The sequence below is a fragment of the Hyaena hyaena genome, unplaced genomic scaffold, assembly GCF_003009895.1.
Source record: "Hyaena hyaena isolate Hyena2069 unplaced genomic scaffold, ASM300989v1 scaffold_1117, whole genome shotgun sequence".
Taxonomy (NCBI): domain Eukaryota; kingdom Metazoa; phylum Chordata; class Mammalia; order Carnivora; family Hyaenidae; genus Hyaena; species Hyaena hyaena.
Genome location: NW_024081744.1, coordinates 94,977 through 577,102, shown reverse-complemented (window position 1 = coordinate 577,102; position 482,126 = coordinate 94,977). Strand labels below are relative to the sequence as shown.

The 482,126-nt window shown below is 37.4% G+C and overlaps 1 protein-coding gene and 1 pseudogene across 1 annotated transcript; one reads left to right on the top strand and one right to left on the bottom strand.

The window, feature by feature from the left end:
- The first annotated feature begins 54,202 nt into the window (after positions 1-54,202).
- Positions 54,203-474,456, top strand: LOC120224136 (RNA-binding motif, single-stranded-interacting protein 3-like). The gene is made up of 15 exons (XM_039222358.1): positions 54,203-54,343; positions 59,688-59,816; positions 62,495-62,762; positions 68,464-68,555; positions 220,275-220,432; positions 235,212-235,291; positions 334,860-334,966; positions 354,138-354,184; positions 366,573-366,669; positions 368,874-368,924; positions 413,005-413,115; positions 420,720-420,767; positions 461,496-461,576; positions 464,672-464,799; positions 474,386-474,456. Exons 1-15 carry the CDS (start codon positions 54,203-54,205, stop codon positions 474,390-474,392), a joined length of 1,545 nt encoding a protein of 514 aa, XP_039078289.1. The 3' UTR covers positions 474,393-474,456.
- Positions 324,125-325,199, bottom strand: LOC120224135 (annotated as a pseudogene).
- Positions 474,457-482,126: the final 7,670 nt, after the last annotated feature.

Below are 482,126 nucleotides of genomic sequence, written 5' to 3'. Positions count from 1 at the left end.
TCTCTCAGGTTTTGTAAGGTTTCCAATGGCTTCAGATCTTTTCTGTGTGATGTATGGGCACGAATGCAAGTACGGAGCTCCTTACTTCTCTGCCATCTTGCCCTCTCTCGCTAAGAAGCATTTTGAGTCACCTGACATTGCAGTTGGAATTAAATCATTATCTAGAGACTGTAATAATCCATGAGTCTTTCTTAAATTTAATCATTAAAATCTGTAAGCCTCTTCACAAATGTTCTTGTAATAAGTAACCTCAACGGTCTTAAAACTTGAAGATTTGACCTCAAGATATAGATACACTTCCACTTATTTACATTGCCACTTATACTTGTTCCAGCCTGCTGTAGAGTCCCTTTCCTCCAAGACACTGGTCCAGAGCCTTGAGAATTAATACCAAGGACTTTGCCGGAAAATAAAAACGAGAACAAAGTAAACCAAACAAAAACAGTGGTGGGGATGGCCAGAATACTTCCTGTTCCTTGTAGATAGATCTTGGACAAAGACTGTCTAATATTTCAGATTATGTGGCACATGAGCCATATTGTGGGCACTGGCACCTAGCTTTGGCTAGTAACACACATATACACATTCACACTCACATGTATGTATACACACACACACACACACACACACACAAGCCGAGGAGTATTCTCACAATCCATCTTTTCTTTATAATCTTTGCAGCGGTTCCAAACGTCCTTAGCTGGAGGATATATTTGGAAAGTGCTGCTTTTCTACTCTCAATACATTCAGGTAACCATTCCAAAGCCGCTAAGGTTCCACTTGAGAGGTAACTTGCCATTACCATTTGTGCTGCGTGTCATAAATGGGCCCTCTTATTTTCAGCGAGACCCCTCAGCAGCAGTTCCAAAGGAGCGGCTCGAGATTTGATTATACAGGTCTCTCCCCTGAACACATCCTTTCACATTTGACATTTACACTGGTTGTGGGTTTTTATGTAACTCATTAGAGAGCAGTCTGAACCTTGAAAAGGCGTTAGTCTTCCTAGAACCCTCTGGCAAAGCAAAGTCTTTTAATGGACTTAAACGTTTCAAGTTCAGACCCGTGCTTGTCTGATTGAAAGTGTTTCAGGGAACAGATTTTCTTATTTTTCTAAGCTAGGCTGCAGGAATTGAACTGGAGATATCACTGACCGAAGGGATTTTTTTTTCCCCTCAAAGAGCTGAGAACCAAAGGAAATGACTCCAGTGTTTAAAATCCTTTTATTTCCTCCGTGGACGCTATCTGTGCAGCTGAGAGGAACCGTTCCAGTTGGCCCCCACCCAGACTTTATGGGAACTGAGATTAGGAAGTTGCATGGTCAAAATAGTCATTGTACAAATTGCTTCCAGTCTAAAAACCTCAAAGTTCTTGACAAAGCCATGATTTCTTGCCACATTTTATTTTTTCACGTGGGTGACTGACCTGCCACTCATTAATTACCATGCCAGGATTTCTGCGGTTCTTTTAGTAACTTCTATGTATTTTTCTAACTTTTATTTTGGAAGGAGGAGAGACAAGTTTGTGGGAGAAGAATGCAGGGTGCCTGTAAAACTTCTCTTTGTGAGACACCACTTATTTTGCCCCTTTCCGCTGCCTTCCGCTTAAATAAAATATCGTTGAGTCACAGTCAAGTGTATAAAAATGCTTTCTTCCTTTCCTCATTTCATTCCACACTTTTCTCCTTGCCTCGCTTTTCCATATTTGAGAAAAATAATTAATGCCGGACCTCAAAATTCAACCCCCCGTAAACTTTCTTTGACACAATCGTGCTCTTTCCCTGCGGGAAGAGAAGGGTATTCATCACTCTAAAATATCATGTGCCTTCAGCTACCTTCATTAGCCTTTAGGATTTTATTCACCTGTGTGTTTCTGGTGCATGACATGGCGCCCACCATGTTTGGAGGCACCAAATGAAGGAATCAAGCAGGCAGGAATGGGCAGCACCTAATAGTGTTGGGGTGCATACAATAAGGAGGAGAGTGATTATTACACTCTTTTAAAAGTCAAGGATTGTTCTCTGAATTAAAAACAGTTGAAAGGGTAGCAATAGATGCAATTCTGTGTTCTACAAAAATGTTTTTCCCTGTATCTTATCTACTTCCTGGGAAGTCATGCAAGGTGGAAGCTCTGTTGCTGTGATTCACTGCATTCTGTAGCAACCTAAAGCCACTCAGACTTTTGTGGAAGTGGTTGCTCCTCTATCTCCGTGGTTTTCCTTTAAGAAGGCTTGATGGGAATTCGTAGTAGTCTTCTAATTTAGCATATATGACACATTAACATGAACTTTAGTAGCCTGACATTTACCACTGAGTGGGATTTATACATAATATTTTTTCATTGTAAAATAATTTGATTTGATCCAACACTTGTCAAATACCTATTTTTTGACAGAACCCATGCTTGGCATTAGGAATAAGAAATAGGGAAGTCGTGTGTGTGTGTGTGTGTGTGTGTGTATGTGTGTGTAGATACACACATATTCTAAAACTATATTTGATTTTATATATAGCATTATATATAAACATTTGCTGTTATGTATAATATTGCTTTTATATGTAGTGTATATATATATTTATATATAAACCAAAACTATATTTTTATACATATAACTGAAAGATAACATGAGCTTCTTAGCTAATATCTAATGACAAGTGAGCACTTTATACATGTCGTCTTCTTCTAATGACTCCACATGTCTTAACTCGTGGTATCCTTCCAGAGACTCTATGACGTAGGTGTCAAAGTTATTAGCATTTCACAGATGAGGATACCCAGGCAGTTTTTGAGATCATTCAGTCTCTAACTTACAGAGCCTATGTCGCATAGTTCCAAAATGTATACTTTTAACTGTTAAGTTTGGAAAAAGCACAGAAGAATGTTTCAGAGAGGAGGTGATATTTGAGCTTGACTCTAAACGATGAATGGAACTTTATGTAATAGAAAAAAAAAAAAAAAAAAAAGATTTACCTGGAAGAGGAGAGGGCATGACAAAGGCAGAAACCTGTAGACATGCATGGCATTTTCTGATGGCTTAAAAGCACAGGGCCTGAGTGTACGGAAACAGTAAGTGATACAACCTGAAATGCAAGCTCAGGTATTATTGTGAAGCTTCTTGAAGAAAAGCCAGAGTAAAGGGCATATCACAAAGCCAATGGGAACCAAGGAGAGATTCATAGGCAGACGAGAATAATGCAGTCGGAGCTATGTTTTGAACAGTCCATTTTAGCAAAGGAAATTGGGAATGACAGAGGAGGAGGGAAGTGATGTGGGCGAGGAGGATGGACCCTTTACTTTGCATTCCTCTGTTAGCATAGCAGCTAAAAATGGCTGAGCAGTGACTGAAACTATTTTTTTTCCTGTAGCACACAGACACAGAAGGGAGGTAGTTAATCCAGAGCCAACATAGCAACCCCATCATTTAGGGACTTAGAACACACCTATCCTTGGTGTGTCCTTTTATCTTCATGCTTTCTTCTGCCTGTGGTTGCAGGTGGCCGCTCCAAGTTAACCTTACATTTGCATTTCAGGCAGGAAGAACTCAAGGAGGCTAAGAGGCAAAAGGCAAGTGGCAGTTGAATGTGTCCTTGTTCAAGAGTGCTCCACTTAAATGTCATTGGCCCTAAACTGTGACACAGTCATGGGTTCATGTTACTCAGGTGAGGCTGGAAATTGCAGTTTTCATAGCTGGGCACATTGCCAACCATTAATAAAATAGAGTGCTGGTAGGAAGAGAATTCTGTCAAAGTAGATATTACGGCTGTCTGTGTGAGAGTTTAAGAGGACAGAGGGCTTTGGGAGTAGAAAAGATAAAGTGGAGACACATGTTAAAAACGAGTATCAGGAAGACCTGGGCACCAATTTGATGAGGTGAGCTGGGGGAGGGCAGGGATCAAGGAAGATTGTAGTTTCTGACTTTGGCAACTGGGTCGCTGATGGTGGTTTTAACTGAGATGGGGAATAAAGGCAAATCGGTTTGATGGACAAAATAATACATCTGATTCAAGATATATTGAGTTTGGCATACCACTAGAATATTCTGTAAAAAAAAATGGTAAGTTGGTATAATAGACCTACAGGTCAGGAGATGATAATGTGAGGGTCAGGATCATCTAAACCACAGAAGCTGATTAAATCATTGAAGGAAAAGATATGGGGTAGCACTTGCAGAAAACTAAGGAGAGGAAGTGTTTAAGGACAAGGCCACAATGTCATAAAAGGCAAAAGAGTAGCATTTTTAAAAAAGAAACAGTCAATGCTGTCAAGTACCTTTAAGATTCAAGATTACAGAGAAGACATTGAGTTAGCAATTAGATCACTATTTGTGATCTAATCATAGATGTTGAAAAAATGAATGTACTGACACATGTACTGCTTAACTTTGTGTGTATGTTGATTTCATATTCTTGCTGGGACAAGTTGTATTAAAGGAAGAGGTTACACAGAAGTCAAGGCCATTCTAAAGTCAACTAAAAACAAAAATGGTATTTGAGGATAAGAAACCTCAAGGAAATATTGACACATACCATGAGTAAAGTGCTCAGTGAAAACAGTAAATCCTTTGCTTTAGTTCCTGTTTCTGAGAATCCTTATATATGCCCTAATTTTGTTTTGTTTTGTGTTAAATAAATATCTATTCTTGTAGCTTTTGCAAAACTGTGACTTGTAGAGCATCTGGGAGTAAGTAAAAGGGTAGGCAAAAAAGCCTGTTGTACATTAGTAAGAGTACATTGCAGTGCCTACATTTTTAAAATAGTCCTTGCCTCTTTTCTCTTTCTGAGAACAGGGCTTTCATTCATGCATCCACAAGTATATATTTGATGACTATTGTGCATCTCACACCATACCAGGCATAGACCATTGTATAAGGCTGGCACCAGCACTATAAAGATTCAGTCCGGGGGGGGGGGGGGGGTGCCTGGGTAGCTCAGTCAGTTAAGCATCCAACTTCAGCTCAGGTCATGATCTCACTTCTCGTGGGTTTGAGCCTCACATCGGGCTCTGTATTGACAGCTCAGAGAGCCTGGAGCCTGCTTCAGATTCTGTGTCTCCCTCTCTCTCTGCCTCTCTCTCTCTCTCTCTCTCTCTCTCTCTCAAAAATGAATAAGTATTAAACTTTTTTTTAAAAAGACTCAGATTTGTTGTAGTTCATTTTGGAGAAATACTAAGCAAATATCTAGTTTTCCTATGTGGACCCACTGCCACTTAGAAATGAATTTTAAAAATAGAACAGTGCTTTTATAAGTTGTCATCATGCTATTGGGGTTATGTCATAGATCTCCTAGATGTCTAATTGCTGTTTCCATTCCTTATTTTAGGCTATACAATAGCCAATTCCATGCATGAATACATACAAATAATGAAAATCCCTCAGGAAATATACAGAAGGTTTCCATTGTTAATAAAGGTGCATAGGTATCTCTTCCTGACCTCTTCCATAGTAAAAGAAGGCCATTATTAAAGATGCATCCTTAACAGAAGAAAACATTTATAGTTTTCAGGGTAAATTAGCAACTCTCTTTGTACCCTGGCAGGAAATGTCTAAAGTTTAAGTGACCATTTTCATCTTGTCGACACACTTCAACACTTTGCTTTGTTCATCTTTCAAAGTTGGTATGATTTGGTAAGCTTGTTCACAGTTTGCAATTTGCTGAAGGTAGGGGTCCGCTTATCCACTGTGTACGATAAGGTGTGAAAGATGACATTTTAATTGTGTCTCAGAAAATAAAGTATTCAGTTCCCCCATAAGGATTTTATTATCATGTTCACAAAAACAACAGATAACAAACTGAAAATGATTGGGATACCTATGTGAGCAAGGCTGCTGGGGGACTGAGGTACAGAGATGGGAAGGGAGCAATTGGCTTACACATATGTCTGTCCCCCACACCCCTAATAATAGCCTGAACTGAAAGTGTGGCAGTAAAATTGGCATGCCTCCTATTGATAGTTGCCATGTAAATTGGTACAATTCCTCTATGAAGCAATTTGTCCATATGTTTCAAGGCCCTGCAGATAGTTGACCTTAGCCTTTCACTGCTGGGAAGAAATCTTGGGATGGAAACTAATCCAAGAGAAGAAGAAAGTCACTGTAGAGCTACACATGAGAAATGATGAGGCCGGAATCAGGGAGGGACTATGTGAATGAAGAAGATTTAAGACATTCAAGAAGCGTGAGGTCAGTTTGACACAGTCGGATGATGGCAATGATGGGTAGAGGATAGGAAGGTAGAGAAGCGAGAGTCTAGAATGACCTCCAGGTGTCTGGTGTGGACAACTGTCTTGGCTCACTCATTTTGAAGCAAAATGCACATGGAGAAGAGCAATATTAGAAAGGTTCCCCAGGTTTGCATCAAGAGCTGTTGCATTTGAGAGGTCTGGTGACAGAGTGAAGATGTTGTGTAGAGAAAAAAAAACCCTGATATTTTGGTAATTTTTTTCAAATGCATAGATTTGAAAGTCATAAGTGGGTACCAGGAAGCAGCCTTCCCAAAAAAGAAACTTAAATATTTTTTATTGAATGGAATACCAGTATGCAGTAAAGATGGTGAGGACAATTTGCATCTTGGGAAACTTCTCATAATGTTAAGTAAAATGTATAATAATAATGAGAATAAATGCCTTTCTGCAATGATGATACTTATATACACAAGGAAGAAGACTGGAACAAGACAACAAAAGGAAACTGTTCTGAGTGGGTAGTAGGATGATGAGTATTTTCCTTTGATTTGCTATGAACACTTGTTATTTTTTTAAATGCTTATATTTGAGAGAGTGCAAGTCCAGGAGGGGCAGAAAGAGGGGGACAAAGCATCTGAAGGGGGCTCTGTAACTGATAGGCTGACAGCAGCGAGCCTGATGTGGAGCTTGAACTCATGAACCACAAGATCATGACCTGATCTGAAGTCAGGTGTTCAATGAATTGAGCCACCCAGATGATTCCAAACATTATCATCGCCATGTTTGTGCCACATAATTTGAAAGCATATGTATATATATATGCACATGTTTAACATATGTGCCACCATAGAATTATGAAATTGAGGAATGTTCTTAGAAGCTATTGATTTTTAAACCTTTTTATATAATAAAAATAAAAATTAAAAATGTTCAGATGAACATTTATCTGAAACAAATAAAAACGGAACATCAGTATTTGAAGACTTGGTAAAGATTCTATATGCCTCTTGCTTCCTAGCCCCTGAAGCACTTCTGTCCTCCCTTAGGTGAGGGCCACAGTTTGAAAACCACGCAGCACTGTCATTCTCAGATGAGAGTGTGAATCAACAGAACTCAATTTGGTTGAACTGTCAGGCAGGCTGTATTTTGGCTGTTTGATTTCTATCTGCAAATTTCCTCCTTTGCTTTCAAACTTCTGTCAACTAAGATCAGTGAGGGTAGCGTGGACTGCTGAAATTTCAAACTGGCACCTAATTTTTCCTCCAAAAATACATTCAAACTGCTTTATTGATATTATAATAGAAGATTTACAATGGCATTGTAAAGTGTGGTCATTGTTCTATATCTCAGGATAACCTTCTCTGTAGTTTATAGAGTGTGTGGCCAAACCCTTTACCTTTCTGTCCTGATTAGACTTACCAGATAAAACACAGGAGCTCCAATTAAATTCAAACGTCAAATGAACAACAAATAGATTTTTAGTATAAATATGCTTAGTATAAGTGTCTTTTAGCATAAATATGTTCCATATAATTATTATTTATTGCTTACCTGAACCTGGACAACCTTTATAAATTTATTTTTTTATTATTTATTTATTTTATTATTTTTTAAATTTTTAAAAATTTTTTTTGCTAAATGTGGCTACCTAGTCCCAATAATAAGACGGCACTTTGGGGGCACCTGGGTGGTTCAGTCAGTTAAGCGTCTGACTTTGGCTCAGGTCATGATCTCTTGGCTGGTGGGTTCGAACCCCATGTCAGTCTCGGTGCTGACAGCTCAGGGCCTGGATGCTGCTTCAGAATCTGTGTCTCCCTCTCTCTCTGCCCCTTCCCCACTCACAGTCTGTTTCTCCCTCTCACAAAAATATATAAACATTAAAAAAAAGATGGCACTTTCATTGTATGGCCACCTAGTCATGATCTAGACCTAGTGAAGTAGTCTCAAGTCAAGTGTAGCTTCTGAGGATTTGAAATATGCTTAGTTCAAACTGAGATGTGAGTACAAAATGCACACTAAGTTTTGTACTAAAAATAATGTAAAACATCTCATTAACAATTTTAATATTCACTACATGTTAAAATGGCAACATCTTGGATAAGTTGGGTTAAACAAAATATATTAAAAGTGATTTTACCTGTTTCTTTTGCAGTTCTTAATGTGACTGCTGGGAGATTTTAAACTGCATTTGTGGCATGAACTGTATTTCCACTGGACAGTACTGATTTTTCAAACCTAGGGAAATCCTGATTTTTATCTCTTTTATCTTGCAGAAGGTATTTTCAAGGAGGCAAATAAATACCATTAGCACAGAAAGCTGAACAAAAGTTGTGAAGATTTATACAGAACAAACTTAGGTAACCTAAGCTGAGAAAAATGAGACTATATCTTTATGTTGGTGAAAGTAGTTTAATTTAATAAACACTTTTGGGAGGGTTACTTCTTCCAGATCAGAGAATGCATAGGTACTATGCACTGATTAACATAAAGGGTATATTATGCTTTATTCCTGTTTCTCAGCAAAACACTCTAAGTGCTGATTTCTTTGTGATTTCAAAATACATGATGTACTATTTCCTTTTGGATTTCCATCATAGTTTATCTGTGTTTAATGTTGTTCAGTGAGGTTAAAGAATCTTATGTCATAGACCTCCGAATTTGGAAGGAATCACAAAGTTCATATCAAAACTAATTTTAACTGTTTCATCTGTGCCTGCAGTGTACTTTCCCCAGGGAGGCACTGGGGTTGCTTCCGACTGCGTTTAGGTCTCTCCTCAAATGTCATCTTTCCAAGTGGCCATCCTATGACAGAATTATCTAAAATAACACACTGTCACTTTCTCACTCTTACTCCTTTATTATTTTTGTAACATTGACATTCTATTTTATTTTGTTCCATCCTTTATTGTACTAAACCTTTTAAATTGTTTTAAGTAGCATGTATCATTTTTTTTTGTCTTTGCAGCTAGCATAAAGCTTCATGATGCCAAAACTGTTTCCTGCAGTAGCCTCAGAAACTAGAATAGCGCCTAATTCATAGGTAGGCATTAGACTCCTGTACCTTTCTGATATTTATTAATGCACTTCATTCTTATCATTTCTTGTTACTTAATAATTTGTTGGAATCTCAAAATTCAAGTTTTATTTGTTCTTTCCCTTTTTGGAAGTGAGCAAAACATAGTTCCTGTATCTCTGCTCATTTACTTTTTTGTAGTGGGCTCCGTGAGTCTGGCACATTCTAGCAGTAATGTGCATAGACAGAGCTCCAACCCTCAGCAAGCTTGCGTTCCAGTGAACAATCTCACTCTTAATGGTTTTAAGTTGTCTTGTTGAACTGAAATGTCAGCAAATTGAGTTCATGATGCATAAACCTTTGCTGGCGAATTTCTTTGCTATTTTTAATGGAATCAAAAAATGGGGAACACTTGCTTTGTTCTGAGCCCCATTCTCAGCTCTTTCTATAGATTAACTCCTTTTCCTCACTGTAACACTAGTGCTATTATTATCCCCATTTTTCATATGAGGAAACTCATCTGATGAGGTGAAGAGAGGCACATAATCAGTAAAGGACAGACCCCAAGTCCAGTTGAGATAAGCTGCAACCAGAAGTGACAGAATCAGAACTTAAGTCCAGATAGGCTAGCCCCAGAACCTTCTAACAACCCAGATATGTAAGGCTGATGCAGCCAATCTTGTGTATTTGCCAAAACATAACCACCGTTGACCTCTTGGTTGAAAGTTTAAGATCATGTGTTATTTCATCTAGTTTGGGCATGCAGTCAGTTTGGAATGTTCTTTTATCTCCATCTTAGCATAACCTAGTCTTACCCATTTTATAAGACTTGGCATGTTATAAAATCAAGGTCCAGTAAAGAAAAGCAAATGCCTCTAGGCAATACCTCCAGAGGGATTACTTGCATAGAGATGGAAGAGCTTGACACAGCCTAGATGGGCAATGCAGAGGTTAGGACGGCAGGGAGCTTCTAGCACATCTAGGTCTAGAGGGATGGTGGGAAGAGGTAGGTTCGTAGGAAGCTGCCAGCACCTTAGGTCTAGAGGACACCAAAAGAGGTAGGGTCAGAGGCCGGCTCTGGCAGGTCCAGGGGTCCCTGAAGGATGGACAGTGTCAGCAAGGGAAGGATGAGAGAGGCCATGAGAATCTTTCTGGTCACCAGGCAGGCATCTCTGCTCTGACTGGGGCTCAACTTTGTTTTATAGTTAAGTGTTTGGGGGACCGCACGGAAGTGGCATTTGCCTTAGACAATGATTTCTGATGACAAACTTCTTTGATATGTAAGAATTTCCCAGAACATAGATTTGTAGAAGACTCCTGCATGACCTTTATCAATAGTGATTGAGGTAGGTGATTTAGTTGCTAATCCTATGGGGAAGGAAGGTATCTTTAGCATACAAGACAATGTTTTTAGCATAAAAAGGGTGAAGTTACGTCTTTGTGGGCAGGGGTCAATAGCTTGTTTAAGGAGAAGTATTAAGAAAAACATGTCTTTCAGGAAACACATTTGCTCCCATAATCACAAAAGAAGTTCCTCAGTAGGTTCCTTAACAGGGTGCAATGAGCATATTCAAGGCCAGAATAAGTCACTCCGAATACTGATCATAAATGCATTGAGGGGCTAGTGCTCCAAGCAGAAACAATTGGGTGGGGGTGAATATCTGTCCTTAACTCTAAATTAGGCTCTTTGTCTCAGAGCCAGACTCCATTGTAACTTTTGTGTTCATAGCCTTCTTTATTATGTAAGTCTTGGATCCACAAGGCCCATAGGAAGAGCCTTTTGACAATCATCTACCATGCTTTCATCTAAAATCTCTTTTGAAAAGGCAGGAATAGGCTTTCCTTATGAGCAGTCTGTGTGGGGAATATCGGTCTGATTTGGAATATTGTGAGGCCTGGTCAATACCAGCAATCTCATTTCCAACATGAACCAGTAGTAGCAGAAGGAGATAACAGTTTTTGTTTCTTATGGCAGGAGCTATGCAAATGCTAACATTTCCTCACTGTGACTGTCATCCAGCAAGGCCAGTGCGGCTCCCAGCAAGGTAGGGTTACTATAACCCAGAAGCTAGGGCCATCCAGTGAAAGAAAAACCACGGATGGGCTTTCTGGTGCCTGCTGTGACTGGGAGGAGACACTGCAGGAAAAGGAAATACATTGTCTTTTCTTTTTCAGGCCTTTATTCTTATTTCAGTGCCTCCCATTGGCCAGGCCTGCTAGAATCCATCTAGCAAAGAAGCCTGGGAAATGTACTTTCCAAGGATACAGAGCAGATGAATGGTTCTCCAGGCCAACTGATAATTGACTACCATACATGAGGTGTCATTTGTTAAATCCTCACAAGAGCCCTGCAAAGTTTTGCTTACTTGCAAAACTATTACCCCCACTTTCCAGTGTAGAAACCGAGGCACAGTAACTTCCCCCAACATCACATAATGTGTAAGTAGCAGAACCTGGATTCAAGTCAAGGCTGTCCAGCTCCAATGTCCATTCTCTGAGCCACTGTGCTTCAGCACCTCTCAAGATCCTTGCCTAACTCCCCAAGCATCTAGTGCAGGCAACTGCATGTAACAGGTGCCCATTACATTAATAACTAGTCACTTAGATTCTTAAACTTTTATAGCCACTTGGGTTTGTTTGTTTTTCCAAATTATTTTCTTCCTTTGTTGTTGTTTGCTTTTCATGTTACAAGAGTCTCATCTCCCATAGTCTGCCTGTTTGTTTCTGTGCTTTTTCATTGCTACAGGTGAGTGTTTTTTGTTTTTCGGTTTTTGTTTTTGTTTTGTTTTTGTTTTTAGGAAGGCGATATTCATTGGATTATATAGCCAGGATATCTTTTTTCTTTTATAATTTATTATCAAGTTGGTATCCATATAACACTCAGTGCTCATCCCAACGAGAGCCCTCCTCCATGCCTATCACCCCCTTCCCCTTTCCCCCATCCCCATCAGCCCTCAGTTTGTTCTCCATATTCAAGAGTCTCTCATGGTTTCCTTCCCTCCCTCTCACCAACTATTTTTTTCCCTTCGCCTCCCCCATGGTCGTCTGTTAAGTTTCTCCTGCTCCACATATGAGTGAAAACATATGGTATTTGTCCTCCTATGCCTGACTTATTTCACTTAGCATAACACCCTTGAGTTCCATCCATGTTGCTATAAATGGCCAGATTTCATCCTTTCTCATTGCCATGTAGTATTCCATTATAAACCACATCTTCTTGATCCATTGATCAGTTGATGGACATTTAGGCTCTTTCCATGATCTGGCTATTGTTAAAAGTGTTGCTATGAACATTGGGGTACATGTGCCCCTATGCATCACCACTCCCGTCTCCCTTGGGTAAATTCCTAGCAGTGCTATTGCTGGGTCATAGGGGAGTCCTATTGTTAGTTTTTTGAAGGAACCTCCACACTGTTTCTTTTTATCATCTCCAACGTTACCAAGGGGAAGGATATTGTAATAAAACCACCCCACATTCTTGGGAACAGAATCAGTTTGATTCCTGGAAATGAGGCAGGTAATCTTACAACAGTGACTTTCTATTGTACCTCTACCATTGGCGGCTTACTATATTTAAGAAGTTTGATGTACATGATCTCCTTTAATGCCTGAAAAAACCCTAAGAGTATTCTGATAAAATTCTCTAGTGCATTTATTTTGTATCTTTCTTTGTTACCTATTCTTTTCCAACTGTTATCACGTCCAATTCCAGCCTTCAGGAGCTCAGGCTCCTGGGCCACACCCAGCAAGTGGCAGAATGAGGACTTGAACTTGTATCTGTCTAGCCACAAAGCCTACAGAGGCTTCAGTGAAGCTCAATGCCTCACAACAAAAGCCTGCAGAGATGAAGGAAACTCAGCTGCTCCTTACAATGACTAAGGAGTGGTGATGCTCCTTGAAAATGTGCGTGCTGTACACTGATTTCACAAAACATTTTGGACTGCGAGATATGAACAGTTCCCTTTAATTGCTTCAGAAGGGCCTCTTGTGACCACAAAGAGTAAAAAAAAAAATATCTGAAGAATGAATTTCTTTCAGTGAGCAAAATAGTAATAAACGTGCATGTTAAAGGTAATTAACATGTACCTTTAAGTAAGGAATTCTTATTCCTCTCTTGCATTCTTGTTTTTCCTCTCATTGGGTTTCTGTGTATGTGTTATGGGGACTGTGACTTTAAAAAATATTTTTAAAAAGCCCACAGCCTGTGAGCACATTTTTATTCCGGCTCTTGCCGCAAGAACGGAGTTGGACTAGGCTCTGTATCAAAATAAAATCCAGAGAGGCATTCCTAAACTTGGACCTTTTGTCCATGTCCACTTCCTGTTGACCAAGTGACAGCCTTTCAGCTGGCCCCTAGTCAAGCTCTTCGCACAGAATAGGGAGCAGTGTTCTCAAGGGCAGCAAAATCTTGCAGCTGATTAAAAGTAGCATGAGATGCAACCAAAATGCCAATTCTCCTTCCTTTTTGGGTCTGCTTGAGTCCAAAGGTCAAAAGGAAGACAGAACACTGTATTGGTGTGTAATTCCACTCCCACTATGGCTCGATGATACAATATATCCTGATCCTTGTCTCATCAAGAAGTTCTTCAATCTTCCATCTTTGTCCCCTAAACACTGGCTTGTGTGAACATGCTATTAGCTGGCAGGGTCCAATTTCAGTATTAGTGGTTACATTGGGTTTCAGGCTCCTCACACTTGTCTGTGCTGGGTATGAATCAGGAACTGCTGCCAATTTTCTTTGAGGGCATTTTAGTATCATTATCCTAGTGCTTATGCTATTATCTCTCAAGTGTTGTTTTCCAGCTATTTTCTGCCTCTAAAAAGATAGGGTGGTTTAGTTATTTTATCAATGAAATTTGAGCATGCAGTTTGGCTAACTCCTGACTTGTGATTTTCTTTATTTCTCTGCCTGGCTGAGGAAATGCTCATATTTACAGTGGGAAGCCACCTCAAGGGTCATCAGGTCCCTCACTAGACAAAGAGGGTTCCAGGGAGCTGTTCCATCAACTGGGAGCTTGTTAGAAATACTCAATCTTGGGCTCCACCTCAGATCTAATGGAAGGAATCTGCACTTTAAGGGGACCCCCAGTGGATTTCATGTGCTAAAAGTTTGAAAAGCAGTGATCTGGCCCAGACCCACTACTAGGAATGCACCTTCTGACCACTCCTGAGGAAGGTTTTTCAGTCTCTTAAATACTTTGAGCAGTAGCAATGTCACTTTTGCCAGGTGTTGGACAGTTGAACTTTGCCTTCTTATAATTTCCACACTTAGACCTTTCTTCCTTTAGAGCAAACAGAATAGGTCTAAAATGACCTTTCTGATATTTGAAGGAAGCTAATGTATTTCCCATCCCATCCTATTCCTCCCTCCCTTCCTCTCTCCCTTTCTCTGTCTCTCTCATTCTCTTCCATTCCCTTCTAGTTGAACCCCCTCTCTTCTTCTCTCTCCTCTCTGTTCATGCTAAGTAGCTTTTTCTACCATTCCTCCCCTTGCCTGGTTTCTAAATTTTTCAACAATAATAATTGCTATTTTACTAATGGGCTCTTAGGTTGTCAGGGTCTTCTTATCAGGTGATGCACAAAATGGTATAAATATATATAATAATCCTTTAAATGTATCAATAAGTACATTTTATCATACCTGTTTGTAGAGAAGTGCAGGACATTTTTTTTTTTTTGACCTGTAGAACAAAGGGAGAGTTTCAGCTACTGACCTGCTGACCTAGAAGGATTTAAAGGCCGGGTGATCTGGTGACTGATACCATTGTTTCTCATATGGTATCAGTAGGAGAGTTAAAAAATATATATATATGGGAAGTAGCTACTTAAATGAGAACACTGCTAGGAAAACCAGAGCTGCAATACTTAAAGGCACAATTGTGCTTTCTGCTCCCATCAACTGTACTCCTAACTCCAGTGGAAAACAAACCCTAGAGTAAGCATAAAATGCTTATGAAAATTAAAAGTGTAAAATGATCATGACAGTGCCATTTGATAATGTTCCTTGAGGTCAGGGATGGTCTAAGTGATCAACCTCTTCTCTATCTTGACATCTGAATCATATGTGTTACTGTGGTTGGTACAGATCTACCGAAGGCCTTTTAAACAAGTCCTAAACATGGACTTAGCGTACTGTTTTCAGAGCTAGTGCATTGCTCTGATGGGGAAATTAAGTGGCAGACTCAGGGAGCACTTGACCTGAACTCAGATATTTGCAGTGAATCTAGGTCTGAAATCTTGCCCAGCCCAGTCAACACCACCCAGGAAACCGGGGGATAAGTGTTCGGTGTGAGCAGTATCACAATTTGCACTTAAAAGTCTACATCCATCTAGAATCCTAGACTTCACCACCTTTCTTAAATGTTGGTTCTTATTTGGCAAAATGTCACTCAAATAAATAACAATTGTTGATAATTATTTTGAGTTAATATAAAGACATTGCCTGATTTGTAACTAGAACTTTCCCATAAAAATATCAAGCATGATCTTTTTAAAAAATTTTTAATGTTTTATTTGTTTTTGAGAGAGAGAGAGAGAGAGAGCGAGAGCGAGCACAAGCAGGGGAGGGTCAGAGAGAGAGGGAGACACAGAATCTGAAGAGAGGCTCCAGGCTCTGAGCTAGCTGTCAGCACAGAGCCCAATGTGGGGCTCGAACCCATGAACCACAAGATCATGACCTGAGTCCAAGTCAGCTGCTTAACCAACTGAGCCACCCAGGCACCCCCTTTCTGTTAAATGTTCAGTGTCTTTCTTCTTCCTTCCTCCCTCCCTCTCTTTTTCTTTCTTTGTTTCTTTGTATCTTTCTCTCTCTCTCTCTCCAAACAGTCAAGCACTGTTGCTTGTCTTCACAATCGTTATTGCAAAGAAGCATAAACAAATCAGGACAAGTAATTAAGAAATATTAACCATTTCTGAAGCCTTCAAAAATGCAAATAAATTTCACACATATCTTTCTTATAAATGGTACATATGGTACTCTCTCTCCTAAAAGGTATACTAACTACAGTAACACACAATATTCAAGTATCTATGGTATTAAAGGTTGGTCATTTAGACTTCCCCTGACCTCAAGAACATTATCAATGTCATTTTCACGATCCTCTTACACTTTTGATTTTCATAAACATTTCATACTGACACCAAAGTTAGTTTTCCAATTCAAGTATTTTTCAGTTTAGAGATCAAAACCACTCTATGACATAGGACCATACTGAAAATATCTGACAACTTCAGAAAATTGCTCTTCAGAAAGGGTTTTGGTGGTAAAGTAGTCATTTGCCCTCATGTTGTTTCTGAGAAAATTTAAAAAAAAAACAGAATCTGGAATTAAGTTGCTACTCATAGTTTAGAATTGACAAGAGTGGAAACACGTGAGCTCATGAGAGTCTGTAGATTGATCTCAGGCTCTTCCTTAGACCAGTGGATCTGTGCTCTGTGAGAGAAAACTCTGAAGCCATAGAATGACTGATACTTTCTCTCACACAGGATCTAATCTTCCAGATAATGACTGTTAGGTGCTAGAAATAACACATATGTAAGTTATGACTGTGTGAGTGAAGAGGAATGGAGAGATGCCAAATTTTAGGACATAAGGAGGAAACAGATGACCACTAATTTGCATACTTCTAATTTTTTATTAACTCGCAACTTTATTTTTTTTGAAGATTCAAGAAGCCATGGAAATTCATTTTATTAATTTAACTGCCTTGTTAATATGAATCCAGAAAAGAACTTTCTTTTATGAAGAGAGTATAAGCAAGAATCAGGATACATGCAGAGCATAGTATACATCCCAGAGACATTTTCATTTTTCTAGTTTAAAATACAGCATATAGTGACCCATTTTCAAAATGTTCATATAAACCATTTTAATGGGGAATACTAGTTAAACATCATGCTTATTACATATGTGCATGACTCAGTGAGGTCTAGGCATGAATTCCCTAAATGTATTTAATCAGAAAATGGATTTTTAACTTTTTTTAATTTAATTTATTTATTTTGTTTTATTTATTTTATTTTAAGAATTAGAAGCACAATGATAAATAATATCATGGTGAAGTTATGAGATTCTGTGAGTAAATGGATTCCATAACAGTGTATGTAGCATTCCATTAACCCTTCACAAATGCAGATGGGTAATTATTGGGAAGGAAAAGGGCATATCTGAACTAATGCAATTAGGTGGATTGAGAATTGAATTCAGTTACTGTTACTCTACATAGGGTAGAAGGTGTATTTGTTGGATAGTAAGTAAAGTGTTTTTCATTCCAACATATTTTATTGACTTCCAATATTTCCTTATCCTCTGGTAAGACTTCCCTTGCCCTACATGCTCTTGAAACTTTTTTCTTTTTAAATCTCAAAATCTTCCTTTCCTCAGAGTTCATAGCTTCCAAGCTAAACTTAATTGTGTCCCCAGATACAGTGTCTTTCCCCTCTTAGGGCATTCGTTCTGCAAAAATAAATGCAAGCACCTTGTCTTTTATAAAATTTATGATAAATATTTGTGTAGAAATTAATCAACACAGATGACTCTGACAAAAGCTAAAATAGCACATCATAATCTTTCTAGAAGAATCAAATAGTGTAGAGCAAATTCAAAATTACAAAATTTTCATCCCTCAAATTTGGATGTATGGAAGTAATAACCACAAAAGAAAATACACAGTGATAAAATTTTCTATGGACTAAAAAAATATATAATTTATAAAATTTTCATGGAAATAAGATCCAGTAAATAATTTCAGTAATGTTAAAATTAAAATATTTTTATATTTTATACTCTGCATAGAAAATTGATAATGGAAATAATTTGGCTAAACACAGATGATTTTGGAAAATACTTGATGAAAATTCTTTGATGATCTGATCTCAATGAATGTATCCATAACCCTAAGATAAATGTGTCTTATTAGTTCAAACATGTAGCCTAAACGATCAGATCAGAATGTTTTTGTTTTTGTTTTTGTTTTTTATTCTGTACAGCTTAATAGTTTACTGTTCCTAGGGTTCTTTATATGCTTGCAGAACTCAAAGTTTAAATGTTGAGAACTAAAATTAAAAAAGAAAAAATAATTCATCAGCCACCCCATTGAGGGAGGGTATTGCATATTGTGTGGCCATAACTTGCAGTCTACAAAATAACAGCATCAGCATCACCCAAGAGTTTCAAGAAATACAAAATGTCAACCTAAACCTAATCTACAGAGTCAGAATCTGCATTTTAACAAGATCTCTAGGTGACTGTAGACATATTACAATTTGAGAAGCTCCAATCTGTTCTTATACTGCAGGAGATAGGCTTCCAGCATGAGTTTGACTTGGATTATTTTTATTTCAGTTTATTTAAACTATAGACAGCGCAGTGACATGGCCCACCTTTATGCTTGCACAAAGGGATGCGTTTTTTGTTCCTCATTTGTTCTATTTTCCACTTCATTTATGAGGAGATGTAAACAATGTAATTTGAAAAGAAAACCTTGTGATCTGTTTTAGAGCTGAATTTTGTAGCGAGGATATTTAGAGAATAAGAGACACTGATGTTTCACACGTCCTCTGTTGCAGCTTCTGATGTGTTTGTTGCTAATAAGAGCCCTTCCCTTGGTGTTTGAGCATCTCAAGTGTTCTTGCTGAGACAGCAAGGAAAAGGCAATTCCGTGTTTGTGCAGGATGTTGTTTTGGTAATGAACATGATGCTAATCCTCTCTCTCTCTCTCTCTCTCTCAGCATTTATCAAATTTGAACACAAACTTTAAGAACAGAAATAGAACATGGACCACTAGAGTCTGAACTACACTTGGCTAGCTCATTTGGAGATCACTGTATACTGCTTTTGGTCACGTAGCAATTCCCTAGTATTTTCCCTCTGTTTCCATTACCCGGACATTCTTCTGGAAGCCTGGTCAACTATTTTGGTCTTCAGTCTGTTTAGTCTGTCCCTGGGAATGACAGAAAGAGTGCCATTCTGAGTCTTAGGAAACCGGAATTAACACAGTACCTACTGATATTGCAGGTTTTAGCTCTTTCCCTCTCTCTCATTATTGATAATTCGACGTATGGCTTAGAAGTACTAACTTTCAGCTTTCATTTTCCTTATCTACAAAATGAGAATTAGACTGAAAGTCTGTCTAGGTGTGTGTGTGTGTGTGTATAGGCATATACTTCCATGGAAATATTACCCACTGCTCTTTCTAGGACAAAAGTCCCTTGAACTACCAGGATTTAATAGAGATGCCTTAGGTGCCATTCTAAGTCCGGGACAACTATGTGATTGGAGGTCCAGATTCCCTGCTTCCCAGCACTGGAGCCCGGCACCTATTATACATATTATGGATCTTCATCAAATTTTAATTGAGAAAAATTCCCAAGCTCTTAAGAAATCAGTGTGACACCTGATTCCCAATGAAATTAAGATAATTGATAGTGCAAAGCACAACAAAACACTCTCACAGGACGTAATAAAGCACATGTATGTGTATGCCCTTCTAAACCTCACTGTGTACCATGACAAAAATGAGAGAAGCAGGGATCCTAAAAATATTTTGCATGAACTAAGCCCCTGGATACCTATACAAGTTTGCTTCCTGAATTTTAGGATTTCTCCTTCTATTTCATTTGAAAAATTACTACCCCAAAGGCTTCTGGTGATTACTTTCCTCTCAGGTAACTTTTTCTTATTTTGAGTTTTTAAATGGTGATGTTTTCTGTCAATCAATCATGCAGTCATCACGAGCCAGAAGGATTTAGGCCCATATGGTTACATTAGATATCCTCTTGTCAGTTTCATTTTAATGCAGTTATTTTTAACTACTATTATATATTAAACACCCCTTTTGGAGTGTATACGTCTGCTCAGTTCTTGGCATGGAGATTAAGAAAATCTGTTTCTGATCTATTCGTTCTGCTGTACATTGAGTGTCCTGTGATTAAAAAGCCTAGCAAGTATTTGCCAAGTGTTTCTCGATCAGCATTATGGGTCATTCCTTAAATCACTCCTACATGTGTCATATTTTCACATTCACCTTATTGATAGAAACAGAAATGCAAGCATAATTAAATACCAGGGCTCAAATTAAGAAATGAGTCCAGGCTGATGTTCTTGGAACTTCATGAGTGTAGGTCCTTATTTATCCTACTACATTATGCTTCATCTTCACATAATATCACCTGCCACCTGTAGATGCAGCCAATGTTTCTGAAAGACATAGTTGTCTTCTTTTCAGCAGTTTGGGGACAAAGGTCATGTCCCAGCAACATTCTAAGCAAGTCTTCACCAACAAGTGCATTCTACTTTGAAATTCGGTCAGTTTTTTTTTTTCTGTTTATTTCTTTTGATGGGGACAGAGAGAGACAGAGACAGAGGATCTGAAGCAGGTTCCACACTGTCAGCAGACAGCCTGATTCAAGGCTCCAACTCATGAACTGTGAGATCATGACCTGAGCTGAGGTCTGGCGCTCAACTGACTGAGGCACCCAGGTACCCTGTGAAACTCTTAGAACAGGAAATCTAAAGTTTCTTCAGATAGAAAAGAGACTGGCTGGACACGTGTACATCCAAAATTGGATAACTAAGAAATAGTTTTTCCTTCACATTTGCCTTGTTTAAGTGAAGCAAGGCTGCACGTTTACTTCATGCTTTGAATAAATATTTTGTTCTGTAATTATATACAAATTCATATTCTCTAATAAGGAAAAAAACAAAAAAAATGTCTTTCTTAGAGACATATCAACGGTGGGGGATAATTCACATCTGTTGGATGTAAGAAAAGATTCTCTGCCCTTTAAGTTAGTGTTATGAGATTTAAAATGGCCAGTTTCAGGGGTGCCTGAGTAGCTCAGTCAGTTGGGCATCTGACTCTTGAATTCAGTTCAGATGATCCTCTCATAATTTGAGGGACTAAGGTCCACGTAGGCCTCTGTGCTGTCAGTGCACTGCTTGGGATTCCCTCTCTCCTAATCTCTCTGCCTGCCTGCCTGTCTGTCTGTCTGTCTGTCTCTCTCTCTGTCAAAAATAAATAAGTAAATTAAAAAAAAATTAAGGGTGCCTGGATGGCTCAGTTGTTTAAGTGTCTACTTCTTGGTTTTGGCTCAGGTCATAATCTCACAGTTCATGAGTTCGAGCCCCATGTCAGGCATGTTAACAGTTCAGGGCCTGCTTGGGATTCTCTCTCTGTCCCTTCACTGTTTGTGGTCTCTCTCTCTCTCTCTCTCTCTCAAGATAAATAACTAAACTAAAGTAAAATGGCCAATTTCAGATTTTTAGATTTTGTTGGAATTGTTTAACCTCTGGGATCATGAAGATATTTAGCAGATAGTTCTGGATGGTGGCATATTCATTATACTTTAAACAAGCTGTGATTATCCATCAACATCTGAGTATGGTTCTGCAGCTATTAACAGCCTAGCTGATATATTATCCACTCATATTATATGTCATCAGGCAAAGCTGGTGAAGAATTATAACTTTAACACAATAATTAGTTTAAAGTTATTTGATGAGAGGGATGACGGATTAAATGAAAGCATCTGAAGAAAAGAAAACCCAGCACAAATTGAGAAAATAGAACTCCGGTCAATATGATCATCTATGTTAGCTTCTGGGTTTATGGTAACCGCCAAACTAAGTATCAAAGGTTGATTTTTATTCATATGAATGAAACTGGCTGCATATAATGAGGCCAGTTGGTACACAACGTATAAGATAATTTACCTAGTGGTTCTCTATTAAGGACCTTCCATTATCACACAAAGGGGTTCATATGGTTTTGATAATTTCTCCCAGGAGTTTTCAGAGCACTTCTGAATTAAAGCAGTAATACATATTGTCTTTATACAGCAAAGATATTTGTGTGTCAAAGATGGTGATGACTCAATCATGATAGATTTTACAAATGCCATTTAATGATTATTTTGATCTTGACAATTTGTGTGAGATTGTCAAGGCATCATTCTGTAATCTCATTTGATCAATTTTAAGATCCCTTCCATTAAAAGGTTTTCATTTTGTGCCACTGTTAAAATTATTTTTGACTATGGTTAAAAAGGGGCTAATTGTCACCCCCAGTTAAGTTTATTTTGCCTTTCGGGTATGTAATTGTCCTGATTAACATTTTCTACTCTCTGGAGGTCTCTGAAAGTTCAGGAAAATGGAGTTTCATCATATCTGGAGACATCAAAGCCAAACTCTAGTCTATATCGCAGTGCCTTCTACAGACTTTCCCTTGATGCTCTAGTCATTAAGAATTTGTGAGACCCATAAAACAGATGTCTACCTAATAAGGCATTTAAGTATGAGATCAATGGTTGATGCTATTGCTCTTTTTATTGCTAATAAATAGCAGTTGAATTGCAACTGATCAAGAAGTACTCAGTACCGTGGGTTTGGACTGCATGACTCATGTCATGAGCTGATTTAAAATTCAAGCAAGGATCCTAGGAGAATTATTTTCCTCTTACTAGCAAAGTCATCTACCTCTGGTCTATACATAGTCTGTTGTTTTGATGTGACAGTAACATTTGATTACATAGGCTTGAGAATAAGTAACAAACAGGTGTCCTGATAGTCTCCAAAGTACACTAATCTTATACCTCTTTCACTCTCATCAGAAACTTTGAAACTTTACAGAATTAGCTCAACATATATAGTCCTGCCAGGGAATGATCTATGAACTTCTAAATAAGGGGAAATAAAAAGTCCTGGAAAGTCAGCATGGTGGATAGTCTCAAATCTTTTTCTGATTTGTGTTACTTTCCCAAAGAGAGACTATCTGATAAAGGCAGTGCCAAGAATCTCTTGGTAGACATGCGTGTTCCGCACATACACAGCAGGTGCCAAGCACCCTTTTTATTGTATTGGTGAGTAATGATTAAGATTGCTCCTGTTTTCCTTCCTCATCACTTCTAACACTTGTAACACTTGTATCGGTTTTGTTGTCGTTACCTGTTCTGTTGGTTACTGATTTGGAACATCTGCTATTGTAACTGTGCCCCGATCTCTGTCATATTTCACCACCATAACCTTGCAAGAGCTTAGGAAGACTTGGAGGCGTGTCAGAAGAGCTTACGGACCTCATACATTAGCCACACTGCATGACGGTCTTGCAGAAACAAGCTGCACATTCCAAGCAGCACACTGAGTGTGTGATTTATTTGTTCTCTGGGCAGGTCAATTAATTATTTCACTGTGATGCCACCCTAAATTGTAAATAGAAAGAGAAAATGAATTGACACATTCTGTGCCTGTCTTTCTTACCACTTTGGATGACAAAAGCAGTTTCTCCCAAAATGCAGGTGATAACACACTGGGCTGGGCCTAAAATTGTTGGTCAGCGTATTTCAGAGATAGACTTTAAAATGACTTTCAGGACTGTGTGCTAATTCTTCCACAACCTGTAGGTTTTTGAGGGGGTATGTGTCCTTGTCAGTCTGAGCTGCCGTAACAAAAATACCATAGACCAGGAGGCTTAAACCACAAACATTTCTCACGTGTCTGGAGGCTGGGAAACTCAAGATCAGGGTGAAGGCAGATTTGGTGTCTGGGGAGGGCCCCTCTTTCTGTCTCACAGGCAGCTGTCTTCTGGTTAATCCTCACATGGCAGAGAGACCTAGCCCATCTCTTTCTCTTCTTATAAGGACACTGGTCGCCATCATGGTGCCTCACCCTCGTGACCTCATCTAAACCAAATTACTTCCCAAAGGCCCTGTTTCCTAATACTATCCCACTGGGAGTTAGGGAGTTGACATGAATTTTAGGAGAACCTAAACATGTAATCCATAATACTATTACAAGGTGAGGAAAAGGAAAATAATTATTATTTCATAGTTAGTATAGTGTGTGCTTCCTTTCTTGCCAACACAAGGAATGGGAGCTTTCCAAAGTTTCCAAATACATTTTTCCAGTAAGATTTTGATTGGTTATAGTATAAATAAAGGAAAGGGTACTTCTAGATATTTTGCTGAAGGGGAATGGGATAAGAAGTAAGAAAGACAGAACCAGCACATGAGGGAATGTGGCTAAAAGATCATTTTTCTAGTAAAAAGGTGATGCATTGAAGTTACTTATCATTGAATTACAACTCCCATTACAACTTTGGGAAATAATTTCTTTTTTTTTCCAATTTGGAAATATATTAGCAGAATGGGCCACAGGCATGTTTTTAGAATCAAATTTGAAATATTTCAGTGGGACCCTAACTTTGGCCCCCAAGTCTCTTGACTAGATGATATATTCTTTCACTCTGCTTGGAGAAGAGTGGTATTTTAATAGAAGGATGTTCTAATTTTCAAATCTACCACCTTGGCAATAGCAAGTTCAAACCCATATGTGCGGGCAAATACCATGGACTCCTAAGAAGTTACCCAAACACCTTATATGAAATTGCTTAGAAGAAAGTTGTTTCAAGAGAATCTTGTATTGTCTTCACAAGAACCATTTAGGATCCGTGAGGATGAAAACAAACTCTGTCTCTCGATACTATGAGTTTGAATCATCTTCACTCCTCCTTGCATTGTAAGTCATAGCTGACTATTAACACATTGCACTGGAAAGGTTTTCAGTCTTTCTATGTAGTGTGTGCAGATGTGTGCATGTGTGTAACCAAGTTTTACAACATTTGGATATTGGAGGGCAAATAATTCCGTGATTCCTAGGAAATAGTCTATACCCACCATGTTGACCTAATTTATATGCTTTACATATAATGCATGATTCACGTTGTTGGCCAGTTCATCATGTATGATAGGAAAGCACTACAGACCTACATTGGATTTTACTTGAGGATCATGAATAAAGATAACTGTGGATGCACAGATGACCAACTAAATAACACAGGGTTCATGTTGCCGTCACATACATAAACATATTTATAAATCGTTTCAGCCTTTGTACAACTTATTAAACCTAGATTTTCCCTAGGAAGAGTTGGGGCAACTTACAAAAGCATTGGCTGTACCATAGATACAATAACTAAGAAAACCACAAGCACTGACAGCAAGTTGAAGGAGATATATACTATTATTGAATGCTCAGCTTCCTGGTGATCCAAACAAAAATGAACATAAATAAGAAACATCTCTATCCTTATTACAACTGAGGAAGTTTCTCAGGAGAGGCCAAAGTTTTTCCTGACCAAAAATTCTAAAATATATGTTCTTTATTTAGTAAGAGTTGCTTAGAAGTTAGTGTGTTTGAATTTGGTCCTTAAAAACAGTACTAGGGGTAGATTTATGTTTCCACATTACAGGCTTTGGATTTTTTTCAGTATTACCATTACAAATGCTGTCCTATTGTAAAGAGTGGATATTAACAGCCAGTGGTTCACTTTGGTTGATTTAGTCCTTGTGGTCAGCAAAGGCAGGTGCTATCTGGGATGATGTCAACCTGGATTCATACCCAGCCGTGTGTTATTTATTATTATTAATAATAATATCTTAACATTATTTTTAATTTAGTTTTGAGAGAGACAGAGCACGAACAAGGGAGGGGCAGAGAGAAGGAGTCACAGAATCCAAAGCAGACTCCAGTATCTGAGCTGTCAGCACAGAGCCCAATGTGGGGCTTGAACTCACAAACTGCAAGATCATGACCTAAGCCAAAGTCACACTCAACCAACTGAGCCATCCAGGTGCCCCAGAGAAAATATATTTAAAATAGCTAAGATTATTATGGTACCATCTCAAACATTGATGCTAAAGATGAAAGTAATGTTTTTCTCATCTTTTGTGCCTACTTTCCCACTGGTCACAAATTTTAGATTACATAATAGAGGAATAAGATTCACAAAGGAATGAATGGAATAGTCACCGAAATTATAACGGAAGTCTGGACTCCTGATTCAGGAGTTCCATTTGGCACCCAATACTATAGTTACTTGGAACACAGAGGAAATGAGTTATAATGGATATGTGGGTTTCCAACGCGGAGGGTCTATCCTTTTGAAAACAAAACATTCTAGTGTTTCTAAAAAATAAAAGTACTTATTCATAATGAAAATCTTTCTCAGATTGGATTGTACCCTTTCGTGCCTATTAAAGGTGACTGCCACATAAAAATAACTCCTTTGGCAAGTTAGGATGCTACACTTCATTCTGCTTTAATGCAGTGTTAAGGCTGGAGCTTTCTGTGGCCTTTAAAGGTTTGTCCTGCACAAGTAGCCTCAGCCTTCTGTGGGTTTGGAATTTTGAGTCCCACTGTTCCTTTCTCCAGCCCTGTGGCTTCTTTAGCTTCTTTTAATTTGTTACATCAAATGTGCTCAGGAATTTGAAAACTCAGATAACCGAGCTAATTTTAACTGTGAGTAAAATAAGAATAAATAGAATCTGGTCGTCTAGGTATCAAGTACCTGGATTGGTTTTTATACATGAACTCTGTGCCTTGTCTTCAGTTCCTTGGAGCTCCATTTGACTTAATTGCTGGTTTTCACTGTGTTCTGAAAAGGTGAAATGTTATTCTATTTTCTCCAAGAGTTATTAAAGACTGACAAGACATTAGGAGTGCCCCACATGCACAGAGTTCAAAGTCATTAAAATTCTCAAATACTTGAATATTCAGGTATAGTCACTAAAAGAGAATCACAGTGGGTTTTTTTTCCCCCATCTAAGTTTACTTTGGAATTATTCACAAGAGGTAACTGTTTATTCTTTAAACGAGTTTGAGCGAAGGACATTTTCATCTTCTTCTCTGGAGGGTTGGTCAAGGGTTTAGCAGCACTCATCTTCAAGTGCTCTTCCGGGTCTCACCTAGATGTCTTTTATTAATAGTCTGTCTCTTCCTTTGGGTTTCATTCACAGTGAAAATGAAAGACATTTTTAAAACTGCTCCTTGGAGCGCCTGGGTGGCTCAGTCACTTGAGCATCCGACTTCGGCTCAGATCATAATCTCATGGTTCATGGATTCCAGCCCCACATTGGGCTCTATGCTGACAGCTTAGCACAGATTCAGATTCTATATCTTCCTCTCTCTCTCCCTCCCCCCCCACTCATGCTTTCTCTCTCTCTCTCTCAAAAATAAAAATAAACATTAATTTAAAAAAAAAAAAACTGTCCCTAAAGTGTTTTAAATTAACCATGAAATATCTTCAGGTTTTACTTTTCAGCTCAACTAAATCTTCCTTACATCTTGCTTTTGTCCATACTTCTTAGGACATTATAAAGGGGCTATTTTTATATCCCATCTATTCCTTAAAGATAAAGTGACTTGAAGCAAGAAAAAGTGCTTCCCATGTACAAAGTGGAGGGAAAATATAAATCTTGTGTTTTTCTCTGGTATGTCTAACTGCAGAAACTTTCTTTCTTGAATTTGGTTATGTGTCACCTTTATTGAAGCCTCCATTAGGCAGTTAACATATCTCTTTTCATTTGGCTCTACTCTGTAAGACTCTGTACAACATTTGTTAATAATTAATAGTTGCACCTAATCTTTCCAGTGTGTTTGTGACATACTGAGTAGCATCTCGAATGCCTCTACCAGTTCTCCTCCTAGCCAACATTGACCCATGGGACCCAAGACCCATGTTCTTGATCCGTGTTGCAATTTGGGAGCAAAGCTTTCTATACATGATCTCAGTGTAGCTCTATCCTACACTATCCTCAGTGTAGCTCTCCAGTGTAGATAAAGTAATTATCCCCACTTTACAGATGAGAAAACCAAGGCTGGAGAAGTTAAGGTACTTGCCTTAATTAGCAAGTCAAACTTGTGGGAATTGTACCCTGCCAGTTGGATTTGCCCCTTCATGCCAGTACTCTGAATAGTGCCACTGACACATGGCCACTGACACATGGCCTGCCCTGATGCCAGGGAGGAAACCCATAATATTTCTTTCAGAAGGAGGAGAGTTACAGCCTAGGGCTCATCTCCATTTAACATAGGATCAATTTCCTCCTAGTCTGTGAAGTTTCTCAGACGTGCTTCCCTACTCTGCCAAATTGCATTATTACTCTCATGCAAATGCTTGCGACTCATCTTCGCACAAGTGCCCTTTCTTGCACATGATCTCCGGGAAATGAGCTGAGAAACAGACAGAAAACTGCACAGCCCTTGTGTGGCTTTCAGGGACATGAACGTGGCCTAACCAGTTTTACCCTCGGTGTCACCTCTAACTACCTTACGTGGATGGGCCTGAACTGCATGCTGTTAAGCACTAAATGAATATAAACTATGGCTCTAAGTACCAACTATATGTGGAAAACTCCCCCAAATGTATTCCAAGCTCAGACCTCTCTCCAAAAGTAGTCTCATGTACCCAACTGCCTGTCACTTATTTTAACAAGTAGGAGGTATTCTTTGCCCCAAATCAGACATTAACACCCCTAGTTTTCAAATGGCAAGAGAGATGACAGTTTCTACCTGTTAACTACCCTGTTCTCTCTAATGAGTGTTGAGCCATTTCTGGGTTAGCTGACAGTTGTAAAGTTTGAATAATTCTCCATTCCTCTTATTTTAGCATCCCCCGGGGTATCCATGTCAAAGACAAGCTTATTTCCTTGCTTTTTGTAAAAGAGATCAGAGAATCTCTTAAGTAATCTATAAAATACTGTTCACTATTTTTGGTAAAGGTAAAATTTAATAGTCCATACCAGTTTTCAGAAGCAATAAAAATATTTTAAAATGATTTACTTTTAAGAGGAATGATAATGCCTCAGTGTCTTCACTGTGTGAAAGAACTTTCAGGACAGTAACCCATCTTTGAATGAGGGAAAATGTCCTGAATATGGGCAAAGGGGAGAGCCCACCATATGGGGGGAAGGGCAACAAATAGACTGAAAACCATGTTTCTCCTTGATCTCTGGGAGGCCTGTTTGTCAAGTTCTAGATTCGATGTGAATGTTATCATCGTTCAAAGATCAGCCCAAGTCCTGCTGCACGTACAGGGCAAAGGTTTACATTTTCTGAACTTAACCGGAGGTAACTACAGAAAACAAAAGCTAAAGCAAGAAAGAGTGGCTAATAAAAACAATGTTTAAATAGCTTAGACTGTTTTCTTGGGAAAATGTTTGGAAAAAACATCATATATGATATGGCAATTTCTGTTTGCCAAATAAATAGAGAGACCCCAAGTCAATTAGTTAATTCTCTGCCTTGTCACAGTAAATGTTGCAATACCCTACTTAAGATGTGTCCTGTAGTGTGCTTTTTAAAGAAACTGTAAGATACTCATTATTTTTCAAGCTCTTCTGTATTTTCTAGAAAAGTAGCAATACTCTTTTAGAGTAGAAAAGATACATAATTATTAAAACAAGGAAGATATAATTGCTGGGGTAACTTCTGGAAAGATATCAAATAACTTTTATAATATTAAAAAATGTTAAATAACTATTCACCATCCTATTGATATTTAATAGTTTATTTTTGATGATCATTATGAAAGCAGTGAATACTTTTTACATGTAATATATATATCTTTACATGTTATATATATATATATATATATACATATATATATTACACATGTAATGTACCAAGGAGGAAGAAAAAAAATCAATGAAATGCTGTCTTACACTGTAACTTAATATTCCAACCAAACTGTAAAAGGCAGGAGGTTAAAGATCATTAATTCAGTATTATTTTTGTCAGAGTTTCAATCACATAAAATTGTGGAAAGCAGAATAAGTACTGGAAAGAAAAGAAAATAGAGGAAAATAGAGGAACGGTAAAATCTTAGAGGTCATTTATTAACTCATTAGAAACTTCTCGAATTTTCTTTCACTAATGAAAAAATAGAATTGCTCCACGCTCTCTTGAAAAATCTGACAAGTTTGGTTTCTCAGGTGAAAAACTCTGTTGAAGTTTTGCCTTTCTTTCTTGAATCATTTGGATGTAGTAGAAAGATCACTAAGTGGGAATTCAAGTACCTGAGTCGATCACAGCAGTAATTATATTACATGACATTACTTACCTCAGTCATACTCTGTGAATTTGAATTGTCTGTCCAGAAAACAAAGAGGTTAGGGGAAGTTTTCATGATTTTGTGTAAGATTGACAGTGCTCTCCTATTACCAAACATCCCACTGATGAGAATATTTTTATATTAGAGAAAAGGAAGAAAACTGTGTGTGTGTGTGTGTGTGTGTGTGTTTGATGATAGCTTATCATGACAAGGGTTTATATCAGTAGTTGGTAAACATTCCCTATGCCTGTGTTCCAGTAAAATTCCGCTTATAAAAGCACGTGGTGGGTGGGATTTGACCCATGGCTGTAGTTTGCTGACCTCTGATTATACATGCTGGTGGTTTGTTAACTGATACAACCCTTTGGGTGGGCAATTTTGAGGCCATTATCAAAAGACTTTATGAAAGTTCCTGGTCTTTGACACTGTGTTCTAACTTCTAGTGATGTATCCTAAGGGAATATTTGGGAAAAATACATGAATATATTATCTACAAGGGTATTTATTGTAACTTCTTTATGATAGCATAAAATGATAAGCCATTTAATAGGAAATAAATTATATGTCCATTATAGTCTGTTCATAGAAGAAGATAACTACAATAAGATATTAATCACTAAAATGATATCATGTGTCCCTTTGTACTGACATGGTATGATATCCATAATATGTTGCTAATTAGAAAACAAAGAAACTATAAAACATTAAGTATGATATGTTTCTGGACTTGATGCCATCTTTAAATTATGAGAATAGAAGTAATTTCATTTTCTTAATACTTTGATGTGTTTGCATTTAACACATTGCTTTCATCATCAGAATAAAAACAGTAAAAGTGTTACAGTTTGGAAAAAAAGTGTAATACAAAAAAGACTACCATTATGATGTACTAGATACTGCTGATAAAATCTTAAAATAGTGTGTCCTTATAAATACTCTAATGCAATCAATTTAGTTTTTAGAGGGGAGATTCAGACTCTCAGAACCTCAAAGAAATAGGCATTGCAGCTGATTTGAAGATACCCATAACTGTCCGCACTCAAATAAAGGAGTAGCTTGCTGTATTTACCATTATAATCTAGGCTTATCTTAGCTTGTCTGAAAAAACACCAAAACTTCTTCTTGTCTGCCAATCAAGATTTTTTTTTTTTGTCTTTCTTAGAGAAGGAAATATTTCACAAGTTTGCTGTACAGTATTCTAAGATAATATTGAGTTTTTCGGGGATAGAGAGAAGCTTGGAATGCTGTCCAAGTTCCCTGATCTATGGCCCTCCCTAGTGTTTCTATTTAAACTGTAAAATTATATTCTCATTATGAACACTTTTTAATCACTGTCTTCTGTCTGTCCAAAATGTCAGTTTTCCTAAGGAGAGTGTTGTCCCATAGATAGCAACGAATTCTACCAGAATAAAACAGACTGACAAAAAACATTAGCAGCATTTTAGAAAGGCTTTATTTACTGCTTATTATGTTGCTGGAACTCTTTGGTGACATATACATGTATATCTAAGTTCATTTAATATAATGCCAACCCTAAAAGGTACTCTTATTATTTGTTATCATTTTACAGAAGACGTAGATGAGGTACAGAAAGATGAAGTGCACTGCCAAAGGGTTCACTGCTAGTGTGGGGCAGAGCTAGGATTCGAACTCAGGTAGATTGTAATCTTATCGTCTTGTGCTGATACCTCACTGGACTTGCTGTGTAGCCTCCACAGCCGTCTGACACGAAGTTATGAGAAAAGCATGCCCAAACAATGGTGAAGACGCAGCATACAACACAATTCACCGTGTAAACTTCTCATGTGTATCTCAATCAACGAGTCACTCAGACAAATAACCTCATGTGCTTACCTTCCAGTTCAGGAAGAAAAACATGGCTTTTTGAATACCTGAACTAACTTTTTACAACATGTAAAATATGTATCTGGGGTAGTGGCACAATGGCGGTGACTTAGGGTAGATGTTGTTTCCTAGCCCAGAATGGCATCAGGCTGGGGTACAGGCAAGGCCCTCCACTTAGGTAACAGGAAAGAAATGTTTCTTTCATTGGAGTAGATTCTTTCCACCATGGAACTGAGGGTGTCCTAGGAGACTTTGACACCTCTTTTCTTTTTTTAAACTTTTTTTACATTTATTTATTTTTGAGAGACAGAGCACAAGTAGGGGAGGGGAAGAGAGAGAAGGAGACAAAGAATCTGAAGCAGGCTCCAGGCTCCAAGCTGTTAGCACAGAGCCCAATACGGGGCTCGAACTCACAAACTATGAGATCATGACCTGAGCCGAAGTCAGATACTTAACCAACTGAGCCACCCAGGTGCCCCTTGACACCTCTTTTCCACCTGAATCACGGGCAATTTATGATAACAAGTTTATAATTTCAGAAGGTACTGCCTATATCCAGAAATTGTAGAAAATACCTTCCAATAAAAACAAAGTATGCTTTGTTTAGATGTCAATACTTCATTAAATTTTATCTTTATTAGTGTCCTACCCCCTTTACATTTGGCACAGAATTTTCCCTTCTTCATCTTCAATGCCATTCAGAGAGTCATTCAATTACCATGGGTAACAATTTATATTTCACTATTGATTAGTAATGGTGATGATTTGCTGCTTTTCGTTTTCAACAAGATTCTGAGCAGTTAGTCTATCATTCCTCTTCCATAAGTCATTTAGAGTAACAATTGAAATGTAAGCAGTATCATCCCCTTGTATTATAAAATCCATTAACAAAGAAAGAAATATGCAACTGTCCAATCCTGATATACATGTATATAAAATTATCATTATTGCTGAGTTGTTTTTTAAATTTTTTAAATATTATTTTTGAGACAGAGACAGACAGAATGCGAGTGGAGGAGGGACAGAGAGAGAGGGAGACACCATATCCAAAGTGGGCTCCAGGCTCTGAGCTGTCATCCCAGAGCCCGACATGGCGCTCAAACCCACAAACCATGAGATCATGGCCTGAGCCAAAGTCAGTCACTTAACCAACTGAGCCACCCAAGTGACCCCCCCCCCCGCCTTTTTTAAATTCAGAGTTTCACTGGCCACAGATGAAATACACAAAAATGACCAAATTAAAAAGAATAATAAAAAATGCTATGCTTTTTAAAGAAATGACTTGCCATTTATTTGAGTCTGAACTGTTGCAAAGAGTAGTTAATACAGATCTGCCAAATGTAGAGTCAGGTCGCACTTGACTCATGGTTGTTATATAAGCTTGTTTGTGGATTGAATTTTTTCTCAAGAAAGAGATCCAGTAATAAAAGGCTACTGAAGGAGAAACAAAAAGAGAGTTTCTTATAAAGTTTTGAAGAACTTTATAAGAAAAAGAAAAAAACTGTATCAAACCAGTCAAGCATTATCTATCAGCTTCCAAAGTTACCATTATTAGAGCTACAAGGACTCCAGTGCAGGTAACCCCACTTCAGTAACTCCAGTGCAGGGCAAGGGCCCCCTGTCAGCATCTAATTCCCCATTCTGTAACCACTCTAGAAAGGAAGAAATCTTCCTAGTTTACTAAGCAAATTATTTACACAATGTTGACACCAGCAAGAACCAGAAAAGACAGTAACCATGCTCTAGAACATCAGATGTGTGTTGAAATGGAAAATCTTGGCGAATGGTTATTTATTTTCATAGCAAACCTACGTCTCATACGTGAAAGCTGCTGAATGAGAGTCAAAGTCATTTCATATTTGAGCAAGTTATTTCTGTTGGATATAAATTGCCAAGCAGGTGATTAGGGAAACAAAGATGTGTACATGGGACCAAGCTCTCCTTTTTTCCTGCTTCTGTTCTGTTTTCCTCTATCCCATCCCTTCCTACACTGCACCATCAGTATGATTCCTCACATTTCTTTTTTTCATTTTGTGTTTTCCTCCTCAGTTTTTCCTTGTTCATCCTTTCCCATGGCTAATATTGCACCTTCTTGGTGGCTCTCAGTGACATCTGGAATGTGTATGGTGGCAGACATAATATTTAGGGACAAGGAATATATTGGTCCTTGGTTTTGCAGAAAAAGGAAAACTATAGCCAAAGTCAGATTTTGCCTGGTTACTTTCGGTTCAGAGAAAAAAAGAGCATACCATTGGATTGATTTTTTTAAACATTAACGAGGGAACATATTTCAAAATACTCAAAAAAATATTTCAAGTTAGCAGTAATGGATGAAATTTTTACCAAGCTTGATATCTGTATTAGGCCACAGAGAAAAATATCCAATATGTGATTCTTGGATTTTAGATAGTAAAATCATGTCTCTGGCTTTACTGACCCAACAACCAAGTTCTCTGACAGTAATCATGTTATATCCTGCTCTTATCCTCTTATCCCATTGCTTGTCTTCTGCTAGTGCTTGTTCTATCTTATCCATTGGCGCACGCGTGAGCGCACACACACATACACACACACACACACACAAATAGCAACCAAACATAAAATGAAATCAATCAGCTTTACTGGTGTCTGCACCCTCAGTATTCACTGATTTCCCAAACACATCAGACTCAAATCAAAGCATCTCACTTACCACTTGAGCTCTTTAATATCTGGTCTTTATGTTCTACTGGTACTGTATTCTTATTAGTTAGGAGAACCTTGGATATATAGCAATGACATTTAAATCCCTAATCTCGGTGAAATTGGGCTAACAGAATATTAATATCTCACCAACAGTGAGAGGCAGACCCCCTCTTTCACCAAGTAATTCAAAGATCAAGCTTCCCTCAACTTTGTGATGTTGTATTTCATCAGGTTGCCAGATTTACCATAAAAGACAGAGAATGCTCAGTTAAATTTAAATTTCAGCTCAATACTTTTTTTTGGATAAAGATGTCCCAGCCAATACTTGGTGCATAGTTATACTAAAAAAGTATTTTATTTTAATCTGAAGTTCAATGCTTGAAACAAATTAATATAATATGTATGTGTTTTTAGTATACAAATACTTAATAATATAATAATTTAGCATATAATGTATAATACTTTTTATAATAAGTGCAATACTGGTATAAAGTAGGGACTATTATAGTATAATAACATCATAATTTTGTATAATAATAATTTTTAGTATAAGTATATCCCATACAATATTTGGGACATGGTTATGTTGAAAATTGCTTTCTGTTTTCCTGAAATTTGACTTTAAACGGGATTCCTATATATCTTTTTTAATTTTCAAAAATGTTTATTCATTTTTGAGAGACAGAGACAGAGTGCAAGCAGGGGAGGGGCAAAGAGAGAGAGTGAGACAGAACCCAAAGCAAGCTACAGGCTCTGAGCTATCAACACAGAGCCTGATGTGGGGCTTGAACTCACAAGCCTTGAGATCATGATCTGAGCCGAAGTCAGATGCTTAACTGATTGAGCCATCCAGTCACCCCTAAATGGGAGTCATATATTTTATCTGGAAGCCATACACATTTCAGCAAGTGTCTTCCAAGGTGACAGCAGCCAAGGGGGAAATAATGGGAAGGTATTACTGGTACTTTATCTTCTTTGCCCTGGGAGAATATGTGTGTGTGTGTGTGTGTGTGTGTGTGTGTGTGTGTATCACTGCTGCTTGTAGTCTATTGGCCAGAACAGGTCACATGGCATTAGTCTGACTGCAGTGGACACTGGGAATTAAGGATAGCTCATGGATGATTGGTGACCACTAAAGGTCTCCACTCCATGCATCCTATGATACTTATACATCAGTAAAGGGAAAAGAGTGATTACCTAGCAGCAGAGAGTTCTGGAAGGTCTATGTGCATTTAAAGGAAGAAACAAACTCTTCCACTGGAAGTGGCCTGTTGGGGATGGAATCTAAACTAGACCTTGAGGGGCACCTGGGTGGCTCAGTCAGTTAAGCATCCGACTTTGGCTCAGGTCATGATCTCACAGTTTGGGGGTTTGAGCCCCCCATCAGGCTCTGTGCTGACAGCTCAGAGCCTGGAGCCTGCTTCAGATTCTGTGTCTCCCTCTGTCTCTGACCCTCCCCTGCTCATGCTGTCATTCTCTTTCTAAGAAATAAATAAAAACATTTAAAATTAAAAAAAAATAAATAAACTAAACCTTGAATACTCAGGCCAAGGGAAAGTAAAAGGGCATTTCATGGGCAAATAGTGTAAGTACTACATTGGAGATGAGAAAGCCAGAGATCATTCTGCTGATCACACTATGATTGGAATATAAATCTCTCATGGTTTGTTCATCATCTCTATTCTTCTCTCATTAAGAAGAGGACTTAATTTAGATTTACACATGATATGCTATGAAGATGATTAGAAAACTTGGGACAGAGGATTGTGGGTTATAGGTAAATTTGTCAAGAGTAATAATTTATAGCCAGTAAAAGTAGATCACAGTCCTCATATTATATTAATAGCTTATCCTACCAGCTACAAGAACAATGGGGGGTTCTTATCAGATTAAGATATCCAAAGCTTCTTGAACTTTTGGATATATACCTTAAAAATCATGAATATATCACTAATCATTAGGGAAATGCACATCAAAACCACAACTGTGATACCACTTCATGCCAGTTAGAATGGCTAGTATCAAAAAGATAAGAAATAAAAAGTGTTGGCAAGGAAAATGGACTAAAAGGAACCCTAGTGCACTGTCAGTAGGAATGTAAATTGGTGCAGCCACTGTGGAAAACAGTAGGGAGTTTCCTCAAAATATTAAAAATGGAAATACCATATAATCCAGTAATTCCAGTACTGGGTATTTACCAAAGAAAATGAAAATTCTAATTTGAAAAGATACATGCACTCCTATGTTTGTTGCACCATTATTTACAACAGCCAAAATATGGAGGCAACCCAAGTGCCCATTAATAGACAAATGGATAAAGATCTGATAGATCGATAGAGCACATCTCTATCACATATATATATAAATGGAATATGGCTCAACCATAAGAATGATATCTTGCCATTTCCAACATCACGGATGGACCTAAAGGGTATTAAGTGAAATATGATACAGAAAGACAAATATCATATGATTTCACTTAAATGTGGAATCTGAAAGCAAAAGTCTTAAATATAGAGAACAAGCTCGTAGTTGCCAAAAGGGAGGTTGATTTTTAAAAAATAACAGGTGTGCCTGGCTGGCTTGGTCAGTTAAGCACCTGACCTTGGCTCAGGTCATGATCTCATGACTCGAAGGCTCCTGACTTCAAGCCCTGCATTGGGCTCTGTGCTGACAGCTCAGAGCCTGTAGCTTGTTTCCAGTTCTGTGTCTCCCTCTCTCTTTGCCGCTCCTCTGCTTGCACTCTGTCTCTCTCACTGTCTTAAAAATAAACACTAAAATTTTAAAAATTAAAAAAAAAATTACAAAGATACTATAGAGATAAAGTAACCAGGCTTAATTGTATTTAAATTTTTACCTTGTATATTTGTTGTGAATTCAGTAATTCATAAGTGGTGAGTTTTCTTTGCTGGGGATATATCTGGTTGCTACTGAATTGTGCAAGGGATAATATGAGACAGCTTGGAAGAGAAATAAAAGCACCTTTCACTTTGCAAAGAATTAAAAAGTAATCCAACAATTTAAATCTGAAGAAGTATACAAATCTATTTCTTTTCTAGAAACATTCAGTAAATATGAATAGAAAAGAAAGGGAATTCTCATCACAGACATCTTGAAAGATATATATATATATATATATATATGAAAGATATATATATAAAGATATATATATGTAAAGATATATATAAATATATAAATATTTATATATATGTAAATATATATATATATATATCACTGTGAAGATAGGCTCCTTTCTTCTTGGAAAAGAAAGACAGAGAGCTTTTAGTTCTCATTCACTACTGAAGATTCACTGTCTGCTATACCTGGTGACCCAAATGTTGTTTGATTTAATGAGGTATATCTCCAAATATCTCCAAATGCAATATCTCCAAATAAGGCAGTGTTCAGGCCCATAAGTGCTTAACAAAGGAAACACTACCTAGAAAATTTTATGTTATCCTTGGATGCCAACCTATAATTATATTTTAAGGACTAATGGATGGCATTCTGAATATTGAAATTGAAAATGAAACTTTTGACACAGCACAGCATGGCTTTAGGTGGTGAAAGGAATGTTTACTCTTGTGAGGGTTGGTGGACAAGTCTGGTCAGAACATCACAAGGAAAACATATTTCTGTACTTGGGACCATGTTATCTCCATGTTTCACATTCCTGCCCTTTTTGGAAGCTGTTGTTATTATTCCAAAGTCTCAAGAGGTTTGCTGTAAGATCTAAATTGCTACACTCGCCCTTTCTGACTAGGCAGCCATAGTCAAGGCAGACATTTACAGAAAAAACAAAACAAAACAAAACAAAAAACGATAGTCTTTGTACTCTAGAATCTTCCCTGCAGCATGACTCTGAAAATGGCCTCCTTCTCTTCACCTGATTTTTGCAGTCTCTGAAGCATGCTCAGGAATCATTTTATTTCTCTTTAAAAGACAATGAGAATGAAGTTAGTTGGTGATAAGAGGTAACAATCATCATCCTTAAGCAAACAGTGAATAGCAGTAGTGTTATTCTAATGGTTCTTCTTTGAGTCATTTCTTCCCCACAATTTTTATTGGATACCATCTGAAGAAAAGAAAGGGGCGGAGGGGGGGGGATCACATTGCTTTACTGCCTCAGAACTGAAGAGTTTTTATGCTTAGGAGGTCAGGATACCATATGGGAATGTGAAATCTGAGTGCTCTCTTTGCATGTTGTTTCTTAGGGCACTAGAGAGAGACAGCATGTGGCAGTTACACGCCCCTGAGTCCCAAACCTCCTTCTACCACGAACTAGCGATGTCCCCTTAGGCAGGTTAACTCACTATCTAGGGCTTAGATTTTCAATTGCAGAAGAGACTGATGGGCAAACAGAATCAGCATCCTAGGGTTATGGTGAACACCGAATACAGTAATATCTATGAAATGCTTGGCACATAGGTTCTTAGACAATATGAGGGAAACATTGCTTTTATTTCCAAATTACCAAAGAATACCTCACAGAACACATTTTTCCCTATATCTGATTACTTTCAGTGTTCTAGGTTTTAGACAGAATTTATTATAACATTTTATTTGTTTATTTTTTGTTTGTTTATTATTTTTGAGAGAGGGGGAGGCAGAGAGTGAGCAGGAAAGGGGCAGAGAGAGAGGGAGACACAGAATCCAAGAGAAGCCCGAGGTTCTGAACTGTCAGCACAGAGCCCGACACAGGGCTCAAACCTACAAATTGTGAGATCATGACCTGGGCCAAAGTCGGACGCTCAGTGGGGTACCTGGGTGGCTCAGTTGGTTGGGCGACTGACTTCAACTCAGGTCATGATCTCACGGTTCGAGCCCCGCATTGGGCTCTGTGTTGACAGCTAGCTCAGAGACTGGAGCCTGTCAGATTTTGTGTCTCCCTCTCTCTCTGACCCTTCCCTGCCCACGTTGTCTCTCTTTCTCAGAAATAAATAAAAAAACATTAATTTTTTTAAAAAAGTCGGACGCTCAACCAACTGAGTCACCCAGGAACCCCAGATTAATTATTAAAAAGCTCTCATAGGTCAAGGTTTCTGGAAAGAAGCTATGAGGTGGAGATTTATGGGCAGAAGTTCACTGGGGAGCCCCCTTGGGATCAACAGTAGTAGGGAGTGAAGGAAGAAGGAAAAAGCAGAAGAAGCTGGGTTGGTAGGAGACCTTGACAATATCTTGATCTCTCAGGAAGCTCTAGAGTTGGAATGGCTTTTCCACACTGGCTCAGTTTGGAGAGAGGGGACCAGGCCTTTCTACATCCCTCACACTCAGGAGTCTTTGAATGCAAGCTGCTTCTCTGGTGGGGATTTGGGGGCATGACCTTGCACCAGGTGGCTCTTTTGGGTTAAGGCTACTGCCTAGAGATGGACTCATCTGGCAGTTGGCTGCCACCAACATCAGTTTGGGAATTGAGCCCTTCAGTCCTGAACGGGACAGCTAGAAGCCCAGCACTACAACTAACGTGTACATATGTACTATTAACCTTTTCAGTTGTTACCAGTGTCTTAATTTGCTTTAATATAGATCTTCCATGCTCAGAAAGAAAAGAATGTAAAGCAGTTTTCTTATAATAACAAATCAACTGGTCAACAGAATGAAAAATAACATTCCCCAGGCACTTGCCTCCTTATAGCCTGAAAAATCCACTATGTGAATTTTGATGTTTTAGCTCATTACCCCATTATACTATACCTACAGTCACCGAGTTTGTGAATTTCTAATGTTTGAACGTTTCATAATTATTTTAACCTTCTACCAAGCCTCGCTCATTGTAAGCTTTTTGTTTTCATTTCTATGGCATAAATGGCATATTAAGAAAAATAAAGGGGATTTTAAATGTACATATCATTATTCCATGATAAGGTATCAACTGTATTTCTTTCTAATTATTATCCTTCTTAATGAGCAAATGTATTTTCCATAGACATATTTATGGTACATATATGTTTTTCATGACTTTTTGTTTAACTTAACATTATATCCTAGACATTTTCAGGTGGCTACTAACTTTTACAATTATAATTTTAAGAGAAACATAAGATTCCAGTGAGTTTCTGTAAATTGCTTAACTGTTCTCTTATTGTTTGTATTCAGCTTGTTTCCAGGTTTTCCCTATCAAGTCATATTATAAATTTTAAAATTCTGAACTCAGAAAATCAATTCAGTAAACAATAGCAGTCAGCGCTGGCTCATATTAAAGAACACCTATATCAATGACAATACTCAATCTGTGCCTCAGTGGAAGTGAGACCCAGCCATATAAATGAGTGGCCACATAACAAAATGTGGCCAGTGATATGGTAGAGTCGAGACAGGAGTGATTATTTCTAACTGTGTGGGAGGGAAAGATTCATAGAGGAGGTGGATTTTAAGCTAGGCTTTGCAAGGTGAGTAAAATTTATACAAGGGAAAAAGACGATCAGGGAATTTTGAGCCAAAAGCAAAGCAATAGTAAAGAAAAAGGAATGTAGAAGTAATTACAGATATAAGGAACCATGAGTCATCTGGTACAGTGGCTTATAGGAGATGAAGATGGGATGGAAGAGATAATTTAGAGTCATATTTTCCAGGAGCTTGGCCTCCATATTAAAGAGTTCAGATTCATCTGAAAGTAAAAAGGTGCTTTTGAGCAGAAGAATACCATGATTATGTTAGTGCTTCAGAAAAAGTCATTGACATTAACATGCAGAATGTATTGGCTGGAGAGATAGACAGGAAACTTGCACTCTAGTTAGAAGGATACTGCATTAATTCAAGGAAAATTTATTAACCTATTATTTCATTTTTTTTGTTTTTTTTTTCATTTCTTCATAATTCATGTATATGCAATCACTTAGCAGGGTGTTAGGCCTGGGGCTATTAAAGATCAAGATCTATTTAAAATTATCCATATATCCAACAAATGCAAATTGGAGCCTACGTTGGGCAAGATGGGTGAATCAGAACTGAACTCCTACCAATCTGTGCTTTTGAGTTTCCAGTCTGGTTATGAATAAGGCATAGTATTTGGCAATTCCAGCTCAATGCATCCGCACTACATACTGATCAATTACGTTCTCACCAAGTGACATTCCACAAAGCAGACTAGACAGACTCCCTAAATGACTTTTCATCTCAACCCTTGAAAAGGCAGTGAGTGGATCAACCTTATCTTCTTATGTTTCCTTCCTCTATCTACAAACAGAGAAGGAAAACCCAGACCTGGAATTCTAAACTCAGATGAAACAATACATAGGCCAAGTTGTCTGTCTATTTGGGGATCGTGAGGAATTGGAACACTTAGAAATACTTTGAATTCATTTACTGAGTCTATTGGAACATTCCCACTTCTATGAGAAATCAAGGGCTTTTAGACACCATTCTACATTTTAACACCATTTTTTCCTAGCATAGGGAGGGATTTGATGCCCATTCCCTAGTGCCCCTTTCTTGGTTTGCACTTAACCTTGTCCTTGCTCAGGTAAACAACAGAACATCAGGCTGTTGTTACTATATCACTTAGACTCCATACTTATGGATGAATCAATGCTCTAAAAATACGCTTTATTTAAAAGAACATGACAGGGGAGCCTGGGTGGCTCAGTTGGTTGAGTGTCCAACTTTGGCTCAGGTCATGATCTCACAGTTCGTGGGTTTGAGCCCCATGTTGGGCTCTGTGCTGACAGCTAGCTTGGAGCCTGTCTTTGGATTCTGTGCCTTCCTCCCTCTCTGACCCTCCCCTGCTCATTCTCTCTCTCCTTTTCTCTCTCTCTCTCTGTGTCTCTCTTCCTCTCTCTCTCAAAAATAAATAAAACACTAAAAAAATAAAAGAACAAGACATTTTCTAAAACCTTTTTTGGAAGTAATATAATATGGTAATTCTTGCACACTAGCTATTATAGCTAAATCAAGTACTTGATAAAAAAAATAAGAACAGTAAAAACAGATTACATTTGAACTACATCACTGGTGGGTGCACCTGGGTGGCTTAGTCACTTAAGCATCGGACTTCAGCTCAGGTCATGATCTCATGGTTTGTGAGTTTGAGTCCGACAGCGGGCTATGTGCTGACAGCTCAGAGCCTGGAGCCTGCTTCAGATCCTGTATCTCCTTCTCTCTGCCCCTCCCCTGCTTGTGTTCTGTCTCTTTCTGTCTCTCAACAATAAATATATGTTTAAAAAAAGAAATATATCACTTGTGAAAACATGTTTTAATTTGAAGACATGTTGAAAGTGATTGGCTATGTTAGGAATTTCAAAGTGTGAGTTCTATTACTCTGCCACAATCAGAAGTAGTCTGTCCGCTACTATAAACTTACGTAAAGAATGGGCTTATGATCAGGTAAATGTCTTCTGCTTCCAGAGGTCAAAATTATACCTCAGAACCAGTTTTTAATCAATGCACCATTACTTGGTAGTTTGCAGCAGGAGTTAACTTTTACATCGGTACGATTAGCTTTCCCTGCCACGGGAAGTGTGGGGTGGGTAGAGGTAGGAGGACAAACAGTAATAAGCAAGGTGTTTAGACAGGACACTGTCAAGTGCTCTGCACAGATCCCTGTGGCTTTCTTTTATCTACTCTCACACCTCTCCCCAGGGGGTGCTCATTTCCACCAGCTGGTGTCTGAGACTCTGCTTCCTGGGACAGCCCTCAGCTGCTAGTGCTACTTTGCCTGTAGGTTCAGAGAGCCAACATATTGCTCCCTTCCCCACCAGATACCCAGTGACCTTCTGCTGCCTGAATATGGAAATCGGATTCACTCACTTGGGTTGGGACAACTCTGATGTGTGACGTACATTCCCTGTTCACCCACAAAGTTCAGCTGAAGTTCCGCTTCATGAAGCTTTGTCTAAAATCATACCCTTGCTTTGCCTCTTCTCTGCTGCTGCTTCCCATAACTCCAAATCAGGTTGTTCTGGGAGCATTTGCTTAATAAATGACTTTCATATAAATACTTGTCCCAAAGTGTACTTCTAGGAAACCAAAAATAGTGTTGTTGCGTAAAGTATCTGTAGTCAACCTTTTAAAGATGTATTCTGGATTAATAAATCTTCTATCTGTGAAAATATACCCTGCGAGGGATAAGCATAATGAAACAGAATGTTCCCAAGAACATGAAATGACGTCCAGTTCCAGTAAATAAGATTTATAAGAATAGCTAAATTCTATTTTTAAAAAAAAGGCTACCTGTGCGGCTCTTGCTTTTGAAGGTACCCAAAGCACTAGGACCATTTCAGCCAACCTCGTTCTTTCTGTACACAAGCAGCAATCACAGGTCAAAGATACAGAAAAAGCTGCTGAGCCTGAGCTCTGTCCAGAAGTCTAGTTCCTGTAAGTAAGATGCTATCTGTAGGAAGATGGAAAGGAAGACATAAGGAGAAGACATATGAGGAACTGCAGATTTTATGTTGTTTGCTTGGCTCAGGGACTCCATAAAGAACAGAAAGGTGGAAGTACTGACTTCTGCCCAGGACAGCCACACAAAGTGTTAGACATTAGGATTGTCCAGCTATAATCCATTGATTGATCGATTGGACTTTTAACCAAGTTATTTAAAGAGTAATTGTGAGCCAAGCAAAATTCACTAATTCTACTGATAAATGCAGGCTTTGGGTAATTTGTTCCTTGCTTTGGGTAAGTAGGGAGAAGAAGGTAACTCACTATGGCCATCCCATCACAAAATGAAGGGGAATAATATCGCGAAGACAGGAGGAAGAGCAGACCTTTACACACTATAACAGGAACCAGAAAAAATTTAGAAGACTATTTGTCATACTTAATCTGATTTAAGAAGACATTGCCTTTGGTAAACAGGAAAAGAAAGCCACAAAATAGAATAAGCTGAGATGAAGGGCAACAGGATGAAATGAAAAGAGGACAGGATGTGAGGTCAAGGCAACAAGCTGGGATAAAATGAGAGCTTGGTGAGATAAAGGACACATACACAGAAGCAAGAACAAGAATTGCAGAATTAAAGTCACATTGGAATCAGCCCGCACACACATACACACCCTAACAGCACAACAAAAAATACAAGAAAGTGACAGAGTGACATCAAAGGAAATGAAAAATATGCAGGACGAATGAAAGAGATACAATAAGAATTATAAGTGTTCTAGAAGGACACTGGATTCTTTGGAACAAAGATAATAATGAAAGACACAAGTGAAGAACCTTTCTCCAAATCTAGGGGTTTCAGAGAAAAAGGGAGGGCAACTAGAAATCCGGATGGCAGGCATCTGCCATGATCTAGGCAAAACTATTCAAAGGAGAATGAGACACATATCCTGATAACACTTTTTTTTTAGTTATAAAGAAAAAGACTGACAGGCATCCAGGAAGAAATATCCAAGTTATCTCTAAAAGGATTAGCATTAATTGAGCACCATAGAATTATTGGCATCACAAAAGTCCAAAGGATGGTGAAGCAAATTTAGAAGAGCCATCATTTAATTCAATTATTTAACAGACAAAAGATCCTACAATGTGTCCTAGCATGTTAGATACAGAGTATACAACAGTGTACATTTTTACAAACTGAAATGACCTGCGTATAGAATTATAAATAATTGATGATCCCACTTAGATGCAAAGACTGACATAAAGGTATAATAATCAGATTACTTATATGCTGGGCTCTTCCCATGGAGTTTCTGATTCAGTACATCTGGTATGGGTCCTGATAAGTTGCTAAGTGATGTTGATGTAGCTGGTGTAAGAACTACACACTCAGAACCCCTGATTTATATCAACTACAATTTGGGAAGGAAAATAACAGAAATGTTCAACTACATTGGAATGGTTACGTAGTTGTATTCACTGAAATAATATTTTTGAGGAGGATAGAGTGCTATGCAAAAATCCCAATATTTCAATATTGCACAGACTAGTCCTACATTAAGAATTTATGTACCATGTTCTTTAAGTATCAGAAGAAATACAATTAAAAAGAGAGACAGTGATATCAAATAAACCAAGATAGGATGTCCAAAAATAGTTATAGTGATTATCTCTAGACCATATCCTTAATAGTTAATTTTTAAATGTTCATCTTTCTAACTTACTGTATTTCCCCTTTTTAAAAAATGTTCATTTATTATTGAGAGAGAGCACATGCACACAAGTGGGGGAGGTGCAGAGATGGGGACAGAGGACTCGAAGTGGGCTCTCCGCTGGCCTATGTGGGGCTCAAACTCACCAACTGCAAGATCATGACCTGAACTGAAGTCTGACAGTTAACCGACTGAGCCACTCAGGTGCCCCAATCTGTCTGTATTTTCTAAATGAACATGCATTAATTTTATATTGAGGAAAAGGAAAATAATTTCCCCCAAAGACCTTGTTCAAATGTTGCATCCTCCATGCAGTTCCTGCCAGTTCCCCCATTCCATTCAGCCAAATGCCATCTGTGAATTCTTCTGTCATTACACCATGGATGCTTTCATCACATCGTCTATCATTTGTTAAAAATTGATGACTTACATTAGCATTTTAAGGCTCTGAAAAGTCTCATTGTTAAATATTCCTCATTACAGTATTTTCCAAACTTATCTGTCCATAGTCTGTCCACAGGGCAGACCATCTGGACTAAGGAGCCTATACAGTCGCATCAGCTACTCTTTGACATTTATTGAATGAATGAATGAATGAATGAATGAAAGAAAGAAAGAAAGAAACTAATAAGTCAATGAATCATTGTCTCATACATATTGAATACTTTTTTATTAATATTTTCCTGTTGGTGAACCTAAACTAAGGATTTCCTTCACAAAGGCCATTAGCATCTTTATTTATACGTGGTTATGTTTCTCATTCCTTAAGTATTCTTCAGCAAACTTTAAAAGTGCCTACTGGTGGGGGCGGGGAGGCGGGCACCAGAGTGGATCAGTCAGGGGAGAGTGCCAGGTTTCAATGATTTCGATGATCCCAGGGTCACAGAATCAAACCCTGTGGTGGGGCCCTGCATTGGGCTGTGGAGCCCGCTTGGGATGCTCTCTCTCCCTGTCCCTCTTACCTGTTCCCATGCTTGCAAAAAGAAGTACCTGTTGGGAGGAAGGCACTTGGTGATGTGTACAGGTATTCCATTTTACATGGTCAGATCTAAGCCTGGTATTAATTCACCACTTCTTCATTTATTTCAGCCTTCAAAAAGATTTAAATCCCTTTTTCATAGATGACTGGATATCTTCATGATTGTTATTCAGATTTAACGAAGAGTGAGAATTTCGTTCAGGATTGGTGAAAACTGACAATGACAGAATCCAAGCATCCTCTTATAGAAACATACAAATACCAGATGGAGTTTCCTGCTTTTTGAAAGTTGATGACACTGTGTTTCCAAACAAATATTATATGCCAAAACTAAGAGCCCATCTGGAACTTTATAATTAATTATTTTCTCTGCCAAAGGATTTTTTTTCTACTGTAATGGCTACGTTCCATCCCATTCCTACCTTAGATCATAGGATTTCTTATGACTGTTTGTTTTCAACTATATGAGCTGTATAAAAATATGCAAAGCTAATTGGAAATACTTGATAACTTCACAATGAAAATAGTATGGAAGGTACTCACAGGTAAACAACACACATACATACATCACTAAAGATGAAAAGTGAAATGAAAGTCTATGAAATAAGGAAGAAATAATTAATATAGCAAGTGCCCGAAAACAGTTTGTTTAGGAACACATAGTAGACTTAAAAGACACTATGATTTTGAAAGAGAAGGCCCCCTAGGATGACTGGAATTATAGATGGTCATTTTATTATATAAACTATGTTTTTAAAATGTCTGAAAGAGGGCAAACATCCCCTTCAAAATGAGATGATGAAAACCAAATATTTTAATATGGAATGCTATGTTTTAAAAAATCAGAACACTTTAGGGACACCTGGGTGGCTCAGTTGGTTAAGTGTCTTTTTTTAAAAAAAATATTTATATTTTAATTTACATCCAAGTTAGTTAGCATAGAGTGCAACAATGATTTCAAGAGTAGATTCCTTAATACCCCATTTAGCCCATACCCCTCCCACAATCCCTCCAGTAACCCTCTGTTTGTTCTCCATATTGAAGAGTCTCTTATGTTTTGTCCTGCTTCCAGTTTTTATATTATTTTTGCTTTCCTTCCCTTATGTTCATCTGTTTGGTATCTTAAAGTTCTCATATAAGTAAAGTCATATGATATTTGTCTTTTTTTCAACTGGCTAATTTCACTTAGCATAATACCCTCTAGTTCTATCTGTGTAATTGCAAATGGCAAGATTTCATTCTTTTTGATTAAAACACACACAGACACACACACACACACACACATCTTCTTTATCCATTCACCCATTGATGGACATTTGGGCTCTTTCCATACTTTGTCTATTGTTGCTAGTGCTGCTATAAACATTGGGGTGCATGTGTCCCTTCGCAAAACAGCACACCTGTATTGCTTAGATAAATACCTAGTAGGGCAAATGCTGGGTTACAGGGTAGTTCTATTTTTAACTTTTTGAGGAAACTCCATACTGTGTTCCAGAGTGGCTGCACCAGTTTGCATTCCCACCAGCAGTGCAAAAGAGATCCTCTTTCTCCTAAGCATCTGATTCTTGAGTTTAGTTCAGGTCATGAACTCACGGTTCATCAGATCAAGCCCCATATCAGGCTCTGCACTGATATCAGAGAACCTACTTGGGATTCTCTCTGTCTCTCTATCTCTGCCCCTCCCCTGCTAGTGCTCTCTCCCTCCCTCCCCCCCACTTTCTCTCTCTTAAGGTAAATAAACTTAAAAGAAATAAAAATATATTTTATTTTTATATATATAAATATAAAATATAAAAATAAAAAATATTTTAAAAACATTACATTTCCTTTTAATAAACAGAAAATGAAACATAGTTCCCATTGTTTTAAATGGTAGGTGAAGATCTTTTAGTGAATTAGAAGAGAATAGAATTTAATTAACCATGGCTGTTTATTCGTTGTATAGAAAACAGTGGTCTTGATCACTTGAAGTCAACATAAGCAGCATTTATTTGGGGGCTGCTCTTTTTTGTAATGGCTAAAGTAATTAAAACAATGGCTTTTAATCAAAGGCGTCTGAGGTCTTTACTGACGAGAAATAACAATAAAACTGTTTCTTTTATGGTATAGCACTTAACAGTGTTCCAGACACAGTCTTAAATGATTTGCATACATTAACTCATTTTATCATTGCAATCCCTTATGAATTGTAAATAGGTACTATGATTATTCCCATTTTCCAATGAGGAAATGGAGATATGGAGATTAAGTACCAGGATTTGACACCAAACCATTTGGCATAAGTTCAAGTGCTTAACCGAACTTCTCTGCTAGTTGTTTCACAGTGACATATATTTGGACAAGAAGTTGAAATCCACATATACATATTCCTATAAAATAGCCTGACCCAGTCTATGGAGAAGATAGTGTATTATTCACTGTTAACAGAGTGAAGCCTGTGTAAACATTTTTTTTTCTTGACTATGATTCTATGGTCTTGTAACTCTCAGTTTTCAGAGCTGAGAGCATTAGAACATCAGAAATCCAGTTTTGGGGGGCACCTGGGTGGCTCAGTTGGTTAAGCATCTTACTTCAGCTCAGGTCATGATCTCATGGCTCATGAATTCAAGCCCCACGCTGGGCTCTGTGCTAACAGCTCAGAGCCTGGAGCCTGCTCCGGACTCTGTGTCTCCCTCTCTCTCTGCCTCTCACACACTCGCACTCTGTCTCTGCCTCTGTCTCTCTCTCTCTAAAAAATAAATAAATGTTAAAAATTAAAAAAAATAAGATATCCAGCTTTGGGTCTAATTTTTGTTAGTTTGCACTGGCCAGGAGTCCTCCAGGCAAGAAATTGAAGTAAGTGTGAGTAGACTGACACTGTGGCAAACTGATGCAATTATGACCAGACCAAAAGTAGCATCTTCTACTCAGTGACAGTCATCTGTTTTCACATGGACTCATTGCCACCCAATCTTGTGATTGTTAAACAGAGGCTGAGATTGGATTCTTATCTGAAATTTCTCAAATTTGAATTGAATTAAATAAATTCAAACATATGAATTGCAATGAGTTAAATATATATTTATATATTATATAATATTATATTATAATATATATTTATATATTAGTTAAAACAGTTTAACCTAGAGAGATCACATCTCTGCGTTGGCTGTACTACATAGGCTACTGGTCCATAAGGAATAAGCCATGATAGCGATTACAGAGTCACCTGTGTAATGTGATGACCTATGAGGGAAGTTCCAGAAGCTCACCTGAACCACTTGCTCTCTTTCTCTCCGCACAACCAATGAACTTTTTTATTTTCCTTCCAACTCACTTTATACCACTTGGTATAAGCTTGCTTTGGGTATAGATTCTGAATATATGGTTAGATGTGTTAAAGATCTACCTTTGATTGTTAATACCTTGCAAGGAAGGTCTGCCATTACCAACCATTTTACTTTCTCCATAGATGATACTTTATGCACATATCACAGCTTGGCTTAGTCCTCTTCTGACCCATTATCATCCATCATAAGCATATGCCAACTTTGAGCAAAACACCAAATCAGTTGCTTGGGAATCATCTTGTTTTACAAATATGGTTCCTTCAGGGGAAGCCACTCTTGAGATATCAACCACCCACCTAGATACTTTCTTTGTGTTTTGGGCTTAAAGACATAACTTAAAAAACTAAAGGATAGAGACTGGTCTGGAAGTAAAGCCTTAAAAGGGGTGTGTGGGGGGTGGGGGCAGAGGTAGAGGAAACAAAGTCAAAGTGTTTATAAGTCAGGCAGAGAAGGACAAATATATGTTTGCACATATAGGAGGATTAGGAGGAACTTAACTGAGGAACAAGGGGGAGAAGAAGGAGGAAATGGTGGGGAAAAGGGAGAGAGGCAAACCATGAGAGACTCTTGAATGCTGACAAAAACTGAGGACTGATGGATGTGGGGGGGAGGGGGGAGGGGCACGGAGGAGGGCACTTGTGGGGATGAGCACTGGGTGTCACGTGGAAACTAATTTGACAATAAACTATTTGTAAAAAAGAAAAAGAAAAAGAAACATAAAACAATTTCATTTAAAAAAAAAAAGAATAAAAAAAAAGGTTGTTGATTTCACGGTTTGATCCGAGAGAGAGAGTGCAGGACCAGTCTGTTGTGATCCTGACCTGTGAGATGATAGAGAAGCCTCTAGAAAAGGAGATCATCGTAGGGGATGGCTCAGTTGATTGAACGTCCAACTTTGGCTCAGATCATGATCTTGCAGTTTGTGAGTTCAAGCCCCACATCGGGCTCTGTGTTGACAGCTCGGAGCCTGGAGCCTGCTGTGGATTCTGTGTCTCCCTTGCTCTCTGCCCCTCCCTCCTCCTCAAAAATAAATAAGCATTAAAAAAAAAGAAAACAAAGAGAGGTCATGGTAGAGGAAAGTCTTTTATAGCCATAATCTCTCATCTCTCCTAAGAGCTTTCCTAGACTGATGACAGTCCTGGGTCTGTCCTTTACCCTTTTAAAGGCCATTTGTTAATTCATTCATTCAACCAGTATTTTTTGATCATTGTTACATTCCAAGCAGTCTTATGGGTGGTGAGAACCCAGGAGTGAACCAACACCTATCTGAACCCTCAGTCAAGATGTATCAGTATAGAAATTCTTACATCTTTGTTCCTTATTAACACAGGAGGAGCCTCTAGTCCTAAGTACACAACAAAATATTTTAATGTCATATTTTCATTCATTTATTCAATTAATATTCATTGAAGGATAACATTGCTCCAGTTTCTTTTAGGCCCTGGGGACCAATAGATAATTTTTCAAATCCTTTTGTAAGTTATAAGTATTATAATTGAAGCACGTTTCTTATATAATGTTTTTGAATGTATGGTGGTTATTTTTTAATATATATATATTATATCTTTTTATTAAATATTTATTTATTTAATATATCTATTATTTAAAAAAATATATGTATATATATATATATATATATATATTACACTGATGCCCAGCTGCACACTTTGACAAAGCTTACACAATCCATTGTTTGTTACAGTGAGAACATTTCACCAGAGACTAGGCTGCCTCATATTCAAAACTGGAGTAATAGTACATAACTTATAAAGTTACTGTGAGATCTCAATGATATAAAGTGTAACAAATTTAGTGCACAGAGCAGAATATGTTGCTTTTGTTTTTAATATTATGCACATTCTTTATATTGTATTTTGGGTAATGTAGCATTCTGTCTACTTTAAGCCGGAACTTTGAATGCACCTTGCAGAAACTTGCCAGGAAAAATGCTGAACTACTACTCTCCAGCCCTGCCTTATTTTTTAGGATGGACATCATCCTGTTGTCATGATGTGTCAGCTTAAAGCTGGTCAGCTTCTGGAAAGACAATGCCATCATCGTGGGTCTAGGTACAGGTCACCTCTATCATTTCCAAGAAAAGAATATCTCTGAAAAAATCAGTCTCAAAATATCTGGTGTTACTGAAACTCTGTTGCTTTCTTCCTAGAAGAAGATGCTTTGGTATCAGGATTTTCCCTGAGTCTTCTTCTTATTATTATTTTCATCCTTTCCATTTTTTATTTTTCTTTTTAAATGTTTGTTTATTTTTGAGAGAGACAGAGACAGAGCATGATCAGGGGAGGGGCAGAGAGATGGAAACACAGAATCCGAAGTAGGCTCCAGGCTGCGAGCTGTCAGCACAAACCCCAATGTGGGGCTCAAACTCACGACTGTGAGATCATGACCTGAGCTGAAGTCAGAGGCTTAACTGCCTGAGCCACCCAGGTGCCCCATCTTCTTCATAAAGAAAGAAAGTAAACTCTCTTAGGCCATTTTTTTTTCAATGTGCATTCCAACCCCAGAAGGAATCCCAAGCTTCCTGTTCATCACCAGAAGAAGCTAATATAAAATGAAGAAGATGGAAATTTATTCTCCCCTCACCAGCAGTTTGGGGTGAAAAACAACTTAAATTATGTGTCAAAAGATTTATTTTCTTGGATGTGGTATTTGTTAAATGGCTAAAAGTCCCTAGGGTACAGTGAAAGGAGAGCTTTCAGGAGGGTATAGAAAATGAGTTAGTGTGGTATTACTGTCAGGAAAAAACAAAACAAAACAAAATACTGGCTTGTGCCACAGTTTGTGAATCTTTGTGTGTTGGAAAACATTTCCAAGGGCAAGTTTCTAAAAGTATGACTTGGAAACAGTGGTTTCGCTACTTTTACAATGATCCTGTTGCACTAGAGAGTTCTGGCATTCTGTAGACTTTGCCGCTTTGTGAACATTGTTGATCTTGAATTTTTCTGTCGCTTCCAGATGAGCCATCAGCTCATGTAGCTTTTTTTCTTCCGCTGAGAAATATTGTTCCTGGGCCCTTTTGTTAAGTCACAATAAACTAGACAAGCAACCAGCAGGCCCTTGACACAAAGTCATTTATTGATCTGAAACGTGTGCTGTGCTAACTTCACCTGAAAACCCTGTAGCATACAACTCCAATTCCTCAAAAACAGCCAAAGCATTAACTCCCCCAACACTTATCATCCTTGTTTTCAGTGCACATTTGACATATTTAGAAAAGGGAATCTTGCCTTATTGAGATAACAATTACTAGTTTTTTAGTTATGGTAACTTTTTACTTCCAACACCCTGCAGGTCTCTCTGGAAGTTAAATACTTTGTCTCGTCCCCCAAAAGGCACAACCGTTAGGCCAATGTTGCGATTTTTTAGGGCTGGTGTTGCAAATTTACAAAGCTCTGTGTTGCTCCTTAAATTACGTAAGAATAAAAGGGTATTTTAGGGGCGCCTGGGTGGCTCAGTCGGCTAAGCATCCTACTGCGGCTCAGGTCATAATCTCGCGATCTGTGGGTTGGAGCCCCGCGTCACGCTCTGTGCTGACAGCTTAAAGACTGGCACCTGCTTCAGATCCTTGTCTTCCTCTCTCTCTGCCCCTTCCCTGCTCATGCTCTGTCTTTCTCAGTCTCTCAAAAATAAATAAACGTTTATTATTTTTAAAAGAATAAAAGGGTATTTTAGGAGAAGAGGAGTGAAGAACTGTTTGTCAAAATGAGTTGTGTGAATTGTGGTGCCTGGGTGGCTCAGTTGTTAGAGCGTCCATCTTTGGCTCAAGTAATGATCTCGTGGTACATGATTTCAAGCTCCATGTGGGGCTCTGTGCTGACAGCTCAGAGCCTGGGGCCTGCTTCGGATTCTGTGTCTCCCTCTCTCTCTGCACCTCCCTCACTTGCATTCTGTCTCTCTGTCTCATAAACATTTAAAAAATTAAAACAAAAACAAAAACAAAACCACTTGTGTGAGTTATAATGCCCAAAGTTTTGTATGTGACTGGCTAAAAGCAGAGGTTTTTGTTATGAATTTACTCATTCACTCACTTACTCACTGTTTCAGTGGCTAATATGAGCCATAAAGTGTCACAGTCCTGCTGATCTGCCCACTTCTGAGCAAAACCATTGTGTTCTCTATGATCTTGGCACGGACAGTCCATTGCGATAAAACACAATCATCTTATAAACAAATGAAGTAACCTACACATTATGCCCTGTCCAATGAAGGACATTAAGAACATCTATTCATAGAGACTAATGGAGGAGAGAGAGAATCCAGCTTCTGTACAGACCGGGAGATGGTCGGATATCCCAGAAGGAGGAAGCAGCAGGTTCAGTGGTCCTGAGGCCTGTAGCAGGAGTACAGTGAGGGAGCAGGAGGGTCACATGAACCTTGATGTAAAATTGTTCAAAAGTTCTACATAATACATGGGCAGGTCACGTCATCTGTCCCTTATTATTTCACACAGCTCCTTGTAAATTGCTCTTTGGTCTCTCTTCGACCTTGCTAAGTTCTCAAGCTCACCCTTTATTTACATGCCCTTAAGTCTTTGCTCAAAGTACGATGCCGTTTCCCTTTCATCATCATGCTATGCAAAACAAAAACAAAAACAAAACAAAACAAAACAAAAACAAATAAACAAAAACCTAAAACAGAAGGAAAAAAGAGGAAAATGTGAGATTCTACAAAAGACAGATTCATCCATAAAATTATCAGGAAGCAGATTAGTGGTTGCTGGTGCCTAGAAGCTTCATGGGGAGGTGACCCTAAAAGGGCATGAGGGGCTCTGGGAGTGGGAAGGAAAGTGCTCTGTATCTTGATTGTTATTCGAAAGCACTCTGTATCTTGATTGTTATTCTACATGAGAATTTTACAAACTTCATCAAACAGGACACATTGAAATGGGCATTTATTATGTGTACATTATACTTCAATGAAGTTGATTAAAAAGTTATAACATGAGAAAAAAAAAAAGAGAACAGTTTTTAAAAGCTCAGATTTGCCTTCTCCATCATTTCTTCCCGACTTAGACATAAGCTTTCCTTCTACCATCGTGTTATCTGCTACAGGGTTTTGTGCTAATGACAAGCACACCATGAATGGCCTTTAATGGGCATCTCCGTGTTAAGCTGGCTGTTTCTCCTTGGCCTCGCATATTCCCTTAGGAGAGAATCTGTGTCTCATTTGTCTTTTTCTACCCCCATAGCACCTACCTCAGGACTCATAAAAGGACTTCACTGAGCACTTGTTAAATCAATAGCACTATTTTCATATTTACATCCTTCCTGGTTCCCAAAAAGGATGAACAGGAAACAACATTGATTTCCAGGATGAATGAATGGAGACTTCTTGGCACTGGAGCCCACATCCTCGCTCCATGTATAAAAATTGGGGGCAAAATGGGTTTTCGACCTATCTCCTTCACACCTATACTTGCTTATTGATTTAGTGAAGTGCTTGTGATGGTTTCTCAGTTCTCCAATAGGAAAACACTGTACAGGCCCTCTCTGCATTTTCCTTCTTAATGGTCCATTATTTCTCTGTAGAAAGGCCAGCGGTAGAATCGGTGTTGGCAAGCCACAAAGAAGTGGACATGACAGTGTAATAGGAAGGCAGCTATTATGTCCCATTATTACCTCGAGTGAAGGAAAATCGAAGGAGCATAGTGGTCTATCGCATAACTGCCACTCTCGGGCCGTTATGGGGAAAGCTCGGTAAATCAGCCCTCCAGTGTGGATTCTACAGAAGCCTTTTCCCCCCTTCCTGCGTCCCCTCTCCCTATGCAATTTTGCGTGTTCTCAACTGGCCGGCTCCTTGGAATATTAGCTTTTCAAAATATGACACAGAAGTTCACCAATTCCTTCCAACTCATAACACTTTAAAATTGCAACTCCAAATTATTTCTGTAAAAATAGCTGATTTTTATGACTCCTAGGGGATTTCTTATTTTAATCTGAAACCTTCAGAAATGGTTCAGTTTTGTGGAAATGATGGGGGAATGTCTGCTCTTAGCAGTTTTTGTGTTCAAGGGCAAATCAACCTCTGTGCTTGCTAACTCTAATTTTCCAAGGGTTATGAGACTTTAATTTGATTCTTTATCCAGTGTGCATAAAATGTTCACTGGAATTTGCATAATACATTTATTGTATAATCACTCTTCACATTGGCTACCTGCTTTCTCAAATGAACATTGCTTTTTTAAGGGGATATATTAATGTAGGGCCAATTTGAACTTTGTAACTTAACAGAATTAGGTCTATCTCTGAAGGACAAACATAAAGGAGAGAGAGAGCGAGAAGGAGGGCATGTACTTGTTCTGAAATTGGCTATTATATAAAAATAGTCCCCATCCTGCATTTCCAAATATTAATTTTACAAACATAAGCAGGGAAAAAATTGCTGTCTTTAAAAACATAGAAATTTATTACTTGGAGAAGGTAATCCACTTGTGTGGCTTGTCTCTTAGAATGCAGCTAATGCCAAATGGATTACATCAAGGTGCCAGGTGTCAGCACAGTCTAAGAAAGTGAGGGAGTTGGAGAGAGAGAAGAGGCCTTAGGCGCTTGGCCAGGAGCTTTGAAGGCATTTTAATTCACTCAGTGCCCAGAGCCAATATATAATTAAGGTAATATTATTATTACCCTTAATTTTGGTTTAGCGTTCTGTGCCTTTGGACTCATTGCTATCAAACCAGCAGAGCTAAGATTAGAACCTAGACTGTATCATTGTCACCAGCATCATTGTCCTTCAGTCACACCAAACAGTTTTCTGTTAAATACACTTGTCCAGTGTGAGCCACTTTGGGGACTGTGTATTTCTTAACATCAGCTCTGTCCAGTGGAGACCAAAGAGTGCTTGGCACAGCAACCGTAAGGAGATTGGAAGACCAGATAGAGGTTGGAGGAGAGGATATTGAAGATCCCCATTTTCCCTGCAGTTTTACGAGGACAGTAGGTGCAGTCCAGACCTGATGAGTGGCTTGTTGCAGACTAAGGTGTCTCAGTCTTTAATGTGCATATAATGTGCATACCAGGAGATCTTGTCAAAATACAGAGCCTTACTGAGTAGATCGACAGTGGGTAGATGATTCTGAATTTCTACAAACTCTCAAGTGATGCCGTTGCTGCCAGTCCAAAGGCCATATGTAGAATAATAAAAACCTTTCTGATCTCTGATTACAGACCCAATTCCCTGATGAACCAGGTCCTGACCCTGATGAACCAGGTCCTGACCTTAGTTAGGACTTAGTACTTAACCCTCCAGGTCACAGTTCTCTAAACTGCATTTAAACAGCATGTCCTAGCATCATTGAAATCCCATTGTTTTTAGGCAGCTAGGACTCTTCAAGCAAGTTCTGCCTGTAAGAGAGAAGACCTGAGCTATAAGTTACAGATCACCAGCTATTAAAGGGACACAGAAGAGTGGGTATCATCAGCCTGAATACCAATTTCCATATTACAGTTAAATTTCCTTAGAGAAAACATACCTTTCATTGTTTGGGGTGGGGGTGGGGACTCGCTTTCAACTTCTAAATAAATGAGTAATCATGAGTATAATGACATGACTATTCAAATTCTTGGCATCCTCTCTGAATCACAGACCTGAAATTGTGTCTCTTAAGGTCCCAATATATTTCCAAAATTCCTTTGAGATGGGTCCAACCTAATTGCGATGAGAAGGAAAATGGGCTTCCAATCTCCTGTATTTCAGGAGGGCATTGTTTGAATTTGATTTAAGTGGTTTCTGATATCTTTGGTTTGCAATGCATTTAGGGTGTTTCTTTGAAGTATCTTTCAAAGAAACAAAAAAACTCGGGAAAAATCACTCTCTAAAGCCTAGGAGGCTTTAAGAGTCTTGCTTATTCTGATTTTATTCATTTTAAAAATCTTTCAAAATGTTGGCATAAAATCAGTCTTGCAAATCAGTTGGCTAAGGCCTTATATAAAGCTCAGAAATCTTTAAGAAAGAGCTGGGCAATTGGGTGCTGAAAATAATAGATTAACAAGATCATAGCAATCCATATTTATTGACCAAGAAAGGTGGCCACATGCATTAGTAAGAGGGAAAAAAGGCAAATTATAATCCTACATAATCTGATACCACTTGGGTTAAAAATAAAGAAAAAATAAATGAACGGTTGTTTATTTTTGAGCTGTGGCGTCATGGTTAATTTCTTTCCATATTGACTGAAATTTCCTCAATAAAATTATATAACTTTTAAAATTAGAAGAAACTAACACTACTTTTTGTTTTTAGTAAGGAATAGACAATTTGGGAGCCATCTACAAAATCTTAACTACAAATATTTTTCGTTTCATGATTTTTGATAGCAGAAATAATTTTTATTACTCTAGAGTCCCTAAGGGCTTCTAATGCAGACGATACTAAAAGCTCAAGAATTACTTTTGGTTGCTTTTTCAAGTTAAAACATCAAAAGAAATAATAAGATAGTTTCTCAGGAAGGTAGACCATAGCACTAAGATCTAGGCAGAAAGGGATTTCCATTTATTTCAGTGAACACTGTTTTGTTTGACTTTTTTATTTTTTTAATATTTATTTATTTACTTTTTACCCCATGCATTCTATGACTCTCAATTACTTATATATACACTTAAGTTTCTTTCTTTTTAAAATTTGATTACAGGGGCGCCTGGGTGGCTTAGTCGGTTGAGCGTCCGACTTTCGCTTAGGTCACGATCTCGCGGTTCGTGGATTCGAGCCCCGCGTCGGGCTCTGTGCTGACTGCCAGCTCAGAGCCTGGAGCCTATTTCAGAGTCTGTGTCTCCCTCTCTCTCTGACCCTCCCCTGCTCACACAGTCTCTCTCTCTCTCCTAGAAATAAATAAAACATTAAAAAAAAATTTAAAAAATAAAATTTGATTACAAAATTAGAATTGTATTTGTTACATCAGGTGGGATGAAAAGAAGTAATTCGGGTCCAACAGAACATAAAAGACACCATTTCTCATTGTGATAGGAACAGTACTTATGGACATTTATTTAAAATATTTGGAATAAAGCCTATAACCGCATGACTGAAGACTGCGTCAAGTAAAATATGAGTATAAATTAGAAAATACATGAATTTTGTTAAACAGAAGCTTCCTCAGGGTTTCAAAGTGAGTTTTGTCAAAGGTTTGGAAGGAGGAAACCATCCATCGAGCCATTCCCAGGAAAATAATGTTTAAAGGGATGCCGGGCTTTGGGCAGAAATTTAGATGAAATGACACGTCAATGGAGGGAATATCTAGAAGGTCGAGTGTAACAAAAACAGACTTAGAGATAACACATGTCTCTTAAAGACGGTTGACCTGTACGTAGGATTCACTTCCTCTTCCTTGCTTTTTGCACTAAGGCTACTTAAGGCATCTTTCTGGGTGGTTCTGCTACAATATCCATCCTCTGAAGCTGAATGGCTGTGGGTCAAGTGCCGTCTCTGCTGTAGAAGGATGTGAAGGACTACTCACATGCTTCCTAGGCCATTAGCTGCAGCCATTGAACATGAACGTGCATCAAAACACCCCGGGGTTGCCGGGTGGGGGCATGGGATTGTCCTCCCATGGATTCTCTGACAGTCATCTCTGTGTTTCTGACAGAGGCATAAACTCTAGTTCCACAGGTCTGTAGGACCAGAGGAGGGGAGGGAGGGCAGGAATGAAATCATAGTTTCATCTATCCTACTGTGCACTGGGATCGTAGAGCTATAATTAGAGTGTTCAGTTACAGCTTGCTTCCATCATAGTCACAGACTCAATGGAATCGTTACCAGTACCCTGGCTGGCTCCTGCCGCCACACTGCCTTACACAGTGGTACCTCCCGCTGTTGTTGACCGCCGAGACACACAGGGCCAACGACAGTTCAGACAAGACTGTATTTTCTGTGTATCCTTGAGCACTGCCTGTTAGCAAAGGAAAGCTTTGCAAGATGATTCACAGAGGCTAATATGCCCATTTCCAGCCACTCAGACTGCTCCCATAATCTCTGCAGTATTATAATAAAATAATGGTTTGGTCCAGTCGAAGATCTTGGCAAATCAGTGAATTTCTTTAATCTTAATAAAGCGTAGTGATCTCTCTAAGCCCATAAATGACGATCCTGATCTTAATTTTGACTTTATTCAGTATAAAGAAGCAATTTCTCTCGTTTAAAAATCAATTGAATGGGGTGGGTGGGGAAGTGAGTTTTGGGATTTGAATTTGTGTTTGGTCTAATAAGACTTTCTGTGCAACATAAATGGGATGAGAAAGTGTCCCATTTTTAAGTGGCATACTACTAAGTACTTTGCTCCCTAAATTTGCCAGTCTCCTTAATTGTTCTATTCTGCCGGGAAATGCCATTTGGGACCTAATTTCTTTTCCTGATGCTCCCTTTTGTCATTTGTGCCCAAAATGTACTGAGCTTGCCCCCACCTGGAAGAAATGTTTGCCATGTTAGAATACTAGCATTTTCCTTTCACTTTTTATGTGGTGCCGAATCCTCTCCATAATTCATTTGTATTCAATTTAATTCATTTCTGCTGTGCACAAAAACTGTCCAACAGAGAGGTAGAATAATACATACATACATAAATTTAGAATGTGGGTAATTTTGCCATCATGCAACTCATTGAAGGAGTTTGGGCATGTTGAATCAGGCACTGAGAATCAATGCACAGAAGTGCAGACAAAAAACCACCTATACTATACTGAAGGAAAACATAGCATTTTGCATATGCTCACCTAACATAACCCTCTGTGTGTAAGAAGACTCTCTGTGGTATTGAAATTTCCTTATCTATCCGACTAGACCATTAAACTGCCTGACGAGCAGGATCTCATTAGAGTGTCTTTGTTTTCCCTGCAGCATCTAGTGAGCTATCTTTCTTGCACGTAGTAGATGTTTAGTAAATTAAGTAATAGGAAAGTCACATCATGATTCAAAAATGTTCCTCATAACGGTAAATCCTGCTCCAAACACTGATGTCTCATTTTAGTGTTTCTGGCACTGGAATATCAGAATGTTTAGGTAATTAAGCTCAAACATCAGGGGAATATACTGAAGCAATCTGTTTACTGTATAAAGGACACTGTTCCCCTTCTTATTTACCTCTATTTGCTAAGTGTCTGAGGGCCACAGCCCTTTGCAGAGGAAGTACACACAGAGCTTTTTTTTTTTTTTTTGGTGTAAAACCATTCCAGATCACTTTCTGAGGATGTTTCAAAGCATAGGTGATTTCAAATTTTAATGACTTAGATTTTCCTTCCCTCAAAATAAGCATTCTTGTCACCAGCTTTTGCATTCCAGCAGGATTTATCTTTTGCCTTTGTTTTCACATATCTGAGTTATGCCAAATGGCTATTATGGTACTACTCTGTAGTACCCTTGCTTCATTATACTAATCACTGCAAAGAAGATACTGAAGTAATGACTAGGGTCTCTGGCTAATTTAGTATTATCAGTATACAAGTCGTCAAGAATTTATCACTGCTGCTCTGATACCCTTCTTTGATCACATAGTGCAGAAACTTAGGAAGTACAATATTAAGAAAAGACATTCAGCCATCACTCAACATTTTAGGGATGCGGGAGAAATTAGCAGACATGCGAGACAAGGAGGCACCCAGACTCCACAAGACCTATAGGAAGCCTGCAAAGCCTTCCTCCCTTCCTGTAGCTCACCTTCCCTCCCTGAAGCTCAGGTTTTCTGCTCTGACCTCAGACGACAGCCACAGATTATTGTTAAGTCTAACCGAAAGGAGGAGGCATTTATGGGAGGGCAACTCTTAAACACTTTCACTGTTATATTTGAGTAGATCTTCACTTGAACGTGTAATTCCTAGACAAAGTGTTCACTTACTTTGTTTAAAAATCACATTTGACTCACAGCTGGATCGTCTTTGAAAGAAGTTGGTTGTTACATCAAGCCATCTGTGTTTCAAGTGGGCTTTTATGACAGCCATTCTGAAGAGGAAGAGCAATGCAAACGTTGTGAAATGTAGTGTACAGTTCACTCTCAGAGCAAGTCTCTCTCAGCTGATGAGATGGCACCACGGATCCAAACCAGGAAATCAAGTTTTAACATTCCCCTCCCCACAGCATATAAAGTACAATCCCAGTGAAGGTTAATAGGTAAGCAGTTGCAATAGAAAATGTAAAAAGCTAGCAGTACCAGAGAAGTATAAAATAGGCTATTGAGGTTGGTAAAGAGACTTTTAGCACAATTCAAATAGATTGCCACGCAGTGGTCTGGTTGAATGGCAAAGGTCACCGAGAAGTTGCCTACAAATACACTAAAGGAAAGGAAACCAGAACCCTCTGGGCCAATCCATTGTTCGTAGAACTCAGTTACAATTTCTACGTGTATACATAAACATTTTTTTTCTTTCTTCTGTTAAGTCACCGGGCGTGTAGAGCAATAAAAATAGCAAAACTTTAAATTAACACACCAAGTTTAAAGGATTTCAGGAAAGCATTGATTATATCTGCCAATGGAATGAGCGCGTTTGGCAAATGACCTAATTAGCGTGGAGTTGATTCTTTCTCACTGCTCTGCTTCCCACTAATTGCAGAACTACTGGCCTTCTCCCCTTGACAAGGAAGAAAAACAAGGACAGGGGTGTGTAGAGAAAACAGTGACATTCAGTTTTAATTCATTTGAACCTGCTGCCAAGCTTAATTATGTAATTGGAGTGAGACTGGTGTACTTCCAGCCACTTGGGCTGGGGTTTCCGACGGTTACCATTCACCAGCGTTTTCTCGAGGATTTTAGTGGTTACCATAAAGCATTATTAGCTGGAGCTGAACTAATCTCCTTACCCTGCCCTTCCCCAGATGTAGGTGTGGGGGTTTGTGTTCCCAGGCTTGATTATTTGTCATCAAGGAAAGCAAATTGAAACCGAATTGAAGTCGCTTTATTTTGCAGGGAATGCGTCATTATTCTCTAGGAGCAGCCTTGCATTTCATTCTGTTCTCCTAGTTACACGTCATATGTACCGTCAGGAATGCAATGTGTATTTATACAGTTGGAGTGTTTTCCAGGGTGGCTGGAGACATTTTAACCTCTGAGCTTTCATTTCAATTAGTGAAATTGAATATATATGTATGGAAAACACATAGCTCCGTCAAGTATCTCATATCTGGTGGCTTCTTCTTTCTTTACAGCTTTGTGTCACGGGATCTGAGCACCCCTATTGTTGTGGAACTTTCTGTAGAGGAGATGTTTTGTGCAAAGGCACCACTCTCTCTCCTTGCGGGCATGATGGCTCTAGAAATACATTCTTCTCAAAGTTCACTCATTCCCTCCCTGATTCAGAGAAAGCTCAGGTGTCTCATGCCCTCACAGAGATTTCTTCTGTTTGGGTTGGAGCTGAGCCCTGGAGATCAGCATTGTGATTTTGTAATATCCTGTGTAATGCATTCCGGGGTGAAGGAAGGGGAGGAGGCCAGAGGAGAAGCCACGCTGGAACAGAGATGCAGAGTCCTGGAATCCATGGCTGCCTGACTGGGTGGCAGCATGGCTAAGCCAGACTGGGACCATTTGGCATTATATTGTTCTTTATGGTAAAAAATGTATTAATAGACATTTTAATCAGTTCATTCCCACTCTAGTCTGTGAAGTCTTAGTATCTTTTACACATGCTTTTAATTAACTTTGACAAATATTTATGAAGCACATGCTATGCGTTAAGTACAGTCCCAGTAACTGGGTACATATAATAAATAACACTGATTAACCAAGAGTGACCTTTTTTTTCCCTTCAAGTTGCAATGAGTAAAGGGAAGGATCCCTCTTTATTGATTTATTTTGAGAGAGAGAGATAGAGAGTGAACAGGGGAGGGGCAGAGAAAAGGAGACATAAGATATCCAACAAGCTCTGCGCTGGCAGTGCAGAGCCCCACATGGGGCTTGAACTCACAAACCATGAGACCATGACCTGAGCAGAAACCAAGAGTTGGATGCTTAACCAACTGAGCCACCCAGGTGCCCCCAAAGATCCCTCTTTTAGTAAGGGAAGCACTTCTTATATGTTCTAGATTCTCTCACTCCATCACTTTTCAGGAACATTATTCTATAAATTATCCTCTTGCCCTCCTAAGGTTTTGATCTCTTGCTGTCTCCTTGATCATCCCTATCCCAATTTGAAATTGCCAAGAATAGCCCTATTGTGGGTACAACAAATAAGTATTTGTTGAATAGTTTGAACATATACTCTGTAGTTCCCTGGCTTCCTACTGAAATCACCTGAGGAACACACATGTGCACATACACACATGCACAGTTTGTACATGTGTGTGCGTGTATGCACATGTGCATATGTGTGTGCGCGCGTGTGTGTAAATACCTGGCCACAGTACCAAAGATATTGATTTACTTTCCTGGGGAAATGGACACTAGTATTTTTTTTTTAATCTCCCAAGGTAAATTCTAGTGTGCAGCTAAGGTTAAAAGCCTTGGTATCTCCTGGGGTGACTGAGTGGCTCAGTCGGTTAAGCATCTCACTTCAGCTGAGGTCATGATCTTGAAGTTCGTGAGTTCGAATCCCACACCAGAATCTATGCTAATAGCTCAGAACCTGGATCCTGCTTTGGATTTTGTGTCTCCCTCTCTCTCTGCCTGTCCTCGGCTAGCTCTCTAAGTAAACATTAAAAAAAAAATTAAAAGCCTTGATATTTCCTATCTTAAACCAAAACAGCTCCTTTGACCTTGTATCACTCTCTAGCTGACCATCTCTTAATTCTCCTTCCTAGCAAGATAAGGAGAGGTGCAAGCACTCTCTCTACCTCCTCCTCTTCGCTGTTACTCTTTAACTACCCAACAGGCCTCAGTCCCTAGCACTTGCCTGAAGCAAATAGTGATCATGACACTCACGTTCCTAAGCACACTGGACACTTGAAAGCTCTCATCTTGCTTACACTGTCAATGGCACATGACAGTTGATTTCCCTCTCCTTCTTGGAACAGCTTCTCCCCTAGGTCTTGAGACATCCTCTCCCCTTTCCATTCCCTTCTCCCTCTCTGATTCTCCTGCAGCCTTCTCTGCAATCCCGTGTCCCTGCCTGACATCGAAATGCCGAAGTTGTTCAAGCTCCGAACTTGGGCCCTTGGTTTCTACTTACACTAGGCATTTTTGTCTCTTTCCATCTCTGTAAATCTGTATGCCATTGACCTCCTAATTTATATTTCCCATCCTATCCTCTTTTCTGAGCACTAGCCTAATATATCCAACGGCTCCTTGACATTTTTACTTAGATATCTCACAAGCATTTCTGACTCAACCGATATTTTAATTTTCCCTCTCCCCTGTTGGATCCTCCTCCAGGCTCCCCACATCAGTAAATCACATCTCCACCCACCCAGTGGCCTGTGCCAAAAAATCCGTAGTAATCCTTGTTGTCTATATCCCCCCTACTTCCAACCCAGTCAGTCTGTCATCAAGTCCTGCTAATTCTGCCTCTATAATATAATTCAGATCATCCATTTCATCGCCACCATGTTATCGCCAGCCGCCATTTGTCTGGGTTGATGTAACAGCCCCTAACTCCTCTCCTGATGCCGCTCCTGCTGCCCACCTTCTCCAAAACAATTCAGTCTGCAGCCCAAGCCAGTTGGAGGGATATTTTAAGAAACACAAATCATTTCAGGCCACTGCTTCCCTAGGACTTTCAATACTAAACAATCAGTAGTTAGATTCTGTATTATGTGCTTTCATTTCTTAAGAAAGGCCTGCCATTTGGTAATCATAGATTCGTTTGTATGGTTATTTGTTTCTGTCCATCTCTCAACTCTAAAAATGCATAAGGGTGAGAAGTGGGACTATTCTTTTTAACTGCTATGTACCATGTGCCTGGTAAAATCCCCGAAATAGAATCCCATTTTTAAAGAATATTTTAACTTTATTTTTTTGAGAGAGGGAGGGAGGGAGAAGGAGAACGAGCAAGGGAGCGAGCACACATGAGCAGGGGAAGGGCAGAGAGAAAAAAGACAGAAAGAATCCCAAGCAGGCTCTGTACTGTTAGCACAGAGCTGGGTGTGGGTCTTGAACCCATGAACCATGAGATTATGACCTGAGCTTGAGTCAGACACCCAACCAACTGAGCCACCCAGGTACCCCAGAATTTCATTGTTGAATGAAAGAATGAGTGTGTGAATGGATAAGGATAACTGACCAAAGCATATAGTGGAAGGGGGTGCCTTGTCAAATCTTGCTTTGCCAGTTCTACTGAGAATTCAACCACTCCATTAATAAACATACAGACTAAATGAACTGCATTGAATCCACTTGTGGAACTGCTTTGCTCTATGTCCTAACTTCAAAATCAAGGAGTTTTCAAGAACTGTGTCCTCTCCCTGGTAGGCTTCAGAGGCTCTTGTAAGGAATGTGCCCAGTGGTGTTATAAAGTAGTTCATTGTGTGGTGCGTTTGGGAAGGGCTTCTGTGGACTTCGCTTCAAATCCTGGACTTGCCAATTAGGCAGTTTGACATTTAGTGGTTAGTTGTGCCATCTGGCTTGAGCCTCTGTTTCTTCATATATCATGAATGGGCACGAGGCCAATGATACATGAAGTTATCATTTCACCAGCTATCTCCGTGTCAACACACAGGACAATACTTGGTACATAACAGACAGTATCTACATTTTAGTCTTACCTTCTGCTCCTCTGACTCTACTTCTTGACTTATTTTGTTCTCCCCACCCCTGCTTTCTCTTTCTGCTTTTATTCCCTCTATCTGACTCATCACAGTGGGTGGTAGTACTCCTATTACTCACATAGTTTGAATTTTGTGGGAAGAGAAGAATTAACAGTACTTACAGAGCAGGCTTCCCTTTGGATTAGAAACACAAACTTCACAGCTTTTCTGCCCAGCTTTTCAAGAGCATTTTATGGTACACTGCTGTGTAACAAGTTCATTTTGGGATACCATGCTGGGAGGGAGAAAAAGAAGAAGGGATTCGAGGGGAGAAAATTAAAAAGTTAATTAAAAGAAACAAGTTGGTAATTGAATTCCCTTGCGCTCTCCTTCGGTCATGGCAGGGTGGGTCCCAGAGCACGGTTAGCAGGCTTGCATCAGCAGCTCACCTCCAAACTTCTGGGGACAAGCATGAGGGCACAGAGCAAATCTGTGCCCAACATATAAGAAGAGGATACACATGATGGGCTATTTAGACATGCCAAATCAAGCTACTCATCCCTGAGCTTTTTTAATTTTGAGATATTCTTAGGGCATCTGACATTACAGTTAGGCTCAAACCCCAGACTAATATCAGCTCGTTTACGGTCATACAGAATCCCCTTTTCATTGACTCTGTTTCATTGATTCGAGCTATTTCCCCGGCTTCACTGTGTATATGCACTCACATGGGCACAAGGGCAGAGAACAGTAGGACGCCTGTGCCATTTTCAGATTATACTCCAGTGACAAATACGTGACATCTGTTGCTTTTTGAATTATTTTTAAGAGAAGCTTGAGGAGCGCCTCGGTGGCTCAATCAGTTAAGCATCCGACTTTGGCCAGGTCAGGATCTCATGGTTCTTGAGTGTAAGCCCTGCATTGGGCTCTGTGCTGGCAGCTCAGAGATGGGAGCCTGTTTCTGATTCTGTGTGTCTCTCTCTCTCTGTCCCTCCCGTGTTCACTCTCTCAAAAAATGAATAAACATTAAAAACAATTTTAAAAAAAGAAGCTTGAATATTTATCTGTTAAATTATTCTATCACATATCACTTAACAGTGAAAATGGCTTAGTTAAGATGTCATCGAGGGGCTCCTGGGTGTCTCAGTCAGTTAAGTGTCTGTTGATTTGGGCTCAGGTCATTATCTTTCAGTTTGCGGGTTCAAGCCCCACACCACACTCGTGCTGACAGTGTGAAACCTGCTTGGGATTCTCTCAGTCCCTCTCTCTCTGCCCCTCCCCTGCTCGCTTGTGCATGCTCTCTTCTCTTTCTCTCTCTGAAAATAAATAAATAAACTTAAATTTAAAAAATGTTGTCATCAAGTGAGACAAGGTTCTATGGTGAGTTAGCATGGGCTTCTGTATCACCCGGAACTGGGTTGAGACCCTAACTCTCATTCACAACCTTCATTCATTCACACAGTCAACATACATTTATATACGAAATGCCTACTGGGTGCCACATACCATTGGGGTTGCATGTGACCACTTTAATAAGTAGACCTATCAAGGCTTTTATTGACATCAGCTTTTTTGAGGTTTTGAAAATTAACTTCAGCCATAGACATTTCTGTCTTTTTCAGCATTTTGTGTTCCTCATCCTTGCCACAAATTCATTGAAGAGGGTCGTGGTAAATCATGTATTACCTTACTCATCCAGTTAGCCCAAATCAAACTGCTGACTACATACGCAACCTCCAGAAAATAAGAGAAATACGATTTTACTTTTAATGATATTGTGGTCTCTCTCCTTACGTGTTAAGGCTGTTATGGTTATTCCAACAGTTATGAATGCAAGGGTGGCAGCAAACATGTCTTCCCCTGGTGTGATCGAGACACAGTCCTAATGAGGGGTTTTGTGTTTTCACAGGGTACGGTTTTGTGGATTTTGATAGTCCTGCAGCTGCACAGAAAGCAGTAGCATCTCTTAAGGCAAATGGCGTGCAGGCACAGATGGCTAAGGTAAGATTGGTGTTTAGATTTTTTTTCTTTTGTGATCATATATTTTTTCCACTTCTGTGAGCTGAATCAGAACTGGAGTCTGCAATGATTTGAGTTGCATTTACTTGTTAGTGAAGGCAAGAAAACTTATAATAGGTTTGGCTTGGAAAATCCTGGCTGGTTTACTTCATTGTTTCTTTGTATTTATTAATATGCTTTTTTGTTATGGCGACCTCATTAGCACTTTAAGGGCACTTGTGAAGTGCTCTGTTTTGCCTGAAAAAGGAAGAGTGTGTGTGTGTGTGTGTGTGTGTGTGTGTGTGTGTCTAGGGCTTTCATCAGTAAAGAGTTTGGGAGTAGTACAATGTGCATCAAGTTGTCATTGGTAAACAGTGCTAAAATATTATTTACTGTCATGTTGAGGAAAGCTGATGGCTGAATCACAAGGTTGTCTGATCTGTGCAGGGAAAGGAGTTCAGTTAAAGCAGGCATTATCTGGGAGCACCTGGGGGGCTCAGTCAGGTGAGCCTCCGACTTCAGCTCAGGTCATGATCTCACGGTTCTGGAGTCCAAGCCCCGTGTCTAGCTCTGTGCTGACAGCTCAGAGCCGAGAGCCTGCTTCACATTCTGTGTTTCCCTCTCTCTCCCTGCTTCTCCCCTGCTTGCATGTCTTTCTCTCAAAAATAATTTTTAAAGCATACATTGTCTGTATTGCTAAAACTTTACTTTGACCTTTATGTTTAATTTTACTGGATAATAATTTCCTAGATATTAATAACTTCCAATATACACTTATTGTTTTGTAAAACAGTAGTCTGAAACTTTATCTCTGAGATCATAACGCATTTTTATAATCAAGAAAATAAATAAGATTATTTTAAATAGTTTTGAATTCTAATTACAGTGGTAGTTATAAGAGTCTATATGTATGATAAAATGGCATAGAACTATACACGAATATCAATGTCAGTTTTCTGATTTTGACATTTTTGCTATAATTATGAAAGCTGTAAACTTGGAGGGAACTAGGTGAAGGGTGAATGCGATCTCCCTCTACTATCTTTACAACTTGATATAAATCTATGATTATTTTCAAATAAAAAGTTTAAGACAATCATTTATAGCATATAGATGCTTGATACATATTTGCTTCAAATTAATGGTCATTTTGGCCTTATGCAACTAAAAGTTTAAAATAATTTTCTGATTCCTGTTATTGAATGAATTTGTCTTTGGATTTTCAAAAGTCAGCTTAAAGCACCAATGGATCTTGAAATTCAGACCTAGTGCATTTGGGCCATATTCATGTATACCCTTTCATGTATACCCTTACCCTTAACTATCCCCATAAGACCAAGTCATCAAATGTCCAGTCATTTGATCTTGTTGTGATGGCAAACATCCCTGATAATGTTTTCCAGTTTCACCATGAGATGCCCAGAGGTAGGATATTTGGTTTTCTTCATCTTCAGATGTCTTAGCAAGCTGATGCCACTCATATCTGCTAATCTTTGGTTGTAGATCACTTCCCACATAGATTATGTTAGTGGACTCAAAGCCCTTTTATAACACATTAGTTGTTCTTCAAGGCTGTATAAATTAGAGTTTGAATTCTTTCAGCTGCATAATGTATTCCTCATCAAGAGTGTGCCTGGAAGCTTCCAATCTGGCCATAAACTCAGATAGATGAAATTACTATTTGTAATTAATTAAAGAATTATACACATGTTTTGGTTTAAAGGTTACTTGGCAAAGGAGTCAAACTACCTGGCAACTTAACCAAACACTTTTTATACCCAGGAAGCAAGTGGCAAAATATAGTTGCTGGAGACATGCAAATGAACTGAAAGGCAACTGACAAGAAAATCATTATAAAATGCTGATGAAAAATAATGTTATTGGAATATCTTTGATTTATTTTGTTGATGGACTAACAAGTTTTGGAAATGTTCTGAGAAAAATTATATATATACATAAATATATGTGTAGTGTTACTTGTTGGATAAAAGTCCCAATCATCTTGCACAATGGGCAAGGAAAGTTGGCATTGATTTTATAGCTACTGAGGAGCCATTGTGACTATTTTCTCTCTGTTTATGAGCATTGTGGTACCCAAGGAATCTCTGTCTCTATCTCACCCTTTTACAGACATATACACCAAACACTGAATTTTTACCTAAACAGGAGGCTGTCAAAGGGAATATATTTTAAAGAGCTTCTAAAAAAATATTCATTATGGCCAGCATTTTCCTCCTTAGCCTGTGCCCAATGTTCAATGTAAGGAGATTCCAATCAGAATATTCAAAATTTATTTTACTTCTGGAGTTGCTGAAAGATTTCCACTTTATCAATTATGCTGTCTGTGGAGTCAATTCCTATTCCTCTATTTTTCTCTCAGACTTTGAATCTAAAGCCCAGAGCTGTAGATCCACATCTGCGTACTAGAAAACTTTCAGCAGTAAATGGGTCTGTAATTTAACTACCCAGAAGCAAATAAATAGCCTCCCTTTGACAATGAAATGGAACAAGCTTGACCACCTGTATTAGCAGATTTCTCACTGAGCTATTGGATTTCATGGCTTTTTTTCCCCCTTTGTCCTGGTGATAACTATAATTTATTATCATATAAACCTGCAGTCTCCAGGGTGTGTGAAACTTGCACTATATTTTTTGCCATTTAAGTATCTACCGAATCGCCTCCCACATCCTTGTTCCTATCAATATCCTACCATGCAGGTAGTGGTGCTACATTTTAAAGATGCAAGGATTTTAAAGCAAAAATGCTGCAAATAATCTAAGTTCCCAATAGCAACCTGGAGTGAGCACAAAGCTCTCCCAGGGAATCGCTCTAGCTAACTTATTCCAATGTATGCATATGAAAAATTCAACTGATTTGTCAACTAAGAGGAATCAAACAATAAATCATCCAGTAAGTGGAAATTGATTAATAATGTATAGCCATTAACACAAACTAACATTTTCTGTATACTTTCTGTTCTGTCAGAAAGAGTTTTTAGGAGTCAAAGGAAATGCTCCTTTGAAGAGAGATTTAGAATATTCTAGCAATACATAGTGGTTGAGTGTAGGTTTGGAGAGAGATAAACTTGGCCTTGAATTCTGGTTCTGATACCCCCTGGATGTGTGGCCTTGGCTAAATAATTTAAATATCTCCTAAACTTTCTGATAATAGTACTTATGTTATTGAACTAAGGATGCCTATCAGAATTAATCTTAAAAAATACACAAAGAATTTAGCACAGTGCTTAGATTACACTAAGAATTCAATAAATGTTAATTATTCAATGACTGTTGTTATTCATTAAATTCAAATTTGCTACTGAACCTTCTATGAATTCTAATGTTTGCTTTAAGTAGTATGTCATTACAAAATAGTTGAGAAATATAATAAATAACGTCAACAAACATTTTTATTACCTGCTAAGTATCAGGCACTGTGCTAGGTGTTAGAGAATCAAGTTGAATAAAACTTCTTCCTTATTCTGAATTTTTAACATTTGGTCCATCTCTTGGGATTGCTACTGGATTGCTCTGGATTAAGAATGTTGGCTGTTCCTGTTCTTGCCAACTTCAGTGTATTTAAAACAAAATCATATGTCTCTGTAAGCATAAAAAGAGCTGAGGGGAAAAAAAACAGCTAAGAATAGTTTAATCTTGTAGGTATTTATTTTCTTATTAATAAGAAGGCTGTAGATAGGCAGTGAAGGGCAAAAGCCCTCAGGATCAAGATCTTCTCTGCCATTCTTTATGGGTGACATTCACCCATATGTTGTTTCTAAAGCCCAGATACTCTACCCCTATCTTAACCAGGAAAAACAAATGAATCTGAAGCTGATGGATCATTCTGACTGATTGTGTCCTTTTAAAAGCTTTCCCAGAATCCCAACTTAGGAACTTGTGTTTACATCACAATGGCCCATACTGAGTCATATGGTTTCCCCCTTAGCTGCAAAAGAGGCTAGGATTATAAATAATTTAGCTTTGTTGCCTCTAGTAGAGATAATTAAGTATAGTTCATCTTTTTGGCTGTCCAACATCCATTGCACCATTCTTTTATACATTCTTCTTTTATACATACCCTTTTATACATTTTGTGGTGTGCATTAATTTCTTCCCCAAAGGAGCATACCTCAAAGCCTCATCCTATAATCACGTCTGGTGATGCCATCATCCCCAACAGGCTCAGACATGGCTGCTTCTCATGGCTTAGCACTTATAAGCTTGGAAGACAAGTTATCTCTCCCAACTCCCACAATACAGAACAACAGAGAAAAAAATAGGGTACATGAAACTAAAGAGAGACCACTATTCAGGAACAGAGAGAATGGGAAACCAGCAGAAATCACTGATTGCTAGTGCATACCAAATCCTGGAGGCAGGAATAGAATTCTAGCTTTGCAGTGCAATAAGTTCATTGGTTAGCCAGTCTTATAATCCTTATGTGCCTTCTAGAGAGATCTTTCTTGTGCATTATTCCCCATGGCCTCACTGAGGCCTCACTGGAGGACTGTACGGCTCTAGAAACTGAGTTTTCCTGGACATAAATTTGGAAACCAAGAGTCCAAGAGGATGTTAAGCACATCAGGGATAGTATATAAATCCCATGTCAACTACAGCAGAAACCAGATTGGGACCAGAAGAAAGGAATTCGCTCTTATAAATCAATGACCTTAGTAGTAGTTCTTTTTAAGGAAAAAAATGAGTGAAATTTTATTCATTTGACATCAAAATAGATAAAAAGTGAAAAATCAATGAATGTAGGAAAGTGAATTCTGTGAATTCAAATGTGAATATGCACAAGATTAGTTAAAAATACATTACCCCAGTGCTTAATTCATAATCTTAACAGTTATATTCTAATAGGAGAATTTTAGTAAATGGAAGAAGGCCTACTTTATCAAATATTCTAGAAAAAAACCTTGAAGTTTAACCACTAGCATCATGATATGGCTTGTTATCAACCAAAGCTACTCTTTTGAATGCACAGGCACATGCCAGACTCTTGTCATCAAAGGCACTATTAAGAGTCTATGCTTTTACCATCTCCAGGTATATGAGAGTAAGCAGGTTATTTGATGTCTGTAGGTCTCTACGGTGAGGTCAGGCTTACTCATAATTCAGCCAAACAAGGAAGCTTATCAAAACCCTTATGTTGGAAGGAGAGAGACATTGTTTAAAGGCAAGTTCAGTAGGCAATAGGGTGATGTCGCTTCCTGAGACTAGGTGGGAAAGTCAGTCAATACATTACCTAATGATGGGCAAGTGCTGTCTGGGGATGCTAATATCCCAAGAATAATGTCCAGATATTTTTGTTTTGTTTGTTTTTTCAACAAAATCAGTGGATCAGAGAAGCCTATATACTATCATTTGTCCATATCTGAAAATGTTTCTCAGGGGGATAAAGGCTAGAGCCTATAGCTTTCATTCTCTTAGTTTTTCAGTGCATTTATGTTTAACATCTACTACATACCAAGATTGTTCTACATACGAAAGACATAGCATTGAACCAATGTTTTATAAAGCTCACATTCTTCTGGTAGAAGGCAGAAAACAAAGATCTATAATATATTAGTAAGAAGTGGTTCTAAGACAATTAAAAGAGTTTAAGGATACTAAGTGTATAGGAGATAAGGATGGTGGTTGAAAGTTGGGCCAAGATACATTTTGGATAAAGGGGTCAGGGAAAATCTCTGTGATGAGATAATACTAGAAGAGAGATAAAAAATAAATGAAGAGAGCAAATTATAGTATAATCTCATAATAAAAGATTTTTATTAAAAAATTTTTTCTATAGTAATTCAAAATAGAGAAGACTTGGGGCACCTGAGTGCCTCAGTCGGTTAAACATCTGACTTTGGCTCAGGTCGTGATCTCATGATCTGTGACTTCAAGCCCCGCATCAGTCTCTGTGCTGACAGCTCAGATCCTGGAGCCTGCTTTGGATTCTGTGTCTCCCCCTCTCTCTGCCCCTCCCGTGCTCATACTCTGTCTCTCTCTATCTCTCAATAATAAATAAATGTTAAAAAATAAAAAAAAATAGAGCAGACTTTGTTATCATCTTTATCCCACACCTTCTTCTTAATAATGGAAGAGTTATCACTTCCTCCTTTATTTTTTTGTGGGAGTTCTCTGGCTTCAGTCTATCATAATGGTGCATTTCTCAGAAGTTATTTTCCATGAGAGCCAAATTCTAATTGAGTCGATCTATATTTCCTTACAGTACTTCTTCAAATCTTGTGGATCTGTTGTGCTGGTAGATATAAAGATATGACAAGATACCCTACACCACTGTTATGAAATGTTCTTTAAATAACTGTAATTCCAAAGAATGGCAGCCCAATGTTGGTTTTAACACAGTACATTACTCTTGGATGACTGATGCCATGTAATGAAAACCTTGCTCTGTGTCATTTCCTAAAATGAATCTTTGTGTCACATGCTCTTGTGAAAGACATTTCCACATCTCTCGCAAACACAGAGTATTATTTTCCTCATGATGGAGATTTTTGAAGTTGTCGGTGAAAGAAATACTAGCAGCTGGTCTTTTACAGGTCTGTAAAATATTTGTGAATTCCTGCTCTGTTGGCTCTGGCAACTTGGCTCATTTTTTTAAATCCTAATACTGAATGCAGGGATGCAAAACCCAATATTGAAATTGTCAGGGTTGATCTTAATCCTATTTGTTAATTATTTAAAGTTTTTGAAGCTGAATCCTCTGAAGTTAAATATTTGTATTAGCTTCTACAAAACGATTTACATAATCAGGTTGTGGGTGCTCCCCAGTGCTTCTGGAAGGACTCCACTGTATTCTCTTTGGTGAAATGGTCGGTATGTGCTCTGAGAGAATGTCCTGCTTTCCTAGCATTTGACAAAAATAAAAATCAGTGAAAAAATTTATCTAACTTTGAGTTGTAAATCAATGTCTGTACCAGGCATCCAGATACATTTTTACTGTAGGATATCTGTGAACTACAAGTTCTCTTCAATTTGCAAGAAATATCCACTCATGTATACTACCTCTCTGAACAGAGGGTATCCACAGGCTGATCACAACCAATGGCTCACTTCCTGGTATACTGTTGAGAAGTAATAGTGAACAATTTCCATTCATGGCTTCAACTATATGTTCCTAAAGTTGTTAGGAAAATTCCTGTCTCTGGTCACCATTGCTGTGGATTGAAGGGACCTAATTTAAAGTATCACTTTCTCCCATGTGGATTCTGATCCCATTGAAAAGATAAATGAACATCAAAATTAAGAAAAAAATCAAACAACTGTTGATTCAATTACTGGTCATACTGGATTAGGAAAATGTGGCTTAGGTTTATGAGAAAAATGAGTCTTCAGATACTGAATGCCAAAATTAGATTTCTCCATCTAGTTACAGCAAGTGCTGGAGAAGTATGGGCTTCCCTGCGAAGGGATAAAGGTGTGTTATATCACTAGACCTAAAACAACATAGTGCGTATGTTCTCTGCCAGATGGCGAGAAGGGAGGGAGAAGATGAGTCACCCTTGCTGAGTTCTTGCTCTTGAACTCACCATTCAAGTAAATCATACCTCCTCCCATCTGGGAATATTAAGTAAGTGAACAAGTAAGGAAAAGGCCAGGAGTGTTACAACAGCCTCCTACCATATGAAAATAACTTGAGAAGAGATGGATGGTTCCCTAACTAGCCAACTCTAATTGCTTTCTGTATCTTATGTTGTAGCATACTTTAAAAAATTATTGCATCAATTGGAATGTTAGAAATATATGTTATATATTTATTCTTAGTGGTTTAACAACCTGGCATGGAGAAACCTCCCAAGTACTGAGAGATGTGACCTACCCTGTTTCTGCACTTACCACTGGAATGCTGTGGGACTCTCTTCAAGTCCCTTAACTGTGTCTATTCTAAAAGATGCAAGGAAAGAGACAACATGTATGTATGGGGTAAAGAAATTACATTTCTTTTCTTTTAACTGAAGCATAGCTGACGTGCCATGTTATACTAGCTTCAGGTATACAGTATAGTTATTGGACGACTCTTTATGTCATGCTGTGCTCACCACACATGTAGCTACCATCTATCACTGTACAGCACTATTATAATACCATTGACTACATTCCCTACACTAAAACTTTCGTCTGTATGAATTACTCATTCCATAACTGGAAGCCTATACCTCCTGCCCCCCTTCACCCATTTTGCCCAACCCTCCAGCCCCATCCCCTCTGTCAACCACCAATTTGTTCTCTGTATTTATGGGTTGGGCTTTTTTGTTTGTTTGGGTTTTTGATTTTACATATAAGTGAAATCATATGGTATTTGTCTTTGTCTGGCTTATTTCACTTAGAATAATACCCTCTACCTGCTGCTAGTAAATAAGTTAAGGGTTTTTATAGTGTTTGTACCATTTAATCTTTAGGAGGATCCTGTGAGGTAGATATTATTATCCCAGTTTTACAGATGAAGAAACAAAGGATGACCAAAGTTCACAATGATGGTCAATGGTGATGTTAGATTTGAACCCAAACCTACCGGGTTCTAAAGATTTGTTCTATCAAAGAAAATTGTAAAGCTGGTAATGTTTCTCTCTAGTCTCTTTAGTGGTACTTGGCTATTTGAGTTACTTTTTATCCCCCAGATTTATTGAGATATAATTGACATGAAGCATTGTTTCAGGTTAAGATGTACAATGTTACAGTTTCATAGGCTTATATATTGCAAAACAATTCACAGTAGGATTAGTTCATAGGATAGACTACCACTATCACTTCACATAATTACCATTTCTTTTTTGTGGTGAAGACATTTAAGATTTACCTTCTTAGAGACTTCCAAGGATATAATGCAGTATTATTAACTAGAGTCACCAGGCTGTACATTGTATTCCCAGAATTTACTCATCACTGGTATTCTCTATCCTTTGACCAACCTTTCTCCACTTCCCCCAGCCTCCAACCTTTGGCAACCATTATGCTGTGTTTTGTGAATTCTGCTTTTCAAGATTCCACTTATAAATGATATCAGACAGTATTTGTCTTTCTTCATTGGAACTTAATTTACTTAGCAAAATGCCCTCAAGTTCTATACTTGTCACAAATGGCAAAATTTCCTTTCTTCTCACAGCTGAATAGTATTCCATTTTATATATACACCATATCTCTTTTGTCCGTTCATTCAGAGGTGGACACTTAGGCTGTTTTTATACCTTTGCTATTGTGAATGCTGCAAATGACATGGAAGGGAAGAGATCTTTTTGTCATTCTGTCTTCATTTCCTTTGAATATATACCCAGAAGTGAGATTGCAGGATCCTAGGGTAGTTCTATTTTTTTTAAATATTTTGAAGAAACTCCATACTATTTTCAGTAGTGGCGCACCAATTTACAGTCCCACCAACAGTCTAAAAGGGTTCCCTTTTCTCCACGTCCTTGCCAACACTTGTTATTGTGTACTTGATGATTGCTTTTTTAACATGTGAGGCATGTTAACATGTGTGACACAATATTTCATGAGGTTTTGATTTGCATTTTCCAGACAGTTAGTGATGTCAAGCATCTTTTCATGTACCTGCTGGCTATTTTAATGTTGTCTCTGGAAAACCATGTTTCTTCAATTCTTCTGTCCATTTTTTAAATTAAAGTGTTTCCCCCCTCTTTGGCTATTGAGTCACATGAGGTGCTTATCTATTTTGGATATTAACCCCTTATTAGAAAGATGGCTTTTGCAACCCATATATCCCATTCTATAGGCTGCCTTTTTATTTTGTTGTTCCTTTTGTGTCATGGAAGATTTTTCAGTTTGATTCATCCCATCTATTTCTTTTTGCTTATGTTCCTAGTGCTTTTGGTGTCATATTAAAAAAATTTTTTGTTGCCAACACCAGTGCCAAGGAGCTTTGTCCTTATGTTTTCTTCCAGGAGTTTTATGGTTTCCAGACTTATGTTTAAGTCCTTAATCCATTTCAAGTAAATTTTTATGAGTAGCATAATATAGGTATCCAATTTCATTTTTCTACATGTGAATATCCAATATTCCCAACACCATTTATTGACGAAAAAGTGCTTTCTCCAGTGAGTATCTTGGATACTTGTCAAAGATGATCAGACCATAAATACTAGTGTTTATTTGTGGACTGTATTTATTTCATGTGTGGACTGTATTTATTTCATGTGTGTATGTATTTTGATGTGAGTACTATACCGTTTGATAAACATAGTTTTGTGATATAGTTAAAATCAGAAAGTATGATTCCTCCAGATTTGTGTTTCTTTCTCAAGATTATTTTGATTACCACTGTCTTTTGTGGTTCCATATTGGAATTTTTTCTATTTTTGTGAAAAATACCATTAGAATTTTGATGGGAATTGCACTGAATTTATTAATGGCTTTGGGTAGTATGGATATTTTAACAACATTAGTTATTTTAGTTTGCAAGCATGGGATATTTTTTCATTTATTTGTGTCTTCAGTTTCTTTTATCAAAGTTGTAGCTTTCAGCGTCCAGAGATGTTTCGTCTTTTGGGTTATTTACTACTAAGTATTTTATTGTTTTTGATGCCACCCTGAATGGTACTATTTCCCTTATTTATTTTTCAGAAAATTCATTGTTAGTGCATAGAAAAGTCAATTTCTGTATGTTAATTTTGTATCCTACATACTTTACTGAAATTGTTTTAGTTTGAATAGCTTTTTTGGAGTCTTTAGGATTTTCTATACAAAAGAGCATGTCATCTGTAAATAGAGACAGCTTTACTTATTTTTTTTCCAATTTAGATGCCTTTTATTTCTTTTTCTTGCCAAATTACTGACTAGAAATTCCAGTATTTATTTTTAATAAAACTTGTGAGAATTGGTATTCTTGTCTTATTCCTGATCTTAGAGGAAAAGTTCTCAGCATTTCACCATTTAATATGATGTTAACTGTGAGTTTATCATTTATGGCCTTTATTATGTTGAGGAATATTCCTTCTATACCCATGTTGTTTAGAGTTTATATTATGAAAGGATATTGTTTTGTCAGATGCTTTCTCTTCAATTATTGAGATGATGATTTGAAGTTTTTGTTCTATTATTGTGGTGTATTACATTTACAGACTGTATATGTTGAACAATTCTTACATACCGAAGATAAATCCCACTTGATTATGGTGTATGATTCTTTTAATGTGCTATTCAGCTTGGTTTGCTATCATTCTATTGAGAATTTTTACATACAGATGTATTGGGGTTATTGGCCTTTAGTTTTCTTTTTCTTATATAATTTATACTGGGTTTGGTATCAGGGTAATGCTGCCTTAGTCAAGAGTTGCCTTCTCTTTAAATTTTTGGAAGAGTTGAGAAGGATTGGCATTAATTCTTTAAGTGCTTGATAGAATTCACCAGGGGGACCATATGGCCTTGGGCTTTTCTGTGTTGCAAGGTTTTTGATTACTGATTCAGTTTCCTTGTTATTGGTCTGTTCATAGTTTCTTCCTTTTTTCTTTTTCTTTTCTTTTCTTTCTTTCCTTCTTTCTTTTCTTTTCTTTGCTCTTCTTTTCTTTTCTTTTTTTTAGGATTCAGTCTTGGCAGATTGGTTGTTTCTAGGAATTTATCCACTTATTCTACCCAATTTTTTTTGTCATATAATAGTTCACAGTAGTCTCATGATTTTTTCTGTTTCTGTGGGATCAAATGTGATGTGCCCTCTTTCATTTCTTATTTTATGTATTTGGTCTCTTTTTTTCATAGTTAGTCTAGACAAATGTTTTCCAGTCTTGCTTAGATTTTTTTTTTAAAGCCAGATCTTAGTATTATTGATATTTTCTATTGTTTGTCTGGTCTCTATTTCATTCATATGCCATGTTTTTTTTTAAATTATTTTTTATTTATATTTTTATTTCCTTACTTACATTGACTCAGGTTTGTTTTGCTCTTCTTTTTCTAGTTCCATGGGGTGTAAAGTTAGGTTGTTTATTTGAGATTTTTCTTTTTTCTTAATGTAGGCATTTATATAAACCTCTTAGAACTGCTTTTGCTGGATACAGTAAGTTTTGTTATGTTGTGTCTCCATTTTGCTTGCTGCAAGATATGTGTATAGATATTTCAACATTATTTACTTCAGTTTGTAAGCATGGGATATTTTTTGATTTATTTGTGTTTTCTTCAATTTCCTTCATCAAAGTTGTGTGTGTGTGTGTGTGTGTGTGTGTGATTATCTTGATTTCTCTTTTGACCTATTGATTGTTCAGGAGTATGTTGTTTAATCTCCATACCTTTGTAAATTTTCCAGTTTTCCTCCTGTTACTGATTTTTATTTTCATAACATTATGGTTGGAAAAGATACTTGGTATTATTTCAGTCTTTTTAAATTTGGTTAGATAGATTTTGTAACCTGCCATGTGATCTGTCCTAGAGAATATTCTGTAGGTCCATTGGACCATCGGATACAAGGTATAGTTTAAATCAAAAGTTTAATTATTGATTTTCTGTCCAGATGATCTGTCCAGTGCTGAAAGTGGAATAATGAAGTCCCCTTTTTTTACTGTATTATTGTATCTTCTTGATAAATTGATGCTTTTATCATTATCCAATGACCTTGTCTCAATTAGCAATGTCTCTTATTGTCATTTTTAATTTAAAGTTGATTTTGTCTGATAGAAGTATAGCTGTCCCTGCTCACTTTTTATTTCCACTTGTATTGAATATCTTTTTTCATCACTTCACTTTCAGGTTATGTTTGTCCTTAAAATGGAAGTGAATCTCTTACTGGTAGTATATAGCTGGCTCTTGTTTTTAATCCATTCAGCCTTGCTGTGTTTTTGATTGGGAAATTTAATCCATTTACACTTAGAGTAATTACTGATAGCATATGGATTTAACTAATATCATCTTAATTGTTTTCTGGTTGTTGTATAATTCCCATATTCATTTCTTCCTCTCTTGCTGCCTTTCTTTGATGATTATCTGCAGTGGTACACTTTGATTGCCTTTATCTTTTGTATTTCTACTTTGTTTTGTAATTATCATGAAGCTTACATAAAACATCTCATAGATATGATAGTCTATTTTAAACTGATAACAGCTTAACTTCAATTGCATACAAAACAAATCTTTTATTTCTCTCCTTTTATATTTTTGATGTTACAATTTACCTCTTTTAAAACTGTATATTCACTAACAAATTATTATATTTGTATTTATATTATAATTATTTTTAAATATTGTGTTTTTTAACCTTTACAGAGATAAGTGGTTAACACACCACCGTATTACAATATTAGAATATTCTGAATTTGACAGTATGCTTACCTTTACTAGTGTCTTTTCTACCATTCATTTACCAGTGAAAGTAACATGCTTTTATGTTACTAATTAGTCTCCTTTCATTTCAGCTTGAATAACTCCTTTTAACATTTCCTGTAAGGCAGGTTTAGTGGTGATGAAAGGCCTCAGGCTCATATTGTCTTGGAAAGTTGTATCTCTTCCTCATTTCTGAAAGACAATTAGATCAGAAAAAAATATTCTTGGTTGCTTTTTGTTGTTGTTGTTGTTGTTGTTTTGTTTTGTTCTGTTTTTTTCTGTCCAGCACTTTAAATATTTCATCTCACTTTCTCCTGACCTGTAAGGTTTAAGCTAGGACATCCCTTGATAATCTTCTGGAGGATCGCCTATAAGTTACGAGCTTCTTTTCCTACCTGCTTTTAAGGTTCTCATTGTCTCTGATTTTAGACAGTTTCATTATAATGTGTCTTAGAGAAGATCACTTTAAATTGCATTTGTTTGGGGACCTCTGAGCTTCCTGAACTTGCATATCCAAATCTGTCCTCAAATTTGGGAAGGCCTCAGTCATTATTTACTTAAATAAGCTTTCTGCCCTTTTCTCCCTCTCTTCTTCTGCTAGAACTCCAATGATTTGCATATTGTTTCTCTGATGGTCTTCTCTTGTTCATAAATGTTCCCTCACTGTTAAAAAAATTATTTTTGTTGTTGTTGTTTTTCTCTTTTGACTGGATAATCTCAAAGGTCCTGTCTTCTACTTTATATATTCTTTCTTCTACTTAATCCATTCTGCTCTTGATATTCTGTATTGAATTTTTTACTTCATTGTATTCTTTATTTCTGGAATTTCTGTTTAGTTTGTGTTTAATTATTTTTATCTCTTTGTAAACTTGTCATTTTGTTCATGTATTGTTTCCCTGACTTTGCTGAATTATCTTTCTTTGTGTGTTTGTTTTGTTTTTTAATATTTTATTTATTTTTGAAAGAGAGAGCATGAGTGGGGGAGAGAAACAGAGAGGAGGTCAGAGGATCCAAAGCAGGCTCTGCGCTGACAGCATTGAGCCTGATATGAGGCTCAAACTTGTGAACTGTGAGGTCATGACCTGAGCTGAAGTCAGAGTTCAACTGACTGAGACATACAGGCGCCCCTTCGTTTTGTTTTTTATAGCCCATTGAGCTTCTTTAAAACAGCTATTTTTAATTCTTTATCAGGTAAATTGCAGATCTTCATATCTTTATGGTTGGATCCTGGAAGACTATTGTAATCCTTCGATGGTGTGTTTCCTTGATTGCTATGTTCCTTGAATTTGAAGTAGCAATCATCTCCTCTGGTCTTTACTGACTGACTTGAGTAGAAGAATACCTTTTACTAGACCTGCTAGGGATTCTGAGGCTTTCTTAGACTTTCTCTGAATATGCCTGCTCCATGCTTCTTGCTCCCTCTTGTGGCAGAATTCTTAAGCTTGTATGCCTTCTCTGGAAACTACAACACAGTAACCTGGGTGTTGAGACTCATTTTTGGTTTCTCAAGAATGAAGGTAAAACCCAAGTTTGTGGTGTCTTCCTGGCCCATAGATTTGGGATGGTTTTTGTGTATGCTCACTAGCTGTACCAAAACTCACTCTCACCATCATTAGGAACACATACGGTGTGTGTGTGTGTGTGTGTGTGTGTGTGTGTGTGTGTGTGTGTATGAGGTACTCAGATTGCTGGGCTTGTGGGGCATTTGAGGGGTTAATGGATGAGGCATCCCTAGTACCGTGTATGCTTATTTCTTGTTGGAATCTACAGTGTAACAAGTAGGACCTGTGTCCCTTTAATGCCCTTTGAAAATCCTATCCGCCACTCTCCCAGCCTCGTCTCACACTCCAGTGATGCAGCCATGACTCAGTACTCTAGACTGGGTGAGAGAGAAGTGAACCTGTTGTAGCATCTCACACAGCTAGAGAAGATGGACACTCACTCACACACTCACTTTCTGTCTTAGGTGTAATCATGGGCTGAGATGGTCTTTATTGGCACAAAGTGCCCTACTTTGGTGGAAGGGTGACATGGGTAAAGGCAAACTGTTTCTCTTACCCTCTCCAGTGCATCCAAACTCATATTATTTTGCCTCAGTGGTGTGCTGGAAATTTTCTCCTTGCAATCTCGACTTCCATAAAGGCTGTCTCATCCATGGGTCATTATCTACGAGTGTTCTCCAGGGTCTCTCAGATCACAGCTGAGGGGGTCTAGAGATGGTTCACAAGCCACTGCAGTGACCAAAGCTGGGACCAAGGTCTGTATGTCTATTATCTGATACACAGATGTGTGACACATTTTGGGTCCCTTGGTGTATGGTGCTGAATCCCACAGATCTCACAAAGGCACTTTTATCCATGGATGGATCCCAAATTACTGTTTGTTGAGGGACTTTGGGTGGGAGCATCTTATTGGGCCATGTTGTGATGTCACTCCCTGATTCCTGAAGTGAAAATAACAGAATGACAAAAGCATTAATTCAGTGGGCTCAAGAATCTGTTAGAGTTCCTGATTTATAATGTAGGAACTGAATAAATCGTTGTTGAATGAATGAATGACCAGTATAGTTATTATAACAATTCAGTTCTGATCAACTGCTATGATTATAAAACTAACTTTTGCTGAGGGGTATTTCTTTAACTCACTCATAACAAGTTATCTGAGAGGATATAATCCCTGAGCCCACCAAAAATGGGTGAAGGTAATCATTCCAACTACTGATGGGTGGTGGTGGTGGTGGTGGTGGTGGCGGCGGCGGCGGCACTGGTAATGGGACGCAAGGGACATCTTTGTTTCCTGAGAAGACATACATAAGGGATTTGAAAATGAAAACCAATAACTCCTACATTTTAGAAGCCTTAAACAAAGCAAGTATACATTGCATACATGTATATACATCCATATATACCCACTAGGTATGTATCTTTTTAAAAGGTGTTTATTATCACAAGTAACTATGATCTTTCCATACAGTTACTCAATGAATAACAAAAATGGTTTACACTTCCACAGCATGTCTGCCTTTTGCTTAGAAATGGAGCCTCGAGTTAAACAATAACTTAATTGAATGATAGGCCTTTGTGATCCCTGGTTTTCTCTGCATCCTGTGTTTATTACATTATGATTTGCATCACTTACACATTTATGGGAACTATTCGCAAATGCTTTGCACTGGAGGAAAAAATATAAATTTGAGTGCTGTGAATGAGTTAGGCGTCATATTCAGCTTGATGGTCTTTTCCACCTGCACAACACACATTTTGCCCACTATTTGAATTATTCTACCACACTCAGAGTCCCAGATCAGTGGGAGCTGACATCCCAACCTATGCAACAAAACGTATCTACTCCTTCTCCATGTTAAGCGGTATCCTAAACAAAAAGAATATTCAACTTCAGAAAAAATGGTCAAATTCAAAACAAATATAGACTTCCTTCTCCTATTGAAATTATTTTTATTAACATCTCTGGAAAAATGCCCTAAGCAATTTTGCACATTTCAATAAAGGGAATAAACTTGGATGAAGCTATACTAAAGATTCATTTTCTTCTATTAATGAATAATAATTAGCCTTTTTTTCTTGCACTGATGAAAGATTTTAAACTTTTAGGATCTATTTGAGAATTATATTCATATGTCAAACATAAACTCTGTTCCCCGGTGTTCATGTTTAAGGTAACTTAACAAAACTTCTTGATAAGCCAAGTACAAAGTAAAATTTAGATTAAGAATTTTCATATATATACATATATATGCTTGTTTATGCTTATTTATTTTGAGAGAGAGAGAGCAAGCATGGGAGGGGGAGAGAGAGAGAGGGAGAGAGAGAGAATCCCCAGCATGCTCTATGCTGTCAGTGCAGAGCCTGACGTGGTGTTCCATCTTACAAACTGTGAGTTCATGACCTGAGCCGATATGAAGAGTCAGATGTTTAACTGACTGAGCCACTCAGGCACTTCTAGAGTAATATATTTTCTAATTCAAAGGTACATTGCTGGCAAAGTAGTAGGCATCACTGAAATCATTATCACTCAAAAATTAAATTGCATGCTGTTGGGGATACAAATACTCACGTATCCTTAGGGATCTGGCTTCAGAAGCAGCCCTAATCAGATATTCATGTAGGAAATATCACCACTTTTTTAGGATACGATATCAAATAAAAGTTTATTCTGTTATAGAAGATTTTGGATTGGACACAACACACAAAAATCTCTATGTATTCTAAACTCCCAGAAAATAAATGAAGGTACTGATTTACTGATTCCAACCTCGTGGATGACTTTGAGGTTCAAGATTTTAGAGTGGAAAGTTACTGCAGAGGTGGTGGACACAGCAAGAAGACTGGAGTTAGAAGTGGAGCCTGAAGATGGGACTGAATGGCTGCAATCTTATCACAAAACTCGAATAGATGAGTTGCTTTTTTTGGAGGAATGAAGACAGTGATTTATTGAAATGATAACAAAGGATTTAGAATATCACATAAATTTAATTGATGAAGCAGTAGCAGGGTTTGAGAACATTGCCTCCAAATTTGAAAGACGTTTTAGTATGGGTGAAATGTGATCAAATAGCATCACACACTACAGAGAAATTGTTCATGGAAGGAAGAGTCAATTGATGCAGCAAACTTTATTTATTTTTTGTCTTATTTTATGAAATTGCCACAACCACCCCCACCTTCATAACCACCACCTGGATCAGTCAGCAGCCATCAACACTGAGGCAAGAAAGACCCTCCACCAGCAAAATGACTCTCTGAAATCTCAGATGATGGTTAGCATTTTTTAGTAATAAAGTAATTTTTTAAGGTGTGTACATTGCTTTTGTTTCTTGGCAAGTGCTGTTGCACACTTAATAGACTACAGAATAGTGTGACTATAACTTTTATATGCTCTGTGAGACCAAAAAATGTGGTTGACTTGCTTTATTTCGATATTCACTTTGTTGCCGTAGTCTGGAACTGAATCTGCAGTATCTCTGAGCTGTGCGTGTGTTTCGGATCAGCTTCTCTGAAGGGTGCATGGATGCTGTAAAAGAACTCAAATCTATAAGGAGGGAACAAATTTGAGCATATTTAGTAAGATAAATTCAGAAACATTAAGATAAGAAGAAAAGTAAACTGAGTGAACCGAAGAAATATTACAAAGAAGAAAAAATACATTGCAAAACTAAATTCTATATCAGTGGTACTTAGGGGCATAACTGACACCATTGACAGTTTCTAGTCACGTCAGTTTCTTGAGAACTGATTAATGAAGCTCTCTCAACTTGCAGGGGAGAAAAGAATCAAATTATAAAGAGAATGAGAGAAAATATGCTGTACATGGAGGTGAGAGAGTAAAGATCTTAATATAACAAGCTGATATATCATCCAGAAGAAGAAATAAGGGTAGCTGAGATGGAAGCAATAACCAAATTTGTAAACTGAACCTACTTTTCCATAGCTGATATGTTCCTTCATGGAAGCTGAACATATTCCATGCCAATTTGACCAAATTCCAAGCAAAAAGAGAAGACATACATGTAAAGATATTTTTGGCATAATATGGCATAATTTAAACAGCTAAAATTAAAAATAAAAATGTACAGGGGCGCCTGGGTGGCTCAGTCAGTTAAGCATCCTACCTCAGCTCAGGTCATGATCTCACAGTCCAAGAGTGTGAGCCCCACGTCAGGGTCTGTGCTGACAGCTTGGAGCCTGGAGCCTGCTTTGAATTCTGTGTCTCCCTCTCTCTCTGCTCCTCCCCTGCTCACACTCTATTTCTCCCTCTCTCTCAAGAATACATAAACTTTTAAGAAAAAATACAATGAAATAAATTTAAATAAATTAAAAAAATAAAAATGTATAAACATCCATAAAACAGGGAAAAAAACACTTGGCTAACTGAAAAGGAAACAGAAATTAGCTTTCTTCACATATTTACTGTAGGGTTAAAAATCAGAAGACAATGGATAATGGTTACTCATTGTTGAAGGTATGACCATAAAATTGTATACTCATACTTCTGAATGAAGGCACAGAAAGACTAGTTCAAGTGCAAAAGGCCGATTTCTTCCTATATATGAAGAAATATATATACTTAATGATATATATGTATATATATGGTGATCACTCAATAAATATACTAAAATCTAAATATGATGTATCTTATATAATAATATAATAAATAAGAAAAGACATAAGCAAATAAGTCAGAGATGAAATCCACAGGACCAGTAACATTATAAATCATCATAAATATTATTAGTAATTAAAGAAAGGTAAGCAAAATATATAATTTTTACTATGAAATTTGTACTAATTAAAACATATAAAAATATAATATTTCAGTAAATTCCAAATTGTTGAAATGTACATTTTCTGGAAATTACTTTCTAGATACTTAGCTTTAAAAAATATCCCACTTGCAGACTAAGCCATTTAAGCATAAATCTTAAGTGTGAAAACTTTGAATGATATCAAATAGGAAAGAATAATCCTGGTAGACATAAGTTTTGTAGAATAGTAGTTTGACAGGTTATGACAAGTCCGCTGAGATGGTATTTCTTGAAGCATATTTAATCTTAAGAAACAATAGGTATAGTACAGCTGGAAAACCAGGTAGAAAATGATCATTAATACCCTATGTTTTCCTTTTTAAACTGCATTGCATAGAAAAATATACCCAAAAAAAGGAAATAAACTAAAATCTTATCCATGGTTCTTTCTAGATATGGAAGTTCAGTGATTTTTATTTTCTTCAATAAAAGCACACCTGTGGTTTCCAGTTCTCTAGAAAGAATAATGGTTATTTTATAATAAACAATGACAACATCTAACCAAAAATATATAACAAATGTTATTTGTAAAAAATTCATACAGCTGAGTATTCAGGGAACATGTCCTGGTTAATGGATTGTCAGAGCATGAATAACGATGAGAACTCTTTGATCAAAAGCAAATGAAATTAATCTTCTTTAATTAGGGACTCATTTCGACAATTGAGCCTGTCTTAATAGCATAATATAATTAATATAACATATATATGCACTTGCCACAGTTATATGTCACATATAACAAATACATGTAAATATGGAAATATACATAGAAGATTATCTTTGCACAATTCTGTTTCTCAACTAGAAAATATTTACCTAGAAAATATCATTCTGATGTTTGCATGACAAAATTTAACCATGATAGGCAAATAATTCTAATTCAATTAGACATGATAAAAGTATGTTATGACATGTTTGAAATTATGAAATTAAGGGCCCCTCCTCCTGTAATACAACCAGGTAACTATTACATTCTAAAGGGATGTCTAAGATTAAATGAATGACATCATTTATCAAAGTTTGAAACTCATTGAATAGTCTCCATTCTTTTGTTCCAGAAGGGAACATAAAGAGATTCCAAAAGTATTCAGAGAGACGAAATGATATGACAAGGTCAAAGAGTGAACTCTCTTTATGTATGCTGAAAGTTAAGGACAACTCTTTACCTTAATAACTTGTTGTCAGTAGTACCCACAATAATAAACACAGACTGTTCAAATGTTTCACTGTGCAAATAATTACTAATTGTAAATAAATTAGTAATGGTATCCCATGCATTAAAGAAGTCAGTGATTCAAGTACTGACAGTGAAAAGTAATGATGCCCTGGTCACTTGTTTGATTCAGACTCTCGGTCTTTTTTCTCTGATAATTCACCTTTTAATTTTTTTTTTAATGTCTTGAGGTCACCAAGATAAAATAGAGAGAGAAGTGGTGGTGACATAAGTAGGGAAGTTCTGAGCAGCGTTAAGATGTATGAGGTGCATTCTTTCCCCAACTTGTAAATTCTAGTTAGACAAAGAGCAACACTTGTAGACCAGGAAGGAAAGGAAGGACAATGGTTATGCATTTGGACACACTTTGAGTTGTAAGGAAATCACTAAATGCTGTGTGGGAGCTTCCTGGTAACTTGTTCTGTTCCATGGAACTCACACTGGAGCCAAACAAATTCCCAAAATTTTAATACAGAGTTCACCCACTAATTACACTAGCAGACTGTTGGCTTTTCTTTTTTACACATTTCCCTTCACTTGAACTTTCTGGCCTTTTCTCATATGTATTTGACAAAAGAACTATAGATAGAATGTTAGTATATCTTAGATGGAGGAAATGGTCCATAGATTAATGTTTGAAATGTGCAATCTTGGCAATCAAGACTTACCTCAGCATTTGCTGGGACACAGGAAACCAGCTAATGGCTGATAATGTCCAGGAAATTAGTAACTCATACATATGGTAAATGCCCCATTCCCAGCCAAATTATTTGTGTAATTCGTGTCTGGGTTCTCTAAGGAACTGTTAGCACAGTGGAATAGTAGAGGGTTTTATTAAGTGGGCTACATGCTATTCCTTGTTGTTTCCTAACTGAAGAATTTAACTACACTATATAATACAATGGAAAACTGTATACCCAGAAAGTGAAAATGTTCAAGGCACCAATGTTTTATACTCCAAAAGGACCGTTTTATTTTAAAAGTATCCTCACATATCTTAGTTTTGAGTTCTGAGAAATGAATCGCCAATATCATTTAGTTGTAAGAAAGATATGAAATCAGATGTCAGTTTGCTTAATGTCCTCTTGCTATCTATTAATTTTGTCAGTGACGGTGTTGATTATTTAAAATCCATTGTTTGCATTCACTAGTTTTCTGCAGAGCATCAGGCCAGCCGTGTGCTATGTGCTTTTATATGTTGCCTCATTTACTTTCTCCACTCTTCCCCTGCCCTCTTTCAAAGTGAACTTGCACATATCCCTCAGGCTAGAGTTCAGATGTCAGCTCCTCAGGGAAATCTTAATGACATCTCAGTCTAGGTCATCTGCTCTTTCTATATGTTCTTATAGAGTCTTGTACAACTTCATAGATTCATTCACAATTTGTAATTCAAATTTTGTATAATAGGCAATTGGATACAGTCCCTCTCATCCTCTAGAGAAGATTCATAAGTGCAAAGACTATAATAGTTCTTGCCACTCTTGTATTTCTCCTGAACCAAGATAGTATCTGTATCAGGGAATAATAAATATTTATTGAGTGAAAGAACTCTCGATGGTGGTTATCATTTTCCCGGGTTTGTAAATGAAGAAACTGAAGCTCAAAAAGTTTAACCTAATTAAAGTCATACAGCCACATGATGTGAGCTTCCCATCTCATATCAACTCCAAAACCATTACTGTATCTGAATTATTTTTATTGAGTAAGATAATGAAAGTATTGCAGAACTTATTTTTCCTTTTAACAAAACTGAACTTTAGTAAATAGTTGCCATTTCTCTCTACTATCTTTCAGTGCAGTGGTGTTTGACCAGAGGCGATTTTTACCCCCATAGGGACCATTGGTAAATGTCTGAAGACATTTTTATTTGTCACTAACGGCGGGAGGGATGCTCCTGGCATCTACTGACAGTCTATGATGCATGAATGAGCCCTCCCTCACTACATTGGTCAGTTCAGCCACCTACCTTCATTAATTTGGTCCACAAATATGCATAGTGTGGCTTACATATGGAGAACCAATGGTGAATAACACACAATTCCAGGTGAAAGTAAACTTACAGTATATAGGGAGGTACATATAAGTAAATAGGTACAATCATTCCATCTGGAGGTAGACACACACAGAAGAGGCAGAACACATTTTATCTGGAATGCCCAGGAATCCTTTCTCAGAGGAAATGACACTTAAATTCACATTGAAAGGATACTTTAGAGCCATGGTTCTCAATTGCAATTTCTGGAAACATTTTTGGCTGTCACAGTTGTGGTTGCTACTAGTATCTGCTGAGGGTCTAGGCCATGAAGGCTGCTAAACATCCTACAGTGCATGGAAGACCTTCCCACCCCCAGCCCCACCTCGCTATCCATATACATACAACCAAAAATTACCTGGTTCAAAATATTAATAATATTGAGGTTGGTAAACCCTTATTTAGAATGATAATGCCAGGTTATCATGGTTTTGTCACTGCATTTTTAAAATGCCAATTAATTTCATTGTCCTCTATTCGTTTACTGGTTGTAGTTGGCAATAAAATAGTGCCTCTCTATCCACCAATCTACTTTTTATCTATCTATGATATTTCACCTTATTATATGACAATAAACTATATGGGTATGTATTGGAAACTAATTAACATTTTAATACATTTAATAACATGTCATACTTAATAATAATTAATCATACCTCCTTCCTTTTGAATTTCTATCACAGTTCAGTCTTAAGCCTCTTGAACACTTCCATTGCTTAGTGTAGTCCAATGACCATGCTCTTCTTGGGGCCAGAGCCTATGCCTGATTCGTCTCCATACATCGCTTCGTGTTCTGCTCATGGTAGGCCATCAGATTTTTGTTGGATGACTCCAATAAAGCTAATTTTCTTGCAAAGGCTGAACAATTAAGTCTGAAGAAAAGCAGAAACCAACTGATTAACATACTTAATACACTGTAGTACCTGCAAATGGGTCCAAAGAATAAATTCTGATAGCTAAAATTTCCTTCCATTAGAGTTCTGAAATCACATATGATTAAGCTTTTTCTGGGTAATTTGTTATGACTGTTAGGATTTTCACAGGAAATACCTGTTCATGTTTTTAATATCTATCTCAGTAGTTAGAGATCGTTAGTTTCCCTTCTGGGTAGACCACTACTAGAGGAATCAAAATCAGATTGACATTTGTTTATCAGCCTGTCTTTCAAAAAAGGATAGAAAATAATGATAAATTAAAATTCAAGTGCTTTCATATATATTTTGGCATATTGATGAGGCTCATAGTCTCCCAAAATAAAGCAAAAAGAAACCTTAAAAGACGCTTCTTTCCTTTTTAGTTTCACATGGGTGACTTGGTTCTGAGGTCTTTCCCCTCAGTCTATATACTACAAGTTCCCCATGGATAGTTTTTATAATTTGCATTGAAGATTATGGTTCTGTTTCTTTTCTAAATATTTTTAGTGTAACATTTATATTCTGCTTATATTTTCTTATAAATTGTTTATCCTCATTTACTTTTCCTTCTTTAAAACGCAATTTGAAAAACAAATCGTAAATTAAGTGGAACACCTGTGCAGAGTACAAATTTTTAAGCTGATGGGGAAAAAAATGAAAAGTACTACAACTGTTTAATTGTTGATGACATTGACCTGACCTGATAGTAAAAAGGTCAGTGCACCAGCTTAAGGATGCAGTGTTTAAATAGAGGGAAGACTCCATTCCCAGATTGTTGAACATTTCAATCCATGGAATAACATTGTGTACTTTTATAGGAATTACTTTGTGTTTTCCAGATTACTAAACGAGGTGAATTCATAAAAGCTCTACGTTACACTCACAACCATTGATTCCAGATCATAGTGTGGATTGAGGAACTACCTATGTACTTCAAGGCAGACCCTTCTAGAAGGGGAAATTGGGTTGAGACTGGATCCAGATAACAAGGGTTAGCCAAGAAGAATATGGAGAAAGTAAAAATGGAAGATAATCTAATGTGGACTCACAAGTTGTTGAACTAGTGAGACTACAACCTGAGTGCCTATTAGACTTGGTCTTGGACATTCAGATTCTACAGCGGGAAAAACCAGTGCATCTCTTTGATCCTTTTTCAATATTTTCCCTAATTCTGTTTTAATGGGTGCGCATAATGGGCAATGTCCAGTGTGAAGGCACTGATGATCTATGTCCTTTTACTCTAAGACTGTTAACATGTTCCTTGAACTACCAAAGATTTCATAATAACTAGTTAGATGCTGATAAGTTTTGCAGTTTAGGTATGTTATATGGTCTGCTGTTTGTTCTGCTTTCAGTTTTCGTTAAAACATAAAACAAGGCAGATTTCCTTTTTGCTGCTTGACAGTGTTTAAGTATCTTAGGAGTTAAGATATCAGCTTTGGTGAAAAGTTTATAAGGTTCAACCTTAGGTGAGGAGGAATTTTGTTGAATCATGCATTAGTACTATGAGGTTATAGGTTATCTTTCTCTGTCATCTCTGGGTTGTATAATGATAAATTAGAACAGGAATGACTGCCTTTTCTCCTACTTTTTGTTCAAAATGAACTCAGTGGTGTCCTAGCACACTTTTTGGGTCATCATTTAATTGATGGTTTAAAGACCATATTGTCAGGACCTGATTCACAATGAGGTATATAGATAGGCAAACGGACGTAGATCAGGACCTGGCTTACAAACTGACAGAAATCCTGGCCAGGTCATTTGCACACCAAAGGAGTTCATTCTCAAGAGTGTTTGAGTGTGTTTACCTTCTTTTGGACATCAACATAAGTCTTCCTAGATCCCAGAGGATTTCGGTAACACGTAGAGTCTTCCATTAGACCTGGAATTGGAAATGGTTTGCTCACATCATAGGAATCTCTTCATAGACTATTGAAGTACAAAGCATCTATGAAAAGCTGCCATGTGTAATTTTTAAAATAATAACTATGGTTGATTTTATGAGCAGAACATATGACTGTATTTTATGTATGCAGTCTAAAATCACAACCAGGTATAAGTGGACATGAGAAAAACCAGCAGCCAGATTAAACATTCACATCTGTTTCTGAATTTTTCTGTACTATTCCTTTTCTATTTGTTTATTCATTCTTTCATCTTCTAGAGCTCACTTACAGACAAATGTTGCCAGTGCCAATGTTTAGGGAAAGTACATGGGGGGAAACATTCTATCCATCAATGTACAATTTTTTTTCCTTTAAATTGGGAAAGAAAAATTAATATAGTGGAGACTGTATTAATTTAGAACAGAACTCTTTCACAAGAAACACACCTTCTCTTTAAAATACAATCCAAGCAAGAGGCAAATCATACAAGATAAATTAATAAAATAATTTGAAAGGGAAAAGAAAAAAAATTTTTTCACAGCTTGACTCCACATAAATGGACTATTAAAATGTGTGTGCTAAGGGGCGCCTGGGTGGCTTAGTCGGTTAAGCGTCCGACTTTCGCTTAGGTCATGATCTCGCGGTTCGTGGGTTCGAGCCCCGCGTCGGGCTCTGTGCTGACTGCCAGCTCAGAGCCTGGAGCCTGTTTCAGTCTGTGACTCCCTCTCTCTCTGACCCTCCCCTGCTCACGCTGTCTCTCTCTCTCTCTCTCTCTCTCTCTCCTAGAAATAAATAAAACATTAAAAAAAATTTAAAAAAAATAAAATAAAATAAAATGTGTGTGCTAAGATGTGTTGGAAAATGGCAAACATGTGTTTGGGATTCCAGAATTCCTGTTTTGGATATATTTCTAAGATATTATAATATTTTTTTGTCAACTGAGTACACATTTTCTATATTTATGAATAGAAAGAAGTAAATGATAAACTATTAATTTCTTAAATTTAATTTCCCCTTAAATTTTCTATATACCTGAGTAGAAAGAGGTATATGATAAACTATTACTTTTTTAAATTAAATTTAATTTTGCTGTAAAATTGGCAAAAATGGATTGGCTGTCTATACTATTCTGGATTTTGAAGTTTGTGTTTTGGTTTTATTCCTAAACAGCTTTACTAGATAGAAAAGTTAAGCACTTTACCTTTTTACTTCACTTTCAGAAAATCCATGCCTTACTTATATTTTCTACATTATTCTTTGACTGAAGTTATCAATCACATCAGATGACATCTTAAATCTGTAACAATTAATTGTTTTGAATATGTTACTTTTTTTTAATGTTTCATTTATTTCTAGGAGAGAGAGAGAGAAAGACAGCATGAGCAGGGGAGGGTCAGAGAGAGAGGGAGTCACAGACTGAAACAGGCCCCAGGCTCTGAGCTGGCAGTCAGCACAGAGCCCGACGCGGGTCTCGAACCCATGAACCGCGAGATCATGACCTAAGTGATTGAATATGTTACTTATAAGTTTTAGTTTATTATTCATTATAATATTAATGTCTTGCTGTTGGCTTTATGGAAAAGGTAAGCTCTGTTGAAAAGATAGGCATATACATATATTTTTGTATTTTTTAACCTTATTATAGAATAAACAATATACAAAAGCAGAGAAAATAGTATAACATAGCATAAGGAACCTCAACACATCTGTAACCTAACTTCAGCATTTACTCACTGTCAATCTCATTTCATCCACACCCTTTCTCAATTTCCTCACACCACTAGAACACAAGCCAGACATCCAAACATATTATCTCAAAGTATTTAACTATTTACTTCTACCAACTAAGGATTTGTATATACTCATGAAATGACCATCCAGACTGAGATATTTTTTAGGAGCTCTTCTAATATTTTTGGGAACATTTCAGTAAGTTTGATAGAGTGCCCCCAGTTAAAATCATATTTAAGTGATTCCAATCAAATAATTGAAAAGTATCTAGAAAAAAAATGCCTTAAAGACTAAGAGTAAAAATTCTAATGGGATATTAAAGGATAAGGCAGGATACATTTCTTCTTAGATTCTTAGTTTCATTGTTTCTGAGTTACATGCTGCTCAAAGTCAAGACTACACAATTTTGCAGAAAACTTCTCAAGCTAATCCCCTTGGGCTTGGTGTTTTGCTTTGGTTAAGCTATTGTTTGGATGACAAGAATGAATTCTTCCACTTATGCACATCACTCATCTAGGTTGCGTATCCATATAAACTGTGTGAAGCTGCTGAGGCTAAGAGAAGAAAGTGGTCAGCGAACAAACAGGCAGCTGAAGACATGCACCGGAACTGATTAGGGAAGCATTGCTTAGTTGACACTTAAACCAGAACTGAAAGGCAAGAGATCCAAGTATTCCTTGTGTCAACATAGAACTTCAGTGTGCTGAGTGGCAAATTTTGTGTGTGTCTATGTCTCTGTTCCTAGTTTCTTGCTTGGTGGGGGAGAATGTTAGAATCAGCCAGAAGTCTTCTCATCTGCTAATAGAATGCTTGTATTCTTTGTAAGTTTCATTCATATTCTTTTGATGCAGCATTCACTGAAGAGTGTTGGGATAACAGAGTGCTTGCATCTCAAACTAGGTTTGGATGGTTGATTCGGGTTGTATGCAAGGATGACAGTCACAATATTGAGTTGCCAGAATGCTTTGTCACTGACCAGTGAGTCCAGACCCCAACTGAAGTGCTAGAGAGGGTCTCCCAGACACCCTTTTATCTCTAGCAGGTTTTACAAGTCTGGGTACACGTACCAGGGAGGGGATGTGGTGGTTCAGTCACAAACTGTCGTTCAAGAGGTATGGAAGCATTTCAGTACCCATCAGTGGAAAGCCCACAGCATTTAACATTTCATTTCTCCAGACCCTGACAGACAGGGGGCCTGCTATTGCTTCAGTACCAGGCAAAAGTTCTGGCACATAGTAGATGGTGAATAAATATTTATTGAGTTAATGGGTGACTAAATGAATGAAATTTGTAGAAGGAATGCCTCACTTTTAAAGTTTTTATTAAGCCATGGTAATTTAGATTCTGAAAATATTATGTCACCATCAGGATGTGAAAAGTTTTTTTTTTCCAAATCAGATGTGAGAGGACATAAGCACAAAAAATATTAAACACATTGTTCTCAAAACCTTATATATGTCTAAGAATTATTAGTGCACATATCCTTAGAAAAGCACATGAAGCTTTTCTCTTTACTCAACCTCATCTATTTGCATGTTTGCAGCTCTAAAATCCTGGCTTTTTAAAATCATAAATAAACATGTTAATTTTAAATATTCAAACTTACTTTGAATCAAAGCCTATTCCAAAAGATGTTATTTTAAAAACCTTTATTTTAGATATTTTCTAGATGATTTATTTTCTTTATCTGAGGACAGCCACCAAGGTGGATATGGAATATTCACTGATGAAAGTGGATACAAGACACATGTGGACCCTATCATTAATACATGTACAGTTGAGAATGAATATGACAGATTAATGCATAAACATCAGCTCAAGAACAGGGGCAGAGTAATAGAAGGCTAAATGCCCACAAGAAATACATTTTATACAGCAGTCACCACAATTTGTCATGTTCTTTCTGAAGTCCAGGCTTATGTATAAAAGTCGTTCTCCCCACCTACACTTACCCTCTGTGGTGAAGTAATGCAAAACTGTTTTTCAGATCTCTGCGTGGATGACACTTCTTTCAGGACCACTTTGAGGGACAGTGACTCCACTTCTTCTGTTCTGTTATATGTCCTTGCGTCTTCTCAGCCCCCTACAATTATCCTGTCAAATGATGGGCGCTTTTCTTCTGGTCTCTCCATCGTGTTAGCCCCATGTTTGGTATATGAAGGCTCAAGAAATATATAGTGCCTCATAACATAAATAATAGATTGTCAGTCTATTAATGAACTTGCAGAAATCATTTGGCCTTATTTTAATTTCCTGGAAAATGGTACCTGCTAAGTACTTTTGCTGAGCACAGCTGCAGATAGAGCAGGACATCGTGTTGGGAGGAGAAATTATTCTGTAAACGAGTCATGCATTCAGGTGGATTTCTACACATATATTTTTTTTAACTATACAAGAGCAAATGTTTCTACACACATATTTTCTACCCCACATCCCTGACCTTTTTGCTTTGCTTTGGGAGAAAAATCCCATCGTGCTTTTGATATATTTAATGGGAATTGTCAAGCCTTTGGTCCAAACATGTTTTATTTCCTGAGTAATGAGATACTTCCGTTTGTGGTAGGACATCTTGCCCTGCCCCAAATGAGATATGCCAACCAAACATGAATTGGAATGCCAAACATTATGTCTTGTGTGTTTGTCAGCTTTGTGATCTATTTCCGAAAATCCAAACACAGTGCAGTGACATATTTTACTATTTGTGAACTTTACCTTCTGTTAATATGATTGAAGCAACTGGAAATGGAAATTGTCAGGGCAATTTAACAAGGAAGCCCTATAAAACTTATTATAGCCCAGGTAATAAAAATCAGTTTAGAAGGCATATTCTTCAAACCTGAGTTTTATTTGGTAAAACACGTTAGTGCCTGACCTTTTCAGAAACATACCAAAAAGGAGTCATTTAGAGGTCCCTGTCTTAAATTATAAACAGCAGCCTGATCAAATTCGGCTGTATTTTGCTCACAGTACATGACAGAATGCGTAAGTACATGAAACAGACAGCTAAATGATTGGCTATTTGGATGAGTTTGATGTGTATTTTATGAAATTTCATTCTCTACAAAGCAGTAAAAAGTCAATCTTAGGTACCAGAAGAACCCCACTATTGAGTAAATCAAACAATCTTTATAAGTTTGTAATTCAAGTTAATCTTTTCCACAGCTAAAACTGGAGGGCAGGAACCCTCATAGACAACTTCAAATTTCTGCAGTTGAGGCTTCAGGGCAGATGACCAGAAGTTTTGCACATATTGCACATTAAAAATATTTTTCAGGAGTGTATTTTATATAAAAAATTAAAAGTTCCATCAGTTTTGAAACATAAAGTAAGCTCTCATTCCTCATCCTTCCCCAGGGGTGATCACTGTTGATGGCATCCATGTATATATCCAGACATTTCTGTGCATATCCAAACACAGATGTACCTTCCCCAGTATGCACACCTGAGACATAGGACATCTCAAGGGTTCTGGGTGCAAGGTCTGGAGTCTAATTCCTGTGCCCCACATACCAACTGCGTGACCTTAAACATGTTACTGACCCTTTCTACTCCTCAATTCCCTCATTTCCTCCTTTGTAATATAGAAATGGTTATAATACCTATGTCTTAAGGTTACTATGAGGATTAACTGGTATTTTAAGCTTAGAAGAGCACCTATCTCATTGAGGAACTTGATTATTGTTGTTAATATGAATAATAACATAATGTCTATTTAAATCTCAAAAATGTATACATAGATGCATATTTTTCATATTTATGAAATGTACATCTGTAGATACTGGTCTGCAACTTTTTTTTGACATATATTTTGGACACGTTGTCATGTTAGCATACATAAAGATTTATTTGAAATCACCGTGTATACTTCTATATCATAGATATACCATAGCTAATCTATGACTTCTCTACTGATTTTATTGTTTCCGACCTTGTGATATAATAATAATGTTATAATGGCATCTTTATGTATGATTATACTCTTGTAAAACTATATCTGTAGGATAAATGCATAGAAGCAGATCCATGGACATATGCACTAGAAATATTAGTAGTTTATAACAATATATACAATAAAATTTTTGCCACATTTTTCTTTTTACCCAAATATGGAAGCTGTCATGTAAGGACATGTAAAGATATTCTGAAGACTCTTTAGGGCCTGATCTTTGGGGGAAAAAGAAACTATGAAAGAGACCCAAAGAGCAGAAGCTACAGTGGAATTCACAAAATTGGTTTAATTGGCAGCATGTTGTTCCTCTTAATTTTTTTGACCAGTAGTCACATACCATAAACCAAGGCTGAAGCGAAGAATTACATTTCAAACATATAACTTCACTGAAATCTAAAAATATATATATTGCAAACAACTTTTACAATCATAATATATTATTTTAAAATTTATAGTAAAGTGATTAGGTTATAACATAGTTACCACAAGAGATAGGGAATTTGACTCAAATCAACTTCACGATCTCCTCTTCTCATCTTGTTGGCACCAACATTAACAACACTCACACTCACTGGGTGTGAGACATATGTAATCCCACATGGCCTCATGCTTAGTAGCACCCCATGCATTATTAGTATGCTATTGTCTCCATCTTGAAAGTTTTAACAATTTTTGAACAGGGGGCCCTTATTTTCATTTTGCACTGGGTCCCACAGGTTATATAGCAAGTCGTGGTGAGCAATAATGAAATTTCCTGTTAATTAGACTGGGTCTGTTAAAACACTATCAGTGTATTTGTTTACTTGTTTTTCTCTTGGGAAATGTCCCATGGTTGGGCTCATGCCTTATTTCTGAGAAGACGGCATGATTTAAATGTCTATACTGGATATCAGCAAAAATGTATCAGCCTAATGTTTGATACAGAGCTCTGAGAAAATACTATGAATGAGGCTTTGATATAGATCTATTTCAAAAGGATCTTATTTTCTGAATAATAAAACTGCCTTGCATTTCTTTGAATGAATATTCTATAAGGCTCTGGTAGAATATCGCTATATTCATACAAAATTATTTTCCTACGTAAAGTATTAGGTCAAATGGGAAGTTGCCCATTCTGTGAGAAGGTGTGTACTTTAGAGATCTAACTGTCTAATAATCCCAATTTAAAAACAAAACTGAAGCTCAGGAAAATTTAATAATTGTACCCAGTGGCATTGAATATTAATAAGTGACCTTGACCTTGAACTGAGTCAGTTTTGCCACCTTCTTCTCCAGTCCAGGGTTTCCTTCCACCTTTTGATAAATGGTTCTAATTAGAGCCAATTGCCACCATAATATTCCATGGCTGGATTGTCCTACCTGATATGGAAGTCAAAAGCAATTAGAGATGGATTTTCCAAACAGCTGTGGAAGATGAGAGCTGCTCAGATCTTGGAATTAGGTCATTTTGCTTCAAAGTCTATGTCTTCAAAGCCTATGACCTTGAGACCTTAAGAACCTCCATGAGCTTGACTTTCTTGACAGTGAAATTAGGATGATAATAAAACCTGTGTCATAGGAATTTTTAAAGATTAAATGAGATTACGGTGCCTGGGTGGCTCAGTTGCTTAAGCATCTGACTCTTAATATCTGCTCAGGTCAAGATTTTATGGTTTGTGGGATCAAGCTCCACGTCCAACTCTGCTCTGATGGCTTAGGACTCTCCCTCTTCTCTCTCTGTCCCTACCCCCTCCTTCTCTCTCTCTCTCTCTCTCAAAATAAGTAAATAAAGATTTTTAAAAAAAGATTAAATGAGATTATCTATATGAAAGATCTGGGCCATGATTAGCAACAACAACAAAAACTACTATTTAAAACAAACCTTGGGGTGCCTGAATGGCTCAGTGAGTTAAGTGTCCAACTTCAACTCAGGTCATGATCCCCGGGATCATGGGTTCGAGCCTTGCATCTGGCTCTGTGCTGACAGCTTGGAGCCTGAAGCCTGCTTCGGATTCTGTGTCTCCCTCTCTCTCTTTGACTCCCCCACTCATTCTCTCTCTCTCTCTCTCAAAAATAAATGTTAAAAGAAAATTTAAAAAAATTTAAAAATAAAACAAACCAAAAAATGATGTCATATAGATGGCTTTTTATACATATCATTAATAGAATGAAATAGGACAAGGTATATTTTAAATCAAATTTTATATTTTTAATAATGTATTTGAATAGTCAAAGGTAAGCAGAAATGAAAATATTAACTAAATTATGGATTTCTGGTTTGATCATGATGTGTACATAGTGTGCACACATGTGTATTAACGAAATCCAAATAGTATAAAAAAGATAATATTAAATTAACTTTAATTTTAAATTAAAGCTTTATATTAACATATTTGAGGTGCCTGTGGCTCAGTCTGTTAGGCGTTTGACTCTTTTTTTTTTTTAAGTTTTTTTTTTTTTAAATGTTTTATTTATTTCTAGGAGAGAGAGAGAGACAGTGTGAGCAGGGGAGGGTCAGAGAGAGAGGGAGTCACAGACTGAAACAGGCTCCAGGCTCTGAGCTGGCAGTCAGCACAGAGCCCGACGCGGGGCTCGAACCCACGAACCGAGAGATCATGACCTAAGCGAAAGTCGGACGCTTAACCGACTAAGCCACCCAGGCGCCCCTGTTAGGCATTTGACTCTTGATTTCAGTTCAGGTCATGATCTCACAGTGGTAAGATTGAGCCCCATATCAGAGCCTGCTTAGGATTGTCTCTCCCTCTCCTTCTTCCCCTCCCCAGCTCTCTCTGCCTCTCTCTCTCTATCTCAAAATAAATAAAATAGTAAAGTAAAATAAAATAAAATAATTAACATATTTGACATTTTAGGGATAAATATATTAACTTTCCTTCACCAAATATTATATTGGATGAACAGAATATCAGTCTTGAATTGCAGGACAAAGAGACTATGTTTTGGAGTCACAGCATTTTTTAAGGACTTTCTAAATCACAGCTAAAGATGTTAGAAATCATTTATTCCAAGATCTTCATTTATAAGGGAGAAAACTGAGGCCCAGAGTAGTTGTTCAAGTGTTGAAAGTTGGATCACACATGAAGTTAATAACAAATTTTATCCCAACCATAGGCATTGCTGTAAATTAGATAGATTGAGGACATATGGCTCATGGCCATCTTCAGCAGCAAACATAGTGTAGTCATTCTGAAATCTATTTCCTAGGTGACCCAGAGATAGTCAACAGGAAGTGGCAAACTCCTAGAACTACAATCAATTTTTATTTTCTTTTATCAAATCTTCATAGACATGAAAATTCCATCTTGTGTCTTTCTGTTTTGCTTATTTTAATGATAAAATGCTATAGAATGATAGAAGGAAACCATAATTTTCAAAATGGGCCATAAAGTAGTTCCTTTGTGGATTTTCAGATTGAGGGGTTGAGGAACTGTAGCAACGTTGGCTGGGGATAGAGGGCTTGAGCACTTGGAGCTGAGTTTCTCCTATGTGAATATGATGAGATAAGACAGCAGAGAGAGAAAATGAGAGGTGGTTAAGGGAGTGTAGAAAAATTGAGCCAGTTCTCTTCTCTTCCAGTATTCTCTTTGAAAGTCAACTTTATTGAGGTATAGTTTATGTACAAAAAAATCCATTGAGGAGCACCTGGGTGGCTCAGTAGGTTGAACATCTGGCTTTAGCTCAGGTCATGATCTCGTGGTTTGTGAGTTCAAGCCCCACGTCAGGCTCTATGCTGACAGCTCAGAACCTGGAGCCTGTTTTAGATTCTGTCTCCATCACCCACTCTGCCCCTCCTCTGCTCATGCACTTTCTCTTTCTCTCTCAAATATAAATAAACATTTTTAAAAAATTAAAAATCCATTGAAAATACACAAATCATTGCATTCTCACAGGTGCATACAACTGTGAGGTCAACTCCAGAGTCTAGCTACTGAACAGCTCTCTCTCCTCCACATGTGTCCTTGTGCCCTTCCACAGCTGGTCCCGTCCTCATGTACTGCAGCTGCACATTGGTACTCTAGACTTCTACCTGATGATGTCTTCCCCATTCCAAAATGAGCTTATCTGCTATGTTTCCTTTGAGATTGTTAAAATCAGTGTATTTGTTCTCTGTAGTCCTAGGGAGATAAGTAGAATAGATTTTATAGTTAATTGGCCACATTTATTTAATATTTAGAAATAATTGGGCTGTCTGGGTGGCTCAGTTGGTTAAGTGTCCAATTTGGCTCAGATGATGATCTCATGGTTCCTGGGTTCAAGCCCTGTGTCTGGCTCTTTGCTGACAGCTCAGAGCGTGGAGCTTGCTACAAATTCTGTATCACCCTCACTCTCTGCCCCTCCCCCTCAACTTGCTCTCTTTCTCTCTCTTAAAATATGAATAAACATTAAAAAAATTAAAAATTAGAAGCAGTTATGTACAAGAGACAGTATTTAAAATTTAGAATGTGCAATAGTAAAGCCAAAAGACTAGACCAATCCAAGCCACAACAAAACAAAAACCCTAGGTTTATCATTCAAAATCCAAGCTGATAGATGGAGAAAATATATAGGTGGAGACGTTTCAGGAAGACTGGTTTTTAAAAACATTAACTCCTATATGGATCTCTGCAGATTTGTCAGGAGTAAAAGTTATATTTACTCCCACTGCAGCACATGGCAGAGGGGCAAGGTCACTAAACAAGTGATGGATAGATGGCTCAATGAAGGAAGATAGGAAGGCAAGGAAGACCACATCAAGGTCACTCTCTGATAATTCTTCCAAAAATTGAAGGACTAGAAGAGAGAAGGAATGTTCCTGCAAGACTCTATTGCCCACAAGAGCTTAGGCTTAGCATTTGAGATGGCCCAGACCTGGCACCACTGTTATGGGCTCCCAACCTTGTTGAACTTCGTTTTAGTGATTTCTAAAAGGGGATGATTTGCTCAATATCACAAAGTTGATTTAATAATTACATGTGATCATGTATGGTAAGTTAGTAGAAGATGTCAGACACACACACAGAAAGAATGTGGACTATGATCTCACCTACATAAAGCTCAAAAATTGTTAAAACTAAGCTATAGGAGTGAAAGTCAGAATAGGTGCTACCTTTAGGTGTAGGGCAATAACTGGAAAAGAGTACATAGGTTTCTGGGTTACTGAAAATGTTCTATTGTCTTATCTGAGGTAATCATTGTGGGGATTTGTATATGTATATGTGGGTACATATATATATATATATGTATATATATATACACATACATATACATTACTTAAATAATGCAAGCCAATTTTTATGTTATAAAAAGCAGGGAAAATATATTGTATTTTCTTGTATGATGCTGTAAACATCTTAACAAGTTTTTGTGGGGTTTTTTTTTTTTTGCTTTTTTAAAAGTTATTTTGGGTGGCTCAGTCGGTTGGGTGGCCAACACTGGCTCAGGTCATGATCTCACAGTTCCGTGGGTTCAAGCCCCATTTAAAGCTCTGTGCTGATAGCTCAGAGCCTGGAGCCTGCTTCAGATTCTGTGTGTTTCTCTCTCTCTCTGCCCCTCCCCTGCTCACACTGTCTTTCTCTCTCTCAGAAATAAATTTTAAAAAAAAATTAATTTTTTTTTAAAATAATAAAAGTTATTTTACTTTTTTAGAAAGAGAGCGTGCAAGTGGGGGAGGGGCAGAGAGAGAGAGGGAGAGAGAGAGAATCTCAAGGAAGCTCCATGCTCAGCATGGAGTCCAACGCAAAGCTCGATCCCACAACCCTGGGAGCCAAAATCAAGAGTCCGAAGCTCAACCAACCAAGCTACTCAGACACTTGTTTTGTTTTGCTTTGCTTTGCTTTGCTTTGCTTTGCTTTGCTTTGCTTTGTTTTGTGAATATACCGGTCACCGATTTGGTCATGGGAAACACGAGACAGGAGTGGGAGGCTTTCCACAAAACACCCCCTAATACTTCTTAATTTTTTTGAAGCATATGAATCTTTTAGCTATTTAGGAAATTAAATATATTCTTTAAAAATACCACAGAGCCAAGCCCAAATTTCTCTACCTTGTCATTCTTAATAAGCCTGGTCTTTTTCGACCAGGGGTTTGATGATGGCATAATGATGAGACGTCAAAGTTATTCTAGTCCAAAAGAGTCAACTTTTAGACAGCAAGTAAAGGCTTATTTTCCCGTGATGCATAACATTACCAAAGGTATTTTAGTTTCTAGGGATTTCTACTAGGGATGCCAGATAACTGAACAAGCATTTTTAAATACCACAATAATGTTAGCAAATACCTATCATTGCAGACTACAGCAAGCAGCCAGATGCTGCTTTAATTTGCTTCTTTTGTTTTTCCTTTCTATCTGAGCAAGAACATGACAACAACAACAAAAATTAACTAGAAGTAGTGTCTTCTAGAAGGAGTGGTGATTACTTCCAAGCCCAAACAAAATTAGGTAGGGAGAGAAGTATGAAGAGAAAACAGTTTCCAAGATCTTCTTATAAAGTGTGTGGGAAAGTTTGTAAGAAGAAAAATGGACATGTAAATAATTTTTTATTATACTTAAAAAATGATGGGGAGGAGCACCTGGCCAGCTTGGTAGATTGCATAACTCATGATCTCAGGGTTGTGAGTTCCAACCCTACATTGGATCCAGAGATTACCTAAAACTAAAATCTTAAAAAAGAAAAAAGAGGAAGAAAAAGAAAGAAACTCCTTAAATAAACTCAGATGTGCTTATTAGGATTAAGGATAGTTGTAGATTGTTTAAATCACAATGATTGACATGGTATTATAGGGTTTTAATGGAGAGGGCCATGGGCCATGGCACTTATTTCTTTTGTGGTTAGAGGCATATAGCTGGGATTTCTTTAGAAGACCAGTTGGGCAATGCGGCAGTGGAGAATGCAGTGGATAGTGAAGGAGCCGCTCTCTGCTGACCTTGGACCAGTCTCTTATCTCATCAGGCCTCAGTATATCCATCTATACTATGGGCACATTGTTCTAATTAATCTCCACCAGTTATAAAATGCAGCTGACTTGATTCAGTGAACATTGCAACATTTCCATAATGAAGGATTTATTAACAGGGAGTTTTTGCTTTCCTTATTAACTAAGGAAAATTTAACTTTTGATACCACCTGTAACAAACCCCTTTGGATAGGATCTAAGTTATACCCAACTTAAATTAAGTTGCTAAATGTGGTACGTTCTGATACAGTGAAGTGTTTTTGCATGCAAGGCTATTTATTCTTGCCTTGCTGGTATTATCTGTTGAATATTTCAAGCTCCCCAGATATTGTGGTATGTTGAGTTGTATTTACTCAAAGTCTGTGAACTTGTCTTAGAAAATGAAAATTGGCTGGAGGAAAATAAACGTTTTGAGCTCTGAGAAAATGTTGCTGTAAGTAAAAATAAGAATGAATAATGGTGAAGAGAGATTTAACCGTCCCCGAAAACAAATGGAAAAATTGGAAAATACCACTGGCAAGAGTGCAGTTAACAACTTGTTTGGCCGCTATGAGATTTTGTCTCTTAAATTGGGCCCTTGAGTAGTTAGATTTGCATATCATCATTCTTATTTTTATGGACATCATGTGCATGCCCCTTACTAGTATTTCTAGGGTATTAAAACACAGTTTTCATGGACTCTGGATTATATATTCTGTGTTATTGGCTATTTTCCAATGACTTCTTTGTATGATTTTTGAAAAAGTCTTTACTTTCAGCACTGGTGCTCTCTCTTTCACATGTTGGAGTTCACATTTTGCATCTCACTTTTCATTGAAGCCAGCTATCAATCACCAGTCCCCTTAAATCACAGCTAAACTAATTTCGGATAAAGCTCATGTGATATAGGGCATTGTTTAACTGAGGGGAACTGTCTACCATATAAATGCTATAAAAGTCAATAACAAAATATCTATAAGTATCTTCTCTTGGCATATTTAATTTCCATATCTACATTTAAAACAATGCAGCTTAATTAAAATGTTATCTTTACCAAATTTCTAAGTTATCTTTGGCATTCTTTCAACGACTTTCATTTAGGGAGGAAGAGGATGCTTAATTAACTTTTCTTTTAGAGATATTTGTTAACAAGTCATCCTAGGAGTCAGATCCTGGCTGCTTGGATTGCTTTTTTCAGTAATAAGGTAATTGGTTTACTCTTTTTAAAAAGGTCATCAGGGCGCCTGGGTGGCTCAGTCAGTTAAGTGTCCAACTTTGGCTCAGGTCATGATCTTACAGTTCACGGTTTCGAGCCCCGCGTCGGTTCTGTGGTGATAGCTTGGATCAGATTTTGCATCTCCCTCTCTCTCTGCCCCTCCCCTGCCTTTCTCTCAAAACTAAATAAACATTTTAAAAAAAGAATTAAAATAAAAGAAATACTTTGGTGAATCAATTATATTGTTTTCAAAATTGTTTTAATATTTGAATATATTTGTTAAGTCCAAAAAATTTAATATTGCTTATTTTTAAGCATGCTGCTCTTACATATCCTGAGGATCAATAGCGGTTATGGGCTGCTGGAAAATTCAGGCCCATGTGGGAATTAAGCCAGTATAGCTCCCTGAAACTCTTATCCTTATTTTGGTAAGTCTTATGGGGTTATTTATTCATGTCTCTTTGCTCCAAATTACTGCTTCTTTATATTCCTATTGGGTGAAAGAGAACATGCTAATTCTATTCTACATTATTTATATGTAGAATTTATATATAATATTCTACATTATTTAAATGTAACTGAGAGAATAAATAGGGGATTAGAAATTTAAACTGCTACCTACTCCAAAAACATTGGGAAGGTGGGATAGAAACATAAATCTGTAGGTACCATGTAATTATAAATGTTGAACTTTAGAAAATTGTATCCATTTCAGAAGGATGCTTAGGGATCTGTGGGTAAGATAGGGTTGGGACATTGGCTCTTGACTGTCATGAACTCTAGATTCAATCTGATGTCCTTTAAGTCCTTAATAGAATGGTAAAATCAAAAAGTAGGTGTTGTATCTATAGTATTTTTTTTTTATCAAAGCTTTCAGTAAAAGGGACTATAGTTTTACTTCCGTTAATTGTGAAGGACAAATTATAACCTATTGGAAAAGTCTCCTGACAACTGAATATTGGAAATCATACTTAGTTTGGCCAAGATTAATGTTGCCTTGTTCAAGCATTCTACTTTGTTATGGCAGGAACAAATAAGTGTTATGCCATTTTTAAAAGAAAAAGAAAATATCTCAGATCACAGAGGAAATCCTGACTGAAAAGGCATCACATACCTGTGAAAAATAGAAACATACTTTATGGAGTTAGCTCAAATCTTGAAGCTAAGAGGCTTGACCTAGCCTCAGCTCTGCCATAGTAAAATCTACCTGCATTTATAGGACACCTGTCTTGTGCCAAGTACTGTGCAAGTTTCTGGAGATGAAATAAAAACCAAGATTTGGCATTATGTTCTTTATTTATCAGACCATAGTTCTTTCGTTTATGATACAAAAGAAACTGTATCTTCTAGCTCTGATAGTCTGTAGAAAAATCAATAAATATATTCATTTATTCTTTCTACAAATATTTATTATGATTTAGGAACCATGCAGAAGGTATTGGTGATTGGGTGAACAAGACAGGTAATGTCTCTGTTTTTATGGAGCTAATATCTAGGGAAACAGAACCTGAAAAAAATAAATAAAGAATACAATATAATTTGAGACTGTAATAATTCAGTGAAGTAACAGATACACATAGGATGATGTGATCATGCCTGGGAGAGCAGTGTGTATTATCAGAATAGAGCTGGAAGGCAAGGTGATGTTTTTGAGAATGCACATGTGCAATTAGTTTTTTCTAATATGAATCTAAATATAGTTCATAAAACAAATGAATCAAGAGATCTTGGGAGACAGCTTTAAATATTGGACTCACAAATCCAGTATCCAGTAAAACGATCTTCTACCAGATGATGTGTACAATTAAATTAACCTATTAACCTCCCTGCCCCACTTAGTGGAATGGAAACATCCAAGGTATAAAAATTTAGCAATTGCCTAGGAGGGAATCTGAAGCCTATATAAATAATGAGTGCCATCAAAGGATTATTAATCATGGAAAATCAATGGGTACTGATGTAAAACACAGATTATAGAGATAGAACAGCTGCATTTATTTTCCAGCTCTGCCACTTCCCATGGAAACTTTGGCAAGTGACTTCATATTCTGTGACTTGGTGTCCCCATCTGTAAAATGGGTTAAAAAATAGTCCTTACTTCATAAAGTTCCTATTAGGATTCAGGGGATAATCTACTGTTTTAGGAATTCTAACTTATTCTTTTTGTTTTGTTTTGTTTTGTTTTGTTTAATTTTTTTTTAATTTATTTCTAGGAGAGAGAGAGAGACAGCGTGAGCAGGGGAGGGTCAGAGAGAGAGGGAGTCACAGACTGAAACAGGCTCCAGGCTCTGAGCTGGCAGTCAGCACAGAGCCCGACGCGGTGCCCGAACCCACGAACTGCGAGATCATGACCTAAGCGAAAGTCGGACGCTTAACCGACTAAGCCACCCAGGCGCCCCTAGGAATTCTAACTTATTCTTAATAATCTATTTTAACATAACTAATTTTAAGCTGGTCATAATGTAATAAAAACACCATCATTAAGTATGCACTGATTACTAGATAATGAATAAACATGGTAAAATCCAGTTCTCTTTCTCCCTCCTTTCATCTATGACCCTTTGTGTTACACTAGCCACTTCTTAAAGGGCTACACTGAAAGCACATGAATTCTGGTGAAGGGAACAGTGAAAACTCCAACTAGAAGAAAAATAACCCCAATGTCCTTCATCATTGTAAAGTGATATCATAGTGAAATGCTTCCTAGACAATAGATGTCAATGGACTGATGGACTTGTAGACAGTGGACCATAGGACATGCATGAAGCTCAAGTTTGACAAGCTGTTACTGCAACATTTTCTCAAATTATCTGCTGGAATGAATAGATATGTTTATATGATATGTCTGGTAAATTAATTTTTCATAGTTCACTTAAATTCTGAAACAAAGCAGTCAGTGTGGCTATTAGTGTAGGCTTTTTTATTTTAACTCTGGAGTCCCAGAAGATACACCCTTGTCTAATTTTTTTCTCAATGACCCCACATTTTAAAAAAGCTTCCAGAGTGTACCCTAAGTTACTAAGAAATGTGCTCAACTAAGCATGTGTGATGAGGTACAATTAAACTTCAGCCACAATGTGTATAGTAATCATTTCAGATGATAGTTTCCAGAAAGCATTTTCAAATGATTTTACATAGGACTGCAAACAGAGTTTATTCACTATTTTATCCCCTAGGTCAGTGATAGAGAAATCTAATCCCCACCAAGTTAAAAAAATTTAGTGGTAAAAGTAAGGCTATAGGGAGGTAAAGACCTTTGCTATTCCCTCACATTTGGGCTAGAAATCCTGAAAATATGGAAAATTCACTTTTGAATATCCTGAAAATAAGGCCTGTAAACATCTATTAGTCGTTAATTAACCAGATTTTCTTTGTCTTCCGCTTCCTGTGTTGCAGTATTATCTTCTGAACTCTTTCTCTGATTACTGGGCAGGGGAGGGAAGTCAGAGTAAAGAATAGTCCCAAAGAGCTACAGTCCTTTTTTTTTTTTTTAAAGTTTATTTATTTATTTTGAGAGAGAGAGTGTGTGAGAGAGCACAAGCAGGGGAAGGACAAAGAGAGAGAGAGAGAATCCCAAATGGGCTCCATGCTGTCAGCACAGAGCCAGACATGCGGCTCCATCCCATGGACCATGAGATCATGACCTGAGCTGAAATCAAGAGTTGGTCACTCAACCAAGTGAGCCACCCAACCACCCTGAGCTACAGTCAGTTTTTGTGTCTAATAGTTATATATCTCTTATCCTCATTTAAACACTTAAAAGAATAAATAGAGCTAATATATAAGCATAAATACATATCAACGTATTCTTTTGATTCCTGAAGAGTGTTCAGTGTATGGTATTTTTCTTAAGGAAAGGGATATAGCTCTTGATCCTATCAGGTTTTCCCTTGGCTTTGAATATTGACTACAATTTAGTAGTCAATTTCCCAGCATTGAAGGCAAACTCTGGCACTCCCAAACACAGTTGTTTTGTGTTGTTTACATCTCTGTGGTGTTGGTGTAACAAGGCCTCATGAAACCATGGGATCAACTTAAAGGAAGCTTAAGCAAAACCTTTGATCCTTGGGAAAGACGGTTTGATAAGACCTCTTTTCTTGGTAAAGTTTGTAGATCCACCATTCATCAGCTTTGACAGCTTTCTGTGATCTGTGGCCAGTAATCCCTACTTAATTGGCAAAGTGGAAACGCTTTCAGAATGGCAGATATCTTGTCCAGGTGTTAAGAAGGTCAACAAACCAGTTCATCTGTTGATATGTGAGACAGTCATCCTGGGGATATGTGCCCCCCCACACCCTCCCCACTAGCCAAAGTCACCGGCAAAAGAGCAGTTTCAGAATATTCACCTAACTACAGATTTGAGTGATAAACAATAACAAAAAGCCCTTGAAAATAAATGAAATGTGTGTATTTGGTGCCTATGTAAGCCTGTGCCTACTCACATGGATATTTGATATAAAAGGAAGTAATGGCCCAGGAGGCAACTTCCTTGACCTGGAAACAAAATTGACTATCTTGGTGAGTGACATTGTCACCTAGGGTGAACAGCTCTGCCATTAGCTAGTTATTGGATCTTGGACATCAGCTAATCTCTCTGAGTCCAGGGTCATTGGTAAAATGGGAAGATTAATTTTGGTCCACCCCCTCATCAAGAATTAGTGCATAATTCCATGGAGAAAGAATGTGAGAGGGAAGGCACAGAAGATTACATAAAAGTCAGAAACTTTTGCCTAAGGGTAGAAGACTATGAATTTTACAAAAAGTGATCAGACTCTCTTGATTCTCTTAATTAGTCTTCTAGCCCATGGAAGATACCACTTGAGAATGACTTGTTGTCAGTGACCAACATCTGAAACATTAGAAAATAACTATTTTCAAAGGAATGGCCAAGTAGATTCACTATTAGAGCATGAATAGTATTTTGAGCATTCTCCTTTGCTCATCATTGAGCAATAAGGTGGGAATATATAAACACTATAATAGTAACATCAATTTGAGGAGGAAAAAGTACAAAGTATCTACAGTATCAGTAGATTTGGATGTAAATGCCAACGTTTAGTAAACATCACCAAGTATGGTAGAGTGAGTACAGCACTCTTGATAGTGTTGAGATTAAGGGATTAAACCCTGGAGCCAGAGAGCATTCCTGACCACCCATTACTGTCTTTCCTATGTTCTCCTGTATGTTCATCCCCAGATAATGATTCATCTTGTTTGCTTACTCACACAATTACTGGTGAAACATTGTGTCTTACTCACCACTGGTCCACACATTGTAGAATTCAGAAATAAAACAGCACCTAGAACTAGCCCTTGCTTCAGAGGGATGTTGAGGGAGTAATGGGTATTTTATGAGCAGGAACTTCCAGTGAAGCTCAACTGTAGTTGGGTGAATGAATGCTCAGCAGGATTATTGAAATGGGGAGGCTGCCTCAGCTGGTCTACGAGTCCATGTTTTTGTCAAAACAATAATAAAACATGGGCTGAAGTCCACATTTAAGGTCAATGCAATTGGAACATTTTTCCTCCAAGAAAGGGAGTGATAGAGGCTTTCCTCCCATGGAACTGGATATGCCAGTGATTCTCTCCTCAGACTAGTGTCTCTCCCCACCTTTTATAATAGACCTCAGTGATAGAAAACATGAGAGAGGCGATGTGGTCTCTCTAAAGACTTGGTGCTTGCCATACCCTAGCCATCAGATGGTAACCAAGAGTTTAAAGTGTTTTTAATGTTTATTTATTTTTGTAAAACAGAGAGAGAGAGAGAGAGAATGACTGGGGGGAGGACAGAGTGAGAGGGAGACAGAATATGAAGCAAGCTCCAGTCTCTGAGCTGTCAGCACAAAGCCCAACATGGGACTGAACCCACGAGCCATGAGATCATGACCTGAGCTGAAGTTAGATGCTTAACCGACTGAGCCACCTAGGCACCCCAACCAAGAGTTTAAACAAGTACACTATCAACCACCTTTCCTTAAACCTTTCTTATTTAAAGGATTTAAAAGGTCTCATTAATCTTTTTATCTAATTTAATATAAATTACTGTATATATGACAAGGAAAGAAAAAACATTACCTTTTAAGATGGCAGCATGATCTTATGGCATAGAATATTCTCATATAAATCTTTTATTTAATTTTTTTAAAGTTTAGTTATTTTTGACATAAAGAGAGGGGGTGAGAGAAAGAGACAGAGAGAGAAGGAGACACAAATCTGAAGCAGGCTCCAGGTTCTGAGCTGGCAGCACAGAGCCCGACACAGGGCATAAACTCACGAACTGCAAAATCATGACCTGAGCTGAAGTCAGACACTTAACTGACTGAACCACCCAGGTGCATCTCATACAGGTCTTTTAGACTTACTGAAGCATACATTTTTAAAAACATTTGTGCACATTCATTAAAACGTAAAATATAAGTAGATTAATCTACTGAGGTAATTCTAAATAGTTTTTCAAAATCAGAATCTGATTCTGAATAACCTTATGATTAAGAGCTGTCATATTCCAGGGACACCTGGATGGCTCAGTTGGTTAAGTATCCAACTTTGGCTCAGGTCACGTGAGTTCGAGCCCCACATTGGGCTCTCTGCTATCAGCACAGAAGTTGCTTCAGATCTCATGTCCTCCTCTCTCTGCCCCTCCTCTGCTCATGCTTTCTTTCTCTCAAAACATTAAAAAAAAAATCTTAAAAGAAAAAGGATTGTCATGCTCCATGTTTTTCCCCAAACAAAAGGCTCCTATGTGCCCTCAAGGATATTGGTGATATATGTTCCTTAAGGATGCTCCATTGATATCTCTGACATTTTCTTCTATGTCACCCACACTGGCTGTTTTGAGGCTCATGTGCGGGCAGTGATGACTTCGTCCTGATTGTACCTGGCTGACAGCTACTTTAAGAAGCATTAATTTCAGAGCCATTAAAATGTGGGGGGAAATGTGCATTTTAGAATTGATGAAATAAGTGATTCACACCTTCATGATGTGAACTGTCTTCTTTCTTCTACTTTAAAGGCTTGAAAAAATTCAGAGCTGAAAGTACATAGATTTCACAGCCACGCAAAGCTGAGTTCATATTCCTCTATCAACTAGGTATTATAATGAGAGCAAAGTATTTAACTTCTCTGAGACTCAGTCTCCTCATCTGTAACACGTCTTAAAGGGTTAATGGGGATAAAGAATACAAACAAATGTCCATGCTCTGAGCTGTTGTACAAAAAAATTTTTTTCTTATTTTTTGCCAAACCAAACCTGTGTTTAAACTGGCATTTTTTTTTCTGCATCTGAACACTTTATATGTGACAGTTGCAGATGGAGGCTGCTAAAATTGGTAAAGTTGTTATGTCTTGATGAATGGGTTAGTTTTGAAGACGATGGGCCCTTTCACATAGCTGGGTTTTTAATATATTTTACCTAACAGAGAACCCATCCATGGTTGTGTTGCCAACTTTTGTTTTTAATTCCTCCTATCAAGAATTTGAACTTTGGCTAAAGTCAAATGGTGAATCAGCAGTAAGTCAAAGAATGGGTTTTATTCTTTCTTCTGTATCCCTTTGCAGCTCAACTTTTAAACAAACGTTAAGTCAGAGACTAAATCATGGCTTAAAATGCAGTTTGCTCTGTTAAGGCTGTTATCTATTTTAGACTAACATGTTATCTAATAATATCTAATAAGACTAATAAGACATCCACCTCCAGTACAAGTCTTGAAAATTCAAATCAAAGGATTAGCATTCTCGGTCCTGGTGTTGATTTTGTATTAAATTCATAGTAAGTCACAGGAAACCATCGTGTTCTCATTTTATGAAACAGAAAAAGACAGGAAGGCAGAAACTAAAAGCCACATATGGCTTCTCCCAGGGAGTGACTGAAACTTGGAGATCACTGGTTACGTTTGGTATGATTCTTTTTTCTTTTTGATTTCTGTTGTCTCTTAACCTTGCAAACTTCGGATAGATCTGGAAAAAGCATCTCATTTCCCATGGAGCAAGAAACAGGTTCTAGCCCCTTTTACAAAATGTAAAGTAGGGCTTCCCCTGAGTGCTGTTCAGTTTTGTTTTTTACCTTGTCTCTTAGGATAGATGAACTGGTGAATGCCCTTGTGAAGTTCCTAACAGCTACTGTTCAAAACTGGGAGAACTTGGCAGAAATTGAGTTCATCGCCATTGATTTGCATGCATATTATGGTGTTATAAGTTTTTATCATTTTAAAAACAGACAATGAGCTGTCCAGAAGAAAGAGCTGGGTACAGATTTATTGCCAGTCGCCCCAGTGCCCAGTACAGTGCCTGCCATGCATAGGGCATTCATTAAATTCTTGTTCACTATCATGCAAATTAGTAAGAATGGGACAAGGAAGAGAGAAGAAATTGGCTATTCAGAGAATATTCCTGAATTCTCTCTTAATCACACTGGCTTAATCCTATGTTTACCATCACCTATATTTATGGTCAGAAATATGATTCTTGAGCCTCCTTCAGACCCACTGAATCCAAATCTTCAAGATCTAGGCTTGGAAATCTATACTTCTAATTATCACTGTTGATGATTCTCATGATCAGGCAATTTTTAAAAAATACCGAAGAACAGTAATACTTTTACGAAAGCTTTTACAGAAATACCGGGCAACAAAATGATTGGAGAAGAACTTTTCTTGTTTTAGGCTTTGTTCCAAAAACCATCATTTTACCCTTCTTCCAGAGCTCTCCAACACCTCCCATTGGGCAGGAAAAAAAACTTCAATTTTATCCTGACCTCATAACTGAATAGTCTCCAGTGCTCAGGAAACGGAGTATTTTTAAAGGTGTTACATTGGCATTGATTGAGAGGACTAACTCAGAAAGTCCCAAACTTTTTCTATCTCTACTCATTGTATTATACCTATTGTTGCAGAGATAATAAATAATAAGGTATTTGAAAATAGATATATATGATCACATAAAAACCAGAGCATTCTTTAAGGTCCTACTTTGTAACAGCTTTTCATTGCAGTATGCAATGATAAGCAAATAAGGAGATGCATGATAACCTTGACAAGTTCTATTTGTGCACATTTTCTGTCTCCAGACATAAGATTTTGGTCCTGCCATTTTGTCTCTGTTTCTCTTTGTTATTAGGGTTGCATCAGATAAACCATTGTAAATAGTAAACATTATTGACTGACCTGATAGCTCAATCCCAGAGGAAATAAGAGGTTCAAATTCCCATGTAAGACTGTGATTAACATTTGTAGGAATGCAAGTAGAGTTTTTTTTTCCAGTAGTTTTAGGATGTTTTTACTTTCTTTCAGTAAGGCATGTTGATACATGACAAGGCAAACATAAGAATCTCGCTAGAACAAAAGTTGACCATAACCAAAATAATCACACAGGTCTAGTATCACTATAGATTATTGATTCACTTATAATGAGATCTTCTGTAATGAATAGCCCAGTCTAAGCATGTTTTTTCCTAGTCCTTGTAAATCACTATTTGTTCATCTGAAAACCTATTTTGTTCTGTTTGCAGAGCACCGTTCACTTGCTAATGATCTGTGCAAATTAAACAGTAAAGGGGAGGAGAGGCAAGGTTAACTTTTCAAAACTTCTTTACTCTGGGCGAATGGTAAGCAAGAAGCAATTATCCTCAGACTCTCCTCCTCCCTCCCCATACCTACATTCCTCCAGCCCACCTCACCTCCAAAAACACTTCTCAGGCACAGAGAAGAACAACAGCTCATGCGTGTGCATGCACACACCACCCAAAAGAGCAAACGGGTGGGAAGGGAAGTTTGTTCATTACACCTCCTTGCAAAGGAATAGTAATGAGACAAGATGCTTTCTTAATCTTGTACAGACTGGCGTCTGCTGTATTTCTCTGTAAAGCCGGTTCATTCAGTTCAGGGCCTGGGCATGTGAACAAGATGATTCCCACTGTGATTCCAATAAAGTAGATTACCCACCAACCTGGGAATCCAAAGATGTAACAACTGCCCCAAGGCTATTGACCACTTAAATAGCCAATGTGGGAAAGAAAAAAACAAATTATGGAATTATGTTTGTTCTGCATTAAGTTTTTTGTTTTCATTTTTGCCAACGTCTTAAGTAGTCTTGGTGGAGAAAGAGACGACAAGCCATGGTAAAATAGTGTTTCGGTCTGAATATGCTTTTGAGTTATTTAAGATTTATTGGTCGATACTGACAAGGATTTTTGTTTGTTTTTTTCTTTTAGACGGCATATTAGAAAGTTTTCAAATTCTATCTTTCATTTCAAAACTAAGAGCTGCTAACCACTTGGGCACATAAGTATCTTGGGATTTGGGCTTTCTATTCTTCCCTTGTTTAGTGCAGCTAGTGTTTTTTGGTGATAATTACAAAGAGGATTTTGTGGTGGCTTTGAAAATGTTCGGTGTTGTAAATAGCATTTTTCTATCCAAAAGCCAGGGGGAAATGAGTAAGTGGGTCTTTGCACATTTTAAAGACGTTGTAAGGTAACTTCTCTGAAATGAGATTTATGAATGTATAAAACTTAACAAGCAAAGAATGGGTTTTTATGTGCATTCTTCCCAACATTGAATTTAAGAGGTTTTTCTCTGGACAGCACAAGAGCAAGGCCGTGCACATTCCTTTGCTGCTTATTTCCCAACACTTTATACAGTTTTCTAATGACACTTTTTATTTTCTTCTGAATAAATGGCATAATTGTTTTCATTTTTATCCCAATGAGATTTACTGTGTGCTAAAAGCAATTCCGTGAAGATCTCCAAACAAATTGTGTACTGTATTTCTATAAATCACATTTGAACACGTTCCAGGGAAAGAAGTTACAGGTTTGCAGCATCCTCCTCCTGCTGAAGCCTGATCTCTACCTCTGCCTCTTTTTTCAAATTCATATCCTTTTATCCATAGCTATTGTCTTAGTCTGTTTAGGTGCAATAACAAAATACCACAGACTGGGTAGCTTATAAACAACAGAAATTTAGTTCCCACTGTTCTGGAGGCTGGGAAGTCCAAGGCCAAGTTACCAGCATGGTTCTATTCTGGTGAGGGTTCTCCTCCTGGGTCATAGACAGGGCCTTCTCACAGTTTCCTCATGAGGTGGAAGCTTCTAGGAAACTCTGTGAGGTAGGTCTCTTTTATAAAGGCACTAATCTCATTCATGAACTCCACCTTTGTGACCTACATACCTCCTAATAGCCTCATCTGCTAATTCTGTCACGTCAGATGTTAGCGTTTCAACATACACATTTGGCAAGGGGACACAGACAATTCAGATCATAGCAGCTTTTTATAGCCCCATGTATCAATACTCAGAAAAGGTGAATAGCTACCTGAAAATCTGGACCTTCGAGATGGAAGAAATTAAAGAGTCAGCTTCCTACTTGAAACCTTTGGCCAAATTTAGAAATGCACCTTGACACTCCAGTTCTCTACTTAACCCACAGCTGACCTTATCAAGGTGTTATTTGTACAAGGGATAAAACTATAAAAGCAAAGAAAATAAATAGAGTAAGCATAAGGCATTTTTCCATATCTTCCCTAGATAACAGTGTTAGATTTTGGATGGGCTTGTTTTTGTCATTCATCCAACTTAAACTGTATGCTTCACCATCTGCTTTTAAATTGAGAACTTTGTACAACAAGAACATCATGAGATGGGGGAAAGACAGAGGCTACTGCATTATTTTTATGTAATATAAAATCACTGTTTCCTTTTTGGTATCTTGTATTTTGGAATCCAAAATCAAAATTAGTGTCAAATACAAGCTTGCTCTCTTGGGCATCTGGAGGCCATCTTGTTATCTTGATATTCCCTTTCATTGTTGTAAATGACACAAGGACATTTTTCTCCACCCCAGATTTTTTTTTTTTTTTCTTGAGCAGTTGGTAGTTTGGCCAATGGCAGAAAACTGATTCTGATCTGAAAATTTCCTTGAGCCGTAGACCTGTACCCAGAGTGCAAGTAGAGGAAGAATTCTTTATCTTCTCAAATTCCCAGGAGTAAGGTGAGAGATATTAGCTTACAGACAAACACCCAGAATCCCTGCCTTTTTGCTATAATGAGACAAAGAAATCCAACTTGTACTTTTGGGTGATTTCCTAGCTGAATTGAGATTGGATACAGCATTTTTCTAAATCCCACATTTGCTGAATGTTAATAGTTTTGGATATGCAAAGACTTCATTTGTATAATCTCAATAATTTCACTCTTTTCCAAGAGGAAATTGGAATTTGCTCCACTATGGAGACAACTAACCTGCTAATATCTCATGAAGAAATTTTACAGCTATGTTTTAATACCTGCATTATTGATGGCTGCCTCTGACAAAGGAAAGTGTTTATATCAACATGGTAACTAAAATTAAACTACTGGATAGTGAATGGTCACCAATAGTGTTATAGCTTGGCACAAGGCATTATGGGGATACTAAAGAGGAAGAAAGATATTCTTTCCTTGATGCTGCTTCTCTTTGCGGTTGATGTTTCTACTGGGCATTTGGGCATTATAACACTTTTCCCCATGATTAGAATTACTTTAATATGCAGAAATGTATTATGTGAAGTTGCCTGTGTTAATATGGACACATTGCTCATCTAGAAAGAGACCATGGATTGTTTTCATAAACCAAATCTCCCTTCTTTTTCTATAATTTAGTAACCCAGCAGATGCTGCTGATGCTCCTGTCATACCTCTAGACACTAACGACAGCTTTCTGCAAACACATGGCTCTCACTACTTGCAGGCTTTTTATCTGGAACATAGTCCTTAACCACTAATAAAAGAGGCACAGATAAATAGGTGCCCCTTTTAGGGGATGGTTCTCAGGGGTGTGTTCTACACCACATCTCGGAGCTTCCCAGTTTCCCACAGTGGAGAATCACTTGATAATCTACTTTTTATTCACTTCCTTGTCTCCCCTGACTTACTACCCCTACCTCCTCTAGGGGTTTCCTGGCACCATCTGGCAAATAATCTACTTGTAGTGAAATCCTTGTCTTGAAATCTGTTTCTGTGGTAGTCCCAACTGAGAAAATAACCTCTTCTAATGCAACCTCTTCATTTAGGTTAAAAAGAAAATAACCATTCTTCCAAAATATCACCATTCCCTTCCCCTTGCTCAATATTCAATTTGTCACTAATATTTGTACATTGAGCTCCACCTTAGTTTTGGTCTTCTACTTCTGCCTAGATTACTACAGTAGCATCCTAACCAGATTTTCCACCTCTGGGTTATATACTTTTTAATTTATTTTTTCAAGTTTATTTATTTATCTTGAGAGAGAGCATGTGCACAAGTGGGAGGGGGGCAGGAAGAAAGGGAGAAAAAGAGAATCCTAAGCAAGCTTGGCACTGTCGTTGTGGAGCCTGACATGGGGCTAGAACTCATGAACCATGAGATTGTGACCTGAGCCAAAACCAAGAGTCAGATGCTTAACCATCAGAGCCACCCAGGTGCCCCTAGGTTATGTATTTTTAGATAATCTTATAAACCACTGCCAGACAAATTTTACTAGTCATCTGTTCATTCCATGGTTTCAGCATCTAAGAATCTTCAGAAGTGGCTGCCTGGGTGGCTCAGTTGGTTGAGCGTCTGATCTTGAGTTTGTCTCAGGTCATGATCCCAGGGTTGTGGGATCGAGTCCTGTGTTGGACTCTGCTGAGTGTGAAGCCTGTTCAAGATTTTCTCTCCATCTCTCTCTCTCTCTCTCTCTCTCTCTCTGTCTCTCTCTTTGTCTCTCTCTCCCTCTGCTCCTCTCCCCAAATCACACACTCTCTCAAAACAAAACAAAACAAAACAAAAACCTTCAGAAGTCCCTACACTCACTATTGTATTGATATCATCTAGATGCATGGTTTTAAATATCTATGCTACCGACTCCCAGTAATTATATATATTTCCATATTAAGCCTTTCTCTCAAATTCCATTCTTTTGGATACTGCTACCTATTTGACATCTGTACTTGGGTGCCTATTAGACATTTAAGATTTAAAATGTTAAAACTGAATCCCCGTCTCCCCCTATACACCTACTCTTTCTGCAGCCTTCCCCATTTCTGTTGAGAGCAGCTACATTCTCCTAGTTGCTTAGACTTAACACTTTAGAGATGGCTTCATTCATCTCCCTGCCTCCCTCACAATCCACCCCGACCCATTAGGAATCATCATGTCCCTTGATCTCATGGTTTGTGAGTTTGAACCCTGCATCAGGCTCTGTGCTGAGAGCTCAGAGCCTGAAGCCCGCTTCAGATTCTGTGTCTCCCTCTCTCTCTACCCCTCCCTCACTCATGCTCTTTCTCTGTCTCAGAAATAAATAAAATATTTTAAAAAATATTTTCATATACATATATATGAAAATCCTCATGTCTCTAACATGAGGAACAAAATATGTTCCAGAATCTAACTGCTTCTCACCTCTGTACCGGTAAAATTCTGGCATGAGCCAGCATCCTATTTGACCAAGATTGCTATGCCTCCTGGTTGTTCTCTCTGCTTCATGCCCTGCCTTCATCCAACTATTCCCCAATAAGGATGGCAGAGCTCCTTGAAAACTGTTGGGTCAGATCATGGCCCTCTCCTGCGGAAAGCCACACAGTGGGTGCCTGTCTCACTCAGGGTAAAAGCCAGCATCTTTGCAATCTCCTTTACGGGATGACTTGAAGAGTTCTACACATCGCTCCTACCCTTATCTTCTATGTTCCCCTCTCTCACTTCCCTACAGCCACATTAATTACTTACTTCATTAATGTAGTTACTCACTCAACAAATATTTCTAAGCATTTGGTTCTGTGTCAGCCAAGTTCTAGGCATTAGGGACACATACCCAACAAAAGACATAATGGTTCTTGTCTTCGTAAAGCTTAGGTTTAGCAGCTTTTAAAGTGTGGTCATTTTAAGATGTGATTCTAATCAATTATATAGCTCAGGTTTCTTCTGCATGATGTTGTGTCTCAAACCCCCTGCCTGTGCCCCAGACAGGAAAAAAAGAAAAATAAGAAAGCAAGGGAAAAGACAACACCTATAGCTGGAAAGAAAAACTCTCTCCAAAAATGCCAGAATCCATTGGGTCCTTTTTGGTCAAACAGTGTCATTTGGCCACACTAGCTGCAAAGGATGCCGGGAAATGTAAGTTTGGAGGAGGCTTTGTTGCTACAATGAAAAAATCAGGTGTCCCCGCCACCCCACTGCCCCGCTCTTTGGTCAGTTTAGAAGAAAGGGAGAATGTATACTCTATAGATAAATTCCAGTTTCTACCATGGCTAGTGTAAAATTACCTGTGGTTTCCACTGACTCTCGGTCCTGCCCACTTCTGAGCATTTTAATCAGAAAAGCATTACTGCACTCACTGTTTTTATATTAGAATAAGGGCTATTTATTACCATCAGCTCAGGAAATGACCCAATGTGGCCTTGTAAGACAGAATTAATTTGCAGTGACTCCAGCTGAAAGTTGGCTGCCTTTTAACTTAATAACTTGAGAACTGTCAGTATCCTTTGAAGTTAATGATAGTTGTAAAGTGCAAATAAAAATTTTCCGAGAGGAAACCAAACTCACTAAGACTGGTAAATGAATGCTCTGTCACTACAACTATTACTGTGTGTGTGAGGGGCTGGGGTGTTAGGGAGTGGGACGGAGTTTAGAATTTCATTGTTATTTTGCCTTGTTTTGTTTTGGCTTTTGGATTACAGGATACCCAACAAGTTTCCCCCTTGGAAATGAAATGTGAAGCATTTAATAAGCTTCTGGTTGTCAGGTCGAATATTTGCAGCAAAGAGATCTGGTGTGAGCATTTGTGTTGGAAATGCTTAAAATGTGAGCCTTTGCCTCTGGTGTAAACATATTTGCACAGCAGGACCTCAGGAGGTAAATGAATGCACAGTTACTTCAGTCTTTTTGCCAGAGGAGGCGATTTCTGAATAGGTATATGGATCCCCATTTTAATTAGCTTTTATTTTCTCTAATGAGTAAAGTAACTGGCTGAACCAAGCATAAAAGATTTGTCGGTATAGAAATAGCAGCAAACTATTTGTCCAAGTTCTGTGAAGCAGCAGACGGGTCATTTCAAGGAATCATCAGTCAACATATCATGTATGTGTGAAATGCAAGCATTTCTGATTTCACCCCAGGTTGTTAGCATCATGGAAGAACTCCTAATAGAGCTGGGGGAATCTTTTTCTCGTTAGGAGCATCCTGGCCTTTCATTTCAATGATGCCACTCAAAGTTTGTTTCAGCAGGAAGCAGCACTTTTGATTTTTTTTTTCATGTTGCTCATCTGTGGGTTTATTTCTACTTAATTTGCTGATCCGAAGAGATGCCAGATTGACGTCCCTGGGGACAGCAGTTTCCTGTTGGTTCCTGCACAAGCAAAGATGGCAAGGAGGATCTCTGTGCTGGCTGAATTTCTTGGTGATTTCAGGTTTCCAGAGGCAGAAATGCAAAACCCTCCTGGAACCTCTGTTGATATCCTCTGCCCACCACGAGTCCCCAAAAACACATCAAGTTAATTTCAGTAAAGTTAGGTTAGGAGCAGAGAAAGGGTTCTTTCTCACTATGCCTTTCTCAAATGTAACCTTTTCAGAACTCCAATGTTCTCTTTAATTCAGCATTTTAAAACTTACCTGCTTATAAGAGATCATGTGCTTAGCAAAAATTCTTGTCTTGGAGATTCTGTTTGCGAAGGCCTGGGTCATGCGCCAGGTTTTGTACATCTAATGAAAATTTCAGGCTGTTCTTAACACCAACAAGTTGAAGAAGCTCCTCTCCTGTAGAAATGGGAAGCATGAAGGATCTTAAACTAAAAGCACTAAGTTCAGTCTTCTCTTTTATATTTCTCGTTTCTTCATTATGGAGTGTTTATTACTGGGAAACATTCGTAAAACACTTAGTATGCCCATAACAACATGGGTACTGCAGCAACCACTTCTTTCTCCATAAAGTGGAGGTGATAGCTTTAACAGCAATAAAAAGCAAAAACAGGGGCACCTGGGTGGCTCAGTCCATTAAGTGTCTGACTCTTGATTTTGGTCAGATCATGATCTCATGGTTGTGACTTCGAGCCCCCTGTCAAGCTCTGTGCTGACAGCATGGAGCCTGCTTGGGATTCCCTCTCTCTTTATCTTTCTCTGCCCCTTCCCCTTCTCAAAAACGAATTAAAAAAAAACTTAAAACAACAAACATATAAAACACTTCTCTAGCATCACCACATTTATGTCTTCAATTTAAATAACAGTATTTAAAGACCTCTAAGAAGCCACATAAAGGGAGTTAGGGGTCATCTTCTTTGTGCTTTGCCACTAGCAAAACAAAACAAAACAAAAACAAAAAACAAAACAAAACACAAATTAAACAGAACTATCCATCTTTTATTGAATGTTCATATCATTCAGAGGAATGATGAGTTGTAGAAAGATAAGCTTTTCCAAGAGAACTAGGTCTATTTTAGAAGAACATGTAAGTAAAGGGACACATGGATGTACTAAGCAGTTTGGACATGTTCTTAGAAAGCACAAGAAGATAGCGTAGCCACCCTCAACTCCCAGCAGACAAAAGATATCAGAATCTAAGCATAATTTTAATATGACTGCAAACAACATGGTTCTGAGTTTCATAGTAGTAATTTTCTGCCTGTGGCAACTATCTTAGAAAACTTGCCAAGACAAGATCAGGGGACCTATGATACTTCTAGAGTAAGACCATGTATTAAAAGTTAATCCAACAGTAGATGATGAGTTTATCTTATAGTAGGTGATGGATATATATTTAAAAATCATTGATCTGCCAAAGCCGTAACTCATAGCTTTTGATACTCTGATATTATCCTGAGAATTTCATTTAATCTCCCTGGATCATGTGGCTTATAAGATTTTCTTTAGCAGCTGCAAAATTACCTGATAGTTTATCTGTCGTCGTCTTCTGGTACCCAGCACATCTCAGAAGCTGTTGATGGGTGTCTTATACTCACTATTAGAATATAATTCCCAATTCTTGCCTCATCCTGGATCAACTAAAAGATAGCATCAATCCTTAAATATTCAATTGCCTTTCAAGTGAATGATTTGTAAAGCATTTGAAGTCTGCAATAATCTGCACAGAAAAGAGACAGGCCAATATCATCTATAGTTTCTCCTACTCTAAAATTTCCTCCTAGACATTTCTTGACATAAAAAAGTTGTAGGAAATGGTTAAAATGTAGTAGTGTTTAGAAATTACCAAATTAGTTTTTGTTGAGCCAAATTAGTGTAGACTGTTTGGTTGTTTGTTCCTCATGTTCCAAATGAATCCAAAGTTTACTGTTTACCAGATTTTACTTCGCACTTAGAAATTTTCTTGATATATATCAGTGTAAAAAGAAAGATCACATTTTTTAATTTGAGAAATTTTAAAACACTTTCAGATTCCTTTGTCTGCTAAGAAATATGAATCACAACAGCCCCTGCCCCAAGACCTAAGTTTTCGTCATTGTCTTTTATTTTGAAGGCTTCCAGATTTCCTTTCAAGTTAATTACTCCGGTTGAGTTGTGAAGTAAAGATGCAAAATGCCACTGTAGGGAACAGTCCAGCTAGGGAAAAGAGGACTGAGTGACATTTGGGGCATGCCTCGATGGTCTACCTCAGCAGAATTTCTAAGAGATTTCACTTATCTGGGCATGAAAGGGCATGAATTCAATATTATTTATCTATTTTTGTAAAAAGTTGGAAATGACCTTCATATATAAGAGAAAGGAAATGACCGTGTACAGGAAAGATAATTTGGAGACACTTCTGTTGTAAAAAAGTACAGATTCCTAGATTTTATCCCAGACCTTTCCAATAAAAATATCTATGGGGAAGTTTCTGGAAATTTTCTATTTTTTATAAATACCCCTGGTGATTCTTATTATTCGGTAAACTTTTGAAACATCTCGCTGTTGTATCAGTAATGTAGGATTTCACTTAACTCCTATAGTCTGCTTCTAAAAAATTGGTAATAAGGAATATTTGCTATAAAATACTCAATGACACAAAAACAATATAAAACCATATAGACAGTGTTATCAGAAAGCATCACAGAGGAAATAAAATATCATAAAAGCTGGCCTCAGATGTCGTCTTTTCATTTAGGAACTGGATGTAAGAGAGGAGGCCTGTGTCTGCTTGAGGGGAGGACCAATATGAAACAAAGCAAAATCCAAGAGATTGCAGGAAACTGGCAGGAATTTTTAGTTCCCAGGTCTCCCTTTGGGCAAAGACACGTCTGTTAAAAGGAAAACAAGGGAGACTGAGCAAGAGATTAAGGCTGTAGGGACAAGTGATTAACTACTCAGTGAGGTAGTGATTAACTGTTCAGAGGGTGAGGATAACCAAGACACATAGGCCAGGAATGTCTGCTCTTAAAAGGTAAACTCTTTGCTGTACCGTGCAGCCCTGAACTGCTACATAATCCCCTCCAGTGCCCCAACCTTCAGTGCGCGGGCTCGAGAAAACTCAAGAGAAAAGGCACTAGTACGTTCTGGGGACATGCTGATGTGAGCCCAGAGAAGAAGACATTGGCAAATAGATGCAAATGTGTGGACATCTCAGTTATGTCCACAAACACAAGAGTGACACCAGAAATCCAGAGGAACTAGGTAGTCCCGTGCAGGTGACATTTTGGCCGCGCCTGCGTGTGTGTACATGCACATGTGAGAATGAATGGCAGGAGGCAGAAGGATTATCTCTGTATGTTGAGATTACAAGCGATTCATGTCTTGTTTTGCTGCGTTCCTTCAATGAGCATATATTAACTATAGAACAAAGGGGAAACAATGATTAAACTTTGGGAAAAGAAAGATAATTTTCAGATGTTTTTCAACAAGAGAGCTCTAAATTTGATAGAAATTAAGCCAACGCTACTACTTTAAAACCCTACAGTACCAAGAGCTATGCTATACTAGTTAACTTTTTAGAAAGTCCTTTATTGGTCAGTCATAAATACAGCCAAATCCCTAGGTTCTACACAAAATAACTTACACTGAACGATTGGATCATGTATAGATTCCTTGGGTTTAAAGTTGGGAGGAACATTTTAATGATTTTGTATTCATCTGTACAATTCTTTTTGCTATCAATCATACAGTGATTTGTGGCTTCTTTTCCTTCTTTTAAAAATAATGTGTTTCCTATTTAAAAAATAATACTTCTGAAGCAGTATTGTATTTAGCTCAAAACATGCAGTTTCTGCTGTCAGATAAAGTGAATTTGAAGGCCATTTCTACCGCTAACCTTGAGTAAGTTATATTCTCTCTCTGCAGTATGCGTATCCATCTGTAAATGGGGATAATGATGCTCTCTATTCCATGAGGCTTTGTGAGGATTACATGAGTTAATGCATGTAAAGGGCTTAGCATAATCTGTAACCAATTTTACAAACTACATTAACTATGATTAGTATTTGCTCATAATAGAAACTTCTGGAAAAATAAAGAGCATTACAAAGGAAATAAATATCATATAAATGCTTACATCAAAGGCTAGAAGTGCTATCATTTTGGTAACTTTTCATCTCTTTTTGTTTAAACAAAAAAATTCCAAAACGATTCTCATCTATATATTGCATTATAATCAAATTATTAAACTTTATATAAACTAAATAATTTCTGTTATTAAATGTGCTTCCAAAACATCATTTCCAGTGACCACATGCTCTTCCATTTATAAGGAAGCATCATACATCATTTAAATGTTTATTTGTTTATTTTTGGGAGAGAGAGAGAGAAAGTGTGCATGAGCCAGGGAATGGACAGAGAGAGGGAGAGAGATTTCCAAGCAGGTTCCACACTCTGTGCAGAGCCTGACATGGGCGTCGATTCCACAACTACCTGAGCCAGAATCGAGATTCAGACGCTTAACCCACTGAGCCATCTAGGCCCCCTGCCCCCTGATTTTTTAATGTTTATTTATTTTTAAGAGAAAGAGACACACAGAAACAGGGACAGAGACAGAGATGGAGGGAGGGAGGGAGAAATGATACCATATTGTTGTATTGGCTATTTCCAAGTCATTCATATTTTAAGAACCCGTCACTGCCTATTCTTATAACTAAATATTTGTGCATATTTATAATTATTCCCTTAGAATCAATTTTTAGAATAGGAATTGCTGAACCAAATGGTATCTTTTTATTATGTGTTTAATACATGTTTATTATATATTACTAAAGCCCTTCCAGAAAGTTTGTGCCAATCATCGCTTCTAATAGAAAATGAAATGTACTCTAAAGAATAGGTACATTCTCTTTTTTGCCAAAAATAACAACAATGTATTTTAGTGTTTTTGCTGAGGTTGAAAAAATTGGCTATTTTTTCTTGCATATTACATAAGTATTTGAATGTTTTAAAGATTTTTTTTTAACTTCCTAAATTGTCACATGCACTGAGGTGACACTTACTTAGCCCCTACTGTAGGCAGGCACATTGCTGGGGGTGAGGAGTATACAGATAAGGAAAGCTAAATTCGATGCTATCTAAGCAGGATGAAGGCCACTGAAATTTGCATGGTTCCTCTGGGGGCCTTAAAGATGTGTATTAAACTTTAGAAGACAGAGGATCCCTCCTTCTCCCAAGCAAAATGGACTCAGAAAAAAACAAGGAGCTTTGACAAGTCCCACCCAGAGGGAACTGCTATTTCTTGAGCATATTTCAAAGAGCTAAAGAACTCTAGTTTTCCTTATTAAAAACCATAAGTGGGGCCCCTAGGTGGCTCAGTTGGTTAAGCGTCTGCCCTTAGCTCAGATCATGATCTCACAAGTTTGTGGGTTCGAGCACCATGTTGGGCTCTGTGCTGACAGCTCAGAGCCTAGAGCCTGCTTCAGATTCTCTCTCTCTCTTTCTCTTTCTGCCCCTCCCCCACTCATGTTCTGTCTGTCTCTCAAAAATGAATAAACATTAAAAAAATTCAAATAAAATAAAATAAAAAGTAAAAACCATTAAGTACTATCTTGTGTTGAATATGTAAACATCAACAGGCTCACTCTCTTTTACATCTGTGTTTCTCAACCTTCAGTCTTTTTTACATTTGCAATCCTTGCCATCTCTGCATGCTATTTTTCCTTAAATTGAGCTCCTATGCTTATTTTCTAAAGTTTTGTTTCAAAGGAAACTTTCTATCGTAGGTGGAAAATCACTAATATTTGCCATGTCTAAATGTAAAAAAATATATATTCTTTCAAGTGTACCACCTAAAATCATCCCATCCCCCATCCCCCTCCTCCCATCTCCTGCCAGAGGCAGAGTATCACAACCTTGCTCCCTTAACAGAGAAAACAGTCACTCAGGACAGCAGGACAAGACTGTGGGAACTCTGTAAGCACCTTGGACTTTTGTGCTTTCTCCTGTTAGAGTCTGCCTTCTCATTCTCTTCTGTCTGCTTCCCAAGAGTACCTGGGGAGACAACTATTACAGTATAAAGGGTACGTGTGCTTGCCAAGGAGAGCAAGAGAGAAGAGATTCAGAGGCTCAACTACTGCTCAGAGATGGGGCTCAACATACCTTACTTAACTTCATTTGAACAGGAAAGGGCTAGAGACTCAGAGCACTAAACAGAACCACAGGCTTCCCTGCCCGGGGAAGTTCAAGGCTGCTTTTCCATCAGTAGCTCCCAAAGGTGGTTGGACAAGTCTGGTGATTTCCATTTACCACCACAGATTAAGCCTGTCTGGCCAGGCTTCGTCTGGTAGCATTTTCTTAATTAAATATAATGACAATTTGAATAAACTCTGAAGTCCATTGAACATTTCTTATGTTTTATTATTGAGAAAAAATAAGCACTTTGGTTCTTTGAACATTTAAAAAAAAAAAAAAAAAACCCTCACTGTGTCAGCCTCTGTTTGTTATTGTGGGACATGACAGTTATCTGAAGAGAACCAGCCAGATTTAATCTGACAGCCACAGTCAGGGAAGAGTGCTACCAATCTAATTATCCAGTAATCTAGTCAGAATGAGAGTAATTCTAGGCCTTTCTCAGCCAGCTAATCACATTTCCTGTGCATTAGTAGCCACACACGGGGAGCTTTTAGGAACAAGGGTTCTGGTCTGCGTGGGTTTTGGGAGCTTCGTAGTGGTGTGATTTCTTTGTCGACCTCCCCCAAAGTGGGTTCTTCAGGGCTTTTTTCTCCCCCATTCCTTCTCGCCTTTCCTTTCATTACTAAGATGGTCTAGGTGCAGCTACAAGTTCTAAGTTTGACAACCTTGTGAACTTCCTTTCAGAATGTAGCAGCAGGAGGCAGGGGGCCGGGAGTGTGTGAATTCTTGGATCCATTTGCTTATTTTCTCAAGCAAGAATAAATTAAAGAAAGCTACATGATCTGTATGGTGGGGGACATGAAAAATTTATGTTTTCTACAAGGAAAGCACTGTTTTTTGTGAACGATTTTGTGTGTCATTTCTCTACTGTGGTGGAGGTTTTACAAAGAGGTTTTCTAGAGAAAAGGCGAGAGAAAAAAGACAGTTCACTGATATTCAGTCCATCAATGGCACCGAATATCAAGCTCTAGGCAATATTGATCATGCAGACTTTTCATAATCACAATTTTTAATAGGGAATATAAAGAATGAAAAAAAAAACAGGAAAAAATGGTACATCTAGTAAACAAGAGAGCATGTGCTTACATCTTAATTAATATCCTGCCATATTCATTCTCTGAAAACCTCCATTTAGGGTAATTTCATATTATTTCTATAAATCAAAATGTTTTTCAAGTGCATTGGTTTGTGACAGGGCAAAATTGAGGTGTCTCTGAAAAATCATTTTATTTGCACTAGGTCTCTTTTCTTCTAGTCCTATGTTTTCAGCATTCATCCAACTTTGCATAATCACTGCTGGGTCATTTGGAATCCAAATATTCGAATCTAACGGGTGGGGGGGGAGGGGCTCCAGTCGCTAGTAGGTTTATCACATATTAATTTCTCCCAATGTTTTTCCATGATGCATAAGCTTCCCGACTAGCCTCTAGCAATCATAACACATTAGGTGGAACGCCAGAAAGAAAGAAAGAAAGAAAGAAAGAAAGAAAGAAAGAAAGAAAGAAAGAAAGAAAGAAAGAAAGAAAGGTGAGTGCTATGTTCAGTTGCTGTGCAATTCCAAAGAGGTTTCAACCACAATTTGCACTCTCTCAACTGAAGTTTTCTGTGGGCCTGAAAATGTTTTTATTCCTGTGATTGTGGGAGTTACACACCGGTAGGGGCTACGTCGTCTGGGTGTGCTTCTCTGTACACACAGAAACTGCTGCCAAGTCACTGGTCTGTTTGGGCCTAGAGGCGGGAGTATGTGAGCCTGTTGGCCCATGTCTGGGGGCGGGGCGGGGGGGGGGCATGCAGACTGGTTTCAGAATCACTGTCCCTCCTTGAATTATGTTGTCCCCTCATGTGTTCCTCAAAAGCTACTGATAGGAGTTTGTCTGAGGAGTTCAATAAGACTGTAAATAAACCCTAGGTTTGGACAGCTGCGCACTATATAGTTGTTGGACTCTCAAGTGAGATTGAAAGTAGAGTTTCATCTGAAGAGTAGTCCCTGCCGGCACCTATATCAATGCTCCCCTGAGTTCGAATGTGTGCTTCAATCCAGGTGAAGTGTATTCACTCGATCAGTCATTGAAATGTTTACCAAATAGAAATTATATTTAAATGTGTCCATAGGACATCACCTTATTCAACAACTTTCATCTGACCATGCAAAGACATTTATGGGAAATGAATGCGATGGTGGCTAATCCCAACAGAAATGTTGCTTAACCACAGCTCCCTTCTTAAGGAATCAAGATGAGGGGGGCTGGAAATGATATTATAGCGATGTCTTGTAATGATTCCAGCATCTCTTAGTAGATAATTGGCAGAAGTTAAAAGAACATCAGTTCTTACATTTCTCAAGGCTATTTCTCAGTACAAGTTAAAATGATTCAGGAATGCAGGAGATGCACAAAGGAGACTGAATATTAAGAGCTTGCCTGAGCAGTGAAACCTCTAAGTATTTGCAAATGTGGCACTCTTTTCTCTGCTTTAAACCCTAGATCTTGAATTACGCAAGTGATTGTGACCTGCAAATCAGTATACATTGTTGATTCTTCTGTTCAAATTAATACCTGCTGAATGAGTTGAGCTTTGTAAAAGTTCAGCTCTGTGTCTTATTCATTCTTTGCCAGGGTGTCTGATGCTGTCCAAGGAATGTCCCAGGACAAAAGGGTCTTTATACAAGGAACAATAATAAATTCCATTATTGCCGTATATGAATGATCAAGTTAGTTTCTGTACAAAGAGAGCTATCGACTTTGAGCTTTGGTTAAATCACAATGAGACAAGGATTCCGAGTTTTGACCTAGTGTAGGGGATCTTCCATTTTACTGTACAATTTTAATACTATTTATTTCCTCTCACCTTTGATTTGGTTTCTCTTTTTAAAAAGTCAATTAATGTAGCATGTTTTAGTTTGGAGAGAGATTGTCTCAGGCTTCTTTCTTACACAATAAAAAATGTCTAAAGGGATATTTGGTGTTTTGCAACATGGAAGGCATACCTTCCCTATTGACATCATTCAATGTCTTCGATAAAACTAAGAGAATTGGCAGTTTGAATGAGTTGTTTTTAGCCATTATTCAAACCTTCCTCTAACTCTAACATAGTATTTTAAATGTATATGGTCTGTTTTCACCATTCTTTGTCATGGCCTAAAATTTGGATATTCTTGCAAAGCCCCACATTATCTCTAACTTATTTATACAATCTTGTTGGGCCCGCATTGGAGTTTTATAAAAGTACATGAAATCTGTGCTGCCCAATAGAGTAATCATTTGTCATATGTACCTATTTAAACTCAAATTTAAATGAACTGATTCATAAAATTAAAAATTCAGTTTTTTAGTTGCACGAATCTCATTTCGAGTGCTCCACAGCTACGTGTAAGTAGTGGCTTCCCAATTGGAGAGTGCAGGTATTTTTGTCATTGCAGAAAGTGCTGGTGGATAGTGCTTCCTTGAATACTTGATAAACTTGCAAAGGAGAGTATCCACGTTGACTCAGAGGCAGAGAGCAATCATGGCCATACAGTCCCAGGCTCAATACCAGAAACAGCAAAGTCAATAAAAGTGGCTGAGACTCTCGGAAGGTACACACTTGTAATTACACCTCATCATGAGTTCTTATTGCAATTAAGTGAAATCATTGAAATGTTCTTTGTATTAAATTCTTTAAAAGGAACAGGGCAAACAGCCACTTGACAGTTCTTTTTGTTTCACTGCTCTTAACATGTCACCTAATGACTCTTACAAATATGTCCACTTCTAACTACTGGTTAAAGATTCTTAGCAATTATTCTGTTTTCCTTTCATATGAAACCACGTCTATACCATACCAGCCAAGAGCTAATTTTTCCTCCTCCTTTTCCCTTCCTGATCAGAGCTTTCTCTTCCCTTCTTTTCTCCTCCTTTTCCTTCCCTTTCCTTTCTCTTCCCCCGTTCCTGTAATTCTGTCTTAATGATATTGTCAGAGGGAGAGAAGGGAGGAGAGTTAAATGTGCCTTTTAATCTCGATATTTTGTTTTCGGAAACTCCCACTTGGTTAGGGTTAAGTGGAAGACACTTTGGGACAAACCAGCTATCTTTCGCACTTCTCTTCCTCCTTCTCAATGTGTGTCTGTACATGTGTAGGATTTGTGTGGGGAGGGGTGCAAATATCAGGCTCTAAATCATCCTTCCTCTCTTTTCTATCATGTTCTGGAACCTGAATGTCCATGAGGCTGTGGTGGCTCTTGCCAGGAAGTGTCCTAGCTCTCAGTGTTCTCCTTGAAAGCTGGAACTCCTCAAACTCCAAAAGAACACTTGTCTAAGGTTCAGAGTTTTCCTATGAGACAGTCGCAAGGAGAAAGACTAAATGTTCCGTTCTCAGGTTTCTAGGTGGGTGGGGTGGGGAGACTTCAGAATAACCGAATGTGTTGAATAATTTAGTGTGAAAACAAATGCACAAAATTCACTAGTGTCTTTAAAAGCATAGCATTTTCAAGAACTTGTGGTGACTACATGTATATTTGACTTGTCTCCAGCTGTGTATTCAGAGAAGGAGGTGATCTGTTTCAAAAACATGCTTTGACAACCCTGAAATGTAAGATTTGGCAATTTCATAGGACTCTGATGTAGGTAAATACTTTTTTAACTGGAATTATTGTCATAATTTTTTAACCGATTACCCAGTTCTCTTAAAATATGTTATGAAATATATGTCTTAAATCCCCAGATCTCTTGTCAATTTCCTGCTGCTTACATTTGTTGTCTTGTCTGCTCCCACTCTCCACACACACACTATGTGTTAGCAATATTTAACCCACCGCACTTCCCAGAGCAAGCCATGCATGTGTTTTCTCTATAACCAGAATGCACTCCTACTCATCAACTATTCTGAGAACTTGGACTCATCCTTCAAGTTTGCCCACTTGCTCCATTTTCAGTGAAGGTCTGCCACCCTCATATTAGCTAGCTACCGCTACATACCAGATCCCCCAATACTTAGTAGTTTAAAATAACCTTTGTTATCTCAGTCTTGTTAGGTCTGGAATCCGGGAGTGGCTTAGATTCTTGAAGCTTTTAAAACATCTTACAATCGAAGAAAGCAGTTCTGTAGCATTCTTAGATTTTTCCCTAAGCATCTCGAAATGTCTGTTCGTTTTGTTCTTTTCTTTACTTGTAAGAAAACTTACTTCAATACATTAACATGTTTGGAAGAATCTCAGAGAAACCCACAAGACTTCTATGTTACCCTTACATCATTCCCTTATTTTTCAATTGCATATGAGCTAATTCATGTCAGTGAAACACCCAATACAGATGAGCTGTCTCATTCTCCCCAACTTTAGGAAAATCCCCTAGGAACCAATACAACTTCACCTCCAGTTTTGAGATATAGTAGGTGCCCTTGGGCCTTTTGGTCTAACTTACATGATGACAATGTCCTCCTTCCCAGCTTTAGAGCTAATCGTGATTTTCAGTAAACATAACTTGTTTGGTCCAAGGCTCTCAAGATCTGTTAGCTCGTTACTCACTCATTCACTCCTTCTTTCCTATGAACACTACATGTTGCCATGTTTTTTCTTCACATTTAATTAACTTAATTTTTAGCTTTATTTACTTTTTGACTTTCTAGTCACATGACAATAAATGTAAAGACATGTCCCTTTCTCACTCCAGACTATCATTAAGACTATCTCCCTCTTGGGGCACTTGGGTGGCTCAATCAGTTAAGTATTCCACTTTGGCTCAGGTCAGATCTCATGGTTCATGGGTTCAAACCCCAAGTCAGGCTCTGTGCTGACAGTTCAGAGCCTGGAGGCTGCTTCAGATTCTGTGTCTCCCTCTCTGTCTGCCCCTCCCCTGCTAGTGCTGTCTCTCTCTCTCTCTCTCTCTCTCTCTCTTCCTCAAAAGTAAATAAACCTTAAAAAACTAAAAATAAAAAGACAATATCCCTCTTGAAGTACAGGAAATCTCGCCATGTGGCTTCTTTCATTCAGAGTTGCACAAATGTCATATGAATTTATCATTGCGTTTCTGACTGTGTCATCCAGTTGTTACAAGGGATATTTTTTTAACTCCTACAAGCACATTCTTCACATTAGTTTGGCTAACTAAGCAAGGTAGGTGAGTATAGTAAATATAAGATTTGTGGCCTGTGAAGGTGTGTATTACTTGGACTCTTACAAGTTGTAAGGAAAAGAAATGCTGTCGTGAGTGACGGATGTTCATTGTAAGCATATATGGGAACTGAGGAAGCGTAATGAAGCTTCTTGGCAGCTGGAGTCATTCTGGGTCTCAGAGGCTCCCATTCTGAAGTAGGTTTTTTAAATTTATTTTTATTGTTTTGGTTTGCTTCTGAATCAGACGCTGGTCATTCTAAAAAATTTATTTGCAATTAGTTAATTTTTATAAATTCCAGTATAATTAACATCCCAGTCTGAAACATTAAGGAAACTGGAGGCATGGAAAGGCATGTTGTAATTCATGATACAAGGATAAGTCCATGCATAGTATTTTCTTCCACCAAGAAGTGATTGATTCTTGACTACCTTTTTGTGTATATTTATATACTCCCAAAAGATAAATTTCTGAGCATGTCAGTCGATATCCAATGTGGAAATCTTCAGAGTGGCCTCTCACCACACCCATAATTTTGTCTGTGGATGCCACGGACTCCACCTTGAACTCTAGCACAGGCTACTAGGGTCAAGGTGGAGGAGTCACATGTCACAAGCCAGCACTCCTATCCAGAAAGGTCGATTCCCCTTGGCCACTCCCCTCAGAATGGATTCTCAGCAAGACAATCAAGTAATCACTTCAGAAGTTACTCAGGAGAGTGGTTTACATTGTATTTAGATTAGCCTCCTTACATGCATCCTGTTTGATTTTATGTTGAAGGCATCATCTGAAAGATAAAACGGAACAACTGTGTTCTCATTTGGCTAATAGGAAAGCAAACACCCAGAAAAGTTAGTGTGTTTGAACTTTTTCTACAAGAAGTCTAGTCAATACTTGCAAGCCAAGTACGTCAACTCCACCCTTGCTTTTTCTACTTGAAATGAGAGTTCCATTATGCAGACAAAGTGTCAATTATATGTAGTGTTTGATAAGGTATTTGCCCAGTGGACAAATGAATCGAATTAGACAAGGTAATTTAATTACTGGGTAAGAAACTGCTTAAGTTCTTAAAATGCAGCATGAAAGTTGTCTTCCAAGTATGTTAGCTGGAAGTGTCTATATTAAAGCTATATTCTTGTGAGATTTTCTACTCGTTCAATAAATCTAGTCATCTTAACTGCATTTCAGAAATTTATTAAACATCATGTTGTGTTTAGGAATGATAGTTTATTCACCAGGGTGTAACACAATTTATTTGATGGAACCTGAAACCTTGATATGGTTCTACACACCAGGATAAATCCCAACTACCTTAGTTGTTGATTTCTTTTGATATTGCCTTTTAAAAAATCAAATCAATTTATTAGAGTAGCAAACCAATAGGCTCCCAAGCTGTCACATGAAAGGCTATAAAACTCACTTAATAACAAGCTCTTTGGTACAAAAACAAATACTTCCCTTGCTTCAGAGACTACTGATCTGAGGGTATGAAAATCAGAATAGAACTCATGCATAGGCCTCCAGCTGGCTTGAGAAGACTGAAACATGGAAGATACAATGGATATGCTACTTACATATTTTGAGTGTCTAATTTTCACAATTAAAAAAATTGGAGAAAACTCAGAATATACTCAACACATTTTTTCCTTTTTTTTTCTTTAGCATTTATTTATTTTGAAAGAGAGAGACAGAGCATGAGCATGGGAGAGGCAGAGAGAGAGAGAGAGACACAGAATCTGAAGCAGGCTTCATGCTCTGAGCTGTTAGTACAGAGCCTGATGTGGGGCTCGAACCCGTAAGTGAGATTATGACCTGAGCTGACGTTGGACGTCCAAGTGTCTGAGCCACCCAGAAGTCCCTCAACACATTTTCAAAAGAAAACAGTTTGCTTTATTGAGGGATGGGAACTAGAGGTGTTGAAGGTGATTGTTATTCTTTAAACAAGGTGAAAAAGTAGATTTTGGCACAACTGAAGAAATCTTTCCTAAATCCCATGTCATGATGAATGTAAAGTTGAAGTTTTGCCTATGATTTATATGTGAAAAATCAGAAATTAAGCAAAAAAATTCACTTTGGTTTGTATTAGCTTTCAAAATTAATAAAATATACACACATACAAGTGCACATATACAAACATTTATACAAATTTTGATTGAAAGTTGGGTAGTTTTTGAGCGCTGTTAGTCCCAAAATAGTAATCTTATGAATAATCTTAAATGAAGAACTTTTTCACCCAGTACCACGGTGATATAAACCCTATTGACTACTTTTCCCTTGCAAAGCAAAGAGCTGAATTATTATAGGAGTGACAGGTGGAGTTGTTGGTAGCTTAGTAAAATCTCACTCAACTTAAGCATAGTTGCAAGTTACCATGTCTCATATCATGATTTTGAATACATCCTAGAAATAAGCACTATAATTTCACTTAGAGTACTTACTTATTTCAGATTTTTCAAAAGTAAATGATAATTTTTTATCTACTTTTTACATCAATTTACAAATTTAATCTAGAATACTCTTACCCAAACATACACAAATAAGAAACTATAGTCTCTTCTTTTAGTTTGGAACATCACTGGCCACCAAATTCTGGAGACAGTAGAAAATCTCCCTTTTTTATGATGACAGTGGTCCTAAGTCTTTGATCCCAAACAATTGCCAAGTGTAGAAATTGCAACGTGTTTCCAAATTCCAAAATCTTCCTAAAACATCAGAAACACATAACAATGAATGCCGTCATAATTTCTTCAGCTGCAATGCCATCCTGTCTGGCTTTTATAAATACAAATTCCTGTGTTAGTAAAAAAAAAAGTTCTACCAAACCTCTAAATTTTCCACAACCTCATATCCTTGTAGAGAGTTAGGAGAGGGAGTAAAGAGAAAGATAAAAACCCATATAAATGGCAATTATTTAAGATATTGCCAGGATGTTCGTCAAAATATATGGAATTCAGATAAGTAAAGGATTAGATAAGAAAACCAACAAAAATTTAAATTTCTGTGCCGATTTCAGCCATTTAATATTTAATCATAAATCAGTGGTTTTAGACTCCCCTACTAGTGAACTTACAATTATGTGCCTGATATGTATCTGAGGAAGAGTTCACTAAGAGGCTGTGGCCGAATTTATTACTCATATATGTAGAATAAGAAACAAAATAATAATGTCCCAAAGAAAGTTCTTTTGGGATGTCTAAATCAACTCATGAAAAAAAAAGGAGGGGTTCATAGTGTTTGAATAGGCAAAATATTTGGAATTTTGTTTCTTAAATATTTATCAGTTCTGTTTTTAAGACAGAAGCCCTCTAAATTTCAGAGATTCCCAGGAAATCTATAACAAACCACATTTCTCTTGTGACTTTGTGAACTCCAAGGAAATGCAGATTTCATAGTATTAATTTTCTGCTCCTAGATGATGACCTCTAAATTTCAAAGCCTGATTTATTGTCTTTGGACTGAACATATGTGAAAGTTAGAAGAGAGAATTTGTAGAAGGAAGGAAATGGAAAGGAGCAGGATTTATATAAGTGAACATGTGGACTGGAAATCAACTTCTAAGTTCAAATTCCATATGAAGGAGTAGATTAAAAAATATAAAATATTTGGAGATATTGGTTGGGAAAGATTTATTATTTGCAAAAAGAAAGAAAGGTACTCATAAGGAATAGTTTTACTTGTTAAAGCTTGCTTCAAAATCTTTGTGATGGTGGGATTATGGCAAAGCTTTAGATCCATACAAACTTCATGTTTAGTGCCAGGTGTGTTGCTCATTACCTATTTTATATATATATAAATATATATGATGATATATATATATATATATAATCATCATCATTGGAGATGCACGATTCTGTTTAAAATACAAAGAATGATATAAAGCTGAAGGCAACCATCTCTGAACTGTGTTTACCTACATCAGAGATGGAATAATTTCAGGACAAATAATTGTTTCCTTTTAGTTAAAGAATTCTAAGCCATGGACCAGGATGAGCATGGGTTTTTAGGTGGTAAGAGTCATTGTACACACACCTTAATTAACATAATCTTCTCTCTGACAGGAATAACATTTTCATTGTAGTATTGGCCCATCTCAGCTGTGGGTATATGTTTTCACCAATAAGCCCTACTCTACTCCTTAAACCATCAATGTCAAACACCATAGTATATCTCTTGTAATTAACTAGTCACGGTTCTACTTTTCATGACTTTGCCACCAGTCAAGTTTCTTGACCACATTACCATGTTTGGGAGCATCTGATGTTTCCCACACAACAGCAGTTGTTCAGTCTTCCAAGGTCGGCTTTGTCAAGTCACATGTTTAAGGTCTTAATAAAACTTGTTATAATTCACTCATTCCACACATATTTACTCTTCTGAGCTGAAGAATTTATAAGGTTGTGATGTCTTGCCTCCCTTCTGAGTGGCCTTCCTCCCTGCATTGCATCCCTGCAGGCCTGGAGATTGACAGTGGGTCAATTTGCAGGTGCCACATAGCTGATACCTCTGCCCTGCCCCTCTTTTTAACAGCTGCCATTATAGACACAACATTGAAAAGAAAGGACAAGAAAGATGGACAGAACAGACACTGTATAAAATCCCAATTCTGATTCTTTTAAACCCATATTTTTAGTGATAAAACTAGGATGTAGCAAGGGAGGAATTTGGTGATGGAAGAATCTAGATTTCTAACTTTTCAGTGACACAAAGGAAATATAGAGCCACAGGCTCATAAAACTTCAGGGTCACCAGCGATTATTGGCAACAAGGTTGTCATGTGGACACTGTAGCAGATTAGAGAGTGTACCCTGGAGGATAGGGGAACACCACTACTTAGGTAAAGTTGAAAGTGTTCTGAGATCTGGGAACATGGGCTCTGTGTGACCGCATCTGATTTTCCAAGAGGCTGAAATATGCAGATTGGTGTGTGTGTGTGTGTGTGTGTGTGTGTGACACATGTAAACATTAGCAACTATTTTTTATGGTAGTGCTAGCCAAAACCTGGCCTCGTGGACGATGTGGCCTCAGAAGATTAGGGTGCTGCCTCTCGATCCATATATTCCTCTTCATGTGGCAATTCAACCTCAGCCCTTTTGTTTAATTCTGTAGACTTTTCATCACACTCTTTCTTCCTCAGTGTCTTCATCTGTGAAATAGGGATAAGAGCATTTGTTATTCTGCCTCCAAGAGATCAAGGATCTTGGTGCTTGTGAAGATTAATGAGGTCATTTGGTTAAGTGCTTTTGCTGGGTGGAAGAACGATGGCTGGTGAATACTAATAGGACTTGAATCATGTGAGCTTTCATGGAAAGAGAGCGGGACCATTTAGCTCCCCGTCCACAGGGAGTTATAAAGAGGGAACCAGGGAGGGAGAAGTTGAAAGTATTTCTTCATGACTGTCTCCTGTGGTGAACTGTGAAGGGGCGTTGGGAATGCTGAGTTTGTCTGCATGATTCTATAGACTATATGCAATGGGATCTGAAAGAGAGCAAACCCCTTACTGTGCAAGTTTATGAAATTTTATCTGTTGGAAAAGGGTGAGCAGGTGTGGATGGGAAATAACGTGTTAGCTGAAGGCTCTGGCTCACAACCCAGTTTTATACTGTAATCATATTGTCTTGTTACCACTGTACTCTCACATCCCTAGGATGTTAGTTAGGGCAGGCTAACTACTGAAACATACCCAACATATTATTATATTAACCCAACAGCAGTGCATTTCTTTCTCAGATACCCTCCGTTGGTGAGTGGCATTTCACATAATGTTTCCTAAAACCAGGCCTCTTCCATGCTGTGGCTCCCTCTCCCTTGGGGCCTCCCCATTAGCTGAGAAATGGGCTAAGAATGTAGTGAAGTACATGTGGAAGAGCACTATGAGCCAAGTCTGGAAGTAACACATGCCATTTTGGCTCCTATTGCCTTGGCTAGACCACAGTCACACTGCCAGACAAGAGCGGTTGGGAAATGTAGTCAAGCCTGCTCCATGAAGAGAGAGTCATTTTGATTAGCCAGTAGTCACTGCCAAGCCTGACGTGTCTCATATACTTGTTCTTTAATCTTATCATCTGCTACCTATATGGTTGATTTCTTTAACACAAAACACTGAAGATAATGTTACTCCCTTTTATTCTCTTGCATCTTTGCAGCTAGCATGTTAGCTTCTTGGTTTTCTGGTAAACATTTTGTATGCTATTTGGAAGATTTTGTTTGGTTGTGTCTTTCTGTTCCTTCCATATACTAAATACGTCATTCTCCATATTACTGCTTTGAAGGAAGATTATTTTCTTCCTCCATTGACTGTTGAGACTATTTAAATTTGAATACCTTTGGGGGCGCCTGGGTGGCGCAGTCAGGTAAGCGTCTGACTTCGGCTCAGGTCATGATCTCATAGTTTGTGGGTTCTGTGCTGACAGCTAGCTCAGAGACTGGAGCCTGCTTCAAATTCTGTATTTCCCTCTCTCTCTGACCCTCCCCTGCTCATGCTCTCTTTCTCTCTCTCTCTCTCAGAAATAAATAAAATATACAAAAAAAATTAAGTTTGAATACCTTTGTTGTCAGTGAGAATTGACAGTATGACTTCTTTAGCTATAGCTTCTATGGTGGAAATTTTTGATTCCTGAGTAGAAATCCAAAAATATGTTTATTTTTAATTTTTTTATTCTGAAACTCTTATGGGGGAGGCAGGGTCCTCTTTGGAGTGATGTAAAAATAAAATTATTAAGTATTGTGAAATTATACAGTGACTTTGATTAGTGTAGGCAGTCAATACCAATCAATGCACACAAAACAATACAAATGATCTTCCTCTTTTAGCACAACATTTTATAAGATGTGACTGTTAATGGTTGATAAATGATAATGGAAAAGATGCATGCATCTCCACCCAAACTGGTGCTTGTCATGCCAATTGGCAATTTATGAAAAACATAGGCTTAATTAACCTTTGACAGAGCCTCTGTTCAAAAATCCATGAAAATGGAGAGCTTCAAGATACTAAAAGGTAAATAAGTGACAAAAAATACTCTATAATAATTATCTATCTATATGCAATAGAGTGTAATGGCTAAGAATTTTATAAACACACTGCCCAGACTTGAATCCTGGGTACAATAGATCTTGTCTGTGATTCTCAGCAAGTGAATTCTGAAACTCCATTTCCTCTTCTGTAAAAAGGAGACAATCACAGAAATAGAACTCATGATGTGATGAGGATCAATAAGATGATGCTTGTGAAGAGTTATGACAATTCATGGCAAGTCCAAAGCACTTGATAAGGCACAGAGAAGACAAGGATCACCTTACAGAGAAAAATGGTTTAAAACAATGCTTAAAATGCTATGATCATAGCAGCCTCCTGAATACCATGGTAGCATGGAGATTCTGGTACTTTAGGTCCATCATGGAGCCTGAGAGTGTGTATTTCTTAAAGTTTCTAGATTATATTGATTTTTCTGGTCATGGGACACATTTTGAATATAAAGGAGCTAAGCTTTATAGCTATATCCTTATCTAAGTCTTGGATTATCAGTTGTTTTTCTATAAATATGGTCATTTGATTCATGGCAGTTGATGAGAAATAGTTCCTCATGATGGAAAATATCTGACAAGCTTCCATAAGTGATGATGAGCCAAGGCATGTTATGGAACCAGATGTGTTAAGAACAAAAGAAGTGATGGAAAATTTCATTCATGTCACAATTTGTGTCCTGTGCTGTCCTTTGAATCCTAAACTAGTGCACCTAGAATTCAAATTTAGGTTGTCTGTTCATAGGGCTCTTAGCCACTACACTCTACTGCCTATGGATAGAAAATTGTTACAGAATATTTTTTGTCCCTTATTTACATTGTACAATCTTGAAACTTTCCATTTGCATAAATTTTTAAATAGGATCTTTGTTAAAGGTTAACTAAGTCTATGAATTGGTGTGGGCCAGTCTATGAGTGTGGTCTTAAGGTGTTATGACACTTTTCTATTTTGTTTTGAGAGAGAGAGATCACAGCAGGAGAGAAGGGCAGAGGGAGAGAGAGAAAGAGAGAATCCTAATCAGGCTCTACATTTAACTTGGAACCTGACCTGGGGCTCAATCCCACAACCCTGGGATCATGACCTGAGCTGAAATCAAGTGTCAAATGCTCAACCGACAGAGCCACCCAAGTGCCCCATGACACTTTTAGAATTGACACTTTTAGAATCATGACACTCTTAGAATTGAAAGCACTGAAGGAGCCTATTTATGCAATTTGCGATCTTCTAGTGTATTCAACAAAAGTGTCAGTTTATATTACCTACTTCTTGTTTTAATGTTTTTTAATTTATTTATTTCTGAGAGAGAGAGAGAGAGAGAGAGAGAGAGAGACAGTGTAAGCAGGGGAGGTTCAGGGAAAGAGAGAGAGATACAGAATCTGAAACAGGCTTCAGGCTCTGACTAGCTGTCAGCACAGAGCCCGACGCAAGGCTCGAGCCCTTGAACCGTGAGATCATGACCTGAGCTGAAGTTAGACGCTTAACCGACTGAGCCACCCAGGTGCCTCTATATTACCTATTTCTAAGTAAAGAAGGGAATGTGAAAATTAACTGACAATAAATACAAAGTATTTTTATTCTAGAGAAACAGGCCATGCCTTATATGTGTTAACCAGCCCATTTCAAATGTATACAGTAGAGGAAACCCAGGTTTTTGTGGTAAAAAATCGACAGTGAAAAACAAGCAAGCTTTCCTAAGGTGACCAAAAGTTAATGATGGAGCCAAGCTGTCAGTGCAAACTGCAGACACACAGAATTCCAGCACTAGGGGGAAATGACAATCAGAAGTAGATGCTTCACACCCCAAGGTGCTCTGGCTATACTAATTGTTTGATGGCTCTATCTCAAACTATTGTTAGCTTTGAATTCTACCCTTGTGATTCTACTCACTTCTTTAACTGTCCCTCTAAGGTTTGGTCTCCACGGAAATTTAGGAATAAAAGATAAAGAAATAAAAGGAAGTGATTCACCAATGGGTTGATCATAGAAAGCTTGTGCTGCTAGGGCACCATCTTTAAATTTTATTCATTAATATAAATGATATAAAACATCTGACCCTTCCAAGAATGTCTTTAGCTGTGAATATAAATCTGAGCTGGTTTTAATAAATTTCTGGGATTTTTTGTTGGTTTAAGTTTGTTATCTACCAATATGGAAGACAGTGAAGTCCTTGGAGGCATAGGTTTCTGCTTGATGGATAGTTTTTTGGAAACAAAAGCTATGCCTCATTTTCTTTTATAGCCTTAGTCATACAATCCCTCTCGTAGAGTAGGTACTCAAAAAATGTGTATTGAATTGATATTGTCTCTCCATACATTCTCCCTATGATTTCTAATGTAATAAACAAACAAACAAAAAATAATTCAAGTTTTAAATCATCCCTATGAACATTTCAAGAGAGAGAGATTTAATTCTATCATATCCAATGAAATGTACAAATGGCCAATAACTCCTAAAATTCCTTAGTAGTCAATGTTAACTTATCTAACAATTGTAAGTAGTAGTATTCGTAGTAATAGCAGCAGTAGTAGTAGTTATCTTATAAGTAAAACCATCTTGGAGGACGTGAAGAAGGAATAATTTTTTATAGTTATGGTTACTAAATAGCATGAAGACTTATTTGTGGCCTTTAATGAAGACTTTTTTGGGATTCTCCTAATACTTTGATAACATTCTGCCAAGAGGGACAAAAAAGTCTTTCATGGAGACTGGAATAATCCAATAGCCTTGAAGAGTCAGTTAGTGAGCTAAAGATTGGGTAGTCATCAGGGGCAGTTTTTGGAGATAAAAGAACTCCAATAGCCTCAGGAGATCTGTACTCTGAAACAACTCCTGTGATTAGGCTGACCGCACCATGGCTTCATTGGGAAGCTCCTCAAAAGCTATTATGATCCATGATACCCATAGTATATTTCTGTTTTTAAAACAACCGTATTTGAGATAAAGAGATTGATAAAGTTTCAGCTAGCTCATATGTTCCTTGGAAACAAGTCTTTGTTGGTTTATGGCTATGTTCCCGGTGTCATGTTCTTCAGTACCTGGAGGAGCAGGAGCTCAATAAATATTTTGGATGAATGAATGGGTTAATTACTCAACTGGATAATTTCTATAATTCAATTTCCAAATATTTACAAAAATTTTAAAATAAAATCCTTGAAAGGTTTTCTACTAAATACTGCAACTGGGTTGATCTCAGTGAGCATAAGCCCTCTTGAAAATGATGACATTATCTAGTACTCACTCTGAACATGAATTTCACAACCTTTAAGACAGGAAGAGGATGGTATCTCTTATTTACATCCAGAAATGTGGTATTTAAGGGAATTGGATGCCAACTATCTTTGTTCATCAAGGTTACTCTTAGCCTGTATATACTTATATGGCTTATGTTTTTCAAAGTTACAACAGTGGTTCTTTTTAAATATGTTAGTTCAGTCCAATGAAAGTGGGATGATAAAGCATTATTCAGGGACATAGAATCAAGTCTAGAAAATCTCACTTAACCAAACATCAACTTGATAATAGACTCAGATCAGAGTTTGTTTCTTTGGAGCCATAGATGTTAGAAGATACTTAAATACTTTGAATATTAAGCCTGTTAATCAAGGGCCGGTTGTACATGTGGATTGAAGCATCATTTAGAATACTTTTAGGCTAATGTTATTTCTGAACACCAAATAGGAAAGAGTTCATACAGGCCACCTTTACAATCACTGTGGATTTCTGCACAATGCACAAATCCATTGGCGGAAGAAAAAAAGGAAAAGTAGGCGCTTATTTGACCTGGCTAGTGGAAAAAGAAAGGAATAGTATTAAAGCTCACCTGTGAATGGGAAGAGTAGAAGTAATGGTGAAGAATAATGTCTCTAGGAAATACCAGCTAAAGAAATACATACCATACAATAACTAGTGAAGACCCTGGTAACCAGAATAAGACATTTCTAGTCTCTTAGAAACCAGTTCTTACCAGATAAATACCAGGAGCTAAATATTTAGCTATTCTGTGTGTGAAAGGCTGGGTGGATCGAGCCTTTTCTTTCCTATTTTTATTGGTATTTTAGTAACACGATGCCACTGAAGAACAAATAAATTCTACGTCACCTCGGAAGACAATACAACACATTATATATATATATCAGTGACTGTGCCATAATTGAGTTCTGTCATTTTTAATTTGTAAGACATTAATATATTTTGAAAGTAAATAGTTTACGTATTTTAGCCTTAATTAGTTTTAATGATCCTAACATTTTACAACAAAGAAATTTCGGATTCTTTTTTCTCCTCTCCTCCCCAATTTCTGTCCCTGCCAGCTTAAAATAGTCAGTTTGTCAGGAATGATATCCTGAACATAAACATTCTGATAATAGCCTCTTCTCTGCAAACAGAATAGATGGTCGTATAAACAGTTGATCTAAATAAGTAAGCACTAAGTTCTCTGTGTCTCTTTGTGGTTTTATAACTCACTCATAACCCATTTCATTTTGAGAACAACATGTTGGTCACCAGTTAAAAACAGTTTGATCTTTTTCATTTCAAATGTTTTAAATGCTCAAGAAAGAAAAAAAAGTATTAATTATTCACTCATATCTGGTACTGTGGTAGGGATTCTATATGAAAGTTTCCAACTGTGCAGTACAGATAAAGTTTTCTAATCTTAATTAAATACCAGTGCCATTATCTGAAAGTACCAGTTCATATCTAATGTTTAATAAGATTCCCTTCAATGACTCCACATCTCACTCAGAGTAGGAGCCAGACTTTGGAATAATCGACAAGGCCTTAGAATATTTGATGCTTGTCTTTGTTAACCCTCTTCTCATCTCTTCTACCCTTTTCCCTATGTACTCTGTTACATTCATTCTGGGTTCTCTGTTATTTGGGGAACTCCACGGGCATACTTGTGTATCAGAGCACAGGCACATGGCATTTCCTCTGCCTGGACCAGTAATTCTCCCAAATTTTCATTTGCTTTCTTATCTCTTTAAAGTATTTGTTCAAATGTCACCTTCTCAAAAGGAATTTCCTGAAAACCCTACTGAAAATTATATCACCACCCCGATTCCAGTACTTCCTGCCCTCACCTTGTCACTGTTATAATGTTAGATCTCCATGTTATTTTTCCTCAGAATGTTTATAATATATTAAGTACTTCACGTTTTTTATTGTTTATTTCTACCCGCTAGAATGAAACTTCACTGAGGGAAGGGACCTTTGTGATTGTCACTGCTATAAGCCCAGGGCACAGAACCACCCCTGGCATGTGGTGGGCATTTACTATGTGTTTGATGAATGAATAAATGCTTATTTGCTGCATTTTGTATTTTCACAGGTCTCTTGAACATTTTCACTATGTCAATTGAAATGTGTGGTTTAGGGTTCTAGAATCTGGCATGGCAAATAGGGAGCAGAGGAAAAGGTGACTCCTTTTTATACTTGAATGAAGAGGGGCACCTGGGTGACTCAGTCGGTTAAGCGTCCGACTTCAGCTCAGGTCATGATCTCATGGTTCATGGGTTTGAGTCTTGAGTCGGGCTCTGTGCTGACAGCCAACTCAGAGCCTGGAGCCCGTTTCAGTTCTGTATCTCCCTCTCTCTCTGACCCTCCCCTGTTCATGCTCTGTTTCTCTCTCTCTCTCAGAAATAAATTTAAAAAAAAAATAAAAGCATTTTTATCCTTGAATGAAGAGGAATGGCACACAATTGAGAATGATCATGTAAAGCCAATACTATCTTTTAATCATTGTCCCTATTAGTTGAATATTAATATAACCGAACATATGTCATTTGCCTCTCTGACATTATTTCATAACTTTTTTTACTAATCGCTATATAAATGTGCCAAGAGAGCATTTTTCATTCAAGTTGCTTACTTTGTATAGAAATAGTTTTAATATTTAGCATTATTGTACAAATAGGAATTAGACCATCATAAATATTAATTATTAGCCCTCAAAACATTCTTTAGCTTTGCAGCTCAATCATTTACCTAAGCCCTACTGATCTGTTCAATTTAATGATCTACTAAGATCAGGGATTATCCTGCTAGCACTGAACAGGGCAAATAAGAATGAAAAAAAGTTTCACAGCCCTATCTTGTACTCAATAAGTCAATTGTTGAAATTATCTGGATGTGTAAATTAATATTTAATCAAATCTTTTTCTGCTCAAAAACTTGAGGAATAATATGCTTGTTCCCTCCGTCCCAAAGAAATTGGAAAGATAACAGATGGAAAACATTGGTAATGAATGAATGAGGTCTGGCTTTATGTATGTGATGAAATATACTTTTGAAAAATAAAGCTTTCTACCTACTATCAGGCTGACACTGACCTAGGTTGGAAAGTACCTATTTTTCTTTGGTAAGAATCCATCACTTGGTCATATTTAACTTGCAGGGATTTTATAATCTATCCCATAGGTTTTGAACACAGGGTCCCTAGAACAAAAACATCAGTATTTTTTGTGAATTTGTTTGAAATGTAAATTCTCAGACCCCCATCTCAGCCTTATGAATTAAGGTGATTTTGATGCAAATAGTTAAGAAATGATGGTTGAAGCAACTGGGTGACCCAGTTCCTCAAGCGTCTGACTCTTGATCAGAGTCATGATCAGGTCATGATCGTAGGGTTGTGAGATCTTGCCCAAGGTGGGCTCTGACCTGGATGTGGAATGTGCTTGGGATTCTCTCCCTCCCTTCTGCCTCTGCCCCTCCCCTGATTTTGTGTGTGCTCTCTCTCTTTTTCTCTCTTTCTCTCTCAAAAAGAAAAAAAGATTGATCCTATTCCAGTAAGTAGGCATAGAGCCAACAATATTTCATATAATACACTATGTGTTGTTGGGGGGTGGACAAAGATGTGAAATACACATTTTCTGCCACAAAAGAAATTATGCTGAAGATACTAACTGGCAAGACTCTGAAGAAAAGCCTGCAGTGACACTCTACTAGCACACATTAACATTAATTATGGACATCTGGAGCATCAACATCTTTCTCTGGTCTTTGGTTTTCTTTTTTTTTTTTAATATTTTTTAATGTTTATTCATTTTTGAGACAGAGCATGTGTGGGGAAGGGACAGAGAGAGAGGGAGACACAGAATCTGAAGCAGGCTCCAGGATCTGAGCTGTCAGAACAGAGCCCGATGCGGGGCTCAAACTCACAGTCTGTGAGATCACGACCTGAGCTGAAGTCAGACGCTTAACTGACTGAGCTACCCAGGTGCCCCTGGTTTTTTTGTTGTTTTTTTTTTATCTGCAGAATTCCGTACACCCATATTTGTCCATTTAAATTTGTAAGATGAAAGGTAAAAAACAGTATGTATTAAATATAAAAGTTTCAGCAATCCTCTAAAGATAGCAAATCATATTCATGAACAATTGTAACACAAAACAAAAGAAGTGTTCTTTTTAAATCACATCTATATAAATTTTGACTTAGGAAATAGGACAAGGAGTAACCTATCAGAATAAGGATAGCAGATGCCCCACAAGTAACTTCATTTATTGTTTTGGAGCTATGCAGTTAACCACCTATATTGTGTCTTTGATGTCATTCTCATTATAAACAATAATGTTTGATATCATATCAATCAGAATTCAGTCAAAAATAAAACAAAAAACACTCTAGGTATTTCAGACTAAGGATCTTTAATACAAGAACTCTTTAGAAAAAAACTTAAAGAGACTTGAAGAAAAGAGGAAGGAAGATGAAGTAACTAAGCAACAAACTGCTATTACCCCTCTGGCTGGCCAAGTAAAACTGAGGAGGTGATGTTAGCAGGTCACAGGGACACTCTTCCTCTAGCACTGCTGTAAGTGCTCCAGTTGAACTGTCACCAATCCCACAGTGAGAGCAGACAGACCCACCTGCTGGTCCAGGCTGGCCCTGCCATTTCAGGCAGTAGTGCTGGAGCTAGCAGCTGAATGGGAGCTCTTGAAGGTTGCTGCAACCTGTAGCTGGCCACTGATGTTGATGACACCCACAGACACCCATGAGACATAAAGCACTTTTGCTTCTTCGTATATTCCAGGCTCCCACTAGTTCTTGCCATTGGCAGACCTAACCAGAAGTCAGCTGGAAAAATCCAGGAAATGTCATTTCAGGGTCCCAGCACCCGGGATGCAGATGAATACACAGTAAAGCTGAAAGGAAGGGGGCAAATGACCTGCACAGGTATGAGGATGCATCTTAAAACAATCAGTGAGAAGTCAGAATGTCAGAGCTTAAGTGATCCTTGGCATTCTACCTGTGATTTTTTTTTCTTTTTTCAAATATTCTTCACCTATGGAACTGAAGTTTTGAATAAGTTCATTATAAAGTAAAGGTAAAGCAGTGGCAGGAGATGATGTTGGAAGATTAAATCCCTTACCACCATCAGGTACTGTTGGGATACTGTTGTGCACCATCTACTTCCCCTCTGCTAGGTTAGTCACTTATCCTTAGTTGTTGGGAACATTGGTTGCTACTGACTCATGACTGCCCTGATCTGACAATTTCACACACTGTGGGGGAGGCTGCTGCAGTGATGGGTTGACATGGAAGTACAAAAGGCCATCTCCATTGTCTCAAGCCCATGGTGAAGAATATGCTGCAGAACCCTCCATATAAGAGACCAAGGCTGGACTTCACCAGATACCACATCTTTGCTCAGTGCTTCTTGATTTCCTCTCATGCTTCCCTTCCCTTGCATCACCACTTGGTAAGCCATACGTACCTGGAGATCTTCTTGAGCCCTGCTTTTGGGGACACCACCCATACTCCTTTTTCATGGCTTATCATCGAACCTCACAATAGTTGCCTCCTTATACTGTTGACAAAATTGGGTCACAGAAAGCCATTTAGCAAGTGCCTCATCCAAGATCATATAGCTTGTTGGGAATAACCCTAGTGTTCTGACCCTAGTAGTCACTGTTAGTAAGCTCAGCAAAATAAAGGAAATTCAGGACCACTTTTATTGTCTTTATAATTTCCCTTAGGACCTACTAAAATGGGAGTCCAGAGCAGCCAGCAGATAAAAATTAACAGTTTGAGAACAGAGATCTCACTGGAGTATTAGATTAATGACTCCCAGACCAGTATGAAGGCTCTGTGGATGATTTGTTAAGCCTTGACATGATCCTAGATTCTTCCCTCATTCAGCTTTCTTCCTCCTTTTTTATTTCCCTCCCATACTCAGTACTAGTGTTTTTGTTTTTATTTTTGAAATAATCCATGCCCAAGGAAAAATGACTGGCTTCTTACTGGAGCTGATGCGACACATCAGTATCCACCCAGTGTTGCTTAACTTTCACTCCCCTGGTGAGTGCCCTTTCATAGAATCATGCTTAGCTATCTGAAGACATTGATATTCTTTGCCAAGCTTCAAATTATGGTGTTTTCTATAAGGCTGTTTAGGGGCGCCTGGGTGGCTCAGTTCATTAAGCGTCCGACTTCGGTTCAGGTCATGATCTTACGGTTCATGGGTTCGAGCCCCATACCGGGCTCTGTGCTGACAGCCAGCTCGGAGCCTGGAAACTGCTTCGAATTCTGTGTCTCCCTCTCTGTCTCTTTGTGTCCCCTTCCCTGCTCGCACTGTCTCTCTCTCTCTCTCTCTCTCTCTCTCCCTGTCTCAGAAATAAAAAAATTTAAAAAAAATTATAAGGCTGTTTAGCCTGCCTTTTGGCAGAGTATTTTTGGTTTTGTTTGTTGTTGTTGTTGCTGATGATGTTGTTGTTTTTGCTGGGTTCTGATCTCTTTAATGCAGAATGACCGCAAAGTCATACTTTGTAATTATTTATTGGTCTCTGGTGCTGATTGAAAATTTCCATACACAGGAATTAATATTAATATTTTTCCAATTGCATAAGAGGCAGAAAAGGACTTTGTTACAACTATATTATTGTGTCCCCTTGAAATTCATATGTTGAAACCCAGTTCCCCAGATTGTGATCTTCTTTGAGAAAAGGATTCTCTTGGAGAAGAGAGATGTGATTAGGTTAAGATAAGATCATACCAGAATAGGACAGACCCCTAATCCAGTATGAATGGTATCTTTATAAAAAGGGGGACTTTGGAGACAACCATACACACAAGGAAAACACCATGTGAAAATAAAGGTGGGATTTTCTTTTTCCACTTTGGGGTCATTGTCTAGTGGCATTCAGAATGGTTCAACACTTGGCGTACCTGGATGGCTCAGTGGGTTAAGCGTCTGACTGGCTCAAGTCATGATTTCATAGTTCATGAGTTCAAGCCCTGTGTGGAGCTCTGTGCTGACCGCTCAGAGCCTGAAACCTGCTTCAGATTCTGTGTCTCCATCTCTGCCTCTCCCTTGCTTGTGCTCTGCCTGTTTCTCAAAAATAAAATAAACATTAAAAAAAAAAAAAACTGTTTTAGAATGGTCCAGCACTTGATATGCAGCTCTCCTACAATGTCCCCTAACAAAACTAGGTTATTCCTACTAATAGAGTTGTTTACCTTTATACCAAAAAAGTTTGGAAATTGCCAAAATCCACATGTAGCATGTGCCCAGGCCAACTTCAAGGAGCTTGTGCCATGAGACCTACAGTTTTTCTGACGTTATATAAAATTAAATTAAATTAAAAAAAAAATAAACACCTGTCAACAGGGCCTTTGGTGTACTGCATTGAGGAACATAAAATTGTTGTGAACATGTTGATGACACAAGCACAGAGCCAGAAACCTAAATTTAAAAATTGAAGCTTTTTGGGGGCACCTGGGTGGCTCAGTCGGTTAAGCATCCGACTTTGGCTCTGGTCATGATCTCCTGGTTCATGGGTTCAAGCCCCGCGTTGGGCTCTGTGTGACAGCCAACTCAGAGACTGGAGCCTGTTTCAGTTCTGTATCTCCCTCTCTCTCTGACCCTACCCTGCTCACGCTGTCTCTCTCTCTCTCTCTCTCTCTCTCTCCCCCTCAGAAATAAACAAAACATTAAAAACTTGTTTTTAATTGAAGGTTTTTTGAGTAATAAAAATAAAATAAAAATCAAAAGACTAAAAAAGAAGATAAAAGAAAACACAAGCAGACACTGGGGTGATACTTCTGTACCCAAAGGCATGCCAAAGATTGCCAGCAAACCACCAGAGGTAGGGAAGAGTGAGGAAACAGACTCCCACTCACTGCTCCCAGAAAGAGCTAGCCCTTCTGACACCTTGGTCTTGTACTTATAGTCTCCATAACAGAGAGACAATAAATTTCTGTTTTTTAAGTCAGACAGTGTGTGGCACTCATTATGATAGCCCTAGAAATCAGGCCTGGATCCATGTCTAGTCTGTTCAATGTTGTAAATGGAACTCATTTTATTGAGTACTATTTAGTAAAGGATGCTGTTTTCCAATAGAACATCTCCATTGTATTTATCCGGCTTTCAAAGGCCTACTTTGTTTTATTTGTTTTGTATTATGATGCATTTTGTTGTTGTTTTTGTTGTTGTTCTTGAGTGTTCTGATTACTTGGAAAGTGTTGAGTCTTCTTTAGCTCTTCTACAGGTTGTTTTTGAATATTAAATAATATAGATATCATTTAGACAGTTATTAAAAATAAAGAAACTTAGCAAATATACTCCCCCCATTACCTCACATCTCCAGTATCCAAATTCAGTCATTTATATTATTGTTTTTACATCCAACTTCATAATATTTACATTTTATTATAAAATCATCATAACCCAAATCATTCAGCTTTAGTTCTGCATTCAAATGAAATCAGTATTCATTTTCAGTAGTTTTATATAATGGCTATGTAGTTTTGAATTCACAGTTTTATTTATATCACAGTCTTCTGAACTCCATAGACTTGTAGTTTATAGAGAAACCATCATAAGCATTATGGTCTAATGTCTGTACACATTTCAGAGTGTCTTTTATTTTTACATTTATGCATGAGTGATAATTATACAGGTATAAATTTGTAAGTCATTTTTCCCTGTCAGTTGCCATTGCATTGAAGTGTTTTGTTTTGTTTTTTTTTGCTTTCTTTTTTCTTTTTTGTTAGTGTTGCTAAATTGATCTATTTTCTACCTGATGCTAAATTTCTTTTTTAGGATGGATGATTCAGAAGTTCTTTTCCCATCCTTGTCATCCAATTGCTATCACTTCTTTTGCATTTTTCCATTTTGATTTATGTTTATGAAAGTTATTATTACTATTATTATTATTACTATTTTAGAAATGTTGAGTTAAACCTTTGAGTGTTTTTGTTTGAGGTTAATTTCCTGAAATGCGTCCACTGTATCTGTGGCTTGTTTTCAGGAGTATGTATTCTACTTCTCATTCCAAATTTCTCTGCGTTTGGCAGATATACGTCAACATCTGTTGTCTGGAGTTGTAGTGTTTTCTCAGTTTTATTAGAGATACACTCAGCTTCCCAGATTTTTTTTATCTTTATTTTATTGGTTTTCTAGAAAACATGCCCTTTTTCCACAGGCAATTTAGGAGAGTTTTTTGAAAACTAGATACAACAAAGGGTAATCTGATAAGAGTTGTTGCACTTTTGAGGTTAGTGTGGTATAACCCACAGCGGGGCTTGGGCCAAATTTGAACTACTGCTCTGTCACATCATGTCTGTTTTTTGGTTTGTTTGTTTGTTTTCTGCCTTAATTTCTTTGCCGCAAGCATTTTGACCGTGTAACTAATTGGCTGTAAGGCAATTTTGTCATAAAGACAAAATAATGAAAAATAAAAGAGGGACATTAAAAAGGACATAATGAAACATTAAAAAAATTAATGAAATTGCCACAAGGCAATTTTATGTCAAAGATAAAATAATGAAAAATAAAAGAGGGGCATTATAAAGGACATAATGAAACATAAAAAAATAATAAAATTAATTATTAATCCCTTCTTTCCTTTAAGAGGGGTATCAGTTTTCCAAATACTGGGATGCGTACTGGTAACTGAGCTTTGTGTTGCATTGTGAAAGCCTCCCACCCTGTTATTCTTGGCATATTGTCTCATGTGCATTGATAGACATCCCAAAGGTCTATAGAGACTGTGGAAGAAATGCTAATTCTGTAACGTCTTTGTAACCGAGCTTTGGTCTCATTGTGACATTTGGTCTCCTGGTAATATGATTGTGTCACTGTTATGCTATTATCAAATATAGCATAGTGTGCAGTCTGGCTTTGCACTCTCTTTTCATGCTTCCAGTAAGTTTTATTACAATATTTTCTATTGTGTTGATATACATAGTTGTTATCTTCTATTTTAAAACTGTCACACCTGCCTGTCACTGCACCAGCCATCCTGAGGACTAGCTAAGATTTATATAATATGAAATTGGGAATTTGGTCAATGGAGAAATGAAACCAAACTGACAACTAGTAGCTTCAGAACCTTCACTCTGTCAAAGATGGTCGATTCATCAATGGAGAAATGAAACCAAACTACCAACCGGTTAGTTTATCTTTTATGGCAGAATTATTTTCTGGCCAATTAGTTACGTGACAAAAATATTTGTAGTAAAGGTGTCCATGACAAGGACGGTTATGGCAAAACCACCTGGAGCCCAGTCACAAACCAGCTCTGTGACCCCAGTTAGAATGCCAAAAGTCTGAATCTCAATTTCTTTTTGTTCCAAGAATTAAATAAATAATGTACCCAAAGCTATGAGTAAGTTACATGTGAACCATAAATAGAAGTGCTAGCAACTATCATCTTATTTATTTAGAAGCATCCATAGAGCTTAAGTAAGTAAGATTAATCTATACAGGACCCCGGCAGCAATCCTTCCCCTATGCTCAGCTCTCGTCAGGCCAGTGTTAAAGGTCTCCTGCCCCTCCCCCATTCTTCAACCCTTGTCAACACATGATTCATTGCAACTTTGTTTGATAGAAGATGTTCTATTGGATTGGGGATGGGGGGGGTGGAAAAGACAAAGATTTAAAAAATACTTCACATAGAACTTTCAAGTACTTATATGCACTCAATTTTGGGAGAATTTAAAGGAGATTTATGTCATTAGGGGTTAGGAAGCAGGCCTTATACCAGATACTAAGGAAGCTGATAGGATTTTGCTTGGAGAAGAAAAGTCAGAGGGGAGATTTAGTACTCTACTACTTGTGATACAGATGAGATTAATAACCAGCTGAGATTCTTTGTCTCCAGTGATTATAGGGCAAAGAAAATTGGCTTTAGTTGTATCAGTAATAATCTCCAGACAGTGAAAGGAAGGCTGGACTTCCTTGTAGGGAGGGGCCATCCACTTGTGATATCAGGGGACTGGGAAAGTCTACTTGTTCTCCTACTCTGTCAATGCTTTCCATTATCTCAGGGATTGATGCCTTAATTTCCATGATTAAAATGTTATTGCTTTGATTAGGAAACAGAGTATTCTGTCATCCATGAGGTAATACAACAATGAAAAGAGAATGAGTTAGCTGATAGTTTCCTGAAAAAAAAAAAAATTAATTGACATTGGGTAAAGGGCTACAGGATATGGGGTTCTTCAAGGAGCAAGAAGTTAACATTACCTCAGCAGGGAAAGAGTACAGTATGTGCAGGCTGGGGGATGGTCTATCTCTCCATTTTACTGAAATCCAGCCCTCAGTAGGAGCTGTAAACCACTGACTGATTATTACTTCATCTGATGAAGTCACAGTTCTGGATATCTTTGAAATCTGGACAAATGATTTACGGAGATCTTAAGTTATTTCCTGAACTTTACAACAACCATTTAGTTGTGCTTGCACATATCAAAAATGTTAGACAAGTGTTGCTCCAAATGGTCCCAGCACCACCTGCCAGCTGGTTAGAAATGCAAATTTGGAGGGAGGCTGAGAATATGGCTGAGTAGGGTCCCTGAGCTCACCTCATCCCAGGTCCCCTGGAGACAAGATAACACCCACATCGATGTAAATAACCCAGAAAAGGACCTGAAGACTGGCAGAACAACCTCCACAACTAAAGGTTGAGGGCACATCAAAGAGTTTAGGAAGGATAGAGATGCAGTGGGCTGCTAAACAGACCTTGGACAGTCCATGGGAGGGAGGGACCCACAGAGCTGAGAAGGGCAAGAAACAGACAATCACACAAGAGGACAGAAACAGGGAAGATAGATCCTCATAACATTTGGCTTGGTCATGAGTCCTTTTATCCGTGGGACTTAAAGCCTGGAATTTTATTTTATTTTATTTTATTTTATTTTATTTTATTTATTTATTTTTAAGGTTATTTATTTTGAGAGAGAGAGAGAGAATGAACAAGTGGGGTAGGGCAGAGAGAGAGGGAGAGAGAATCCCAAGCAGGCTCCCCACTGTCAGCACAGAGCCTGAAGTGGAACTCGATCCCATGACATGAGTTGACCTTGAGAATTGGACTCTTAACTGACTAAGCCACCCAGGCTCCCCAAAGCCTGGAATTTTAAACATTATCAGGGCTTGGTTCTGAGAGATCCTGGAGGGCCAGAGGAATCTGAGCCCCTGCCCTTCAAGAGATAGCACAACAAACAGCCCATGGAAGTAAAGTGCAAGAAGCTGCAGTTTGAAAAACGCCTGAAACAAATGAAAGGGAGAGTAGTTCACTCATCTCAGAGCTTGTCCCTGAGGGAGAGATTTCACTGGGAGACTCCTGTAGGAACCAAAGAGATGGCAGGCTCCATTCCCCACCCCCACACACACCCCAGCATAAACACCTGACACCTGCCAGGACCAGCACAGCACCAGAACTTCCTGTCTAACTTGCTCACACCAAGCCCCACACTCCCCTACCATGTTTTGGTGATCCTGCCCACTCCAATCATGTTTGCCTCAGTCTCTGCACTGTGGGCTGGCCCCCTAGAAGACCTATTAATCTTGCCAACAGCCCATGTGTTTTGTGGGTATTTGGTCCCAGTGGCAGCAGTGGAGGTGGGCCTCCTCCCACAGAAAAGGACACATCTTGTTAAAATTATATATCCTGCCCATGTAAGCTTTGCAGATCCTTCCGAGCTGCCCCAGTCCCAGAGGCGTTTGTGGTTTTCACTTCCAGACCCACCAGTGCACACCTTGTTAAACCTGTTTACCTCATCTGCATGGGACAAGTGGCAGCAACATGTCCCCTTTCATTTCTGTGCAGGCCTTACAGGCACTGTGCACCACATTCCCTCCAATATGCTCTTGGCTAGAGCTGATTCAAACCAAGGTCACAAGCTTGTCTGTGTGTAAGCAGCTCTGAGAGGGGCCAGCACTACTCCAAAGTGACTCCTGTCCCAGGGTGAGTGGAAGATAACCACATACACCAGTCAGACTATGGCCCCAGCAGTGGGGTGGAGTCAGACGGTTAGTCCGATTGTGTTTACCTGCCCCTCCCACCACCACCACCAGTGAAAGATTCTCAGGGGACAATGCAGGGAAAGCACCTTGCGTTTAGTGCTTCTGCATCTCTGGCAAACACCAGGTCTGACTCAACTGAAGCTCAAGGCAGCCTCAGGGTGGTCCACTAACATGACAGGGAATAAAAACTGCCCACAACAAGCAAAGAAAGAGAGATTTTGCAGACATAAATGACTGAAGGAAAAAGTGGCCAACACATAACAGCAGGGTGTATATAATGCACATAGGAGACACTCCTGAAACATCAGGTTCTGGTGAACAGGGGACACTGTACTGCACTACAGGGAGGACTTCTTCATAAGGCCATTACTTTCAAGAGCAGGAGACATAGATGACTTGCCTAATACATAGAAACAGACAAAGAGTTAGGCAAAATGAAGTGACAGAGGAACATATCCCAAATGAAAGAACAAGACAAAACCACAGGAAGAGACCTAAGCAAAACAGAGATAAGTAATATACCTGATGAAGTATTTAAAGTAATGATCATAAAAATAGTCACTAAACTTGAGAAAAGAGTGGAGGGCATCAGTGAGATGATTAACAAAGAGATAAAAAAAAAAAAGAATCAGTCAAAGATGAAGAACACAATAAATGAAATGAAAAACACTAGATGGAATAAATAGGCAATAGGAAAAAGAATGAATTAGTGACCTAGAGAACAGAGTAAAAATGGAAACTAATCAAGCTGAGCTGCTGAGAGGAGAAAAAAAAAGCATTTGCAAAATGAGAATAGTCCTAGAGAACTCAGTAACTCCATCATACATAACATTCACATTATAGAGTTCTCAGAAGAAGAGAAAGAAAAGGGGGCAGAAAATGTATCTGAAGAAATAATAGCTGAAAACTTTTCTAATCTGGGGAAGGAAACAGATATGCAGATCCATGAGACATAGAGATCCCCCAATAAATTCAATCCAAGGAGGTCCACACCAATACTCATAGCAATTAAAATGACAAAAATAGTGATAGACAAAGAATTTTAAAAGCAGCAAGAGAAAAGAAGACAATTACATACAAGGGAAACCCCATAAGGCCATCAGTGGATATTTCAGCAGAAACTTTGCAGGCCAGAGGCTGAAAGGAAGAAAAAACTCTGCAACCAAGAATACACTATCCAGCAAGGCTATCATTCAGAACAGAAGGAGAGATAAAGAATTTCCCAGACAAACAAAAGTCAAAGGAGTTCATAACCATGAAACCACCCCTATAAGGAATGTTAAAGAGGACTTTGAGTGGAAAGGAAAGACCATAAGTAAGAATAAGAAAAGTAGGATGCACAAAAGCCCTGGAAATAAGTATATCTGTAAAAACTCAGTCAAAAAACTCACTCACACACACACACACACACACACACGGATGAAAACATAATACCATATACTCAAAACATGAGGGGCATGGGAGGAAAGAATGAGTTCAAAATTAAGAGACCATTAACTTACTATAGCCTGTGATAAACAGAAGATATTATATACAAATCCAATGGTAACCACAAATCAAAAATCAGTAATAGGTTTGCAAAAAATAAGGAGAAAGGAAGCCAAATATATCACTAAAGAAACCCAGCAAACTGAGAGAAGAAAGCAAGAGAAGAAGGAACAGAAAAGAACTACAAAAACAACCACAAAGCAAGTAACAAAATGGCAATAAACACATACTTACCAACAAATGTTTTGTACCAAACATAGAAGCACTCAAATACATAAAACCATTAATAAGAGACATAAAGGAAGTAATTGATCAAGTAATACAGTAATAATAGGGGACTTTAACACCCCACTTACCTTGATGGACAGACTGATTTTCAGGAATGAACTTGAATCAGTGATCACAAAACTCCCAACAAACAAAAGTGCAGGACCAGATGGCTTCACATGTGAATTCTACCAAACATTTAAAGAAGAATTAAAAAAAAAAAAGTCTTATCAAACTTTTCCAAAATATTACAAGAGGAAGGAAACCTTCCAAGTATGAAGCCATCATTACACAGGAATCAAAACCAGATAAAGATACCATAAAAGAAGAGAACTATAGGCCAATACATCTGATGAACATAGTTGCAAAAATCCTTGACAAAACATTAGCAAGCAAAATTCAACAATCCATTTTTAAAAATCTCACTATGATCAAGTGGAATTAATTTCTGAGATGCAAAGGTGTTTCTATAGTCAGATCCATCAGTGTGATACATCCCATCAATTAGAGAAAGGATAAAAACCATATGATCATTTCAATAGGTGCAGAAAAACATTTGACAAAATACAGCATTCATTCATGATATAAGCCTTCAACAAAGTAGGTTTAAAAGGAACATACTTCAACATACTAAAGAATTTATTCAAAAAGAAAAACAAACCCACAACTGACATCATACTCAATGAAGAAAAATTGAGAGCTTTTCTCCTAGAGTCAGCAATAGGACAAGCATTTTCACTCTCGCCATTTTTATTCAAAATAGTAGTGGAAGTCCTAACCACAGCACTCTGTCAACAGAAACGTGTAAAAAGCATCCAAATTGGTAAGGAAGAAATAAAACTTTTACTATTTTCAGATGACACGATACTATATATAGAAAACCCTAAAGACTCCACCAAAAAACTATTAGAACTGATAAATGAATTCAGTAAGGTCATAGGATTCAAAATTAATGTATAGAAATCTATTGGCAATGAAAATGCAGAAAGAAAAATTAAGAAAACAATCCCATTTACAATTACATCAAAATAATAAAATACATAAGAATAATCTTAACCAAAGAGGTCTAAGACCGGTGCTCTAAAAACTATAAAACATTGATGAAAGTAACTGACGATGACACAAAGCAATGGAAAGATATTGCATGCTCATTTCTTGGAAGAAGGAATATTGTTAAAATATCTCTACTACCCAAAGTGATCTACATATTTAATGCAATCCCCATGAAAACAACAATTTTTCACAGAGCTAGAATAAATAATCCTAAAATTTGTATGGCTCCACAAAAGACTCTGAATTACCAAAGCAATCTTGAAAAAGAAAAACAGAATCAGAGGTATCACAATTCCAATCTTCAAATTATCAATTATACTGTAGTAATCAAAACAGTATAGTACTGGCACAAAAATAGACACAAAGATCAACAGAACAGAATAAAAAGTCAAGAAATAAACCAGCAATGTTATGGTCAATTAATCTTTGACAAATGAAGCAAGAATATGCAATGGAAAAAAGACAGTCCCTTTAACAAATGATGTTGGGAAGACTGGACAGCTACATACAAAAGAATGAAACTGTACCACATTCTTATAGCATACACAAAAATAAACTCAAAACGAATGAAGAATCTAACTGTACCATAAAAATCCTAGAAGAGAGCAAAGACAGTAATTTCTCTGACATCAGCCCTGACAATACCTTTCTAAATCTGTTTCCTGAGGCAATGGGGGAAAAAAAAGTGAAAGTGAACTATTGGGACTATATCAAAATAAAAATCTTCTCCATAGTAAAGGAAAAAAACAAACCAACACAAAAAACTAAAAGACAACCTACCTGAATGAGAGGAGATATTTGCAAATGACATATCCAATAAAGGACTAATTTCCAAAATACATAAAGAACTGATGCAATCTACCACTGAAAAAAAACAAATGATCAAATACAAAATGGGCAGAAGATATGAACAGACATTTCTCCAGAGAAGACAGCCAGATGGCCAGTAGACCCATGAGAAGATGCTCAACATCACTTATCATCAGAGAAATACAAACTACAACTACAATGCGATATCACCTCACATGTGGCAGAATGGCTAAAATTAAAAACTCAGGAGACAATAAGTGTTGGTGTGGATGTGGAGAAAAAGGAACCCTCACTGTTTCCGCTGTTGGTAGAAGTGCCAACTGGTGCTGCCACTGTGGAAAATACTATGGAGGTTCCTCAAAATAGAACTACACTATGAACCAGTAATCACTCTACTGTATATTACAAAAGAAAATGAAAACAAAGGGATATTTGTACCCCTGCCTTTATTGCAGCACTACTTTCAATGGCCAAGTTATGGAAGTATCCCAAATGTTCATCCATAAATGAATGGATAAAGAAGATGAGGTATGTATACCCAATGGAATATTCCTCAGCCATCTTGAAAAGAATGAAATCTCGCCATTTGTAATAACATGGTTGGAGCTAGAGGGTATTATGCTAAGCAAAGTAAGTCAGTCAGAGAAAGACAAATGCCTTAAGATTTATTCATTTGTAGAATTTAAGAAACAAAGCAGAGAGAGAGAGACAAACCAAGAAACAGATTCTTAACTATAGATAACAAACAGATGGTTATCAGAGGGAAGGTGGTTGGGGGATGGGCAAAATAGGCGAAAGAGATGAAGAGTATACTTATCTTGATGAGCACTGAGTAATATTTGGAATTATTGAATCACTACATTATATACCTGAAACTAATATAATACTGTATATTAACTACACCTTAATTAAAGAAGAAAAGAAAAGAAATGCAAATTAATGGGTACCACCCAAACCAGCTCAATCAGTCTCTGGGGAGTGGAGTCCCAGGATTCTGCATTTTAACAAGCCCTCTGGGTGGTTTTTGTGCATAATGAAGTTTGAGAACCACTGGTTTTGATTACTCTTTACTGGTTAAGAATATGCAGGAGATTCTTATACTTACTTTCTGCCTCTTAGCAACTTATGCTCATATGCAAACAACTTCAAAGCAGGAGAAAATATTTGTTTCTTCAGTTTTTCTATTTGCCAGCTAACCTCTTCAAGTATTTGTTAGAGTCCATTTTGCCATACAATAGATCTGCCAAGATCATGATTAAGAAGCTTATTCAAATGTATTTAAAATGTTGAAATGGAAACAATCTGGAGATGTAATTGCCAAAATTTAATCATGGATTTAATTTATAGCTCAGACTAGCCAAATGGATTTTCCCATTTTTCAGTTCACTGTTTGTACAAGGAAATTAAAAAATATGGAATCATAAGCTGAGCAGTGAACCCTCGATGTGTACTACAGTGTGCTCACTGATACTCATTTGCCATATTATATCATCCTCCTGATCCTTGGGACTTCCAGTTCCCAAGGCCAGATCAGAGCAAGTGGGGGGTGGGGAGGGAGAATAAAGATCGCAGTATATATATTTTTGGTTGTGTTATAAATTATTGCCGGGGTGTATTAGCTATCACATTGCTATGAGAATTAAGAGAGTAGGTTAAATATTCTGTTCTTAATTCTGTTTGTTTAAAAACGCCCTTGTTTCAATATGCTGTGTCCAGTGATTCTCAACCCACTAAACTAGGAAGAAGTGTGATTGAGAATTTCATTGCCTCCTCCATTCTACCAATGATAATAGGTTTCCACTGAGCTCTATGCACTTGTTTTACAAAAGCCCAAGGTTTGAATACTTTGTGCCCCACAATATCCATCATTTCAACTCTGAAATCCCCAGTGCAGATTTGACAGAGCAGTGGTTTCTCAACCATGGTTTGCCAAGTCAGCATGAATGTCTGTGTGCTCTGAGGAAAAGAAAATGAACAAATAAGGTTGGTGAAGTTCCAATCAAAGTGGGCAAGTGTGTGTCTTATTTTTAATTTGATTTTAGTGTTTTTATTATTTAATTTTGAGAGAGAGATAGAGCATGAGCAGAGGAGGGGCAGAGAGAGAGGGAGACACAAAATCCGAAGCAGGCTCCAGGCTCTGAGCTGTCAGCACAGAGCCCGACGTGGGGCTCGAACTCTCAAACTGTGAGATCATGACCTGAGCTGAAGTTGGACACTTAACCAAATGAGCCACCCAGATGCCTCCAAAGTGTTTATATGTACATTTGAATTACACTTTGACTAACAAAAGTGCTATATTAAGATAGACGGTGTGGACGGCTTCTCCTGTTCTGGGTATGGTGAGGATAGGGGGAATCTAAGGAAAATAGTAGGTCTTTTTTTCTCCTGGCAAGAGTTGCATGGGTGTCTCCCAATGTTTCTTTGTGAAGAAGAAAATCAAGACATTTCAGTAACAAGTCATTTCACTTAATTGAACTATTTTTTACTGTGAGTCAAAAAGAAACAGGAGAAAGGACAACTAGCTGTCAAGCGTTTCACAACATGACCAGGAATATATTGTAGTTTTCCCCAACACTTTATTAGGGAATTTTTCACACGTGCAGAAAATAGAATGGGGTTTTTAGTGAATTCACTATCTAGAGTCTACAATTAATCTTTTACTATACTTGCTTTATTAATACCCATTGCTCTATCCACTCATTAATTCATCTTTTTTTTCCAATAAGTCATCAATTGCAGATATCAGTACGTCTCACTTCTAAACATGCATATCATTAACTGAAGTTCAATTTTTTTTTCCTTTTGGGTTGAAACTTCCATACGATGAAATACACAAATCTTAAGTATACCATTCCATGAGGTTGGCCAAGTGTATTCACCTCTGTAACCCAGAGCCCTATCCAAACAGAGAGCATTGCCATCACACTGAAATTAATTAATGTACATAAGTCTGAATGAATGTGTACATACTGTTAGACCTGATACTTTTTTTAGTTTAAAAGTCAGAGTCCCGTGGGTTCTACATGGTAACTGTGGGGGCTGACATGTTTATCTTCTCTCTACCCTCTTACTTAATGAAAATGACATGCTACTCAGTCTAATTGCTATCTCACCTAACCTGCTCTTAGCTCATGATTTCTTAAATTTTCTAATGCTTCATCGCAGTTAGTAGAAGAATTCAAGGATATGTGGGAGTGGAAGTTAATCAGCTTTCCTCAAGACCACCTCCAATAAAAGTAAATAGACTCATGCTGATTGATCCACAACTTCTGCCCTGCTTACTGATCTTAAGGAAGAATGGCCAGATGCAAGAAGGCAATTAGACGCTGTTTTTTTCATTGATAATGGCTGATGGTTGCTGGGAGCGCTGTGTCAAGAAGGATCCTGAGGCTATGCCCACACTGAGTGGGAAGCTACCATAATTGTGTAGTGATGTCTGCGACAGGTAGAAGCTGGAGCTGGAAAGAAACCTCAGGCACATCATCCCTTTTATATGCTAGATTTGAATGAGGCCCTGAACTATTCCATGTGGTCACCCAAACGCACTTCTAGACTGAACCAGGCAACTGAAAAGGACAGAAGGACACTGAGTGCCACTCCAAAATGTTTCTGTCCTACTTCATAGTTGTATCTTATTAAAATAATTCGTGTTCCTTTGCCAACAGTCCTACTCACAAAAGGGATGTCTAAATGGGGCTTAAAAATTCCGGGTAGAAGAAAAAGAGAATCGAAGAGACAGAGGAAAAGAGAGGAAGAGAAAGAGATAGAAATTGATGTATTCTATCATTCTAACAGTGAAAATGTGTCACCATTTGCCTTAAGGCTGATACACTCCAGGAATTACTCTTCCTATGCAGTGTAAAAGTCTAAGTAGTTAAATATTTGAATCACTGCTGCTGTGGGATAATAACACCCAGTTCAGCTTTACTGCTTTCCTCTAAGAAGCAAAGAGATACTGGGTCAGTCAAGATTATTCTTAGCATGCGGGGGCAGGATGGTGGGGTGAAGAATCAAGCTTTGCTTTCATCTTTTTACTAGCCAGCTTTATTTATAACACTTCAGCAGATGTCAAGACGATTTGTTTTGTTCCTCGTAGCCTCTGTGTGATCTGTCTCTTCACTGCAGTGTTCCCCAAGTGTGAGTTGCTTGGCTCAGGATCATTTTCAAAGACTCAATTTTCAAAGCAAATACACACACAAGTCAGTAGTATTTTCGAAAACAAAGGTTATCACATTTTTCCAAGGGGGATATACGAGAGAAAGGAGGATGCTGAGAATAGAGTGTGAGTTTATTTCACATGGCAGGTCTCGTAAAGATTGCATCCATAAATGTGCTGCCAAATTGAACAGCCGCGGCGGGGAAGAAATGGTGGGGGAGGACTCGGATGAGAGCAAAGCTAAAGGAACAACTTCAGGGAAGTGTGAAGTTGAAGGGCACATGCCTGTAGGGTATGTTTTCTTACCAAGTCTCACATTAGCTCCTGACCAGAAATACACAGGGGGAGTCACACACATACCCCACTTCCTTGACGGGAGAAAATTTTTATTTCATCAGGATTACTGAGGAATGTTGCTGCTGATAAGACTACAGAAAGTATTTCTGGGAGTGCATTTTCAGAACTTGGGAACAGAGACAGTCTGTCTGAACCCAGCTCAACTTTTCTTTCTTATCGCTTTTTAAAAGCATGTTATCTTTAAGAGCCAAATTAACATTTCATGATATGGCTTCTCAGCAGCTGATACTTGGGCATCCCAGGGCTGGACAGGAATGACTAAGCAGTTTTATAGAATGACTGTCACCAGAGCTGCTGGCTTGTCAGTGATGCTGTCAATTTTATATCGAGGCTGTTTGTTCCTGTCTAGGTTTATGCAGCTCTCAGAGAGGAGAGCTTCCTGTTCCAGGGAAGGTGTGAATAGTGTCATAAACAAAAAGAGACACAAACTATATTCTTATAAGAAGCCAATTAATTAGTCACATGATGTGTTAAAAGTATGGTGCCTTCTCTACTTTGAATATTGCATTACACAGAGTTTTCTCAGTGAATTCACTTGATCTTAGCCAAAAGACCGAGAAGCGATCAGTGAATTCAAATATACAGCTATTGACATCCTGGACAGCAAATTTTAATGGTATGAGGCTGTGTTGGGTGGTCAGTCCATTAATTAAAACTCAAAAATAAAATAAATGTCATACTCATTCCCAGAAGATGAGTCCTGATATTTAAATTTCACCTTATGATACATTTCTCTGTTATTCTTGACACCGAAGAATTTCAAATGCCATATTATAATGAACTTTAATGATTTAAAATAGGTGAGGTTTACAGATCTGTAAACTGAAGTATATACATGCATTTCTCTAGGTAGCTATATGATAAGAAGTTTTACTGTGTGGTTAGAGTATTTATAGACTCAATAAAACTAACTGTGGTTGGTAAAAGATCACTTCTAGTGGATTTATTTTACTATGTATAGAATTACATCTGGAGAGTTAGAGAAGGACTGCTTTTCATGGAATGAGTTGTTTTGTTCGTTTTGTGTGTGCTAAAGGCAATTTTGAGCAAAAGTTTTCCTCATAAGTGTTGGGATGTTAACTTTCACATATGATTGCATCCTTCTATTTCTTTTATCATAGAATACCAATTTTTTTAACATTACATATTATCCCCAATTCAAATGCAATTATTCTGCATTGTTTCTGACATCAGAGAATATTTTTAAATTTTTTTTAAATTTAAATATGTACAGCAATAGACCAAAATTCAAACAGTTAAAATTTAAAGTTCATTTTTACACACATACACACACACACACACACACACACACACACGCACGCACGCACGCACTGTAAGGTGAGTAAGTTGGTCTTGTGTACTTTAAGGGGTACACAAGAAAACACAAGGGGTACACAAGAAAATAAGGGTCCTTATTTTCTTACTGTCTGTGTTTCTTGGTAAACCCAAACAGAATTCTGTTAGGTTTATTTTGCATATTTTATTTTCTTAGATTTCGATTTTCCTTTTACTGTGTTTGTGTGTGTCTATAAAACTTTTTTTTTATATTTCAGTGGTCACTACAAATTCTGGTAAACATTTTTTATGATGGGGTAAAACCAAGAGTTTTTCTGTTTTTTGTTTTTCCATTTATACATTCAACAAGATACTCAGGTCACTGCTTCACCTTTATTCCAAGTCAGTCTTTTTTTTTTCTTTTTTTTCCTTTCTTTCTTTTTTTTTTTTTTGCCCCATGGGAAGCTATTCAAGCAAAAACTAGGCTTTGTTTGTTTGTTTGTTTTTCCATTTGATTTTTTAAAAGAAAAATAAAGCATTCATTGCAACTATTCTTTAGCCACTACTTGAAACAGATAGGAAACTGCTCGTTGTCATCCTCCCTTAGCTGTGCAGATGGACAGACAAGTAGATATATCAAGAGGTATATATGTATATTGAGAGAGAAATCATTTGCACAAATAATATGCATGAACCACAGAACTTGATCTTGAACAAGGAGGCATGATGGCCAGGAAATATTTGTTTGTTTAAAGAACCTTCTTTAAAGGCTTATATGCATCATTTCAGGACTTGCGTAGGTCTTAGCTACATCTTCACGGTGACAGGAACTCTAGTGTCCTTTCCTGGAGCCTTCCGTGGGCGCTCCCTGTCATGGCTACCCCACCTCACCCTCACCATTTGCATCACTACCACTGCCATCATCACCCCACTTCTGTGCTGGATCAATCCAGGAGACTTCTAATGTGGGTTTCTCTCTAAGGTGCTTTACCAGCATTCCTTCCGAAGGGACTTAGGGGCCCAAGTTGGAATTGTATGGCATTGCCATCCCTGCCCAGGGCTTCGTTTGGAGGTGGAAGGAAACACTCTGCCAGGTCAAGCACATTTGACCTCAGACGGGCAGCACTGAAAAGTGAATGCAAACTGGCACGTAGTACCTATTCAGGAAGGTTCTATCCCAAGCCTTTCTTTGGCTACTTAGGCAGACAGGGGAGAATTTTTTTTTCTTTGAGCTCTTACTTGCTCCTTTTTGACTATATCTCTGGTACTTTAAAGAGCACATTTTACTCTAATTGTTTGTGTGCCTCCCAATGAAAAGATCATCTCCTGGAGTCCCTCTATATCAAGAACAGTTGCATTCCATCTTTACAAGTTCAGGGAGTCTGCGAATGGGCTGGTATATCCATTGTTGGATAGACTATCAAGAGTGATTCTAATATTTTAGGTAAAATTGAATTTACAAGGAAGGATAAAAATAAATATAAGAACCAATAATTGTTACATGTGAACATATGCATTCCTCTTATTTTATACAGCTCTAAACTCCAAAATAATAGGGAATAACTTTAAACAACTTAATTTTAAATGTTTATTGTTTTATTTTCCCTTCAAGTTCTATGTGCAACAATATTTTGAGGTTTGGGGAGAACAAATTTATTCTTGCATTGAAGGACTAGAGGCCCGCTATCCATAGGAGGGGCCTGACATATGGGGTCTTCCTCTGACATAAAATGGCAGGCCTTGGTTAGGTATCTACATGATGTATACAAATATATCATTGGTTTTGTTTTCCATTCAGAGTAGTTCCAGGAAATAATGAGGTCATGCATTTTGAAAGTTCAGCATATTTTGTGAATTTTCGTTACGCATAGCTTCTTTTTGAGTCAGACTTTTTTTTTTCTTTTCCTTTTCAGGTCTCACTTACACCCTTATGCAGAATCTTGTAAATTGTATCAATTGTGAACACAGTTACAGATAGTAGAAGTGATTTTAAAAGGCACCAAACATAAAGGGATTTTTCTAAGTCCCCGAAACGGCTAGCTTTCTGTTTAATCCGGTCCCTTCAGAATCTATCTTGTGACCCGGATATTTAAAGCCATATGATCATCTGCAAATAATCAAAAGGCTAGAAGCTTCAAAGAGTTCAGTCCTAGGCAGCGTGTATTATGTTATTTAGTTAGTTTTGACAAAATCATCGAAGCATTTGAACATTGTTAGCTGCTGGATTTCTTTTTCCTCCAATATAAAGACATTTAGCTGGAACTCTGAAGCAAAGAATGTCTGTTTTATTTTTGACATGAGGTGTCTCAATGTCATCCCCTTTTTACTTCATTATACAGCCACTGAGCTAATTATTTTTGTTATATAAATGATAAATAACAACTGATAATTAGACACAAAGGCTTTGGAGTCATGCTATGTTGGTACATACGAGGAAATGTTTCTTCTTTTTAGATGTAAAGCATTTATTGTAAAAAGTATTGATTTCAGGAAAAATATTTGAGGCCAACCAACTTCACATTCTCAGTCTATAGCTTGCTGGTAAAATAGCCAAAATTTTAACAGTTGTAATTTGCTAAAAGTAAGTTGTGAAAGATAATCAAAGTATATGCTGCCTGTTTAGTTGTGGTGACAGCTAGCTTTGAAAGGATTATTAGCCCCATGAACTGAAGTCAAGTATATGAAATGTGGAATAATGTCTGCCACATATTAGAATGTGTCCAAGGGCCCCTGGATGACTCAGTGAGTTGAGCGTCCAACTCGTGATTTTGGCTCAGGTCGTGGTTTCATGGTTCATGAGATGGAGCCACTAGTCAGTCTCCACACTGAATGTGGAGCCTGTTTAAGATTCTTTCTCTCTCTTGTTCTGTCCCTCTCCTGTTTACACCTCTCTCTCTCTCTCACTTCAATTAAAAAAAAAAGAAGAATATCTGCAGATTAAGGTGTGTTAGTATTTTCTTGCCAGAAGGGATAGCAGTCACTTTATTATTATATGGTACTTGAGGAAACTTCATGGGGTAGATAGATTAATTACTACCAGTTTTATGGAACTTTCAAAAGGATTTGGTTCTCACTTAGATCCATACTTACTACCTGATGCTTTTCTCAGAGCAAAGGTCATCTTTCTTTTTGACAAGATGGATTTTTCAACTTTCTCTCACCTCCTATTATACATAAGCAGTACCACATTCTCAATTAAGGGATAGTCTTCCAATGATTTCAGGTGCATTAGTTTCATTTCTCCATTTTCTTTAGGATAAAGGGGTCATTTGCTTCTTCAGTGGTTCCCTAAAATTCTTATTGCAAGGTGAAGAGCATAATGCATTCTTATTGATAAGAGCTCTTTTGTCAGTTTAGAAGGGGACAAACAAGGGGATACTTTCCTGTCCACAAATTAGAATGCTTTTAAAGGCTGCATACATTCCCATCTATATCTTTCCAGAAATGTATGGTTCCCCACATTTTAAATTTAACTTTTAGTTTGATGCATTAAAGACGTTCTATGTTGATTAATGGAGATGGTCAAGTCAGGAACAGAAAGTCACAGGATGTTTCCTGATGGAGATTTACAGAGATATTTGCCGTGAAGAGGGAAATCAGAGAACCAGGAATTTGTGAAGTGGAGAGATCATGATTCACCCATTGTGTGGGACAGTCTCATAGCTCTGTTATCTATGAACTCTGTACCAAAGTTCATAGAGCTAATCTTTTTGTTTTCACTATGCTGGTTTCCTGCCTCTCTTAGAGTTTGTGAATTTGGTCAAAGTAATGTTTGTGTGTGTTTTTTTTAAAGGATGAATTTTAAACTTTATGAATTTAAACTTACTTTTAGAATGTCCATTCTTCTTGCTTTCAAATAAATCAAAATCCCTACATTTTAAGAGGCTCTACATCTTGTCCCTGTCATTGCTTCTGTGTTCTCCAGGCCTATAGAGAAGGATTTAGATGGAAATAATTTAGGATTCTTTTTTCTTTAAAATATTTTTAAAATACCCAAATTAAGTTTTGAGAAAATGTAGTCTGAAGCTCAATTCTTGACCTTTACATTTTGAATATTTAAAATCAGGCTAATAAGAAAAGAGTAAATATTCTCAAGGGGTTAATTTTACTCATATAACAAGAGTTGATGGTTTGTAGGCTTTACAACATTTCATTATGGGAATTTTACCAGGGAAGCCAAGTGGAATATATACATATTCTATCCTAAGCTGGCAAAGTGGAGCCCTCAATAGAGTTTGTTTATATGTACTGGTTAACTTGAATTTTCACCTTGTGGGGAAGCAGTAGGCAAATGATTTTATTTTCTGGGTTATTAGACCAAGAAAGAGGCAGAAAATAACTTTTATTACAGAGCAATCTTTGTCTTTGCAGCCTCATTTTACATCATGATGAGAATCTCTTGAAAGGGAGGTGCTGTAAAATGACTGCTTCCTTGATAACCTAGCCATGGGCCCTCACCTGGAAGTGAGGCGCACTGTTTAACATACTGATATGCCAGTGCACTTTGGGAGTGTGAATTCTATTCTTTATGTTTCTCATGACACATAGATGACATAAGCAATATTTGTAAGATATTGGTAGAGATGATTGAGAGAAAGTAAAATGCCAAAAATATGTTTTGTTTTGTTTCAGTTTTACTTTCATATCTGATTCAAATAGTCCTTCACCTTCCAGGAATCTTGAATCAATTGATTTTTGTGTGTGTGCTGTCTTTTAAATTGATTATATATTCAAGGGTTTTAGATTTATTTTTTTTTAATGTTTATTTTTGAGAAAGAGAAAGAGACAGAGCCTGATTGGGGGAGGGGCAGAGAGAGGGAGACACAGAATCTGAAGCGGGCTCCAGGCTCTGAGCTGTCAGCATAGAAATGGGGCTTGAACCCGTGAACTGCGAGATCATGAACTGAGCCGAAGTCAGATGCTTAACAGACTGAGCCACCCAGGTGCCCCTGAAATTGGTTATATATTGTCCGTTTTGACAATATTAAAGTGCTAAATGATCTCTGTATTCATTATCACCAAGAGTTTTGATAGTAATTGCCACTAGTTAGCACTGCCTTGAAGAGAAACTTTGGAAGCCCAGAGTTCTCTCTCTTTCTAGTTCTGTACTTTCCATACCAGTATTTTCATGCCATGGCACACATTCAATACCAGCTTGATATTTTTGTTTTTCTAAACAGTTGAACTTTGGTCCCCTGTTGTTAAACTCCTACATTTACTTTTCTTCCCTTTTGCTACAGATTTTATAGTTGGGCTAGTTTAACATGCAAACACTGAGTAGATAAGTGTTCTTCTAAGTATTTTCTATGTCACTCATTAAACGAAAAATTTCTTTTGTGTCTCAATCCAAAAGAATAGGATTTTTTTTGTAATTTCATAATTAGCATCTATTTTAGAGGTTTTTATATTCCCCACCTGCAACATTTAGCAAGGTTTATGTATGCGTACAGGTTTAGGTTCCAGAAAAGATAATCTACCAGAGGGAGTCCTATTATCTTGTGGTTTGAAAGGCAAGTTCAACTGTACAGAATCACAGGCAGGAAGAGATATTACACAAACATGCCAATCATATTTTGATATCACAGTCTTGTGTTGACACTTCCACCAAAACATAGGAGAATCAAGCATTAATCTTGAGGGATAAGTTTTTGTACATATTTTGCAAAGCAAAAGTCTTCTCCTGTATTTATACAGAGTATTCTAGGCCACAAAAGCACCAAGGAGAAAATGGACCAAATGGTTAGGGCTCCATACCTCCTCCCAAAATACCTGCCCTTGATCTGAGGTATAACTTTCTCATCTGATAAGACTGACCCAAAATATGGCTCGAAAATGACCTGTCTGCTCTCCTATTAAGAAATAATAGTGTGTGCTCTTGTTACTTCTCTTCTCATGACTTGTTTGTGGGTTTCTGGCAATACCAATCAAGTGGTCTTTAAAACAGCCAATCATTTGTTTAGTGGATTCTTCATTTCCACTCATCTAAGGAAGAAAAGTCAAGAAGTCCCAGAGGAAAAAACAAAAACAAACAAGATGGCTTAATTCTTGACACTTGTGATTTATTGAGTCTCTTTTCATCTGTCATGTAAGAAGTATACACACCAGGTTAAATTTTTATTTTTGGTCTGGTTTCTCTGCAGATACTCATACTCCTGCGCTAGAGTTAAATCTAATGGAAATGACACTTGTTGAAAACAAATGGCATATTTTTATCTATAGAAAGGGTCTTTCTCTCCGACAGAAAACAATGTGGATTTTCTCCTAGCAGTTTCTGTGGATAGTTGTCAGAAGCTGGTAGCAATCAAAGAAATTAAAAAGAAAACAAAGTAAAAAACATTGTATTTATGTGGCCCTTCATTATATTCTTTAAAATGCTGTATATCCCATTTTAAATTTATCTTGCATATCTCACCATTCAGCTCCACTTGCTGAGCTTTATTCGTTGTCTGGGGCCTTGTTTGCAATGAAGTGTAACAGTAAGCATTTAAAGCGCTAATGACCGAATGTGAGTATGCTTGAGTGTCCTGACTGGTTGACAGTAAAAATGGAAAGCAGAACAGGAGAAATGCACCAGAATCACCTCAATAAACTCTTTTAACCTCTACACTAAGACAACTCATTTGGTAGCTCAGTCAGTAACTGACTATATTCCCCTCGTGTCATTTCTTAGATATTATTCAAAGTGACCCATAGCTTTTTTACAAACGTCACCTCAATGGCAAAACAGGAGAGGAAGGTAGTAGGTGATCGTGCCATTTCTCAGATCCTCTAGATAGACCACCTAATAATATTATTGCAAAGCACATGCAAATGCAAATAAACTATATTGCTTCTGCATAACAGTAATTAATATGCTGGTAACTCCATAGGGCTTGAATGTTAAGATGGGTCTTTTACAAAAAGTCAATGTGGTATAGCATTGACAATAATTCTGCTCTCCCCTTTTTAGGATAAGTGATTAGTTTTCAGGCTCAGTGCTTATATTTGCTTTGTAAAAAGGGTATTGTGCTTTTCATTTTGACATGGAAGGATGCTTTACAAGATCACTTCATTCAATATAGTTTAAGTCACTAACTAGATATCATGATTTACATGTATATTTCCATAAGCATTTACTGTAACTCATTCTGTCTAATGACTAAAAACACTTCTGCAAAATCACCTTGAGACCACAGTGATGTTATGCTGAGATACTTTCCTACATGACACATCAACATTATAGTATCTGATAAAGATACAAGGCCATTCTTTTCTTCCCCAGCCAAATTTAGAATGAAAGACATCTGCTCACCAGGAAACATTCATTAAGAATGCATGTTTGTGAGGGGTGCCTGGGTGGCTCAGTCAGTTAAGTGTCCGACTTCGGCTCAGGACATGAATGTTCTCGCAGTTCATGGGTTTTAGCCCTGCATTGGGCTCTGTGCTGACAGCTAGCTCAGAGCCTGGAGCCTGCTTTGGATTCTGTGTCTCCCTCTCTCTCTGACCCTTCCCTGCTCGCTCTCTCTCTCTCTCTCTCTCTCAGAAATAGATAAAACATAAAAAAGGAATGCATGTTTGTGATGTTAAATGCTAAATAGGGCAAATTTAGACTAATATATAATCTTAGGTTCATCATTATAATTTTATCTGGATATTTAGAAAGGTGTTTTTAATGTAATGCCCTGCCTGAGGAATAATGACATTTACTAATTGCATGTGTACATACACCTGTGAATGTCTTCATGGGGATGTCCATTTGTGTGAAGCTCTCTAGAAATGAGGACCGATGTTAGCTATTTGACATGAGATATTGGAATTATTAGAAGTGGTCTACAGAGAAAAGTCGAATCATATTGTGTTTCAAAAGCAAATCCTAGAGTATTCAGGTCAAAAGGATTCTCAGTCAATTCCTCTAAATGCTTGTGTCCTTGTTCCTTCATCTATGATCAGATTGTATATAAATACAGGTATAGGGTACATTCAGTTTTGAGGAGACAAGTGCCAATAATGGAAAGGGACTGGTCACCACTGTTAATCCGTGAGAATACAATGCTTTAAAAACATTGTATGGGGCTGACTTAGTTAATCTTATTAAAAAGTTATTAATGTAGAACTAGTTAGAAACACTCTTCTAGGGCACCTGGGTGTTTTAGTTGGTTCAGTGTCTGACTCTTGCTTTCCAGTCAGGTCCTAATCTCACGGTCCTTGGGTCTAAGGCCTGTGTCCCACATCGGGCTCTGCACTGACAGTGTGGAGCCTACTTTGGATTGTCTCCTTTTCTCTCTGTCTGCCCCTCCCCCACTCGTTCATTTTCTCTCTCTCCCTCTTTCTCTCTCAATAAATAAATAAACTTAAAAAAAAAAAACCCCATCTGTCTTGGGGTAATTAGATTATCAAAGGCCAAAATTTAGTCTGGAAATCTTTACATAAATTCAAGTGGCCACAGTACTTTCCCACTTGTGTTTTTAAATTCTAATGAATTCAAGTGGTTTCTGAATTTCTGTGTTATACAAGATTTGCTTAAGGTTAGGTTCCAAACTCATTCTCTATGGAAGTCTCCATCCTAGATGTTGTGGCTACAGAGGAAGAAGCACTAAAGCAAACCCCCCCCCCAAAAAAAAAAAACAAACAGAAACAACTGTCCCTGCCCAGCCCACCCCCCTGAATTTAAAAATCTAGCAAAGTGAAAAAGATGCAAGCCAAACAAGGCAAAGAATATAAGGCAGATGACTTTATATCAGGTAACCATTGTTGGGCACAGAGTATATGGGGAAATTTTCCTGCTGTGATTATTCATAACCCAAGCATGCCTGCTATTTCTCACTGCTGTTTCAGGCCTTTGGGGACCTTTCAGTGCCCACTGTGACTCCCACTGCCTCGTCACACGTCTTTTCATTTTGAGAGCAAGTTTGGCAGTGGTTTATGTCTGAGACAACATCTGTGCTCAGAGAATGCCAACGATTCCAGCTTCCTGTTTGAGAGTTCCTATTCCTTTTACCAAAGTGGGGTTTGTGCATACAGGATCTCATGGCTTGGGTGAGATGGATACTAGGATCTCATGGCTTGAGTGAGATGGCTTGATCTCATGGCTTGAATGAATCTTTCCTCTAATTGTAGAAAAGTTTTTTTTTTTTTAATATTTCATTTATTTTTGAGAGAGAGATAGAGACAGCATGAGCAGGGGAGGATCAGAGAGAGAGGGAGCCACAGAATCTGAAACAGGCTCCAGGCTCTGAGCTGTCAGCACAGAGCCCGATGCAAGGCTCGAACCCACAAACCGTGAGACCATGACTGGAGCTGAAGTCGGATGCTCAACCGACTGAGCCACCCAGGCGCCCCTGTAGAAAAGTTTAATATCAGAAAGAGTAAATAAGACAGACGTGTAGAAGACAAGATAACATGGGTTCAGGTCTGAGCTACACTACCTTTACCTAATTTTTTAAAAAAAGTTAGTCGTACCTACTTAATATGGGCATGGAGAGGCTGGGTGGCTCAGTGGGTTAAGCTTCCAACTCTTGATGTTGTTTCAGGTCATGATTTCAAGGTTTGTAGGATCCCCGAATTGGGCTCTGCACTGACAGTGTGGAGCCTGCTTGGGATTCACTCTCTCCTTCTCTCTCTGACCACCCCCTGCTTGTGCTCTTTCCCTCTTCCCTATCTCTCTCTCTCTCAAAATAAATAAACAAACTTAAAAAAAATGTGAGCAATTGGCTGGACACAGAGTAGGCATTTCATAAATGTAAGTTCTCCTCTAAGGTCTTAGAACATGGTGTCAATTATGCTAACCCTAATGTTTACTAAGGAGGGGACGTGTCACTCCCTGTACAGAGCTTATGCATTACTATTATTATTCTTACTCGAGATGTCAGCTCCTCTCTCCAAGAGTGTTTATTCTGCTGGCTTCCCTTTCTTGCCTTCTTCTTTCTTCCTCAGTGCAGAATTTTAAGTGGACTCTCTGACAGTCCTCATGTGACAATTTCACGTGAAAAGTTAACAATAATGAAGTATCACAGTCTTTCCAGGAAGTCATGAAACCACTAACTTTCACTGACAGATAATGAATTTTCTCTTTATTGTTTGGCAGTTGTACATAGGTGGCACTGGAGAACAAACTCTGCTTTGTATATATTGCCAACTCTTGCTTAATTTAGTTTCACAAACAGACCCAAACATAGTTTTCCCCCAAAATATAAACCAGTTCCCACAGTGAAAGTTTTACTAATTTTCAATTTGATTTTTATTTTGTTTCCATCCTTCTTTTGACCAAGCTGGTCAGACTGGGCAGCAAGATGGTGGTGGGACAAAGGAAAACACCCCAGGGTCTCTGGCTCCTGTGTGTTTCCCAAACCAAGACCTATCTCTAGGGTTTTAATGTGCTTTCTTCCTACCTGCTTTGGATGAAGATCCTCTAGACACTGACAGTTCAAATACTCTCTCTGTCCTCTGTTAAACAACGCCCTTGGAGTCTTGATGTACAACAATGATGGATGAAGACACTTGGTTATGGAAGTTTGCAGGTGTCTGGCTTGAGCAGTCTTGGCTTCTCAGCCTAGTTCTGGCCCTTACTAGCTGTGCAGCTTTGTGTGAGTCAGGCTCTCAGCTTTCTCATCTTTAAAATGAGGACTATATGAGTACCTGTCTCATAGGTAAAATAAACGCACAGAGTCACCGTAGGAGAACATGGTAAGTGCTACATGAATGATAGCTGCCTTTATCATTGTAAGCTAATTAATTGAGATCATTTAAATTACTCAGCAATTAAGTTTCATTGCCGAAAGGCCCTTGAGAAGCAATGCCACATGCTATGTGAGGACTGGGAAGGAGAGATCTTTTGTTACATCAGCCGCACTGCATCGCAGGTGGCTGCTGGCCTCTCCTTCCTGAACAAAGGCCACAAGAATGTAGAAAGTTAGGTGGGTATATAAGATCACATCATTTAGGGGCGCCTGGGTGGCTCAGTCGGTTAAGCATCCAACTTCAGCTCAGGTCATGATCTCACGGTTCATGGGTTCAAGCCCTGTGTCAGGCTCAGAGCCTTGAACCTGGTTTGGATTCTGCATCTCCTTCTCTCTCTCTGCTCCTCCCATGCTTTCTCTCTCTCTCTCTCTCTAATAATCATTAAAATTTTTTTTAAATCACATTATTTAGAATACTTGAGGATTGATGACATTTACTGCATTGACCTGGGCATCCTAAGAAGCAGACACTGAGATAAAGATTCAAGAATAAGTAGTTTAGTTGGTGTGTGAAGGAAACACCAGTAGTAGGGTTGAGGGGAGTAGTGTCATGGAAGAGTACCTCATTAAGCCCGCTACCCCTGTAGGTGATTGGAGCACAGTCCCAGTAGGGCAACTCTGTGAACCAAAAGCAGCACACGCATCTCAGAGTTAGCACATCCGATGGCAAGGAAACTAGGGTATTTATACACTAACCCCTGCCAGTCACTACTTAATGGCCACCCATAGTAGATTGTTAGCTTTCCAGAACTTCTAGGTTGCTAGAGCAGGACAAGGTAGCTCTGGCCCAGCCAGAGCCGGTGGAAAAGGACATAAGGAAAGTCCTGTGGTGGAAAGGACAGGGAATATAAATGGGCACCCAAGCACATGTTTTAATTACTTTAGAGTAATATTGGTATGACTTGGGGAGGTTTTAATGAGAGTCTTCTTATACGTATAATCCTGAAGATATAATGGGTTTATGTTGCAATTTGATGTAGAAACATACATGGTTTGGGTAAAGAAAAGCTATAACGCGCTGATGGCATTTTAGACATCTTCTAAACCATCAAGCCTTGCATGTTTGCTGCTTAATGAGCACACCACATACTTCTCTCTATGAGTTTTACCCCACGTGCTTGTTGAGCTCCCGGAAACTTGGGGGAACACGACCAGAACTTCACCCTGATTCCCTTTCTTTGCTTTCTTTTATCTCCCCATCAGAACTACTTTGCATATCAATATGTTATCCATGAACTGCCAGGGCAGGGTTTATTTTAACCTATTATTCTGCTTCACAAAGAATGAAACTTATTATACAAAAACTTAGATAACTACCCTGCTACCTGATCCGCTTAGTAGCGCATTCACTTGCAGATTCTACCCGCTTTTGTCTTTTTCTTATATTGCTGATACTTGTTATTCCTCTGACATGTTCCATGTGCACCTCAGTCTTAATAACAAAGGGAGAAAAGCAACACAGAAATCCTCATACCTGATGCTTCATTTTATGTGGGCTCCCCGAAGGGACAGGCTTGTGGCTGTGCCTACAATTCCTAGGAAATTAATGTTCCTTCTTCAGACTCCTGTTTTTCTATTAATAGCCACAGGGCTTCGGTTTTATAAGTGTCCAGAAAGTTCTGAGTAATGCATAGAATTCTACATACACGGCAAATGCAACCTTGGCAAAATGTAATCCCTGGTGAGAGAGGAAAATAGAGAACAACAATCCGTTGCTTTCATTGGAATAATAAAACTGGAACCGTTTGTGTCTGAAAGTGCTGTAAACCAGATTTTTTTTCATGTAAATTGTATAGCCAGGATATAATGGACACTGTCATGAATTTGGTAAGTAGAAAATTATAATATTTGGAGAAAACTTGACTTCTCCTCGATACTCTGTTTTTCATTGTTTACTTATTCAAATATGCCTGTTTCTATGGATGATTGGTTATGACTTGGGCTTAAATGAAACAGTTCCATGTGAGCATGAAGAGAATTTGTCTGTGTCTAACAGCACATTAAAGAAAAATAAGGACAATCATTTTCTATTGCCATCTCTCAAGTCTTCCTGTTCAATTTTTTCAAAAGATTAAAAATTGTAGAACTTCATGGGGTCTCTGCTATATCTGATATTTATTAAGGAGGGGCCATTTTATTCAATATATAGAGCCTCCTCCTAATTATTGTTTTGACAGTTTGAATGTAATTACACATTTTTGTTGCAAAAACATTTATAGAATTAACATCACCACATCAAAGAATATTATAAAACATCTGTCTGTCTTCAAATGCTATTATATTTGGCACAGGGATAATACGAATGGTGGTGTTGGACTTTCAAGATACACTATTTAATGGGATGGGCCCGATATAATGTAACGAAATGACCTTGACATACCTGTAAATGAACAAGCCAATAGAACAACTCCATTGTTCACAAGAATGAATGCAACTCTTTGAATCTCCATTAGTCCCTGGTTCTAAAACTATGCTGTCTGTACTCTGGTAGCTTTGAGGAAAGATTAAGGATTCAAAATTGTTTAAACCTGCCTCTCTTTCTCCCTCTCTCTGTTTCTTTCCATCCATTACCATAGTATGGATAATTCACATTTCTCTTCATTATAGTATCTTCTAAGGCTTCAGAATCATGTCATTCTTCATGCAGCAACAAAGAGGAAAATATCTCACTTTCAACAAGTTTGATTTAAAACTGGCGATTATATAAGGTGATGCTTAAAAAGTAGACCCCAGAGAAGGACCTATGTAATAATTTAAGGACTAAGGTTTGTGACAGCATGGACATTTGCTCTAAACTGTATTCCACATACACATTATCCCAATCCTAATGAGGCCTTTACATCTTCATTCAGAGGCAGTTTGCTAAGGGAAGTGTATCATAGAAGAAATGGGGACTTCGTTTTGTTTTCATACCTTAGACTAGCAGATCAAGAACACAGAATCTAATTTTTTCTATTTTTTTCTATTTATCTTATACGCAAAAAATGAGTTCTGATTTTAATTGATTTAATTTGTATAATGATATTAATCTTTTGAAAATATATCTCTTAGCCATTTCAAATCTGGGAATTATATATCCACGTGCTTTGCTCATTTTTCTATTGGTTTTTAGGTATTTTCCATTTTTGTTATAAAAATGTTAGACATTGCAAAGGTAGATAGACCTCTGCTCCCTTCCCCCGATTAATATTTACTCACAACCAATCTTGTTTCACTTATAATTCCCTTCCTTTTCCTTCCAGATCATTTTGAAGCAAAGTGTAAATATATTATAACATCTGTAAATATTTCTGCCAACATTTTTAGAATATAAAAGCCCTCGGGGCACCTGGGTGTCTCAGTTGGTTAAGTGGATAACTCTTGATTTCAGCTTAGGTCATGGTCTCATGGTTCATGAGACTGAGCCCTGCATCAGGCTCGACCTACTGGCAGTGTGGACCCTGCTTGGGATATTCTTTCTCTCTCGCTGTCTCTGTCAAAATAAATAAACATATTTTTTTATAAAAGCCCTTAGGAAAAATAGCCCCAATGACAACATTAAAACTCAATAGTCCATTACTATCATTAAATGTTCAATTTTCATATTTTCTCTTAAAAGATTCAAACAGTGTTTTGAATTAGGATGCAAATACTGTCTGCACATGTGATTAGATGAAATATCTCTTAAATCTTGTTTCATTTAAAGGTCATCTCTTCATTTCTTCCCACCCAACTCTGGATTTTCTTTTAAATATGTACATAAGAAACCAAGTTACCTGGAGATATTGCTCCAGTATGAATTTTGGTATAGCATCCCCATGGTATCATTTTATATGCTAAACTTGTGAATTGATAAGTAAAGTCTGAGGTTTGTAAAGGTTCCTTTATAAGCAGTGGACTGCACTTCCATCAAGAGGGATATAATGTGGGTTTGTCTCAGTTTTCTTTGTCTGTGATGCACCAATCGTAGATGATTATTGTCAAGATCTACTAATCCATTAGGAATGACAAAATGGTGATATTCTAATTCTGTTATTCCCTTCCCATTTTTAGATAGGATAATTGTATAAAAAGAAACTGCCACTTTTCAAGTGTTCAGGGACCCTGTAACATAGTTTGTGTGAAAAGCAGGATATACATTTAATTCTCTTTTTTTGTAGTCAAATATAGTAATTTGCTTCCGTAACATTTTGGAAAGGTGACCAGTAAAGTTCTTTGTGTTATGTTTTGTTTTATCTTGTTTTGAAGATCATTATGAATTCATGGAAATAAATATATATGCTGTGTTTTAAGCCACTGAAGTTATATTTTTTTATTGGCACTTAACTTGTCTCACTTGAGAGGCCACTGGAAACCTCTTCATACTGGCTTCCAAGTCATTCTCTTAGTCTACTCCAGCTACCATAATAAATACCAGAGATTGGGTGGCTTACACAGCAAATTTATTTCTCACACTTCTAGAGGCTGGAAGCTCTGAGATCTGGAGGCTGGCATGGTTGGCTTCTGGTAAAAGCCCTTTCTGGCTTGCAGAAGATCATCTTTCTTGCTACATTTTCACATGGAGAACAAGAAAAATATCAGCTGTCTGGTGTTTCTTTTTCTGAGGGCACTAATCTCATCATGAAGGCCCCACCCTCAGAATCTCAGCTGAAACTAATGATCTCCCAATTTTCCATCTCCAGCTCCCATCCCACTGGGGGTGAGGGCTCCAACTTAGGAATTTGAGGAGGACCTGGTTCAGGTCATAGAAGTCTTTTTGACACAATCCTGCTGTGTTGGGTTTCTTTGCTTCCTGGTCAGGCAAGACATACCGAACTGATTTTACACATTTCCTAATTCATCACGAGAGCCAGCTAATTTTTCAAAGAACTGTGTTTTGTTACTTCTGTTTTGTTTTGTTCTTAAGTGGGAAATGGTAATTAAAATCCAAAATCTGGGCACTGAATGTGCTCATTGTTTTTGGGTTGGTCATTGTTTTAATGGTCAGAAATAGGATTTTTTCCCCCCATGATAAAATACATCACGGTTTCATAAGTACAATTCCAATTCAAACCCAGGACCATTGTTTTGTGTGTGTGAGTGTGTGTGTGTGTGTGTGTGTGTGTGTGTGTGTGTTTAACCTCACTGAGCTTATGTCTGTATCCCTTTTCTAAAAATTTTGGCTTTTATTTGTTTTTATTTTTTTATGTTTATTTATTATTTATGAGAGAGACAGAGTGAGAGTGGGAGAGTAGCAGAGAGAGAGGGAGACAGAATGTGAAGTAGGTTCCAGGGGCTTGAACCCACAAGCTGGAAGATCATGACCTGAGCTGAAGTGGGCTGCTTAACTGGCAGAGCCACCAGGTGTCCCGAAGAATTTTAGTTTTTATGGACACTATCAGCTTCTTACTCATTTATAAAATGAATCTTAGAATAACAACAAAACCTTACTACCCACAATATGATACTGAAAGTTTAAAATATTTTTGTAGTTCTTTTTTTATTTCCCTTAATGTCTGTATATCCCAGTTGAGATTTACACCCAGATTACTTTCTGTTCAGATCACTTTATATGATTCTTCTCTGTGTGCTCATGACACTAACTGTATCCTCCTTGGATTTGTTTAATTTACTTTCTTTCTTGTGTGACAACTTTATTTAAGTTTTACTATAATTATGTAAAAAAATAATATGGTTCCAAAGTAAAATTTACAAAACAGTGTATTCAAATAAGTTTTTTTGTTATCCCTTTCCTCTCTACCCAATTCCTTCCTTACACAAATTTTTTTAATTACACATTATCCTTTATATATATATTTTAAATCTTTTTGATGTTTATTTATTTTTGAGAGAGAGAGGGAGACAGAGCGTGAGTAGGGAAGGAGTAGAAAGAGAGGGGACACAGCATCTGAAACAGGCGCCAGGCTCTGAGCTGTCTGCACAGAGCCCAACGTGGGGCTCAAACTCACAAACTGTGAGATCATGACCTGAGCCGAAGTCAGACGCTTAACCGACTGAGCCACCCAGGCGCCCCTATATTTTTAATAGAGGCAAAAATGTGTGTTTATTTACACTCTGTCCCCATTTTTGTAGAAGACAAATGATAGCATACTATTCATAGTTTTCTCCACCTCGCTTTCTTCACGTAACAATGTTTCTGGCTCTTCCTGTACAATAGCATATGTAAACATCCCCCATTCCTGTTTGTCAGATGCATAAATTTCCATTTTGTGAATATATCACAGCTTAATAAATAAGTTCAAAATAGGTGGACAATTGACTTGTTTCCACTGTTTGTTATGAAAATACAATTCTAAGGAAGAGCCTTTTGCATATACAAAGAATTTTTCTGTAAGTGACTTTTGATTCCAATGCACTGTCAGTTCCTAACTGCTAAGGTTCAGAATGCGCAAAGATGAAAATGGAAATAACCTGTAAATAACCCAAAGGTAATCACTATTAACCTTGTCCTTCCAGTTTTTGTTCTGTTTGCACAAACCCACAACCCGAAAAGCAGAGATGTTTTTAAAGTTGTATGTAGACTCCTATACCCTTCTTTCAGCTAACATTGTGGTCTACGTATTACCTGTGTCTAGAACATTCTCAATAAACATCATCTTGATGCCTGCATAGTATTGTCAGATTATAATTAACAAGTTCTCTATACTATATAGACATGTTACGCTTTCTGACACATATTGATATACTGCCAATAAGGAAAGCTGTTGTGATTTGTAATGTAACAATATTCCATCTATGCCCATACTATCTGTGCATGAGACCTCCTTCTGATTATGATTTGGTAGATCTGGGGCTAGACTTGAGACTCTACATTGCTGACAAATGCCCAGGTGAGCCACTGCTGCCAGTGCCTGCATAGTACAATACTTCACAAAGCACTTGTATAAAGGATGATCATGGCCCAGTATTTTATTTTACTTCCTGTGAGATTGAACAAGGGGGCTGGACTTAGCATGAGTACTTAGACAAAATGAATGGACACCATAGTACTTATATTTATTCAGCTTTCTAAGAGGCCTTCTAAGATAGAAACTGAGTCTAGGCTATTTTAGCCAAATCCTGAATAAAGTCTCACTACTGGACTGTGTGGCCTCTGATTATCCTCTCTCCCCTCTGAGCCCTTTGATCCAAGGGACAGCTTTTTTCTAATGTGTCATTATCTGCCTTTAGGTCTATTTTAGGTGGGTTACAGTTAAAGATCAAACTATAGAGGATCTTTGCTGTGATAAGCTAGCAAGCCATTTCTTAGTGAAGACAGCAACGTTAAGGGCTTCTTTCTCATTCTGCCCCATGTGCTGTTGAATCAACACCAAACTGTGATATGCTTGAAGCTTTTCCAATGAGGCAGGTCATGTGAAAGACCTGACGAGGCTCCTGAATTTCCCTGGAATACATGTTGCCTATATCCCTTGCAGGGCCCATGTTCCCAATTTTTTTCATTATACAGACACTTGGTTGGCTGGCTCAAAGAGTATAGTGATGAATAGCAAATTATACCTGTTCTCAAGGGTCTGAGAGTTTAGGAAGTTAGACAGGGAAGATAATTGTAATTATAGAACATTATGTATGATAAATATTACAGTAAGTTACAAATAGGCACAGAGGAAGGAATCATAGTGTAATATTTTAGGACTGTATTCCAGGAAAAATGAAGACAAAGGCATAGTTAGCCAAGGAAAAAATGAGAGGGAGTTCTGGAAGGAGGGAATATTCTGCAGCAAGGTTTAGAGATTCAAAAGAGAAAGAAGAAAAGAAAAAGGCAAACTGAGGAACTCTAAGTAATCTGAGCTGAGGCTACAGGGGAGATCATGAGTTGTGTGTGTGTGTGTGTGTGTGTGTGTGTGTGTGTGATTGTGTGTATGCTGGGAATAGGGAGGGACCATTGTGCTGTAGAGAAGGGTGAAGAAGTTTTACAGATAAATAAAAGTGAGAGCTTGAAGGGCCTCATTCACATACCTTTTGAAATTAATTCTTAAGGTGATGAAGAACAGCAAGTTTTTTTTAAAAAATTTTAATGTTTTTTTATTTATCTCTGAGAGAGAGAGAGAGAGAAAGCATGAGCAGGGGAGGGTCAGAGAGAGAGGGAGATACAGAATTTGAAACAGGCTCCAGGCTCTGAGCTAGCTGTCAGCACAGAGCCCGACACGGGGCTCGAACCCAGGAACTGAGATCATGACCTGAGCCAAAGTTGGATGCTCAACCGACTGAGCCATTCAGGTGCCCCAAGAACAGCAAGTTTTAAGTCAGTGGTGACTGGGTGGCACAGTCAGTTAAGTGTTCAACTTTCGGTCAGGTCATGATCTTGTGGTTCTTGAGTTCAAACCCCACATCAGGCTCTGTGCTGACAGCTCAGTGCCTGCATCTTGTCTCAGGTTCTGTGTCTCCTTCTCTCTCTTCCTCCCCTTCAAAAATAAACATTAAACAAAATTTTTTACATTTTTAAGTTTAAAGTTTTTCACCGTTTAAGTAGGGAATGCCATCCCCTAACAAAAAACAAACAAAAAACATAAAACCCTACTCTGTACCTCAGAGAACGAATTGCTGTGTGGCCCACCTGAAGGTTTGACAAGACTAATGAAGAGCCCTAGGGAGGTTCATGTTTAATGGGTATGCCGGTGCTAGAATTAACTCTTAAAATGACTCCTTTAGGTGTACGTGTTTATTATAATCATCCTCATTTACCCTTAACAACATTAAGCCACATGCATGGTTGAACTACACTTCTTCAGCATAGAACTTGGCAGTTGTAGAAACACAATGTGAACTCAGGTAGTCTGCTTCCAGGGTCCACTTCAGGCTGTACAGCCTTTCTCACAGAAAGACCCAGTGCATCAATATTTCTATCCTGGGGACACTGATACAATGAAAAGTTCTATATAAGCTAATACTTTCCTGGACCATACAGATGTATTTTATTTTATTATTTTATTTTATTTTTATTTTATTTTATACATTGAAACAGAGGCAAAAATTAAGTGACTTTTTAAAGGTTACACAGATCTTTCAGGATAAGATTGGGCATCTGGAATCTTGACTCTTAGTCTTCTATATCTTCACCTTATTAGATGAATCTTTACTGATTTTGTACTGATTGACTTGCTGGAAATGGAATGATGAAGAACACTTTGCTATAATATGGTGCTACCAGAGTAGAACTGTAAGCCAGCCACTTGTGTAACTATTCTGAGCTCTATGGAAATATCAGCGTACTTCCTACCCATAAACACTTTCCGAGTTATATTCAGATGCACCTCTTAAGTTGCATGCCTTAAGAAGGGCCTAGCATTTGATCTCTTCAAAATGTTTGCTATAGACAATGTTTTTGACACTTTCACCCACCTTTGTGTAGAGTCCCTGCCCCCCCATCCACCGAATTAAAAGAATAGATACATATATTTATAAAATGGCAATAAGAATGCCTATTTTGCAGGATGCTTTTGAGAAAATACATGTAAAGTGGTTGGCACCTGCTCAGCATTCAACCAATTTTAGATCAGTAATTATTTTTCTTCCTTCACACCAACGTTGCATTGTCATTATTTATAGGTTCTGAGATTACTTTCCAAATTGCTGTGTTGGTTACCAGCGCTCTGAATGAAACAATAAAAAATGTGAGATCTGAGTGGTGAATTTAGATTTTTGACAGGATAAAGAAGAAAAAAGCTAACATTCCAGTCTCCTCTGTCTCTACCCAAGAGTTAGCAGAGCTTACCCATAAAGATGAATTTTTGTTTTTATGGAAGAGGCCAACAAGACATTTAATAGCTATGGCCATTGCTTGGCAATGTGAGATCTTAATTCCGAATGTGTAAAGTTAGCAAGACTCCTGTCATGACCACTGGCTGCATTAAAAGGTGACCCCACGGTTTTCCAAGGGGACGTGCTTCTTGGTGTCAATCCCCTTGTGTTTGTTACTAGACAATGGGTTTCAGCTAGAAAGGGGCTATTTACTCACCAAATGAAGAAATAGCTTCTTTAGTCATGTCCATAAATGGCAATCCCATTACACCAGAGGGTAAGGAGTTGAAAGATTTCCTAGCAGCTGAATTCATGCGTATGTCATTTAAATCTAGTATTTTGCATGAAGCTTAAAAAGTAATTTTCATGCAAAAACAAGTATATGAGGTAAGCCGCCCCCGGCCCCCCCCCACTTTACCTTTGGATCAGGACACAGTCCTTATGCAATCCATTATGCAAATGACGTTCACATTAGTCTCCCATTTTGCTCTTGTAACATGACGAGTCACATTTTGTAGGAACTCTTCTTTTTCTTTGGGGCCAGAGTCAGAGAAGTCCCTTCAAAACATAAGAGAGCCTTTAAGTATGGCACTTAAGCACAAAGAGTGAAACTGTATGAAATTGCTATGATAATTATTTAAAAATGGGATTTATTTAATGTAAAAATTAACCAGAGCTTATTTTGTCTTGTGAATAATTATGGTTCATTTGTTTTACCCTTTACATCTTCTTCAGCCATTACCTACATGGACTCTAACCTAAGCCAACCTTAATTCACAGAGAAATATAATCACATCACAAGTTTATGGTGAGGATGGAGATTCAGGTATTAGTGTTACTATTCAGATTTGAGAATTAGGATGATTCCAACTACACACAGTTTATGTTACTTTTCACTGAAGGAATTATGCTAATTTCAGGTTTGTTTACTGCCTGAAAACAAGAGAATAAGGGGTACTGGCTGAGTTTTCCCTCATTCTTCAACAAAGCAGCAGGTGGACCAGCAAGGGCTCTACATTCCCTTCCGTGACTGTCATTCACATCAAGCCAGTTCTAGTAATTGTCAGCCATTGAAGCTCCAAGGACATGATGTCACCAGCTGAAGCCTTCCAGTCTGTTGTGACAGAATAATTGGTCCCTGGTACAATGGAAGCATATGCTGTTGATTGCGAGAGTTTTGCCACTTGATGTCAGGAAGAGAAATCATAAACACTTACTAATCCACAGTATGCCTAAAATTGTCATGAAAATCCCTCGCACAGAAACTTTCTAGTCGTGACATTTATAATTACTTGTTTTCTATGCCCTAACCCCAATGTTCTGTTTTTCGGCATTGATAACGTGTGGTTCCCCTACCATAACCCTGATTTGCTCCATCCTGGAAGAAGTGCTGTGATATTGTCATGACATTAATGAAGATTGACACATAATGAAGACTTCCAGGTCTGAGCAGGCTCAATTGCGGTGCCTCGTTGTTTATCCCACAGGCAGCACTGGGGTACAGGGGAGCTGTCTCCAAAAGACATCTCTGCGGATGCCTGAGTGAAGCTTAGACTCAGGATTTGGTGAGGTTCACACAGTATGAAAACACGTACCTCTCTACACTACTCTCCCACAAGAAACTCTCCGTGCAGAACAACCAGTGACATCTTGAAACACTTCCAGATCTTCAGGGATGTAGCCATGAATGGAAGGAATGTTCACAAAGTCCATCACCATCATTTAAATGTTCTGTATCTAACAGAGAGATGCTTTAGTAACATCAATGCAGTTCATGTGTTTTTCCCTAAAAGCTTTGTGTATAAGACATTTTCGTTATTGCTTTTCCAAATTATCCTAAGAATAGAAGATGGGTTCAGAAAACTGAAATCCCAGAGTTACCTAGGATCCATTTTCTTGGATCAGATGGTTTGCCACTTAGCTGTTTTTAAAATAACCCTGAGACCTCAGAGAGGGCACCATTGCATTTCCTGTAAGATGGCAAAGAAATAATGAGAGGTTATGTTGCGTACTTTTAAAACTCAAGCAAGGCATAGTGTAGGAATTGTCTCTGCCTTTATATGGTTAAAATATCCAGAAGACATGAAGGGATTGCTTAGAATTAATATCTTCTATGAAAGGTAGCTTTTTCATATCTGGAAAATGTTGTTCTATATTAATGTTTCTGTCCCCAAATCACCATAAAATATAAAGTTTTGCCACGGATATTTTACACAAATTAGGGCAACGCCTGCAGTTTCTCTTTTAAAGATTATTACTATGAGAAATGAGGTAAGTTGTGTGAAATAAGCCAGAGTTCTTTATTATACCCAGGTAGATTTTGCTGATTGGGTTAAGAAACACATTCATCCTCATAGCTAAAACATTTAGATGGAATATCAGGGATTAATAATGGCATTTCCCTATTTTTTGAATCAAAGGTCTTTTTCTAATTTTAATTTTAAATCAAGGCTTTCCTGGGCCTGTTTATTTTAGAGATACAATCCAGTGTTAAAATGACTTTTCAGAAGTATAACAGTGAGCTTCCACATAAAAAAAAAGAAACATCTAACAAGAAAAAACACTAAATCAGTATTTTGGGGGAAAGAAAGCTGACTCTTTTTCCTGTTTTTCCCATATGAAAAAGCATCCCTTGCTTTTTCTCTGTCTATTCTTCAAACTCACATAAGGCCAAACTATACACAATTCATGTTTACAGAAATCAAAGATACTTTTATTTTTTGGTCCCCTGCCATTTCTCTCTGCATTGGGACAATTTCTCACTGTGTTTCTTGCCAAACAAGGATAGCAATGGAAAGACTGTCAAGTGCCAGGAAGCCCATTTGAGAAAAGACAGGTCAAGGTTTTTCATTTTAGAAAGCCTACAAAATACAGAACAGCTTATAGCCATATGCTCTGATGTTTCCAGTAGACACTTTTATTGTGGTATGTTATTGTTAAGCCACTGAACATCAAGTGATTGCCCCAGCCTGTGGGATGGCCCTCTAGTGTGACCGTGTCAAACGTTCCTAGTGGCAGGCTTGACATGGGTTGATTGCTCCTTCCATTCAGAGAGCATTGTGCCTTTTACAGTAAAGGGAAGAACACAGCCCCTCCTGATTGACAGCAATGTACTCTGTTTTTGTTTTTAATTCTTTAACTTTAGACACTCTTAGGCCGTACTTTATACAAGGAGGTCTATTTCCAAAGTGACCTTTCTTTAGAATTCAAGAGGTGAGAGGATAAACTGAAGATGACCTTCAGTACTGATTATCTCTACTTTTCACTTAAATATCAAATGGCAAGTTTGGAAGCCTGCTGATTATGTTATTAAAGAGTCACTGGCCTAAGTCTTGAGAAATAAAAGTAGCTTTCACTCAGAGGCATTACTAGTTTGGGTTCTAAATCTAGGCAAGAATATTAAGGATTTCCTCAAATTGTTGACCGCAACAGGTGTTCTGGTAGAGAAAAATAAAATAACAAATAGCGTAATCCCTACAGAGTTGCAATTGGATTTTACAGGAAATGAATAATTTTCCTTGCTAATGTAGTAAAAGCTGTGCAAATTTAATTTCTTCTGCATTGTCATTATCTAGATTGGATATTCCCACTGAGATGTCAAGAGAAGTCTCATGGGATTGGGGTGATTTTAGCAGTAGCTGCTGTTCCGTCAGTGATGGGATGGGATGGATACAAGCCACTCATCTCTGATGGGAAGCCGAGACTTATGGGTGGGATCCATACACTTGTTTCTTCTAAGTCGATCGTAATCGTCATAAGAGAACTAACTAATCTTGGAAGTATTTAAGGATGTGGTGACCGTGGACATGCCACCCAAATGCCCCTTTAGTGAAGCACTTGTTGCCCCAACCACTAGGAGGGCTGTTGATAGATAACCTTCAAGCGTCAGCTCCTGACTGGGATCTCCTTAGGTGCGGAGGGCCACTTGGCCCAAGGTCATGCCTTGAAAGGCTGATCAGTATTGTGGTATTAATGCCTGTTTATCGTGGCCCTAATCAGAACAACTAAGGGCTATTTTAGCTTGAGCTCCCATGTGGCCAGCCAAGGAAAGGCCCGCATCATGGCTCAATGTCTCCCTCTGTCCACTCCGGCTTCCTTGCATTCCCTTCTCCAGGTAACAATCCCAGAGCCTTTCCTTAAGACACAAGGTGCTACCTGCATTCCATCTCAGGATGGATCCATCTCGTGCAATGCAGCCAACATGGAGCTAGAATTCCTTACTGGATTATTTGCAATTACAATGGCCAGCGATCTTATAGGGCTGTAGTCCTGTTTGTATTTGATAAGTCTTCTTAGCAATGCAAGCGACTTCACATCTAATATTAAAATGATAGAAAGTTTAAATGAATGAGTTGAAGGAAGCTCCATCTTTAGATCTCCAATCAGGTGTCAGCACTTACAAGTTTAGGGGAAATCAAAAGACTATATTCTGTTTAGGGAGAGGTATAGTGGCTTTAGTGTATGCACAAGTTTTGTTGTTTAGTTTTTGTTTTTATTTTATACACTTCTTTTTGTTTATATATTCATTTGGAGAGAGAGAGAGCAGAGAGAGAGAATCCAAAGCAAGCTCTGCACTGTCAGTGTGGAACCTGACATGGGGCCTCAAACTCATGAACAGTGGGATCATGACCTGAACTGAAATGTAGACTCAGATGTTTCACCGACTGAGCCACCCGAGTGCCCCATACTTTATACAGTTTTTGAGTTATGTACATAGTCCTATGAATTTTTGCATTAAAAGAAAACTTCTACCCTTTTGATTTAAGATTTTAAAGAATTATTGCCTTCATTATCAGTACTCACTGATGCTACCAATTCAATTATCTGCAATGGAGGACAGTGGTGGTCAAGAAAAACTAAAACAATGAATTATCCAGAATCATTTATGGTTTTTTTCCTAAGTACTTTTTTTCCTCACATTTGAATACAAATGCCTTGTGTAATATACATTTAAAAATATAACTTTTAAATAAACTGCCTGTGGATAATTGAAAAGAAGACTATATTTACATTTGATTCTTTCTCTAAGAGAACTATAATCATATATAATCATCAAGATAAAATAGTACCTTGCTTGAAAATCATATTTTTGGTATTTTATCAATCACAAAGAAGACTGAAAAGCAGTCGACTGAACGTGGAGTCAACTGAGTGCAGGAAGAATCAAAAGACACTTGGGGGGAAATGTGTTGTCATTTCTCAGATTGTATTTATGATTTCCTTAGCAATTGCAAATAAAATGGAAGAAGATGGTCCACGTGAGAAACTGACATTGCCTATTCCAACTTGTTTGTTACATGCATGAAAATTTTCTTTTTTTTCCTTACAAATAGTTTATTGTCAAGTTGGTTTCCATATAACACCCAGTGCTCATCCCCACAAGTGCCCTCCTCCATGCCCATCTCCCCCCTTTCCCCCACATCCATCAGTCCTCAGTTTGTTTCTCAGCATTCAAGAGTCTCTCATGGTTTGCCTCTCTCCCTTTCCCCCACCATTTCCCCCCTTCTTCTCCCCCATGGTCCTCAGTTAAGTTCCTCCTAATCCTCCTATATGTGCAAACATATGATATTTGTCCTTCTCTGCCTGACTTATTTCGCTCAGCATAACACCCTCAAGGTCCATCCATGTTGCTACACATGGCCAGATTTCACTGTTTCTCATTGCCATATAGTGTTCCATGGTATAGATAAACCACATCTTCTTGATCCATTCGTCCGTTGATGGACACTTAGGCTCTTTCCATGTTTTAGCTATTGTTGAGAGTGCTGCTATGAACATTGGGGGTACATGTGCCCCTATGCATCAGCACTCCTGTATCCCTTGGGTAAACTCCTAGCAGTGCTATTGCTGGGTCATAGGGGAGTTCTAATGTTATTTTCCTGAGGAACCTCCACACTGTTTTCCAGAGGGGCTGCACCAGTTACATGCATGAAAATTTTCAATGAAGCAACTTGGATTTTAAAAGTTTACCCATCTGCTATTGGAAGTTTTATTTCTGGGGCACCTGGGTGGCTCAGTCAGTTAAGCATCCAACTTCGGCTCAGGTCATGATCTTAAGGTTCGTGGGTTCCAGCCCCACGTTGGACTCTGTGCTGACAACTAGCTCAGAGCCTGGAGCCTGCTTCAGATTCTGTGTCTCCCTCTCTCTCTGACCCTCCCCTGCTCACGCTATATCTCTCTCTCTCAGAAATTTTTAAAAAAAGGAAGTTTTATTACATCACCTTTTCAGGCTTGTGAATAAAAAGGACTCAGATGTTATAAATTTACTTGGACTTTTCTTTTTTCTCACTGAAGGGAGATATTCATTAGGAAAGCTAAATTTAAACATTCTTTTCCTGCCTTATTCAGTAGTAACTAATGGTATCTTAATGACAAAGGAGCTACATTTCTTAGCATGTATCTTTTTCTTTCCTTCCTTCCTTCCTTCCTTCCTTCCTTCCTTCCTTCCTTCCTTCCTTCCTTCCTTCTTTCTCTCTCTCTCTCTCTCTCTCTCTCTCTTTCTTTCGAGAGAGAAAGCACATATGTGTGCCAGCAGGGGAGGGATAGAGACTGGGAGAGAAAGAATCCCAAGAAGTTTCCACATGGTCAATGCAGAGCCCGATCAGGGCCATGAGACCATGATCTGAGCTGGAATCAAGAGCCGACGCTTAACCTACTGTGCCACCCAGGCGCCCCTGCATACATTTTTTGGCCAGGCACTATATTAATGCCTCAGATATATTTTCTCCTTGTTTCTCCAGAAGTCTTTTGAAGAAGTTCACATTAAACCTATGAGAAGCTAAGGCTTAGAAAGTCTAAGTAAGTCACTAAAGGTCACACAGTAGAAAGTAGTATACATACAATTCACTCTGACTCTGATATCCGTACTCTTTGCAAAATGCTGAGCAATAGTGGATGGCCACTCTGTGACATCGAAAGGAATAAAATCAGCTTCAAGTGAAAACATAGTGTGTTAGCTCAGAGATGGAAAATCATAATCTGTCTCATTTCCATGAATTCTTTTCAGTTTAACATCCACACTGTGCACGTCACTTTTTTTTTTTTTTGAACCTCTGAAACTGAGTTTAAGGAGTTGCTGTTCTCCTTAGAGATTTCTAAGAAGTATCAGGCTCCTCCTTGCATATCTTTTGTTACTTGGCACTGAAGGTAGTGATATGCCTTATGGAATACTTCCATTTCTCTGTTTTTCAATATGAAGAATTGTTTATGTAGTAGCCATTATAATATATGCTAAGGTAAATTACTTCATTCATCAAAAATAGTTGAGAACCTACTAGGTGTTAGACACTGTGCCCGTCACTGAATATAAAATAGTAAGGAAAACAGACATTGTATCTATTTTCATGGTGTTTATTTTCTTGTGGGAAGAGAGGCAAGCAATATGAGTTCTAGGGAATGATTTATTATAATTTGCTCTAATGGATTTATCCATGAGCTGCTAACATTCTTAACCTGAGGACATTCTGAAATAAAAGGGATTTACTTCTTCTAAAGAAAACATTTTTCCTTATCTCTGCCTTGAAAATAATAAAATGTTATTTTAAAAAAACGCATGGGTCAACATAAAGTGGTATCTAAAAAAAGCAGGATTTGGGGCATATATTTGCCTATTAACACGACCTAAAAGAACTTTCCATTGTGATAAATAGCAGTGATTATTATATTACTTTATATGGTTTTTAAAGTGTTCTAAAATATGCAAATGATTCTTTTCTTTTTTTTAATTTCCTTTTCCCCCAAAATGTTGTATTCAGTATGTTTAACCCAATTGATACAGCTAAAAACACAAAGATGTTAAGCCCTAAGCTTTTCCATGATTGTTCCCAAATATTGGGTTATTCTCAACACATTACTTGGATAACAGCCAGTTCCACAAAAAACTAATCCTCATTATAACCTTGTCCAAAGCTTAGTGTCATCTCCCTATTTATTGGAGCTGGATTAGGTTCATGACCCCCACCTCTACCAATTTGACCTGTAATTTTAGCCGATTATTTTCCTGGAAATGATTTTCTCCACATTGTTGGCACTCTGAGCAGTCCTGAATATATTTGGGAAGAAAATTTCGATATTTTGGGTCTGTGGATTTGGCCTCAATGTGAATAATTGGGTTGCATTCCTGGCTTTCAAGGAGCCTAAAGCAGGGCCCAAGAAGTTGCCTGGTGAATACAGTCATGGAAATTGGAACTGAACAAGACCTTAGAGACCACCTAACCCAGCCATTTCAAGCAGGTGCAGACATTCCAGAGCCAAAAGGGGTCAAATGACTAACCCAGGGTCTCAGAATGAGCCGCTGGCAAAAGCCAGGCCAGAATCCAGTTCTCTCCTCCAAGGGTCACCCTCTTCCCATGGATCCATACAAGGCTGTAACTTTTGGCGGGCCTTGCTCTTAGTCTAATAAACAGGATGGATGATTGTAAACTTCAGAAAGGTTTAAAATGAGGATTAGCTATTGTCTTTTGTGATTGTGTGGCTCAACTCTAGTAAGGAAAGTAATAAGGCAAACCAACTGTATTACATATCAGTGTAAAAGTAAATACTAGCATTAACTATTAAAGGGGTCAGAAATGCCTATATCTTTGGGTGGCTTGTGAATAAAGACACTATATTCTTGCTGTTCCTTTTCTCCTCTCTATGTGCTTAACTGTGATAGAATATTTTTTGCCTCCCAGTAAAGCCTACAGCTTAGAGGATCAGAAACTTCCCCCTTAATTTGTTTTTTGTGGCTCATTATCTAGGAGAGGGCTATTTTCTGTTTTTACAAAGGGAGATTTAAAGTCATCCCTACCTTGTTTTTTATGAGGATGTGATTTTGGCAACAGTGAAACTTATAACCTCCCTCCTGACAGATTGCTATTACAAATACCTATTAGATAATACTGAGTATTGATCTTTCATTAAATATTGGGATTCAAGCAAATCTCTTTGTGTCGCAGATTACATTTTTTCGGTAAAATCTTTGGAAAAAAATCTTTAGAAAAGTTATCAATTGCATGGCATTTCTTCTCCTTTTTTCCTTCATTAGTATTCACATCCAGGCCTTGTTAGAATCTTCTCACCCTCTCCTGGTTCTGAGTTCTGCCTTCTGACCCCATATCATAAAACCTTTAAGAGATATTATAATAAGGTGCTTCACACTGAAGAGAAATATAAGGTATAATGTGCTATTCTCCTAGGCTCCCGGGTATATCAGTTCTAGAGGCAAAAATGGAAACCTACAAGCAACCTTGTGCCTGGAGGACATTTTTTTTTCTGATTCTGAGTATGCCACATACTTAGATGACCACATTCTATGCTGCCTCCTCTCTAGAGGAGACTAATTCTGCAAAAGAGACATATGCCATCAGGAAAGTGAGAATATCATCATACTTGTATCTTGTTTAGATTTCTGACATAGTAAAATTCCCTAGTTCCTGCTTTTCCACTTCACTTTCTCTTTAAATATACTAGAGGGGTGCCTGGGGAGCTTAGTCAGTTAAGTGTCCATCTCTTGATTTCTGCTCTGGTCATGCTCCCACAGTTCACAAGATCGAGCCCCACATTAGGCTCTGTGCTGACTGTGGAGAGGCAGAGAGCCTGTTTGGGATTTCTCTCTCTCTCTCTCTCTCTCTCTCTCTCTCCTTCCCCTTCCTGCTTGCGTTCTCTAAATACATATATACATACATACATATGAAATAAATAAATATAAGAAAAGGCCCCTCTCTTAATGCAGACTCATATACCATATCCTGGCTTCTTCTAAGCATGCACACTGTCTTTAGAGCAGTGAAAGCAGCTCCAAAACTTTGCCAAAAATCAATTATTTCTTCCAACAACTATTTATTGATCACCAACTATGTGCCAGGGTCTTTAATTTGATCTGGGGTCACATGAATGAATAAAGCAAAAATATATATATATACATATATATATATATTTTTTTTTTCCTACTCCATGAAGTTTGTGCTATCCTGGGAAAGGAAGATAACAAAATGAGAAAAATACAGTAAGTCACATTGTTCTAAAGGAAAATAAGGCATGTAAAGGGACCGAGGTAAAGGTATCTGTGTGCAGTTCTAAATAAAAGTAATAAGGGGTGGCCTCTCTGAGGTGACATTTTTACAAAGATCTGAAGGAGTTGAAGGAGAGAGCAATATTCTAGGAGAAGGATGATTCTAAGCTGAGGAAACTTCAAGTATAGAAGTCCTAAGGCAGAAAAATTCCTGCAGTATTTGAGGAATACCAGGGAAGCCTTAATGGCTAAAGAAGAGTGAACAAGAGGCAGAAGAATGGTAGGGTAGGGCTTATAGGTCATTTTATGGACATTTGCATTCATTCTGAGAAGGAAACCATTGAGATTGAGCAGGAAGTTATATGACCAAATATACGGCTTAGCAAGGGTTAGTCAATCTGTGGATATGCTGAGTTGAGATGGAATTATATAGATGGACAAGGGTGGAGGTAGGGACACCAGTTAGGAGGTGATTGTAATAACCAGGCCCAGAGACCACAGTAGGCTGGACCAGTGGGATGCAGTAAAGGTAGGAAGATGCCATTGAATTCTGAATGACTTTGAAGGTAGAATTAATAGGTGTCAGTGATGGAATGCAAAAGATAAAAGAAGGAAGAGTCAAGGATGACTTAAGTTTTGTGACCTGAGCCTCTGAAGAGTTACAATTACAAGATGAGCAGGGCTGGGAAGGAGTTGGGGTAAGAGTGAGTTGTATGTAAATCTCAAGCCTGTGAGACGTACAAGTAGAAACGGTGAGTCGGTGGTTGGGTATATGAGTCTAGAGATGAAAGGAAAGGACAGGAACGGGGGTGTGACTTTTAGTTGGATTTTAAACTCATTACATTTGGTAACATAACCTCGTAGGGACCACACGTACTGGAGGGGATACAAGATGTAGATGGGAATGGATAGTCAGCTCTCTTCTTCCCAGGAGCACAAAGATGAAGTATATTTAGTAAGTTACTTTATCTGTTTTTTTTTTTTCCATTTAACATGTCAGGTAGGATTAGGCTGTAGAAAGTAAATTTAGACATTTCGGCATGCCCATGCATGCATACATGCACACAAGGACTGGGTAATAGCTCTGAAGAAATGGGGGCAATCTTGAATGGGCTCTTTTTAAAGCTTAACCCATGATAAATATAGCAGAAGTTACAGCCTTGAGGCAAATCTTTCTTCCTTAGGCTAGGTTTGTTTATTTAGGTAATGCTCTATATATTTTCTAAATTTATTGTACTTCTAAAAAGTACAAGGAGAACTTGTGTCATTTCATCCCATAGATAATAGCAAATTGTTTTAATCTCTTTTTTTTTTTTGGAGTATTATTAAAAGTAGTAACTTCTTGAAGATAATTCAATTCTTCCATGTCCCTAACCCCCACCCACACTCCATCTGCTCAATTAGTGGTTTTGTTTGAAATTCTGGTTTTCAAGAACATTTTCTGGAAGACAATTTCCCTCTCCTTTGTGAATTGTAAAATAATGTCCTCCAGTCAAGCTTTTATTTCTTAAATGAAACTGTATGAAATCCAGGGGCTGGGTGAGCTGCCGGTATATGTCAAACACTGTGCTGAGCATTTCATAAATGTCCTCACCTCTTTCACCCAGCAGCTCCGTGATCTTGGTAGAATGAGCTTCATTTATGGCTGAGACAAATGAAATTCAGAGAGACTGAGCAACTGGTTGAGTAGTAAAATGAGTGTTTCTAACTCAAGCCCCGTGTATTCTCTGTATGCCGTACTGTGTTTCTTCACAGCTCTACCTTTCTACACTTTTCCAAAATTTCTACCTACCGCATGAACCATGTAGATCTTCCTAAAATTATATGTCTACCTGCTGTTACTTTCCTGAAATCAGTGTACATTCTCTCCCAGTTATGTGGCTAAGATATTTCACTGACACGCTGTGTTGCCACCATTCTCCCTTGGAGAAGTCTTTTGTATGTTCAGTGTGTAACTTCCTTACTCCCCATTGCCCATTGAGTGGCTGTTTCTGTCATTGGCCTTTGTTTTACAGACTTGCTAACTGAGAAGTGAAAAACCAGTCTCAAGGTCAGAGGTAAAAGCATGAGCTCAGCTCTCTAGTAACAAATCATTTCTTTTCAGGTGTACTACCTGCTGGGGCATTGGAAGTGTTCGATGAAGGAATTGTTCGATTTACTGCATCAGATCCCTTATCATATTTGTGCATGTTTCTTCGATGTGGGCTCAGTTGCCCTGCACAAATCCCACACCAGTCTGAACACCTTTTGATGCTTTTTCATCTTTTGTTCAGGCTTGTAATTCCTATGAAGTAAAATAAATACTTACATATATTACATACATAAAAATAAGGGTCTTGAAATACAATGTTTGAATTTCAATGACTCTAAGAACAGAAGTCTTTAAGTGCCCCCTAAATTCAGCAAATAGGTTGCCAAAAATTAGATGGGTCACGCTGATACAGTAGATGTGTGAGGGAATGAAGCTTTTGAAGACAGTTGGCAGGGGTACAAATTGGTACAAACTTGGGGGATTACCTAAGACATATTAAATCTGTGTTCCCTTTAGGGACGCCTGGGTGGCTTAGTCGGTTAAGCGTCTGACTTTCGCTTAGGTCATGATCTCGCGGTCCATGGGTTCGGCCCCACGTCGGGCTCTGTGCTGACTGCCAGCTCAGAGCCTGCAGCCTGTTTCAGTCTGTGACTCCCTCTCTCTCTGACCCTCCCCTGCTCACGCTGTCTCTCTCTCTCTCCTAGAAATAAATAAAACATTAAAAAAAAATTTTTTTTGGATCTGTGTTCCCTTTAATATAATTGTTCTACTGCAAATGTATCCACTAGACATACTCACACAGCTACCAGAATGAAGATATCTGGACAGAGATAACTGGGCCAACATATTTGCTTATTGCATTGTTCTTGAACAGCAAAAGACTCATCCATGGCTTTCAAAAATCAAACAAGAGAGACATTCAGCTCTGAATTTATATTAAGCTTGTTATTTTGGTAACGTGACAAATCTTATCCTTTCTATATTAAAAAATTTGAAGCAATAGATAAGTAAGAAAGAAGGGAAAAGACGTGTCTTCTTGGTGCCATGTCTCCGAGATAACCATTATTAAAAAGTTGATGTTTTCTTCTGGTTCTTTTCTGTGCAAATGTGTTATGTGCCAACATATTTTTTGTTTGCTTTCCCTGTATAACTTTATGATATTGATATTTTCTTTTATCAAAGCTTTCTACAAGAATCATTTTTAATAACCACAAGATCGTCCATTTTATGGAAATATAGTAAATGAAGCTTCCCCATTTTGTAGGGTATTCATTTTTTTCTAGTTTTCGCTTTGGAGCACTACTATGTCTGATAGTAGCAGGCCAAAAAAGTACATATGTGTTTCCTGTTCGTTAATTTCTTTGCTCCATGTTTTCTACTAGCTTCTGGTTTGCTGGAGTTTCGTTAATAAAATGTGGATCGGTGTATTCTAATCTGTTTCTCTCACAGCAAGTCATGTTTATGGCTGGTGTAGTAAGTCAAGAAGTGAGTCTAAAAATATATATATATATCTCACACATATAATTTTTTGCTTTTCATTTCAGCCATAGCATTTGATTTTAATGCACATGTTTTTGGATATTTTGAGCTGGCATGAGTTATGTTGGTGGTGGTAATCTGGCATCTTTTTAGAGAGTTGGCTCTGGAGACCCAGGTCTTGTTTGAATCCTAACTCTGGTATCTCTGTGGTTTTAGATCAGGCCTTTTTTTCATTTTGCCATTTGTAAAGTAGTGATGACAGTAATACCCACTGTTAATGCTAACTAAGTATTAAAGATAATGCAAGGTGTGGTGCTCAACACAACAGGAAGAGCTTTGTAAAGTGTAGTCATCCTACTTATTGCACATTATTCACTGTTTTTTTGATATTATTATAGTTATGGTTTAGTTTTGTTTTTGCCATACACTGTTTTCCCTTCCAGTCAATAGTCTTTTCCACTGTTGTACATTGCATGAGGCTTATGCATTCATTTCGGTAATAATCACATTCTCCCTCTTCCTTTGTCTTCTGTCCTCCTCCCTGCCCTGCGTATCCCTCAAATGTGACTTTTAAACTACTAGCAATAAAATGAAAATGATAACAGAATCAGGAGATCCAGCTTTGGGGATCTATCTGGGTTGGTATCTTTTAAAGTAGAACTACTACTTTGCTGATCTTTAAAATTTTTTCATGTTTCTGGAGAAGTTAGCACCATTCTTGAGTGTGTATGGTAATGAGGTCATTGACCCACTAAGACTACACAAAAATATGAGGCTTGAACTCTTAAAATTCTCTCACTCACCTCATGAACAGTAACCTTGAGAATTGGTAATTCTAGTGCAGACTTCAAAAATGAAGGAGGAAAGGCAGAAAAATGATTTTGCTTTCTGGCAAGTTGATAATAACCCGATTAGATCTCTTCATTATACCCTGTATTTTCAGGATCCTTGATTTTGAAATTTGGCATAGAAACTTTGTATTTTTCAGGGTAAAAAATTCATAAAAATTATGAAGAACCATTCTTTTTGGGGGAACCCATGGTCATTACCAGTCAGAGTCTCTTGGAAGAGGAAAGCCACAGAGGGACAATCATAATGACAGCTCTTAGTATATAATTTTATGTACTGATGTTTTCCATTTTTCCCTTTTTCTTGAGTTTATCAAAAGAACATCCAGTGTAAAATAATAGTAATCATAATGCTACAGAAATGTCAATGTGAGCCCCTTGTAAATTTACCCATGGAGACAAATATCATTTTTCTAGATAAGTCTCCTCATCTTTCCCCATGCATAGATAGGCATTGTGTATATTTTTTAAAATATTTTATAAATATTTCTTTTTTAAGTTTTTTAAAAATATTTTTTAAGTTTTTATTTTATTTTATTTTATTTTATTTTATTTTATTTTGAGAGAGACAGAGGCAGTGTGAGTGGGAGAGGGAGAGAGAGAGAATCCCAAGCAGGCTCCAGGCTGCCAGTGCAGTGCCCAACACAGGGCTCTAACTTATAAAACCATGAGATCATGACCTGAACCAAAGGAAGAGTTTGATGCTCAAGTGGCTGAGCCACCCAGGTCCCCCTGTATTATAAACACTTTAAACATAGCATTAGTTTTCTTCTCCTAAGCAGACTCTGAGATAAGGATTTGATTTGAGAAGTGACCCAGTAAGATAGAAGTAAAGGAATGGAGAAGGTAAGACGGAGATGGGAGAAAATTCCAAAAGGGATGTTCTAATAAACAGATTTTGGTGATTAGAGCTCGTTTTTGCTGGAGAACTCTGAGGAACCATGTAGAATGCCTATCAGATGAGGAGGCTGAAGCTTTTACTGTTCAACTTCCATACCGCATTGGTTGGAATTTGTCCCTGGGGAGTGCACTACCCTGAACTTGGGGCCGTGCCGGTGTGCAATTGAGCAACCTTCTGCAGCTTTGGAAAAGGTGGGGTGAAGGTGGTGCTGGTCCAGCTGGATGTGCTGTCATCACATGGGCCAAGGAACTGTGCTGTGGAACACTATGAGCGCAGAGCATCACTTACATTCCTGCCCTGCTTACCATTCTTCAACTAGCTTTGTAAAAAAAAAAAAAAAAAAAAAAAAATCAGCTATGTACCTTGGATATATTTCCAAGTCAGTTCATGTACATAGTACTTTGTTATTTTCAATGGTGGCTTTCCTCACTGAATATTAGAGTAGGCTAGAAGATCCTCTGAGTGAGAATAATGCCAGTATTTGTCCTCATTTTATCGTGTGAATCTAGAGGTTTGCTAAATAATTCTCCCTAAATCCAAGACTGATTTAACTTCTGTAACAGTGCTTCTCAAACCCTTATGTACACATGAATCACCTGCAGATCTTGTTAAAATATATATGTGAATCAGCAGGTCTGGGGTAGCACCTCAGTTGCTCCATTTCTAACCACCAACTGTTGCTGATGCATAAGCCATGCTTTGACTGCAAGGTTCCACAACCAAATAATATGAAGGAAACTTGTACATGGTGAAAATACTCCTTATAAGAGTCTGGAAAATGTTCATAAAGACAGACATATTGAACCAGCAGCTGGGAGAATCTAATTTCTAGCTACAGACTTGATTTGGGACCTTGGGCGAGTCTTTTCTGTCCTCTGAGAAAATCTTGGGCATGGTTATCATTCAGATGCCTTGGATTCTAAAGTAATATTTTATGATCCACTGTGCGCATTTCTTTGCTTGCAAGGAAAATATGTTTCCTGTCTTCTGAGTTCTATAAATGTGTTTGGCCATGCTAGACTATAAAATTGGATTTAAGAAGTTCCAGGTTTCTTGAGTTACTATTTACACACCATCACTACTCTTGAAACTAAGTAGATATCTAAACTTAAAGTAATCCAAGAGAGTTCTAGATTTCATTCTCAAATTTGGTTCTCCATGTCTTCTACCACAATTAATAGTAATTATGCGGTGGGTGAGGATGCAAATGTCAAAATCCTGAGATAATCCTTGAATCTTCCTTTCTCAAATTCCTCATATCCCAGCCATGTGAAAGTATATAGAATTGACCTGAAGAACAGATTTTGTTTAAACCACTCTTCTTTACCATCATTTCCTCTGCTGTATCTATAATCACTCTCCTGATCTATTGCAACAGCTTCCCAGCTAATGGGAACCCTACCCCATTTCTTAGTTCTCCATTCTCTTCCAGATTTATTTTTTCAACAAATCAGGTCATATCTTTCCGCCCCCTTAACCTCTTCAGTGCTCTCCCATTACACATGAAAACATGATCCCAGATCCCAGCACACAGGCCCAGCAGGGCCTACAAGTCACAAGTGATGGCCCCAGCATACCTTCCCAATATCATTTCATGCCTCTACCTCCTCACTGTGTCCCATCCACTGGCCTGTTTTCTTGACCTCATGCAGAGGAAGCTCTTTCCTGCCTGAGGAACTTGGCCTCTCCACCTGCCTGGAAAATGTTTTGAATTCTATGGATTTTGTAATGTTTCTCTTTCAGTTAATTTGAAATTCACCAACCCTTTCTCCGTTTCAGTTTTATCATACTTAACCACTGTAAGTCTTAATCGGGCACTTTTTTTTAATGTTTATTTTTGAGAGAGAAAGACCCAGAGTACGAGTGAGGGAGGCACAGAGAGAAAGAGGGAGGCACAGAATCTGAAGCAGTCTCCAGGCTCTGAGCTGTCAGCACAGAGCCCGATGCAGGGCTCGAACTCAAAATGCAAGATCATGATGACCTGACCTTAAGTCGGAAGCTTAACCGATTGAGCCACTCAGGAACCCCATAATCTGGCGCTTTTTAAAAGGTTTACAAGAAAATGGAAATGGAAAAAAACATAAAAGGAAGCTGTGACTTCTGTTCTCTTGCCCATTTTCTACCTGTCTTCTTTGATTTCTGATTTGCTGTATGCTAAATAATGTAGTTGCCATGGAATAGCTAATAAATTAAATATCCTTACCTGTAAATAGATACATTTTGATTTAGTGCTTTCTTTAATAGAAGCTTCTAAAATTGATGTAGTTATGTGCCCCCTCAAGTGCTTTATTTTGTTTCTCATTTTCTTGAAAAGAAAATAAAACCAGGCAACCGGTGAATGGGTACAGTAGCTCAAGATGGGGAGAAGATACAAATATTAACATCTATAATAGTAACACCTATACAATGTCCACGTAACCCTCACAGTAACTCTATAGTAGTAAGATCCTTCTTTCAAATGGTGAGGAGACAAAGGCTTAAGGAAGTGAACTCACTAGTCCAGAATTACAGGGTGTGTGTATACATGTATATATAAGCTTCCCTGTAGCTAATATGCAAGTAATTACTTCTGGATCTGAAACCAAATCGGCCACAGAAATCCCTGGTGGTTTTCTTTGTATTGGCATCTTTCTCAGCAGTGTCCATGGAAGAGATTCTTAAGGCTTCATGAGCTCCCTATGAGAATTTGCAAACTTGAGGATTTCCATTCTATGACTATAAGTTTAAAAGGTTATGAAAACACATTTGAGATCATCTGGCTGACCAGTCGATGTCACTGCCTGTGTCTGTATTTATGTCTAAAATCACATGGTGCCAGAGAAGCCTACTGTCATCGTCTAGGGCTAAGGAAGAAAGAACCAGGCAGATGGAATCAGTAAATTATGCTTTCAAGCCACATGAAAGCTGTTAGCCTGGCAAGCTAAGCCCAGATGAAGATTTTATAGTAATTCAAATACAAAGAAGTGGTGGAAGAATCGGAATGCCACATCGTGAAAAGAACATAGCCCATGAATTTCAAAAATATTTGACGCTGCAGCAGTCAAAAACATATTCATGTTGCAATCAACATCACCCGTGATATTAAATTAATGTTTTAATTACATTGTATTGGTTATGCAACTTTGCTTTTATGCAATTTTAGAGTGTATTTGGTTTAATAGTTGCATACGAGCTGTAAACAGAGGCATTTTTACCTCATTAATTAAACATTTGCATATATTTGAGTTCTCTTTAATAAAAACAACCATGTCAATGCAGGAAGTCTATTATGTTTATTTATATAAAGCATATGATATATACTAACAGACTGATAGATATCTAATGACAGTATATATATATAGATATATGTGCATGTATATACAGACATGTGTGTGTGTTTATATATACATATTTTTGTATATATACATATTTTATGCATATTCATACATATTATGTATATATATATGTACATATACATACACATTGTATGTATATACACACACATGTATATATGTATGCTTTTTTTTTTCTCTTTAAAAGAGTTGATACCAGGGTTTCCAACCTTGGCCAGACAGATACTATCATTCACAGATAACTCTTTTTTGTCAGGAGCTTTCCTGTGTGTTGTGGGATACCAAGAGCAGCCCCCTCACTCCAGTTGTGATGAATAAAAATGCTTCCAGATATCGCCAAATGTATCCTAGGGGCAAAACTGCCCTCCAATGCTTCACTAATCTATGTATTATTCAAATTGAGAGACCACTAACTTACCCCATGTTGTGAGTAAAATTACAAGTTACTCTCAAAATCATTGGCTTTGTGTATAGGAAGGAGGAAATAATCCTGATAGTGCATATATAGGCTACAGAATGAGGAGAAAATCTGTTAGGGTCTTAGGAAGCGTGGTGGGGGTAGAGAAGAATTATGTCTGTATTTAAAGTGAATTTATCTCACTCTCCTTTGATGCACTGCTGTTCCTAGATTCCTGAGATCCAGTCTGAATCTCCATCTTTATTATCTCTGTTCAAACACCCAAGCAGAAATATTACTAAAACTCTTAGCAGACACCATGAGCTGAAAGTATACTAATGAGCCAAACAAATGGACACTGTCCAAGGTGGTGTTGAGTATGGTAATCACATCATATTAAGGGACACAGATGCTGAATTCCATGTTTTTTGTTCTTTCTGTCTTGAGGGAGTAAGGCTGAATGCGAGACAAAGAATGTATACTGCCTTATGTTTCTTTTATAAGGTGAAGGACTTAAGATGAATATTTATTTTGGGGGGATTTTAGCTATCAAGAGTAATAGCTTGTTTATTTTATTTTTGCAGTTGTCTTAACCTCTGTTTACAAACTTCAAGCTTACAAAAAGTTGCAGAAATAGTATAATGTCTCTTATCCAGATTTTCCACATATTGAACATCTCTCACATTTATTTTATCATTTTCTCCATAAATATATATGTATTATTCTCATTATCCTAAAATATTTGAGAGTAATTACAGGCAGGATGCCCCATTATGCATAAATACTTTAGCTGTCTTTCCTAGTAGCAAGGACATTCTTACACAGTAAAATGATCAAAATCAGGAAATTAACATTGATACATTAAAAAGGTCTAATCACTAGATGTTAGTCAATCCTCACTAATGTCTTTTATAATAAACACACATTTTACACGGGTGGGACATGGGATCAATTGTTTCATTTACTTACTGTGTCTCTATAGTGCCTTTAATGTAGAATAGTTGCTCAGTCTTTCTTCACCTTGATATTTTGAAGATTGCAGGCCAATTATTGTATAGAATGTCCCTCAGCTTGGGTCTGTCTGATGTTTTCCAATGGGTAGACTCAGGGTATGCATTGGGGAAGCAATGCCACAGTGCTGTGATGTCCCTTTAGTGCATCATAAGGGGAGGCACGTGGTGTTCACTTCTTCCATTTTGGTGATGCTACTTTGATCACTTAAAGTAATGGCTACTAGGTATCGCCATGGAAAAGTTACTATTTTCCTCTTGCAATTAATAAATATTTGTTGGGGGGACTCTGAGGTTAGGGGGAAATTCTTTGAGATTATGTACATTTCTTATTTCTCATCAAACTTTCACTCACATTTTTTGCCATGCAGTGATCATCAATTAGTATTACTATGGTTGCCAAGTGATGATTTTGCAATTCCCACATTCCTTCTACATTTATTAGTTTCCATTCTGCTTAAAGGATCCCTCATTTATTGAGTCATTCACTTATATAAGCAGAGACTCATCGATCCTTAGTTTATTTTATGAGTTAAATTATTACTAACAGTTTGTATATTTATGCTCAAATGCTTTGAATAGAGCTCTGATGAAGGTAAATGCTGGCAATAAGCTAGATGCTCTTTTCTCTCCTCTTAATGTAGCATGTTAGCTCATTTTGCTGTCCTATTCAGGTATTAGGGTAATCCGACGGGCGCTGCTGCTGTCTTGAAGGCTGGGCACCCGTTCTGCCTCAGTGATTCATTGAAGTGGAGCAGAAGGAGCGCAAGCCACTCTTTTCTAGGAAGCCTGGAGCATTTTATTGTTCTTAACTGTGCGAAGAATGCCAATGACTCTAAAGCTGGGGAAAAAAGACTCTTAATGAGTTTCAGTATTTTAATGTACTGCAGGTTCCCAATTGTATGAATTTAAGAAGCTTAGCAATTTGGTATCTTCTGAATAATAGCATTTATTTTATACTCTAAATACTCCCAGGGAAGTCTGAATAACATTCCAGCTTCTTTCGTATAATAGCTTTGGTGGGCTAATTGACTTGAACAGTGGAATTGCTCCTTAAAAAAAAAAAAAAAAAAACCCGTACGATTTTGATTAATGAGCCTAGTAATAAATCATTAATCTTTTTAGCTCATAAATGATAGGAACGTTGTTCTGTTCATCCTCCCCCACCATGATATATTTCTAGATTCTCTTGCTAATACAGTAGCCACATTTTAAGGATCTCATCTTCATTGGACATGCCCACCTCCAAAGAATTTAACGTCTAGTAAGTGTGCATCTGTGAAGAATACAGAGGGACCAGTTCTAAATAGTAAAAATTGTTCTGTTATAAACATGATTTACATTTAGTTAGTGACTGTCCTCTTGACATGTCCTAAATTTCTTTATTTTTTAATTTAATAGTAATTATGGAAAGAATAATGAGTTACTGAGTTTCTCCTATGTAGCTGGCACTGTACTAAATTTTAGTGCAATGTATCATTAAATTCCTGGGGTGCCTATGTGGCTCAGTTGGTTAAGTGTTTTACTCCTGATTTCTGTTTAGCTCATGTTCTCATGATTCATGAGATCAAGCCCTGTGTTGGGCTCTGTGCTGACACTGTGGAGCCAGCTTGGGATTCTCTCTCTCTCTCTCCCTCCCTCTCTCTCTCTGCCCCTTCATTGCTCATGTTCACTCGCTCTTTCTCTCTCATTCTCTCTCTAAAAACAAATAAATAAATAAACCTTAATAAACCAATACATAAAGAAATATTTGATACTATTTTACCATAACAGAATGATTATATGGATCCTATCTAACAGCAAATAATTTATATATGATAGTATTATATACTATTATATACAAGTAATATATTACTATTATTATTATACACAATTAATATCTTGTAGCAATGAATATTTTAGGATAAGTGTGCCCCCTGCAATATGTGAGAATACTTACACTAAAAAAGTTATTTGTCATTTATCAGAAATTCACATTTAATGAGGTGCCCTTATTTTATCAGGCTTCCCTAATTTCCTAGACACAGTGTTAGCCACATGAGCTCCATTGCACAATTCTAAGAGTAACTCCTTGCATTGTGGTTTGGGGCTGTCATCTACCTAGAATACAATGAGAAGGGTTGCCCTTGAGTGGAACTCTACATCTCTAGCATCTTTTACATCTCAGAGATACATTCATGTATATTTCACATGTTCAGGGACCCTCAGCAAATCTAAGCTGCCACGTCCTAGACAGAGGATACAAAATGGTTGGCACTTCTCCCTATTTAGATGTGATATAATAGGGTAATGTGGTAACCGGATAGGTGTATTCATGTCATTTCTGTACTTCCAGTCACTTGAAAGAGGATCATAGTCATTATCAACAAATCAAGTGACAACTTTCTGTCCCAGAGTTCACAACAGACTGATAAAACAGACATTTCTGGAGAGCCCCCTCAGAGAGGTGGATTGGACTCTGAGAAAATGTGGTACAATCTGTTTACAATATTGAGTAGTTCTCTATAGTTTGGTTTCCTGTTCTCATTTCTGACTGTCAGGACCCAGAGTACAAAACCATACATATTTGTGATACAGTAATATATTACAATAAAACTATAGAGAGATCTCAATATTGTAATATGTTAATGTAGCATTTTCTCACAGGAGAAACCATCACATCAGGGCTGATAACGGGCGGTACTGAGCTCGAGTTCATGAGGTGCATGTGGAGGGAGAAGTCAAGGAAAGCCAGGAATCCAATCTGGCCACCTGTTCCAGGACCACAGGTAATTCAAATTCAGTCATAAAGACTCGAGAGGCTCATTTAATCATTCACTGCTCATCTCAACTCAAAGCTGCTCAATTGATCTAGAAATAAAAACCTTAAAGAACAGCGCAAAAGACCAGCAGTGCAGGCTGTCTTGAGCACCTGGCGTGGTTCCAGTCAGGCCTCTGCCATGTTCATTTTCCAGAATGAAACCCTCCAGTTGAACTTGAGGACGTGAACTCCAGTTGCCAATGCTATGCTTGCATTAAATCTGAAATAATTCAATGTTTCTTTTAAAACATGTGTTCCTTATAGAGATTGTTCTTATTGGTTCTTATTTTAGGGAAATTGTTGTTATTGATGCCGTGGGAGGCAAAACTCATATGCATTATCCTCCTCCAACTCCATCACCATGGGAAACTAGGGGAGGAGAAATCACCTTTTCTCTTTTAGTCAGAGGGAGAAGGCTATCGAAAACACATGGTGACCCCCTTCAATACTTAGCAAACAGGACAGGGGACATGTTTATTAGGCACCATGTAGGGGTGAAAGCCGACTTCTTGGAAGTCCTTCTTTATTTTTTCCTTTGTTCTCTAATGCATAACCTTAGATATGGGATTCCAGAACATCTATCTTAGGGAAAGGCAGTGCTTCTCTCAAAGGCTATAGCTCTGTGGCTAAGGAATACAGAAGTCCTGTCAACAGAGTTGACAAAATTAACCCATTGTCTTAGAGTTCTTCAGAGAAATGGAATCAATAGGAGATAAATATATTTATGAAATACACATATATTACATATATGTATTTATCATATGGAACCTACTCACATGATTATGGAGGCTGACAAGCCCCAAGATCTACAGTCATCAAGTAGGAGGCACCAGGGGAGCTGATGGGTATATAGTTCCAGTGTGAAGGCCACCAGGCTTAAGACCCAAGAAGAACCAGTGTGTCATTTTGAGCCTGAAAGCAGGAAAAATAAGTGGTCCTGGCTTGAAGGCCCTCAGGTGAGAAGAATACTCTCTTGACTCGGGAGCTCAGTCCTTTTGTTCTGTTCAGGTCTTCAACTTAGCAGATGAGACCCTCCCACATTAGAAGAACAGTCCACTTTACTCAGTCAACAGATTCAAATGTTAAACTCATCAAGAAAACATCCTCACAGATACATTCAGAATAATGTTTGACCAAACCATCTGTGTCCCCCATGGCACAGTGAAGTTGGCATATAAAATAACCAGCAGGCACATGTATGGTACTGAAGCAAATATGGCGAGAACTGTCAGCTTCCTCCAGGTCTTATTTAGAGGTGCCATAACTTCAACAGCCATGCACCAAACATGCTGAGAATATTACTAGATAACTTTATACAACGTTAGTGATAAACTAGTTCCAAAACCTCCGATTCCTTTAGGCCAATTGTTTACGTGGGAGGCTCTGACTCCTTGCTTCTGTTTCAGGGTGAGAGAAAACAGGTTTTATTATTATTAACTTTTAAATTGCTACAACACTTAAAATAGACTATTCCATTAAAAAACAATTTCTCCTTTGTCTCCCCATTGATTTTCCTTTCTATAGGTGAGATAGGCAAACCTCAGTGTTGATGTAGTCTAGTAGAAAGAATACCAGATTGGGGTGCCTAGGTGGCTCAGTCGGTTAAGCGTTCAACTTTGGCTCAGCTCATGATCTCACGGTTACTGGATTCCAGCCCCGCTTCGAGCTCTGTGCTGACAGCTCAGAGCCTGGAGCCTGTTTCAGATTCTGTGTCTCCCTCTCTCTCTGACCCTCCCCTGCTCACGCTGCCTCTCTCTCTCTCTCTCTCTTAGAAATAAATAAATAGGGGCGCCTGGGTGGCTTAGTCGGTTAAGCGTCCGACTTTCGCTTAGGTCATGATCTCGCGGTTGTGGGTTCGGCCCCGCGTCGGGCTCTGTGCTGACTGCCAGCTCAGAGCCTGGAGCCTGTTTCAGTCTGTGACTCCCTCTCTCTCTGACCCTCCTCTGCTCACCCTGTCTCTCTCTCTCCTAGAAATAAATAAAACATTAAAATAAATAAATAAATAAATAAATAAATAAATAAATAAATACAGTGAAAAAAGGAAAGAAAGAATACCAGATCAAGAGTCAAAAAGTATCACTTACGATGTTGTTTATTTGCCTACTAAGCCATCTGACCTTGCTAACCCTTCGAAGATATCAGAACCAGTTTTCTCATTTGTAGAATGGAGGTAATAACTCTTACCTTTCCTACCTTGTAGGATTATTACAAAGGATCACATGAAATAAAATGGTCCTGAACGACTTTGAATACTGTAAAACTCTGCTCTATGTTTTCAAAGTATTATATCATCACATGTTTGCTTTAAAGTTATTTCAGACTTCCTACGGCTATTTCTGGGTGTTTTGTCGCCCCTGCTTCAGATAATTCATCTTGAGATATTTTTGTCTAATTGTTCAAAAATGACTATAAATTGGTAACACAATTTTGTGATTAAAAATAGGACTTGACAGTATATAAAGTAAGCAAAAACTGATAACCATGGAGTATTATAATATGATGGGTGAGGGGAAGGAATCTAGTCCCCTAAAACACTGTTACTTAAAGTTTGGTCCACAAAATGGTATCGTTCACAATAAAATAAGTAACAGAAATTGAAAGTAAGCATTTAAAACCTTATAAAATTTAATTCAAATGTAATTTTGGCCTAACAAATGTAATAATAAAAAAATACTGCTTTATTTTGCATACCTTTCAAACTTGATTTTATTCTCTGTTAACATATTTTTATTGTATTTTACAAATATTGGTCTGTGACAGATTGAAAATTAAAACAGTCTTCACCCCAGGTAGCTTGATAAACATTGCTCAAAGACTCTGACGCTAATAATTATTTCCTAAATATTTAAATAGTTTCAGCAAGTCTGAGTGTTATCATAGTAAGTTTTAAAGTCTTGTTCTACTAACTACCTTTTTCAGAATCATGTGTATATAATAGCCATAATGCATATCCAAAAAACATCTCTAGATACTATTGGTTTACAAGCTCCTTTGGAGCTTCCCAGGTGTAATCTGAAACTGGTCCCAGGACTCAGTGGATGGGGAGAGATGGAAGGAAAGAGTCAAGCCAGGTAGGTAAGCAGTAGGTTTCATGAGTTAAAGGAACTTACGTACGAGACTTTGGCAGCAGTGAAATGATTAGATCTCTGTACCCAGGGTCCAAATCTTAAAAGTTTATCTAAAAGCCTTAACTGGGGTTCAGTCACATATGCCATCCAGATGGTCTCCCCATCACATCATTATCTCAAGGCTGTGTCCCTGGAGCAGCCCCTGGAGTGGAGAAAGCAAGGGGAATCCACAGTCCAAGGACAGCGGAGGGGGTGAGGAGCCTCCAACTGCCCAGGTACAACTAATGGATCAAACCAGTGATCATATTTTTTCTTCTCAGTGATTTTCCCCAACAGATGTAACCTTTGATCTAGATAAGGGCAACCATTATTAACCTCCATTTGCATTCATTTCCTTAGCCACCTTGGAATGTTCTGAAACTCCGAAGTTGTCTTAAACTGTTAAAGAGCAATGGAGTGGCAATAAATCTTATTTGGCAATTTACATATACAAAAAAATCCAAGCAAAAGGAAGTCATTTCAAGAAAAAATAAATTATTTACACATTCTTGAGTGAAATGACAGGTCTCTGCTTTCATTCATAATGGAGAGGATACTTCGCTGTTTTACAGTCTCATGACAGAATTAAATAATAAATCAAGAAATCCTTGCATGAAAAGGTGTACAAAGAGACCAAAAATGGGGAGTTACTTTTGGTGACGTGGTCAATTCAGTGTACTACGTGTATGAATTATAATCATACACTTCTACAAATGAGTCATTGCGGAGTATTCATTCAGTGAGTGTGTAAAATACTGACCAATGCTATCAACTTTTTTTTCTTTTTTGATAGCCTTAACTCTGTAGCTAAAGCTAATTGATGAATAAGCAAAAATGAATAAAACAAAGACTTCAGATATATTAATTATCATCTGTACTAATATTCCTTTGAACTACAACCCACTATTCATTGTTTCTTAAGAGAAAAGGCAGTGACATGAAATGGTGAGAACATCATGCCATGTGAAAAGAAAGTTCTCTTTCTAGCTTGTTGCTAGCGGGGTGGACTTGAGCAAGTTATAACTACTCCTTTAACTTTCTTTTCTCCATTTATGAAATGATCAGATTGAAGAATATGTCCCTTAAGGTCCATTCTGGAACTAAATGATCATGCAAATTTAAGTTAAAAAGTTTTCTTTAAAAAAAAAAAAGTTTTCTTAAAGTTGTTTTGATTACAATTCTCACAGGATAATTTTTTTCTGAAAAGTTAAAAGTCAAGCACTCTGGTTCATCATGCCAAAGAAGCTTTGAAAGTTGCCATCAGTTTACATAAACCTGATACATAGATAACATTAAAAGTAAAATATAAATGTACACATTACTCTAAAGTTCATTCTGTGCAGAAGTCAAATTCTGTTGTCACATCAACAAACACATTCAAGACTAATACTGCATTTCAAAGGACAGAATTACTTAATAAATAACAGTGCCCAACATTATATTCTTTCTGTGAATACAAATTAAAGAATAACACTATCCAATGCTATCAGGTCTCTGTGAATACAAAGTAAGGAGTTAGCCTGGCTGTTTGAATATGGATTCAGATAATAGATTACTGACCACTCCCTTATGAACTAAGTTCTGGGTATTTATCACACATCATTTTGAGAAGCTTCAATGCATTCTACAGCTGGAGAATTTGGAAATGAATTTGAATCAGGATAAACTAATATATTTTTGCCTAGAGAAAATGAAAAAGGCTGTACAGTACCCTGCGTTAGTAGATTGGCTGGCTTTGGTGGTTTATTTAGCCTGATGAAAGACAAAGGGGTGCAGAATGCTGGCCAAATCCGAACCCATTCATGGGACTACCATGTGCTGTAGCCCCCTCTCTGAGAAATTCAGGTTTAATGTCCGAATTCCCAATCTGTGAGACACGTATCTCTCATGGAACTTGAGTAGATCTAGGTGTGTGGGATCCAGAAATTGCATCATAAGAAAATTATTCTTCCCGGAACAAAAAGAATCCATCTGGTGCCAGCATGTTTGTCACACCTCTCTCACTTCCGCATCTTGTCTGTAACTGAGACAAAGTCAACCTTGAGAGTCAATGCCTTTTGCAAACAAGCAGCATCTAGCTATAATTTAATATCACTTATTTGGTTCCTGTTCTTACAGTAACCTATTTTTGCCTAGTAATACCAGATTTTTTAGTTTGGTAGTAACACAAATTACTTTTTAAATGAACTTATTTAGGGCTAGAGGTATGTTGATTTCAAGAAAGCTTTTCAGGGGTACCTGGGTGGCTCAGGCGGTTAAAGTGTCCGACTTCAGCTCAGGTCCTGATCCTGTGGTTTGTGAGTTCAAGTGCCGCACTGGGCTCTGTGCTGAGAGCTAAGAGCCTGGAGCCTGCTTCCAATTCTCTGCCTCCGTCTCTCTCTGCCCCGCTCCCACTCATGCTCTCTCTTTTTCTCAAAAATAGATATTAAAAAATTTTTTTTAAAGAAGGCTTTTCAGTAAATAAAAAAAATTACGTGGCTGGCAAAAATTTCTCAGGTGAAATGCAGGTGATTGAGGCTCGGGAAACACTGGGCTAGTGAGAATCACACTAGCTGGAGGATAGGAAACTGGTTGCTGAATCTAATTCCAACCCTGTCACTAATTATCAGATTGTCCTTGGGCAAGATGATGAATCTTCACGGCTCTGTTTCTTCATTATCCGATGAATATAATGATATTTGCCAAGCTACCTTTGGAGTGATAATATAAAGATTAAAATTAAATGATGGGTAGTGAAATAGTTTAAATGGTGTATATGCATAAGATTCTTTATTAATGTATTTTTTTGTCTTTTGTCTTTTTTTTTCTTTCCACAACCCCAGCAAAACAAACATGCAAATAAACAAACAACAATAACAAAAAAACCATAATCATGATCATTTAGGAAAGGATAACAGATAATATCATCCTATTTCTCTCTAAGATCATGCTATTTTTTAGTGTGTGTGTGTGTGTGTGTGTGTGTGTGTGTGTGTGTGTGTGTTAGAGAGAGAGAGGAGGAGAGAGAGACTCACTATAGTTGCATAGTTTCTGCATTGACACTATTCCGAAATACTAAAGCTGTGTTTTCTTTTTCTGAAAAGAAAATGTATTTTCCATTTTCCATGGTGGTACAAAAGCTTGGAAACTAAACTATGTATAGAAAATTAATGTAATGATTGAGCTTATTAATAAGAAAGCATAATAAAAATATTATGACCTATCTGGATGTCTAGAGCTGTTAGAAACAGTGGTTCAGGTGGCTCAGTGAGTTGAACGTCTAACTCGTGATTTCGGCTCAGGTCCTGATCCCAGGGCCATGGGAATGATCACCACATCAGCTCCATGCTGAACAGGGAGCACGCTTAAGATTCTCTCTCTCTCCCTCTGCCCCTCTCCCCTACTTGAACTCTCTCTGTTTCTCAAATAAAACAAAAAACTAAACTAACAACAATAGTGTTTTTATACCAAAAGGTGTTTTTTTGACTTGAAATAATATTTGGAATCTTGCTCATTGTATTTTTTCATCATCCCTAGAACCTCACATATTCTACAGAAGATTTATCTTCACAAAAGATGTTTTACTATTATTACATAATGTTATTTCCTATAGATTTCAGATTTTTTTCCAAACAAATCTCACTTATCCTTGAAGTTAAGGTTGTTGTTTTGGTTAAAATATAACGGTGCAGTTAAATATATGATATATTTTTATATTAATCATTATAATATGGCAGGTGTATGTCGTTTTATCTTGAAATGTGTATACAACTAAGTTCCAACATTAATTCATTGTGTGACATAGGGAATGTCCATACACACAGAGAAAGTGCTAGCAATTGTTTGGGTTCTCATTCTATTAAGGAAACTTACTGCTGTTGGATTAGAAAAGGATAGACATCATTATCTCGTTCATGCATAAATATTTGCGTATGGTGTAGAATAGCCTTTTCCAAACTTGAGCATCATCAGAATCACCTGGGGGGCTTGTCAAAACACAGATGGCTTGCCCCACCCTCAAAGTTAAGTAGCTCTGGGGTAAGCCCTGAGAACTTGCATTTTTAGCAAATTCCACAATGATGCTGAAGCTGATGTGATAACCCTCCTCCCCCAGCCATTGGTCTAGTGGAAGGCAGCTGGACAGTGAGGCTTATGGAGCTTGGTGATAGCCCCAGATTTCAGCCCTGGCTTTTGATACGTATGAGCTGTGTAACTTGGACAAGTTAGAGATCAATTTTGTCTTCTGTAAAATGGTAACAATCATATTTATTGGGGATATTGAATCAAAGAATGCATAGTAACTGTGTATAACAGTGCTTAGCCCCATTATAAGCATTCACTGAATGCAACATTAGTAACTAGTGGAGATGGTAACTGAGGCAGTTGTAGTAAAAGTGGTAGTTAGTGGTAATCAAAAAGAATACACATTTCCTTACTTCATTTGCAATAAAACTTTATTGTTCTTTTCTAAGAAGGCTGAACAGAAAGCTTGGTTTTCATTTATGACATTGTTTCTATAAGAAACACTCCACAGAATGGGAATTCATGGAAAAGAGGTCGTACCCTTAGAAAAAGAACATTCAAGAGTGTGTTGGAGATTGGAATCTATATTGCAGTTCAAGCAAAAGTTTATCCATTTGTGGAATAAGTGTTTTTCAGTATTCAGAATTCATGCATTTGTTTCTTTCCTTTCCCTTAGCAACAAGAGCAAGACCCAACAAACCTATACATCTCAAACCTCCCCATTTCTATGGATGAGCAGGAACTTGAGAATATGCTGAAACCCTTTGGACATGTCATTTCTACAAGAATACTAAGAGATGCTAATGGAGTCAGCAGAGGCGTTGGCTTTGCCAGGTAAAACACTTGTTACATACATGTACTACTTGTCTTTCCTCATGATTCACTTTTAAGTCCATTTCTCTCTAGCACCAGGGCCCAAGGCAATAGAATATTTAACCCCTCCCCCAAAAAAGTAGTTTTTCAAACCGACTTTGTATCTTGGCTTCAATCCAAAGAATTCCCATGTAATTATAAATATGTTGTGCTTGCTGAAATGTGTACATAGAATGGTTATTTGTGTCTCGGGTCATAATGATATGCATACCCAGTTCCCAGTTCTCTCTATGCCTGTAGATTAGCAAAATCAGATGCTGCCAATTTCTGCTCGTGGTAATAAATGCCCAGTACCCCAAAGCTAAAGAGCCCATGTGGTGAACAAAGCATCCAAATGTTTTTGCATTGATTTCCAAAGAAATAGACGGTAGAATTTCTCAGTCAAGAGATGGATGAGAAGAAAGAATTTGAGAGACAGGAATTGTTGGGAAGTCCCAAGGAACCCAGAAAAATATGGGGGGTGGTTAGAGGGCATCTGCATTTAAGAGGCTCTTGCTGTGTGGCTTTGATGTTTTACACAGAACAGAAAAAAAGCAAATTGTACTTTCTTCATTGTCAGAAAAGAAAAAGTAGTTTTCATCTTAACTTTAAGGGAATGTTTACAAAAGAAGATCTCAGCCAGGAATAGAGTTAAAATGGTTGTACCTGCTGTGCTTTCATGAAAAACAAAGCTTAAAGAAACCACAGAGAGAAAGAAACTGCTCAACAACAAAGAACGAGAGTAAAAGCTGTGTCTCCATGGCTTGGTGTGTTTATGGGTCTCCAGCTGACTTAACATGGATGAGTGGATGGATGTTCGTGTCATCTGGAAGTCAGCCCATTACAGACAGGTGTGTCCCCTTATCATGAACCCGGCCATTATGTGGAACACCATTCCAAACTGACTTTTATTAACCCACTTTGAAAGATAACAAATTGTAAGATAAATATGAACCAATCTCGAACTTGACTTCTAGAAGTCATGGACCACGTCTTAAAATCCTGATTCCCCCACCATGTTCTAGTAGACTGGGTAGGTATATACAAGATGCATGATGATTTGAAGATAAATAAGCAGCGCGAAGAAAATCTCCTTGACTTGAATGTATGCTTGAGGCATTCACTTTTTTCAGATCATTGGTAACTGTTCCTTTGCATCCCTTAGGCTGAGCTAATCATATCACCCAGGGCTATGAATTTTGCCAGTATAATGACTGTTGGATAGTGTATAAGCTGCCGTTGGAGGGCTGGCCAGTGTGGGAATTCCCTGAAATGCCACACATCCTTTTGGTTCTTCTTCTACTTCTCCTCCCCTAGAAAACTCTCTCTAACAAATTAGTTTTTCCTTCATGTGTACTCCTGTTGAGAAATAACATATTTCAACTTTATCAAGAGAAACATTTTCTAAGATCTATGGTGATTTTTTTTTTAACACAGGGTTTTTGGTATAGAGTATATTCATTTGCAAGGGCTGCCATAACAGGATACAAAAGACTGGGTGGCTTAAACAACAAAAATTATTTTCTCACAGTTCTGGAAGCCAGAAGTCTAAGATCATAGTGCCGGTAGGTTTTGTTTCTTCTGAGGCCTCTTGCCTTGTCTTGTAGATGACCTTGTCTTCCCCATATCTTCACACAGTCTTCCTTGTGTGTCTGCATCTTAATCTCCTCTTTTTAAAAGGACATCAGTCAAATTGGATGAGGACCCATCCTTATGAGGTCCTATCTCCATATACAGTCACATTATGAGGTATTGGGGGCTAGGACTTTGACATAGCAATTGGTTGAGGGAGAGGCACAGTTCAGCTTATAACACAGAGATTGGGCTGATCATTTCCCTCACTTTTGTCTTCTCTATATGCTTTCACTTTCCTTAAAATGAAGAATATTCATCTTAGTGCAGAACCAAGTAATGTACATTGTAAGAGGCAAACCTATAATCATAGTATATGGAGTCATGAATGAATAAAACCTGTAAAGTTTTTGTTTCCTTTAGGAACTGAGGAAAAGTGGGAAATTAAATTATTCTTTTATGGCTGCTTCGAAGGCAGCCTCTCTCTTTTGGTGCATTTTCATAGAGAAGCTATAAATGATTCTTTAAAATACAGATATGAACATGTCGGGGGCCTCCATATGGCCCGAGTGATTGGATTGACCAGCCTTGCCAACATCATCCCTGACATCATTACCCCTGACATCACTCACCTTCCTGGCCCTCTGTCTTCCTGCCCTGTGTCCGGGGCACAGGAAGCCCTTCTTGACTGTTGCACTGGTCATGACTCTTACCCTGGCTTCTGCCTACTTATCCTTCAGATACTGGCTTAAATGTCTTTTCTTGAAAGAACGCTTTACTGACCTCTAACTCCAGCCTTCAAAGTTAGGTGGTCATGTTACAGCTCCTGTCAATGTTATGTTCCAGATAAAATTTATCAAAACCATAATAAATTCACTATTTAGTTTGTGTCTTCACCCACTGGATTCTATATTTGCATAAATCATATTTCCTTTCACTGTTGGAAGGATGGATGGGTGGATGGTAGTTAGCATAATTCCCTTTCTATGGAGTTCCTGAATGACTAAACTCTAAGCGGTGGTATTTTCAAACTTTGAGCTTTGAATATGAATTATCAGTCACATTGTAAACTGAGACTTGGGTCTCCATACTCTAAATCATGGTATTTTCCAGTTTCAGAAAGTTAGCACATGGGTGGAAAAGGAAAACATAGGTTCAAATCAAGGCAGTTATTTCATATTCCTAAGAGATCAAAAGAAAATATGACCCTGTCTCTTTTGTAAGAAGCCAGAAAACTGATGAAGAATCAGTATTTCATTCTCCATGTGTCTTAGACTTGAGATTCCAAGGAGCAGGATCCCACATAATGTATCTAATTTGATGACGTGAGGATATAATTTTGGCTATATCAAATATAAGCGAGTCTGCCCAAATTCCTCTTTCCTCAAAATTGGACATTTGCTCTGCATTTTCTCAAACACTGTGGCAACCGCCTTAATAAGCACGATCATTCACAAATTAACCCTTGCACAAGTTTTCCTTCTTTTCATTTATTTATTTATTGATTTTTAGTATAATTTTCTTTTAATTTTAGGGAGAGCATGAGTTGGGGAAAGGGGCAGAGGGAGAGAAAGAGAATCTTAATCTTAATATCCATGCTAAGCATGGAACCCAACTTGGGGCTTTATCTCCCAGTTGTGAGAACATGACCTGAGCCAAAATCAAGAGTAGGACACTTTACTGACTAAGCGACCCAGGCACCCTGCCTCCTTTTTAAATAACCCTCTTTTTCTGGCCACCCATTTCTCATTTAGAGCTCTTTTTCTGAACCACAACACAGAGATGACTTGAGTGACTGTTTTCTCATTTATTCCCAGGATAGTGCACAGTTAGTTGATTATGTGTAATGGATAAGTGTAGTCTCCAGGACAAAAACCTCAGCGTTGCTTGGGAAATTGTTAGAAATGCAATTTGGGGGCCCTATCCCAGATCTACTGAATCAGCAATGATCAGGGCTGGATGGGGTATCACAATCTTTGTTTTGTTTTTTAATTTTTTTAATGTTTATTTCTTTTTGAGAGACAGAGAGAAACAGAGCATGGGCAGGGAGGGGCAGAGAAAGAGAGATACACAGAATCTGAAGCAGGCTCCAGGCTCTGGGCTGTCAGCACAGAGCCCGATGTAAGACTCGAACCCATGAACCATGAGATCATGACCTGAGCCAAAGTGGAACACTCAACTGACTGAGACGCCCAGGTGCCCCAATGTTTTAACAAGCACTTTAGGTGACTCTCATGCTCTCTAAACTTTGAGAAACATTACCTCAGAATGTTAGGACTGGTTCTTTTTTTTTTTTTTTAATTTTTTTTAACATTTATTCATTTATGAGAGAGTGTGTGTAAGTGGGGGAGGGGCAGAGCGAGAGAGATACACAGAATCTGAAGCAGGCTCCAGGCTCTGGGCTGTCAGCACAGAGCCTGACGCGGGGCTCGAACCCACGAACCGTTAGATCATGACCTAAGCGAAAGTTGGACGCTTAACCTACTAAGCCACCCAGGCACCCCTGTTAGGACTGGTTCTTAAATCATCTGGAAGGCCTGCAAAATCTCAAATTGCTGGACTTCATTCTTAGAAATGTTTCTCGATGGAGCTGATTCCTGTTGATACCTCCATCACACTGCAGCACTTTCTCTCATGCATGAGTCATGAATCCATCTTCCTTCCTGTTCTTCAAGTGTAGGACCATGTCATGGTCTTCTTCCTGTCTGTCCCAGCACCTAGAATGTTGTCTGACACACAACTGATCTTCAGTACATTTTTGATGATGAACAGAAGAAATCACTTCAAGTGTTTCGGTTTTGTTTTTTGTTTGTGTTTGACTATAATGGTTTGCAGGGAGGATCATTTGATGATAATAAGCCAATTCTGAGATGGGTGTCCTGGAATTTTAGAGGAAACTACAGTCAAGTTAGCTCAACTGTTATTGATTTACAAATTGTTTCTTCCTCTAAAAGTTCATAGTGCCGCAGGCACCATTAAAAAAGAATGCTTATTTGATTGGGAGAATGGTCGGCCTTTAATTGTACCTGGTAAATCATATGTATCTCTTGAATTTATTACTCTCTCAATTCACATAACCTGAATACATTTTTCGGAAGGCTTCATTTTGAATATTACCATTGGTCACTTCTAACCCCGGATGTGGTCCTTGATTCATGTGCAAGAGATCCTAAAATTCTTTAACTAGAAAGAACCTCCCCCCATTATTATTTTACTTGCAAGCTATACATTAATCTGCTTTGATAACCATCTCTTCAAAGTAACGGTAGTATCTTCATTTTATATTTAAAACACTGAACTTCAAAGCATAGATTTGAATGCCAGTAGGGTGCACAGACAGCACAATTATAGCCTTTTCAAAGTTCCAGAAGCATGAGCTATATGTCACATTACAGACATTTTATTTTATTTTTTATGTTTCTTTATGTTTATGGGTTTTGTGTGTGTTTGTTTTTTTTTCTACTCTCTTGTAACTTAAAACAATTTTGCAAGATCCACCGCCCTCTAGGCAGCATTTTATAGCCAAGTTATAAACCTCTAAAAACAGCAGTTTATGGTGGGAATGCTGACAGACAAGTCAGACCCACTACTGCAGAGCTCATGGGTGTCAACAGACTACCTTGCCTTCCAGAGTGAGGATCAGAGCATAAATCAGCCTGAGGCTAGAGGGACATGACTGTGTGTTCACGTTATCCATTTCCCATTCCCAGAAACATGAGACCATTTGTCTAACAAAAATCACATTGAAAGAGTGTTATGTGAGGCTGGTGAAGAATGACCCAAAGTGCAGAAGGAATGGGGGGTAAACATTCGCAATTAATCCAGCTTCAACATCTGGGAACATAGAACCTCTTTAAGCAATGCATTTACTGTCCCCTGGTGAGCTAAAGAGCGTGAGACCGTTGAGCACAGAGACCTTTGTATTTTGCAGTATTTTTCACCCCTCCTCAGGACTCTTAATTTGATTCTCATGGAGTTTTGTTTGAATGACTTTTAACATATGGGCAGCCCTGTGTTCTACCCCCTCTTGACTAAATGAACGCGTTTTCCAATTAAATAATTTCAGTTCTTTCTTCTTGTAAAGCAAAAATAAATAAATAATTATGGTTATAGGCAGATAAATGCCAGCCTAATTATTAAAAATCAGTTATGAATAGCAGGTTAAAAATATTCTTTCTGTATTTTCTTTTCTTAGTGTTGAGTACCGTTACAATTTTGACACACCTTCTACTCCCAGATACGTCTCATTCCCTATCTGCTCTCACTTGCTGAAATATAGCAAAACTTTGAGAACAAGCATAATGAACAGATGGAATGTAAAAAATCACAAGGCAAATACCAAGGCTTCTTTTGTAGGCAAATATCTGACCCTGTAAAATGACCATCTAGCTCATCTAATTGCGTTTTCATCATTAACTATATGTTTTGATCGTATCCACCTTGAATCTATCTTTGCGTTGAAAATTCCCCCCTTGTTGTTTTGGCAGTAGTTTTGCCTTTACTACCTCAAAACTATATGGAATGAGGACATCAAATGTGAGCAAAGAAAATCTCTGAAGTGTAAATGTAGTGACTAGTAATCTAAACCACAGCTGTGCTTACACAAAAAGAGGTTACAGTGTTTGCTGAGATCGAAGAGAATAAAAGCTGTTACTCCTTGCAGTAATTTTATTTTTTTGTTTGTTTGTTGTTTTTTATATCTTTATTTTATTTATTTTGAGAGACAGGGAGAGAGCACGGGAGGGCCAGAGAGAGAGAGAGAGAGAGAGAGAATCCCAAGCAGACTCCGCACTGTCCACACAGAGCCCAGGCTCTTGAACAGTGAGATCGTGACTTGAGCAGAAATCAAGAGTCAGATGCTTAACCTACTGACCCACCCAGGTGCCCCAAATTCTTTCAGTAATTTTAATTCTTCACCTAATTGCCAGCAAATGTGATCCACTGGAGAATAAACTCCTGGTCCATTCTCAGCTTCTTGATCTTGGTTCTCATTTTAGGTGTTTTTTCCTTTATATCCATCTGTTTCTGCCCATTGTCTCTTTCTCTTCATTCATCCATAAATCATGATCATGGCTAGAGATATAGGAGAACATTCTGCTTTCTTTCCGTATATTCAGAGCCCTGGATTTGAAGACCCAAACCAACCAACCAACCAACCGGTCAACCAAACAAACAAACAAGCAAATAAATACAATTGCATCAAATTGTCGTTAATTTTGAAATCTCCTGGACTCAACTCATGGCTTTATAAGAATTTAGAGGAGGGGAAACATATTTGTTTTATCATCATAAAATGAAATCACTGAATCCCAAAAATCATTCTCTATGGGCTAAGATGAGAGTTCTGAATATCATTTACTCATGTAAAACTAAAATTGGAGAACGTTGTTACCTTGAAGTTGGAAGCAGTAACCACTGTGTGTACTCGGGGCCTGTAAGATTTCTCTGCCCTGTTCTGGCTGTAAGGACAAACCATAATGGGGACTCCCAGACCATCAGAAGGCTATGGGGATGTGAGGTAGGTTGTCTGCTTCTGGCCAATAAAGAAAAAAGACTGGGAGATATCATTTGGACTCACAAGTGTGAATCTTTTTATTAGTATCTTTCCTGTATTCTCAGCTTTCTGTGAGTTGGATCAACCCAATTACTCACTCTGTGTGGTTATGAACATAGTGTAATGGGTCAGAAATAACTTAGCTTGCATCTGAGTTCTGTACCTATCTGTGTTCATGGACAAGGTACATTTACCTCCTTTTTCCAATATGTAAAATGTATTTATTTATTCATTCATTTCACCCAATAAATATATCTTGGGCATTATACACTACCCATAATTGTTCTAGATATAAAACCAAAATCAAACAGAGAGGTACACTGAGAGTATGGCAGAATGAGAGGCTAGAAGCCAGAGACAGGAAACTTCTCTGAGGAGAGTGAGCATTGAAGCTGAGGTAAGGAACCAGCAGCCGATAAGCCTCTTGGTAAGGTTGGAGAGGGAATCCTGTTAAAGGGAAAAAGCGATCAGAGATATGAGGTGGGGCCAACTTTGGCATAGGTAAGAAACAGAAAGAAAGCAAAATTACTGTTTCATAGAGGAAAGAAAAGAGATCTAACGGAGAATAATATCTAGGAATCAAATGTGCCTGCGGCTCAAAGAGATTGATTAAAAGTGATAATGAATTCCAATGGCATGTAGTGGTAGGATTTTTCTAGATCTGAACCCACAATACTTATAAATTCCTCTTTTATCTCAGTTTCAGTGTTTATAATTTAATGTTCTTCCATTTCTTTACCAAAATTTCTTTTGAAAACATTAACCTCTGGTTAAAAGACAGATTTAGGTTATGATGTCAACCAGAGGTAGGCAGATAATTTCAGAAACAAGCAGTTCCCAGACTGAGTGTAAAAGAAACCTTCACCCCTCCCCTTAAATTTTTCTTGAAACACACAGCCTCCAGGATGATTTTGTTCCTCCAGCGTTGATAGTTTTATGGCATAGCCATCAGCATGCTGGCTGCACACAAAATTTCACCCCAAATGATTCAACTGAAGAAAGTAGAATGAAGCTGTGTTTGCAGAAGTGTGGGTAGAAGGCAGGGATCTGACAAAAGATGTTGAGAAACCCAGAAATGACCAGAAGGAAGCTCTTACTACCCTGAGACTGCTGAAGACAGATGCAGGAGTGCTCCCAGAGGCAGCAAGACACAGAGCCCTGGAGGAAGGGCTGCCTGGAGCAGCTGGAGTCTGGGAGAGACGCAATCCAGGCCAGAGAGACAGTGCCAAAGTGAAGAGAGAATAAGGAAGAACCAGCCAGACTTCTCTCTACTCCCACCAGGCCCCCAGTGGCTGAACCCAATGAAAACCTGTCCCATAAAAGAGCTAAGACAATACTGTTCATAGATGCAGCTCTTCTTTGAGGCATAGAGCAGAGAAGACATCAAGAAGGGCAAACAGAAAACACATGGATAAATTGACTATTTTTCTTTTCCCTTGACTTCACTAATGAAAAAAAAAAAAGGAAAGAAAAAGGAGTGCAATGTCAATGATAACTAAGCATCTGTTACTTTACCTTAACATTGGCAGTTGATACAGGTTGGTAGGAATGATGGCAAATTGGCTCTGTTGGAAAAAAGAAGCTGGTCAGGGTGACTGGCTGGCTGAGTCAGTTAAGCGTCCAACTTCCACTCAGGTCGTAATCTCGTGGTTCATGAGTTCAAGCCCCGCATTAGGCTCTATGCTGACAGCTCAAAGCCTGGAGCCTGCTTCAGATTCTGTGTGTGTGTGTGTGTGTGTGTGTGTGTGTGTCTGCCCCTCCCTTGCTTTCACTCATTCTCTCTCAAAAATAATAAATAAACACTAAAAATTTTTTTAAAGAAAACAGCTGTTAAACTTTAGTTCATGGCTGCCATGATGTCTTTTTTTTTCTGCCATCACTTCTAAAACCAAACATATGGGTTTTTCTAACAACAAATACATGTTGTCTTTCCATATCAGTCGGACACCACCTCGGTGTCCAACAATTCAATTCAATTCAATTCTAACACTAACCCTGTAGAGTTATCATCAGACCTCACAGGTTTAAAGGCTCAGTCCTACAACACTGTCCCCATTTCACACCCCAGCCCCAAATAACAAGAGCTCCTCACATTTCTACCAAGCCAACTATATAGTCAGGTGTTCCTTGACTTCCTCAGTTTTGATGATACACTAGAACAGCAGCAGCACTCAGGAAAACACTTGACTTATATATGCTAGTGTATTACAAAGGCTAAAACTCAGGAAAAGCCAAAAGAGGTGGAAAGGACATGATATAGGATCTCAGTAGTGGCTTAGAGCTTCTGTGTCCTCCCTGCGTGCCCCAACCACCCAGCAAATCAGTGTGTTCACCAACCCAGAAGCTCTTTGAACTCTCTTGTTCAGTGGTTATTATGGAGGTTTTATTGCATGGCCGTGGTTGACTCATTTACTGGCCACTGATGAATGAGCTCAATCTGTAACTCCTCTCCCATCCCCCGAGGTGGTGAGTGTGGCTGAAGACTCCAAACCTCCAATCATTCGGTCTTTGTGGTGATCGGCCCCATTCTGGATCTATCTAGGGGCCCCATCTGGAGTCATCTCATCAACATAAACTCAGGTGTAGCCAAAAGGACCTCATTATAAGTAACAAAGGACATTCCTATCACCACAGGTTTTAGGAGTTTTGTGTCAGAAACCAGGGCCAAAGACTAAATTCAGTTTTATTGTACCATAGTTGGCAGGCAGAAAACATGGAACAGACCATCTTATCTTTCAGGAGAAATGAGGAATCCACATTTTCATGGGAAGTCTCCCAATCGTTAAATGTTGACAACCATTTCAGAATCTTTAAAACTTTTTTGTTGTCCAAACAAAACATACCTGGAGGCTGGATTTGGCCCATGATTTCCAGTTTGGGACATGTGACAAACAGCTCCAGAAGAGTCATTTTCAACCCTGCCTATACACTGGAATCACCTGGGTAGCTTTGAAAAACATGGACTTCATGCCAAAGCAATTGAGTAGAACCTCCTAGACTTGGGCCCAGACATTGATATCTTTTAAAATAGTTTGCTGATGATTTTAATGAACAGTCATTTTTGTTTATTTTTGTTAAAGAAGTTTATGTATTTATTTGTTGGGGGGGTGGCGTGCAGAGAGAGAGAGGGAGAGAGAGAATCCCAAGCAGGCTCTGTGCTGTCAGTCCCGATTGTAGGGCTCAAACCCATGACATGAGATCATGACCTGAGCTGAAATCAAGAGTGGGACACCTAACCAACTGAGCCACCCAACGTGGGACTCAAACTCACAAATGGTGAGATCCTGACTTGAGCTGAAGTCATACACTTAACTGACTGAGCCACCCGGTGCCCCTGTGACACTTTTATCCTAAGCATGTCAAGCACTTGGCAGGTAGAGCACAAATTACAAAAACTAGAGCAATAATGCAAAAACTAAGAAGAAAATTCAATGCATTCACTGTCTTTGTTCCTGGGACTCAACTGTTCTTCTTTCCATTACAATAGATTAGGCAGTCAATGACAATTTATTTTTAAACTCTCAGAAAGAGTGCACATTTTAGTACTTTTAAACAATTTGTTAATGTTGACCCTTTGCGCAACTCCAACCGGATTTAGATGGATGACTGGCTTGCAGTGTTGGATATTCTAAGTTGCCAATAATTTGCGCAGAGCCCGTGATTGCAAAACCACAGACATTTCACAATAGTGGAAACCTCTAATTAACTAAAATAAATGGCGGGGTGGATTTGTTTAAATAACGCTTATTGTTAATAACGCTTATTCCTTTAAGAGCATAAACTGAGAGACTCTCTACTGAGGTGAGATAGGTAGGCTGCAGATGATTTCGCAAAGTTCTTTTCCACCTTTGTGTGTGAAGTCTGACCCAGAACATTCTACTAATTTTGGATCAAGCTCTCTTCTGATGTAATTTGACTGTGGGAATTGTATTGGCTGTGAAAGTGGCTCCCCTTAGTAGCAGTGGTAAAAAAAATTTTTTAAATCACAATTCTGTGGTTTGTTTTGAGTGACTGAAGCCAGGTTCCTAGGCACTGAGACAAGAAAGAATGTCAAGCGGGACCTTTAATGTGTATTTATATTTAAACATCAGACCTAACAGAAAACCCTGAAGCCTTATACAATGATTGGAGCCTTGTAAGAACCTAATTAATGTATCTTCGGGTGAATGGTTGGCCTGGCACGCGAGCTGTCCCGAGGTACTCGAGGGGGTTCAGGTACCGCCTGGGAAGAATAGATGCAGTTGTAGTGATTCAGTGGCCCGTCTGAAAGGGACGTGTAAAGGCGGCTTTGTCTGGCGTGCCGCCTTTTCAGACTCACTTGATAATGCTAGTGTCAATTTCAACTGAAGCGTGGGCCAGATTGCAGATAGCATGAACTGACATTTCAAAGTGGTTAATTGTGAAACTTGAGAAGAGAATGGACACCTTCTTCCTAAGGTGGCTATTCAAACGCAGTGTCTTACCCTCCCCGCCCCAGCTCCAGCCTCACTTTTGTTCTGTTCCCGCATAAAATGCAAGAGGAGCACTGAGCCTTTCCCTTGGTAGCTCTCTTTCCCATCTCCGCCTTTGCTGGGACCGCTTTGCTTGTTAAAATGTGCCCCGTGTATTAAAATGAAATTGTCACTGCTGGGTGGTACAGCATAACGTGGTTTGACACTAAGCGCCGGCAGCTACAGAAAACAGACTTTTATTGCGTTTATTCTTTCAGAGACAGGCGTCTCTAAAGGCTCACTGCAGACATTCACTTAGTTAAATCTGAATGAAGCCAAAGTGAACTATCTATGCTGCTGTCTTTGTGTTGCTAGAAACAGCCCCCATCCGGCTAGATATGGCTGTAAAATAGTCTTAAGAAAAGATGATCATACTTAGAATCCAAAAGGGAAGACTTGAGGCTTTCAATCCAGAGCAAAGATATTTTAAGGGGGTAGAGTGTGTGAGCCACCTGAGTTTCTGTTTTCGCTTCCTCTGTATTTCCTATACATTACTATACACATTATATAGAATCAACAAATCTGTGCACACACACACAAACACACACTCCAATCTAGTTTAGTCTTCATTTAGAATGCCGTGTCATTTTAAGACAAAGAGAAAGGATTTGATTTGTAGGACTCTTGCATGCAAGCTTAGATTCTTAACTGCCTTTTATCTAGATGAGTATCCAGAGAGAGATTGAGCAGGGAGGGGGCTCTGGGGTATAAGCTTTTCATTCTGTAGCTCTCCTGGAATAAAAATTCCATAAAGTAACATCTGTAGTAATTAAGGGCTTACATTTCCTCTCCCATTCATGTCTCTGGTAGGAGGGAAGGTTACTGTCCCTAAGAGACAATAGATAGTAGATCCTGTGGGAAGACAGAAAGAGCAGAATTAGAAATCTTTTGTTCCAAGAAATGGAAGTTTCCTACTTTCAACATAACAACAACAACAACAACAACAACAACAAGTTGGAAGATTTACTGTAAAAGATTCCACAGAAAGAAAACCTTGAGGAGTTAGGAAAATTGTACTCAGCTATTCCTAAATATTTGGAATGGAGAGAAGATTCATCTTGCTTCTCTAACCCAAATATTATCAGATTTGGGAGAACTTGTGATTAAGCAGGAAACAAAATGTTTTCTTTGTTTTTTATTGTTATTTATTAAAACTGTATGCGATTAGGCTTAAAGGGACATAAAATTGATTCATTCTTCAGATGTTCTTCAAAATAACACCTATATGGAACCATTGGGCCATTTGATAAATGAATAATAACCTATTTGTTTCCATTACTTTGTAATGAGTCATTTTAGTTTCCTGTACTTTCCTGTCATAGCAGGACCAGCTACATCATTTGTAGGAACCAGGTAAAGATAAAAATGTGAGACCCCTTGTTAGAAAATCATTAAGAATTTCAAGATGGCACCAGCAGAGTTTTAAAACAAGTATAGGCTTGTTCTGAGTCTTTGGCTGTGTCGTTGTGCACTCATCTCATACCTGGGAAATCAGTGTTGCTTGGTAGGTGGAGATTTTCCATGTCTATCAGTACAGGGAAATGTGCCTCCAACCCATGCCTCAGAGGAATGTACGTCAGAAAAGACCTTTTTTTGTGGGTGTGAAATTTTGTTCAGAAAATAATTACAGCCCCCCCTTTGGGACATGCTCCTGATACTGTCTAGAATCCTTTAACCTGATAATTCAGATGCCCTGTCTGCATCTCTGAGCTCATATCTGAGAGTTCCATGCCCTGATGCTCCTGGAACCTTCCACTTAGGCACAGTGTTCTGCTTACCCCACCCTCTCTAAAAGGACACAGGGCCAGGTCAGCCTTCTGCCCTAAAGAGTTCTCTGGCCTTCTGTGCCCACTTCTCAGTGTTTCCTTGGCTTTTGGAATTCCTCTCACATCTGAATTCCTGTAGCTCTAATAAATGTGTGACTTATTTGGCATTTGCTTACATTTTTTCCTTATCTTGTTTCCTCTGCATGTAATATGCTCCTGAAAACACACATAAAATTTAGGTGTAGGAAAGTTTTAGAACTTGAGTTAAAGGGCTCCGTTCCAAGAAAACTCATATGAATAACAGCAGAAAATCCAAAATTACACTTTGCCTTTTAGACAAATTTCACACATTTCATACACATTCTTTCATATGTGTGTGAGCTGCTTTTTAAATTTGTATTTGCCTCTAGTGTACTGTTTGGGGGATTTTCTTTTAATCAGAATCAGCCCTTTAATTTTTATCTTCACCATCCAATGTTATAAAATAATAAAGCCCAACTATAGTTAATTATTTAGAAAATGTTGCCAATCCTAGTCTACTTAGGATAGGGCAACACTGCCAATATCGATATTAGAGTGGTAGAGTTCAAAATACTCATTCATTAACTTGCAAGTGAGATGACAAAATTTGGCCCCCAGAAACCAACTTTAGGAATATTGCTATCTAGTATGAAAAATAGAGGATTTTCCAAAATTCAGAAATAAGAAAGTTCAGGACTTAAAGTGTATGTGTTTATGTTCTCCTCTCACATTCCAGATGCCTAAGAATTCTCTTTTGTACCTTCACCCAGTGGATTTTCAATAAAAGCGGCAAGATGCTGATAGTAACACTACTGTGTTAATCATCGCCTTAAACTGCAAGCAGCACATTTCCTCAGCTTGTTTTGTGAAATCCTCAGCACAGTAGCTGCAGCTCAGCTTTGGTGTTAGACAAGCCTTAGTTAAAATCTCAGCTTTGCCCCTTATTGGCAAGGTAGTTCATCTGTGTAAGCCTCCGAGCCTTCACTATGAAGAGCAGTAAGACCTCCCTTTCAGGTCTGCTAATTCAGACATTCAACAGATATTTATGGAGCACTTTCAATTGCCAGACATTATTCTGTGGATTAAATAAGATACTGACTCAGTATTACCTCTAAGAGAGGACTCTGCACAGACTCACCTACCTAGGCAACTTTCAGTGCAGTAAGTAATAGTCTCAGCAATGGTGAGTGTGTAATATTCTATCGCCCAATCATGGTGGTCATGGTGACAATTCTGGTAGAATTCTCAAATCAATCTTTTCCATGGCTTTCCAATTTTCCTCTTCATTTTTATTTACTTCTCGTGAATGTGCACAACTGTATGAAGGTATGTGATCTCCTGTTTTCCTTTTTTTCTAGAATGGAGTCTACTGAAAAATGTGAAGTGGTAATTCAACATTTTAATGGAAAATATCTGAAAACACCACCAGGCATCCCAGGTAAGAAATACCATTATGTAATCATGCAGTTGTGTCTAGGCTTATTGCCGTTGTTGGAATGAGTACATGGTAAAGCCCATGTACTTTGGTTGGTCACTGGGAAGCAAAAGTTTGCTTTGGTAACTGCATTTTTTGATAGTATTGTAGCAACCCTATCTTTCTCAAAACTATCAAATCCTTCTTGGTGTTTCTTCTTTGGCCTTTCTTTTGAATCTCTGCTGATGATTGCATATAGTGAATTAGAAGAAAAACAGCAAAGATTGATTTAAAATGCACTTCAACTGAAGGCAGTATGGGACTCCTGTCTTTAATGTGGGTATCTTGATTTCTATTTTATAATATATCTCAACAGCAGTAGTCACAGTGGAGTACACAGACTGATGCCAGCTTCCAGACATTTCCTACCAGTTCATTACAAGAAGGGTAGAGAAAGTGAGAGTCAGCATTTAGAAGCTTTTGTAATAATTTGACATTACCATGAAATCTGAATGCATAATTGCCTATTTAAAAAAATATATCAATTCCTGACATTTTGAGTTGTTTTAAACTGTCCGTTCATCAGAGATAGTTTGAGAAGCACCAATCTTGACTGTTCGGGGCATTTCACATTGCCCATGGCAAATTTCTTGAGCTTTTATGTACATCAAAGATGATATAACTTTATGCTATTACAAATTACATTCAGCATAAAGAATTGAATACATCATATGTGTCAGGGCTTAAGCTAGCAATGCCTCAACTTGATATTAATCTGGTAGTAGTGTAAATGGCAAGGATTTAATTTTAAGTAAATTTAAAAATATATCTTACTCATTAATAAAAATATTAGAGATTGAACATAGAAAAAGAATTATGAGTGGGTAAAGAAATGTCTGGCTAATGTATATTGGTTTATCAGTTGCTCTTTTGTTTTTGGTGATTCCCTGGTGGGAAATGTGACCTCTTCAGTCCTATAATAGTTTCCTTTTGATTTTTTTTTTAAGCTGGACTTCTACAGTGTTTGCTAGGTAATGTGTTCACTATTTAAAACCCATGGTTAGAGAGTTCAGGGGTTAACATTTCAGTTCCTTAAAATGTATTGAGTTTCCATAGAAGAGGAAATCTGAACGAAAAATAATTTTTTAGAGGGGTGGGGGTCAGGGTTCATTTGGGGAGGGTATTGGGAAAGCGCCTTCAAACACTCACTTAGATGATCTGGAAAATCCAAAGTAGCATCTCCTGGTTAATCAGAGAGTGAACACACAGCTAAGCCCATGCTTTGATTTGGTTAGCTTCCATGCATAACGTTCCCTTGAGAACCGACTGCATTATGATCCAATTGAAGACATATGGTGTTGTTAAGAAAAGAGTTAGCAGTTTTCATCTCAGCATGTAAGCTGCCCTTGCATTTTAGGAGAAATACTTTTTTTTTCTTTTAGCATAAAAGGCACTTTAAGACACTGCTCAGACCCATCGGTCAATAAAGGAGTTGCATTGTTAGAGGATTCTCCCCTTATTTATCCACTTTATCCAAAAGATGCCTATCTATAAGGAGGCAGTCAAACTAAGTGTGAATTTGATGGTTATATTAAAAAATTAAGAATTAGCAAATTATGTAGAAATTATTGTTGATTCAAGTTTTATCATATCTCAGGGTTTTTCTTTAGGTTTCTTCATTTTCAGAAAAAGACATTGAAATCCTTCTTGACTTGATTGATTTGAAATTGTATTATTTGTTTTTCTCCAGAGAACATAGCTGACTAACAGAATTCAATGCTAAAGACAAAGAAGTCACTATAAATCCCCCAGTGTCTGGGCATCCTTCCTGAACACTCAGTCTGTGATATCAACCTGTCTAATATCATAGCTACACCCAATGGAAACATTGTGAATAGCAAGAACTTGGTTATGAGTTTCTCACTCACTTTTATCTCATGGGAACACAAGAAGCAAAATAATTATGCTCAGTTATAAAACTCTTAAAGATATAAGTTCATGCTTCTGAGGTTGATACTCAGTGTAATGGAATTAAATATATGATACTGATCATCATTAGTACTTGAATTTGCTTATTTATGCATTGGAAGTCAAAGTTTAATAAAAACTTCAAACACTAACAGAAGATATTTCATCCTTGATATTTAAGTTTGATATGGAATAAAATAAGACATAATGCAAAACGTGGGTATTTTGGTAGATCCAGTACTAAAATGCCCTCATTGGGTCATTTATTAAGTCACACTGGGTATAATCAAATGTGAACATATGCTATTTGCCTTTATTGGTCCTCACTGCTTATTTGTTGTAAATGATTATTATTTTCAAGAATTCATATCTTCATCCAATTTTCTATTCCATCTTGAGGACTGCAAGTGTGATGTCACGATGAAACCCAGTATCAAATTGGAAGTGATTTCTTTGATATGTTCAAGAGAAATGACCAATTTCCTAACTTTTTAAATCCTAACATAGCCTTAGAGAGACTGTCTTTGTTTGTGGGTGCACTAAATAAAACCAGCTATAATTGATCTAGCCCACCTGCAATTAAAATAGAATTCAAAAAATTATAAAAATCCAAGTGTTTTACATTATCAGGATTTGGCATCTTTGAATTTAGAAGTTTGTGGTTTTATGGAACCTACACTGATGATTTCAATGTAATGCTTTAAGGACCTGTGATTGAAGGCCCCACAGTGATCCAATGACCTGAGATTCTCAGGCCCTAAGAAAGCTGTAGAAAGGACTGCATGTTGAGTCAATCATCTTCTTATTCTAAGCCCCTACTTTTATCTTACTCTAAGCCAGTAGAAAATAATTGGTACCAAATTTGTATTCTTTACTTCTTCATTTAGGAATGACTTGGGGAAATGTGCACACATCACTGGGCAAATACAGTGCCATTTTGGTTTCTGTTATCCTTGACAATGATTTCTCTTAAAGGGGATACAAAGTTAATTATTTTCCTGAGATGATCATCTGTTTTCCAAGTCCTCTACTGTGTCATTTCTGTAAAAGATTAAAATAAAATCCAGTTCAACCCAAAACTTTGGCATTGCTCTGAATTTCAAATTCCAAAATATTAAGGATATTTGCGAGGACATATAACATTGACCACATTTATGTTGCTGCTTCCATTTTGATTTGTCAATCTAGCAATAGCTTATTCATTAAGTATGACTTATGATGGTATTTAACTTTGATTCCTGCTGACAGATTACGTGAGCTGGAAGGAGACTTTGTAGATATCTTCTTTTGGTTCATGCTTTTTCCTCTCTGGGCTCTTCCTTATTGTTCATAAAAGACCAATTTTTATTGAATACATCATGGACCTTCAGAACTAGTTCTGTTCACTTTGGATAATAACGTTGTCTCCAGATTTTGGTTACTTGGATCAATGAAGCTAATATACATGCCAAATAATCAAGTCATTTAAATTCTTGTTTTTATGGTACAGGAAATTAACAACGATCAGGCGGCTGTGTTGCTACTAGCAGGTAGGAAGGAGACACCGGCGTCAATCATATAGCCATCTGCAGGAAGTGATCATCTAGTATTTTTTCCTTCCCCTAGAGAGAAAAGAAAACACAGTGTTCCATAAATGTTGCATGTACTACATATCGATCTTGATGTTTTCTGGACAAAATGAAGGATCATTAGTTGCTTGCCTGCCTAACCCCAGACATTTCTTTGTCCCATAATGAATTGCAAAGCAATGTTCTGCAGCCCCAAAGCATTTCATTTTCAAACCTCTGGCAAAAGCAAAGGATAAGTTCCCAGACACTTGAGGGATCTATAGGGCACAAACTTGAAAGGTTCACTTCCAAAGAGCCCCCGGAGCAGAGTGATCCACCATGTGGAAAGGCTTCCACATGTAAGGACATGTATTGATGAGTGGAACACACAGGTTAGTTTGTAGAAAAATAAATCACGCTTTGCTCTCACATCAGACTTTTGCCTGTAAGCACATGTTCCTATCAATGGACCTGTCTTTCTAGAAGAAAATGGAATAATCCATTTTTAGTATGATTTTCTTAGTCTTTACAGAATTACTTCTAATCCCAATTGAACTTCAAGAAGTAGGGAAAGGTAGAGAGAGTGCTCCCCATTTTTGAGATGTTTATAAATTTAACAAGTCTTGGGATCAACAGAAATTTAGACAACTGAGTGAATGATAGAGGAATCATATTTTTCTAATAAATAAAATGGTGTGTCTTATGGATGCTTTGACATAAATCTTACTACTTTGTCTCTATGTAAATGAAAAATGTGTATGTGTGTGGATATAAATGTGTACTTCCTGGGAACATGTGAGGAAAAATATTTAAGGTCTGGAAATTTTTTAAAAGAAAATGAAAATAAATGTCATTTGTCTAAATTTAAAACTTTTCCCAGAGTAAAATCTTAGCAATGTACTTAAATGAAATTCATATTCACTTAAAGACATGGTACAAAATTCTGAATAGTTAAGGAATAGTATACGCGTTTTTATCAGTGGAAAATGTTTCAGACCCTCACAATCAGTGTTTCCTCAGTGATACCAGTCTATTAAGCACCAGTGTAACAGATATAGTACTTGTGTACTATAAAAGTACATTATCCACTTTAGCAAAAATATATTTTTATGTTTTTTCTTGTTTGAAGCATTGCCTAACTCTGAGCTTTTCATCTTTGTGAACTCAAAACATCATTTGCATAATAAACTGTGTAAACACTGCCATCCCCAACTGGGTGTCAGTTTTAATAAGAGGATTGTTGCAATATTCAGGAGCTACTTTCTGTGAAGACTCTCATTTTTAATGTTAGGGATGCCTTCCTGATTATTTCTAGGTACCAAATACATAGTTAGTTGCTTCATGATGAAACACTGTTGGAATATTATTAGTGAACTTTACAGAGTAGCCTGACAATTACATAGTCAATAGAGTCTTAGAATCTGTATGAATTCTATGGATGCAGACTTGGTCAATCAGTTTTCAACTTTCCTACAGAGCCCCATTTGATACCGTGAAACTATGAGTTGGTTACTGATTAGATATGGGAGAAAGGAGACAAAGATGATTAAATTTCTAAACTGGAAAAAGAGCACCCCTGACAGGGAAAGGTACAGGGGACATCTTCAGGAGGTTAGAAATGATGGGAATGGATTGTGTGCCCCATGCTACATACATCTCCTCCTCCCACCTGATTACAGCCACAGATGAAGTGGGCAGCCTCTGTTCACCCTGGAAGCATTCCATCTCGAGCATGTACTGGTCTCTCCACCCTTCTACCTCAGGGCAATATCCATAAATGCTCACCCAACCCAGCATAGGTGTTCTGCAAACTTTGGGAGAGTTATCCCTTCTGGGGACAGCCCTCAATTAATGGACTTTGGGAGTCAGTGATTAAGATCGAGCCTCTCATCCTTTGAAGGGACTATTCTGAGTCATATTCAAAAAGATTCCTCAGGGACTTGTCCACAGTGGTAAAACAAGCTCAGTGAGACTCCTTAGGCACCAAATACATTGTTTTAGTGACTTTTTTTTAACAGCAGCACTTATGAACCACATATATGGGATGATAAAGATGAATAGGAGTAGACACATGGTAGTCAGGGATTAAATTAAACAAGATAGGTATGGAAGAAGCTAAGGACAAAATGCCACCAGTGACACAGTGACATGGCTGACCTTAAAACAACTGAGGATGAGAAGAGGTGGCTGAAATTGTAGAGAGAATGGAAGACTATGACTATTTATCATAATGCCAGAAAAGTAAAGGCGGACACAAGCATGGAAAATTATGGCCACAGAGAAAGGAACCTGTAACGTTTGGGTCCTTGATGAATGTGCAGTGGCAGGTGTTGATATTGAGGTCCAAGTGAGCAGATGGCTGTAGCTGGCATAAGAGACATGGAGATGATCTTCAGCTGGACAATTGGAGGCTTCAGATTAGAGTGTTGGAAGTTTTCAACAACACTGCAGATTCCCGTACCTAACTTCCCCTGATTTTCCCGGAAGTTCTAATCTTCACAGAAGCAGATGGGAAAGTGTGAGCAGTACTGAGGTGATTTTTTTTATTTAATTCTGAGTTTTCTACACTGGGGTGTTTTTGTTTTTGTTTTGGTCATCTTTGTTTTCTATTTTTGCTGCTTCAAGAGCTATTGCTCAACTCTGTAGATTGTTGGTAAATGTTCTTCTGAGTTGGTGTGCAACTCCATGAATTGAATGACCCTCATACTTGTGTTCATTTGAATGAACTTCCTGAGGGTGTAGGGTTGATACACAGCTTCTGTGCATCAGCAAACTTGGAAGAAAAGATTGAGATAAATTTTTGAATCTTATTTGATAGCAAAGTTTTCGGCAACAAGTGTATATCTAAATATACAGACAATGCTAAATATTCATGAGGAAAGGAAACTTACTTGAAAAAAGTCACTTTTTGAAAGCTTTTTTTTCCCCTAAGACTGCCTTTTAAGGTGTTATCCTGGCAGTCTAAATGTTTTTTTCTATGAAGAACTCATTCATTCTCGGACAGTGCAATGATAAATTCTGTGTTCTAACATGGCAAATGTTCCTGCTTAACTTAACTTAGGTCTAGTTCAAAACTTTCTGCTACTAGGTCTAGTTAAACACTGTTCCCACACTGCACTTTTGTGCCTCCTTTTTCTCTTTTGTCTTCTTCACATTAAAAAAAACGTGAATATCTTGAGATTAAACAGAAAATCTTATTCTCTGCTGGCATACTGTTGCTTCTCCCTGCCCAGAGGAAGTACTACATTGGCTTATTATTTCTACTATACCGCAGTATTTAAAACTCTATCTTGTTTAATCAATACGATATGGTCAATATGCTTTGCTGGCCATGTACTTTCCATAATTATATATAAGCACCAACGAGTGCTGACAGAATGTGTCTGAAGTTGCCACTTGGCTCTGGAATCTTATTTTTTAAAGCAACTGTAATTTCAAGGAATAGAGAGGTACGTCTCAAGGGTCACAAACCATCTCCATCTATTATTTCTAAAATAATCCATGCAGGTCTTCAAAATTTCCACGCTGAAGATTTCACAGTAAAAAATTACAAAATAAATCATAAAACCTAAATTTTATTTCAAAAATGATGTCGGGCTTTGCCTTTTGTCAGCATCACTAATGAGTGTTAAACCATTTAGTGTCTGTCCAAATGAGTTCTATTAGCAAGCAGAAGGGTTGAGTGGCCTAAGGCCAATTAAGACCCAAGCAGTAGAAATGAAGCTCTGAATAATTAAGTGGATTTCTAAATCTAGAATCTCATTTAATAGGATTGATTTAAAATGCATTTTAACCAAATTTTGGATAAATGGATGGTATCTTGAATTAAATACTTGCCACTGTGTCCCAGTAACCATCAAGATGCCTGCCATGGACACTGCCCATTATTTATGATCTAATATTTAGAATGAAAAGTCTGTAAAATTTAAGAAATTGTTTTAAGAGGAATATACATGAAAACACTTATTAGGCAAACTCTGAACCAGCCATCATTATTTTATCATATATCTGTTTTCTCTGATTTTTTTTTTTACCTCTTTAAGCCTGTGAATGATGAATCAATTCATTTCCTATTATTTTAGTTATTTTTCAGTACAATAAACAACCCCTTCGGAGCACCTGGATGGCTTAGTCGGTTAACCGTCTGACATCAGCTCAGGTCATGATCTCATAGTTCGTGGGTTCAAGCCCCGCATTGGCTCTGTGCTGACAGCTGGGAGCCTGGAGCCTGTTTCAGATTCTGTCTCCCTCTCTCTCTGCACTGCCCCCCCAAAATAAATAAACATTAAAAATTTTAAAGAAAAACCCTGCATAGGAAATTGGAATACTTATGATCATTTTTTTAAACTTCATATATTTCAAAGGCACATTTCTTCCATTAAATTATACATTTTTCTAAAGACTTTGATGTTTATCTTTCCCTTTACCCTTAAATAATTAGCTTATAAACTCTTTCAATGCAAGGATTGCACCTTGCTGTTTATGTTTCAAGTATCTAACCAATGCCTGTCACAGAAGAGTACTAATAATTATTTGTTAAATAAGTAAATAACTGCTTGGGGTAGATAGAGTAATGTTCCCTCTCCCCCAAATGTTTGTTTATTCCCCACTACCTGTTAATATGTTAGGTTCTGTGGCAAAGAAGAATTGAGGCTGCATTTGGAATTAAGCTTGCTGATAAATTGACCTTAAAACAGGGCAATTTTTCTGTATTATCTAGGTGGACCCCAAGTAATCACAACGTCCTTAAAAGTTGCAGTGAGAAGCAGAAAAAGGGATCAGAGTATGAGAAGGACTTGACCCACCATTGCTGGCCTTGAAAATGGAGGAATGTGGGCAGTCTCTGGAAGCTGAAAAAGGCAATTTTAGGATTCTCCCCTAAAGATTGCATAAAGGAACTCAGCCGTATTTACATCCTGATTGTAGCCCAGTGGGGTCTGTGCAGGGCTTCTGACCTACAGAAATGTAAGATAGTAAATTTGTGTTGTTTTATGCCCCTAAGTTTTTTGTTAGTTTCTTACTGCAACAACAGAAAACTAATATGCTAATACAGAACTTCTTTAAACTGAAGATCATCCACACTATTTCTGAATTACATTATTCAAGTTCTGGAGAACTTTCTTAGTTTCTCCTATTTTTCATCTTCTTTGTATCATTTGGGTTGCTTGTACATTAATCAGAGGGGGAAGATCTATCTTGTTAATTATCTTGAATTTACAGTTTCTTTGCACTTTCTTATCATATAGTATGGAAGACTGTTGGACATCTTAGAAGAGAGCCTTTGGAGGTGGGTGCTTAGATCTCAGAGCATATTATTTTTGATCCAAAGAAATCAAATATTAATTCAAACCATCTGGTTCCATGAAATATGCCAAGAAAACTATACCAATTGTAAATCTAAATTCATGCATGTGTATCTCTTAGGTTTCAACCTTAATACATGCTCCCAATTGTTCCTGCTTTGAAAGACTTTATGGCTTAGACGAGATCATAGAGGTTATATAGCAGATATCAGCTGTAAGTTTTAGATGATTATATCTAAAGCATAGATGATGTTCCTACTTCAACTTATTGCCCCACCAAATACAGTATCCTGAAGCTCTTAATGGTTTAGTCCCATAGGAAAACTTAGTTTTGAGACATAAGTAAAAATCCACGGAGATAGCTGGATTCGTATTATGAGTTAACAAAGATATCTAGACATTTCTTATTATTTTAAGCTGTTAAGAACACCTTTTAGTGAATTCACAACAAATGTATCTCTCAGCTAAAGGTGTATTGCAACCATGCACAAGATCAGGAGGCTGTAGGTATGGAAACAGTCTCTGCATGAACTGAGAGTGGGACTTATTTGGGACCAGATGTTTTATTGAACAGCTATACTAGTTGAGTCACTGAAATGCCCAAAAGTAAATAGAACCAACAGTTGAAGTTGATTTCTAGCTGTTTGTTATTAGAGCAGGTGTTAGCACTTCCAGGGTGCTTGCCTGATGTCCTTCAGCCAGCACCTCACTCTCCTTTTAGGCAGCCTGGCTTCTGGTTGCAGCAGCCCATTTGCCTATGTGCAGAGAGAGTCAGAAGTGTCTAGGAAGTTACATTCTCATAGTTAGGCAGTCCTTAACCAATGCTTGACTGGTGTTGGAGTATCAGTAACCCAGTTCTGTTCCTCCTGATGAGAGCACCAGAGTATGACCTACACTATCTCCAAAGTCTCCCTGGCTTTCTGGAAGATAAATACACTAGACACACTCCAAGTAAGGTAACAGTTATTGATGGGTCACAGGCTTCTCTGGGAAAAGCATGGCCAGTTTGACTACTGATTAAACATTTGCGAGGGTAGATAGAATTGCAATCACATGTCCTGGTGAGTAGACCATTGGTTGGTAGGATGAATTTGGCTAATCGTATGCCTTGATAAAGGTCCATTCAAAAGAATCAAAATTGTACCAATGTATAAGATAATAGGGTTTTCATACTAAAGCTCTTAAAGTACAAAAACACTAAAGCCAAATATTGAAACTAACCTATTTTATGTGCAATCATTTTAAGATGGCATGGTTTGTTTGAGCCAAACAGTGGTCCAGAGACCTATGGGGTCCCTGAGATCCTTTATTGGTGGTCTGCAAGGTCAAGATATTTCCACAATCCTGCCACATTATTTCCCTTTTTTACTCTTAGTCTCTCATGAGTATAGAGTGGAGTCTCCTAGAAGCTACATGATGTGTTATATGATTGAATGCAGAAGCAGATAAGAGACTTCAGCTGTCTTCTATTAAACCTGAAATTACAGGAATTTGCAAAAAATGAAACAAGGCAACTATTTTTTTATTTATTTTGTTTTTGATTTTTTAAAAATAAAAATGTGTTACCATATGGTGGGTTTATTATTGCTATTTTAACTAGAGTTTAAAAATGGCAAATAGATATAACCTGTGTCAACAGAAGTTCTTTGGGGTCCACAATAATTTTTAAGACTGTAAAGAGATCCTGAGTCAAAAAACAAGTATACACAATTTTTTTTATTTATTTTATTATTTTTTTATTTATTTATTTTTTTACAAATATTTTATTGTCAAATTAGTTTCTACATAACACTCAGTGCTCATCCCCAAAGTGCCCTCCTCCATGCCCATCCCCCCTCCCCCCCACATCCATCAGTCCTCAGTTTTTGTCAGCATTCAAGAGTCTCTCATGGTTTGCCTCTCTCCCTTTCCCCCACCATTTCCGCCCTTCTTCTCCCCCTTGTTCCTCCGTCAAGTTCCTCCTAATCCTCCTATACGTGCAAACATATGATATTTGTCCTTCTCTGCCTGACTTATTTCGCTCAGCATAACACCCTCAAGGTCCATCCATGTTGCTACACATGGCCAGATTTCATTGTTTCTCATTGCCATGTGGTATTCCATGGTATACACAATTTTGAATGACACTCATAGAAAGAACTTCAGAATCAAGCCCTTTTATCTTCTCAGAATTAGAAAAGATTAAAGAAAATAGCCAGGGTAAAGGTGAAGTTTAAAATGTCCTCTCATCTCGGGGTGCCTAGATGGCTCAGTCGGTTAAGCATCTGACATTGGCTCAGGTTATGACCTCACAATTTTTGAGTTTGAGTCCTGCACTGGGCTCTGTGCTGAGAGCTCAGAGCCTGGAGCCTGCTTCGGATTCTGTGTCTCCATCTCTCTCTGCCCCTTCTCTGCTCGCACTCTGTCTCACTCCTTCCTCAAAATAAGTAAACATTAAAATTAAAAAAAAAATTTTTTAAAAAGTGAATTAAGGGACGCCTGGGTGGCTTAGTCGGTTAAGCGTCCGACTTTCGCTTAGGTCATGATCTCGCGGTTCGTGGGTTCGAGCCCCGCGTCGGGCTCTGTGCTGACTGCCAGCTCAGAGCCTGGAGCCTATTTCAGAGTCTGTGTCTCCCTCTCTCTCTGACCCTCCCCTGCTCACGCTGTCTCTCTCTCTCTCTCTCCTAGAAATAAATAAAAAACCTTTAAAAAATAAATAAATAAATAAATAAAAAGTGAATTAAATGTCCTCTCATCTTTCTGGTCTTATTTTGCAAACCTAGATATGTTCTAGACAACTATTTTAAGTGGAGGAACTAAAAAGTAAAATGCTATTATATGAGTTACACTACTGGTTTGGTTTGGTTTTGAATTTTATTTATTTTGAGAGAAAGAGAGAGTGCACATGAATGGGGGGTCAGTGCTGAGCCCTGACATGATCTCACAACACAGGAGATCACGACCTGAGCCGAAATCAAGTCAGTAGCCTAACCAACAGAGCCACCCAGGTGCCCCTACACTACTGTTTTTTGAAAAGAAGCATGCAGATATCTTCAACTATAGTGAATATTTGCTTTGGTGTGTTTTTGAAATCCAGAGGCATGTGGTTATTCTTCTGAACACTTACATTACCATTTTATTAGCAAATAGTGTATAGTTTGACAGACTATGTGAATGTTTTATTGAAACGGTGTGTATACACAGCATGTGTGTTAGGCTGAGATTGTGGGAATGTGACTGTAATTTGTGAGTGGCATGTGAGTCTGCCAGAATTTAGGGAGAGTTTAAGACTAATATCTAAGAGCCACAAGGCTAACCACAGATATGACATGGGAGCTCTCGTCATAAGAGTTATTCTGTGTCATTTCTTCTGCTCACTACTAATTTCCTGCAGCTTTCATCTTACAACTGGACTGCACCATGAAGTTCTAGTCACAGTGTGGGTTGCATCTCAGATACAGGCTTCCAGGATTGCTGGTTGTAATAAATAATAATACTAATATAGTCATTGTTATTATGATATATGTAACTAATTGAACACTGTATACTATTAGTGTTCACATAATGTCTTAATTTTTTTTCAGAAATGTAAAGTCTCTGCTTATGTAGCCCCCAAATCATGATTTCTTTTAATCATATTGCTTCTCTTAACCCAGTACAAAAGATCTCTAAGAAAAACATCCTCTAGACATCCATTGTAACTCATTAGGATTTTAACTCAACAAATCCATGTAGTAGATGAAAAATTTTAAGATAAAGTTTCTCCTGTAATTGGTTTTGGAAAGATATATAATTTAATACTTGTTTATACCCCTCAAGAGCCTCTTCATTTCTCTCATCTCAAGGAAAGTGTTTTGTATACTTGCTCGGTCTATCCAATGCATAGAACAGCACCTACCCAGCTTAGGCTGTGCTTTCTATGAGAGCCTCATGGCTGGGGCATTCTCCTTCCTTTGAATTTAAGTGGTGAGAGAACATGTACCATGAAGAATACCATTTTCCCCTTTGGGGGCAGATGGATTTGGTTGAGTTTGGCTCTCTTTCCCTGTTGAACTTGAGCAAGTTATTGAGCCTTTTGTCAAGTTCCTCGTGGAACCTAATGTCTCCATTTGATGTTTATAGTGCCTCCTTTACAAAAGCGTCACCAGAATTACCTTTTGTACACTCCCACAGAAGTTCTGGTAGGAAGTGGGAGATATTACCGCTAATAATAGCAGCTGTTAGAATCATGAAAATTAATTCATCAACATCTATTCTCTAGGCTGGAAATAACATTTAACTGTAGAAGTCTATGAACTTCAGTCATTGATGGGCATTACCGGGTACATGGACCATATAAGGTATACCTCCCTTTTTAATAGGTGAAGACGACCCTCCAGTCTTATACCATTTGCCCACAGCTACCATATTTCAACCTAGAATGGAATCCATTTAACTAAAAATATCCAGGTTGGAGCTCAATAATTTTCTGGGATGACTGGAAAGAGTATAGTATAGCAACAGATATATATTTACCTGAAATTTGCGCTGGGGACTCCCAGATTCATAAACACTTGTCACACTTATGATAGGACCAAGATAGCCTTGTTTATGCAGAGAGTCTGTACGTTAGGTAAAAGGACTGCAAAAACATGTATAATCACAAACCACTTATCATGATTTCTTCGTAGAATTTCCTTTCTCTACCCTCATTTCCCAAAGAAATCCTGCTAAACAATAAATATATTATTTTATGCAGATTTTCCTAAGTTCTAACACCCCCCTCACCTCCTCACCCCCACTCTTAACCCTCAGGACATCACATCAAATTGCTCTCTCCTACAGTGAATGTCCATTTGTGATATGCTGTCTCTTATGGCAACTGCTGTATACTTAGCTTATCCCACTGGATGGCAGAATTATGCTTTATTTTTATCCCCATGTCTTTTCCGATGCCTGGCATTTGAACATAGGAGATGGTTAACAGAGACACACTGAACTGAATTTAAAAAAATAAAAGTTGAGCTCATTATTCCAGTGTGATCTCTTAATACTATCTTAATTCTCTCTTAATAAGGCATTCAATTAGTAAATGCTTGTAGAATGAATGCAGAACCCATCAACTAAGATGACTCCATATAGAAATATTTTTACATTTATTCCTCTTTGTAAATTTTAAAACATTTAAATCTCAAAAGCTTTCTTTGGGCATAGAAGGCAGCGTTCAAAAGAGGCAGTGGAATCAGTTTCTTTCTCTTAAATATTAAATTCTTTTTCCATTCTACCTCTTATTTTCCATTACTCCTGTCTCTAGAATTTCAAACAGACAAAAAAAACACCAAACAAACAAAACAAACAAAAACAAAAAAAATAATGGCCTCTGGAAATTAAAAGATACAGAAGGAATATAAAAAAAGTGTGTGGGTCAGCCACTATCCTGTTGGTTGTTACCATTAGCAATTTGACATTTATTTTTCTGATTAAAATCATTTGAGAAAATAGCTCTAGTTTTTTAAACGTCTCTTTTTCTAAAGCTCCCAGGTTGTGTTCTTGTAGCTCTTGGGGACTATAGTGCCGGCGCCATCAACAGAATGGATTCATTAACCTTTACATTGATTTGAATTGTCGTTCGAATAAATATTTATACCCGGTTTCCCTGAGGGCTTAATGAAGTCCTTTATCAATAGCACCAAGAGCTTCTCCCTTTGACCTTTGTCATCCATTCATTCAGAAATTTTTCATCAAGCTGTTTTGTTCACAGTGTTAATGTCTTGCTGCCTCTGTCAGGTTTGGCACAGAAAAGTGTTCATCCTGGATTCCGTAGAATTATTTTACACTATTTGAGCTTCTGCAGAGATCAATTCTGTCTTTGAGTTTCCTGTTTCAACTTCAAGACTGAAGCATTTCTAGTTTCTGTGTGTTTGTTTCTCTGTTTTTTGTCTGCCTATAGAGTATTTCTCTTGTTATTCTTTACATGTGATTACTTCAATTTCATTTTTTGACACCAAAGTCAAAAAGACACAGAAGAAGTTTTAGCTGATGCTAGGGTGGTGAACATTTCACAGTACTCATGTATCAAATTTGCAATATGTGTATCAAATCAGTACCTTGTACATCTTAAACTTACACAACATTATAACATTATATGTCTAAGATGCCTCTATAAGGCTGGAGGGAAAAAAAGATGGAGTTACAGCCGGAAAATGTTGTTCGCCTGTCTCCACATCTTATCAATGAACATTTTTAGTGCGGGGGGGGGGGGGGAAGAAGAGGGTTATATGCTAAACGTGGTGCTCAGTACACTATGAATGATTCGATTTCGTCCTCAAAGTGCCCTTAGGGAAAGTACATTGCTCCATTTTGCAGATGAGGAGGCTGGGAATTGCATAATTCATGTAAATTGCCTAGACACAGATATAATAAGTGGGTTCATTGATCCCAGAATGTAGTTCTGCCACTTACTGGGTGTATGACCTTGGGCAAATTGCTTACCCCCCTCTGTGCCTCAATTTCCTCACTGGTAAAATAGAAATAATCATAGTTCCTTTCTGTACTATTGTCCTAAGGTGAGGTGCCTGTGGATGAAATAAATTAAAGTATACAAAGCTCTTGTCATGTGCTTAGTAAACACTAAAGGCTATTTAGGTTACACTTACTTACTTATTGGTTATACTGAATCATAATGTATTTTCTAGTTTTTCTGGGTCGAGGGGGGAAGTGTTATAGGAGAAGAGATCAGCAAGAAACCCAGTAGCTCTTCCATAGGTATGTTCCCAAATAGAGGACCAAGTGTCCGTACTTGCAAAACAGAATGAGTATTAATATCCTGTACTGAGTTTGTTTCATTCCTTTAGTCTATTCAGATTCTTCTTCCTTGAGATTCAGTTGCTTGCTTTCATACTCATTCTAGTGTTTAGAAGAGTGGGAATATTTGGCGATCAACTTCAGCAAACCATGCACTTGGTTTCTATATTCGAGTTTGATAAGTGGTTCTTTTGTTATAAAGAAAAGGCAACCTATTTGTAGAAATTTCCTTTGGGGAAACAATCTTTCCTCAAAATCTATGCTGTAGAATTTTTTTTTTCTGTTTTGAGTTGTGTATAAGTTTTGATAGCTGGGTCCAGAAGAAAAGGCACATTAATAAGAAGCTTCAGTAAGAAGAATTACAGACTTTTTTTTTTCTCTCCTTTCTATATGCTCTCTTTTCATTGGATGGGCCAAAGGAGCCATGGAAACTAAGTGAAACCTGATCATGTTTTTTATTCCTTGCATTCCTCAGATATGGGACAGAAAATGTCTTGCTATCATTACTGTTGGTTTTTTTTTTTTTTTTTAGGCTGAGAAGTACCACTTAGAGAAACAATTATTACAGATACCTAATTCAGGCAACTGAATAGAGTTAGTTCTTCCTGTGGTTACAAAGAGGCTGCAAATCTCAGTCGTGAAAGAAAGTAATATCTGCTGCAGTGAAAACAATTCCAGCAATCCTAGGTTAAGACTAAAAGAAAATCAAATCTTAATGACATGGTAAAAAAAATCTGTATAGTTCAATTATTTGAAGACACACACACACACACACACACACACACACACACACAAATAGAATACTTGAGAGCCTACTTTACCTTGTGGCAATTCAATATCCTTTATGCTAGTAGACATGTGATTTTTTTCTTCACTCCATTAAGCAAATATTTTTAATTTGAGTGTGGAGTAGTCACAGGAATACATTTTCAGGGATAAGCACACAGTGGAAGGAGGTGTCATAAATATATCAGTGACTGGGGGGTAAAAAGAGGGAATGATCAATGTCACCCAGAGGAGAGAGATCAATAAATATTCTAGAGGAAATCAAAAGATACTCATGGAAGATCCTCACTGAGCAGAACCAAGCTGCTGCTTTTGGAAATTCTGGATACTATAAAAATTCCAACCAATATGCTTGAATTTAAATTGATCAGAGCTAATTTGTGCTGGTTAAAATCAGATTCAGATGAGGAGACCAGATTTAGATGAGCCCTTTGAATTGGACAGAATGGGTTTGGTTGGATTGGGTTTGATTTTAAACTACTTGGGGGTAAGTTCTATCCAGTTAGATTTAAAATAATAATGAATTTGATCTAATCCTATTGTAAAGAAGTGTTTTCTGTATTTAGGATATTAAGCATTTGAGTATCACATTTTTCCTGTAGGTTTTTTGTTAGTTTACTGTTTAAATTTACTTCCATTAAAAAAAAATAAGTTTATTTTTTATGAGAAATCATCTTTTTTTGTGCTTTTTTTTTTTTAATCACTTTATGTGGTGCCTGGGTGGCTTAGTCAGCATCTAACTTCAGCTTATGGGTTCAAGCCCCACCTTGGGCTCTTTGCTGATAGCTCAGAGCCTAGAGCCTGCCTCAGATTCTGTGTCTTCCTTTCTCTCTACCCCTCCCCCACTCACATTCTGTCTCTTTCTCTCAAAAATAAACATTAAAGATAATAGTAAATAGCCTTAAATGTAAGATATTTCATTGCAAATGTAACTTTTACTTTTCCCCTACATTTATCTCATTAGTGTGTTTGGTATCAAATAAGTATCTAAATTGATTATTTAATCAGGTATTCCAACAGCCCTTAGAAATGAATCCATTTCCCAACAAACACATGAAATAATGCTCAGCATCCCTCATCATTAGGGAAATACAAATCAAAACCACACTGAGATACCACCTCACACCAGTCAGAGTGCCTAAAATGAACAAATCAGTAGACTATAGATGCTGGCGAGGATGTGGAGGAATGGGCACTCTCCTACGCTGTTGGTGGGAATGTAAACTGGTGCAGCCCCTCTGGAAAACAGTGTGGAGCTTCCTCAGAAAAACAACAATAGAACTCCCCTATGACCCAGTCATAGCACTGCTAGGAATTTACCCAAGGGATACAGGAGTGCTGATGCATAGGGGCACATGTATCCCAATGTTCATAGCAGCACTCTCAACAATAGCCAAATCATGGTAAGAGTCTTATTGTCCATTATCTGATTAATGGATCAAGAAGATGTGGTTTATCTATACAATGGAATACTACATGGCAATGAGAAAGAATGAAATCTGGCCATTTGTAGCAATGTGGATGGAACTTGAGGGTGTTATGCTGAGCAAAATAAGTCAGGCAGAGAAGGACAAATACCGTATGTTTGCACATATAGGTGGATTAGAAGGAACTTAACGGAGGACCATGGGGGAGGAGAAGGGGAAAAATAGTTGGAAGAGGGAGGGAGGCAAACCATGAGAGGTTCTTGAATGCTGAGAACAAACTGAGGGCTGGTGGGGGGAGAGGGGAAGGAGAGTGATGGGCATGGAGGAAGGCACGTGTTGGGATGAGCACAGGGTGTTATATGGAAACCAACTTGACAATAAACTATTTAAAAAAATTTTTTTTAAATGAGTCCATTTCTTTCATACTATTTTATATCACCTGTTTTCTATACTAACTAGTTTCATTACCTGTGATATGAGTGCTTGCTCTATAGAACACTCATATGAATACATTTCTCTTGTCATTATAAAATATTTATTTTTATTTTTTTAAGTTTATTTATTTACTTTTGAAAGAGACAGTGTGGGCAGGACAGGGGCAGAAAGGGAGAGAGAGAGAATCCCAAGCAGGTTCTGCATTGCCATCACAGAGCCCAAAGTGGGGCTTGAACTCATGAATGATGAGATCATGACCTGAACCAAAATCAAGAATTGAGCGCTTAACCAACTGAGCCACCCAGACACCCCCATAAATTATATTATCTCACAAAATAAGTACCTGCGCTAGGTATTATTTTCAAATTATTATTATTTAATTTTTAGCTATTCTTTTTTTCTGTTTTCCAGATCTATTGTACAATTATTTTGCCCCCTTTCTACAAAATGTAAATGCTCTATTATCAGGGCACTGTATCAAGATCGAGAATAGATCCTAAAACTCTCACATGTTATGGAAACATCCCTTCTACTCTCCACCATTGGAAACCAAACCTTTGTTTTCAGTTCCTATAGTTTTTACCTTTTCTAGAATGTTTTCTAAATTGAATCATGTAGTGTACAGTCTTCAGATCAGCTTTCCTTCATTGAGCATAAGGCATTTAAAATTCATGCATGTTGTTGACTCTATCATTAGCTCATTCTTTTTTTGTCATTGAGTGGTTCATTGAATTGTTGTACTTCATTTTGTTAATTCTCCAATTGAAGAACATTTGGGTTGTGAGGAGTAACTGGAACTGAATATGACAAAGTACCCGTTTATAATGCCAAATCAGTGTGGTTTTTTGTTTGTTTTTGTTTGTTTATTTTGGGTTTTTTTGTTTTGGTTTGTTTATATTGGTGCAGTTAATTAGGAGTGGATCTGAATTTTATCTACTTCAGGCAATCATCATCTGATCCTTGATTTGCTTGCTTTTATGTAACTACATTTAAAATATGAAGCCATTTATTTTACTGAGATATTTGAAATGTCATAGTGACAAATTTTTTTTCTAATGTACATTTGGTTTATTTTATATTTTGAGTTGGTAATATGTGCAAACAGTTACAAAATGCAAAAGGCTCACAATGAAAGGTAGTTTCTCCTGTTGCTGGGGTACAGCCACCCTAGCTTCCTCCCTAGAAGAATGTATGCTGCATTTCCTATGTTTACAAGTATGGTTCCTGAATCCCAAACACACTCTTATGTTTTCACTCCAATGATGGCAAGTATATACTTTCATCTAAACCTTGACTTTTTTCACTTAACAATATACTTGGAGTTCATTCTTAACAGCACAAGGAAAACCGTCTTACCATTTTTGATGGCTATATAGTCCTCTATTTTATACTATTTTATAAAAAATAGTCAAAGTTCCTAGGTTATGGATATCTATGCTGTTTCCAATCTATTACTATTACAAATAGCACATAAAAGGAAAATTCATGTTTGTGCCTATTTTCACAGAGATGCAAATATATCTGCAGGAAAATCAGGTCAAGTGGACTTGCTAGGTAAAATAATGCATGCTTGCTTATTGAATTTTGATAAATTTTGCCAAATTGCTCCTCCGATCAGTGTCCTAAGTCACACCAGCCAGAATAAGAAGTCATCTCCTGACTTTGGCCAATACAATGACTATGAATCTTTTTCCTAGCCAATATAATAGGTGAAGATTTATCATATTTTAATCAAAATAGCAATAAGAAAAATGGGAACTAAAGTTGAACATGTCTTCATGTCTTTAGAGCTTTGAGATTTCCTTGTTTTAAACTCTTGTTCATGTCATTTGCCGTTTTTCAACCTGAAGGGTAGCCTTTTTTAATGTATTTGTAGGTACTTATTGCATTAATGAAAGTTGGTGTTTGTCAAATCACTTATCTTTTGCCTTCATTCATGGTGGGCTTTTTTTTGGAATGTTCAATTTTTTTTGAAGATATGTGTGTGTGTGTTTATATATATTTAATGCTCACTCTAAAAATATTAAAATGCCTTAATTTTTTTCTCTACAAATATTTCAAAAGCTAACCTTGAAATCATCTAGAATTTATTTCAGCTTAAATTGTTAGATGGAGAAGCCAGCTTATTTTTCTTTATTTCCTTATGGTTAAGCAGCTGTTCCAACACCACTTATTGAATAATACATTTTTTCTCATTAAATTCAAATGCTACATTTTTCATCTACTAAATTACCATGTGATATTTTGAAATTTCCTTGTTTTTTCAATTGTTTTCATTCATCTGTCAAATCATATGTTAACTTACAAATTTAATAATAAGTATTTTATATGATGTTTTAATATGGAAGGGCTATACTCACCATCACCTTGACAGTTCTCTGACATTTCTTTTCTTTTTTTAAGGGGGGGAGGGTGCATGTGTGTTTTGGTTGTTTGTTTTTGCTTATCTATCTTTTCATAATAACTTTAGAATTTATGTTTTACTTACTCCTCAAAAATATTTGGTCATTTTATGATTTATAAATTTCATTTATAATTTAAAATGAGACAAACCCATTGTTTTCAAGGGAACTTTCAACTTTGAGCTCTTGTTACCAAGACAAAACTATGCAGCATCTGACATCCACTTCAAATGACAGTCACATATTCCAGAGTTGCTTGTTACCCTAGACAATGGGATTTAAGTCACTTCTACTCTGTGGCCAACACAATTCATTTTCTATCTCTTCCAACACAAAATCGTAAAGGCATAAGGTGTTACAATGTCCTAGAACTCCTTGAATATTTACAGGTGATCTGGCTCAGAAAAACGAACCTTGTTGAGATCATTTTCTGTTTTCTTTGTGAACACATTTTTACTCAAATCAATAGCTCTCTCCTACATTGATACAAAGAACATATCTTTTGCTCTGTATTTCAAATACAATTTAAAGAATTCATTCTAAAAACAAATGACGAGAGGAGTCAAGTATGAAAATTGAAGCATTGTATCAAAATAAAACATAATTGTGCTATAAAGGCTAAATCTTATATTTAAAGAATAAAAATACTTGCATTGCACTACTTCATTTTGCGAAGTGTTTTGTTAAGTAGGGCAGGCCGTCATGACGACTCGCATTAAATAGGTTACCTTAGCATAGATGGGAGGTATTAATGTATTTTTGTGGATTTGGACTCTCTGACTTTCCAAAGAGCATGATTCAGTCATGAGTAATCTGTAACCCACGCTCCTTGTATAGTCATTAGAAAATTCTGCCTTGATGATTTTCCATTGAATATCAAAGCTCTCCGAATTATGCTATTGGGAATGAGCCTACACAGATGTAGGAGATTCTCCAGAATGACCGAGGCTTAATAGTCCCTCCTCTGTTTCTCTGGTATTGTGATTCACCAAGTGTTCTACAGGAAGATGAAGCATTCAGGAGAATTACTTAGTTTTCAGAAGGACTGTTTTTTGTTTTTTTGTTTTTTTTTTTTTATTCCTGCCCCATTTTCTTGCCTTTTGAATCAGTTACAGAGATTTTGAAGCTGAAAATACAGAGATATAGCCTAAATAGTAAAACATATTTACTTTGATATTCAGTGAAATTTCCCAAATTGCATGATCTTTGAAACACAAATTTGATTTCCATTTCCTTTTCAAAGCTGTTCCTTCTTTTTGGGAATGTCCACTGAGACCTTGCCCTCCACAGACCCTTTCTGTTTGTTTTGCTTGGGTTCATCCCTGCCCTGAGTCTTAGACCTGTTTGGAGACAGGAAAGAAAATCAGAGCAAACCCTCATACCTTAACCCCTGATAGAATGTACATCCTATTCCTCTGTACCAGTCTGTTTGTGAAATCCTGCTTTTAGAAGTCCTTTTATTTATTTATTTTGTAAAAAGCCTCTCATACACAAGTGGGGTGAATAGGTGAATAACATTGATTTCTTTCAAAGAAAGCTCTTATGTAAATGCCGCCTTAGTAGAATTTCATTTCCATTTCCTGCATTGATCTCACATCTTAAAGCCTTGAGGTCAATCCTATTTTTTATGTATTGCTGTTTTAACAGAAATTCCGTGTTACAAAATGAAAGTGACTGGCCAAAGATGTCGCAATGCTGCTAAAAACCTTTTATCTGTCATCTTTGGAATTTCAGGATGTCATTAAAAAAAAAAAAAACCCTAACAAACAACTGATGAAAAGAACAAATGGCTGTGTACTTAGGTGACAGCATTACCTGAAAAGCTTTCAGTAGTTGGTTTGTTTTGTTTTTTGTTTTTGTTTTTGTTTTCTGCTAGAAAATCCATTTTTGGAAGATGGCTTTGAGCTAGGCCGGACATATAAAGAATGGATTTTACTGTTTATCATTAAGAGGGGACAATTTTCTTACCTTGGAGATTGCACAGCTGAACCCATCATTAAGTGACTATAACTCTACTCTTGTCTGAAATTCCATCTGTTCAGTGAGGAGAACCAACACAGAATCTCCTCACCTGTCAGGCTAGCGCTGCCCACTTAAGCTTTTTTGTGGGTATCCTCATAAAGATTTCCACTAACAAAAGCAGTGACAGGACAATGCATTTTGCATTTATATCACATTATCTTGTGCACATAAATAGGAAACTTGAATGGGCACTATCATATGATAGGTACCCCTACACTTAACCATTACTAATCTACTTTTTTCTCAAAAATGACCAGATGCTCTTTTATAAAGATAAAAAATCTTAATCTCCTAATGTGTCGTAAATCCTAGTTTACTTGTCATAACATGTAACTACATGTTGTAGTTTATTACATGTATTCAGTTGACTAGAACATCAATTAGCTCTACCGTTTAATCAGCTTAACAAAATAAAATAGATGAATAGATAAGAATTCATTGTTACATCATCATAGTTGTTTATCACAGAATGCTATGATTTTTCTTTCGTGCCTCTGGTATTTTGCTAAAAATGACAGAGGGTTAAAGAGCAGAGAAAGTAAGTGAATATCCAAACCTGGGTTCCTTGCTCCAGTCCATGATTATTCTTTATTTTTCTCAGTCTCAATTCCAATTATTCAAAAAGGAGTAATCCAAACTATACTTCAGTTTCTAGGAAAGGAGTTCATATATGACTTATTGCTCCCATACTTCATATGAGGTCCTTTTTTTGAAATGTAGGATTCTTCATGTTTTTGCTTCATACCTGACATTTACCCAGTTTCCTAGCCTTGACATCTACTGTCATGTGCACATATTTTGGAATATTCTGGAAAAAAAGGCAACATGAGCTAATCTCTAGAACCAGACTGCCTAGGTCAGAATCCTAGCTCTACAGCCTACTACTGTGTGATCTTGGGAAAACATAACATCTCTGTGACTCAGTTTCCTCCTCCATATAATGAGAACAATAATAGTACCTACCTCATAGTATTATTAAGTTAAATGAGTATATATATATATATATATATCCCTTAGTATATAATATACAGTCATATTTATTAAGTAAGCACTCAATAAATATCTGGTATCATAATAATATTTATCCTCATCATCATCACAGATAGAGGTCAATATTATTTATTTACCTCCACCTTGCTTTGACACCTCCTAAATTCTGCCATTACAATTTTTGGAGTGAGAGATAGCTATCCTTGTTAGCAGCATTAATTACATTCTAAAGTAGGTAAGACAATTAAAAAGGGGGATCACCTGGGTGGCTCAGTCAGTTGAGCATCTGACTCTTGATTTCAGCTCAGATCATGAACTCAGGGTCACGGGATCCAGCCCTGCATTGGGCTCCATGCTGAATGTGGAGCCTGCTTAAGATTCTGTCTCTTTCAGAGCGCCTGAGTGGCTCAGTCCATTAAGCATCCAACTTCGGCTCAGGTCATGATCTCATGGTTCATGGGTTCAAGCCCCTCGTCGGGCTTTGTGCTGGTGGCTAGCTCAGAGCCTGGAGCCTGTTCCAGATTCTGTGTCTCCCTCTCTCTCTGACCCTCCCCTGCTCACGCTGTCTCTCTCTCTCTCAGAAATTTAAAAAAAAAAAATTCTGTCTCTCTACCCCTCTCCCCAACTCATACTCTCACTCTCTAAAAAATTTAAGAACATAAAGGGAAAAAGTATTTTGGGAAATCACTTGAGTGAAACTCTCTGTCCATGCTAGACTTTATTCTTTTACTCCACAAATATCAGGTACAGCATAAGACCCTAGAAACATGGTGGCCAACAAAATAGTTACAGTTCCTGAATTCATGAAGGTTACTGTTTGAATGGGAGATAGTCAATAATCAAATACCCTCCAAATGTATAATTATGCATTTAAATAAGTCTGTAAAGGAAAAGAACAGAATACGATGAGTGAGAATATGATAGAACCTATTTTAGGTATCAAAAAAGGCTTTCTAGAGTTAACTAATTCAAGACCTGAAGTGGACATTGACAGGTGACAATTGGGAGGCAGAGGGCATTACAGGCATAAGGAACCCATGTACGGAGTCCCAGAAGAAGGAGAGGGGAGGTGTTCGAGCACTTGAAGCGCATTGATACCCTGGCACACAGGGAGCGAGAGAACAGGACTCTGTCTTGGGCTGGGTCAGAGCACTGGGCCTTGGGACCTTGTTAATGATCCGGAGCAGATTCTAAGTGCATTGGAAGTTTAAGCAAGGGAGATTGTGCCGGTTCATGTGTTGAAACTGGATTCTAAACCAATGAGTGGAAACAGGGTGACATTTAGAGGCTGCTGCTGTGCATAGGAAATAGCTAATGGTGGCCTGGGGGGCAGCAGATACACATATATCCCAAATTATATTTACATATTGTTAATTACATTTACAATTACATTTTGGAGGTAGAAGAGGCAGGACCTCATGAGAGATTACATATTAGTTTTGGGGGAAATGAAGGTGTTCAGAATGATTCTCAGGTGACTCTCTGATTAATGAGGTAAGTAATATTACAGGTTTTACTCAACATTATAGATGCAAATAGATGGCATCATCATCTATTAAGAAAGAAAAAATGGAAAATGCTTTCAAAGTAGCCGAAGCATCTCATGTATTTTTCTGATTGGGACCCACTGTAGACACGCTGAAGATTCCATGAAAGGATCATATAAAGAATCAGAAATATACCTGTATCTGGCTATGCTTAATAAAAACTGCAACCTCCTGGTAAGATTTTGGCTTGTGGCTCACATCTTTGATATGATAAAAAGAAGGGCCTGTGATTATCAGAGACCCTCTTTTAGGGTTTGTTTGCTTGTTTGTTTTGCAGTGTGATGGAGGCACTCTCCTTCCCTGGCAGAGATGAAAGTGCTTCATTTGTTGGGAACGCAGTTAGTGAACATGACTCTCCTTCAATGTTGGCTTCATTGCTCTGCTAATTTACATGTAGATCTGAAATAAGAGAGGGAAACATCAGCCTGCAAGTTGGTGTTTGAGGACCGACTATTTTCTTCCCCTTTGTCTAGACACATGCGTGCACACACTTCTCTCATTGGGCCAGCAAATACTTTTTGTAGCCCCTTGTCTGCACCAGGCACTTTGCTAAGCCCCAAAGGTGACGCCAGGCTCTCACTTGAATCCTCTGTTTATATGACATTCCCCAAGGGAATTTCATGCTACCAGCAAAATTTTCTGTAAGAAAAGCTTCTCTGCCACATGGAAGGTAAATTATTTCTTAAATCCCTTAAAGATACTCTTTTAAAAAAATTGAAAAAGGGGGCGCCTGGGTGGCTTAGTCGGTTAAGCGTCCGACTTTCGCTTAGGTCATGATCTCGCGGTTCGTGGGTTCGAGCCCCGCGTCGGGCTCTGTGCTGACAGCCAGCTCAGAGCCTGGAGCCTGTTTCGGTCTGTGACTCCCTCTCTCTCTGACCCTCCCCTGCTCACATTCTCTCTCTCTCTCTCTCTCTCTCTCCTAGAAATAAATAAAAACATTAAAAATTTAAAAAAAAATTGAAAAAGAATTACTTGGAGAAAACATTTTGATTTTTAAATAATGAGGGACTGTACAAAAGGATTAAAGAAACCAATGTTTTGACTTATTTTGGTTGAGAGTGCGCGTGTGCATGGAGGGTGATACAAAGGGAAAACACCAGGTCTCTCAATAATTTATGGCCATCTCTGAGGATGATGATAAAGTGCCATGTGTGGAAGAACTCTCTGGAAACCGATAATAAATAAATAAATAGTACACATACGCCCCAAGCACTCCTTAGGGGGGTAAGGCTAAAGTTACGGGTGTTCTATCAATGGGTCTGTATTAAACATTTATCTGAAACAGGATTCATTTTACCAAAATGTTTCTGGCAGCCTCAGTGAACCTCATCTGTGGGCTGTTGGTCTATAAGTCTGGCACTGACTCTTAAGCAAGGATCTCTGACAATGTACCCATTAGTACATTGTACCAAATAGACCTCTGTGGGAAGTTTATGTTCACTTCTTTTTTTAATTTTTAAATTTTTATTTTATTTTTTATTATATTTTTTTAATGTTTATTCATTTTTGGGGGACAAAGATAGACAGAGCATGAGCAGGGTGGGGCAGAGAGAGAGGGAAACACAAGAATCTGAAGTAGGCTCTGACGTGGGGCTCGAACCCACAGACAGCGAGATCATGACCTGAGCCAAAGTCAGATGCTTAACTGACTGAGCCACCCAGACACCCCTATGCTCACTTCTGAATGAAGGATTGGTTCTGGATTTGAGGAGGGCCTGCATGAATTTGGACATGGCTAAATCTCTGCGAGTATCTTCTTTAATTGGAAACCAACCCAAACAGGCAACATACTGTCAAGAGCCTGAATAAATACAGACTCAATAATGTCGCCTCAGTTTTATGTGGTACTAGTTAGTGACTAAGAAGGTAACTACTGACATTAAACCATTGATTCAGACCATGGTGCCAACATACATGCAGCTGCATGACCCTGGGAAAAGTAGCTTTTTTTGCATCAAGGGAATAATTGTGCTTACTCCAGAAGTTTCTCTTGGAAATCCAGTGAGCTATTGATATGTAAAATCCATTGTTGCTGGCTCATACAACATATGTGCAATATATACTTAGTTTAAGTCCAACTAAATAGTGTGTTCGTAATTATGGAAAAGCACAGGTGAGCTACTGTTTGAATGGTGGGTATAGAAACTCAATGTATTGTGAGTTTATCTTATCTTCATATATTGTCTTCAGCATGCTCAGAGGCTATAATAGGTCTCTTGTGGAAGAAAACCCACTTTGGCTTGCTATATGTGAGCATCATTGTTTCCCATCCCCCTTTGGTAGGATGGCTTTCCCATCACTAAAATAAAATAAAGAAAGGTGGAAGAAAACAGAACGAACATTTATAAAACACTGATTATGCCAAGCACTTTTCTAAGTGCTTGTGGATCATTATGTCTTGTCCCTGAAAAAATCTACACCTTAACTTCTGTCATTTCTAATTAAGCTGAATTTCAGAGTATCTGAAACATTTATCTCCAACACATAATGAGTGGCCAGGACAGGATTTGATACCAGCTAAGATTTGATATCAGAATCAGTCTGGCCAAAAGGAACAGAAAAAGAGGGACAAAAAACATGTCCTCCTTGATCATTTGCTCTCTAATTAAATTATCATTATACCCCCCATCAACTTTCAAGTATAACAAAAACATATTTGAGTTTACTTAATCACAAATAAAATAGAATATATGGATAAATAAATGGAACCAAAGCAAAGCATATTAAAGAGTAGTAACAGTTAGGAGGGATATTAAACTGTCTTCAAAGCATGGAGATCTAAATCAAGATCTGCAATAAACCATAATTGAGCTTCCTGGAAGCAAAAGCAAAAATGCATATACATGCATGCATGTGTGAATGCATACATATATACATACATACATACGTACATACATACACCCAGTGAGTTTAGAATTGAATTTGGCCTAGAATGTTAGCTTTTGCAGGGAGGGGTGGGGGGAAGGCAAGACTCTGTCAGTTTTTCTTTTCACTGCTGTGTATTAATCATCTGAATGAAAATTTGCAAATAACTTAATATGCCTTGAATCAATCATTAAATTAGTGACTGAAAAATAAAATAGCATTTCACATTTTCAGTTTCTAAGAAACTAATTGTATATGGCTTTCATTTCTCCAAGCTGCATCTTCTCTCATTTGAGATGGATGCCTTCTATTAACTTTAGACATGTATTCTTTTTTTAATATTTTTAATATTTATTCATTTTTGAGAGAGAGAGACAGAGCATATGTGGGGTAGGGGCAGAGAATGCCAGAGACACAGAACTAGAAGCAGGGTCCAAGCTTTGAGCTGTCAACACAGATCCCAATGGGCTTGAACTCACCAACTGTGAGATCACAATCTGAGCTGAAGTCGGACACTTAACCAACTAAGCCACCCAGGTGCTCCTGGACATGTGTTCTATTTTGAAACACATAATACAAATAATTTTGGTTTATGAAACATGCAGTCAACTCCAACTCTCTTGAGTTGTAGAGAGTCAACTCTCTTCAATCAAACTGATTTATCAGTTGAGAACCATGAGCTCATTGAATTCTATGAGGCTTACTCAGTTTGAAGAATGTGATTACAAGCTGGGTCAATGGTGTGTGGTCATTTTTTGGTCCTTCACAGTGAATGTAGAATCTTATTAAACCTCCCAATGCTGTTGAAAGACCACTCCTACTGAGCTCACTCCTTTTAGCTGTCCCTTAAGCCCTTTCCACAGAGCACCATCTTAAAACCATATGATCCAGGCCTTGAGTCCTTGATGCAAATGGATTTTCCGGCATAGGACTTTGTAACAATTTGAGGCCACAGGTGAATCATGAGCCTGGAGAGCACTGCCTTTTTCTAAAGAGATTCTTTGACTGCCCTGAAACCCTTTAGCTTTGGAGATTCATTAGGCGATTCTGTGTGTGTGCACATGGCCATGTGCCTGGTATGCAGCCACCCACATGGGATAATGAGCAAGCCCTACAGCAAAACAACCTCGCTAAGGGGGATGAAGCAAAAAGAATCTATTAAATTCATTTTTTTCCAAAGGGCTCCCTCTAAAAATCATACATGTTATGCCAGCACACTCTGTTTCTCGTTCTCACCGTGTGAATGCCATTCGTTTGAGGCTGTAGGTTCTTTGTGCCATTTTTAATTCTGTTATTATTGGACCCCATTGGATTTTTCAGGCTGCACGTGTTTTATCACAGAGAATATTTCTCCATTTGCCTCTTCCATCATTTGAGCTGTTGTCTGATGGGGACAAGAAAAGGGCAGAAGAAGCATAGTGAACAAAATAGCATTTGCTGGTACTTCTGTCTTTTGCCATGATTGTAAATGCTTGTCAACAATCCAGGATTTCCTGGGAGGAGGATAACAGAAGATAAATGAGCGTGTGAGCTCTCTCAGAGTGTGGGAGTCTGGATCCCCATGAAATTCATACTCTATCTTGGAAGCACTTCAGAGGTATCTCTGTAAACCTTAAGGCTGAGTACTCATTTAAAATATATCTTTGAGAGAACCTGGGTGGTTCAGCCAGTTAAGCATCTGACTCTTGATCTCAGCTCAGGTCTTGATCTCGGGGTCATGAGTTCAGGCCCCTCACTGGGCTCCATGCTTGGCATGAAGCCTGCTTAAAAAAATAAAAAACAAAAATAAATAAAATAAAATACATCTTTGTATTTTTCTGTCTAGCTGCATACATGACAGGCAAGATAAAATAGTGCATCTTATTTTTGTCTTGTATCATTGTCATCATACAATTTCATATCTTGTTGGGTTTCTTACTAATTAGTTCCCATCTCCCTGCACTACAGCATCAACTCCATGAGATCAAGAAAACTTTTCAGATTTATTTGCTGTCATATTTCTAACCTTAAACTGTATAGCTAGTAGAAGCTTAACAAATATTTGCTGAATTAATGAATAGATAAATGGTAGTGGAATTAGATTCTGGTCCATGATACATCATTAGGAAGTTATTAATCTTAACGTACATTTCTTAAACTCTCCTGGACTCTCTTTTTCCTTTGTAAACTGAGAGAGAGGAGGGTAATGAAGACAGAGATATGACCTGTGAAGGCTCATTATAATTCTGCATTATAATCCATTATAATCTATTCTGCCTTATGATCCATTGCTTCACTGAGTAATTGACTCAAGAGAAACTAATAGAGTTCTATAGTAAATAATTAAATTATCTTTAGCATCTACTATACGCCACCCTAATATGAATAAAACACAGTTCCTCTACTAGTCAATTCCAGAGGGGTGGGAAATTTATATAACAAATAGACCATAAAAGAGAGAAGGATGACCAATGTGCTATGGTAATCTTAGGAAATCTTCACATGTAAGTGTTATATAAACTTGTAGTTATATAACTACCCTTATATAAAGGGCAAGTGAAAGTTTTCTAGGTTAAGAATGGGAAAAGATTGGAGATGATTCCATTAGGAGTGAGCATGAAGTTATGAAATGGCATGTGAGATTGACGAGTGGGGGGCATTTTAACAAGGCTGGAGCATTGACTGTCTGCGGTGGGAAAATTGTAGATGAAATTGGAGAGGCAAGATGGGGTCAGATATGATGAAGTATGTACATTAAAGAGTTTGGATTTTATCCTCTAGGGCATAATCATCTAGCACAATACTACCTATTACCTTGCTCTTGATAGAAGAAGAAAATCTACAAAAGTTACAGTGACTTGGCTAAGGCCATACAACTAGAATATGAGTAAAATCTTTTGACCCTCAAGTAAATGTTTCTGTTGTGGCATGCTTTATCCCCACCCAATCTGACTAGCTGTGTAAATGGATTGTTCAAAATCTGAAGAAAATCTAAACTTCCAGGGCTAAATAGTTCATGCTACTTAAATCTTCCACAAAGTATTAGACAGAATATTTGTTTCTAAAAAGAGAGCTGTCAGACAGGATGTTTATTGCTTGGAGAGAGGCAACATTTGGTGCCAGTGAAAATTTTCTAAATAAATCTGGCTATTTGTTCAGACAAGCGTATGAAGAATCTAATTAGGATTTTAGATTTTATATTTCTTTTGGAGATTCAAGAAGGAAATAAAAGGAAGAGAGGGAAGGAGATAGGAAGGAAGGAAAGAGGGAGGGAGAGGTGTCAACATTGTCCAGAAATCAATTATGTCTCTTAGTGCTTTGGCAACAAAAATCCCATAACATGAACAGACACGGAACATGAAATAGTTCCCTTAAATTTGAGATATGCTAACATTTGCTTGCTGTCTACATGTTATACTTTTTACTAAGCCACTAAGAGAAACTTAAAAAGGTTTATTTTTATAGAGCTCTCACCTTAGCTTACTTAAAATTAAGCAAAACAAATGACATAGAGATCACTCGTGTCTGTGCTATAATAAGCAAGTGCTGTCAAATGAGTACTATCAAATATTGTTGCAACAGTGAAATCTTTGTAACTGTGTGGGGTTGAGTAGTTCATCATCTGGGTCTTTGAAACCATAATTTGTTAAACACAGGTTTTTGTAAAAACATCAAATGTAATGATGTGTATCCTCTGTTTTGTTTTGTTTTCTTTTTCTAAGCATGTTGGATGGTATGATCCTTAAAGTTGGGGATTCTGATAATAACAGAGTAACTTAAGTACTTTGCAAATACTTCAGATTTTTTTTTTAAGAAATGCCTTTGATTTACCAATGAGAGCAAGCAATATCTATTAAGGAAATAATGGTGAATGCCTTTCAAAGATCTGTAAAGGGAGTTGACTTAATGCTAAACTATGTTCTAATATTAGAAGATCACTGAAGGAATTTCAAACACAGATGGTTGAAACCATTCTACTATTCTGTAATCCTCTGTCTTCCTCAACCATATAACCAGTTTCAAAACTGTCAAGACTCTTAACTTTTTTCTGAGTAACAGGATAGGCCTGAATTTTCCACGTTTCAAAATTTGTCTTTAAATGCACAACTCATACTCATACCCATATACTTAATAAATATTCCATGCAACTTTCTTAGCACATCAAGACAAACTATGTTAATACAATCCTACTTAATGCCACTGGCACATCAGAAAAAATCGGAAAGGAAAGAACCCTTTTTCACCAAGTCAATTTAAAACCTCCTTATTCATTTTAAATATTTCATTGCATTAATTTTTCAAAGCAACAAAACAAACATTCATCAAGTGAAACTAAGCATGACCCCCCTCAGATGGGTACATCTGTTGCTTTCCTGCTGTGTCCTTGAATAATTCATTTTAATACATTTAAAGTGTACACTTCATTAAAATGAACTACACTCGTTTACATATGAAATTTACATTGATGGAAAGCAAAATAAAGGCTGTTAGAAAGCTAACCCTGGAATTTTGTTACTGTCTGTGGTTTATTACTAGCTGCATCTCCACACCAATGGGCCCACTGAGAGTTCTAGTTACATCACCGAATATGTGGACAGTGTTAGCCAAGATGGTTTCAAACATTTTCCTCACAGCCTGTGTTCCTCATGAACACTTTTACCGAAATTTGTAGTCACTGCATGTTCCTTTTAGCTCCCTCTGCTCACATCATATAATAGATGCACCAGGTGTACTGAATGACATCTAGGAATCAAAGCCAACACAGAGAATACTAATGAATTGTAACTTCTCAAAAATTAATCAATGTGAGCTCATCCCATGCAGGGCATGAAAAAAAATCTCCAGGTTTATTCACTTTTGAGCTCTGTTAACTGATGATCTGAATGGTTTTGGAGGAAGGGATAATATTTTTTGCCGTTATAGCATGGTCTCCCTCCCCATCCATCTGGCAATGTGCTAAGCCTAGAAATGTTAAGACAAGGAAAGGAAGGGACAGAAACAATTTAGCAGTTGCAGACACTGTGTTGAGGCTTCCCTTTCAAGGAACTTGCTTTTGAGGGGGACCAGAATATGTGACCCCATATGTGCCACATGGGCATGTGAATTATTTCCAGGTAAAAGCCAACAAGACCCAGCAGATGCAGGAAAAACTTATCTTGCCCTTTACTACCTAAAAGAACTTAGATAAGGGGCCTGACTCAGAGACAGGGCTATTATCAGAGATAACTTTTATTATTATTATCAGAAATAACTTTATTGTCCTGTGGATTATCCTCCTTCCCTTTGAAGCCCCAGGCCCCTACCCCCTTCCTTAGCTCAGGCTGACATAGAAGCCTCAAATGACAAAATGAATCTGTGATGTTCTTCTTCTAGTATACAAAGGAAGATGCCAGTTGCATTTTCAAGTCTAATTAATAACATACCTCACTAGAGTGTACCATGCCATCTTGGTAAAGACCAGTGTTTATGTACCTGTGTGTGGTATGTGTGGTATATGCATGTTGTTGTATGTGTGTGGTATGTGTGTTATGTCAGTGGTGTTTGTGTGTATGAGTGTGGTGTATGTGTTGGGGGGTAGTGCTTGTGGGGGTGCATGTGTGATGTGTGTGGTGAGTGTGCTGTTTGTGTGTGTGTGGTATGAGTTTGGTCGTATATGGATAGTGTGCGTGTTTGGGTAGTGTGAGTGGTGTTTGTGTATGTGGCTGTGGTGCTTGTGTGTGTGGTGTGGGTGGCATATGTGTGTGTATGTGGTTTATTTGTGGTGTTTGTGTCTATGCAGTGTGTGTGTGTGTGTGTGTGTGTGTGTGTGTGTGATGTTTGTGGCAGATTCTGCTGAAATTCACAGGAATACATACTGAGTCGTATGTATTAATTTTCTATTCTGAAGCTGCTACTAGAGTGAAATCCTTTTCATTTACTATCTATTCTGTGACTGGATTGTTAGATTTCTAAGTACATTAACACCAGGCAAATACAAAGAGATTATTGCTGCCTCACATGTATTCTAAGTTGGCTGAAAGTTTTCTCTCTTGCACTTTATCTGCCCTCCAATACCTGTTTTCAGCACTAATCTGTCTTCTAAATGTATGAGGAGTAGGAATGACTTTGAAAAGTAGCCTGTTCTTTCTCATTCCCGAGTATAATATATTTTTAAAAACCAGAGCTTTGATCCATGTGCCACATTTCTCTTCTCAAACAGAGAATTGGAAACGCACAGACAGAATCAGAACCCTCCAACAAAGAACCCAAAAGAAAGAAATAACCCCATATTTGAAAAGAGCAGAATTCATTTTTTTCATTTCTTTCCTGTCATTCTGATATCACCTTGTCCCTGTGCAAGGGCTTCAAACCAGGCAAATGATGACATGTTTCATCCATGCACTGTCCTCTTGATAATCTAAGTTAGGGCAAAAGAACATATACACAGGTGGGCTAATGTGAAAGATAATCCAAAAGTCACACATGGAAGTCTGTTTTAGAATGTGTGATGTTTTGTGGAAGAAGTATCCTGCACAGTTAGGATTATCATGCATTTTCTGTTGACCATACCAGCTGGCAGAGCTTTCATGAATAACGAAGGGAAAAAGCCCAATTTTTAAACCTGCTTCGATAATTCTCACAATTAGTCAAAGACCTAACACAGAGTCCACAGATAAATGTCACATATTATGGATCAAGAAAGACTAGAGAAATGATGATAACTTTGCTTTCTTCATCAGGCTTCTTTAGAGAATCCAGCGTGGTCTATTGTGGATTGTTAATAATTATGACAAGGTAATGTCTGTTATCTGGACAGGGTATATTCTCTCTTACTTTATTCAAACACATCATGAATTCTGTTTCCTTTAGCATCTCCTGATCATTCTGTGATGAGTTCTAAATGTTCATCAAGGAGCTACTCTTTTTAATGCGATTGCATTTTACAGATTATTTGCCATTGAATTTCCGTAAAGCATTTGGATTCTTTTGCAATGCAATCGAAGTGGATTTTTTTTGCAGTTTTATACATATCTGAATCTTGAACATCTGTACTCACTTTCAAATGTCGAAATTCATCAATTTTGACTCTATGCATTATTAAGCTGTAAATCGAGTGTGTGTGAAAATATATGCTTTAATTTGCAAATGGACAATTAAGCAGGAAAACTTTTGGAAGCAGAGAAATAAATGGAATATTTTACTTCCTTAGGAGGGCAGTGTTATAGAGTGTCCAAAGGGTGTGTGTGAGTGTGTGTGTGTGTGTGTGTGGTGGGGAATGCTCCAAGCACCTGTAATAAAATAGTAAAAACATAAAACTGTCAGCATCAGGATTGCTTTTTCATATCAAAACATGACAAAAATGTCACTGCCTCACTGACTAAGCCACTGTCTTTTCCTGCTCTGCATAAATCTAGCTTGTAAGCTTTCCCAAACCCTTTTCCAAATGAGGCAGGGATTCTAATTCATTAATAAACAAAATTAAATGAAATAAAATATTTTATGTGATCTCTGACAGACATAAAATCTTATTGGAGGGTGATTTTGCGCTGCTGTATTAAAATTTAAAACATGCATAACCTATTGACCCTACAATCTTCTATATAGGGCTCTGTCCTACAGAAATAATAGCATATATGCATACAGATATTTGTACAAAGACATTCATTCATTGCAACATTGTTAGCAATATAAAAACCTAGTATTACAACTTTAATGTCATTCAATTCAAAGAGTGACTTTTAAAAGTTTTTTTGAAAAAACTTAACAATGAAGTACTATGCAGGCAACTAGAAGAAAAAAAAAAGAATGAAATAGCAAATGTAACAACTTGGAAAGATGGTCGACAGCGTGTTGTTAATGTGAAACAAAGAGATGGTAGATCACTAGATGTCGCTCAGTCTCACCATAGAAATAAAATACTATGTGAATGTGTGTGCATGCATGTGTGTGTGAGCTATCTAAATATATTAGAAGCATAATAGTTTCCCATTTTGAAATTCCATCCCTTTTCTTCCTCTCCCTACATTTTAATTCTCATATTTGGTTTTTGCTTATCTAAAGCCAAATGCAATTTTCCGAATTAGTGCCACCAAAATTTGAGTCGGCGCTGTTATACCCCACATATCACATTGATTTTATTTTAAAACATGGATAGTTTCAATATTCCAATGCTGGCTTGCTGTAGAGCTTCAGAGTGCATGGTTTGTATCAATTGACTTTTTTTCCCCCTTTAAAGCACAATTAACGGGTGACCACTTGGTTATCACCACACTTCAGGATCTTCAGTAGCAAGTCGGGGACATTTTTGTTGTTCATTCCTTTTGTTCACTATGTCAGCAGATAATATTCATATTTTAGTATCAAAGCCCCATAATTTCCTCAGCCTTTCTCCTCCTGTCCTTGTTCACTGACCTTTTACAAATTTAATTATTTATACCCAATTTGGTTTCTTCTCTCTTTCTTTTTGCCTGCTAATGTATCTAATGTAGAATTGATATTGTCAACCATGCAATGGAATGTGCTCCAGGAAATCTCTTGCCTTCTAAAGCCAAGTGACAAATGAAAAGGAAAATGCCAAAGGATTTTGCAATTTGAAACACAGAGGGTAAAATAAGAATGCATTGCTGAAGTTATGGTGTAACACATTCATTTCTCTCCTGCTGGGAAGAGTTTTTCACATTATCTGCAGCAGGTCTTCTGGACCAGCTATTCAATAAAGCATCCGAGCATAAGACTCATCCCCTAATCCTATATCACTGTAAGAATGGGTTAAATAAATTAATATCTGATCAACCCCACTGCTTCTAATAAGAGGTCACAGTGTGCATATCCTATTACCTGCTTGACTGTCACTTAGACCTGTTCTGCCATTTTGAGAAGAATTAAATCATAAAGGGAGAAAAGAATATAAAAAGCTTGAGAAATGGGAAGAATTGGTAGATGACAATAGCAGTTCTGGTATTTTAATGAAGTTAAGACTCTTATTTAAAAAAGTATATTAAGAATACTTCCTAAATTATGTTCAATTGAGGACATTAATTAAATGGTCATGAGGAAATGTTGATATCAAATGTGATTTGTTACGTGAGAGAAAAGAACCTAAATGTCCACTCCTCTTAGTTTTCCTTATCTGCAGAATGATTCAAAGACCTAGTTAGTGATTTACTTTTCTTTATTGATTTACCTTTATTTCCTAACACTCATGAAACTGCAGAAGATAAAGTAAAACTTAAGGGTCACAAAATAGTTATTTGTCACTCTCTCAGTCTTCAAAAGTTGAGAATAAGAAAGGAAGAAAGGAAGGGAGGAAAGAAGGGAAGACAGAAGGAAGAAAGAAGAAAGGAAGGAAAGAAGCAAGAAAAGAAAAAAGAAAAGTCAAAACTTTGTTGGTAAACCAATGAAAGACATGGAGGGGTGACTGGGTGGCTCAGTCAGTTATGCATCAACTCTATTTCAGCTCCAGTCATGATCTCGTGGTTAGTGAATGTGAGCCCCATGTCAAGCTGTGAGTTGTTAGTGTGGACCCTGCTTGGGATTCTGTCTCTTCCCTTCCCCTGCTCTCTCTCTCTCTCTCATAAACAGACAAACAAACAATCTTAAAATGAGGGAACATTAAAAACTCACCTAAAAATTCTTTCCTAAAAATTCAGTTACTGTTCAGAAATTTACTAACTTTATTTCATCAGCATGTTTTTGGATCATGGGAGGTATAAGTCAGACAATTTTTTCACATGATTTTGTTCTTGTTTTCTCCCCCCAAAAGATATGCATATGATGATGGCACAGATATATCAAAAGTCTTTAAATTTCCATTTCTATACTCTAGTGAGTTTCATCCTCTTTTTCCCAAATTGGAAATGAGCAGAGGAATCCATTTTTAAAGGATATATAAAACAATATTAAATGTATGGTTTTGGAAAGTATTTAAGAAAATATATACTTAAATTCTCTTTTAAATATGGATTTGTTTCTTTGGCATTATAGAATCGTATTCTCAGTTTTTTTAAGTTTATGTATTTATTTTGAGAGAGAGAGAGAGGAAGAAAAGGGGAGGGGAAGAGAGAGAAGGAGAGAGACAATCCCAAGCAGGCTCTGCACGGGACTTGATTTCAGAAACCATAAGATCATGACCTCAGCCCAAATCAAGAGTCCGATGCTTAGCTGACTGAGCCACTGAGGCGCCTCACTTCTCATTATTTTAGTGTTATGATTATATCGGTAATAAGAATAATTGTAAAAATTCTTAGACACACTCTATATGTCTAAGTTGTGTGTGTTATAGGAGCTTAACATCTGTACGTGTGCATATCTGCATAACTTCTCATTTGAGGAGAAAACAACAAATCATTGATTTATTGCTAGTAATGGGTCTTTGACTATGTCAATACTATGGCCAATTTTCACTACTGAAGTTAAAAGTTTATCTCATATGTGATTGATTAAAATTTTGTTTTGTTTTGTTTTTAATAAGAGGCAACAGGAAGCAGCTAATTACAGAGCCAACATCTTTTGTTTTCCTGAGAGTGTTCCTAACTTGCCACATATTTTTTAGGGATTGGGAGAGTGTCCACTTTCTGGATAGTGTTTTTTCAGGTTTGATGATTGTGATGATTAGTAAAATGGACTGCTATTTCCTGTGAAAACAGCAATGCTAAGCAGAAATGCTTTCTAGTAAATGAAAAAAAGAGTTTTCATCTCAGGAATTTTGGAGGGAGAAAAAAAGTGCATGAGCAACATCTGTTTAAAGTAACAGATTCTTAAGTGTTTCTTCCATTGATTAGACATTTTCAGGTTTTGTTTATTTCATTTTACTATGGTATTAACATAATGTAGTAAGGGATTTGGTTGTGTTCCTTTTCAGGAAATATCATCTTAAATGATATTTCTTCATCAGAGTCAATAGGCCGTTATGATTAGGGACATAGAGTAACAGCATAATTCCTAGATTATAATGTACACTAAGTCAATAGAAATTATTCTTTTCATCCTGATGATACTTAACATAATTTTTCCTTATAAAGATCGTAATCTTGGCAAGGTGATTTGGATGGATAAGTCAAAAGATATGGGTACCTGGGTGGCTCAGTCGATTAAGCATCCAAATTCAGCTCAGGTCATGATCTCATGGTTTGTGAGTTTGAGCCCCACATAGAGTTCTCTGCTGTCAGCACAAAGCTGGCTTAGAATCCTCTGTCTCCCTGTCTCTCTGCCCCTCCTCATGTTCCTGGTCTCTCTTTCTCTCAAAAATAAACATTAAAAAAAGAGAGATGTGGTAAGTAAGGTCTAAATTGAGGTAGATGCTTTAATGTTTTCTGTATCTTCAGTTAAATTCTTTTATTCCTAACTTAATATTAAACTTTTTTTAAGTTTTCTTGGTATTGTCCAGGAAACATTTCGGGCTATTTCTATTAAGTAAGTGGTTGAAATATTCAATCTGTCTTGCAACTGTTTTGCATTTCACAAATTTCCTTCCAGGTGAGATTTCAGGTAACATATAAACACATATGTATATGCATATGTGTGTGTGTGTATGTATGTGTATTTATAGCGTTTTATTCTCAAATAAGACAATAATAAGGATTAAAGTAAACAAATGAATACTTCTCTTATCATTCTTGAAAGTTTTTTCCTCCCAAATAACAGATTGATGATATACTGAGACTTATATTTTATTACTTTTAATTTTTATAACATGTTATTTATTTTAGAAACCGGTAGAAAATACACCTAAGTGTTAAACAAATTCTCCCTATTGAAATGTATTACTTATTTTTTTGGTTGTGTATATTTTTCCAAACTCATTTCTTTGATAATGTATATTTTTCTCAAATATACACACATATGCATATGTATATGCATTTGTCCTCAATTATTTGCTTAGGATACATTTACCAAAGTCATTATTTTTAATAAATTTTATATTATAACCAAAAAACAGATACCAGTTCAAATGTAGTAAATAGTTTATAACCAACTCTGAAAAACTTTATTCATATTATTAAAAATATTTTCATAAGGTTCTTTGCACAGCAGCCCAAAAAACACATGAATTAGAACATCTTTAAGGAAAATATTGGTCCCTCCGAAAACCACGTTGTGCTATACAAAGATACAAAGTTGGTATCTGCTTTTCCATATTTCGTGGGGCAGTTTCTAGTGAACCATACAAACTTAGAAGTAACTAAAAAGTTTAAGGCAACTATTTAATACACAGTTCTTTGTTACATGCAGAAGATAGTTTCAGAATGAGTATTCCTTGAAAACCCCAAGTGGCTTTTTGGGAAGTAAGCATGCCTAGTTAAAGCAAGGTTGAGATTAGACCCTTGCCAATGAGGTGGTTCTAACACTGTAGTTTTAAAAAGTTTTCAAAATTATACTTATAAAATTTATCTTTCTTTTATATAATTCTCACTGTAAGAAATTAAATACTCAGGACTATATGGAGTAAATTATATGTCCAAACATTTTTCTATGCTATATTAAGCACATATAGATTTAAGCTGTAAAGAGAAATACATTATAAATATTTGGAGCAACTTGTTTTTGATTGACAACATGTAATATAGACCCAACTCATTATTTCAAATGGTTTCGTAGTATTCAGTTGCAGGGTACACTATAATTTACTTGACAGTCTCCCTATTTTTACTATAATAAAAATAATAGAAAATATATTTTTTAAAAACTTCCATTTATTGAGAGCCTAATTATTTATACATATGTCATTTACACCCTGTAACAACCTTTAAAAAATATATGTATATATATTTTTTTATTCTGATCACTGGAATTGCAGGGTCATAGAGTAAATGCATTTAACATACAGATAGATTATGTTCATTTGTCTCTCCAATTTATAGAAAATTTAAAACTGAATATTTAGTTTCAGAAATGCTCATGGTTTTATAGATGAACATAGAGATGAGTTTTTCAGGATCTTTCCATAATTAGAAATTCCTTCCAAAAGAACCCCTTAGCTTTGATGCTTCCCAAATGAACTATACTAAAATAACTTCTAGGGACCAGATGCACTTGAGAGTGCATGTTATTCATAACCTTAAAAACTCTTCTTGTCTTTTATTCATTGCTCTTATTATTATTATTTTTTAAATTTTTAACATTTATTTATTTTTGAGAGACAAAGCATGAGCAGGGGAGGGGCAAAGAAAGGGGGAGACACATAATTGGAAGCAAGCTCTAGGCTCCGAGCTGTCAGCACAGAGCCCAATGTGGGGCTCGAACTCACAAACTGCGAGATCATGACCTGAGCTGAAGTCGGACGCCCAACCAACTGAGCCACCCAGGCGCCCCACATCACTCTTATTATTTACGTGCTCCCAGAAAATATATTATTACCTTCTTTTTTTTTTTTTTTTTTTTTTTTTTTTTTTTTTNTTTTTTTTTTTTTTTTTTTTTTTTTTAGATTTTAAAAGCACTGGTTGAATCTGTTTGTAAAAAAGACTTCATGAGCAGTAGCCTAGCAATCAACTCTTGTATTGGTACAAAATTTGTCCAGGCAAAGTTGATTAGATGCCTGTTCATCTCCATTTCCCATCCCCCTAGCAGTTCGCTTGGGGAGGGAGGGGTGCTTGCTGCCTCATCTCCAACTGCAGCACAGGCTTAGGGCAGATTTAATTGTCATATCACTTTACCTTAGATGCAGGAACAAGCATCCACCCTATCACTAAGGTAATTCCCGATTCCAAAGCCTCCTGTCTGCACTCTTGCCCACACATTTCCAAACCCTGAGATCACCTGCTTCAACTACCCTACAACTACTATTATTTATAGTCTGTTTTCAGTGTTAAACACTCCCAACCATGGCCATATCTTCTTTTTCTTCCTTCTATTTCTCCTTAGGGAACAATATACTGTTATGTGTAAGAGTATAGATGTGGGGGTATGGGCAGCTTAGTCGGTTAGCCTCAGACTCTTGATTTCAGCTCAGGTCATGATCTTGCTGTTTATGGGATTGAGCCCCACAGTAGGTACTGTGCTGACAGCCTGTTTGGGATTCCGTTTCCCTCTTTCCCTCTGCTCCTACTTCCCTCATGCGTGCATGTGTGCACTCTCTCTCAAAAAGAAAAAAAAAAGTATGCAGACTTAAGCAGCATCTGGTGAAAAGTTGAAGGCAATTAATTTAATCCCTCAAAGCCTGAGTTTGTTCTTTGTTATAATAGGGTCAGAATGAACATTAAAGAGTATTGTGAGCATTAAAGTGGATAGCAGTACATTATGTGGCTATTACTGGTTTTCTGCCATAATTCAGTAGAAGAGAATTTTTAACCATGTCATAGTCCATGTGGTCAGGGTCCAGGGTACATGCTCAACATTCAGGAATCCAGGCCTTTTCCATTTGATGTCTTAGTCATTTTTAGGGCCTCTCAGTCCTTTGCTGGATCCCTTTCGTTCCATTTTGCAGGTAGAGGAATAAAGCATGGAAGATTGTGTGAGTAGCAAACCCAGAAGTCATGTACATCCTCCCTCACACATTTTGTTGGACAGAAATCCATCATATGACCCAATCTTCTTAATGCAGAAGAGCAGGGAAATGTAATCTGTTTGTATGCCCAAGAGGAAGAGAACACAGATGTTGGTGAACATTTCAGCAAGCCTCTGCTGTGATTATCACTTGGATATAAAATCAACATATTTTTGTTAATTGGCACAGCCTCTAAGCATTCCTTTGACGGTTGTTTGCTTTGTTGAAGTTTAACACTGCCAAATCCAGAAATCAAAGGGTCTTGCAGTGATTGGTAACAATTTAATACAAATATATTATTACAAATGCTCATAGTTTACAGTGCTTTGTATTTTTACCAAAAAAATGAACATTTAAAAATAGTCTTTTTTTTTAATACCCGAAAATCTTTTACAAGCCATAATAATTGACACAGAGTACATGAGTCATGTTTGGCCCCAGTTGGCACCTAAATTGACATGTAGATTAAAGAAATGTTAAGTGGAAAATAAAGCAGGTCTCAAATATCCCTGTTTAGGTCTCTTTTATGCTACTCTTTATTTTTTTAATTAGAATGTGTTGTATTTCTAAATTTTTAAGAAGCATATTTTTAAAGACACAAACTGAATTTAGTAATTGTGTGTTCTCTTAAGTTTTTATTACTTCAGATTGAATCTGAAAGTAGAAGTCACCATGCATTTGGGAAAGAACACATCATGTCAGGAAATGCTCTTGGTCAGCGTACTTAATGTAGAAAAGTAGGTTTATTAATACAATGTTGTCTTCCATCTTGGAAAATGATATTCCTAGGGAGAAATATGTCTGTATAGGCCAATGGGGGAAAGAGTATAAACCAACTGAAATAATTTTTGAAACGAAATAGGATATTAAAATATATGGCGTCATCATAGAGTCAATAAAGTACTTCAGTACTGCTCTTAGAAACAATGTGTTATTGAACCACCTACACAACCATCCATTCATCCTTATTTCATCCATCTAGTATACATCTGATGTATGCAATATTCAGTTCTAGATCTTTTTACAGAAATTTTTCCTTAATGTTTCTTAAAGTTTTCCTTTAGTGTTCTAGCAGCTTTTGATTTAGGTTTACATATACAGAGATATGTAAATGGATATAAGTAGTGAGAAAAATGTAATCTGTGACACGTTAGATGTTGTGTTGTGTTATAATGAGAAGCTCATTTGAGATTCAAGTTCTGTTATGTTTCATGAAAAACCTGAACTTCAGTCAGTAACTAGTCAATTACCTCCTGGCAAAGTTATATCAATCGTGTCTTCCACCAACTATATGCAATAGGATTTTTCTATCTTTCCTTTAAATTCCCAGTTTATGAAGGGAAATAAAATAAAATAAAATAAAATAAAAATAAATAAATTCCCAGTTTAAAACTTTTGCTCACTTAGTGGCTAAAACATAATCCTAATTTAATGTTTTCATAACTGTGAGGTTGTGTATTTTTTTCATATCCTTTGTTCACATGTTCTTTTTTCTGTGAGTTTTCTCTTACTAACACGTTAATTTTTCCAGGTAACTTTTGATACCACTTGAATGTTGCTGTTAGCATTTCTCTGTGATCCAGGCTTTCATTTTGATATCAACCATATACTTATAAAAGTTTTGTTGTTGGTGATAATCTGTAAATATAGATGCTTTGAAAAGTATAAATAAACTTCAATTTACTTGATTTTCTACACAAAGATTGCATTGGGATAAGCAAAACACTGTTTATTAGGCTACAATCAATCAACCATACCATAAATATTGATTAATTTCTTCAAACATCCAAACCTGATTAGTAAATAATTATCAGTATGCCTTTTATTTAGTTGGCATCCTCTGGAAACATGATAGGCTCCCTTATTTGGCTTTATGCAAAGTAAGCCTAAATTAGTTATTTTTACTCATATTTTCTCCATAGTAGTTACCTGTGCCTTTCTCAAAAGCATGAGTGTTGAATTTTACATAGCTGGAATGTGGTGAAATGGAGTTTAAAATAGACTGATGTTAAATAATTCTGAAAAAGTAATTTTCAAAGCAGGCAATTTTAGTAAGATAAAAAAGGAAATGCATTCCATTGTCACTCAACAAGATTAAAAAAAAAAAGATATTAGAGATTTGTACCCTGTTCCTGGATTGACAGTGTTAAGTCAAACATCACATGCTCTAGTCCTGTCTCTTTCTCCAGAGGCAAATGCCCTCTCGCCTAATGGAGTGAGCATTTTGCCTTCATAACTTAGCTCCCTTTACCACATCCCTAGAGTCTTACTTAAGGCTCAGTAATACATCTTTTAGGCTCTGTGGGCCATAAATGGTCTGTTGTACCTTCTCAACAATTCCCATCAACAAAGTGTAAATGAATGGAGGCAGTGTGTTCCAATAAAACTTTATCTCATGAAGAGGCGTCAGCTCACATTTGGCTCACAGGCCACAGTTGGTCAACTCTTGATCTATAGGATTAGCCAGTATACTTTTTAAAATTTTTGAATAACCTCAAAATATATTTTGGCATGTTTTTACTTTGAACATCAAGGTTTTGAGATATATATTTGTACATGTGGATCTCGTTCCTTCATTTAACAGGCGGTGTAAAATTGTTTACCTTGCCTTTTAATGACGGGTATTTGTTAGCAGTTTTCCACTGATGTCAGCAATGCTGCGGTGATCGTTCTTCATCTTCTTTCCCTGTGTATATGTACAAAAGATGCTCAATGGTCCTGCACTGGTATTCAGAATACTATTCAGAATACTTATCAGACTCTGTGTGTCTAAGTTAGCAGCTCAAAAGACATGTGCTATTAGATGAAAATCAGGGATAGCTTAAATGTCAGTGAACTTTTCTGGTGAATATGGACAGCATCAAAGGGTTGAAGCTATTCTCTTTTTTTTTTTTCCTACCCCTCATATTAAATATTAAATCATGAAAATGGTGAATTGAAACACTGTGGTTTATATATTTAATTGTTATATTATCAGACCCAGAGGATTTTTTTTTTTTTTTGAGAGGGGGGAGAGGCACAAGGAGACGGAGAGAGAATCTTAAGAGAGCTCCATGCCAAAAGAAGAGTCTGACATGGAGCTCAATCTTACTACCTCTTATTGTGAGATCATGATCTGAGCCAAAATCAAGACTTTGATGCTTAACTGACTGAGCTACCCAGGCATCCCAGGTTTAATTTTTAAAGGTAGAAATTTGAATTGTTCCTGTCTGAAAAACACAGACCTTTTCTGCAAAGGACTTTGTAACTTCGATGATAGTTTTTGCAGTGGTTCAATCAAGTACCATTTTATTTTTGCTTAAGTAATTTTATGTTTCCTCTTGTGTTCAAACCAGTTAACCGAAAAGATAGCATTTATTCAAGATTTAGTTATTCATAGAAACAGAATCCAAGTTTTCCTTTTTGACCTAAGACTCTTCTGTCACCAATTAGGTTTTGATCTACAAGATTATATCCTTGAGTTCTTTGCCTATAATTCCCATAAATTACCACTGGATAGAAAGGTGATGCTTTCTGAAATAATTAACTCACATGATACTACAAAATTCCAAGAGTATAAAAGAGCATAGGAAAAAAGGGAACTCTTGGGACACCTGGGTGGCTCAGTCTGTTAAGTGTCCAGCTGTTGACTTCAGCTCAGGTCATGATCTCACAGTTTGTGAGTTTGAGACCCATATCAGGCTCTGTGCTGGCAGTGCGGGAGCCTGCTTGGGATTCTCTCTCTCTCTCTCTCTCTCTCTATGCCCCTCTCCCTCTCCCTCTCTCTCTGCCCCTCCCCCACTTGTGTGCTCTGTTTCTCTCTCTCTCTCAAAATAAATAAAGAAAGAAAGAAAGAAACTTTTAAAAAAAGTAATTCTCCCTTTGACTAATTCTCTTATAAGATTCTTCAGTCCTTGTCTAGGGATATCCAGCACCTAGACTCCTGGAGTTTTGTGCTTGGAATAGATTGGCCTCCTGCAGAAGGACATATGCAACACACATGCTCACTTGTTCCCTTTTTGTTTTTCTACCAAAATAAAACCCATTATCCCAACAGCGAAGTATTTTGCTACTTTTGATCATAGATAGATGTTGTCAGAGAAAGTTGTGAAATACAAGCATCTAGGCACAACTTGATTTTTCTCTCATTTGGTAACATTTTGCTTAGATTATAAAAAGTTTATTGATTCATTTTCTATAACTTTTACAATGTTCAGTTATCCTAGAAGTTTGTGTTTGTATATTTACTATATAACCATGAACTCATGGTAAGCTCTAGGTCTCCTGGTTATTTCATTCTGTTTTTCAGGTTTGTTTCTATACCTAGAAGTGGTCTACTGTTGGAAAGTAATCAGTGTTATTTATGTGACCCTAACACATGCCAAAACAATAGTTACTCAATGCCTAAGTACATAGGACAAAACTACCAAACAGACTTATAAATAAGGGACATAAATTTAAGTATCATTTCTGTTTTCAACTGGGTCACATTTTCATCATTACATGATAAACAAACTATCTGTAAGAGACTACAAACTTTTTTTTTTTTTTAATATTGTGGAGCCAGGGTATCAGGATAGCTTTCTACGGAATTATTCTCTGGAAAATAGAAAATAACTTCAAGAGAAGATCTGAACAATATGAACATTTTATATTTTCGAGACACTGAAAAGTAGGCTAACAGCAAAGTCTCTTCTGAGCCATAGAATTAAAAATAACTGGGGTGTTTGCATTTATCATTAAGTTCTTACTTTTTTTTCTTTCTCATTGCTTCTGGCCACATCAGAGTTTTGGTAGAAAGTATACCCTTTTTACTGGTCTTTGGAAATAGAAACCTGAAATAAGTAATCAAGAATAGACTATGCCTGGCTGTTCTTCCCAAAACTCAACTGTTACTTGACTTCTAGGGAACATTATTTCCCCATTACATGTTCATTCATGAGTCATTAATTCAATCTCAAATATATGACTGTCATTTTACGAACTACACAAGGGAGATAATCCTTAAGTCACTGGGCTTAAGGCTTTCTTGTGTGCATTTTATCAGGCCAGTAGGTGCCCTTCTCTTTTACACATTTTCTCAGACACACTTCATTCATCAGAAAATTCTGTGCCATTTGCCACTTCTAAGTCCAAGTATATGACTGTAAGTATTAGATAGTTTTATTCCTCGCTTCCTTCAGACTAGTGAATGCCTAATTTTAAACAAACTATTTCTGCCAGTTTCTCAGTTTAATCCCTGTTGCCATGATTAAGTAGTCCAAAACATTCTTCAATGACGTCTGAGGCTTTGGAATTTAAAAGTAAATTGCTTCAGGGAAAAACAAATCAAACTTGCATTTCAGACCTACAGAAAGTGCATTAAAACATATTACACTGCACTTTCTTGGTGGAATAAATTGAGAGTCACAGTAATGTTCCTTCTTGCAATGTCAGATTCTGAGACACCTCGATTAATTTTGGCTTTAGATTGAGTTTCTCTCCAATGCTCCACTCTCTATTTGATGTGTCTACATTTTTCATTGTATCCAATGGCAATTTATGCCATAAATTATTGGCTTTGGATCCAAAAACTCAGAGTAGAAAGGTGAGGCACAATACTAAAGACAGTGCATGGAGAAGATCTGGATTTTAATTTGATTTCTCATTCCTGATTTGCTATGTGACAATGGGAAAACAGTGTTACCTTAGTGGGCCTTCATTTATGCCACCCTTCCTGTCCATCTGTGATGGTGTCATGGCTTCTGTATTACATTTGAGATATCTTCTGGTGGAAGATGGTAGTGTTGGTGGTAAGAAATACTCTAAACCCCTCCAATATCACCTAGGCACCGTGCATGCTCTATTTGAAAAAAATGAAAAAGAACAGCTTAGTAAAGTGTGGTACTTGGGGGACTCCATTGCATCTTGTTGCTTAAATCAAGATATTAAATACCTTACTTTGTCTAGCAATAAATAGGAAATTAGTATTTACTTTTTTAATTTACATTAAAAGTTATGTTGCAGGGACACTGGAGCGGCTCAATCAATTAAGCATCTGACTCTTGATTTCAGCTCAGGTCATGATCTCACAGTCATGAGATCAAGCCCCAAGTGGTGCTCTGCACTGAGCATGGAGCCTGATTAAGATCCTTGCAGTCCCCCTTGGCCCCTCCCTTGTTGGCATACGTTGTCTCAAAAAGTTATATTGCAGTTTAAATTTTAAAGTTTATTATATTAAAATATAACATATTTACTGAAAACCATGCATATTATAAGTAGCTTGATAAATTTTCACAAACTGAATATAGTTATTGCAAGCAATACCCCCAAGAAGCTATACATTACCTGCCCCCAAGTGACCCCCTCATGATCTCTCTTCCACCCCCTAAGGATAACCACTGTCCTAACTTTTAACACAGTAAATGAGCTTTATCCAGTTTTGTGCGTTATACAAGTGGGATCTTATAATCTGAACTCTTTTATATCTGACATTTTACTCAAAAATGTTTGGAAGATTCACCCATACTATTCCCTACAGATATAGATTATTCATTCTTATTGTTGCATGGTATCAACATAAAACATAATTTGTTTTTCCATTCTAACATTGACAGACACTTAGTTAGTTTCCAACTTTTGCCCATTACTAACAATGCCACTATGAACATTCTAGCATGCCACAGTCTGATAGAATTTTCTACAGTGATAGAAATTTTCGGTATCTGCACTGTCTAATATGGTAGCCACTAGCCACATTTGGTTATTGGACTCTTGAAACGTGGTTAGTGGGACTGAGGAAATAAACTTTTAATTTTAACTAACTTTAATTAATTTAAATTTAAATAGTCACACTTGGATAGTGGCTATCATATTGGATAGCACAGTTCTAGACCATATCTTTAGGTGAACACATGTAGTCATTTCTATTGAGAATCATTTCTGTTATAACTAGGAGTGGAATTGCTTGGTCACAGAGTATGTACGTGCTTAGCTTTGGTAGATATTGCAATATTTTTCTACCAGTAGTGTTCAGTTGACCTATTTACATTCCCAGCAGTGTATGAAAGTTCTAGTTCTTCAACATCCTTGATAATACCTGGTATTTTCTATGAAAAAAAAATGTTAACCATTAATGGCTTGACTTTTATAGGTGTCTCCATAGTCATCCCACTCCCATGCTTGGCTCCTTCCAATCTAGTCTTCCCAAAAGAGTCAGATTTTATTTTAAGTACAAATAGGTAAGAGTAACTCTTTGTTTAAAGTCTGTTACCAACTTTCCATGGTCTTTCCAATAAGAGCCAGGCTCTCATCAAGGTAATATGACTTTCATCACCATTCCAATATCACCATCTTCTACCCTCCCCCAAGTCCATTACATTATAGAACTTTCCATGGTTCATTCAACAAGCCAACTTTTCTGTTTGCCTCTTGAACTTTGTACTTTTATGGCTACTGTCTGGAAAGTTATTCTTCAGTCCCCTTTTTCAACCTTTCCTGGCTTTATCTTGTGTGCCATTCACATGAGCACCATTCACATGAGCACTCTTGTTTCTCATGTTTTCATGTCACCCCTGTAGTGATACCTACCTGACCTGTCCATACACCACCTTTAATGTTCTCACAGTTTATTTGGTTTATTTCTTTTTCAAATATCATCACTACTTATTCATTTGACTATTTGTTTACTTGCCTTACCTGTGTGTGTCTCTCTCACTAAACTAGATTATAAATTTAATGATTGTAAGGACATGTTTCTTCTGTTCATGACTCTGGCAGGCAAAATAATGCCCCCCTCCCCCCACCCCTCCAAAGATGTCCAAGTCCCTATGCCCAGAAACTACAAAGATGTTACAAAGGAATGTTAAGGTTGCTAATCAACTGACCTTAAATCGGGAAATTTTCCTAGGCTATCTGTGTTGGTGCAATGTAATTTTTTACAAGCGTTCTTGTAAAAGTGGAAGAGGAAGACAAAAATAAAATCAGAGTGAAATGCAGTGAGAAGGACTTGACCCACTGTTGATGGTTTTGATAATGGAGGAATAGGGACATGAGCCAAGGAATGTGAGTGGCCTCTACAAAGGAAAAAAAAAAAAAAAGTCAAGGAGTTGTTCTTTTTTGAAGCCTCCAGGAAGAATAGAGCCCTGGTGACACCCTGATTTTAGCCCAGTGAGACCCATGTCAGACTCCCAACCTACAGATAATACATGTGTGTTGTGTTAAGCTACCACATTAGTGGGACTTTGTTACACCCAGAGAAAACTAATACCATACCTAACTAGAATATAGAAAATCAAAAGTTAAAAAAAATGACAATGAGCGTTATAAATGAAATTAGGAAGAAAGCAATCAATATTTTTGCAAATAACTAAAATTCATCATTATAGCCTCTGTCTCTGAGACTGACACCATCAATATAACACGCAGGTTGGGGTCTTAATGACCAAACTGATTGATAACAAGATGCAAGAAGAGCATTTACCTTTCAGAAATCCCAAGAAAATCATAATAATGTGTACAAGACTGGGAGCATGTGAAAAAACTGACATATTTGATATTTACTATGTGTAAGAGACATAGGCTTTTTAAGCGTTCGATTATTTAATCCTCAGAATCCCTTAAAAGGGATACTATTCTTAACGTTATGTATAAAGTACTTACCCCTGGAACAGCTCAGTAGACGGCCTAATATCCTGCAAGTAGTAGGTGATGGAGCTAGGATTGGAACTAATGCTGTATGATTTTGTAAGGCAAGTTCTTAACTAGTTGATAGGCATGTAAAGCAAGGAAAGTGTAATGGCATAACTTAGCTTAATTTGAAAAGCAGTTTGAAAAACATATAAATATCATACAATCTAGTAATTCCATTACTGGGATTCAAACCAAATACCCAAGAAACCAAAAACACTAATTTGAGAGGATATATGCATCCCTATATTTATTGCAGTGTATTTACAGTAGCCAAGATATGAAAGCAACCCAGTGTCCACTGCTAGATGAATGGATAAAGAAGATGTGAGATATATTATATATATATTATTGAGGTATATATATAATATATATAATCATTTATATCATCATACCATTTATATCATATATTATAATTTATATGTTGATCTATAATTTATATTTATAATTTATATCTTATTAAATAGTTTATATTATGTTTTCCAGGCAGTGTGTGTGTGTGTGTGTGTGTGTGTGTGTGTGTTTACCCAGCCATAAAAGAAAGAGTGAGGAAAAGAATGAGATCTTGTCATTCGGTGACAACATGAATGGCCCCAGAGTGTATTATGCTAAGTGAAATAAGTTAGTTAACGAAACACAAATGCCATATGATTTCACTGATACGTGGGATCTTTAAAAAGAAACAAACAAATAAAAAAACAAAGCAGAATCAGACCTATAAATACAGAGAACAAATGGGTGTTAGCTAGAGGGCAGGGAGGTGGAAGGATGGGTGAAATAGATAAAGATGATTAAGAGGTATATACTTCCAGTTATAAAATAAGTAAGTCACTAGGATGAAAAGTACAGCATAGGAAATAGAGTCAATGGTAGGGTAAAAGCATTGTGATAGCATGGTGACTACATGGAAGCTACAGTGGCGATGGGCATAGGGTAATGTAAAGAGTTATCTTTAACTCTTTAATAAATCACTCTATTGTATACTTAAAACTAATGTAACATTGTGTTACAACTATACTTCAACTATGTTCAACTCTACTTCAATAAAAACAAACAAATAATGATACAGTAGTTAGAAGATTCTGGAGCGATGAAAAACGTATTAGCTTATCTTTCAATTGACTAAAACTTAATAGTTGTTAAGTTTATATTTCTTTGGATTACATTTGAAGAAAAAACCCTAGTAATGGGAATAGACAACTCCATTAGCTCAGGATAAAAGATGAAACAGATAAAATGGATTGAGCTTCCAGCATTTTCTCATCATCTTGCCAAAGGAGCCTTTCTCAGATCTGCCATCCAGACTTCCCAATTTTACATTAACTCTAAAACCCTATAAGTTCATTTTGTGTTTTCAAACTTGATCAAAATTTTCATCCTCAGAGGCCAATTTAAGATCTGAAGACAACTTGCTTTAATGGATAAATTAGCGGGAGGTTAGCAAGAGTTCTACATTTTACAGAAGAAGAAATGGTATCTGGAGGAGTGAAATCATTTCCCAAGTTGTCTGCTTACCATCACACTCTGCTAAATGCTGGACTTACTGTGAAAATTAGGCACAGGATTGTCCTCGAGAGCCTCACATTGATGTCATCCTCTTCAGAGCAAGCTAGAGAACTCACAAATCAGCTAGGAATAATTCTTTTCCTATATGATTTCTTTTATTACCCCCATGAGGGACTGTAAGAGGACCTAATGAAATCCTTACAGACCCTGTTGGTTGCCCTAAAATTACTTTCGCTATTATTATTTTTAAATATTCATGATATTTTAATAATGATGTTAATAGGAATCTCCATAAAAATAAAACATAGCAATTCTATTTTCAAAAACAATTCAAATAACTTTTGCTATCAACAAGAAATAGTAAAAGCATCATCCAAAGTAACTAATAGGTCATCTGTAATTTAACTATTTCTTTTCAAATGGAAATTAAGTTTAAAATTGTATTAATAATTAACTGAGTGTTAGGTATTGTAAATCACAAAAGTATAGCTGTAGGTAAAAATTATTATTATAACCCATCAGTAAACCCATCAGTAAAGACAAACTCTAAGCTAAAATAAGGACCAGACTCTTAAAAGTAATGAAATCAGGGCCACCTGAATGGCTCAGTCGGTCATGTGTCCAGCTCTTGATTTCAGCTCATGTCATGATGTCATTATGGTGAGATCAAGCCATGCATCAGCTGTGTGCTAGGCATGGAGCCTGCTTAAGATTCTCTCCCCCTTCTCTGCCCCTCCCCCATTTGCACTCGCTCTCTCTGAGAAAACAAGTAATTAGATCAATTAAACAACTGAAAAATCAAAATGTGGCATCATAATCCATTTTTCTTACTTTAACTTACTGAATAAACATTTCATAAAGGAATTGTCAATTTGTTAATGTGTTTTACCTTGAAGATATTCATTATTTCAACTAAGGTTTACTTTTACCTTATTCACTAAATCAATATTTTTCTTTTATAAGAGATGGCATATGTAATGGGTAAAATTGTCTGTTATTGTTTGCCACATAAAATTTGAATTTATAAGAGTTCTGTTAGTAAAAAGTATTAAAATCTCATGTTAAAATATTGTTTTCATTTCTATAATTTTAGATATTCCAGAAATGGAAAGGGAGGGGGACTTACATTTTAGATCCAAAAGCAAGTTTTCTCAAATTTAAAAACATTTCTTCATTGATTTTATTAAGAAAGAAGACTTACTTTTAACACCAGGGAACTACCTTCCCCAGAAGTTTCTTGAAGATTAGACCCTTCTCCTTGGGCAGTCAACAGCAAGTTGACTATATGGCAATCCAGCAAATTGGATATATGACACTGGGTACCAAAAAAAAAAAAAAGACCAGCGACCAGCCCTCTTGGTATAAGGATGGATGACTTGGTAGTACTATTCTTGGTCCTTTGCTCCCGGAGCGATCAGGCTGAGGCTAGCCACACACCTCACCTGGGACAGCATCCTTGTTTACCTTCCCCCCTGCTCTATTCTGCTTGCCTCATTTCATTACAGGTTTCACTTGCTCTGCTCCTAGGAAACCCACCGAAATCAATGTCACATTTCTATAATGTTCCTGTAGGACTTCCAGATAAAACATTTTTGAGAAGGACTTCATTTCTTTCACTTGTTCTAGAGAAAGTGTGGTGCTATAGCTCTAAATGTCACTCTTCTCCAGATATTGCACATTCCAGAAGAAGACAATACTGTAGGGAAGAGGGGGGAAAAAATCCAAGGAGTTCTAGAAGAAACCATTATGGAATCTACTTTGGCATTCGGGTGTCTGAAGACTTTGAATTAATGGGGAGAAACTGGACCAAAGATCTCCTGACTCCTGGTCCAGCCCCTTTTCCTCAGCTTACTCATTGTGTCTCTGTACATGATTAGTAGGATTTAGTGTGATTCTCTGCATGGCTCAAGGTAAAATTGTTTGCATGGAAACAAAAAAGAAAATGTATTACTGACCTGTCCCCAGGCTAATGGAACCAGGTTATAGGAATCCATAAAATCTGCTCAAGAAGTACTCAGACACTGAAATTTTTTACAATCAAAACTATGATTCAGCAACATGACTTTTTCTTCGAGGAGGTACATTGGCCAGACTAAAAGAGAAAAGATACAGTCCCCTCTCTCGAAAAAAATGGATAAATGAATAAGTGAGTGACTGGCTGGCTAGATGAATGAATGAATGAATGAATGATTGAATGGACTTGCCATAGGGTCCTTGGGAAGTAAGTACTTGCTCTTGTCTGTTTTTCAGTTATAAAAAAGGCATTAATAAAAATCTACCTAACAACGCAGAGGAGAAAAGCTAACTAAAATTTCTTTCTCTTTACTCTCTCTTTTTTCTTTCTTTCTCACACTGTTCATGATAATACCAGGATGTATGAATTTTTTGGGGGTATTCATTAAGGAAAATATTATGCTGGGATTCGTCTCTTACCAAGATGCTTACCAACTTCTAATGAAATGAATAATACCAGATTTCTTCAGAGGCAAGATTTCTATTCCTTTAGAAGCATGGTATCATGAAAATTTAGGGAGTATTGAAAGGAAACGTCTTCAGCGTCTAAAATACATGTTTGAGGTATATATTTTATTTAAAAAATGGTAAGACTTTTAAGTGTTTCCTTTAAAAAAAGTGTTTGCTTCTTTATATGTGTGTTTATAGCCACAACAATGAAAAAAATGCACCTGTATATGAGATTTTAACACTATATTTGAAGTAGTTGACTAGCAAACCTAAGAAATCAGAGGTTAAAACAATGTATTACTTTTGGGTGAGATGTTACAAAATTAATTGAAGATTAAACTAAGTAAAAACATATACATAGGAGAAATTCATGGTGAAGCCAGTGTAGCCTTGCATTTGACAGAATGCTTATCACCTTATCGTTTGTCTAAACTTTATACCAGTGAGGTTCATTAAGACCTACATTTAGAAGAGACATATCTACTCCACTTTTGTTTTATTCTTAAAATTTCCTGGTGCTTTATGCTCTGGTATGCCACAGGCTTTTACCGTTTAATTTTTTAATTGCTGCCTTCAAAAGAGGCATGTTAAGACCAACTGACTCTGAAATATCCCTAAAGTAAAATGGCTTAAAAGGAAAGCAACTAAAATATTCAGATAAAATTATAGAACATATAAGAAAGTGGCCTCAATTAAAAGATGTGTTGTGTTTTGGGGTGCCTGGGTAGCTCATTTGGTTAAGTGTCCAAGTCTTAATTTTGGCTCCGTTCATGATCTTATGGTTTGTGAATTTGATCCCGCATCAGGCTCCTCACTGAGAGTACAGAGCCTGCTTGGGATTTTCTGTCTCCCTCTCTCTCTACCCTTCCCCTGCTCTCACTCTCTCTCTCTCCCTTTCTCTCTGTCTCAAAAATAAATAAACAAGCAAACATTTAAGATGCAGCAAATTATGGTACTTATTTATAAACACACTTCCTTTGATTACTTTTTGCAATATATATATATATATATATATATATATACACACACCTCTCAGTTTAAACTTTTTAATGTTTATTTATATTTGAGAGAGAGCAAAAGACCATGAGCGAAGGAGGAGCAGAGCAACAGAGACAGAATTGGAAACAGGCTCCAGGTTCTGAGCTGTCAGCTCAGAGCCCAACGTGGGGCTCAAACTCCCGAGCAGCAAGATGATGACCTAAATAAGACAAAGTCGGGCATCCAATGGACTGAGACACCCATGCACCCCCTAAATTGACAAGGATGCATGTGTTGCATTATTACACACAATGGCATAGTTTACATGAGTTTCAATGCCAAGCAAGGTCTGTGGAAACACAGCCAGACCTTCTAATGTGAACCCTCAAGGGGGCCTTCAATTCATTTAGGCTGTTATTTTGTTTCTTGCCATTAGGATGAAACACCCAGGTTTCAATGGCCTACTTCCTTGGCAAATAATAATTTAAATTTTAAAAAATCTTATTCTGACCTTTCCGTTTATCTCTAAGTTGATTCACTGCTTTAGGAGTTCTACCAATTACATCCCTGACAAACAATGAGTCAAAATGGACAGCCATTCAAAAAAAAGAATGTTTAGATATATTGTACTGATTCTCAGAGTATATTCTAAGAATAGCAGATGCTGTGGAAATGTACTGATATGAGAACAAACAGGGTGAGGAAATAGAAATTAATGCACATGTGTTAGGTGCACTACCATAACTGAATTTCAGAAAAGCCCAGGTGATAATAAAAAATGTTCTGTGTAAAATTAATCACACATTCTGTGATGTAAACTTTTGTTTTCTTGGTTCATCAAGAATCCGTAGATATCTATTTAAAAACAAACACAGCATTCTCTTCTTTAAACCAGGATGCTTTTGTCCTGTTTGGTTTCTGAGCTAGACTTTCTTGGAATTTGTTATGTATGCTTACAAAATTGCAGACTAATTTCCAGGTTTGCCCACATACAGCTTTCACCATCAGTAGTAGATATGCTGGTTTCAACTTTAACCAGATTTTCTGATCCTGAAATTATTATTTCTATTATTATAATAGAAAAGGAAGGAGTTGGTGTATTTCTCTTTGGAACACTTCCATGTTGCCCATTGTGTGGCTCACTTCTCCTTACTTTGATATTTATCTGAGTGTGCAATTACTGTAGTTCACTGAGATTTGTTTCTCTTTATAGTGCAATAGAGGCCGGTACAAGGATTAGATGCTGGTGGAAGAAAAGTGGGAAATGATAAAGTGTTATGAATCATGTCGTTCTTCAGGCATACCAAACCAGCCTACTCATCTTTACCAAGTTGTTTGATTGTAACAAAGCTGGAAAGAGAAGCAAGGGGAAAGTTGAGTGATCTAAGAATCACAAGAGTTTGGAATTAGAATAGACCTCCATTATAGCCAGCAGTATTCCAACAAGTAAAGAATTGTATTTATTCATGATAGGTTAAGTGTCTGACCTCAAATCATACTTTTGTGATCAATGAAGTCATGTGCTCATGAGGGTTAGAAACTCAATTCCCCTTTCTTGAGTACTAGAGAACCTTCCATAATGTCACAGACATTGGAGTTCTCCTGGACTTCCCTTTGAAGATTCCTTGTACATGCTACTTCAATTTGAATTAGTCAAGGACAGCAGAGCAATTTGTGAAATGCTACTGTGAAAACAGTAGAGCTAATGTAACCCCTGGATTCAGTGATTCTTTCAAGGTCATGACTGTCAGGATAGTTCTCTCAGTCTAGGGTCCAATGGCTTTCTCGTGATAATTATTGTCTTGCTTTCTCATGCAAATATATCAACTGATAAATACCCCAGAATCATAGAAGCTTTGAATCTTCAGGGTTCTTATGTTTTATCTTATCTTTCCCCTTTATTTTATAAATGTGCATGCTAACACGCTGGAAGGTTAAAAGGTTCTCCGGATCATGTGCCTCCTTTGTGACTAGGTCAAGGCTGAGACTGAATTGGGACTTAACATTCAGAGGCTTTGTCTTAATGCCATACTGTGCTACCTCTTTTAGAGTAACTGGGGTAAATATTAGAAGCAGGCCACAGGCAACACATTATTTGAAGATCGTACTACACCTTGCACATAGTTGAAACAAAGTGTATTACCTAAGAAAAATAATGAATGCATCCAAACTCAGCCTATTCACCAGGTAAACTACAAGTTAGTCAGCAAGTTCGCAGGCTGGAAGAAGGAGACCAAAAAGATGAGAGGAAAAGGCATATGGAAATGGAATAACCAAGCTCTGTCTCTGTTAAATCTTTTGGATCATCATAAATGCTTTGCCTGATGGTAACCTCACAGAGTCCAGAAAACTGTGAGTCATTTCTTTCCTTTCCCCTTGCTTTTACCCTTGACTTTTTAGGAGTCATTCAATTCTGAATAGTTCTTAACAGTTCAGCTGCCAACCCAAATCTGTTGACCACATTCTTCTGGAAATTACTTTGCAGTCATATGAAATTTCACTGTCCTCATACCCTAAGGAGCTTTGACTTACTGCTATCCCAATAGACCCTTCTCGCCTCCTAAAAGCTCTTTCCCTGCCCCCTTTCTAGTTGTATTATCATTATTATTTATTTTGTTTTAATGTAACAACATCATTTGATGGTATTTGGTGAGACCTCTTATTTAGGTTGATATGCATGCTTCCTCTTCTGAAAGGTGTTTAGCACCAAGTAACTCCTAACATAGAAAAAAAATTAAGTGCATCGTCTTCTATCACTCTTTCCCAAGCCCTAAGTGATACAAGAGGACAGGATGTACATCTTTCCTTCAAATAGATGACAACATTGTCCCCAGCATAACCTGGTTCCTTAAATAAGAAATGTATACTTAAAAATTATATAACATTCAAAGAGCTAAAGTTATGAATTTCACATTTCCCTAGAAAAGCCTTAAAAGAATGATCTTGGCAGATCATGACTAGCAAAGGTAACAGATGTTGCATTGGAAACTGCACAGTCTAGAGGAGAAAAATTAATTTGTGAAAAGGAATTTTTTCTCCCTGTGCATCTTTTTAATGGCCTTAGCAAAGCAGAATGGAAATATTTGCATTCTTTGCAATCAGTTTACATGCTCAAGCGTTTGTTTTTCTTCCCATCCTAAACATAATTGTCTGTTCAGTAAGAAACCACATAGTGGGGACAAGGGTCAAGAGATGCTGTGTGTCTTTGACATCAGCCTGCTGTTAGTAACCAAGTGTCGTAGTCTGCAATTGCTCATTTGGAGTTTTGCTTCTCGTTTCTTAATGCACAACTTGCTGAACATCCTGCTAAGATAAAAGAGTTAGGTTTCCCATCTCTGGGCTGGAATTTCCTCTCCCTACACCATCTGACTCAAATCTGCCATCTCACTTCTCCAGAGCTGTGAACACAACAGTCTCCATTATATCTTCACTATATATTGGAACATTGTGAAGATCGCCAAAGCAGAGTGGGAGTAGAGACAGGAGGGAATAGAAAGGAGCTGGTTTAGCAAAGCATTGAGCGTGTTATATTTTTTTTTCAATATTTATCATCTGCTTAGAGTTGATACTGATAAAATCTTACACTTTAGTAAAGCAGCTGTGTTTAAAGCAATTCACAACAGATTTAAAAAAAAAATTCCCATTGTGTCCCCTATTTCAGGATCAGGCTTTAAGATGTCCATGATATTCTAATAGTGATATATGAGGACAGTGGTAGCTACACTTGTGATGAACAGGGCATGATGCATAAGCTTGTCAAATCTCTAAGTTGTACACCTAAAACTAATGTAACATTGTGAGTCAGCCATACTAAAAAGAGAGAGAGAGGGAGAGAGAGAGAGAGAGAGAAGGAAGGAAGGAGGAATGTGAGTGTGAGAATGATTTCCAAAAAACTCAGAGCAGACAACAAACTGGAAAGAAATACAAAGAACCTGCCACCATTAAACGAGATTTTTCTATTTATACTGTATTCCAGTCCCATTCCTTATGCTCAGATCACTAGCATATCTGGTTAGAACTTGTAGAATAACATGGAGCTTCCTGTCTCTTTGTCCCTCTTCCCTACTTTAGTCAAGGGAATTAATAAAAAAAGAACGTCGCATCATTTTTGAACTGCTTGTGGAAGCCTCCTTATTTCAGTTAAGTAAAAGTCTATTTTGTTATCAAGCCATGCTCTTCCTTTGGGCTACATTTATATATGTAGATCAACTCATTATACACTGTCGATATTTTTAGCGGGTGACAATCTTTTTCCTCTCCTTGTTTCTTCTCTCTTGAGGCATTTTTGGGAAAGTTTTGCTGGGGGCAACTCAAAAAGGATTATTTTTCTATATTAAAAACTTTAAGTTTTAAAATTTGGACTAAATGAAATGGTGCTCCTGAAGTGACAGTCAGGGTTTAATTCAAGAATGGAGCATTTTAGTTTTTAGTTGAATTTTTTTTCCTGGGGCAGACACCCCTTTAATTCCATATGCAGCTCTTCTTTGATCATATGCAATGCTTCTAACCCTTATCCCACAAATAAACTCAACAAAGTACAAGTAATGGCAGTAAAGACACAGGACAGGCTATTACCAGCGCTGAAAAACAAAAGGGAGAGATTTCAAAACAATTCCTTTTGATTGTGGTCAATAGACCACTGTGTTCATAAAGCTTTAACAAAATAGAATACATAAAGTAGTTGTGTAGGTAATAGACACACAGGTCCTGAAAGCCCCCTGGAGAATTTCTCTTGATGAGAATTTTAGTACTTAACTGAAAATTACAGAGTTTGGACTCTTTCATTTTTATTTCTGGCGAACACATCAAATACAAAACCGACTTGTTTCGCTAACACATTGCATTTCAGTCTCTTTGCCACTTGTGTATTCATTTCCAGCAATGTTTGCAACACCATTTGATCTTAAACACCCAACATGAAATAGAGGCACGGGGAGCTGGAATATTACCACAGTAAGTGTAGACAAGCAAGAATTAAATTGACCTTCAACTTCAGATTTCTCTGTCCTTCCTTAGAGTAGGGATATACAGAGGTGCTAAGTTGATTTATGTTAACTTAGAGCTATTTCACTAAAGCAATGACCTTGTACCAATAAATGTTTAAGAATCTAGTTCTTCAGGGATTGGTGAAAAAAACACCATTCTTAAAATAACACAGATCTTCTGTGAAAGCTTTTGACTGCCAGAGGATTTACTCAGAGTGCATTTTAAACAACCTTCATATATAAGGAAACTAAAGCATGGCTACCGTAGGCTTTTTACTTTAATCTTTATTTACAGGTTGAATGGTGCAAAAGATGAAAAAAAGAAAACACTATTTGTTCGTAATATGCTGATAAAATCCTCCATATGGAGACTCAGTAGAAGTTAAGGGTTTGGATTTCAGTCCTTCTTGCCTTCTTAAAGTTAACTTCTTAAAGTTACCTTGGACACCATTTCTCTTGAATCTCTCTGTACCTCAGTTTTCTTGGATACAAAACAAAGGTAGAGGGAAAAACAATGCGCAAGTTCTTTTTAAGCTCTGAAAATTCTGGATTTACATCTCAAAGTTATTTTTACATGATCTATAATTAAAGAAACACATGCAATAAGATCTTTAATACAGGCAATTTTAAGCCCTAGAAAAGGAATATAAATATATGAATAATCTTAGGCTCACATAGTTGGTAATTAATTAGTATAATTCACTAAAAACTTGCCGACACAGAATGTAGAATAAATATTTGAAACCCTTCAAACACTTTTACTAAAAAACAACAAAAATGTTGTAAATCTGTTAGAGGAATTATCTCCCTTCGAAATTTTATATAAGACCCTGATTTTCCAAAGGGTGCTTGATTATCTTCCTCTTGCTTTTCTAGGGGGTAAATTGATACAGAGTTTTTTATAGAACGGTAACACCTTTTTGATTCACCTTGAGAGTAAACATCACCTTCATTAACAACTTAATAAATTAAGTGTGGGAGAATAGGTACTGGAGGGATGTCTTATTTCACGAATGATAAACATTACCCCCAATCAGCTCTGGTGGGATGCTAAATCACTTGCTCAGTACTTAAGATTCTGATCTTCCAGATTTCCAGGGCTGAACGTACTGGTGCCATTTAAAACCCAGTAGGTCAGGAATTCCATATTCTAGGCTAAGTGCTGCCTTTTTCCTAGAGGACTTCCTTGAAGTCTTATTCTTGAAGTGCTCGATACCTGAAGTGAAATATTTACTCCTTGCCCCCCTTGCCATATTGTCCACCCTGTGTTACCTATTATTCCATAGGACTTTGTGCCACATTTTACATCTATCCCTGGATCCACTGCTTCATAATCACCAAAGACTTTATATCCTCTGACTTCATGCAGAGAGTTTCTGCTACCACTCTCTGCTCTCCCCCTAAGATACGACTTTATCTCTTACCTTGCTGTGTTCTATTTATTCTCACTAGGATGGTAGTTTTGATGCTCACTTTTGGCCTCTGAATTATTTTTCCTTCTCCTGGTTGTGAATATTATTTGTTTGTTTGCTTGTTTTTCTGAGGTTCATGAAAGCTCTCAGGACAAGTCTCTCTACTTATCATCTACTGGCCTCCAGATAATTTATTCTGTCACGGAAGATTTTTGGCATCTGGATAACATTTCGTTTCTAACCCAGTTCCTGCCATTACCTTATGTGCTTTCAACAACCATTGAACCATTCTGTATTGAATTGATGTGGTCACTGTTCAGAGCATGGCCTCTCAATTCCTTTACCTCATTATCTGCAATAATACCCTTTTCAATTTCTCTTCAGCCGTTCACCCTCAACGTTAAACTCAAGACTATACAACCTCATGAAAGTGCTCTTCTTCTAAAACCAACATATCAGCATCTTACTCTCACCCCATAACCTTCTACTTGCCAGCATGGCTGTTCAATTAATGACCTTTCTCCAGCCTCTTGGGCCTGTCCAGTCCATTGACCAGCCTCCTTTTTCCTTTTCCCACCCACTAGCATTGACTTGTCATCCTTTGTGGTCCTATGGTATCTGATTAAATCCTGACGTTGAATGCACTCAACTGCCGGCTTTCTTAGTATCTCCACATAAACCATGGACAAAGAAGATCACAAGAGAAAAATGGATTGCAACACTATGATTACCAACCTCAGCTATGTCTCTGGATTTCCTCTAAAACTCTTACTAGGTTCACTGGTTAACTCATTCTCCAATTCTCTGTGGCTGTTACAGATTACCTTCATTCTTCTGAAGTTGCCACCACCATACCTCTCCAGACATGCTGCAGATTCACTGCTCAGCTCATTCCCTCAGCACATTCACTTTCACCTAATTTAGCAGGTGGCAGTCATTCAGAGGGAACTCCATCAACCTGCCACTATCCAACTTACAAATCTATCATCAGCACACAGCTTGTCTCCTTCCCTACTGTTAAAATTGAAGAGGTGTCTCTCCTCTCTGATTCTATTTCCCTGTGCCTTGGAATCAACCTTTCCCTATTCTTTATAAATTTCATTCATGAATATCCCCTTTTATTACCTGTAGCTTTACTCTCTCTGTTTTGGATCTTTCTCATCAACATCTATACAGGATCAATTTTCTCCAATTAAAAGCAAAGAAGAACAATACAAAAAAAGAAACAAACATCCCTAAGTCTCACTTCCACTTTATCTACCACATCTCTTAATAGCATACTTCTTGAGAGTGGTGAAGAATGTCCGATGCATGCATCAGCCATCTTGTCTACCTTCCACCCCCACCAGTTCACTGTGATATCTCCTATCAATGTCACCAATGGTCTCATGCCACTAAATCCATTGTTCATTTTCTGTTTTCATTTCACTCGCTGGCATCCAAACCCACTGTCCATTCTCTCCTTTATTCCTAAGTTTCTTTAACCATATTCTTTTGTGTGTTCTCTTATTTTATTCACCCTACACATCATGGCACCCTCCAAGGTAGACCTTAAACCCTTGTCTTTTCATATCATATACTCTGTCTTTAGGAAACTGAATCTACAGTAAGGCTTGAATGTCACATAATACTCTCACATTTTTTTGTCTACAGTCCAGCTGTGACCTTCAAATGTGTACAGCTTATTTAATATCTTCTCTTAGATCAAATTAAAATAGAAATAACTATTCTCCTTCCTCCCCAACATATTTTCTAGTTGCCCTTAATTTCTTTTCCATGCTGGAACTAGACTAATCTGTTTTAAAACAAATATCATTCTGATTTCTCAATACTTAGAAACTTAAAAATCCTTAAAGGGTTTCTAAATATTTGGTTGTAACACCAAAATCCTTACCGGAGTCTAGAAGTCTCTGTGAAATCTAGCTTCTTCTCACTCATCACTTTCTAACTCACTTCCCATTCATTCAATCATAATGGCCATTTTCCTTCCCTTTTAATGTTCAATGTTTCCTTTTTTGTCATAGCATTTTAGGTGCTGATCCATTTGCCTAAAACCCTCTTCCCCTTTTCTTTATCATCTTAACTTCTGCACAGACTTCAGAGCTCAGCTCAAACTCCTATCCTCATGGAAGCCTTCCTGAGGGTTCCTAGACCACATGATTTCATTAGCATTGTAGAACCCTTATGACAAGTATCACAATTGCAACAAAAATGAAATTGGTGTAATTTATTATTCTGTGTTTCTTACCTGTTAGAATGCAATCTCCACTAGGCCAGGGACCATGTCTGTTTATACTCCTAACACCCAGAGGGCTTTTTCTTTTTTTAATTCCTAATGGATGCTCAACAAATATATTTTAACAGAATGAGTACTTTAGTATCTAAATCTCTGTACTTATTGACAGTTATCTTTTTAATACCCTTTAGTTACAATGCAAAATATCTTGATTAGTAAAAAAAAAATATCTATTTTTAAGTTAAAACTTTGGTCTGTGATTATAAGCTGAATATGACTTTAAATGGCTTATTTTATTGTATGGCTCACCTTTCCTTTTTGTTTTCTATAATAATCCCTTGTGTTTTTCTATCACTTTCTACACCAGAAATAATGTGGTAGAAATTAATATCATGGCCTCGTACAACTGTTAGTAAAGAATATAGATTTCTTGAAGGAATTGTTGTCTCTGCATTCAGTACCATGATAAATATGTAAAATGAAAATGTCATTTTTTCCTTTGACGCTTATAGATTCACTATTTAATCTGCCTTATGGAGTATAGCAAGCATTATTAGATTTGATATTGGCTTAACATCTTTACTTCTGTATTTACCAATAAGTTTAGGCAGGTTACTTACTGGCTCCCATCCTATTTCCCTATCTGTAAAATGGGACAAACACCACTTAGAGTTTGTGGTTTTTAATTAAGTTGATTAATTAAGTGATTGCCCCCACATGTCTTCTACTTCCACCATTCACGCACTATATTTTCCTTTATTAATATTAATGATCTTATGAGACCTCACGTTAAAATAATTCAATGATTGTCATTCTTCATAATGGTAAAGCAGGGACTAATAGAAAAGCAGAGGAATATAATGAAATATTTATCTTTAGTCACCTTGAAATAGTATTAACACTAACTGGTGATGACAAACAAAATAGTATCATAGATATGAAGTCTATTGATAGACCTCACTGTAAAGAAATTCAGCAGATTGGTGAAAAGTTCAAGCTCTGGAGGCAGACAGACCTGGGTTATAAGAATGACCCTGCTCCTGCTAAGTGCAAGAGCTTGTGTAACTTAAGTCTCTAAATGTTTGAGCCTCAGCTGTGCAATGGAGGTAATGATAAGCTATTCTTCATAAGATGTTGGTAAATACAAAATGAGATAATGCACATAATGCCTTTAACATTATGCATGGCATATGCTGTCAATAAGCTGTGATAGAGATGGGTGTGGGGGGAAGACTTATTATATATTTTCGCCTAAATGCAAGTTCTTTCTTTTACACCAAGCTGATGGCTAGGTTGTAAATCTACTAATTATATTAACTTACATATAAGAAGAAGAACCTATTCTGTCTGACCTCAAAAAGTTGCCTGGTCTTTGTCCTTCCATTAATTTCAGATGATCTTGACATGGAGTAAGGCAGAGCGAGAGAAATCACCTTGTAAGTTTAGTCTTTGCTTTGATGCCTAATCCTTGGACAATGCTGCGCTCCAATGATGGTTGAGCATTACACTGAAAAATTGAGCCAATCATCATTAATGAAAACAGTTTTAGTAACGTTTCATCTTGACACTATAATGATAGTTCTAATACAAGTGATTCTCCTCCACAATAATAGCAATTATTAGTCTCTTGAATGGAAGCTATAGTCTAGTGAGCATAGAGTAATATTTTTCGTTAACTTTTCCTATTGTTGTTTATTAATATTACTTAATCCCTTATAGTTACTGTGGTTTTATTATGGACTATATGCATTATGTCTTGGGTGTTGAATTTAATTTCCTGCTTTCTTTCTTCATACTTTAACTATAATTAGTATACATTTGGAACATTAAACCCTGATTATTATTTTATTCACCAAAGCTTGTCAAACTTCCCAAGGTTTTTAGCCCTGTGTCCTTCTTACACACAGATATGGATCAATATTCAAATCAAAGTTGGATGAAATGTTGTACCCCTGGTTTGGTAGTAGCTGCTCATGCATTTAATTAATCCCACTAATGAATGGCATCTTTGTTCCAAGAAAGAAAATAAAATTGCCATATGGAGTTCTCTGCTTCCACAGTTTATGATGTCAAGATAGAGGTCAAGATAGAAATAGTTATTTAATTTCTTGGTCATCAGCATTGTCTCTGGATCAACAAAGCAATGAACATTTGGTTTCAAGGAAATAAATCTAAAGCCATGATGATAGTGGCTGGAGCCATCAAAAAACAAATTAGTAATTTGGTGACTGAGGAATGTGATGTGACTCATTGGTTTTCTGTCTCAATGGCCATATGTTCCTGCTGGCTATATCTGGTGAGCCATTTTCTTTTTCATTATGTTCTTTTGCATTCCTTCATTTTGCAAGAGGTCTTTCAAGTTATAAACATAAGAAAATACTACAGAGCTTTGATGAAGGCATTGCTTACCATAGGTTCTTCTGTGATGTGAGAAGTGTCAAAGTATCATTTCCTAAGCTTATGTAAGAGAGTAGGCTTTTGATAGCCCTCAGTCTAATCCTTCACTCTCAATACTTAAATCTTAAAATGACTCTGCAAAAGAGAGCTAATACTCTCCACCACAAGTTTAGCCATTATCCATTATTAAAATTTTGTATATGCTGAGCCCACTTGACTCTTAAGTAGTAATACATTCTTTAACATTTTATTGATTTTGGCCCCACCTGAATAAGATATTTCAAACATAAGTACTAAAATAGAAAACTATGAAAGAAGTCTAATTGATGAGAACAAGAAACATATTACATTATAAACTTTTGCTTAACTTTTTTGAAGTATTTTTATTTATTTTATACCATAAGCCATATTTTTGTCTAACTAAGCCATTTTTTCTGATTGCCTCATTCATTCATTCATTCATTTGTATTATTAATTTATTTATCTTTTGCATTATTTGAGGGAGTAGTTATGATTCACCTAAGGTCCAGAATTACAACTGGTTGATATGATTTGTCAGCCTCTTTTAATCTGTAGGTTCCCTTTCATCTCTTTTTCTTCTTTTCCTTGCATTTTTTTTAATTGAAAAACTAGTTATTTGTCCTGTAGAGTTACCCATAGTTTGTTTTTTGCTGATTAAATCCCTATGGCATTCTTGTGTTTGTTGTTGTTGTTTTTAATTTATTTAAATCCAAGTTAGTTAACATGTAATGTAATAACAGTTTCAGAACTAGAGTTTAGTGATTCATCACTTACATATAACACCCAGGACTCATCCCAACAAGTGCCCTCCTTAATGCCCATCACCCAGTTAGCCTATCCCCCCACCAAAACCCCTCCAGCAACTCTCAGCTTGTTCTCTGTATTTAAGAGTCTCTTATGGTTTGCCTCCCTCTCTCTTTTTATCTTATTTTTCCTTCCCTCCCCTCATGTTCATCTGCTTTGTGTCTGTTTCTGTACGAGTGCCATACTGTTTTGATGATTATAGCTTAAAATCTGGAATTGTGATGCCTCCAGCTTTGGTTTTCTTTTCTAACATTACTTTGGCTATTCGGGGTCTTTTCTGGTTCCATATAAAGTTTAAAATGGTTTGTTCTATCTCTGTGAAGAATGCTGATGGTATTTTGATAGGGATTGCATTGAATGTGTAGATTGCTTTGGGCAGTATTGACCTTTTGACAATATTTGTTCTTCAAATCCAGGAGCATGGAATTTTTTTTCCATTTCTTTGTTTTTTTCAATGTGTTTCACAAGCTTTCTATAGTTTTTAGAGTACAGATCTTTAACCTCTTTGGTTAGGTTTATTCGTAGGTATTTTATGGTTTTCAGTGCAATTGTAAATGGGATCGATTCCTTGATTTCTCTTTCTGCTGCTTCAGTATTGGTGTATAGAAATACAACCTATTTCTGTATGTTGATTTAATATCCTGTGACTTTGCTTTTGGGTGGAGTCTTTCAGGTTTTCCACGTAGAGTACCATGTAACTAAGCCATTTTGATGCATCTTAACATTGGAGGATTTTAAATGCTGAATATCTGCTGAGTCTGGTAAAATCAATAATTTTTTATTTCAAATTGACAACTTATTAGTCTTGGTCTTATGCAGTAATTAAATCAGTTGACCAGAAGGACTAAATACATATGTAATTATCTATTAGTCTCAAGTTTATATTTCTATTGTCAATTGGAATGTTTTGATCAGCATAACAATCTAACAAAACCAGGTTCATAAATTCCATGAGATTGGGTTCCCACTAGGTTGCTCTCAGAATATAGGTATAGTCAGAGATAAGAAGAGTGTTTGAGGGGCGCCTAGGTGGCTTAGTCGGTGAAGCGTCCGACTTTCGCTTAGGTCATGATCTCACGGTTCGTGGGTTCGAGCCCTGCGTCGGGCTCTGTGCTGACTGCCAGCTCAGAGCCTGGAGCCTGTTTCAGAGTCTGTCACTCCCTCTTTCTCTGACCCTCCCCTGCTCACGCTGTCTCTCTCTCTCTCCTAGAAATAAATATTAAAAAAAAAAAACATTTAAAAAAAAGAGTGTTTGAAATTCAGTAGTTTATATTAATAAAAATTCTGATAATGGCTGCCAGGGGGACAGCTTTTATTGGAATTATTTTTTGTAAGTCCCCTTCATTAAAAGGTAAGTTATTACCAAAATGAATAATTATCCTTCATTCCAGGACTACAATGTCAACTGTAATGAGTAGATTTGTTAATACCTCCTTCCAGGTAGCCCAAGTTCTTCATCTGTAGCCATTAATTTGGTGACAGCCAATAATTATTTTAACTGGCCCCTGATGCTGAAATGCACAGATGGCTCTCTTCCTGTGTGGTGCAGGGAACATTTCTAAATTTCTGAGAGGTTTCTGTCACTCCCCAAAGAATTTCTTGACAGCAATGACATTTGGCCTAATCATGTATTCTCTGTTACAAGACCTCCCTGCAGTGGCTCTCAGAGTCAGGAAAGCTTCTGTGGTCTTAGAGCCACCAATATCTGCTGCCGATATTCTGCTTGAAGTGCACCACCTTCTCTTTAAAAAAAAAAAAGAAAACAGAACCTCCTTCATTCATAGAACCCCTTTCAGGTTATTATCGTGGAAATAATGTCAAACTCTTATAAAATTTCATCGGAGTATATTTCTCCAAATTATTAATGAGGAAACATTTTAAAGTTATTTAGAATAACACTGAAAATTTTAATAAAATGTAACCTATAAAGTAATAAAAGTAAATTCATTTTTATTTCATAAATAATTGAATTATAATTGGATAATTCTCAGAAGGTAACAAAATGGTAACAGCCATTGGTCTCAGTAGTGAATGACACACTTCTCTGTGTCCTGTAATTGCAAACACTATAAAATAATTAATAATTATAAAACATTATTTAAAAGGTAAAATAACGGTTATGTAGATAAATAAAGACAAAGAAAAATAATATAAAAAGAATATTTTCAAAGATTTTACTATATATTATTACTGTAATAATTCATCTATGTCATTCATGCCAGTTATCTATGACTATTACCTCAAAAATTATGTAGGAATACTTTCACTTCAACTTCACTTCCATTCATGTGCACACATGCGTGTTTTTCTTATTTATACCCTCTCCTTCTTGCTTCTTCTTATATAACTGTGCTTCTATATATGAAGCTGTAAGAGAAAGAATAGATTTGAGATTTCTGTTGAGAAATAGTGAGTTGGCCTATGTTTGTGGTTCAAACAAACAAACAACAACAATGAAGATAAAATTGTTTTATATCTTTGAAAATCTCTTTGCTGTTTTTGGTCTAATACAGCACACATGAATTTTTATATCTTCTTCTGCATTTGCCATATCACACAGCATGTGGCTCTGAAAACATCTACACTGTGCTATTGAGAATGAAAATAAAAAAAAAGATTGAGAAAATGCCAACATCCTAGTTTTATTATGAAATAGTTTTGACCTTGTAAATTCCTCGAAAGGTATCTTTTAAACACAGACCACATCTTGAGAACTGCTAAACTGAGATAGCCATATTTTATTTTTTGTAGTTGTATAGTATTCTATTTTACTGAATGTGCTTTATTGATATAAACTGCTCTGCAAATGAATATTTGTATTGCTTTGAGGTTTCTTTTTCTTATAAGGAAGCTGTGTCTGCATATCAACCAGATTCAACCTTGATTGTTTTATGCCTCCTATTTTTCCTGGTCAATGCATTCACAATTTTTTATCGACCTTTCTCAAACTAATGATTTGAAATTTCAGTACTGTCCAAATTTTATAGACTATGCCCCTCACCCATGGTTTTTAATATTTTTGGGAGCTTATAGTAGTAACGTTAATCAAGCACTCCTTTTTCGCTGTCTCGTTATTAGAAATCCCCAATATAATGCATTTCAATGTAGAAATCTTTTAAGACTTCTCTATGGTTTTGCAAAGATCATCAAGAAATTATGGTTTGTGTAATTAGCATAATGTATCAAAATAGATGAATTCCCAAATTATAGTAATTCCTGAAATTGTCTTGAGGCAAAATTTGTTCTGCTGTCTTAAGTGTATCCATTTTCTTGTTAGGAAAAAGAGACACAATTTGAAATCCATCTCTAATTTTCCCTGAGGCAAAGAAGAGAAGACCTTCATAATTACTTGTCTTTTTCATCCAACCACTTAGTGTCTTCTTTTCTTATTTTTGCCAATAAATGCAAAAAGGAAGATCTCCATAAGGAGAAAATGTTCCCTTAGAAGGGCTGTTCTTAGACCTTCAGTCATACTTTGACTCATGTTTTGCAGTATTTTGCATCTTTTCTTACTAACAAAATGTTTCTTAGTTAAAACTTTTTGAACATATTATTTTTAATTAGGCTTTTTCTGTGCACTGTCCATGTTATGTCATTATTGAGTACATCCTGGGACCAAATCTAATGCAAAATATATACATCCAAATATAGACAGGCCATAAGCTTTTGAATATAAATGATCAGTGTAGCTAATTTAGGTTCACTATTTTAGAGTTCATCCACCATGTACCAGGCCTTATTTGATATGATTTAATGACTCAGAGAGATATTTGCTGAATGAATAACTAATAATAATTGCTATTATTACTGTTATTATTGTTAATAATTATTATGTCAATACTTGCAAGTCCTTTATCTTGTTTGCCTTTTCTTTCATTTCTTTCCTCTGTGACAGGCTGAATAACAACACCTCAGAGATATCTAGCCCCATCCCCAGAACCTATAAATGTACTATCTTCCATGGTAAAGGGACTTTGCAGATGTGACTAAGTTAAATATCTTGAAATGGGAAGGTTATCCTGGATTTTTCAGATGAACTCCATGTAGTCATAAGTGTTCTTATAAGAGGGAGGCAGGAAGATCAGAGTGTCAGGAAATGAGACAACAGAAGGAAGAGATTGGAATAGGGACTACAGCCCAGGAATGCAGAGAGCTCCAAAAGCTGAAAAGACAAGGAAAGGTGCTTCCAGGAAGCCTGCAGTAGGAACAGAGTTCTGCCGACACCTTGATTTTAGAGATCTGACCTCCCAAATGTAAGAGAATAAACTTGTATCGGTTTAAGCCGCTGAGTTTGTGGCATTTGTTACAGAGCAATAACAATCTAAGACATCCTTTTTGCTTCCATTTCTGTGTGTTGTGCCATAAGATGTTGCCTCTAGAATCAAGCACCCAAGGGTAGTGCTTAGAACTTAGATTGTATGGTAAATGGAATTCACATTTTTTAAAAATTTTGTAATGTTTGTTTTTGAGAGACAGAGAGAGTCAGAGCATGGGGTGGGGGCGGGGGGGAGGGTTTGCAGAGGGAGAGTGACAGAGACACAGAATCTGAAATAGGCTCCAGGCTCTGAGCTGTCAGCACAGAGCCTGATGCGGGGCTTGAACCCACGAACCACGAGGTCATGACCTGAGCTAAAGTCCAACCCTCAGCTGTCTGAGCCACCCAGGCACCCCTGGAATACACATTTGAGTTCAACCCTTTTGCTAGAGCAGATAGGCTTCTATAGTATATATAAAAATCAACTCACAGGCATCCCTGCCTTTGTCATATAAATCTAAATACACTCAAAGGAAAGTAGGCTGCCCATTTTAGAACAAGTTGTTCTCAAACTTTGTACTTAACCCCATCTCTTTATTGGAAAGTAATATTAAATTTAGCTTAAAATTTAAGCATACAAGGTCATAAACATAAGCAAGGCAGGACTCCAGTGGTTTTTATGTTACCAGCATAGGTATGATTTTAAAACAGTGAAATTATTGAAATACTGCTCATAGGTTTCTATTTAGCTTATATGTATTTATTCCAGTAGCTACTGAGGTATATTTCACTGTTCACAATCTATAACCGAAATGGTTTTGCTTTACCACACAAATAATTTATCAAACCCATGGACATTGACTAAAGTTTTGTTTTAGTCCTTCATTAATGGAAAGTGAATTGTATCTGCCATTGTTTATCTTATGTGTCTTAGAGTAGAAAGAACCAAATGTTAAAGATTGGTCTCAATTAGCCCGTTCACAGAAAGTTAATTTATATCTTTTAAGGATGGGGGAAAATATGGGCTAAAATACTTGGCTGCATTCTTCCTTTGCTTCGTATTTAAAATATGTGGTTTTATATTTTCTGCTCTATGGAATTCTGTCTATAAGAGGAAGCATTCAAATAGAAGTGGTACAGAGTCCTTGCTTATGTAAATATTGCTCTAACTGTAAAATAACTGACCTTTTTTGCTGAGATAGGCTGAGCAGGCCCTTTGCATTGCTTTGCAAAGTTCCCAAGGGAACTTGTACAACCCATGGTTTGAGATAAAATGGAGGACAATGAAGGAGTTACAAATTATAAAGCAATTACAACTGGGCTAGCCAATAACATCTCACAATTAGTTATTAGGGTGTTGTGTGTAAGATGTTAGGGAACATAGAGTACGGAAATGAAATGTAACCATCAACTAATAAGAAAATTGGTCATATTTCTTGGTAAGACAGTAAGACTTTTAGTTGTTCTTTAACCTAAACTTTCTCTAGGAGGTTATGCAGGCTAAGGCAATATGATTAATATTACCATTCAATAATTTTAAGTTTATTTCTTTATTTTGAGAGAGAGTGTGTATGCATGTGCACAAGGTGGGGAGGGATGGAGAGACAGGGAGGCAGTGAATCCCAAGCAGGCTCCATCTCATGAACCATGAGATCAAGAACCTGAGCTGCAATCAAGAGCTAGATGCTAGAGGAGCCTGAGTGGCTCAGTCAGTTAGGAGCCCAACTTCATTTCAGGTCATGATCTCACAGAATGTGGGTTCAAGTACCACATTGGGCTCTGTGCTGACAGCTCAGAGCCTGGAGCCTGCTTCGAATTCTGTGTCTGTCTCTCTCTCTGCCCCTCCCCTGATCATGCTCTCTCTCTCTCAAAAATAAATAATAAAACATTAAAAAAACCAAAAAAGTTGGATGCTTAATCTTACTGAGCCACCCAGATGCTCCTACCATTCAGTAATTTTAAATCATTTCTCTAAAGAAGTAAATTCCACTAAAGGGTCTGAGTATAAGCCTCACTGAAAGATTCACACTTGGGATTCAGATAGTCTGGAATTTTCATCCACTTACTAATTATGTGATTTTGAGTGACTTATTTGTGCCTAAGACTTGTTTATTTAATCAGTAAAATTAAGGTAAGTCATTGTACCTCATTGAATTGTTTTAGGAATTAAATGAGATATTGTACCTGAATTGTTCCAGACAGGACATATTATAGAGTGCTACTAAATATATTCTCTAATATCAGTGGCCTAACTCCCAAAAAGTGTTATCCCCTGATCATGTTATAAAGTTAGGATGTTGGGAGCTCTGTAGCACACAGTCACTCAGAGAATGTGACTCTGGGACACATGACATCCAAGGACATGACATGAGATCAAAGATGAGAAAGGCATGCCGTCCCTGAAGGCTTGTCTCAGAAGTGGTCTGTGTCACTTACAGTTTTTTAGTTTATAAACCAGGGAGACATGGAAACGTTGAAATCCTGAGAAAATGGATATTTGAAACATGGTCTACAGCATCTAAAATGCTTAGCAAGATTTTTTAGTTCATAATTTAAAAAGTTCAGCAAATGAGAGTGATTGCCTTTGATTTCATTAGTGTCATCATAATAATTATTTTAGACTTTCTTCAGTTTATAGTTAAGGCTCTGTTAGTAACTCTTTGACTTTGGGCAAGCTTTTTAAAGTTTCTGAGGGGCATCTGCCTGGCTCAGTCAGTTAAACATCTGACTCTTGATTTTAGCTCAGGTCATGATCTCATGTTTCCTGGGTTCCAGACCCATGCCGGACTCCATGCTGGCAGTGCACAGTCTGCTTGGGATTCTCTCTCCCTCTCTCTCTTACTCTGCCCCTCCCTTCCTTTCAATATAAATACACTTTTAAAAATACCTATCTAAACCTCCATTTCTTCTGCTGAGCCCATTTTAACGGGCTCACCTCATGAGATTATTAGAAGTTCAAAATGAAATGCTATAAGGACCACCATGTAGTATGATCTGCCTTTTGTTGTTACTACACATTTTTCCTCTTTATTTTATCTATCAATTGATTTAAACCAATTAAGTTCTTCTATACATGTGCTTTTAATGTAATGGTGGTAAGATTTCTTGATTCATTCTAGCATTTATAAACTAATAAAATACTGACTTTTCCATTTATGGCAGATATATTATACAATCATTAATCATTCACTCTTCAGGTGTTTATTAAGAGTCCACTATATTCTCAAGCCTAGAGATAAACAAACAAAATAGGCAAGTTCTTTGCTTTGATGAAATTTGGATACTGGGACAGGGAAGAGGGAAACAGGCAATAAACAAGCAAGTATAAAGGAACTGTGTAATTCAGATTATAATTCCTATGGATATATTAAAATAGGAAGCTAAAGGAAAGATTGGTGAATATTTCATTTTTTCTGGTCAGTAGTGGCCTCTCTGAAGAAGCAGCATTTCAGCCGAGATTTAAATGGCACAAACATATTTGGGGGGAAGATCCTTCCTGGCAGAATTATAAGTACGAAGTCCCCAAACAAGAGCTACCTGGATTCTTTTACATGAAATTCGAGCAAAGTGGGCAATAGGCAGAGTGGTTAGAAATGAGGCCGTAGAGACAAGTAAGGATCTTTTCCTATGAAGGGTTTGATATTTTTATCTAAGTTTAATGAGAAACTAGTGGAGGTTTTCAAGCAGGAGAGGGACACAACCTGATTTTTGCTTTAGAAAGAACTGACTAATTCGTGGAAAATCAACTATAGGGGCTTTTGTAGAATCTTGGAAAAAGATATTAAACAATGTAGTTAGTGGAAAGATGGAAGAAAAGGGAAAGGTTGGGCTGTATTTTGAAACTGGAGTCAAAAGGTAGGTAGGGATGTGTAGGTAAAGGAAGGAAGCCTCTTAGATTTAGAGCTTGAGCAGTTGAGTGGATGGTACTTGAAGTGTAAATGGCTGAGGAAAGAACGCATTGTTTATGGGATGTGAAGCATGACATTGTGGGCCTATAGTATTTGATACGCCTCTTAGATGTCTGACTGGCTGTGATTTATATGCGGATCTTTTGACCTTTCAAATAATGTGACAATAGTATTTTAGGATTGTATTAATTTCTGAATTTGTTATGAATGCAATTCAGTAATGGAACGAATCATATCTTTCCCTGACTGTGCCCTGTTGCAAGAAAGTTTAGAGCATACTTTGAAAGCTCATAAATGTCCTCTAAGGAAACATTTGATACAATTTATAAAAATAGACTTATATCCAGACAAATGTATTTTACTATAGGGTCAGAAACAGGAATTTTATGTTCAAGAGCTAGATGCTAGCAGTGCCTGAGTGGCGCCTGAAGGTTCAAATGAATCAATTAATCAGGAAGAAGGAGTAGCATTTACTTACAATAGGCTCATATAGCTTTCTTATTTTAAAAAGAACTATGTCAGGTTTTGGGTTTTTTTTTCCCCAAGGTTGGAATTTTGAGTCAATTAAGTAGTGTGTTGTAGTCTACCGCTTCCAAATGCCCAACTGACGTAGTATCCAGGAGCAAATGAAAGATACGAGAGGCCGCGTTGTTTGACATACATGCTCAGAAGTAGCATAGGGTAAATACATTTGTCATCTCAGGGAAGTTGTTACCTGACACAATCTTGGAAAAGCCTGTTTGGGAGAGATAAATGAATGAAGCCACGGAAGATGATGAATTAAGTCTTCTTTTTATCTTATCAGTCGTGTCCAATAAAAGAGTTTACATTGAGCAAGAGGAACTTTCCTGATCAAGATATAATGTTGTCTAAGATGCACACTGTGTGGAGAAATGGTCTGAGTCGTCTTTATTGATGCGTAACTCCAGCAAGTTCTGAATATTTCTTTATGCTTACTATGTATGACTTTGTATCTCAGGGTCAGAGTTCCAATCTCACCACACAAGGCCCTTGCTTTGGCAGCTAATGGCCTGTTATTATGGGCAGAAATTAAAATCACTCTAGGCCAAGATCTATAATTTTCTATATTAAGTCTTGGACCAGTGCCATAATGCTAGTAGGGTGAGGTATCAGTGACTCATTTAAATTTCTTTTTCTCAGGAAGCAGTCAGACTAGTAATTCTGTTAGGTTCAGTAAGTGGGATAAATCTGGACCACTTTATTTTGTGTTTGAAATAAAACACTGTAAACCCACAGGTGGGATGTGGCTTTCCCTCTCATGTTTTGTAAAGCACCAGGACACCTGTTCTCCATACAGAATAGAGCCAACTCTTGGTTCCTTTTTCCTTGATGCCTCCCTAGGTCTGAGATGAAGGGAACAATTGTATTGTTTCTCAGTTGCTGATGATCATTGAAGAAGAGAGAGACGGACAGCTCACAGAAGTCCTTCCCTCCAAAGACAGCTATACGAGGTCTACACAGCAGACTGGGCACATGGACAGGCCATCAGAATGCATTCACAGCAATTTTCTCCAATATGCTCTAGTCACTTTGTTCAAAGCTTAGATTTTATGAACTATGCCATTTGGCATTGTTCTAGTGCTGCCTTACTCTGGATAACTCATATATTTTTTAACGTTTTATTTATTTTTTTAGAGAGAATCAGGGTACAAGCAGGGAAGGGGCAGAGCAAGAAGGAAACACGGAATCTGAAGGAGGCTCCAGGCTCTGAGGTGTCAGCACAGAGCCATATTAGGGGCTCAAACTCACAAACCATGAGATCATGACCTGAGCCAGAATTGGATGCTTAACCAACTGAGCCACCCAGGCGCCCCTGTTATAACTCATATCTAATGGCACCTCAGAGGTATCTATTCTGTCCTTTCTTTTATTTAAAAATTATGCATATAGTTATAATGGGCTTTAGATTTTGATCAGGGATAGGTTCCACAAATGTTGAATATAGAAAGTCCAACAAGGAAGTCCAAGGAAAGTCTAGGGACCAAAAAAATCATCTTGGGCTTTTATGTAAAAGCCTTTCTATATTCTGTGAATTGACAAAAAAACAAAAACAAACAAAAAACAACAACAACAACAGAAAACAAAACAAAACAAAAAAACCCCAACCCCACTTTGGCCAAAATTTGGGGGCTGGAGAGAGGAAGGTGAGATAAAATCATATTGGTATACAATGAATAACTATGACACTGGGTGAAGGGAACATGGGGATTCAGGATACTATTCTCTCCACTGTTGTGTGTGTTTGAAAATTTTCATAAAGAGAAGTTATTTTTTAAAATAAATGAATAAATGAAAATAGGCATATAGGGATGATTGAGCAGGGGGTTTTTTTTTGGTGTTTTTCTTGTTTTTAAGACACCTTTTGAGTTTTATGTCATTGAAAAGTCAGGCTTAGGAATTTAAGAGGATAAATCTAAAACCTAAGTGATGATTAAGGGAAAGAAATACTGCAATTCTAGGACATTTTTCAATTTCACATTGCAAGTGATAGAGTGTACCTCTGGGAGTATAATTGGAACCATTTTTATTTGATCAGAAAATCACAAAAGGTATCTTTTTGTGATGGCTAATGTATTTTCAACCTTTTACAGACATTCAATATTCTTTCCTCTAACACTACAGATCAAAATAGATCGGAAATATATTCCAGTCTGTTCTTTTTTTTTAATGGCCTTTCACATATCAACATGCACACACACACACACACCCTAGAATCTCTTCACCCCTGCCAGTAAAGCAATGTATGCTTAAGTGCATTTCACATTGAAAAGCAGGTCGTTAAAGCATTATTTTATCAGAGTATTTGGGTTCATTAGACGATGCTGCAAATTCTCTTTCAAATTCATATGTATATATATGTAACTGTGCTGTTATTAAAGAATGATCCAATAATAAGAAAAGAACAAAACTAGCAAAGATCCTACATTTTTATATATTTCAAACAGGAAAAAATTTATACTGCATTTCCATGTTGATGGCCACTGTAATAACAATGCGAAGTTAGATTGAATCCCACCTACTTCATAATAAAAAAATTCTTAATTCCATTTAATTTAAGAATCTAGAGGTTGCAGCTCAGACACCAGAGGGATTATCAGTAGACATACCAATTATGTTGAGGAGAAAAACAAATATGAGTTGCTGACTATTTGCGGCCTTTATTCCTCCTTTGCATCCCAGACAATATTTTATATATCTGTCTTTTGTTGTTCTGATAAAGGTAATACCTAGGCAGAGCTGCAAATTTGGAAGGACCTAGGCCAGACTAGCAACATTCTCTTTTGGGAAAATACTAACAAGAAATCAGATTAGAGGGCGCCTGGGTGGCTCAGTCGGTTAAGCGTCCAACTTTGGCTCAGGTCATGATCTCGCAGTTGGTGGGTTCGAGCCCCACATCGGGCTCTGTGCTGACAGCTACCTCAGAGCCTGGAGCCTGTCTTTGGATTCTGTGTCTCCCTCTCTCTATGACCCTCCCCTGCTCCTGCTGTCTCTCTCTCTCTCTCAAAAATAAATAAATCATTAAAAAATAAAGAAATCAGATTAGATCCTAGATGATAGGGGAGAAGGGTGGAGGGCAAAAAGACAGGAGTCTGTGAAGACTGGGAAAGTCCTGGGACAGATGGGGTATCCATAATAAGTGAAACCGAGAGAGAGAGAAAGACAGAGAGAGAGAGAGAGGAGACTTATTAATGGGATCTTTTTACTATTAAGACAGGAGGAAAGACTTGAATTGCTTTTTAATATTTCTTGTTTGTCTTTGCACTTGACTCCATGCTGAGACTGGACCATTAAAGAGGCCAGTTTGTTCTTGCTACATAATCTTTCACAAATTAAATGTTTGACCTACTTTTCTTGGTTAATGTTCACTGAAGGTACAGAATGAATGCCCACAGAGGAACTATCTTCTAATCTTTCCACTTCCATCCTGTATGCCATTGTAACTCTGGTTCCATTGAGATTATATTATTGCTACTTTTCTCCTTTGAGCTGAACTGAAGGAAATTTCTATCTTGCTCCCCCTTGTCTGTAGAGAATTGGGAGCCAGATGTAATGAGGGTGACTTTCATTGATTCTTAGAGAGAACGATCTTAGGTAGCTCCTCCTTCAGTGCTCTCATTTAAAAATGAAAACATTTATTCCATAGTGGGATTTACAAATAAATAAAACCCAAATATTTAGGTTTGGCAGTGGAAGTATCTCCACATAAATAGGGACAGCTTGACCTTGAAAGTTGATTTTCGTCTTATGAGATGCATCTCATGAGGCACCCTTGCTATCATCCTGATAACTTCTAATGATGGCAAATCCCCTTTTACTCTGGCACCAACAAGGTCAAGATTGGAACATTACTCTCAGATCTTCTCTCCTGTTGACCTCCCCCTTCCTGACTTGGACCCCACATTTCACTTGGACCCCAAAAAGCCAAGTGCACACACTAACCTTAAGACATTTGTACTTCTGCTCCTTTTCCTGGAACACTATTCTTCCACATGTCTGCAAAGCTTGCTTCTTCCTTTCATTCAAATTTTTGTCTAGATCTTTACAGATTACTATATTTAAAATACCATTCCCTTTCCTGTCACTTGCTGCCCCTTACATCACCTTGACTATTTTTTTTTCTCAGCACTTTGTACTAATGAAGTCATATTTACAAAGTTGCTTATTTAATGTCTGTCTCTCTTTACTAGAATAGAATTTCTGTGACATTAAGGACTTCATTTTATTCACTGGTCTAGTTCTGCGGGATCTAGAATAATGCCTGGTGCATCGTAAGTGCTCAGTCAATGATTGTTTTTGAATGAATGAATATTCTTAATGTTCTTCCTTTACTGGTGAGAAAAAAAAAAACCATAAGTCATTCAAAATAGTGATAATTGTGATAAGAAGTAAGGGGAAGGGGATAATAGATGCAGGAAACAATATGCCCTGAACCATAGAATATCAAAAGAAGTGGGATTACATCCTGATTCTGACATTTATTAGCTGTGTATAGTTGCTCAACTCACCTAAACGCTCTGACCCTTAGTTTTTCATGGCAAAATGGTTTCAGCTCAAAAGCAGGTTGTTTGGGGGAATAAAGGTGATAATGCACTAAAGCATTTAGCACAATGTCAAGGACATAAAAGGCTTCCTTTCAAAATTAGCAACCATATAATTCACTTTAAAAATGTTCATTTGGGGGTGCCTGGGTGTCTCAGTCGGTTAAGTGTCTGACTTCGGCTCAGGTCATGATCTCACAGTCCACGGGTTTGAGTCCCGTGTCGGGCTCTGTGCTGACAGCTCAGAGCCTGGAGCCTGCTTCACATTCTGTGTCTCCCTCTCTCTCTGCCCCTCCTCTGCTCGCTCTCTCAAAATAAGATAAAGACATAAAAAAAATTTTTATTAAAAAAATGAAAATGTTCATTTGTTCTTTAGAACTTACAGTTTACATCAAATCTTAAATTGCTATTTTCTTTTTACTTTCATATCGACCAATCAGAAGAAGATTCTGATATATCTGTTCTCTTATTTGGAAAAAAGGAGGGTTCCCCACTCCTGACCATCTAAAACCAGTCTTCTCAGGACCTGCTTCTCATTTGAGGAACCAGGTGATTGATTTTAGATGTGAATATTCTGTTCTAAAACCAACTTCCCATGGGAACAACCATGTGATTGATTCTAGACAGGGGCCCCTTTCAGAAGACTTCCTCTCCACTCCTCTGAAGCTCTCAAGGTATCTGCCAAACAACACTACCATGTGATATGCCAAATACTCCAAATCCAAGTCTGAAGCAGTTTCCTAGATCTATCAAGAGGATTATTTCACTTCATTCTCATAGAGAAAGGAAGACAGATGTTGGCTTCACGTTAGCTAACTGTCTTTAAGAGCATCCAAAATGGAGAAAGTAAAGAATGGTAGTATTTTGTCCTTTATATCTTCTGGCAAATTTGACAGGGTCTCTCATGGGCTTTGTCTACAAGAGTGAAACAAAGCAGAGTGTTTTATCGTAATGTAGCATATTGAAGTCTTTCACAATTCAACCCTGGTAAAACAGATCATAATCCATATAAAAAGAGAGCTTTCTTTCTTCCCAATTTAGGTTTTATAAAGTCTAAAATAGAACCTTTGAACTCTCACCACTACTGAAATTCATCACCATGATGCCTTTAGAGTTCCAGGTCTATTTTCAATTGACTGTACTATTTCTGTTGGGGGGGAAGGGGGGAGGGACAAAAGGAAGGCACATCTCCAGGATAATGGCTCTAAAAGTAACGCTTCATGAAAACTATTCCTCTGCCTGTCTTACCTAATAGTCTCACAATTACTCCCAATCTTTTATTCACTCAACAAATATTTTCTATATGCTCCATATACCAGGTTTGAGATTAAGTACGGAACATGAAGTCTTGCAATCCCATGTTTGGGGGTAGCCACAATTTATAAGTAATTTCCAGAAGTTTTAAGTGTCTAGTCCAAGATTTTGCAACGAATAAATGGTACAATTCAGAGATGCAAGTAAAATCCTATAAATAATCCCTTCACTTATTCTCAGTTTGTGAAAATGATATCAAATATGACTTTTTCCCCTTTCAGGAACCCTTTTATTTATTCCTAGCTGGTGACTTCTACTTGTTTTCTATATAATCATCATGCCTAGCAAATATACACTGTGCATAATGCAAAGTATTTACTTTTTTGATGATGATTACTTTTAGGTAAAAATGAACACATTACCAAACGGCAACTACTTAGAGTATGTCCAAGAAGTGACTAGCCGAATTTGCAGTGAACTTTAGACAACAGGGGAAAACTTTCCAGGGATAAGAAAGCCTTTAAAGACTTATTAAACATTAAATGATCATGAGTTGGGGCACCTGGATGGCTCAGTTGATTAAGCATATGACTTCAGCTCAGGTCATGATCTTATGGTTCATGGGTTCAAGCCCCAAGCCGGGCTCTTGCTGACAGCTCAGAGCCTGGAGCCTGTTTTGGATTTTGTGTCTCACTCTTCTCTCTCTCCCTTCTCTGCTTATGCTCTGTCTCTGTCTTTGTCTCTCTCTCTCTCTCTCAAAAATAAATAAACATTAAATTTTTTTTAAAAATGCATTATCAGAAAATTCAGTCTCTCATTATGTAGAAATATTTTTTTTTAAACTAGAGAGATTTATCCCCTGTCCAACTGGACTAAAGTGCAGTTTTTGTGTATCCCACTGAGAAAGTGCAGAAAGAATAATCACAGCATTCTCTGCCATTGTTAAGCCATAGGACAGTTTTCAGGGGGTCTTCTGCTCTAATAAAAAAAAAGAAAAAGAAAATAGCAAGCTTACTAAAATTGTCTGTGTGTGTGTGTAATCTGCCATGTTCCAGGAATTGCATTATGCTTTTGGAATATAAAGATGAATGAAGTAGAAATCCTACCCTCAAGATGCCTTAGAATTAGTAGAGAAAGACATGTAAGCATGAGTAAGCTGAGATGTCTTAGACATGCCAAGTTAGAGGTCTATACAATAAATGCATAAAGGAAGAGATTGGAATTGACTTGTGATTTGTTTATTACTTGTTTAATCTCTGCTTTCCCTTCAGAAACAAAAGTCATTAAGGGCTAGGATGTGTCCATTTTTTTCACTGCTTACATCTTTCATGGCTTGCACAAGACCTGTATATAGCACAGTTTCCAATTCATTTTGAATGAATTTCAGGCAAGGGTGAATGAGTAAATTGAGTGAATGTAGTAAACAATTAATGGTAAGTGTTCTCTGTGGAACTTGGGAGATGGGAAAAGAGGTCAGGAAAGATTCTAAGAGAGGTGATTAAGTGGGAAAAGAGTGCCCATCCAGACAGAGGAGAAGTATAAGCAAATCTGGAAACACGAAAAAGGTCTCAACCTTTTTTGGAGCAGTGATGTGAATACAAATGGAGATGTGTATGTTTAGGTTATGAAGCTGGATGGTGTTTTGTGCTAGAGAGCTTGGACTTTATTGGGTAGGTGGACCTGTGAGGAATTAACATGACAAAGATTGCATTTTAGAAAGATCTATAAGGAATTCATATAAAATACCTTTAATATTCAATTCCAGTTGAAGAATTGGAACCTATCTAAGAAAAATCAATTGAGGACAGTTATGCAATCTTCCCGTGGGTAGTTTTGCCCTAAATAGTTTTATTTCTTTGTTTCTATAAGAAGAGCAAATAGATGTTCCATTTTAGAAACATTTGTATGTATTGTTTTTACACTAATCTCCTCCAGAGGTGGGGCTGCCACATTGTATGTATGTATGTATATATATATATATATATATATATATATATATATATATATGACTCCTAAGATTGACTTAGCCATAGATGTTTACAGCACATGTGGTCTTTAACACCTTTTTGAAAAACCCAGTTTCTTAGATCTGGATTAAATTTATTTACTATTGATTAGTAAGTGATTCAGGCATGAAAGCACTTTTCAAATTGTCACAATTTCAGTTCCTTGACTGACTGCTTAGAAAGAGCTCAGTCCCAAGCCATTGCCTCTGTAAATCCTTCACCTATTGAAGGTGAGGTTTTCTCCCCAGCTGATGCCTCCAGCCTTGTTAACTGATACCTATGGTGTAATATACAGCTTTCACTTTGAAACTGGATTATATTTATTTCTACTAACGCAGTTCATTGCATTAGGGAATTTTCTCCATTTCTAGCACAGGAAATATATGCTTAGGAACAGCATGTAGGAAATTGAGATATATTTTCTTGATCTGAGTTTAAGTTCAGTTTGGGGGTGTAAAGCCTTTCCTTCCTTGGTGGGGGGACCGTAAGTAGGTGCTGGGAAGAATCCTCATGTTTTTCATTATCAGATTCCTCCTTGCCTTCCTCTTTCCATTTGTTTTTTCCTAGAGCAGTTGACCTGAGTTCTACAAGAAACTGGAATTACACCAGGGATTAGGACTTGGAATTCTTTCTTGATATTTTTTTCCTTTTTCCAGTAGACAGGCTGGTTGTATATAAGTATAAAAATTAAAGGACTCTATGTTCTTTAAAAGAGGAAAAGGTTGTGCTTTTATTTTTCAATCCTTTAAAATTTTGTTAATGTCAGGAATCTTAAAAAGTTATTTTGTCTATCTGTCTGCATTTATTTAATAATTTGATAAACAGATAATGAAATGTGTATTATCCTCAGACTCTGTGAGACCATTGGGGTGGATTTTAAGCAAAGGACCCAGCTCCTGAATTCAATCAAATCAAATTCTCATAATAGTGGAAAGAGCATGGACATGTATTATGGAAATTTAATGAGATTTAGCTGGTCCCCTATTGATGGACGTTTATAAGTTATGGTGCATGATAATTATGTTACAATACCAAGCAGCATTTCAGAAGGGTGATATATGCTAATGTGGAAAATTCTTCCTACATAATTAAGGTACACAAACAATAAAACCAACACGCTAAGCAATAGTGTCCCCTTTGGAGCTGGAAAAAAAAAGAATACCAGCGCTAGACAGGTGGATTAACTGATATATATTTCTGCATTTTCCTGGAAGAAATTATTTAAAAAAACAAGAGCGGGAATCGGCGGGGGGGTTGAGAAGAGGTCTTGTGCTTTTTTTTTAAATTTTTAACCTTTGTAAAGTTTCAATTTACTACTTTAAAATCTTCTTTCTATTTACATGTTTATTCATTTTAAATGTCAATGAGGTATCTGCACTATAATATTATAGCTGTATTTTTTCTTCTTTGTACCTATTTCTAAAAGTGCCATGTTACATTGAGTATATAATAATACATACAGTATACAGAGTCAAGTGTAGTGCCTCGGAAGTATGGAAATGGAAACAGCTCTATCAGAGTCAAGTGTAGTGCAGTGGAAGTATGGAAATAGGAGCGAGACCAGATATGGCCTATCTTGGTCAATACATAAGATTCTTTTTTTTTTTTTTTTTTTGACCATGAGGGAAAATAACTTTTTTTCTTTTCTTTTTTTTCTTTTACAAATAGTTTATTGTCAAGTTGGTTTCCATATAACACCCAGTGCTCATCCCCACAAGTGCCCTCTTCCATGCCCATCTCCCTCTCCCCCTCACACCCATCAGTCCTTAGTTTGTTCTCAGCATTCAAGAGTCAGGCAGAGAAGGACAAATACCATATGTTTGCACACATAGGAGGATTAGGAGGAACTTAACGGAGGACTATGGGGGAGAAGAAGGGGGGGGAATAGTGAGGGAGAGGGAGAGAGGCAAACCATGAGAGACTCTTGAATGCTAAGATTCTCTTATTTTTAAAGACTTTTTATCTGAGAAACCTTTCCCTTAATGATTGGCCTTCTAGCATAGGTGGTTCCCCAGTTGATAGCTGGATATGTAAGTCAGTTGTAGGTAAGCAAGTTGATGCTGTTTTGGAAGTGCTGATCCTTTTTACTTTCTTGGTGTCAAAACATCCTGTTCATTCAGCACAGGTAATGTTTTCATCTTATTCCTTATAAAATGAACCAAATTTAACCTTCAGTGTATACTCTGTGTCCCACCTACGTGAAACATTAACTTTCTCATTTAATTTATTCCCCTTAAGGGGTTTGGTTTTTCTCGTAAAAATAATCTCTTCCTATTTGAAAAGGGTTGTCAGAGAATTGTTACAAACACAGAAAAAGATGATATTTTAATACTTAAAACAAAGAGGTGAGCTTGAGATAATTACTTAGGCCATAATATAACCGATCAAAAAGTGATTTTCTCTGTCTTACGTCTGGGCAAACAGCAATTCTCTGCTTTTATTATCACCGTGGGGCATTTTCCTTTTCTGTAAGGCCATTCTGCATAGTAGAGAATTATATTTGAAACTAAATATAAGCATTAATCCATTACTGAAAGATAAAATTGGGAATGTACCTGCAAATCACACTTTATTTAAGATTTATTCACTTATTATTTATTTCCATCTTTTTGGTTTCTATTAATGTGTTCATTTTGTCCTAAATGATAGTAGTAAAGATGTGTCTGACACTTGTAAATATAATCCTTGTGATTTGTTTATTCTGTTAAAAGAAACTGCTGTTAAAATGGCAGTATAAATCATCTTAGAAGATCTTACTGGTTGCCTAGTGTTCAGTGGTAACTATAGCCTGTGGGCAGAGAACCACTGTAATTGTATCCTAATGAATATTCAGTCTTTTTGTGCCATCTTCAAATTATGAAGTTAATCACAAGAACTGCTTGAAACTTGTTTCCTTTTACCTCCGATGGTAAGGGCAGGTAGAAAGTAAGCAGTGGAAGAGTGTTTGATGAGAAACCCAGAGAACAGGATTCTGGGTGTGACTTTGCCACCACCTACTACAAATTAGCTGACAATTCATTAAACTTTCATTTGCCCTGTTGGTAAAATTAAAGGTTTGAATTAAAAAATTTTAAGATCAGATGACAGACTATATACGTATGTATGCCTTCCAGGATAAAAGTTTATTGCAACTAAGAACTACCCAGATAACTATAATTAATTTATTATAGTACACAAAACATAATTAAATGGTAAACAAGATGCTAGAAATCAAAAGGAAATGTAACCAAATTGCCCATGCTGCCATAGGTATAAGGCTTTCTAACTCCAAAATATAATACTTATGTGTTGTAAACCTGAAGTAATGTTTATCATTAATCAAAAATAGTTTGATTTATTTTTTTTACAAGAAATGAACTATGTTTTTTTATTAATATGAAGAATGTGGAGCCAGGGCAAACCTTACCATGGCTACTATCTATGGAATGTGCACCTGACCTAAATCTATGGCCTTTGAGGAAATCACCAAGGGAACTTTGCCTTAAGTGTAAAGTACAGTACAAGGACACCTGGGTGGCTCAGCTGGTGAAGAGTCCCACTCTTGATCTCAGCTCAGGCCTTAATCTCAGGGTTGTGAGTTCAAGCCCCGCATTGGGCTCCATGGTGTGCATGAAACCTACTTAAAAAAATACACAAATAAATTTTAAAAATAAAATAAAATACAGACAGGGCCTGGTTTTGTACCTGATCACTAGGTATGTATACACAGGAGGCTTTACTAAACATCCCCTCTTTACTGAGACAGGTTTAAACTTGGGGCTTGAAACCTCCATGTTGAACAAAAGTGAACCTATGTGCAATTATATAATTTTCTTCTTTGAAATTATGATAGATAGGCTTACAACAAAACTAAAATTTAAAACTCCGTATTCAAGTCACCATCAAAAGCAAGATTCTTACTCATTAATCTTCTGTTTTGCTCAATTTCTTCCTCGAACCTGGTGTCCTATAATGAGCTAGCCCATGTGAGGCACGTTTCATACCCAACATTGATTGGTTGCCAAGGCGACTTCCACTGCTGCTTTGGGCAAGCTCATGTTTTCTCTCTCCTTTTCTGCTAAAAGCAGAGGAACTCGTGGTGTAAGATCAAGGGCAAGATGCCAGGAGAGCAAAGTATAGGTTGAACCAAATAGAGATTTGGAGTGAATCATAAGTTCTCTCTGTTTCATCCATCAGCAGCAAAAGGACTGAAGTTCAAACAATAAAACTGGAAGCTTTAGGCTTGAAGGGATACCAGCATCCAAGAACAGTCCATATCCTTCCTTGCATAAATCCAAGGGAAAAGTTGGGGGAATTGGCATCTATCTGCCAGGTCCAAGAGTCTCCTATCCCTGAGTTCATCTGAGTCAAATTTCCCTATAAGAGAAACCCTGCTACTCTGAACAGAATTGCCCTTTATGTTAGACCCCAATCAAGGGAAGTGATAGTTCCTTCACAGAGTTCCAAGAGTTTGGACTTCTAGAAACTCTTCGTTGTTTCTCTTCCAGTATGTGCCATTGATTCTTGCATAAAATTCTGGAATGCTGGCTCTTCTCAGCTTTCCTATGTACTGTGGTCAGTATTATCAGTATCACTGCCTGCTTCCTCATCCTCTTCAGCCAAAGTTCCCTGAGTCAGGATCAAGTCGAAATGGTCAAGCGCAGGAGTTAAGCTGTCAGTGGTAGTCCCTGTATCCAAGGCTACAGAGCCCATATCGTTCTGAAGGTGTTCCATTTATTCTTTCTGCTGCTGGCTCTATGCACTGGCCAGTGATTTCTTCAGACATTCATATTCAGGACATTACTCCCTTTCATATTCTTCCACAGCACTGGTGACTTGCATAAAGAGTTCATCTTAGCCTGTACTCACAACAGCAGATACCACCCTAAGTGAGCTGTAAAACTCATCTAACACCAGGCTCATTAAACAAGTGAGGTTACTGACATATTTAATCTTGATTCAAGGCATCTTGGAAAGCCTCAAAATCTTGCATCCATTCCACTGCAAAGCTGTAATCAATGATGTCAGTTTTATTCATAACCACAATGAAAGGCAGCTTGGTTTTGTACAAGATGCTGCTGGCATAAAGCATATTAGACATGAAGGTCATTGGGTTGGTACTTCTTGATGTGTCTATGACATAAATGACAACTGTTGGAAATGAAGATTCCAGGGCCTCCGTGATGACTGTACCAAAAGTTGACAAAGTGAACACCTCAGTCTGTCCCAGTCAAGACATATTTAGACATGTTCTGGGCCTTCTCCACAAATTTCTTGGCCTGATCAAATCTGATAACAAAGAGATTGAGTGAGGTTGCTATACCACCATTAGGCCCAAGTCCATACTGTTTCATGACTTCTTTATACTTGACAGTGTCATGAATAATATTGGCAGGAGAGGGTACTTCATGTACAGCTGGGTCCAGATTAATCACATAAGATGGAGAGCCTTGGCTATGCAGATGTCCAATAAGCCTCTGCACAAAGGTAGTTTTCCCAGATCCCACCATTCCCAACACTGGGGGCTGAGGACCCTCAGATTCATCTACAGGCTCAGCCATCCTTCTCCTGGCTCTGCCCTGTAAATTGTAGTTTAAATTTGGTATTGCTCACTCTAGTATCATCTAGAATGATGATATAGATTGAGCTACAGAAATATGTTTAGAAATAAAGATACATACATATATGCATAGAAAGTCTATCATGTGGAAGAGCATATGTGGAAGAGAAATTGACAAATCTTTTGCAGACAAATCAGAGGGCATGTTTTGTGAAACTTACCTGGATATAACAGCAGGTATTTTGGAATTAGTCATGAAAGATAAGGACATGGGTTTTAACACAGAGCTATTTAGAAATACACTTATATCTATCATTTTTACATCATTACTCTTCATACCAAATCATTACAGATTAATGATGCTGTCTGCATCTGGAGGGACATGAGGGTTGCTGGAAGCTTAAGATTGTGGAGAATTAAGACAAATGCTGTAAGGAGCTCAGATTTATTGTTGTCAGGCTGCCAGTTTACAACGTGGGGTCTATATGGCCCCAGAGGTTCTAAAAGTATGTCAGCTAAATCCCATCATTGTCCATCTCAGTCATTCATATTTTCATTCACTAGACACCTAATAGAAGCCTGTTTTTAGCCAGACTAGATAACACCTGGTATTAGTCCTTCATGTGCTGCTCATTCATCATCTGGCCATCAGTAGAGGGGGGAGCCATGCAAGTGACATGGGACTTTTTAAAACCCTGTGTGGTATTGGATGTGATTTCTGAGCTAGAGGACACTCTATAGTGCTAGAGAGTGATATCTACTTTAGGCTTTCAAAATGCCTATCCGCATTCCAATTATAGTATCCACTGCTAGCTGCTAGAAGTTTCCTTTTGCTTGCTTTCTTCCCCTCTAGATTGTGACCACTTTGTCAGGGCAAAGTCAAGGGTAGTGCTGCATACTGTATACTGAATAGATTTGAGGTTTTGTTTTTGTTTTTGTTTTAATGAATGAATTTGGTTAAAATGTTGCTAAGTTTAACATTCTCCAATTGGTATCATTTTTGAATTCTTTAGCATGAAACAGCTTTTTAATGTACAAGTAAATCTGAATATCACAGAAAGTGTTTTTTTCTTTTTATTGAAAACAAATCCATGTCTACCCATTAAAAAAAAAAAAGATAGTTTCTAGATTAAAATTTTATACTTTAACTTAGTTCTTGGAATTCTTCTTTTTTTAGTTCCTTAATCTCATTCTCCCATTCAGTCCAAGCATTTGTAAGCTTACCTCCAATAAACTGCTTCTCTTATCATTAGATTCTTTTCTACGTGGCTTCTCCTACCCTTCCTTTTTATTTTTCCTGAAGTAAAATTTATAATTTATCTGAGTGATTAATTTTTAGATTTAATACTTAAACCGCCAGACCCGTGAGTCACCACAATCCAATATAAATACCTGAAGAGTTGAAATAAATTGAATGCTAAAAATTAAAAATGTTCACTTCTCTAAGGGGCAGTGAGAATTCTACTACTGATATATAGAAGCTAAGAGATATGTCAATATCTGCTTGTAAAATATGATGGTAAAAAACATTCTTAGTGAATCATAAAACCAAAGGAATGTTATTCTTCGTTATTTTGTTTTTTCCTAGCTCTGGGTTTCGCTGTTCTGTTCTATTGGTTTTTTGGTGTCTTTATCAGTTATTGCTGCTCTCATCTGTATTATTTCCTTCCTTCTACTGGCTTTGCAGTTTGTACTTCCTTAACTAGGTGCTGTAGGTGTAATTTTAGGTTGTTATTTGAGATTTTTCTTGCTTCTTGAGGTAGATCTGTATTGCTATAAACTTCTCTCTTAGAACCACTTTTGCTGTGTCCCAAGGATTTTAGACCATTGTGTTTTCACTTTTATTTCTCTCCGTGTGTTTTTAAATTTTCTTCATTGATTTCTTTGTTAACCATTCATTGTTTAGTAGCATGTTACTTAGCCTCCATCTTTTGTGTTCTTCCAGATTTTTTCTTGTGATTGATTTCTAGTTACGCACAATGTGGCCAAAAAGGATACATGATATCATTTCAGCCTTTCTGAATTATTTGAGACTTGTTTTGTGGCCTAACTTGTGATCTGTTCTGGAGAATGTTTCATGTACATTTACCACTAAACCAGCCTTACAAGAACCTTTAAAGGGAAATTGGCATAAAGAAAAGGCCATAATCAGGAATAAGAATATTGTGAAAGAAAAGAATTTCATAGGTAAATGGAAGCATGTTATAAAAGTAGTAAATTAATCATTTATAAAACCAGTATGGAGGTTAAAGCACAAAAGCCAAAAAAATCAATTATATCTACAAAAATAAGTCAAAGGATTCACAAAATGAAAAGCTGTGAAGTATGCCTTCATATACTTAGAATGTGGGCATGGGAAGTAAAAATTCAGTGCCTTTGGAATGTGTTTAAACTTAAGTTTGATATAGAGTACTTAATATAGACTACTATATGTGTAAAATATTATATATGAACCTAACAATCACCACAAATCAAAAGCCTATAATAGATACATAAAAAAATGAATAAATAATGAGAAAGGAATCCAAACAGAACATTCCAGAAAGCCATCAAACCACAAGGGAAGAGAAAAATCAAGTATGCTAAGTTTCAAATAAAAATCAAAACAATTTTATATTAATCTCGCTAGGCAAAATATGTGATCTTGTTTTGTTTGCTTAAAATCAACAAATCCTATAAGCCCCATAAGGTTATCTTATCAGTTTATGCATTGGGTGTTTCATGTTTAATACAAACTTTAGATGACTAGAAATACTCCAGTCAGCAAACAAACAGTAATTACTCCTTCATAATTACCATGCAACTTTATCGCCACACATTGTTATAATTATATTTTAAATACTCCCCATTTTCATGATAGACTATAATGTCTTCTAGCACATTACAATCTGTGCCTTTATAACTGCATCTCACTTCCACAAAGGCCTCTTCTTCATTTAGTCTGTATTTTAACTACTGTGAAAACAGACTGAACAAAATTAATTGGTAACATAATACTGCAATAAGGAAATGCTAGACAATATAATATTTCAGTGTTACTGAAGTCATCTCATTAATCAAAGTATTCATGTTTCACATCTAAGATCCATTCCTTCTTCCTTACAGAGTCAGTCCCAATCATATCAGTGCTTCTCAAACTGAAGTATGCAGAGGAAACACCTGGGCACCTGGTTCAAATGCAGATTTTGATTCAGTAGGTCTGGGGAAGGGCCAGATGAGAGTCTGCATTTCTTTTTTTTTTTTTTCTTTTTTTTTTACTTTCTATTTTTTTTATTATTACTTTTTTTACAAATAGTTTAGTGTCAAATTAGTTTCCACATAACACTCAGTGCTCATCCCCACAAGTGTCCTAACAAACTCCCAAGTACGGATCCCATTTCTGCTGGACCTTGGACCATACTTTGAGTAGCATCACATTCAAGTATTATGTATACCTATATGCAAAATGCTGCCAAGAGTATACACACTTGCATGTGCGCACACACACACACGCATGCATATATAAGCTTCCCCCCAATCTCTGCTATAATCCCTTTCAACCTCAAGCCTGGAAATTAATTATTACTGTTAAAAGACTTAACACAAACAGAATCCACCTTCAATTTATGAAAGCCTGCCAAGTAACCAGGAGGAAATTTCTCTCTGTAGTGAGATGAGGTAGAGGCAGGACATGGCATATGAGTTACTTTCTAAAGGTTGATTAGTAGTTTGCCAGATGGAGGGTGTGTATGTGGGGAAACTGGGAAAGGAAATTCCAGGCAGGGGGAAAGGTATTCAATGGTGAGGGAACTTTAATCCACAGGAGGAGGAGGAGTCTGGCAAAAGATAAGGTCAAGGGTACAAATTCTTCTCTTCTAGTAAAGGACTTTTGATTTTATCTTGCAGGTATTTAGAAATCACCAAGAACTAGATTATAATATAAATCTTTTTTTTTTTTTTTTTTTTTGAGAGAGAGAGAGTGGGAGAGAGAGCTTGTGCCAGCTAGGGAGGAGAGGAGAGGGGATCAGAGGGAGAGAAAAAGAATCTTAAACGGGCTCCATGCTCAGCAGGGAGTCCAAATCAGGGCTCAATCCCAGGACCCCGGGATCATGACTTCAGCCAAAATCAAGAGTCAGACACTCAACTGACTGAGCCACCCAGGTTTCCCAGAAATGATCTTAATTCATCTAAATCTATATTTTCTCTTATACTCTCAATGAAATCCACTCCCACAGCCTCCCTGGGAAACTAACAATCAGGATTACATGCCTAAATTCAAGGTTAATATTAGGAATATTTCATCCTTTTTTAGTGACATATTTGAAATTTTGTTTCTGGGATTTTATTTTTTTAATTCATTTAATAAAAATATTTGTGGCCCTGTCTGCTTTCCCATTATAATTATCTTCAAATCAGTAAAGTAACAGCAGATGTTTCAACTTAGCAATGTCAATTGCTAATAGGTCATTACTAACAGCCATCATGTAATAGCTTATGAAGATCCTCAAATACCAGGGTGGCTAAGATTTGATGCCTCTAAGACACTGTAAAACACAACTCACAAAGACATCTCAGTTGTAAGTTAAGAAAGTCTTGTCCTATGGCTTTTAAAATTTTTCTCAGTGTTAAGAATATTGTTTTGGGGCCTCTGGGTTTCTCAGTCAGTTATGCCTCTGACTCTTGCTTTTGGTTCATGTCATGATCTCACATTTCATGAGATCAAGCCCCACGTCAGGCTCTGTGCTGAGCATGGAGCCTGCTTCAGATTCCCTCTTCCCATCTACCCATCTCCATTCATGCACGCTCACCTGTTGGTCTCTCTTTCTCTCGCTCTCTCTCTTTCTTAAATAAAGAAACATATATTGTTTTGAAAGTTCTCTTTTCAATAATGAAAAACTTCACAGTAGGTTTAGAACCCAGAATCTATGTTCTATGAATAATTGATCCGTGACAAGCTAGAATACTGTTGTTTGGTAATATTCCTTTCAGGGTACCTTCTGTAAAATTTCTTTATGCTAGTTGGTAGAAGAAATCCTAAGGTTAATAATTCATTCAGAGCCTTTTCTTTTCGTGACAGTGCTGCCCCTGCTAATTCCATAGCTTCCAAGGTTTCACAAAAAAAGGTCTTTAAATATCTATGTGCATGTGCATGCACGTGTGTGTGTGCACGTGCATGCATGTGTGTGTATACATGCCAAAGATACACATTTTGGGGTGGCAAATTTTTCTTTTTTAAAATATTTAAAAAAAATTTTTAAGTGTATATATTTATTTTGAGAGAGAAAGAAACCATGTGTGGGAGGGGCAGAGAGAGAGAGAGAGAGAGAGAGAATCCCAAGCAGGCTCCACACGGTTGGCACACAGTCTGACATGGGGCTCAAGCTCACAAACTGTGAGATCATGACCTGAGCCAAAATTGAAAGTCAGATGCTTAACCGACTAAGCCACCCTCAACCCCCTGAACAGCAAATTTTTCTTGCTTACATTGTGTACACAGCATGGTATTTATCCTAATAGTAAAATACAGATTTGATGGATTGAAACTGTCAATAGATCTCCTGCAAATGAATAACAGCAACAACAACAACAACAAAAAAAAAATAGTAAAAAAAAAAACACAACAGAAAAAGGCACAGGAGCATTCAGTATAGGCAATTGCATATTAACACATGTAAGAGAACGTGACTTGTGTCACACTCAGGGGATAATTGGAAGCCAAACTTTGGTGATGACTCAGGAGGGGAACCTGGGCTGTAGTGACCAGATGGTCCAGTGACAAGCGACGGTCAGCAAGAACCATTTTGGAAATACAGACCTTCTCAATGGGCAAATCTTTTTGATGTTCCTGGAGGTCAGTTGCAAGTTCTGTGGCCAAACCACAAGGAGTTAAAAGTGGGACAGAGCTGATGAACCATAAGCCTAGCTGATTAAACACTCAACTCGAACTCTGCCAACCTAGCCTGGTTAGGTTTCATAGCTGATATGTGGACAGTGGCTAATAGAGATGCGAAGCAATAGTGATAATTGTAGCTAATGTGGAGTTAATATTCATTTATGTACCATATACTACTTTAAGCCCTTTTCCCACATTAATTTATCTAATCTTCACAACAGCTGTCTGAGGTAGAGAACATTATTCTCCTCAACTTATACATGAGAAAAATGAGTCACAGAAATATTGAAAGAATTAAAAAAATGCCTGGTCTCTTGTAGCTAGTAAGTCAGGGAGCCAGGAAGCAAACTGCTACCCCTAACGCTGAAATGCACCCAAACTAAGTGTTAAAGCAGAAACATGAATGACCTCAAGAGAAGTCACTATCATATTCTACACTATTAGAACCAGTTTATTATGTACTTTAAAAGATTCCATTTTAGGAGAAAATAAAGAGAATCCTGCTTCAGATGGTAGAAAGTATGACTCATCAAAGTTAATATCCCAAGAAACATAAAAGGTAGAATCTACAATTTGTTACAGCAGGAAATTTAAGGTATTTCTTGATTTATTTGCCTTTTGTGAGAAATTTGTACTATTGCCAGTGATAAACTCATGTGTCAGCATGACCACCCCATTTGAATGGATGAATGTACCTTGAAATTTTAAAATGGCAAAAGAAAAAAATACCCTATCATGAGGAATGACTATACATACATATGTGTTTTTGAGTGTCACAGGAAATTTTCTTTAGCACAGAGTTTTAGGGTCTTTTATTGCATTTACTGTTCCAGTTCTTCATCTAGAGAAAGAATTTCGAATACTTCAGTGTGACGGCAGCAACTGTCTGCGAATATTTCATGACCCAATCTTTCCTTTGTGTGATTTTTGTGGCTTCGTCAAAGCCACCGATGTAGGAAGCTCCTAAAAAGCAGAGTTGGGAACCACTTGTGCGTGGCGAGGAATGATATTGGTTGAATTGTGTGCCAGGATGAGTTACATATTACATGCTTCCTGGATAAGACAAGCAAGACCTTTTGTTTTTCATTTCACCTGGCCAATTGTGACTTTCTGTCTACTTGAGTCATTTTCTTCAACATTGATTAATAGAATGCTGCTGCTAATAAACTAAAAGGAGTGAGTAAACACTACTACCACTGACAGCCAAATGATTTTCAAATATTTGTTTGTAGATACCCACTCATTTGTTTTTCCATTATTGACTTTGAAGACAATGGAAGTCTCATGAATTCCTTATTTTTTTCCCCTGATTCATCCAGATTAATAAATGCAAGCAACCTAGCTTTTCTAAATGGGGAGGAATGGATGTTGGGAAAAGTGGTATCAGTTATCTATTAAGATTATAATGACACATATCGACTGCAAAATTTTAGTGACATGAAACAATAAAGATTTATTTAGCTTACATATTTGTGGGATGGTCTTTACTGACCTCACCTGGGTTTTTACGTTTTCCTGTGATCTGTGAATGTCTCCTGATTTTAGATGAGCTCATTCACATGTCCGGGTGGTGGTCATTAGATGATCTACTTTGGCCTTGGCTCTGATGGTAGGGATGACTCTATGGTAGTACCTCATCCTTCAGAAAGCCAGGCTGAACACATTCATGTAGCTATGCAGAAAAGAAAAAGAGGCAAACCTCAATGCATAAAAATATTTCAATCCTCTGCTTGTGTCTCATTTGCTAACATTACTTTGTCTAGAGCAATTCACATGGGGTCAGACCAAGAGTCAGAGGGCTCAATGACACTACATAGCCGAAGACAAGGACACAAGGAGAGATAAAGAATTGGGATAATGCAGGGGACTAAAACTAATTTTATTTCTACCTTTCTAGGTTCTTGCCTGGGACACTCCCACCCCCACCCCCTAGCCCCATAATAAAGAGGAGAAAAACAAATAGAAGTTTAATAACATGTATATCTCTTACATGGAGATATCCAGGAAAACCTGGTAACTCTCTGAAATGGTCCAAGTCGCCATCTTAAATATCATCTTTAGCTAGGGGCAAAAGATGTTGGGAAAGGAGCAGTGAGGCCAGTTATAGGAGGTTACCAGGAAAAGCACAGCAAATAAGGGTAAGGTTGTTTACACAAATTTAAGTCCTTGCTTCTCCACTGATAAGTTTCTTGAGATTTAGAATACTCTTTTCCTCCAGATGCAAGGAGGGAGACATGGTTACAAATGGAGATTTCCCTTATAAAAGTAAACATTTCTTTTAAAAGGGTAATTTCTAGTCAGTTTTCATAGCTTTTCTTCTATCTGCTCTTTCTTAAAAATTAATCCTTATGCCAAAGAGACATATTTTTGGGTGGTATATTCTGCTCCCCTTCAAACATTAAACAATTAATTTTTGGAACATTTTCCCAGTGAGTTGGAGGAGGAAAGGTACATTTTAGTGTTCAGATTCTAAACTTACAAAGTAATATATGGTTTATCCAAGCAAATAAACAAACAACAACAACAAAAATCATCCTTCCAGCCATTTTAATTCATTGACCAAGTTTTTAAGGACAATATGGCTTTCTTTTTATTCATTCATTTTTAAAAATATCTGTGCTAATAATCAGCAATTTTTCTAGTGAAGTAAGGGAGCATCAGTTTTCAAAGAATAAGTTTCTCCCTGTTGCATTTTATAAGATTGTCAAATAAGTTTACTTAAGTAACCCAGGATCACCACGTTTTGCCCCAGTCCAGGATTATGTTAGGGCCATATTTTATGGCTATATTTTATCATATGGGCTCATTTAATATTTAAATAACTGTTCTCCCTGGGATTCTGCCTAGATTTCACTGGGAAATTGGAGTGAAAGGGGTTCAATGGCAATCAACTTCTAGCCTTTTTGAAATTGCAGAGATTAATGAGAAAAAAACTAATTTGGTTGTGATTAGTAAAATAGGAGCTTCTAAAAAGGGAGCTCCTAATGACCTCTTTCCAACTAGAATCTAACAGTTTATACTGTGAAAACATAGTGATTTTGAGGGGAAATATTTATCTACACACAAATATTGGTTATGAATATGTTTCTAATGGTAAAAAGCAAAATGCAACTGAGTACATTTTAAAGATCTTATTGGTTTTATTTAAGCCTTCATGAATCAAGCAGCATCCCATCAAGCAGGTAGAAAGGAGTTGTGAGGAGCTGTGCAAATTGGAGGCTTCTATAGGCAGAAGGGAACATGAACAAGAAAGTTATATAGGCAAAATTGAATTGGTTATGGCAAGGTCAGTCAGGTAAATTACCTCCCCAGTGCTGATCAGGTGACTCCTGACTGACTGGTTTAAAATTCCATTTCTGGGAGAGCCAAAACTTTAATTAAGTTAGGGCTTGGTTTGATGACATGGAGCTTAGCCTAAGTGACTCCATTTTGGACCCATTGTCTGGCTTTTAACATTAACATAACTGGAAGGAGTTGGCATTTGCCTCTTTACTTCTAAGACAAGTTCACATTCAGCTTCAACTGATTATTTTTTCAACAATATTTTTTGTTTTCTTTTATGGTCTGCCAGTACTTTTTTGAAGCCCAGTCAGATAGAATAACAGTCAACATAATTGAGACTAAAAGGGGGCCAAATATCTCTCCAGAAGCAAGACAACTTCAAAGATATGCATTACAAAGCACTACTGTGACTCAAATAATCACTTGTTTTTAAGGGGGGTTTGCTAATGTAGAGTTGGTTTCTTATCTTCCCAGCCCCTAGTGAGCCTTTACTGTGCAAATTCGCTGATGGAGGACAGAAGAAGCGTCAGAATCAAAGCAAATACACGCAGAATGGAAGGCCCTGGCCCAGGGAAGGAGAGGTGAGTACTGACTGACTTCCCTGAAAATGCAGTAAGACAGACATTTGGGGCCCTAATGAAATCAGGTCCCGTAGAAAACCAAAATGTCTTCAAAGGGGGCAAATGAGTAGGCCTATATTAATGTGTTCAGGATAAAATTACCTGAGGAGGAATGCAGGAATTCAAAATTGACCTCAGTTCTGTACTACAGTAAGCCATCTGTCTTTAACCAAACCTTGACCCGATATACACTCACCAAAAGACTTATCCACAAAGAGTTGATCCATGATTATATAGTAGCTAAAAGAGATTTTCAATAAACTGAATAATGAGAATTGAATGTTTATGTGTTTTGCAAAACCCAAAAATTTCTATTTATTTTATTCTACTTTTGGGATACTCTACTTGCACGTATATGCGTATTTATACATTTGCCCCTATGTTCATAAGTGTGTTGATATGTATTTTATGGAAGTATTTTTCAATATAAAATATGAAAATGTCATATTTTATATTGAAAGAAAATTTTATATTGAAAGAACAGTTGATATACACAAGGTTTTGTTTTTCACAACAAAAAGAAAGGCATTTAGCAGTTAATGATCCACTTTCCCTCTTACCACAAAACAGAAAAGCAAGCATATGTATCCAGTGACACTTGGGAACGAATTCCTTTCTGTTATTTTTGTTGTAAGAAGACAAAGAAAAGGTATCGGGACTTCTAAGAAGTTTTTTATTCTCTGTGAAATGGAATGGCATTGTTTGAATGACTTGAATAAATGCTATTTTGTACAAAGGCCATAATTTCAACAGAAGAGCTTCATTTTGTATTTCTATTCAAAGCACTCACTTCATCTATTTCTCATTTAGGAGACAACCCACTTGATGCGGCATTTTACACTTTCAGTACTGAGACTGAAGGAAAAGAGAGTGGGGTTTTCCTCAGTAAAACATTTAGCCATTTTTTATTCACTAAGACTGTCATCTGTTTTGAGTTTTTCCACACAGACCTCAAACCCCCTCTTAAAGTGTATAATTGTGTTCAACTATTGTATAACCTATAACTCATTATTTTAAGACATGAAAAAGAGAATCACCATTGCACACCTGAAACTAATGAAAAAGGAAAGAGTTTCAATATCCCAGCGTTAGAAAGGCAGGCTGTGTTATGTTCAAAAAAGGAAGAGGAAAGGGAATGACCCTTGTGTTTTTAGAGTTGGGTTAGTGATTTAGCTCCATTGCCCCCAGAAGACAGCTAATTTCTGATAGCATTCATCACGACATCCATCCCTTCCCAAACATCTGTAGCCTAGAAAGACTCATTTGATCTTTTAAAAATTTGACTCAAATGCCCACTAATGAGAAAGAATTCTGGATCATAGACCATAACCAATAAGCTTCGACAGTCACTCAGATGAGCTGGGATGACTGAAAGCTCTGTTCCCGTCTCCATAAGAACATGTATTATCACATGTTGATATTATCACATTGTGATATTACCACTATCACAAAATAGATGCCAGTTGAGCAAGACACCTCAAGATACACTGAGATGATACATTGAGATACATCTCTCAAGATCAAGCAAATAAACATAAAAGAAATATTAACTACGAGCTGCCACTTGGCTACCGTATACAAACCTAGGGCTTTGGGTTTAGATCTTGGTAAAGACCCTGCACACTACTGCCATGGAAGCATTGTGGGGTCACATTTAGCACTCAGAGCATCTTGTGATTTACATGTAGGTTTTAAGCATGTTTTCCTAATCTTTGTTTTCAAAACTTGCTTTTTAAGAGTTATACATTTTCTTGTTGAACTGTGAATATCAAAGGAGCTTCATAAATTTACCTGTGACTAATAAAAATGTATTCCAAGTGTGGAGACACATCCAGAGAAAAGAAATTAGGAAAAGAAATGGCATGTACTATAAATATGCTTATCAAATATTTTGGTTTTGAGATAAGCATATTAATGTTTACACCTTGATTGTGGTTTTCGGTGTAGGCACTCCAAGGATGTTGGATAACTTTGTGTGCCCATCACTACATATGTATTATATATATGTATATATGTTTGCTTCTATTTCTGCTTGCATTATACTTGATAAATTATATTAGCATGGTTGACAAAGTATAAAATAATTCAGCTTATTCCTATGTAAGCAATATTTAATGAACTTTATATACCAGGAAATTCTAATTACTGTATTTCATCGTTTCCAAGACCCCTGGTTTTCCACATTTTAACACTTCTAAAATTGTTTCTACTCTTGTAATCAATGGCATTATGGGAAGGCAATTTACATTTGCTCTTGTTAGTCATCTGTAGCACTATGTATATTCTCTACTGAGTCTGTGACCACTCTGCATGAATTGAAACGCTAATCTAAGCAAGGACTATGGGTCAGATTCTTAGAAGAGATTTTCTTTGTGCCCTTATTTCATCCAGTATTAAGATTGAGACATGAATCTTCTCTTGAAGTTCATTCTTCTTTTTTTCTTTCTTTCTTTTCTTTTCTTTTTCTTTTTCTTTTCTTTTCTTTTTTTTTTTTTTTGTAGCCCTTTGTCATACCAACTTTATGAGGACATCATTTGGGGTGTTTTTCTTTGCTTGTTTTTTGTTTTAGTTATTGTTGTTTTTGTTGTTTTTATATAAGATAATGGTAAACCTTTCATTGTTACTCTAGGTAAAATGAAAGATGATAATTTCAATTCCGATGCTTCAGAATTTGGGATAATAGGACAGATTGAGGCCCATGTTTTCTCTGCCTCTCTTGAAAGTCAGGTAAAAAAAATTGGTAGTGTGAAAAGGATTTCTCCTAAAATGTTTAAACATCTTAGAAGTATGTAAAGCATGACAATTGATAAGCTAATTAAAAATTTTAATGTAGTATGTAAAGCTGTTTTCTTCTAAGTGGCATTTTGGTAACAGTTCCTTTAGCATAGTGAAATTTACTTCTTTATAAAAAAAATCTAGTAATGAAAACTTTATACACAAAAATTAGTGTAAATTATCAAGGTTTGGAAATACAAATATATGCTGCTGGACATGTTTTTGCATAAGTGAAATACACAGGGATATTTTAAAGTTCTTAATTAATCTCTCAAGTGACAAGCAAAACTCTGAGCAGAACGATCAAGGATCGGAGCTATTAGGCCTCTCTTTCCCAGTGCTGTACAAATCTTATCAATTTATTTCTTAATGTAGCAACTCACAAACTCTATCGTCTTAATATCCCTTTATACTCTTAAAAATGATTGCTTATTAGTTCATTAAAAAAAGAATAAAACCAACCCATGTTAACAAAAATATTATATCTTTCAAAGACAATTTTTTTTGAGAAGAGTGACACTCTTTTACATTTTTGCAAATCACTTTACTGTTGGGTAAAAGATGACCAGATTTGCATATCTGTATCAGCATTCAACCTGTTACCATATTGTTTGATTTAATCATATGAAGAAAATCTAGCCTTATACAGACATGCCATTGAACAAGAGAGGACCTGTGGATCTCCTAAAAGGATCTCACGAACCCTCAGGTGTGTCCTTAGGCCACACTTTGAGAACCATTGTCCCAGAGAAGCTTGAGCCAGGGATAGGGCTCGTATTCACTTCCATATCCCAGAAGGGTCATGCTGTTTGTAAAAATAGTAATACGTATTTGTTTCATTTGGTAAATAACCACTGGCACTAGTCCATTAGTACAGGCCCTCCACCCTGTCCACTTTGATGCTTCCTCAGGACCTCTTATCATCTCACAAGAATGGGGTGCTAGCTGGCACTGAAGGAGCTCCCCAGGATCCTACTCCAGCATTTACATTCTGACTGGCCATCACTTACAACATAGTGGTGGTGAAACATTTTTAATGTCACCCCTAGCTTGGAAATGCTCTCACTTTATCATCAGTATGACTTTCATGACATTCATTAGCTAGAGATTTCATTACATCTGAAGGCATATTCTTTAATTCAGGCAAAATGGTTCCAAAAATTGATCTTGTTAGTTGTCCCTTGAATAATTGGACTGGAATCAGGAATGCTGCAGATCACTCCAAAAATATATATCAGGAGTCATGGGAATAAGACACAGCATAGAGGATATAGTCAATGGTATTGTAATAGGGTTGTGTGGTGACAGATGGGACCATATGTGTGGTGAGCACAAAATAATGTATAGAATTGTCAAATCACTACTTTGTACACCTGAGACTGTTTCAATATTATGTGTCATCTCTAGTTAAATAAAAAAATTAAGAAACAAACAGACAAATGAACAAACAAACAACCAATAGACATATTAGGAACATGAAGAAGAATTCCTGTTGCTTCTTCCTCTATTTCCAAAGAACACTTTTCCAATGATTACCCAAAAGCCAGCTAGTTTGTTTGTAATCTAATGCCCAAATAATAAGTACAGCATATCAAAACCATGCAGCTATGTTGTAAAGATGATTGGCTGAAATCAAAGACAATGCATACTTCTATTGCAATGATGAGTCACTCAAACCTCAAAATTACTTTATGTTGACATTTGTTGTGACTAGCTTCTGGTCTCCTTCAGAATTTTCAAATGTAAGTAAACATTAAGTGTAAAATCATGGAAGACGGTGCTATTTCACCAAATTGTCCTGTTGGGACATTATCCTTCGATATGCAAATATCATGAACAAACTACTTTTCACTGGCTTTGAAGCTTTCATCTAGTTTTCATAAGATCTTCACATGTCCTATAGTAACTGAGTCAGCAAATGCTATCAATAACAATTGCTTCAGGAATTGCATTTCCAAGAAATAACATTTTGGCTATCATCACAAATACAAGAGACCCAGCAATTGAACAAGAAGTGACCGCACAAAGTATTCAAATGTCTAGTGGAAAAAATGCCAAGATTTTTATTATGAAAACTAAAACAAATAAAATGGTGTTTATTGCTTTTATCTGATTTACAGTTCTCCACTAGAGTAGATTTCAAAGCAATGAGCAAGAACAAATAATCTCTCTCTATGTGGTCCTCTGAAGATATTCTTCCTTACTGTGGAAACATTTAACAAGATTGTCTTCGCAGTCTGGATATGGAGATGAACTAACAGAGTGAATTTGTTAACAATCAGCACCCAGGTTCCCAGGAATACTTTATAGGTTATGTTGAAGAGAAAATCAAGTAAGCTTTGGGAGGATGCATTCTACGAATACTAACTTTTGAAATTTCTTAACTATTCCTAAGAAAGGAAACAACTAGTAGATGAAACATGATGATATATTATATCTCAAAGACATTTTATTTGAGTGCATTTTTATTCACCCAAACACAAGCCTCTGGGTATAGGAATACAGTACATGCACTTGATAATACCAAGGGGTGCCATTCACACAAACCAGATGTAAATTGTGCTCCTTATTGTAGTGAAATGCTATGGTTTTGCCTGGACATGTTCATTTCAAAGCCTTTAAGTGATACAATAAACTGAGAGTGTGCTTTAATTAGATCTCTTAATTAAGGCAGTTACAAAATCCACTACGAGTGAACTGAATGCTAAAGTTATCAGTTTTATTCCAGCCAGCATAAGCCAAGTGATTTGTTATGACCTACAACCCAGATAATATGTTGTCTGTTTTCAGACCTGAAATCAACTTGTTTTCAGTGATGGATGAAAACTTCCCCTGTGCTGTAAAGTTTTATAGCTCTTGTCCATTCAGAGCTACTATTAATAAAAATTCTCTTCAGTGCCAGTAAGTGAATGAAAGCCTGCAAAGGTCATGTGGGAAAACGGGGTTTCTTGTTCTATTATGGAGTCCATAGCCAAGTACAGGCATAGTTGATGAACCTGATTTCAAACATCCAGGCTCCTCCCCATTGTGCCAAAAGGCACAGGAGTAATTATTCATTCTGACTAAATCCATTTATGATTGAGACTAAAGTGTCTTTTTAGATTTCTGAGTAGACGAATAGCCATAATTAATAACAAAATAGTTACATCCTAGATTCTCATTTAGATAAACATTTTCTTCGAGGCTATGTCCTGATTTTATGTTTGCTTTTGTTTTTATTTTTCTGAGAGACAGTTAATGCACACAGAGTTGGCATCATAATTCTGAATTCCAACTGTGTCTCCATCACCATAATCATCAGTACTCTTATTGTCAAAAAATATTTGTCCCTTTGTGCCGTGTTCCAAGGACATAATGAAGTGGAGGGAATGACCCTTGCCCTGGATGTATATTAGAAATTTAGACACACTGTGAGAACCTCCTCCGCCATCTAGTTGTTTTTCCTCTGTCCTTTCTTACTTTCTCAATATAAGACTACTTATTGTAGAAATGTTCTTTCTAAGAGAAGAATTCTGTTTGAAATAGATTTTTTAAAAATAATATTGAAGAAGAAGCAGCTTAAACACAAAGGATTCAGTTATTCAACAAACACTTACTGAGCGCCCCCTATACAGGAGGCACAAGACTGTACATAATGGATGTGCCATAAACAGACAGATAGATTCCCCGCCCCCTTGGAACCTAAAATGGCAAAGATCTTCTCTGTAAAATAGGCAGTTAGGATAGAATATAATTTCTCTTGTGGAAGTAAAACCAATGATGGCAGCTGGCTATAAACTATACAACAAGGAAAGGAAACCAAAGCCAAAATAAAAATAATAAAACTAACAAAAACAGCAGCCACAAGAACTTCAGTTCACACTTGTCCCGTTACTGTCCCACTAGCTGATTGATTGTGTGTGTGTGTTTTTCGGAGTAGGTAATGGAGAAACTGATGTATATGCATTTACAAGCCAGAAAACCACCTTAGAGTGGAAAAGCTTCACCTTTTTACTCGTCCAGTAGAGTCCCCTATGTCCTTGGCTACTGAGTTGGTACAGAGAGAATAATATTTAGAGGAATGACGTGACCTTGGATGTGATATGATAAATCTTGAATCCTTTATAGTACACTAGTAACTTTTGAGAACCATAGTTCTTTCTGAATTTTAAGGAAGCACATCATCTTAAGGGTTGTCAACATCTGGATTGTGCTCAACACTGTTTGCTTTTCTTCATATTTTATCCGACGCTCTGGTACTTGGTGGGGCGTAGGGGCGAACTTTAGCACTTCCATCATAGATCCACAGCTTTTTAGCTGAGGGACAAACTTGGGAATGTTGGGGTTTTTTTTCATTTTTTAGCTTCATTCTCCTCATCAGTAGAATGAGAACGCTTAAAAGTGTGTATTTAGTGATTGAAAGGATTAAATGAGGTGCCGAGGGTAAAGCTCTGAGCACAGTTCCTGGAAAACTATAATCACTCTAGTATTAGCTATTATAACTATCATAATATCATCAACACAAGTCAGGGCTTTTTAATCTGAAAGCCAGCTTTGCTGTGTGTTTCTTATGACTCACATGCTTTAATTCCTTGGTTTCCAAATTTATGTCATGTCTCTTTTATTTTCCAAATGGGAATTCTTTTTAATGACACAACATTTATTTGAAAAGACATCTGCTACCAATATCATTTTTCCAGCTGAATTTTTCACTTATTTAATAAAGTATATTATAAAACAAGTAGAAGTTAATTTATTTTACTTTGACCCAGATTTTATTAAGGCTTTTATAAGATCACATTCCAAATCATCATCTGCATTCCAAACATTGTTTAGCACTGAGACATTAGATGGTTTTCAAATTTCTAGCCAATTTTCTCTTGAAGGTCAAGTAATCATAAAAGCCTAGGGCTGGCAATGGGAAAAGGATGGAGAAGATGAAAGAAAAAGAAAAAAGAATAGTGAAAGAAAACATGAACTATATAGTTAGATACCAAGGGAAAGATTGAGCCGCTATTGACATTTGATGAATTACATGTTTACTGTTTTTAAAGAGAAAGAAAATGAATTATTAACCTACCAATTCTGGCACGTAATGGCAATGAATTTTGCATACAAAAGGTACTCATGCAACCTCTGTGGCTATGAAAGATATTCCTCATGCTCAAGTACTTTCTTGTATTCTTCAAAGCATTTATCTTTGATAAAGCAGTATCCTGATGCCACAATGGGTGACTCACTGGATTTAACAAATATTGGGAAATAGGCATTTTTCCTGCATATTCTATGGCTCCATTAGTGCCAAATGTCAGTAATCTACTGAATGCCCTAATCTATGTCAAGAGTAATGTTACCAAGTTATTTTGTCTGAGGAATTTTTAGAATCCTTATAAATTAGTATTAATGCCACTTATGAAATTTCCTTTTGTTTACGGAAAGACTCAGACTTGTGAAATTATCATTTGAAAAAAAGATCTTTATTATTCATGGGTTGAATCTTCATTATTCATGGGTTCCACGTTTGCAAACTTAACTCCTTGCTAAAATTTATTTGTAACCCAGAATCAATACTGATGGTGCCTTCATGATCATTTGTGCAAAGCAGTAAAAAGTGTGAGTCACCTGTGGGTTAAAGCTTCACCTTGTTACTTGTGAAGTAACACTTACCATAATGAGCACCGTGTAAGGTATTGAATTGTACACCTAAAGCTAATATAATACTGTATGTTAACTGTACTGGAATTCAAATTTAAAAAAAAAACTTGTAAAAATCTGAGTCATCAAAAATGCATACTCCCAAGGTTGAACAAGAAAGTTTCTGCCTTCTTGTGTCAACTTTTAGAACTATAATCAGGTGTCCTTACTTTGCTTTATGTAGGGCCAAATTTTTTCACATTTGGGCTTTTCGTTGGTGAGTTCACTATTTAAAATGCCCCCAAGTGTAGTCCTGAAGTGATGCCTTATGTTCCTAAGTGCAAGGAATCTATGATGTGCCTTATGGAGACAATGTAAAAATAAAATGGAGATCAGCGTTGTGCAAATGTGACTTACAGTGCTATTGGCCTTGAATTCATTGTTGATGAATCCAAAATATATATTAAATAATGTGTCTTTAGACAGTAACACAGCCAAAACAATGTTGTCTATTAATTAGGTGAAAATGTTGTGATCAGAGGCATGTAGGGACCTAACCCTCTATTTCCTCTGGGAGCAATGAGTCAGCATTCATAATTCAGTGTTCATGATGACTTTATAGAATATAATTGTTGCTAGTTACAAGAATCCATTGTGTCTTGTTTTCTGATCATTGTTACTGAGTGGGAGCCAGTTACTGGTCCAGTCTATATCTCTTCCATTGATATAAAAACAGTGTGCATGGGTATCAAAGTAACTGTACCAATGCATGCAACCAACTGTCTTTATGTGAAAAGTTGTGTTAGAATCAATTGTCAATTGTTATGGATCTAAAGACAACGGTTTTTACTCTGCTCAACCAAAAAATGTAAAACTTTCTAAGGAATTTGGTAAAAACTCTAGTTCTATTTTCATGAATTTAATGAGTCTACGAGGGACCACTGGCTTTTAATCACTTCATAATGACCATTTAACATTCGACCCAATGTAAAAATTCATATATCTTCCTTAACAATACAAAGTCATCAGCCTAACACATTGAATTATTTCTACTATCACTTATAACATTCTTATTTACCCACCTATCTGCATATGAGAGGAAGCTATATTGACCCTCTTCTTTAGAAACCCAAATGAGTCACATTGATATGGAAAATATGTGATGTTAAAAGACACAAAGATGGCTATGGAAGTAATAACAAACAAGCTAGTTAAAATCTGGAGAGAAGAGATTATCCCTATGGTTACCATTTATAATGAACACTCCAAAAGGAATAATTTGTTGAGTTTATGAAAGCATTTGGCTATCACCAGCTGTTACCAATGCTACTTTGAGGCATTCCTAGCAGTGATGAAAACAAGATGAACTTAACCATGTGGCACCCTTGTCTTCAGTAGGATCTGTTTGGAACAGTGCACCTGTCCCACCAACAATTTGATCAGTCACCAGTCAACATCCTTTTTATTAAATATATGAAGAACCTGATGAGGTCCAGAAATATATCATTTCTATTAGCTTTGGAGTCATATTGACTGCAGTTTAATTTTACAATACTGGACATTAGAAAATTTATGTTTAAGAGATTTGGAATTGAATTATTGCCCCCAATAAACCATTAGAAATAAAAAATACTTTAAGAAAAATAGTTTATCTAAAGAATTATGTCAAGACTTAGTAGTAAAAGGATTAATGATATCTTTGACTATATTCCATGAAGGTAGAAAAATCATCTATATAGCTCACAATTTCCTTTGGGTATATCACCATGCTTGGCATTTCATTGCCCAATTATTTTCTTTAATGAAACCCTGGAAAAAACTAAGATGTATCTAACAACATTGCCAGTTTTCAAAATAGTTCTTTTGACCTTGAACTGAAGAGGAGACTTTACATATGTGATCTTAAAAAGAGCAACTGCTTATTATGATGTGTTACAACACTTGTGATTGAGTTTGTTAGCAAGCCCATCAAATGTAGCCTTTTTATTTTGTGTGCTTTAATGGCAAGTTAGAGAGCAGGCTCAAGGTGAATGACACTTGTAATCTCAAAAAAATCTTCCCATTGGCACAAGAACTTGAATTCTCAGTAGTTTAGCTTATAGATTTTCTAACTCAGGTAAGTTTTCTTATTTTAAAACTGCTGGGATCATATTTTCTAACCTATGATCATTAAAGATGAAATGTAAATCTGGCAAATTCCTATAGTCATGTAATTTTGGATATGATGTGTTTGATGATGAGCTCTAGTCATCTGTCTAGTCTCCATTCTCAAAGAAGAGGATGGAAAACATACGTATGTTCTAGGAGAGAAAGGAGGCATAGGAAGGGCTGAATGATGGAGAAATTATATCAAGCATTTATAAAGGGAAAGGCTGATGGCTGAACTCCATGTTCTCTGATTCCTTTGACACAGTCTCCATGACAATTAAGGGGGGCATCAGCCAACTAGGAAATTTCTGGAGTTGTTGGTGTTGTTCTGGCAATTCCAGCCTCTGCCATAAGACTCAGATTTGTCCCCATCAGTATTTAAGCCACAGCTTTCAACCTCCACAGAGCATCACACTGCAGTTGGGATCTGGGAGAATATGGATCAATTAGCCAGATACCTGGAACTCCCAGTTATCTGTGTGAGCTGCACAGGCTCACCCTGGTAGCAACGTCAGCATTTTATATTTTCCTACTTAGTATGTTATAGTGTGGTTTAACCAGGTATACACTATATCATTGACTCTAAGATACCATTAATTAAAGATGAAATATTATTTTAAATATCACTAAAAAGAGAAGTTGCCAAATTCAGATGTCGTCAGATATCATGCAAGCCCCAATTTCACAGGCTTTAAAATGTGAAACACGCACACACACACACACACACACACTGTGTTTTAGAATCTATGAAGTTCAGCCATTTAGATTGAAATAAAATCAGAAGTGTCGACATAAAATATGGCAATGTTCTCTTGTGTCGTGTATGATTATAAGTTAAGACTTAATTTAACTTTGGAAATGGCAAACTAAGACTAGAGCTTTGAGAGCTTTAGCCAGCCCCATCATACCTTTTCTTCTGCCTTTGACGATACTTTCTTTGTGCAGCCATTGCTTTTTTCAATCATCCAGGCTTAATTCTGTCTGCATCTTTGTGTCATGTCCTTCTTTATTGCTATAAAGGGGAGAAATTTTCTGCCTGTCTAGGGTGCCTCTGTTAAAGCCAAAAAGGAGAAATATTGTGATGACACAGTGTATAAACAGCAGGACTCCTTGATGTTCTTTTCCCAAACACAGAGAGTTAAATTTTCTCTATTCTCTGTCTATTTTTCTGTTTTTTTCCAAATGATAAATCCTTTGCATTTCATTTGCTTGATTCCTGACAACCCTCTTAAGATATCAAGATGATTTTTCATAATCGTCTCCCTACTCTTGGTCAGTAACTTGGATAAGAGGGGCCTCCAGATTTTCTGGCTGCCTCTAATTGTCCTGGGTTCTTGCTCAAAATTTGGTTTGAGTACACTGGCTTCCTGCTCAATCAGGAAGGTCTGTTAGCTTCCCCCTCTGCTTCCCCCATGTCTACTCACCAACCAAGGACTGAGACATGTTCTTTATCAAAAGAGCATCTTCACAGCACAACAGTGTGGCTGGGGGGAGTTGCAAACAGAGGCAGGAGAAGGCATCTCTCTCAACAAGAAACGATAACTGGAAAAAAGATGTTGACCATACATTCAGTGTACTAATTTAACTTGGCAATAGATACTTGAGTTTGAGACCATGATTCAGGAATCACCAGGACATAAATCATAGTTGGGATCTGAAAATGAATATCATTACTGTACAGAAGGGAAGAAGAAGAGGGCAAACCTTGTCCCTGAGCACCGCAGGCACCAAAAAGGCAGGTGGACCAAGCAACATCAAAAGAGAAATCATTCTCTGAGAAGTTCAAAGAAAACCAGGCTCACAGAATTGAAGGGAAAGGAATGTTGAAAGAAGAGGAAAATCACTGGTCAAAGGATGCACGCTAACCAAATATGCTTTGGAATAAATATCTTCCTTAGATTCAGAAATTGTGAAAATTAAGGAGTATTATATGAGCCACTGCACAGGATGGTAAGCATATTTTACAGAACAGTTAAGAAGGAGGTGTCTGTTTTGTCTCAGGACCAGGCCGTATAATCTCTCTTTGGGAGATTTCGCAGGGTCCTGTCTACAGTCTCATTTGTCCCTCATCTTCTCTTTAGGAGAGGGATTAGCCACACAGAGCTCAGGGAACATGCCTTAAACATGACCACTTTATATGGCTGCCTGCCTCACACCATTCAGTAACCACCTGACCACACCAGAGCCATTGCTGGCAAAATTCTCCCGCTTCCCCTATTTTCTCACATCCCCTTTCAGCAGGTGCGTCAATACTCTTCCTGCAAGTTTGCCCTGAGCATATTGTTTCCTAGGATTAGTTCCTTTTTTTTTTTTTGTTTTGAATAGGAAAGAGTTTTAAAATCCTTTCTTGGGATCCCTAGGCGGCTCAGTTGGATAACTGTCCAACTTTGGCTCGTGTCATGATCTCACAGTTTGTGGGTTCAAGCCCCACATCAGGTGCTCTGCGCTGACAGCTCAGAGCCTGGAGGCTGCTTCAGAATCTGTGTCTCCCTCTTTCTCGGCCTTCCTCCCTGCTCACACTCCATCTCTCTCTCTCTTTCTCTCTCTCCCAAAAATAAACATTAAATTTTTTTTTTAAAAAATCATTTATTTAATGGAAAACTGTACTTGGTATTGATCATGTTGTGGTTTTCTGGTGATTTTTATTGATTCCTCTGAATATCTTGGTCATCCATACTGCTGCCTTACACATAGGGAATTCTCAGTTTCTCAGCCAGTATGGCCATTTATAATTACCAATTCTTACTAGCTTTCAGCACTAGGATCAATGTATGATTAACCCTGAATTTTCAGTATTTATTCTTGACCTTCTGCTCATTCTCACATTGAGGCTTCTGGCTGTAGCAGCTCCCATTCCATCCCAGATCTTTTGTGTGCTACTGGCCTAGCAAAGTTAAATGCTTCCTGCAGTTTTGAACTTACTTCTAAATCAGGCCTCTAATCTATAGTACTTTTATAAATGAGATTCCTTTTTTTCTCCCAAATTTAAAATTTTTAAAAATTCATTGAACAATTTATATAATACATTTCCTTAAATTCAAAGGTTTTTCCAATATAAAGTAAACCTAATTATATATAGCTTACCAAAGAGTCAGAAAAATATAGGAAAGGAAAAAAATCATTTATAGTGATACCACTCCAGTATTTTGACATTTAACATTGTTGAAATTAATTTTTTTATTTCTAGTCAGAGATTTTTTTTAATTTTAAAAATTTTTAAATTTTGACCCATACGGTACACATCATTTTTTTTTCACTAAGGAGCATGTTTTCTAAAGAAAAATACTGGTAAATAAATATAAACAAAGTTAAGCAAGGTTTCAGTGTAATAGCAGAAGCCAAACATTTATAACACATTATAGTTTTCAAGCCCTTTCACACACAAAACTTTTTAAGCCACCTCACTTTATTTATGGAATTTTTAACCATAACCTGCCAACAGTTATAAATATTGTTAACATTCATTGCGAGAAATACATTCTTTAAAGATAATATCCAGAAAATTACATTATCCTTTTCTCATTTGGCTTCCTGAACTCATCTTAGGCTAGTTCAGTTCACAATATTTACTAAAATATACAATATTTACTGTGTGTATGCAAAAATGTTGCCTCATATCTGATCGTAGAAAATTGGAAATTCTTGTGACGATTGATTTTTGCCCATATAATTATGATGCATCATTTGTCAAGGAAGAATTTAGAAAAAAGAGAAATGTTATGCTAAAACATTGATGTTTCCATGTTCCAGGAATTACAGTGCCTGTCTGTCCATATGCAGTTTACTGCCTCAAGCTTTTTGGTCCCCATTTACATGACAGTATAAAGAGAGTTTCAGGGGAGCCTGGGTGGCTCAGTCAGTTAGGCATCTAACTTTGGATCAGGTCATGATCTCATGGTCCACAAGTTCAAACCTGACGTCAGGCTGTGTGCTGACAGCTTGGAGCCTAGAGCCTGCTTCAGATTCTGTCTTCCTCTCTCTCTGATCCTCCCCTACTCATGTTCTCTCTCTCTCTTTCTTTCTCTCTCTCTCTCTGTCTCTCTCTCTCTCTCTCAGAAATAAACGTTAAAAATTAAAAAAAAAGTTTAAAAAATGATAAAATCAATTCTATCAGCCTATCTTCTCATTGGCTTTGTTACAGTCTGTGATCCTCTGCTCTTCACATTATAGTCCAAAAGGTCTTTCTGAAGAGTTCATGCCTACTCTCTACTGAGTACATTTTAAGCAATATTTCCATGAATATTACTTCTTCATTTAACTTGTTACTCATTTAAAATGATAAATGTCAAATATCTAGTTCCTAAATCATACTGATGTGTCTTAATGAAATCCTTATATTTATTCAAAATAATTAGATATCTTAATTACTCCAACAAACTGTATTTTAAAATTTCTTCTAAACCTATTTCACTCTTATAATATAGATTCTGCCCAGGATGACTAGAAATACCCCACTATGGTTGAAATACTAAGCGAAAACAGCTGCTTCTGGAAAATGACAAAAATACCCCCTTTTGTTTTAAATAAATCGCAACTGCTACCAGTGCACAACTAATGTAAACTTGAGAAATGGAAAATATTTGTGAATCTCATAAGCTCTTTTGAAAGAGAGACAGGATTAAACACCATTTTCCTATGTATGTGGTGTGGCATTTTTGTTTTGTTCCAAGTTATTTCACTTTCTGTGTGACTCTGGAGTTTGTAAACGTGCCATAAAACTTGGTAATTACATGATGATGATTTCATGGTTCTCACTTAGTGTAAAGGTGGCTAGACAGGGCAGCAAAATCGATTTTATTTTTTACCTTTGTGGAAAGAAACAAAAGGAAATTGAATGCAAAATCTGCATTAAGACTATATTAGCATTATACTCCACAATCTGTTACACATGAAATGAAAAGCAAGTGCAGCAAGTGTTAGTTATTGTGCTGTGATATTCAGCCTGGGGGCTACGTTCAAACAGCTTTTTGTCTAACCTGTGCCTTCTTTTGTTACCCATAAATGTTCTAAATGCATCTGACCTGAAACTATCTCTTGTCTCCTCTTGCCAAAGGTACTCAGAGGCAAGACTGTCCCTAGGCAAAATCATGAAGTAGGTGACTCTTGTGTTCATCTCCTAACCTCTTGCAATGACAATCTCACTTTAGATTCTCTCCACCTTCCTGTCCCCAAGTGCCTACTCTAGTTGCTTATTGTTCTGGATTTACCCTCTGTTTTCCAGGGGGCTCATGCTATTTCTTACTGTCCAATCCCTCTTTGATTGTCTAATTGCCCTGCTCAAAAAATATCCCACGCCTCCCGAGGAGGAACCAGGCAATCAAGGTTCTCCCACCTTTTCTTTTGACTCTGAATTCCCACTACACAACCTCCACCATGATGTTCTACTGCAAATGAATCACCCACCTTACCCTTTTTATCTCTGCATCTCTTCCATGCTATTCTTTTTGTCTGAGTTGGCCTCCGTCTTTCATCTCCATCTATAGAAATCCTAATTATCTTTCATTCAACACTCCACTCATGCCTTCCCTGACCACCCCCAGCCTCTCTCCTCTACACCTCATCCATTCATCACACTCATATGGCTCTTACCACGTGTTGCTTTGTTTTATAATATTTATGTATGTGTCTTGTCTCCAGGCACTGTGCTGGGCGCTTTACAAACGTAATCTCATTTAAATTTCACAACAATCTGATGAGGTAGGTATTACTGAATCATTTAACAGTTGAAGAAACTGAGGTTTAAACAGGTTAAATAATCTGCCCAAGGTCACACTGCTAGAAAGTACCAGAACTAAGACTTGGACTGAGGTCCAAAACATATATTCCTTCCCCAAAAGCATATTGCCATCTGTTCGGTTCTTTTCCATCTTCTGAAAGATGGATGGAGTTTTAAGATGTAGACAGAGCCAACTCAGGCTTTCTGATTACCAAATGCATTTTCAACAAAAAAAGTAGAGTTTATTCATAATTATTGTGTTCCTAGTTAGAGCTGACTTATTAACTATAACCCATAAGAAATTCAAGTAATATGTGAGAGAAAAAAATCCTTACCTAAATTTGTCAGGACAAATAAACATGGCACAAGACGAGAAAGTTCAAGATAATTTGTAATTCAAGAAATACTAAATGGCATTGGACTCTGAGCACTATTGGAAAATAAGTACAAGGAAAAGAGGAAAACATGAGGTTGACTATAAATGACTTCCTCTAAATCCCCTAGGACTTAAACAGTCTCAGGTGGTTAGGAGGCTGAAGGTTTCACCCTAAATCTCTCATAAACTAACACTATCTCTATTGAGTATAAAAGCCCATTCTTTGCATTCTGCCTCTGGGGTAGCATCTTGAATAAGTGAGGGAAAAGTTTAGTGTTTCTGAGAAAGAACTCCATGCCCAATGGACAACTTATACAACTGCCCTCTCCTGTACCCAGAACCATAGACTACAGCTGCCCCCGGACAGGCTCATTCCAGGGACTCTTCAGCCTGGAGCCAGCCTCCTGTCAGTCACATGGCATAGGGCCCATCTTGGGAAGAATTTGGACTTACGATCTCTTTGTATTTTGACCCCACTGCCTTTGCTTCTCCTGAGGGGAGAAAAGCCTATCTTCATTTCTGCTTGGTTACTCTTCTCATTTTCCAGTCATCTACCTTGTCATCACATCAGTTGCATATTTCTTTAACATGGTGAGATGCAGTTATCGTTAAGCACGTGTTCTCAGTGCACCTCTGTTGACTTCTGAAAGTCATCTCAACTTTGCTTGCAAACTCTGTTTTGATTTCTGTGTGCTCCCAGTATGTCAGTCCCATTCATATACAGCTCTAAACTTCCGTTCTTTATACCAATCTTAATAACAATTTTAAAATTGGGAAAAATAATGCATGTAATCTAAGCTTCACTACAACAGGGCATACTGAACTTCAGACCCTATCTTGGAAAACCTGAGAATTTCCATTTCAGTTATTTGCTGAATCTGAGGAATTCAATGAGCCCAGTAGGAAAACTACCTTCACCCACACTGGAAAAAAATTCAAGCACAAAACTCCTCTCTCTTCTGTAAAGATTTTATGATTTTTCTTGTCTTCTACTAAAGTCCTCAAAGCTAATTCATTTTTTTCTTTTTATTTTGGAATAATTATAGATTCATGGGAAGTTGCAAAAGAAATGTACAAGGAGGCCCTGTGTACCCTTCACTCCATTTCTCCCAATGGTTGTAACTTATATAATTATAGTGTGCTATCAAAGCCAGGAAATTGACATTGGTCTAATATACTTTCAGATTAAAACAAAACAAAACAAAAAACTACCCTGATCACAACATAGTCAGTTTCCCTTCCACTTTCTGTTTATACTCACAAACAGTAACCAGATGGACAGTGTTGGAAAACTAAAGGTGGTATGACTAAAGGTGGCTCAGTTGGTTAAACATCCAACTTCAGCTCAGGTCAGATCTCATGGCTCTGGGTTTGAGCCCTGCTCCAGGCTCAGTACTGACAGCTCAGAGCCTGAAGCCTACTTCGGATTCTGTGTCTCCCTCTCTCTCTCTCTACCCCTCCCCTACTCGCACTCTGTCTCTGTCTCTCAAAAATAAACAAAACATTAAAAAAGTAAGTTAAAAAAAAGTAATATACCAGACATGCACAGAAAAAGTTCTCCTACATTGCTAGGGATGATCATCAAGTCTGATGCAGGAGTAGGTCAGTGTCCTAGGTAGTGGAAGGGAGCCTGCATCAGAAGACGTGGGCTGGAATCTGATTCTGCATCTAAATGTGTGACCTTGAGCAAATCTTTTGACCTCTGCAAGCTTCAGTGTCTTCATCTATCAAATGGAGAAACTATTTCTCCTGCCTACTTCATGGGGTTGTTGTGAGGATCAGCTGTGATGATGTGTATGAAGGAAGGATGTAGGTTGTGCATTAGCAGTCATGAAGTTTATTATTCTTTTCTGAAACTACTGCCAGTTACAGAAGTTTAGTTTTTCAAAGGTGAGTTTATTCTTAGAAACAGAACAAAACCACCTCCTTATGAGCTACAAAGCCTAGAATTTCCCTTATGTGTAAATGACCTTGCCTTTCTACCATTCTTAGTAGGACAGGTACTAGCAATATATTGGACAAGCGCACTGCGACTTATTACCTACACACCCTGAGGCATACCATCTATTTTAAAATAAAAATTTCTTAACATTTCCTTCTAAAAGGTCGAATGCATTTTAAGTAGCTTTATTTTTATCCTGACCACAGGATTTATTCTTACTTTTTTTTTTTGTTCAGCCATGAGATGTACAATAGGTGCTCTTGACAATGGTGAGAAATTATAAGGATACCAGATTAGACAGAGGATGGTTTATGAAGTAGAAATGGAAATTATCCAAACTGCATTGTTCCTCGGTGTGTCTGGGTATATAATATAAACTCCTAAGTCACTGGTGGATTCTGATGTGTGGGTAGTAAAAATGCTAGTCTTGGCAGTAAGGATGGAAAAATGTATTGGAGAAAATAAACTTAAATCATGGAAAGAGTTTCTGTGGACTGAATGCTTTGGGCACCAAGATAAAAGCATTAAGATTTGTTTTCTCCCCTTTCCTCCCTGTATACAGGCTGGCATGGCTCTGACCTATGACCCCACAGCTGCCATACAGAATGGGTAAGTCGACCATGTTTTTTCTATTTGAATCGCTAAGGTATCTTTGACCTCTAAAATCAGCACTGAAGAAACATGTTCAAAACTGTCTTTCTTTTGTCTTAAATCTTTATGCAAAAACTGGGAACCAAACACTTCTCACCAGTCTATCTTTTCTTCTTCCCAGCATGACTCTGAGCTCATAGTATCTTCCATGTCGTCTATTCCCACATGATCTCTACCCACATTAAGTTTCCCTCTCTCATGCTCTCTCTCTCTCTATGATAAAGAGTAAGGAATAGGATGTGAAGAGGGAGCATAGATAGAACTAGACTGGAAGAAATATCTGTGTATCTCTGGGGTAGGAATGTTGCCATGCTGATAACTCTGGAGTTTAGCTTTCAATGATTTTAGTGTTTTCCAAGTTCATTTCAACATGAATAATGCTTTGCAATTTTCTTCTGGCCGTCAATGGAAGGTAATGGACAGAGTCAAATTAGTAACTTGGCAATTGTGTCTTTGCTCTTTATTTTAATAAGCATCTAGAAATGTTGTGGCCTCTTACTTAGCATAAGTCACATAGTCTAGGATTCCTCCTTTGAAAAATAAAACTTAAACTACATGTTCTGATCTTGCAAAAATTCTGTAATTCTGAGTATCTTTGGTTGAACTCACGTTCCAGTATCTTCTCTTTGTTTTGACTGTCCTACAATTGACAATAATTATTCTTTGGTTGGTTGGTTACTTTTATTTTCACAGCCTTCTATCTTGGATTTCTCCATGGTGTTCAGTTTTCTGTCTTCCAGTCTCAGAATGAAGACCTCATTTAAGATCAGTGTAGAGAATAAAAGAATGTAAGCTGTTTTTTATTTGGTCAGCTGCCTCTAATGAAAACCTGTGGGATGTTGGAAGGATTTAAATATCTCCTATTCTGATAGTTATTCACTTAGGCAATCATTTATTCATTCATTCAATAAATATCCAATGGGTATGCCAAGCACAGTGTGTGCTACAGAATTAAAAGACAATATCTGAGTAAGGCCTTTGCCTCAAGGAACTCATAGTCTATCTACCCTTCCAGAAAAGAGTAAACGTGGATGGTAGGCAAAGAAGGGAGTCTATTCCTTTCTCTCTTGTTGATTAAAACTCTTCTCTAATAGTGAAAAATAAGGATTTTTTCCAATAAGCATTTTCTTATTTCCAATAATGCACTATAAATTGGTGGGTAGAAAGAAGAAATAGAGAAGAACGTCCTCAAGAATCATATTGGATATTTGGGAATATAAAACAGTTAACTCAAAAGATACAGAACAAGACATTAGATGCTAAGTGATGGTGACAGAAAATAGGTGTTATAATAGAAGGGAGTAACATGTATTGAACACATACTATGTACCAAGTACTTTATATTTGTAACTTAACATGCATTGTTTCAGAGTCAAATACATGTATAAACATGTAGTTACCAGTAGATATTTATATACATAAATGGAAAATAGAAATAGTTGAATGAATTGAATGAATATGTTCACTAACCAGATTCAACAAGCGCTAATATTTGGCATACTATATATGTACGTATGTTCCCCTCTGTAATATTTAGCCATATATCTTTTATAAAGTCCTTCTTTATAAGGACTCATGTGAAGGATTAGAAAGGCAGCAGTGACTTAGGCCTGGACCAGAGTGGTCTGCATTGCTTCAGTCAGTAGTCTTAATCACACGTAATTTAAAATCTGACTGTAAAAATTAAATAAATAAAATAAATCTGACTATTTTCTCTAAAGACATAATTTTCCAAGTATTATTCCTGATTTATAATAAATCTAAAGAGAAAACTCATCTGAGCAGCCAAAAGGGAGCTGTTGGTGGTGCCATGTTAGAGGCTATGAGGGCACAATAGCACACAGTGGACATTTCTCCCTTCTTAAATGTTTACAACAATGAATACACATACTCATGAAACACATTTTAGTTAAGATGCTGAGGATACCCATCTTCTTGATTTTCTCATCTGATCTACTCTCATTGATAAAGAACCATATATCACCAATTAGTCTTTTTCTTCAATACCTTCTTGTCCACTGAATGTTCCTTTCAGCCTATAGAAACGCTCAAGTCTTTTCCACCTGTAAAAGGGGTAGAAGTAAAACCATTCTTTCATACCAATGACATCACTTCTAGTGACTACACTAATTTAGCCTTTTCTTCACTGCTAAACTCAGTTGTCTATACATATTCTTTTCCTTTTTTTAATGTTTGTTTATTTTTGAGGGGGAGTGGAGGAGGGGCAGAAAGAGAGGGACAGAGGATGTGAAGCAGGCTCCCTGGTAACAGCACAGAGCCCAGTGAAGGACTCAGACTCATGAATCATGAGATTCTGACCTGAGCTGAAGTTGGAGGCTTAACCACCTGAGCCACCCAGGTGCCCCTTCCCATATTCTTTTCAAATGAAGCTTATTAATTATGCAGTCTCGTTTCAAACTTGACTGGAATTTCCCTTGGTGATGTTCCCGGTGATGTCCAAATGTGTCTGTTGAAACTGACACCCCTTTAGTTCTTGTATCATTTGAAATCTTACTTCATTCGACTTGTTGTTGTTGGTACCATTTATACCATTCTGGAAATTTCTTGTCTCTTGGGTCCCATAACTCTATTCCCTGCTGATCCTCCTTGCTCTGTACTCTCTCCCTACTCGGTTGGTCTCTTCTGATTCCTTCTCTATTGTCCACTTTTACTAATCTTTCTCAGGATTTTGTCTTTTTCTTAGTTTGATCTCATCCATTTCTCTTGCTTTTGGGACCTGAAGACTTCCAAGCTGACACTTCAAGTTCCTAAGTAGATGCAGGGCACTATCTCTTGTGTTTCTAACTGACTATTAGGTAATATTACTCTTAGATACTTTGTCTGTCCCAACTGAGATGACTAACTTCATCAGTGCTTCCTAATAGAAGCCAAACAAATTCAAATGAAAACCAAATATGAAATTTACTTGTTCTTTTTTTTATAATTCACTTTAAGAATTATTAAATTTATTTATTTTGAGAGAGAGTAAGTGCAAGTGAGGAAGGGCAGAGAGAGAGAGAGAGAGAGAGAGAGAGAGAAGCAAAAGCAGGCTCCATAGCACTGTCAATGTGGAGCCCTATGTGGGATGAGAACATGACCTAATAGCTGAAATCAAGAGTCCACAGCTTAACTGGCTGAACCACTCACTAGTGATTCACTTTAAAGCCATTAAGCATTCATTTAAAGTGAATATAGGCAGTGGTTAAGAAAACTCCAATTTTCTGAGTTCTCTCTTTTATAGTATTTTTAATGATAAAATGGGTCATTAAGACTTATTCAGCTTATCTTTGAACTAGATCTTCACCCCATCCTTGCTACTGGTTGGGTTTATTCAATCATCTTCCCTACCTGTACTAACCTTTTACCTGTCTTTAATACAGCTCTCCTGTAAAACATTTTCACGTTGTGTTTTGAATATTGTTTTAAAATATAAAAATGTAGGAACACCTGAGTCACTTAGTTGGTTAGCTTCCAAGTCTTGATCTCACAGTTTTGTGAGTTTAAGCCCTGTGTTGGGCTCTGCACTGACAATGTGGAGCCTGCTTGCGATTCTCTCTCTTCCTCTCTCTCTGCCCTCCCCTGCTTGGTATCTTTCTCTCCCCCTCAAAATAAATAAATAAACTTTAAAAAATAAGTAAATAAAAATAAAACACCAAAAAATTTAATCACAGTAATCATCTCCCTGCCTGGTTTAAAGCATTAGGCAGACTTTATTAACTATAGAACAAAACTCAGACTTCTAAGAGTGGCACCTTAAAAATCCACAAAAAACAAAAACAAAAACAAAAAAACCCACATGATTTGGTTCCTGCAAATTATATGAACCTTCTGTGAACTCTCTCAGAACATCCCATGCTACTTTGCACCTCTGTGTCTTGTTGCTGATGGAATAATCTGTTCCCTGAGAGAATGGTGATTTCCTCCCTTCCTCCCTGTCTCCTTCCCTCCCTCCCTCCTTTCCCTTTCTCCCTCCCTCCCTCTCTCCCTCCCTTCCTTTCCTTCTTTCTGTCTTTTTTTTTTTTTTTTAAATACTGCTCTCCTTTAAAGGACACAATCAAATGATTCCAGGCAGAGATAACTTACACAATTAGCCATAAGAGAAACAGTATAGGCAGTGGTTAAGAGTGTACACTCCAGAATCAGCCTATTTGCACATCCAAATTCTGTCATTCACCAGACATGGGCAAGTTGTTTGTGCTTTGGTTTGCTTTTCTGTGAAATGGAGATGACAGTAAGTCTTTGTAAGGATTAAAGGAAATGTATGGTACACTGTAATCGTCAGTGTAAATATTGATGTTATTGTTGTACTATATTTCATGTTACCATGATATGTTTGACAGTCTCTCTTACCATGTAGCCATTGACACAGTATTTATATCCCTGCTGGACTGTTAACTCAGTGAAGACAAGTTCTATGCTTTGTTCATCTTTATAGACTGTTTAACCCAGGTTTGTGCTAAGTCAGAAATAGGGAGTGTAACCAATGACATCTACTTGGCTCCAGCAACTTGGTATGAAAAACATTCCCCTTTTCAGCATCAACTTACTCTGTCCGCATGTAACACTTCAATCTGATTCTCTTTAAGTATAAGCCTCTCATTTCACCCAAAGTATCCCAAATGCCCATGAATTTGTCACATCTTGAGTTAAGAATGGAGTTTTAGAAGGCTGGGACTGTCCATTGTGTTGTTGGTAACAAGAAGACAGAAATTTTATATAATGAAATGGAAAGAATAGGAAAACTGTAGTAAATTAATCTTACTCATTTGTTACTTCTTTATATAGATGATTTTTAAGGTTTTGTTCATCTTTGGTTTTATTGCTTTATATGATAACATTTTGATAATAGGGAATACTAGAACAATAATTTCTAAGCACGTAAGATGTCAAGATAACCACGAGTATGTTCTCAGCCTAGCTTCCCTTGAGTTAGCATTAACGTGCACCTCGGAGGTGTGGAAGTTCGTTTAGAAAACTCACTCAGCACCTTAAGGAATCCAACATGAATCTCCAGAGTATGCCACTCCCTAGTCATATTTCTGTATTCGATCATGGTGGCAGCCTCATTCAGAGAGCAGTCACTTTACAGAGAGAGAAATACTTCTTGCTGTAGGAAAGAAACTGGTCTCATTTAACATAAGACAATCGGTACCCAGAGATATAGTTGTAACTCACTCTAACCCAGTTAACATTCTTAAATATGGCTTAATGCTTACTTAGTTTAATTCAACAATTTTTTTCTTTTGCAAGTCTGTCTATTACATGGTTTAAAATCATTTTAGTGATGCAAATTTGAAAAGGAAAAATGTTATATCAAAGACAAGATACAATGCAAATAATACTGCAATAGAAGCCCAAGGTACTATGAGATTTATGTCTATATTAACTTTTATTTCTATAAAATTTTTCTGAAAAAATGCAAGAGAAATGGTGACAGTAATTCTCTGGGGGAAGCAGGCACTGAGGTACTGCAGTGTAGGGGAGAGAGGGAGACTTCTTTTTCACTCTTTATATTTTTATATTCTTTTCAAAAAGAAAAATAAAGAAAATTAGTGTCATAGAATGCCAAGGAAGAGGCATTTGTGAGTGATTAGGAAGGCTTATTGATGGAGCAGTGGCATGAGCGTTTCCTCTTAGAGATGTCCCATGTCATAGCTAAGGAACATATTTTACGATGCTGAGTTTTCTCATACTAATGGAAATTGTACTCACTGTACTAAGCTCTAGACTTTTCTGCGTATGTGGCTGGGTTGTAGGCAGTAGCTTAAAGTATGCCAAGAGTTAAATATGTGTTGAGTTTCATGACCTCTGCATTAATACAGCAACATGAAATTGAAATAAAGGCTCCACATTGAGCTCAAGTTTGGCTAATGAAGAACAAACATTTGTAAATACCAACCATGGTGAATCCACCGTGTTTGAATTTAGATGTTAGAAAATGTCAGTTCTGTCATCTGCTTGAATCTATCCAAATTATCACTTAAAAAATAGTTCAATGTTTCATCTGTCTAAGGCTTTGAAGTTTATAGTGAAGAAGGTGTCTGGATCACAATGGAAAAATGAAACTTTAGCTCCTTTTACTTTAAGCTAACTTATAAGAATAAAAATACTGATTCTTCTTTCAGAGATGTCTGGCATAACTATACAGTTTGTTATTACTACTGCCCTATTGCATTTTTAGCAGTCCAATCTGAAATTCAATCACTTTCAAAGATGAGTGTGGAAGGCGGGAAATAATCACTCCCCATATTAAAACTCCCATCTTTCCAGGGCCCTTTTCAGTAATAGCTGCTGTGTAAAAGTCCTCTCAGATTGTTTTATTTGAATAAAATGTATTCTTGGGAGAGACTTGGGGGGAAAATGTTTTCTATAGCATTGCTTTGCCAGCTGTTGTATATGGGCATTTGATATTAAGTGATACCAAAGCCTTATCTTATTACACTAGGAAATGAATCTAATGTGAAGGATATGGTGGTATTACAATAAAAATGACCAATAACTTATTAATCTTGTGCTATAGTGTTACCCTGAGGATAGTGTTTGTGGTTCTGACTCTAACAATATTGCCTGTGGACATGAAAGACGAGCCAGTACTGTTTATTTCAGGGTGCAAATAGGATTTTGTGTGGTTTTCTACAGTGAAAAAACATTCTACCCTGCCGTTATTGATATATTCATGTTATTTTTATTGTCAGTGAAATAAGATTTCAGCATATTACTACTGACTGCCAAATCCCTGACAATAACTTTCCTGCAGGCAAGATAATGTCCTATTAGTGACCTAGACTTGCATATTCTGAACTTCTGGAGCCCCCTTGCTTTAAATGCTAGAGAACAAAGTCACTCTTTGCATCCCTTAGAAAGATTAAGTTTTGCAAAGGCCAACTTAAGAGTTCTAATAGATAGGTCATGCTTAGTTAACTCTCTTCACCACTATGTCATTTGGTATTTTGATCATATGACATCTGTCCAGAGCGACTGGTTATTCCTAAGGCAAGGTTTCTCATCCTCAACACGGTGACATTTTGGACCAGATAATTTTTAGTGTGGGAGCCACCCTGTGCATTGTCAGATGTTTAGCAACATCCCAGGCCTCTAACCACTACATGCTATTCCACTTGTGAGAACCAGACATGTCTTTAGATCCTGTCACCAAATGTTCCTTAAGGAGCAAAATTGCATCGAGTTTAGAACCACTGGATGAAGAATGAAAGGAACGCTTGTCATACACACAATGCTATGTAAATTTTGGAAATTCATGTATCTTAAAAGAGTAAACTTTTCCCAGCAAAATGGTTTAAGAATTAATTCCCATTTTTCTATCATGGCATTTTCAAGGCATACTCCATATGTTATGAGATATAAAAACATGAAGTCACATATGTAGACTTACCTTAGCTTTGTTATTATGGCTAAAACGTTCTGTCAATTTTCTCTTTTCTGTTCCCGAGTAAGGAATACCCATGCCTGGAGCATGTATTCGGATGGTTTGGGTTTTTTTTTTTTTTTTCTTTTTCTTTCTTTCTTCTTTAATGTCATGGCCATGTGGAAGTGTGTTTAAGCCCTAACAGATACATGGCGAGGACTAAGGAGAAGCAAACAGATTGGGAACTCATTGTGCGCTTCTCTCACAGAGCTTGGATCTGTGCATTTTCTTTAGATATGGCACCTCTAAGCTGCCAGTGTGATAACAGCCTTTCTTGTCATGCTTTAAGCAACGGTTTCCTGTAAATTCATTCAGTGTATGTTTGGTCTTGGGAAGAGCTTATTTCAGAATATCAGAATTAGAGGATCAAGACAGTGTGCTAAGTCTCCTCTCCTCAGTATATTTTTTCCATTCTAAGTATCTCTCTGACTTGAGTGGCAGTATTGGAACTTGCTGGGAAGTCTGAAATATAATTATTGTTTGATGGATAGGATTAGAGCAGATAGAACAAAATGCATTAAAGTTTCTCCCAAGGGTTCCCTTTGTAAGTATCAGTTTACTTGGCTGGTTTCTTTAGGTTTCTGCTTTCTGTTTTCCCTAGAAAATCTCCTGTAAACTCTACCTACCAATCCAATTTCCGTTGCCTTCATATTTAATACTTCAGTTGGTATGGCTTACAAAATAAGGCAGCCACGTTCAAATGTGGTGCATGATTCATTCCATTGGTGGAAGAAGTAGAAATTGGGTTTCTAAAAGAAGTCAAACCGCTGCATGAGAAATGAGAAAAATTGTTTGTGGAGTGGTCATGGAGTTGTCATGGGTGGAGTGGAGTCATTGTGAGCCCTGAATATGGAAGAGGTCTTTTGGTTCACTTCTCATAAATAAGATCTGTCAAGGATAAGACCTAAAGGAGATTTTTAAATGCAAATCATGATTTTTGTAAAATAAAGACTTGTTTTCCCTAGTTACTAATACAACCCACGCTTAGGATGCAAGCCTCCACTGAACATATACCTTAGCTTTGTGATGTTGGCTTCTCTTTGGGTTCTCACCCCTCAGCTTCCTATGGGGACCTATCTTCTATGCTCCTGTATAGAATCTTGGGATTGGCCATGCTGTACTGTAATCACTACTTATTTCCCTAAACTCCTCTGTATTCATTCATCCATTCATTCAAGCTATGGCTCTTTATTAAAAAAAAATTTAATGTCTATTTATTTTTGAGGGACAGAAAGACAAAACATGAGCAGGGAAGGGACAGAGAGAGAGGGAGACATAGAATCAGAAGCAGGCTCCAGGCTCCAAGCTGTCAGCACAGAGCCCAACACAGAGCTCGAACTCATGAACCGTGAGATCATTACCTGAGCCAAAGTCAAGAGGCTTACCCGGCTGAGCCACCTAGGTGCCCCAACCTATGGTTCTTAAGTATCTATTATGTCTAAGGCTCTATTCCAGGCAGCAAAGCCAGTGTGTCCTCAACTTTGTCAAAGCTGTCATCCCAGAGGGAGAAATAGTCAATAAGTACCTTGTGTTAGTCAGCTCAACTGCCATAACAGAATACCATGGTTCAGGTGGCATTAAACAACAAAAAATAATTTTCTCATTGTTCTGGAGGCTAGAAGTCTAAGATCAAGGTTTGGCCAATTAGATTTCTGGTGAGGACTTTCTTCCTGGCTTGCAGATGGTTGCCTTCCCACAGTGTCCTCACCTGGCCTTTCCTCCATGAGTGCTCATGGAAAGAGAGAAGTCTCTAGTGTCTCTTCTTGTAAGGACACTGATCCTATTGGATCAGGGCCCCACACTGTCAACCTTGTCTAACCTTAATTTCTTCCAAAGCGGTTCCATCTCTAAATACAGGCACATTGAAATTTAGGACTTCGACATATGCGTTCTGGAGGGACACAGACATTCAGTCACTAACATACATAAATAAATTTTCACAGATCACTACTTTGGATGGAAGGAAAAAGGTAAATTACAGGACAAGAATAGAGAACAATTAGAATGGAGATGGTGGTCGCTACTTTAGCGACTGTAGGCCTCTCTGAAGAAGACAGTTGAGTGAGACCAATAATGAGAAAGGTGTAGCCGTAGGGAAATTTTTGGAAATGCTCAATGCAGGTAGAGGGGATTATAAGTTTCATGGCCCAAGATGGAGTTGAGAATGATAGGATCATGTGACAGTAGGTCAGTGTGGCTGGAACCTAGCCGGCTGGTTTAGAGCCTAGGAGAAAATTACCAAAGAGGTAGGTGTTTGCCTATTTGTGCCAGCCAATACTAGAACTTCAAATTTTGTTTGCATTGCAGTTAAAAGCCATTGGAAGATTTTAGGCTGAGTAATGTACCAACAAGATACAATTTAAGTGGCTAGACAAAGAAACTCTAAGGAATGTTTTAGAATCTTATCAATCTTTGGTACACGTTGTAAATGCTCAATAATTCTTTAAAAGTGAAAGGATGGATGTTTACTTACACCTTAATTGACTTTGCTCAGAAGGCAGGTGTATTAGGTATAATCTACATGGAGTATATAGTCACTCTTTATAGTGTACAATTCTGTGAGTTCTTTTTTCTCAAATGTCTGTTTGTTTGTTTGTTTGTTTGTTTGTTTGTTTTGAGAGAGGGGAAGCAGATGAGGGGCAGAGAGAGAGGGAGAGAATCCTAAACAGGTTCTGTGTTTTTAGCATATGGGGCTCGAACTGACAAACTGTGAGATAATGACCTGAGCTGAAATCAGGAGTCAGATGCTTAACTAACCGAGTCACCCAGGTGCCCCCAATTCTGTGAGTTCTGACAAGCGTCAAAACAGAACAGTCACATTGTTTCCCAAGATTCCCTCATGAATCTTTAGAGTTAGTTCCATCCCCCAAGCTCAGCCTTTAACCTTCCTCCACTGATCTATTTTCTGTCTTTATAGTTTTGCATTTTTCATGCTGTAATGTAAATGAAATGATAAAATACAGAGTCTTTTGAATCTGACTTCTTCATTTAGCATAAGTTACTTAAGATTCATCATGTTAAATGTATTGGTAGTTCTTACCTTATTGCTTAGTAGCGTTCCACGATACAGATATACAGGAGTTTGTTTATCAATTCGGTTGAAAGATATCTGGTTTGTTTCCAATTTTTGGCAAGTGTCTTTATTGACTGCTGCTATAAATATTTGCATTAAGGTTTTTGTAGAAACAAAAGTTTTCATTTACCCTGGGTAAATGAAATATCTACCACTGGGATTATTGAGTTAGAAGGTATATGGATGTTTAACTTTATAAGGAATTAACCTGGTTTCCAAAATGACTATACCATTCTTCATTTCCACCAGCCACGAATGAAAATTCCACCTTCTCTAAATACTTGTCAGCATAGGATTTTCTTTTTTCTTTTTCTTCTTTCCTTCTTTCTTTCTGGGCCATTCTAATCATATGCAGTCAATATCATTTTTTTTAACTGCACAACTTAAACTTAGATGTCAGGTGGGTATGGATAGTACACAGTACCACTGTAACACAGTAATTTTTCCAGCTGCAATTTTTTAACCAAAAGAATACGACCTTATAATCCTTGTTGAGAGCTGGATAAAGTAAATTTAAGGCGATAGTCCCCCAATCCTTGCTTGAAGACATTTATGGAATCTAAGATTAAAGAATGTACTCCTTGAATCCTGGAAGCCTTGAAATCCAGCTCTCCCTTCAATAGGAGGCTTGTAGAATGCTTCTTTAGAATGGTAACGCATAATAGTCTCTATTCAAAATATCAGTGACCTCTGAGGGATGATGAAGCTTTGATCCCAAAACTCCAACCTCAGTTATGCTATTTTTAAAAAATAAAAAGTAGTAGCTGATTTTTGCTAAGAGTACAGCAAAGTGAAATGATTCCATTACCCCTGAGACCCGTTTTCCCAATCTATCCTCACATCAGTGAAATAATCTATCAAAGGCAACCTGGCCTTTTTCATTCTGTGGCTGGCCCCTCTGGCCTTTCACTTACCAGTGAGACAGGAAGGAAGAAACATGATTTGAAAGATGTGCTGATGAATTTGAGCATTAGGTAACTTGTGAACTCTAGGGTAGGGAGTGAGCAGAGATGGGTGTATCACTGATTTAAGTACCTAGAAGCTTCCCTTTGAATGATCTGTAGAAGGATCATACCTCTCCTGGTTTGTGAAGCCCTGATCTTGCCCAGTACCATTCTGTAATAGTTTGACAAAGGGCCTGAAGGACTTGAAACTCAGGGCTTTTTTCCAGTCTATACGAGTATCTCCCAGAGGTCCAGAATCTCCACCAAATGCCTTCATTGGATCTGGAAAATATCCCTGTCCCCAACCACACACAAACCACACATTGTTCAATTTTTCTCTTTTCAGGGAGAGAACATTTAGCTTTGTTTCTGCATAAGTGCTGGGGCTTCTGCCTAGCACAAATTATGTAGAACTCTCTAGGAGATGACCCTCTTTCTTGACTGAAGAGATAGATGCAGTTTGTGTACACATAACATTGGCCATCTTTATAAAGCTTGGTGCTCTCATTTTCCTTTTCTCTCAGAGAGCTGTAGAATGTACTGCCTTCAAAATAAAAGCGATTTTAAAAAAGAAGAAGAAAACAAGACAAAAACAAAAAAAGAGAGGCCCATGGCTTTTCCGCATCTGTTGGTCAAACAGACAATGACACTCACCTGGCATAAGAGACTTTGTGCAGCCCATTTTAGAAGATGACTCCAAGTTGTCATTTTGTTCAGAATGATTTATTTCTCTTGGTGGAATCAACTACTATAAATCTCCTGGCTGCTCCTGCTCACAGCTTGTGGAAAAACACGAGGGTGGAACTCTGTGTTTCCCAGAGGCACTGGGTAGCATTTGAGCAGCACCTCAGGCATTGCAGCAGCTTTATGAATCTTCTTTTTGTTGTTGTTTTCTGTTTGCAGATTTTATTCTTCACCGTACAGTATTGCAACCAACCGCATGATTCCACAGACATCTCTCACGCCATTCATTGCTGCTTCCCCTGTCTCCACATACCAGGTATGTCCAATTTACCTGCACCTGAGGAAGCGTCTTTCTTGCCAGGAGGCTATGTGAAGGCGAAAAGGACACAGTAGAATTTTTCCTTTAATTGTCCTCAGACACTGCAGTCAGACCTTTAAGTAATAAGCCTCAAGGCTTCACCTACACTTTGAAGGGCTCGATCACATCTATGTCCCTGAAGAGTAAAATCCACTGTGCTCTCCACTCTTCCTGCTGGATTTTTATGATGAGGCTCCTTTCCAGCCAACATGAGTGCAGCCTTCTTGCCGCTGAGAACTTACTTTGTTGGTTATCTGCTATTTGGGTTGTCATGTTCCCTACTGTGTCTTTTCTACAAGCACACATCTGGCATTCCCCTCACTCCCTCCAGGATATTTTACCGTTGTCATCTCATTTTGTCATAGTGGTCCTGTGCGTCCGTGCAAAGCCACATGGACAGTTGTAAGTTGTTTTCCCTAAGAAATGGGGAGGACTATCAAAGTGGTAAAAAGTGATTCCTGCTTCCTGCTCTTACCTCATTCTCAGTCCCGCAGAGGTCAAAAGAGACCTCACGGGCTTGACATGTCGAAAAACCAAACAAAAATCCAAGACTCAGTGTGTGTCCTAAAGCAGATGTTGTAGCGAGTTAATTCTAAGTACACAGGTGGATTAAAATAGTCAAACTTCTCCCTCCCAAAATACTCCTGGTCTTATTCCTTTGAGTCAGAAATGTGCTATCACTCCCTGCTTCTCTTTGCCTCACATTGTTCTTCAGATAATTCTTCTAATTCTGATTAGACAGTGCCTATAGATGCTCCCTTTAGGGGTATCTAGTGTCAGCTTTTCAAAATTTTGGAGAGAGAAAGAGCACGAGAGAGTGTACATGTGTGCATGCGTGTGTCTGTATTTTACAGATGGTGGGGGTGGATGCTTCACAATGGGTAAAACTGTAATGTTGCTGACTGCTACTAATTCAGTGAAGTTTCACCTTATTCAACCATTGCATCCTTCATTCCAGGGTGTCCAAGGTGTCAGAGCATCAGACTCGAGACGATACACATTTTTCCTTAACAGATCATTTTCATTCTTTTTCTGCACTTAGCTTCTTGATACACGTCGGTGGGTGAATGGAATAGACTTGCATGTGAATTGCAATAGAGGGTCTCAGAATGGATGATTTCTTAATTGCCTTTCCTCGGGACCCATGAGGCTACGTGCAGGTGCTGTTCAGTTTTTGTTTTTCCTGCAGTCCTGCCTGGTTGCAATGTGTGTTTTTGTGTTTGTTTTTTTTTTTTTTTAACCCATTTTTTCCTAATCCTGGCCTATGTTTCAGCCAAGACCACCCACTGAGCCCCAGCATAGAGCACTTTGGTGACATGAATAAAATATCCACAGAAAAGTGATTTCACTTGGGAGGGCTTATAAGTGGAATTTAACTCTAGCTCCTTTTTTCTCAGAAAAGGAATCAGAGCAATTTCCTATGTTGTTGACTCTTGCCTTTCACCACTTTCTTTTTTTTTTTTTTTTAACCTAAAGTGCATTGACACTTTTGTTAGTGTGAGTATATTGAAAACAAAGTCTTACAGGGTTCTCTATGTGACAATCCTGACTTTCTCATTTGGCCGACAAGGCACATTTCAGAACAGATGGTTGGCTTGGATTCTCATTTTGATTCGCCATACCAATTACCAGGAAAGAAAAATATCACAAACTTGCATAACTTGGGTTAACCCAAAGCACTCCCCCAAATTTCTGATTGATCTCTTTTAATTCTTCCCCCAGATTTTACCACTGAGATTTATTTCCAAGAAGAGATCACTTGAGAATTTGAAATTAGAATGAATGAAAGGAAACGAGGAAGTTTTAGCTGTCAACTCTTTGTTACTGGCTTCATATCCCTGGGCGTTGACCCTTGAGTAGGAGGTCGCTGAGGCTTCCACAGTCTCTAGCCTTCAACACCAACCTCAAAATATGCTCCAAGGCCCAGCCTGGTCCTCATGGGCGTTGCAGCAAGCACCTATGAAGTAGGAATTTGCTTTTTATTTTACTATGTTTTGGTAATCAGGTCCAAGAAGTTCCTGTCTATCCTCAGTTCTTAGCACTAATTAGCTGTAAAGTCAGATGGATTCCACTTTCTTATGACCTAGTGTGACTCCACTGAACGCAAGAACCAAGTTCGCTCTGTGATTGCTTTGTGCTAATAAATGCTGTTTGATGCATAGGTCCAGAGTACTTCATGGATGCCTCATCCGCCATACGTTATGCAACCAACAGTAAGTGTTCTCAGTCACCTGAGGCTAAATATTTCTATTATCCAAGTGCAAGCTTTTGTAATGCATAGAAGCTTTGGGGTAAAGCTTTTGTTAGAGTTCATACCTCTTTCAGGCAGCCATATTTTCCAGATGAAAAGCTGTTCCTGAAATTCTACAAAAGCATGTACAATAGATAGATGGTAGAGTTAGAGAGAGAGAGATGAGAGAAAGAAAAAGAGAGACAGAGATGACCGAGACAGAGGAAAGACTGAGAGACAGAGAGACAGAGAGAGAACAAACTTTTTTAGAGGAAATAGTCAACCTCCTCAGCTGATGTCTAACCATTTGTTATGAATGGGGAATTTCTACTTCACACAGGAATTCTGAACTCTGGACAATTAAATCTATTATTGGGGTAAAGCCTTTTTGTTTTCCTTCTCTTGTTATGTTTTGTTCTCTTTGGATGCTGTTTGATATCCTTTGGGGGCAATTTTTAGTATCATGGCCAAGTGGTCACTCAAAGAAATATATTTGAAATATGAAGACAGTTGTCTACTAAAAGGTGGAGATACAGAGATAGAAAGCAAGGTTGTTAGATACTCTTTTTAATATTAGCTAACTAGAACCATTCTCTTCTTTAAAAACCTCTTCTAAAAATATTCAAACTCTATTTTCTACTTGCCAATTTCCCATTTTGTGACATAATAGGACATCAGTCCCAAAGGAAAATACTACACATTTCATTTGAATCTAGACTGAAGGCTAATGATTCCATGTGTCTTTGTCTAGGTGTTCCAAGTTTTCTAGCTCTGTAAAAGTATAAGATAGCATGATTTCAATAGCAATAGATTTATGAGCATGGCAAGTAGGGGAGACAGGAAGTTGTGTGATAAAGTCTGTGTTGTATTCTTTTGGGCATGCTCACATCTGTGCCTTTGTTTCCTTTTCTGTCACTATATTAACAGGGCTATTGGAAGGATCAAGTGAGAGCATATGTGAAAATAGTTCTTAAAATACAATATGCTATATATTGTTATTGCCATTATCCTTCTTGTATTAGCTGTACAAAGACAAAGCAGTGCTTCATTTTAACCCATTTAAAAGCTAAATATAAATAAGGTAGCACACATTAAAGATCAGGGAACTAAATCCACAGGCATCCATTTCTTGGACTCAAAGGATCATAGCACCTGGTTTTCATATATGAGCTTTGTCCATTTTTTTTAATAAGAAGCATTCTATGTTGCTTCTAATGTTTTGATAGTTTGTTTTTTATTTAAAGAATGAAATATGTATAGCTTAATACAGCAGAACTTTAGACCGTATTTTGCAAATCCCTCTATTTACTTGTATTTACACCCCTTGGGGGCTACGTGAGTTCATCTGGTCTGTGTTCTGTAAATCACACCAGCATACAGTGAATCCAGAGTATACTTTCATATCCAAGTCATGAGGTAAAATTCAAAATACATTGCCAAACCATAGATTGAGCCAATACAAGAAAAGGGAAGAAGTTCTGCCAAGTTCTAAAGTGGAGACTTTCTAGAAGAAAACAGCTACCTTCTAAAAAGTTATTATGTTCATCAACAGGGTGCTAATGCTAGCTTAGTCCTCACAGTGAGGTGAAGGACCATCTCACTGTGACCAAAGGGAATGCACATCTAGCAAAATCCAAATATTTTTCCAGATATCTAAATATGTAAGATTCTATCAGTCTTTCTAGAACTATCAGTAGAAAGGAAGGTGTTTGTATGTGTCTTTATTTCAACTGTCACTCAGGACCTCAGCAAAATTTTTCTTCCCTTCGTCCTCCATCCTAGCTTCAGCCCCATTTTTTGGAAACGTTATTTCTCATACATCTTCCTCCAGCAATAGCTGTGTGTGTGTGTGTGTGTGTGTGTGTGTGTGTGTGTGAATTTATCCCCTTAGATATTTCTTGTTATGGCTACTGCTCACTGATGTCTTATCAGTTCCCGTAACTAGACGGTGCATCACATTTGTGTTGAGGTCATTTGGTTTGAAATACAATGTTTGTGACCGGGGCAGATTCCTGGAAAAAGGAGTGCCTGGGCCACCCACCACTTTGTTGTCTTTAGCATGGAAAAACTGGCTAAACAGTGTCATGGAAACAGAAGTCTTTTCCCAATAACAGTCTCACTCGTTGTCTATATTGCATAAATAACCTTATCCAACCAGTCTTCATCTCATCATCAAAATGGGGGCTAATCACTGAATGATACTAATAATACAAAAATACCTAAGCAATCTAAGGCAGATAAACCAAATACCTGGATCTTGAATGAATGAATGAATTAATGAATGAATGAATGAAAAAAAACAAATGAATGACTTGATGATTAACAGCATGAGCTCTTGGTTAGGGTCTTTGAGATAGGGAACCTTTCTCTGTTATGGAACTCTGGGCAAGAAAACTTTCTTAGCCACCGTTTACTTATCTGTAATGCAGACATGCTAATGCTTAAATAATTATATACTGTGTTCATAAAAGGGAAAATGTGTTAAAGCTCCTAAATAGTGTCTAGCAAATAGCAAACACTCAGTGAATTACTATTATTCTTATTTAGTTATAAAAGTACAGTGCACATTATACTTTAGTTGAGCCAAATTATATACAATGAGAGTTGGTATAGGAAGAAAGTTGAGAATAAACAATAATCACCTGTTTCTACTACATTTTTACTATTTATTTAACTACTTTGCTAATGAGTTTTTGGAGATAACCTCTATGGCTATAAATTGCTTAGATGGGTACTTATTTCATTTACTTACTAAACCATTCAATCCTTAATTCTAAGAAAAAGACCTATTGGGTACCCCCTTTCTGTCTGTAACTGGAACCTACTTTACAAATAAATTCAAGGGGTCAATATCTACATATCTCAAATATGTTGCCATAATTATGATTTGCTTACAACTTTTCTCCTCATTCATGTTTTCTCTTCTGCCATTTTGAGAAAATCTCATGTAGAAGCTCGGCATGTAAACATGTTTCTCCCCCTCACTGTGAATGCAAATTGACTCCTACAGTGGAGCCTGAAGCCTGGGTTCTCTTTCAGGCTTGGCTCAAAGGACTCCAAGTTTCAACCAGGCTTGTATCCAAAGAGACTTCAGGAAAGTTTTAGAGTAGAACACTGTGCCTCTGGTCTTTACCAGGATGAATGGTTAAAATGGGGGTGGGGGAGGAGACAGGTAATGGTCAGTGAGAGTGAAATGAAATGATGGAAAGGAGGAAAAGGAGACAAGGGACAAGAGAAAAGAAAGCATAAACATGAAACCGAAGTGTGCCATCCAAGTTTGTTTCCTTAGAGATGTAATTTGCTAAGCTGTGTGTAATGGACTTTTTCATAGATTTGGAAAAAGATTATGAGACGTCTTTCACTCTCAAGGAAGAGGGGATAAAAGTCTCCTTGACTGTGTTGTAACCGTCCTACCGGTATTTGTGCGAGAAAACCGTTCTCTGTCAGTTAGTGGACTCTGGGACCTTATTGGGTCCCCTGGAAAGTTGTCAAACCCCACTTAGGACAGCAAGAGCATTTCTGTTCACACTTTGTCATTGTTCCCCAGAGCACACACAGGAGAAAGCACTGTTGGATGAGATTAGGAATTCACTTTTTGCTGTGGAGAAGTAAAATTGCTGACTTTGTCAGTGCAGTCAGTTATTGGTCGCTCCTTCTCAGTGCAGAGATCTGTACTGCACTCTGAAACTCCCCATCACACTGACAGAATTTTAATAGATGATGGATTGCAGCAAATATCTACTCTGCATAGCATCATGTTACATTGGAATCTTATGTGAATGCACAATTGAAATTCCTGTGTTGCAACACATTGGACATTTTGTAAATCTGTGCTGACAAGGAGAAAAGATGATAGTTCCCAAGAAGAAGCATAGTCCTATTCCCTTAAATTGTATTTAGGTTCATTTGAATCATAAATCTTCTGTTCTTCCTACAGTTAGCATTATTTTCTCTCAAGGAGAAAGGTCAGCTTTCATTTTTACTTAATTACAAATTGGTTATCTAATTACAGCATTCTAAGAAATGCAAGATGCCCTATTGAATCATTGGATGATTTGTGGCCATGCATGGCTGAATTATGACTTTTATGATTAATAAACCTAAAGTTTATAGCTGAATAGTAAATATAAACGTCCCCTCTGCTACAAGGCTGTTCACGAAAGCTCCAGAACATTTGATTTGGTCATCCCTTGCCAGCAAACAGACCAGGCCTAAGACTTACTGTTAAAGGTTGTATCCTATAAATTTGTAGCTTTGTTTTCTGTAAAAGCACATCACCTAATGTGGAAAGAATATCTAAGTCATTTGAATTCTGTTCAGAAAGCAAGGTTTTCAGATATTATCCTTTTACTCCAACAGTTGAGCTGAGCAAAAATCCTAAATCTCATAATTTCATTAGCAAAGTAACAAAGTCAAAATGCTTTTGCTACCAAAGGAGTTAACTTGGCCAAATCTTTTTTTAAATACATAGCAAAATCAAAACAACAACGACTCTAACCCAAATATACTATTTCTCCTGGAAGAGAATGCAAATTGAATGCGAATAATCTTAGGAGGAGCAACTATTTTTGTTTTTGAGTGTCCCCTCCTTTTAAATATACTGCTGGGCTGTGTATTTGTTCATATTGTGACTATGACAAAGCCATTTCCACAGAAAGTCTCTTAGACTTTAACTACTGTAAAAACAAAAATAGTGCTGGCTTTGTGGTGTTAAATGTAACTTCAAAATTCTACAATACTTTTGCAAAAATAAAGAAAAATCCATTAAAACTGAAATTCCAGGTTCATAGATTATAAGTGCGTAGAGCATAAAGACCCCTTCACTCATCAGTTCTACTCTCCAGAAAGAAACCTAGGAAATAAAATTTTATGTCACCGTCCAGTCAATTTTTATGCATATGAAAATCTATATGTACTTGTGCGTAAATGTGAACGTATTTTTTAACATCTATACTAGATCACTCTACAAATATTTTATTGCAACTTGCTTTATTTTTCCCCAATAAAAGAATGTCCTGGACGTCATTGCATGAGTCACATATGAATCTATGTCATTTTTTTAACACTTCATAATATACCATTACATAAATGCACCAAAAGGCATTTTAACCAATTTCCTACTCACGGCTCTTTAAGTTAAGTCTAGTACTCGCTCATAAACTCTAGACTGTAATATTGAGCATCTGTGAGAAAACATTCATGGGATAAATTGCTGGTACAGAAAGTATATATAGTTTAAGATTGGATATACATTATTGTCAAGTTGCAGTCCAAGTGAGAGTGTTTATTTCTCCATGGCCCCAATTAACACTGGGCATTCTTGAGTTTCAAATACTTGTTGATGTGATAATGAACAGTATCTTACTGATATTTTACTATTATTTCTCTGAGTCCTGTTGGAGTTGAGTTGCTTTTCATATCTTTATTGACTAATTTTTCTTTTTACTGTGAGCTTCAAGTTCATCATTTGATTTTGCTCATTTTCTCTTCTTATTTTTAAAAGATCTTATTGCAGTTCATCAGTTAATGTTGTTACAGATAATTTAGATATTTTCTGCTTACTGTTAATTTTTTTGTGTTATCATGAAGAACTTTAGATTAGTATTATGTGTCTAGAATGTATTAGTTTTTCCTTTTAGAGCAAGGGTCACCAAACATTTCCTATAAAGACCCAAACAACAAATATTTTCAGTTTTGTGGGCTGCACACTCTCTTTCACACCTAGGCAGTTCTGTGGCTGTAGAGTGAAAGCAGTCATACACAATACATAAATGAATTGGCATGGCTGAGTTTCAAAAAACTTTATTTACAGAAATTGGTTCTGTATGAACATTTGGTTTATAAACTGTGTTTTGCCAGCCCGTACTTAAGAGCATCTAGACTCCCATATGAAATGCATTATTAAATATAAGATTTAAAACACCATAGGTTAAAAATAAATAAAACACCGTATGTTTTTATTTGTTTAGTGTTTCTTTTTAAGTTTATTTACAAAGAAACAGAGACAGAGCATGAGTGGAGCAGAAGCGGAGAGAGAGTGAGACACAGAATCCGAAGCAGGCTCCAGGCTCTGAGGTGTCAGCACAGAGCTTGATGTGGGGCTTGAACTAACGAACTGTGAGATCATGACCTGAGCCAAAGTTGGATACTCAACCAACTGAGCCACCCAGGCACCCTGTTTAGTGTTTTTTATTGTTGCTTTTGGGTTTTTTTGAGTTTAGTAACTTTTTAAAAATTGAGATATAATTAACATATAATATTGTATCACCATATGTCTTATTATTGTGTTAATAGTAGATTTTATTTTCAAGTTTTATTATTTTGGAGTTTATTTTGTAATATGGTATGAGATTATTGTCCAACTTTTTTCCCTATATGAGTAACCGTTTGTCATAACAACTTCTGCCATATAAATCATCTATATTTCATCTACTGATATACGATTTTATTCCAATTTTTATCATACAATAAATCTCTTTATGTCTTTGGTGTATTTCTGAACTCAGTTCTGTTCTGTTGGTTCACTTTTAGACCATTACTCTAGTATTTGAATTATCACTTTTTAATACCACGTATACCTGATAGGACTTAATCCCCAACCATATTTTTTTGTTGTTGTTTCTCAAGAATTTCTCTAGCTATTTTACATTTCCAGATTAACTCTAGTAGCAGTTTGCCAGCTTAAAGAGGTTCACTGAAATTTTTATTGAGATCACTTTTAATTTATATATTAAATAATGGGAAATCTGAAAATATGACATATTTATGCTGAATATTTCTAAGAAAAAATGGCTTTCCATTTATTCAAAATTTCTTATTCCCACCCTCAGCTTTATTGAGGTAAAACTGACAAATAAAAGTGGAATACTTAAAGTATGTGTTTTTGTGATTCAATATACCTTTTGGAAAAGCTCCCACCATCTAAGTAATTCACATATCCATTATCTCACATATTTATCTTTCATGTGTATATGAGAGAAAGTGAGCCTTTTAGTTATATTCTCATAGCAAATTTCAATTAGATAATACAGTGTTATTAACTAAAAATCATCATGATATACCTAGATACTGAGACTTTATTCATCTTACAGCTAAAAGTTTGTGCCTTTTACCAACCTCTTCCTGTTTTCCCCAACCCCCAATACCCAGCAAACACTTTTTTTTTTTTATTATATGTTTCTCTGAGTTTGGGTTGATTGATTGATTGATTGATGGTATTTATTCATTTTAGATTTCACAAATAAGTGATACTGTGCAGTATTTGTCTTTCTATGCCAGGCTTATTTCACTTACCATAATGCCCTTGAGGTCCATCCATGTTGTCACAAATGGCAGGATTTCCTTCCTTCTTATGGATGAATAATATCCCATTATATGTATATACAACATCTTTATCCATTCATCCACAGACAGATGCCTGGGTTGTTTCCAGATCTTGGCTATTGTGAATAATGCTGCAATGAACATGGAATGCAGATATCTTTTGAGGATTCTGCTTTTATTTTTTTTGAATATGTACCCAGAAGTGGGATATCTAGATCATATTTAATTCTTTTTTTTTTTTTTTGGAGGGATCTTCAAACTGTTCTCACTAGTGGCTGCATCAATTTATATTCCCACCAACAAGGTTCAAGAGATTCCTTTCCTTACATGCTCACCAACACTTGTTATCTTTTGTCTTTTCATAATAGTCATTCTGACAGGTATGAGGTGATATCTTATTGTGGTTTTGATTTGCATTTCCCTGATCATTAAAGATGTTGAGCATCTCAACAGGTACATGAAATGGGATATCTAGATCATATTTAATTCATGTTTTTACATTCTTTAATGACATTTGTATTCTTCTGTGGGAAAATGTCCATTCAGTTCCTCTACCCATTTTAAAAATCAAATTGTTTGGTTTTTCACTATTGAGATGTATGAGTTTTTTATGTGCTTTGGATATTATATGTCTGGATATATGATGTGTAAATATTTTTCTCCATTATATAAGTTGCCTTTTCATTTTGTTGTTGGTTTCTTTAATTGTGCAGAAGCGTTTTAGTAAGATGGAATCCCATTTGTTTATTTTTGCTTTCTTCTCTCTATTTTGATGTCAAGTCCAAAAAGTCATTTCCAAAACCAAGGTCAAAGAGCTTACCTCTTGTGTTTTCTTCTAGGAGTTTTACATTTTCATGTTATTCAAGTCTTTATTCCAGTTCGGGTTGATTTTTGTGTATGCTGAAAGATAGTTTCACCAGTTTCATTTTTTGAATGTGACTGTCCAGTTTTCACAACACGATTTATTGAAGACTTTTCCCCATTGTTTATTCTTGGCAACTTTGTTGGAATTGATTGACCATATATTCATGGGTTTCTTTCTAGGTTCTCTATTCTGTTCTATTGATCTGTGTCTGTTTCTATGCCAGTCCAACACTGTTTTAATTACTATAGCTTTGTAATCTGTGTGAAATCAGAAAGTGTATGTCTACAGCTTTATCCCTTTTTCTCAAGATTGCTTTGGCTATTCGGGGTCCTTTGTGGATCCATACAAATTTTGGGATTATTTTCTGTATTTCTATTTTCTTTTGTTTATTTATTTTTAAATAGTTCATTGTCAAGTTGGTTTCCATATAATACCCAGTGCTCATCCTCACAAGTGCCCTCCTCTATTTTAAAAATGCCACTGGAATTTTTATAGGGATTGCATTGAATCAGTAGATTGCTTTTGGTACAAAGTATGGACATTTTAACAATATTAATTCTTCCAATTCATGATCATGGAATAGCGTGCCATTTTTTGTGTCTTCTTCAATTTATTTCATCCCTGGTTAAATTTATTCCTAGATAAAATTATTTGATGAAGTTGTAAATGGAGTTGTTTTCTTAATTTTTATTTCTCATAGTTTGTAGTCAATATATAGAGAGGCAACTGATTTTTGTATGTTGATTTTGTATACTGCAACTTTACTGACTTTGTTTACTTCTCCTAACAGTTTTGGTAGAGTCATTAGGATTTTCTGTATATAATATCAGCAGATAGAGAGTTTTACATCTTCCTTTCCAATTCAGATGCCTTTTATTTTTCTTGCCTAATTGCTCTAGCTAGGATTTTCAGTACTTTGTTGAGTAAAAGTGAAAAGAGTGAGCATCCCTGTCTTACTCCTGATCTTAGAGGAAAAGCTTCCAGCTTTTCACTGATGAATACCATGTTAGCTTTGAGCTTCGTATATATGACCTTTGTTATGGTGAGGTGTATTTCCTCTATACCTAGTTGGTTGTAAGTTGATTTTTTTTTAAAGTCATGAATGGATGCTAAATTTTGTCAAATATTTTTTCTGCATCTGTTGAGATGATCATATGATTTTGATCCTTATTTTGTTAATGTGATGTATCAGATTGATTTGCAGTTAGTAAACCATCCTTCTGTTTGTGTCCCTGAAATAAATTCCACTTGATCATGGTATATTATCCTTTTAATGTATCGTTAGATTTGGCTAATACTTTCCTGGGAATTTTTGAATCTGTGTTCATCAGGGATATGGCCTATATTTTCTTTTCTTGTGGTGTCCTTGTCTGGTATGGTATTGGGGTAATTAATGCTGGCCTTGTAAAATGAGTTTGGAAGTGTTCATTCCTCTTCTCTTTTTTGGAAATAGTTTGGGAAAGATTGGTATTAATTCTTTAAATGTGTGGTAGAATTCATTAGTGGTCATGAGGTCATGGACTTTTGTTTGTTGGGAGGCTTTTGATTACTGATTCATTCTCCTTACTAATAATTTGTCTATTCAGATTTTCTATTTCTTCATGATTCAGTCTTGATAGGATGAATGTATCTAGGAACTTATCATTTCTTTTAGTTTGTCCAATTATATTTTGTTGTGTAATTGATCATAGCAGTCTCTTATGATTCTTTGTAGTGTAGTATCAACTGTAATGTCTCCCCTTTCCTTTCTAATTTTATTTGTGTGAGTCTTCTCTCTTTTTTTCTTGGTAAATCTAGCTAAGGTTTGTCTATTTTATCATTTTAAAAACCCAGCTCTAAATACAAATATTAAAAAAAAATTTTTTTTAAAGGGGCGCCTGGGTGGCTTAGTCGGTTAAGCGTCCAACTTTTGCTTAGGTCATGATCTCACGGTTCGTGGGTTTGAGCCCCGCGTCGGGCTCTGTGCTGACTGCCAGCTCAAAGCCTGGAGCCTATTTCAGAGTCTGTATCTCCCTCTCTCTCTGACCCTCCCCTGCTCACGCTATCTCTCTCTTTCCTAGAAATAAATAAAAATATTTAAAAAAAAAAACCCAGCTCTTTGTTTCATTGATCTTTCCTGCTGTCTTTTTAATCCATATTTCATTTATTTCTGCTCTGATTTTTGTTATTTTCTTCCATCTTCAAACTTTGGGCTTTGTGCTTTCTCTACTCCCTTGATGTACAAAGGTAGGTTGTTTATTCCAGCTCTTTATTTTTTATTCGTGTAAGGATTTATCTCTTTGAACTTGCTTCTTAAAACTAACTACTTTTGCTACATCTCATAAGTTTTGGTATGTTTTATTTCCATTTTCATTTGTCTCAATATATTTTTTATTTCTCTGTTGATTTCTTCTTTGACTCATTTTTGTTTACTAGCATGTTGTTTAACCAAGAATTATTTTATGTCTTTGAGTCCTTTAATAGAGTAGTAAATTTTCCTCCATATATGCTTTTTACATTTCTCGAATGTTTTATTTGGCATTTTAATAATTTTGTTACTATAGTTATGAAAAGTTTAAATTGTATTTACTTATTTTTCACTTTGGTGTTTAGAAAAATAATCTATTTTTGCAGTCTAATATTATTCATTTAAATTAAAAACCTCTTTTAGTTATTTAAAAGCATCATTGAAATTTAGAACATATACATGAATGAAAACTAAAATATAAAATCACCAATTTTCTCTTACCCAGAGATTATTTCAGTTAATATTTAATGTCTATTTTTCCAGGCCTCTGGCTGTATCTATATTTATATCTATTTATCCTTGTAACCTACACATGCGTGTGCGCACACACACACACACATATGTATATGGTATCTTTCACTAAAATAATCTTTTACTAAAATATCTTTCACCAAAACACAGTTATTTTTTTTTTAATTTTTGATTTATTTCTGAGAGAGACAGCGTGAGCAAGGGAGAGTCAGAGAGAGAGGGAGACACAGAATCTGAAACAGGTTCCAGGCTCTGAGCTAGCTGTCAGCACAAAGCCCCACACGCGGCTCGAACTGACGAACCGTGAGTTCGTGACCTGAACCGAAGTCGGACACTTAAGCGACTGAGTCACCCAGGCGCCCCAACACATGCGATTTTTAAACTACAATTTTCGGCTAAGAATCTCCACTTTCTCATGTCAATAATTTTTTTCCTCTTTGCTAATTAAATTTTCTCAAAAATCCAAAAAATACGTTTAGAAAGCTAGATTACCTAAATAAGGAAATAATTAGTTACCACTTATAATATCTGGTTATTGTGTCCTTTAGTATCTTTTAATCTAGCAGGTTTTTGTCTCTTGTGTTTCTGCTTAGCTGTTTTGCAGGGTATCCCCACCTTTGGGAAATGTCTGCTTGAGTCTTGATGGTGCTTTCTATCCTGTTCATCAGCCCCATATATGAACTGATTTTATTTCCAACTATTTTTCTGAATTTTTCTTTTATTTCCAGTAGACAATTTCATTGATTCTCGGGTTTCCCAGATGATGAAAATAATTTTACTTTCCACCTTAATATTTGTGTTTCACAATCCTTTTCCTTGCCCAGTTGTATTACAGTGTATTCTTAAGTGGCTCTCTTTTAATATAAATATTTAATTTAATCAATAAACTTTTGAGAAAATATTGAGTTTATAAAATTATTTTATCAATTTTATTAATGTATTTATAATTAATTATATTTTAACTAACTTCAGTAAATATTTCTTAAGGTGGAACCATTCTACAAACAAACTTCTTGTGGTCGTGATAATGCCTTCTTAGAACCATACACCTCAATTACATTTATTAACATTTTATTTATTATTTAGACATCAGTCTTTATTAATGAAACTATTAAGTATTATTATCTTTTAGGTGTACTACTTTCATCAGATTTGAAGAGATTATTATAAGGGATTCATAAAACTCCATTTCTCTCAATTCTGGAACAGTTTTAAGTGTAAATTATGTATAGCTATTTTTAAAGATTTAAAAAAGACAAATGTGAAGCAATCTTGGGTTTGGGGAAGAGAAACATTTATTCAACCAACCCATTTAAAAATAATTTATTAATGCTCTCAGATATGTTCTCAGGAGACTAAAACTATAATGCATTGCGGCTTATAAACAGTGTGAATCATCATGAAGTGCTCTATCAGATTGTTACATAGTTGATAGTTGCTAAGTGATCAAAACAATTATATATCGAAAAGGCATGGTCTTAATCAAATTGGCATTGTTAGTTACTCCATCACCAGTTGTTGATATTTTAGGACATATGTTAAATATGATAATCATCATCAACTGTGTAAGAAGAACTTTTTTTAGACATTAGCATGTTGTAGATCAATAATTTGTAATTTTTAAGAGTTTTTGGAAATGAGGGGAGAAAAAGAAATAATCCATGCTAATTGTGGATCTAATCTAATTGTGGATATTCAAAGAGAGAGGGAGACATACCTTAAGAGACTTTTAAATACAGAGAACAGGGGCGCCTGGGTGGCTTAGTCGGTTAGGCGTCCGACTTTCGCTTAGGTCATGATCTCGCGGTTCGTGGGTTCGTCGAGCCCCGCGTCGGGCTCTGTGCTGACTGCCAGCTCAAAGCCTGGAGCCTGTTTCAGTCTGTGACTCCCTGTCTCTCTGACCCTCCCCTGCTCACGCTGTCTCTCTCTCTCCTAGAAATAAATAAAACATTAAAAAAAATTAAAAATAAATAAATAAATACAGAGAACAAACAGGGTTGATGGTGGGGTGGGGTGGGGGGGAATGGGCATGGGCATGGAGGAGAGCACCTGTTGGGATGGGCATTGGGTGTTGTATGTAAGTGATGAATCATGGGAATCTATTCCCGAAGCAAAGATCATGCTGTATGGACTGTATGTTAGCTAAATTGACAACAAGTTATTTTTAAAAAATAATAGTGTTTTGTGGTTTGCCTCCCCCCCTCTCTGTTTGTAACTATTTTCCCCCCTTCCTTCCCCCAAGGCCTTCTGTTAAGTTTCTCAAGATCTACAAATGAATGAAAACATTATGATATCTGTCCTTCTCTGACTGATATATTTCACTCAGCATAATACCTTCCAGTTCCATCCACATTGTTGGGGATAGATGGGGGGATTGGAAAGAAGGCAAAATGGGTGATAGCCACTGAGGAGGGCACTTATTGGGATGAGCACTGGGTGTTGTATGTAGCCAATTTGATAATAAATTATATTCATAAAAATACTCTCCATGTAAAAAAATTAAACATAATAAGTAATAAATAATAAAAATCTGCAGCAACGAAGGTATTAAGTTTACCAATTATATAACATTGACAATGACAGTTAAGGACAGGGAAGAACAAAGACATAAACAGGAGTTTAAAAGATGGGTCATGTTTATGGGGTTAAAGGAAAAGAAAGATGATATTTCAGGTGAAAATAACACACAAAGATATCGGGGATTGTGTTTCAAGTTATTCAAAGGGACCAAGAGGCAAATAGGCTGCATTAAGTGAAGGATTTGTGTTAGGGAATAAGGGAAAGATTTGATTGGAAAGGTAAAATGTGGTCTACTGAAGAACAAGTTTTATTCGTTTGATGGTCCTATTGCTATTGTCTAAAGTTTAGGTTTACTTTGGAGAAAGGCTCAATAGGTCACTGACGTATGTTAAAAAGTCATAATTTCCAGTGAAGTAATAGGATGGACCAATCATGAATGGAAAAATATTTATTTTTTTTGCATTATGAAAATGTTTCACATTATACACAGTCTCTATGCATAAAGTCATTTTCTATCCATAGAAATCATTTTGGAGGTGATGGTCATCTCTCAAGTAGAGCTTCTGAAAGCTTCCCAGAGAAAATATTGCCTGATCAATATCCCTGCCTCCTGTGCACAGGAGTGGCTACAATAACTGATGAGCCCGGCTTCTTTTGAAATCCAATGTGTGCATGTGACCTGTCTTTTGGCATGTGGTTTTATGTTATTTTGCTACGGACCTTTAAAAGAAAGGAATAAGGTGTTACTTTTTTTTAGAACTGCAGGCACAGCATTCTCAACCTAAGACTAACACAACTGCTAAGAGCAAAAGTTTCAATCGTGCATGATCCCCAATGTGTCCTTGGATAGTACTGAGTCTCTCCATCACTGTATCATCAGGATACCAGAATTTGCCAGCCCTTTTGTAGGAGTATTGACAATATGACATCCTTAATAGCTATTTAGCATATTAAATATACTTCAATAGAAACCCAATGTTAAAGTATCTAATCTAGTGAAGGCTTATTTTCTATGGGTTATCTCTGGAGAAAGCAAGCACACCACTAAAATAAAATCCATGTCAGACTAGATAACAACACGTTACCAGGGCAACACAATCATACAGAGATAGGGTAAATCATTTATTTCATAAATGTTGCCAGGGCAATAGAAACTACTTATGAAATCACTGAAGGATTGGGGATAAGGGCACAGATAGTCTATGGAACTATTTGTTCTTTCACAACACATTGGAATGCTCATTCATACCTAACACCTTCACAGTTATGTGAAATATGTAGCTACTCATTAAGTAAACGGTTGTGAATAGGTTTAAATATTGAGAGTATTTTTAAATAGCAAAAAATATTATTCACTATTTCTTGCCTCTCAGAATGTTATTGGGACACTATTTTGCTTTAAAGGTTAACCTTAGCTATGACCTAAAAACTAGTTATTTCTACCTCAGTGCTATGTTTATGATTTAGGATCATGGTTAATATGGTTGATGAACTAAGATTCTATCAGGCAACCAATTAGAATGTACCAGAGTTGGGAGGAGGTGGTATGGAAGGATATATATATATATTATATATACATATATATAAAATCAGGTATACTTTGGAAAAAGAAAACATTATTTTACAAAGCTTAGTAACAAATGCCAAATAATACAATTTAAAGTAACATTTTTCAAATTACTAACACAAATACAGGTAAAGTGCCTTCAAAGTGTTCTTTAACTTAAGAGGAATATTTACCAAAGGTAGGACTTATTTTACATTTTACATCCCTGTTTTGCTTCCCCTTTGGTCAAAGTCCTGTTAGAAAACAAATATTTATAGTGTATTCAGCTCTGGATAGCAATGAATGTATGTGCAAATTATAAAAATAGTAAAAAGGAAGGAATTGTTCATTGTTTCAAGGAGTAGAGAATAGGGACAGACTTCTCAGAGGAGGTAACTCCTGAACTCAGTTTTGAAGAAAAAAAAGAGTTTTTCAGTCAGACAAATGTTGGGTGTCAGACAGGATGGGTGTTGTAAGCAAAGCAAATATCAGCTTTTAGCCAGGTCTTTGGTCTATGTACCAAGTGTTAATCTGGTGAGCATCTGAGAGTGCAAGGTATTTCCACAGGTTACCAAGTGCCTATAATGCTGCACCTGCATAAGCATGGCATCCATATGCCCGTCAATAGTATGCCATGGAGGGTGTCACTTAATCATGACGTTGAGCTGTTGCCCTCCTACGTCTTCATTCAACACGGCGTCTTCTAGAGAACTGCCACCATCTAACACCCATTGTGTCCCTTCACAAGCTCTCTACTCAGAACTGAGTGAAATATTCAGGGCATGTTTTTTTTTAAGTTTTAAAAAAAATTCTAGTTAGTTAACATGCAGTGTAATATTAGCTTCAGGTGTACAATATAGTGATTCAGCTCTTCCATACAACACCCAGTGTTCATCATGACAAGTGTGCTCCTTATCACCTATTTCAGCCAACTCGCCCCCCACATCCACCTACTCTCTGGCAAGCATCAGTGTGTCCTCCACAGATAAGAGTCTGTTTCTTGGTTTGCCTCTCCCTCTCTCTGTCTCTCTTTCCCCTTTGCACTTTTGTTTTATTTCTTAAATTCCACATATGAGTGAAATCATACAGTGAATTAACTGGTTTCGCTTAGCATTATACTCTATAGCTCCATTCATGTTGTTGCAAATGAAAAGATATCATTCTTTTTCATGGCTGAAAAAGAGTTCATTGTAAACACACACATATACACATACTACATACACACACACACCTACATACATCTTCTTAATACATTCATCAGTTGATATACACTTGGGCTATTTCCATAATTTGGCTATTATATATAATGCTGCTATAAACATGGGGGTACATCTGTCCTTTGAATTAGTATTTTTGTATTGTTTGGATAAATACCTAGTAGTGCAATTGCTGGATCATAGGGTAGTTCTATTTTTAACTTTTTGTAGGAACTCCATTCTGTTTTCCAGAGTGGCTGTACCAGTTTGCATCTTCACCTACAGTGCAAGAGGATTCTCCTTTCTCCACATACTCACCAAAACCTCTTGATTCTTAATGTTGTTAATTTTAGCCATTCTGACAGATGTGAGGTGATAATCTAATTGTGGTTTTGATTTCCCTGATGATTATGATGTTGAGCATCTTTTCCTGTGTCTGCTGCTGCTGGCCATCTTTAGAAAAATGTCTATTCATGTCTTCTGCCCATTTTTAATTGGATTATTCACTTTTGGGGGATATGGAGTTTTATAAGTTCTTTATATATTTTGGATACTAATGGTTAATCAGATAAATCTTTGCAAGTATTTTCTCCCATTCTGAAGATTATCTTTTAGTTTTGTTGATTGTTTCCTTCGCTGTGCAAAAGTTTTCATTTTGATGAAGTCCCAATAGTTTCTTTGTTTGCTTTTTTTTTTGTTTTTTTTGTGGGTTTTTTTGAAGTCTTAGTAGTTTATTTTTTGCTTTTGTTTCCCTTGTCTCAGGAGACATATCTAGAAAGTACTTGCTATGGCTGATGACAAAGAGCTGCCTATGTTCTCTTCTAGGATTTTTATGGTTTCAAGTCTCACATTTAGATCTTTAATCCATTTAGATTGTATTTTTGTGTTTGGCATAAGAAAGTGGTCCAGTTTCATTCTTTTGCATGTTGCTGTCCAGTTTTCCCAGCACCATTTGTTGAAGAGACTGTCTTATTCCATTGGATATTCTTTCCTTCTTTGTCAAAGATTAATTGACTATATAGTTGTGGTTTTGTTTCTGGGTTTTTAACATCACTTGGGTGTCATAAAATAATCATTACAATCTCTGTACGAGGTTAAGGTAAGCCCAGTTGTCTGAGCACCCCAACTGGAAGTGGGATCCCCATCCTCCAAGAGACCCAAGAATGCTTAATGTCTTATCACTTGGCTGTTATCAAATGCTTCATTGTTAGTCTATTCAAACAATAAAGTAAAAGGGCTGACACTCTAAGAAAAAATATCTGAATTCTCTTATATGTCTATGTGCCTCATTTTTTTTACTACAATGGAATCATTGTGGAAGGCATTTTCTAATGATATCATTTTAAAATTTCCTCTTTGGGAATACTTTTAAGAGATAAATCATTAATCACATAAGAAAAACATGTTAATCAGGTTATATTCATATCATAAACAGATAAATAGATGGACATGGATAGGTTGATGATGGATGGATGGATGGATGGATGGATGGATGGATGGATAGATAGATACATAGATAGATAGATAGACAGATAGACAGACAGACTATAGATATCTTATGCTGGGGCATATGGCTAATTTTTCCTTCCCAACTAGAGTATAATTTTATTATTTGAGATCATAGCACATATACTTCACAATATCTCTCCATTTTTACTTTGTTCTTACATAGAATAGGTATTAAATAAATATTTATTGGGGCATCTGGGTGGCTCAGTAGGTTAAGCATCTGACTCTTGATTTCAGCTCAGGTCATAATCTCATGGTTTGTGAGACTGAGCCCCACATCAGGCTCTGGGCTGACAGGATGGAGCCTGCTTGGGATTCTCTTTCTCTCTCTCAAAATAAATACACTTAAAAAATTAAATAAATATTTGTTGGTAGGCAAAACTTGCATTGCATTGGCAAAACTTGAGACACTACAAACATGCATGGATTGCTAGACAAGGATGCAGACAAAGGTTTCCAAAGAAGGCAAAACTGTGCATCTTCTATGAACCCAGTCCCAGCATTTAGGGAAACTGATGATGATGTCACATTTGTCTTTATATATTTGATCATTAACTCTTGTCATTGACTATCAATAGGTTTGTTACAAACAACTTAAGAAGATTTCTCTTGCATTCGTAATGTAGAATCCTATTTGATTTTTAGTTGCAGATTTGCTCATATCAGCTTAAGCAATGGTGTTTTTCACCAGGTATATTTGTTTCCTCATGTCTGCACTCATTCACTTCTTGGGAAGTCTGAAAAGGGTTGCTGAGCTCTTGAACACCCTTAATGAGTCTCCGGAATGCAGTGTTTGTGATATGTTTATGCTGTTATTTAGCATGGTTGATCAATACAGGCAAAGGTAGTGAAGATTATTCTGCCTGTATCTTCTCCATCGTCTTTTCTTTGTTAAAAATATGAAAACTCAGATCTACTTGTTATGATAAGCAGTAACCCTTGTTTTACCATGATGTAGAAAAACACTATTCATGGAGAGAATGAAAGAACAAATTTAGAATCTTATACAGTTTGAGATCTGAACAAGTTCAATTTTTCTACCTTCCTGTGTGACCTAATTTTCTACCAGCAATTCTCTCTTTCTCTCTTTTTTTTTTTTTTTAACATTTATATTCATTTGAATAGAAAAGAAATATACACCTCTTCAGGCCCTTGGAGAATGAGGAATAAGGGTTTGTATCTCACCCACTGTTCAAAAACAGCTGAGGTTTCTTATGATTAAAGACATACTAAAAAGCACAGATAAATTAAAGGATCAAATGTCGCAGGCAGAGGAAATAAATTTATTAAATGCTTAGGCTGTCTATGGGTAGTTTACTACAATGGAATACTGAAATTTTGTCTTGAGTTTTTAGAAGCCAAAGCCAAAATGGTTAAAAGGGAAAAAAATTATATGTTTCATTCCTGATAGAAGGAAGTATCAGATGGCCAGGAGAGGTTTTATGTTTTGGTTTTGGTTTTGTTTTCATTTTTGTTTTTTGGCTCATGCTGCTATATACTAGGGGGAAAAGTATAATAAGATGTTATTGCCATTCCTAATGTGTTAGATAACAGTTACACATGCAGAGGAAGACATTTTTTCTTGCACTTATTTCTTTTCTGAACTCTCAATAAAAAACAAATAAATGTTAACTTTCAATTTTGTAATGAAATATCTAGAGTAGCTAAATTAATATTCTTCAAGTATGTAAGTTTCTTTTTTTTATTTTATTAACATTTATTTATTTCTGAGAGAGAGAGAGACAAATGTGAGTGGGGAGGGTCAGAGAGAGACACAGAATCCAAAGCAGGCTCCAGACTCTGAGCTGTCAGCACAGAACCTGATGCAGGTCTCAACCTGAGAACCATAAGATCATGATCTAGCTAAAATTGGACATTTTTCTACTTAGCCACCCAGGCGCCCTAGATATATGTTTCTAATGACCCAGCTTGATATAACAATGCCACATAGTAAATCCAGTTGGTTAGCATTGAGGTTGTTTGGCTTTTCAAATTTCCTTAGTGTCAGCCAGGATTTTATACCATCCCCTGACCTACAGTATCATCCAGATGAAGACTGTCGTACCTTTTTATTGAAGGGAGCTGCAAGATTGTCCTCAGCTTGTGCCAGATGTCTCAAGAATGTCTTTCATATGGGGCGCCTGGGTGGCTCAGTCGGTTAAGTGTCCGACTTCGGCTCAGGTCATGATCTCACGGTTCGTGGGTTCGAGCTCCGCATCGGGCTCTGCTGACTGCCGGCTCAGAGCCTGGAGCCTGCTTCCGATTCTGTGTCTCCCTCTCTCTCTGACCCTCCCCTGCTCAACCTGCCTGTCTCTTTCTCAGAAATAAATAAAACATTAAAAAAAAAAAAAAGAATGTCTTTCATAAAAGCCTAAACATGTACTCAATTGAAAGTCTATCGTTCTGTGCCTCTGGAGGGCTTGAGAGGCAAATGTAACCTAAAATATTGGTGATAGGTGTGAGACTAACTGGCAACCGTCACTCAGTGGCCCATGAAGTATTCATGATCGTTAGCAGTACTAGAGCCTCACGTGTTGCCAAGAGGCGTCAGGTATAAAATATCCTCATTGGTAGTGAACTGAACCAGAAATTAGGATTCTTTGTATGGACGATGAGAATTTTGAATAATATCTGCATAAATAAATTTGGTTTTAGATAGCAAATACCAAGCCATTATATCTTACAGTAATTACTCAACACATTCACTGGTAGAACCATGTTATCGGCAGAGAAGAAAACATGTGCCTTCCTGCTGACATTGGCAGGAATACACCCAAGGACCTCAGTTGATATCACACTGCTTATACAGAATATTATGAATTAAAAATTTACATGGAGCTTTTCCCTTTTTACATCACTTAACATAAGTATAATTTCATTGCCCAATATGGAAGCTAGGAACAAGCTGGGAAACCTTAAAGCAAATTTCAAGAAAAAGGATTAATTCTTAACCATGTTCAAAAGAATACTATGCTTGTTTTATTTTTACTTTAATTCTCATTTAGCACAGAGGAAATCAGCCTAATTATCAACTTGAGTTCTAAACAAAAACTTCTATACCAAAGAGAGAACTTTTATCAAAGAGTTGTCCTTAAAGAGTTTTTAATTAATGCACTTTAGAACCAGACCTGCATAGCAACGGTGTGTATTAAAAAATCAATTCTTATTTTCCTATGAAGATTTTTATCTCTTTAGTCTTGTATCTCAAGTATTTTTAATTAATACTAAAAAGTCATCATGATGCTAAGTTTGTATTCTATGCTACATGCATAAATCCTTAGATTCTAATGTCATGCTCCAAAATTATTTTTAACTTTTTGAAATACATATAAGGAACTTATTTCAAGGAATAGTTTATATTTTACATTGCATGGGCAGATACATGTATGTCTGTAGCTTGGATGGGTACCATCCACTGTATTGATTTCCACTGTAGATATTGTTTGGCCAAAACACTAATCTATATTTATAATACAGATATATATTTATATGAGCATGTTCAAAGTTGCAATTCTACAATACCAAAAAAAAAAAAAAAAGTTGAACACTGTTGAGGTTCATGGTATAAATTAGAACAAAAGGAAAAAGAATAAAGTTTATGAAATGGATTAAATGGAAAAATTGAGCAAGAGGAAGAGAAAGAATAGGGAGGATGCATGGACCAAATCTGACTGTAACAGATTATAGTCTTGAAGCCTAAGTAGAAGGTGATATCCTTAAACTGAATTAGTATGTGTAAGAGAAGGAATAAGTTCAATAGTAGATACATGGAATTTTTCTTGGGCATGTTGATTTTGTGGAACCAGATAGAAGTTTTCGATATATAGCTTGAAATACAGTTTGACATACATCAGTGGCAGTGATAAACTTTAGAGTCATTCATTCCCATTGGAGAGAATAAATAGGCTTCTAGCGATCCATTTACTTTTAACTAGTAATTACCATGCTTGATCTATGCAATAGCTCTTAAACTTAGGAATAGGAAGTAATATGCATATGACGACATTATATTAAGTGTACTAATCTTATGTGCACTAAATCAAGTGCTTGCTTATGCCCCTTGCAAGCAAGATTATTTAGCAACCTAATTATACTCCTGCTTACACCTATAATTTTAAGGCTAATTATGTATTACATTACATAAGCTGTTTTGAATCAACTAAAGTATATGCACCTGATTTTTCCATTTAGGGAACTGACTATAGTAATAAATTGGAAAATAGAGATAGATACTTTAAATTCAAAGAAATTATAGAGGTCATTTAATCTAATTCCCACTAAAGTTTGAGGGATGATATAAAGGTTTGAAAAATCATCATATATATGTATACAAAACTGTTTCATTTCACTTCTGCATAACATTTGGGGACGATATCTTTTCATGAAATCTTCTTTCCGCTGTAGCCACCAATCCAGAGTGAGGAAGAACAACAGATTTGAAAAGCGCAACAGCAATGCCCCTGCCTGGTACAAACAAATGAAGGAAGCAATCAGCTCCTTGGTCAAGCCTACAAGAGCACCCAAAGAGGCTTGTGTACATTTAGATTGATTTATCTCCTTATTAGTCACTGTGAATATAAGAACTCTATAAACCCTAAACCACCAGAAGTTTCCTACCACTTGTATAGAATAGGGTGGGCTCTTCATAGTCCTGCAATGTTTTGTTTGGTTTCTGTTGCTGTATTGACAGGAATAGATTATTTCAGGCTTTATTGATTGATGGGATCATCGTTGGCATTGGGGGTTTTCAGCTGTATTTTTCTTAATGTTATGGCTGAGGCTGGTAAGAACCACTTTTACTGATCATAAAAGTATGACCTCAGAGTGACTGAATGATTCCAGTATTTCAATGGCCCACTTGAAAAAGCTACACAGAGGGAACATGAGAGGTAAATTACTGAAGAACACGTCATTTTCCTGTGGCGTTCTCCCACACCCTGAGGATTTTATACATGCTGTCCCTTGGGGGTTTTCTTCCCTTTCTACTTGATGTTTCAAAGAGCAGAAAGTTTGAAATAAGTTTCTTAAGAAGCCCAACCAGTATGTCCATAGCCCTAGACAAGGGTTAACAGATTGGATTGTGGATCAAAAACTTAACTTTCCTTTATGTCTTTTTCTTAAATAAATAAATAAATAAATGAAGAGAATAAACAAAATTATTGAAATTGATGAGAGTGATGATTCAGTGGCAGCCAATCCACAAGAGGGATCCTTTAGTGGAATATTATCCACTAAATGTTTCAAATGAAAACTTGAACCTGCACCAGCTAATTACTAATATCTGAACCAGTACCTAAGAACTTCTCACGTTTTTCTTTTTTGATTCTAGGAACAACAACAACACAAGAGACTCTTAATTCTGTACCTGGGACAGCCTTCTAATGCAAGAACACGTAGCTTGAATTGTTTCTCTTGTGATGGGCTAGAATGTGTTGCCAGTGTTTTATGGTTCTGATTTGCCATGGTTCAGCAAGGCTGCCCTGTTAATAGCAATCACCTTTGCTTGTGAAGTTATGTAGGCAATCTCACGTAAATCAGAATGTTCCAATCATTTGATCATGTCCATTTCTATTACACATGGCCAGGCATAGGATGAGAAATGTTCTGGCTGGCACACTTTCTTCTTACAACTGTCCTAGAAAATGAAATAAATTGTTACAGCATTGATTTCCTAGCAGAGTCAAAATCATGCAAGAAGAAAAGTCCTTCTATTTTTACTTATATTCCTCTACTCTCTGATAGATCTTTCTCTCCTTCTCTCCTTCTCTCTCCATTTATTTTTGGTCTTATACAGATTAAATTCATTTGATGATTACTAAATTTCACCATACTTTAAAGGTGTATCTTCTCTTTTTTATTTTATTAAGCTCAATAAACTCCAGCAAATATTCATTAGATAACACATACTGTGGACATACTGTGGGTTTTTTTTTTTTCATTTTGAATAATTAAATTTTCCCCCAAATCATGGTTTTGAACTATTTGGAAGTTACTGGATATTCCTTATATTGTTTTCATTAGAAAACATTGTTCAAGAGAAGCACATTTGTCCTAAAATAGACTTTTCTTTATCACATAAGTCTAACCAAAATTGTGATCAGACCCTATAAGTATAAATGATTCAGAAACATATGGGTTGTATTTCCATAAAAATATATGTGCATTTGAAAATTAAAGAGATTTGTTAGGGGAAAAAATGTGCGTCAAATTTTATTAATCTCAAGAGAGTTAAGAATCCTCCAAAGAGAATTTCAAGAGTTTTAAATTATAATTATTGTGTAAGTAATTAACTTCTGGAATATTTCTAGTAGAATCAAGAATACTTCTGTCGCCTGTACCTTGGAAGAATGATAGCAATGAAAAGGTAGATATTCCTCATCCAATCTTTCCTTTCTGAAACACTAAAAATACCAGCTTTAAAATTTACTTTTAATGTTTATTTATATTTGATAAAGAAAGACAGAGACAGAGCACGAGTGGGGGAGGAGCAGAGAGAGAGGGAGACACAGAATCCAAAGCAGGCTCCAGGCTCTGAGCTGTCGGCACAGAACCTGACGCCGGGCTCCAACTCAAGAGCTGTAAGATCATGACCTGAGCCAAAGTTGGAAGCTCAACCGAGCCACCCAGGCACCCCTAAAATATCAGCTTTTAAGGCAGTAAACTTATTACAAAAATGAAACCAGAATCATCTATTAATTAATTTATTCATTCATTCAATAGACACTCCGATCTGCTATGTGCCAGATACCATTTGGAGATACAAAACATAGTATCGGTTCCTTCCCTTATGACACTTACATTGCAGCAGGGGAGAAATTGATAAAATAATAAAGAAGATGTTCCACAAAAAACATGTTAAATATTTAAGACCAGATTTTGATAAAATTGTCAAAGGGTGTCATTTGTCTCTGGGAATCTCAGCCTTTATTTTCAACATTCTCTCCCACTTTTCCTTAATACTCTTACTTCAAGATCCTTAGATACTCCAAAAGCTCATTCTTTTCCTCTTTTGCTTTTTATTTGAAGAATATTTATGGAGAATATTATAGAAATCCCACTGTGTGGCAGACATTGTATGCTGAGTAAACAGGTGTAATCCCTGCCCCGTGGGACTTATAGTATATTGGGGAAGAAAGAGATAAATCAATTAAGTATATTAAGGAATGCAAAAATAAGCTGGTCATAAATTCGCTTAAACAAAGGTTCATGGGAACCTGGTTGCATATACCCATGGGCTCTGATTAAGAATGACGCGTGTGTGTGTGTGTGTGTGTGTGTGTGTGTGTGTGTTCGTGCATGTGCGCGCTCATTTGGTGAGAGCTTGGAGAACCATGGGAAAGAATAAACCACCTTCCAGTCCAACTAAGCTAATAGGGTGTGTGCTGTGCTTCTCTCAAACCCTCTTCCGAAGAAGTGTATTGGGTCATTAGTATCTTATCATAGATGAGGTTATAAATGGGCTCAAGTATGTGCATTTTTATGTACTATGTAATGAAAAGTACTATGTAATGAAAAGTTTGTCAACTTTGTAGAGAATTCCAGGCATCAGTAAGCAGGTGCTTTGGTATTTGGAGTTCTAGTATTCTATCTCTGGAATAATGCTCTGCTGATCAGGTTGTATGGGAGTCCTTTGCTCTGGCTTCCTATGAGGTTCTCTGTAATGTTACATATGCTCTCATAAAAGATAAACCTGAATATTATAGAATAATGGTTTTATGGGTGAGGACATTGAGGCTCAGAGAGGTTAATTGACTTTTCTAACATCACACATGCTGGTGGCAGAGCAGGGACAGGTATGTTTTAATCCAGTTATCACCAATTCCATTTCATTATATTCAGTCTGATTCTTCATTAAATTTTTCTATTTCAGGTTACATAATTTAACCCAGAGCAAATCAAGTTGACAGATTAATAAAAAATTATGATTGTGTCCTTATGTACATAGACTACAAATATTAGTAAGTTATCTATGGCCATCAGTGCTGATTAGATTAGCCTAAGGGGTAAAATATTTTTAATCTTTTAGCAACCTCATCATTATATTTTAAGTAGAAAGGAGTTTGTATGATATAGTTAAAAGCTTTGATTTTGACAGGTGCATTCATCCAAATAGTACCATAATTTAATTAGTTTGGGCTCAAAATTATGTGATGCTAGATGATATGTCTGAGTTATATATACCCTATTTTTAATCTGGCATTAGAAATGGCTCATATCATTATTATAAATATTGTAGAGATATATCAGGTTATCAATTTAATTACACTTTTTGCATTTCAAACAGGTGAGTTTAGATAATGCACATAATGGGTAACTATGAGAATACTCCATGAAAGCACAATACAAAAAACACATCAATGTGTTCTCTTTAAGTCTATGGTAACTAGAACATTGTCTGAAACTGTATGCTAAAATCCTTTATACTTTTTCCACATATAAGATAGTTTAGTTTAGGGGTCTGGGTGGCTGAGTTGGTTAAACGTCCAACTTTGGCTCAGGTCATGATCTCACAGTTCATGGGTTCAAGCCCTGCGTCGGGCTCTGTGCTGACAGCTAGCTCAGAGCCTGGAGCCGGCTTCAGTTCTGTATCTCCCTCTCTCTCTGACCCTCCCCAGCTCACACTGTCTCTCTCTCTCTCTCAGGAATAAATAAAAACATTTTAAAAAAATTTGAAGATAGTTTAGTTTATTATTGAGACATTCAAGTAATTTGAGCATTATATAATATGTTTTATTTAATTTGGTTTTAAAGACCAGACTTTTTCTTTATTCAAAACCCCACATATTAATTCAAAAAGATCAAAGAATTCTATTAGTAAATTACTAATTAGTAAATTAGTAAAATAAAATAAAGAGTCATTAAATAATAAAACCAAGAAAGATAATTCCTTATTTTCTCTGTCATAAATGTTCATATTTTTAAAAATAAGAAAAAAGTAGTTACTAATAAAGATTACTAATTTCCTACTTGTTATTTAAGTTTTTTAAATTGTTTTTTAATGTTTATTTATTTATTGTGAGAGAGAGAGCAAAGTGGGAGAGGGAGAGAGACGGGAGAGAGAGAGACTCTCAAGCAGGCTCCATGCTGCCAGCACAGAGCCCGATGTGGGGCTCAGTCCCATGAACTGTGAGATCATGACTTGAGCCATAACTGAGTCAGATGCTTAACTGACTGAGCCACCTAGGTGTCCTTAAATTAAGTTTCCAAACTACCTGGAAAGTTTTTGCTTAAAAACCTACATTAATGAATAGCATTGAGAATAATTTGTCAAACACCAGTATTTTAATATTTTACAAACAAATTCAGTGGATTTCACTTACCCTCTTCTGACTTGCCAAAGACCATGATGAGTACCAGTCCACTCCTTGTGGGTGGTACAGTCAGTATTGGATTTGCATGGGTGATTGCAGCTCTTTTCTAAGAACTCAGCGATAGGTAAAATAAGGGATCAGAGGAAGACAGAATTCATCAGAGAAGAAAAAGGAGGAATGAAGTTTTCCTGGGGGAAAATGCAGCTGTCAGTACTGCCGAATCTCTGATTTGGTTCCTGCAAAGTACTGCAGCTCCTTTCTGCATAGATGAATGTAACACCTGCTTAAGAATGCAGCTTGTGGAGTTCATAATTGTCACAGGTGCTAATCCCAGGTATAATTTGCGACTGCCCCTTTATATCATTATTGTAATTCCCTGTAGTAGTTGTAATTGAAATAAGATTTTTTATACAATTTTATTTTAATATGTTGGATGCCTCTATGAAGCAAGCTTAGGGAATCCCTCCTCAAATGGATTCAGGAGCCAGAAATTCTAGGTAGCAGCAGACTATATCTCTCTAAAATAGGGCTCTTGGCTGCCTAAAGTTAAAGTCATTGCTGGGGACAGCTGCACTTACTTCTTTAAGCTCTGTAGATTATCAACTTTTCTTCTGCCACATTCACAAATTTTGTTTGCACATTTTCCACCCAATGATCTCCCTGCCTCTCCCTACTCCCAGATTCTAAGGAAAAAATCCTGGATAAATTCGGTTGATTTGCATTGATTTTAGGATATTAGCCCCAGAATTCCTCAGAAAGGCTGGATTCTCCATTATTGACCTCTCTAAAATTTTTTGACACACCTATGTGAAAAATATCCACCACTTTTGGGGGTCTGATTCACTAATTATGCCATGCATCTCAGTAATAAGAAGTAAGATCCACATCGACTGGCCGAAGAAAGGCATAGGTGTTCAACTCAAACCAGATCAAAAAGATAATTAGACCAAAAAAATTTTTTTGGACTGTCATCCACCTTTGCTGACAAGTTTTGGCATTTGAAACGGAGTTGTATATCTTACTCCTATGTCTCTGAGGAGACTCCTTTGTACTTCGGCATTTGAAAATTTTGTGGTATAAGTTGACAAGTATGATTACCATTGTTCACAATTTAGGGATTAATAGAATGCCAAATTCAGTATTGTGTTTTGTTGTTTCCAAAAACTCTCCTTTCTGGAATTCTTTCCTGAAGTTCTTGCATGCTACCTTCTTTCATACTACCTTTATCCCCAAAATATTTAAAAAGATCATTTTGCCCATCTGAGTTAACAATATAGCTTACCAAGTATTATGGGGTGAAATCATGATTTCCTATATGCCATATAGGAAATGGCGTTCTTAAAATACAATTTTTATTTATTTATTGTTTAAATATTTATTATTTGTGTGTGTGTGTGTGAGAGAGAGAGAGAGAGAGAGACAGCGTGAGCAGGAGAGGGTCAGAGAAGAGGGAGACACAGAATCTGAAGCAGGCTCCAGGCTCTGAGCTAGCTGTCAGCACAGGGCCTGACGTGGGGCTCAAACCCACTAACCTTGAGATCATGACCTGAGCCGAGGTAAGCGCTTAACCGACTGAGCCACACAGGCGCTCCGACCATTTTTATTTTTAACTTTGATAATTGATTTCCTGATTTACAGGGTCCCCCGGTGAATGTATGTAAATGAAATGGTTGTTTTAAAGAGCACAGAAACTATTACAAACCAATGACATTGCACCGTTTTTAAGGAAGTTGGAATTTTACGCCCTGTGTCAAAATCATTGTTTTTCAAGTTAGGCCTTTTAAAGAACACTGGATGTTAATATTTGTCAGGTCTGCCCTAGGAGGAAACCATGGAGTTGTAATTCGATTCTTTTTTTCTTTTTTTAATCTAACAAAATACCATAGTCAGAATAGGCAGCTGCTTAAAGTGTGTGGTTGTGGTTTAGCTGTTTGCTCACCCATTGCCATGCAGATCCTAAAAGCTGTCCATCGAGTGGTTGTGTGTGGGCTGCAGGCACAATTCTTAGGAGGACATACAACAAAGTAACACCAGTCAGTTAACAGGTGGGTTGACAACGGGCATTAAGGAAAGAGCTAAGGCCCATGGAAGCTGTCTCTGTAAGTGAGCTGAGACTGACAACAGAAATGAACCCATCAATAATTTCGGCCGGCTGCTCTTCAGATGTGAGCCATCCATCCCTTGAGACTTTAGGACTCTGGGCTTTTAAGGGGATTTTTGATCCTGATAACTAAGATAAGAGTTGAGCCATGTTTAGACACAATCTAATGTGTGTCTAATCTACAATTCTCCCTCATATTTCAGGACTGTTTCCTTCTCACATTCTGTTCTTCAACCTACCGTTTGATCTCAGCCTGTGCCCTGAGGGACCCACTTGCCTTCCTGCTGCAGGGAAACATCCAGGCTTGTTTAACCAACAAAATGTGTTATTACAGGTCAATGCCCTCCTTCCCCCCATAACTCCAGGAGTTGAGTGTTAGCAATCAGCCAGCAAAATTTTAGACCAAATGAAAACAGAAATTGATGGGGTATCAACAATGATGTTTACTTCTATGGGAAATCTCAATGTCTTTGATCACTTTGTCTAAATTATGTATCTGAGCTCCGCTTTTCTAAAATATAGTTCTTTAAAGTCATTTACTAAACTCTAAGTTCTTACAGGACAAGACATAATTGATGCTCAGTAAGTATTAGCGAATGAATCAATTAATGAATATTCTTGATCCTAAACTTTGGAACACACCAAATATGTCTTAGAAGGCTTTTAAGGCTCTCCCATTGCAAACACGCTGACATACATATTGTAATTTAAGCAGCCTCCTCAATATTAGAAAGTGATGGAATTCTTAGCACCAAAAGTTTTACTTCTTCAGTTTCAAGCAAACCAAGATAGATTTCTTAATTTCTGTTCCTAAAATATATTCTAATATCAGGGTACAATTTCACCACAGAGCAATTCAAGTTAGTTGTCTCTGCATTTTAGAAATGTGTTAGAGTCCCTTCACAGTATTTCAAAGAGTTGGATGAGTTGGCGATGTAAACACTTCCTCGTGGGAACTTTATACAATCAAAAGAAACGAAATGATTGACAAATGCATACTCCAGCTAATTGAAGTGGTTCTGAGTTAACCAGATGTTTTCAGCTGAATCATGCCCACAGATGCTCTTGCTTCATTATTCCTTAATCTGGGGATTACCCTGATTGGCTAGCTTGATGACATTTGAGTGTTTCAATAAGCTCGCCTCTCTTGTTACAAACTTCGCAAAGAGCTCTTGTCCAAAGAAATTTGCCTGGAAATGTTTTCAAGGAAGTTATCAGGGTTGTTTGTTTTTCCTACTCTTGGATGTGGTCTTCGGTGAGGTCAGAAGAATGGAATGGCTATTTCCACAGCTGGCTGCAGAGAGTGGGCAGTCCCTTACAGATGCGCCAGCATGTGGAGGTAGATGATATAAAACATCTGTCACAATGAGAATGAGCAAAAACAATGTCCCTTTGAAGATTGCCTCTTAATGATGAGGTGGGGGCTCTATCTCCATGAGGGGAATGAAGGATGGACTTGGCCGCAGACAGTTGGCTTCAGGCTTGCTCTGGCATGAAATAAAGCAGAAAGTATATGTTGAGAACCTCTGACGCTAGTCAAACTGGTTGATTTTGTTGAACATTCATTTCCCCACCTATTGCACATATAATCAATGAGAAAGGGTAGGGAGGGCTAGGAGAAAAGAGTGGGACAAAAATGAGGAGAAAAAAAAAACTGATGCTGAATATTTTTCTCTTGAATAGCTTGAATACAATAGTATCATTTCAGTGGGTCATTGAAAGTTCAGAAAAAGCATTTTGAGCCCAGTTTAGTTGAATGTGTTGGCAGCCCCACAGTATTTTTGATAGAAGTTTTGAAAGTTAATATAAAAATGGTATGTCATTAAGGCCACAGGATGACAAACACTTCAAAATGTGAATACCACGTAGCAGACATAAAGTTGTATTTGTTCTCCTTCCAGGAACAGAAGAAAATAATAAAATCATCTGAGTGAACTCTTTGTAATCGAATATTGTTTTCTCATCACGTCTACCTTTAAAAATAAATTTAGGGGCACCTGGGTGGCCCAGTCAGTTAGCACCTGACTCCTGATTTTGGTCATGATTTCACGGTTCATGGAATGGAGCCCTGTGTGGGGCTCTGCAATGATGATGCAGAGCCTGCTTGGGATTCTCTAAATAAATAAATAAATAAATAAATAAATAAATATTTATAAATAAATAAAATAAATATTTTATTTTAATAAATAAAAAATAAAAATGAAAATAAATTTCAAACAATGAAATTAGCATATATTTTATCTCACAAATATGTCCAGAAAGAGTAATCTGGACAATAGAGTAATCAGGTAGTAAATAAATGTTTTTAGCAGACAATAAACTTCTAGATCTCCTGTTCCATGACCAAATCAGATGCTGCTACATCGGTTAACCCTCAAACCACACTGCTCTGCTCTGGTGAAGGAATGGCCAACATTACTACGATCCATGCAATCACGATACTCCTGTACCACCTGGCCAGCAAAATGGGTGCCACATGTCCCCACCCCCTTCTGTTGCAAATCTAAGTCCTCGCAGGTGCTTCTAATTAGCAGAAGTCACATACCTATATGTGGCAGATGAGAAATGTACAGTTTCTAGGTTGAAAAAGCAAGATTCACTTTGTGGGGCACTAGGAACATGTGGAGAGAGTGTTAAAAAATAAATGTCTATAGCAGGCCCTAAGGGAGGTCCACCATGGGAAGTAATTGGATTAATCCTAAGGAGAAACGGTGAAGCATTCAACTCAACCAGCAGCCCTTGAGAAGAAGAAATAGAAGACGTAGACACATTTATGATATGGCAGTGACAAGACTCACTACTGGTTTGTTATGCATGATGAGGGAGGAAAAGGCAAGGATGACCTGGACTTTTCTGTATTATTTCAAGGATCAAATGGAGGAGAAATAACATGCTGTGCGGATAGAAAAAGAGAAAATATTCAAAGTGGGTCATAGTTGTTTAGAGATGCCTAAGATTCTAGACTTAGTGAGTTGTTGGATATTTTGTTCAAGACTTCAGGAAGAGGGTCAAGACATCAAGGAGCTTTTAAAAACTTTAATTTTGGGAGCATCTGGGTGGTTCAGTCAGATGAGCATCCGACTTTGGCTTGGGTCATGATCTCATGGTTTGTGGGTTCGAGCCCCTCATCAGGCTATATACTGACAGCTCAGAGCCTGGAGCCTGCTTCGGATTCTGTGTCTCCCTCTCTCTCTGTCTCTCCCCTGCTCATGCTCTATCTCTCTTTCTCTCAAAAATAAAAATAAAACAAATTTTTAAACTTTAATTTTTAACTAATTTTAAAAGGGATTTTAAACTGACATTTATTTTTTGTTAATTCCATCAAGACCTGGCAAGTAACAATATTTTGACATTTTATTTCTAACTCTTTATTAACACTTTACATTCATGGCATGTGTATAGAGTTACCTAAAATATTTAGATGTTTACTCTATACTTTACAAGGCCTGTAGCATCTCTTTTAACACTTGACTGTAATAGCCATTATTCCAAACTCATTGGTGAATCAGAAGATATTTGGAAAGAACAGAGATTTCAGTTCGAGAGTTGCCATGAAAATATGTCATAAGAAATGAAAGGAGGGGCGCCTGGGTGGCTTAGTCGGTTAAGCGTCCGACTTTCACTTAGGTCATGATCTCGCGGTTCGTGGGTTCGAGCCCCGCGTCGGGCTCTGTGCTGACTGCCGGCTCAGAGCCTGGAGCCTGTTTCAGTCTGTGACTCCCTCTCTCTCTGACCCTCCCTTGCTCACGGTTTCTCTCTCTCTCTCTCCTAGAAATAAATAAAAAATATTAAAAAAAAAAAAAAGAAATGAAAGGAAATTTTTTTTTGTACGGGAGACTTTGTGGAGAAAAGAAGAAATCCTATGGAGACTATCGAGGAACTAAATATTACCGGCTGTTTTGTGGTTATAACAAAGTGGTGTATTAATGTTGCTGAGATTATTTGAAGCTACTTGACCCTCAAATACAAACTGAAAAAGGATTGAACAAAATGGTTAAGAAACAAACCAAGAATCTCTTCAGGAATAAAAATCTCTCACAGAAATTTAAAAAAAAATAGAGCAAAATTTCTCCAAACTTTGCCAGGAATATAACCTACCTGGGGATCTTATTGAAAAGCAGATTCTGATTCAGTGGGGCTGGGGCCAGATCTGAGCATCCACATTAAACTCCCAGATGATGGTACCTGATCACAGACTATGCTTTGAGGAACAAGGTGCTAGAGAGTTTAAGGTGCTGTTAATTAGCAGAAGTCATTCAACAGAAAAATCCAAAATTTCTTATATAGTATTACTGTGTCGGAGGAGTGACAATAAAATCTAAGTGGAATAAAAGATGTAACTAAGTTTCTGGCATAAATTCCACAAGAAATAGGACACTGAAGAATGCTGAACAAATAGAACACTGAACAAAGCTGTCTTTCATCTCATCTACTGGACAACTTTATGTATGTTAACCAACAACATCTTGCAGACCTTAGAATGTATCTTGGTTGGACGCTAATATGTAAATTTTTACCTTAGGATACGGCTGTTCCACTAGGACATATTTTATCTCAGAATTGCATTACAGAACATTCCATCACAGGCTGAGTTGGGGACATGTCAGTGACAATAGTGCTAATAGCAAGTGTACTTTGAAGGGAGTAAATCAGTTTTTTAATAGGGTCATGACTTTATACTCATATCGTTAGGTCTGGTCATGTTGCCAGCTCTAACCAGGCAAATTCCTAAAAATGTCTTGGAGGAGAAAACAAATAGCCCAGAAATGTCCTCTGAGGGACCACAAAATAAAGTGCATTTTGTAGCAAATTGCAGGACAAGGAATCACTATTCTGGTAACGGCAAGAATCAAGGTGTCTTGTGACATTTTTAGGCAATTTGCACTATAAACAATGGCCACTTATAAACAGGCAACTTTTCCTCTTGGTCAGTCCTGTGGTTTGAAAAATGATTTCCCAGACCCACTCACCAAGAGGACCCTAAGACCTTGACAATGATTTGCAACCAGCTTTTTTTGTTGTTATTGTTTTGGGGGGTGGGGTGCCTATTTGTCAGTAAGGAGAAGGTTTTAATGAGAAGCTTTCTGACAGCTCCCAGTCCTGAGTGCTAGTTAAAGCAAGATAAACATTTTACCAGACAAAAATCCTGCCCATAAATATTCAGACATCTGCTGGGAACCCTATTTGTTTTATCATTTGGAAGAAGACTGGCCTGGAATACTGCATCTGATGGGCATTTTAAACTCTCGGCATTTGGAAATCTACTTGGAGGTGTACAAAGTGATTGGTGTACAAGTGAGTAAAGCATTTCTTCTCTTGTCATATCACAAGGTCTGACAAGAATCTTCAGCAGATATATGGCTCTTAAAACAGGGCATGGCACAGGAAAGCCCTAATGGAAAATGCTTACATTGCATTGGTGGCTGTGTGCCTTGGCTGTGATATATAAAAGAAACTTGGGGGGCACCTGGATGGCTCAGTCTGTTAAGCGTCCGACTTCAGCTCAGGTCATGATCTCGTGTTTCATGGGTTTGAGCCCCACATCGGGCTCTGCTGGCAGCTCAGAGCCTGGAGCTTGTTTCAGATTCTATGTCTCCCTCTCTCTCTGCCCCTCCCCCACTCATGCTCTGTTTCTGTCTCAAGAATAAATAAATTGTAAAAAAATGTTTTTTTTTTTTTTAATAAAGAAGCTTGGTAGCATTGAATCAGGCACATGGATTCCTTCCAAAGGATGGAAATCATGTGGCAGACTCCAACATTAAATTTCCCTGGGTACTGCGTGGAACCTGGGAATTCTCATACTCAATGACAAGAACATCAAGTTGGCAGTGGTCAGGCAGGGACATGTTAAAGGAAAGCATGGATGGATTTTTAAGGACCATCCAGTTGTCCAATAAAGACGATCCTTCTGTTGCCTGAATCCTCTTGTCCAATTTGAGCATGGAGTAGCTGTTACTGTCCTGCCTCCCTTCAAAGACACAGGAGCCCTGGCTGATAAATAAGTGTCATTCACTTATTTGGTCATTTGGCACCATTACACCCTGTTTCATAACCTCTACTGTGCTAGGCTTTGGCACCCTTAGAAAATACATAAAACATCATGAATAGCACAGCGAAAAGAATCCAGAAGAGAAATAAAGTATGACCATGGGAAAGGTATGTGCCAAATGTTGTGAATAAAGAGAGGAACAAATGGCCAACAATCTGGGTCAGACACAGAAGGTGTTCCCTAGAATGTACCATTTGATAAGAATCGTAAGGTATGCTTGCAAACCTATTGTTAGTGCCCAGAACTTCTGGCAAAGACACCAAGTGTGAACAAGGAAGATGGGTCAGAGAAGGATGAGTAGTTCAGTGTGGTGAGAGGAGTTGCTTCATGCAGACAATCTTGGGGAATTAGACAGGAAGTGTAGATTAGAAGCTATGTGGTATTCACAGAGTATATGTACTATGGCAAAGAGGTCAACCTGGACCTACACATAATTGCCCACATTTGGACTCAGATGATGTAGGAACAGAGTGTGGGGCACATTCACATGGGTGACCCTACTGTTCATTCAGTCTAAATGGTTGAGGAATGGAAAATGTTTCGGTTCCATCACTAAATTGTCCTATTTCCCCTTTCCCATCTGTTACATGTTAACTTACAACAGCCATTGGCTTAAGAGTACCTACACATGTGACACTCCTAGTACTTTTCAAGATGCCAACTCAGGTATAAAAATGTGAGCCTAGGCTGTACTTTGGTAGAAAAGGTGGTTTGACATGACTTTCCCTATATCACCCATGGATAAAAAAATAAAATAAAATAAAATCAGTTCTGCTTATCTTTAAAGGGATATTTTGTTGTTGTTACCATTGGTTAGGAGCTGTCCTCCATGTCTCTAATATAATTTTCTATTATGTAATATATTTGGTGAGCAGGTATATTTTTGTATCTTTGTATCTTCAAAAGGTTTCTTTTGTATCTTAAAAATTAGTAAAGATGGTGAAATATATTATGATTAATAATATTATTGGTAAATATGATTGCTTCATGGTCTTTCATCTTTTTTTTCTCAAATCTCTTTATTTTATTTATTGTTTTATTTGAGACAGAGAGAGAGAGAGAGAGAGCAGGGGAGATGGGCAGAAAGAGAGAGAAAATCCCAAGCAGGCTCCATGCTCAAGTGCAGAGCCCAACTTGGAACTCAGTCTCATGACCCCAGAATCATGACCTAAGCCAAAATCAAGAGTCAAACAGACACTCAACCAACTGACCCACCCAGGTGCCCCATTCCCCCCCGCCGTCAATTCCCTTTAAACTAATTTTGGAACTGTATGTGTGTGTGAGGAAGGAATATGACCAAGGGAGCCCTGCATAGTGAAGACAAATGGCTTAGGTTGTACCAGGAGTTTTTCCACAAAGATAGTGTGATTCTGTCATATCTATACCATGTCTCTGTGATCATGGATTTGGGTGGCACACTTGTTTGCGTGTGGTTGATACCCCCTAGCTGAGAGCCACACATTGATTACATGATTGAAGTAGAAAGTTGATGAATGCCAATTCATCCTTTGCTGCTGAAATCATAAGAAACTCACCTAAGAGGCCCAGGATCCTTCTATGCACACATAATGTTTCCATTGGCTCAGCAACTATGATCTCTTTAAGTAAGACATCTGAAAGGAAAAAGTGCGAAAACCCACCTGCATTATGAAATTCCTTTTACAATTTTAACTTGGTGTAAATCTTTAATGATTACAGAACTAATTGTTCCATTTCACAGTCAATAAAACGACTTGAATTGGGACCCTAAGTCTTCACATTTTCAACTTTGTCTCAATAATGTAGCATATTTAAAAGCCATGTTACTCTATTAGAATTCTAAAGAAACTTGTTGAAAACAACAAAAGTCACTGCTGAACAAATGTCTTTACTTTTAAGCATAAAATCTAAAGGATTCAATAAAGCATTGTTGAGAACTCTAATTGTCTATATACCTGCTTTGGTAAGAAATACTTCAATGTGACATATTTATATTCTCATTCAGAATGACACTATTATAAATAGGTACTTAACCAATAATTGAAACCATTATTCACAGTTGAATAGGCATGGTATATAATTAGGATTCTTTTAAAGGGGACTCAATTGTTAAAACTAATTTGGTTTTTGGTGTCTTTGAATACTACGTATTTTTAAAAAACACTCCCAACTAATGGTAACTGAATCAAAAAGCAACACAAAATTAAGAATATTTAAGAGTAGAAAAAAATCTATTTTTACAGCTAATAGATATTCTCTCATTAGGAAGCCTATGTACACAACTCTTTTAAATTGACTATATAGCAATGTAAAATGCCCTACTTCCAAACATGATACCCCTAGCTCACAACTACACATCTCTAAGAAGTAGTCCAACTATTACGCCAATTGAATTGAATCTAACTTAGGAAAGAGAAACTCAGCTCTTGTTAGCCATATTTCCAAAATAAATAGCAACATAAATTTGAACTCAAAATAATCATATAGCCATTGAAAGACCCCTAATTGTCTTGCCTCCTTTCCTTGGTAAATTATAGGATATGGACAATCGATTTAGATGCCTGATCTTTAAGAAATTGGTTTATATCATAAATAAAGTCTCAGCATAAAATCTACAATTTGCTGTTGGTGGTAGAAAGCAGGAAGTGGATTAATACTCTTTTTCTAATTACTGCAGTTTCAGAACTTTCTCATTCTGTATGCATGGTGCTTGTATATACATGTATATATACATTTATACCAAGGTTTCTAACATTTTTTTTTAATGTTTTATTTATTTCTAGGAGAGGGAGAAAGAGAGACAGCGTGAGCAGGGGAGGGCCAGAGAGAGAGGGACTCACAGATTGAAACAGGCTCCAGGCTCTGAGCTGGCAGTCAGCACAGAGCCCGACACGGGGCTCGAACCCACGAACCGCGAGATCATGACCTAAGCGAAAGTCGGACGCTTAACCGACTAAGCCACCCAGGCGCCCCTATACCAAGGTTTCTAAATCTCAACACTAATGATGTTTCTGGCTGGGTAATCCTTTGCTGTGGGGACCTGTGCTGTGTGTTGTAGAATGTTCTGTAAGTTCAATGCCCTGTCTACCCACTGGATATCAATACCACCCCTTCGCCAAGGTGACAACCGAAAATGTCTCCTGACATCGCCAAATGTCCCTTCCAGACAATGCAAAGTTTCCCTTCCTTCAGAACCACTGGTATATTCATATACATAGATACTTTTTATTTTAACAATTTCCATTAATATGCTATGGTGGCATTGGTAGAAACTTTTACAAGTTAATTTCAGATCTCATCTTTAAGGAATGAGACAGCACTAAGATAGTGGTGAACAAGCAGGTGTGATGTAGGCCCTTTAGTATGAACAATCTAAATAAAAAATATTAGTAAATGTTAGCCATTTTTAATTCAACTGAACAATTAGTGGTGCTAACATATAAAACAAATACATGAAAACTGTTTTGAGTACCTATGGCGTGCAACTCCTATTTGTAGGAGTTATGAAAGATGTGTAAGCATGACCCTTGCCCTCTTATATGCAAAATATTGAAAATGAATAAGAACATAAAGGAAGGATTTCAGTGCTAAAATAGGGTCCTGGGGCATTGTGGCTTCTGGCCTAACCATGGTTATTCACCATTCTTCCATACCTCCAACATTTGTCAGAGGTATTTTGCAAATACTTTCACAGTTGAAGCCATATCTACCAGCTTTGCCACAGCTTTTTGGGTTTCAAACATAATTGTTTGAGAAGTCAGACTGCCTCCTCCAAGTCCATTGAAATTTATCAAGATAGTTGAGGATTAATGATTGTTTCTAAGGATGGAGGCCTTTCCTGCTCCTTTTTGGTTTTCTCTCTGTAACACTTTTTCTTAAACCATGCCAAGCACCTGCATCTAAAAAAGAAGAAAGAACGAAAGGAAGAAAGGAAGGAAGGAAGGAAGGAAGGAAGGAAGGAAGGAAGGAAGGAAGGGAGGAAGGGAGGGAGGGAGGAAGGAAAAAATTTAATAAAAGGAAACAATAACAACAAAAACATGCCAACATCAACAGATGAAAAAAATTAAACATCTCTACATGTATTATAAGAAATGTTGGGATGCCTGGGTAGCTCAGTTAGTTGAGTTTCAGACATATCATCTTGACTCTGTGTAGACAGCTCAGAGCCTAGAGCCTACTTCAGATTTTGTGTTCTCTCTATAAGAGAAAGAGCTCGTGTGTCTCTTTCTCTTTCTCAAAAATAAATAAACATTATTTTTTTAAAAAAAGGAGTGTTGCACACCAACATTGCAGGGCACTGCATTTGGGTAGCTTTTCCCCAAAGTGAAATGATATACCTTCATGCCATTTATATTATGAAATAACTGTTGCTAACATTGGGCTCCATTATTCTCTGCACTCCATTTCACATGTACTAAAATAGGTTGGGGTACACAAAATTTACTGCATATTTATTCTAGAAATACAAAAATAAACTGACAGAGAAGCAGAAAACATACAGAGGAGAAAGAAGATAAACTACCTTAAACCATGGTGTTTTAAACTCATGTTGAAGTATTACTATTAAAAAGTCTTAACATTTTGCATAAGTCACTATAGGAAAATAATATAGGATGGACCACCAACAATTCAAGCTAAGGAAAAGGGAAAAAGAGAGTGATGAGTGATATCTCTTTTCTTTTCTTTTTCACTTATATGATTCAAATAGTTTTCTTACCTTTTACATTATTATGATTTCAAATTCAAGGTTTACTAAGGTTCCTAATAGGAGAGATTCTCAAATATGCTACAGTGTAAGGCAAACTGGTCAAATGGAGACATGTCTGGTCATCAGGCTTGACCTTTTTGTATTTTTAAACAAGATATAATGTGATTATGGTTATGATCATGCCCAACAAGATTGGTTTAAAACAAATAATTGGGTAACAGTATAAATAAACAAAAACCAAGTGTTTATATCTAAGACATTGTATCTATGACCTTGGCCTATTCAGTAGCAGTTTATAAGCAAGAGCACACTTTTCAAACTTCAGGGAAGACCAGAAGCAACTGGAAAGCTCTTGGAAACACAGATTCTAAGACCCTAAAGCTCAGAGATTCTAATTCCAATTCTTGGTCTGCCGCTGCCTCCTGTGTATGGATCATACTTAAAGTGTCACTGCTCTAGAACACTGACACTCACAGGTACATTCATGGAGATAATTCTCATTGCATTCCATGTCCTGCTCTGAACACAGCCCACTGTCTGTGCTCTTCTTGGGAGAGAGTTAGCACATGTTTTCCTGGATTTGCCAAGGATCCTGTATTTCAGTTGAGAAATTAAAATACTGATGAACTCTCCAATACTTAAAACTTCTTTGAACTATTGACACAAGGTTCACAACACAGATGCTTTTCTGGCCTCCGTTCAGATACGTTTACTCTACATCAATGATTTTTGAAAACGTTGTCCAAATTGCTGTTGAAATTGTTTATTTCAGAACTAGGGTGACCAGATCCACCCCACATCTCTTGAGTGCTAACAGCTTTGTTTTTGCAGAGACAGTGGCTAAAATAGAACAGACATTCCCATCAGCTGTTTGGTCATTGTGCCTTCTTAGTGGAGTTATAGCATGTTACAGTATTTGTCTCTGCAGCTTAAGCATTGAACAAATCCAGACATCCGGAGATGCTAAAATGAAAAATCTGTTTCCTCTTGCTTTGCCATTTGCCAAGTGAACTCTGTCAGATAGCACATTCTATACATTGGAGTAAATGAAATTACTCTTAATGTTTTGGCAGCATTTGTCACAAAACACTCTTCAATCTATGGCTTAAATGTATTGGATAGGAATGGATGTGACAGTGTATTTAATGAGGCGCAGTTATGGTTGGGAGAACTAGTTTTGCCTTAAGAAACATAAGGTTTTGTTGTTCCTTTTTTGTTCCTTTTGCATTCCCTCCTCCTTGTTCTTTTTCTTTCTTTCTTTCTTTTTTTAATGTCCCGCACAACACAAAGGAGATTCTGTAATCTTTGATGAGTGAAATGGCTGATGAACTCCAATCTTGATTATAGATAACCTGTACTTCAAACTCTCTAAGTTGTCTGTCCCCAGTCAAGTCTCTCTATATACTACTTCCAACTTTTACCCACTGATTGTAAATTTCTTTCATCCCTTGCAACTATTAAGGAATTGACATTCTTAATAAGTTGAGGGAGGGGCACCTGGGGGGCTCAGTCGATGAAGTATCCGACTTCAGCTGAGCTCATGATTGCCTGATTCGTGAGTTGGAGCCCCACATTGGGCTCTGTGCTGACAGCTCAGAGCCTGAGCCTGCTTCAGATTCTGTGCCTCCCTCTCTCTCTGCTCCTCTCCTACTCTTGCTCTCTCTCTCTCTCTCTCTCAGAAATAAATAATAGAAAAATTTTAAAAATAATAATAATTTGTGGAAATCCTTTTTCCATTGAACATATTTACTGAATCCAAGAATGCATGTTCATACATGTGCTTCCCCAAGAATCCTTATTTTATTGTTCATTTATTTGCAATAAGTGTCCTGGTTAGGAAAGGAATGTTTCCCTTAACTGTTTTCCATTTTATGCCAACTGCTGCTATTTACTATTTTAAGTTATGAGAAATCCCTTCCTTCTCTTCCCTTTGATTGTCAGTTTCTGGTTTATCCACAGAAGCAACACTCTGTATCATCTGTAATCAAATAAGTCCCCAAACACTTTATAAGAAAGGATTCTGTAAAGAGACCAGACAATCCTTCCTAAATTAATTCCAAATGCAGGCAATTCAGTCCTTCTATTCTTACCATGCATGTATTTTGATTCCTCTGTCATCTGCTCACATATTCATTTGCATATTGCCTCCCAAACAAAGACTAAAGTCTACCTCCTGCCTCACTGGAGAATGAGGTCACTTCTAGGGCACTGAGAAGGAAGTTCTTCTACCAAACACAATTTGGTCTTTATCTCTGATTTATGATGAACACTCCTTTATGGAGCAAGAGCAAGTTTATTGCAATTGAGGGGTTTTGGGGATTGTGACAGTTTAGCTGCTGGGATCCCTAGGGGCAATAATCTAAGAAGGTAGTCTAAGTTTCAAGTTCAAGAACAGTATTGCAGTCTTGCACCTGTTAAGGATTAGAATGTTGTGAAAATGCCTCTTCTTGCTTGAAAAAAAAATGCTTCAGAACTTCCATCTTTTCTCTGAGGTTTTTCTGTAGTTTATATCCCTAAGTGATTTAAGAAGGACCCAGTTCTTCTTAAAGTGTTTACTGCTGGTCTGTCACAACAAATACTGTAAATTAAGGTACAGAAAGTTTTTTTTTTTTAAGGAAAAAGTAAGGTGATTTTGTTTAAAGAAATTGAGGCAGCCGGAAGAAAAAGAAAAATTAAGTAAAAGTTTACCTTATCCTGTCTCTAATTCAAGAAGCATACTGATGAATGACAGTTCATGGATGCATCAAATCAAAACAACAAAAATGCACAGCCATGTATATTTAGAAGCTACAGATCTATAATATAACATTTTTTTTCTGATTGATTCTAGCTCAAGAGTACAAATGTCCTTAAATGATGTTGGCTCTGAAAATCAAGCATTTCCAAATATTTGGCTCAATTTCTCTTCTCCTTCCATATTAATGAAGAGAAACCCATAAAGGAATGATGAGTGAGAGCCTGATCTTTTAACAGATACGGTCAGGGAATTAGATTTGGATAATAAATACCAGGAGGAGTTGATCATCCTGAGCAAAACATTCTAAGAAACATTTGCTTATGGGTATTTTGGGTGCTACGATCCTTCCATCTACATGAATCTGTCCAAGTTTTATTCCTTCAAAACACTCACTTATACAGGGGGGAAAAGTCACATAGTGAGAAAAATGTTTACAGGGAAAAAAATGGCATTCAGATACATATTTTATTACCACTAGGTATTTAAATTAGTTTCTATACCATGAGTTTCTATCTATATCATCATCTTTAAAATAAAGCTTCGAAATCCCAAAGATTCTATCTAGCCCTAGCTTTTCAATTAAAAAAAATTCTTTCATTCTCTAGGCTAGTCAATTAAGGCAGAATAAGTAGGGTGAGGAAAGGAAAGGGCTTGTCCTTTGTTGCACTGTCTATGTGCAACTTTGTATATGAGCAGATGTTTTAAAAAATGTCTATTTCTTGTTGTATTCCCAACAGTTATAATAAATCAAAAAGCATATTCTAGAAGTAGGCCTTTCCTAACACCTTATGAAAAGCTTGATCTTTTTTTTTCACCAAGATTTTAGCAGCATTTGACCAGCATTTAACAGAGTTCAGTATTCTGTCTTGTTTCAAAAGCACAGATAGAAAGAAAGTAGGTCAGAGATTAGAAGGAAAAAACATGGAAAATAGTAGTTCTGATTTTTATATCATTTATATTAGATTTTAATCCGTCTTTCAAAGAGATCCAGTCAAGAAACTTGTCGGGGCCAGGATTATTCCCCTGGTGTTAGATTGTAAAGAGGTGATCAATAATTAACCATATAAATCATGGATAAAGGCATAGGTCAAAAGTCTTATTCAGTATCAAGGGAAACTAAATAATCTCCATAGTATTAATATTTTTCAGTTAGAGAAGTTTGTATTTAGAACAATGAAAGAAGATATATATGATACTTGCAGTATTCTATATTGACTATTAAAATTGTGAACAATAAATATTTTAGACACATCGTAGATATAAGGAAAAGGAGGTCGCTAGTGCTATGTATTTAGACAAGCACAGAATGGCATGGGTGGATGTAAAAACCATACATGGTTGAACTTAGCCTTTTCATTAAAAAGCAAACATGTATGATGTTAAGACAGTTCTCGGTGCTTATTTTTTAAGCTTCCTTCCTTGTGGAACCTGTTTTCAGATGGACATTGTGTGTGCTTGTAGGGTGCTGTGATTACGCCGACAATGGACCATCCTATGTCAATGCAGCCAGCAAACATGATGGGCCCCCTGACACAACAGATGAATCATCTTTCATTGGGCACAACAGGAACGGTGAGTTGAAGAGTTGGTTTTGTTTTTTCTTGGGACTTCTTCAGTAGGACACAGTGCTCTCTGTTGTTACTGGCATTATCAGTAAAACTGGCTCTGTGCCGTTGACTAACACACATTTCAGGTTCTGTTATGAATAAGCTGCCTCGTGCATGCATATTCAGCATTGGGACACATTTATTCACATTGACAAGGCTGAGGGTTCCGCTGTGTTGCACGTAAAGTTGAATTACTTTTTGTTCATATGACACAGTGTACCAGGCATAATGTCTGTTTGTGGAAAGGTGTCGTTAAGAATGCACCTGCAAATCTAGAAATTGTAAGGTTATACATTTGGGCCTGGTTTTCTTTTCCCAGACGCTTAGCACTTCAGCTATTCCCAGGTCATTCACAAGGCAGGGGCAAACCTTGACTATGACTAATACATAGAGCTTGTTAATTTACTCTCAGTGTTTAAATTAATAAAAAGTAATTGAGAACCTGACATAATCCAGTTCTTTTCATCTTTGTTTGGAATATGTAGACATAGATGATGTTGCAAAAAAGGAAGGGGTTCTAATGTACTTGATCTTTTTCAATAGGTTAGGATATTTTTGACTACCCATTATTTTCCTTAGGGAACTGAAGTATATAAAAAATGCTATTACAGCCTTGATCTATATCAACCAATCATTTGAAATAATTAACAAAATTTTATTTCTTTTAAAAATCTATTCAAAGAAAACTCCCCGAATGAAGAGGGCAAATGTCTAATACAAGCCGGAATACTACAATTTTGTTAAATATCCTTTTAGATAATAATGAAAAACATCAAAGCCAGTCTCTCATGTTATACTATTGGTAACAGGTTTTATTTTTTACAAACATAAATACAGATAATTTTTTTCATTTTTAAAGATGTAGAAATTTTTTAATCTTTTTTTTTTCTTGAACGATGCAGCTTAATTATTATAGAAAGAGCACTGGACCAGGGGTTGGGAGTACTTAATTCAAACCTTGAGTGAGCACTGTTCTTTCACTCTGTCTTTGGGGAAATAATCTTTCCCAGTCTCAATTTCCCTCTCTGTATAGTTAAAGTATTGAGCATGGTGATATATATGGGAGCTCTCTGACTATATGCCTCAGTGACTTTAAGCCTGTATGCCTTCTAGTCAACACTTCTGTGATTCTTCACAGTTATGCTGGCCTCATCTCCGAATATCTATGTACACTACGTACACTAGCCATATTTGGGAAATGGTACCTTAAAGCTATGGCTTGCTTGTCACATAGCTATGTTGACTCATTGGCTTTTTGGAATGTAAGAAGTTTATGACACATTTACTGAGGCCACAAAAATCTGCTCTAAATAGAAAGAAAGTCCATAGACCTAATGGAAAGAGTCACATTGTTTCAATAAAGCTTTATTAGCATAAACAAAGTACCTATCTTGAAGACTTCAGTTGCTGAACTTCTAAAAAGCAGTTGAGGATACCTTACCTGTCTGAAGGCAGGGGCTGGATCACATAATTTCTCAGGTCTCTGACCTAGACTTTCAAATGTCATGTCTGAGACTACATTTAACTCTACACTGTTGTACAGCTAATTTTCATCAGGGAGATATTTTTTCATAACATGTAAATGTTATTTGTAGTCACTTGGCTCATTTGCTAACAAAGCAGTTCCCAAGTTTACTGGGAGAAACTGGAAGTTTCTCATGTCTGCCCTATTGATTTCCTTTCATATCAGCCTGTCTCTCCTTGAGAGATCATAAATTCTGAACAAGTAAAGTAAAGCAATCTTACTATATTTGAATGACAATCTAAGATCCAATAAAAGAGTGAGTTATAACACAAAGTATAGAAAGAAACACTTTATAAATCTTACTTATTTGAATCAAAAGCAAAACCAGCTGACTTGCTGAAGTTCAAATTTGCCAACTAGAAAAAATATGAGAGCTACGTTACTTGAGAATATGACCGAATCCTTTAGAGAGTCAAGAAATAAGCTAAAATATATACAACAGATTCAGAATTACAATAGTTGCTGATTCAATAACATATATCATGATTAGTATTTGAGCATTTTCAACAAGAACACATTTGTATGAGATCGTAATTTTTGCCCAGCTAGTAATAGCCAAATTACTCAGTAATAACATACACTCCCTCCCTTTCTTAGAAAGCAGAAGTCTTAAGCAGATGGCTTATTTTGAACACTAGATTTCTTCTAGTTTTGTTTATTATTTCATTCTTTTCCCCCTTCACATTTATACTAAATCGTGTTTAGGTACATCAAAAACTCTGTAAATAGATATTTTGTAAACAGTTAAAATTCTATAAGGCTCTGGAAAATTAGAGAGAAAACATTACTACTAGGTTGATGTTTAGTGTCCAGAATATGGTTATACTTTTTCTCAAACTGTCACTCTTACATTTTGATATGCCGCCGTAGATTTCTTCTATTTGAATTTTTGATTGGCATTTGTAGTTGAAACATTCTTTTTTTAAAACTGATTGTCTTAATCAAATGTCTCCACCTTACTGCATCTTTTCAATTGCTCTATCTATTGCTTGGAAGGTGGGTTTGTGTCATGGAAAGAACAGTGGGCATTGGAATTAAACTTGAGTTCAAAGCCTGGCTCTGCCCCTTATTAGCTATGCAGGTTAGACAGAGTCCTTAACCTCTCTGAACTTTTATTTCCTCTTTTACCAAGGGGGAAAACAATATGTACATCCTAGTGGTGTTGTGAGTGTTACATGGGATGATATATGTAACATGCCTAATATGGCATGACACCCACTAAATGCTTATCAAACGACCTGCCCTTATCCCACTATCTTAGGTGGCTTCATAGCGTGGGTGTTTAATCCAGGTCACCAGAAGGGATATAGAACACCACCAAAGCCATATTACAACTCTCTGGCCTGCTCTATTTTATTTGGCATCACTGATTTCTTTCAAGTTTCTACTTCCTCAGCTTCTAACTCTGTACAGAGAAGCCAGCTAAGTCACATGAATGAATAAAGTTGACTACATTCAAGCAGGAAACCCTAGAAATATGTAATCAAATTTGATCTATACTTATTTATGTCACAAACATAGTCATGCAGTCGAAATACACATGATATTAAAATACACATGAGACTGTATTTTAAATTAGAGATATTTTCATGAAATGGTAATAACACCTCTGCCTGAGTGTTAGAGGAATCAGTTGTAGGGAGAGGAGGTACCTTGGCAGCCTGGGACACAGATGCCTTGTATAAAGAGCCCCAGCTCAACTCCAGACAGTTATTGCTACCTGGACATAAGGACCCAGGGTGGACTCACCTTCCAATTTTTAAAGATTAAGCTACGTATTTGCTTTTTAACAGGAAATCTCCCTATATTTGACTATCAGACCAGTTTGTCCTAAATCCTCTCAGTTTGTGGTTTCTGCCCTCGGTTTCCTGGTTCTCCTCTGATGTCTCTGGCCATTGCTTCTTCTTTTCTTTCACAAGATGCTGAGCCAGGATTTCATTTTTAACTTCTCATTCATACATAATTTCCTTAAGCACGTTCATCCACTTTCATGGTTTTGAACTCTGCCTTCTATGCTGAACACCCCTAAATCTGAGTCCTCAATGCTAACCTCATCTTAGACTTTTAAAACCATTTAACCAAAAACTTGCTAAATATCTCCATGTAAATTTCCTTCTGACATCTCAAAGTCAGTACAACCCAAACTAATCTCGTGAGTTTCCCCAAACTTCCTTTCCACTGACCCTCTTCCTCTTTATGTGTTGCTGCTCCTTATTTCTTCTCAAGAGAATCCCATGCCCATTTACCCAGGCAGTCAAATGCTACACTTAGAACTCCATCTAGACTCTTTCCTTTTCCCTCACCACCATATGCAACTTTTCAAGATCCGCCAATTCTATCCCATAGACAGACAGAATTGTCAGATACATCCACTCCTCCACATTTATAGGGTCTCTACCCTGGGCCTCATTTGATTAATTGTAATAGCCTCCTAATTGCCCCTCATTTGCTCCAATCCAATTTCTACCATATCGCCACAACCGGTCAATCTAAAATTATCTGACAAATGTCTCTCTCCTACCTGTAACTTTTCAGAGGCTTTCAGATGTTCTGAGCTCACTGAAACTCTGCAAAACAAGTTGCGAGCAGTAACAACTCAAGATTGACATAGGAACCTCAAAGGCAGAGGCAGATAGGTACCAAGCAGAGCAGAGAGAGATCCAGTGAATACTCCAAAGTGGGCAGGGATCACGGTTGATGGAGGTTGGAGCTAGAGCTATATTAGAAATTTCCATTTCTAGAAGGGGGTCCTTAAAGCCATAGGTCATGTCCCGCTTTTCTTTCTGGGATCCCTGGGCTAAAGAAACCAAAGCCTCTTTTTTACTTTCATAAAATTAGATATTTTTGATCCTCTATCACCCCAAGTTTTAAAATGGATACCATGTAGTTTAATTAACTTCTCCCTACCATTTGCCACCTCAGATGGCTCTCTACCCATTTTTAAGCTGGACAAAATCTGCGGGCCCTTAAAGAAACGAATCGTATGCAAGCAGTGTAACTTTTTATCTCAGGACTCTGCTGACCTTGAAGAATTTTCTAGCTCCTCCGTTTTTGTTTAGCTTTTGTCACAGGATTCCCTCTATAGAACCAAAGCATTGTTATCCATAATTTCTTATCACTCTATTGTAAGCTTTAGCAGAAACCACTGGGGGTTTCACTGCGCTATGAGAACCTCCAAATTGCATGGCAATCTTGTTTTACAAGTTTCTTATCTCCTTTTCATTTGTTCCGTTGGTGGTCACCAGTGGCTTACAGTGTCGCCAGAATCCATTCCAAGAAATAAAAAGTTTTTGTTCTGCAGGTTCCTTATCTGCAGTTCTGTTTGTGCTCTCCAGACCACTGGTGATCTGTGACATCACTGGTTTCCCGCGGTGTCACCATGGTCACTGACAAAGATATCTTCTAATTGTAGTCCATTATTCACCATAGTTCTCTACATTTTTCAGTCACCCCATTTCATTTTTACTGCTGTCAAATTCTAACGATCTCAGGTGAAAATCCTGAATTATTCATTTTGCTTAGAGATTGGCTATAGCTATGAACATGAGTATTAAGGCTGACAGTGATTAGGAGCAACACGTGGTATTAGGTGGGCTCAGAATTAGGGACTAGTATTATAAATTCATAAGCGGTAGTGAGGATACTTGCCAGGAAAGTATCAATTAATTAAAATATGGTCAAATATCAGAAAGAAAGTAGTGATAAAAGGAAGTGTTTTTAAAAAAATTTGTTTAGCCTCAGAGTATGATACATGAACTTTGATGGTAGTCTTAGAAACAATAAATAAGTAGGCATTAAGTGAAGGTCAAATATTGTGAAAGTTTATTTGCAAATATTAAGTTTTTACTGTTTAAAACAATGGTTTCTGAATTCAAATACATTAACAACCCAGTACAAAAGACCCAATAGATAAAATGCCAAATAACATGCACAGATAGGTAATAAAGGAAGAGACAGAATGCCAAAAAGCATATGATAAAATAGTAATTAAAGAAACAGAAGTGTGGACACACACACATAACCCATTAAATCAAGTTACGAAGGTAAAATATATTGCTGATGAAGGTATGAGGAAATGAACATTCTCAACCACTGATGGTGTGATGATAGAAATCTAAATTTGTAAACATGTCAGTTGAATAGCAAGGGGATGCAGTTAAGACCCCTCAAAACAGCTCTGCCAACTCACCACACAGTTACAGTTCTGAGAAGCTATTCTACGGAGATATTCTAAAATAACAGAAAAGCCTTCAGACCTCGGAAATGTCTGGCCCAGTGTTCTTTATAATGTCTAATAAAGTAGAATGATTAAATAAATCATAATCCATCCATGAACCAGAAAGTGAGGCAGCATCAAGTTATAGGAGTTTAAAATAGGAAAAGGATTATTTATAATCTTAAATCAAAAGAGCAGGATGTAAATTTGCATGTGTGGAGTATAGTATCAACTATGAAAAAAATATTTATGAAATAAAGCTGTAAGAAATACACAATAAGTGTGGCTATTTCCGGCTGATGGGATTGGAGATAATTTCCATTTTAATCATTTTACTTTTCTACATTCTCCAAGTATTCAACAATGAGCATGATTTATTTTTATGATTTATTTTTAAATGTTACAAATATATTCTTGGGAAATGATTAGTGACATGGTCTTTAAATCAACTTATTTTTTAGGATGTAGTAATAATGTGTGATTACAGTTTTTTTTAAAGGTACTAGGAAATACTATCGCTATGAATAAAATATTTTAAGGACCTTTAAAAATTATTCTTCTTATTCTAGATTTGGGGCTTCTAATCAACTCACATTCACATACCAATTTTGAGACACAAAATAACTCATCCCCAAGATTTATTTCCATTTGAATCTTTGGTCCATGTTGGATTTTGCTGGTCCAAAGTGCCTTGAAATGTCCAAGTTTTATTCTGTCTTCTCACATGCCATTTGCTTTTGAGAGAGGGTTAATATCATCCTTTTGTGGCAAGGAAATTAAATGGAGAAAGATAGAAAAATGAAGTTTGAGGTTTTAGTTTTTAGAAATGCAATGAATACTGGTATGTAAATAGAATAAGGGTCACAAAAGAGCATTTATTTAATCATGTTTTAGCAGTTTATTTGAATATGAGCAATATCTGGTCCTTTTTACAGTTTACGTCTCTAAGGGGAGTTGGGGCTAGATTAGAACTTTGCGTTTTTTGAAGGGAGGCCTTGGGCCATAAGCCATGTCCCACTTACCTTTTAAAGATCCTTGTTTAAAGGAATTGTGTTAAGCCAAAGTTTCATCTTCAAAAAAAAAAAACCATCAGCAACAACAAATATATTTGTTTTCCTATAACCCAAAAGTGTGAAATGAGTGCGGTGTAGTTTAAATTAACCGTTCCCTCCTATTTGCCACTTCCAATGCTCTGACACTTTGGAAAAAGACACCAGTCATCTGCCGAATAGATTCTGTTCTGTTTATCTCTGCTCTTGCAATCCCAGCACACAAAGCTCCTTGGCCCTGTCTAACAGCCACTGGGATTGGAGCCAGAGCTGAGTGATTACTAATGAAATTCTAGTCTCAACGTGCATCAGTCTCCATAGAGTGTGGGAATATACAAAGATTTCATTGATCTCTTTTAAAATTTCGGTCCTTTCTTTTGTTCTCCAGAACTTCGCTTCACATTGTGCTCTGGGCCCCTTCCAGATGGGGGAGTACCTGGTAGAGCATTTGTGTCAACCAGAGAGGGTAAAAATTTCACATTGGTTTCCCAAGAGAGGGGCCCACATGATGACAGATTGAGGAAGCTGGCAGCTGTCTAAGATAGCATGCACTGCCGTGGTGGGTCACAGTGGGGCCTAACAACAGATACCACGTGACAATACTGGGGACCATGGTATCAACTATGAACTAGGGATCATAGTCCCTTGAGTGTTGGAAGGCAGGGGGCTTAGGCAATCATATGACATACAGTGTGCACTTCCACGTTTTAGAGCTAAGATTCTATTTTATTTTCTTTTGTACTTCATTGCATTCTTTCTCATGCTCTTTTCATTCAAAGATTCAGTCCCAAGACAGGATTATGATACTCCACCAGCTGTTGTGTCAGGTAGGAAAATTCTAATTCCTTTAAGATTTGATTGGAGGGGAGAGATGGAGGTTGCCTGGTTTTTCTCCAAAACTCTTTAAAGCAGTGATTCTCAATAGGGCTGGGGACAGGGAATTTAAATTTCAGCCCTGGGATTGAGAGCAGGGTAGCTTATGTGGCTCAAAAAAAAAGTATCTTTACTGTTCCAACCCAGTTTTGTATATGGAAAATAAATATGTTGCTTTTGAAATTAAAAGTAAAAACTCAAAGATATTTGGTCTGGGAAGAATACACAGAAAATTGAGTCTATGTTCTGTGTATCAGTGATTCTCAGTGTTAGAAGGGTTCTTCAGAATTTCTGGGAAGTGGGAGAAGGATATTCATGTTTATCAAAAGAGGGCACAGATTAATAAAAAATAGTTTGAGAAGCACTGCTTTAGAGACCAGAATTCTGCTGAAATCAGAAAGTCATTCCATTTTGCTTGCTCAGCACCCAGCATAGTGTCTGACACATAGTAGGTGCTTAATATAATGGTTTGTTGAATGAATCAAAAGTTCAAATTTGTTCCAAAAATGGTATTTTGGATATTGAAAGAGAACCTGCCAGTGCTTTATTCGTACAACAAAGAGGCAGAGGTTGATTTGAGAACGCATTAGCATCTTGAGGATTTTAATTAGCAATATTTACATCATTTCATAAAATTCAGTGGTGCTGTTTGTAAGAAGGTATATGTATATGAAGAGGTTGGTTTTTATTTTGAACTGCACAGACCCTCGTCTATGCTTTCACCTTAATTTTGAATTTTGGTTTCTTGCAAGGAGGAAAATGGGCACAATTTTTCAGTTTTGTTGACTTTTTTTTAACTAAATAAAATACTGGCAGCCTGAGGAACTTTGGGCTCTTTGATCCTTTGATGTGTTAGATGATGAGGACATAAAATCTAAACCAAGAAGGGCATTGGTGTGACAGAGCAAGAGACGAAGGCCAGAAATAGAATGAAAGAGCCCAAGGGGCAGTGAAGTCTGGCAACTGAACAGTGGTTTTTCAAGCAGAGAACACTGTGTTCTTGACCACCAGGTTTGCCTGACCCAGCATTTGAAGGGTAATCTGTTTCTCATGTCTTGTGGACTTGTTTAATTATGCTCATGGCTGAATACTCACTTAGAAGTTCAGTGGAGAAACAATGAGTTAGCTTTCCGCTGTGAAGTCACTTTGGTTCTCTTAAAGATCTCTACAAATTGTCATTAATTAAAATATCACTTATCTTACCCAAAGTGTATTACCTGTCATATCTTAATGTGCCTATTTCATTTAGGACATGGGATCCCCTGGAAGATACTTTGTTCAATGCATATGGCCTTTGCTTTATTTAACATGTGGCTTCCAATCTTGATAATTCACCAATATTCATCATAGTGAATGAAAGACACAAATTGGAACTTTCCTTCAATTAGGTTTTCTGATTTCATTTTCAAGAACTAAATAAACAACAACAACAATGAAAAGGAAACATCAAGAGCACTTCCAAAATATCAGCCATTGGTTGGGCTCTTACACAAATTAATTGAGGCTGGACACCTGGCTGCTTGGAGCTCCCACCTAACTCCATAGACAAGTATCACTGAAAGTTCTTTAGCAGAGAAATAACTTGATCAAAGCAGTGCTTGAAGACACTTAATCTGGCAATTTTGTGTGTGCCTAAGGATCAAAAAGACAACAATAGTTAGAATAGGGTAGTTAGAAAACCCAATTATGATATTATTAGAATAAAAAAGAGTAATGACATACCAGTTGTAGAGTACAAAGGAAGGAACTAAGATAGAAGTAACAGAAAAAAAAAACATGGCGGGTGGGGAGTGTTACAATCACTCCCACCTTATAAGTTTGGAATGGTGGTTTGACATTTTATCAACGTGCATACACATCTTTGGCATCTTTGGTCTCCAGCTAAATGAAAATAGACTTACCTTCCAAACATTTGTCAATGGGCACAACTTGAATGACTTTTGAAAAATAGTGTATCCTTTGCTCAACCCTTGACCAAGTCAGGAACCTAAAATAGACAAAGGTGCTGTAACAGCTTCTGCTCATGTTTTCCAATATGCCCATATTAGACAACTCAAATAATTATCGGGCCTTTGCCAGTGCCTGAGCTGACTAAACTGCAGTAATGAATGTGAGTTCAAAATGTCTGCTTGGTAATGTGCAGAGACACAACCCAACCTAATATCATTCAATCAACCTGATCTCAAACACTTATTGAATACCTTCTGAGTGCTAGGCACGACACGCAAGTACTTGGATACAAAGATGCATAAAAAGTGGACCAATGATAAAAAATATCCTGGTCTATTTTAATATTGCTGTTATGGTCGTTGTCATTTCTGGCGATGTTTAAATGTGTAAAGTATGAAGGAACCAAAATCTAGAATCTAAAAAGAAGGTCATGAATGAAGTGAATTCTAAGCTGGATTGAGTAGGATGAATAGGACTTTAGCAGTTGAACAAGAGTGGGAAAGGCACATGAGGGAACAGGACAGGATATGTAAACTCTTGGAGGCAAAAATGTGTAGGGTGATTGGATGGTAGCCAGTCACCTGGCATTCTTGGAATGAAATACAGACATGGAGGCTAGGTCAGGGTAAATCTGATTTTAGGCAAGGACTCTTTTTGTTCTCTTATGTATTCAGATAATATTTATTGAAAGCATACCATGTAGCCATAATTGTGGTAGGGGCTAGGGATACAAGAACCTAGGGTTGAATTAGGAATTTAGGTACAAACAGGTGATTACAACACAGTGTCAAAATTGTTTCTATATAGACAAATATGTGATGCTTAAGTTTGTAAATTCTCCAATAAGGTGCCCAAGTTAAAAATCTACTTATATCACTAAGTTGTAGAACCTTGTGAAAATTACTTCTCTGTGGCTTATACTACTTATCTGAAGAAATAATAATAATTACCTCATAAAGAGCATTAGAGGTGTTAAGATACATAGCCCACTGAGAACAGATCCAGGCATAAAATAAGTTATATTTATTGTATATATATATATCTTATTATTTATAATATATAATGTATATAATAATATGTATAATAGTATTATTAGCCACAACTATATTTATTGTTCTTGTTACAAGGTACTGTGGTGGCACAAAGAAAAAAATCAACATACAGTAGTAGAGAAGTCAGGAAAAGGAGAAAAAAAACCTCTAACTGGAGACATACTGTTACACGAAGATTATCCAAGTGAACAATAAGTTGGAGAAGGACTTTCAGACCAAGGGAGCAGCATATACAAGGCTCATTGTTAGCTGGGTATGGAAAATTCAGGGAACTATATAGATGGTCCAAAGGGGCAGAGACACATAAAGAGAGATGGGGAATAAAGAAAACAAGGCTGGAGAAATAAGATGGGAGCAAAACCAACAGGTATGCTTACCTGAGCTGTATCCTGATGGCAATAAACACTAAAGAGTTTTAAGTTGGAGATTGATATGACCACCTGGATTCACTGTGGTGGATGCATTGAAGAGGCACAAAACTAGAAAAGGAAACCATAACTTAAGAACCCAAGCATGAAATGAAGCTAGTATGTGCTCAAGCTGTGGAAATGAGAATGGATTGTTAATAAACTTGTGACATGTTAACTGACTGGCTGTCAGAATAGAAGGATAGAGAAGAGTTGAGGTAGTTCCTTAAGTTCCTGGAAACTCAGTGCCCTGAGGTGTCATTTCCTGGGACATATGATCAAGTTTTGGAGGAGGGAGGCCAAGTACAGTGTGGTACATGTTGAGCTTGAGATGTCCATGAAGCATCCAAATGGAAAGAATCAATAAATATTTGGATACATGTGTCTGGAGCCTAGAAGACAGTTCTTAGCTACAGATGATTTTTAAAGATATCACCATGGAATTAAGTCATGTCACCCAAAGAATGTGCTTAAAATGAAGAGAAGTAGGCAGATCCTTGAAAATACAAAATGGGCAGAGAAAGAAACCTAAAAAAAGATTGGGAAAGACAACTACAGACACAGAAGGAAAACCAAGATTATGAGGTTTCAAATGAAGCCAAAGCAAGACAGTTTTTCAAGAGACGACTGTCCAGTAAGATGAGTCCTTAAAAGAAGTCGTTGGATTTAGTTGCATAGAGAGCATTAGTCAATTTGATGGGGCAGTGTTAAGGAGAAGGACAGAGATAGTGAATATCCTTAAAGGAAGAAGATGTAGCAAGTGCCAGAAACTTAACAGATTTGCCTTTGGAAAAGAGTAGAGAAAATAAAAAGAAAACAAATGGAGAATGGAATTGACTGATGTACTGATTTTTTAAGATGTTTTTAGATGGGAAATATTTGGTCACGACAGAAAGAAGCCAGGAAAGTTTGAAAATGTAATTCATAAAGGGCATGAGTGACAAAACTAGGTCCTTGAGGAAGGCAGACATCTCTTGTAGGAATGTGGGAGGGCAGGAGGAAGGGACAACGTTTGTGCCTACAAGTCTGTAAAAGTAGGAATAGGAAATCAAATTACTTTTTATGAGACAAATACTGTTTATATGTGAACGGCTGAATGACATCTTCTGAGAGCAGGTAGGAAATGGCATGGGACGGGATCTAAGGAGAAGAGAGACTTGGAAAACTGTGGAGTGAGGAAGCCAACTACCAATACAAAGAAAATTTGAGGGGCAGTACTGGAAATCCATCAGAAACTAAAGATTATGGATTTGGGGGATGCCAGTCTGTGAGGATGTTTGATTTTCCACTGTAGTGATCAGTAGCCAAGAAGGCAGACAGGTGGATTAATCCAGGGCTAAGGTTTTACTGACTGCAGTGAGAAAAAGGCCAATATGTGCTGACAATATTTGCAAGAGGGTGATTGAGTGACAAACCACAGTTTCTAGATCAATAGAAAGAGAAAAGAGGGCTGTGTGGGGTGGTAGAGAGGGAGAAACAGGGAAGATAGATTTAAGATCACAGATAATGAACTGTTTCTTGGCCAAGTCAAGGACATGAGAGCAAGTGGCCAAAAGGTGGGAATGAGGTGGGATTTGGTGACAGAGGTAAAGAAATGAAGCAGTAGAATGGAAGAGGCCACTATTGATGTGGGTATTTTTGTATGCCTGAATTTTGTTTTTTGTTTTTTGCTTGTTTTTTGACACTAATAAGATGTGGGCCCATCACTGATAGAACTGATAGAGCATATTTCTGGAACACATTACAAAGACCCTATTGACTTTTCCCCTTGGAATTTTGAAGACTGATGTTCTTTCCAGAACACTTGGAACAATAGACCTAATTAAAGGCAGAAGGGTGTATCGGATCAGTGTTTTTCAGGGCATGATTTGCGTATCACCATGATGCTTCACATGATTTTAGGACGCAGGGACTCAAACTTGATATTTTTACCTCAGCAGCTGTATAGTTACTGCAATGTGAATTTGAGTAACGTAGAGTAAGTTTATCAGACATATAGCTTAAGGGATACTTTGCTTAGGAGAAGTTTAAGGTGAATAGTTAAATGTGAATACATTTTTTGAAGTTTATTTATTTTGAGAGAGAGAGAGAGAGAGAATGGGGGAGGGATAGAGAGAGGTGGGAGAGAGAATCTCAAGTAGGCTCCACATTGCCAGCACAAAGCCCAACGCAGGGCTCCAACTCACCCACCATGATGCCACAACCTGAGCTGAGACCAGAAGTCAAGCACTTAACCAACTGAGCCACCCAGGCACCCTGTGAGTACATTAAGGGAAAAAAAACACAAAAAAACCCCAACAATAGTAATTCAGGAAGAATGGCAAGAGTGGTGATATCCAAGTCTCTGCTACACTTTATTGAGCTCATTTCAGGGGCCAAAGATGGAAGGCTGGAACTGCCCTGTATATTTTCGCACAGAATCACAGAAGCCTGTTCTCTTTGTACGGTTTCTTTTTCCCTAATGGTTGTAACTTTTTAACAAGATTCTCCTATTTTAGCCAAATTTGAATGAAAAAAATGAAGAGTAAAACATCATTTTTTTCCTAGGCACCATTGGATTTTAGGAGAACATAGGAAAACTCCAGATAATTTGTTGTCAAATTTCTGTCCCAGTGGCTCTGATCTGAATTTTTCTGAAGGAGATCATCAAGAAATCAAGCAAAGGACTACTATGGACAGAAAAGTGAAGTAGAACCAAAATCCATTCTTCTTTTCTTTCCCTTTTTTTTTTTAAATTTTCTATGTTTATTTGTTTTTGAGATGGAGAGATAGAGAGCAAGCAGGGGAGGGGTAGAGAGAGAGAGAATCCCAAGCAGGCTGCATCCTATCAGTGCAAAGATCATGACCTGAGCCGCAATCATGAGTTAGATGCCTAACCAACTGAGCCACCCAGGTGCCCCTCCATTCCTCTTTTCTAAAAACCTTAGAGTTCAATATTTGAACTTGTGTTTGGGAAAGATGAAAAAATAGAAAAGAAGCCAAAATTGCATTGATATGAATTAATCCATTCTGGAACATATATTTTCTACCATATCTTTTCTACATGCTAGCTAAAATAGGTGGAGAATAGTCAGTGCAACTTCACAGTGAGGTTTCACTAAAAAAGCATATGTAAATCACAATATAATTACACTCAGTGTGATCAAATATGAAGTTCTTAAGAGTCGGGTTTCTGGCCACGGAGTCATGCTTTAAGAATGAAGTCCTTTCCAGGGCCGCCTTGGTGGCTCAGTCAGTTCGGTGTCCAAGTTAGGCTCAGGTCATGATCTCGTGGTTCGTTAGTTCCAACCCTACCTCGGGCTCTGTGATGACAGATTGGAGCCTGCTTCTGATTCTGTGCCTCCCTCTCGACCTCTGCTCCTCCCTTGCTCATACTCTGTCTTTCTCTCAAAAATAAAATAAAACATTAAAAATTTTTTAAAAAGAATAAATAAACATAATTTTTTAAATTAATGAAGTCCTTCCCAGGGATACTTACCCAGATTAAGGCCAAATTCACCATTAAAATTGCATGCAGTTATGATGCGCATAGTTTTTGCTAGCCAATAGCCTCATTAGTTTGGAATTGGTGATGCTCTCTCCCAAAGATTTGGTTGAAGCCTGTCTATATACTGCTTCTTCTTGGGAGGAATCACTTTATTTTTTTAAATATTATTATTATTATTATTATTATTATTATTATTGGGGGATGGGAATCACTTTATAAAACTAGCCCATGATTAGAGGTGGGGACATGTTGAGCCCCTTCAGAGAACAAACCCATTTTTCAAGCTCTAAACAAAATTTATTTTCATGGATACCATGAGCTAATTACAAATGATTTCCATCTCTTAATTAAAAAATAGGTCCATGAGTACCTCCAATTAGCAACAATTAGCCATTAAATTGTATTTACTGTAAAAGACCTGACACAGAGTTATGTGTTCCTACAAGCCATGCATGAAAATCAGTCTCATTTCTTTGCTCAAATATTGTGTATCTATTTTAATTACAAAATCACATTTGTTTAAATGTCCTAATTGGTTGTTTCTTTTTGGTAAATACTAATAAGGAAGACTTTGTTCTACTTATTAATCACTCGTTCAACTAATATTTACTGAGCTCCTGGAGTGCTACAAGAATGGAGGCTAGACAGTATCAAAGAGAATTGTACCCATTGCCTTCAAAGAATGAAGAATCTAACAACAGAGCCCAGGGTTGCAAAGACTTGTCGTATAGCACAGCATAAAAGCAGTTTGCAGAACATATTTTGGTAGAGTAATTGACAAACAGGCATGTGCCAGCGGTTACTATGTTCCTGTTACTGCATTTATATTGTTCACTACATTACAAACATAAAGACTTTCCCTGTGGGGCCACAATTTTGATTGATTTATTCAAGAAACTGATAACTAAAGGGAGCTTAAGCAAACAAACTGTTCTGATAATATAAACATCACTAATTTAACCCAGTTTGGGGGAATTATGGGTATGGAGAGAGTTGGGGTAGAAGGATGCAAAATTTTATGCCTTATTTTCTAATCCAACAATTTTTTGTCTATAAAGGTCCATAGCATAAATATTTGAGGCTCTGATGGCCATACGGTGTATCATAACTACTCTACTCTGCCTTAGGGGTGGAAACAGCTACAGACTATGTGTAAATGGATGAGCCTTGGCTATATCGCACTAAAGCTTTATTTATAAAAACAGGCAGTAAGCTGGATTAGGCCTGTGGACTATGTAGTTTGCCCATCCCTGCTGTAATCAGTTTATTTTTGTGAGTATTCCAAATTAAATGCTATTACTGACATCACAATAAGCACGAAGTACATTTCATTTTAAAATTGGCATCTTTTGTGTCTTTTTCTATTTCATGAAAGGCACATGAAACCTCAGAAAGGCAGAGGTGGGAGCAGTTGAGATAAAGACTGAGAGAGACATTTCTTAATATTTTAACGTATACAGCATAATCATTTGTGGTACCGAGGTATTAAAATTCTAAGTACCTTTTATATTTTTCACGTACTCATCATATATTGGTTTCCTGGGACTTATTTGTACCAGCAATGGAGGATTATCAAACAGGAATATTAAATATATATCCTGTTTAATATCTTCTTGACAGCCTTAAAATGCTATGCTTCCAGAAATTTATAGAGAAGGTAAGAGATATGTCATCCCCACGGATTTGTAGTAAAAAACGTACTTTGCATCCTTGTCACACCACCTGGGCTGGAATTCTCGTGGCTGCTGTGGTTGATTGGTGTCCACAATGATTCTTGATCTGTCAGTACTAGCTAGCTCTCCCGTTCCCTCCTGGGTAACCTCTTCCCTGAGTACCCGATTCCGCTTTGAGCTCACAGTGAAGGGAAGCTTTCCTGGTTTTGCGTGAGGATTTAACATTGCATAGGGCAGGCTGGGAGGTCTGGAGAGAGGACTGCCCTTCTGTGGCATGGTCAGAGAACATTCCACTCGATGATGCGGCACACACGTGACATGCAAAGGCAGAATCCCAACTGTCGTCTCCTTGCGGCAGGATCCACGGTGAGCAGCCGCGATGGGCTCAGTGCACACCCCATCAGCTGCGCGCAGTGTCGCTTAGTCCTCCAGTCGGCTACAGACAGTACTTCTGCGTGGCAGCAGAGCATTAGCAAGACAAGGATCGATTTTAAAGGAAGCTAATTGCGTGTGCAGGAACGAGCACATACTGAGAGCACATGGTTCCTTTTTCATCAACAGCACAAAGTGGGCCCAGGAGGTTCCTGCCAGAGTCCGGCCCTGAATCGACTGTGATTCAGTCCTTGCCAGAGACAGACTTGCGACAGCTGATACTGGAGAGACACGGCCTGACAGACATGCTGACATTTCTGTAGACTCGGTGTTAAATTAGTTTATCAGAAAGCAAAGTACCTGAACCGTATGATTGCACACCCGTGTAGGAATGCTTTATCAGAGTTAAAATGTAATGTTTAACCTCTTCTTTCTTCGAGGTTGACACATGACACAGACACTTAACATCACTAACTTTCTGGAGACTCTACAGTGGAAGTAATTGTCCATTATTTTACCAAATGTCCCTTATATAAAGAAGCACATGATGAATTGCTGCTTGAGTTCAGTGCCTCGGCAAGTATCTCTCTCCAGATGAACAGATATCCTTCTTTTTAACTGACATTCTAAAACACATAACTCCATCTATTTCCCTTTTGGCCTTAGCCATCAGGGCGGTTCAAGTCAGATGGAATGCATTGCAAGTGTTCCCAGTGGCATGTTCTCTCTTTTTTTTTAATGTTTATTTTTGAGACAGAGAGAGAGAGAGAGCACAAACAGGAAAGGGGGCAGAGAGAGAGAGAAAGACAAATAGAATCTGAAGCAGGCTCCAGGCTCTGAGCTGTTGGCACAGAGCCCAAAGCAGGGCTCGAACTCACGAACCATGAGATCATGACCTGAGCTGAAGTTGGACGCTTAACTCACTGAGCCACCCAGGCGCCCCAAGCATGTTCTCTTGATTACACTCAACCTTCATTGATTTGCTAGTGTGTTTAATTGTGCTTTTTAATATAGTGATTAGTTACTAAACCCTTCACAGGTTTGACTTGGAAATAAAAAAGCTCTAAATTTTATGGTAAAAAAAAAAATACTAACAGGCTCAGGGAAGTTTGTGTTGCCACTATAGTCTTAGTGGCAAGATAAAAATGAAAGATGATTGCGATTATGTGTTGATCTGATCTAAATATAGGCCAGGAGGCACTGCTTTCATTCATTCACATGCATGCAACTCTAAATAGGAAAAAGCGTTGCATAATAAATAGAAATTGTTTTCAGAACCAAGAAGGTGTATGCGATTCCTAGTCCAATTATTTAATAATTATTTCACAAAAACGGCCACTTAAATTTTCTGAAGCTTAACTCTTCCTCTCCTTAGAATTCACTCCTCTCAAAGTATACTGGTATGAGGATTAATTGAAATGACGTATTTAAAGTATCCACTGTGCGGGTGACTCATCATAGATACTGACTAATTAAGGCTTTCTTTCCTCTCCCTTTCCCTGCATTCAGAGAAGTGTGTTAGACTTTTTGAAGCATCACTAACTTTACATTTGCCATAAGAGATTGAACCAAAGCTGTTTTAAAGTAGAGATTCCAAACCCAATATCTATCAATAGAAGAAATATTAAAGGCTTTTATTGTCTATCATCCCTATTATTTGAACTATTATAATATTATTAGTTGAAGTATTACAATAAATAACATTTAAAGCTTTTTTAGCATCATGAAAAAAATAACATTTATAATGTAAAGTGAAAAAGGTGACAGAATTGAACAACCATTAATGATTTTGAGTCCTAAACATGCACGTGAAACTAAAAGAGAGTGTGTTAAATGATTATTATATATATTTTTAATTTTTTTCTAAGCTTTTTGAAATGTTGCTTTAAAACTTGTATCATTTGCAGTATGGTTGGGTGGCTCAGTCGGGTGGCCATCCAACTTTGGCTCAGGGCATGATCTCACAGTTAGTGAGTTCAAGCCCTGCGTCAGACTCTGTGCTGACAGCTCACAGCCTGGATCCTGCTTCGGATTCTGTGTCTCCCTCTCTCTCTGCCCCTCTCTGGCTCATACTCTGTCTCTCTCTCTCTTCAAAAATAAATAAACATTAAAAAAACTAAAAAATTTGTATCATTTGCTAAAATTTTACTAGCACCGTCTTTCAATATATATAACATTGGGGAGCTCTTTTATAGACCAGGAAGACATGAATGGATTCATATAAAGATGATAAAGATGATTCCAACGTTGATTGTAATGATTATAAGGGTTGCAGCAGTAGCAGTAATGACCTCTAAAATTTTCTCCGCTTCTAGTCATTACATCTCAACACTGGGGGTTGTGGTGGAACTGAAAGAAACATATTTCTCGATAAAAGTGGCATGGAATTTTTGAGCGATTCTGTAGTCTCAAGCCAGTCTTCATTGTTTCTGTGAAATCATTCTCCACCTACCAGAAGGTGTATCTCCACAACCACTTAACTGCTGCTGTTAGCACTGTCCATATTGAAATCACATTTCAAATGATATATTGTAGCGCTTGCATGCTGCCCTCCAAACAAGCTAAAACCTTCTCAGTTTATTTAATGGGAAACTTCCAGTCTCTTGTGGTTTATGGGAACTGATAAAATACGTTTGAAATTGGGGTCATATGGACTTTAATTGCATGTGTATATTAAATCTAACTGCCATAAATCATATATGTTATGTATATATATATATATGTTATGTATATACATACACACACACACACACACAGGCATGCCTATATATGTGCCTATAAGCACATCTTTAAAAAATGTACATTTAAAACAAAAACTCCTACTTTTGGAGATAATTTGTCTCTCTGGGCTGCAGATCACAAAATATTTATTCCTACCAAAATCATGGTGATGATTTTTCAAAGTCCATTTGCCACCCAAGATACTGCTTATACTTCCTTCTCTTCTACCCCTAACTTTCATCCATTTTGATAATGTGGAACATATCACAAACAGTATATTATTTCTTATCAGGCTGGTCCTTTTTCATTTGTCTCAACTGTGAACCTTGGTGCGATCACTGTGATTTAGCTTTGATACAATATTGATTGAAGAGCCTTCAGCTCTCTGACCTAGATACTACATATCAAAAACCATAGTCACTTCCCATCAAGTTTCCTAAAAATGGAAAACAAGAAGTTGACAAGATTTTAAACCAATGGTGCCCTTTAAGTGACATGCAATGGACATATTTCAGCTGGCACCCAAACCGTGTTGGATTCAGGGTAATGGATTGCAGGCCACTAAAAGACATAAACTTAACTACTTTATGTGCCTGCCTGCACCAGCAGGCTGCCTGAGAGACTCATATCTGGGAAAGCACAGAACTCCAGATTCAGGAAATGGGAATTGCATTCCTAATTGAACAGTTATGTTAGCAAATCAAATATGCGGAGTTGGTTTAAAAAAAAAAATCATTGAGATAATTTGAGATATTTGTTCTGGAAAATGAAAGCCTCCTAGCCAAAGAAGACCAGATACCAACTAGAGTCAAATTAGATTTTTTTTTTAATTTTTTTTAATGTTTTATTTATTTCTAGGAGAGAGAGAGAGACAGCGTGAGCAGTGGAGAGTCAGAGAGAGAGGGAATCACAGACTCCGAAACAGGCTTCAGGCTCTGAGCTGGCAGTCAGCACAGAGCCCGACGCGGGGCTCGAACCCACGAACCGCCAGATCATGACCTAAGCGAAAGTCGGACGCTTAACCGACTAAGCCACCCAGGCGCCCCTCAAATTAGATTTACTAGCTTGAACAATGGGGGAAAGTTGCAGGTGAGCCATGAAGCCCTTGGATCTCAGAAGAGGGAGTATGGAGGGGCTTATAGGATTCGAGCTTCTACAATATGATTTTGGGAAGGGTTTCACAAAGTGACAGTTTATTCTGCAGTGGGTGCTATCAGGAAGCAGGGGCAACAGAGTGACTGGGGGTCATAGTAAGTATTGTCTATTAAGTGAGAGGAACAAAGCCAAGCTAGAGTTGCCATTGGTAATGATGCAGTAGTCCCACACGTTACACAGAAAAAGCAGGTGTTTAAATTGTTTTGGGATTGCGGGGGCGGCTGGGTGGCTTAGTCGGTTAAGCGTCCAACTTTCGCTTGGGTCATGATCTCGCGGTTCTTGGGTTTGAGCCCCACGTCGGGCTCTGTGCTGACTGCCAGCTCAGAGCCTGGAGCCTATTTCAGAGTCTGTGTTTCCCTCTCTCTCTGACCCTCCCCTGCTCATGCTGTCTCTCTCTCTCTCTCTCTCTCAATCCTAGAAATAAATAAAAAATATTTAAAAAAAAATAGTTTTGGGATTGCAAAATGCTGTTGCCTCCCTCTGTCTTTTATCCCCCAGTCTTCAACTGTTCTTGTCTGATAATTGTTGATAATCCTCAAAAATTGTTTAATGGGGAATACTATGACCTTGCTAATAGCTACCAGCTAATTAAAGATCATTTGAAAGATTTCTGTAAATTCTCTCCTTATCTAAAGGGCAATTATAATGTTGCCTGACAAAAATAGAACATTCACTGGCCTTGATAAAATGTAAATACAATCATGAGATAGATCAAAATGTGTTTTGTTTATCATAAGCATTGAGTGTATATGGAAGGTACTGCTAATGTAAAAATGAATCTATGTACATGAAAAACACCTTATGTTCAAGGTCTGTGCTAAGTACTTTACATGGACTAATTTGTTACATTTGATTGTCACAGTCATCCAGTAAAGAAGTTTCTGTGTCCTCTACAAAATGCTTCTTCACAATCTCAGCTGGACCCCCACTCATTTATCCTCCTTAAGCTGTTTTAAACTTTGCGACCTTCTCAAGTTCCAAACAGTCTTGCCATTTATGCTCAGAAGATGACTACCTCCTCCTTGATGAGATGATGGATACCATATTTGATCTGATCCCCAACAGATGTTTTCTCTGTAGTTCAGATGTCTTCATTCGTCCCCTCTTCCTGTCCTGTATTTTGTCAAGTCATGGCCTTTTCTTTTTCAGTGTTAACACTTCCTTCCGTGTTCTTGTTTTGTCTTAACCTCTGACATTGTTACAGCAGTGATCCCACACGCATCTTCTTCAACATATAGTAATCCATTGCTGATATTTCCTCTGCTCAAACAAAACCAACAAGGTGTAGGTCCTTTCTATCTTGTTTCCCAGGGTGCTGGTCTTAGGGCACTTTGCTTTTCCTCTCTTCCTAGTGAAGTCATCTGCCTCATCGGCTTCAACTGACATGTAGATGGCCTCCAAATCCCTACTGTTCATCCCATCCTAGAAGTCCCATGCCCCTGTTTCTAGATACCTCCCAAGTGTCCCCCTTCTACTTCCACCATCTTCGGCTGGCCCACTGAAGCCCAGACTTCATATTCACAATTCAAGACTCATAATCTTTCCTCCTAGTCTACTTTCTCCCACAGACTTCCTAGGGTTCAAGCAAACCATTACCAGTATTATTTCTCTAAGACAAGATTTTCAACATTAAGTGTATCTATGAATTTAGGATTGTTATGGTCTCTGTTAGTGGCTTAAAGTATAGCTCTTCCTTTGGGTGAGAACCATACGATTTAATACTGAACTGAGCTTGGAGTAGGATAGAAAATCTCTAATAAATTGACATTTTTCTTCCAAGCAATTGAACTTCAAACCTTGGAGACATCTTGGTTTATTCTTCCCTACATGCAGCTTTCCTTTTTCATATAAATTTCACAATATACTTTGAATCTGCCATCCCATTTCATTTTATTATCCCAGTCCAGGTTGGGTCCTTGTTACCTTCCAATTTTATTACAGTAATGTCAATACCTGGCCTCTCCCTTTGTTATTGAGCCTTCACATAAATGCCTGAATAAACTTTGAGATTAACGTTTTTACTTTAACTTGATCTGCAAGGATATGATCTTAGGGTAACAATTGGAAGTTACCTTAGTAAATACGGATCCCTACTCTATTCTTTCACTGTCAGAGAGAGAGTACGGATTAGATCTCTGAATCTAAAGGCAACTTTTCCAATAGCAACACTCAAATTTGCATACTAGTACATACCAGAAATGCTACACTACTCAAGGCTATGGATGGCTTACCGAGATTATTCTACAGGGACGTGGGCGTTAAAACTGTGTCATACTGTATAACCACAGTGGGATGATTGCTCATTGGTCTCTTTGTGAGTACAGATCTAAAATTTTTCTGAGAAGAATCTTATCTTTCCTGCAGCTAACCTCCAAATAGTGGGAAGTTTATTTTGGGTGGAGTGAGTGAGTTTTCTTAAATTCTTAGCTTCTTCAATTTGACACTATCTGTCCAGTGCCAAGTTCAGCATTGGGATTTACGTGTTACCAACAGCGAAGAAAGCTACATTCCAAGGCCTTGTCAAGAAGTACAACAATTCCAAAGTCACTGACGTTCATACCTTTCAGAACGTTGGCTAAAACAACATAATATGTTTGGAGGGATATTTGGATAATCTGCAGTATATCCATTCTCCTTAGTTATCCTAAAGTACAACCCTAGATTAAGCTAAAGAAGTTGTTTTACTTGGAATAATGTATCCCACTGACCCCCTGAAAAATAGCTTTTTCTCAAGTATGTGTTGGCACAATGCCATTCACTTCCATTTGAAGGATGCTATAATAGCCCTTGGAAATTTGCTTTGCTTACTTTAAGGTTTTTGCTCCTTAGACTACACAGTGTCTCCTCTTTTCTGGCCTGTGAGAGAAATTTCTCTCTTGCCTCCATATTGAGAATTATTCTTCTATGCCTCTGATTTATTTTCTTACCTAATAGACACAGTGAATCATGCAATTCATTGCTAACTAACTAACTCTGATGAATTTTAATGGTATGTATTTTATTAGCCTCATTCACTTCATCTTACTTTTTTTCCCTTCAACTCATTTTTCTCACTTATTTGAGATTACAATATTTTATACAATTTTGTAAGCCGCCTTAAATCCTTTTGGGGAGCAAGATGAGCTGTAATTAAATAAATGAGTGGAGACTCCTGATGCATACAATTCTTAGTCATGATCCACAACTCAAAGTTTGTAAGAAGTAAGAAGGACTCATCTGCCTTGTGTTCAAGCCCTGCCACTGTATAATCCTCGAGCTACCCTTCCAGTGCTTTCCCTACCATGTCCCTTTATAATTCTGTTCTTTCACTGGTCATAATTATCTAGGGGATGTGTTTGGCTGTGAGCACTTTCTTTCTTGCTTGGCTTGTGCTGCTGTTTTACCTGGAATTTCCTCTTTTCCATTCCTTTAGTTCTGCTGCTCACATCTTCCTCATTTAAAAAAAAATTTTTTTTAACTTTTATTCATTTTTGAGAGAGAGAGAGTGTGAGTGGGGGAGAGACAGAGATAGAGGGAGACACAGAATCCGAATCAGGCTCCAGGCTCTGAGCTGTCATCACAGAGCCCATTGCGGAGCTCAAACACATGAGCAGTGAGATCATGACCTGAGCCCAAGTCGGACGCTTAACCAACTGAGCCACCCAGGCGCCCCCATCTTCCTCATCTTTAACAGTGTCTGTGCCATGAATCTCTTCCCAATTTTCATGGCCAGATATGACATCACTTTATTTTGAAAACTCAGAGTCCTTGTGAGCACCTGTTGTGTTCCACCTGACAGTATGGACATGTGTACATTCCTTGCTACTTGTCCACCCCCCACTTTAGATTACAGGTCCCTGGAGGTTGGAATTCAAGAACTGTGCTATTCCCAATATCTCTACTTTTACTAAAGTAAAGTAAAAATCTTTAAATAAGACTTCACACTCAAATAAAGGCTTCAGTGTTGACCTTTCCTCCAAATAAATGTGGCAGACAAAATGAGAAGGCAAGAGAAAGCTAGTCAGGTGGTTATGAATGAATGAATGTTCTCTAATAGGCCTAAAATTTTGGGCAACTTTTCTTTCCCAGGAAGTTACCCTAATTAACTGTCATCCCATGACAGGATTAGCATAACATCGTGTGACGGGTCTTGCTGATTCAAGCCTTGCCCCACCCCAATCCATTCTCTCTACAAGCTCCAGCACCATCTTTTGAAAACTTTCAAATCCTTCTGTAGCCTTCAAAACATCCTCTTGAGTCCTTAGCCCCTGCTACCACCTTCATTATCCCCATGGCTACTCCTCCACACCCATCGCTCAGTACTTCTGTGTTCTAGTAATAATTACTTTCAATTTGCAGGATGGACTAAGCCTCCAGACTCTTTGCCTAAGTGAAAATATGACTACAAGCTGTCCCATCTGTCTAGATGCTCCGCCTCACTGTCTAATGCTTTTCCCTCTACTCTTTGATTTGCTCATTTGGGCTTATTTTCCAGGGATTGTCTCAGGGTTTATTTCTTTTTTTCTTGGAAGTGTTCTTCATCTTTCTGTATTACAGATGGAACTTTCTCTATTTCTTTTATGTTCCTTGGAGTATTTTCATCATAACATTTAGCACACTGAATCATCATTTTCTGTTTCATTCTCTTTCTTTCCCTTTAGAGTCAAGACTATACACTCCTTTAGAGCAGCAACAATTCATATTTGCCTAATTTCCCCATTACCCAGCAGCATCTGGGTAATGTTTAATAAGTATTGGTTGATTGAACAAATAATGTCCACCTATAAGAATGCTGATTTGGTAGACATAGCTATATCATCCTAACCTGAACTTCAAATAAAATTAAAATAGTAAAAGGAAAACAAACTCAGAATTCCCAGAAATTTTGGACATTTGAATTAACAACTAAGTGCAGAAAGCTTTCTGAATGGGATAGAAATACCTCATGAACAAGAACGTAGGAGAAAAAGTAAAAAAGATTTGGAGGTAATAGAACTTTGGAAAAAGGAATCTTAATGAAATAATTTAAAATGTTAGTTGAAACCCACAATGTGATTGTTAGAAATATGACTGCCCTTCAGCAATGCTGCTTATCTGGAAGACTTCATTTTGTTAATTGTTTTCCCTAGATAGCCATCATATTCATTTATCTTACTAACATCATTATAATTGATTCCCCAGAGTCACCTTCTGAAAGTACTTTCACACCCTTTTTGTTGCCCAGGTCCCTCACATGCACACCGCTGTAAACACAGTGGTCCTAATGACATAGCCTCTTTGCCGTGAGCGTGTGTGTGTGTGTGTGTGTGTGTGTGTGTGTGTGTGTGAATTCTCCAATGGCCTGTGTCATACCTTTTGCAGATTCTCTAGAAAACATGCATGCAGGTGCCTCACACTGATTGTGACTGGTAATCGGGGCAAGTAATGGCCTTTAGCTCTTTTTTATTAATGCAATAGAAAAGCACCATACCCAATCCATTAGCGATGCACTATTATATTAAGAGCTTACTGAAGAAAGCCAGCCAGCCACTGGACATAGGGCTAGTTTTCTTTAAATAGGATTTTCAGCCATAATCAAACAAGGCATCCTTTTATCTAGCAGGAAAGTTTGTGCTCCCTTCCTGTCTCTCTTTCTCATTTTATTTTGTCCTAATTTATCCTAGCAGTACATAAGGAACCTAACTAATGTTTTCTAAATGACATTGAAAACTCTGGCAGATTAACAATGTTCATAGGGATTAAATCTCAATTTGTTGTTTGAAAACTCTTCTCTTTGATTTTTCCTATCTCTGGGTTTTAGTTTCTCGAATTCCTTAGTCTCAAAGAGATGTTTTTCCTCTTTGGTTTTTCTTGTTATAAAACTGGCTATACATGTAAAATAAGCAGCCATTCTGTTTGGGTTTATTTTTTATTATTATTCTTTTAGCATTCATGCAGATAAAACTCCCCTGTTATTTTCATTCCTTTAGGAAATTATGTTTGATTGATGGCCTTGAAGTTGGCTAGTTTAGGCAAGATTTGAGGGTTCTTTTTTTCTTAATCCCTTAAACTCAATTGAACTGTTTGGCCCCTAGCTTATATTATAAGGTATCTATTTGCATTAAAGCTCACACCACAGGCATTTATACTTAACACCCAGGCCATTTAGACTTCAGATTTATTTGAAGAACTAATGCCATATGAAGCTAAAATACACTGTGTATAAGGCTTAGTTTCTAAAATATCTTTCCATAGCAATCTCATCAAAAGGGGAATGCAACCACTCAGCCGGTGTGAAGCAAATCAACTGTATAGGCCTGTTTCTATATTCACTAATCTGTGTGTAAAAATGAGTATTGGGGCACCTGGATGGCTCAGTCAGTTAAGCATCCGACTTCAGCTCAGGTCATGATCTCACCATTCGTGAGGTTGAGCCCCACATCAGGCTCTGTGCTGACAGCTCAGAGCCTGGAGCCTGCTTCGGGTCCTCTCTCTCTCTGCCCCTTCCCCACTTTTTCTCTCTCTCTCTCTCTCTCAAAAATAAAATAAAAACATAGAGGCGCCTGGGTAGCTCAGTCAGTTAGATGTCCAACTTTTGGTCAGGTCATGATCTCATAGTGCATGAGTTAGAGCATGTGTTGGGTTCTGTGCTGACAACTCAGAGCCTGGAGCCTGCCTCAGATTCTGTCTCCCTCTCTGCCTCTTCCCTGCTCACGCTCTGTTTGTCCATCTCTCTCTCTCTCTCTGTCAAGGATAAATAAACATTACAAAAATAAAAAACAAAATAAAAATAAAATAGAAACATAAAACATTTTTAAAAATAAATTAAAATTTGTATTAAAGTAAGTAATACAACAAAAGTCTTCTTGTTACCTCCTAAGAATGTATGAAAACATTGCTCAGGCCAAGTAGCATCTCTTACAGGTCGTCCAGGTGACAATGATGCTTGCTCAAGACTGAGAACCACTCCGAGCCAGTCAACCAACCACAGGCAGGTGAAGTGGGGAAGGATGGACTCATGAAGACAATGTAGAAAGTGAAACTGACGGTGAAAAGAAAAGAAGGCCATTAATTATCCTCCATTGTTCAAGCTCTTTTCTTCCAGAATTCTATTAGACATTGTTGTTGCCTTATACCACTTCCTTCCTTCTGTGTGATGTTTAAGACAACACCACCAACAACAGCAACAACATAATTTGACATGGATTGGAATATGAGTATAGTGAGTCCCTTGGGGAGAACCAGAGAAATCCCCATCCAGTAAACTGTCAGGATTCATGGCCTATGGTGACAGATTTAGGAAACGCTAGGAAAATGAAATAAAACGAATTGGCACATTGGCAGATTGTACACATCCACTATGGCATGGGGGTGGGGGGAGTGTGGTTCCTTCAGGAAGGTCTTAGCAATGTTAAAGCTGTTTTGTTTATTTATTTATGATAAATGAGAGAGGGAGAGTGAGGGAGGGGCAGAGAGAGAGGGAGAGAGAATCCTAAGCAAGCTCCATGCTGTCAGCACAGAGACCACTGCTGGGCTCAAGCTCATGTACTGTGAGATCATGACCTGAGCTGAAACCAAGAGTCTGATGCTTATGACTGAGCCACCCGGGTGCCCCTTAAAGCTCTATTTGGAGAGGACCAGGACTCATGTGCATAATATTATATATTATATATGTATATACATATTATATATGTATATATGTATACATATATATGTATGTATTAATACATACCTATTATATATGTATATATAATATTATGCACATGACCAGGACTCATGTGCATTATATATGTAATATTATGCATTATATATATAATTGCAATATATGCATATATATGCAATTACACTATATCAACAAGCATCTGCCTCACCAGCACATTCTTTTGAGCCTCTAGTAATTAAAACAGTGACTAAATTGGCTGCTTTTATTTCCCACTGGTGTCAAATACAGCTAAAAGGATTATACTGTACTTGGATATTAATGCTCTTTTGTAACTGGCAACATTTAATCCTGATTATTTACTGTTTGTATTTCTAAAATATGAAAAAATGAAAACAAAGCTTACAACTGAGTCCCCAGTTTCACACCCAGGTTGACCTTCATTGTCCATAGACTCACTGTAACTCACTGCTAATGAAGACACTTGGACTTTTCTCTCCTCCTTCCCATGAATCCCACACCCTATGTAGCCAGTGCTACAGAAAGAATGCTGTGTACAATTCGGAAGAATATGTTTTACCTGCATCTCATGCCTTTACAATTATTTTCAATTCCTTTGGGGATACACGCACACCTGCACACACACACACACACACATACATACATACACACACACACACACACACACACACATATATATGTATGTACACATATATATGTTTCTGTTTTCCTTTCCTGTTCTTAATGTAAGATAAAACTCCAAGGAAGAATGATAGAAATCCGGAGTACAAAACTTGAATGTATCACTTAAACTTGATTAGTTTTTTGGTCATTATGTGAAACATAGATTTCCTTATAGAACATAGGTAAGCATAATTTCCCAAACAACTCCTAAGATAGCATGTCTAAAATTTTAGGATATTAGAATCACCAGGGGAGATTTAAATATCCAAACACCCAGGCCATGCTCCAGACCCGTTAAATCAGGCTATCTGTAGGTGGGATCCAGGCACGAGTATTTTGTTAAAGCTGCTCAGGCAATTCTAGTGTAAAGCCAGGCTTAAAAACCAGGGTCCTTGAGAATGCATCTTAGTCTCATGAAATGTTAATGTACTTTAAAAAACAAAAGTTTTAAGATCCTGTGCACTTAGGAAATGTTGCGATCTGTACCTAAAGATGCTTACAGATTTACAATAAATATTTGCCCATTAAACACTGAGAAGTCCTGCAGGGGTGGGGGTAAGAAAATGGTGGATGTAAAGAAAGAAAGAGGAAAGGAGAGACAGGGACCCTCCCCTCCCCCACTATGAAAAACAAAAATGTCTATATGATTGGTTTATTCCCTCATTTTTTAAACTTGTTAACTCAGAGATAACTTTGTATATGGAACACCTGTAAAAAAAATTCTTTGGAACACTCCTTTTATGGAATGTGATTTGGAAGATACTGAATAAAAAGAATCCACAGTGAAGGCTTTTCTTGCAAAGCTTTTTAGAGAACAGGTTACATCCAGCGTAGCTTCATCCCATGTTGCTTTTGTTATTTAAAAGAACCTGTTGAGATAGCCAACAGACGTATAAGATGCTGGCCATCATGCATCATCAGGGAAATGCAAATCAAAAGTACAATGAGATATCACCTCACACCTGTCAACATGGTTAAAATCAACAACACAAGAAACAGCAGGTGTTGGTGAGGATATGGAGAAAAAGGAACCCTCTTGCACTGTTGCTGGGAATGCACACTGGTGCAGCCACTCTGGAGAATAGTATGGAGGTTCGTCAAAAAGTTAAAAACAGAACTACCTTATGATCCAGAAATCACACTGCTGTATGAATTCAACCCAAAGAACACAAGAGCACTAGTTCCAAGGGATACATGCACCTGTATGTTATAGCAGCATTATTTGCAATGCTCAAGATATGGAAGCAGCCCAAGTGTCCATCAACTGATGGATGGATAAAGAAGACACATCTACACAATGATTCCAGAATCCTGCCATTTGCCATGACATGGATGAAGCTAAGAGTATAATGCTAAGTGAAATAAGTCAGTCAAAGAAAGACAAATCCATGTGATTTCACTCATATGTGGAATTTTAGAAACAAACAAAAACAAGCAAAGGGGAAAAAAAAGAGAATAGAAAGGCAAACCAAGAAGCAGACTCTTAACTTTAGAGAGCAAACTGATGGCTACCAGAAGGGAGGTGGGTGAAATAGGTGATGGAGATGAAGGAGAGCACTTATTGTAATGAGCACTGGGTGATGTATGCAAGTGTTGAACCATGATACTGTACACTTGAAAGTACTATTATATTGTGCTTACTAGGTATTACTACCTAGTTATAAGAAGATATGGCATATCCAGCCAGGTAGGAAAGCTAAGTGATACGATAGCAGAAATGGTGGCAGGAGACAATAGCCCTAATACTTAGTGGCATTTGCAAAATCAGTACAAATCATACTCCACTTTCTGTTCCCCTCTGCTAAGCTTTTCTAAGAACTGTCTCGGAACATTTTTGGATCTCTGGGGCCTATCCAATCAAGTAGACTAATCTTACAATTCTTTGCTTCATCAAAACAGACCTGAGCCCGTTTCTCAGGATTCCCTCACCTCCTTCCCGAGGGCCTATTAAACAGTAAAAGAGTAATTTCTGAATGTGTTAACATTTAACCCCAGTCCTGGAATGTCAGGCCCTGTGACAGATTGTTTCCACATTAAGCTGCAACCAGATGCAGGATGGTGGTGGCCATTCTCCCAGATGAGCTTCTGCAAAGCTCTGAGAAAATTCTAACTAGAGTCTCCTAATTAGGAAATGTTCTTGAGATGCTGTAAATAGTAATGAAAAATATTTAAAGTAATTAAGCAAACTGGATGTGGTTAAACAGCCAAGGTCAGAGAAAGTTCCATCGGCAACTTTTTTTGACAGGATAAGAAAGGATAAAATGCCTGACAGACAAGGTAGCAGGGAGACCTTTTTCTGGCCTGCCGTTGTTTTTGCCAGTTCTATGTGAGCTGATAATGTTGTGTGTTTTTTAGCTCATTTTCTCTTTGGCCTAATTTCCTCTTTTAAATTCATAAGACCTCCCCAACTGTGGTAGTACTTAAACATTCAGCTCACAATGGTTTAATTTAATGGCTCCAATGATGTGTTTTCTTTCTGCGTAGCTGCACATCATCTGCATTCCACAGCCTCACATCTGGCAAACCCAGCCCCATTTCCCTGTCCTGGTGGCAGAGTGGCTGTCCCAGCGACGACCCCATGTACTCACACTGTCCTCCACCCAGAGAAAAGAAAAGTTCATTTCTGGAAGTCTCAACAACAACAACAACCCCCTCCCCGACCCTGCCACCCAAGAGTGTTTTCCTTTACCAGAAGCTCCAATAAACATCTTCTGTAGTCTCAGTGGCTCTGTAGGTTTACTTTCATTCATTTCTGGATAAGGGATCAGATTTCACTTACTGTGAAGTTAACCACATTCTAACTACTTGGTTGGGAAAGGGGGACATAAAGATTCTCAAAGGAAATATGGGTTACTATTGAGAAGTGGAAATGGATGCTGAGTGGGTATGAAAAAAAAATGATCACTGCACTTTCCTTCTTGCCATTGTTCATATGGTGCTTTCTAGAATCCGTATTTATTTTATCATGTGATCTTGAGTCACAGTTTAGTCATTGATCCTTTTAAATTTCTCTTCTTGTTTTGTAGATATCCTTTAGATAAGAATTAAGGGTCATTTTTAAGAAATTCAAACCCATATATTTTTATTTTCTGTAAGTGGGCATGAAATTCATTAAGGAGGTTGCATAAGCATAGTTTCCTCTCATAAATATTTTTTAATGATATGTGGGAAACACAATTCCTTTGGTCAAAGGAAAGAGAAAAGCAGGCCCAAAATTCTAGAAACATCTGTAGTTAATGTTCTAGGAAAATAGTGCTCATAGTAGCCTGTGAGTTAATGAAAGAGTGTCCCCAAGCTCTACATAAACACTAAAGTCCTCTAGGATAAAGTCAAGAACAGTGGAACTAAGTGGGACCAGGTCAAGGAAAATAGGGAGATAAAAAATAAGAGTAGTGTGATATCTGTATTGACTTTTGGTTGCCTTACTTCCTCTATGCCACCACCTAAGAAAGAACACTTCTGGTCCTTTTGTTTATTTCATTTTTATATCCATTAGTTTTTTGTTTGTTTTGTTTTTTAAATAAAACTTCTTACTTTCTCTGTCCATGATCAAACTGTTTATTTCTTATTTTTTCCAAAAATTTTCTAATAGTTTCCAGAAAATATTAAGATTGAAGGTAACTTTTCAGCCTTTTCAAGTTGACCATACTCAATTTGACCTTCTTCATTTAAGAATGTTTTCCAGATGTCCCTGGGTACCCCAATATTTTGAAATCAGATATGATTGGCTAGAACCCTGAATTCCATACCCTTTGGAAGTCCACAGTTTTCTGAAAGAGGGAAACTTTTCTAGGGCATGCTAGGCACCTCCATCTGTTCTCTCTATTCTGTATTGCATTAATTCAGATGTGCATTACCCCCTTCCCAGTTTTCACACAAAATCCTACTCAGAGTAACGGAAGCTTTTCCCATTTCCCCTTTTTATAACTATCTTTTCCTGTAGGGTAAGGGTCTGTCACCCATGCCTTTGGGGCCCTGTTTCCAACCCAGATATTTCAATGTAATTTCTATGAGAAAATAAGTGTTTCCTGCCTAAGCTGATCCTATTAAGATAATGAAAGTTTTGTCTTGTCATAATAATAATACCAACAAAAATAAAATCAATAATAATGACCAATAATAGTTAGGTCTATTAGGCTCTTAATAGGTACCCAGCCCTAAGCTAAGGTCCTTGTATCCATTATTTCATTAGTATTTACAAAAAAAAAAAAAATTTAAAGAATGAATGTTTGACTGTATCTTACAAGAAAACTTAGATTTGTGCCAGATAAACACTTAGCTCTTTCTTAAATATCATGCTAAACAACATAGACATATTTTTCCCAGTTTTATTGATTGTTATTATTCTACAGAGACTTTAACTTTCTTGCATATTGCCTTGAAACTATTAAATTGAAAATTACTTCTAAACCCCTATTGCTAAATAGGTAACAATTATTTTGAAAACAAATGTATTGATATTTTTTTGATCTGATACTCATGACCAAATGGAGAGATCCTTTTGCAATAGGCATTAACAACTGTCTTAAAAAATGAAGTTTCCATTTTTTTATTCCTGAATACATGCATATTTACTGTGAATATCATTATTTTTATCATTCCTTTGCTAAATTTGAAGTGTAGTGGTAGAGTAATTTAGTTTTTAGATGCTCTTCAAACTAATATGATAAACTATGAATCAACCCTCAAATCAGTTTATTGTCAAGCATCCAGATGCCAGAAAGTAAAACAAACAAGGCATTCATAAAATAAGGATATTTCTTATGTGTTAAATTAGAGAGCCCCCAAAATACTGTATCAATGTGTTAATATGCCCTAACACATAATAATTAATTTACTCAAAATAATAACAACAGCAAAAACAAAGAACAAGAAACAGAACCAGAAGAAAAGAACTTCATTTTGCTGCTCGATTATTTTATGAATGGAAGGTTTGGCTATCTTTCAGAGAAGCTTTTCTGATCGACACCAACGATAAGGAGAGTTATTATTGGTAATAATAACAATCTGTATCCCTTAAGAAATTGTGAAAGCACTCATGAGTAAAGACTAATAATACCAACTGTGGTTTCTGAAAAGCATTTTTCAAGAATCATTCATTTTGTACAGTTCCATACAGGACCCATTTGCTTAGGCTTAGACTGAACTTGAATTCAAATGTACAGTCTTTCTTTCGACTCTCTAGAGTAGATGGCCTCTAGTAATGAGCAGGTGGGGGTAAAAAAAAGAAGAAAGAATATTTATATATCCAACAGGTAGTAGTTTAGCATTTATGTATCAGGCTGTGAAACCACCTGAGATCTCACCTAGCCTGGCTGGAACCTGGAGGTGAGCAAATGCCAATAGGTTTCTCAATGTCTTTCATCTCTGGAATCACCATCCTAATTCAGTCTGCTGGGGCTTCTTCCTTCATAGTCTTTATTCTCAAGATCCTTCATACTGCTTGCCCAATGGGCCCCCCTTTTACTACTGGCCCCCTGTGCTGTCTTTTCCTCAGTGTCTTTCTGGAAGTGCTTTATAAAACTCAAAGATAAATTCCTTTGTGTCTTCATGCTCCTCACACAAAAATTATGTCTTCTGCATGTCTCACCTACAATCTGTTTTGTCCTAAGCATATGTCCTTCCTCAACAACCCTCTTGGATAGAGACTTCACTTTTTCGTGTGACCAATGGAGCTCAAAGGAGGTCTTTTACATCACTGTTGCCTCTTGTGGATGGTGTGAAAATTTCTTATTTTAATGACACCACCTCCAGGATGGAAAAGCATCCTCTTCTTTGTGCTCTCCTTCGTTGACCTCCTTGCCAACACCCACAGTCAGCATGACCTTTTGTCATTAGCCTCCTCTTGCCTCCAACGCCTGCCTCATTCTTATCATAGTGTCAACATCCCTTAACTTCCTTGATTCCAATGACCTTCACCTTATGCAACTCCAGTCACCCATGTCAAAGACCACACTGTGGATTAACCATAATGGCTTCCCCTCTGAAAGCTTAAAGCCCTTGTGCTTATTTATCAGCATTTCCTTCTGCATCTCTCCTTTTCTGCTGCAGCCATCAATCTTCCCTATTCCATTTCTTTCTCTCTCCAGCCAAGAAAACATTGTGTATCACTTCAGCTGCTCTCTTGCCATCACCCTCACTACCATCATTAATAATAATAATAATGGGGGGCGCCTGGGTGGCTTAGTCGGTTAAGCGTCCGACTTTCGCTTAGGTCATGATCTCGCGGTTCGTGGGTTTGAGCCCCGCGTCGGGCTCTGTGCTGACTGCCAGCTCAGAGCCTGGAGCCTGCTTCGGATTCTGTGTCTCCCTCTCTCTCTGACCCTCCCCTGCTCACGCTGTCTCTCTCTCTCTCTCCTAGAAATAAATAAAACATTAAAAAAAATTTTTTTTAAATAATAATGGGACTTGAATTTGTTTCCTTTATCCTGGGTCATATCTCTCTCTCTCTCTCTCTCTCCAATGAAACAATTCCAAATATTCACCTTTCAACCTATTCCAATGGAAGGATTCCATTTGTTTCCCCTTCTGTTCACAAGCATGCTGACCTGATTCTCCCTGAGTTTCTGGTATTTCCCTTAAAAATCCAATGGTTTTCTATTCATGTGCCAAATTTGCATTTAATACATTTGAGGTGTCCTCAGTCACACTTGAAGTGGTCCTCACAGTTTGGATTCCTGAGTGAACCTGGCCTTTTTTACAATTGGGGTTTCCATCATTTGAAGGCCCTAATCAAGAGTCTCCACAAATATTAAGTACTTTATATTAAAGAATTTTGGTAGGCCTTAGGAAAGTCTCATCTCTACCCTTAATAATTAGCTTTGGAAGCCATAGTGTGCTTCCAAAGAAATGCCAAACTTGAAGATACACTCTAAGCACTTTTGTCTATTAATTCATTTATGGACTAGACATTGTGTTAGGGTTCTATACCGCAACAGAACCAGTAGGAGATAGGTAAGTAGGTAGATAGACAGATAGAAGATAGACATGTAGATAGATAGACAAGCTACAGAGGTAGATAGATAGATAAATAGATTAGGAGGTAACTTATTATAGGAATTGGCTTACATATTTGCAGAGGCCAAGGAGTCCCACAGTCTGTACCTACAGGTTGATGAACCAGGAAAACTGGTGATATAGTTAAGTCCAAATCTGAATCGAGGGAGCCAGTGGTGTAAGTCTCTAAGTCAAAACAAAACAAAACAAAATCTGGAAAACCAAAAGCTCCCATGTCTGAGGGCAGGAGAATTGATGTCTCAGCTTAAGAGTGAGAGAGAGCAATCACCTTTTCTTTACCATTCTTTTTTTTTTTTTTTTTTTTTTTTGGTCCTATTCAAGCCCTTAGGGAATTGGCTGGTTGGTAAGTAATCTTCCTTACTGAGACTACCAATTCAAATGTTAGAATTCTCTGGAGAAAATCCCCACAGAAACACTCAGAAATAATGTTTTTCCAGCTCCCTGGGCATCCTTTAGCGCAGTCAAATCAGTCATCACAGGCATCAAGAGGATAAGGATTTCTGTGCTCTTCCCTGGACGACTGTATGGCTCCTGTGGGTTATACAGCTTGAGTGTTCCATCCAGAGTGCTGAATTATTCATCCATTTCTGCAATCACTCATTCACTCAATAATTGCACATTAAGTGCCAACCATGATGAATCAGGCACAGTGCCTTCACGAGCTTCCACAGCTTGACTGCCAAGAGCTGTAGCAGAAGTACAGATAAAGAGCTGTCGGATATGAGAAGAGAGGATGATCGCTTCCAAATCAGGGATAGAAACAAGGTTTCATATAGGAATTTAGCATCTGGACTGTTTGAGAAGCAGGTTTTGTTTGTGTTGTTAGTGGATACAAAGAGGTTAGAACATAGTGGAAAGCTAAAGCACAGAGGAAGGCAGTTACGAGGGGAGTACTCATCACTGTGAGCAGGCAGATTTGGGTAAAGCTGAAGGTGAGGTGATGTAGGTCACAGTGATTCTATGAATTCAGTGAGAGTGGGCTGAAGTGTACACCAACATAATATTCTTTGTCTCTCCCTTGTTTGACATCGGCCATCAAACAAACTGTTCTCCATATTTTGTGGTGAGGAGTGGAATCTGCAGTCTGGCACCAGAAAGTCTATTTCCTTCCAGTCCTCCTGTCTTTTTGCACTTGGCTCTTGACTTTGAACTCTTCATATCCTTGAAGGAAAGAATGGTAGTATGTGTAGCCTGGCAGAAATTCATCCATGTTGATTTTGCATTGCCAAAGTTAAATATGCTCACATGGATAGAGCAGTGCCCTGTAAATCTGTGTGTTTTTATCTAAATATGAACAGTTCCTAGAAGTACTTTTCTCAAATACCTTTACACCTTATTTGTGCAGTTTCCTATTCATTGTTGCTTTTTCTTCCTTCCTCCTTATTTAGAATGTTGTTCCATCTCCTCTTTCCCCTTTCCTCCCTGCTCGCCTTCATTTGCTCCTCATCCATATGGATCAGTCTCTGATGTGAATATTCTAACTAGTCGGATAGGTCAAGTTCCGTCTCTGAAGGTCTCATCCCTGAAAAACAAACACAATAAAAAAACATGTTTGTTGACTCTTGTAGACCCTGGATTATTTCAAAGGATATCGCGGGGCACTCTCAACCTTTCCTCTTGTTGTGTCTACTCTGGTCCAGTGGGAAGACTGACATTCACAATGTGTGGGCCTGAGGTGGGTCAGAGGAAATGTTTTGCGTGCAAATAGAATTTATAGTGTGGGTGGCACCCTGGATCAGTTCCTTTCCTCCAACGGGTCTTTACTTAGCCCAAATTAATGTTTTAGTCACAGCCTTCAGCAGAAAACAGCAGAGTTTCCATTGACGGCTTCTTAGTTCACTTGTCTCTCTTCATGACAAAGTCCTTCAGCTCTTTCATTTCCAAAATGAAAAAAATAAATAAAAATTTTAAAAATATAAAAACCTGGTTTCCTAGAGAAAAGATTAAATGAGTCTGAAGAAACCGAGGACCTTAGTTGTTGGGCTTTGTGTTCCTATAAGTATATGAAAGGATCATCTAGATAATAAGTCAGTCAGGCCATTTGTTAAAGGTGGTTTCTTTTGGATGCTCTCGCATTTAGAGATTGATTCAAATAAATGTTGATTTGACTGCACTCGCTTGTCTCATTTGAAAAGGTCACTACTTTATAGAGAGTTCTAATTCTTTACCATCAATAAACCATACTATATGCAAAAACAATGGAGAATGTTAAGAAACAATGAGGAAAAAGCATAACCGGACAGGAGATTCAAACACAAAATGAAAGACTAACAGAAGGAAGCAGAATTAATATAAAAAATCAGCTTGCAAGGATTTAATCAGCTTCTCTGTTCCTGGGTGCTGTGGTGAATGTAACATTGGCAATAATGAATAATACATAAAAATTAAATAGCTTTATATATATAAGGTGATAAAATACAAATAAACTATCCAGACCATGCAGTGGGTTAGTATCAAAATCTGTTTCGTCTAAGTTTTGTCATGTCCTATGGCCCAATCCATGTTTTAACACTATAATATATGCTTACTTAAAACTTGGCATATAATATATGCTAACTTAAAACTCACTTAAAGCTAAGATAAGCTCAGAATATATATCTATCATTAAAAGTTTTTAGGGAATATATATCTATCATTGGAATTTTATGATAGAACACCTCAACCTCTCATTTCCTGAATTCCTCATTTCTGCTGCTCATTTTTCCACCCGTATCCTAGAATTTGTTATTAGCAATCACTGCACCAACTCCAAATCTCTATTTGGAATAGTAGTTCAATTTCAACAGCAGTTCTCGGACCACCACCACCTGCTTCCTTCTATGACTACGTTGAAAACCTTATTGCAATTATTCTTTGACACCGTTTAGCCTGCCTACCTGCTTATTACCTGCCACTTTGTCAGTATCAATTTTCTTCTTCATTTGCTCACACCCACACCTAGCTTAGATGTCAGAGTAGAACACTGCAATCCCTTTGTTTCATGTGTCCTCCCCTCCCCTACTCACTCTTCCTCCATTGTCCTCTCCTGGTAAGACTTGGATCCTGCTTGCATCCAATTCTCAGTCCGCTCCCTTCCTGTGAGCAGCTGAACGTGGCAAGAGTAAAGCAAGCCACCAACGCTGCTGAGTTTCACATTAATTTTATGAGCACACAACTTAAATGGGCCCTCAGCGCCCCCCAGAAATCTTACCACGTGTCCATGGTCCATTCATTCTCGTTCCCCAAGACAACCGTGTCATACCTTCTCCCAAACCTACCACCTCTCACAAGCACCTCATATCTTTGCCTCGAAATGGAAACAATGGCAAAAAAACATAGGTACCTTACAAATCTCCCAAACTTCTTGTATCTGAATCCATTTAGTCTGCTTAAATGGATACGTTGGTCTTGCCTCCCCTAAGATCAACCTTTCCTTTTCTTGGTTGGTTCTTATTGTAAACCCCTTTATAGAAGTATAAAGTATGTACAGAAGAATGCACAATTGGGGTGCCTGGGTGGCTCAGTCGGTTAAGCATCTGACTTCAGCTCAGGTCATGATCTGACCTGGGTTCGTGGGTTCAAGCCCCACGTCGGGCTCTGTGCTGACAGCTCAGAGCCTGGAGCCTGCTTTGGATTCTCTCTCTCTCTCTCTCTCTCTGACCCTACTCTGCTCATACTGTCTCTCTCAGAAATAAATAAAAACATTTTTTTTAAAAAAAGAATGTACAATTCATAAGTTTACAGATCAATACGTTTTAGATCTACCACCTAGATTAAGATATAAAAGGTCTTATTATTACAGAAGACTCTTTTGTGTCCCTGTCCCGTTATTATCTCCACAAAAGTACCCACAACCCTGACTTCCTTCAGCATAGGTTTGTTTTGATTTTTCAAACTTTAAGTAAATAGAATCACACAGTATGAGGCTTTTTATGCTGGCCTTTTTAAAATTCAACATTATATCTGTGAGATTCATCCATATTTGTAGAGCAAGCGTTTTTTCATTGTTTATATTATCATGCAATATAAATATATTACAATTTATTAATTCTACTGTTGATGGACATTTAGGTTATTTCTAGCTTGGAGCCATTATAAATAGTGCTGCTCCAAATATTTGACACATATCTCTTAGTATACATTTTTTAAAAATTTTTTAATGTTTATATTTGAGAGAGCATGAGTAAGGGAGGAGCAGAGAGAAAGGGAGACACAGAATCCAAAGCAGGCTCCAGGCTCTGAGCTGGCAACACAGAGCCTGATGTGGGGCTTGAACCCGCAAACCATGAGATCATGACCTGAGCCAAAGTCAGACACTTAACCAACTGAGTCACCCTGGTGCCCCTCTTAGTACACATTTGAAAGAATTTCTATTGTGCACATACCTATGAGTGGATTGTTTGCTAACAGATTCTGTAAGTATTCTGCCAGTTTCACAGAGTGGGTGTACCAATTTTACTCCCACTAGCAGTGTATGAGATTTCCAGTTTTCATCATTGTCTCCAAGACTTGCTTTCGTCATTCTTTGTCATTTTTACCATCCTGGTAGGAGTGTAATGTTATATGATAATACTTTTAACTTGCATTTTCCTGATGACCAGTGAGTGAGTTTATGTATTCATATGCATACTGGCCATTTGGAATTTAGATATTCTCCTTACTGAAGTGTCTGACTACATATATATATATATATATGATTTTGAAGGGGGTTAGTTGAACTTTTTATTGAGATATTTATAGATTCACATGCAAGTGCAAGAAATAAAATAGAGAGAGATCCCCTGTAAAATTGCCTCAATTTCCCCAATGATAATATTTTTCAAAACTACAGTATAATGTCTCAAGCAGGGTATTGACATTGATGCAATCCACAAATTTCATCCACATGCCACCAGTTTTACTTATATTCATTTGTGTGTTTATTCTCTATACAGTTTTTACCTATGTAATTTTTGAAGCCACCACCACAGTCATTTGATACTGAACAATTTCAGTAGCACAAGAATCCTTCTGTTGAACTTTTATAACTTTTATAACTACTCCCTATTAGCCTCATATCCTCATGTCTAATCTTTGGCAACCACTAATTTGTTCTCCATTTCTAAAATTTATCATATAGAAAATGTTATATACATTGAGTCACAGCATACAATCTTTTGGAAATTTTTTTCTTGCTCTCCATAATTCATGGAGTTTTATCTAAGTTATTATGTATATTAATAGTTCATTCAAACTAATTTTTTAAAATTTGGTGTTCTGTCTTCTTACTGACTGTGGATTTTTTAAAATATATACATTCTATGTATAAGCATTGTCAGATACATGTATGATAAATATCTTTTCTCTGTTTTTTGATAACTAGCAATTCTTAGTTTTAAAGAAGCCCAACTATCAATAGTTTCTTTTATTTTCAGCTCTTTTTTAGTCATGTTTAAGAAATCTTTGCTATTCTCAGTATCCTGAAGGCTTTCTGCGATTTTCTTTAGAAAACTATATTAAAATACCTTTTCTATGTATACCTTTGATCTATCTCATGTTAATTTTGCATATGGTGTGAGGTAAGGTTCAGGGCTCATTTTTCCTATAGAGATATCCAGCTGATCCAGCAGCATTTATTGAAAAGATCATTCTTGCTGACATTGAGTTATGATGACACTCTTTCTATCCATGTAACAATGTCACATATTACCATGATGTTTTAGTAAATCTTGACATCTAATAGTATGCATCCTTCATCTTTGTTTCCCTCAAAACTGTCTTGGATATTCTGGGTTTTTGCATTTCCACATAAATTTTGAAGTCAATTATTGACTTCTACCAGGAATGTTCTTAGATTTATTTTGGAATTACACTGAATGTATAGATTCTTTTCAGGAGCATTAACATTTTAACAATATTGAATCATCTAATACATGCATGTGATGTATATTTCTTCATTTGCTTAAGTCTTATTGAATTCCTGTTATCAATGCTTTCTCATCTTCAGCATAGAGGTTTTCATGCCTTTTCTCAAAGTTATATCTAGATATTTGATTTTTTTGATGCTCTCTATCTAGTATCATTTTAGATTTAACTTTTAATTGTCTGCTGCTGATATATAGAAATAATTGTTTATTGATGTATATCCAGCAACCTTGCTAAACTTCATTATTATAATAATTATTTTTAAATAAGTAAATAAAACAAAGATTTTTTAAAACTTGAGGGAGTGGAAAGAATTCATGATGCCTATATAGAGTTGTTTCAAGTTAAAATATTAAGACAGTTTCTTAACCAGCTACATTTGCATAGTACTGTATCTTATTGTTATTACTACCTTGGCGATCTGTGCACAAGCTCAAACCTAATGAACTTGGGATTTTTCTAACACATTCTTGAAAATCCCTTTCTCTGCAAAATGAAGGCCTCTTTAGCCTGTGATTATATGGGAATGCCTACTTCTCACTGTTGCGCAGGAGGTGAGGTTTTGTAAATTTCCAAGCTGAAAACAACTTCCATGACTCTTCCTTGTTACTCTCTTCACTGTGTGCCACAAACAAACAAACAACAACAAAACAGCACCATCCCAGAATACAATGATGACTATTTCTGTTTTTCATTGAATAGTTTAATGCACCCCTCTCTGTGGATTATGTTTAGCACTGTTCTGGGGAACTGGGTGAGATAATATAGACTACATACTCCTAAGAATTCTGGGCTTCTATTTTTATCAAGCCATCCACTGGCCATCTTTCCTCCTTGAGTGTTTTTACTCCTAGTAAGCAAAGTATATGTCACTCTCTGTGTCCACCTCCACCTACTCTTCAGGGATAATTATTTAACTTTACACAACTGTCTCCTTTGTTATTTCTACATTTGTTATATCTATGTTATTTCTACCTTATAAATTAATACTAACATAAAACATCATGAAAGCATTCATTATCATTATTCTGGATGGGGATCCGTGTCATTCTCCAGAATAACTTTTCCAAAAGTAGAAAGAATATAGGAAGACTGTACAGTGGGGGTCCATGTAGGTGTCCAGTCTTTTCATGCCCTAAGTGGGCACTCTTTCCTTTCAAGGAGAATCTCTCCAGCTTTCCTTCTCTCTGTGGATGGTCTCTCATTCATTGAATAGCATGGAGACTTAGAATATATTCTTAGATTTTTCACTCCAAGCACCTGTTACTATTTAGTCAAAGCAAGCCTGTGAAATGATACCAACTTGCCATCCTGGGTCCAGGTATTTCTCCCCAGCTCTGAGATGATAGAATTTTACAAATCTAAGAAATGTGTCCCTCACACTGCAGAATACCTCTATGTGAGGTAATGCCATGCCTCTCCCCCAGCCATTCACCCAAACCAGGTTGTTTCCTAGATCCTCAAACGTCCTTTTTAAAAGGAACTTGACAGTAACTGACTTTGAAAGTAATTCATACTGCATGCTGTTAGCATTGCCTACCATGATACTGCTTTCTTCTGCTCAATTTCCTTTCTGAGGTACATTTTTACAACTTTTCCTCTATCCTTACTTACTTTCCACGTTTGATAGAACCTGGACAACTATCCTTGCTGAAATTTGTTAAGCAGCTTTAAGACTTTTATAGCAATGACTAGAAGCGCCAATTTAAAATCTAAGCAGTGTAAAGACAACTCCAAATGAACAAGTTTGATAAATTATTTTAGGAAATTGCAAAAATTCAAATGTAGGAAATTCCTTGCTTTACAAAGTATTAATGAAAATTTCCTCACAGGAAATACATGACACATATTTGTTTTGCTTTGGTGGGGGAAGAGAAAGTAAATCCAGAACTAAAAATTTGAAGTTTTCTTTGTTTCCTCAGAAATAATCAATGATTCTACAGTAACAGAAACAGTTTGTTCTAACTTAAATAGGCAAAAACACAATTCCTCTCCAATTTCACCACTTTTTCCCTCTCTTTGTATAACTATCTTGGTGATGCAGTGTCTAGACTTCTTGGAACAAGTAATGGAGTCTGGAATTTATTCTGTGGGTTTGAAAATGGCTATTCAGGTCTCCTTCAAACTTCCATGTGAAAATATAGTGCTTTTAGAATATGTAAAAAACAGAAAAAAAAAAGAAAATGTCTCCATTAATGTCTAAACTTTGAGTTGCTACCAATGAAGAAATGTTGTATGGACTTATCCATTATATCCCTATCATCTCATTGGAATGTGGTTCCCATCCCCCATTGTATCAAAAAAAAAAAAAAAAAGCAAAATAATTTGTACTCATGAAAGAGTGGTAGCAGATATTTTCTAGCTTTTGAGACATACCAATAAAAGAAATTAGCCTAAAGGATATATGTCCACTCTTGTTATGGTTTTAATAAGTAATCCACAGGAATTTATCCAGTCAAAAGGGCAGACTTTTTATATCACAGGGCATTCTCATAGTCTTTTGTCATTTGGTAGCTGGATAAAATAAAAGAAGTCTCTGAGGCATCCAGATCTAAACAGTATTTGTGCAGCCTGGATTATTAAGTCTGACTGTAGTTGATCTGTGCTCTTAAGAAAATCAAACTGTGCTTGCCGAGAAAGTTCAGAGTTATTTGTCACCAATTACCTAAAGCTGAGAGTTGATCTTACACAAAGCTGTAGCCATTTCCTGTAAGAATTTGCTCCTAATTTTACAAAGCTTTCAATTCTTGAGGCTTCATCCTAGAAATATAGGTCTACTACTGAAGAGTTTTATTGCAAACGTTTATCCAGAAATAATAGTGTTATGGGGCATAAAACTCCATAGTATTGACTTGTTTGAAATAAGCCTATCCTTAATTTTCAAACAGTGTTCTCAAGGTCTGTCTATTATTATCTTTTCTGTGACCAAAAAAAATAAAAATTCAACCAGAAAGATTTTTTTTCCATTAAAGATACACACAACACGTTGAACTGAGCTGAAGTCATTTATTATACTATAAAATCTCTATTGGTTCTGTTCAGAGGAGCAACATTATCAAATGCTTTAAGTTAAATTATCAAATAAGTTAAGCATAGGGAGTCGCCCTCCTGGAAGGAAACTAGGTGCTCTGAGTATAAAGTAAAATAAATGTATGGAAATTAAATGTCAATAAAAATATTAACCAAAGGAATATCATTCCATGTTTCTTAATTGGATCTCCAGTTTCTAGATCCCATTAGCAACAACAACAACAAAACCAACTTGACCTCTATATTACATGGGAACAATCAAAAGGAAACTCTTAGGCCCTTATCTACTTAAATTCAAAGGTAAAGAAGTAAACATGTATGCTCAATCATGGGTCAGAAGAACTGAAGTCTCTTCCCATCACATGGGGTCTTGGCTTCTCAATCTAAGCTAAGACTATGGGTAAACCATCCCACCTAGCTCACGGCATTGTTCTAAAAAAAAGATGAGTATGAATTTGTGCCCTCAGTAGTTCAGTTCACAACTTCACTGAATACGATGGGAGTTGTGAAAATATACTAATTCAGTTCTATTGGACAAAACACAGATGAGGTTTTGAATTACTCTGAGTTATTTGAAGAAGCTTAGCTAAGAATCACATAAAATACTTTTCATTAACTATGCTGCCTGAGAATTCTAGCTTGACAAGAGTGAACCAGTGAGCTAGAGAACTAGTGAGCATTGCTCCGAATGACCAGGCCATGCCCCTACTTCGAGCTCACAGAAATGACTCCTGAGGGCTACAGACAGTGGAGCAGAGACAGATCAAAGTAGTCCTGTAGGTAAGTGCCAGTGATGTCCTATTTATATGCCAAGGATACACTCTCACTTATTAGGACCATTTGTAAAGCTTAGAACCACTAACTTTTGAATAGGAAATACCTAAATCAGTGAGGTATTCTTTTACTAGTATATTATAAATCTTAGAAAACTGTCACCAGAAGGTAGAACATGAGCCCCAATAAGATGAGCTCTGGGCTTACATAAATTCATAGTTGGCAAAAATATACTCTCCCTTGCTACAAATCTAAGACTTCTGAGATTCAATTAAAGAAGGATTTTTCCAAAGTATATTCCCTAGAGCACTAGTTCTGTTTTTTAATGTTTATTTATTTTTGAGAGAGAGAGAGAGAGAGAGAGAATGAGCAGGGGAGGGACAGAGAGAGAAGGAGACACAGAATCTGAAGCAGGCTCAAGGCTCTGTGCTGTCAGCACAGCACAGAGCCTGACATGGGGCTCGAACCCACAAACCATGAGATTGTGACCTGAGCCAAAGTCAGATGCTTAACTGACTGAGCCACCTAGGTGCCCCTTAGAGCACTAGTTCTAAGCAAAATTAGTAGGTGCTACCAGGAGGGAGGGAGGAGAGAAGGAAAGGGGGAAAGAAGGAAGATTGGTTTAATCAGCTTTAAATAGGCTGCTATAAAACTTGGTTTCACAGAGTTTTTATTCTATGGCAATATCATAAATGAAGACACAGTCTGCAGCATTGCCAAAGTGCACTGGAAAACAAAAAGCTGTTTTTTAGTCAAGCTAGCATTAAAAAATAAGATATTATAGATAATTCTCAAAGGACTTTAATGACCTGTATAATATAAGCAAACCATCTATCTGAAATGGCCAATGAACTGTTATTCCCAAATACATCCTAGAGCAGTTTTGTTGGCAAGGCAGATACCTTGCCAAGGCTCTAGATGTGGAATAATATTTGCTGAAATGTAACTCCAAGAATTCTATACTTGTTTGAAAAATTGATAACCATCGGCTACCTGAGCACTTATGTCTGCCTAAAGACACAAGGACAATGATGAGCAGAGTTGGCTCAAGTGTGTTTTACAGGTTATATAAACATAGTATGGAGGTGGTGAAATTAATATCCACAATGAGCTCAGAATTATTAACAACTAAGGAAAGGGCATGCGAGATTCGTAACAAGAAGGCTTTCTTCTTATATCTTTTTCTTCAGCCATTGAACAGTTATTTCTTCAGCATCAGGCACATCAGGCATGGTGTGGTTTGTTGGAAGATACTGACATATGAGAAGTTTGGCTCATCCCTTTAAGGAGATGACCATCTGGACAATTTCAGTAGAAAAGTAATGGATGCTTCGAGAACACAGAGGATAGGGCATAGAAATCTCTGGTGATTTTCAACTATAAAGCCAAATTAGTAATATCTCTAGGCCTTTCAATTAGTTGCTCTTGGTCTAAGTTACAAGGCTGTTTTGCATAGATAGGAATTGAACTTAGTTGTTTTAGTGTTATGCAGTTATCTGTTGCTACATATGGATTACAGACAACAGTTTGATTTGTTTGATTTAGGGTTGTTTCATTAAGGCTGTCTCTATTTTTAGCAAATAGATACAGTAGGATGGTTTTGAGTTTAGGATGGAGATACATTTATTCCAAAGTTGCTTAATTGCTATCATTTTCCATGAATATTAAACAACAACAACAACAACAACTGATGAGCTCATCTCCATTCAGATATTTCCCTTGATTCAGAACCATCATGTCACTTAGATACTGAAAGTACCAAGATACACACAAAACATAGTAATTTAGGTTTTGCATATTTATGCATAGCATTCATATTTGAACTCAGCAAATTTAGACTAAAGGATCAGAGGCTTGCAATTTTCCATAAAAAGTATTTCTCTAACCTTCATGAATGAATGGAGAAAATTTGTCGTCAGTAGATGATTCTGGCTCTGACGTTTTGTTTTGTGATGTTGGTCAAGTTTAGAAGCTCCATAACACAGTTGATTCCATAGAAAATTCTATTCTCAAAGAGAAGAATGTTGAATTTGCAAAAAAGATGTGTATTAGAAACACGACTATGGAATTTGTGCTTATGTTGGTGAGCAAGTTCTTTTCTCGGGGGGGCCCCCTTTCTGTAGTGCAAAAATGCAGGTTATTCCTAATGCATGTTTTACTGATGGTACAACTGGTGGAAAATGGTTTGACTGTTTCATTGTCCATCCAAGTGAGGAGCATTGGGATAATTCAAGGAGTTGAAAAGGAAATACTGATAGTGACACCAGAATGGAATGGGGGAAGGGCATAAAGAAGACTTTGTCAGGATCTGTAGTACTTTTTCTTTTGTACCTAAAAAAGTGATATGAAAATGGCAAAACGAGGACATGCGCCAAATCTGAATATTGCTACACACGTATTTCTTGCATTTTTCCTCTATTTTTTTCTTTCTCTTCTAGTTAGAAAAGAAATTGTTGCTAACAATATGATGATTCATTCATTCAACAAATGATTTGTTGAGAGCCTACTATGTGATAGGTGCTAGCTGTAAAATGAGAGGAAGAAAAAAACAGGCACCATCCCTACCCTTATGGAATGTGTGTTTGCGATGGGAAAATGAAATGTTGGGATCTAGTGTAGAATGTTTTAGAAGCCACAATGAGGGAAGGGGAGTGATACTGTGGAGGTGAGCTGTTGTTGGCACCGAGTCCGTAAGCAAAGGCTATTCTATGCTGATAAGAACTGCCTCATTCTGTATTAAAATAGATTTACTAGTGCACTGGCTGTGGGCCACACATCTAAAAAAGTTTCATGTAATATCGATTTTTCTCGCTGGTTGCAATCTCAAGTTCACCTGCATTTCTCTTTGATTCCCTCTAGTATATGACTGCTGCGGCTCCTATGCAAGGGACCTACATTCCCCAGTACACGCCTGTGCCTCCGACAGCTGTTTCTATTGAAGTAAGTCTGTCTCTGTCTTCTAGAAAGAGGTAGGGATGACAGATCTCAGCCACGTATACTGTGGTCGCCTATAACCCAAGCAGCCCTTGTGTGTGGTTTGGGGCTGCTCTAAAATTTGAAATTGCAAGCTCACTATATGAAAGTACTCGAACATGCCTACGTTTTGCTTTGGACACAAAATAAGCTGATTTGCTATATAGAGTTAAGAGAGGAGTATCATTTGTACATTTAAAGTTCAGAGACCAAATCACTGCCCTCCTCAGGCATTAACCACAGATACTCATAAATAGGGAAGGGAAACAAAAGTTTACAACTATTTCAGTGAGTTTGCTGGTGCCTTGTTACTCAAACAGTGGTCCCTGGATCATCTGCATCGGCATCACTGGGGAGCTCATTAGAAATGCAGAGCCTGGGACATCACCCAGATTTACTGAATCAGAATTTGCATTTTAACACGATCCCTTGGGAATCTACGTTCACATTAGTGCACTGGTTCTCAAACTTTTCTGCATATTATTTTCTGCAATTGTTTAGACAGCATTAAAATATATTTATGCCTGGGTCCTGTCCCCAGATTCTGATATATCTGTCTGGGGTATTGAACTGGATGTCAGGATTTTTCTTTAAATATCTGGTGATTCTAATATGTATCAAGGATTAACAACCGCCGCTTTAGTGAATGAACCTTGGCAGGTTTGTGGCTTCCTATAGATTTAAAAAAAAAAAAAAGTTGCAGCACTCTTACCTCTCTGCATACCTCAAATGTTAAAGGCATCTCGTCTTTGGGACATTGGACTCAAAGGAAGCTTTGTCCTTTTTCTGCTCTCTTTCCATTGGGCTGAATCCATTCCCTGTACACGTTATTTTACTCAACAGAGCCAGCAAGCAACATAGAAAGGTAGGGAGCATAGAGCTGTGTAGCTGGTGGCAAAACACTTAGACATGTATATTTCTCTTTAGTTCTAGCCATTATTGTCTCTTGCCCCTCGTCCCCATCTCCTGATGACATTTGCCATTATGGTCACAGTGCATTTCTTCCCATCATCTGGGACTCCTACTTCATGAATTAGCCAGGAACAAAGGTGTTGGCACCCCTCCATCAGCCATGACGTTTTCAACCTCTGGAGCTACAGAGATTAAGAAAAGCGTTGCGGAATTAATTGGATCTTACAAAATATTTGTTTGTTTTGGGGTGTGACAGATGTTTGCTAGTACCAAGGTTTGGGAGATACAGAAATTTAAGAGGACACCATCATGTAGTTTAGGAAACCAGGGAGGTCCAATTTTAAATCTTTTATTTGCTCTAGACCTGTGGGCCCCAAAGAATGTGTCAGTATTAAACAGGCTTTAACTGGCTTTTCAAAATTTTGAAAGAGTATATGATTAAAATACCTGTGGGGTTTTTGGGTTTTTTGTTTTTGTTTTTGTTTTTGCTCTATTTGACCATCAAAAAGCATCTAAATCATCAGTTAACGAATTGAGACATTTTAGGCACTTTCAGCATATTTGCATTTCTCTTTGTCAACACTGACATATCTTATCTACAGAATTTGAGCATTTTGATGACTAAAAATAATGGGGCATATCTGACAGTGTGACTTGTTGGAATGTGTGACAGTCTAATTATAGTTCAAGAGGAAGTCTATTGTTAAAAAGAAGTCTTTCGGGGCACCTGGCTGGCTCAGGAGATGGAGCATGTGACTCTTGATCTCAGGGTCATGAGCTCAAGCCCCACATGGACATAGAGATTACCAAAAAAATTAAAAAATAAAAAATGTAAGCCCTTCACTAAGAAAAATGCAGGTACATTGCTTTGAATTTGTGCTTATAAGTTAAAGTGCCTCTTTATTCTCTATCTAAAACACTGAAAATTCACGAACATCCACACAAATAAATACCGATGGGAGGTTCAGAAAAATGCATAATACCAAATAATATGTTAGGGAAAAAGAGATTGAGGTAATATAGGGAGAATTTTTGGCTTCAAAGGAACAATTTAAGGGACCTTTAGTGAGGGACAGAGAGTTAGCCAAGAATGTTTGAAAGCTGACATCACTGCAGGTAAAACCAAGATAATGTTTTCAGAGAGATGCCCCCCTTCTGCCTATGAAATATCAAATAAAACTGCCTGGGCCTCTCTCAGAATCGGACATCTATCTGATCCACTACTTATTGGCATCCTTGTTGGCATCCGTGACAAATGAGAGGGTGAGGGACGTAGCAAATCAAAATTAAGGATATTTTTGTGTTTGTTTTCTGAAACCTCAAAATGAATTCTAGATCATGTTGTAGAAAACAAAACAAAATAAATCAGGTTGCTGAAGGGAAAGCCTACTTAACAGTATTGTTTTAAAAGAATTCCAAGCTTTTATGTAGGTTTTTGTTTTTTGGTTTGTTGGTTGGTTTGCTTGTTTAGGTCAGAGTCCATTGTTTTGCCAGATCATAGAAACCTGACGCACTGCACCACCCCCAGGGAAATGCGTGAATACCTAAGTTTTTCTAGGAATCCTGCATGAATTTTTGATGAATAAATTATTATTTAGTGCAGGTATCTGCAACCAGGTTTAAAAGTTCTAAGTATGGGGGACCCTGGGTGGCTCAGTCTGTTAAGCATCGACTCTTGATTTCTGGTCAGGTCATAATCTCACAGGTTATTGAGTTTGAGCCTGGCACTGGGCTCCATGCCAGCAATGGGAAGTCTAGTTAGGATTCTCTCTCTCTGTCCCTCCCTCATTCTCTCTCTCTCTCTCTCTCTCTCTCTCTCACACACACACACACACACACACACACCTCAAAATAAATAAATAAAAACTTAAAAACCAACACTTCTAAGTCTGGTGAAGATGATTTTCTGAACACTCGACTGCTCTAGGGACTCTTGTAGGCAAGGCTTCTTGGTGACACACTGGAGTGAATTTCTCAGCGCTTATCCAAATGTGCTCTGTGGTTTTCCTTTGAGTACTTCTTGTGGCTTCTTTTGGCTGAGTGTAATTCCACTCAAGCCAAATAGAAGAGGGATGTTCCCTATAGTCCATCCGGAAGAAGGCCCTTTGCTAAAGCCAGTAAGGCTTTTATGTTCTTATTTGCCTCCTTAGGGTGTTGTTGCTGATACCTCTCCCCAGACAGTGGCACCTTCCTCCCAGGACACCAGTGGTCAGCAGCAACAGATAGCAGTGGACACATCCAACGAACATGCACCTGCATATTCTTACCAACAGTCTAAGTAAGTTCGGGCTATGCTAAGCCCTTTCCCTCAAGATTAACCATCTTGACACCATTTTCTCCTGTTGTATCTGTTAGCTATTGTGGAAATACAGATCATCCCAAACTTGGTGGCAAGCATGTATTTAGTTCATGGTTATGTGGGTTGGCAATTTGAGGTGACCTCAGGTGGATGCTTCTTCCGGTCTTGACAAGAATTACTCAAGCACCTGGGGACAGCTGATGGTCATGTTCATAGCTCTGCTTCTGAGGTTAGTTGTCTGTTTGGTTGAATAATGGAAGCAATTGCATCATGACTAGCACTTTTCAATCTGTTTGTGATGTATTTACTGCTGTCCCATAGGCCAAAGCAAGTCACATGGCCAAGCCCCGAGTTAATGTAGGAGTTCACCCCCAAGCCTTAAATACAGACAGGAGGATTTAAAAAAACAATCTACCACTACATATTTTGGAAAAACTCTAATATTCCCCCTTGAAACTAGATAGTGAGTCTGTATTCTTACATGAAGACAGTAACACTCCCTTTGCAGAGTTGCCTTGAACACCCAGCAAAGTACTTCATGAAAAGGGATACTGTAAAATATAAAACAACAGAGAGTCTTATTCAGGAATTAAGTGACAGGAATTAAGCAAAAATCATGTATCAGAATTACTCTTGCAAATCTTTAAATCTCTTGTAAAGTACAGTTGGCTTTGTGTTGAGTAATTATGTAAACTACAACTTGAGAGGTTTTGAAACCAAAGGAATTAACAAAAATTCAGTCTAGATATAGATGTCTGGCTGTGCAAACTATCCTAATTTGTAAGTAACAGTCAAAGCCCTGGTGGATAGAGAATCCCTAAAAACTCCTTCCTGTCTGCAGAATGTTGCTTGCATTTCTTCATCATTCCTCTTTAATCTCAATATGTAGACATGTGTTTGTTGTTGAAAGATTAATCATGGTAATGGAGTCTTCTATATCTAGTTTAGCTTCTAAAGGCTAAATGTGCTCATAATCTGACTTAACTTTTATTATAATTATTATTATCATTGTTATTATTACTATCACAAAACAAGTTTCAGGAAAGATCCATGAGAATAAAGCATTTTGTGGTTTTGTTCTTGTTTTTATTTCTAATTCACCTAAAGCCTACGTGAATCACTTTTACACACACCGAACAATATGGTGGCTTCTGGTACTCTGTTCCAAGCGTAGTGAAATATTTTCATTCTGTTCAGAGAATGAATGATCTCTGCTCTCACATATGTGAGAAAGGAGTGGAGAAAGGCTGTGTAGAAGCACAGTGAGAGACACTGGTAGGAAATGAGAGCTAATATATTTGCCAGAAATACTTGGTGAGTAGGTGAGGCTGGCTTTTGCTGTTTCAAAGCATACTGAGAAAACTAGTGATCCTGACTTTCTTGCTAACAATTTAGTGCTGTCTGAATAAATAAAAGAGATTCTTGGGGAGCCCGGGTGACTTAGCCGGTTAAGCATCTGACTCCAGCTCAGGTCATGATCTTATAGTTCGTGGGTCCGAGGCCCTGAGCTGTCAGCTCAGAGCCTGGAGCCTGCTTTGGATTCTGGGACTCCCTGTTTCTGCTCCCACTCATGCTCTGTCTCTCTCTTTCTCTCTCTCTCTCAAAAATAAATAATTACATTTTAATTTTAATTAACAAATACATAAAAGAATTTTTTTCATTCACCCAGTCAACACTTATTGAAACAGTACCTCCTATGTGACCCACAGAATTCCAGATGCCAGGGATTGAAAGTGGCAGGTGCCTTCCCTACTCTCTTGGAGTTTCCCTCCTGCTAGAAGTAGACTCACAGTCAGTGGACCAGTCAGCAAAGAATCAGAAACAGAATTACAAAGCAAATGTTTAAAAAAGATTGTTGTGATAGAACATGACAGGATAAATACCTAAGACTTGGTGTCAGGCAAGTCCTCTCACAGAGGCCTGGATCTGAAAGATAATTACAAGCTAATCTTGGAGATTAGAGACATGAAGAAGAAATTTTGCAGGCAGAAAACACAGGAAGTCCAAAGGTCTAGAGTGGAGACATGTGGCTGCAATGTGGTGAACTTGGGGGACTTGTAGGAGACAGAGTCAACAGGCAGTTTTATAGAGCCCTTATTCCTTGGATACTTGACTTTGTGTAAAAGAATCATTCTCGGACTTATTCGAAGAGAGCCACAAAAGCTTTGGAAGGCTTTTCACCTTCTAAATAATAACACCATTTAATATATGAGTCTGGAGGGATGTATTTCAAGGATGGCTTTCTGGATACAAATTTCCCCCTTCTTCCAACTGTCTGGACCATCCCCTTTCCCCTGCCTGCTCAGTCAGCTTCAGCTGCTCCCACTTGCAGCCCACAGTGGGATGTTCTCTTCTTTCTCAGGGTTGTCCTACCTTTCGTGACCATTGTGTGGTATAGTGGGGACCCAGGGAGAACATCTCGTGACTCACAGATGCCCGTGAGTCTCCCCACCCATCTCCACACTTGTAGGATCCAGCATCATGCCAGTTTCTAGGCTAGGAGATGGATCCCTGCCCTGCAGAGTTTACAATCCAGTATAGGATTCAGATGTACACCTAGACAGGATACGTAGGCTGCAAGGAAGAAAATGATCAGGGCACTATAGTGGGTGGCTCAGTCAATTAAGCATTTCGGCTCAGGTCATGATCTCATGGTTCATGAGTTCAAGCGCTGCCTCAGGATCCACCCCTGCCAGCGCAGAGCCTGCTTGGGATTCTCTCTCTTCCCCTCCCTCTGCCCCTCTCCTACTCACTTTCTCTGTCTCTCTCAAAAAATAAATAAATAGACTTTAAAAAAATAAAATATATAAAATAAGTACTCTAGTAATAGGAGAATGCATTTAATTTCTCTCAACTGGCTGAGCCTTGGTGGAGGTTGTGGCCACTGGAACGGTGTGTTCCACATGTAGTAACAGCCTGGCCAAAGTCCAGAGGAGGGAGAAATCAGAGTGCTTCTTTGAAAAGTGGATTCAGAATAGTACAGGAGTATGAAAAAGCAGATATGGACTGACGTGCTTTGACACCATGTCCTCTGTTCTACAAGTGCTCCTCCAGCGAAGATAGACAGTAGATTTGGAAGCAATGGACATAGTCCTGTTATGGTGATGGTTCAGACAAGATGGAACAAAGGTCTGAAATAAGAAGGTAGAAAGTGTAATGGGGTCAGGGGTGGGGGTAAGCTTGGGAAGGGGTAAAGGGAAAACAGGGTTTAACAATGCCACAGAAAACCAGGGAGTTATTGGTGCTGCTAACAGACGCAGATAAGATAAAAACCAAAGAAAGCCTGATTGTAAAGAAAGACACTGGATGTAATTATCATTACAATGAGTCAACTCAAACAAGCTTTCTTCCTTGAAAGGGTCGGAGGAAGTCTGAGGCTGACCAGGTGAAGGGTTCTGTTTAAACATTTATAAAACCACCCTACACTGCAGTTTTGTCCTTGAGCCATGGATTCTGATGACTGATAGTGGTGAGAGAATACGGATCAAGGAAAGAAAACCTCCACAGTGTTCTTAAAGCGGTAAACATCATGGGAAGGGAGTCCTCATTCGAAGGAATTTTCTTTTGCGCTTATGCAGGAATGTTAAGTTCCAGGACTTTCCACAGAGTGCGTTGTTGCAACATGCCAGAGATGAAAGCACACTGGAACGTGGAACATTTCAAAGGTGTGACACAGGGAAACTACTTGTGTTGCCTTGCGGACATTTCTTAAAATGTGGAGAAAAATTTTAACGGGTCCTGTTTACATTCTCAGCTTCCTGTCTCTGACGCGTTCCGTGCTCCGTAGTGCCAGGAACATTTTTGACTTGAAATAAAAACAATAAAATATTGTATGAAAACAAAAATAATATCCTGGGCCAAATAGATTGATGGATCACAGGCTCTTCTGAAATTTTATTTTATTTTTTAATGTTTTATTTATTTCTGAGAGAGAGAGAGAGACAGCATGAGCAATGGAGAGTCAGAGAGAGAGAGGGAGACACAGAATCTGAAACAGGCTCCAGGCCCTGAGCCGTCAGCATAGAGACTGACGCAGGGCTCGAACCCAGGAACCGCGAGATCGTGACCTGAGCCAAAGGCGGACGCTTAACCCACTGAACCACCCATGCATCCCTCTTCTGAAATTTTAAAAAAGGAAGCAATTACTGCAATTCTATCCAGTTGCAGCCGAGGGAAGCTGATCTGTGTTATGGTAAGATGTGGGATTCTGTAGAGCCATTCAAGGAAGACACTGGGAATGGAGCTGAGCATGTGGGTTATGGAAACAGCTGGGTTCTATTTCTTATATAAGCTTCCCTGGGAAAAGTTTGAGGGGTGCAAGATTACCCACAGAGACATTTATCAAGGAAGCACTCATAAGAAAGCAGGCACAACCAAGTTAATAGGGCTTGCTCTGTATACTTGATAAAGGCCCAGCTCTGTTCTTTTAAGTAATCTAAACATACTTAACATGAAAAATGCACTCAGATTAGATCTGATCATTTTCTAGAGGCAAGGCTACAGTCTAACTGTATCTTTCATCTAGAGTGAAGAGGATCTCTATTATACTTTAGCCAATCCAACTTTAGTTATCTTGAATACTCTGGATTTCACCAATGGAAGCTTATATCCAGCATTGTTATGCTACTTAATATGCCACTACCTTCTTCCAGCAACTCATTCCTAACAATCATGATGCTAATTGAGATGCGGACAGTTTAAGGTACTCATGGAAACAAACCTCTGGCCTTCCTCCTTAAATCACAGAAAACCTGCTGTAGGGGGTGACAATCCAAGGAGAGTTAGCCTAGTGTCCTTGAAAAGTAACTTAACCCACCTTCACGTCTAGACTAAAGGTTTTTTGAAAGTAAATTACAGACATCACAGCAGCAAGTTTGAGAAGTAGAATGACGTGCATATGAATAAAAAGGTTATATTTAGGATCTATGTCAATAAATATTTTAATATTCCAAATTCCACTTTCCAAGCTAAAAAACAATTCTCCACATGTTGTACTCATGCTTCCCCCACCCCTTGTTAAAAGAGGCCTACTAATGCAAAAGGGACTTTGGGCTCTTGTCTGCAAAGGCAGAATGATACCTGGGATTTCTTTTGGAAGTTCTGTGGAAATTCCGATTCCTGTCCAAGTTTTCATCAGGTTTTCTTTGTGCTATTTAAGAAATATTAAAAATGACTAGGGCTTGAAAAGTATGAGTCTTCAAGCAAAGTTACATTCTAATATATAAAGTCTTTGCCACCCATTGGTGGTCCCTCAACCCTTTGGAGCCTCCTTTTCCTCTTCTTTAGATCAGTATTCTCCAAAGGGTGTAAATTAGGTCTTTAATGCTAAGGTAGGCTTTACCACCATTCCTAGGAGTTGGGGGTGGGATGGCTCACAAGGAATGATGGGAAACACCCTCTATCCTAAGTGAAACGCTTTTTTAATTCCAGTTCTCTTCAAAGCCATTTAAATGCTAATGGACAGGACCTCCTAGCCAGCCAGATAAATCTAACTTCTCACTTTCTGTAACATTACGGAGGAGACTGCATTTCCTACTTGGGAATTCTGAGAGTTTTTTCCCACATTTTAAATTATTGAAGAACTAAAACAGAATGTTCATTGTCAACATGATGATTATTTCGATACTAATTTAAAAAAATTAGACTCTTTCAAAAACAAGTTTCTTTTGATATTGAATGCCCTTCTTTGTTGGTGCTTTACCCATAAGTTTAGTTTACCTCTGGGTAATCCAGTTAGTGGGAACATAATGTACAGTTTTCCCCAGACTCTGGACCACCACGGAGTCCTTCTTTTCACATGGCACCCATGAAAGTACTCGGTCAGGAATCACATTAGGGGACCTTGCGTGATAGGATGGGCTCTAAGACTTCTTCCATCTCTAAAATCTAGAATTCTATGAATATGGTTTGCTACTTCCTCTATTCACTCTGCTTTCTTTGGGGAAGGGGGTTTGGGGGGAGGGTGAGAAGTTTCAGAATGACTGCAATCTTAAATTCAGCCAAACTCTAGTCTTCCACCATTCACATTGACCTTAGAAGGCCCTCATCTCAACTTCGATATGGCCAGTTCTTTTTATTCTTCAAGTTGTCTCAGATTAACTGAACTGTCATGAACACCAGTTCCCTGTACATTGTCAGTATATTAATACGGTGCAAATTATGTCCTTGATTACCATTCTTACATGTGCTTTAAGCTCGTAAATAATAATATATTCTGGTGCTCAGTACTTTACAGTTTGTAAGTGTTTTTCCTACTCATTCTCATTTACATAAATCACTCTGTGTAAAGTGCAACTCATGTTATTTCTAAAAGAGCCTTGTTGCCCAATTTAAAATGTTATTGTTACTAATGTTCACAACCTTGGAAATTTAGAAGCCTTCTATTTTTGTGGGTATCAGTGCAATACATAAGCCTTATACCTCATCTAGGACAGAGAAGGTGACCAGGAGTGCATTCAGTTTTATTAAATAGTGAACACTTTTTCCCTTCAAACTTCAGCTAGAAACCACAAAAATGCAAAGGACAACCATTTATTTCTCCAAATTTGTTTTGGGATAACAATGAGACTACTTGATGGGAGGAGCTATTGAAAAGATTTGTGTAGGGGCGCCTGGGTAGCTCAGTCGGTTAAGTATCCGACTGCGGCTCAGGTCATGATCTCACTGTTCGTGGGTTTGAGCCCCGCATTGGGTTATGTTCTGACAGCTAGCTCAGAGTTTGTTTCAGATTCTGTATCTCCATCTCTCTCTGATCCTCCCCTGCTCACGCTGTCTCTCTCTCTCTCTCTGAAATAAATAAAAAACATTTAAAAAAAAAAAGAAAAGAAAAGATTTGTGCTAAGTTATAAAACTTGCAGTTAATTATGGCCTAGCTCATAAATATGGATGCTTCAAGGCCAGTGCTTATGACATACTTGAGCAGTGTGGTGTTCTGTGTCAATGTAGTCCATGGAGTATGACACCATTCATTGAGTAGATGTTACAGAGATTCACATGGTGTAGTAGGCATTTTCTGCTAAATGCATAACAATACTACAGTGGGAGGGGGGAGTCAAAGCAAAGGATTGACAAACAAACAAACCAAACACAACACTGACCCAAAAAAGTTCTGTTCCCACAAAAAGATAGATTTTTAGAAATAAATAAATTCTCTACTTTGCCAAGATACCAAGATCAAATATAAACCATGGCTCCCATGACTTCTAGGAATAAAGTTTCCCTTATTGTTACTGCTATTATGCAACTTCTAACTGCATTTCTTCTTCTTTTTTTAAGTTTTAATGTGTAAATATTTTTGAGAGACATGGAGACAGTATGAGCTGCAAAGGGGGAGGTAGAGAGGGAGGCACAGAACTCATAGCAGGCTCCAGGCTCAGAGCTGTCAGCAAAGAGCCCGACGCGGGATTCAAACCCACGAACCGTGAGATCATGATCTGAGCCGAAGTCGGATGCCCAACCAACTGAGCCACCTAGGCACCCCTGACTGCATTTCTTCTTAAAAGAAAACTCACTTTTTCACATAACACGTATTATTTTTCTAATAAATATATATTCCTAGAAACTCAAACTATTGGTTAAAACTGGAAGTATCAACTATCAAAGAGTTGCTTTTCATACATGATTCCAGGAAGAACTTAAGCTTCTAAGGGGCATAGCTGACTTGTATCAGTGCTCTTTGCCAGTTGGGAAAAAGAACCCCTCAGGACTATCTCCACCTAATCTTCATATAGCTCAAGACATCCTTAAGGGCATTTTGTGAATCTGAATACAGCCAACTGGCTCAGAGCAAATGCTGCCCTGCACCAGACTACATAGCTTGGGGAATAGACCTGGGTTGAAATTTAGCTCCTCCCCCACCCCCCCGGCCCCAGACATACATCTTGTAGAGTGAACAACCTGTAAAACCTAGCAACCCTGAATTTTCTTACTAAATTAAACAACTGGGATCAGAAGAATCTGCAAAGCACTGAGAGAAGCGGACTTCGTCTACATAAAAACTAAAACTATGCTATAAAAAAACATTTTTTATAGCATGCCCCTGAAATGATTTATTTATTTATTTATTTATTTTTTATTTATTTCTAGGAGAGAGAGAGAGAGACAGCGTGAGCAGGGGAGGGTCAGAGAGAGAGGGAGTCACAGACTGAAACAGGCTCCAGGCTCTGAGCTGGCAGTCAGCACAGAGCCCGATGCGGGGCTCGAACCCACGAACCGCGAGATCATGACCTAAGCGAAAGTCGGACGCTTAACCGACTAAGCCACCCAGGCGCCCCGCCCCTGAAATGATTTAACAAAATTCTAATCTGTGGATGGAAGAGCTAAGTGTAAAGGTCAACCCACTAGAAGATCAGACCTGCAATGTAGGTGGGGTTGAGGCAGAGGTAATTATTTGGGCTGGGCTAGGCAAACTGGCATATAGTAAAAATGGCATTTCTCTCTCGTTCACCACCTATTAAGTGCATACTATCTGTCAGATTCTTGGACAGTAAAAATTCCAGTAGAATATAGACAGTAGAAAAAGACAGTAGAATATAATCCCTGTTTTCAAGAATTAAACACCTTTTTTTAAAACTTTATTTGTTTTATAGAGAGAGGATGCTGGGGACGGGAGGTGCAGAGAAAGAGGGGGCCAGAGGATCAAAACGGGCTCTGTGCTGACAGCAGAGAGCCCGATGTGGGAATGCAAGTCTCGAGCTCACAAACTCTGAGATCATGACTTGAGCCAGAGTTGAGCACTTAACCTACTGAGCCACCCAAGTGCCCCCTCAAGAGGCGCTTGATGAGTTGGATGAACAAGGAAGAAGAGCAGAAGAGGGAAAGTGGGCAAAATCCATTACCTCCTCACTCTCCTATTTATTGGGCCAACAAGGCTATGTGACTATAGTTGGTGAATCCCACAGGACAACACACAACCCGTTGCAATATCTTGGGTACATAGTAGGGACTCACATATTTGTTGACTGAATTGGTGATGAATCCAATGAGAGTTTTAACTGAATCTGTGATGAATCCAATGAGAGTTTTTTTTAAACATTTATTTATTTTTTGAGAGACAGAGGCATGAGCGGGAAAGGGGCAGAGAGAGAGGGAGTCACAGATTCTGAAGCAGGCTCCAGGCTCCTAGCTGTCAGCACAGAGCCTGACACAGGGCTTGAACTCAGTAGCAGAGCCATGAGATCATGACCTTAGCCAAAGTCAGGCACTTAACTGACTGAGCCCCCCAGGTACCCCCCAGTGAGAGTTTTAAAAGGACAGAATTACTTAAAGAATTTCTGGGGACCCTACATAAGCCAGACATAGGTTCTTGTGCACGTGGGGAGTATTGTTTATCTGGGTATATTTGTAACACTTCCTACTTTAAATTGAAAGAGATTCTTGATATTTAATGTGAACAGACTCTCTGGCTTAAATACATATTTGTATGACAGTGGCAGGATTTAAAACTTGTACAATTTTCTGGATATTGAAAGTGCTTGGTATCTTTTAAGGAGATCTCACTGGAACAGAGCACACAAGGTGATTTCAAAGATGCTTTGATGTAATGACCACTCAATTGTTTCCACAGACCATAAACAAGACTGAAGAATGTTTGTCTGAAACTTTGCCTTGAATGAAGAAACTTCGTTGAACAGGAAGTTGGCTTCCAGTTTGCACAGGCGTCGATGGAATGCTTTTTTTTTTTTTTAATTTTCTACTTTACCCAGTGAAAACAAAGTGTTTTTATGTGCTGTGCAAATGGTTCCTTCATGTGGTCTGACAGTTTATTTTTGCCATTTTTTAATTAAGGGAAAAACTCCCAGAAGAGGAAACAAACAAAAACCAACAGCAAAACAAAACATGGAAGGTTGACATTTTATCTGGAAGAACATTTGAATTCAGAATTTACCAGAAGATGTAGATAGATTTTTTTTTTAACAGAAAATCAGATGTCAAGAGGTGGGCAAAGCAAAAATGGAAACAAATGGTCTTCCTCAGTAATTAAGCTACTCTTTCTTGTCCCCTTTGTGTTTAAATCTAGTGGGTTGGCTTTTTATTTTATTTTTTTTCTTAGAAATATTTAGGTAAGATTTATCTTGAATCTTAATTGCCTTAATTTTAAGGACGTCAAGGCTCTCGAGGCAAGCTGTCAACGTCTTGTTAAAAAAAAATTCAAGAAAGAATTGAAATATTGTGCCGGCTTTAACTGGTACAGAAGTTTAAGACTATGAGTTTTTAGGGTGAAAAAAACTGTACAGTTTAAAAGAAAATGTTTTTTCTTCATTTGAAGAAAATTTGTTGATAAAAGAAATCATGGCAACTGCAAGAATTGGGAAAATGCTGGGACTTCTCATGAACTTTGTCTTAAGTGTTGAATCATTCTAGAAGGCTAAAACATTTTACGGTAAAGTTATTAATGTTGGTTTAAAAACAACTGCATTAGAAATAATGCGTGTTTGGGGGGCAGAATGCAGATTTTTTTTATTTACAAAGCGTGATCGCTAGCAAAAGCATTAGTGCTTTTTATCTGCAGTCTTTTTTATGAGCTTTACAAAGTTTTTAGTCAGCTTTGCTTGTCACATTGCAAAACCTAGCTTAAGAGCATTAAAAAAAAAACTTAAGTAGATAGGAGCTTATGGTCAAAAAGTGCAAAAAAAACACACACAAAAAAAAAACAAAAAAAGCAATAGATAGAGAAATTGTTGACAATTTCTGTAGTCTTTCCTAGTTGTGATCAAATTCAGCCTATGGATGGCCTATTTTATACCAAAGATGAAGTGGCACCCTATTGCAGTCCAGAAGATAGAGGTTGTTTTCCTTTTCTTCTCTTTTCTTTTTAAAATTTTATTTGACCTACATGGCCGGACCAGTTCTTACTTTGTTGTTTGTTTAAACTACCTTCCACTGGTGTTTTACATACTGCAAAACAAAACAAAAAGCGGTTTATTTTGTTTGTTTTTCTTTACTTTAATTTTTTTTTTGATATACATTTGTTGATAATATGCAGACGCTTGCACCTGCTGTGTTCAGCAGTTTGAGCATGAAGAGTTCTGGATACCAACTGACAGAGCCAAATGGCTGTTATTTTCATTCCATGAGCTTTTTTGGTTCCTTACTAGCGCTCTTGAGTCGTGACACTTGAATTGATGGCCACCAGTCAGCAGAGACGCTGGATTAGCAGATTGAAATTCCTTTATGTGAACACTCAACTAAAGATACTTCCCGAACTGGTCTGAAAGTCACTTGTCAAAAAAGCTTAGTGATATTTCTGTGAAGTGATGAGTGGTCTCCTGAAGAGGTCTCATTGTACTTGTAACTATAGTCTTCCTTCTCGCGTCCAACACCTCTAGGTTCTGTCTTTTCGCCTCAGTCTTTGTTATCACTCACCATGAACAGCCACCTTGATTCTACAACTGGGGAGGGGATATCTTCCTTTTGCCTCCTTTCACTGTATTTCCATACCCTGGTGTTGTCAGAAGAAGGACAAAAATAGACCTTTTTATTTCAGTTTAACTCCCTGAGGCAAGTAGGACCAATAAGATTGAGGATTCTATTAGTGGGTCTTAGGTAAGCTTTTAAAATGCTAGCTGACAATCAAGAAGTTGTATGATTTATATTAATAAGAACCAAAAGAATTGGGTTTGATCCATCATTAAAGCCAAAGGAGATATATTTGCATTGAAAATGATGCAAAACTGCCTAAAATGAAGTGAATTCACTTAACAAGCATCTTGGCATATTTGACTCATGGAACCCATGTTCAACCTGTTAGAGTTTTATGTGAGATTAAGACCAACAGAACTTTGCTAACTGAACCATGCACTAGAATTGCTTTCTGAATGGATCATTAGAATCAAATAGGTGAAAGTCTTTTCACAAACTATGTCAAGGGAACCTGTCTTAGTCCAGAAAGAAGAGGGAAATGCATTAAGTGCACTGTAAAAGAAAACAGGGTAGGCTTTTAAAAACTAAAAAGCTTTAAAAAGCAAATCATATCCCCATTAGTTCAATATCAGTCATGAGTTCGGCTGATATGACATTGTCAATATTCCACTATTATGATCTGTTAACAGAGGCCTTGTGCTGAAATGGGCCTGTTTCTCTTATTTGAAACCCCATGAATTGGAAGCTCAAGTCTAAAGACTAACTCCCTATCTTTGCAATCAAATTAGAGGCAAAAATGTATCCAAGAAAACGTAACATGTGCTACAGAGAAATTCCATCTGGTGACACCCATCCTTAATGGTTTTCCATGCTTTGGAGAGAATCCTAGATTTGTACTTTCTTCTGTCCCATCCTTCAGCTTCTCATGTATTTCAAGGGTGGCCCTAAAGTTTTACCTTTGAGAAGTGCACCCCTGAGTTATAGGGGGTAAAAGCGAACATATGTAGCAACTGTGTTTTTTGTTTCTCTTTTTCAGTCTCTGAACTCTTTGTATAAATAAGGATTATCCTGGGCATAATTCATTTGAATATGAAACCAACATGCTTTCTTTTGTTTCTGTAAAAAACAAACACATAAAAAAAACACAAAAAACCTTAATGTGATACAAAGAAAGTCTCATTTACGCAATCAACAATGAGGCTAAGAGGTAGCTACCATGTGGCTGATGAATGTGCCTAGGTAACTTCCTGTTTCTATTCAAAACTACTGCTTTATTTATACATTATGAAACATTTTTTTCAACTATGAAATTTCAATGATCTCAATTTTTTTAAGCCACTTCAGGCACAAGGAAATTACCTGTCATTTTATGTCCATATGTGTTTTATGTTTGGATTTTTTATATCATGCCATTCTAGGGAATATCTTATGTGAAACCAAAAAGAAAAAAAAGAAGGAAAAATGGCACATGTTCAAATTTGCATCTGTCATCCTACCTATAATTTTTTTTAACAGTTAAATCTGGGGGAATAAAAAAAAAAGCATCAACAGGTAAGGAGCGTTATATTCTATGTAATATAAAAGAAACCAAAATATGTGTTCACATATACAGACATCAGAATCCTAATCAGCAATCTATATTATGGTGATTTTAATCCTATTTAGGACTCTAATTTTTTTAAGTGCTCTGGCTCATCAGATTTCCAAACATTTATTCAGATATTTACATTTTTCCATTCAACTTTAATTGCAAGACTTCTAAACATCAGAAAACAAACCAAAGCCACAGTCCAAATGGGATAAATGTTATCTTACCCAAACTCTAGTTTGGTCAGTGGAATAGTGGGTTTTCTTTTAATAATGATAACATCTTGTCAGGGAAGACAGATTATGCATAGTGACTCAATGCACGGCCATGTCTTCTGAAGACTTCTTAGACCCTATGTAACCTAAAGGTGACGCGAGCAGGTGCTGGTGACTGTGTCCTTGAAGACTGTCGTGTCTTGACTATTGCAAGTGACATAATATTCTCAAACAAGAATTATCTACCTGACTTTGGTCTGGCCAGGGTTAGTTTGTCTCCTTGGTAAATGTCAATCAGTCGGATGCTGTCTCCATGCTTCACTTGAATCAATTCTTCCTGTGACTTTAAGACATTTGCCACATTTGACAGCAGAGAAGCCTCACTTCCACCCATTCTAGTGAAAAACTCCATGGTATTAAAAGCACTCATGTTAGAGATGGAAGGCTGAGAACAGAAGAAGGTTGGATGGAGCAGGAAGTTCACTGTTGGTGCAGAATACATCGACCCCTTGCAAAATTGTATTAAAATCATTTCAATTCACATGTGACCAAAAAATAATAGATTTTTTAAAAAATTATTTGAATACCTGAGATGTCTATATATACCGTATCTTTTACAACAGCCTAAAGTCCCCATTAATGAAGAGTAAGTTTTGATTTAAATAGCACTTTTGCAGTCTTCGTGATTCAGAAGTTTCAATGGACTGTCTACACAGACCACAATACTAGTAGAAAACTAAAAATACATTTGACAATTCAGTCTCATTGTTAATTTGTGTGTACTAACCACTACAGATGTGCTGGTCAGCAGAGAGAAATTCTTAAGTGAGTTTGAGCAATACATGTTTTTAGATGTTATAAAATCAAATAAAGGGTAACAGTGTATAAGCAATATTCAGCACATTTGAGGAGTCCCACTTCATAACAAAGTTTCAACATGTCATACATGGAGCCTTGATCTACATTATCTGGTCCATGGTAGGGAGTGAAGGATGAGATTTTGGCTTTTGTGTTATCATGGCTGGCATCCTTCAGAACTTAGAGCTCACGGAGACTGATGGCAAATCACTCCAATCTGAGGGACTAATGGAATTCAAACATGCCCATTGATTCTGTACACAATACCCTTCCTATGGCTGAATGATAATGGGATTTCATTAATGAATAAGTTTGTTACAAATGACATCCACTGTGGCATTGGAAGACAGTGGAGTCTAACTCAAATTTAACATCTCTTACCCAATATTCTTAAATATGAAATTGTTTCCTTAATCCAAACGCTCTTGGTCCTAGCTGTCCTTTGTGACCTGTATAGAGTTCAGGAAAGTACAAAGCTAAACACAAGACCCTTGAGTGGCCCCAAAGATCTTTTCTGATGTGGGACAGGGGAGCTCACCCCAGATTGGTGATTTCTTTTATCTTTGGTGTTATATCCCAGTACACAGGCTCCCTGTTACATACAAAAAAGGATGGATAGCTTCTCAATAGTCCTTTGTTTGTATTGCTGAAAGGGAAACTAACATTCTAAGAAGAGCTTCTTCCAACTCAGGAAGCTTTAAAGCTGGAGCAAAGGTGAGATCAAGCTTGGAGTCTGTGGGAAGAACCTCAAGGCCACTGAGTCACACTTTTCTTCCATTTTATTCACTCCAGTTAGGAACTTCCCTGATAACTGAATCTTGCAGAAATACAATCACTCTCAATTTTAGAAGGGCTATCTACCTTGTAGGTTTGTTCTGTCTTCTCTTTTCAACCATTAAGGACTTGGGCTCTCTTTCCTTTTATTAGCATTTTACCCTGCGGGTGGAAAAGAAACATTTGGAAATCAAATTCAAATCAGTCTGTTTCGTTGTTATGTATTGATTTATTGAAGGGGTTTAAAATCCTTCAATAAAACCGTCAGTGCATTATATACCATGGATTTTTATTATCCATAATGTCTCTTTTCCATCCACCACAAATAATTGAGAGCTGGCTGTATTCTTGCAAATGCAAAGGGGAAAAAAAACTGTATAGCAAAATATTCGGCTACTCTAAAAAGAAAGCTATTTTGGTTTCGTTCAGATTGAAATTTTAACCAGATGAACAGGTCAACTCAAAATTGAATTATGAGAATACAATAGCATCTCTTGGTTAACTATACACTCTTATTTTAAATCTTTGGCCAAAAAAATCATTTTATTATTTTTTATTTTGCATCACTGTATAAAGCTGAATAACCTTGACACTCCAGTGGATTTTCTCTGGTCATTTCAAATTTCAGTAGTGTCCAAAGTGTAACTTTAGTGTTATGCTTTGTTATTTTGAATCCTCTGGTCTTAGACTATTAAGAAAGATGCTTTGTCCTCCTCCCCAAAATATTTTATTTCCTCATATATGAAAAAATGAGTTGTTTCATACTTTTTCAGGAACTATAAAACTATTTCAAAGAGATACTTGAAAAAGTTTTCTCCATTCTGGAAATTAATCCTTCCATTGATTTGAAAAGAAGAAGAATATAATTGGAATGTTAATTTAAAAAAAAAATACATGTAAAAGTGTACTTGCTATAAAACACCCAGTTTCTTAAAAAAAAAACAGGACACAGCTTCTTTTAAAACCCTGTTTTTAGGCCATATTTGACATCATGTAACTTCTGAAACATCATTCAATTTTGACTTTACTTAAGAGCATTTTGTACTGCTGTCTCTGTCATGGAAAGTTCTGTAAGTCTATGGTGTTTCTGGTTTTATTTTTAATTTTTTCATCTATACCACAGTCAAATTAGCTACCATTTCCCCCATTCCTTGGGCTTTCTGTAGATCAGTGGATGTTAGGTTTAAACTTCTGTTTTCTTTGATGAAGCTTTCAATAAAAAATGAAAATAAAATCAATCGAGAAGACTGATGTGTTTTTCTTCACTGTTCGAGACACGGGTTGCAGGAAGGGCTATTGGGAGGGAGCAGTCTCAATTGGCTATACTGCTGGGTTCCAGCAGAATGCCTACAACAAAACATCTCTAGTAACAAAAAAAAAAAAAAAAAAGAGAGAGAGAGAGAGAGAGAGAGAAAGGAACATTCTGTTGATGCAAGGGGCTGAGAAAATCCCTATTTGGGTGCTTCACCAGGGGAGAGACCATTTAGGTCTTCCTAACCTCACACACTTTTCCTAACTCTTTATGATTTAAAGATAGTCCAGTTCATAACTCCAAGCATGCCTAACATCTGCCAACTACCTGATGCATCTTTTGTCCAGGCTGGGAGATACAGGGTTATACATGATAAATTCCTTTGGACATCTGCGGCTTGTATCTCTGTAGTGATTAAAATCCAGGTCAGTCAAGATCAAAAGTGTCTACTTCTCAAGTGATGGAGCACACTGGTAAGCAAAGAGCCGAAACTATACTTCTGTGGTCCAAAATCATCTCAGCTAACCGGCCCTATTCAAGTGCACCAATATTGTGTGCTATAATACATATTTGCTGTAGTTCGAGAATACCTAATTCTACAGAACACAAGAAAACAAGTGAGATACATGAAATTCATACAATGTGTTAAACACAGCAAAGTAAGTCAACTTTAAGACGAAATAAGTAGAGTGTGAACAAAAAAAGAAATGGAAAGATCAAGAAAACACTATGTATTTATGATGCACTAAATGTACATGAAGTACCATGTATTCTTGATACACCAAATATACTTAATAAATATGAAGTGCTCAATATTTTTGAGGTCTTCATTTAGTCACCCTGTGGCACCCATAGCAGCTTATGAGGCTAATCAGTGAATTTCAATTACCTGGCCTTGCTTCTCTCCGATAGAGCACATATCACTGCCTCCTTCCTTCTGTGGCCTGCCTTGCAACATACAATCAGCAGAGAAGGATGAAATAGTGGAAGGAGAGGTGGGATATATGAACCTTGCAGAACTTTTTAAATTTAATGTTTATTTATTTATTTTGAGAGAGACAGAGCAGAAGCAAGGGAGGAGCAGAGAGAGAGGGAGAGAAACCCAAGCTGCTCTGTGCTGTCAGAGCAAAGCCCAACTCAGGGCCCGATCCCACAAAGCATAAGTTCATGACCTGAGCCAAAATGAAGAGTCAGACGCTTAACTGACTGAGCCACCCAGGTGCCCCAAAACATTGCAGAACTTTTATCTCTGTGGTCC

Excerpts from the sequence above, each read along its gene's own strand:
- LOC120224136 (XM_039222358.1), top strand. The coding sequence starts at position 54,203 with ATGGAGGAGAGAGAGAATCCAGCTTCTGTACAGACCGGGAGATGGTCG. Across the intron at positions 220,433-235,211 it reads AGAGGCGTTGGCTTTGCCAG|AATGGAGTCTACTGAAAAAT; the intron begins GTAAAACACTTG and ends CTTTTTTTCTAG. Across the intron at positions 368,925-413,004 it reads CATACGTTATGCAACCAACA|GGTGCTGTGATTACGCCGAC; the intron begins GTAAGTGTTCTC and ends GTGTGCTTGTAG.